The sequence below is a fragment of the Pipra filicauda genome, unplaced genomic scaffold (assembly GCF_003945595.2).
Source record: "Pipra filicauda isolate LSUMZ 115617 unplaced genomic scaffold, ASM394559v2 scaffold24_size8852520_pilon, whole genome shotgun sequence".
Classification (NCBI taxonomy): Eukaryota; Metazoa; Chordata; class Aves; order Passeriformes; family Pipridae; genus Pipra; species Pipra filicauda.
Genome location: NW_024104365.1, coordinates 3,851,162 through 4,418,675, shown reverse-complemented (window position 1 = coordinate 4,418,675; position 567,514 = coordinate 3,851,162). Strand labels below are relative to the sequence as shown.

Sequence of the window (567,514 nt, the reverse complement as noted above, 5' to 3'; positions counted from 1 at the left end):
AACTGATTATAACCTAGAAAGAAAATTAAGCCCTATCTCAGTGCAGTGAAGGTTTCGACGTTGTGAAGAACAGTGAAAGATGAACATATCTATCAGGCTTTAAAATGTATTGCATATCAAAATAGGAAGATTATGTACAATCACACAAAATAGATTTAAGTGATCAATGCTGAAGGTAGGAGATTTGGGCTTCCCTTCTTATTCATCCTGAGACTGGAACAACCTCCTGATGTTTGGAGATTCTCAGAAAAAAAGCTGTCGGCTGCTGGCTCATGACGAGGAGTGTAATTAGTGGGAAGGCAACAGTTCAGACAGAGGTAACAGGAATGCTACCACTGGAAAGTTTTACACCAGTTGTTCAGTCTCATTGGTTTGATGGGCAGCAAAATGTTATTTCACTTAATAGGGTGTGCCGGGACCTCAGAAATTTACAAATTGGAAATACAGAGGGATGGTGTATATAGCATGGAGGATATAAAAGAAAAGGCAAGATGGTCAACTGGAGGAGGTGCTGGATGCCTTGAATGGATGGCTGTTACCAAGGATCTCACCATTCAGTTGTTAGGCTGAACATCTCGCTGTTGCTCTGTTTCTCTAGCCTTCATTTTTGGTTTGAATCATCTGACGAGAACAACAACATTGAAAATTCAGCTAATAAATGTTGGAGGCTCAGCCTCAGCCCTAAGAACAAATACAGTATCAGTTACGTAGTTATTAATAGCGAGCTGGAGAATAGGGGGCCACTTAGGTGTTGCCAGTCTTTCTTTTATGCATGTTGCTTATACTTTTGCTATTCTTTACTGCAGAGTAGGAAAAAAAAAAAGGTAGTAAATTTAAGGGAAAGAGAAACTTCCTGCTGTAAAAGATTGAATTGGGCAAAGCTTGGCAGGCAAGTATCTCAGTCCACAGCATGCTTTCCCAGCATGACTTCCTTTGTAGCTTCTCATAGGAGACTCAAGAGTCATCTAGTCCCTTTGTGATGGACAGCTGGGTTTTTGCTGGCTTCCTAGGATTTAGGAACTACAGTTTTATTGCTCACTTCTCAAGTCTTTTTATGTCTTATATTGAACTGTCTTATTTCAAACTTCAGCAGCCTGTGGCTAACCGCACCATCTTATGATAGCCTGGAGTTTCTCAGTAAATATTAAATTTTTTTCTTATGCAGCAACAAACACAATATTTCATATTTTTTTTTGCTAGCTATTGTAGCCTCTGACTATACATTAGGGAAAGAGGAAAAAGGCCTTTAACATCTGTTTTCATTCCAAAGCCAGGGTTTGCTAATTCTTCACTAGTAACAGTATCAGTCTCAAGATGTAAAGTGTAGCAATATGAAAAATCAGGGAATCCATAGCCCCCTCGCCCTGAGAACTGATGATGGTCTTCTAACACTGAAGCACAAGAGAATGTGTGAAATAAAGCTTGTCTGTTCTACAAACTGCTCTGGTGTATATTTTGTTTTCCATTGTCAAGTTTTCTTTTAAGTGCGTATTAGTAGAACAACATGATTTCCTGTCCTTGCTTACCATCCTGTCTTTACATTCAGACTGTCAATACAATTCTGTCATCACATTGACTCCTAACCATGTGTCATTACAGTATTTAGGAAGCATTAAGGGTTGAGATTTTGCTTAGTCTTTAATATTTCTTGCTAACTTAATTATTTTATTAGTACTGTCCATGAAGTTGTTATCAAATTAGGACACAACTAGCTGTAGTGAAATGTAGCTGACTTTGCTTACCCTGTCCTTAGCATTTTCAGGTGATCACACTGTTAATTTCCCTTTCATACTGGCAGTAATGTTGTCCCTTTTTTTTACCAACTGCAAAATTTTACGTGTTTAACATCTTTGTTCATGCTTTCTAAATCAGAGCAGGAAAAACCTGAGTGTACTTGTAAAGGGAAAGGAGGTTGGGCCTCCTCCATCCTGTTTGGCAGCAGTCAGGTGACAACTCTGATCACCCAATAGCCCAACCAGGGACAGCCAGTACCATCACCAGCCTGGTGGAGGGTGCACGGTTTGGGATTTAACTTACCATGCTCAAAGTGCATGTTACAGAAGTAAGGTTTCATTAACTTCACTACTTGCAGGCCAGTTTGGGTTTGCTGGATTTTTTTGTTTTGTTCTTGAAGAAATCTAAGCATTTGTTTTTGAAGGTATAGTAGGTGTGCTTAGTTTTGTGGTGATGGAGCCTTGTGTGAGCTCTGAGTGAGATGACTTCTGTGTCTGTGTCAAGCCTTACTGAAGTCAGAGGTGCTCTGTGAAAGATGAGGTAGCAGCTCTCCATAGATCTCGTTGTAAGATCAGAGTCAAAATTTGCAGTGATGAATTGCAGTCATCAGCATTGGTTGGGGTTAACAGTTCCCTTTGTGCAGGGAGTTCCCATGTAGCTCAGCACCCTAAGATGGTAAACTAGGGTGCACAGAGGCTGAGGCTCAGATCATCTATGAAGTGAAGCAAGTGTGATGGTCATCAGCATTGTCATGCTTTAGTTCTGATTTGGGGAAGTCAATTCACAAAGCTGAGGTAAATCTTGGCAAAATTGAGACTTTAGCGCTTACATTTCCAGCAATCAATGAGTGGGAATATCTTAAAACAGCTGATTGGGAATGTTCTGTGGGCAGCTTTTTTCTCCTCACTTTGTATTCCTTATAGCCTTCACTTAAGCATATTGAGAGTCAGGGAGCCAAAATCTGAAGTGGTCTCTTGCACTTCCTGTGACTACATAGGGGAACCTTGCAAGGTTGCTGTGTTAGCTCGTCGGCCCAGACCCACACCACTTTTCTCTCTCTTAAAACTCTGCTGGGCTATTTCAGCTCACTGAATTTGTAGAAAGTGAATCTAGACTACAAATACAAATTGTTATATAATTGCTAGCTGCCGAGGGCTCAGCCATGAAAGAGGAATAGAGTTAACACCATCCTCAATCTGAAACAGTTTAACCCCCCACCTATTGATTCCCAAGAGACTGTTTAGTGTTGTGAAGGAAAACAAACTAGAATACATTCCAGCAGAATGAGGTTCAATGAATGCGTTTTACCTTACAACTAGAGAGGACAACAAGTGTGAACACAATTACTGTGGCTCTACCAATAGATACTTATTAAATTGCTGTACCTGCCACTTTCAGTTGTGTGCTCCAGTCCCCAGGGTTTGGGTTCTTCTGATTTTTACACTTTGAAAGAGACAGAGACAATAGGAATAGGCATACCAAAGTCTTAGTCATAATTTAATTTTCTAACCAGAAAGGAGCATTAAGGTGGCTTCAGTCCCATGGGTTAATTTCAGAGGAGGGCCAGTTTGATAGGTCTGCAGATCCCCACAGCTTTCTCATTATTGATCTTTCCTGTCATTGCAGGTTAACTGTTCAAAGGAAGGGGATCACCTGTTAAGGGGGAGGGCTGATGTTTTTATAACTATTTTATGCAGTCAGATAGCCATCCCTGTTATGTAATAAGGTGGTTGTATTTACTTGAAGATGGTGGTTAAATTTAAAAATAATAATTGCTCCTGGCCCCTCTTTTTATTAATAGTGAAAATTTGATTGAACCGTTCCCCAAAATGCCAAGAAATCTAAGTGAAAATAGTATGATTTCGCTTGTCACCTGATTTTTACTGTTTTCAGTGGAATTTTGGTGGACTTCTGCTGATGTATTATGGCATTTCAAACAAAGTTTTCCTTGCCTCCTGTAAAGCAAATAAGAAACCTTGATGGTGCTATAATTTTAAGGAAAACTTCCATTGCATATTTAAGTTTTGTAAGAAATAATCACCTGCCAGTAAAGTTAAGTTAAATAGCTGTTGTTCAGATGTAGGTTCAAAACAGGGGAAGTCAATTTCAGGATATAAAAAAAGCACAGCAAAATAAACTAAACCCAGGTAATTTATTATTCCATTTGACTCTTTCATTCTTTCTCCTTATGATGTTCAAAAATAGATCAATCTCAAGACTTAAGAGAAAGTGAAGACGATGATAGCCTGTCTTGATTAAGGTACAAAAGTCTTGCAATATCTGTCACAAGTCTCATAGCCATTTTTTTCTGAGTCAGACTTGAAATAAGTTTAAGTCATTTGTTTTAATAATCAGCGTATGAGCATCGGGGACTTGTATTTCGTAAGCATTAGATTTTGTAAGCATCAGTAAAAAAATAATATTACAGTTACAATAATATTTTCTTTTTACATGGTTATTTTTAGCAAAATATTCAGAACTGAAATTCAAGATGCCTTAATTGCTGTGTTACACTGTAAAGTAAAATAAGATTTCCAATATGCTTTTCACATAAAGAGGGGCAGCATTTAAACTTCATCTCATGTAGTCAAATCATAACTTGGATGAGTTCAATTCACTACATGCACTGATAACTGAGTAGGTCATTTTGGTGCATGTCTGAACATGTGGATTTGTCCTGATTGTTTGCATTTACATTGTCTGTTGTAGGCAGTGAAGCCGGTTGCTCTGCCAAGTATCCAGATCAAAGGGTGAGAGACCCCTGAAGGGTCCCTGAAGAGAGGCAGGTGTTAAGGGGGTTGGCCACTGCCTGGGGGATGTGAGAGCCCCCGAAAAAGACTCAGCAACCAGTTTGCCAGCAAATGCTGACCCTGTCTCCATACACAAATAGGTGGATAACTGCACCCAGCTCAAGCATGGGCCCTCCCTCCCTCAGTGATTGCACAGAGAGGAGGTAATTTGGGGATGACATGGGTGTGGGGAGGCAGGTCTCACCTGTAGAGTAACTTGTCTCTTTCTACCTGAAGGTCTTTTGGAGTTTCCACTTCTAGGAGCTTATTGAGCCCAACTTCTAGTTAGTGGAACAGGAAGTTTTAACTAAATGCTTAAGAATCATGAGTTTTATATATGATCTTTATCAACACAGAAGTTACTAACTGCTGGCCTTCAGAGATAAACATTAAAGGCCTGAAAGTCATTGTGTCCCAACACTGACTATTGGATTTGCCTTTTGGTCTTTAGATAGGGTTGCTTCTTTTTTGCTGCTTCCTTACAGATTAAGTGTTTGGGTTTTTGGACAGAAGCCAGGAATCTCATGTTCTTGATTCCAGTATCTGGTGCTTTAAAATGACCCTATATCATAAATTTATGATAAAATCAGAAGTTTGGGCAACAGTGACTATGGATGGACTAAAAATAACTAATCATTCTAAAGGCTGAAGGAAAAATTTATGAAAGGGAAAACCAAAAGGAATTGAATCTGTGAGGTATATAAATCTCTCATACTCTTCTTTAGGTCTTCAGTGCTGTACATGAATGAAACACTGTGAGTACTGTGTTCCAGCAAACTTTCAGAGCTGTGTTATAGTGGGAGGCCTGTGCAAGCTCGAGATATGCATATGCTGCTTTAAGAAACACAGCTCATTTGCTTGAGGAAAATAATACAAACAATTAGCTCCAGCCCCTCTTGGCATTTCCTCTTGAGGTTTCAGTGAGGGCTGATACAATCGCAGATAGATGCTTGCAAAATAATTTGGGAGTAATCCATAACACACCAAACAAATCCATAATATTAGATTTTTCCAGAATTATTTTGGAACTTACACTGCACAGAGATGAACTTTATCAGGATAGCTTTTCTGGGACAGATTCCAACAAGATTTCCTCATGGATTTGGGATGAACATAGTGGGCATATTAGGTGACTGATGAAAATGCTAGAACTACTGCATGACAATCTTCTCAAGGCAGTCAGTGTCTGTGATTTTCTGTCTTTATTTTGGTTCTCCTGTCATGTTCCAAGTCAATTTTCTTTTCTCACACTTGAATCTCTTTTCCAGTTACTCAGCAATGGGGGAAAAAATACACATTTTTTTTTAATTTTTACTTAAAGAAAGAGTTTGATGCAGCAGTGCAAGGGTGTTACCTCTTTGTGGTTTTTGTTTGTTTGTTTGTTTGTTTTTCTTTCCATGGAATCACAGATTCATAGAATGGTTTTTGTTGGAAAGGACCTTAAAAATCATTTAGATTCAATCCCTCTGCCATGGGCAGGGATGCCACTCACTCGATGAGGTTGCTCAGGGTCTGTCCAGCCTGGCCTTGAATGCTTCCAGGGATGGGGCATCTGCAACTTCTGGGCAACGCATTCCACTGCCTCACTATCCTCACAGTAAAGAATTTCTTCTTAATATCTAGCCAAAAATCTCTCCTCTTTTAGTTTAAAGCTGTTCCCCCTTATCCTATCACTGTAAGAGTGAAAAAACCCCCAACCTTTAGGTAAAAATTATGATGACTCAGCTTTTTCATGAGCTGGGACGTAATTCACCCCAACAACTACATCCCATCCTGGCAGCTGTTAGTAAAATATAATTGTTTAATAAAAAAGCCTAATAATATGTGTTGCAATATAACTTCCTTATATTTACTTCTACTTCCTAAAATTTGCATTGCTGTTTCATCAAATCCGCTCTTGCATCAAACCTAAAGATTGCTTACAAGTGAAATTCTTGATTTGCATCCATGCAAAGGAGAGATCTTGAAAAAATCCTGGGTTGTGTTTACTGCTGTCTTTGGATGAGGATGCAAGCATCCAAAGTAAATAGAGGCCACAGAGACCTATGTTATCCCTGTGGGAGACTACCCAGAGTCTAATGACCTGGGGCCACAGGATCTAGACTCCCCGTGCTTGCTCCAAATATTCTGTTTTGGGACCTGAAGCAATGGAGTGGTGCTTGCACCATACTAAGGGAGTAAGCGGCTTTGTGGAGGTCGGTGCCATGTGGTCACAGTGCTCTTTGGTCAGGCTTCCTGCTGATCCTGGCCCCCATCAATGCTTCTCACACCAATTGGATGCAAGGACATCTGAAGGCAGGGGCAGTGTCTGCTGGAGGCTGCTCAGCTGATCCCTTGCTTTATGCCAGTCATTCATTTAAGTTAAAAATATTTTAATGGGCCATTCTCAGTAGTTTCAGCTGGGAGGGGATCAGATCATATGCAGGCAGCAGATAATCTGGACACCACATAAGTACCCCAAGGAGGAATCATGGAAATTGGTGGTCCAAAAGGAAATAAGACCTGCTTGGTGGATGACAGCTGGCAATAAATCACTGCAAATTTGAGCTGGGAGAGCAGGGGGTAAGGGATATTTCTGCACAGTCCTGGTGTGGAGGGGTCTCCTGCAGTACCCCTCTGTGGCTCTTGGTCTTTGGTACCTAAATCATCTGTGAAGGTTGTTCAAGAGCTCCTAGGTCATTCGGGTGTTTGAGAAATGTTATCCTGTATAGCTTTCTGGATGCAGTCTCTAATGGGCTACAGTAGGGCATCTGTGTCCCTCAAGGATTTTAAAAGTTGGAACAAAACCCAGAAAATAATCATTTAGGGCTCCAAAATAATTCTTCACAAGAAAAAATAGCTGCAGGTTAATGTGGGAGAAAGAGAAACCAAGCCAGTGGTAGGTCCAGATCAGCCATGAACAAAAGTGCTACGTATCAGGTGGTGATATATCCAGAACAGCGCTATACCTATTCATCTCCACTTTGGTGTAGGTATGGCTGCAGCTCATATTAGGGCTAACTGCACATGTGGGGAGTGTGGCGATGCACCCTGGTGTGTCTGTGTTGTGTCCAGAGGGAATAAATGTGTGTCCCCCTGCTTTCTACGGGGCTGTAGTCTGGGTACTGGAGCTCCATCTCATTTGAAGGTGGGGTGGGTGCGTGTGTGTGTTAGCTGTGGTTATATGTGTAGCTATTGTGCTCGCATGCATCACGCCGGTTTAGAGAAAATACATTTCTATCAGGTAACACGTTTTTCCTTACACAGAGGGAGATATGAGCAGCAAAATTACCGGTCGCTGTGGCCCTGTAATGTCCTCTTAACCATACAAATCATCCACCACCTATCTAGTTAAGGACTGGCTTTTCATAAAGTACTCTTACAAGCAAAGTTTTGAAATTATTAAAAGTGTGCTGGTGTAGTATTTTAAAAAGTGATAATTTAATTTGCATATATTGTCTAAGTACTGTGTGTGTATATGCGTGTGTGTGTGTCTGTATTTAAGAACATATAAATGAAATTAAAAAACAAGAACAATCTTTGCTGCAACGTTTTCCACGGACTTGAAAGCCTTCAGCCAGTGTCTCAGCCGCTATAAATTGGCACGAACTCCAGTATCTTAAAGCTGTGCTAGTTTATGTGACCCAAGGAGATGACTTCCAGGATTTGTGGGACCACTGTGTAAATACCAGAGTCTTTAACCTGCCAGGGTCAAAATAAATAATGCTTTTGGTACAGTCCTGGCTCCATGCTTACGTGTCACTGCTTGATTTAAGCAGCATCGTGTGAAGCAGCAGCAGTGGAGGGGAGCCTTCAGCAGCTCTGCACTTCTCCCTAGCAAACCCGCCACCTGCGTTTTGCCATTTTTGTCTTGCAGATGAAGAAACTGATAAAGAGAGAAGCTGTCTCCTCACTGCCATGCTAAAAAATGCACTTTTTTTTTTTGGTGGACAAAAGAGGCAGTGGCAGGGGCTTTTCAGTACTCAGTAGGGGGGCAAACACTTCTGGGGAATCTCTAGCACGACAAGAAAACTTTGTTTCTCCAAGCCCCTCACTTGCATTTGGAGTGACACAGAAGGAGGCGGAGAAATGCAGAACGGCAGCAACAATGTTCATGTATTGTCTAAGTCCTCCAGAGGCTAAGCCTGAAGGGGTGAGGTGCTGCTCTTGCAGTGCTGCAGCCCGCCCGCTGTGCCCACACAGATGTTTCCTTAGGGTCAGGACAAACAAATAATCCCCACCAGCTCTACCTGTGCAATTGTGCCCATCTGCAATGGGTGGGTGGATGGACACACAGGGACAGAACTGAGCAGGCTAAATTGTTAGGAATGTAAATGCCTGAAGAATGGGCTTTATGTTTTCACCTGAGATAAAAGAGGCACTGATGAATCCAAACCTTGAGAGCTGAGAATTGGCAAAAGGTGCCTATCTGAGCTTTATCCAGAGGAAAACAGGCAGCAATCTGAGGTGCCTGGGATGTTCCTGGCAGCAGTAGCAGAGGCACAGAGCAGTTCCTCCCCGCAGCAGGTTTGCTGTACCAGCAGGCATATCTGCAGGCTGCTATCATTGTAAACCTCCAGCTATTTTCATTTAATCAAAACAAATACGAAGTTTGCCTCTAAACAGACTCTAAAAGAGTCTTGGGCTTTCTTTAACACAGGAAAGATGCAGTGAGCCAAGCCCTGTGTCCTGTGCCTGTGTAGGTAAGGCGTGTGGAGAGACACTGGGAAAGGCTGAGGAGCAATTGCTAGGGGGCTGGGTTGAAGCTGAGTGAACAGCTGGACGTGAGCCTGTGTCACCAGCATTAAGTTAGCAGGATGGCTGCAAGAATGAGGGCCTAAGGCACACAAATCCAGCCAGGTCTCTCTTCTGAAGGGGATGGAGCTTCGACAGCACTTTGGCTGTCAGTGACAGTAGCAGAGCAGGTGCCGTCAACAGCCAAGGAGATCAGAAACAGGCAGGTGTGTTGCAGGCAAGCTTTGTCTAACCTCAGCTGCCTCCAAGATCTGTAAATGCCCTGTGGGAGCTAATCAGCCTCCCAAGCCCCCAGTCTTCTTAATTTTACTGATTCAAATAAAGCCTCAGGCTCCTTAAGGGGCTGCAGCTGAGGAGACTCCCATGTAACTCAGCTGGCTGAACGGGCCCTGTAAAACCTACTCACTCCCCCAGGTACCCCCAAAGGATGTTTTCCAAGTGTGGTAGAAACAGACATTTCTATATTTCTGTCTTTGCATTTGCTCCAATTCCCCCATATTTTTAAAGGAGGAAACACGGCAGAAGGGGATGGCTACAGGGCAGTCAGCGCTCTCCACCAGAGATTTGGCAGCAGAAATCCCAACAAGAAGAAGCCAACAGAACTTATTGTAGAGACAACAGACTTTCCTTCTAGCTTCCCAGAGGGGCCCTGCTACTTCTGATGCCAAAGGTTAGGGGACTTCAGGTTTTATTTATTTACAGTGATCCTAATTTGCATGTGCAGGAACAGGATAGCTGGTGAGGCTGTTAAGTTTCTGCCACAGGGATGTGTTGGACTGCTCAGGATAAAGACACGTCCCCCCAGCTGTGCCTCTGAGTCTTCTCCTCTGGGCCTTCCCATTGCCTGCAGCTCTGCCAGGAGGCTGTAGGATGTTCCTGTAGTAAATCTAGTAATCTGTCTGGTGGACAAAGCACCAGGCACCTGAGAAGACCTTCTATGGCTTGTTCACAGCCAACCTGTGGCGATTGCCACAGACAGGCAGACACGTTGGGATCCTGAAAAAAAAAAATGTTTAAAAAGATGAGATGCTTTCATTTCTGACAACCAGAACACTTTTCACTGCAGAGCAGCTACCCACAGCTCCTGCAGAGCACAGGCAATCTCCATAAATCCACACACTAGCTTATCCTAATACCCTGCTCAAGTAACTCAGCCCGAGTCTACTCCTTGCAGCTGCGCATCCAGCTCCAGTAATAAATTTCTAATCCCAGTGAAATCCAGCTGCTGTAGGTCTTGCTGCAGAGAGGCCCCACTACAAAGTCTGGATGTTTCAATGGGCATCAGCCCCATTAATGTGAGCTTCTGACACCACAATGCTGCAACATGCATTTCTAGATAAAATTCACCTTGGGACGTATTTGCATTGCTGAGCAAGCTAAATCCAAGTTCTACAAATACCACATCTTATCAGGGCCATTTTCTTTATCAGTCTTATTGCAAATTAGCTTGATTCTATGGACTCCGGGAGCATGAAGCCACATCCAGCTAAGTCTTAGAAGCTGAAAACTAAAGGAGAGGCAGCTGTTTCTCTCTGCAGTATTCATGAGGTAATAATAGTAACAATAAGGGGAAGGACAATAGAGCAGTTTCATTGTGATATTTTTTAGAAAGTAAGGATTCCATTGAATATAAAATGATAATTGATTTTAGGCACTTTGATGGACTAACGTTTGATTCTAATGGAGTCATTTTCTGAGAAGAACAGAAAAAACTGTGTCAAGAGGAAACAACCCTCACTTTGTATAGAGACAAAGTGTTGCTGAGTAGCACTGCTGGAGTCCTTTATTTAAATAGGAATGATTATATTGCACAGGAAACTTGGATTTGAAAGCAGTTCCTCTGATACATTCCTCTTCAGGAGTAATTATCTGCTGCATTCACCAAAGCCTGAAGGCTGGTCTCGTATGGCAGCAGATCATCTGCATTATGGCTAAAATTAAAACAAAGGGAGAGGAAACAAACAAGAAAGGATGTAAAACTCCAAAATGCCAGGTCTAAAAGAAAGTCCTTTCCACTAAGAAGTGGTGGAACACCTTTTAGAGTGAACATCTGATGTAAATGGAGGTGAGAGGCAAATAAGAGGATAATTATACTGCACTTAGTTTCCACCAGCTGGCTCCTCACTGCATGATGTCCCCTTGCTGCTCTACACCTTCTGCTTTCCATTGGGTTTCCACCATACCCATGAGCTCACATCAAAACCTTTCCTGTGGACAGCATTCACTGGGAGAGACTGGAAAATTTCTCTGGCCAAATAATTATGATCAGGGAGCTGCTTCTGCTGCTGAAGTGGGGATTTGTTTGCAGCCAGCCTGGATTGCAGCCAGCTCTGTCTCTCTTCTCCCTGACCATAAAATGTTGGACAGAGCAGGTGAGACATTGCTTGCATGAGAGTCAGATACTCTCCATGAAGGTTTAGACCACTCTACCTTCCATGCAAAACAAATCCATAATTAAACAATGCTTTAAATTCTTAGACTGTTGTGGTTTCCTGCTTTAGCCATGAAGTCCATCTGGTCATTCCAACTTTAAGTGACTCACACAGGCTTTCATAACCTTGCAAGGAACTTCTCTGTGTACTCAAGTGCAGCATGGCTCTTAATTTGGATCTAAGGATCTCCTAAGAAAGACCAGCAGAATCAGGCCTCTGTCCACAAATTAGGACAGGATTGGCTAATGCTTTACTCATAAGTAGCAAGAGGACATTTTCCCCCTGAAGTTTCTTTAAACAGTAAAGGATTCATATTAATGTACATATGTAGTGGTGGGGAAAGGTATTTGATTACTGTAAAACAGGTCACTTACAAATCATCTCCTCACCTTTCAGGCAGTGTGCTCAGTCTGTGATGGCAAGATAAATCAATTCATTGCACCTGTTAAAGCGCTGCAATGGTGCAAGGACCACGACGTGCTCCTCAACCATATGATGGTATAAAAGCCTATGTCATTTCTAGAATGAAAGGAAGAAAAGGGGAACAAGATGCTTTAAAAAAAGCAACCACTCTCAGACAAAAATAAAGGCAGAGAAGCTGGCAGGTGGCATGGGGTTCCCATGATGCATATATGCTTAGAAGAGAAGCTCGGGGGAAAGACAGAGCAAGAAAGATCTGGAGGCAGGAATGAGAATGCATGGCACCTTGCTGTGTGCCCCAGCTTGATGGAGGGCTCACATTAGGCATTTCCATAGGCAGCAGGGCTGGAAAGGCTTCAGAAGAGGGAATCCTGCCTAGAAGTTGAATGTTGTTGTCCTCCAGCAAAGCCTCAGTCACACTCTCTCTCCATTTGCTTATACGGGAAGCCTGCGGCTGAATGCAAAAGGCCTGAATTTTGTGTGATAGTAGCATATTTCTGTTCTGCCTGCACACAGAAAAGGATGCTCAGAAGAAAACTACTGTCACTGTTCAGGCAATCCATACTGTGCTACATCTGATAGAGTGGCTGCAAGTAAGAAAGGGCCAAGTTGGCTGACAATTGGATTTAATTTGGTTTCATTTGCTTTATAGGCTCTCTGTATAGAATCATAGAATGGCTTGGGCTGGAAGGGATCTTTAAAGGTCATCTAGTCCAAACCCCTTCCATGGGCAGGGACATCTTCAACTTGACTAGGTTGCTCAGAGCCCTGTTCAACCTGGCCTTGAATGTTTCCAGAGATAGGGCATCCACAACTTCTCTAGGCAACTTGTTCCAGTTTTTTGTTACCCTCACTGTAAAAACTTCTGTCTTATATCTAATCTAAATCTACCCTCTTTTAGTTTAAGACCATTACACCTTGTCCTATTGGAAGAGGCCCTGCTAAAATGTCTGTCCCCATCTTTCTTATGGGCCTCCTTTAGGTACTGAAAGGCTGCTAGGAGGTCTCCCTGGAGCCTTCTCTTCTCCAGCTGAACAGCCCCAACTCTCTTAGCCTGTCTTCACAGGAGAGGTGCTCCTGCCCTCTGATGATCTTCGTGGCCCTCCCTTGGACTCATTCCAACAGGTCCACATCCTTCTTTTGTTGGGGACCCCAGAGTGATCAATCTAACAAATAAGTTGGGGAGAAAAACAACAAACAAAAGTCACCCTACATACCTGCAACTCCAAATAAAACTGGATTTGAGTAAGTACAGCCTCTCCCATGATTGAGTTAAAAGGAAATAAAACGAAAAGTCCACGGGCCACAGCAGGAGTTTCCAGCATGCTTCTACTGCTGCCCATAAGCACTTACCATGGATTCCGAGATGACAGATGAAGAACAGACAGTACCATCAACCCAGGGACTTACTCCACTGATTGATCTTAGGAAGTTCAGACCCTTGGAGGACAGCACTGATTTTCTATGAGAAGAGTTCAACTTCATTTATTTCCTCTAGAATGAGTATAAAGTAATCACTTTTAAGGTCAATAGAAAGGCAAAATGCTTTCTATCCCATCCTGTAGTTAGAAAGTCTACTGAGATCTGCTTAAGGCTGACCACTTTTTTTCCATGTGAATCCTCATTTACTTGTACTTGCTTATGTAGCTTGTCTTTGAGCACATTTGACTTGAGGAAGGACACAAAATGGGACTCTTGCCTTTCATCATTTATCTTAAACCTAGAAATGAACGTGTAGGCTCTACCTAACGCCTGTTCAGGGACAGCTTGTTATCAAGACTCAGAGAAATTAAACCAACCTAACTAAATTGAATAGAGTAAGGTACAGTCATTTCACATGTTAAACAGAACAATTTATTTGCATACAGGGACAGTCTATCCCATTGCAACTGCATTCAACCTAAGTTATACTGACAACATCACACCTTCATTGGCATAATAATTGAATTAAGCCCATGTGAAGGTTAAGCCTGAAGAAATACTGCATGCTAAAGTGTTACCATATTTCTTCATTCCTCCCTACAACATGGTAACAGATAACAGTTTGAATTCCTGTTGTCAATTTGCACAAGTTTCTCAAGAATTCTATGAACTCTTTTAATTTTACTTCCATGAGCACAGGGGCACATTAGGTGACATGAAAAAAAATTCTGAGTATATGGTAGGAGAGAAAAAGCTTAAATATGCAAGCTGAACGTACTCCAAATATCTATAGAGAAAAGCAGGGGTTTTAACTATTAGATCATCTAAGCCAGTCTCATGATTCTATGATTTCTTGTGCATGACAGTGTTTTAAAATCTATCAGAACCATTGTTCTTTGTGAAAACAGGTGGGATTCGTTGACTGAACCCATCTAAAGTGTTGTAGAGTATCTGAGACACATGCATGGGGCTGGCAGTCTTGGGTTAACATACCCATCCAGACCTGTGTTGCTCCATAGCAGCAGCTCTAGCCAAGTGGGTACTCTGCAGTGTCTGATTTGAGACTCGACACCTACAGAGAGAAAGCTGGATCCCACCCTAACAGCTTTCCAAGTGTGAAAAACTTGCTCGCTCGCAGTCCCGAGCTGTGCTGTCAGCTACCAACTTTAGTATCTCCGAATGTGCTCCACTGGCATTCAGTGGGATGGCTACAACTGTAAAATAAGGAAGTAAAAGCATTTCCTCCATTTTACCCCTGTACAAAAAAGAGAGGCAGTCATGGCAAATGCAAACACAGCTCCAGGCAAAGACATGCACCTGCACGACCAGCCCTTGGGGGCTTGTTCCTACAAGGTGAACCTCACACTGCTGTGGTCACCCTCGTCACCACTGCATCTATTTGGTCTGGTGACCCTCTGAGGAACCACCCACCATGCAGGCCACACCCTGACCGTTTTGTGACAATTAAGACTAAGGAGGACACTCACCAGAATTTGTTTTCCTTAAAAGTAGTATCCAAATCCAGCTCTTTGAAGATGAGAGGAGCAGGGCGTCTTTCCTGTAGTGATTTTCCTAAATCATAAAGCCAAGTGTCTTTTCCTCACATTGTAAGAAGCTGTGGTGGAAATAATGCAACTGCAACCCAGCATTGTACAAGCAGCTCACACTGATATCTTCCTTTCACATTTCCTAGTGTTGAGTTTTTTCCCTGCTACAGCAGAAGGTATTTTCATGTAATGAAACGTGTCATTTATTTTGTACAATTTCTATGGTTTCTATAATTACAGAATTAGAAGAATAACAATTTATAAGACATTTCCATAATTTATTCATTCACAGATATATTCCGTACCTATTTGCTCAGTACATTACATACCAGCAATAGTAACTGCTTTAATGCAACAGCCGAGATGATTTTGCTCTCACACACTCCCACTCCAGCAATAAACATCATCTTGACCCATGAAAAAGCCTCCAGAACTGTAAATTACAGGACATTAAAAAGGCAGGCTACTGGACAATAGGCTTGGCTAGAGAACTGACTGCAGGCATAAAGAGCATGGTATGCTCAGATGACCATATGATCAGATGCCAAGGAAGATTTTTAGCAATTCCAGACAAGGTATTTTTTTGGGTCCCATGAATTCATGTAATAAATGTTACTAGCAGAAGACTCAATGCCCACACTGTTGAGCAGCCTTGCCCTCAAGCATTTTTTTCTGTCATCACCCGCAGTATAGAAATGTTGGGTTGTTTCTGGGCTCTCTTCTGGAGTGAAACAACTCTTTCTGAAACAAAACCCAGGTGCTGTTTCGGTAACTTGCTCAAGATTCACTCCCAAAATGAAGCATGAACAAGACAACCAGTTTGGCTTCCTTTGCTTCCTTCCTCCCAGCAGGCTCCGATCCCTCAAATGTCACATCCTCTTTTGTTTCATGCTATTAATTCCAGTGGACTGCAAAAACACTCCAGACATCAGATTACTTCAGACTCTTGAACTGACAACCAAGAAAAACATAGAAAATAATGTCTTATGGTCATGGCTACACCACATGGGGCCAGGGGAGATGCAGGGCCAAGTGCTGTAAGTGTGGACCTGTCCAGTCTGCTCCAGTGACAGCTGATGTTGAGCAGTGTGACACTGCTGCAGCCCTCGGCCTGGAGTGAGGAACTGCCCCCTGCAAGGGAGCAGCTTTTGGCACCAAAGCTCTGGCCACAGACTGTCGATGAGGACATGTGTGGCAGGGGTACAACCAAAGGTTTCAGAAGGCTTTTCTCTAGAAGTATCTTGCTTCATTTTGGAAACCCTGACGTTATCTGAAGGGGGTATGCTCTGCACACGGAGCGGTACAGACTTTGCGGGTTTCGTGTGGCTCCTGAAAGCTCGTGGCTCCCATGAGCACTTCTCCACTGCCAAAGAAGTGCCAAAGTTGACAAGAAACAAAACAGCTTTTAGACAAGAAAACTGACATGTCCTGACCCTTCCTGGCAGCTGACAACTGTCCAGGGTGGGGTTTAACATAAGAAAGCATGAATAGACAGGCTTCCCGCTCCTGAGTCATTAGGAGTTGAATTTTAATCATTTGCTGCTTCTACTCTACAATGGCCTTGCAGCCCTCTAATGCTCCAGTCCTTCCTTGTCCCTGCAAGTCATCCTGTTTCTCCTCTCCATCCCACACGCTCGTTCTCAGCAGGCTTCTGGCTCAGTACGTCTGTGATACATCCAAATAAACGGGTTGACCTGGTGGTTTTCCACATCACTTGTGACCTTGGACTCCTTTCCAACCAGTCTCATGCTTATGAAATGTAGGTAACTTTATGACACAAACTCTTCTTGATTCTGTTGAATTGTATTTCCTTTCTTTAAAGCATTTAAAAAAATACACAAGAGAAGGCAGTGTAAAGAAACCACAGAGCTGCAAGCCAGAGGTTTTAATCCCTTCTCTGTCACTAGCTTGCCATGTGATGTCTGCCCTTGGGCACACAACTCCTCTGTGATGCTGCTCTCTCCTGAGGAACTAGCAGGTAACAGGGGATTATTTGTTGGTGTAATACTCTCCAAGATGTAGGAAAGAAGATGCAGAGGACATGGCGCCAAAAAAATCCCCCAATAGTGAGGCAAGTGTGAGCCACACCGGTGAGATAACCACTGCCTGCCTGCACACCAGCACTAACCCTTGGCAGAAAGGGCACCAAACGACTGCCTGAGGCCGAAGCCGTGCAGCATGGCATCCTCGGCACACCATCTCTGGCAGGATAAGGGTATATGCTTCTTCATGCAGCATCTGCATGTGTCCTGAACCCAGGGACTACACTTAAGGATTTGTTACTTGAACACGCTATTAGGGAAAAACTAAAATACAATAGAATAAAATAAAAAGTATATACTTTTGCAAAAACTCCTCCACTTTCTTTTGGCTGTTTTTTGTTACCCCAGGCGCCTCTTCCCAGAGCCGCACCACAAGAAAAGATTGCCCTGGGTCCGCTCTCATTTTAAAATGCTTCTTTTTATTTCAGTGGTTGTACATTGGGTGAATGAATTTAACGTCACAACAGAAATAAAATGGCTATTTAACAGACCACTAGTAATTATATATGCTGAAAAAGAGCAAATGAAGGGGTTTCTTTTAACTATTACCGAAATATTCATTGTACATGTCATCAATTATGCCGGATGAGAGAGGCAAACAAAAAGGTATTTTGGTGAGGTGTTGTATCCTTTGAAGAAAATAAACACTGAGACATCTCAAGTTACTTGAAACCATGTCTCAGCTACAGTATTCACTGTCTCCGTGTTGGCCCATCTCATGGTTCTTTTAGGGGGTTATATTTGTTGTATTTTTTTTAATTAAACAAAGCATTTAAAATTTAATAATTTTCATTAGACTTTTTTTTTAAAATATAAACAAAGTTTTGGCAAATAATATTTATACAGAAAAATAGTTTTAGATCTTCCCAAATTTTGAAATAGTCTATAAAATTACTTTATAAATAAATAAAATGCAGAATCTGTTGTACACGTATTTGCACATCTCTGTAATTGCCTCCTTACTGTTAGCATAGGTTTGTACTTGTACAGTTTTCAGGAATATTACAAAGTCATAAAGTCGGAAAGTGGATCTCTTATTAAAAATACATTTTCTCTTTTGTCTGTCAGTTTATCTGGATGAAAGACCTGATGTATCTGAAGCTTCGTCATCCATGGGCAAAAAATACTGGATTAATTGTAAAAAACATAGATTAACAGTTATTTTGAAACATAAAAAGTTCACACAAAATGATGTCTTGAAGAGTTATCTACATAAAATATTTAAACAACATGGATAATTTACCATTTAGTATTATACAATAAGCTACCCAAATGCCTAAATTAACTATTATAAAAAAATAAAAACAACTTTGACAGATATAGGCAAGTTGCAGTGTCAACTACCTAGTTATAAGGACTGAGAAAGTCTACAAATATTAGTGTTTTAATAGTATATAATGGTGATACCTTAACTGCTAAAGTAACAAGTTAAGATACATTATTTTTCCACAAATTAAAACTAATGCAACGTTACAAGCACTATGTTAATTTTACAACCGAATTATGATTATTTTTTTCCTTTCGGATGATCAAATCTCCAGCTTTATATATAAATAGATAGTAATTAGACACCGGACAAACAAGATTTAGCCTGGAAAATAATTTCCTAGACAAATAATAATATGGTTAGTGCCTTCAGTCGTTCAGAACAGGCAGTGCTGCCAAAGTTTAAAATAGTTTACAATCAATCTGAAGAGGTTAAGTTAAAATACTGCAATCACTAATAATGTCCACATAGAAAACTTATGCTGCAAACAATTATACATAATATCCACTTATAACAGCTGTCTTGTTTTTTAAACAATAATTTAAAAACTATGTCATTTATGTGATACATGTGCAACATATAAAATGTGAAATATGAAATATTTGGTACAATAGTGCTTGAAACAAATCTCAAATCAAACAAATGAAAGTTTAATTATACATATATAATTACCTTGTAAATCAACAAAGTATTTAAAAAAGTAAACAACATTAAAATCTGCTTCATCCATATATATGTATGTATGTATATATAACATGTATATAATTGTATTAAAGATATCTTCATACTTTTGTGACATAAAATATGTTTTTAAAGAAAAACAATTAGAAGAACTATTTTTTTCTCCACTCTAATCTGGTTACAATCTTATAATCCAATTAAAAAAATGCAAATACAGTAATGATTTATTAAACTGAATCTCATTCTACATTCTTAGTGTTAATAGTCTAGATTAAAGTCACCTATGAAGTTTCAGTGACTCAACTGAATTTTAATTAAATTAGAGTATCATACAATCTCATCTACAGCCTTCTTTTTCACCTTTTCTTTTGTTAGTTTGGTCTTGTTTCGTTTTGCTTGATTTTACACTTCTAGAAGTTACTTCTTAACAGCTTGGATCTTTTTGGTAACCTGACTATGAGTTTCAAAGATTATTCATGTCCAGTGAGATTTGACTGTTGGCATCAGGCTCACTTTCATCAAGTCTGATGTGACAAAATTTAGGCACTTCTGCAAAGTCTCTTTTAAAAACATTATAAATATACTTGTAAAATAATATTTTCAAGACTTTGTTCTTTTGGGGATTGAAAGGGGTATGAAGGTTCATACTGTGCAAAATTTTTTAAATTTTCTTCTGCTATTCTGCTATGATTCAAATGCAACTTCTCCATACAAGTCAAACACCAACCATGTGCATCTAAAGAATTTGTGCTTTCCTTTGGACTTCTTGCTAAAAATATCAGATTGACAGGATGATGTGCAGGACACTGGGCTGCGTTTCACTTCCTCTGTCTTGGAATCAACTCATCAGGGGAGCAAAACCAAGATTGTTTTTTTTAACCGATAAGAAAACCCCCAATCATAGTTTGGGTGAAAATTAAACCTGCAACTGGGGTAAGTTTTTAGCCAATACAGCGCAATTATTGCTGAGCTCGAAAGATTCATAAGCACTGAATCTCATGAGACGAACTTATCTGGACCATTTCCGTTAGTTGTAGTTATGGAGAAAAGACAATATTTGCAAGAATTAAACTATGCTTAGAAAACCTTTAAAACTAAATGTTACCCTTTATGTCTTGAAACATCACAGCTGGTATCAGGTAGTTAACTATTTTAGGTTGGAGTATAGTAAGCATACCATATTTAATATTCATATATGACATAGCAGCACTAGCTTTTTTGAGTTTTTGATTTGTCCATAAGAACAAATTCTTGACTTAGCATGCAGTTTGTGGCAACTCTAGAGAGGAGGAGACAGGGTAGTATGTACAGTAGCCGTGCTTGGCCGTCCGCAGGGAGGCTTCGTGACACTCTGTTCCGCTCCTGCTGGCTATTTCAGGATTATCTGTTAAGAGAAAGGAAAGCGTGATCGCGCTTTTAGGGGACACGGGGAGTGCAGTTTGCCCAGATGGCCAGTGTTGGACTAACTAAGCTCAGGTGCAGCTCACACAGGACAGCATCCTTTATTCTCATGCTGCCTGGGAGGTGCTTGCATTTCGCAAACCTAGTCATCTTCCCCTGCACATTGGTCCGCACGTGCGTAAGAACATGCAGAGGGGGCATTTTATGTGTCAAAATACTGGAGGCAGTGCTGAAGCCACAAAAGAAGGGCCTGGCCATAGGCAGGGTGTGCATCATCAGCACCCTGGTTATCAGTGGAGGTGGAAGCAGCCCTGTGCCTCCCAAAGAAGCTCAGAAGTGCACCATTGCCCGAGGCAATTCTCCAACTCCTACCATGCTCCCAGGAAGACAGAAGATGACTGGCAAAACAGTGGAGGCAGGGCCCCTCACCACTAACAAGCAAAAACATCTCAGAATCATAGAATCAACAGGTTGGAAAAGACCTCTGAGATCATTGAGTCCAACCCTTGATCCAACACCACCCTGTCAACTAGATCATGGCACTAAGTGCCACATCTCTTCTTAAATACCTCCACAGATGGTGACTCCACCACCTCCCTGGGCAGCCCATTCTAATGTCAAGATGCACTAGACTAGATGTTTTCACAAAGCTAAAGTGTCTTTTCAATGCATTTTTAGCAGCTGCTTATTTTCTAAAAAAATTATCTTCAGATCAGAGAACTTGAAAGGTTTTCTCACACTTCCTTATGCCAGGGAATCCAGGGGATGACCATAATGGTACTTCTATGTGCCTAACTAGTCACTAACCTTGCTACTTTACCTCCATGGTGTCACAAACAGAGGGTGGAGCAACCATTTTACAGGTGTAAATTCTTGTGTTTCCAACACTGTGAAGGTTCAATGCATGATGGGCCCAGCAACCAACTCCACTTGCTCACAGTATTGGAAAATCATCCAGATTTCCATCACCTGCCTGGACTGTCTGTCAGTGAAAGTGATATCAAAAGCCAGCGGTGTGATATTTTATCACACCATTGCTAACTTGTGCTCCAGACTTAAGCACAAGTCAAGAAATTAAGAGTGTATTGCCTGCTCTTACTGTTTAATTTGGCACTCGATGCATTTTTAAGCTGTATTTGTAGGTGGTATGCAAAGCAGTCATGACAGTACTTTGACCTACTTGTGCATTACAAAGCTAGATCACTGCTTAATGCAATATTTATATTAAAAGGGGGGAAAAGAAAAAGGTGTTTTGAAAGTAATTTCAGCAACATACTACCTCTGACATACAGACCTCCAAAAAAGAAACAGGTTTGCCTCTGTGCAAGGCACTTGTTCTAGTCCCCTGCCCAGTCAACCTCCCTACACCTCACAACTCCACTGCCTTGCTCTCTGTACACAACTACTGTCTCCCTGACCCTGCTGAACTTGCCAGCATGCCAAAAAGCCATCTTTGATTACCATCAGCACTGAAAATCTGGTGACACGCGAGGACCCATTGTAATGACACGGTACAAACACCTGCTGCTCCAAAGGGCTTAACATCTAAATACATCATACACACAACAAGGACATATATTTTTAATGAACTTCCACCCATTGTGAGCTTGTTAGCTTATCGCCTATCTTCTGTTTCCTATTGAAATAACAAAGAAATACCTTTGCTCAAATAATAAAGCCCTGTCTGTGGTAACTCTCGTCCAGCTCCAGCACGGTGGTTTGACAGTACGTACAAGGAACGCAGCCGTGCTGAAAATAAGAAGTGACCAAGATTTTCAGGACTGATATTTTTAGCATGTTACAACCCAACAAGTCAATGTAATTAATAAAGCAGCTTTAGCTATACTGGGTTAGCCATAATCACACAAGTGTATTTAAAGGTTCCTAAGGTCTCATTTAATGGGACATAACCTGAAACCTACTCAATGTAAAAAGCCCCAGAATTTCAGACACTGCAGCTGACTACACTGTCTGCCAACTTTTGAGGGGATAAACTTGCATTTCCCTATAGCTTTTCTTCTCCCTATACAGGGAGACAGATAACTGCCCCTAATGCCAAGACTTCTTTGGTCAAATAGTCCCACAAGACTGATGTTCCCAATTCCCCCAAAATCTGTGACAGAGAATGCAGAGGGCCTAATCTCAGGCTGTTTCATGGGAAAATGGCAGGACTATTCCTGGCACTGTGATTAACCCAAGTGCCACTCACCCTGCTGTGTGCAAGGCAGGACAGAGGGGTCCTGGGCAGTGTGAAAGAGCAGGGATCCCTTCTCTTCCCTGCCCTGGTGAGTGGCAGTGGCAAAGCCCAGGATAAGGACTTCACTGCTGTGTCCCTATTCCTGCTGTTTCTCTCCTCCTGTCAAAACTCAGGAAACAGCAAAGATGATGTAAACACTTTCCTTTTGTGTGCGAGCATGTCCTGTTTATGGGTTGTGGGTGCCAGAGAAGCAGCTGGAGCCCTCACTGCCATGCTTCTCCCACTGCCAGTGGCTACAGATCTGGCTTGTTCCCACCACATAGTCCTCGACAGGGGATGTAACTAGGGCATGTTGCACCCGACTATTTCTAGTACACGTAGGAGTCCTCCTAGGAAAAACGCCTCAAGTCTCTCCTTCAGAACAAGCTTCTCCAGTGCAGTCACAGAACTGAGGAGCTACATTACTTTTTTAACCTTAGCCACAAAGTGTAAAACATCTCCCATAGTCTTTAATTATATGTTCACACCCTACTTCTTAAAAGATATCACAACTCTGCCATAGCTACATACACAGGCATCAGCTTCTGCAACTGTGTCTGACAGAGAAACATAAAATGCTAAACTACTTTACATGGAAAACACATTGGAACCTCTTCTGTTTAATCTACAAACAAAGTAATAAACTGTGATGGAAGACAGAGGCTATCTAAGTCTGCATCGCTGCTAATTGCTCCATCACTTGCATGCTGAAAAAGAAGAAGCTGTAAAGAATTATACCGGTGAAGGAACATGCCTGCAAACACTTACTACAGAGTCTGCATTCCCTCGTTACTTGTAAGTAGGTTCAACCATCTTCATGTTCACTATGCTTTGAAGAATTACATCTCAAATGTATGTATGTCATATTTGCCATACTATTATATCATTATACTCCACAGCAACAGGATATAATGTATTGACACTTTTACCATAGTATATATAAGCATAAAACCCTAAAAAACAAGACTATACAATAAGTGTGCATTGTTCCATGTACAAAGGTCTACAGGTCAAGCATGGGAAAGCGTTTTCTCATGCTCTGTAAGATCCACAGGTGTGGATACAGCCGTGCCAGAAAACATACCTTCTGCTGCTGCACTGAGAGATCTAGTAAGAACACTATTCCAGCATAAGCAGAATGGCCTGGCTCTTACAGTCTGCAGCAGTAATGCACAGAAGATTTAATAACAAGAAATGGCATTTTTTGGAGGTAATCACAGATATAGGGTACCTTCTCTGTTGCCTTCTTGCTTGGTACCTGTTTAAAGTGGCAGAAAGCTGGCTACCCTTTAGACTAAAATTACTAAAATTGTGCCAATGATAGTTACCAGACCTCACTGAAACTAGTAACACATAGAGTGAACCTAAATTTCTGCAAGCTGCTTTCTAGCCACCAAGAAGCATTTGCTCTTCCAAGTTTTCCATCTCTTTAGAGGTGGCATTTTCAGCTCCTAAATGCAAAGACTTTCTTTCTTGTCTACCAGAGCATGGCTCTTTTAAACCTTTACCTTCAGGACGTCTGAGGGATCACACTGGTCATTAAGCCCCCTGTGCAACACAGAAAATGCCTAAATCCAGACAGAATTGCTCCTAAGGATGGTAACAATTCTGCAGTGTCATCCAGGGGAATGACAACCAAGAGAGATGTTACTGCCAATGGTTTCAGCTTCTCACTGACTACCAGCACATGGTAGTCAGCAGACAAATCTGTGTCAGCTTGGGATTTCCTCAGATGCACCAAAGGTGGCTGTGATCAGTCATTGACTCAAGACTTAAAAAGTAAAATTGAGAGTCTGTTAAATTAAGGTGGAAATTCCACCTTTGTAAACTCTTTTCAATGCCCAGGTTACTGCTTTATTTGATAACAGTTCATTGAATTAACCAAATTACTGAGAATCATGACTAGGTACTAGGAATTTCAAGAACACTGTTTGGCTTGAGATTTTCTGCTTTGAAGCTACAATTCACAAAGCTTTATTCTCTCTGAGTTAAATTCATTTTCCAGTTCCAGATTTATTATACAACGATGAATACAGAAAATTTACCATTCTGCATGAATCATTGTGCATGAACTCTTGTTCAACTAAAGACCTGTCACAGTGGATCAGCCAGAAAACATGACTTTGCATCTACCTCTGACACATTTCTCTTTCAGAAGTTTTGAAATTATTACTCTAAATCACACTGTGCTCTATAAGCCTTAATATATTTTAAGGGGCATTAAGATTGTGTTTGACCTCTGCATTGCAAAGCACTTATCCCTCCAAAAATACATAGTAAACATTTTGGACTGCTCAGCCTTCCATTTTAAAAGCAGTGTAGTAGTAATAGGAGTTTCTTGTAGACAAGATTCATCTCAGATGATTTCAGACATGAATGCCTCAGCTGGTCACCCATTTAACATCTTCCTAGCCTACCTCAGCCAATTGATTTTAGCATGAGACAGATTATCAGCTCCTGATGCCATTTTCCCCTCCACCGAATGTAAGAGTTTGTGGTGAACAGTTCACACTGAGGTATTTAACTTTTGGACACCTGCATCGGGACAGATGAATCCTTCCACAGTGACATTTTCTGTTCTCATGTTTTTCACACAAGTAGCAGACTGGTCAGATATATCTGGGGTATACATTAAAAACAACAGATATTTTCAGACAGCCGGCTCATATCAGGCTGCCTCATAACTTCTCCTGCTTTCTAAAAATAAATCTAACACCAAGTATTTCTTCCCTGTGACATGGAACCAAAGACTATTTATATTTCCACATGCCTTTGGGAAATGCTTCCAGCTCTTTATTTTTCATTTACTCTTAGAATGTTCTTTTGTGGTATGTGCCCTGTTTCTTCAAAATAAATTAGGATGGCTTGTTTTTTTGTTTTGTTTTTTAAATTAGAAGTGAAAAAAGATGAGTAAATGTTCAGAGACTTACTGAGAGTAATCTCTATTGTATCAGTTATGCCTGGTCATACTTAATTTTTACTTAGCTTTACAGATGGCCTTTATCAGCTCCTTTTCCCATAGCTTCTGCAGCAGCATCTCCATGGAGCACCATCCCAAACATTCCAATCCCTCACCTCAGGACTCCCACTGACACTCTCCCAAAGGATAGGTTTTGTCCCTGTCCTCGACTGGCTAACAGCTGAGCTGGCTCCAACTCTCACTCGCATTAAATGCAGTCTGGCTTCTTTCCTTTGCTCTTGATGGCCATAAACTTCATTCTCATTTCCAGCATATTATCATTTAATGTATATGTGCTTTGTTTCTCTCACTAACCATGGTCCTCTACCCATCCACGGGTGAAGGAGGTTTTATCTTATTGTTTCTCAATTAAACCAATGCAACCCCAATATATTGGTCTACTTTGCTCATCAATAAGGTGACCTCTGATTTGTATATAAAGGGCAAGATGCCTCAACCACAGATGACCTCTTTGGTTGCCTGCCCGTACAGTGCCTAACATGGGGGGCATCAGGTGTTTCTTGAGGGTTGAAGGTCCTTTTTGCTTGGCTTTCTCATACCCCATACCCTCACATGGTAATTCTGGTGTCCTGCTCCATCCTCTCTTTTCTTCTCTAAATCTGAGAGTGCCCAGTTCTGCCTGTCCCATATGCTGATAATAAGCCTCTGGAAAAGGCTGACGGTCAGATGTCCATGCTGAAGTGGACACATCTGCTAGCACATTTTCATTCCATCAGGTACAAGCTGTTGGCCATCAGGGTGTCATAAAGCTGACAAAGACCTTGTCTGAATCCCAACTCTTTGTGATGATCTAAAAAAAAGATCAAGGCAATTATGGGGATTCCAAAGAGCTCAAGGGTTCAGCAGCATCATTCTTCTCATTTATTATTCACCAAGTCCTGAAAGAGAGTCTAAAGCCACTTGTGCTGCCAATCCCTTAGCTCACTTATGAGCTTCAGTAGGTATTTACTCAAGTAATAATGTATAATATTTAAGTTCAACTTAATACATATTTACTTACTCTGGAGAAACAGGATTAGTTGTTTTAAAAATGAAAGCAATCTGGCTTTATTTATTCTTCTTTAAAGTAATAAATAATGCAGTGCTAAAAATTGATCATAACATACTCTAATATATTCTATCAAAATCTATTTTTAAATAATTGCACAGGCAGCAGATAGACTACATAGAAATGAGAAAACCACTGCTATATTATTCTGGGAGCACCCATACAGTGACTGTTTTGAACAGCTACTCAATTTTACCTTTCAACAGGTCCAAGCTACCGCAATCATCTGTGTTTTGCACTTCCTACTTTTAGGTCATTTTCCTTCTCTTCTTGAATTTTAGAAACTTCCAGAAAAGGCTTATGCAGAGGAACTGAGAGCACAAATGAGTGAAAGGCCAAGCACAAGTTGTGCATTATCTGTGAAAGTGCCCATATTCCTCTTGGAGGGGTGTTACTTCTCTGACCCTGCATTTTCCTAGGCATCCTCACCTAGCTTTTTTTTCCTTTTAACAAAACCTGCTTTGCATTTTCCTCTTACACACCGTGCATGCCCAAATCATGCAAGATGAGGCTTCTACTACAGCATCCCTTTTAGGCAAATGTACCACTGCACACAGAGCACGGGTAGCACTTCTGCAGGTTCCATTGCAGTTACCACCATCCTGAAAGTTCTCCTCTCCCAAAACCTGGCATTCCAGTTCAGACTTCCTTCCAAGCAAGAAACAGACCACTGCAACATCCGGAACTTAAACACAGAAAGGTACCCAATTTATGTTCATCAAGGTTACTTTTCAGACACCCTGCTTATAACACTTGTGTCAGTTTTATAAAACTCACTATATTTATAACTTCTCCAAGGAAATCTTAACCTTCATGACTTTTGACTACTTATCACTTCCTTAATTTTCTTCTATCTGAATGCTCTCACATAAACAGATATACATGTTAGTGTGTCATGGAAGATAATACTGCATAAAAAATACTGCATAAAAAATGAAATCAGGTAAGTTAACAAATTTCTGCCTTCAGCTGAAAGTCACGACAGATACAACCAACCAACCAACAAATAAATAAATAAATATATAGATGTTTCTACTGTGGTTACATGGGCAGCCTCCTGCACACTCAAAGCCAAAGACTGGCATTTCTGGTAGGAAATAAATCATACACTGAGATAAAAATATGATCTTTGTTTGATTCAAGGGAAAATAACTGGAGAAACTAGAGATGTGCAGATGCAATTATTTCAGAGAACGGAATCCCAAACAAGTACATCTGGAGCTTTGCACTGCTCTGTGTTGTTAAAATTTTATAATGGAAAAACACAGACTCACATGAGCTGTGTGTATGCACCATGAAACAAACTCAAATGCCTACAAAATTAGATGACCTTAGAAAAATTTTCCTATGTTTAAATAATAAATATATGCCCCAAAAGACTTCTACTCCACTTGTCGAATTATCATTTACTGAATAATTGAAAGCAAGAAAACAAAAGGAAGTTATCATATCAATCATCAACACTTTTTTTTAAATTTCAATGATATGAAAGCTAAAAGTCTAGAACAGGAAAGGGAAATCTGTTTTGAATTTTTTTTATATTAAACAAAGAAGTGTTTGCCTTTGCTTACTGCTGATGTTGTGTGACACTGCCATCTAGCAGGCTATCAGAAGAAGTCAGGTCTTAATCCTACACTAGGGAGAGAGGTATGATGGGAGAATTTCTAAAAACAAATCAGAGATTTTTCCATTTCTTCCAACTGGCTTCTTGCATATAAGCACGTGATCTAAAATTCTGTATGCAAGCCCACAGAAGTCTGCAACATCTACAGAGAAACAACACACTATCAGAGACCAAAGACTATTATTAAAAGTAAAACAAAGACTTGGTTGAAGTTTGCATGAGACTAAAATACAGTTCCTTTGCATTTTCCAGGGTAATCTTTTGGCTTTGCTTCCTTTCTACCTTACAGTTTAAGAAAATAAAGTTTTCTTGTGGGCTTTAAGATTGGAAACTCTCTCTTGAGTCTGCAAACTGTTAATTCTGCAAGTTACAGCTACTTACCTGTAACTCGGTGTCAGACAAGATAACTTGATGGAATTGAGGCTTGTGATTCCTGGTTGTCTAGCATGAAAGAGGCAGCAAGCAGTTTAAGTTTGGTTTCTCCATCTTGGTACAGTTACAAGGTAAGATGTCCAGTACTGCATTCCACATGCCAAGGCACCATAGATGGGCTTCCTAGGCCCAATTCTGCCACAGGCTGGCTCCCTGCAAGCATTCCCTCAGAAAATGTGTCTCAGAAAGGAACCTGTTCCTCTGTCTCCTTTTTTGGACTTTTTAACGTCAGATTCAAATCATCCTTTCTGTTGTTTGAACAAAATTTTCTAAAGAAGTTCAAACCATGACAGAAGTATTTATCTTGAGATTCTATGAAATTTTTAGACCAAAACTTTCAGTCATAAAAAGACAAAAATTCTTTAGATTCTTTAGTATTCCCAGCAGAAGCGCTTTCCTACCTGTTGCCCCATTCTCTCAGAAACTGCAATTAAAGATTTTCAAACCACTAATAAGAATTTTGTATATGCTCTTATTTGTAAAGTTCTTACATTTGTTTTCCTCTCCCACCTTCCTTTTCAAAAGCTTGCTTTTAAAGGACAAAAAAAAAATCAATTTGCTACTATTTTCCAGATTTTTCAATTCGTTTTCTCAGTATGTTGCTACTCTTCTCTCCATTTACAAGTACAGCAGGTTTCCATGAGAAACAAAGGGAACAGTGAGTAAAAGCCTGTCAGCAGTGCTATGGACAACCCTCTGCCCTGCCAGAAGGCCTCCCAGGGTTAGAGAGGTAGGCTGGAGAGGAAGCCCTTTTGGGGAACACCAGGCAATATTTGCAAGAGGGAGCAACTGGCACTTCTGCTTTACACAGAAGGAGAGATCCACTTGAGTAGGGGCCAACATTTCAGCCTAAGAAGAATCTGCCTCCCTTGGGAGTGGTGCTGCCTTTGCAGGCACCTTGGCAAGGAGAGGTGTTCTGTTGCTGCACGTGCTGGCTCTGCTCCCTCCCGAGGGAGTCACCCACATACAGTACCTCAAATTGCAAAAATTTGGGATGTTTGTATTTTACAATATGTTCACTAGTTTTTGCTGGGGCAAATATTTTAATTTTCCTTTTCTCAAACATAACTATTTTTATTTTTGCTTCATTGTGTTCTAACAGATTTTGACAAAACTGAAGGCTACTGAATAATTTCATAATTAATATCTGCATAATTGCCACCTAATTCAGTGAGAATGCTGATGCATAATTTAAAACAGCTGTGCCAGATAATCACAAGCCTTAGCATGAGACAGCCTGTTGATCTTATATTTCTTTTCAGACACAGCTTATGAATGTTTCACTCTTCTATTGGATCTCTCCTTTAATTTTTCCTTCCTGGTAAAAGGTCATAATACCTGTTGTCACTAAATAACATCTTTAAGCAGCATTCTCTGTAATGCTATTTTAATGCTGTCAGTCTCTGGTCCATTTTCATTGCTACAGAATATAAAGCCATGTACTGTTCTGAACTGATGTAATGTGAGCAAGACTCACATCATTTGGAATCATTTGGAATTTTGTAATTGTCATCTAATAACCAGGAACTAAGCAAGCACCAACTGAGCTTGAGGACACAGATTAGGACACAGAAACACTGCTGTCTTAACCCCCTGTGACACTCAATGAGGTAATAAAACCTAGTCAGTAAGCCAACAAAGCCTGCAGATCCCTTCACGTGATCACCCAATGCACGCTCAGGTCATCTGCTCACCAGGGTTTTAGTACCATTTTGGCTAAGGTCTCCTGCCTGTCATCCAGCTGCCAGTTCAGAAGTAAGTGTGCATATTTGCCTGTAGGTCCTGTATTGCATCTGCCAAGCTTGTGAAAATGTCTTGGATAACCTAGACATCCAAGGTTATCTTAGGATAATCTTAAACGTCACTAGACACATGTTTAGGCAACTGAACCAAGCCCTGTGAGACTTCTGAAGGACAAGCCAGACTACTTTCTAGACTTCATCTGACTGGGCCAATAAACTTCACAGTCTACAATGAGTACTTAAACTTGTATCTTGCATGTAGACACTGACACTCAGACACCAACACTTAAATGTTTTAATTCTGGGCTAAGTCCTAACGTTTTAATTCTTGCAGGACTCACCAAGGCATACATATAAATGAAACAGTAGTAAGGCTTTCTACTTAGAAATTTAAAGCCCTCCCAAGCAGGTGTTGCCATTATTTAAAATTGAACTTCAACCCTAAAATTCAGAATAACACCTCTCTCAAATAATGTTAGGATAAATCATCCTCTGTTAAACCATCTTTGGTGTGCAGGGTAGAGAAGTCACATCTTTCTGCATTTGCATTAACATGAACATCCCCTCCAAGTGGGCTCTACTTAATCTTTCCCTAAGTTTCTAATCCTGTACTTGCTTACAAAGCAAATAGCAAAACAAGAAGAGAAACAAACTTCCAAATAATTTTCCTTAAGACCTATGTCTTTTCTATAATCCTGAAATTACAGCACTGTACATTCTTAGCCCAAAATCATCAATAAACACTACTCTTTCCCTCTACAACTACCTAAATGGAGGTTACATCAAGGTGGAGGTTGGTCTCTTCTCCCAAGTAACAAGTGATAGGATGACAGAAAATGGCCTCAAGTTGCACCAGGGAAGGCTTAGACTCGATATTAGACAGTTTCTTCATGGAAAGGGTTGTCAAAATACTGGAACAGGCTGTCCAAAGCAATGGTGGATTCACCATCCCTGGAGGTATTTAAAAATGTGCTGCACTTTGGGACAAGGTTTAGTGGTGGACTTGGCAGTCCTGGGTTAACGGTGGACTCTACGATCTTAGAGGTCTTTTCCAACATAAATGATTCTGTGATTCTACCTGTGGGAGAAGCTGAGCAGGTAACAGTTTCTTTGCTTGCTGGAGTATTGCTAGTCCACTAGCTACAGAAGTAACAATTAAAAGCTTTGGTAAAGTTCTTTGAAGTATATATTTAACACATAAAGACCATATTAATATTTAAATAAGACTTTCACATAACTCTGTCCACATGCATGCACTAGAGGGAGCTATGACCAAACCCTCCATATACATGCCCTAACACTGCTTCTCATGATCATTTCACACTACTTGGAACTTTGCTCCTAGAAAACGCTGTCAGCATCCCAAAACGCCTGAACATAAGGTCATTAAGGATCTATCTCTGAAGCGCATTTAAGCAGCTGAGGTTTCAAGCCCCATTCTGAAGGGAATGGCTGGAGCAACTGTGAAGGGGGGAAGAAGGAAAAGGGGAAGGGCCTCTCACCTCTGACCAGACATGCTCCTGGACTCCTCACGTACCTTTGGAAGCCCACCTGCCTTTCACTGAAGAGCTGAAGTCCACCCCCTCCATATCCTCTCACCACAGCCTGGCAGATAAGAGTAAGCGGGGACACTCCCTTAAGGGATGTCCTCACACAGTGAACAGCATGACCACCAGCGCCTATATTAACATAGTCAGTTTTTTAATCAGGCTTCGTAAAACAGGGTTTGCAGCATTTTTGCTGCATCCTGTTTCCATTGCACTGAGCCAAAGCGATGCTCTTCCCCTCTGAAGTACACTGCAAGAAAATTATTTTGGTTTTAAAACCTACCCTTTGTAAGTCAGGAAAAGCAAGGGATTCCTCCCAATTTTCCATGTATTCTTAACTGATGTCACCCTGTACAGATGTACTACAGTATAGCCTTTAATCCTACACAATCTCCTCACATGCCTCGTGCCATACATTGAACACTCAATGCCCAGAGTTGCTGGCCAAGCATGACTGACTGTGCATGTGTCAATGCAGATACATTTTGAGCTGCTACTTGTGTTATTTTCTGAAAGAAAGGACGTACAGAAGACATGAAACAGAGTTCTTTTTTTTTTCAAAATACAAGCTGACAGCACATACTAAATAATTTACTGGACCCAACAGAGTTTTTAGGCTTTTCCAGCCATTAGCTGACTCTAACTTTTGGGATGTCGACTTTTCCTTTCCACTGGTGCTTCAAGGACACCAGGATCATCACACTCAATCCAAGGAAGACCAGACATTTTTCCCCATGTCAAAATACTAAGCCAAATTATACTAAGCTAAATGATTAAGCCCTGCTACAACCTTCTTTTCATGCCTAGCATTGTGAGTAGAAGTTGTGGGAGCTGAAATGGGACAGGTTGAAGTCTTCAGGTTGTAAAATTAAATACTTGGGAGTACCATACCAGAGGACACAAAGAACGTTATGATCATGAACAAAGTCATCTTAATTACCAAGTTAATAACCTGCTCCTGTTGTGTTTCTTGGGCTAAAAAAATACTGAGAGTTAGGACCACAGAGTTACTATGAGACCTTTCCTAGTGTTGTAGGTTTGTCTCCAATCTTAGGAGGCTGTAAATAAACAGAAAATTTGGGAGTTTTGTCTCTTATAAAGAAGAAGTAACTACTAACTACTTACCCTAGTTTGAAATACATTGTTTTTCTACAGTAGCTTTTAAAGACTCACAATGACTAACACAAAAACAAGAGTGAGAAAAAAAGACAGCGAAGGCACATGCTACAGAAGCCAATGAGAACAGCTGCCAGAGTGGGACTCATTTCCTCCACAGGCAGCAGTGCAGAGCTTTGGTAACATACCCACACTCCTTCCACAGGCAAGAGAAAGAGGCAGGACCCTCCAGGGCAATTTTACCCTGCCCTCATACGGACTTCTAGAAAAGCATATGAACTGAATGCCAAACTTCCAAATGGCTGAAGTTAAACAAGTGAAAACCCATCCTCCTGTTAAACCATCCATTAATTTCAGCATGGAGTTGTATGTATATACACACACAAATATATACCACTAAAAAACCAGACAGTTTCTATAAGTGCTGTTAAATTTAAAATGTTCTAATCCTCCAACGAAAACAAAATCTGCACTGGGAAAGGAGGGGCTCTGCCTGCCATCCTGCTAGATGAGAAATTGCATTAAGGCACACCTATATCTTTGTGGCACTAGTTACTTGTGTGAAAGTGTTCCTATTAACTGATTACTGGTCCTTTTGTAGGCATACATACATTCTACCTTCAGCCACAGTTGGCCCCTCTGGCACTCAGGAGTGCGGGTGGTGGACCTGCCCCAGCTGCATTTCTGTGCTGGAGAGGGTCCCTAGCTGAAACCCTCCCCAAACCACCCCATTTTCTCATAGTCCCTTGGCATCTTCAAGCCCCTTTGTCACCACTTTGGGACCACAAAACTACACTGGATACCACCAGAAACTGTTCTGCTGCAGACACTGTTCTGGAAAGGACCGTGAAATACAACATTTGCCTGCTGCACTTTCAAGCATTTTTTACAAGCTAGCTCTCGGAAAAGTACGCACAAAACAACAACACTTTTGGTGAAAACGCTAGAAGCACAAATGCCACAATGTTGGCAAATAATGAACTTTAAAAAAATAAAAGAGAAAACGTACTGGTTTGTGTTTCTTCAAGGAAGTAGGGTGTATTTCAGAGGTAGTATATTTTTCATAAATTATTATAAATAAACTCTTGCAACAACTTCTATTTTTCCACGGGATACTCAAATAGTTTTGGGAATGACAGTAAAAAAAAAATAAACCTGCTGGTATAACATTGTTAAGCAAAATATTTTCACTGATTTCTTTCTAAGCCCTTGGCAAGTGGAGGGGAATGAATCAACAGGTGAGAATATCCACTGGGTCTGCAACAGCTTATTGGTCTGTCCAGGAGCAACACAAGGAAAGGTGATGGGGACACAGCCCTTTGCTTTCTCTTGTTGAGCAAATGTGCTTGCTTCCTCTTCAATCTGACCTCTCAGAACCTGAGGGAAAACACCTCTCAGGTGGAAGTGCTGGAGTATGGTTCCAAAGCAATGGAAAAGCCAGAGCGACCCAACAGCTGTGCAAATCCTTCCCCTGAGAGATGCCAGGTGCATTAGGGTGGAAATCTCTACAGCCCCCACAGAGGAGTCAAAGCAACGCACTATGGGCTCCAATAGATATGTCTTCCGTGGGAATCAGGTCATACAGGAGGAGGGGGAAACCTTACCAAAATGAAAATTGTTATTAACATAAACTGCAGAAGAAGAGGAGAAAGTATCATCTTTCCTAGACTGCCTCAGCCAATAACCCTCGGGTTCTTTCTAATAACATCCTTCCTTGGGGAAATATAATTACCAGGTTAAAGATACACTTTCAAACAGAAAGCAAGCATAGTCATAAATATCTTGAGTGCTGTTTAGATCACTAGCATTTATAGAAAACATTCAAATTTTTTCTTTTAATTTTTTTCCAGCTGCCTTGTCCTGGTTGTCATTTTTGACAGCTTCCATGCTTACAAATTAGTCACTTCCACACACCTCATGGAGAAGGCTACATGAACACACCTGAATGTTTGAAATCTGTGATGATCTTCCTTTTGAACTTAGGTGTTAATAATAAACTTTTGTAAGTAGTCCAGTACTACGGTGATTCTAACTCCAGCTGGGTTAATTACACAATAATTAGGTACAAACATCGCAACACAAAACACAGCTACATCATTATTTGCAACAAATGTTAACTCTAAATAAGTGCAACCTGTCCCACAAACACTTGCTATAAACGACTTAAAAATAAACGAAAATTTGATGGGGTAAACACAGAAATAAAAAAAAATTCTCCGGGAGAATTTTTTTTGTTAAAAAAAAAAATTAAAATAAAAATCTCAGCACTCATTTAGAGTTCAGGATCTTGTGAAAGAAAGCTTTAAAAGGAGCAAACCTGATTTGCTGTGGCTGTTGCGGCGAAGGGAACACTTGTTGCAGGAGTTGTTGCTGCAGAGACAGTGGCGGCCGTAGCGTTGTGCATCATGGGTACTTTCAGGAGGGGAACCATGGAAGCAATGAACAGGAGGGTGCAGCATTATGGTAAGAGAAGTGGTATTTTTGGCATGGTGAATATCAAGAGCGGCAAGCCATCATCATGGGTTAAACCGGCAGATGGCATGCAATCACAGTGCAAAGCGAGAAAGCGTGGCGGAGAAATAAAAAAAAGGGGAAAATAGCTTATTACAAGTACAATTAAAGGAAGGTTGTCAACACAATCAGCGATTCCCAGAAAAAAAGAGTAAGGACCACTGAAAATGTGACTGTTGTCTCTAAGAAGATTACTTGCACAAATGAGGTCTTTACCAAAATAGCCCGTTACCTGCGTATTGTTACATGGGTTATTTGTTTTACCCCAGTAAAGATATAAATCACTTCAAAATAAAATTCTACTACAAAAAGGCACAGTGGTTTGAACTGGGAAGAAAACTCATCAATGTTTATCTTAATTTTTAAACACAATTAAAAATTAATTATTTTCATGTAACTTCATTTTGAAGTAAGCCAGATACTCGCTGTCTTCCTTTATAATCCAATTTACGCATTTTTTCCTACTAGCACTGCGTAACTGTTTGACTTTATCAGAGTTAAATTACCATCTGCTTTGAGGCAAAAATCAGGAGAGGGATGATGATAATTTTCCTGATATAAATACTACTTTGTTTGATCTAAAAAAGCAAGATCGATTTTGTGAAAGTCACTGCTTTTGCTCATTTTAAGAATGAATTTTAATCAGCAGCTTCATGGGGGAATTATTAACTTGATGTTTTAAGGCTTGATATTTTAACCATTTTATCTGAGTAGGCCCAAAAAAGCCCAAAAGTAAAATCACTGGGATAGGGCTATAGCCTCTTAGAAGCTGTTGCATTGGACTTCACCCTTGCATGCCCAAAATGTTAATTTCAAGCTGCAAATATATTTAAAGGAGGAGTAAGATTCAGATCACGAGTTTCAACAGAACCTCTCTGGATCAAAGTAGGCATTTCTGGGAAACGCTGATAAAACTTTCTAACACACAGCAAAGGAGAAATAGGCACACCACTATGAAACTTTAAAACACTGATGAAAATTTGCTGGCTTTTTCCAGTATTTTATGATTTTATAGTACTAGCCAATATAAAATATAAAGAGAAATAAAACTTTGAAAACTGAAAAGCAGACTGGAATTCATGGTATTATGCTTTTGCAGTGTAGTTGTTATAGCAGGTGATATCACATCTAAACTGCAGCTTTCATCTACAAATCTAAACACTCTGCGAAGTCAACCAGAAGGACAAGCGAACCTTTAATTCTAGTCAGTGTCTAAATCTTGCCTAGGATTTTTGAAACAAGTGAACATACATCATATACAGTATGAAAAAGAGATCAATAAAGAAATTTGGAACCTACCAATACTGGTAGCGGGTGTCATGCACAAAACTGACCCTGCGTGTCATGCAATGATAGGTGAAAAAAGTGGATAAAGGGAAGAAACAGGTTAGCCGTTTAGAGTTAACATTCAAACTGAGATTCAAGCATAACCACAGAGAAGTAAGTTAGTTAAATGAAACTGTAAGGTCATTCATAGGTTTGCTTTAACACAAAAAGGTGATTGTGTTCTTACTAAAATCCTAAATATACTGTGTGATTTTTGGCATATTTCTGTGCATATTCAAGATACTTCATAAACTTTTTTACTTATTAATTTTATCATTTCACATAGTACTTTTGTAGCAACAAGTTTTTGTTTATAGAAACATCTTTGATTAAAGGTCACGGTATTTGGGAATTTTAGAACTCATTGCATAATTCAGACAGCTCAATATTGCGCAGATCAACATTCACCAACTTTCTGACATGCATCAGAGAAAGAAGTTAAAATGAAATTAAGACGCTATTATTCTGCAGGGGCTTTGCCAATTTTGCGTTTGATGTTAATGTACCCATTCTTAACACAATTGGAGGTGGAACGGTGCTTCTGAAGAAAATAAACACTACTTTGACAATTCCCCAAGCTAAACACCTCGAAGTGTGTAACGTTGCAGCAGAAGGCTCCCAGTGCACCTCAGAGTGTGGAAGCACTGCTTGCCTGGAATGCTTAACCTTTCTGGAAAAGACCAAATGGAAAAAAACATCAGCATATTCAGTACAGTACATACAGCAAGCTGGTGAAGGTACGCAGGGAAGGAGACTGGTCCCAGATACATGCATATTTGACACAAAGCCGAATATGCTTCCCGTATTCCTGCTTAATTACTACCACAGCACCTTACAGGATTCTGCAGTACTGGTGTAACTATGAATGACCTTACCCAAGAACAGTTCCCAGAGAATACACAAAGTTCCTCCTCTAGAGGCTATAGAAACACTAACAAACAGCAATGGAAAGAGAGAAAAGATCTCTTGTTTTTAAGATAGTTCACCAAACAATAAGGAGAAGGTGACAAAGCAATCAAACTGATGTAAAACAAACAAAGTGCAGAACTTTGGAGGTAAGCCATGCTAAGTCAAGCCCCACACTTTTTGTTAGGGGAGCCAGTGGTTAAGAAAGCAGAGGAGTTATATAAAACAATTAAGTTTTATATATATTCCAGCAGCAAAACTTGTTTTAAAATTTAATACACATACACACACACACACACACACACACACACACAAGGAACACGTTTGAAAATTATACCAGTTTAGAAAATACCACATAATCATTTAATGCAACAGATAATGTCATGCATTGCTCCTTAGACCTGGGTGGTATGACAGTCCTTACACCCGCCAAATCCAACCTTCCCAGGAAACGTGGGAATATCAGTGCAGCATCTTTAATGGAAAACTCATGACACCCACTCATATAGAGGGGGTTTCCCTTTCCTAACCTTGTCCCATACCCCACTTCTCTCTCTAATATCCTTTCCAGGTGCTGATGGTGTTTGAGAAGACCAGGAGGTTCATCACTTTTGAGAAAGGTTTTCTACTCTGGGGCTTGGGCTCCATCTGCTGTGTTACACTTCTGTTTCTTTTTTTTTTCCATGCACTTGTTTTGGGGCTTGCCAACAACCTGGCCTGTAAGGTTTACTTCCAAGATCCACACTTCTTACCATCAGAAATTTGTCAGATAAAACTATAATTACAACCATTAGCTGGAAAGAGGGACACACAATAAAAGTACAAAAAGTGAGCTACTTAAGGAAGCATGAACACTCCAAAAGTCTGGAAAATATCCAAATGCTCTTTCACTGAAAAAGGTTTAAACTACTGTATTTTCCATAGTTAATTTGAAGTCCTTGGCAATTGCAAATAATAGCAATAAGCCCCAAAAGGGAGTGCTTAAGAAGGAAAAACACCTATTGTGCTGCAAATTCTCAGGGTTTCAATGTAAAATAAATTTGTGGAAATTTCGGCATGTTTGTAAGCACAGGGCAGTCTTCCATTCATGTCCAAATAGGCAGTCTCACGTTTGTTTTTTTTTCCCCCAAACACTCCCATAAATGTCAATGTGTTTTCTGCCACAGATATTCTAGTGCACCAATGTGCTAAAAATACAGCATGCTATAACTTACTATTACAAATACGGGGGCAGGCTCCAAGGTTGTTACTGAGGCCTTATAGAAAAATTCCATGAAGTCAAAGCCATCTGTGTTTGCTTTTTATCTTTAAAAACATATGGGAATGCTGATAGATTGGGAAATCATCATGTGTTGTGTTTCATTCCTTGTTTTACCGACATTCTTTCTATAAACTAAACTAACATTGCTGAAATGTCAAACGCATTTGTAAACACGTAGTTTTAAATCATTCTGGAAGTTCACACTGGATAACATTCTGATACTAAAATATATTATTAGTCAATTATGAATGAAATTGCAGAATTCCTTAGGCAGGATATTTACCTTTGGGAAGTTTGGAGTGGGGGTGACTGACATAATTTAAAGGGTTATGTTGTTACTGTTTACACAAGCACCTAGCACATTCCTTTTCTCACAGTGTTAAAGAGAAGCTCTGCCACCAGCCATGGTGCTCTGATTTTTACAGATGAGCACTGAAATGTAAATTGCATTCACTCATCTTCAGATCATCCTTATGAGGAAGTGTAACCCCAGCTATGAGCTGCAAATGCTAGGAAAAGTTCTAGTGGTGTTCCAAAATGAGAACCACAAAAATGCATCTGATGCCTCAAAGCCCTTTAGTGCAGTTACAGGAAGCAATGTGTTTTGCCAGTATTGACTGGAAGGTTATGGCTGGTGTTCCCCTTCTCAGGGTGCTCGTGTGCAGCTGGGGCAATCCCCACGGCTGCACAACAGCAGCCAAGGGAGCAGGAGGAGGCTGTGGCATCTCTGGAGTGTGATGCTTTTCCCAGCGTTTTTGTTAGCGGAACTTTGCCCTCTTGTCATCTAGGTGAGTGCTGGCAGATACGAGTCAAAATCCAGCCAATTTAAGGTAGGCAAAAAAGGGGCAAACTCTGGACAATGATGAGCAAGGCTGTGAATGTGCAAAAATGCAGCTTAACGGCATGCTGAAGTTTCTCCTTGAATTGTCATCCTGTGCAAGAGGAATTAAAATAACATGTAATTATCTGTGCAGACTTCACCTCAAGTGGGGCAGGGAGCAGTTAAGTGCAACTGCCTGACTTGGAGCTACCTAAGGAACACGATATTGGTTCAATGTGGGTACAACATACCTGTTGGGATAAACGCTGCATGTTGCTGCAACTGAGCATTGGCAAGAGCCTGTTGATAGTGCAAGACACTGGGATTGAAAACGGCACTGGCACCATTGCTTTTTTCAAGTGCTTGTCTCTTTGGTAAAGGGTGAAGAACACCAGGAGGAAAGGCCTGTAAATAAGAAAGTTAGTTAAAATGACGCCATTTTTAAGACGTTGTCTGTAACATATATACAAATATGAAAACTTAGTATTTTTTAAAGCGGCTAAAGATGCCTTGCCATGCATATTAACTCAAAGCACAGCAATGTAAAATGAGTGAAATTTTGTTATTGATAGCAAAAGCATGGTACTATTAACCTAAAACTGTAGCAGCACAACTACTGAAAAGAAACGTTTGCTTTAAAGCAACGAAAATGGCATTGCCTTTAAGTAGGTTTTCAAATATTACAGGGAGAAAAAACCACTTGTGTTTCATTGCCAAGTATTTTCTTTTTTTTTTTAATTTAAATATCATTTCCTATTATTATACAGATTAATGGATTACGTTACACGTTTTTAATTACAAAAGCAGTTTTATCTCAATTCAACTTTTCATGAGAGATTTAAAAAAGATGAAACTGTGTTAGGAACCAAACTAAATAGTCTGCGGTTTATTACGTATGAGAATGAGATGGATAAATAGAGCTTCCGGTAAATTAACGAGTATGTGAAATCATTTCCGGTTGATGTTTGAAAAGTAAAGCGATACAAATTTCATTAGTTGCTTCTCTGAAGGAAAAAAACCCCAAAAACCAAAACCAACCAAACAAACAAACAAAAAAAAAGCTACATGCAAAGCAAAAGGTGAAAGGTCAAAGTACCAGGTCTACAGTTGCTTCGAGAGGTCGCTTCATTGCTTTGGCAGTCGACTGAGTCTTTTAATAACAGGCAGCGAGCACATGATGGCAGTGGGCCAATGGGAGTCAAGCGAATTAACATACAGGTAAACAGCAAGCAGAGGTGCATCATGGGAACGGCATTGCATTTGTGGATAGGTGAGAAGGAAAAAAATATTCTGAATGCAATATACAACATACAAAACACTAGGCATGCACAACAACAAAAATGTCTTCTAAAGAAATGAATATTACATTTTGAATTAGTACCGAAGCAAAAATGCATCTACTATACCTTAGTTAAAAGCATATAAGAGAGTAAAATATAGATGTTTGAAATTCAGGAAAGTTGAGTAAAACAGCAGCTTGCAGACACTATTAAGCATCATATAAACACTTCACAGAGATGCAAAAAGTTTTAAGGATACGCCTATAGGAATTCCTGATAAGTTAGTTAAGTCACATTTCAAAGTGGCAAAATTGATTTGGGAGGCTACATTTTCAAATGTAAAGCACTAGTGAAAGTTGTAACGCATTATGAATGCTATTAACATCAGTGCTTACAAGGCAAAGGTATTTTCATTTAGAGGAGTGAATCATTGAATGGATTTGGGATTCAAAATGAGAGAGGCTCTCCTTTGCCAATGTCTAGTTACACTAACTTATCATTAATTCCTTTTTTTTCCTCCTATAGCTGGGTCATTTTTGTAGATTTTTTTCCTTGTAACTTACCACATTACATTGAGAGGGAAAAAAGGCTTTCAGAACTGAAAACCTACTTGAAAACACACTTTCTAAGTTTTGCTACAATCTTCAGTACTAGCTTCAGGTCAGGAGCAGGGAGTAAAAATAATGCTCCCAGTTCATAAGTGAACATTAACCTAAGAGTTACGATATTAGTCCAGCATTATTAATTTTTTAAAAGAAAGTATCTAGGCATAGTACATAGGTATATACATTTATGTATATTTTCATAACAAGATCAAACTTATGGCTGATATGATGGCATTCTGTAAAAATCTTTCTCATATAAAATATTACTTTCAAGTTTTATAACTTAAACAATTCTTAAAAACATTTAGAAAGGAAAGAAAAATTTATTTAGAAATCAAAATTTTTGCTTTTGTTTTTTAAACACAGGCTGGTATTTAGCTCTTTTTAGAATATACGGACTATGTCGACCTTGAAATCAGTATGTGGAAATAGGGAACAAAAGTGGGGGAAAAAAAAAAGGACAAGGCATAAAATGCCTGCATAGAGCTTGTGGTCACAAGGTTAGCTAGTGTCAACAGGGTATTTTGCAGAATAGTCCTCATTTTGCTTATTCCTTGTTCCTGTCTCTGTTGCATGAGTCTTCTCCACACCAACCACATCTCTCCTTTGGCACTTTTCTGCATTACATATCCTGATCTGTAGGATCTGCTCATCTGTCTGTGTCCAAGACCCAGACATAACAAGAAACACCTGGTACAAAATTAGGATCTGGACAGACTTCTGTCTAAGCAGGGCACTGTGCAGCCAAGGTGTGATACCTGCCACAGGTACCACTGAGAGGGCATCACTCTGCCTGTATGGGGCACAGCCTCAGATCCACTCTGCCTTCAGCACAGACCCAAGTCTACACAGAGGTGAAGCAGTACAACTGAATTCAGCATTATGCAATGATGAAGTCCACAAATTCAAATCAACATCACTAAGAGTAAAGCATTTCAGTTAATTACATTTATTATCCAAATGCAGATCTTATCTAATCTCACTTGTGAACTTATTATCTGTTTATTATCACCTTTCTCCAATTCTTCTCCATGCTCTTCTTAACCTCATCTCCCTACTTTGAAGTTTTTTGCTGGCTCTCCCCTCAACTTTCACAGCAAGTTCAGTCTCACAGTTTTCTCAACCCAAAGGCTTTAATTTGATCTGTTTCTAAGCCTACTCATCAACCTCGTTTCCACATAGTCTCCCACTCTTTTCAGGCTTTCAAACTGCTCATTTTTCTCCCCTACAGTCATATTTTCTTTTATTTCATCCTGATAGTAAAATTTCCTTTGCCTCTTTCTGTTCCGTCAGGTTATCTCCTTAACATTTGATCTCCTACATAACTAACAACCAAAAAAATCAATAGCTACAGGCTGGAGAGAAAAAGGCTATGGAAAGGAAATAAAGATAATAATAAAAATTATCAAAGATCCAAGGCATAGTATTTGTCTGCCATATGTCATGTTGGCAAATTATAATGTCTCCTGGAATACAAGTAAGATCTACACAGCAGTGGCCTCCACGGATATGCAAGGAGCTCCTGACTAAATTCAAACACAAGAAAGAAAGCACACAAGAGGTAGGAGCAGGGACAGATGGCTCAGGAGGAACTGGGACACAGCCTGAACATGCAGGGATATGTCAGGAGAGTCAAAGATCACCTGGAGTTGAATCTGGCAAGAGATGTGAAAGCCAACAAGAAGGGCTTCTCCAAGTGCATCAGCAACAAAAGGAAGACTAGAGAAAATGCGTTTCCACTGCTGAATGGGGCAGGCAACCTGGTGATACAGGACACTGAGAAGGCTGAGGTTCTGACAATCCTTTCCATCTCCATCTTTACTGGCAAGACTTGTCTTCAGGACAGTGGGAGACCAGTAGGAAAGTCTGAAGTGAAGATTTATCCTTGGAGGAGGATGATCAGGCTAGAGCACATATAAACAAGCCGGATGTACACAAATCCATAGGAACTAACAGCATGCACTAACAGATGGGTGCTGAGGGAGTTGGCCAATGTCATTGCAAAGTTACTCTTAATTATCTTTGAAAGATCCCACCGACTGGGGGAAGTTCCCGAAGATTGCAAGAAGGTAAATGGTACTCCTATCTTCAAAAAGAGCAGGAAGGAAGGTCTGAGGACTCACAGGTTGGTCAACCTCACCTCAGTCTCTGGGAAAGCAATCGAGCAAATCCTCTTGAAAACCATCTGCAAACATATGAAAGCCAAGATGGTGATGGGAAGTAGTCAGCATATATTTGTGAAAGGGAAATTGTGCTTAAAAGCCTTCTATGATGAGACTGGCTTGGTGGGTGAAGTGAGATCAATGGATGTTCTTTCTCTTGACTTCGAAAAGGTTTTCAACACCACTTCATCCTCATAGACAGCCATATTTAGTATGGGCTAAATGGGAAACAGGTGGACTTCCAGTGCTCTAAAACTCGGAGGAGTGGTTGATACAGAAGATAGATGTGCTGCCACATAGAGGGACCTAGAAAGTCTGGAGAAACGGCACAGAGGAACTTCACTAAGTTCAAGAAAGAGAAATACCAAGTCTCATACCTGGGGAGGAACAGCCCCAAGCACCAATACACACTGTCGGCCACCAAGGTTTGGTAGAAAAGACCCTCAAGACCTTGGCGGACACCAAGACAGTAATGTGCCCTCACAGCAAAGGCAGCTGACAGCATGCTGGGCTGCATTAGGAAGAGCATCACCAACAGGTGCAGAGAGGTGATCCTTCCCCTCTACTCAGCACTAGTGAGGCCACATATGGAATGCTATGTCCAAGTCTGGGCACCCCAGTACAAGAAAGGTATGGACACACTAGAAAACAGTCCCACAAAGAGCCCAAAAAATGATGAAGGGACCTGAAGCACCTCTTACCTGGGGAAAGGCTGACAGAATAGAGACTTTTTAGCCTGGAGAAGAGAAGATACAGGGGGAAATCTCATCAATGTATACAAATACCTAACAGCAGGGTAAAGATGGGGCAGGGAACAAATGTCGATACAAGAAATTCCATTTAAATGTAAGATTTTATATAAAGGAAGTATTTCTTTTTACTGGTAGTATGGAGCAGGTTGTCAGGAGAAGTTGTGGAGTCTCCATCCTTGGAGGCGTTATTAAGCCAAACAGACATGTACTGGGCAATCTACTCTAGCTCACCCTGCCTGAGCAGGGGAAATGAGCTAGGTGATCTCCAGAGGTCCCTTCCAATACCAACTATGAATTCACATTTTCATTTAGGCTGTACAGTCTTCAGTGATGTTTTATGCTCTCTGAAGCACCATATGAATATTTGGAGTTCCACAAGCACAATGACAGGTAACACTCTCTTCTAATGCATTTTCACATTTAACCTATATGTGTACCTCTTTTACGGTGGCTTCCCCCTTTCTTTTTACATGATTAGGTGACCTAGTATATCTGAGTACAAATTTCTAACCCTTAGCGTACAGAAACACAGATAGTGCACGTTCTGAAAAGCGGCAGAATGCAGAACTCATTGACCTCCAACAGTCTTACCAGCTTTGCCTACAGTGCTCCAGGCCTATCTATGCACAACTCTCATCTATATAAGTACCTTGGGCTCCCCTGGGAAGGAAAACCTCTTGGACACAATTTCAACCTGTGAGCAACCTGCAAGTGAACCCTATAGGCAAGCATATGTATTTTTCCCTTTTGCTCTCTAGATCCAACTGAGTATTCTTAGTCATTCTTGGGTGGCCTTGCAGTCATGTAAGGCCATTTCTACCACTTTTTTGTTGTTATTGGCATTCTGGTGATTTTTCATTCACTCTATCTGATTATTTCAAGTCTATATTAAGCAAAAAATAGTTGAATTGCAAAGAATCTTGTCTGCTAGCCTAAATGTGCCATTAGAATATTTTGTACAAATTTTTCTGCAAAAAGTTACTCTGTTCTGCTGCCTTCTCCAGTGACATTAGACTGCTAATATTTCAATTCTGTGTTTCCAATGATGCTTCATCTTGCTTTGAGGCTAATGCAACTCCAGTTAAGGCTTATTTAAAATCACAGAATATATATACAACCATTACTGAAGTGCAAAAAAACCCCATAATCCACTCATCTCTCTCCTTTCTTCTTTAGTATAGTGCCTAGAAATACCACACTCTCTAAATGAACAATAAATATTGCACAACAGAAGCTAATCAGAATACAAACCCAACCTTCTTTGCTTTAATTTCCAGATGGTATTCAATTTCTGCAAGCACAGGAAACTTTAACTAAAAATCATCCAATTTGAAACACAGACTGTTAGAGTATCAGAGAAAAAATATTAAAACTTAAGAAATATTATTCTGTTTGGTGGCTTATGTTCTTGCATAACTTACCCTTTGTCCCTCAAAAAAGTCTGGTCTTTGCTATTGGCTAAATACAATAGCTTTGGGTAGTTATATACTGTACTGCATTGTGTTTCTGGTAAGCTTTTTACCCAGAGAATAACTGTATTGTCTATAACTATTGTATGCACTGCCCACAAGTCCACAAACCACATCTGCTTAATTATTCGTCCACTGCCAGCAACGAGGACAATGATTCTTCGATTTGCTGCCAGCAGTTTTGTCTCCCAATTCAGATCTTGCATGTTTGATTTATTTAACTTTATCAATACCATTCTAAATTTATCAACTTTCCTGGTAGCAACTATAAGAGGGATCCAATACTGGTAAATGGATGGGTTGACTTGTCTGAACAGTTTTAAGTAAGAGGTTAAAATATTGGAAAATAAAAGCCCTCAATCTGTTTTCTTCTGAGTGTAGCTACAATGTTTTTTCTTAATGATTTCCCTTTTACTTTACTACTTTTAAACCCCATGATTCAAGTAACTGGCCCATGACAGTGGGAGAGGCAAGAAGTCTCTAGCCATGAGATTCATCTCACCAAAGTTCAAAAAGATACAGGCAACACTTTTTCGTCTTTTGGGATAGTTTTGTATCTACAGAGGGCAGTTCTTTCTCATCCTCAGACAGGCACTAATGGTAGAATAGAGCAGAGTGCTGGTTTTTCTCCACTCCCAAACAGTGAGACCACGGTGGCCAGCTATTTAACTGTCTGACTGCTAAGGTGGAGTGTGTTGAATCTCAGTGGAGCTTTCTGTTCTACTACTGATCTCCAAGGCAAATGCTCTCTCTTTCCTTTTCTTCCAAATTTCCACATGTATATCTGTCATCAAAGAGCTAAAACAGCATATGTGTCCCTGTTCTCCTGGGAACACTGAACCTTATCAGTTTTGTTTCTGTTTGGAGATACTAGGGGCAAATTTTACATATAATCAAGGCAGAGAACAGAAGTGGTATAGAGTGTCATTTGCTTCACTGTCTTGAATAGAAATACAGCATTAAATTAAGGGTATAAAGAAAAAAAAGTGCTTCCTCCCATCAAGCAATAATAATAGTTTTAAAAATTCGTATCTTTTACCAAAATAAAAAAAAAAAAGAAAAATTTTACCGAAAGAGGCAAAAGAGAAAAGAAAGTATAAGCAAATAGCATCAAATTCAAGCAAAATAGGCATCAAAAAAAGGCAGCCATATATGCCAGCACTTACCATCACAGTCGCAGCTGCCGCAGCTGCCTGGGCTGCCACTGCAGCCTGGTTGGCTTGGTGTTGCGCCGCTTTGATTTTGGCCTGCAAATGTGCAGGAGGGTGAAAATACTTGCATTTCTCCCTCATGCAACGACCTTTTATGTAATCCATACACACGGTTACGGTGTTGTCGTTCGTGTCAATCATTGTGCTGTCTGCTGGATGCGCAAAGCGGCAATCAGTCTCTCCACGTGCACAGTTTCCCCGCTGGAACTCCCTGCACACCTACGTGCAAAACAACACATGTTGCAGGGGTAGAGCTCCGTGCAAGATGAAAGGGCAAGGAGAGCCCCGTGCCCCCAAAAGACAGATCTGCCGCTTTCCCCAGTTAGTTCAAGTTTTACAGAAAATTCAATTTATTAAACCCTTCATCTTCTGGTGGGAGAGGGAAATGCATCTATTTTACCCTTACGTTCTTGGCTCCTCGGGTAGCTCTGCAGTACAGTGGCTAAATGAACTTGACATGCAACAGAAGAATTCACAAGTGCCTTTCCTTTGAAGTAACTACCCCTGCAAAACTAGCTGGGAATGACAAAATATTTCCTCCCTTTCTAACTACACTTTATATTCTTGCAGGCTGACTGGTAGGGAAGGAGTTCCTCTTGCTGAAACTCAGGGAAGATACATGTCAGATGCACTGTATTTTTTATGGAGTCTGCAAACAGAATTGAGAGCCTTCTTAAAAATAATTTTCAAATATGAGGAGAATGAACTTCTTTTCCTAGGAAGAAATGTGCTGTAGAGACTAGTGCTTAGGCTGTTGGGAAAGGGCATTCATTTCTGCAAGTCATTTGGCCTTCTTATGTCCTTGGATCTCACAGATTCCACTGAGTCCAGCCATGCAGAGATCCATCAACACCTGGGATGCTCTGCACCTAACTGGGGGTTTGTCCCTTCCACCTGCTGCAACGTTGGTAACATTCAACATGTCTATTTGCAGCTGAAGCATGAAGGGCTACACCACTCCCCTAATATTGATCCATAAGGCTACAAAATTCCCTTACTATCAGTGCAGAAAAATCAAGACAGAATTAATACTGAAATAAAAAATATGCTTGTTAGATATTTCATCAAGGCATGTATACTTGAGGTATTTTGGAGGTAATGAACTTTAAAAAAGATGAAAATTCATGTTGATGTCTATTAAATTTAAGCAAATGTACTACCTTAAAAATAACAGTGTTTAATTACCACTGGCTGCAAGCGCAGAAATCCTGCCTGGTTACAAATTTTTTTACCTGTAGCAACTAAATTTAAGCCTAGATTTAAACCAACAGCTTTTCCCTCCAGGATCTTTCACACAGCCTAACAGAGGATGTATTTCTAGTCACAGTGGTGTCTACAGTACCTCCAGTTTATCAGTCCTGAGGAGCTTCTGGGTAGCAGTTGAACTGGGGACTGAAACCGGTGGACTTCCAGGAACAATGACAGGCGGTGTGGGTAGGATCTCAGTCGGGACTAAGCCAACTCCCGGTGTTACTGGCGTTAGGTAAGGAGCAAAGCTAATAGCCGTGTTCGTTCCTATTGTGGGACCCACTGGAAATGTGGGCTGCAAAAGGAAAACACAGACCGAGATGAAAAAAAAGGCCCTTAATCAATAGCTTACTAGTTGTCTTTTGCTTGTTCTTTCTGGCACTGATTCATTTTCTTAATGAAAAAATTTCAAACAGCTGGCAAAACACACAGCATACTCTTCTTTTAATCATGTAACACACTGGAGCAGCACACGGAGAACTGCCTTTTTAACACTATTATTGGAAAAGAGTCTCCTGATGCAAAGGAAGCCATACTTTTAACCTGAATCTCCATGGAGGTCCAGCTTACATTGCAGGTTTATTTACACATCTAAATGTAGAAATAACATAGACTTTATTGCTTTTTCTCAGTACCTGTTTTCCTTGGGAAAACAGGCTATTTTTCAAAGTACCAGATTTCATAGGTGAAGCATTATTAACTATATTAAAGTCATATTTCTAATAAGAGTTTACACAATGAGGTCTTTGGCATGTAACTTCCATCTGTTTGCATACTGTATTTTGCCACCTCCTGTAATATGTTACTGTGGCTCATACATTTAAAAAACTCACCTTTGCAAATGTTTGTGTGCTCAGCTGTCACCAGTGGCAGGCAGAATAAATACTATAATCTCAGCTGGACACAATATTTAGAAAGGGATTATTCAGGCTTTGCTAGAGTTCATCATATGAAAAACTTTGATTGGAGGAAATGATATGGGTCTAAAAATCTTGTTTCATGCCTTCCTACAGTGAGTAAGTGAAGTCACGACCAGAAGAAAGAACACTTGTGTGATGCTAAAACGCAGCCCTGATGAGGCAGAATAGTGGGTTTGTTACCACCAGCTCCACAGGGGGTGGAGGCAGAACAACACCATGGTCAGATCACACTCAGACCTGGAAAGTGCTTTAGTTCTGCAGAGCTGATGTTTACCCCAGAGAATGAAGCTATAATTATAAATGAGAAAAAACCATGCAGAAGAACAGGACACATCTCAGATTAGCTTTGTCAGAAATTAAGTTTCCAAATAAGCCAGCAGCTAGAAACATAACAGCAAAATACTAAGACTTCAAACCAGTTTTTAACAAGGGAGGAGTGCCTTCTCATTTAGGTGGTCTGCACGACATACAATATGTAAAAATATGCAAGAGACAGCAAAGGAGCTAGAAGGGTGGGGTTTTTTTCTGTTTTGTTTTGGGTTTCAGTTTGTTTGGGGTTTCTTTTTTCCTTTGGAACCAATTACTAAATTGTAAGTGAAGGTAACTTAGTACAAAGATGTTTTGAGCATGCAGATTAGCCAGGATAAACAACTGTATGGAAATGGCATCTACCAGCCCTAGAGAGTTAAAAATGTATGACGCTCTGGTTTTATCAGTGATCAAAACTGCTTGATATCAAGCAACCCAGTTTATATGTCAAATGTGAGCTAAATTCTTAAGAGCGTAATAATGAACATTTATATGAAACAATGGCTCGACTATGTTGAGGACAATATGTGTTATGTGAAATACAAATAACAGCTTTGTATCAGATATAATTTTATGAATAAATCCACATGTCAAATAACTTCTATAGAATTTTCTTTCACTTTTTATCCATTTGGTCAAGGCTGAGTCATCTTAATCTGGCAATTTATGCAAGACAGAGAAATAAAACCTGGCATTTTTATCACAGCAATCAGTACAGAAGACATTACGTCAATGAAATTGTAAAGTTCAAATGACGAAATGGGCAAGAAGAAAAAAGTATAATTTTCCACTTGAATTTTTCTCATAATACTAAGCAGTGGAATCTATTGCTTCATCCAAACTTTTTCAGATGAAAACTCAAGCAGTAAAAAACCCACAAAATATCAAAACACATTAGGCAAACATAACCAAGATACAATTTGATGAACATGTGAAATTCAAGGAGTTCTGACACCCAATTCCCAATCACACCTGACAGCAGATGTTTTAAGTACAAAAACACATTTGAAAAAGGCATCTGGGGTGAGCTTCCTGTGACCAAATACAGACATCTGTTTCTGAAATGCTTACACTTGACTTCTGCAGTAGCCCATGGAAAGACAAAGGCACTTAGAAAACCAAATGCAGATGTTTGAAAAAAGCCAAGCAAATGGTAATTAGGAGTGCCTATGTCTTTTGATAAACTATAAATGGACCTTGCAAGTCCAACACAGAAGTTGATGCCAACACTCCAGATGCCTCAAATTGGAAAAGAAATCCCACTCCAGTGGGATGCCTTACCCTAGGCATTTAGATTAAAAAAACATCATCAGCAGCCATGTGTGCAAAGTTTAATTCAGATTACGTGCCAAACCATGCTTTGGAAGTCTGCTACAGTGAGAAGCCCAACTGCAAGGGCAGCCCAGAGCAACTGATGCTGCTCATGTATGCAAGACTCTAGTTTCATGCCACCTTCTGGATTAGAAGTGTCCCAGGCACCATGAGCATCATCTTGAGACAAAATCACTGAGTTTGTGATGTGCACACACCACCAGTTCTCTGTTTATCCTGGGACACTTCAGACTCCAACAGAGTAAGAAAATGCTATCCAGAATGACATTAACCTTGGTTCCTGGTATTGGCACTAAATAATATTTGAAGCCATTCAAACCCATAGACTCCTGAGAAACCTGGCATTTCTACTCAAATGACTTACTAGCAAATTATTGTTGTTATTCAAATTTTCACCTCCAGAAAGATTATAGAGAAAAGCCTTGCAAACCTGTCACGAACTGAATGAAGGCGGAAAAGAGGAAAAAATTGCAAATTGTTTTGGGATAAAAGAAATATAAATCAAATCTACAGCAACACTCCATTTTATCTTCAAATGCAAATATAAATGCACATATCTCTAGCATCTCGGCAATTCCTTAAATCAACAGACAGGGACTATTTTTATTGCTACTAGTTTAGAGAACTTTTGCAGCTCAATATAGTCTTCAACTTTACTTACCATTAACACCATCAGAGAAATACACTTACCACTGGCTGTAGTGGTGTCCCTGGAAACATGAACTGCATTTGCTGGGCAAGCATTGCTGCTGCAGTTTTTTGCTGGATTAAGTTGTTCCTGCCATTGATTTCCAGTTGAGTTTTTAAATGTGTTGGTGGATGAAGGTACTTGCAGTTCTCCCTTGTACAACGACCCTGGAAAAAGAAGTCACATTAATCGGCCTGCTGCTTTTGATGATAGTTTAATGCCTGCGAGCAAAATATGATACTATAAACTAAGCAAGAACTAATGAAACGCAGGGTGTGTCCCGTGAACTGTCCTGTAGCAGACTGGGAGGAGCCGATGGCCTTGAGCTCTGCCTCAGCCCACCACCTCTGATTGATCATTTAGGCTATTAGCCACAGGAAAAAAAACCCAAACAAAACAGAAAGGCTTTGAATCAGCATTTTCATTGTTAAGCACAGATCACTGCCATACAATTAATGCTCTGAGAATTATCCAGACTACCTGAACTGCCTTTCATAGCATCTTTGTTAGAGTATCTGGTGTTATTGTAACATAAAAGTTTTTTTTATAAATTACATTACATTATGAATAACAAATTGAAACCTTCTTTTAGAGTAATGCAGCTTTTAAGTACATCATATTAAAAATAATTGTGTGTTCATGGCAGTAAGGATCTAAAGTGGCCACTCTGCTTGTCTTCTCTCATATGTTCACCCTTATTCCAGTTCACTGCCTTCTAGCCTCCTGTTTTTATTACATCAGCACAAGTTTGAACTATTTCCATTCAAGTATAAAAGAGGTAAAGCTGGTACTTTTACAGACTAAATTTAGAAGCAGTGCATGGAGCTAAATCTGAAGGTACACAGCAAAAGGAAAGCTCCCAATCAACATGAAAGCAGGAATTTTTAGACAGTAATGAGGTAATAAGAGACAACAAAAATATAGGTGGGCTGTCATCTCTGAGGTGCCTTGTGTTGGAGGAGATGGACAGCTCTACAAGCTGTGTATGCTTGACCACAAATGCAGGTAGAGTGGCATAAGACGCACTGATACATTTTCCCTCAGAAAAGTAAATTGCAGGGTGCATCAGGAGGTTTTGCAGCTGCAGGGCAGGACCTGCTGAGATCAGAAGCTCCTTGATGACAAGGCTCACAAACAATCACAGAATTTTAAGAGCTGTAACCAGAGGACCTAGAGCGTTAGTCAAAATGCATTTGATACGCTCAACTTGTATAAGGTAAGTTTCCAAATTGAGATGTTTTTAAGAAATGCTTTTTAGACTTTCGATTCATTGGTATTAGGGCTTTACTATCCATAGCAAAGCAGGAATATCTTCCTATAGCCAAAAAAGCATCAAGATCCCTATACAAGAACATCACACAGTACAGACATACACTGGCTCTGTGTATGCATGCCCACACACATACAGCTACAGACCTTTCAGTAGGCTTTGAATGTCCCCAAACAACAGTGTCACACTTTTTACTTAGACACCAAAACACTGCTGATTCTGCCTCTAATCTGCTTTAAGGATGTAAGAACTAGCTGTACAGGAATGAGTTAAACATGTTCAGGAAGGTTCTCCTGCATTGAGGCTAATAGGAATGCAAACAGCTATTTCCACGCTATTTAACTATTGAGAACAGCCCTTTCCTGAACTGCCCCTGGCCACTGCTTGGGAGTATACCAAACAGCAGAGGCCAGAAAACATCAAGAAAGCTAAAAATTTAAGAAAAAACAATGGTCTCAATGCTCAGGAACAATGGTCTCAGTGCTGTTTTAACCTGCTAGTATAGATGCAGCCACTGTCATGACATCACACCTTTCCTTCTGTTGAGTAAATCCCTAATGCTACCTGGTTTAATGAAGTCCACAAAATGAATGTTATTTTGTCAGCTGGCATGAGCAGAACGAGAAATAGTCATGATTTGATGGACAAAAAAGAAGGCTGGCTCTTTCATTTGGCAGGGACAAGGCCTTTGCCTTCATAATGTTAAACTGGGGAAGGCTCAGCACAGGCAGTGACCATATGCTTCTGTGTTGGCTGATGAAGCTAACTGATTTAGACATTTTTAACTGAGATCTATTCTACCTTAATCTATTTTGTATATGAATGGTTCATACAGCAAATCTAAAAATTAAAACAGCAAAATCACATCAAACTACTGTACCTGATGGAAATATCTACCTGTCGAAACTAAAATGCTCCTTAAATGAGGATTGAGAACAATTCTCCACCACAGTGGCTTCTGAAGTACCTCAAACCTGAAGAGTGCCTCCAGTCTTACCTCTGAAAGCACATAACTACTGTATACCACCACTTCAAGATCTGCAAAGCAACTCACAGTGCACAAAAGATTGGTTATTTCTGAAAACTTTCTAAATAATCCAACCATACAAAAATGTAGTGTCCTCTCTAACCTTATTCAAGTCTGTGCCTCGTTTACTAGCTTTTTGAGCTCCCAGTTAGCAATGAACGTACGTACTATAAAAGAGCTGTGTGGTCCTGCTATGCTGCTATAGAAAGCCCTCTAAACAGATCAAGCCTTGTTGAAATTAAATGACCCAAAATAAACTGCAGTGGAATGAGCACTGAAAATAGTGAGGAGATTAATCCAGCCCTCACTATCAAAATTAAATAAATTCTGAGATCAGCTTTTACTTTTTGGACCTACAATGGTAGCAGGAAAACGCCTATAAGCGTTTTCATTCCTTTTTTCCCAAATGCTTCATGTCCCAACTACTAATCACTGCACAAACAAAAATTCAAACTTGTAGTATTATTTCAATCAAATGGGATCCTGATTTTTTTTTGTTTATTAGAAAGTCAAATATGAAGTCCAATGGACATGTCAGCATATATCAACCAAACAGCAGAACTGTACACAACACATAGGTATATTCAACACATTGGTTGGGTCAATATCAATAAGAGTCCACTTCGGATTACTGCAAAAAACTACTATGCTAGCAGGCCACACGATCACAGATACAGAGACAAAGCTGAGTACTTTAACTTTAGGCTGCATCAGTATCAAGCCTCTGGAGAGAGGTTCATCCCAGCTCTTAAAACTACTGCAGTTTAAGAGCTGCTCTGCAGACATTGAGTCCCTCTGGCGCACGATGGCACAAACTCAGCAGGACAGGGCAGGTGGCAGGGAAAAATAATTGCTTCTTACAACTTTTCACCTGCTCCCAGATACAAGTTAGAGTCCTGAAACTGAGGGCACAGACAGATTGGTTTGAAACTGGGTCCCTAGAAACTCCTGTCATCCATGAAGTGAAGGTTATCAACAAGTACATCATAAGTGGTTGTGCACTTCTCATGGGAGTTCATGCGAAAAATTCACACGGAGCTGCCTCCTTACCTGCAATGGATAGTAACAATGAACAGACATCAGATTAAATTCCGAGCAGTCTGTTACTCCCCTCATCCTGGAAGGATGGAACCTAACTCTGATCTTTCATTTCTCTGCCTTTGTCCTCTACAGCTAGCCTAATGCACAGCACTACATTTCAGTTGGGTAATGGAAAGTTTTAGCAAAAAATTACTTTTCTACTGCTAATTATCCAGACTGGAAACATGTTGTGGCTCGTGTTGGGCTGTGCCACAGGCTTCATTCCAGTGAAGCAGTGGGAAAGGGAAAGGGTGCATCAAGGATCTGGGGACTCAAAGGGCTTCAGTGCCCATTACTCGGGCACGGCAAGGAGAAGCTCTGCTTCTGCCAGGGCAATGGTCTTGGGAGCTGCTACCTGACTGGCTTAATTTCAAAAACACATCCCTTCACAAGCCATGTCACACCACTAACTTTTTTTTTAAAATCAATAAGTTTTTCTATTAAGAACAATAGATAGTTTGTCTAAGATCAATCGCACAAGACAGCCCACAGACTAGAGTATATTAAAAAGCTAGGTACGTGCTTTGAATTTTAAGATAAGCAAAATGAGGTAAGTTCAGAAGTAACACCCCATAACTTTGCATATTAACATACTATGAACCCATTTCCTGTCTACAAGTTGTACAGCCATGTCTCTGTCTTGAATATTTTATAAATACACAGCTTTCTTCAGTATTTTACTATTGCTCTAACAGTAACAACAATAATAATAATTCATCCAGGCTTGGAATTCCTTATGCCTAATAATGAGTTAGCTTTTACTTACCAAAATTACCTTTATCTTTCATAAAAATGTTTGCATAGAAAAAAAAAAAAGCAAAACAATGTTTCTTTTATTTTTTAAGCCAAGAATCAATTAAAGCATTCATAACGATTTCACTCAGGTACTGATTTCAGGCAATATATTGATGCTATGAGCAGGCAATAATACAGCATGCCTCCCCTACCTCACAGCACGACCTAACATCTGACACAGGACATCCCATCACCTTTAAAAGACAGGTTATCTGATGAGAAGCAGAAACAGGAAGGCCTGCTGCCTTGCAGATGTTTGTCTCTTGTTCTGAACCTCGCTCCCCAGGGTGCTTCCAGCTCCCTCTACCCACCTCTGTTCTCCAAAAACTCCCAGCTTCCTACCGTACCCCACCTCCATCCTTCCTTCTCCCCCAGAACACCCTCCCACCCCTCCTAACTATAGACCAGGAAACAACTCATACGATAAATATAACTCGCTTGAGACTTGCATGTCCTGAAGAGCCAGCCAAGATGTGAATGTGGCTGGCAGACCACACTTGGGTGTGGCTAAGTGCCCACTCCAGCCTTTTCCTTAATAGGGTAGTACTTTGGATCTCTCTCTTGTACCCAGACACTGATTTTTGCATAACCAGTAAGAACTTTAAGATATGTCTTTGAGATGTCTGCTTCTAGCAACTTTGCTTGAAATTGGCTAGGATGTTCAAAAGTTATTAGGGTGAGAGGATGATGCTGGCAAAAATACAGATAGTGCAATTATGCAAAACCTGTTTCCTTAAGAAAACAAGCTAAAATTAACAAATGTAGATGAAATTGTATGATCTCTCAGGATTAAATATGCAGTCTAATGGGGGGGGGAGGAGGAAAGTATATGACTTCCAAGACATGAATGGTTTAAGAAGGCATCTGAGTAACCGGTTATACAAAGGAAAAAGGGTTTTCTGGTTTCCAGCTAGACATTCTAAGATCCAAACATTTGCTGGAATTAGAAAAGACACACACATACACAGACACAAATTTTTAAAAAGTAAAAATCACCTGATGCCACAACTACCTCTCCTACTGGAAAAAAATATTGCAATTTTCTGCATTATGCTGCATCAGCAAACTTGCACATGCCTGTAAAGATATCAGAACACATTTTAATAAACTTGCAACTGTGGGCATGCTGCTTAGCTAGACATCACCTGCTTGGTGTTGATATTAGATACCTGAACATATTACATACTGTTCAAACCTCGCCAGAGCAAGAGCTAGCACAGGCTGCTGTCCGGGGTGGTGGCGGCATATGGCAAGAATAGCCACAGAGACAGCAATGTCAGCAGCTGTGGAGGTACCTAAGTTGTAAATACTTCTCTGGAAGAGTTTCTGACGAGCAAAAACTGTTTCTTCTCCTTTGGCAGTCCCTCAGCAAACGCTGGTTGGCAACGTGTGTGGCCTCACCCAATCTATTTAACAATTTCACCATTGCATAAATCAGGAACTTCTCAATTCCAATAATCCTGTACTCCCTGAGGCTAAAAACAGACCCAGTCAATGGGACGGCAGGTATTTTGAGATACTTAAGCTTCTGTTCCTGTGCATTGACAGCCACACCAACTCTACCACCCCAAAACATCCCGTTCAAAAGTTATTTTTCAAATGCAGAAATACCAAAAAGGGAAAAAAAAAACACTAAGGAAAACACTGACTGTGTATTCATATGCAGAGAGGGATGATTCCTCTTGTTCTACAGGACATGCATGTATTCATTACCCTATATATTTTAGTACATGAGAGCTCAATCATTAGCAGCACTTTCATCATTCACGGAAAACCCCAAGACTTCAGTTTGGACTGAGTTAAAAAGTATTTTCCATCTAACATCACAATCCATGAATTCCATTTTCCTATGCAGGTCAATCTGCTTCCTAACTTCTCTCAGAAAGCAAAAAACCAGACATCACAGCTACATTAAAGTATTCCCTCTGTACTTTCTGTGAATATGCACCATCTCACACAATCTGTAGGACTACACATGCTTCTAGAGTTATGCATATGTGCAAAGACTTAGGGGATTTAGTTAAACCTTAAGAATGACTAGTCATAGATTTAAAAAAATGTAACTTAGCATTTTATTTCTTCCTTAAGGCATAACAAAAACTTTCAAATTTTTTTAAAATTTTGCATAATTCCACATCTAGAGTATGCTGACTTGCAAATAGGCATGCTTATCAAAACATAATTCCTCTAGACTAAGCAGAATTGTATCTAATTTTATAGAAAGAAACATAGATCAGAGTAAGACCTCTTATCTTGAAAATGAGACATGTTTGAACTATTTGTGAAATGCAAAAATAATTTCAAAAGAACCAAACTGTACTAGTAATAGAAACATTGAGCTTTTGATGGAGAGTTTGAATACCTCAGACTTCACTATTTGCCATACATCTTATAAACACAAAGACCTGAAGGAAAAAATGTACTTCATAAAAACACAAGCATCTCTTATATTACATTTGAAATAGTTCAGCTCTTGGATCTGTTTTCCTGGAAAAAGACACAAACAAAAGTCACCAACAAAAACAACTTAAAAACTTTGCTGAGAATTTAGTTCTGTATTTCCAAGGCCACCTTGCAAGTCCACCCACTGAAGTTAGTGAGCTTGCATACATATTTATACGCACCTACACACTTCCGTTTCAAGAAAAGTAGAAGGCAAATTCACTTTCTAAAGCAGAAATGAAAAAGAAGGCAAAAAACTCTCAGGTGACTTCAGTCTGATTCTGTTTCCAATAAGCTAAGAAAACCCATTAGCTACTCTTTTAATGACTTCAATTTTTTTTGCAAGAAACTGAAAGCTGGTAAAATAAAAATGAATCATTTTATTCATAAAGTTAGAGAACAAGAACTGCCTGTAACTGACAGAAAAAAATAGAAAAATATTGAACAAAAATGGAAGCCTTACAAAAAGATGGAATGTCTAAATGATATAAGAGTCTTACCACTAAAGACTTAATAGAAGATATTTATTTAAATAGAAAAAGACAAAATGTTCTACTGAAGAGCACATTTGCAATGCACAAAGAGCTCTGAGTCTCTCAAGATGCTCTTTCAAACAAATGTTGAGCATAGCTATAGAGAATGGTTTAATAATTTGCCTTGGAATATCAAGGGGCGTGTACTCAATATTAAATTGCTCAGAAGAGAAAGAACTCAAGCAGATATTGCAGATGCCAAAAAAAAAGACATTTATGAAATTGTAAGTCGTTTGACGAACATCCTTGAGATTATCCTAACAAATAAGAAAAGAAAATTCAGAGAAACAACAGTTTAAACTAATATCAATTTATTTTATTTCTGTGTTTACTGCCTTGAAAATAATTTGAGAATAATAGGGCAATAAACATTATTTCTTCCTCAATTATGTAGCTCCTTTTATTTTTCTTGTCCCATTTCCCCCACATACTGGCACTCAAAATCAACCAGTTATTTTTATCTTAGCTTCAAGTTTGTCTACCGGCATTGATCAGTAGTACATCACAAGCAACTATGGACAACCCTTGAAATAAATCTTTACTCTAATGCACACAGACAATTTTCATGGAACAAGAGGCAGCCGACACGCAGTATAGGGGAAAAACCCTATGGAATGAACATAAATAAAGCAGAGGGAAACATGACTTTGTGTAGATAAAATTCCTGAAATGTCTGATTTCTATTACATGGGTGGTGAGACTCGTCACAGGGTGTAGGGCTCCAACAAACACACAGCTCCTCCTGTGGGAGGACTAGATGCAGCCAAGCATGGGACTCAAGATGGGTTTCAATAGCAGAACAGTGATCTAAGCCCTCCAACTCTGCCCAGTCAGAGAAGTCAATGCATTCACGGATTCCTGCATTATAGAAAACATGTCTAAAACCTTTATAGAGTCTCACAATACAGCATTACACACAGTTAACTGACGGCCGGGCAGCTTTAACGCACCTGCTCATCTCAAGGATTGAGTGTTTTCGTGGAAGACAGATGACAGCTGTGTAAAATTGCAGGTGGGACCACACTGTAAGTCAAGGTGACACAGATTTCTGCTGGTAAACAACATACTCCACCATTAAATTTAACTGAAATATAAAAGAAGATAAGACCTTGGGAAGAGGCAATTTTCTTCAAATTTTCTCAATATCTCCAGAGCAGACAAAAATAACCATTCCAGAAGTAATGCTAGTAAAGTTGTTTGACTGCAGGTCAGCTGGCAAGAGGAAAGGCAACAGCAGTGCAGCATAATGGCAAAAGACTGAACAAGAAGATGGGCAGGGTGTGGCACCACTTCCTGACCTACCTCTTTCCTCATCTCCTTTACAATTCCCATAAAAAGCCATCAAGTACTCTGACTTTAATGCAAGCTTGCCCATGAATAGGACTGAGATTAAACTCCTTTGGTTTGGAAACACCACTTTGCAGTGAAAAGGTAAGCAAAGATAACTTTAGAACTGACAGTCAAGCCCTGAGACACCTCTTGGTGGCCTGTAAAGGAAAATCACTGTGCCTCAGCACCTAGAATATATGCTCTAATGTCCATACCACATGTTCTCTACCATAACCAGGTTAGAAAAGAAAGAGTGAGTAATGAGAGGTCTTTGCTGCAGGGGTGTCCGTGAGCCCAAAGGGTGAACAGCCCAGCAAGGACCAGGCAACAGGCTGGTATGCTGGCAATGGTCCCCTCAGTGACACACCAGAATGCTTCAGGAAAAGACATAACATCAGCTGTATGTCTTTAAAAAAGAGCAGGAGACATGCCTTAGCAGTGAGGAGCCTGGTTGACTGGATCAGAAAGAAAGCGAGAGGAGAGTGCTGCAAAACTGGCTACATAAGCTTCCTACTGAAATTCACGTGGCCAAGGGAGCCTTGAGAAGATGTTTCATTTGAGAGTTGCAGTGAATTAAAGGAGATTTGGAAAAGACCCATTATTTGGAAGAGTCCCACCATATGGAAAAGGTCATCAGCATGATGCAGCAAGTCCATTATGTACCATGGGACCCCATGGTGTACTACAGGGAAGGGCAGACCTAACACACCTTGAACAAGTCACCTTGGACACCAGTGTGTCACAGCCCCCAGGTCTTGAGCTGGATGTCCAGCAGCTATGAACTGCTATGGGGGTGACCTGATGTGCCACTCAGAGTTCCTCTGCCGCTTCTCATGGGGATGCTTTCACCCTGGCCAGGCCACTCTGCACCCGTCTGTGTTCTGGGGCTCCCAGTCCAGCTGGGGCTTCCTGAGCCTCTTCCCTGTTGCAGATTTCACACTTTCTCGGTCAATCGTCTTGCCAACAAAAGGAAAAAGGAAGGGCCGAGTTAAATACATAAATCATCGAGGACACCTTACATAACTGCAGAGGTGAAAAGTACACAATCTTGTCCCTCTGCAGAGGAGGAGTGTTTATCCGCTCTCAGCAGCAGCGCTGGAACCGCAGCTGCGTTATTAATAAATCATCGGCTTTGCTCCCGGGACTAGCCAGCAAGGGCTGGAGTTTGACACCAGCTCTCAGCTGACTGGAAAGTTGCTGAAAACAAACAGAAACTTCTTGGTGTTTTAGAAACGCCATGTATTTGGAATTGCACTAAAAAGCAGGAATTACAGAAAAAACTCCTAAAAATTAATAGATATGCATTTTCAAGGAAGAATCACACATAAAATCCCCCTTACTTTATATAACTCCTGAGAAGCAGCAAACAAATTATTGAGATGAAAAGATGCCATATCATTATGGGGCTGCTTACAGAGAACAACCAACTGTGCCTGACCTGAAAAGCAAAGGGTAAACAGGCCATCTTTCCCCACCTTTTCAGTATCCAGAGCATGCTCCTCCTCTTCTGGGAATTGGTTTCTTAACATCAGTGAAAAATTTTAGTTTATATCTTTTTTTTGCAGAGTAACACACCTTGAATTTTCCTCTTCAGGGAACAGGGAAACCAGCATTATCAGCAAGAGGGGCAGTGAGACCCCTGCCCTGAAGCAGCAGGACATAAGAGTTACCAGTGAGAAATACTCACAAAATCAACAAACTAAGTCAGGTTAAAAAAAAGGGGAGGGAGAAGAGTGGAAAAGGTCCAGAAATTCAAGGAAGAGGAATGAATGAAGCCCTGGCATCCCAGTAAGCCAGGAAAACCCTTTTCTTTTTGCTGAAGGGCTATCCATCCCCTTCCACCTGGTATTAGGAAGCTTCCAGAAGATCTAGCAAAAATACAAGAAATATAATGCAGTTACATTTATCTCAAATGGTAGCTTATGGAATTAGGCAAATAAGTCAGTTTATGAGAAAAGATAAGATACATTAGGATGTCTTATTACCTTCCCTAAATGATATATTCATTCCAAAACTAGAATATGGGATTGTGGTCTTGAGAGTGCTTATACCTTCTCAAAACTGTGTTGAAGGAGCAGAAAATTATTATCTTCCTTAAGACAGATTCTGTGCTGACTGAATAAAATTCTGGGTTAATTTTAAATTAAAATACTTCCTCTAGGTTTTCCAAGCCATATATCCACTTTTGGGGGAACTCACACACTAGACTCCCTACCATTTATTATACTGCAATGACATTGTCAGTGTATTCCAATCCATGGTACCTGTTTTTATCAGTGTCATGAGTAGATGCAGTGATACCAACCTCAATGATATGACCACTATCTACTATTTTTCTACTAATCTACTATTTTACACAGCCTTCTTTCCCAGACAGCAAATAGGCAGTCACATGGTATTTCTTTTAACGCTGACAGTCAGTTGGTAATAATACTCTAACACATGTTCATCTATCTCCTGGCCTGAATGCAAGCTACTCACTCCCTTCTGGGCCTATGCATAGGGCTGGTTCTACAGGATCACATTACGAATGGCTCCATTAAAATTATTAGTGGATTTATTAATGGATTTGTTCTTGTGATACTAGACAGCATTATTCCCAATCTGCACAGAATAAAAGGAGACCAAGTATGGTTAAAGGAACCAGTTTTGTGACTTGTTTTTCCTTTCCCCTAAAGTTCCTACAGGAGACCGGCAGGCTCCCCTGCAACAGTGACAAACAGATAGCTTTCAGTGTCTGTCTCTTGGAAGTTTTTACAGGTTTGGCACCACACTCATTTGTTTCTCAGGAGAAACTAACTCAGGGTCTGACATACTGTTCTCCAAACAGGAACCAAAGTACCACATAATTTATGACTTTCCTTTGTGGGTAAAGTGTTTTCACTGCCTGCACCTTATCTGAGCAGCAGTTACAAGACAGAGATTCCCATCAAACATCTTTTTGTCAAATGCTTCCTTTTGTTTGGGTGCCAAGGGGGAAGAAGCAGGATGCGGTCAGAAGCCAAACGTACAGCCGAGGCTTCCATCGCTGCTTTTTATGCCAAATGGCAACAATGATGCAGTGAGAAACTCTAGGAGAAAATTATACAACCTTCTCCCTCTCTGCTCCAGAGGACAAATGGAGAGTCCAGAAATGCTGAGAACTTTCCTCTCTGGAGCAGGAAGGAGAAGATCACAAACAGCAAGGCCTCTAAACTGCACGCAGACTTTGAGAAAGTACCCAGCCAATCACCTGGCCTGGCAGCATGGCTGAACCACGTCTTTATCATTCCCAGGAGAACCATTCATCACAGCTACATTGCAGGACTTTGGTTTAAATATCCTTCATAAATGTCACAAGACTGAAGAACATATTAAACTAAAACTCTACAAACCAAAACAAAGTTTTATGGAAGAAAAAAATGCATAATGAGCTCATGCTTTTCACAAGAGTGATGCTTTCACAGCCAGGAACCATTAAGTATTTGCTTTTATTTTATATTTTTATTTGTCTGATATGCACATCATCAAGTGATTACAATTGCCGTGGCATGTCAAATTCGACTTAAAGGATATACAGGTTAAAATGCAGTACGCTCAGAAATGCTAATTGTAATTGAAACCATCTTGATTCAGATTTTTCAAAAAGCCTGGACAGTCTGGAAAAGAAGTATTTAAGTGGCCAATTCAGTGTTTTTTCCCCATCCTGCTGCATTTCAGTGAAGAAAATTTGTGATGCATGAGTATCATTCATCAAGAGAAATAGTCAAAATATGAGATCACTAACCAGAAACCAGACAAGGTTTAGTCAACTCCCTTGTTTAATCACTGGGGATTCAGAGTCTGGATGGAGAGAGGGCAGGAGGAAGTTCAGACAATTCTACAAATTTAACAGTAACATATGAAAAACATTTTAAAACATGATAACCATTTTAATCAGCCTGTAGTAGCTAGCATAACTCATCATGGGTTTCAAGTACAGAACAGAGAGGGACTCTCAAACAAAAGTGACTGCATGAAGGCTGGCATATGTAGCACTAAAAGCTATATTGCCATTTCAGCAAGACAAAGCCTAGAACTAGGTTTTTTTTATGAAATTTAATCTAAAATCATGCCCAAAAGATACAGTTCCTGATTCTGTAGTATCATATAAGTTATCATTAACCTCCTACTATCCATTAACAAGGCAACGTACAAAGTATCACTCTTCAGGCTATTAAATCCCTATGCTATACTACTTAGTAAATAAACAAAGCAATGAAAGCCAAAAAAAGATCTATTTTCAAAGATATTTTCATGTCTTCAGGCCAGTCTTGGGGCACACGAGCTGCTCTGTAGGGTAAGTATCAGCATACCAAAAAACACAGTATGGCAACATAAAACTCATTAGGGATCCTCTAGAAGACCTGTGAGCCAGAGGGAGCATTTTCATACAAGGGCAAAGCTCTGACCCAAGGCACTGCTGAATAGAGCGCAAGCACACAGGTGAACGACACAGGAATCTGGAAGGGCTGTGCTTATTTCCCCTCATTGGTAGGCAAGCCACAGCCACAGGATATACAGATTATATATATAGGCAGACCACATAGAAACAGTTATATTTTTATAAGGGTACCTTTATACCTCTAAAAATAGGGCCTCTGACACAGAGATTGCTTTGGAAAGGAGTTAAACATGAATGCAACCCAAGCACATCATTATTAGCCTTACAATTATTGAGTTCCGTTTGTTTTTGTAGATTTTTAGATACCTTAAAAGCAGACTGGTTAGAAGCATCTTGCCCTTCTACTGAAGATTTTGTGGAATATAGTAAATAATCTCAATCTTCCTTGACAAGTAACTTCTGTAGAAAGGAATAAACTGCCAATGGGGAAAATGTCTTTTAATTAATTTTAAATTGACATTAAGATTACAGAAGCACTGTTAACATTTTTAAAGAAAATTTCTCCTCCAGTAGGTGTCACCAGGCTTTTTAGTTATTTTACTTTACCATCCCACATTGAAAGCCCAACGTTTCGTCAGCAAGTGTTTATCCAAACTCTTCTCAGCAATGGTAGTTCCAGTCTTAAAGTTTCAGTGAATAGAAAATTACAAATTAGCTTTAAATGCCAACTCTGCTTTAAGAAGAAAAAACACAGTGAATTTTAAAGGTATGAAGGCCTCAATAAAGGGTTCATCATATGTAGAGCCATCCACCATACTGCAGATCATGCTTTATTAGTTTTCCCATGCTCTAATCCTGAGAACAATGAAATAGAGAAACAACTAAGAATGGGGACGCATGACTGAAGGACTCCCTTGGTTGGCTGTATTTAACAAATAAAATGTTCAGTTTTAACTAGCAAAAGAACATGTGATTAGCATATCATAGAAACTAAAGAAAAGGTAAGAGCTATGAAAAACCTTTTCAAACATCAAAGAGAAATGAAACAAGCTTATAAATAGAGTTGCCTGCAAGCAAACAATTTCTGGAATGTACTGGGGAAAGCAAGGGAGAATCCCACAACAAAGGAGATTGCAAAAGCCAACCCAGTTTAACAAGTGGAATTACCAGTTAGGAGACTACAGCAAAACAATGCAAAACCATCAGCGAGTCTGATACAAAGAACTTTTCTCAGCATTTAATAAAAACGCCAACATAAAGGCCAATCCCTTGGTAATTAAATATGGCTCTTTGGAAATGCAAAGCCTTACACAAAACTTGTTAACTTCTCATGGAGTACTAGAATTAATGAGGAACAGAAGCTCTCCTGGAGTAAAGCTGAACAATTTCAGACACATCTGATCACGCTGGAAAATGTTAAGCTATTTGAGTACTAGACAACAATTTCTATATCAAACAGCTGTCTGCCAATTTATCATGTACTTCTTGCAGACACACAAAGACTTGATAACCTATGAAGATCTCAAAAACATGAGTCTAATGCTTAAATCTACCTTTTATGCATGTTATTAAAAACAAACTCACACATACACACTAGACCCTAGATGTACAGGGAAGTATTTTTCAGATCTCTGACTGCAGCTAAGCGGACAATGACAACCCTACTATGGCAGAAACATGTTAGTTACCACTGCTCTCCAACACCCTTAGAAACCCCACAAACCCCCTAAGGTTGTAGAAGAGTACAGGTAATTGAGCATTTGCCAGTCTGGGAATGAGATTTAGTGAAATTTCTCCATGGCCCAAGCAGGTTTGATCCAAGTAGCAAGTTGGTAGAATCCCTCAGCTGTTTGACACCGCACAGATATTCAATGCTCCCACTCCCTCTTCTCACAAGACAGAGGGATTATCCAGGATGGCTCTGAGTAGCTGCACCTGGAGGTGTGGGCTAGCCGGTGCTGTCTGCAAACTAATGCCCATCTCTGAGGAACCAGCAAAAAGCCAGAAAAGAACCCTATCCAACCTAACCAAACCTCCCTCACCTTAGCACTGGCAGAACCCACAAGACGCAGGGTGAGCCAGCCTGAACTTCTGTGTTCAGATAATTAGCTACACATAAGCACTGATTTTAATGGTCTTCAGATAAACATCATCTTCTATTTAGAAAGGTAATTTATATACAAAACAAACTGCATCCGGTCTTGTCTTCTTATCATGTTCATGAACAGATCAAGGGCTAACACTGATATTCCTACGTCTCCTTATCTGCCCTATAGTTCAGAAAAAATAAATTCATAATCCAGAAGTTTAATTTTTTCTTTGTTTAAACCTAAAATAAAAATACACGTAGGCGTTCCTTAAAATGAAAGTGCTTCAAGGACAGTAGAGTCAGATAAAAATATATTGCCTGTTGGCTAGTTCACCATCACCGGAGAAGTGAAAACTGCTATTCCAAGTACCACAGCCAGGAAGTATTTAGGACAGACATTCAGCCAACTTCAACTAACTCCTGAGCAACAAGTCAACAAAGCCCAGTATCTGTAAATGCTCTGACAATTTATAACATTAAAAAAGGGTAAAGGTTTACAAAACTTCTAGCTCCTTTCGAAAAAATATAAAAGAACATAGAGGTAGAAGGTGAATGCATCAAACAATAAAACTTCAGTAAGTGAAAAACTAACCTTGTGGAAAATAATTAAATCAGATAATAATGTACTGCATTACAAAATCAATTATGATGATAAAATGGGTAAAAGTACAGTGAAAATAAACATCTAACTGATGTCCAAATGTAGAAATTGGTTGAAAATCTATGAACACAAATCCTCATATCAAGAAAACTTTCATATTTACATATGGTCACAGGTAAAATTAACAGCTAGGAATCCTAAAAGATTCCTAAGTTTCTCAAGCTATCATTATAAGACCATTTTCATCAGTTCATTGTCACTAATAACAGTATTTCTATGATTCTCTGCCGCATTTGGGCTCTCTGCAGCATACCACAACCTGTTATTGAATTCAGTGGTATATGAATTTGGAATACCAAAAGAATGAACACTACAAGGCAACAGAGCTCACATTCCTCTGTCTACTTCTTAAGAATCAAACAACAATAAAAACACCCACTAATTTTTTATTATATTTAAGGATCAAAATTAATATTAAAACAGAAGTTTCAAAAAGAAGATGTGAAAGGTTCTAGCTGTGGGACCTTAATGTTTTGCTAAACTATTTAATAAAACATTTACCACCTACAATTTTGATATGGTATTATGGAATCTGGACACCTCCCCACGCTCAGTTCTCTCTTATTCCCCTTCCTGAGCAGTGGCAACAACAGCTATCAAGGCTGGTGCAGATTTTGTTCCCCTCTGGGACCCTTTATTTCCCTCCAGAACGCAATCTGGGGTAGTTTCTCTCTTTTCCCTGCTGTTGCGGTCTCCAGCTCTTCTCAAACATCCAGACTTTCTGCAAGTTGCACACTTCATTGCAACACACGCTCATTGCTTCTGTACTCAACAGAAGGTTACAATTAGGAACACTTCAGTAATTACTTAGATGAGCTGTTGTACACCTCTGAATTTGTCTTCATATTCTCAAGAGCAAACCACAGACTCTGCTTCTCAAGAGCCACTGCAGCTGCATACAAGTAAATAAATAAAAGTCACTTTTTTTGATGAATGATTCAGCATTTAAGAAAATAAAACAGCTGTACTGCGTTAGAGCAAGGTCCATCTAGCCCAGTATCCTGTTTCCAAAAGCAGTCAGCAGCAGATGCCTAGGGAGTAGTATAAGAACAAGAAAACTATTTAATGGTATATATTGAAAATATTTTTCACATATCCTTGACGGAAAACAGAGATGGAATTTTGACAGAAGAGAGGAAAAAAGCAAAAGAAAACAGAGTCCAACACACACACACATTACAAAAGCATGAAACATTCCTTTCAAAATAAAAAGAGAAACGAGAGGAAGATAAATCTTATAATTTCCATTTTTCTTTCTTTTTTTCTAAAGAAGCCCTCAGGAGCAAGAAAAAAACCAGAAACTCACTTGCTGTTCACAGAAACAGTGTAAGTACACACTGATGCACACCACTGGTCAGATAATTTTGAAGAACACTTGACTATGAGTGTCAATGGCTTTTCTCCTGTGAAAGGGTCCTTAAAGAAATGTACAGGTAGGAATTCATGTTGTGATACCATAGCTGAGAGCTCCCAAAGTATTTAAATTAATGGATTTATAAATACAGCTTCAAAAAGTATATATCTCAGTCAGAGGGAAAGCCTGTTGCACTTTAATTTCCCAGGTAGGGGAAATACCATTGAGGTACTGTACTGGAAACCGGCAAAACAGACTGCACTTAGAAAAGTACAGAAAGTGTGGGAACAGTGAAGTGCTCCATGAAATCAGCTGGAGGTTTACGACTAGTTGGATATGGGATCAGTTGCAGGAAAAGTCATCCATTGGGACATCCGCTCAGATGTCACAGGTGCAGAAACAACTGCTTTGATTACACTGTTAAGCTTCATATCTCTGGGACACCAGATCCATGTTTTTCAGAAGCTCCAGACGAGCTAATGAAAAGTGGTGATGACTCGTGCTTACTTGGGAATAGGAAGAGAGAAGCATCAGGGTATGACAGCAGATGATGAACTGGAAATTGGAGAATGAAAACTATCATGAAAGAACAGATTATTTCTAGCCAGTGACATGAACCCCATACATCAGTGCAGACACAGATCGGAAGGTGTTTGGCTATAACCTGGAGATGGAACTGGCCACAGCAGAAGAGAACATCATGGATGCTTTATCAACTACTGATTGACAGTGGAGATACAGGTGTGACAAACCATGGAAAAGGCAATTACAGCCTCAAGAATGTATCAAATAAGGATTGCCTACTAAAGGCAAGGTGCTGTGGCAAGGCCTCTTCCTCTCCTGTGGTAACTCGCTACTTGCAATGCTACACATGTTTCTGGTCACCAGTGTCCAAATAAGTTGGATCTGACCAGAAGCAGGCATGGGCAAGGGCTGCCAAGGTGACACAAGGAGAGGAAAGCCTGTCTAACAAAAAGAGAAACTGAGCATGGAGGGCTTTTTTGACTGAGTAAAACAAAGGCTAAGGAGGAGTATGGCTGTTTCCAGTGAATGTCCCAGAAGAAGCTGTGGTTGCAGGAACGGGTGATGGGAAGCAGGAACGTGGTTGTATCAGCTGCAGAATAACAGTGGCATTCAGCTGAATGGAGGTGAACTGGCAGTGAATAAGTCCACACTGGAAATGAGAAGAATGCACATCAGAAGAGACACTACAGTAAAGTCTTCTGATGTAAGTAAAAAAATCCTCACAAAAAACCCCACATGTTTAGTATGGAGATTAGTAAATAACTTTAGCAAGGAGGTTACATGATTGCCTATGATAAAAATCAGTATGGAAGTCCCTCAAACCTATCTTCTATTTCATGAATAAAATAGGCATAGATAAAACAGAATCACAGAATGATAGAACTGTGTTTGAAGGGAATTGGGTTTGGGTTGGAAGGGAACTCAAAGATCATCTAGTCCCAACACCCCTGTCATGGGCAGGGACACCTTCCACTAGACCAGGTTGCTCTAAGCCCCATCCAACCTGGCCTTGAACTCTTCCAGGGATGGGGTATCAACATCTTCTTTGGGCCACCTGTTCCATTGTCTCACTACCCTCAGGGTAAAGAATTTCTTCCTAATATCTGATCTAAATCTGCCCTCTTTCAGTTTGAAGCCATCACCCCTTGTCCTATCACTACAGGCCCTTGTAAATAGTCTCTCTTCCAGCTTTCTTTTAGGCTCCCTTTAGGCCACTCTAAGGTCTCCTTTAAGCCTTTTCTTTTCCAGGCTGAACAATCCCAACTCTCTCAGCCTGTCTTAGGAGAGACTCTTTGTGGCCCTCCTCTGGACTCACTCCAACAGGTCCATGTCTTTTTTATCTTGGGAAATCCAGAGCTGGAAGCAGTACTCCAGGTAGGGTTTCATGGTTGGCTTTCTGGGCTGCAAGCAAGTATTGCTGGGTCATGTTGAGCTTCTCATCAACCAACACCCTCACGTCCTTCTCCTCAGGGCTGCTCTCAATCCATTTGCTGCCCAGCTTGTATCCGTGTGTGGCATTGCCCCAACTCAGGGGTAGGACCTTGCACTTGGCCTTGCTGAACTTCATGAGGTTCACACAGACCCACCTCTCAAGCCTGCCAAGGTCCCTCTGGATGGCATCTCTTCCCTCCAGTGTGTTCTGCACACACAGCTTGGTGTCACCTGCAAACTTGCTGAAGGGTGCATTCAATCCCACTGTCCATGTCACCAACAAAGATGTTAAACAACACCAATCACAATACCAACCCCTGAGGAATTCTACTTGTCCCCACTTGGACACTGAGCCATTGACTGCAACTCTTTTTAGTGCGACCATCTAGCCAATTCCTTATTTACTAAGTAGTCCATCCATCAAATCCACATCTCTCCAATTTAGAGACAAGGATGACATGCAGAACAGTGTCAAATGCTTTGCACGAGTCCAGGTAGATGACATCAACTGCTCTTCCCTTATCCACCAATGCTGTAACTCCATGGCAGAAGGTCACAAGATTTGTCAGTCATGATTTGCCTTTAGTGAAGCCAGATTGGCTTTCACCAATCACCTCCTTATTTTCCACTCATAGTTTCCAGGAGGCTCTGCTCCATGACCCTGCTGGGCACAGAAGTGAGACTGATTGGACTGTATTTCCCTGGGTCTTCTCTTCCTTTTTTCCCTTTTTAAAAATGGGGGTTATGGTTCCCCTTTTCCAGTCAGTGGCACCTTCACCAGACTGCCACTACTTCTCAAAAATGATGGACAGTGGCTTACAAACTTGCCTGCCAGCTCCCTCAGGACCCACAGATGCATCTCATCAGGTTCACGGACTTATACATCTCATCCTTATATAGTCTTGAACCTGAGCTTCCGCATCAGTGGGTCTCCAGTCCCTGCCTTTGCCTTCTGAGACTCTGGTGGTGTGGCTGGAGCACTCACCGGTGAAGACCAAGGCAAAAAAGTAACTGAAAGTCTTGCTCAATAGAGCACTAATAAGCAAAGCACTCAAGTGGGCTCAGGTACCTCCAGTCTCAGTAAAGTGTAAAACAATGTAGAGCGACGCTTAAAGGAAAACCTTTGCTGAGCAGCACATATATATAAAAATAGATATGATATATATATCATATATATGTCATAATTACTTAAAAATAATAAAAAAAATCAACCTCATTGGATTTTTGAGCCTCCAAGCTCACACTGAAGAGCTGAATTACAGGTAAAAATTAAAAAAGGTGAGGAAAAAGTGTATTCACATGTTGCCTTATATCTTTCAAGAGTCAGTTTTGATGACTAGAGAAAACCTCAACAGAAGAGCACACTTTCCCACTCAAAAGTTAACAGAGAAGATTAGATAAAGTATCAGTAGATATTCTAGTGTGAAAACAAAACCACTGTGTGCTTGATAGATTTTGAGAATCTCTGGCACGCCTTATTTTTAAAAAAGCTGGAAATGAAGTCTCACTCCCTGTGGGAGGTAAACGTTAGTCTCTTCCAGTGAAAACTGGCACTTGTAACCTGCTCTCTGTGAAGCCCTCAGGGTAGCACCGTGCTGTGGGTGCGCTGTGAGGTGGCTAGGTCCCTTGCTCAAAGGGCTCTCATGCAATCTGCCTCCACTTTGGGGAGCCCAAATTAAACAACTGGGACAAAAGTTCAAAAGGGAGACCTGACTTTAGGTGCTACATTCAGGGGACCTAAATTAATGACTTGTTTTTCCCCTGAGCACTGGATTCCACTTCAACCACCAAGCTGCTCGAGGAAGACAAAGGTCCCTTCGTAATTTTGGGGATGGATCTCTTCTCTGAGCTGCAGAAGCAATCTACAGTGCACTCAATTCCTCTTAATTCTACTGCTTCACCCTACTCTGCCAGTTTTTTGGGTGTCAAGAACCCATGGGCAAATTGCCACTGCCCTGCAGGAGTGACTCCACATCCAAAGCATTCTGGGCCCACCCCTCTAGTTCATAGCAAGTGCTAAGTATTTCATGTGTGTATCTATATATATGTATGTGATCTATGCATTCATGGACTCTTAGGTGCATAAGCTGTGTCAGAGATGCAGCCTCTTCCAGATATTTTAAAATACTCTTTTTTTTTTTTATGAGTATTGACAGGCACACTCTGTATTTCCAAGGCACTCTACAAATATCTAAAAATATTACCCAAAGAAGGGTTTGTGAGTACAAAAGTTGGTTTGTTTTTTCCCCAGCTATGATAGCAGGTCTAATAGAAAGTATTGTCTCTCCCTGCTAACCTTGAACGGCTTAGTAATTTCCCCTCCTTCTGAAAGAAAAAGAGAGTATAAGTTAAAAAAAAAACACACAAAAAACCAGTTACATCCCTTTCACAAAGGGGAATACAAAGGAATAGCAATGGTTGTTGAGCAATTTGCTTCAAATAACACAGCACATCATGTCAAAAGCCACCATTTAAAAAAACATCTTCCAATACCCAAGGTTGTCTATGACGCAAGTGGTTACTATGACCTGTAGACTGAAGAATTACTATTACAGCTCAAAACAGGCAGATTCAGGTATTTTGCAAGAGAGGTGTGCTTAAATATTATATTGATATCTTCTATTTACCATTCACAAATTTTAAGACTGGTTTGAGAGAAAGCCATAGTCATTGCAGATTATAACTAAGATTTACAAATACTGTAAATTTTACATAAATTTTTAAGGGGTTGGTACTGCATCGTCAGACAAATGCAGCCTTATAGAGAAAATAGAGAAAAATATCACCTTTAGGAAATTGAAATTAAATAAAATTTAAGGACATCTCCTCCACGTTCTTCATGGAAGGGAAAGCATGTTAAAGTTGCTGTATTTATATTGCTAAATTATGGTTATCTATTTAAACTGGGGTTTTAATTGGACACATAAGAAATGCAGAGTCAAAAAAAATCAAACTAAATTTTAATAACGATCCTGCAGATACTATATCAAAAAGCTTCAGCCTTCGTTCAAAATCACTTGAGGGCTTTTTTAATTTTTCTTTGTCTATAGTTGCACGGTAAATTTTTTTCCATATGATAATGCTGTTCTCCAAGTCAGTCTAAATTAAACAGCCAAACCAGAGAACATGCAATACCATCTAACCACGCTCATAACAACACTGGTATTCCCATGCTCTCCGTACCTGTTGGGTTTTTTATCATACCAGAAAACAATGAGTTTAGAGAGAAGCTTCCTTCACGTTACATGCAACACCAGTACATTTGTCTGCAGCTTTCCTCTTTCTATGTGTCTGCTTTATTCTAGGAAATGTCTGAAAACCCAGCACACTTTTCCAAACTGTGTTGTACTCTCTGTGGTTTCCTCCCAGTATCTGCAGAGATGCAGGGCACCAGTGTTTACTACCTCACCAGTGTCATGCTCTCTTCTTTTGGGCTGCACTAGTCGCATATCATTTCAAGTGATAAAGCCACCTAAGATCACAAGGATGCTGGGATCAACAAAACCTGTTAGGTATATCAGTTAATTAACTTCTGTTGAACAGAAACAAAATCAATTTGCCACCATTTCTTTATGGTCTCTAAAGATGCTGCACAACTTACTGCACCACTTTTTCATTTGATATTTCCACATCTATAGCAATAGGTTAACCAACTAAATAGAATTTGGTCATGTATACAGATACGTTATGAATTAATTAACTTTCAGTTGCTACTTAATTAGCCCGTGATAACATTTCTCATTTCATATTAAATCTTCCTTGCTACTTTCACATCTATGATTCTCTCAAGCTTGGCTAAGATGCACAGCTGCTTTATAGCAAATCAAAGCACACCAAGATACAGCTGACACAGATCACAGTGGATCTTTTTGCAACGTCCAGGATGAAAGGCAAATAACTAATTAGAAAGAACAGCCGTATTCAATTACCTAATAATAAACTCCCTTGCTCATTAAACACATTATATATATTGTAACAGCTGGCAGACTGAAATATCTGATGAAGGAAAACCTGCTTATAGCACTGTTGGTGCTTTAGGGAAAGCTGGCTAAATGTTTTTGTTTTTTTTTATAGTAGTACCTGTTTAAAATACCTACACGCGGAACAGTGGAGAACTTAATTATACTGCAACAATGTCAAGTTTGGGTGAAGAAAGTAAGAGTGAATATCTCTTAGGCCAACCTTGAGTCATTCGAAAGACCATCTTACTCCTGCACTAGGACACAGAAAGAGCCTTGTGGGCTGCTGCCCCGAAAACAAAATGAGATGTCACGAGCTCAGGATAAAATGGCATATGGTTCTTACATAAAACGTAGTCACCTTTATTTCCAGGACAGTTTTCTTTTTTTTTCTTCAAGTGGCTGCCTAAAGAAAAAAATGCCTCAAGAAACTAGCAGCAGAGATGGCAACTGCAAACCCCCTCCTTCCAGATGAGCTTTCACCACAGACTCTAAAGTGACCACCTTCTCTTGCTCTTTCTTACTGCCTGTGTGATTTCTGTGGTGCTTTCTAGACAACAGCCAGCTTCAGTGAGGGGTGTCACCTTCTCCACCTATCATCTATCACCCTTTCACTGCATTGCACACCCATCGAAAATAAGACCTAAATCTGCATTTGTAATGGAAATTTCCTTCTCCCTGAAGAAAAAGAAGTCATGGTAAGTACCAACGACTCAGTAAGATAAATCTGCTATTTGAAAAGATTGAATATGGAAAATATCATGAAAACTATGCTCAACAAGCAAGCAGAGGGTAAATGTAAGAGAGAATGGCTGTAGGCCACTCTGTGCCACAGCACTGCCCAACACATTAAATGTGTTGGGCATATCATTAAATATCACTAAATGGGTAGTGCTGCAAGCACTGACACAAATGAAGGCAGGGGCTTTACACGTTGGATTGCAAATCCCAAACCTCAGATTCCTTGTTGTTAACTGTATTTCAAGGATCACTTCTTGCCTGCATTCTCTAAGATTGTCCTCCATTTGGGTGGGCTTATAGGACTCTTTCTCCACTCCAGTATTAGGCTACCTGTTTGTACAAAACTTGTAGGAACTTAATTATCCTTGAGACGATGATCTCTTTGTCAAATATGGTTGAAACTGGCCAGTGGGCTCAGAAGTTAGCACAGAAGGAAGGACAGGGAAGCTGACTGACTGTGTAAGCCTCATTTCCTCAAGAATCCAGGCTAAAAACAATTATAGCCAGAAGGTTCAATTAAAGAAGGAGACTCGTAGATGTTTCCTGCACTTCAAACACAAACTGGTTCATGCATACTAATCAGTTAACACAGCTCTCACTGAAGGAATGAGAGTTTTGCAGCAAATTAATATTTATATTGATTTATACTGAGAACTGTGGCAGGCTAGAACTTCAACAGCATCAACATGTTCATCAAGAAGCACACAATCACTTTCATGCTAACACTGCAATTTACGGACGCTTACAGTATCTCCACAGCTATATCTACACACCTTCAACTCTGCACATGCAAATCCCACGCCTCCATTTTTAGTAACACTAACATATATGGTATCACCAGTGCTTTGAAGCACACAGGTAAGGCAAAATGCATTTGAGGAATAGCCTGCATTTTCATGACATTCATTATTATCCACTACTTTAGGAAAATCACCATTGAGATTCTGTTTGAAAAGCAAATATTTTTCCCCCTTTTGAATCAGAAATCGACTACATGCGTATTTGATGGCACTTGACATATGTTCATATGGTCACATCCGCAAATAAAGTAATGGAGAATTATACATCAGGGGAACGGGATTTCTTTGTTGTAACTTCCATGTTTTTCAAATGCATATTCTGGTTAATTTCTAGCTTTAAAATCTTCATGAAGCAGTAGCAGTGGTGGCTGTTTAATTTAAATTTGCAAAAGGTTGCCCATCTTTTTATTTTTAAATAGGCTGAGTTCACTATCATAACATTCCTGTGCCCAGAGAGATTTCTTTTTTATCACAGATAGCAAAGAAGAGCCCAATTACATGGGTCGCAGCTATTTCAAATCAATGAATTTGCATTAGCTGTTCATGTTACTAATGGTGAACTGTAAATTACATGCTGAAAATGTTCATCCCCTTCTTGATCTCCACAAGGACATTCTTCTGCTACAAAAAATAGTTTTTTTCCCTGGGAAACCTATACTCCAGCTTTCCTCTTAGCTAGGTCATCACTGTGGCAAATGCACTGTCCACCTTTTTATTCAAAGCAGTAGATGTCAGGGTTTCCAGTTAGTAAAAAATCTAACACCACTTCTCAAGAAGGGCTTCACTGTTGCCACAGAGAAGTCAGCAGGACCATTTGAAGCACTCTGGGATATCCTGGACTGATGCATAGTGCCAGCAGATGTGACACACTCCACTGATGTGTCACTGAAAAGCCATCAAGAGTAGTCTAGGGAATCTTAAATAGAATCAGATGCTTCTGATTGGGCAACTGAATGAAGCCCAAAGACTTATGTCCTATCCACAACAAATAAGTACATATTAATTTTAAAGTGATGGCCTAATCAAGCAAGTGATCTTAGGGAAAAAAAGAAAAAAGCATTATACGTCTCTTGACCTTCACACGTTATATCTAGCTTAAAAAGTTGGCTTTTATTCAGTGTTTTACTTGGCTGTGGTTGAAGGCTAGAGGCCTGTTTGATAACAGCTAGTGGGGCTTGGTCTAGTGTCTGACATGCTCAATTTTATTTTTTGGCTCACGAGGAATCAACAGAGAAGGTCCCAGCAGCTCAGTTAGCTTTTGAATGACTGCTGGACAGTTCTTACAGCCACTGTGTATCTTTACAGGAGCCACCAGACATTCGGTAAGCTCCTCTCTTGACAACATCAGACGGCAAACGAACCCATTCAGTCAGACACATGGCTTCACTGTGGAGTGCTCAGGGCCCAAAATGAATTTCAAGCAACAGTAAATAAATAGGGTTTTTAGAAAGTTTAAAAGTTGCCTGGCCTATGGGATAGATGAGGTGGCAGCAGCACATCTGAGGGGCTGCTAGCCCAGGCCATCCATGCAGCTACCCCGACACTGCACACAATAGAACCCCTCACATTCAAGCCAAGAAGTCCTGTCAGCAAGCAAGGGCTGAGAACCTGTAATGCCTCATGAAAAAGGGTACATCAACACTGCAGCGACTGCACCAGGTCACCTGTCAGTCAGAAGCATGGCATTGCACAGTGCCATGCTGTGGAGCAATGCATGAGCTCCCAGGATGACAGCTGCCCACAGGGAGCAGGATGGCTCCCTTGGCCCCTTGAACCACCAAGTGCACACAAGGGTGCTGCACCACAGCTGCTATGTTCCTCATCTGTATTCATGCAATTTTCCACTTATTCTCTACTTGTTTGTTTTTACTGCTCAATGATTTGATCTTTTCAAGCACTGGGGCTATCTGACTTTTGAGGCACTGCTCACAACACCTTGCCATACAACTCATTAACAAAGCAGACAAGAAGACAGTTTCTTTTCACCATTCTTAACTTCTTCTTTATTGTGACCAAGACCTTGCAGAAATCTAATCCTGAGTGGCAGAGCATGCTCACAGCCACAAGGCAAACATCAATGTGGAAGAAAAGAGATGCTTATAATTTCCTCCTGCATTTCAGTTGTGGAGCTTGTACCTCACAGCAAGCTTTCAAAGATATGTTCTAACATCTCTAAAACCAGCTTTCCTTTTATTGCAATAGCTTTCCAATAAAGTCCCTCTCCTCAAAAATAAAGTGCCAGTCTTCATATGAGACAGAAGTTGGGAGAGGGGTACAATCGTAAAACAGACTTGCAAATAAACTCCCCAGTCCTTGTTGTGTTGATTTTTACATTTAAAATATCTTTCCAATGCTGGGGGTGACCTGAACTAATAGGAAGACAGGTCTTGTCTCTTCCAGGCTTTTCCATCAGGAAGCTCTCTGCATCTCAGAACAATCCTATCTTTTGTATTTTATGATGCAGTCAAAGTATAACAGCTTGGGAAGAACAGCTGACGCTTGAGCTGAGAGAAAGCTACGCACACAGGGCCAAGGGAAAAAAAGTGCCTGGAATGAAAGAGGAACCACCTGCCAGAAAAATAAAGGAGTAGGTGGGGAGACCTGGAGAGAGCAAGCCTGTGGGAACAGTGAGTGACCTGAGTTAATAGGGAGCGTGGAGGAGGAGTGGGCAGTGAGCAATTGCTCTTGTGTTCAAAATCCTAGTGATGGGATGAGTCAGAGACTCTGATTGAATTTTGCCTTCACTACACCCACAAACTGGTTATTATAAGGCTTAGGGGAGCATGGATTGGTGCAGCAACAAAAACTACACAGTGAATTGATGGGTATATGAAGCACCCCCAAGCGCCCAAAAATCTGAAGAACATCTGCCAAACACCATGCCCTTTCATACGAGGTTTCCTGTGGCTCTAACTAATCTGTCTTGCTGCTCTTCTTCATGTAATTAAACTTAGACTGATAACCAAGTAGCAGCTGCATCTGACCTGAAGGGGTAGGCGGACTACACCAGAATGCTCTTTACAAGTCTCTTCTGGAAGCAGTAAGCTCCAAGAGTTAACTCAACCCAGCAAGACAACTGCCCAGGAACTACTAAATATTCCTTTAGTCTTTCAGGATAACATGATCCAGTGAACAAGAAGACAGATTTGTATTACCTCCTTCCGTGACTGTTCTTTAACTGCTTTTGCTTTCTACCGTTTCCTGCTCCTGGTGCTCATCCTCCTCCCCAGGCCAGGGGCCAGGCGACCTGCTCAGCAGGAAGTGCTGGTAATGCCCACTCGCTCACACTGGGCAGCCCTAACAGGCCAGAGGAGGCACAGGCTGCCGTGACACATCTACTCGTGAAAACTGTCTGCTCTGACCATCAAGAGGCTTTGCCACTGAACTGCACCATGGGGAACTGGGGCTTCACATGACTTCAGAGGATCTGGGTAACTCAGTGATCAGGTATCCAGCCAGATTCTCCTTTGAGAATGGAACCTAAGTTAGAGCAAGGTGTACAGTTTTGATATCTGGCAGGTTAGGTGGTGACAGGTGATACTAGTGACAGCCAGGAGAGCTTCATGTTCTTGGTGTTGCTGCTGAGAGACAAACGAGGAAACAAAACAGGGCCTTGAAGGAGACACCCAGTTTTTCTAACAGCTTTGTAATGAACTTCAGCTGGTTCAACTTCTCTGCTTTTTGTAGCTCCAGTTTGAGGACAGAGGCATGGGCAGCAGGTTAGGACTTGCTCCTCTGAGCTGACTTGATGACTAGTGCCCCTCTACCACAGAACCCAGCCCTCGGCTCAGCCCTGGCAGTCCACAGGGGCTCTTGAAGCTTAAGTGTCACAGGCTGCTGGGGTGAGCTGTGCCTTTGCTCTGAGACAGATAAGAAATGGCCTTTTCAGAAGAGAGACAAACCCTAGTGAGAAGCATGGTCCCCTCTGCAATGAGCAAACATCCACAGTCTTTTAAAAAAAATTTATTAAAAAAAGAAGAATTTAAAAAAAAAAAAGCTAAACACCATGTAACACAACACCTGCCAATTTAAGACAAGCTTATGGATTTTGAAGTGTGTCAGCCCAGCAGTTCAGCTACTTGGTTTTTAATCTTACCTCCCTTTTAACCCTTCCAAGCCAGAAGAGCTGGCATGGAGACAGCTATGTGAAAAGACAGAAGGGAAACAAACAGGAAAGAGGAAGTGTTGTGCCTGCTGGGAGGACTACAGGGGAACACTCGAAAATAAAAATAAAGAGTTTTTTCAGAAAACAAACAAGAACAGGTGACTGAACACACAGAGAATACTAAAGAGTCCCTAAACTCAGAAATAAGGGAGGGGTCTTCAAAAAGATTGCCCCTTCTTAAACTTCCTTTATCTCAATTTATGCAAGATGGTGCTGCCTGAATTTGTAGTTTGTAGTTTCATCTTACATTTAATGCAGTTTTTCCCTTGCCTTTGAGTCAGTTCAAACAAGTTGCATGTCTGCATGATTGCCTGAACAGAGATAAAAACAGGGGGCTAGCTGTGATAGGACACAAGCCTGGATGTAACTCTCTCTTTTAAGCAGCTGCTCACAGTTGCACAAGTTGGGTTGAATAGGAGAAATAGAGTCTCAGGAAATAGGATGGCATAATTTCATGTAGCATCTGACACCTTGCACTTTATTCTGCGCCCAAAAATTGCCATAGCCTGAAAAAGCAGGGCCTTTGGGAATCATACCTATCCTGGGAACAGTCCTTTCACAAAGCAGATTTAAAACAATAAGCCTTCTCTCATGAGGCTTCCTTTGATCTCACTGTCTCCTCCAGAGAGGTGTCAGTTGGAAAAACCCACTCAGATTCATCCTTAGGACAACACACAGGAGATTCTCTTCTGCTTTTCCAGTGCAAGAACTGGGGGCATCCATGAGACAAGGAAGTTTGGAAAGAACAACAGAAGTTGGTTTCCATGTGGTACATAACGAAGTTGTGGAAGTCCTTGCTGTGACATGTTGTGGGTGCTGGAGGTGTACATGGTTCAAAAAAAAAAGCAGGACAAATCCAGTGGAAAGATGGTCACTATTAGGTACAATGCCTATAGTACCTATTAGGTATAATATCATGCCTGGACAGCACACCACGAGGAGCCAGTAGAACACTTCAGGAAGCTATTGCACATCCGAGAACCACATCTGAGAACTCCACTACTGGCCATTACTGGTCACTGGAGTAAATGGGGCTTAGGACTGCCACAGGGTGGCCACTGACATTCTGAATACAGATGGAGCCTACAGAGTTAACTCTCAGTCATCTAAAACTGGCCTTGGTTAACACTTTCTCTTCATGCCCACACCTTGCAGCAACTCAGACACGTGAAAACTTCTGCCAGGTAGTGTTCTCAGACTACCTGGAATTTATTGGACTTTTTACAAGAAAAAACAGAGGTGGGTGAAAAAGAAAGTTTTGCTCTGCAAGAAGAGTGAGATCTGGATTCTGCATCCTCCACTGGAAGGTTTCACCCCACAACTTCCACATTCCCAGAGCCCACAGCTATTGAAAAGGGCAGCCTATATTCTGCGGAAACTGGGTCACTGTGCAGCAAAGTAGGCAAAATTCATGGGCCCAGAAGGTATAAGCCGCTCTGTTGCCCAAAAGAAATCACTTTGCCCATTTCGGTCATTCTTTCCCACCAGCTGTAGGCACAGTACTTGAACTCACCTTGTCTTTTAACAGTGTCACACCACATAACCAGGTGATGGGCACAAATTCAGCCAGCCAGGACACTATAAACACCCATTTAAATACTTTCTAGTATAGACAAAACTAGCCAATCCCCTTTCCATGCTCATCTATAGTCTGTCCAGAATGCCTTACCTGCCAAATACAAGCAGGTATTATCTACTTTCAAGTGTGAGATGATCCTGAGTCCCTGACATTTGTAAAACATTTAGACCCACAAAAGGAATCACAGAAGGCAAATGAATACCTGCTCTGAGCTCACTCTTGTACAAACAGCCTGCTACTTTACAAAGACTTTTCCCCTCCTTTTTCTAAATAAAGCTGAGGCCATCTTAAACAGATTATTTTTAGTTCCAGATATTTCAGCAAAGTGGATATTCCTAAAATTTCTTTTTTTTTTCCTGTAATCCTTTTAACTTGATAAGCAGGTCTCTGTGTACGGCTTTCAAATACTTTTTATTTTGCGCTGCCAAATGAGACCAGATAAGCATAGTCTTAAAAGGCTTTCATAAAAATGCAAATGAACAGTTCACAGTAGTCTGCTGGCTCAATAAACAGAAGAGTTTGAAGAGTTTAGACACTAGCAAATAGCTAAGAAAAATACAGAAAAAGTTACCTGTAGCCCTAAAGAAGCTTTCACTTCCTTGTTACCACCATAAAACTTGCAACAACAGTATCTTCAAGATACCTTCTCTGTTATCTGTATTAGCTTACACAACATATTCTTCTAGTAGACAACCTGCAGAAAGGTTATAAATCTGAGTCAAGAAATAACACCAGGATTGAAAATCCAGACTTGCCTACGAACACAAGACTTAACTCCCAGCAAAATGCACACGACCATATGTTCTTATCTGCCAAGCTTTTCCCCTTTCCCCCTCCTAAACATCACCATTAATTTTAATGTTTTTTCTTTTTAAAATTCTGATTCAAATACAGCAAAGTGTTGCATGGTCTTGCCCGCACACATTATGTTATATATTAGTATTCCTGTGAAAGGATTTTGTTCTTTACTACTAGCAGGACAAGAAAGCTTTGAAAACAGGTTTGCTTATAGTGTCCAACTTGGAGGGATCTAAATGTTATACATTAAGTGTTATATATCCATGTTCTTCACTTTTAAATTAAGCTACTTGAACCGAGGCAGAAGTGTAAAAATATAAATGAAGCAGTTCCTGAAATTCAAACTTTCCTGTTAGACAGGTCACTTGACCGACCCTTTCAAAGGCATCAAAAGGGGAGCCTGTAAGGGCTCCAAAAAGGTTTCAGGAGGGTTTAAGGCAGCAGACAAGGTTCTGGCTCTGGCAGTGCTTCCTCAGCACCCGGTATCTTCCCACTCACTATCAGAGCTCTGGGCCTTGCCATGGAAGTTCCCCTTCATTCACCTCAAGCACAGTCAACCGGATTAGCCCGGAGACACTTTCATCCTCACATTAAGCTCTGCAAGGTCACTTGCCCGGTACAGTTTTGGGTGTGCCTGTGTGGCCACACTAGCTGGCCAAGTCACGTGGGGTTTCTGCTGGACAGAGCCCTGTTGCTGGAGGCGATGTTGTGGCCAGCTAACAGGCAGGCATCTGTCCGACTGCCGCATCCATCATCCATCGGGTGCACAGGGATGATCCACCTGCACTCCCCCCAAAAATGCCCTGCTCGGAACAGACTAGACTCCGTCTTTCACCAAAGAGGGAGAAACAAACGCTGAGCTGCATCTCAGAAGCCTATGCAGCAGAACCTGGCTTGAAACCAGAAAGTTTCTGGCCTGAATCTGACCCAGGCTCATTAGTCTTTAGCTATTTCTGTCTAGCCTGGAGCACCTCACAGATGAAGGATATTCAGAGCCCAGACAGTCTTCAATGGCATTTTGGATGCTTAAAACTGTAATCAGTCCAACGGGTTGCTGTTGCAACTTTTGCTGTGTTAAAAGTCAAGTATTGCAAGGACAGGTATTGGGAGCCAAAAATCCTGTCTCAGTTAAAAACAAACAAGGTCTGTTAAATTCTGTTGACCTTTTACTTGGAACCACTGGACCTACAAATATACTTCTTTAATATAGGAAAACTTGGATTCTGATGCAATTGTGTTACTCCAGAAGCCCAGCCTAGGGCCACAGTACTGTCACCAGCAGAAGTGACTCAGAGCTCTGCTTGTGCCACACAGTCCCTCTCCCTGCTGCAGCAACTACAGCAACAACTTAGGTTCCCAACCTGGGGCACTACACAGTCACAAAGGCAGCAGTGAGAGCACAAAGGAGGACACGGCACAGCATAGAGGCAGGTGTCCCTGGCTGGGATTATATCCTTCAGTCTCGAAGCCAGCTTTTGCTAGCTTAGAAAAATCCTAAGGCTGTGGGGCAAGTCAGTGTGAAGATGCTTCTGGTCACACAGTCACAGGATAGTTAAAATAGTTCTCTGAATGTCATCTGGTCTATCCCCCTGCTCAAGCAGGTCACCTAGAGAAAGCTGTCCAAGGACCATATTCCAGACAGTTTTTGAGTATGGCCAAGGATGGAGAACCTACAACCTCTCTGGGCAGCCTGTGCCAGTGCTTGGTGCGCAGTGACAAATTGTTCCCTGATGGTCGGAGGGAGCCTCCTGTGTTTCAGTTTGTGCCCATCGCCTCTTGTCCTGTCACTGGGCACCACCGGACAGAACCTGGCTCTGGCCTCTTTGCACCCTCCCTGCAGGTATTTATATACCTTGATGGGAGCCCCCTGAGCTTTCCCCAGGCTGAACAGTCCCAGCTCTATCAGCCTTTCGTCATGGGAGGGATGCTTCAGCCTCTTCACCATCTTAGTGACTCTTCACTGGACTCTCTCCTGTAGCTTCATATTGGTGTTCTGGCAGCCTAATCCAGCTGGCAGATAATGATACCATGCTCCATTGTCTGCTCTGGAAATCTGGAAAGAAGATGGTATGCAGGGGAGCATATGTCCCTACCCAAAACAGGAGTTCTTTTGATCAATCAGCATGTAAAGAAGAGTCTGTCTCAGAGTGCTGTATCTTGTGTTTGACTGACTTCTTAGGGAGCAGCTGTTAACTATCAGGCACCACCTAAATGTAAAATAACTCCATCAGAGACTAAAAAAATTTTCTGTCTTCCCTGGGTAGATGTTTATTCAAAAAGACTCAACATACTCGCTATAATTTATTTTTACAGCAGGGACACCAAATCAAGACAGTTAAAAGGCTAAGTCTCCAATGCTCTAGATGCTATGTAAATAAATGCTAAATAATTGTGGTTCAATGTTCAGCAAGAAAAACAGCTCTTGTGTTTTTTTTAAATTAAATTCTGATTTTATCTAAAATTCTAGACGATTCTGATTGTTTATTTACATGAAAAGGTATCCTGCTCGTTAAGTGCCAAAGCCTTACTCTGAAACTGTATGATTAACACCAGTATTTCCAAAAGCTACGCATCAAATAGGTTTATTTGACTAATGACCTAAGTCCCTCAACCAGCAATACACAAACTGAGCTAACCAGGCACATTCTTGCTGTACATACAAACACTCTTCCAAATAACTGAGATAATGGCTGTGAGAGCACCAGTCAGTAGAGCCCAGAGCCATGCACTCGCAGTGATCCCTGACAGCTTCCTGTGTACTGCAGGGTCAGGTAACACACCAAAACGAACAGCTCCCACTCATGCTTAGAAGCAAGGAGCTGCAGGTGAAGGCTCTGTCATCCCATTATCAGATCTCCCTATGCGGGCAGCAGGGTTTGTGGGAAGAAACCTGTACCTCCACCTCTGCTGTTTCAAACCACAATTTGGCTTCTTGGTATAATCCCATCTTTACCAGCAATTTAACCCATTAAACCCAACTAGAAGACACAAGACAGGTCCATGCTCCCTTCTGCCAGCAGATGATGGGCAGCAGGACAGAGCAGCACCACTTCAGCCACCAGAACTGGGCTAGAGTGGGCTGGCCCCTCAGGGCAGATGTCCTCCCACACTAGGACAAAACATGGCTGCTTGCTTTAACTACATTTTTTACATGGTTTTGGACTTCTCTGCACTGAGCAATGATGCTGGTTGTCAGTAAGTTATCCACTGTGATCCCTCAGGATTTCTCTTCATGGTATTATTAGCTTAAGTCTATGACTCCAGTTTTTATTCGCAGGCAATAACCCTCCCTGAACAAAAGTCTCCAAGCTTAATAGCTGGCACTTCCACTGTGAGTGTCAGTGCTACCAGGGACAGCAATGCTGTCCTTGGGCATCAAGGACAGGTGCATCACTGCTTCAACCAGGATGATGCAGTGGCAGCAGATCCACCTTCCTGCCAGTCCAGGGATAATCGAGCCCTGCTACCTGTGTCCAGCCTCCCAACCCATCCCTGAGTCTTTATAATAGATAAAAATAGTACACAAAAAAACCTTCTACTGACCTGCTTATTTTTTGTAAAAGTGGAGTATTGTCCACTTGCTGCAGACACTAGTCTGCCTGTTTAAAAAAAAAAAATTATCCCACTGGCAGACAACCAATATATGAGAACATCTACAAAGAAGCTGCTACAGTTTATCGGCAGTAATCCATGGATTAAGGTCATTAATAGCACTCGATGACATACTGCCATGACTGCAAAGGTGCTCTTCTGGCTTACAGGACATACATAACATAACCCCCTCACAAACATTTCCCCCAAGATACTTTCTTCTAAATCTTGAAAAGAAGAGAAGAAATGAGAAAAAGCAGAAGGAAGATATCTAGCACAGTATCTTGCACTGCGTTAAAAAATAGTTATAATGAAAATAAACAACCCTGAATTTTCTTCTCTTTCACACTGATGTTTTCACAGTAAGAGTTCTTATTAACTGAAATTTTGATCCTCAGAGCTAAATTTAAAAAGCAAGCCAAGACATTCTCCCATGCCCAGAAGATAAAGCCACAACTAAAACTTTCAAAATAAAATCTGTAATGCTCAATTCTGCTCTTTAATTATTTATATGAAATAAGCTTTTTCTTTCTGTTGACACAAGAACACAAATGTATCGTCATCAAAAACACTGTGTACTCCTCAAATCCCATGGGGTCATTAATCTTCTTTTATGCAGTACATGAAGTATTTTCACAGAATCTTTAAAACAGTTTTCCAAAGTGTGCCTGATGTTACTAGGAAATCAGAAGAAGCTGATGACCTAACAACATAATTGCTAAATATCCTCCAAAGTAGAGAATCCCTTCACTCTGTTCTAAACTTATGCTCCTATCTGCACTACCCATACATGTAATTACCAATGCTATTAATTTATCTGAGTCTCCAAAACCAAAGGTAAACAATCAGTTGTGTCAAAATTGAAGTAATAGACTTTTCTTATTTCTGTTGATCAAAATGAAAGAATCTGCACTCTTTACATATGATTTGTTTCATTAGGACTCTGGGAATGGCCTAGTACTGTGCCACTGTGTATTTTCATTTGCCATGAAACAATTATAATCCATAAAATGTACTCAGAATAATACAATAGTCCTACCAGCTGGAAGCAATCCTGTATTCCACAGTCATATGCAATTTCTGTAAACAGCACAGTGACACTTGAAAAAAGAAATCCTTAGAAAGAAATCTTAAAAACTTAAATAAACAAACATTATAACAGACAACATTTGTTTTAATATATATCTTACCAAGAACAAGCCACTTTCTGATTAACCTGGTTTAGTTGTAACTCATCATTTCACATTTTACTTCCAGTACGATGTAGCAGCATTTTTACTACACATGCAGTTTCTTTTCCTTACCTTTAAGGAATCAAAGCAGGCAATAACTCTTCCATTTTCAACCTGGCAACTTTTAGGGGGGTGTGCAAATTTGCATTCTTCATCAGAGCGTGAACAAGTTCCCCTCTGAAACTGCCTGCACACTTCTAACGTCAGCCATTTTGTGTCTCTTACTGGAGTAACATTCAAAGCCATGATGGAAAGTTGATTTTGAACTTGTAAGCTGCTGTCAAGTGAATTATGCTGAAGAAATTTCCAAAACAAATGAAGGAGAGAGGGGAAAAAAAAAAATCAGAAAAAAAAAAAACTTCAATTCCAATTGAAAAGAAAGTTTAAAAAATGCAAAACAAAACAGTAGGGAACGATTAATGATGTCCAACACACACAAAGCAGAATAAGCAGAGAAAGTTTATCAGCAAGCAGTCACTCATCAATCATTAAGTCCCACTTGTAGACTTTTGGCTGGGCAAATGCATGCTCAGTTGCATTTCTATCTGTAAAACACGTGGGTTTGTTGATTGTAATCACGGATGCACCAGTTTTAAGCCAAGGTCCATCAATGCAACGGCACTCCTTGATAGAATAGCAGTTCTCTGACGGTTGCTTGCCAGTATTGATTGCACGAGAAAAGCAATGCAGTCATTTGTTCATGTCCCAGGAATAATAATAATTCTTCTTTTTCTGCTTTCAGTTTCCCATCAACTAATTGGCAAATGGAGACAGCTGAGGTATCTTCCACCACGTGTAAGGTGAAGGCAATGTCTGGCTGGCAAAGACAGGATTTTGAGAACACAGGCGTAGCAGTCCTCGCTCATAAAAGTGACTTGGCAAAGGCACTTTTTAAGTCACTGACCTGACAAAACAAATACAGCATCAGTTCACGTGCAACTCATTCAAATCAACATTACGAAACCTATCGTCCCTTTTTATCAGATTATAAACATACAGCCAATGCTCACTTGTATTTCTTCAGAAAAAAAAAAATCATCCTCCTTCATGAAGTTACATGAGACTAGGGAAAAACCAGTTGAAACATGTACTGCAGTAGTATTCTAGGCAGGAATCCAAAAGTTGGGAATGATTTAAATAGATGAATGTGGCAGACACAATAATTAGGCACGCTGGTTGTGAAACAATTCAATCTAAAGTGTTTAGTCTCCAAAACAATATACAAGAACCTGTTTCCATGAATTTATCACTTGGTCCTTTAGATTGTGTTACTACATTATAAGTTGTTACTCATTATTTGTTCTTCCTTAGAAATGAGGATAGTAGCATTCTGTTCAGATTTTTTTGTCTCTCCCTCTATTCCTCAAGGGAAAAAAAAACAAAACATAAAACTGTCAATCAAAAATTACAGGGAAAAAAAACTTCCATATTCAGACAATAGAGTTAGTTTCCCTGTTAACCTAGAGGCTGTTTCATAAAGGCTTCATGAAAAGGCTCAACACTGTCATCATCCTCTAATGAGTCCTTTCTAATATGAAGCAGTCTTTATCTAAATATTCCTTTAATTTACTTTTGTGTAGCTCTACAGATACATCATTCAGCATCAAAACTCAAGACTTAAATATGGCACTTAAGCTATTTGGGTATTTCATAGATAAACAGATCTAAAAATCAAAGAGTTAGATATTATAAATATTTTTAATCACTAACTCTATTTTATATGCAGACAGTAAAGCCATGGACATGGTGTTTCCTTCTATTCAGCTTCAAAGGAACACAACTTCTACTTTGCACACACCAGCCAGAAACAGTTGATAGATTATTTTTGAGCAAGAAAAAAGAAAGGGGGACAGACTGGAATAAGAGAGATTTTAAAATGAATCAATAAAAATAGCTCTAAAAACACTGTCAGCTTTTCCGTGCCAGAACAATTACCATTCTGTGCTTGGATTCATCTGTCTGAATTGAAGTCAGTATTGCTAGTAGTGTGAGTAAGAATTACTCACATACAGTTTCAGGATCAGATCCCAGTTCTGACTTTTAGGTCTTAACATCAAAAGGCTTTTCTATTATTTACCAATGCTACCAGAAAGGGTTTTACTATGTGACCAATACTTACACCAAAATTTGCTACTGCTAGCATGAATAAAGGAAATGCAATGCTAATTGCTCAAAAATTCAGTTTCAAGTCCAATGTGCAATAAGATGGGTGTGGATGACACTCAGCTAGCTTCACCCACTCATAAAGAATAACAAGGTGTAAGAGAATTAGTACAATTTTAAATAATTCTATGCAATTATCATACAGTACATGAATTAAAAATTCCTCAAATTAAATATTCCATCAATGTTGTGCAACAGCATCGATGAAGAGTGAGATTAAGCTGAAAGCATACAAAGAGGTGAGAAAATACTTCTAACTGATGAAAAGGAAAGAGAGGAGGAAAACCAAAGAGAGCCTCTCCACAAGAGCTTGTTGAGCTGATAGCTTGTTGGGCTGATGATTTAGCTGGCTAAATGTAAAAGAGAAAATACTCTCCCTGGAGCCACACATTCCAATTCAGAAATGTCAGTAATGGTTTTCAGTAACAGATGCAGGAGATAGACTGAAAGTTTGGAAGAAGGGTAAATGTTATACAGCACACTGCTGAAAGTCACAAGTAGTAATACACTGCAGGGCTGCATACCACTAAAATTGACAAAGTTGTTTCTCAAGTAGTAGGTGTTAAGACTGAAAAAAACCAGACATCGCACATGGCAGCAAAGCAAATAGCACACAATATAGAAATTGCAGTAGGCATGGTTTAAAAAAAAAAAATGTGCACAGCAGGATCACATAGGAGATTTCATGAGACTGCAGCAAGAATTCATACCAAAAAGCATTTGAGGGTGGAGGGTAGAAGAGTGAAATACAGTGTCATCCTATTTCTTATCTTCTTGCTATATTAAGATCTTCTAAAGAAAAGGAAGTACAAAAAGGTCGTCTCAAAAATTCACTTCTTGTCAAACATAACAGCACTATCTGATTTCTCAAGAGTCATCAAGTGCTTCAGGAGTTTCTACTGGTGCCAGAACTGAGGCCCTTCTGAAGAAAGCCATGCCTTCAGCAGGAGGCAAGTGCAAACACGATCAGATTAGAATAATTTGGAGTGCTTCATCCCTACCATTCACATGACCTACGGGATCTTGACCACATCCTAAGCAGCTGTCATACCTCCTCTGCCCATCACCTGCACCAGGAGGGTGAAGGAAGAGATGACACCTTGAAAGTTTGAACATGAGGGAAGCAAAACAAAGAGAAGGGAGAAAAAAGACGTTTGGGAAATAAAATTATGGAAGGAGCCAAGGAAAGTAAAATTCAACATATGAGGAAAGCACTCAAGAAAAGGAAAAAAATGGGAGAGGGAGGTAGGAAAAGGAAATAGCTGGAAGAGAAAGGAAGGGAGAGCTTTCATAGGAAATGAGTAAAAAAGAAAATGGGTATGGAAGGAAGATGGAGGAAGGATGTGAACACTGGGGGAGAGCAGAGCAAGAAGGAATTTCAAAAGGAAAGCAGAAGAGATTGTGGTTACAGGAAAAAATCCAGTAGTTTGGGTAAACAGGGAAGTAAATGAGGGGAACTAAAATGAGATGTACATAAGAAAATACAATAATAATAATCCTCAATAAAATGGTCACAGGCCATTACTAAGATCAAAGCTCATCCTGTTGCAAAACCCACCCACCCTGGTGAACACCAGGGCCTCCAGCAAACGCAAACTCTGCTCTTCCTTCCACTGCTTCTATTTATGTCCCAACATATCAGCCAAAGTTAGCGGGCCTGCCAAAACCAATGGAACTTCACCAGCCTAGAGCCCTCGGTACCAACACCGCTCCCTATCCAGGCAGACGGTTTGCTCTTTTGTTTGTTTGGGGGGTTTGTTTAGTTGTTCTGTTGCTACTATCATTAACATCCCAACTCAAGCCCTGGAGCTAAACAAACTAGCAAAACTGACACACTGACAACTGAGATACAAAATGTTCTTACTGAAGCTGAAGAAAGTACTCAACATAAGTATACAAGAACAAATATTGTTTGTTTTTTTTACAACTATTACTGTTTATTTTCAGTCTCTCACACGTCTGGATTAATGGAATTGCTCCAGAATACACACTTATGAATGCAGTTTTTTGTATGTTAAATTAAATAAATTCATGGACATGTATTTGTAAAAACTATTTAGCTTTAGATCCCTCTTTTCAGATAAGCATTACTTCCCTTTTGCGGAAAGCTAACAAGGCATAGAAAGTTATAAAAAGGCGTAGACAGTTTAAAAAAAATCCTTTAAATTATTAAACTAGACAAAGCACACAGACACAAGGAGCCCCCAGAAAAAGTTCTCGTTCTGAGGAACATGAGGCAGCCAGCATCTTTAAGAATTGCAAATGAGCACAAAGCCCTGCTCTATTACAAACCAGCTGAATCTCTCAGCTGGAAAATAGGAGTTCTTGCTATCTACAACATATGGGGTGCTCTGGTACAGCAGTTTTACTTATCAGATAGGTTACGTGGCAATGGATTATGTAGTATCTGCCTAATGGAGAAGCTGAGACTTCCTGGACATGTTTTATTCATGCTTCAGTAGATAACATGTAGTAATGAGTAAAGATATCATCTTCAAAAAGTCAACTCTGCAGGTGATGACTTCCAGTCAAAGAGCAGAGTCCTCTACGTGGTCCCAGCACAGATATCTAGCGGAACCACTAAGTTAACTCAAAAGGTGTTAAGTTTTACACATTTTGAGATTTAAGCACTCTGTATTATTATTCATCACATTAAAATCTTCGTAAGAGGTGCCAACACAGGGGCTCAATTTGTTGCTCCTACTGTCAAATTTTGTCAACATGATCCATGTATTTTTTCTATAAATACACCAGAAACTCAAGAATTAAAAAGTTAGAAAATCCTCAGTTGTACCTAAGAGGGACTATACAGTTTGAAGTATATAAACTCTTCTTTCCAAGCAAGCTGGAAGAGATGTGCTAAATAGACTTAGCTTTACAAGTTTGATCATTTACAATGCTCTGTTTTAAAAATAAGGAAATAAATAGGAAAAACAAACAAACAAACAAACAAAAAAACAACCCAAACCCACAAAAACTCACTATGCTGTGGAAGCAAAGTGTTCCATGTTCTTTGTGTCACTAGCAAGGCAGAAACCTGACAGACTGCTGCCCAAATCACCCTTCAGCAGACACCATGCACCAGGATTCCATGTCAAAATTTTAAGGTCTGGCTGGAAGCTGCAAGCAGCAGAAAACAGGCTCTCTACCCTTAGATAGGGTTAGCCATAAGCGTTACTACTTTCATGCTCCACAATGTAAGTTCACGAACCAGCAACATCTTAACTACATAGTACCTTAACTCAGATTCTCATGATGTCCTTTTTTGTTCAGGAGATAAACTGATCCATAAGAAACAATACCTTCCATTTAGCCACTCCCTTCAGCTTGGACTTACTAGTTTTGAATCAGTGATTTTTTTCCTGGGTCAGGTGATGTAGGACAAAACACAACCATCTCCAGATGCCCTAGGACATCCAAAACCAAGGATTAACCAATGTGCCTCTTCCTCCAGGCGCATCTTCAGACTACTGACAAGCATTGTGTTCCTTCAAAAAGCTGTTGCTCCTTCAGTGATTGACCATACTTGCAAAGGAAACTTGCTTTGCAGTTCACTATGCTTATAGACAAAACACAATGGAAAGATTCTTTGCATAAGTTTAACGTGTAGGAGTCCTTCTATAACCAGATCAAGTTAAGATACAGATATTTGAAGACTGACATTTACTAAACCCCCACTCTTAAGGCAAGAAAAAGGCATCCAAATCCCACTAAGTCATACCTTGTGTTTGCAGCTGCACAGTGAACTCCACTTTCAAAGCACTCAGGACACAGTCATATATTTAGGAGACATTGGCATGTGCTTTAATCTAAAAGATGATGAGACTTTGCTTCAGTTTTTCAACTAAACCTCATTTTTACACTCCTAAATGTCTTCCAAACTTTAAATTCCAATTTAAAGCTATTTAAATAGTTTTAAATAGCCTTCAAACAGAAGAGAAGCTGCACACCAAAGGACAGCCACAACCCCATGAGCACACTCCACTGTCGCTTTAAATTCCAACTACCTGCCATCTCCTTGACTCTACTATGCAGTTTTCTCTTGCCCTCCCTCAGACCCCCTGCAGAGAAAAGCAAGTTTAATCCCAGGCTAAAGCTGGATCCATTATGATCTGCCTCATCAGGTGCAGAATAAAGCCAATACAGCAGCATAAAGCACCATGCATCACATGTGATAGCCAGCTCAACAGAGACATGGCCACTTGCTCATGCCCCACACCTGAAGGAGTAAAGAGCAGAGCAGGCATGACAGGACACCCTCCTTGTGGTTGGTCTGACTCTGCTTTGCAAGCTCCTTTAACTAGAATGCTGTATTTCATGGGACATGTTCCCCGTACCTGGAAAGCAGGGTTGGCTCTCAGGCATCATATGATAATTTAAGCCTCACTGTGCCCCACTAGCCAATACAGAGAGGATCTTGCATCAAAATATGCTAACATAAATAAAATAACAAAGAAAGTAATTTTACAGACAAATGTGACAGCTGGCATGCTTGTTAATCATTAAATAAATTACAACTTAAAGAAAGAACATGCAAGAGATTTTTGTGTGGTGGATAGGCTTTTCTCATTCCATCAGCTTTCCAGAATAGGAAACAGGACCAGAAGTGATGCAATAGCACAGAGGTATCATTTATCAGTGAGCACAATTATTACATCAGCTTTGTGTTCTTCTCTTTAAACCAATTTCTAATATTCATATTTTTATATGTACCCTAATACCAGCTATCTAGTAAGACTGGACAATGTACAATAGAGTTTAGTAGTGTCTTTGCACAGTTCTGTAAAAAGACAGCACTAAAATCAGAATCAGGCTTCTGGCTCTTCTCCGAACTGTTGTGAAGTCACGAAAAATAATATTCCCTAAATTCAAGAAACAAGAGAAAATAGGAGAGATTTCCATGAAACATCATCTGTTCTTTTAAGGTAAATATGAACAGAAAAACTTTCTGTCACCATAACATTTGTAAGAAAAAATATTCAACTATAGTAGAGCATGATGAATGTACTTTCTTCTATAAATTTCAAATGAAACTTATGAACATTTCTTTAATCACTTTCAGAGGTTTTTCCACTTTAAGATGTTAAGCAGCTTCCATCTGGCATCAAGCAAACTAGCATTACTCAAACAAGGAAGAAGCTAGAACTGCCCTATCAGAGAAAAGCAGCCCACTGGTTTGATCAGATGGCTAGGAGCCAAAAATACTAAAATTCTAATCCTGGTTCATGTATTAATTCGACCTGAACCCAGCTGAAGTCAAAAGTGTCCTGACTTACAAAAGAACCATTATTTATTTTATTTGCTTGACCTGGAGATTAACTATTGCAACATCTCTCTTTGCCTGTTATACAACCAGAGATGAATACTTGTGAACTGTGATTCAAATATATACTTTACTCACAGACGATCCTAACTACCTTAGTTAAACTGACAGAAGTCCGGGAACAAACTAGAAAACACCAGTCTGTTTTATTTAAACTGAGCATGACCTTCAAATCAGTTTTGCTAAATGAGCCATATTTTCCTTGTTGAGATCACTAATGTGCCAGGTTCAGGCTTTTTAGTATGTCCCACGCTATTTACAGTATGGCAATGAGCTTCTTGTTAAAACCTGCCGGTTCACTTTGAAGCTGGATTTACAATATAATAACACTTATGTCCTTTGTCCCCGGGGAAGCAGGTGAGGAGGAAGGTGACTGTGAAACAACAGATACAGCCCGGGACCTTTTCAGCAACCCACTATACTACTTTGCTAATGGACCATGAAATATTTCTGCTGAACTTTACGTCTGTAGATGACTGGAGCCCACAAGAGTATTTTCTAACATCAAAGTGCTTCAAAGTCATGACGAAAAAACTAATGCTTATTATGCTTCTGTTAAAATGCAATTGCAGAAAACAGTTTTTCTTCTTCTAGCAAACTTCTTTTTTTTTTCTTTTTACAATGATCTTCATCCTATTCCACTTCACCTTCTCCTCCTTCTGTAACTTAAGAACTTTCTGTTTTTAAGTTCAAATTACCCTGATTTTATCCTCTAGGTGTATAAATTTCATAAACAGAATTCTGTTCCCACCTTGACAAAAGGGCAAAAGCAATTTCTGTTTCTGTGCCTCGGCAAGCAGAGTTAATCATCCCCGGCAGCAATGACGTTATCACTTGGCCTCTTGTGGACACAAATGTTTTGCTTTTGGCAGAGTGCAGCACATAATAGCTATTAATCAAACCCAATTCCCCAGGAAAGGGTACCCCAGTCCATTAAGAGCTTCTACCCACACCCAGCTGCAGACATGCATTGTATTTACTTTTTTTAGGACTATAAAATATTTATAGAAAAGTGTGCTTATGTACTGTGAAATTTTTATAGACTGACATAGAGAGAACGCATGATCAAATGACTGTTCTCACCTGCCAAAGGACCGATAACATGATGTTACACAGGAGCACAATTTAAAAGAACTCAGACTGTTGTCAATTTTCTATTTTCTCTACTCCAGTTTTGCACTAAGCCAAGAAGGTAGAACTCTTGCCGAAGTATTTGTTTATGTGACAAACAGCATTTCTTCTGCACTGAAAGATAAGTCTGAATAAACCAAGGACTCCATGTAAATTAAGACATATTGAAATCACAAGCTGCATGTGTTTTAAGACAGCCGACAGTATTATTAATAATATACTCCAATAAATTACTCAGCTCTAGGAAGTTGCATGGCACATCCAAACCAAGCTCCTGAGGCGAGGGCAGCAAGAGCACTACCTAATGCTATTAACTCCGACTGCCTCTTAAGTGCTAAATCCATTCTGCTGAACAGATTCCCTGCATGGAATCTAAGCAGCATCACTGTTCTGAGATAAAATACCTGCATTTCTGTGTCCTTTTCTCCATTTGCATTTTACCTAAGAACAGGATAACCAAATGCGCAAGGATGACCTGAGCAGGTCAGCAAAAAAGTCCATCTTGCCCAAAACGCAGTCTGTAACTATGGCCAACACCAGATATTCACAGAAGAGTACAGAACCAAGGCAGGTAGAGCGTGATAATTTCCATGAATTTTCTCCCAGCAACCTGTAACTGATGTTTTTGTATTTAATAGCTCTCACTGGATTTTTCTTCCATGGATTTGCCCAATCCCTTTTTTAAATGCTGCTCTGTAAGAAATGTCCTTTATCATGTGCATGGCAAGTAGGATATCAAGAGGGAGGCTGACTGGTTCTCATAATTGTTGACAAAAGCCTAGAGTCTCAGGAGAGGAGTGCAGATATGGAGGGAAACATTTCAGGACTTCTTTGGAGATTCACAAAAATTTGAAAACCATAAATGGAGCTGGGGAATAAGGTTTCTGATTACAAAACCCCTTAAGAAAACCTGCGTTGTAACTGCTTTTTCATTACCTCTGAGTGCATTAACTACAAGAGAGAATGTTCCTTTTCCTTCCAGCAAAGGTGGAGCTTGAAGAAAAGCACTTTTGAAATCTATCACAAGAGGAAGAAAGACCAAGACCCCTTCTTCTGCACCCCAAGCTGCATCACCTAGGAACACTCCCAGAAACAATGCTTCCTTAGCGATATAATGGAGAAGCAAGAAAACCTCAGACTATGCCCAAAGGAGCCCAGAATGCACTCTTACATTCTGCCAAACCCAAAGCATTTAACAACTATCTCAAACACATTTCTGAAGGACCAACACATCACAACAGCAAAGTGCTTTCAGAAGGGCAAAGAAAAAAGCTCAATAGTGTCTTTAGCACTCAGAGTTGCCCAAGCAAGCCTTCATCAGAGTCCCTTTTATCAAAAGGATTCAATTCCCCTTTCGCTCCATTAGTAGCATGCACACAACACACAACATCAGTTTTATTTACTTCCAAAACTAAAGATATCCTTGTGAAGCAGAACATATGCAAGTGCTTTACTTCTTACATATCTCGTGGGACATACTGCAAAGCCTGATTAAGCGCCTATGCCAGAATACTTTATATCTTACAGCAGTTAAAAAGAAAGAACAGCAACCTAACTATAAAGTCACCTATAGAATAGCAGATAATTATCAAGTACCTTCAAAGGCAATTTAATATTATATTTTTTTTCAATAATGTTTTTAGGCTAACATTCAGAGTGCAAATATTTTCTACAACAGCAGCTGAAATCTCCCACTAAAAGCCATTTCTTCAAAGACTCTTCTCAGTGAAGAAGAAACCAGTAATGGGGTTTTTGGCATGGCCCTGAAGAAAAAAAGGTAGTACTTAACTGATCATTGCTCTCTTCTGAAGGTAGGTTGCCTTTTTGTGTTGTAAACAGACATGGCTTTCTGGCTGATTATCTTTGGTCCACCAAGGCAAATACAGAAAATATTTAATTAAGTTAAGAGGACAGTGAAGATGACAGTAAGAGACCTTTTTTCCAAAATTCATGCTATTTATTTGTATGCACCCCCCCCAAACCACAAAACACCACCACCAACAATAACAACAAAAACCACAGAATCCAAACAAACCCAACATTTAAAACTTCAGAGGCTACCTGTGTTATATTTGACAATACACGATGCAAATTCATTCTCTCTGGAATAAAATAAATTTGCATTTAGTGAACCACTATTTTGTTGTCAAATAGCTATCACAAATTCAGAAAGCAAATGCATTTCCTCTAAAATTGTTTTTTTTCAACTGGTGGCAGAGAAGCAAAGAAGAGCTTTTTTCCAACTACTTGTAACTTCTGGTGAACTTCTGTTTTCCTGGAAATCTTGAATACTTGTATTTAATCCTGAGGCAAATAATGGAGTTACAACCGGAAGGAGCGCACAGTAACTGCGTGCAGATGTTGCTACCAGAGCAAACATTTTTTTTCTGATCTCTAGGATGATGAATTTTGGGTTTGGTGTGCTGTACTGCTACTGACCTTCCTTTTTGCTTGAGCACCAATTAAGAAGCACTGACCCAATAAAAATGGGTCATATCGATCTGTTGTTTTGATTTGTGTAACATGTCTCCCTCAGTTCAAGAAGCTCACCAGCCATTGCCATTTGAAGAAAGTTACTTTTTAACTCAGTTTCATTTTAGAAAATAGCCTTTTTTTTAATTTTTAAGTAAAAGGAGACAAAGTACTTAAACACAAAAAGGCTACAAAGACACAAACTCGGAAAGTTTATTAGCCTACAGTAAGGACATTGGATGAGTTCATAATCATTTTTCTGACATGTGCATAGTTCAGTTGTCTGCAACACTAAAGGGGGACATGAACTACATTCAAATTTCTGGAAGGGAAAAAAAAATCCAAACCAAACCACAATAAAAACCCTGCCAGTATCTTCGAAAAGCAACTTCAGTATACAGACTATTCCTTTTAATTTCTCTTAGCTTATAATTTGAAAAGGGAATGGATTCAGGCAGCCATACTAACTGGTTAGGCAGAGTTAGTCCAGTACTTCTATGTCCCAGACCCAGCCATGTCCCTGCCTTAAATAAAAAATTTTCTCAATATTTAAATTAGTGTCTCTATTTTAACTGAGGTATTTAATGCGAAAATAGAGCAGTAGGAAAAAACCTCTTTCCTACTCTCAACCAGGTGTTGTTGAAAACTTTTCCTGAAGGAAATTTCAGCATCTCAAGGCCTTCTCTGACTGAAAGGTGAAAATACTGGAGGGGGAAAGTAGAAGTATTTTAGCAACATTGAAAGAATTCCACCTCAACACTTTATTTTCATATGGTAGAATCATTTTATTGTAACTTAAGTGTTATTATGGGTAAGCACACAGTTATTCAGGAATGAACCATAAATTGTATTTCAACAGGAAAGTTGAAAAATTGAGTTCTTTCATCCCTTGACACAACGAATTGCAATGTTTTTGCAGTGAACACTGAACACATTTCCCATAAATGTTTTGACAGAGCACTTTTTCAGACCTTTTTCTACTCTCTCTGCTTACCTCTAACTGCAGAGATTTCTTTCTCCTGCTGGGGACAGCAGCACTGCTAAGCACAGCCTGGCATTCACCAGCGCTTCCAAAGCAGTGGAGACTCATCTGACACCGAGCACAAGCAACTGGCTTTTGGCAAGAGACAGCTTTCTGCTCACATTGCAGTGGAAAATTTGGACTGATTAAAATAAGTCTTGACATTTTTGTCCTTTTCAAAGGCTTAATTCATTTGTTGTAGTTCAAGCTTAGTCACAAAAGGATATTTAAAGCCGCACTTTATTTTGCACTTTACAATATGTATTGTCTTGCATAATTTCTGTGTTAAATCATAATTCGGGAGCTTCCTTTAACAACGTACAGATATCACCTTGATATACAACACTATTTTTAAAGACAATGTCAAATTTGCTGTGTTGCAAGTAATAAATAGCAAAAAAGGAAAAAAAAATTGAATTTGGTCAAATAAGTAACATTAACAACACTACTCAGAGACAAAAAACTGTCCATGTATAAACGTAAGAAGTGGACTGCTGCTGTTATGCTTACACACATTTTTATTCCAAAAACAACTTTTCAAAAATGACTTAAATGTGTGGGTTGAATGTGCCTCATTTTAATGCAATATTTGTTTAGCTTGTAAATAAGAGATTTAGCATCTTCTAACCTTCAGCCTATGTACACACTGTGGCCCCTGACACTTGATAGGACTTTTTTCCATTTCATACAACATTTCCAGGACAAAGCAGGTGAGACATAAAATCAACAGACCAGAAAATAAAAACCAAACCAAAATAAATAAATAAATTTTAACCCGCCCCCCCCCCAAAAGTATGCCCTCCAGTAATCCTCTGCAACTCTACGGGCTGCAAAGTTTATATTACCAATATTTGGCTTTCACAGAAATACACACTTTATTACAATGCGTAGAGTCTAGAAATCCTGAAAACCTACTTGAGAGGCCCTTCTCCACATTTATCCCTCTGCCCATCACCTGAAACAGTAGTAACCATGGTACCACTTTATAGCAACTGAGCAGAACTGCTTGTCTGCTACCAAAAAAAAAAAAAAAGGCACTGTTATACCCTGAAAATACAGAAAAGGGAGAGACAACAAAGACGCAGTGGTATTCTAGCTCTATGCTTTTAGGATTTCTTATACAAAAAGTTCACTCAATTTACATAATGAAGAGTGGGTTTGGTTTTTTTAAATTTAATTATTATGGTTCTATAAAGCTGAATGGAAATCCACAATTAAGGTCCCAGGTTTTTTCACCAAACAAACAAGGTCCATCAGGAAAACAATCAAAGAACAATCCTGTTGATGCACAAGGCACAATGTAACCTAAATTTCTTAACTGCAGCACTGGAGTCAATACAGCCACACAAACAAAACATTTTAATCTTTTTAAATCAGAAATTTTAGTATTTTTAAATCAGAAAACTAGAAACTTGCTCATCAGTCCTATTACAGGGCAATCATTCTACCTTCAAGTGAAGCAATTCAAAGATGAAAATCATCACATTTATCTTTCTGTAAAGTGAAAAGTATTGTTTTGGCGTGTGGTAGTTTGGTCTGGGCCTTCCTTGGTGACCAGTTTGTAACCAAGGAAGGGCGCAGATTTACCCAGTATTCCCTACAATATTTATGTAAGCCAGACTATAAGAAGAAAGGAGGAGAGGCCTTCGCTCTCTTTCCTTCCAGTGGCTTGGAGGTGCAGGTTCCCTGCTGTTGAGTCTGCCGTGTTGGGGAGCGAGGCCTGGTTAGGCCTTGCCGACCTTGGGAGGCAGAGGTTGCCAGCGATCATTCCAGAGCGACTCTCGGTTGTCCCAAGGAGAGTAGTGAGATATTTCTTTGCTAACTCTTTTAGTTGCTAGATATTGGGCTACTAATCGGGATATATATATATTGCTTTAGCTGTCTCTCTCGTTTCAGTTTTTCTTGGTTGTTTTTCCTCCCTCTTCTCCCTGTGGTTTGGGGGGGGATGGACTTCTTGTGGTAAGGTTTGGAGACTTGGCAGGGAGCCAGCTTCAAACCATATCACAGCGATTGGAGACACAGAGGGATGAGATATCAAAGCAGAACATTACTACTAAGTCTGCTTTAATTTCATTTCTATTTAAGAAAAAAGAAACAAACAAACCAAAATAACAACAACAAAAAACAAAACAAAACAAAAACCAAGAAAAAAAACCCCAAACCACTAACCACCTTATATATGACAAGAATCCTCAAGTTTAATGATCCACTACAGAACCCTACTGCAGCACAGCTACCTCTTGTCCACTTCACTGGAAGCCTGAAAACATTAAGTGCATTTCGTAAAACCTTATCACCTACAAATGTGTTTACAGGCAACTGTCAATTTTTATTAAGGAGTACAGTTCTGACAATGGTAAGGAAAAGCTAGAAAACACAAATTCTAAAAGCTCAAAATTAAGTAAAATAAAAATAAATGAATCATCTCATCTTTGTAACCTGATGATTTTTGTGGAACTCAGCTACGGTAATGACATAGGTCTTATGGATGTTAAAAGAAATTTATTTTAAAAGGATAGTTAAAAGGGCTAAACATTTGCAGACAGTATGAAGACTGCAGTCAGAGCAAACGTTCAGAGTCAACAAATTCTACAAAAGCCCCCAAATCCAACAAACTCACAAGATTAAATATGTTTTTACTTCTAATAATCTACTGTAATTTTCATAATTAAGTTTGCCAACAGCTTACCTTCTCTGCTTTGCAACATAACCATAAACAATAAGATAGTTTGCAGTTAACATAAAATTTTTGCTAAGTCATACCAGAAGCCGACTGGGAAGAGTTACAAAAGGATCTCATAATAATGAGTATACTGGAGGGTAAAATGACATCAGTTTAACATAACGATAGGCAAAAATAATGCAGATGAGGGGAAAAACAGACGAGCAACGAATAGTATATACACAACACTAGGTTCAAACAAGACACTGCTACAGAGGAAAGATCGTATGGACATTACAGGCAATTCGATGAAGACTTCTGCAAAATACTCAGCAGTTGATGGGATATAAAGCAAGCAAAACATTTGGCATTATCAAAGGAAAACAGAAAAGAATTACACTACTGTGTATAGTCATGGAGCATGTAACTCTGGAATGATAAAAGAGTAAGAGAACAGCAGTAGCACCATCAGCACTACGGAAAGGCTTACATATACAGAGGCAACAGTGAGGCTTTTGACAACAGGAAGAATATGAAATTCATACAGACTGATGACAAGGACCACTAGATTTTGACTAGGACGCGGGGACCACTCAGTGTTTTACCAGTGGGGAAGCCACACAAAAGACAGCTATCTCTGCATACAGCAAACCGCACGAGGGTGAAGTTAAATGGCAAGCGATGTGCTGAAGGTCAAAAACATGAACAAGTTAAAAAATAACTTTTTGGCTTAAAAATCAGATTATTTAAATAGTCATCAGAATCAACACTGGCTACTATGGTCGAGAAGGAAAGCCCTCCTCAGTAAGCCTCTCACCCCTGGTGACTTGAGCCATGTGCCAGTCAAGGCACACACTGCTGTCCTCAGCTTACCCTTCTGCCTTCTCCACCTCAGGATGGCAGCTCCTTACAAGCAGTGTAGTTCTGCAACCAAAGATGGCTACAGGTCCATAGTGACACGCTGATCCTCAAGCCCTCCTGTGAGAAACTCAACACTTTCATCTCCTGTTTCAAACAAACGGATTTCACAGGTGGCAGACTCATCCTACCTAGCTTCGAGCAGTTAAATGCATCACTGGCGACCAAAAAGCATGATCCCCTTCACCGTCCTCATGCCATTAGGGAGACAGGCACCTCCAGATGATGATATTCAGAACATGAAGGCACTGCTTTATCTCCTGGGGCCACCACAAAGCCATCTAGTCTGACCTAACTGGATGGACATATGCCACACTGCCACCCAAGGACTGGCAGGTAACACCAGTGACTGTGCCACCTGCTCTGCATTCCAGAGGAATGATTTACCAACTTGGGAAGGCAAACAAACCCTTGCAGAAACACATTTATTCTCAGGCCTTATTCCCTCGCCTTTTGGTTGTGTCCTCCTCTTCAAGAGACTGGGGAAAGAAGCTGGAACAGAACAAGAGTGGAAAACCAGAGAGATGAAAGGGACTGCACCCCTAATGCTCCATGGAAGTGTCCAAAGACTTCCAGCTCCAAGGGCAAGGTCCAGGTGATGGATTCAGTTCCAAGTATTGCTCTCCAGCTTCTCCCCTAGAGATGGATGTTGTGGCTTCTTACCACTTAGGACCTTTTACAGCAAAGATTAAGCTGATGGTTTGTTCCCCGCTGGCGTCTCTACTTCAAAGAGCTGCTACTGTGGATACTAAAGCCTTTGAAAGTGGCCTCACTGCACAAAGTCCTGAGCATTAAATGAGGTCTTTAAAAAAAAAGGGGTGGGGGGGAGGGAGAAGAGAAAGTGCACTGGCTTTATAAATACATCAGTGGGTCCACTTTCAAAGCTTTTCATGTCTTCTCTAATGTGGCAACGAAAATCTTGGGGTTTTTAGCCACGCTCCACCCCCCACCTCCCCCAACACCCTCTGTAAAATTAGGGCAATAAAACAACCTTGTCCCAGCGTTAGCAGAGGGGAACTAAAATACACAACAGAACTGTAAAAAAATACACATGAAGCAAAAAAGTTTTTAAACACAAGCACTAGAACTCCAGGACAGTGGCGTGCCGTGCTGTCAGAGCATGTTCAGCATGCCAATAAGGACTGCAGCACTGCAATCCCCAGCACCACCAGCCCACGCACCGGCATCCTTCTCTGCAAAAGACTCTTGCCGGTGGGAGGAGGTGCGCCCCAGGCCCCACTGAGTTTTGGCTAACAGGGTGAGGTGATGAAGGTGGGAAAGCTGGTATTGGTCTCCTCATGGCAGACAGAGGCTGTGTAGCTGGGGATGTTGTACCACAGGTGAACACAGCCATCAGGGAAATCCCATATATGTTATCGCAGCCTTTTAAGTAAATAAGAGTGAGACAGTGCTGAAGTCCTGAATCATTAACTGGGTGCAGAGGTACACTCCTGCCAGTGCTGAGCCCCCCTGCCCCACCAGAGGCACAGCCAGAGGTGTCTGCTAACATACCAGTACAGCTTTAAGCTTGAAAAATGCATATAACTGCTGATAACAGCACTGCAGACAGCCTGGAAAGTGGAAAGAAATACCAAAAAAAGATAAAAATGGACTAAAACTGGGCTTTGCTGTCCAACAAGGCATATACTTTCCCCATCTCGATTTCAGGAGGAGTGTACCACAGAGAGCTGCCGAAAGAGAGTGTCAAGGCACAAACCCGACATGCTGAAACCTTGCATTGAAAAATCATCCTTCTGAGTGCTTGAAAGTAATGGAAATCTTGCCACTTGGCAATTTTAGGTTAGTTTTAGGCTACGTTCAAAACACTGCGCATAATACCTATAAAGTGCAAAAATCATGACAGATTCAGGAAATTAGAGGGTGGGGGGCTGGGCTGCACCATTCAGTATATCTGAAGAATATATAACAGAGCATTTTGGTAAAAAAGCACCAACAACATTAAACTCCTCAGAAACTCAAGGAAAAATGTATTCAGTCTGGATAGGAGAGAATGCTAGAGGGTTAAAAAAAATTAAATTGTTAGGCCTAGGTCTTAAAAGTGATGAAACACAAAAAACATACTGAAAAGCTGCCTTCAGAATTCCCACAAGAAACCCAAAACAAAACAAAACAAAAACCCATCTCTAACCAAGTCCTAGCTTCCTCCTTCCATAAAACTACCAAGGGAAAACACTTCTGCATTTTTCCTTACTCGTACTTTCTAATTCTGCCTATAGTCAAAGGCACTGCACTCCCCGTAGGAGAGAAGATTTTACAGCACATGAACTTCCAGACTGACCTGGTCTCTATTTATGAGTTCAGCAATATGCAACACCCAGATCTTCCCAAAATGCTGTTTATCATCCACTCAGAAACTGATAAAAATAAATCATTGATCTAAATAGAAAAAATTAATAGACTCTGATATGAACCATCTGTTCCTATTTCTGGATACATTTCTTTATGCAGCAATTGTACCACTAAATCCCTCCCACTGTCTTTATTAGCTATTGTTTCTGTCTTACAAAAATCACGAAGATGAAAAAACATTTTTATGAGTGTACATGTATTATGTACATGCGTATGTATCTGTCAACATATATCTAGGTAGAAAAAGGGGGGGGGAGAAATTAAAAAAAAAGAAAAATAATAATAATTTAAAAAGAAGAGTGTGAACCTCTGTGTTTATCAATTTGTTTACAGCTGAGTTCTTCTAACTGGCAAAGTTTCAGGTATCACAAGCCCCCCAGGTCTTTTCTCAGACCTAAGACTCCAGGAATCCTGCAAATCTTCTGCAGAAGCAGCAAGCTGCACACTGGCAGTTCTCAACAGCTTTAGTAATCATCAGTAGCACAGAGTCCCCTAAAAATTAGTATTTCTTTGTGTCAGTTATAAGGATGTTGCATTGAATCCCCTGTTAGGTATGTTCTTCAAATTTCACATCCCTGAAGTTTTCCTTTTTTAGCATGCTTGAAATATTGAACTAAGAACTTGACATTATTGGAGGGAGAGCTTGGTGTTTCAACGGCCTTATTACAAAAGAATAATAAAAAAATGTGGAAATTAAAAAGTTGGCAGATTCTAGAAAGGGGCTGCATAACTTCTTTCTCCTCATGTACTCTCTATTCCAAATAGAGCCAAAAAGTTTTCTTCTAAAAGAAGACTTTTTAAAAAGAAGACTCCGTATATCAATAACCAACAACTGTCACTGCATTTGCTAATAATGTATAAGAAGATTAGTTTAATTAGTCAAGCAGTTAATACTGCTATTATTTGAACTAGTTTTCAGCACTGACACTCTCTTGAAATTAGTTTTATATTCCTCAGGCTATAGTTCCAGCCTGTTTACAGACCAGTTACATAGCACTGGTTCACATTAGTTAACCATAACACATTGTATTAAACATATCAAATTAGCTTCCCGATCAAAGCTTTTAAAAAGAAAATACATACTAGTAAGTTTTAAAGCAAGTGATTTTATTCTCTTTTGCTATAATTTTGTAACAGCCATATGCATAAAAAAAGTGAAAAAATAATTTGGCTTAAAAAAAGGTGTTTCTTGCCTGGAAGAGGAAAAAAAAAAATCCTCAAAGTCAGAAATTTCTAGTAACATTAGGAATCAAGGTATCACTAATAGCTATCACATGAAATTTAAATCTTAGCAATGTGTCTAATGATTTAGAAAATTAAAACTGTATGCAAAATCATTAGTAAGGAATTCTAATTGAACACTAAGTCTTTTTCTCATCTCTCAATGCTGTAAAAACTGAATATTTTACAGAGCTTTTACAAATAAACACAGTGCAGACTATTCCTAACATACTTGTGAGCAACACAGAAGATGAATTCACAGCAGAGGTGAGATCTGAGTGCCTGAAATCCCACGTAACATTAAGAGCCATTTTTCTTGCTCAGAAAAAAAAAATAAATTGTAGCACACAATTATCTTACATTTCTGTAAAATATACACTTACAAATTAAGAACTTGATTTGACTTTATAAACACTCTATAGTCAAGCACTATACTTCAGGACCTGTAACTCATTAGAAAATTCTACCTTAGAAAAATGAAGAGACTAATTCTAAACAAAGTAATTATTCCTTGAAAACAGACAGACTGCACACAGTAAGACGTTATCACACTAATAGCTCTGACGAAATCCACAGAGCAATTAAGCTAAATGAAAAGAGGTATCAGAATGTGGTCCAAAACACTTTTGACACCAACTATTTACATAATAAATGTAAATACAGAATGTTTACTACTACCTCTACCCTCCAAGATGAAGGTTCACTTACCTATCCATGTAAAGTACTACTATATATACACCTTAATCAGGAAGTATTTTTTAAAATCCTTTTGTCACTTGATTGTCTGTCAGTAGTTTGACTCAAACTATTTGTCTGAGTAATGAATGCAAATTTGCACTTTGGTAGTCAGGCATAAAAAGAATAACTCTATATATTTTGATCTCCAAGGTATGAAAAACAGCCACTTAAACCATCTGAAAGTAAGAGACTGCCTCAAAACAGGAGACTGAAAAGTTTTCTCTGAAAGCTTTGTGTGAAAATTGTTTTATTTTCAAAAATTGTTTGTTTGCCTCACATTTTATAGCTTGAAAAAGATTATTTGACTTGCTTCTAATTAATAGTCTTTGCTTCACAAGCTTAACAGAGTGCACACAAACAACACATTTAAGCATCAATAGTGATAGACAGCTAAATATACTTATCCATATCCTATGGATTTATAATAATAACGCTCTGCATCCTGACATGTGTTCTCCTCGTTAGCAAAGCCTGAAATTCTCAGAAGAAATGAGGCTGATTTTATTTAGAAGATGTAGCATTCAAAAATGACCAGCTCATGAACTGAATACATGCCAACAACCTTGCTGCAGGTCTTCAGCAAGTACCTGGCCAGGGAGCAGGGAAATTGTATCAACCTCCTCCGAGCAAAGTCAGTTGTGAGGAGTCAGGAGGTGACATCGTCATTCTGAGCACTTGTCCTGTATTTCTCCTTGAAAAACAGGAGAGGTGATGGACACTTGGTCTAGAAGGGCCTACTTAATGCAATACTTTTAAAACTAGTGTAACTCATCCCTAGGATAAAAGAAGTCTTGAAACTTTCCCAAAAATTACAACAATGAAAGGTTTTCTAGGCAGTAAAACATTCTTTTACCTAATTTTTCTTGAAGACATTGATCTTTAGTCTTCCTCAGTTCGTACACTTTTCTTTTTCCTACCAATGTCCTATTTGAATAAATACACCTATATGCAAGGTTCATGGCTATTACAGGAGAAATAAGACGACAACATTTTCTTGCTGTCTCACCAACTGTTACCCTTAGGAAAAAGAAAAAACTAAAAACTCTATTATATACTGTACACATAAACGATGCTTCTATAATCCAGCTGAAGTCAGTATGTTAATTCAGGTCTCTAACTGGGTGAAATCCTGAAAGGTATTGAGCACTATCAATGCATATGGCAGTCTGAGAAAGTTGAAGAGGCTTCATCACATCCCAGGATGAGGAAATGTTCTCAGATCCCTCCTGCAACACGATGGTAAAGTTTGCTTTCCATCTAACAAATAATAACAGCTAATAACTACACTATTCTTCCAGAATTTCACAGACTTCTGCCTAAACATCTCTTCCTTCTCTCCAGAGCATTTAACATAAATCTTAACCATTCCTCCTTGAGGCTCCTCCCCTGCAAGAAAGTTGGTATGCCTTAGCACAGTGAAATCATTGCTCTAAAAGCCAGCCTGCTCATTAAATTATTCTGCTAGCTGTGTGTTCTCTCATTAAAAATGTATAAAGATCAGATAATTGCAGCACATATTATTAACCTTGTTTTTTTCCTTCCTTTCATGTACAGGTTCTGTTTTGCTGCTAAGACAAAGACCTGGAAAGGACAGGGGAAACACTCAGCTAAACTACAATATGAAAAACTCTTCCAGCTTTCCTTCAAGACCACAAGGAATCACAGTGCAGTCAAAAATGACCATACTTTTACAACAGGGTAAAATACTGTAATCTCGTTGTATGGCTCCTTCAAGTCTAAAACAGGCAGTCTTGGCTTTAGTTAAAGCCTCCAATAGGGAATTATTTAGATCAGCCAGTCTAATTCAGCTAAATCTTCAAACATAGCTGCTATAAACTTCACAGATTTCCAGGCTGACTCCTTCTCCTTCTTAAAGCTAGGCAGCACTTCCAGAAAACAACCCAGCTAAAAATCCAATTAGGGTAGCAGCATTTCTGAAACATACTGACCTATTTCTTTTTTTACTTGTGTTAATATGCATATACTCATGTTCTATTTCTGAAGAGAGCTATTTACACTGGAAATTAATACCCTTCGAAAACAAGTTACCATAAAGTCCACCTATTGCACCCAAACAGAATCTATTCACCAGAGTAGCACTGTTTCCCCGACTCCCCCAAGCAACACATACAGTATGCAGCACACTGCAGCAAACTCTTTAAACATTCGATAAAAGACAAGGATCCTCCTACCTTGTTTAGCCCTGTCTATTCGACACATTCCCAACGTCAACAGGAACATCTGATATAAACAAACAGCCATATCTTTCCCATCGCATCATGGTAACTAATTCTCACGTGAACGATGAGCAGCCTGTAATTTTTTTTTTTTCCTCAGAAAGCCTTGTGCCTTATCTGGGGATTTTTCCTCAGATGATGAAGCAAAGACACAGCCTAAACTCTGTTGCTGAAAGACTGCAGCCCTTCCTTCTCACAGAGCCCTCCCAGCATATGGTAGCCAATCACACCCAGCTTCGTCAGCCCTACTGCTCTTAAACTGATCCTAACGGGATGATTGACACAGCAACACAGCACTTCTAATGTGTAAAAACAATGCATCCATACCAATGAACCAGGAATTTCCCTCGCGCAGGGAAGGAGTTTTACTGGTGAGGTAAAGCGATACCTCCATGAAATAACATATGCAGCAAAAACAAACAATTCCCTTCCCCTCCACTGCAACAGCAGCTATACCTTTTCTTGCACAAGGATTTTCAACGCTTTTGCTAATTGTAAATGCAGGTACAAACAATGTTTCTGAAACTGCAAAACTGCAATGATGCTGTTTTGGCTGTAAAGGTGAGCACCATAATATATCAAACCATAATGTGCAGCCAAAACACACTCCAATTCACGCAGTAATATTCTCATTTTAATACTGCATAATCTTATGTGCAGCGCCTGCAATTAACTGCAATACAATCTTATGGAATATTTCAGACTGGTTGTTGGGGACTGCAGGTATGGGATGCTTCTCAGTGAAAACACCATCCAAATGATGGTGCTTTAATTCATATCAGCAGCAGACAATTCACATCAGCAGCATCTAAACTGCAGTTCGTGCAATTAGCTTGCAACTAATGTTCATTTGTATCAAGGTTCTGGCATAAGGACTATGATACCAGTTGCCATTTTCAAGTCAAGCTGTGGGCAACTCGACACACTTCGTACACAAAGTCTGCTGTCAATCAGTTCTCCCACAAATTTTACTGAAGTTTTAAAACACGAGAACAAAGCAGCCAAGGATTATTGAATAAGAGCTGCAATTAAGAAAAATACAGAAAGGAACTTAAAGCTGAAAGTCAGTCTTTATCCAGAAGGGGATAAAGATTGCAGTGCAACACTACTTTAGACAGCAATTTAGGCAATTCAAGCCATTACACAAAAAATGTGTAAAACGTGTTTAAAATGCCACTAAAAGTTTAGAAATATGAATAGACAAGAGGAAAACAAAGCTCTCATTCACTGGCAGCTCTGTCCCAAGGCCCCATTGTTTCCTATGGACTATTTTGCATATTATAAACACAGCTTCCCAAAAATCCATTATTCCTCTATCCTGTAAGCAACTACTCTCCTTTGGGCTCCACCATCTCCCACCCAATTTGTGAAAACCCTCCCCTTCCAGGCATGGATGAAACATGCTCCTGCTGAGAAGACTCCTGCCAGCCAGCCCTTGTTTTCTATTCAATCACCCCCTCCATTCTGCTCTATTCTGCCCTATATAAAAAATCCCAAACAACGCCCCTGCCCTCTGCCCCCCCCCAAAAAAACCCCAAACACACAAATAGTTGATTCTAGTGGGTTCAAGAGACCCTGGGGACAAGGGTGGTAACTCCATCCGTTATTAAGATGGCTTGGTGCATCTTGTCAGGATTTTCCACATTCTTTTGACTTTGCCAAACTCGAGCTACCCTTGTTAAAATTTTCCATGCTGGACATCTGCTGCAGGATTTTTTTTTACTTTTCTGCCAAAACACAGTTTGCCTATTTCTGAGTTAGCCTAGACAAAACCATGTTCCTCTGCTATCCTTGTAACTTACTCACTGAGGAACTCTGGCTCCTCTGCCCATGTTGGGGCAGTCTTGAAATTTGGCAAAGAGCTGATCCCTTGCTTTTTTGGGGTTTGGGTTTTGATTTTTTTTTTTTGTTGTTAAAATCAAGGCTGCTTTTTTGCTATGCATATGAAAATATTTTCCTATTTGACAAAGCTTTAAAACCTGCAAGCATTCAGCTGACTCACAGCATCTTTTTGGTTTTTGTTTCTGACCTCTACAGTGCAAACCTCACAAAATGTTCTGCAGTGAGTGTCCGTCTCCTTCAGCCATCCGTCCGCATGCGGCTGGAAAGGCACCAGCCCCACAGTGCGACTGAGCATGTAATGGGCTCAAGTTACAGGAGATTAGCAGGATTTCCCCTGTAACTGCTGCTCCCATCTGCCAGAGACCAGACATTGGAGCTGACAGCAGGAAGACAATCTCGCCTGTTGCTCTCATGACCCTTCGGCTGGTGCCCCAGGGGCATGCATGAGACCAGCACACGGCAGAGGGGGTGTCAGAAAAGGCCGGTGGGCCAAAGCATGGCATGAAGCTGGGCAGAAGAGGGAGAGACAGCAATGAGAGGGAAAGGGAGGAGGAGACACAAGAGACAAGAGTCTGGAAATCCTGGATCTGGTCAAGCAGAAGGTTACAACACAGAGGAAGATGATGCCCAAACCAGAGAAGGGAGAGTAAGCAGCACAGGCACCACCAGCCACCAGGAGCCATCCATCCTCTCAACAGACCACATGCACATATCCCAACATGTGGCAAGATCTTCCGTGGTCTGTTAGTTTGCCTCTAAAGAGGGAGGAAACTTGCAAGTTACCTCAACCCCAACCCCCCAAACCCAAGACAAGTCACTAACACAACCCCTCAAAAGGTGAGGGTTCAGCACTGCCTCCGCAATCCTATTTCAAGTGCCACTGCTTCACAGCGCATACACTGGTCTTCAACCACTGTAGAGCTTTAACTGCAGTCAAACGGCGTAGAGGTGCTCCCAGATACCATTCCTAGGACTCCTGAATCAAAACCACAAAACTAGCAGCCACACAGATCCTCGTTATCATGGGTTATTATGTTTTAGATCCTCTTATGCCCAAGGATCAGAAGCCCCTCAACTCAATAGGGAATGCCAAAAAAATATCACATCGCATTTGTGGACCTTTTAGCTAGGACTCATCAAAAAGCTCAAGAGAAAATGTATGCTCTTTCTCAAAAATGGCACTTGAGTAGTGCCATAACAAGGCATGAATTCATGGACTAAAGAAAAAGGTATTTTTAAAAATAATTGCTCTGTACATTGAGCAGTTAATTGTTCCAAAGTGACTGATTCCAAATGGAGATATGCCCATGCGCCCATTCATTTTCCACATCGGTTACAAAGAAAAAGGCCAAAATTTCAATTTTCAAGCCAATTTATACAACCATATTATATATTTCATTGCAAAACAACATCATCTTAGAGAAGCTGAGAAATTCAGATGTCAAACTCAACAAAGAATAACAAACAAAGGTAAATTCCCAACTCGGAAAATGCCATCTGCTCTGCTTCACGTGCTCCTGTAATTAATGAATCAAGGGAAAAATGCTGCTAAAGGTGACTATTAAGCACAATTTTCTGAATGATGTTGATATAACTTTTGGAGAAAAGGACAATTTTGGAAGTAATAAAGAGGAGGAGAACTGAAAAATGCAGAACCCACACAGTTGTTTTTCCTTCTTTACTCTTGAATCATAGTGATTAGGTCTAATTCCAGAAACAACAAAACTTGTCAATTTAAAGGGAGTTTTGCAAGAAGTGTGGAGCATATGTAACACTAACAATGAAGTCACAAGCAATTTAAGTGACATTCAGTGTAACAGATAGGTGATTTTGAGCCTTGCACAGATGACCTATGGCAACGGTGACATTTTGGTAAGTTCAGCAATGATAAAAAGAACTGCAAAACTATTTCCTGTGTCAGTAATAGACACTTCCTTTAGTAACTTCCCACAACTGTTACTATGAGCAAAATTCAGCCTTGGTAGCTATGGTCTGAATGACAGCATAAAGAAAAGTCAAAGCAGCTGCCAAGATTTTAAAACTAGGCACTCATGCATAATACCACTGATGCCAGTATTTGCAAAATACCTCAATCTCTGTATCAGAGCTGAAGTGATGGTAGAAATCACTATAGATTAAAAAAATTAAGACGAATGTCAAAATTCCAAGTTACTAACAGGAAACAAGTATGTTGTTCTGAAAGGGCTGGTCTGATTTTGGTTTTAAAAATAGGCTTATCAGAAGAACTTTAAGTCCAGCTTTTCAACTGTTTTAACTTCCTAGAACCCAGACATCCCAACATCTCCCTAATCTAGGAAAACTGGAGATTGCGCTCAGAAATGAAACCAGACTATTCTATTTTCATTATATATTCTGAAATATAAAATGAAAACACACCACAGAAGCAAGCAAATATTCAAGTTATATGTTAGGAATCAATCTTACCAAAATTAAGGTGGCTCCTGGAGGACTTCCAAATGCTCTCTCTCCTTCCGCCGCTTGCACAAGGAATTTAAGCCACGTCTAAATTGTGAGATCCAAATACATGGGTTCAGACACACATCCAGTCTGCATCCTGACTTTATTATAGTGGGACACCAATTCCCCATCAGGATGAAAACTAAGTACACATGCACCATTCCTTCACAGGGTGGTTCTAGTTGGGAAGGGTGATGAAGGCATCAGCCAGAGGAGAACTGCAGTACACTCCAACCAAACTTTTGTTGCTGAGTGTTTGAGACACATATACTGGGTGCCATGGAAAGCTGAGCTGCCTCTGGATTTTAGCCTTATGCATTTAGCTTGAAATATATTTGACCAAATATACACAACTACATTTTACTGAGTCACTTTACTCCCCCTCTCTCTTTATAGTCACTGAAGAGAAATAGGCATTTGTGGGCTGTGATTCATCCTATCCCAAAGCAGCTATTCTAAGAGATTCCATCATATCCTAAAAGCATCTGTGTTTCTCTACTGGTTACCTGAGATGGTCACACTTAGGCTTCTTCTATCGTGTCCTTCATTAAACAGGTAAGAGATAAAATCTTACTACAGAAGAACCTTTATTAGGAATATAAATATTTAGACACTTTAGTTGCATGCACTCAATAGCCCTTTTGATTTTCAAATTAATTTCAAATAACTGAAGACATTATCCTATAGCTAAAGGACACCTCTATTTTGACAATGTACAGTTACAGCTTTGGTGTAAATCCTCAGCTTGCCATAAGCATGTTCCAGCTATGTTGCTATATAAGCTACATAAGCTTGTTCTCTAAGCTATGCTGAACATGTTCCAGGGCTTTTTTTTCCCCTGACTGAACATCAGTCCTTGCACTCACTCACACCTTCCTCCTCCGAATAACTCATTGACACCAAATTAACATAAGAGGAGTTGGACTGGGATTCTCCTCCTGATTTTCTTTTTCATTTTGGACGTGGACCTTTCTGGGGAGAGGGAAGGTCAGTAAAATAACCCATAAGCTAGGAACTATAAACTGGCAAAATAATAAGCTAGGTAAAATAAATTGGCATTTAAATTACCTTACTCTTAAAACACAAAATTGTGCAAAAGTTTTTTCAGGAAAGTGATTCTATTATTTCTCCTGACAGATGTAAAAAAGGTGTTTGCAGTTTGCTCATCTGAAATATCAAAATGTTAAAACATTAAAATTTAAATTTCAGTCATCCAAACACAGATATCTAGTACCTCCTAGATACCTCAGGGAATTCCTGTTGGCCTCCAGTGGCCACTGATGGAAGGACTGGGTTACTGGTATGTCTTATATCTGCCAGCCCTACGCAGATGTCCCAGATATAAAATTGTCTAGTGCCATTTCAGATGCCATATATTTAGGTACTTTTACCCATCCAAAAATGTAACTGTTTCCTCAGAAATATTCTTTTCAGAATAGATCTTCCCAAATCATCTAGCAGAATGTAAAACATAAAAAAGAGAAATCCTTTACCTTCAGCTGCTGAACCCTACTCAGAATCTGTTTTATAAATCACAAGGAATCATAGGGTAAAAACATGAGCATCATTTAGCCAGCAACACATATCATAAATTCAAGATAAATCCTTCTCTTTGCTAACTGACTTCATGGCCCCCTAGTTTGTACAATATCTACTGCAACCAGGGAATTATCTGATGGAAGCCTCCCAAGCCTTTGACTTTGGCTGAAATAAACACCAAATGCTTAAGCCTTTATAAAAACGTATTTTGAAACCAAGTGGTTATGAATATTTTCCAAATGTGTCAAATTAAGAAGAAAACACATGTTGTACCTTTAAATCTTAAAAACTCAATTGGAAACAATATAAAGGTGTAAATCGTCACTACTCAGATGCATAAGTCATCTTTAGTAAGACTCCCATGTGTTAAGAAGTTCTTCTGTTGCTGATAAAAACATGCTCCTTCCTCCACAGATCCTTCCATGACTAATTTCCTCCACAGCCATTGTTCTGGCCTCAGATTTGGAGTAGTTCCTATTCAAACCCACAACAGGAGGAAACCATTTGATAAATCACCTTTTCATAAAACCTACTAACCTCAGCCACAAAGTGACGTGAGCATAGTAAAACCCTCTTGTGTTTCAAGGAGCATAGGTGGAGGATGCAAATATTAGACTTCTGCCCCTTATCTTGTGGATTTCCAACCTACTGGGAAGACACAGGAGCAAGATTTGTCCTTCAAAATGTTCCTAAATGACCAAAATTAATACTTCATATAACTACATGAGAGATGTATTCCAACTAAGTTTTCTGCAGGTAAAACAAATATGTTTAAAATCTTCTATGAAGCTTCAGTTATCAACCTCAATTGTATTTGAAATTCTGCATGTAATTCCAGCAATGCCTCCAAATAATACATCTTCCAACCAGTGATGTAATGAGAATCTCTAATTATCCTTTAAATCCAGAAGCTCTATTTTATTACTCCATTATAAACCCAAAGGGAAAAAGATGCCACTGAAACTAAGCTACATTTTGAATTTTCCCATCTTCAATTAGCACAAAAATAACTCAGCTCACTCTTTCTAATTCATTAAAATTACCCTATTGTTTTTGCACACTACTGCAATACAGGTGTAAAACAACCCAATGCTATTTAACAGGTGATGCTGCCTCCCATTTCCCTACAAGCTGCCACTTAACAGCCTGTCTGTAGGGTATATGCTCAGGGGCAAGCAGGAAAATCAGCAAGCAATCTCCACTGTAAGTAGAGAAAACAGGCTCCAGGAAATTTTACAGCAAACAAGAGCCAACTGGATAATTTTTGTTTTTTAAAATCAGTAAGAGTAGGATTCAATCCCTCACCCCTTTACAGCAATTAATAACCTGCACATGTAAGAGCAGAGGACTCCATATAATTAACAAAGCATTACTTTGGCAAGAAGAGAAGGCCTGGACTATAAAAGTACAGGGTTTTATTTCTTTCTGTGAAGTATGGATGACAGGTAGGAGAAAGTTATGCCAAGTGAACTGTTGGCAAGCAAGTAGTCTTTTGGTTAGCAGGCAGCTCTGTTTTGTGAAGTCTGTGTGTGTGTTCATACAAGCCAGCTTTTCTTTAAACATCAGACTTACATGCATTCAGTCATGAGTTTTGCACCAAATTTCCATTTGTACCTCAAAACAGGTTGCTTTGTTTCAGCTTGCTCTCTTCACTGCTGTGAAGTGTCAGAAATACTTTGGTGTATAATGCTTTTAAACACTACACGTGGATCTTTACCTAATTACTCTGCCACATAATACTACATACATGGTCGTGAATCTTCAGTTTCCCTAATGTCATGTAACAGAAACCAAGAAATAAGTAGCTGTACATACAAAGAGAAACAAGAATTGTTTTCACTCTGAAAAAAATAAGTAAACAAGTATGAGTAATACAGGGCAAGAAACAAGGTCCTCTAGCAGAAGCAATGTGTGGGATAAAATGGCATCCAAAAGCATGACCTCTGAAGACAGCATGTTTCAAGTAGTGCACATTAATATTTAACCCCAGAAAAAATTAAGTAAATTACAGAAAGAATGCCTCAAAAATCAAAATGCATACAGGGCTTCATTCACCAGAGATTCAAAGATGGAAGGGAGAGTTTATTTGTAGGGAAATGCCTGTAAGGGGATAGCATCCAGCTTTCTAACACAGTGTACTTCATCTCTTCTGAATTTTTCTCTGACTCTCCTCTTCCTTGCTCTCAAAAAAAAAAAAAAAAGTCTTATAAATTGACAAAGCTATTCATTTGGCTATTCCCCCTCATACCAACTCTAATAACAATAAAATATGACCACTAATACATATTAGTGGAGCCAAAACAAGAATAGAAGGTATCCTATCTGCTACCTTTGGTTTACTTAAAGGTAGTACTAACCAAAGGGGTCTGCAGAGAAAAAGTAAAAGATAGAGATTACACAGCTTTTTTGCTGTGGGGTATATAGTCTTATGAACTTAAGATCATAAGTAAAATTTCACTGCAGACCACCTGCCCTCTTGGTAATTGTAGTGCTACCTCATCCCCTGAAGCTATTTTCAGCTGACCCATGGGTTTGCCTGTTTGGGCAGTATTAACCATCAGAGTTCTGCCCCTTCCCTCTGGGACAGGTGAGACCAAAAGAAACACGTGGACAAAAACATTCTGCTGGTCCTCAGGTCATGAATACTTTGGTCAACAACACTAATCTCAGTATAGTTCACTGAATCATTATTGTATGAACTACAAAAGCTGTATTGAGGACATGAAATTAAATTTACCACCAGGCATCCCACAGTAGCTGGTCAGCTCAATCCAAAGTTGTCTAAAAAATTCTTCACTTGAGCCAGTCTACTTGAAACTTTGGTTGTAAGAAACCTCAGGGGGTTACCTAGTCCAGCCTCTGACTCAAGAGAAAACTATCATCAAGAGTGGCTTTGCCTTGGTGAGTTCTGAAAAGCTCAGAGGGCAGATACTTTGTTCTCTGGATGACCTGATGCTGTGCTGCACTACTCTCCTAGTAACAAGATTTTCCTAACATCCAACCTGAATCTCCAAAGAAACAATTTGTTGTCAATGTCCCTTGCTGTCATCTGGCACTACTAAGTACAGTTTGGTCCTATTATCTTCATAATCATCCTCTAGTAGCTGTAAACAGCTACTGGTCTGTCCCTTACCCTACTTTCCATCCAACTAAAGAAGCCTAGCTCCCTCAACCTTGACCCCTGTTCATAGAAGTAGCTCCTCACTGGATCTAGACACGGCAACAGGACTTCATCTGACCTAGAACTGCCTTTAACAAAAGCTGTGACCATTTGCTCAATTCATAATGGATGAACTAAAGAGACTTCTAGCTTTCTCTTCCCTTTAGTATTGGCAGCATATATAAGGGACTATCACTCAGATGTTTTGCATTTACTTCTTTTGATTCCTCTTTGTACTGCTGACAGAAGGGATAGGTTAAAAGCTCTGGATCCTGTACAGAAATGTCCACAGAATTTTAGACCTTTCTATTTCAGTACTCTCAGATATTTTGCGTAGTGAATGCACCTCCATTTTACAAAGACATGCCAAGCCATCTAACAATAAAAAAATGAAATTACCTGTGCTTATCTATAAGAGTTCTTTATAGGTCCTTCAAAGAACCCAAAATTTCATGCAGATGCTTCTAATTGTAGCCATCTCCTAAGATTTCCTTTTGAGACAAGGTAACTTCCAAAGTACTGGCAGCTCAAAAAAACCTACAAAACCAAAAACAACAAACAACCCACCAACCAAAAAACGGGATATCTTTAAAGATATCCCGTTCATTCTGCTTCAGTCTATTATGCAGAAAGCAACATGAAACTAAGAAACCACTTGCAGGAGTAAGCAAAGTGGAACTACAGCAGTTTCAAGTTATTCCTCCTGTATAGAAAATTCATCATCTCAATCCTAAAAGCCTTCTGCACAGTTCTGCACTGACTGACATTTTCCCCCATCCCAGTTTGTTTCCAGCAGCAAACTCCATCAGGGACTCAGCAGCAGCAGGGACCAACTCTAGCAGGTTTGGAACTGCCAGTATCACATAAGAAAAAACACTTCAGTCATCTTTGAGATTTGTAAAGAAAAATGATGCAAGCCTTTTAGAAAGCAAGAACGGTGCTGTAATAATCCTCCTGTCAGCTCCAAGGCCATCGACACAATTCAGATGACCAAACTGCTCTGCTGCTTCGTGAGGCAGGAGTACCGAGCTCCACCCATCTCTGGCCTCCAGTTATTGCCATACCATTAGTCAAGAGACCTCTTTACAGCTCAGGAAGTGGATAGATTTTTCTTCTCCCTTCCTCTAATTCACAACAGCAAGGACGGGTTATTTAAAAAAAAAAAAAGACTGACTGAAGCCACCGACACTACCTCCTTCTGACAGAATGTGCCTTAATCTTACCACTATGCCTTCATCCTTCCTGTCCACACTCACCACTGCTCCCATAGGAGGCATATCCAGTTCTAACTATTCCCAGGATTCAACAGCTTACACCTCCAAAAAGAATCACAACCCTCTTCTGTAGCACCCAGCAATGTGAATGACACAGCCCACTTCATCTGCCATGGTACAAAATGGAATGGGCTTTTCAAAGAATTACGAAAAGAACCAGTGAAATCAGATACTTTCTAACAGCTGCAAGTAGCAGCAGAAATACACTCCACCACAAACAGGAAGCAAAGAGCATAAAGCATTATGAAATTAAATGAACGAATTGAGTAACATAAGACATACCTCTAAACTGCCAACAGGCAATACAGAATCCCAAGAGTGAAATACCTGATGTACATTGCATCACCCAGAGATGTCTAGATGACATATATATCCCATGTCTTTTTTCCCCCTTCTCAGAATACAGAGTCCAAAACCCAGGCACAAGCAGACAGAAGTAGTACTTAATTTACCTGTTTTGCAAACATTAAATCTAAGGTACCTATAGTAATGAACTTTTATTAGATTTCATTAACCTGAAAAGCCAAAGCTAACATTTATTCACTTAAAAACTACAATAAACAAACAGTTTGAGGAAGGCTAGCATTAATATCTTGCAATAGAAGGTAGCAAAATGTCCCAGAATTATCAATCTTGGGAATTTCAATGGATATATTGACAAGGCTGAACATGCTGAAGTCCCCCAAACTCACATTCTTCTGTTTTTTAATAAAATGCCAGTTTCCTCATAGTCCCCTTAGCACCTTCACAGGTCACATCTGGTCCCACCTGCAGAGCTGATCATATTTTTGACCTAATGCTTGACAGAGGAGTTGAACATTATGGATATCACAACACTATTGCAGTTACGGAAAGAGCAGCGCCTGATTCAAGCAAGTGAAAGCATGACCAGTTTCCTAGGAACCAGAAAGCCTCAGCAAAGAGTGAAAAACTCTAAAATCTTTTAGCACTTGCAAACAACAGCAGGGCAAGGGCCCACACGTTAGTAGTGATCAAAACCACAGTCAACTCCTGACAACCATTACTGCAGTAAGACACCCCAAAATCACCCTGATGTTTTTGGTATCTCACTATACACACACATAGGACAGAAATTCCCAAATTGAGAATGGCAAGTAAATGCTGAAATAACTATGCATCAAAGCCTATGATAGGGCCTTCCATGATCAGGGCCTATGATGTCCATACAGACATACTGGACAGCAAGTAAATACTCCACTTTGTGAAAACCTTGTGCTCACTTGGAAAGCCCCCTCAGGAAACAAAAACACGCCTCACCCATATCCACCAACAGCCAGCTTACACTGCTCAAGTCGAGTACATTTAGACACGGCAGCACCTTAAAACAGGGCGTCTTTTTTTTCTCTCTGAGACCTGTGAACTCAATCCATACTCCTTCCAGTCTTAAATCATTAACAAAATGGAAGTCTTCTTTCTCCTTGAAAATGTGACAGTCCTACCATTGCTGAAGAAACTCACCATGGATATACTGTCCTGAGCAACCACTGGCTAGTGCCAAGTCCCCTGTTCATGAAAAAGATAAGTAATAAAGCCAACTGTTGGCGCACTTAAATAAGCGTAGTGCTATAGATCAGAGACACCAAACTTTAGAGAGGAGAGGGATCTTCCCATACTACAAATTATCTTCTGTCAGAGGAGGTATGGGCTGATATATAGTCAACCTCCCAGACCTCCTTTTTGATACCATCAGGCATGAAATATTTGTCTCACACCAGCGAGGGGGAGGACACCTCAAAAGGAACCACAAAAATATTATGAACAGTTTGGGTCCTTCCTGGATAAACTAAGGGCAATGGAGAAACAGGCAGCAGTGGGAAGCTGCTCCCCCATCACTTGATCCTTCCCCTGTAAAGACCTACAAAGCTCAATTTCTGTATACACTGCATTCTAATATCAGTGTCAAACCATCAGGTGAATCAGCTAGAAACAGTCTCAAATTTTCCCAATGTGGAGACACAACAGACCTATTTACCCTTCATTACAAACAGCTGCAGCACCATCCAAACAAGGAGGAGTAGGAGAAGTCAAACCTAAACTTGGAATTCAGTGGTGAGCAGAGGAAAACAGTCAAGAGTTTGCAGACAGACAGACCCTGGTTTTGTTGCTTTAAGATACATGATCCCAACGGGTCATAGGTCAGAAGTATTTCTGGACTTTACACTGACATTATACTTTCATAGTGAAATGCTACTCAATAACAGCACTGCTGCCTCAGCTCTATCTAGACAAAGAGTGATCTGCGTCCCCAGTGCACTGCAGGCAGCCCATGAAGCCTTCCAATCTCAGAAATCTGATTACTCCAGAATGTGTTATGTCCTTCCCCAGTAACACAGCTGCACACCATTATCCTCCCATCTTCCGGGCTGCATCTTCACGGTGCTCAAACACCTACCCGCAATCTTACAGCTCTCTGTGGCCCCAGCCCTGGGCAGCAACAGAGCTACTTTGGGCTCCGCAGAGGAATGGTCCCTGACAGTCATGATCGCCATTAGTCACCCAATGTGAGCTAAAAACATTGGTGTGTAGCTGCAAGGCAAGAGAAACTGCTGAGTTCTTCAATAGTAAGATTTTTGAAGAGGTCTACTCCTCCTGTAGTTGAATTGAGCCATGCACTTTTATTCCTAAGTTAGTTGAGTGTTTTGATACTGTGTTTCTCCAAAGCCACAAGCGAATCAATTGTGTCAGACCCAGTTATCACAAATAATCCGACCACAATGATCAAGACAGCAAAACGCACAGGGGAAGTATCAGCAGCAGAAAAGAAAGAAATTGTTTTTGTTTTCAAAGGTTTATTCACCAGAAATGAGTGACTTGAAACTGAAAAGCATTTTGGATTAACACTCTGCCTGACTTTCACTTCAATGACATTTTAATGAACATTTTCTAAGTAGCTCTGCTTGCAAATGAACGTGGGAGAATACTGAAGTAAGGTAATGGGAGGGGAAAAAAATAATCCATCAGTCATTTTATCTCTTGGATGCCTCTAAGGAAATAAATAATAATTCATCAGGGGAAAAGTGATCCAGCAAAGATGCAATTGCTAAAAGACCTCTGGAAAGGAATAATAAGTAGACTGAAAAGTCTGAATTAAGATAGAGGGACGTCAAGAAAGATACAGTGTGATCTGGAAGCCAACTAGGTTACTTTGTAATTCTTCAAAGAGAAGGGAGCATGTTCACATCTGTCCTGCGTACTTCAGCCACAGAGAGCTAACAATAAACTGTCAGAAAAAAAAATTACAGAAGAGCAATAAATGTGATTGTAGGACTGGCTGGAGCCATGTGAGTGAGATCTCTACCCTGATGACTGACAGCACGAAAATACCTTCTTTGATAACAAGTTTAATATGGTTCATGGTTCTTTATTTCTATTTTTATTGTCAAGTTGGACCAAATTCTGAAACCTTCCAGCAGAGTTACAGCAAGACCTGTGAGTGCCTATTAAAAGGGGGGTGAGGGGAGTGAAGGCAATATAAACAAGCAAACTGTTCATTCACCTTGCATGGCATGAGTTTCAGTGTGGACATGCCAAACCTAAAAATAAATTAGGCTGTATAATTTTACTCAGCAGCTTAAGGAGTAAAATAATCATGCAGTGTTACTGAGATTCCAAGAACTACCCATAGGATGCAAAAAATCTAACACCATCAGGCAGCAATGGGAATACCAATTTAATACGCTTTTTTTCCTTCCTAACATAAATTGTTAACAGAACTTTTTCCAGTGTCTTGTAACCAAGCTTTTAACCCAAGGAAAAGCAAGACTAAGAAGGTTCTCCACATGGCAGTCATGTGCCACTGGTGGCAGGATTCATGTACTACTTTTGCTATGGCAGGTATACTACAGTTTAAGAATTCCTAGGTTAGAAGAAAAAGTAGTTTGTTTAGTACTGCACACTACAATTCTAGACATTCTGCAACCAGCAGAGAAACTGCAGAGCATCTGGAGTATAAGAAATGGAAATTTCACCCACCAAGTGTTAGCAGCAAGTAGACTTTATTTTTAATCTTCTTATGACAACTGTTATTCTGTAAAAGCCAAATTTAAGAAAATGATGCTCAAATGAAGATTTCATCATCACAAACCCAAACATACCAATGCCAAAGATTTGAGATTTTGGCAGGTTTTCTGTGGACTAAAACCAGGCCATTTCTTCAGAGAGGGGACCGTAAATAATAAAGGAGATTAAGTTGCAGAGGGAAAGTATGTTGAAGTGACACATGTTATGTCATCCACCCACCTATCTGCACAATGCAGAAGTACCACTCCTGTGGCGACAGCAGGGATACCACAACAAAACAGCCCAGCTCTTCAGCTGCAGGAAAACATTACTGTATAGGTATTGTGCTGCAGGTTACCTTGCACAGACAGACAAACACACCCTTACATTAGTGCAAAACACCACTGTGGACCACTGCTATTCCAAATTGCACTCACACGTAGATCAGCCATAGCATACGCCAGCCAGCAACTATGGCAAGTGCCAAAGAGTGATGTGCCCCAACTGGGAGCTCCAGCCTGTGTCAGAAGTTCTGTTGCTATGATATCCAGTTGAGCAACACTAGCTGGCACCCCACCACTACTTTTCTCTCACCACAGGGAGAGAAAAACTGCAGGGGTCTACCCAGGGGTTCATGCGCCCTCTAAAAATATGAGATTGATGCCACACAAAAGGGCCTTGTCCATAGCGAGAAAAATTACATGCCTTCCAGCAGCATTATCAGCTATACTGGATGAATGCAAATAGTATTAATACCAAATACAAGTTACGAATTGACATATTTGATACAATTGATGCTGGAGCATCCTTTTTTATTATTATTTATTTATTTTAAACATACTCAAAAACTGTATGAAAGATGTTTTCCTTGAGAGTAACTTTAGAGCATTTCCCAGAAGAGTTTAAATACGTATTTGGCCCTAAAGCCTACCACAGGTACCTTTTTCATTTGTGCAGTGTGGTATGTGCACGCACAAAGGGAAAATACAGGACAGATGGTTAAATCTATGCATATTTACCAAGGTACGAATACCATGTTAAAATCATACGTACTAGGCCAAGTCACATGTTTAAAATTAATTACACTTCCACTACTACCTACAAGTCCACACTGCTTTAAAAATCTACAAGTCTGAACAAGATACGTCAGTGTGACATGATCACTTAAGTATATTAATCCCACATGGATATCCTCTGCAGCTGAATTAAAGGCACACAAGTTGTTCCATGCTACCGTTCAAATACATATTCAGCCACGTTACTGCTGCCTGTTCTCCTTCCAGCAGAAATGCAAATATGCCCAAAAGAAACAGAAAGCAAAACATCTGGAAACAGAAGCCTATAGGCAATGTTCTCATAGCTCAGAAAATACGTGTGTACATTCTGTGTATATGTAGACAAATACACGTACGTAGAAGGAATAAATACACCTTGTTTCCACGCAAAACTAGTAGTAAGAAAAACATTTCATTCCTGACAGTTTTTTCCCCCTGTCACACTCACCTTCACGGGTGACAATCCCGTGTCGTGCTCCCCCACAGCCCCCCAGTCTGCCCAGCGCTATTCCCTGCTGGACGCAGCGAGCCCCCGGCCGCAGGGCTGGAGCGGGCGGGCATGGAGCGGGGAGGGAGGGTTTGGAGGAAGCCGCTGGGGCGGCCACGGCCCCACAGGGCCCTTTCCATTTCCCTTCCAGAAGTAACACAAAGTTATGACTCCCGCTCGCCGCTCTCCCCGCTCGCACCCCGTGCCAAATGCTGAGTTAACAAAACCATAAATCACCGCTGAACCAGACGCGACGGCCCGGCAGCAGCGCCCGCCGCCTCCCGCCCCGTCCCACGCCGCGGCGGCTCCCCTCGGAAAACGAAGGGGAGGCGAGCGGCGGGGGTAGGGGGCACCCGAGCTGCTGGGGGCTCGGGGCGCCTTCCTGCGCCCTCGGCGGCGGGGCGGCGGCGGCAGGACGAACCGAGGGACCAGGTGTGGCGGGACGGGCAGCGGCGGCAGCTCCCGGCGCAGGGAGGCGGCGCGGGCCGCTGCCGCCGTCAGGCTCCCCCGGGACCGGCGGCATCGCCGCCGCGGCTCCTCCGCGGGGCGCCGGGCACGACAAGGACCCGCCGCCACCGCCGCGCACCCGCCACGTCCCCGCGCGGCCCGGCCCCGCGGCGAGAGGACACGGGCTGTCCCCGCGCCCTGGCCCCGCAGCAGCCCCGGGGCAGGGCTGGGCTGGCGGCGGCGCGGGAGGACCTGGAAGCGGCGCGGGCGGTTGCCTTACCTCGGAGCGGGGCGCGGAGCAGGGGACACCCGGTTCTCCCACCCGGGCGGAGGCGGCTCCGCGCAGCGGCGGCTTGTCACCTCTCCCGCCGCGACCGCGACGGCGGCGGCTCCTCGCGTAGGGGCGGTCCGGCCCCTCCCTGCCGGGGCCGAGCGCCGCTCGCACCGCCCCGGGGCCGGGCCGGTCCCGCCCGCCGCAGCCCGTACCGTCCTGCTGCCTGCCGGGGCCGGAGCAGAAGCGGCAGCACAAGGGAAACACAGGAGCAGGGGCTCCGGGCCGGCGGGAGTGCGGGCCGGTCCCGCGGTGTTTTGCCTACTGAGCGTCTCCTCAGCAAAACAAGGAGGGCAGCGCCGGGCGGTGCTTAGAGCAGCCAAAATCCTGGTTTTGCATCGTGTTGCTCGGCTTCCTTTTGCCTTCTGGAGCCATGGCGTGTCACCGTTATCGTGGACGGTTTTCTGGAGGAAACAAACGCGTGGCTTGGCTCCCAGGGTTCGTTCTTCACGCATTTTGGCCCGAAGTCGTGAGCAGTTTCTGTCCCCGTGAAGTGTCGTTCAAAGGCAAAAAGGGCTCTCTTCCCTCACCCACAGCAGCTAGCGCAGGCCCCGGGTACCCTTCTGGCCCCCTTCTCCCAGTCCCTGGAACATGGTTTGACACCTTTCCCTAAAAACCATGGGATATTCCTCAGCCAGAAAGAGGAGCAGCTCCTCTGATTCCTTCTTTTCCTCCAGCCGATCGAACTGCACTTGTGCTCTTCTGCCAGATCAAGCTAAAGGTGGGGTTCAGAGGAGCTGTTGGAGCACTGACAACTCCGGCCGTGTGTCCCTAGCGACTTCTGGCCCCCCACGATCTCAGCAAACCCCGGCCCTGCGGGCCTGAAGGGCTGGAACCTCATCTGACAAACCCCGCAATTCGTTGCCAGGTCTGGACAGGCTCTCCAGAAAGCCAGGCAACATCCAGGGGTGAGGCTACAGCTACCCCATCCTCAGTGGATCTTAACTGCTGCAGCATCCCAATGTAAGGGCAGCAGAGCAGAAAAGAAATCAAAAAGCAGCTACACTTCAATTTCAACTAAATTCCTTTATTCTGTCCCTGAGGTCTTCCACAAGAATCAGTAACTGAACATTCAGATTTCTGCTACTGAAAAATGTGTTACATTTTGAGAAAGAAACTGACCCTTTCAACTTACTCACGTACTTTTGGTGTTAGGAGGCTGAAAAAGAGACAAAAAGAAAATCCTTTTGTTTTTTTTTTTTTTTTTTAAGTAATGAGCAGAGCGATGAATTAATATTTTAAGGCTAATTAGAAACCAGTTTTAACCAGTCTGTTTAAGGAGACCCCGTGATTAAATATGTTTGAATATATCCAATGAGCAAAACTATGGTAATATTCCTCTACCTTGAAAGGGAAAATGGAATAAACACAAAGTCCAGCCAGAGTCTAGCTGAGGATGCCACCAGGTACAGTGAGCATCCTCTCCCTGTTGGTAGGAGGAGACAATGGCTTTGAAAGGGGTGGAAAATAAGAAAAAAAAATCTGCTACTGCTGCTCCAGCTTAACCCACTGCTGAAGATGGTAGTCCCTAGGTGACCGGGAGCAGCAACAGCAACATCTCTATCCATTCCTTCCCTCCTTTTGTACGATTTTGATCTTGGTGAATGGCAGTTCTGTGAAGGAAAATAAGTGGAGCAATGTCAAGTGACATGGGAAGAATATTGAGATGCTGCTTGCCACTGTAGGGAGAAAATTCATGCGGCCAAAGCTCAGCTGGAGTTGAAGCTGCCAGAAATGTGAGAGACAATAAAAAGAGTTTTTTCAAACACATTAATGGCAATAGGCAGTATAGAAATATAATTGGCCCATTACAGGATGAGGATGGTCACCTCACAAACAGGAACAGAGACAAGGCAGAGGTGTTTAATGCTTTCCTTGCTTCTGTCTTCAACACAGATGAAGGACCAAGGGGGTCTCAGTGCCCTCAGCTGTGAGAATGATCAACTCCCAGTGGACCCTGAAATTGTGCAGGATCTGCTGCTCCGGCTGGATCCCTACAAATCTATAGGGCCTGATGTGATTCATCCCAGAATTCTCAAAGAGATGCTGATGTCATCACAAAATCTCTTATGATTTTTGAGAGGTCTTGGGAATCCAGAGAGATCCCAGCTGACTGGAAGCTGGCGAATATTGTCCTGATTTTCAAGGAGGGGAAGAAGGAGGACCCTGGAAACTACAGGCCTGTCAGTCTCACTTATGTGCCTGGTAAAGTTATGGAGAAGATTATTCTGGGAAGTATTGAAAAAGTCCTGAAAGACAATGCAGTCATTGGTCACAGCCAGCACAGCTTCAGGAGAGGAAAGTCCTGCTTATCCAACCTGATTTCCTTTTATGACAAGGTAACCCACCTAGTTGATCAAGGGAAGCCAGTTGATGTAATCTTTTTGGATTTCAGTAAAGCTTTTGATACTTTCTCTCCCAGGATCCTTCTGGATAAACTGTCCAGCCCACAGCTGGATAAACACATCATGTGGTGGATGAGCAGTTAGCTCACGGGTCGAGCACTGAGGGTAATAGTGAATGGGTGACATCAGACTGGTGACGTGTCACTAGTGGGGTTCCACAGGGCTCCATCTTAGGCCCTGTGCTCTTCAACATCTTCGTAAATGAATTGGATGCAGGACTGGAAGATGACACAAAACTGGGAGGAGCTTTTGACTCCCTCGTAGGCAGGGAGGCCCTGCAGAGAGACCTGGACAAATTAGGGGACTGGGCAATCACCAACATATGAAGTTCAACAAGGGAAAGTGCCAGATTCTGCACCTGGGATGGGGCAACCGTGGATGTACATACAGGCTGGGGAATGAGGTGCTGGAAAGCAGTGCCTTGGAAAGGGACCTGGGGGCCTTGGTTGAGAGCAAGTTGAATATGAGTCAGCAGTGCCCTGGCAGCCAGGAGGGCCAACCGTGTCCTGGGGGGCATCAGGCAAAGCATCGCCAGCCAGTCAAGGGAGGGGATTGTCCTGCTCTGCTCCGCACTGGTGCAGCCTCACCTTGAATATTGTGTGCAGTTTTGGGCACTGAAATATAAGAAAGATATTAAGCTTTTAGATAGTGTCCAAAGAAGGGCAATGAAGGTGGTGAAGGGCCTTGAGGGGAAGCCGTGTGAGGAGCGGCTGAGGGCACTTGGTCTGTTCAGCCTGGAGAAGAAGAGAGTGAGGGGAGACCTCATTGCAGTTACAACTTCCTTGTGAGGGGAAGAGGAGGGGCAGGCACTGATCTCTTCTCTGTGGTAACCAGTGACAGGACCCAAGGGAGCAGCCTGAAGTTGTGTCAGGGAAGGTTTAGGTTGGACATTAGAAAAAGGTTCTTCACCCAGAGGGTGGCTGGGCACTGGAACAGGCTCCCCAGGGAAGTGGTCACAGCACCAAGCCTGACAGAGTTCAAGAAGTGTTTGGACAATACTCTCAGGCACACAGAGTGTCTCTTGGGGATGGTCCTGTGCAGGACCAGGAGTTGGACTTGATGATCCGTGAGGGTCCATTCCAACTTGGCATATTCTGTGATTCTTTGAAGTGAGATTGTAAAACTTCTTTTCCTGGCACATTGGTTTTTTAATCTTCATTAGATGAGAGAATGCAGAACTGAAGAAGTTGTTAAATATGCAAAAAGCCTTGATAGGATGTTCCATCAATACAAGTTTTGTGCACAACTGATGTCATAAAAACAGGATCTCCTGAGGCCTCCTGTTGGGTATCTACTCACAGTGAAGCAGGATTAAATATATTTCAGGCCAAATCCAACATGAGCTTTTGTCTTGCTTTTAAAAACCTCAAGTGAAGTGCCTATTCTCTTCAGGCAACTTGGTGTGCCCATTGACAGTTTTTTAGCAAGCCCCTCTTTCTGCAAATTAACCTAAGTAAATTTTGTCTTTGTCTTTTTACTGTGGAGGACAACTGATGTTATCCTATTTGCAACATTCTTTTACATGTATATTTAAAGCTATCATGAGGTTTATATTCCTTCAGACTTCTCTTTTTGATTCAAATTGTCACATTTTCCCAAACTTCTATCATTCTTGTTGCTCTCCTCCAGTCATTTGAATGTAATGTCCACAACAGGATTCTGTGGACCAGCCAAGCCTCAACAGTAATGAAGAAAGTAGAATAATTAATGGTGACTTACATATAATTTTTTGCCAATAAATCCCTCAATGAGATTTGTTCTTTTTGCGACGGCAACTTCATGCTGACTCATTGAGTAGTGGTTCAGTGCCAGCAGCACCCTTTCTTCACCAGCTATTCCCCATGTGAAATTCTTGCCTTCCTGAGTGCTAGCCAGCACTTGCCCTCATCTTGTTCATTTTGCATACCAAATTGAGAGTATGTTTTAGTAGCAATAGTTTATCAATGTACATTCTGAAGTGGCTTATTGATATTAGTGCATGGATCATTAATTTTGCATTTTTCTCAAAAAGTAATTTCTCAATCAGCTTAATGAGGCTTAGTCAATGCTATGCTACTTTGAAAGGTGCATCCTAGAAGACTGATGAGAAAGCAAGACAAAGTTAAATTCCATTAACTCTTTAATATTTGCATGGCTTTTTTTGTCTTATTTGTATTATTACTTTTTAAAAGAGTATACCACAAGGACCGAAGCTTTCTTATCATTTAAACAAGATGTATGAATAGAGCTATTCATATTTTACAAAATTGTATTCAGAAATTTTGCTGAATTTTGCTGAAACTTGATAGCTTATCTGTCAAATCTTTTAACAGACCATAAGATCCATTTTTCTAGCCTCCACTCCGCTCTCTGCTTTCCTGCTGCACCACCTGTACTTTAGGGGCTTGCCCTGAGGCCACCCACCAGCCACGTCCCCTGCCTGGAGTCCAGGAGCATCCTACTAGCTAGCCTGCAGAAGGTGCTAGCACACATCCATTTTCCACCCACAGCCATTCCCCCACCAAGTGGTGCCCTCATGTGTCTTCACACATGAATTTCGAACATTGCGATTCCAGGAATTTGAGAAACCTGGTATACACAATCTCTATGCTCTGCAGCGCCTTCCTCTGGAGCCTCAAATTGGTTTGGGAATTTCCTACAAGGGAAGATGTAGGGAGTAGATTAATTTGAGCCCATACTGGCATAGTCTGCAATTTGAATTGGATAATAATGGCCACCAAGAAAATTCAACATCTGTTTCAGATCCTGGCAAACTCCTAAGTTCAGATACAAATTCTCTTTGCCCTGTAATTTTCAAGGCTACCAGTATAAAGAAACTTTACAAATGATCTTTTTTAGTATCTATATATTCTTGTGCTGCAGCAGGGGAAAGTTGGCATGGTTTTACTGATATTATGCCTGTCTTCACAAGTTAAGATGAATTTGCTATTTCAAAGGCTATCAAGCCAGTTCAAGCCTATCTTATTTTTATAAAGAACAGAAAAATTCAGCTGAGTATCAAGTTTTCTTATATGTGGGCAGCTATATATGTACATACAGAGGCCATTAGGATTCGTAGCCAGGGCCATAACTCATTTTTCTTTAATTTTTTTTTTTTTTGTAGTAAGAAGAAAACATGAAACTTTGCCTATGAACTCATGCAAGTTAATTGAACAAATATTTTATTATTTAATGCTGGATCATCAAGTTTCCATAAGCAATTCACTCAAAATTTGTGCAATGCCATCATCCAAGGAAAAAAATGCAAGCTGCTGCTTCTGCATAAGTTTTGCAACATCTTTTTTTCATGTCTGCAACATTTAATTTGTTCATATGACAATTGCAGCATCTGTCCCATCTGTTCAGGATGCTCTTGGGAAATAATACTTCAAATACATCCACAATACGTTTATTAGGAAGTTTCACGGAATTTCATTATTTCAGCACTCAAGGCCATAGTGAATCAATAGATCACAGACACCATGTGTCATGTGCTATTAAATTTTCTCAGGGCACAGCCAGACAGATGGCACAATGGCATTCCCATCTTCAGCAGTCACAGCAGAAGCTATCTCATCCCAAAGCAGGTTTGTGTGCTACACTCAAAGAAAAGGAGGAACTGAGGTTGACCAAGGGCCTGGTAGGGGCTGGCTTCTTCTTTAATTGTAGTGATGCCAAGGTGATGCCAAGAGAAAACCCATACCCTGTGATCCAAAGGAAGATAGGATCCCTCTGGCATGAAGCAAGTTATTTCCCATTTATAAATTTGTTGAAATTTTTGGCACTTCAGTCACTGTGTGAAAAAGATGTACCAGACAAGCATCTGAGAAGGAAGGTTCTCCATGTGCCTTCAGAAAATTAGTGCTTTCCCACCAATGTTTCTGCTTATTTCCAGTGTGTCAGGGTAACCCTCTACCCACAAAATACAATTGGGCTATTGTGCATCAGAGAGGAGCCTTTCCATGCTGTGACAGCCAACCAGCTGAAGCCCAGACATACAAGATTTTAATATATTCATTGTCTTAATGAAGAGTTGTAAACATAGTGAACATTTGAGTGCTCATATCCTCCAGCAGGACTGCAGAGGAACATCTCCATACTACCTACATATGACTCTTCTCTGACCCTGCAGTCAAGTGACACTGTGTGTTATATGCACGTGCTTAAACATTCTTCTACGCCCCATCAAGCCACCTCAGACTTTGATAAACCACACATACTGCATTTCTCAAGCCCCATGTTTTAAAACTTCTGACCCTGAGTCTCCCACTCTATAGATATAGCTTATGTTGCCAGATCCCATATGTAACACATTGTATTTGGCCCTTTTAATTTGAATTTTTTTTTTGATTGTGGCTCTCAATGAGAGGATTCAGACCCACTGACAAAAGCAGTACACACTCCAGTATTTACTATCATCTGCAAACGTTGCTATGATATTTTATGTTATCTAGATTATTGATAAGAGTATTAGGGAAAAAAAGTTTCTGGGAAAAAAAACCTCATTACAGTAACTTTCTTTGTTTATGTCTTTTCATTAACAATAACATCTGGAGATCAAAGAGCAAATCAGTTCTTAATCATTGTAATGTTAATTTTATATAATGGAAGTTCTTTTAAATCAAAGGGTTACTGTGGTATTGACTGGAAAGCTTTGAAGGAATCAATGGCTGTTATGTGAACACAGTAATCTCTAGCACTCAGAATTACACAGTTTTCAAAGCAAGACACACAGTTCATTTACAAACACACAGTGTGTTTACAGACGCACATACCCCCAGCAAAAGAACTATAGTAACTACTTTTTAGGATGCTATGTTGACTGATCTTAATTATATTTTAACCTCTAATTTTTGCTAATAAGATACCAAATTAGCAATCTTTTTGCTATGGTTAAGAATTACATCATTATTTATTCAATAAGTCCTTTCAAGCTTTTCAAAACTGATGCAACTTTGACAATACTCTTCTGGAATTACCCATGACCTAGGCAAATGCCTTATTAGCAGCTGAAGACAGATACTTGTCTAGCTCTGTTAGGACTGAAGTTTAATTTGAGCAGATCCTGGCCTGCTTGCTATCTTGCAGGCAGTATTTTTTTTTTTTTTTGCTTCTTTCTGACATGGATATATAATCCCTTTGTTCCAAATACCAGAAAACTCTTGTACTGTTTACCTACCGTACTTCACACATACTTATGTAGGATTCTTCCTTGCTTTTCCTCCTAATGCTTATTGAAAGCACCCTTTACTGAATTTAACTCAATTGCCTGCTGGTACTCCAGCAAGTAACTTTTTTTTCTTGTTACTTTTAGTCCCTGTCATTAATCACTTTGTTTCCCCACCTGAGTCTTTACAAATTGATTTTCCATCTTCTCATTTCTTCATTTCATTTTTTAACCAGGGTGGCTTTCTGCCCAGTAAAAGCTTTACATGCTAATGAAATCATGTCCAACTGGCTATCTTTGAATGACTGGCAGTTTCTCGTAACACTTTCTACTTCAAAGCCATGTTCTCTGTCCTTTATGCTGGCAATTAGCCTAAGCTTTGGATAATTAGCTCTTTTAGAGTTTCATAGATGAATATTGGTGCTACCATTACATGTTTAGGCAAATGGAGTGTAATCAGATTCTAATCAGAAATACATAAACAACAGGGTAATTTTTAGAGTGACAATTAACTATTCTTTGTCAAGAGTAGGTCTTATAATGAGTCATTTCCTTTGAGAGTAGGCATGCTGCATTAAGAAGCTTTAAAAACAAAATAATCCTTCTCCTTGAAGTTCATCACTTTTTTTCCCCATACCAGCTATCCAGCAAACATTCCCTAGTTTGAATTCACCAATGGTATCTATTTTTCATCTCGACGTTTTATATGTAGATCATGAGCTTTAGCATAATACATATTGTCATTAGGTAAGAGCCAAATGTTTTGACAACTCATATATAGGAGAACGCATTTCAGGTGTGTTTTACCCTATACCTTTTAAAGCTGATAGAGACAATAGCAATAATCCAACCAAGCCTGCATTATAATAGGACCTACATTCAGATCACATCTGCTTAAACTCATAGCATCAAGAGGTCAGACATTGCACCAGTTCCCCCTACTGCCATGACATTATCTAAAACAGGGCAGAAGTTAATGCTGCAGGTTCTCTGCTGAAGGAGTTGTATTTTTTAAGTAACATTCTTCTTGTTTTTATACAAAACTCCATTGTGTATCTGTTTAACCACATGACTCTTTAAAATATCATTTTTGTACCCAAATGTAACCAAACCATATAACTCTGTAAAATGACAGCTCACGTATTTTTAACTATTGTTAGTCCCTTACCAGAGAAGTTTTCTTACTCATTAATAAAGTTGCTAAAGTTCATACTTTACAGTTTCACCTACATCTATTTAATAATTTACAGGGTGGGAATTGCATCACTGAATTCTGTTTCAACCAAGGACTTAACTTTAAGCATTTGCTTAAGTTTATCCATATTTGTCAGGCCACTTAGGTATGTCTTGGAGTTCCAGTGGAGCCTTGGTATGTTTAAATGGCTTGCTGAATAGAGATGGATTTAAGAACACACATTTGCTTACTGGGGTTTTTGTTTAGTTGGTTTATTGTTTTGTTTGGGGTTTTTTTTCCAAAATAGAGATTTATTCTGCAATTTAGTATACATTTTCTGTGTTTCTCCTATTAAATGTCTAGGAATGATAGATGTTTGAGAACTCTGATTTTAGAATTATCTAGGAAAAACATGCAAATATTCTTGTAGTTTATAATTTGAAATCCAGAACAAAGCATTGGAATATCCAGTCCCTTATAAACTATAGCAAGTTTTTAAATGTGCAAATGACTCTTATAGGGATATGCTCAATGAATACTTAACAGATCCCTATAGCTACTGGCACAACTTCTATGAAGTTATGTCAGAATTTTATACCTATGCAGCACTGCTGCAAATGAATAAAGTTTAAATAATTAATTTCCTTCTACATGCAATGCATTGACAAGCACACATGGCCTCATAGCTACCTGAGCCTCAGTTACGGTGTGAAAAAATAGGTGAGAGTTTCTGGAAGCAGAAAGGTACAAAACCAACATAACGATAGAATCATTTAGATTGAAAAAGACCTTTAAGATCCTCGAGTCTAGCTGTTATACCCAATACTGTCAAGTCCACCACTAAACCATGTACCTAAGAGCTACATCTATGCGTCTTTTGAATACTTCCAGGGACGGTGACTCAACCACTTCCCTGGGCAGGCTGTTCCAGTGCTTGAAAACCCTATCTACAAAGAAACTTTTCCTAATATTCTACCTATACCTCCTCTGGCATGCCTTTTGGCCATTTGCTCTTGTCCTGTCACTTGTTACCTGGGAGAACAGACCAACCCCTACATCACTACAACCAACTTTCAGGTAGTTGTAGAGAGCAATAAGGTCTCCCCTCAGCCTAAACCCTCAGCCTTTCCCTCAGACTAAACACCCCCAGCTCCTTCAGCCACTCCTCATAACCCTTGTGCTCCAAACCCTTCACCAGCTTCATTTCCCTTCTCTGGACATACTTCAACACCTCAATGTCTTTCTTGTACTGAGGTCCCCAAAACTCCATTCACCAGCACTCCCTAGGCATGGCCATCCATCCAGATTTTAACCCAGTGAACAGTGCGCCCATCAAAGCCATGAGCAGCTGGTTTCTCCAGGAGAATGCTATGGGTGGTGTCAAAGGGTTTACTAAAGTCCAGGCAAACAACATCCACAGCCTTTCCCTCATCCACTCAGCAGGTCACCTTATCATAGAAGGAGATCAGGTTGGTCAAGCAGGACCTGCCTTTCATAAACCTATGCTGGCTGGCTTGATCCCTTGGCTGCCCCGCATGTGCTGCATGATGGCACTCAGGATGATCTGCTCCAACATCTTCCCCAGCATCTGACTGACAGGCCTGTAGTATCCCAGTTCCTCTTTCCTATCTGTCTTGCAGAGGGGTGTCACGTTTGTTAGCCTGCAGTCAGCTGGGATCTCTACAGTTAGCCAGGACCGATGATTAATGATGGGAAGTGGGTTGGTGAACACTTCCACCAGCTCCTTCAGTACCCTGGGATGCTTCCCATTGTGTCCCATAAACTTGTGTGTGTGTCTAAGTGATGTAATAAGTCACTGACCATTTTCCCTTGGATTATGGGGGCTTCATTCTGCTGCCCAACACTGAGTCTTCCAGTTCAGGGGGCTGGATGCCCCTAGAACAATTGGTCTTAATATTAAACACTGAGGCAAAGAAGGCATTAAGTACCTCAGCCTTTCTCTGCACGTCCAATAAAGGATGGAGATTCTCCTTAGCCTTTTTTTTGTTTCTAATGTATTTATAGAAACGTTTTTTATTATCTTTTATGACAGTAACCAGATTAAGTTCTAGTTGGGCTTTAAGTCTTCTAATTTTCTGCCCTGCCTAACCTCATGACCTGACTTAATGAAGTAAGTCATGTAAATTCTGACATGAAAAATGAGTGTTGAAAACAAGAGGCAGCTAGCTCATTAAAAATTTTTAATGCATTTAAGTAAAATAAAATAAAATAAAATAAAGCAGAATTTTCCCAGCTGCAACAAAGCAGGTTCACAACCAGGTGCTACTGACTGCCCCAGTTCCAACTGCCATCTGAGTTGAGTATTGCAAATCTATCTTTGCAATGAGAGAGGAAAGGCTCATAGAGGCCAGTCAGGAGCTGCAAATGAGACAATCATGTTGAGTGACCCTGGCAGAACATGGAACTGGAACTAAGCAACCAATTGGAGCAATACCAGAAGAGTTTTTATTTCCAAATCAATAGCAATACAAAGTAAAGCAGCAGATGGGAAAATGATACATACTTTCACATCTACATAATTCACCACTAATGTACAATTCATATAAATGCTTTTTTGTGGATGAATCAAACACCGCACCGTGAAAAAGTAGTGTATCTGTATGTTAACTTATGGAGTATCTGGCAACTGAACAGGGAAATCTTGTGCTTGATTTTGCATCTTGTACCGATGTTATATATGGAATAAAGCTCCAATTTGGCAACACAGAACTATTTCTGTTACCGATCTTTCTGATAAATTTGGAATTATACAGAATTATTAACTCGGTGGAAATCTGAGGTTTTGGGCTTCAATTTCTCATTGCCAAAAACAAGAGCTGGGAGACTGATAGTGTCTTTTTTGCCCCCAAGGAAAACTACCACAGTCTTTTTAAATATTCAATAACATCTTTTTGCTTCATGATCAATATTTCACAGCACTTTGCCTCCTCAAAGTGCAAAGCAAGTGCTATGAGTTCAATATAATGTTAGACTAATAGGCTAAGGATTAAATTCATTTAAGAGAATGGTATCAAGTCAGAAATTACATTAAAGTAAGCCTTCTTGTTTGTGCTATTGATTAGAACTATCTGTGTTCTCTTCTAAGACTTCTGTGCCCACCTACATGGGTCCTGTCTGCTTTAACAAGACTAACATCAATCCTAAACTGCCTGATATCTTTTACACTTTCCCTGCCTGAACCATTGTAGAGTTTGTACACACTTCATACCAGTCCTGCAATATAAAAAAAGTCCTTGTACCTTCAAAGATGCAAAGGCTCATGCACTGAACTTAATTCTTTGTATTGGATATATATGAAAAGATTATCACAATATCCTTTTTTGTTGTTGTTTTTCTGTTCTCAGTTTCATGCGTTTGGCCTGCTATATTTTTCATTCCAACACTCAAGATCAGAATTGTATGTCCCTTTCTACTTACAGCAATCTGTACAAGATCATCATTACCATTTCATCCCTGTATTTAAATACTCATCTAAAAGATTTTCGCTGATAATATTTTTAATAATATTGAAAGCAGCACCATAGAGCTGTGTGTTCCAACTCTTGCAGATAACGCTGAAGACGTTGTGGTTTGCAACTGTGTAATAGCACTATAACACTTCTAGCAGATCCTTCAACATTTGGCACACACACACACCCAGAGTCTGATTCATATTCTCAATCTTTATAATGATGGTTTTTGGATTAGCAGAGAAGTGGATATCTACAATCATTTTTGGCTCCCAAAGAGACATGTAAATTAAGCCTGTTATACAAGTTCTTATTTCTTATCAGATATATCCAGAAAAAAACAACAGAGAAAGGAAGATATATGGACACAACATTTTGTTATGCTTAGACTCCTTACATGAGGAACTGTGATACCACAGTCTTCTTCAAATTGTCTTCTGAAGTATGTGAAACGGCAATGAACAGTGACTGATATTACGCTTGCATTATTTACAACTCTTTAAAAGGAAGATTTAAATTATTCCTTTAGTTACTATGGTAATCCATGAGACCTGTGCAGCCTCCAGCTTTCTGAGTAAGGAATGAACTGTTGCTTCAAAGCACTTTCAATATTGCTACAGAAGATTATTTATGATGCTCTTTTTTTTAATCTTTCCCTTTTATATTCCTTTGGTTGGTAACACATTAGATGGTTGTCATCTGGAATGGTGACTTCAACATAATAATTCTGGCATCAGATCTGTAGATAGCAAGGGTTAAAGACTTTTATCCTCATGTGTAAGGATGTAAATTTAGAATTGCCCCATATCAGATCATAAAAGTACTCCTGATTAAAAACATATGAGGCAAAAATTTTTAATTTATTTTATTATAATATTGCATAGAATTTTTTCCTTTTTTTTTTTTGTTGATTGGTTGGGTTTGGGTTTTTGTTGTTGTTGTTTTGTTGTTGGGTTTTTTTGTTTGTTTGATTGGTTTTTTAATGTCTTCATTGGAGGATTTATGTTGGAGATAAGATTTAAGTTGCCCTTACAGATATGCTTTTTATGTTGAAACTTATGAGAAATGTTTTTAACTACAACCTCTGAACTTCAGTGGATAGTAATAAACATTGGTAAACTGCTTTAAAATATTACTCTATTTACTCAATTTTCATGCAATCTGTAGGTAAATAATTTATTTTTTTTTTTAAGAATGGCATAGCTTTGAAAGGTGAGGGATTGGGAGAGCCTTGAGATCTTAACTCACAGAGAAGGTGTGATGCTGAGTAGTTCAGTAACTGCAGGTTTGTGTATGTTCTCTCACCTTTCTGCCTAAACCTCAACTGAAAGCAGCAGCGGGCTCAAGAAGACATTTCTGTCTCTGTGCTCCTCCACTTGCTTACTGTCCAGATATCCAAGTTACTTGTTAAGTCTGGTGAAAGTGGGTTGGTGTTTTGTGATGCACCCATCAATCTTCAAGAAAATCAGCCTGACATCACTTATTTCAGGGAATGGTCATCCTTATGACAACGACTTTCAGATATTACTGACTTGGCTTTGATTTGAATCACAGGTAAAAGGATTAGCTTTAAAATTGTTTTTTACTTGATTTTTTCTCATTTGAATGTTGTGAATATAATCTGTATTTTTTTCATACTAGGCATCAACTCTCAGGGTTGATTAGAAATTATGATTTCAATTAAAACATAATCTTTTAAATTTTCTGCTGTTGCATTTTCCCTAAGTTTGTAAACGTAGAGGCTGTTAAGCATTTGAGAGTCTTGTGTAGGCTTTGCATTCAAATCACTTTCTTTTTCCAGCCTGCTCTATACACTACATGGAATAATTCACAAAATACAAGTTTGTGTAAACAGTCATGTTTCTGTGGTAGTCACCATCTCAGGACTCCTGATAGCTTAACTTGTTTCCTTGGTGTTTAAATCCATTACCTATGCAGCATCATAATGTAAGTAAAATTCATGTTGATACAACTCACTCTTCTTTCCAGAGGAAACCATTGAAATAAAACATTTGGATTTTTCCATCTCATTATAGCCCACTCTTCAATTTCAAGCTTCTCTTATGTGCTCTTTCATGAGAAGGCATGTGGAACACTGGTTTTTGAGTTGTACCTAAATTGCACACATCTTATTAATCTGAAGGAAATGTTGAACAAATAAGTAAATATAATTAGAAATTAATTAGGCTGTTTCTACATTGAGATTTTGGCTTGAATCCTTAAAGCAATTTTAAATCATATTCCTCAATTGGTCACGTGTTGCATTAAAGGAAAGGGGCTTGTATATACAAACTAGATTTCCTTCAGAGAAACTAAATCTCAAGCCTCACACCAGGTGCTCCCCAAATGTGCTCCATCTCCACGTGGGGGTCCAAACCACAACACCCAAGCCTAACATCAGATAGTTTCTAACCACATGTGTGCCAGAGACATTTGGTTCAGAGCACCCCATCAGACTCACACTGAGTCAAACCTTCAGACCACATTTATTGAAGATGTAGAAGGCTCAGCATCTAACAGTAGATCTATTGATCCACTCCTAATGCATCATGTTGCTGACTGACATACACATGGCATAGCCAGAAGGAGGGATATATCTGCATGCCTCTTCCAAGCCATTGTGCAAAACCGTGTGCTGAGACGGTGGCTATGGTTGACTGAATTACAGCTACTACACCTTGCTACGAGATGTGCTGATCACTGCACTAGCACTGCTACAGGGCTACTATGTGGCTCAGCGTGCAGGCCAACTCATGCCTGCCCACCAATAACTCTGTGTCCATCCTCAGGGCATTGTTCCATGTGTGCTGGAATGTGGTTCTGCACAGAGCTTCCTTAAGAGCGGGAAGATCACCCAAAGTCGCCACTCCCAGGCTTGGAGCCTGTTCCTTTGCCCCTCAGAGGAATGTTCTGATGATGGCATGCAAAATTATACAACGCTATCAGATTTCAGCCAAATCAGACCATAGGTCACGTACAACACAGAGACGTCTGGAAAACAGATGCTCCTCATGGATTTGGTTATCTAAATGTATGTTGTTGATTGCCTTTTTCACGTTAATGAATAGAAATCATGGGAAGCCTTCAGACAAGAGATTAAAATAAACATGACTGTAGTGGGTCCAAGAGGTCCAAAGACATTTTGCAAACACACTTAAAAATGCAACAGCTCTGAAACTACAGTGAATACTTGACAGAAAGTGTTGTCTCTGTCAATATGCATAATATTCCCCTTATTGTTGTTGATGAGATGTTCAGAATAAAATTCTGAGGCTTATTTTTAAGCCTATTTGCAGATTACTTCCAGCAAGTCGGTTTTACAAAACAATCCTTACACAAAGCACACAGTGTAGCTCTTTATAGCAATATATTTCCTATTTCTCTTTTTTTATAGTTACTTTACAGTCCACTCATCTTATCACATAAAAGGAAAAATACTTTCATTACTGAGAACTAACTTTCATATGAAATAGCATAACTCAATACTTTTCTGCTAGGTAGGAAAATTAATCCGCCCTTGTTAAAAAAACCCCAAATGTTTTCATTTCACTCTTCTCTTTATCAACCAAAGAAAAGATTAGCAAACTTCAAACATATGTTCAGTATTTCAGGTAAAAATCCATCAGTGTAATAGGAAAAATCAAACTTAGAACAGACCAGAAGACAGTTTCTCTCATCACACAAATTCAAAGGACATTTACTAGAACACCCACTTGCTTGGCCAGAATGCAACAAGAAATGGCAGTTCAAGCATACACTTAAGTGCTAAGTACTAATGCTCAACATTAAATGCTCAGCCATCTCTACAGCCACCATGCAAAAGAGCTTTACTTTTTCCTTTTCTGTCTTCCAGTTAGTTCAGCTTCTTGCCTGTACTCATCTTTCCTTTTCTTATCAGACATAGAGACAATGTAAGACTAATATCTAGAACAGCATGTTCAAAAAATAGCATTATTCCTGCAGGGTACAGAGGACTGGATGACCAAGCAGTAAAATTTGCTGCTGTGAGATCTATTCCTACAAAGTAAAGGAGAAAGAAGGAAAGAAATTATTAATATCCTTTAAAAGATAAATCCTGAACACAACCTTGAAATGCTTTCTAGCATTTCACAGAATTCCATTTTCATAAAATTGATCTTACTGCTTCAAACATCAAGTAAATAAAAGGAAGAAAAAGCTTAAGTAACTCCTGAGTGTCCCAGCTTAAGACAAGTAATCTTCAATATTCTAGAGATAGTCACTGAAACTACTTGTCACTAGCCAGAGATTCAAAGTTATCAAATGGCTCAAGGCATTTTAAGGGGATATACAGAAGCAACAATGTCACAGAGGCATTTTAAGGAGATGTACAGAAGCAGAGGGTAGTTTAGTGCAACTCAATAGTGAAAAAATAGTTAATTGTAGGTAAAAGAAAAAGGCCTCTCACCCTCAGCAGTCCTTCAAACACACTTGTTGCAAAAATGTAAACACTCTCTTACTGTTTTTGAGAATGAGTCTTAAATCAGCCAAGATAGTCCTATTGGAGTCAAGCAAAAATGAACACCATCTAGTCCTAATGTGACCTCAGCTGCAGTCCTGTGGGCAGCTCTGCCCGCCCATGCTTAAGAGAGAGGGGCTGAAATTCCAACGGTTGCAAATGATATTCAGATAATCCAGGGAATGGAGAGCTTGTTTTACAAGAGGAAACTAAAAGGCTTCGGATTGCTTAGTCTAGCAAAAGGGTGACTGGGGGGGACTATGATTCATATCATGTGCTTGGTCTTGTTCCAAACTGCATGGATTCTGACCAGCAGGCCAGAACACACATGCTTGTTGGTTAATGGGCATGGTTAAAGTCACACTGGAGCCTCTCCAGCAGTGGCCTGCTGATGTGCTTGCCTACCTAGAAAAGCTTTTAATTCCTTAAAACTCACGAAAACATGAACTTTCAATCCCTTTGACAAATTCAGCTGAACCCGAGCCGTGGCTTCCAAAGATACTGAGTCTAGAGCGAACTGAAACGAACTGACTGACAGACAGAGACAAAATCAATAGTGTCTTAGGAAAGCAGCTATGGACACCTCATTAAAAATGTATGATGATAGTAAACATATATTCAACAAGGAGATAATAGTGAGACAGAGTGGTGAGGGAAAAACAAGAAATATTTGCACGCATTGAATAAGCCAAGAGAGAAAACAACTTTGATCAGCAGGAGCACTGTATTACCTTTTGTGCTTCTCCATTAAACAAATGTAGACTACAAGTAGGAACAACTACACAAAAGATACAAGAAACAGCATACCACATTATTATTTCAGATTACAGCAACCATAGTTTAAGGAATTGCACTGAGGGAAAAAAAATCAGCAATGTGGTTAGTGAATCTGCAGCACAGTCTGCCTACAATAAGTGCTACATTTTAGCATTTAAACTCATATTTTATGAGGTCTGGTTCAGACTGGTACCCAAAACCAGAAAGAGATGGGTATCTCTGAGGACCTCTACCTCTTAACTTAAAGAACCTCAGTCCTTACTTTGGGAATGGTGATTCAACAGGCATCTAAAATTGAGCTGCAAGTCAACTAACCAAGATGCATGAATTGAACATGTTACTTAGAGTGGAAGTATCTTCTCAAATCCTATATTGTTTTAAACCAATACCTTACTGACTGTAAGAAAGAACTTACTTCCATTAGTTTTTGCATATGCACTCTGAACAACACGGTTTCCTGTTCCCCAGCATTGTAAAGCGTAGATCCCTCCCACATACATTCAGCATTTCAACCTCCCACTGAAACTTTTCTATCTAGTTAAGGAGACTGATGGAATGATCAAATAGCTTTAACTTTCATCTGCTGTCATTCATGAATTTATATAAGAAAATGTTGGCGTTTTCTCCCTTATATGTCATGAGGGAATTAAATTATTTTTTCAGTCAGATTTATTTGCAGGAAGCAAGATAAAAATTTAAGACTCCTTAGAGTGCCAGACTGGGAGGACTTGTAGTCAAGAATCTATTTGAAACACTGAAACACTGTTGTCTTGTACTCATGGATTATAATCAGCAAGAACCATTGGTGACATGTTCTGCTGGTGTCCAAGGTTTACTTAGCACTAGGTATTGATTGCAACAGGTTGCCAGTAACATAGAGGAAGATTTTCACAGGAGGACAAAGGCAATGAGAAATGGCAAAAGAAGACTTTGTGAGAGTTGGAGGGGGTCCTGTACCACCTGCAACAGGAGGACTGCAAAGAGAAGTGGCTTCTGTGTCATTTCTGTGGAGCATGGCTTCTGAGACATATATGCACAGCAGAGAACTGGGAAAAAAAAAGAGCACAGCAGATTCCATGTCACTCTTGGTCAACTACAAGGAAGATTACTGCATCACATCAGTCAGCAGAATGATGTATGCAACACTCCCAGCGGTTAGGAGACACCTTCCTCCAAATTGCTGAAGATGGCAACTTCTCTGCCTTCCCTTTGCAAGGGGCAGTGCACACAAAACAGACTGAAATCCAGATGCAGAAACTCTCTAGTGGCCCTCGTCTTCTGAATGTCTACCAGAAAACACGAGCGTACCATGTTCACCTGACAAACATGTCCCTGTGAAGAAACCATATGGAGATACAGAATTGCAGTTTGACAGAGTTTTTACAGAGGTGAGGACTTCTTTTCAACAAAGTCCTAATTCCTTAAAAAAAAAAAAAGACTAAAAAAGAAAAAAGCCCTGAGAGCCTATTCTATGCTATTTTGCAGTCTAGTTATCCACAGGAAGCCTGTTTAATCTAGCAAGTGCCTCACATTGACTCCAGGCCAATATCTGGATTTGACCAAGAAGACCAGGGCATTGCTATAAAGCCTCAATGAACTAGACTACCGTTCAAGATCAGGTCTAACTAGCATCATAATTATGGAAAAGTTTTTCAGGTGAACATGATGTATTTCAAGGAATACTGACAGTATTCTAGCACTTGTGTGAGATATTAGAGTGTGAGCAGCAAAGCACAGTCTGGGCAGATGGACTGGATGATCCAGTATAATGAAACACTTTCATTTCTAACATCTGTAACAATGTCTCTATTTCAGGAATTTGTGACAATGATCTTTACTTGCTGTATTTTGGATTAGTCGTCCAAGTAATATGCTTTCCAAGTATTAGCAGACAGAATAATAATAGCTCATCATTGTAGATGGCAGCAGGCGTAAACAGTAGCAGACATTAATTATCACCCTTTTGGTTCATAGCAGCAGAGACCACTATTAAAAGAAAAAAAACCCAGGTAAAAGATAAGTCTTCACTATCAAAGCTTCATTTCCTAACAACAGGTGACCTAAAAAAAAAGAGAAAAAAGTTGAGATTATGCCAAATCTTTTTTGTTGTTTGTTTTTGGGCGGTTTGTTTGTTTGTTTGTTTTTAGTTTGTTTTTGTTGTTGTTGTTGGTTGGTTGGTTTGGTTTGGGTTTTTTTAATGAACTGCAGAGACAGTTTGGAAAAATATTTTTGATCTGCCTATTGGCAGATTACATTTGAAATCATGAGGTGTAATATAAGGAGAACAAAAGGAGTGGTGATCTGAGAAGTATCAGTGGAAAGTGACCACATACTAAGAATAAGTGCTTGCCTATCTGTTAGTAGTGTCACAGTAAAGTTGGACAAAAGGACAGATGGCATAAAGCCTAAAATACTGCTTCATAGTCAGTCATGGCTGGGCTTCGCAAACAAAGATTTGGGCAAAATACTGCTTACACTTCTGTTAAAACACCATTTTTTTGATATAGCAATGTTATCTTTTGCTTGGTGTGACAGTAGAATAATGTCAACTCTTCTTTGCCTCAATTGCAGTTTCTTATTTTCATTATTGCAATAATAAACCTGCTTTTTATGCTACAAATATTTTGAAAATTATTGCAGGGAAGACTTTCAGAAATTTAGTAATTTTTGGTATCAAATCAATTCATAGCCGTTGAAGCAGTGTTATAATCGTCATAAGCATAAGGTTCTCTATCTGTGTCATAGTTCCCAACTTTATTACTGTTTCTGTGATTAGAAAATTTTTGTCAAGGTTTTAGAAAAGGTAATAAAAAGATCATGTCAGCCCTGAAGTCTCCCTTAGAAAGATAGGGATGGATTAGGGAATTTTCTCTCAAAAGGAGATGTGATTAAACCTGAGGTTATAAGAATATACTAGAAACATTTTTAAATTATTGGGATAGATCTGAACTTAAATGATGTAATGCTGTTTTACTCTGGAGATCTTTCAATGCTGAATCTGCATCTTGAGATAATCCTGCAATAATTCTGTTTTAGCACTTTCACGTATTTTAGGTTTTCTATTTGTAATCCTGAAGTTGACCAGAGGTGTTGGATATAAAGGGTGTGTAGAAGCCATTTGAGAAAGAGTATGCATTAAAAACAAAATGTTTTATCCCAAAGAAGATTTGACACTGATCCAATTGACCTATCACAGCATAAACAAATTGCTGCTATACCACATGAGCTTTTGCAAAACTGACCTGTGTGATTTATTGGACTGTGTGTTTGTGGTCTCATCCTCTAGGTCTTCAAGGCTAACAATTCTTTGTTGGCCTGTTGTTGGAAGTTTCCAATAACCTTGGCTATGTATCTGATGTCTGATATGTACCAAACCAGCTCAATTTGATTTTTAATGCAGCACCCCAGCTCTGCTTTTCAACGATATCTTGTCCCAACATTTGGATAAAAGTTCTTGAAATCTCTCTTCTGATGAGATTCCAGGAAGGAGAATTCTGGGGCACGCATGGAGAGGCACACTCAGCAGACCTCCCTGAGGCAGGGGCTTCCTCTGAGGTGTTCAGCCTCAGTATCCTCAGACTGTTTGTTGTTTACAGATACTTCTGCATAAAGCTTGTTCTAACAAAATCATAAACTGCCATTCTTAAAAAAGGCTGTAAATCAAAAAGTGCTTAGCAGTGTAAGACAGCACTGCCTCTGAAAGGAAGGGTCCCCAGTCTGTGGCTCATTCCCACCTCTGTGCTATTGCTGCCCTTTTGTGGACACAGCTGCTTCCACAGCTACATGCCCAGTCAGACACGACATCGGCTCAAGCCCTGTGTCAGCTTTCAGTCTGATCTGTTACCCAGCCTAGTTCATGGCTTAACCACACAAACACGTGTGGCTCTATCAAAGCAGGGAGTGAGCAGCTGGGGACTAGCGAAAGCTTATTTTGGCTTAAGGGATTCCTCAAATTACAGACTTGGCTACGAGCCACATGCAGTGATGACTACGAAGGCTGGTCAAGTCCTGAAAAGACCACTAGAAACGTCAGAGGGACTTACCCTAGTGAGCTAAACAAATAGCACAATGTCAGACTAAGCTCAATGTCTCAAGATAACACATGTGTAAAGGGAACTTGGAATTGTTTGGAATTTTTATTCAGGAAAGATACCTTTTTACCAGTAGGGACAGCTCAAGTGAAAGCCTTTCTTCAGTATACAACCATATTCAGAAACAAAACCTATCCTTAGATTGCCTGCATGCTGAGAAAAAACACACAATAAAAATACTACGTACCCATTATATTAAAAGAAACCGGGTTGCAGCAGTGATTGCACCATCTGCCAACAGAACATGGTACAAAACAGAGGTTGTGGGTCCTGAGAGGAAGGCAACAGGAATGATCAAGAGTACAGAAAAAACACGCATGAATAGATTGAAATGGTTGGGATCGTTCATTTCACAAAGCGGAAATTTAAAAGAGAACATGATAATAGTATTTAAAGTAAGGAATGGTACAGGCAAGATAGATAAAAACCTTTGTTGAGACAGCTCTGTTCCCCGGCTCAACACAAGACTATGGAGACATTCAGTGAAATTGTAAGGTAGCAAATTAAAAACTGATAAAAACTAACACTTTTTAGCACAATGTGTAATTAGAGGATGTGGTGCTGATGCAGACTGTGGGGTGCATGAGGTAATTTGAGGTTTCTTACCCCTCAGTGAAAGAATAAGCTACTTAGAATGCAGAGTAAGGTAAAAACCCAGGAAATCAGGCGGTTACTATGGAGCAACACTGATTGCCACCAGCTGCCAACCAATGTGAGCTTGGTATCTTTCACAACTTGTAACCATCTGCCTTTTGTCTTGTGGAGGGGTTTGTAATTTGACAAAGGCTCCCGTCTTCTGAATTCTGTGAGAGATGTCTATTCAAAGGAAGTCAAGTACATTCACTTTATGAGATTCAATGTATGCAGGCATGGAATCACATGGAAGGGGATTTCCTAAGAAAGAATGGTCTGTAAAGGGACTTTTGCTGCACATGGAAGAGATGCATTATCACAGAACATGTCTGTTCTGCTTCAGAAGAGATAAACTGTCATGTCTAACAATTTAGGTGGATTTGATGCACCCAGCACTGGATATGGAGCCAAAATGACAGTTTCCATTTTCCCACCGTTGGGCAAACAGTGAAGACCAATACATGAAGTCATCAAAATAAATCATCTTAGAAAAGATCTAAGGCTGTATTTGTCATAATTAAATAAAAAAAATCTGCACATAAAACACTTCCTGGGAGGCAGGGGGAAGAGCCGCATTTCAGAGCAGACTGCTGACAAGTGACATTATCCTGTGACCTGCTGGAGACAAATTACTCACTGTACACAGCAAAACTGGGTGCAGCTGCATTCCACCTGTGGGTTTGGAACACAGACTCCACAGCCTCTATCACAATGTGTGTCCATCCATGAACAGGGCTCTACGGATGCTGTTCCGGCACCTCCCTCCCACCGCGAAATAGGGCTGGCGGAGGGCACAGCTGAGGCCGTGTGGGCCACAGATCCCCCAGGACACTCCGCCCGGGGATGGTCACAGGGAGGCCAGGAAGGGGAGGTCTGTCTGCTGCTAGTCCACCACTCCTACCCAGCAGCACCTTCTGCCTTTGAAAGAAAGGAAAATACCAGTTGCTACAATTTTAGTCACAAATTTACTGGTATTTTTTAAGAGGAAGCAAGACCCAGAGAAGTAGTAAAAACTATGTTGGTTTCTCCCACTTTAAGGTCCTTTTCTCTCTCATCAGCTCTGCCCACTTGTTCTCTAAAACTCTTCTCCACTCTGATGAGCTGGCTCTAATAGGGCAACCGTTCTACTCCCCCTCATTCCCCTCCACTGATATGTCCTGCAGCCATGGAGATTGCTCTTTCCCCTGCCTCATCTAAAAATGAATTATCACGGAATCACAGAATCAATTAGTTTGGAAAAGACCTTGGAGATCATCAAGTCCAACCTATGACTGAACACCACCATGTAACCAGACCATAGCACTTAGTGCCACAACCAGTCTTTCCTTAAACACTTCCAGGGACAGTGACTTCAACACCTCCATGGGCAGTCCATTCCAATGTCTTATCACCCTTTCTGTAAAGAAATTTCTGCTAATGTCCAATCTGAACCTCCCCTGGCGCAACTTAAGACTGTGTCCTCTCATCCTGTCACTGATTGCTTGGGAGAAGAGAACAACCCCCACCTGGCTACAACCTACTTTCAGGTAGTTGTAGAGAGTGGTAAGGTCACCCCTGAATCTCCTCTTCTGCAGGTTAAACAACCCAGCTCCCTCAGCCACCCCTCCTAAGACTTGTGCAACCTGATTTATGCTACCTGACTTACAGTAGCAGCTCCATTGATTCATTTTGGAATTACCTGCTGCTGTCTCTTTATGCAGCACAGCCTCACATACATGGTCATCTGCTTTCTTCCTTAGCCCAGTTTTTCATCTTTAATAATGTTTGGGTTTGTATTTTTTTCTGTTACATTACTCTGTGTTTGGTGATTGGGCTTACAACGGAGCAGAATTAGTCTAGTTATGGTCAAATTTTTTCCCTCTTGTAATATAATTTTGAATATGTATTTTCTGACTTCTCCCTTCCATCCTGTTTACGAGGAACAGAGCAGCCCTGTAGTAATTTTTATATATATGGTATGAAAGGCGGACTCATGCTCTTGGAAGTACCTAAGCACTGTTGTTTTTAACAGGGCTTCAGTAGGGCTGAAAACGCTTGAGGATCTGGGCTTGGTTATCAGCACAGTCGCAGGCAAATTGTTACTTTAGTTGAGTAGCAGTTTGTTACACTCTGTGAGAGCACAGGCAGAAGACAAACGATCATGTTTAGCAAAGTTCTTGCAATTTGATATAAAGCACAGCAACTGTCCATAGAAGGTTAGGACCTATTTGTTGAAGAGGTTCCCAAATAATTTTTTGCTAGCAGGGTCAAGAAATAAAATGAACCAGAAAACAATCTAAATTGATGAAGACATTTTTCTACAGAGAGCTGTGGAGCTGTTTGTGCAGAACAAGCACATGCCTGGAAGGCTGAAGAAGACTCTGGAAGAGTATATTCTTGGAGTATTATGATGGCAAAACTTTGCCAGACTAGATATCTGTACTGTCATTATAGTGTTTGGGGAATGGTAAATCCCTCTAAATTATCTTTTCCCTTGACTGTTAAACTTTCATCTCTGACTGATGTTTTGTTGAAAAAATCTTGTGTTCACAGACTACACCCAGACTGCCTGTATGTTTGGTACACAATCTGGTAGAAGAACTGTAGAATTGGCACCCTGAAGTTGTCAGACCTCACACTCAAGGGGACATACCCAGACAGGAGAAGAGACAGCTCTCTTGCTACTAATGGTGCCTGTGCCAAGGACTGTTAAAGTGCCTTGAGTTCATGGAAATGCTGGCAGCAGCACTGAACAGTATCTCTGTATTTACTAAGTGAAGAGACAAGAGGGAGAGCATGGCAGTAGTAAATCCAAATTACCTATTTGGAAATGTAGAGGTCATCGCATTCATTTTGTAACAGCTTTTGTTAAGTAATATTAGCTATATAAAAGTGCTCAAAATTGATGTTATTCTAGGCATGTTTGTCTCTGAGGAAAGCTAAAGACCATTTCTTGCTCCTAACCTCAATGTATGTCCTGTCACTTTTTTGAAGGAGAGCTACAATAAGCCAGTGAAGTCAAGCAGAAAATACTGGACATAAGTGAGAAAGATAGAAAGAAATCCACTGTTTATCCACATGGCTAAAATAAACCAACATGGTTTTCTAGTTGAAAAAAAAGCTGCCTATTTTGTCAGCAGAAGCACAACGTTAAGAGTTGACCAAAAGAACCAAAGCAGAGACAGACTGCCTAACTTTGCAATGTCAACACAACTTACATTCAATAATTAAGCATGAGACTGACATAATGAGACAGGCAATAACCATATTTCAGGTTCAGTGGTTCTCAATAACAGCACTGGAAGAATACAACCGAGACTGGAGACAAGAAGGTTATTTTTAGAAGCACTTATACTGGGGCAGTGATTAGAAATAAGGATCATTTTCTCAGGTAATGAGTATTTTAACCAACAAGTGTAACTCCTAATGTTTTGAGACAAAACTGTGTGCCAGAAGTCAGGACCAAAAGCTTATATAGGGGCACATCTCTGCAAAGCAAAAAGCAAATGTTAACTGCTTTCCTACTTGAGGGAAGAGAAAAAGGGATGCTTACTATGAGATTTTCTATATTTTCTACAGTGTAGTTGAGAATCAGCTGTCTGGTCCTTTGGACAGGGAAAAAAAAAAGATGTAGGGAGCCCCTGAAACAGGCTAGAAAACTTCAGGTGGGTTATATGAAGGAAGAGACCATTACTGACAGATAATGGAGGATGAGGAAGGAGACTTCACTAGTGCCGCATCCAGCCAGTGTCTAGAGGACGTAGAAAATTTTTGACCTAGCTCTTTACTCCCAAGCAGGTCTGCAAGAATAGGGCAAAAAGTCCATGCCAACAGCAGTCTAGTAGCTCATCATACAAACCTTGACTTACAATTAAGCTTAAGGATACAGCTGTGGCTGGTGGCTGAACAATGTTCCACACACATGATTGAGACTCCAACTTTGAGAGCACTTTTTGTGGAAAGAAAATGCTGGCTGCAGGTTTTATTTGGAGGAAGGGGAAGCCAGAAAAATATTGTCACCCCTATGCCTCCAAAAGAAATTCTATGGAATGAAAGATTGTTTCTGTGTAGCATTTCCTTCTAAACTTTAAATGAATACATAGAGATTTTTGTCTCACTAAGACAATGCAATCATCAATATTTTTGAAGAGACATTAAGGCTGTCTTGATGTGTTTGTTTACTGAACTTAAGATGAGATCCAAACTAATCCATTGATATTTTGTGAACTGCTGTTTACAGCTATTAAACCCTTACTTGCATTCATCAGTGGAAACATTACTGGTGACTAGTACTGCTAAAAATTGAGTATTGCAATGGGACTACATGTAACAAATAGATTCTGTTGACCCCAATGAATGTAAAATATTGCTGGGTTTTTAGTAGTACCCAGTGGGATACAGAAGAGCATTCCTGCTGGTATGCTAATCTGTTCTGTGATCAATAAAAACTCTATGACAACACGAGACTGGATAAATAAAACTGTCTCTATAATTAATGTATTGTCTTCTCCCAGAGTATTGCACTGCTCTTCTGTACCTCTGAACTTCTCTGCTCTCACTGCACCACACTAGCCATCTCACATTTTTATCATCTGCTATTTTGTTCTGCTTTCTCCCTGGTCATTGTTTTGTAGTGTGTCATGGAGACAGCAGGAGGGGAATAGTGCTGTGTATTTGTCAAATGGCTACAACTGGGGGAAAAAAGCCCAAACCCACTAGCCAAAACAAATATCCCAGCTCTTATCAGTGACCCTTTGTGAGAATAATAGAAGAGGAAGGAGACCTTGAGCCTATCAACATCGTGGTAATTCTCCATATCTACTTGTTCCAACTGCGTAGCTCATCAAGATCCAAAGCACTTTTGATACAAAATCCTAGGTCTGACAAGAACTCATACTGTGCAAAATGACATTTGCCAATCAAAATAATCATCTGTCTTCTCTTCCCTCTTGGTTTTCCACTGACGTTCCTTTGCCAGTCACATTTTCTTATCTGTGGGCTAGTAAGGGAGTGAGTGAGCGTGCCCACAATACTCAGCACGTCCAGTCCACAAAAAAATGGCATTTTTCTTTGGGACTTTTGAACAACAGAATCCATTAAAAATGCACAGATTATCAGAGCAGTGTCATCTTCAAAGCAGCTGATTTTCAGTGCCCATTTAACCAGGTGAAATGAGCATATTTTAGTGAGGTGAAACGGACAAGTCCAATTAGATCATTGGTACTTGTGGATGCAATAGTCCTGCTCAGCAGTTATCTCAACACTTCTAGTCAATCTTATTGTGTATAAATTAACCTAATGCTCAGTGTAAGTTGTGCTGTGATACTGATTTCCATTGTTTTGACCTGCTGTGGAGCAATGGTAGCTGATGACTGCGTATAGCAGGCAGTTGCTTTGCAGAAAGGAATATGTTGAAGGAAATCGTCTGCAAGTAATACAGATAAAGTTGTTTTTGCTTTTATGTGCTCAAGACAACCAGGGTGTATTTTCAGCATCTACTATGCAGAGATAATGCCCCTCTCCAGAAGACAAGACTGGCTACTCCCTGGGGCTGGGATGATGGGTGGATGGCCAGACAGGGCCTTGTCAGCCAGGGCTGTCCCACAACCTCAGCCAGGGGCAGGACAGCTGGGGCACCAGGAGCAGACCCAGCTCTGAGCATCAGGCACCTTCCCAGGGATGGGTTGAGGCTGCCACAGGACTTCAGCCTTGGCTCAGTGTGCCCCAAGCAGCATCTGGTGAGGTAGAAATCTTAGCAGCAGGATGTTGAACCAAAGCTAGAGTGCAGAAGCAGTACCAGGTTTTCCAAACTTCACTAGTGAGAATTCTTATGATTTCAGAAACATCTTATAATAAGTATATTAAACTCCATTCAATGCACTTACTTTGAAAACTCTCTTACATATATCTAAATAAGTGTATATCCTGCATTTGACATGAAAGTGTTTACTAACCTCTGAACCAAAAGCCACTAAAGAGCTGCAAATACAATTAATTTGCTGCTGAAAGTAGTTTGTCAATTCCTAATAGAAAGTCTTCAAAGGTAAACAGCTATATTTAAAGTAATTGAAACACATTGGTGATTGCTGGGAGTGTTCTGGAAGCCCTGGACATGTTAAAAACTAAAATGTTGCCTACTTAGTTTTACAGAGTGAAAGACACCAGAATTCAGTTCTTCCTTATCTATGCATTAATTTTTATAATTATGGTATCACAGAAACAGATTCAGGGGGTAGGGATGGTGGGGGTGGACAGAGCTGCTATTTTGAAAAGATTTATATCTGCAAACTGGGAGCAAGGGTAGGGGAACAGGGAAGTTCCTGTCAGAGAGATTTCAGATTGTTAAAACTCACTGAATGGATGACAAAAAAACATAACATGAGAAGATAGAAAATATTAAATTATTGTACATTAGACAGTACATTACATAGTTTCTTTATTCAATGTCCCATGAAATGAAAAAAAAAACAAAAAAACAAAAAAAAACTTTGCATTTTGCTTCTGAACCACTGTGTTCACTGAGCACAAACAGTGATACGCTTTTCCTGCAGGAACAACAGTGGTGGTATTTGGAACTGTGCATACAGCGTGTACTCAAGTGCATAAACAATCCCTATCTTCTCCTCTTCATAGGCATATTCTCTCCAGATTTTTCTGTTCTACTGAATGTGCAGTGTGGTAGTTGTTGTACAAGTTCTAAAGAAAAAAAAAGATTTAAACTAGACAGTGTCAGACCAGATATTGATTTGCTTTAGTGTCAAGCAAAAATATGTTTCTCAATCACCTACTATAGGGAATAAGTGAAGGAAAACTCATTCTTCCCTCTGTTGGAAGATCCAGCTTTGGTTTGGTGAAAGAGAGCAGAAGTTTAAGTTTGTCCTATGTCTCCTGCAAATTTAAGTTCAACATCTAAGTCACTTCATCCATATACCAAAGTCAGAGAAATTTAGTGCCTAATTGAAGGCATCTAAATGAGGCGCCTCCACTGAAAGCTTAGTTCCCAATGGTCCCTGCAGAGAAAGTGGAGGGAGACAGCCCTCTAGAGGTGTCTGTTTTGCCCTGTTGAGATATGAATTCCTTTCCGGAGATACCACCATGGAAAACATTAAGAATCTGCATTGTCATTCAGTTGTCAAGTATTTCAGTTAAGTAGCTAAAGTGAGAGACCATGAACTTTTCCTAAAGCTCTCAAACAGAAATTCCCTCCCTGAGGTTTCTGTTGTCCAAGTCTTTGAACAATTGCTCTTTATAGAATTTATTGCAGATGGAGGACTTACATGCACCTTTCTTAACATCCTCTCTCACCTGCAACTTAAGGACTCCTGAAGTGAACGCAATGAGGAAGCCTTCATGTCCAGGTCAGGCTGATGTGTGAACAAATGTGAACAAAAGCAACCAACAAGGCTCATTGAAAGGTTTTCCAAGGCAAGGGGATGGGAACAGTGATATTAAAATGTATCTTGTTCTGGAATGCTTCTGTGTATTCCATATTCTCTATCACCAGATCCTCCAAGGCTCCCAGTTGATACTGAAGTACCTGAACTTCTACGAAAACCTAACTTAGAGTCAGGAGCTTGGTTGCCTCAGTACATTGTGGCCTAATGACACACGAAAAGCTTATTATCTATTTATGAAAGGCCTTGTTTACAGGCTTGTAAATAATGCAGATAAATTTTATTTAATGATGTGAATAAATTTTAGTTCTGCTTCCTGTATTAACAGTAAATGGCTGCTGTTTGCTATTCGTTGTACTAACAGTAGTTCCCACAGAGCAAGATAGATCATAAAATGCCAAATTAAATCAATTTGAGGTTCATCTTGCCCTAATGGAATGGTACAAGATGGCAATAGTGTGACTTAGGACCGCAAAAAGACTAAAAAAAAATGAGAGAAATAATACTACTTGTAAATCAGACTTCAAAACTCAGTAAGTTTTGAACATGCATCAACATGACTTGAAAGTCCAAATGATTTTTACTGAGAGTTAGATTGCATGGTGCATATGCCATCTTGAAATGTAGTCTTAAAGCTTTGATAAAGCAATAAAACCTTAAAGAATCATAGAAGTGCAAATCATTGCCAGAGAGTTGCTTAGTCTGGGAAGGAAATAGCACTTCAGGGTATCGTTGTGGCCTGACTATACATAAATGCTTCAATGCTGAGTACTGTACAAGAGTTCTGGGGTCTGATGCAGCTCTGAGTTAAGTCCAAGGAAAACATTCCGCTGTCTTCAGTCAAAACTGGACTAAGGTCTTGATTCCACGATAAGAGGATAGTCTTTCTCACCCATGGCAAAAAGGCAGGCTGAGTTGTAGTCAACTTGACTTTATTTTTCTTTTTTGTGGTTTTTCACTTTGTGGATGCCCTTGCAAGCTTTTACCTATTCTAGGAGTCCCATGAGACAGGACCATTCATGCTGATTTCATGGAATGTACTGAGAAGTTTCAAGAGGCTCTCTGAGAAGTACTTTATGCCTCTGGCTAAAATCTGAAGCACAAATCTACAAGAGAATAGGGAATAGGGCTAAGAAAAACAAACAAACAAAAAAAGGAAAATAATTATACCAGAGGAAAAAACATAGCAACAGCAACAAAAACACATTTATCTCTGAAGCCATGAGCTGTTACATTTTATTCTTTGTAGAGGGAAGAAAGAATTAGAATTCTACTTATGTATATTTGATTGAAAGTCATGGAAGTAAGGGATTGAAAACAGATACTGATGGATCTAAACAATCACTTTTCAAGGTAGGAAATAGAAAGTTATGTAATGATCTCAGAAAACTGCTTATCTAAAATCACCATCATTTTAAGAGGAACCTCATTATGTGTTTGTTACTTGAGAAAGAAATCTCGTATAGACAGAGCTTAAAGGAAACAATAACAAAAAAAGCAAAGGATAGACACTGTTTTTTATCTAACCACTCATTCCTGAAGGTTTCCATCACAGAACCATCTGAGCATTCATGAATGCCAGTCAGACCTTCAAAATATCCACAGAACATGTCAGAGTTTCCCTTATTTACTCTTAATGGATAATGTTATTTCCTATCACAAATTGTTTCAGACTGGAATTTAACCTCTTCTGCGTGTGGGTTTTTTTTCACTTTCCATTGGTATATATGCACTGTATTAGTATTTGGAGAGGACAGTGGCAGGAAAAGTAGGAGGATAAAAATCAATGCTGTTTATTTTTCTTTGATTAGATCGAACAGCAAACAGTGTGAATTGGGGTAGACAAAGAAGTCTGTTGTTCCATTTTTGGGTGAGATTAACTGCTACACAACATGAAAGCTTGCACAATGGTCTAGAAAACTGCTATCAGACTAAAAGGATAACAGAATGTTTTGGACAGAAATACAAACAATGGTGAATAATGAATATCTAGCGATCTGTAATTCTGACAAAGGTTTTTCTTTGAGGCTATGTGTTAGAATTACATGCACATATACATGCTCAAAATACTGCAGTACTCAGCATGATTTATGTACTTGACAAAATGCCTCATAGTAGCACAAAAATAGAATTATACCAGGTGCAAAACAAATAGACATGCTACTTTTAAAAAACTCAAGTAAGCCAACTGAAGTGGGAGCCAATGAGAGCAGATGATCGACATATTTATTTTGAAAGCAACCAGAATGCCTCAGCTTTCTTCAGTCAAAACTATCTAAACTAAGTCATGGCAGTCCCAGATTCAGCTAATCCCATTTATGGCTCTATTATTAGGTGAGAGTAAGAGTAATTCTTTTACTCAGGCCACCTTTCTCATTTCTCATGACTATTACCATTGTTTGCTTTTACTGTCCATGGTCAGATAAACCTGGGGCTTCCTGAAGCCATGACCTAAGTTCCTATAACCTGATGTTCAAATAAAAACACAGAGAAATACACAAATAGTCCCAGGCTCCAGGAATACAAGAAAACAAGCCAGTTACACAAATTAGTGAGTTGATACAAAGTCCAGAGGACATAATTGCTCTGGTGTGGCTGAAAGATGGCAATGGCTCCTCCTGCCTATATAGCGTTGTCTTTGAATGAGGTAGATTGCAACACTGAATTAAAAATAGACATTCCTTCTCACTGATTTTTACTAAATAGGGGGAAATATCTTTGAATATTTGTAGTCAAATTTTAGATTTAAATGTAAATGTTTGAAAAGTAGATGACTGAGTAATTTTTACTTATCAGAGGGAAGTAATTTTCAGAATATTTTATAAGACCCCCCCAGTTTCAATCCCCCCCAACATGGGCAGGGACACCTTTCACTAGACCAGCTTACTCAGAGGGCCATCCAGCTCGGTCTTGAATATTTCCAGGGATGGGGCATCCACAGCTCCTCTGGGCAACCTGTTGAGGTGCCTCACTGCCCCTATAGTAAAGAATTTCTTCCAAATATCTAATCTAAACCTACCCTCCTTCATCTGAAGGCCATCATCTATATAATGTCTAAGTATGGTGAATGGTAGAAAATGGGGGAACAGGATAAGCATAAATCTGGTAATAAACAGCAATTTTCTAGAATCTCATTCTAGTATCAGTGTAAATAAGATTCAGCCAAGTAGAAATTCTGCTGATGTAAAGTTATCATTACTAAAAGTTTTAAGGGAGAAAGTAAATGTCCTGTCTGTTAGCTGTAAGGACAATGTACTATTTGGTCAAACTGATATCTTGGCTTTCAGAATTTATGGATGGTGAAAGCAATTCTTGATAAATAACTTAGGTGTGGAGGTACTTTGTAGTGAAGACAAATTAGTACAGGATTGGAGAGGAGAGTCAGATAGGAAGAGAAAATACCGGAACAAAAAAGCTGATCTGGAACTGGCAGAGGAAAAGCAGAAATCAAAGGTTTTATGTGAGCAGAGAAAAAAGTTTGGGGAATGTGACAAGTAGGTGAAGTACAGGAATCAGACAGCAGAGGAAGCAGATTCAAGGAAGCCCCTTAACCATGATATAGTGATTTTACCTTGGAAACAGGTTCAGGATGTTGGCAGAGAAGGTTAGGAAACCAGAAAGAAATCATAAGGAGAGGACTTGCACAAAAGAAGTACAGCAAGGTTGGCAGTATGCAAAGCGAACATAGTTTGTAGACTTTGAAAGAAAGCTGCTGATGTGGATTTCAGTCGATGTGTTGTGTTGGCTCTGAGAAAGGTATCAAAATGGAGACCCATTTAATGATGTAGATCTCTCCTGGAGCAGTGGTAGTGTACTTTTGTCGATTAGCATTTTAATGAGTCATAATAAAATATAATATGCGGATGTAATCTGTGCACAAATGCTTGAGGAAATGAAAGACTGACTAACAACCATTGCATAATTTCAACATGGAGAAGTTATTGCCCAATTCAGATGTCAAAACCATGCAAATAGAGATGCCTTGGTCCTACTAGGTTAATGTTCAATTTGTTTTATTACCATTTCAAACATAAAGGAACACAGGCAATAATATTTCTGATTTGGATATTTAACCTTTATTCCAGTATTTTCTCTTCTGGATGAAATGAGTCCTAGAGTTAAAGCAATCTAATTGAGAATAAGGTTTGTCACCTAGTTCAGTGATTAGGCAAGGGTCTTTACATAATAAATCTGACAATATTTTCCCTTAAATCAATATTTCCAGGACAAAAAGGTCTGTTCTGTAGACCTTCAATTCCTAATTTATTGAACACAGCTGTTCTCAAGTCCTGAGTTCCTTTAGAACAATAGGAAGCAAAGCTGACAACCACTTTTTTTCAGTAATAAAATGTCAATTTATTGAAAGGGAAGTGATGTCTGACCACTGCACAGGGGCCCCCAGCTGAAGGTATGTCACATCAGCTCCTAAGAAGGACAAAAGCATCTTAATTTTAAAAAAGAAACTTTAAAAATAGTAATTTCCCCCCCTTTTTTCACAATATTTGATTTGCTTGGTTCATCAGAGCAGAAATGGATTTTGAAATCAGTTTTCCATACAGTTGGCAAAGGTTGTTTCTTAAACGACTTTCCTTGCACAAAGGTATTTAATGTTCCCATGAATAGCATGAAGAGAAGGGAATACAAAGTACCAAATCAGGGAAGAGATAGTTACGTAAATAGGGAATTTAAGACAAGGAGCCATTAAGCACACTCCTATTAGTTCAGGAGTGAGTCCTTTCCAAGGACAAGGGAAAAACAAAATGTACAATGCAGCTCCGTGTCGGTAGGTTTAACATTTTAATAGCTGGCACGCTGCCTGTATCTGATGCACTTGTTCAAATAGGCAGATGCTGGATTGGATAAATGGAAGGGCATGTAAGGACACAGAGTCTGGCTCCTTGCTGCATTTATTATCACAATAACTCACCAACTACAGAATGTGGGAAGAAAGTTCCCTGGATGTTAAGAGAGGCTTTATACTGACAACCTGAGGTGGAGGTTTTTACCATGATTAATGGACACTAGAGTCACCGAACAACTGAAACTATTCCATGTCCAACTCAACTACTGCTTGTAACATTTACTGCTGGAAAAGACTCTCTCCCCCTACTATCAATTCAAATTTAACTCATGTAATTTATATTCTCATGCAGTAATTTTATATCACCATATTCTTTATTAGCAGATATTAAAAATTGCACACTCTTTCATTTTTATGCAAAAGTCAAATACCTCTTTTTTTTTTTTTACTGGTTGGCATGGCTCATTAGAGACCCCAAGGTCTGTGTTTCTATGCTCCATACTACCCTATAGCACCCAGCTAGTAAAGCCTGGTAATCAGTAAAATGATGACAAGAAAGCTCACAATTTTACAGCAGAAATATGTCAGGCTTTCCTTCTCATTTATTATGTTTTAGGGCTGACATTAACTTTTGTCTCATCCAAGCTGCTTAGGATATGATTTTTCTTTAAATAATGGAAGACTCTCTATTTCCCTGGATGTGATCCTTCATACAAATCTGTTTGAGTGCATTAAAAAAGAAAAGCTAATTTTTAACCAGTGTGCATTCTTTTAGTCTTTGATGGTAGCACATCACACATTTTATGTATATATGATGTTCCTGTTACTAAAAAATGTTTCTAGATAGAAGCATTAGACGTATCACCTGGTTTCTAAGGAACAATGCTGTGATTCACAGAGCTGCGGAGCACCTGCTTGTGCTGGAGTGAATTATAGTCACGGAGGATATGTGGTGGCGTATCCCCTCCTTCGCGACAGGGTGCGACACCAGTCGCACAGGTACGCAAAACCGCTTCTTAGAAAGTACATCCTCCAAAATCTATTGCTGCCATGACCAACGTCACAGGTGTCCATGAGTCAGCACTGCAGTCCATCCTGTTTAACGCAGAGGCTGAACCAAAAACTTCCGCAAGAAAATAAACGCAGCGGCCAACCGCGGCTGTAATGCGCACAGGGATGCTCCCACCGGCTGGCGAAATTAATTAAAAAGGAAAGAAAATGTTGATTGGCCCGTGCAGCCCTGTTTTTAGTGGGGCTGTTTTTTATTTTCGGTGAGTAATCACTGCTCTCTGCTACTTGATAGCCGAGGCTGGCAGCGCTATGGCAACCGGGCTGCGGGAAGGGCGGAGGGGAAAAGTCGCTTAGCAACTGGAAGCTTTAGGCAGGCAAGGCTGGTTTAAAGCACAGCAGTTTAAAAAAAAAAAAAAAAAAAAAAAAAAAAAAAAAAAAAAAAAAAAAAAAAAAAAAAAAAAAAAAAAAAAAAAGGCAATAAAAATCTGCCCTAAAACAAACCCGCAGTTGCTACTAGAGATGATTAAAATATAGATCAGAAGACTTAAGTATTCAGAAGAGAAGAAAAAAAAAGCATGACAAAGCCAATAAAAAAGGAGATAACCGTTTGAGGGGGGGGCGAGGTAGATATATTTTACAGTGATAATCCTAGATACAAGCTTCATCAATGCAAACAATAGCCCTAAACCAGCCTAGACTATTCCCTCCCAGTTCCCTATACTGTTTCGCAAAGCAGAACTCCACAGGCATGAACTCCCTGGTTCCCTGAGCTTTGGCTGGGGATCCAGAGGGTTTGGGTGCAGCCCTGAGCCCCTGGAGAGCCCCTGGGCATGGCTCCCATCGACTCGTGGCACCCTGAGCCCACTGCTAGTGGGCTATTTGGGGAGGTGGAAGGAGCAGCGTAGTCTTGCTCTTGCTCGTTATTATTTATAGCCTTCCTCCGGCATAACAAGGAACCTACGGTCAAGAAAAAAAGGTAATATGAAAGGTTATCCAATGCACCAATTCAGATTTTTAGTAATTTTTTCGAGATGTTTTTCCAGTGCTCCAGGCTCCCTGACACTTCATTAATAATGCAGTAAAATCCCAGCAACATTACATTAATCACTCTGGTGGGAACCCAGCCAGTCAGGCACCTCTTTTTCAGCCCTCCATCCTCAGCCTTTTCTAAGCACTGTCTCAAACAGACGTCTTTCACTGCATGCTTGGAAAGTTGCCCAATTTGAGCTATTCTGGGCTAACAAAGGGACAATTTCATCCAAAGACACAGAACCCCCACAGAGCTGCTGCCCTCCCCCTCTCTAGTGTAATGGGGGTTGGGTGGTTTTGCTGACCATAGCCCAGGCAGGAAAACATGAAAGGAGAGACTGCGTTGGTCTAATATTCCTCTTTAAAGTCTACCTGAAGGCCAACGGGGAGCTTAACTCGCATCTGCAGGTATGCGGAGCCACAGACTCCCTGCGGAACGCAGGGTCTAGTGACTGAGCTACGACATTTCGCGCATGCAGCGGTGTTTAGTTTTGTTGTTGTTTTGTTAACGTAGAGAAATCAGTTTACTATTGGAAAAGCCTGATCAGGCAAAAATCAAAGTAGACGCTGGGAATGTGTCAGTCTGGTCAAATATCTGCGCAGTCAACTCACAGGCAGATCTGGATGGCATAGTTTTTTTCCAGCCAAGCAACCCAGCCAGCAGCCAGAACGAAGACGCAGCCTGAGTTCCCGGCCGCTCCTGTGCCCTGGGCTGTCCCCGCACCCTGTCCTGGCTGCCCGCCTGCTCCCCCGGACGCCGCAGTGCCCAGCTGCTGACGGCTCGCCGGCTCTCGCCTGCCACCCCGCCACCTCCCAGGCTCCAGGGCTCCTGAACTAGTGTTTTTAGGGCTTATAATGCTAGAGGATTTTTGTGTTCACGTTTACCGGCAGCATTGTCTCTCCAGCAGATAATGCTGACTAAATTGATACTTTACAAAGGCACAAAGGAGTCAGCTTGTGACTGATACACAATGCTGGTTAACAAGACACATACAATGGTGGTATTAGTGGGAGGAAAGAAAAGCTCAACTTTCTGTCAGTCATAGGTTCATTAGAAAGTAAAGAGTTGTTAGCACACAGAAAAGCTCTTTACATGCATGAAAATGGTACCAGTTCAGAAAAAAAGAAGTAAAGGAAAAATTAATCTTGCTTTAATGCTGGTGGTGAAACTAACTCAAACAGTCTTCCCTCAAGTAACCTTTCTTAATAGAATTCTGAAGTGTATACACTAAAAGAACAAGATCAATGAAAATCCCCCTTCTTTATTCTTGTTCAAAAAAATACCCTCAAAGCATCTTACATACATTTTGTCCAGAGATGGATACTGTCAACCTGAAGCTTCTTGAGAAATGTCATATATTAGTGTAACAGTGATAACCAACAAAAACTTCTAGATTTATAAGAAATAAGTAATGGTAAAAGTACCTTATCTTTTCCTTTTGTTTCTTCTAATATTTTTCTAGAGATCAAGGAAGGCTTACAGCCAGAGGATATGAGAAGAAAGTATATAAAATTCTTTAAATCTTCCACTCACACACAGCCTAATTATTGCAGACAGTCTGCAAATTTTTCTTAAAAAAAAAAAAAAAAAAAAAATTCAGTGATTCTTGGGTTTAAAAGTCTGAGAGGCATACCAGCATGCCCTACCAGCTAGGTGTTGATTTCATTTTTTTCTTTTCCAACAGCTTTGTGCTCATCAGATGAGCCATCAGAGCCTCCAGTGCAGCCTAGGAGTCCTGCTCCTTTATTGCTGCACGAGTTGTACAAACCTTATTGCAGTTCTGTTTTTCTTGGAGCAGAAATAGCAAAATGTAACCTGCCTCACTCACATGATCTTACAACTCAAATAACCGTTGATTTAACACTGGCAATGGAACAAGGTACCTCACTCGGCCTAGGACAATCCCAATACAATCCCTAGAAAAATCCCAATTACAACCATGAGTATGTAGATTCAGTCATCTCTTTGCACTCTCAGCCCTCCAACTGAAAAAGTCCCAACAGCAGAAAAGCCCCAGTATTAAAAACATCAGTGTAAGATATATGAATATTGTGAAGTGCACAGGCACTGTCATTTACTGGGCTGCTGGCTGCCAGTGACACCAATGAGTTTACTGGTTTCAGCTATATAAGCTTTAAGTGTTAGGTTTGCCTTGCTTTGGATGCCATATTTAGCAGCAAATAATGTATGTGTTGGTGAGGACAGACAAATTAATTATTTTTTTGTTAAATGGTAACTTTTGGGAAAAGATGATCTAATTTTAACATAATTATTACAATTTGTTTTCTGTGTCAATATTCTCAATTACATATGGCCTTAGAGGACAAATAAAAACAAAAACATGGAAAACTGAAGGTGATACATGCAACTGAAGATTGTTGTAACAGATACAAAAGAAGTGGTATGTGCTCAGGTCACCTGTTTTCTTTGCTAAATTTTGAACAGGTAATCTCTAAAGTTTAATGATCTTCACCAGAAGCTTCTTGCACTCCAAAAAGTCTGATCATTTTCTCCATCTATACGCAGGGACACCGTTATGATTATCATGGCTGGGAAAGCCTGTGAAGACAAATGTGTTGCCCTAGTACCATCTAGTGGAGGGAATACTGGAGAGACATTTAAAAGGAGAAGAATTTATTTGAGGAGAGAGCCAAGCACATCAGGGCAGTGAAAGTTCCTTGGGGAAAGAAGATGATAAATTGTAGTCTTCAAATTGCGCAGAGATTTTTCAAGGCTTTCTCTCCCCAGGTCCCATAGAGATTAGTAAACTATCCAGGACTGAAATGCCTTTTAATAATACTGACCATCAAGCTTAAGAACATTTTGAAATTTTACTCTAGTTTCTGAAGAAATTTATAGGCAAACCACATGTCAGTGATGCCACCTGTTTCTTATTTGACAGGAACCATCTAGACAGCAAATAGTCTAAAAGCAAGAAAGTCGTTGCAGTCTGCAAGGCAGGATAGACAGCTGTAATTTAAATGCCCAAATGTCAACCACAATATGAAGGATTATATGTGGCCCAAGGGCATAAAATGGAAAAGATTAAACTAAAATTTTAAACAACAACAACATCAACAATAAAACAAAACCCCCCAAATCAATCAACCAAACAAACAACAAACTGAAAGAGCACTAGCACAGTTAAGTCCTATATCTCATTGTAGCAGGGCAATGGTCTGCACAAGTAAGAATAAAATTCAATGGGAAGTTTAGGTCAATAAGGCAAAAATAGGGAAAACATTGGAAATGGAAGCACATAATTTGCTTTTGGAAGGTGGGGTACTGAGCCAGGCAGAATGAAAAAGGGATGACTCTAGTGCTGCTCGACTAGCTGGCAATCCTCCCATCTTCAGACTGAGTGCTAATTTTTAAATCATGCAAAATGTCTCCTGAGGCCAGAGAGTGTATCTGGAAATGAGACCCAGGGGGTGGAGAGCAGGCTTCAGTGATGGGCACTAAGCACAAGAGAAGAGCCTCAAGGTAGTAGCGAGGCAAACAAACAAACAACTCTTTATTTGCATTCCCTAAATTCCTTACAATAGTAGCAGCCACATGGCAGTGATCAAGAGAAGAATTACAAGTGGCAAAAAGAGGAGGGAATTATTATCAGAAAGCAAGGTAACAGTGTTCACTTTAATCTTGGGCTGTAGCTGTAGAATACATTCGTTATGGTTAGCATGATAGGTCCAAGATATTTTGGAATCAAATCTGAGTATCTGATGATTTCATCATGAGGTGGAGTGGAAGGTCTTTCCCATGTAATCCTCTCAGACATAGATATCATAAGTATGAGAATGTTATCTCCATCACAATGGCTCATACTCCATGCCTCTGAGACAGGCAGCCCTAACTGACACCTACACCAATCCCTCAGAAAACTGTAACTCAGCCTCCACCTCTTTCAGCCCCAGGGGGAAGCCTTTGGTGGCCAACTTCACACAGGAAGACTCTGAGGGACAAGCTGAGTCAACATCCCCAGTACTCTTGGTGGTGCACGGAGATGCTAAAACCCCAGCGTGGTTATCTACATGAAATTTCTGGCTCCACATCTCACACCAAAAATGTGGGATTTTGTGTGAGAAGACCCTAGTGGGTCCCTTCCAACTCAGAATATTATGTGATTCTATGATTCAGCTAGACTGGTGCCTCTGCAAAACAGTAGCCTAGAGGAGCTGGCATGGTCGTGGTGTCAATGCTACTGACTGTGCAGCCGTGCAATATCCCTAAGGCTTAGTCTGCCATAGAAAGAGAGGAGGGTGTCCAAGTAAGCACAGGCAAAGGGAATGGAGGTAAGGAGCAGGAAGAGCCCATCTGTCTCTGCCATGTGATGACTCCCATGGCACTTCCCTTCTGTGTCTGTAGGCTGCACTGCCAAGTGAATGGAAAGCCTTATGCTATTTCCAGTGTCTTGCTGGGAAAAGAAGAGGATATTCAAGATCAATAATAGATCTTTGGCTAGATTTGCTGAGCAACTTGCTGGCAATGTGCTGTGCTGTTCATTGGAAAGATCTGGGAATGCTACCAAAACCCCTCTGCTCCCTGGGAATTGCCTTTACTGGTCTGGAAATGGCTGCAGAATGTCCGTCATGAGAAGTTTATTTCCTTCGCCTAACACAAGTGACTGCATGTAGCAGGAGGGAATCATAATGTTCCTGCAGGATCCTGAAATCCCAGGGAGCTCTGCCCAGAGTTGGTATAAAAGGTTTCTCTCCAGTCTTGGTATTTTGCCTGCCTCAAGAAGGGAACAGTGCCTCTTTTGTCCCAGACAGCATGCAAGAGTCTCCTCAGTCAAACCAGTGTCTTTAGGATCCTCTCCTACACGTGCCAATCTCTGTCCAGAACAGCACCTGGAAGGTGCTCCATGCTCGAAAATAAAAGATCGTGTGTTATGTAATGTCTTCCTCTTGTCTGATAGAGGTTTTGGTTTATTTAGCCTAGCCCAAATGCTCAGCACTCTCAGCTCATTGTTCCCCAACACTGGGCTTCTGGGCAGCTGGCTCTTGATATTATTCCAGAAAAAAGTCAGGAGTAAAAACATGGTCAATGTTTTGCCACTTAAGCTTTCTGGATACTAGAATAGACACTGAGTCTCAGGTAGAACTGTGGAGATTTGTACACCTTTGTAAGCTGCATTGTACCCCCAGCTGAAGTCAATGGGAGATGGATTTCTCTGCTGATCTGGCTCTCACCAAGGCCTGGGCTCACTTCTGTATATAAAGCAATATACTCTAGGACAGCATGGACAAGACTGCACAAAACATGACTCCTTCCATCCTACATGATGTTCCAATACTAGCCCAGCAGGTTTTACACTCACACACATGCCATCCACATATGCAGCTTCATGTTACAAAGCCACCACCCCAGCAAGCTGCAACACAGATTATACATTACTTCAGCCATCTTGAACTGGTCAAAAACACATGGATAGAAGCATTTTATGTTGGACCACGTAGGCACCACATAGGATGAGACAAGTTGCAGGGACAAGAGTTGTACAGTATGGATCAGTCTGTGCTGACTCCTCAACCTCAGCACTGAGGATTAGCCCCTGACACTCTTCTATTTAGCAGTGTAGCCACAGGGTCTAAGTAACCTTCTCCAGCCCTATCACAGCTAAAGTTGTAATAACTTAATCCTATTATTCTAAATATAGCTGAAGCTCTAGAAATCACTGTGAAATTCAGCCATCTTCTGTGGGTATGCTTCCAGACTCTCTGAAGGATATTATTTCTGAAAAATAATTTCAGATTGGTTTAGATCTATACCTTGCATTAATAAATACATTCTAGGCCAAAGAGAACATCTATAGAGGTGTGGTTCTTATTTTGTCCCATGTCTTTTATATTTTAGGATATTGCAGGTTGCTATTTTCTTCTGTCAAGAAAAAGTACAGTGTGGTGCGTATGGCTGGAGTGCTGCATTTGGAATTACCAGAAAGATCAAATTTACTTGGCATTTCAAGAGCTCTTAATCTGAAATAATAAATGAAACATTATGGGTCCAACAGTGTTCTCTTTATACTGTAGCAGTCATTGTGAAGTTAATTCATAAAAGTAGGGCCTGAAGGATTTGGCCAAGCACATTATTTACTTTAAGGAAGAGCTAAAAAATAATTAATGCTGCTTTGAGAAGATAGTAACCCATAACCGATAGTAAAAATCTACTCAGTTAAATGGATGCCATCTGTGTATTCTGGCATTTGGTAACATAAGCAGCTTTTGATATATTTGGACTCAGAAGAAAACTAGAACCAGTGAAACTTCCAGAAATCATAAAAGACTATGAATTCACAATTTTCAGCAACTCATACTTCACACTTGTAACTCTAACTTTGTTCCATGGCTTTATGACAGAAACAAGAAGGACCACGTTTGTTGCAGCCAGAAGATGTCTTTGTCATTGACAAGGATTAAGGAAAGAAGCAGAAGAAGGTTCTTCTGCACTGAGCACAAGAGGCTCAGTGCCAGAATATAGCCCAACAGACAGCCAGGATATGGATCCAGCCTGCTATGGGCGTGCCTGAGTCTGGGTCATCTCTATTATGACTGGACAATAGCACTGGGACATAAAAACAATTTCTTCCGTCATAATTGTTTGCATTTGAAATGTAAGCTTCCAGTGACTTGATTCACCCATGAACCAAATATAAGTTGGTCTGATCTATGTTATGGGAACACTAGTTTAACTTATACGCCTGCTTAAATCTCTGTGCTTACCTTACTGAAGTAGTTTAAATTGACTTTTCCAAAGCCTATTGTACTTTCTTTTGCCAAATGGAAACATTGAAAAACTTCCTTCAGGCTTTTTTTTTTTTTTTTAAATAATGATGGTGTATAATTTTTAGAAGCCAGATCCTATTGGATCTATTGGTACTATTTACAGCCTTTGTTAATGCAAAATAATAGAATCATAGAAATGCTATCCCAAACACTGCCAGATTGCAATTGATTTTCAGAAAAAGGCTGGTGACTATTCATACAAATCTAGCAACAATATATAATAGCTTTATACTTGACAGACAGCCATGGAAATGCCACCACTGTTTGAAACTGCTGGAGTAATATGTGCCTGTTGCCTATCTCAACCCAATGTAATCCAGAACACTGAAGTTAATATAGATACTCTGCAGTGAAAAAATAAAGTAAAATTGGGCTTTGAATAAAGATAAGTCAGGAATCTGGATTTCCTTGCTCCCCATCAGTCTGCTTCCCAGGAGCACCATAACTTTCCTGAAATGAACACGGAGGACCCAAAAACTGGCAGTGCCTGCAACCTACCGGCATCTCAGTGCTGTCTGAATCACTAGGCACTTCTTCCCTTCAGGTTGGTAGGGGTTTGGTTGTGATGGATGGAGGCAGACCCTGCCATAATCAAGTAGTGGAAGTCAGATTGCAAGTGGTGAAAGCAGAAGTAGGTCTGTCTCAGACAGTTACCTAGATATAGATGGGATGTATTACATTCACAGTTGCTTTTTGTAAACTGCAAACTAGTTGATTTAATTCAAAGCACCAGAGAAAACATTTAAAAAATATATAAAATATTGATTTTCAGTGTTTTCAGAGTAAAAAAAGAAATTACTAGATCCACAGAGGAAATTAGGCACTGGAGTGCTCTGTTTTCCACAGAATAACTAACATAAAAGGCTTTAGTGTTCATTGCAGATGAACGGGGATCCAGGCTGCTATTATACCATATAATTTCCAAGGAAGCAACTGAATTCAGTTTCTGAGAAATGAGTGCAAGTTGTAGCATCATGAATGACACATCAAAAGAGCCTGCAATGAAAGCTTGATTTATGGCAACTCAGTGTTAACAGCAAAAATCATCTTCCTGTTTTGCATTCAGATAGGCTGGAAAGCCCTAAACAATATGGGCAATCTGTCCAAAAGTCTGTAAGCATCAGATATTTTAGTAAGTAAATTTTAAAAAGGATTTTACAAGGTATTTTGTGACAATATTGACTGCCCTAAAACTTTTTAAAATCCTGGTGTTTGTACCTGCGCTGAATAAGCCGCATAGTAATTTATGAACTTAGCACTGAGGTTGTAAATGTAAATAGTGACATAGTAGTTGTGCTATACTTTTTATAAGATAATGAAACATTAATCTTGGGAAAAACAATCCTTCAAAGTGATAAGCCTTGGTCCTGAATGCTCTTTATTGTTTGGGTTTTTTTCCATTGAATTTGCTAAGAAGTCAGTTGGACACTGCAAAGACAGAGGAACAGACATCATAACTTCCCTTCTGCCAGCTGAAAGGATTTTATGGGGACATTGAAAATATGAAATGCTTTGTTGAATAGTTGGCACTAATGTCTTTTTTTAGGAGCACAGAGAGAGTGTGGCAGTTCCTTTCATTGTTTCTGGAGAATGTTAGTCAAAGGGGGAGTCCATAAACAACTGCCATGCACAGGAGTTAGTGTTTAAACAGCTAATTTAAATGTGAAGTAGATCCCTACACACTCAAAAGGGTTGTATACTTTCTTACTTTCTGGTTTACAAAAAAGAATCTTTGTCAAAATGTACATACAACATATTTTAATAGAATAGCTGAGCTGAGCTTGTCATTCATCTAAAAATTAAAGGGCCCCACCATTATCACCATAAATGATTCATTACGTTTGAGGTTCGGCAGGCTTTTAAGGTCACCTCTCTTTAAATTTGAAAATGCTTGCTCACATTCAAGTCTTCCTGCCAGGAGGACTCAATTCATTAACTTGCACTTACATGGATGGCTATTTCACTGTTACTTTAACTGAACTTTTATGCTGGCTGCCTGCTGTGTCCTGAGTGCTGTGAGCATTTCAGAAAGTAGGTGCATGCTGTGAAGGCAGCCCTCTCTGTAAATAATGTTCCAATTAATAAGACAATTATACAGCACTGCAGCACTGTATTGGTGTCCTCTGTTACTGCAGTGTTGGTCAGAGCACAATAGTTAAGATAGCATCAGTATTTCCATACAAACCCTTCTCTCCAGTAGCTCAGACTTAGAAATTCATACCACTCTGGAAATTCAGCATAGCTAAGAAGCAAAAGGGCATGCATTTTACAGCGTTCTAATTTAAAATTGTTTATAGATTATAAGAGTAAAATTAAGATGAGAAGAGGGCATTTGGTTTAGTGGCTTTTGAATTGCTTTCTACTTCATGGGTTGCAAGAATAAAAGCAGAATGGAAATGTATCTTCAGCTACATTTCAAAATGTTTACTATAACTAACAAAAGGCATTTTAAACTGAAATTTTACAGATCATTAGTCTGTTATGTGAGTGGGTCCTGCAATGAATGTAGATTGACATTTCTATGGTCCAGACACAACCTGTAAAGACCTGAGTAGAATTTAGTTGCCCAACACAAAAGATTCTGCACTCCCCTGCTGAGCTGCCAGTGTTCCTCTGAGGGATGCCTGTGGTCTACAACTGCTTTGCTCTTTTAGTTAAAAATTCACCAAATACCTCAGTTTGCGTTTCTGGGCACAGAAAACGTTTCTCTCTAAACTACTTGCTACTTATGTCTCAGCCCAAAAGAGATGCAAGAAGTAGCATCTCTTTTTCCCTCTGGGCCCCGACACTGTAAGGGAGCCTCAGACTATTCCCTCCCATTGAATGGTACCTAAAAATCCCAGTACTGCATTATTTTAGAACATGTGAGAAGAAGATTTTCTCCTTTTCCCGTATGACAGCTTTCTCACCAAATAGTCAGAGAACTAATGGAAGAAAAAGGATGTCCAGGGTAAGGCCAAGAAATAACTGAGAAGAAGAAAGCAGAAAGAGCAGACCTTAGAATTTATCGGTGAAAACAGGTATGGTAGGCAACAATCTTGGCTCTCTGCATCACATACAGCCTTCTGTCAGGTTCACCTGTGGTACATTGATATAGACACATATTATGAGAATCCTATAAAGTATGTTTCAGATATGATCAACACCAAAATTACTATTTTAAATAATACCAGGGTAATTTTTTCACACCTCTGTTGCAGTTCATTCAGCCATTATGAACATCTGAATTCCATAAGATGTAGAATTCCTCTTTTGTATGTTTGTGGAAAGTCCGGCACATTGGACGTCTAATACTCAGTTGAGATCCTTCAGATCTGTGATAATATTCAATAAGTATCAGGTTTGTCTATCTTGTGCATACATGTGGTTATGCGTTTTTCAGATTATCCGTTTGGAAATCATGCTCCTTTTCTGTACTTATCAGCTCTCACACCATTAATGCAGGTTATTTACTGTGGCTTCGATTTTACAGTATAAAATACAGAATACAGACTTCAGAGGCTTTCTAATCTATTTGATCTGAAATCCACTGGAGAAATACCTGTCCTCAGCACCATTTATCTGAGAGGGTGAAACTGCTCTGTAAGCTGACCATCAGCCAAGCCACATGAATTTGCACTATTGTTGTCAAAGGATGTGGGAAAAAATAGCTGTTCATATGCCTGCATTCACTTTTCAGGAGCCTTGAAAGGTCAGCTACTAAAACCAAGCTGTGACCTTCCCTCCAAATTCATTTGGCCTCAGTTTAGGTGCCAGTGGTGAGAGGATCCACACCTGAGCTGGGTATCTCATCTCCAATTATACCCAAAACTGGATGCGTCAGTTAGTAAAGTCACCGGTGTTTTAAGATCAAGTGGAATCACGCACTGCAGGATGAAGTGACTGCAGCCTATACACTACTGACTGTATTGTCCAGCTTTTCATCCCCTGTGAAGATAACCTGGATTGTTTGTTCAGCTCTATTGAGATGAAGTCACTCATGAGCTTAACGTTTTCCAGCCAGACTGGAAAGCCTCCTTGTCATTGGTGCTTATTTATGCAGATTTTTACACAGGATCAGTATCATGAAATCTTGAGGAGAAAAAGAGAGCTCTACATTTATTGCAGACATGAGAAACAAAGGCAGCAGAAGAACTTCCGTCCCTTGGCCCTGACAGGGTTGTTGTCACTGCAGCAGAGGGGCCTTGAGTAGCAATTACATCCTTGCTCATTTTAATCAGGCTTACTCAAGTGAAAAATAATGTCATGTTTCAGAAGACAAATTGTGTTAGTTGAAACATTATTTTGTGAGTTTGCACATGAGTGTCTGTCCAAGGACAGTGGGAACCACTAGCATGAGACTAAGAGAAAGTACAGGCCAATTACAGATCGTTGTTAATGAGTTTAGTCTACACATACCTGCAAAATCATAGAATCATGGAATCATAGAATATGCTGAGTTAGAAGGGGCTCAACAGGATCATCAAGTTGAACTCCTGGCCCTGTGCAGGACACTCCAAGAATCACACCATGTGCTTGAGAATGTTGTCCAAACGTTTCTTGAACTCAGGCAGGCTTGGTGCTGTGACCACTTCCCTGAGGGGCCTGTTCCAGTACCCAATCACCCTCTGGGTGAAAAACTTTCTCCTGATATCCAACCTAAACCTTCCCTGACTTATCTTCATGCTGTTTCCTTGAGTCCTGTCACTGGTTTTGAGAGTGAAGGGATCTGTACCTGCCCCTCTGCTCCTCATTTTGAGGATGTTGAAGACCACAATGAGGTCTGCCCTCAGGCTCCTCTTCTCTAGGCTGAACAAAAAAAGTGACCTCAGCAACTCATCATAAGGTTTCCCCTTCAGTCCCTTCACCATCCTCATGGCCCTCCTTTGAAGGCTCTGTAATAGCTTAATGTCTTTTCCATATTGTGGTGCCCAAAACAGTACTGAAGATGTGGCTGCATCAGCACAGAGTAGATATAAATAAAGGCTTTTATTAGGCTTTCCAGGGGTGTAGATGTTCCCTTTTGTTGGGTGCACAACATAGTGCAACAGGAGACACAAATAGACCTCAGTAATGTGATCTTTCTCCACCAGGAACATTTCTCCTCTTAATATATTGCCTATTCTCATTGCTGTTGGTTCAAAGGTACGAAATGAAAGATTCTGGAGGAAACCAGGTTTCCCTATGGGAAGGCATGGAGCCACCTGTAGTGGGAGAATTTCAATGTGTATATGGCTGTGGGGAAAAGGGCAGTGGGGAGGAGTGTGTACCCAAGAGCCAAGCTATCCTGCAGGTCTTTGGGAGAGATGAATGTTCTTGCTCAAGAACTTAGGTGAAAAAAGCTGTGACAATTAGAGAAGGTTGGGCAAGGAGACATGACTAAGCCCACTTCCACCACTGACCTCTTTTCCACCAGGAACCAGCGGAGGGCTGTCCTTGTCACTACAAAAACCCTGCTGTCCTGCAGACAGGGCACTAATGACTAATGGGGTTTATCCCTGCTAGCCAGGGCTCAAACATTTATAGTGGGTGCCAACCATCACATCATACAGTAACTTTACAGAGGGGTGTCATGCACAGAACCCAATGCGTGTTACAGTGGTTGATGTGGCTGGAAGTGCTGAGCGGAACAGCTATGTCTGTGCTCTTACTGTTACAGAGCTGAACAGCTGGCTCTGTGCTCCGACAGCCACTGAGGGAAGTCCAGCATGGCTTAAGAGCAAGAGAGCAGAGCACAAGGGGAATGCTGCATGGGATGCTGTGATGCCCCAATAGGATTGTCAAGTTCCTTTAATTTGTTTGGTAGTTTGTAAGACAAGTAATAGAAGCAGAATAAATAGTAAGAGAATCAAGATTTATATGTCTACTTTATAGGAATATATGTCTGTATTTTAAAAATCTTATTATTAGGTTCCTTCAGACATGTTGCTTTGGGTTTATCTGTGACATTACTTTTTCATTTCAGTCTTGTAGGATTATTCTGGAAGCACTTACTATAAAGTCTAAAATTTCTTACAAGCTTTTTAAAGGAAATCCTAGTCTTCTGATGAACTTTGAGGAGAGAGTCTGTTATAGTTGGTCACTTATGTGATTACTCTTCAGCACCTTTGCTATACAAGTCAAAGACTGCCAAGAAAGCAGGCCAAAATGAGAGTGAAGACTGATTACAATGGAGTTATTTACAACAACTAGAAAAATTAAGTCTTATCAAGTGACGGCATTATCCCATGACAAATGACAAATTCTTTTTTGTTTGAAAAAGCTAACTTATATATAAAAAAATTCAGGCTGACAACTGAAGCGTAAAAGTTGATAAGTGCAAGATGACTTGCTTTGCAAAGTTGAACATATTTATTGCAGCTCTGAAAGCTCAGACAAACTGTTTACATGCCTAATCAGTGGCCCAACATGTAAGATGTTTTCAAGCCTCATGTTTCCAGCAGCTCCATTTCGGGCTGTTGTAAACCATTAGTAATGCACCACAATAACTGGTTAAAAGGAAAACATACTGTTCAAACAAATCTCCATTAAACTGTCATCTTTATTTTTATACTTCTTTTATTGCTGTTATGGGGACTTGTGTGATTTTTTCTCCTTGTTTTTTTTTTGTCTCTCCATTAGGAAGAGGTAGCAAGTGACTCCATAAGCAGACTTTTTCATGGTTTGAAGTGTACACAAATTGAGCAAGCGCTGTGCACAGAACATGGAAATAACACACAGCAGTGCTGCTTTTGTTTGCAATTAAGCACTGTGGAGTAGTAAAGCAAATTCAGCTACAGCTCCTGCAAATGTCACAATAATAACTTACATCTGTTTCTTGCTCACAAGCAAATAACTTTCACCTGGGCCAAATAAACTGCAATGATTCTGGCTCTTGTATTAACAGCAAATAAGTGTCAAGGTAGAAGAGAGTTTATTAGATTGAGACACAAATAATGAATGGCATCATAAGTAAGCTCTTAGTATTTGAACCATAAATGAAAACAAAATGACAGAAAAATGCTGAGCAGGCTGTCAGAGGAGTATTTTTTTAAAGGCCAGGGAAAGAGTCCTTCCCTGCCTTCCCTGGGGCCACGGCCTCCCTGGAGTCCCCATTGAGTCCTCCCCGCAGGGCAAGGAGTGAAACATTAGGCTGCCCTACTGAAAAAGTCAGCCAGGCCCCACAGCAGGGATGACTAGGGTGAGGGGGAGCATCTGGGCTGTGCTGAGAGAGAGGAGGCAGAATTTGGCTGGTGAGAGAGGGATGAAACCCAGCCCCTCTCCCAGGTGCCCGGTGAAGGACAAGTGGTGACACAGTCATTAGTGGCAGCAAGGAAAATGTCAGTGGTATGTAACAAAACAAAAATCATCTCCATGAAGGTGGTTAAGCATCGAAGATGTTTGCCTAGAAAGGGTGGTGGATCCTTGGAGATTTCCCAGATTAGACCAGTGTTATTCCTGTTTTCTGTGCAAAGTGGGGGACATCGGCAGCACCACCGACTTTTTCTGTGCACTTTCATCTATCCGTGTTAGTATAGAGATGTTCTACACTAGTACAGGGATGTTTAAAAATACTGTGCTCTGTAGCAACACGCCTGGTAAATATTTTTGGTGTCAAGATGGCTTTAGCCGCCCATGCCTCCACAGTGCCTACTGACAAGTCAGACTATGAAGGTCAGAATATCCTATAAACTGCACAGTGTCCGCCATGCCTTTTAGCTTCTGCCAAGTCACTTGCTCGTGACTGCAGGGGGAAACAAATGTGTGCCTTTGGCAGCCCTGTGGCTTTCGCTATGCTACAGTATTTAATCACATGCTCGGCATAGCATTGGACACAACAGGCTTTTCTTCCCACCCTCTGTTTTTTAGTATCTCTTTTGCAATTCTCTTCCCAGTCTTAACACTCATTTCACTGCTTATCTCACTTTGGGAAATCTTTAGTGCAGCACCAAATCTGCCTTTTTATCTTCCTCTGTGAAACTTCAGACTAAATTTTTTAACAGATAAATTATTGGTGTCATACCAGCAGCTCCAAGTTTGTGTTGCACCAGGAGAGTTTTCTAGCATAAACCCCTGGTGAAAAAAATTTCAGTGCTTTCTATATAGGCTAGTTTGGTGAACAATGTTAGTGATTAAAACCAGCTGAGAATATATTTTTGTAAACTCTCTTTTTACCTTGAAAATACTGCAATATCAGCAGCCCATGGAAAAGTATTTTTAACCATGATACGTAAAGTTCACCCTATGTAAGAAAGATATTAAACTCTAATGCTGGGAATGTCAGTTGCCATTGAAGGATATGGTCAACAATTCAATCAGTGATTTGATTGAAAGCACTGATTGAAAATACCCAGTTGTCAGCATTAAAAGATCATGTATTCTGTAAAAGACAGCGAATGACCAGAGAGTTAACTCCATTCTACTGTATTTCAAGCTGCACCTTTGTAACATCTTCTTGACTTTCATTGAAAATTCCAGTCTTGGTTCCTATCGAAAGGCAACCTGTTTCTGAAGGCTAAATAATGAAGGAAATGAAGGAAAAATACTGGAACTAAGCTCCTTCCTTCCTTTTCCAAAGACTTCCTCATTCCTGCACTTGGGTCACAACAAGCCCACACAGCACCCCAGGCTTGGGGCAGAGTGTCAGAAAAGCTGCCTGGTAGAAAATGACCCGGAGGTGCTGGTCAATAGTCAACTGAACATGAGCCAGCAGTGTACTGAGGCAGCCAAGAAGGCCAACGGCATCCTGGTCTGTATCAGGAATAGTGTGGCCAGGAGGAAAAGTGTCCCCAAAACTGGTGAGGCCACATCTCAAGTACTGTGTCCAGTTCTGGGCCCCTCAGTACAAGAATGACATTGATGTGCTGCAGTGAGTCCAGAGAAGGGCAACGAAGCTAGTGGAGGGTCTAGAGAACCGTACTTGTTATGAGGGGCTGCGGGAGCTGGGGGTGTTTAGCCTGGAGAAAAGGTGGCTCAAGGGAGACCTTATCACTCTCCTACCTGACAAGAGGTTGTAGCGAGGTGGGAATTGCTCTCTTCTCCCAGGAAACGAGGGCTAGGACAAGAGGAAACGGCCCCAAGTTGTACCAGGGGAAGTTTAGATTGGACATTAGGAAAAATTTCTTCACAGGAAGGGTTGACAAGAATTAGAACAGGCTACCCAGAGATGTTGGCAGAGTCACCATCCATGGAGGTATTTAGAAGACATGTAGATGTGGCACTTAGGGGCCTGGTTTAGTGGTGAACTTGGCAATGGTGAGTTAATATTTGGACTCGGTGATCTTAGAAGTATTTTCCTCCTTTCCCTTTTTCTAAATGATTCTATGACTTTTTAACAGCATGCAGCTGTACTGCAGGAAAGACTAGCAACCAGCCAGCCTTAGAAATAGCATCCAGATAGCTAAAACAGGCAAATATATCTCTACCTGAGGACAGGCAACTGTGTCCTCCTGGAACCACTGGGTAAAATTTGGCATTATATTTCTTTTACTTGTCTTGATGATCAAAAATTTAGTTTAGTGTTTTATATGGCAATATACTTTAGGTTTTTTCTTTTAGTTGATGAGTGTACACTTTGTCTGTTAAAAGTGAAAGAAGATTAAGATGTGTTTCAGAATCTCCTCCTTTAAATTGTTTTTTAAATAAAAAACCACAATGTGAGATTAGAAGGCAAATGCCCACAATTACGGTCAAGAATATTGTCTGTTAAGTGTTCATATAACACCAGACACCACTGTGGTGCCTGAACACTGCCCAAAGGGCTGTAAGTGGCCTAGAGACCATTTCCTATGTACAGATTTGTTTATTTTTTTCTCTCCAAGAGAATTACCTTGGAAGGAAGTTTCTAAAATGCATTTTATTAGGGGGTTTTGGTAATATTTGATCAGCATTCAGTGCTGAAGTCAAAATGAGGAACATAGTACCTCTACTGGGATGGAGCTGATATTACCAGCATTGCTGATATCCAGGGCAAAGTGAGTCTTCAGTGAGTCAAACCTAGGCCCATTTTGCAGCCTATAGGAGCAATTCTCGATGGGTGAGGTTCACTTTCACCATGGAAGTCTCATAATTTCTTGTCTCCTCTAAGGAGATGATCCTCTAAGGTCATGATCCTTACCTTAGTACTTCAGCTGCCCAGCACTTGAGGATAAGCTTCACTGAAGCATCGTAAAGGTAAGGACAGACACTCTTGCTGTGAGCTGCTGTTGAGTGGAAAATCACTGTAAGTGGGAGGTAGCACAGCCCAGCTGTTTTCATTAGTCTTCACTACTGTATCCTAAAAGCTCGGGAATATTGCCCTTCAACATGGTAAGTGTGTATATATAGAGGTATTTATAGAGGCCTTACAGTCCTGTATAATAGTTCAATTTCAAATAATATAAAAAAGAAAACCCTTGCATGATGTTTTATAATCACATATTTGATTCAAAATGTCCTACCAAACTTCTGCTCCCAGTAAAGCAAAGTGTGAGGCCAGCATAAGTCTCCCATATCCTTGGTTTGCCTGATAGGCACGTGGCTGTGCAATGAGCTGATAATCAAAGGCTTTACATCAGAACAGCCTTAATTTTTCTGATCCCTTCATAAAACTTATAAGCCTTAGAGAAATAATTCAAGTCTAAGCCTATGCCTCCAAAGAATTGTTGTGAGTGTGGTTTTGTGTTTGGTTTTTTGTTTGGTTTGGTTTGGTTTTAAGGATGAAGACATTACCACCTAGTGTCAAGGCTTCAGAACATAGCAAACCTGGTGTCAAATCTTGGATTGAAAAATAGGTATCCTAAGTTTCCGTGCTTGACAAAACAAGAACAAGTTGAAAAATAATAATGAATTCAAACAGGCAGCAGAAACCCGGGTGTAGATGTATGGGGAGTGGGGTGAAATTCTCAATTCGAAGCCTCCTGCTTGCCGGCTACTACTGGCATGTGCTGGTTGTAAATTTTCATCCCCCCTGAAATGAACAAAAATGGTACATCCTCCGATTAATAAATAGATGTGAGACAAACCCTGCAATTAGGAAGCTGATCACATGTTGTGCTTCTGCATATGGACTATTTAGACCAGGAAAATTAGGCTCAGGGTGATGTAAAGAAGAGCTGGTGTTGATGAGAGAGGCTCCTAAAGTGAAGTAGCATTCTCAGAAAGAAGAAGGTAGCCTGGAAAAATAAAGAAAATATGCTGCCTGAAGGAATAACCCAGCAGTGGGGGAAGATGGAGGAGACAAAATAGCTTGCAGCCCATAATGCCCAAGAGTGTTAATGAAGAGCAGCAGCACAGCATGAGCCATCCTTACTTTCTACTAGATCATCCTAAGTCAGCAGCAACCTCCCTGCTGAGATGGATGGTGAGACTTTTGACCACAGTGCTGGGGTCAGTGAGGGAGTGGGTGACTCAGAAAGTAGAGTAAATCTCTAGTTTCTTAAATAAACTCCAGTTATCCAGAGCCACGGCAGGTTGTTGTTCAGTGTCTCACCCCTGAGAGCATCCTATTTCCAAATGATCCTTTTCAGCCAAATACTATTCCCAAGTAATGTAAATAATTGGATCCATGAGGTTTCCCTTCATGTTACCTAAACCCTTTGGTTTAATTAGACTTACGTACTTGCCAACAATTTTTTTTCTACTGACATGCTACTATCATTTTGAATAATCTCCTAGCTGGAGGTGACTCACTGAAAGAAGCTATTCAGTGACTTCCTCTGGAGAAATTCAAGAAATGCCAGGCTGACATACATCCCTGTCACTGTCTTTACTAGGGTTTTTAATAACACTGTTAATTTGATAAATCTTACATTTTTCAAAATTCTTCTGTAAACAAGCATTTAATGCCTTACTAAGATCTCCGTTGGGATGGCTATAGAGTGGGTTTCAAAAGGAAAGGAATCCGTGGCAGATGTGTATTAGCAAAATATTTCACCTTCAACATCTCTCTCAAGAGATGTCCCAGTTGTGTAATTTTTCCTTTCTGCCTTGCTCTTGAAATCGCATATCCACAGTGGACATTAATAAAAAAGAAAATTGGTGTCTCTTTTTGTAAACACATTCTGGTCCTATGCAGTGAAACTCTAGGGATCCAGACCCAAGTGGAAGTATTTATGTAGTTACTATATCAAAACAATGGATATTTTTTTTTTTTTTGGTGGCAGGAAAGTTATCTTATGTGAAAAGGCTTTAAAATGGTCACTATTTGAGAGAGAGACTGATTTTGATAGGAGACCACCAGACAGATCTCTAGAGGAAGTCAGAAATTACTGTGATTTTCCCACATTGCTAAGAAATGAAGTTTACTGTGAGGTACAGTGAGAAATTGTCACCCCTGTAAGAGCAAATAATATTTCTTTTCAGGGAACCTGGTTCTTAACTTACTGAGGAAAAAGGCCAAATAGCACAGGTACTCCCACAGGCTGCAATTTTGCAGGCATTTTACCCCTGCCTGGGCACTGGTCTGGTCTCCCAAGGGACTGGTCTCAAAGGGACTCTGAATATGTTATTTAAAAATGAGACATATTGACACACCCAATTGTGGTGGGAATTTCTCTGTAGCCTTTTGAAAGCACCAGCTCTCAGTGCTTGGGGAATAACTGCAATGAAGTGGTTGCACAGCTGCCAGAGAGCTGCTGAGCAGAAAGGAACACAGGCTTTGCCTGCATGGCTCGGGCTGGAAGCCTTACACTGCCAGACGCTGTCACAGATATTAAAGTGAGTTTGGTTTGTTCTTCACCCATAAGATGGATGGACAAGAAATTCTCCTTCAGCCCCTCAATACCCAAATTTACTATTGAGTTTCCACTGGTTAGTGCATCAAAATGACAAGTTTTTGATGAGATCAGTAGTTCTGCATAATTTAGCAGGCTCCCAACACACATTTCAAAGACTGAGCTAAAGCAAAACAAAACAAGAAACTGTTCAAAAAGGCCCCCAAAGAAATATACCCAGAAATACTTAATGTGGGCTTATAAGAAATCCGAAGGGGGCTTTTTACAAGGGCATGCAGAGACAGGACAAGGGGAAATGACTTTAAACTGAAGAATGGTAGCTTAGATTAGATGTCAGGAAGAAATTCTTTACTGTGAGGGTGGTGAGATGCTGGAACAGGCTGCCCAGAGAACTGCAGATACCCCATCCTTGGAAGTGTTCAAGATCAGGTTGTATGGGGCTTTGAGCAACCTGGTCTAGTGAACAATGTCCATGCCCACAATAGTGAGGGGGTGGAGGCTGGAACTATATATCTCTAAAGGTCCTTTCCGACCCAAACCATTCTATGATTCTATGAAAGCTATGGTTTTCTATGTATACATCTCCTTATATTTATCTGAAAATAAACTTTTCACTCAGTAGCAGTTGTGATCAGCAGTCACTCTTCCCTCACCCTCATACACGAGGATACAACATTTCAGTAGAGAAACCGACAGATTGCCCAAAGAAACTATGAATGCCCCACGCCTGGAAATATTAAAGGTCAGATTGGATAGGGCTTTAAGTAACTTGATCTGAAGATGTCATTGCAGGGGAGTTGGACTAGATGACCTTTAAATGTCCCTTCCGAAGCAAACTGTGCCATGAATCTATACGTTAGGCAAGAGTGACATCTACTGTCCGTCACCACCAGCAGCCCAGAGCAGATGCAACACTGGGCAAAATCCCTGGGTTACAGTGACATAAGGACATGCGTAGAAGGAGTCTCTGCGCATTTTTACCCTCAGATCTTCCATCCGTATTGTCAGTTAAAATGAATGAGAGGCACTATTTTAGAAAATATTCAATTACCCCAATTTCTGGTTGATAAAAATTAAATTTGGAGTTGTTAGTCCCAAAACTAGGGCACACATGACCGAAGCAGTACAACTAGTGACTCAAAATGATGGATCAAGGGAGTGGAAGCTCTCAATAACTGGGGGCAACTAACCAGAGAGCCAAATCCTCTTTCATTTTGAAAAGAAATCTGCAGGGAACGAGAATCCAGGCTGTGAAACCAAACTCAAATCACCATTTAATCACTGAAGCATTTTGATACTGAAAATGGATTACAAGCTAATCTGTGAACACAGATCTCAAGGCTTCCCCATCAGGACATGTGTGCACCTCTTGCCTCATTCTACTGTAAAATAACACAGTTCAGGCCTGAAAGAAAGCATTCCTGTTAAACAGAAACCTGAAAATTTGCTGATCAGAAATTAGATTAAACAATAGAATTATTTTTCAGACCACAAGTGAAGTCAATGAGTAATTTCAGAATACAAATTTTTATCTAAATACAGTCTACTTTCTGCATGTGAATGCTGAAGGTAACCAAGCACGCATGTATGCACACATATCCAAATCCTAGGTATGAAAAAAGAACATAAAGGACTGCATAATCTTGAGGACTAATACAATAGGAAAATTAAGCTATTTCAGACAAAAATTTTGGTTTTGCAGCCTCCAAGACTCATGAGAAACACTGAATAAACAAGCAAGCCTGCCTGGTAAACAGGGCTCTCTAGCTGTGAAAAGGATTGGAAGCAGTCTAAGGTAACTTTGTTAAATATCATGATCTGTCTTTCTGGAAGCAGTAGGACACTTAGATACTTCTCAGTCTTGAAATGATGGCTTGATCAGACTTCAGAGGATCAAAGGATTGGAATCAAGCAGGTGGCAGGGGCATCAGGAGGCCTCCACTGGAGTTGCCTGCTCAAAGCAGGCCGAGCACTAATTTCAGACCAGGTTTCTCAGGACTGTGTCCATCTGGGACTTGAAAATCTCCAGGGATGGTACCTGCACAACCTCTCCAGGTGGCCTGTTCTACAGCTCAGCTGTCTTGAAGGAGAAAAAAATTCTCTCCCAATTCTTCTGACAAAATTTGACTGGATGACATTTCCAGTTTTTAACCACAAAAAGGCAACCACAGAGGGAATAAGGGAAAACACAGGTGTTTTCAAACACCATCTGGCCTGTGGGCCATCTGAGCATGCAAGGGGAAGAATATGCAGACTGGCTCAGGCACTGCTTAGGACTAAGAAATGTTATTAGAAGAAGTGACTATCATGCCTAGATCTGTACCCTCGTTTGCTCTTCCACTGAACATGCCCAGTGTTTGGTAACTGGTGTGTGTGCATGACAAGGAGGCCATATGCAAGACATCTTGTCTTTCAGTGAAATGACATAAGGGCAAAGGTGATCCATGGGAATCTTAGCTTTTTGCCTGAGCTGGTCTTCACATAGCATGAGATCTTATGGGCTCCAGGCTTCATTTCCCTGCCTCTCTGTAGGCCACCACTCTCTCCTTCTTGCCTTTCCACATTCATGCTTGTCTTGTTTTGCATAAACAGGACTTCAGCAGCTACTGAAGAGCAGCAGGGTCATCCTTAAGTACTATGGAGAGAGTAACTAGCTCTCACTGTGAACTCAGTAAAGGGAAATAACTTTGAAGGACGAAATCGAGCTGCAGCAAGATTGATTGGCACCACCCACCCTCAGCAGAACACACATCCTGACAACCCTCAGCAGGGTGTAGTATGAATAAGGCTAGAGGATTTTCTCAGTCATGCCCAAGACAGAAAAAAAATGCCAAACTCTTGAAAGTTGAAATCAAAGCAGAGAATGACACTAAGAAGCCTGAATTTCTAGTTAAGACACAGACTGTGGGCTCCAGATGTGATATATGATAAACCATTCCTGCAATATATATTCTGCAGTAGTTGCTTAATTTGCCATAGTACTACAATCCCACTGAAATTAAAGAAAGAAAAAGTGCTGTAAATAAAACATAGTGAAGACTAATATTTTCATTCTTGTTATACAAGGCCTCATGGGTATTTTTGGCATTCTTCAATTTTTTTTGTTTCATTCAAATAAACAATTACAAAATGTGGGAAAATAAACAATGAACAAATTTATGTCTTTGGAATACACACATTTGACTTGCAGAGCTGCCATGTACCCATCTACCCTGTTAGGTCCTGCAGTCACACTGGTACTCCCCCAGGGGCAAAGATGTTATACCAAGAGAAAGAAATAGAGGTGTTGGCATCACATTTTAGCAGTCTGAGTTTCCTACTGAATGCAGGAAGGAACTATTCAGTGCAGGAAGGGGAATGAAAAGCCAGAAGAACGCATGGTGTAGGTGCTTTAGTGGTGAAAATTGATAAGGTGCCAACGCTCACAAGGCAGCTGCACCCTGGGAATTTTACGCAGAATCAAAGCAAAAGGAAAGTTTTTCCCAAAGGAAAAACAATGGATGTGAATGAAAATATATGCATGTTTTAAATAATGTGCATGTTTTAAATCACCTGGATGACAAACAGTGAATGCATTTCAATGGTAGGCCATTAAAATGTCTCAGCTGCAAGTATTAGAACTCTCTGCTGGAAAAGGAGACAGAGGGAAGCAACACAGCAGGAAGGAAGCATGTGGACAATGACGTCAGAAGAAATTTATTAGAGGAATCAAGGGTAATTAGTATCCAAACTCCACTGACGCCCATAACACTTTTGAAAACTTCATATCAGTGTGAAATCTGGCAATCTGACAGATAACCACTTTGAAGTCTTCAGTTATAAGGGACTCAAAACATGAAGACAAAGTTAATTTCAAAGGCATTCTTTGCACAGCATGAAAATTGTTCAGAACTGTTTATAGGGAGATTACACAATGCATCGTGTAGAATTTGTGTAAAAATACATGCTAAGGAACATCTAAATTTGAGCAAAGAATTAAAAATAATTAAATTATTTGAGAAGATTCCTTTCAAAGGAGAAGCAGGAAGGATTCACTGATTCCTGCAGGAGAGCGTTAGGACTTGGGAGGGTGGAGTGTGCAGAACAGTCCGACTTTGACATCCCTCAGCAGAATCCTACGAGGTCGCTTAAGCAGAGCTGAGTGGTGCAAGCACACTGGGGACATCTGAGGTTTCTGCAAGTCTGATACTGCAGGCAGAGGCATGGCTCCAGCCACTTTGCCAAGATGCAGATACCCAGGATGAAAGTCAACACAGAACAGTTAACACAAGAGTCAAAACCTGTGGAAGACAGAGAAAATATCAAGCAAAACATATAAATTCTGTCACTGATCTCTGCAATCATAAAATTATAGAATCATAGAATGGTTTGGGTTGGAAGGGACCTTAAAGATTACCTAGTTCAACCTCCCTTTCATGAGCAGAGACACCTTCCACTAGGCCAGGTTGCTCAAAGCCCATCCGATCTCGCCTTGGAACACTTCTAGGGATGGGATATCCACAGGTTCTCTAGGCAACCAGTTCCAGTGTCTCTCCACTCTCACAGTAAAGAATTTCTTCCTTACGTCTAATCTAAACCCTTCCTCTTTCAGTTTAAAGCCATTCTAACTTGCCCTATCGCTACATGTCATACTAGGATCATAGTAGGGTCATTGCAGCTAACACTACACATTGGAAAGCTAAGTCACCCCGTAAAATCTTCAACTTCCACACCAGGGTTACACCGATACACCTGCGTAGGCCACACTCTCTCCAATTCTCCATGCACAAGCAGCAAAATCCCTGTGGTAAGACGTGCCAGAATTTGCCCTTCTACCATCTCTGAAGGAAGAGGAGATTTCTGCTAGCCCCTTCTTGAGGGTTGACCATTACATTCAAGGACGTGTTGGTCATTCTTCTGCTTTATTGCCTGGTTATCTGGGGACTCTGAAATGCTCCAGATCACACAGCAGGCTGGGTATACTTATAAGCCATATACAAAAGGAGAACATAGTTTGACATAGGTTTCTTCATTCACAGAATCATAGAATCATAAAATCATAAAATCATTAAAGTTGGAACAGACCTCCAAGGTCATTGAGTCTAACTTTTGATCAAACACTACCATGTGAACTAAACCACGGCACCAAGTGCCATGCCAAGTTTTTTCATGAATACTTCCAGGGATGGTGACTCCACCACTTCCCTGTGCATTTAATCATACTTTCAGTGAAGAAATCTTCCTGATGTCCAACCTGAACCTCCTTGAGGTGCCTTCTTGAGGCACAGCTTGAGGCTATATCCTTTTGTCCTGTCACTAGTTGCGTGGGAGGAGAGGCTGAACCCCACCTTTCTATAGATAGCTGTGGAGTACGAGCTGTAGTGGTCCTTTCAGGTAGAGAGCAATAAGGTCCCCCCTCAGCCTCCTTTTCTAGAGACTAAGCAACCCCAGCTCCCTCAGCCACTCCTCACATAACTTACTCTCTAGACCCCTCTGAGTAAGCTCCACCGCCCTTCTCTGGACTTGCTCCAGCACCTCAATGTCTTCCTTGTAGTGCAGGGCCCAGAACTGAACACGTGGCCTCACCAGTGCTGAATACAGAGGGACAATCCCTGCCCTGGTCCTGCTGGCCACACAATTTTTGATACAAACCAGAATGCCATTGGCCTTCTTGGCCACCTGGGCACATTGCTGGCTCATGTTCAGCCAGCTGTCACCCAGCACCCCCAGGTCCTTTTTCACCTAGCAGCTTTCCAGCCACTCTTCCTCAAACCTGGAGTGCTTCCTGGGGTTGTTGTGACCCAAGTGCAGGACCCAGCATTTGGCCTTATTGAACCTTATACAGCTGACTTCAGCCCATCAATCCAGCCCCTCCAGACCTCTCTGCAGAGCCTTTCCTCTGACTTCTGGACAAGTCATGTCAGCAGAAAAGAGTGTTAGCCATGTGATATGGTCAGGATAGTTGTCTGTCAGAGTTATGCAATCGCTTTCTCTGGCAAAGCCCTCCTCTGACTGGGTTGCCCTCACAAGTACATGATCTCAGATACCTCTCCTAGCCACAAGACCTGCTTGAGCCACGGTTGCATAATCTTTGCTCTTCTCATGCAGGGAGCCAGGTCCCTCCATGCAGAACGGACAGCTGGCCCCACCAAGCTCCTGGTTTGTAGAGCATGTGTACCTTTGACCTCCTTGAGAGGCAAGGGTTTGATCTCAGCTCCCAGCATCCACCAAGCTTTCTGCAGACCAGCTCCTGCCAGTTCAAAATCCTATTCTTTCCCCATCCTCCCCCTATATTCCACCTCCCCTGTACTGTGCCCCGGGACTCAAAAGGCAGGTGTTCCTTCAGACAGGTACTGAGATGGTGCTGCTCCCTGCCTCAGTGCTGCTGGCCTGCCTCTCTTGCTGAGGGTTGAAAACAACCATAAAAATCCACTCTAGCCAAACTGGGCAGGTTACGGGCAGCCCCAATCAATTTTGAGAGTAAGGTGTCAGAGGCCAAATGAGAGGGCAGCCAACACCAGGATAGCTCTGCCACCGGGAACGTGGTAGATAGCCTGCAGGTAGGTGAGAGATGTCAGAGCTGCTCTTGCTTAAGCACTATGGAGCCCATTCTGTCTTCACCTGACAGAAACCTGAGAATGGAGTCAGAGTGTTCTGGTAACCTTCCTGATAGCCCATGTGGTTTGCTACAGCTTTCCCGGACAGTCTCACTGCACAAACATGTGGAATTTAAAAGCAAACTCTGCCAGCTGGAGTAAGGTATTTAGGAAACCAGCCATGAAGAGGAGGGAAGAAAATGCCAAGGATTTACAGGTAAAATCCATATTTTGATTTAAAGGTATGAACTTAGAGGCAGGGCGAAGTGGAGCAAGATGAGCAAAGGGTTACAAGATGATGGAAGTGCAGAATAAATTGGACTTATCTGGGATGCATCCAATACTCAAGTTAAATCCACATACTCTTTCTGCATGAAAATACCTCCCTGAATTATAAAGGGTAAGGGAGGGAGGGCTCACATCTTGATCCCTATATCTATATCATTTGCATCTCTTAAATCTGAGTCAGTTGAACAGTTGAATGCTGCTAGCCTAATCCTATTTAATTTATTCAGCAACACATCTGTGTGAAACATAGTCCAATTACAGGCATTAGGTTACTTTGCCATGGCTTGAACCATTTGGCTTTTATTTCCAGCAGGTTCTAATTAACTTATCACAATGCAGGAGCAGACAAGTTTCTCCTACACGTGACTGCAATTAAAGACATGAAATCACAACATTTTTTTAAGTGACTCCAATCAATTGGTTACAGTAAAGAATACCATGTAATGAAGCAGTGACTCCACTGTTAAGGCTGAAAGAGGGTTTCTGTTCCAATAATCTAGTTCCCTTCTATTACGAGTTCTGCTCTTGGATAATTTATTTAAAGTTCATTATGTGTCTACAACATATATCATTTGCCCTCAGCTTGGGCTGCAGAAGTGCCGTTATGGCCAATTACTTACTGTGATAAAATCTGTCACAGTACAAACTGTTCCTTAGTTAGATTTAAGTTTTGTCTAAATTCTATTTGTAATTCAAGCAGCAAAATAATAAGGCCAACAGCAAAGCCTTGCTGTCTCCTTCCTCTGGTCCCTGTTGTAACCTGTTGTAATCTTAGGGCAGTTAGAACCGAAACCCCACACCCATCTTTTCTTCCAATACTTGTCCCCACTTTGTGTTTCTACAACCAGTGCAGGGCTTGGGGTGGTCTGGCCTCTGAGAGAGTTCCTTGACCTGAATCCCACCATATCATATATGTCACTGATAGCAAAGTCTGCGAAAGCCCCTGAGAGCATAAGGCTGTCATTAGGGACTGCACAGTTGACTGCCAGTCACGCTCTTTGGTGATCACACATATTTACTCTCTGGCCTCCACAGTTTGCTACAACAGTGCCGGGGTTTGGAAGTTGTTAATTCACTCGTCTACCATTGGTTTCTGTGTTGCCATAGTGCAGGATGGGCCTTTTTGCTATTGGCCTCGTTAACCATTAGCCACACCAGAGGCTTCAAATTTGTTTGGGGATGAGGATATCTCTGCACAACTTTTTAAGTGAATTAGAGCCACTGGATTTATCCAAATCACCCCTGCACCACCCCCAGCCATGAGAAGGCGTTGGAAGCTGGTTTGCTCTTTAAAAACAATTGCCAGTGTTTGGCAGGCATCTTCTCAAGCTTGTGCTTCAGTTTTTAAAGTGTTTTAAACATGTTTGAACCAAATGTTCTACACAAATTTGAATTCAAATCCTGCAACCTTTCTCTGTGAGATCTCACAAGTGAGGGAGGGTAGAAGCTACAGCAAGAAAATTCAGAGTGAAACAAGAAATAGAAGTGATTCAATAGGATCCATTTTAACAGATCCAGGCCACAGCAATTTGAGGACAGGCATTACCCTATAAGAAGCTGCATTCCTCTGAAAAAAATTACGCTTGGGATTTATTCATTTTTTTCAGTGGAACCTTTACTCCACTTTAAAACAAAGAAGGCACTTCTTCACAACGAAGACACTTCTTCACACCAAATGCACTTACTGGATGCCATGTTAACAGTTATTTGCTGAGTGCATCAGTGGCCATGTATTTTCTGTTGTAGAGAGTACATACTGAGCTGTCTTTCCTCAAATCCTGCTCAAATCCCATATTGTATCTTGCAAATGGCTACCTTGCAAAGTTGGATGAATTTATTCTGATGTTTCAGAAAACTTCTATCTAAGACTAATGTCAAAGCAAAACACCATTTAAAAATTTTATGGAGATGGAAATTTATATAACAGATAATAACAAGCCAAAAAATAATGTATTTTTTTTGCAACATCAGTGTTGGTATTGAACTGAAAGAATGTGTGATAGTCTAGGCCTTTCTGGAGACCAGCTTGTAACCAGGAAAACTAGGGAAGCGACTATCCAGACACTTTCCTGTAAAGATGAAACTTAAAATTAAATTCTATCTATACGGATCCAATATTGGATCTATATATATTGGATCATATATATATATGATAAAAGGTGTCTAGATCAGAATCAATTCTTACCAAAGCAGCAAGGTCTTTCCTTATTCATTAAAGCACTCACAGTGGCACTGATAAGAAGTTGAAAGGAAAGACCTGATTATTAGTTGTTTTGAATGGGATATGAAAAAGTCTTATTTATAAGTGAACACTAAACATTTCTCTCTTCCTTAAGAGCTAAGGAGAAAGTATGAACACAACAAATGACAACTTGGTCAAACCCACCACCTGGCAAGACACGGAACATGATTTTCCCACTGCACTGGTGTGGAAGTTGGTCTGAAGACTTTGTAACTTCCCATTAGGTAAAGCATCATATTCCTTGGTGGATTGTAATCAAACTGGAAGGCATAAGTGTAAAACCACCCAACTAGGCTGTTTCCAAAGACATTTGGGAAACGTGGGCTTCTCTAGCTCCAGGTTTTGCTATTGATTTCACAAACATGAGGAGCTTAGTCTGGACATGTGAACAACTTCCATTCATTTCAGTGCTGTCACTGATGTAGTGCTTTGTTTATTAGAGCCTAAGCAAAACACAGCAGATACAGTCATGGTTGCTGAAACCACTGAATTACATAGAAAGCTCATAGATAAATCACGTTTTCAGATTGGATGGACCCAATGAACTTCAGAATAGGGCACTGAACAACTGAATGGTGAAATCTTAGAGTTGACCTAGGAGAGGATGAGAGGAATACCAGAGAAGGACCTACATGGTGAATACAAGGGTATGTGTATCTACCTATCTATCTATCTATCTATCTATCTATCTATCTATATGCACACACACACATATATATATACACACACACAGATACACACACACACAAAAGGCTATATAATAGGATATATAATAGAATCATAGAATGGCTTGGGTTGGAAGGGACCATAAAGACCATCTAGTTCCAACCCCGCTGCCATAGGCAGGGACACCTTCCACTAGACCAAGTTGCTCAGAGCTCCATCCAATCTCTTCTTGAACTTTTAAGTGTGTATTATATAATATGTATATATGGAAAATAATAAAGGAAAAAGGATTTAAGTCATGTTAGTCTACAGAAGAGTCATCTCCTGTGCAGCATATCTCCAAAAGCAGACTATCCAGACACTGAACAAGAAGGACACAAGCCTGCTGGGCCTCTGGTTGTTCCTTTGGGCCATGAGACTCCATGATTACACATACATTCCCAGTAACATTGGTGCAAAACAGTGCCCAGGAGTATCACCGGCACCAGAGCTCATCCCACCCCACTGCCATGGCCCTTGGGAGCCTCAGGCAGGCAGATGGCTGACAGCAACAAGCATGCTGGCAAAAGCAGGCTCCTGCCATGGGTAACCCATGTGCACCCCTGTGCACTTTAGTTGGAAAAATAATGACTCCGTAGTGTTTAAGATACCTTGTGGATATTTCAAATACTTTGTTTAAGGATCATCCATCAGCTACATCTTTCAGAAGCAGTGCCACAGGCCTTTTGACAAGTTTTCTTTTAATTGCTCCTCTTCTGTACTGTTGTCAAAGTCCGAATTTTACAGGTTGCCACCAGATGGTGATCAGTCCTGGTCAAGGTACCTGATTTCACATGTGCACGGTTGATTCAAACCCACAAGTTACAGAAATACACAAGGCGATTCACATGGGATAAATCTTTTCTGACATAGATTCATAACACCCCAACTCTCCAACATGGGCAAAAAGTACAAACACACTGCACAAATTCTCTTCCTCTTCCACATCAGTGAAAGCATAAGATGTGTCTATCACTTACGTATATACATCTGAAGAAGTGGATTAAAAATTACCTTTTTTCCACTGTCAGAGTATTTTTAATTCTTGTTCTCAGAAGCTCTTCCTTTTCAAGCCCAAGCTGAGCTTATCACACACGAACAGAAGCTCTTCAATATAACTACTGTATGATATAAAATGAAGCGGCTGAAGGCAAAAAGTGTGAAAAGGAAATGTTCAAGGCTTTTCATCTCTAAAAGCAAGAGAGCCAGTCTCATAGCTTCAGTGACTTGGAGAGGGACTACCTTTTTGCCTCCTCCTCTCTTTCCTTAACATAGCTATTGGTTGGTTGTGTTCTTCTTATCTCTGCTGCTCATTCACCACTTCTCTTCATTTAGTTTGGGCTAAAACAGCTGATTTTAAAGTGCCAAAGTAGAGTAGGAAATGGTCTTGGGAGCTGCAGTTTGCTGATGGGGAAAGAACCTCCAGGAGAAGGACAGTCACATCTTCCAATAGCATGGCTGGGTCTGGAAAAGGAGAAAAGCTCAACCTTAACCACAGGCACTTTTAAAGCATTCAAGGACTGCTGAGGTGCTCTGCAGGACTGAGAGATCATTATCTCATGTGGCTCATTCCTTTTGCTTACTGTGAAGCTCGATTGCTTCTATTTTTAGCCACTCTTAAGTTTACTGCAGAAACAAGGATAAGTTTACTGCTTCAATTGCAGTAAACAGGAGACACTTTCCAAACTCTGTACACAGTGTGACAACATAGCTACATAAATTACTACACTATTGCATGCTAATTCACAGCATAGTTATGCTCCAGTAACCAGGTTTCTATCAAAAGTCTCTAGTAGGTTTGACTGCAAGGACAGTCGTGTCAACTCAAGTGCCTACCAGCAGGCTGCTCTCTGCCTGGGACCACAGAGGGACCAAGAGAATAGCTCTGCAAGGTAAACCTCTCAAGGGGATGTCAACTCTGGTGATACTAAAGATGAAATTTGGGAATTGCCAGCTGTTTTGGTAGACATGTTGAACCTTGTTCTTCACAGTGACTCACGTACTGTTCACAGATTGCAGCAGAGTTATTTTCTACCCTTGCTTGTCCAGGAAGGCAATCAGCAATTTTCTTTTCATTTTCTCCCCAGTTCATGTGTTCCCATAAGACATGAAAGCAAAAAGACCCTGCTCATACTCAAACATCCCAGAGAGCAAAATATTGACTGTAATGTTCTGCATAAAAAAGAATTCACTAAATCTGTCCTAATCTGGCTGCTCTGCAAGCAGTTCTGTCATCCTGAACTCCTAAGAAGAGAGTGTGTAGCAGACTGCACATAGCATCAAAATGAATAACTTGGTAAACAGCTAGTAGAGAGAAAAGCTAAAATAGCTTGAGAATTGTCTACTCTTATGGTGTCTATGTGGGATATTGATGTGACAGAAGGCTGCAATTTTATCCCAATGTAATGGTATGTGTAGTTGGGATGCTGCTGCATTAGCTGCACAGTAAATGTATGATAGTGATCCACCACACCAAGTGGAGGGTAGTGCAAGATTCACCACTGAGCCATTTAGACCTCACATAGATGCTGTCATTTTACTGATAAGGCTAAGTGAGCAAAATAAACTTTGAATGACTGCTTCCATCTATCAATATTTTCTGCTCTGAAAACGTGGGTTGAATGAACCTAAACTTTAAAGCAGCAAACAACAAATGAACACATCGCTGTTCAAATCCTACCAGCTCCAAGCTCAATTTACCTTTCCCTGCCGACAGAAAAGGAGAAGTAAAGGAAAATATTTATGGTGTTCTCCTAAAGCTCCCTTATGTTTTGTGATAGTAGAGGCATTCAACAGTGCCAGCTGATACCCCTCCAATGTAAGTGTCACATAACTGAATCTAGAAGGGGCAAAAAAACCATTTACACTACAGAAAATGTATTTTAAGGCCTGTTTTCTAAATAGTAACTGGAAAACAGCAGTACTTCTGAGTAAGATGTCTTTCTGACTTGATGCCCTAGCCTAAAGGGTACTGTGCTGGAGAGCAGAGTGAGCTGGATGCCTCCTAAAGCAGAAGAAAAAATTACATTCCCGCTTTTAGTCAGAGCTGGACTTTGGAAAAAAGTAGAAAGAGAAAATTAAAGTTGGTAAACCAAGCTACATAAATTTCCAAAATAAAATTTAAAGCTGAAATGCTGATTTTTTAAAATACACAGAAGAAACATGATTTTTCAGGGCTGCTGCAGGCAAGTATAATGCACAGTATGTTTGATATATGATTGCTAGAACCTTAAAAGGTATTTAAATTGTAAGGTGTGTTATTTTCTAAGACAACTCCTTGGTTTCTTTACTCCCCAAAATGGTTGATATCATCAAGCTCTTCAGAAAGGACAGGCAGGGTAGGAGAGGTGGAGGGGTGGCTTTATATGTTAGAGAGTCCCTTGACTCTGTTGAAGTTGAGGTCAGCAGTGACAAGGTTGAGTGCCTGTGGACCAGAATCAGGGGGAAGGCCAACAAGGCTGACATCCTTGTGGGTGTCTGTTACAGACCGCCCAACCAGGATGATGAAGGAGATGAATTATTCTACAAGCAGCTGGCAGATGTCTCAAAATCTCCAGCCCTTGTGCTCATGGGTGACTTTAACCTGCCGGATATCTGCTGGGAGCTTCATACTGCAGAGAAGAGGCAGTCAAGGAGGTTCCTGGAGTGTATAGAGGATAATTTCCTTCATCAACTGGTAAATGAGCCTACCAGGGGTAAGGCCCCACTAGACCTACTGTTTACAAACAGAGAGGGGCTGGTGGATGATGTAGTGGTTGGAGGCCGCCTGGGGCATAGTGACCACGAAATAATAGAATTTTCAATCCTTAGGGATGTAAGGAGAGCCATCATTAAAACTTCTACTCTGGACTTCCGGAGGGCAGATTTTGGCCTATTCAAAAAACTAATTCAGGGCATACCCTGGGAAACAACCCTTAAAGGCAAGGGGGTCCAGGAGGGATGGACATGCTTCAAACAGGCAATTTTGAGCGCACAGGAACAGGCTATTCCAGTGTGCCGAAAGGCCAGCCGGAGGGGAAGACGGACGGCTTGGTTAAATAGGGAGGTTCTGAAAGAAATCAGGGATAAAAAGAAAGTTTACAGACTGTGGAAAAAAGGGCTGGCTACTTATGAAGAATTTACGAAGAGAGCTAGGTCATGCAGGAAAAAAATTAGGGAAAGAAAAGTGGAATTTGAAGTTAATTTGGCTAATTCAGTTAGGGATAACAAAAAGTCCTTTTATAAATACATTAATAGCAAAAGAAGGGGCAAGGAAAACCTCAATTCTCTGTTGGACTTGGAGGGAAATATAGTTAACAAAGATAAGGAGAAGGCTGAGGTACTTAACACCTACTTTGCCTCAGTTTTTAGCAGTAAGACAGGTGGCCCTCAGAACAACTGGCCTCTAGAGCAGATAGACAGAGACAGAGAGCTGAATAGCCCTCCTGTATTCCAGGAGGATGTAGTTAGCAACTTACTGAGCCAGCTGGATCCTAACAAGTCTATGGGACCAGACGGGATCCATCCCAGGGTGATGAGGGAGCTGGCAGAAGAGCTTGCCAAACCGCTCTCCATCATCTTCCAACAGTCCTGGCTCTCTGGGAAGGTCCCAGATGATTGGAGGTTGGCGAATGTCACCCCAATCCACAAAAAAGGCTGCAAGCAGGACCCTGGCAACTACAGGCCTGTCAGCCTGACCTCGGTGCCTGGCAGGGTTATGGAGCAGATCATCCTGAGTGCAATCACACAGCACCTTCAGGATGGACAAGGGATTAGACCCAGCCAGCACGGAGGGGCAGGTCCTGTCTGACCAACCTGATCTCTTTTTACGATCAGGTGACCCACCTGGTGGATGAGGGGAAGGCTGTGGATGTGGTCTATCTAGACTTCAGCAAGGCCTTTGACACTGTCTCCCATAATATACTCCTGGAAAAGCTGGTAGCCCATGGCTTGGACAAGTGTACCCTCTCCTGGATTAGGAGCTGGCTGGAGGGTCGGGCCCAGAGAGTGCTGGTGAATGGAGCTGCATCCAGCTGGCAGCCGGTCACCAGTGGTGTTCCCCAGGGGTCTGTGTTGGGTCCAGTCCTGTTTAATATCTTTATTGATGATTTAGATGAGGGGATTGAGTCCATCATCAGCAAATTTGCTGATGACACCAAACTGGGAGGGAGTGTCGACCTGCTGGAAGGCAGGAGGGCTCTGCAGAGGGATCTGGATAGACTTGAGAGATGGGCTGATTCCAATGGGATGAAGTTCAATAAAGCCAAGTGCCGGGTCCTGCACTTTGGCCACAACAACCCCCGGCAGCGCTACAGGCTGGGCACAGAGTGGCTGGAAAGCAGCCAGGCAGAAAGGGACCTGGGGGTACTAATTGACAGGAAGCTCAACATGAGCCAACAGTGTGCCCAGGTGGCCAAGAAGGCCAATGGATCTTGTCCTGTATCAAAAATAGCGTGGCCAGCAGGAGCAGGGAAGTGATCCTTCCCCTGTACTCTGCGTTGGTGAGGCCACACCTTGAGTATTGTGTTCAGTTCTGGGCCCCTCAGTTCAGAAAGGATATTGAGGTGCTGGAGCGGGTCCAGAGAAGAGCAACAAGGTTGGTGAAGGGACTGGAGCATAAGTCCTATGGGGAGAGGCTGAGGGAGCTGGGGTTGTTTAGCCTGGAGAAGAGGAGGCTCAGAGGTGACCTCATCACCGTCTATAACTACCTGAAGGGAAGTTCTAGCCAGGTGGGGGTTGGTCTCTTCTCTCAGGCACTCAGCAATAGGACAAGGGGGCACGGGCTTAAGCTCCGCCAGGGGAAATTTAAGTTGGATATCAGGAGAAAATTCTTTACAGAGAGAGTAATCAGGCATTGGAATGGGCTGCCCAGAGAGGTGGTGGATTCACCATCCCTGGAGATTTTTAAACGCAGATTGGACGTGGCACTGAGTGCCATGATCTAATAAATGGACTGGATTTGGACCAAGGGTTGGACTCGATGATCTCGGAGGTCTTTTCCAACCCAATCAATTCTATGATTCTATGATTCTATGATTAATGTCTTACCCAAAAGAGAGGTGGTTGCCTGGAAGGTATAGTACCAGTGGTGTTTTCCACTCTTAAAAGGAAAACAAAGTTCTGAGCTTCTGTGTTTTGGGGTTTTTTTAAAGAAAAGGTATGTATTCCAAATTAATTTATGAATTTTCTTCTGTTTTGTGAAATAGTGCAAGGCAATAGGGCAAAGAAGAAAGAAACACAACTTTGTGCAAAGACAATGCCATACTGAATGCTAATAAAGCAAGGTTACTTGGTCCTTGCCTCTCCCTTCACTGCATCCAGCCTGTTACTAAAGACCCATCAGCTTTTCAGAAAAGTGATTAGGAAATTCATTTTGTCCCTTCTAACAGTTCTGGTAAAATCTTTGTGGTTCCCATTTGCCCCTGATTGGCACAAGACAACTCCTGTACATGTGGCAGAATCGGTATTTTGTTGGTGGATCTGTGACAAGGTATTTGGTATTACCAGAAGAACACCCTGTGACATTCCCACATCTCTCCTCTAATTTTCAAGGACTTTCATGGTGTCAGCCACTGTGCAAAGTGATGCCCTGGACCTGCAGCTGACAGGGCTAGAAAACATCTTCTCTGTGGGTGCCTCAAAGAGTATCCAAGGTAAAAACTCCTGCTCTTCTCTGTTAAGTTGGGCAAAAAGGAGGTGACTTGACACAAAGTGGGAAAGCATTATGGGTGAATTTATTTCCAGCTCCAAATGATTCCAAAGGGGCAATTTTCCACTGAGTGAGCCAGACTGGCCCCATCACTTCTGGCCTCAGCAATAATGAAGAAGACCTAGCAGACATTGGCACACAAATGCACTGTGCAACAATTTCAAGCAATACATCTTTTTGAAAATTCTCTTTTCCCTTCACTTCATGATTTCTTTATCAACAGGAAGTTATCTTAACAGACAAGGCAGCAGAACCTGCCTACAGGAATTTCCTCATATTACCTTTCTGCTAGTAAGCCGCTCTGAGATATTTATATACCACCCCTATTTTACAGGTGATGAAACTGAGGCACACAGGAGTTAAGTGACTTGCCTCCAGTCACAAAGCAAATTAGCAGCCAAGCGGGGAAGAGATCAGTTCTCAGCCCAGAGCTTTTATAAAGTGCATTTTAGGCTTAGGGTAAGATTTTCAAGGGAGTCTTGATTGCTCTGTGGTGGCACTTCAGTAATAAAGCTTGAGTTAGAGCAGTGTCTGCACTACTCAGGCTGTGGTTCACTCCCAACATTATACTGTGGAAGGAGCACTTGCGTTTTCCTTCAGAGAAGGTTTTGGGTGACCAGCTCTTTATCACCAGTTAATTGGCTACCATCACATGTAATCTTAGCCAAGAGCCAGTAATTAGCTGCATTCATCCCATTTACATATTTCTATCAAGTATTTGCTAATTTGCAGGTTAACACAACATACTAGCACTATATAGGGAAACCTTTCAGGCTGAAATGTGTGCATGGCACTACAGGTAGGGAAGCTGTTCTCCTCGGGGTACAAAAGTCAGAAACAAGTACCATAACTAGCCAGCTGCCTTCACCCAGGAGGAAGGGTATCACTGATCACCATGTACGTATGCCAATGCTAGGAGGACACAGGTCCAACTAACACCCCGCAGAGCTGGAGCCAGCCCTCTACACAGCAGGCACTAATACGGATCCAGCAGCCCGTGTTCTGCCTTCAGATACTGATGCTAACACTTTTCTTCTACTGGCAGAAAGGCAAATGGAGTTAAGATGCAGTTTTATCATATATCTTCTAAATTTCCATCCACACTTTGATTCAACATGATTAGTACAGCTATACTTGCTTACCAGAGCTAGATATTTGGCCAACAAACTAATCTAAATCTATCCCTCTACCATAACAAAATTCTAGCAAACATAGTCCCCATTCTTTTTGCAAAATGCAAACCTGAATCCCATTGAGGGAGGGGAAGGACATAAATGGGGGGGGCATCGTCTCTGCTGGAAACACCATGAAGATGGGTCGTGCAATAGTAATTCTAGGCTGTGCCCAAGGGACTCCGGCCTTCCATACTGCTGGGCTCTGGAGGTGCTATATTTCAAATTTCCACTAGAGGGTAGACAAAACTCTTCCAGTAGAAGGATTGCCCTGGAGAAGTAAGTATAAGGGAAAGGATATCTGAACCTAAGAAGCAGCAAAGAGTAGAAAAAGGAAGCACGAAATTATGTTCATACCATCTGCAAGAGCAAGATGGGAGCATTGTTCTAACTTTCTCTAAAGAAACAAAATTTTTGCTTTATATTTTTAAATCAAATACAGTTGTAGTGGCTATGTGGTTATAAACATGTAAATTATAAATCAGATACAGCTGATATTTCCCCTACTGATGTTATCTTACAAACAATGCCAATTAAGAATTTCAAACAGTTAGAAAGGATAAGTATAGGAATTACAGTTTATCCACTTTGGGAGTGAATTCACACCATCCTGATGGCCTAGCCAGAAACATCAAATTGTGGATTTATCTCTCTCTTTTATTATTGACCACTCTATTATTGCACTCCGTTATTGTTTTCTCCTCACACATTTCTCTACTGCTGAAATGCAGACAGGTTTCTCTGAACCTTGCTGCTTGAGGGGAAAGTATGGCTGCAGGCATCAACACATCTTCCTCTTCTGGCTCTCTCTGAAAGGGCAGATTCTTCTCCAGGTGAGATCGGCTGTCTCAGGGAGCTCCCTGCATTGCAGATAAGGGCACTGGGAAACGATTTTCTCACCATATATCCGACTTCTCCCAAGCAAGCTTTCACACTGACTCAAAAAGCCCAATACTAGGGAAGCTAAAGCAATTCAGGATTTATTTTCTAATTTAGTCCAAGAACAATGAAGATGTCTTAAGACTCCAAAGCATCACATATGTGAGCTAAATGCTGGTTTTGAATGCTAAGCAAGGATTTGCTTCAATCTTCTTAGACGTAACTTGTTTATGCTGACTAGAGGCAGGAACCAAAGAAGGCCAGTCAAACCAGCAGAGCTCTGAGGCATTCCTGCAAGTGGAACACCTCCTTCAGCTAGGATAATTAAAGGCTGAATTAATTGTGCTTTGGAAGACCTGTGCAACAATGTCAGCCACCACAAGCACTGCATTATTTCATCTCCCCCCTAAATGGATGTAGGTTTGTGAAAGGAAAACCTCTGTGGCCCTTCTCTTCTGAATGGGTCCCATTTTCTGGTCCCACATAGTCTTGTGGGTAGCAAGGACTCTGTCTCCAGCCAAGTGAGTTGATGAAACTGGGTGAGAAGTGGCACTGCAGGCAGCAGTCTCAACAGTTGTCACATCAAAGGCTAAATGAGAGATGTGCCTGGAGAAGGATTACATTTGTGGCCCTAATTAGCCAAAGAGAGGAGCCCTGCAGGCAGCCACACGTGTTTTCACTGCAATAAGGCACGTGAATCCATTGCAAAGAGGTTTTCACACCACAGTATTGGGAGCAAAGGAAGAAGCACTAATACTGAAATACAGCCATGCCAAATGAGGTTAAATTACATATTCTCTATCTGACTTGTACTGTAAAATGTGAATGATGGGTCTGAGGGATGCTGGCATGGCATTAAATTTGAAGCAGAGCTGCATTTGGTGTCTGTTTGTTTCACATTTCTCTGCCCTGTGGTTATCAATACTTCTACCACCTGTTTTTACCATGACAGCTGGGAGAACTACTTCAAGGGATGCAGATCTCATGCAAAAAATCTCTGTCTTCATCTCTCTGAAAAAAAGTAATATTTTATTGAAGAAAGAGTTATTGTTACACAAAAGTCTGTGACAGCAGGTGAAAACTAGAAAATCTCTATTTCAGGAAGTCAAGAAGCTGGATTTGGTAAGGAACAGATGCATCTTGGCAGCTGTGCTCTTTCACCAAGTAGTTGACTCAGGGGGGCAGCTGATGTTAATTTTTGTACAAAATTTCCTTTTCTTGCTTGAATTAAAGACACTGAAATAGAGAGATGACCTTTATTCTGGAACCCTCTTTTCCATTTGTCTTTGAGGATTTTGGAGAAATTGAAGGCACTTCCATTGGTTTAACAAAGCTTAAACAACACACTTGACTTCAGCTGTATAGTAGTCCTCTTTGTTGCTTAATGAGGTTCATGAAATGCATCATCTCATCAACACAAGTTTCAACACTAAACCTTTCTGCTACCAAGTAGACGAGCTAAAAATACTCGAGGGGGAAATGCTACACTAAGTAGTTTCTGAACTGGGTCTTCAAGGAAAGAGTAAATTAAATCACCGCTGAACCCTTCTTTCTATAACTTGCATAGCCCTCTCTAGTAGACAAATTTCATACTGTTTTTGATTCTTGGAAAAGTAAGAAAGGGAGTCAGCTATTGCCTTGGGCTTCTGGAAGGCAGACTTTGGCCTGTTTAGGACCCCAGTTGAGAGAGTTGCTCAAGAGGCAGTCCCGAAGGGCAGAGGGGTCCAGGAAAGCTGGACATTCTTCAAGAAAGAAATCTTAAAGGCACAGGAGCAGGCCATCCCCAGGCACTGGAAGTTGAAGGACCAGGAAGAAAATTGGCCTGGCTGAATATAGAGCTTTGGCTGGAACTCATGAGAGAGAGGAGAATGTATCATCTTTGGAAGAAGGGTCAGGCAACTCAGGTGGACTACCAGGATGTTGTGAGGTTAGGCAGGGAGAAAATTAGAAGGGCCAAAGCCCAATTAATCTTTTTGGATATCAATAAAGCTTTTAATACTATCTCTCACAGGATCCTTCTGGACAAAATGTCCAGCACACAGCTGGATAAACACATCATGTTGTGGATGAGCAGTTGGCTCATGGGTCGAGCACAGAGGGTAATAGTGAATGAGGTAACATCAGACTGGTGACCTGTCACTAGTGGGGTTCCACAGGGCTCCATCGTAGGCCCTGTGCTCTTCAACATCCTTATACATCACTTGGACATGGGACTGGAAGGGACTGGAAGGGATACTAAGCAAATTTGCAGATGACACAAAACTGGTAGGAGCTGTTGACTCCCCTGTAGGCAGGGAGGCCCTGCAGAGAGACCTGGACAAATTAGGGGACTGGGCAATCACCAACCATATGAAGTTCAACAAGGGAAAGTGCAGGATTCTGCACCTGGGACGGGGCAACCCTGGATGTACATACAGGCTGGGGAATGAGGTGCTGAAAAGCAGTGCCAAGGAAAGGGACCTGGGGGTCCTGGTCGATGGCAAGTTGAATCTGAGTCAGCAGTGCCCTGGTAGCCAGGAGGGCCAACCATGTCCTGGGGGGCATCAGGCAAAGCATCATCAGTCGGTCGAGGGAGGGGATTGTCCTGCTCTACTCTGCCCTGGGGCAGCCTCACCTTGAATATTGTGTGCAGTTTTGGGCACCACAATGTAAGACAGATATTAAGTTATTGGAGAGCATCCAAAGAAGGGCAATGAAGATGGTGAAGGGCGTTGAGGGGAAGCTGTATGAGGAGCAGCTGAGGGCATTTGGTCTGTTCAGTCTGGAGAAGAGGAGACTGAGGGGAAACCTCATTGCAGTTACAACTTCTTTGTGAGGGGAAGAGGAGGGGCAGACATTGGTCTCTTCTCTGTGGTGACCAGTGACAGGACCTGAGGGAATGGTCTGAAGTTGTGTCAGGGGAGGTTTAGGTTGGATGTTAGAAAAAGGTTCTTCACCCAACCAGAGGGCGATTGGGCACTGGAACAGGCTCCCCAGGGCAGTGGTCATGGCACCAAGCCTGACAGAGTTCAAGAAGCATTTAGACAACACTCTCAGGCACATGATGTGACTCTTGGGGATGGTCCTGTGCAGGGCGAGGAGTTCGACTTGATGATCCTTGTGGGTCCCTTCCAACTCAGCATATCCTGTAATTCTGTGATTCTGAACTTAACCTGGCTACTAATGTAAAAGATAATAAAAAATAAAGATTCTTTACTGCAGTACTGCTGCCTAAGCAGATAGTACAGATTCGTGATCTTAAAGGTCTTTTCCAACATAAATGATAGTAAGATTGTCCCCCACCGAGGCCTGCAGAGGCAACTTGATTCTTTACTGCAGTTTATCCTTGCTGACCTGGAGACTTCAGCTCAATCCAGCCTCCTGCCATGTTAGTGCTGAATATTATCTGTGTGTGTGAACCACTGAGGGAGAGTACTAGGAAAAAAATTACCCTGCCCTAGATGAGATATCCATTTGCTCCCTGAATTGGGATTGACTGTCTCTGTATTTAGTTTATTTGGGAAGAAATCAGATGTGCTTTTTTCAGCTAATCAAATAATTTCTGACAGTATGCTTCTCTCCTGCAAACTGCTGAATCAACAGAATCAAAATGTTTCATGTGAATGTCTTGAATCTATCAAAGATGTTGACACTCATGATAGCTCCCCAGATGACCAAGCTGTCCCAGACAGGGGAGTTGATGATGATGAGATGGAGAGGTCTGCTGCATCATCCATCAGGATGATCCAGCATCGTCCAGTTCCTTTCTTGGGATGGAGCAGGTTTCCATCTGAAATGCTCTTATAAGGGGACATGAGACACAAAACTTGGTATTTTTGAGAAGCAAAACTTGCTTCTTCTGTCAGATTTCACACAGAAACCAGTGCTGCTGGGAGCTGTGGCTAAGCTGCTACTCCAGGCACAGATAATACTGACACGAGTTTCTAGAAGAGAAATGCAAGACTCAGCTCTAGGATGTTTAGCACAACAAAGTTTTCCATCCAAGTCCAGATTATGCAGTGAGCTCACCCTTGTTTTATTCACTAGTGATTTGGGCAATGGAGTAGAAAGTATACCCTTTAAGCATGCAGATGACAAGTGACGGGACTGCTACCTTGCTGGCAGACAGCATTAGATTCAAAGCAATTTACAGAAATTGGAGAAATGGTCTGAAAAAAACCAGGAGGCAATACAATGAGGATGAATGCAAACTTTATGTTTGTAGGAAATTAATCAAAACTCCACAAATCTGCGCTATCTGCTTAGGGCAGCAGTACTGCTGTAAAGAACCGAAGGACTGCACAGGTCATAAGCTGAACATCAGTCAGATATGTTGTGCTGTCTGAAAAGGGCAAACAGCAGAATGGGATGTAAAAATAAGAGCACAGACTTCTAGGAAGTATGATTAACCCTTTTGCTTTTGTAATGTGTCTCCTGGCATGGCATGTTGGGTCTGACACTGCACTTCAAGAAAAGGGGGGGACTTGCTGGACAGGGAGCAGAAAGAGGTTCAGAAAAACAAAACAAAAAACAAGTTTATGAAATTGAAAGTTTTTCAATCTAGGAGAAGGAACACTGAAGAAAAACCAATAGTAATCACATATCTGACTTGTGCATACCTGCATGCACCAAGATAGTCACTCAGAGAGGGGAGATGTCTGTGCTTGGCTCTTTGCGGTGACTGTGCCATGAAAGCCAATGTATTAGATACTCTGCTGAGATGGATTAAGTTGGCTGCAAAGCCAGTGGCAGTGCACCAGTTTACACCTCTTTAGCATACGATGTGCAAAACCTGATGCAAAAGTCTGGTTAGAGATTCCCTTCTCAGACTCCAGCAGATCATGAATCATGACAGTATGCAGTTAGAGAGTTGTATGGTGGGAAAAGGCACAGTAGTGGCTAAAATACCTGACCCCAAACAGCCTGAACACACAGAGCATTGTATTTTTTATATCCCTTAACACATTGTATCATTTCATTTTATCAGCAACTACTAAGCGATTCCCTTTTAAAAAGTAAAAAGCCGGGGACCAGCACACAGAGCTTCTTCTAATTGTCTTGTGTCATCTTCTGTCCTATGGTGATGTGATTTCTTCCCCGTTTCTCTACTACTGCAAACCTCAATAAATACAACAGGATGACACCCACATTTAACAAAGTGCTGGTGTTTTAGCTAAAACTCTTTCCCTGATGGAGACAAATATGATACATCAGCTTATAGCAGAGCTCCCCGACTGACCCAGGTGTGATGGGTAAGCCCGATGCTCTGTTAATTCAAGTCCTGCAAAGCTCAGAGAGAGAAGATCTAACCAAAGCACTCAAGTGCCCCTGAAGCACTTGGCAGAAGGTGGCATAGAAAGGCAAAGCAAGAGAAAGCCTCTGCAGATAATAGCACTCCCTTTTATATATTTGATTTAGATGAGCACAAAATAGCCAGAGGAAAAAGGTTAGATTAAAAATAAAAAAGAAAGACAAAAGTATGAATTCCACACAGTGAGTTTGAAAGAACTATCTCTTCCAAGGCTATTTCAGCGATTCCCGTGCTTCCACCCAACCCGAATTGTTGGAGAGCCATTTAATTGCCTGGGCATAATAATACTTAGCATTTAAGTTTCGTTTAAAGAGCACAAGACTCTTTCAAATGCCGGTAAACTGCATGACTCAGGGAAAGGCCAGCAGAGCTGCCTCTGCAAGGCGGGAGCAGAGGGAGCTACCCTCATGCTCCCATGCTGCTAGAGGAGCTTCTTTATCAGGAGGGATGGAATAGGAAGGATTTGGGATGAGGAGCCTGATCAACTTCCCTGTTGTACAGCTCTCTGCCTGAACACAAGGGAAGTTGCATCAAAAAATACAAGACCTTTGACTTTATGGTCAAGCGATTATTTGCAGGGCACTTCCTTGTGAGTATCTAGCTCTGTCTATTTTGTCAAGCGACCTCCTAATTTCATTTTGAGTGAGAATTACCTTTGCTTATTTCTTTATAATACTGAAATTCTACCTGATAATTACCTTGCCTTATCAGAAACAAGTGCTAGTAATGCAAACAACTAATTTACTGTTTTACAGCTTTAGTGATTGTGTGAAGAAAAGAATTGGATGATCTTGGGAGAGAAATAATACTTTTGAAAAATGAAGTGTGTCCTACATGGCTGAGCTCCCTTCCCTACCTTGTTTGTGCTCCTCTTGGCACCAGCCCCACTGGAAAAGATTCCTTTCCAAAGCAGAAGTGGAGTTTTGGGAGGCGAGAACTGGGCCGGAAGGTATTAGGGGTGCAGGGAGGAGCAGGCAGGAAGGATGGCGGTAGCAGGACCACCCAGGGTCCTTCTTCCAAGAGTCAGGCTAAGGACTGATGTTAGCTGAGGGAATGATATCTGGATAATAGAAAGGCTTATCTTTGGCTGTGTATATTAAATTCACGTGCAACAGTACAAGTCACTTTCTGAAGACAAAGCTTTGTTAGAGTGACCTAAGGCAAAGGACAGACTTTCCTTCACATGCCACAACACCCTGCAAACAAATTACAGGGGCCACAACAGAATATATCTTCAGTGACTGAAAACTTGCTTGTAGACTAGAAGCCACATTATCAGTATCCTTTGCTGAATCCTGTACAGACACATTCCTGAGAGCCAAGGAGGCTTCGCCTTGGAATTGAAAAAAAACCCCAAAATTACAAGGCAGCAAATTGGTCCTCTCTGTTTTCAGATCGACTGAACTGGGTCATTTCCAGGAAATGCCCCATTACCTAAAACAATAACAACTTTTGTCACATCTCCGGAGAGTTTAGTTTGGCTTTTAGTATCTGCTGGGAAAACTTTAACTGGAGCAGCTGCTGTGTTTAAGGCCACTTCATAACTGTTTGCTCCTGCAGTGCTTTTTATTCACTGGTTTACGGTCTTGATGATGCTGTACCAGAGTACCTGAGCACATACTACTCATGGGGAAACTCTTCTTCTGAAAGTTCAGCCATCATGTAAGAGCTGCAGTAGATTTTATTTTTTATGTCCTGTAGTCGATGAGCATCAATTCACTTCAAGGACTAATATTAGCCATAAAATAGTGCCTCAGATCCATATGGGCTATTTTTGGAACTGTATCAAACTACTTCTTCTTAGCCAATGTGGCAGCAGCACTGCTTATATTCCAGATTATATATGCAATTTTCCTAAGGTAAAATATCCCCTTTCAAAAGTTTTCATTAACAGTCTCTATTACCTACATAATTAGATGGCAACATTTAACTGTGATTAATTTAGAGTTACAGTGCATTTAGGGATTAAAAAATGCTGCCCTTACCATTCTGTTTCAGGGAAGAAATACGAAGGGAGAACTAGAGTTGATTTCCGCATGTGATGAAGATACACGATATCATTCTCACCAGAACTGAGCATAGCGGTTTGATAACAACTTTAATTAGGTATTCAATCACATGCAGAGTAAGATCAGCCAAACTAATGTATGTCTGCTAAGGGAAATAACCCACAGAAAGATTATATGTTTGCCGAACCAAAAGTAAAACGTATAATGAGAGCTCTTAACAATCTGGAGCATAACCCTTGCCCAACAAACTGCCTGTTTTCCTGCATAATTATTAATCAGAGCCATTTCTACTGCACCACGCTGGGCGCTGTCATGTCTGAAGGTCTGACTCTAAAAGGAGTCTTTCATTCATGCCCATGGATTTTAGAACAGGTTTTATGAGATGAGGATAGCCCCTGTGCTGGTGGAGCACTTTTTGGACCCTCATGCCTGTGACGCCTAACTACAGACAAGTCCAGTGGTGATGTTGAGATGCTACAAAAAGCCCTGCTTGCCCTCTTCCACCCCACTGCCTGCAAAAGCTAATGGCCAGCCCATTTGGAGGAGAGAAACATTTTTTTTAACCAGCCACTAAGCAAAATAAAGGTGCTGGGCTTTGTTCTCCACAAAGAGACTGGAGTCAGACTGGAAGTTTTTGAGGAAGATTGTGCCGTCCAGGTGGGTGAACCCATCTGTCATCCTGTGCATGCTGCTCATCCTGCCATCATGGAAGGAAAAATTCAGTATGAAAAGTTCATCTTGTTTGCTTCATGTACTTTGTAACAATTGATCTAGTCTGCAGTATAAAGTTTCAAGAGGAAATATTTAATTAATAATCCTGCCACCAAATCATTCCAATTTCCTTTCTATACAGTGACAAAGAGCAACATTTATATGTATGCACATGAACTCTATAGGATTTTATAATGATTGTTTCAAGAAAGGTGCGAATAGCTCTCTTTTTGCTGTTGGATCACTGGTCTTTAAAATTCTTATCAATACTTGTCAAATTAGGGAAAATTATAGCCCGTCTGACCAATGAATCCAGCCTGCCTGGACGACTGTTGAAACAAGAGGTGAGTCTTGTCTTTTGAGGAAGCATTACTGGAGACCAGCTTCAGCTGAAGGTGGCTGGTTGCTGGTAATGATGAGAGAAACACAACTCTACAGCCGGAACCCACGTGCAACCTCACTGCCAGCCCCAGCCACTGTACCGCCTCTTGGCCCTGGTCAGTCCCCACCACTGCTTACCATAAGCCCTGGAGCTTATGCACCCACGAAAGGAGCCATTGCCCCTCACTAAAGTGCCCAAAAGCTGACACAAGAATAAGAAAACTGTTTTGGCTTCAGTCAGCTCATTTATCCAACACATCCCATGATTGCACAAGCACTGGGGGCATTGGAAACATGGTTTAGGATGAAAGGACTGAGGTGGTGCTGCCAGCTCTTTTGACTGCAACCTGCAATTAGAGTCATTTAAGCTGATTGTGAAACTACAGGGTATTTAGATTTCCCTCCACTGCTTGTAGAGGGGAACAAAATGAGGATAGCCTTAAAGCACAAAAAAGGCCTTGTTTTTGTGAAGGATCACATTGATCTGCCAATAGGCACACTTAAAAGGTCCATGAACATGAGGTGGAGAAATGGCTGGTAAAGAGAAAAGGCTCACAGACTGAAGAGTTGCAAGTTACACTGCAGAATCAGCCTTCATCTGTAAAGATCCTACATGATGCCACACAAGCCATTTAAATCATATATTTGCATGTTTATTCTCAATTTTCTGAGCGCCTGACACAAGCCCCTGGGCCAGTCACATGGCTGCAATTGAAGCCAATGTTTCCAAAGGTCTCTGTGTGATGAGGAGCTGCTGTAAGCATGGTTAAGGGTACAGGGAGAATGGGGGCAGGAGCCACATGGTCTCTCCAGCTGATGATTAGACAAGATTTGAGTAAGCTAAGGAGTATAGCTGTATCTCCATGCAGAGCAGCTCTGCATGAATGACCTTATTTTAGTCACCATCTCTCAAGTTCAATCTGAAAATGTGTGTTTTATTCTTTTTTCCTGTCCAGAGTCAGAAATTCAGAGGTGACCCCAGTGCCTGCTTAAGACCCCAGTGCACCAAATCCCTATCAGTTCTGGATCATGGCTCCAGGAAAGCCCGTTTCTGCTTTACCTCAGGCACTACCACTGCCAAGGAAGGATAAAAAACAACCACTGCTGCACAGGTTCTCCAATGCTCAAGGGATATAATGGATTAAGTAGTGAATGCATTAAATGATCCCTAACTCTAATTAGCTCCCTCTGTGTTTGTAACACTACAGCCTCATACAAATGGTTTCTAATGACACATGAAGTGTCTACGAACAGGGTAATAGCTATTTAAACAGTTGCTGATCCCTAAGCTGGTGCATGACAGTGTACTTTACAATTATTGAGAAACTATGGTCATTTTTTAAAAGTGTTCTGGGCATTGACCTAGAGAAAAGCTTGGTTAGATGAGAGCAGAGATTGTGCCCTTTCCCTAATGGTAACAGATAGATAATGTTCCAGTTGTCAGACATTACTGCTACCCCAGTTTTGATTGTCCTCTTTACCACTCTTTCTCTGCAGTATGATTAGCAAAACAAATAGCCTGCTCTCAAATCATGCCCACAGTACAGGCACTCAAGAAGTGTCAAGACAGTCTGCTGAAAAATATTTCTTATGTGTGTGTTTCAGTAACTATGCCAACATACATAATGTTCAGAAATGAAAGCTTGCTCATTTAATACTGGATCATAAGCTCATCAGGGAGTAAGACGTATCAAATGTACCAAGAGGAAAGGCTGTCAGCCACACTGGGCAGCTGGGGCCTCTTTGCATGGACCAAGTTTCAAGCTCGGGGTTGAAGTCTAGAGTTTTAAACTTTAAGATGCTATAACTTCTTAAAATAATAATCTCCTTTGATCTTGTTCCTCAAGCTAAGAATGAGATTTTTATTCAAGAACAGTCTTTTGGAGGAAGAAGCATGGAAAATTTCAGCTCTTTTGAATTATGAAGCCCAAAAGCCAAAGCTCAATAGAAAACAAGTTTGAAACTTCAGGTACTCCAGTAATAACCAGCCAATCCATTGTAGATATTTTATTCACCAAAAATAAGCAGAAAGTATGCCATCGTTCCTGAAAAGCACATTGTGCCAAAAGAAACATTCATTTCTTACACAAGATGAAAATTATATCCCGTTAGAGATTTGTTTTTAATGAAGACAGTGTGTCATAACACCTTTCACCTGACCTTGAAATGACAACACGCCTTATTCACTTTGGTCATCAGCTTTCACTTCACAGGAAATGGAGAATAAATTTAATTTTCTCTTTTATAAACACATGCACTCACACATACACGCTAATTTAAATGTGATTTCCTGCTATTTGAATGCTACAGATCTATCTCAGCATGCAGAACTGCTGCCAGTAAAGCCTGATCTACCCACTGAAGGCAAGACAGCATGAATGGCAGGGCAAAAGAGGACTCCTCCAGCCACCCAGGTCTAAGAGCTGATACCCGAGCCAGTAACTGAGGTTTTCTACCAGTTTCCTAATTTATGGCCACGTGGAGTCTCAGTCAGACAGGGAGTGAATGTATATGGCTGCAAAGCCACACTAAAACCTGCTTCACTGTGAGGAAGACGTAAATACATTTCATTTGTAGTGGTCTTTGCTCAAAGCAGTATCAGAGGGAGAAGCAGAATTGCAAGTTTTCAGGTAAGCAATATTTCTTCATTTTCAATTTGGAGGGTTCAAGATTGAGATGAGGAACAGGTCAGCAGTGCAAGAAGGCTAAACTGGGGATGAATCAAATATTCTAGTAAATTTTGTCTAACTTGACTTGAAATATACCAGTTAGAGACATAACGGTGGGTAACAGTGGTATCACTGAGCAGCAGAAAAGAGAAAATATGCATATTCCTAGCTTTTTTTGTGATTGTAAATCTGAATTTGTTTAAAACAAACTTCATGGCCTTTACTTAATACATCTTTGACTGCAAAGCTGCTATACCAGAACTAATGTTCATGTTAAAAAGCATTAGCATTTTAACTAAATTGTGGGGAGACTGTTCAAATTTCTCTCTGAAATGCTCCTGAGTAACAGTGATACTCATCTTTCCGATGGTTATGATCAAATAATTCCTGTTGTGTCCCAGCTTTCGTGACTGGCTTTGTCAGAGCAAATTGGCCATCCTCCACCAGTCATTGGAACAAAGAAGAAACAGTTATACAGGTAACATGCTAAATACTGTTAACTGAATCACATCAAAAAACTATACACAGGCTTTGCAGAACTGAATAAGGTGCAATTCTGTCTTCCCCCTCCCTTTTTTTTTTTTTTACGTATTGATTTCACCCTGAATGTTCAATGTAGCATTGTTTTTGTTTAAAGATGCTGTTTCTGGGACAAGGGAAAGGTTCTAGGCTTCACAGTACCCTGTCTAATACTTTTGGAAATCTCTTTAAAATATTTTCTTACATGAATTTAGTTAGGATCTGGAGGAGTGGTGCTCACCTGAGATGCTGAAGACACACAGTGACACACTTCTTGCCACACTTGAGATATCCAGGTGTGAACTAGTATCCTTTTATCAACGGAAAGAAATAGGTATGCCAAAAGAGTAAACAATGTATCTTAGAAACCTCAATTATGGGTAGGCATATTATATCCTGGAGGAACTTATATCTTTCCCTTGATGATAAAGGGAAGCTTAGGATGACTGGCTTCACTGTAAGTATCTAACTTTCTGATACCTGACTTCAGTTAAGATGATTTTCATCCTTGGTTGCCATTCTTTCAGGATAAAACACTACCAAGAAGAGCTTATGTCTTGAACTCACTGGAGACATCCAAATTGGCTATGGCAGACAAGAAACTATTTCAGAAACAAGTTTATCTTGCTCAAATTGACATGGAATGGGAACCAAGATCAGTGCCTTCCCTCAACATCTGTGCTTTCCATTTTTCCTCTGACATTTGAGGGGACTTTAATAATTTCAGCCAGTTTTATGCCATTATGAAGCTTGATTAAAAAACAAAACAAAAAAAATAACCCAACCTCCCCCCCCAAACAAAACATTTATACTAGCTTTATACTTTGATGACTCCAAGAGAATAAGACCACGTTCAGGGAACAAGCCATTAATGTCATGTTATGGGAGCATCAGATCCTCAGATCTGTATCCGAACCTAATATCTTTTAACTTTCATGAAACCAGAACTGCATCTCTGGTTCGTGAACATGAAACACTGATTAGCTCAGATTAATGAAGATAATATATGGTTATGGGTCTACTTTCTGAAAGGTTGAGACTAGTTCACAGTTTCACAAAATCTAAGCCCAAACTCCCTCTAGATCTCTAAATGTCTGCTTCCTACTCCTGAAAGTTTACAGATAAGCAGTAATTGTCTTCTTCAATGTAGGAGGTTTAAAAGAGTAAAATTAATAATTATCAAAATAAAATGTAAAGGAGAGGAAAGGGTAAAATTAAACATTTGAATAGGGTTATCTAGGTCAGACTGGGTATATTAGCAAATCCCCATCTTCTCTCACTACTATGCCTTCTCAAACATACAGCATCTTCTCCAGCGACAAAAGGTTTAACTGAAAGCACTTGTCCCAACAAATCAACTAAAACTAAACATCTGATTTTTGTAAAGCCTTAAGAAGATTTCTGCAAGCATGGCATCTGAATCCACCAGCAATTTCACTGCTCAGCCAAGCCACGCAGGTCCATTGACAAGCTGCAAGGATGAAGATTTCTTACGGGTGAAATTCTACCTCTCCATCATTTACAGCCTAATCTTCCTGGTGTGCTTCCCAGGGAACATAGTGACAATTTTTGTTTACTTTGCTAAGATGAGGCCCTGGAAAAGCAGCACCATCATTATGTTAAACCTGGCCATCACTGACCTGTTGTATGTAGTCACACTTCCTTTCTTTATACACTACTTTGCTAATGGAAATAACTGGATTTTTGGAAACTTCATGTGCAGGTTTATTCACTTCTGTTTCTACTTCAACATGTACAGTGGTATTATCTTCCTTAGCTGCTTCAGCATCTTTCGCTTTTTGGTAGTTGTCTACCCAATTAAATGCCTTTTTCTTCAAAAACAGAGATGGGCAGTGGTGACTTGCATAGTCATTTGGATGATTTCCCTGGTGGCCCTCAGCCCCTTGGCCATCTTGATTTTCCCAAAGCATAAGCAGAACAGGACGATCTGCCCAGACTTGACTGATGCTGAGGATCTTGACACTAGTCGGTGGTATAACTGGATATTGACTGTGTTTGCCTTCTTCTTGCCTTTGCTGACTGTGACTCTGTGCTATGTGCTTATTATTTACACCTTGGCTACTGGGCCTCACACAGGGGGTTGCTATAAACAAAAAGCTCGCAGACTTGCTGTTGTCCTCTTGGTGGTCTTCTATGTGTGTTTCCTCCCCTTCCACGTCTTTCGAGGGGTTCGTCTGGAGCTCCGAGTACGACCAGCTCCCTGCCACTTGAAGAAAACAATCTTTTTAGTGTTTATTATGACTAAACCTTTAGCAGCATTAAATATTTTTGGAAATTTACTGCTCTATGTAGTGTCAGGAGATAACTTCCAGCAGGCGATCCTCTCACTCCTCAAGTTTAGGACAAACAAGAACTTGAAGCAGAAGAGATTGATGCCACAAAAAAGTTATGGAGGAAGGGTACAAACCTGCTGTCAACCAGCCAGGCACAACCTCCCTGCCATTGGAGTACAGAGGTTAACCCTGACAGTGCTAAAGAAGAGTTAATCTGTTCTGTTTCGAGTTACAAATTGATCATCAAAGAAGAAAACTTATAAATTAAAATAAAAAGCTTTAAATAAAATGCTAAAAAATTAAAATTGAAACTTCTCTAGAAATTTTTCTGTGTTTGCTTCCTGAATCCTTGACAGCTCTTTTAGGGACTAGACAGTTCCAGAAAAAAATAGTTGCTCATTAGTGGCAGATATAGATTCAGGGTGGGAGAAATTTGAAATTAGTTTTATTAACTTAGAAGTTAAGTGTCTAGTCTAAGCTAGGAACCAGCCTTTGACTTCCTTCCTAAAAAATGGAGAGTGGAAGATGCTCCAGAGATCAACTCCTGTCTTAGGCCTATAGGATGTTCATCTCCTCTCCCTGGAGAGGGATAGGTGTACCCATATAAGCTAATCACCTTGTCCTCGTTTTATAATTTCCCATTATAGTGGAGAGAAATAAGCAGTTTTAGAGTGTGAGTCACCAAATTATTCTTGATGTCTGCATTTGGACAAGATGGATCATGACCTAAGAAGTGCCTGTTTCTCTCCACTGACCATAAAAGGTAAGTAGATCAGATACAGACTCAAATATTCCTGACTGCTTTTAAACAGCTGAGAACCAGCTCCAGTACAGACTGGAGTGGATCCAGAGGTGGCTAAAAGTGGGGGTTACACATTAAGACCCTGTTCAGTGACCATCTGAAGATTAATGGTGCAATAATGCAAGATCTCTCCTATAAGGGTTTTCCACACTACTGATGTAGAATCCATAGAATCATAGAACAGTTTTTCTTGAAAGGGACTTTTAAAGGTCATCTAGTCCAGCCACCCTGCAATGGTCAGGGACATCTTCAACTAGACCATGTTGCTCAGAGCCACATCCAACCTGACCTCGAATGCTTCCAGGGATGGGGCACCTGCCACCTTTCTGAGCAACCTGTGACAGTGTTACACCACCCCCATTGTAACAAATTCCTTTCTAATTTCTAATCTGAATCTACCCTCTTTTAATTTTAAACCATTACCCCTTGTCCTATCATGACAGGCCCTATTAAAAAATATCTCTCCGTTTTTCTTATAAACCCCTTTTAAGTATTGAAAGGCTGCAACCAGGCCTGCCTGGACTCTTCTCTTTTCCAGGCTGAACAACCCCAATTCTCTTTGCCTGTCTTCATAGGAGAGGTCCTCCAGCCTTCCAATCATCTTCCTGGTCCTCCTTTGGACTTGGTCCAACATCTTTCTTATGTTTGGAGCCCCGGAGCTGGACAGAGCACTATAGGTGGGGTCTCATGAGAGTGGAGTAGAAGGGGAGAATCACCTCCCTTGACCTGCTGGCCATGCTTCTTTTTATGCAGCCCAGGATATGAACATACATTGCTGGCTTGTTTTTCATACTACCAAGTCCTTCTCCACTGTTCATAGACAACACAAAGTAATTTTTGCCCATTTAGTTATTCAGTGAAGTTCTGCTTGGTCACACCAAGTAAGGAACAGCTTTGGGTAATAAACATATCTGAGAGGCAATATGTGCTGTCTCACAGGAAAAAAAAAATAGACTTGTAAGAAAGTGCGAGTCCAATACTTGAAGATATATCTAGAGAAGTCTCAGGATCAGCTGAAGTACCCTGGCTAACAGCAACTCAAAGCTATTAGCAACATAATATTCAGAGTCCAAAAGTATGATCACAGAGTGAATCCTCCAATATATTTCTATAACAGCCTTATTTCATGTTTCATTACTTTTGCTCTCTACTCCAAAATGTCCATTAATCAATGGCAACACATGCTGCTGCAAGGCTCTCATGCAACCCTTCTCCTTATCCAATCCCTCTGTGCATGTCCCGGTCTTCACGTGACCACCAGACCAAGACCTCTAAACCACCATTACCATTAGGCACATGCCTGAGTGACTGGCAGACAGCCTGTGACTCCTCTGTGGCATGGGGAGCCCATCCTCTGCCTATCTCGCAGTTGACTTGGGAAGAACAACAGGAAACAGAAAGCAACGGGCTTTTTGAGGGAATGAGAGGAGATGAGACATAAGAAGGAACAAGATGGGGAAAGTAAGAACAGCATTTGTCTGGTATAGGGTAGAAGAAAAGTTCTGTAAAGGAAAACTTCTGTCAGAAAGCAGAGGAGGAAGACATTTTGTTCCTGAAATAGGCCCACTGGATTTTAATCCACACTTAGGCATTCATCAAGGTAACTTTTAAAACTTCTGCACAGTGCAGCATGATCTCCCCTGTGACCACTATCCAGCCTCAAATTGTGGATGAGATCTTAGGCTGAAAAAGGAATTTAACCTAATGCTGGCCTGGAAAGATGTTGCATGATGCAAACCTCCAAAAGATGTAAAGAAAATGCCTCCCACAACACATACTGCATTGTTTTTGCCAGTCTTCAAGGGGTAGTTCTTCCTTCTCCACTGCACTTACAGTGCTGCTCTCAGCCACTTGCTCCTGAGACACCAGTGAGAGCTGAGAAGGTTGACCATGAGAAGGCAATGCTGAACATGGCATCTTAGCTGTTTTTTCAGTTTAGGTTATTCTATCGACAAACCACCAAGGGTTTTTTTAAACAAAATCAGGCTTATACATTATCTTTTAAGCCTCTACTGCATGTCAACACAGAAGTTTTAACTCCAGTTGAGTCCTACCTTACTGCCTACAGTGTGGAGTCTAATATATTCGCTTTCAGGAACAAACGATATCAGGATGTTCAAGAACAAATGTTCAAGAAGTAAAGGACAGGCCTGTATACTCCATCTGCTATGGATAGAGCACCAATCCTTGAGTAAGTATCACATTGTGATCATTTACTCCTTATGTTTGCAATGTTCTCACAAGACCAGAGCATTATCACATCCCCATACAAACCACAGAGACATAAAGCAAAAATATGCATTTTGTTGTTCTCAGGAGAGGCCCAGATGCATACCTCTAACCCCAGCACCTTTCTACACTGATTCACAGGAGGAAAAGCTGTACTAGAAGAGGACAAGAAGGGCTTTTTCTCGACAAATACAGTACTACTCTGGTGTCTGATTCCCAGAAATAATTAAAACCAAAATATCAGTTTCTAGAATAATTCCTTCCATAAGGCAACTAACAGTGATCACTCTTATAAAGCAAGTAGGAACTCTATCTTTGGAGTGCCACTGTGTGCACCATCTTACATGTGTTCTGCTCTCACCTTCAAACTGATCCTTGAGATTTTTGCAGCAGTGTGAGAGCAAGGGCTCTGACTGGTCTGTTTGAGGCCATCTCTGGAAGTGTGGAAGGTAGCATTTTAACCCCTTGGACAGACCTACCACCTTCATCTTCACAAAAAGCTCAGCTATCAGAAGGCAGGACTAGAGGGAGACTGCTGCAGGCTCAAGAAAATGTCAGAGAGCAAAACATTGTTCTCCACCTGTCTATCCCAAGTCACATTCCAATGGCCAAGAAAGAAAGAACAAGAATTACAGAATCATAGAATGGTTTGGGCTGGAAGGGACCTTAAAGATCATCTACTTGCAACCCCCCTGCCATAGTCAGGGACTCCTTCCACTAAACCAGGTTGCTTAAAGCCCCATTGAACCTGGCCTTGAACACTTCCAGGGATGGGGCATCCACAACTTTGTAGAATTTTTTACACAAAAATGGAAGAAACCCTTTCAAGGAGAAACCCAGGTGGTGCCATCAGCATGAAAATGGCAAATTGTCAGGCAGATCTGATAGTAACATGGGACTTCAGGACCTCACAACTATGCCAGTGGAACAAGGCTAGTTTTACCAGGTGTACAAACATCATTTGATCCCTACCTCTAAGGAGACAGAAACATCCATTTTAAGAATGCTTAAAGAGCCCAGCAGGCAGTCCAAGCCAACCTAATCAAATACCCTGTACTTCCTACAGACCTGTAGGTGTAATGTGCAGACCTGTGTAATGTGCAGGAATACATAAGGAACAATTACATGAAGAGGGGAGGAAAACCCATATCAAATTTGATGAGACTCTCATCTCTGAATGAATATGACACACACCCATACCCTTTCCTTTTGCTTCTTTAATATTGTTTTCATTTTTCACTGGCAGCCCATGTTCTGGAATACCTTTGCAGATCCCACAAGAGGAAGGAAATATGGGTCTACCTGCTGGCACAGCTGTGGGGAGGGATGGCCCTGTGCACAAAGACTTTGTAGAGCAACCCACAAAACAGAGTTGGTTACATTTGGTTTAGAAGCGTAACCACACAAGGATGGACATCCAAAATGCTCTTTGGTCTTGCATCAGTGGTGGAGGACAAGAAGCTTACTCCAATTTATCGGCTGTGTCCATTCCCAAGAAGTAAAACACACTATTATTTAAGGACTGTATTAAAAAACTATGACTGCCAGTAACCTTTCTTTTTCCATATGTACAAATCCAATGCAAATAGCCATCTAGAATATCCCCACAGATCCATCAGCAGATTTCCACTTTATAAAACTACCTATCCTAACATTAACCTCAGTGGCCGCTCATGGGTTTGCGTATGCAAACCCCGAAGAACGGAGACATGGATGACTTAACTTGCATGAGGTTGAGAGCATTAGCCACAGGCATTAGCACAGGCATTCAGGTGGTAGCCACAAATTATGTTGAAATTTTGAATCTGTTGTCTAAAGCCTTCCCAAACTCCTGTGATATGCTGGGCCAGGATGACAGGGGTGGTGATAACACCAAAATAAAATATTAAAAGAGTTTGAGTTGGAAGGGACCTTTAGAGGCCATCTAGCCCTAACCCCCTGGCATGAGTAGGGACACTTTCCACAAGATGAGGTTGCTCAAAGCCCCATCCAACCTGACTTTGAACACTTCCAGGGATGGGGCATCTACCACCTCTCTGGGCAACCTGTGCCAATGTTTTATCACCTTCATTGTAAAAAGCTTTTTTATATCTATTCTAAATCAAACCCCTTTTAGTTTAAGACAATTGCACCTTGTCCTATTGCAACAGGTCTTGCTAAAAGGTTCTCCCTATCTTTCTTACAGGACCCCTCTAGGTACTCTAAGGCTGCTAGAAGGTCTTCCCAGAGCCTTCTTTTCAGCCCCAACTCTCTCAGCCTTTCTTCATAGGAGAGGTGTTCTAGCCCACTGATCATCTCTGTGGCCCACTTCTGGACTCACTCCAACAGGTCCGTGTCTTTCTTAAGTTGGGGCTCCAGAGCTGGACACAGTATTCCAGGTGGGGTCTCATGAGGGCAAAGTAGAGGGGAAGAATCACCTCCTTCAACCTGCTGACCGCATTTTTTGATGCAGCCTGGGATGTGCCTGGCTTTCTGGACTGCAAGCACACATTGCTGGTTCATGTATAGCCTCTCAACCACCAGTATCCCCAAGTCCTTCTGTTCTCAATTGCTTTGTTCCCCAGCCTGTATTGATATTGGGGGTTGCCCTGACCCAGGTGCAGCATCTTGCACTTGACCTTGTTGAACCTCATGAGGTTCCCATGGACCCCCTTCTCGAGACTGTAAATAAATAATGGTTTCATATAGTAGAAGAAAATGAGTGTTACGGATTTCTGAAATTTATATCATTCTACCAGTGGACAATCACACCAGTTTGCAGCACTTATTCTCATTGCTGCATACCACAACAGAACGTTTAGTTCCTACTGCTCTTCAAAAGTGACTTGCACAGGCTTAAGAAAACCATTTTGCTCACTATGCTTTTCACTTGGGCAATTTCTCACCAGAGATACGGAAACACAGGAGCAACGGAAACAGCTAAACGTGTTCATTTGTACCATTGTGCTCCTGCTCCACTACCCACAGTGGGGCTGTACTGAGTACATCAGCAGTGGTGTCCTGGCTCATCCCAAAGCCAGGAGGGCTGACAATCAATGCAAACACAGAGGAACAAAACTTCTGCAACAGTCACCAGTGCAAACCAAACCTCCTCATCCTGAGCAAATGCAGGTATCTGATTTTCAGGATGGCTCTGGCACCTTGGCTCCAGAGAGGGATCATGGTTCAGGAATGTCTCTGTACCTTGCTTTTCCTGTCACCTTTATCCAGTGCTAAAGTTGACATCCCTCCTTCTCTGCCTGGCAATACTGCATGTTGGAGATGAGGACCTTGACTTTAGGCACAGAGATGCTGGCGTTTTGGGAGAGCATTGTGGAAGGTGAACATGCAGAGCCAAGAAGGGTGACATGTAGGGATGTGCCAGAACTCACCATTCCTTGAGGGTTCCTGGCTGACAGTGATGTCCCCTTGGAGAGAGATGTAAAGGTTTGAGATCTTCGTTTTATGTGTGATGGAGAAACATTTTCTTTTTCGCTCCTACCTCAAAAAGAAGTCCAGGAACAGCAAAACAGCAAAATCTTTTCCTTACATGAATTGAAGTGTGCATGTGGAAAACCAGGGCTGATTCATGCCATGAGGGGTGTTCTCTGGGAGGGGATGATACTGCTGTACAACTCAGCCAAGGTCAGGGACATCCTGATGTCCTGGTTTCAAAACAAGAGGGAGGAACATTCTGGCTGTGAGCCCAGTATAAAGCTGGGTTGGTGCTCCTGATTCACCAATAAATCACTGCCACTAAAACACAAATGCTTGTTCTTGTCCTGAAGCTGACTGACCCTCCCATCTGACCAGGGAGAGTCACTGCATCTCCCCGTAATGATTTCCCTTGCCACATTTTATCCTCTTAGAGTTACAAGCTCTTTGGGGCAGATGTCCTAGCATTTGGACAGCAGGACCTGAATCCCAAATGGGCCCTCCTGGCATTATGAAAATTCGATCAAGGGCTTCAGTCATAAAAATGTAAATGATGTAGCTACTTATCATTTGTGTGTATAGAGATACATAAACACACATATGCAGATACACAGGAAGCAGTGCCTGCAAAGATACAACTTTTTTAAAATAACAGCACTATGTTGTGCTTAAGCCTCTTCCTCTGGATACGAATATACATTTTACTTGTTCCTTTTCTCTCCTGTAGTGTAAAAGTAGTGTGACACTGGAGACAGAAGTCAGCTGAACAGAAATCTCCTTTCAGGACAAAAAGCAATTGATACAAAAATGATTGCAGCAATGCACAACATCTTCTGAAGCAGTTTTCAAAAGCTTTATATTTTTTGGATATAATTTGCTGCTATATACAAATTACTAAGATTTTACTACTTGTTTGAAGACCAGTCTCTAAGTATAATTTTTATTAATATTTAATATCAATAGCACCTGATAATTTAGCTTCTTTTTTTTTCTTTTCCTTCTTTTTTTTTTTTAGGCCATGGAAACAAGCTCTGTTTTCCTGCATGATAAATGATAATGTTCTGTAATAAAATGGATTTGGATGTGTATTCAAGGGTAAGCTATTCAAGTCTGGGGTATTTGCTTGTGTAAATTTTGATGTAAATTTTGCTGTTAAGATAATGCTATTTCAAGACAATTGCGGGGCTCATTCCTGCACTGCAAAATTGAGTATGTCTCACCATCCCAGCAATTTAGGCTTATTCACATATTTAGAATACAAAGAACATTCTTGTCTGACCTTTTCTAAATATATATATCTTATATTGCATTGACCTGTATCACCCTCTTTAGGGGATTATTTTTGCCTCATGTTTTATAAAGGAACTGTTTCTTTCTCCTCTGGGGGAAAAAAAAAGGTGTCTCTCCTTTGTCTCTTTTTAATTTGTTTCAAATTTTCTTTTTTTCTTAGCAGTCATTTTGGGTAAAATTTCCTCGACTAACTCCAGATAACATATAGGCCTAATTCTGAGACAGCTGTCTAAGGTGTTTTTATAGTCAGCAGGCAGAAATGGGAGCTTGGAGGGTCCAATTATCCCCCACGAGGTTGGTCAGATGAATTGTGCCTTAGAAGGGCCAGCACAGGGTGTCAATGGTGTCCAAATTCTGATTCTGGCACGATGAACATGCTCCACTGTGTCTCATCTATAGGCTGATTGTTACTTCTATATGAAAAGTTTGGCAAAAGGAAGAGATGTAGGTTCTGATACTATGACAATTTTTAAAAGTATATCTGCAGGGCAATACAGTGAATTTTTGCAATGCCCATTGTAAAATGGCATTGGATCATCATCCAGTGGATCATCATCTTCAGGTAACCTAGTTTAAGAAGTCTGAATTATATTCATGTGTCTTGTGAAGTGAGAGGCTACAGTTATGCAGCAAAGAAGAATATAGAACATCCTATATATGTCCTCTCTATGTATTCTATATATTGAGACACTATATAATGGAACTGTGAAGAAATAATAATAAATGTAAAAGTTTTGAGGACAAGACAGCTCAAATATGTGGTACATGAGACTCGGGGTGCCCCGGGCTCTGTCCTCATCCCCAGTCCTCAGGGAGCATCCCACCACCCCACTGCACACATCCACAGGGGAATACACTCCATTTAAAGGGTTGATTCACTTGTTTAGGCCAGGTGCTGATGGGACCCTACTGCATGGGGGAGAAAGGTCAGGCCAAGGAAGGGGTCTGTGCTGAGATTTGGCTTTGGGCACCAGAGAAGAGCAAGAATAAAATTAGGAAGGATGACTGGAGCCCTTCCAAGAGCTAAAAAGAAAGAGCCTGCTGAGTTACAAGGGAAAAAAAAGCAAAAAAACCCCCAAGCATCCAGGATTTGAAAAAGGTATAAAAAATAAAATAAAAATATAAAAAAATAGGCAGGGGGACATCACAAGGGAAGAAGAGAAAGGCTGCCATGTGTCAACATAGGTGTAAGTACACACATACACACACACACACACAGAGTTAAGAGACAGAGAAGCTGTTCAGAGGGATTGCTTATGCCCAAGTCCTGTTTGCACACATTTGAAGTGTCACTGCTCTGTACCTCTCCCAACTTTTTGAATTCACTGGAGAACTTTTCTGAATGACCCTTAAAGTAGCTTGTTCGACAAGGATTTCTCATTAGACACCTTTAATTTGCCATAACTCTGAGATGGGACACACTGTGACTGACACCCTAAATGGGTTATTAAAAAAATATTAAGGAAATTCAGAAGTACCATTTATGGTAGATTCCTCCCTGTAATGTAACCAAACTATTAAATTTCTTCATGAAAGTTCTGAAGTACATAATCTTCAGCAGCAAAATTGAGGAACTGCCAAGTGCCAGAGAAATATAGGAGACGGGGAGATTAAAGTGAGTGGCAGCCCACAGGATGACAGCTGCTGGAGAGATATCTTCACCACCTGTGGAACTTGCACCTGAACTGACAAGCATTAATGCTCATTCCTAATACTCAGTAATCTCTAAGCTACATGTGCAGTTAAAAACTGACACAGCTGAAAATTTGTCTCAGTTGCACCCAAGCAATACCCACGTCAAAGAATATGACACAAAAATATCCTCCATTTACACAAGGATAATACAAAGTAATAGCTTAAACAAACATTGATAGATGAACAGGGAGGAGAGAGCTATAGAGGGATGTATGTGACTGATTCCTCATGTCATGAAGCTTTCACTGTGTCTTATTGATCCAGCTGTTTTGGCCCTGTCTGTTCAACATTACCTTTGTCCTTTTAAGTTTGCAGAGACATACCTATCAACCACAGCAACAAATTAGGAGGAGATTAGAGAAGCCCTTTTCTACTCACAGGATTCATTTTCACATAAGCTGCCCTAGCTTTTCATAATCTAAGTTTATTCAGGCACCTAAAAGGTCTCATAAATAAAGGTAATTTTTATATTTTTTCCCATCTTGTTTACAGTGTTGTTTCCTTAAGAGAATTGTGCTTTTCTTCCACCCTTGGGACTACTGTGAGATCACAAACTGGGTAGAACCCTCTGTAATCCAGCCCAGGATATTGTGGGATTCCTTGTACCACAAAAGGAAATTCATCTGCTCAGGATCTAACATGTGCCTACAGTGGAAAATCAGTGGCCGAAATGTTACATCTCTCCATAAGCAAGAGGAGAAAGGAAGATACCCTTGAAGGCTGAGGGAGGAGTGGCCCTCCCTGCACTTGGTCCTGCCTCCAATTAATGGAAGGAGGCAGGCATGCCCAAAGGGACTTTTTTTCTCCTAAGCCAGCTAGTATGAAGCAGTCATGGACTCTCTTATCCAGGCACCTGGACATCCGCTGTTTACACACCTGTGTATGAGTAACACCAGTGAATCATAGAATGATTAGGCTGTAAGGGACCTTCAAAGATCATCACCTTTCACTAGACCAGACTGCTCAAAGCCCCATACAATCTGGCTTTGAATACTTCCAGGGAATGGGGTATCCACAGCTTCTCTAGGTCTTGCCTGAGAGCAAGAACAGGAGCACAATAGTTCTCAGCAGTGCGTTTCTTGCAGTCTGTAGAGTGCACTAACAGACAAGAGCCAGTGAATTTGTGTATCCACTGTGAAAGCCTGGTCTCACTCCCAGCTTGTTTTACTGAGAGAACCTTTTGTTACATTATAAACATTGCACTAATTAAAGCCTGTGGCCTCAGTCCTGAGGTGTACCCTGTGCATCCCAGCACTACTGTGGGCTGCAAAGTTCATCTGTGCAGTCACCAGGTAGGTGCTTATTTGCTGCATAATGCATACTCATACACCTGCACATTTCTATCAAAACCATTTCTATCAAAACCAATTATTTAAATTGGAAAAGTCAAAAGTCTTGAAAGATCCCTTTCAAGAACAAGCAGTACAGCAAAGCAAAGCAGAGTGAAAGACTGGAACCAACTTGTGCCACACTGTGTGTGAGGAGCCCTGAACTTGCACAGTGCCAAGAACTAGGGCATTTTTATCCTGTGGGATGTTCAGTTATAGATCGGACTCTGCGAGTTCTGAACAGCCTTTATTGCTCCACTCTTAGGGCCTGTGGAAATTATGTAGTTGGTGACTAACTCAGAGCCACAGGACTTTAGATGAAGTTGCAGTCCTTGTCTGAAAGATGAGGAATATCACCAAGAAATTACTACCATAACTAAGAAGCAAACAACAAAATATCTCTGGCTCCAGCTCCTTCTGCCAGTCTGTTCCTCACTGTTGTTCCCATCCTCCCCTTGTGGCCTTTTCTCTCATGCCACAGGTATTTTGAACATTTATTTTGCCCAGATACTGGAGAATTGAAGCATAACACATGAGAAGCAACACCATTATTTTTCTGGTCAGTAATTCAGTTCTTTGGATCATCAGGAAAAACTACACAGCCTTGAAAGTGTTCATCCACTTGAGAATTGGATTACAGATTCATGAAACAGCACAGTGCTCCTATTATCACCTAAATAAAGCTGCCATAATTTTGGAACAAATAGGTGGAAGTAGTCAGCCACCAAGTATCCAGAGTCAAAGCAAAGAATAATAAACTGACATACAGTTCTTAAGAAATTTCTCACAAGGAGGCAGATTTAATGCCCTGAAAACTAAGCTTTTATGCACACAAAAACATACACTCATCTTTTATATCACTGTCTTATCTAAGGCACTGAGAGCTTAAAGACAGGATCAAAGCAATGCTTTCTGAACAGCTGATGATGACAAAACATCTACCACATTATCCTCTCTCACAAGAGGATACCCGACAAGTTTCTCAGCATTTATAAGCTAGAAAAGGAGCTGTTTTTGTTGCAGCTGCCCAAGATTGTACCTGGCTCAATACAAAATCCTGAATGATTAAAAACATCGCACTGCAGGTTTCTGCAGCTTGTGGTTGAAAAACGAGCTGGTGAAAGATAAATTCTTCCACAGTGTCAGTTGGACCCAGTTCTGACTCCATGGCTGAGCCACTAAAAAGTCAGTTTAACTTCTTCCTATATCCATAGAAGGCAACAGGCTCATTTTTTGCAAAAATCTTCGCAAAAGTCCCTATAGACAGTGGTTTGTAAGTGTGATGTGCTGTCACTATTTTTTGTCCTCTGGGTATGGGGATGGAATTGTTCACCCCAAAGTCACCACAGGTGACCACATATCTGCAAGACAAGGATGGTTAATGCATTTAAAGGGGCCTTTAACCAAAAGATCAGGCCCTTCTCTTTTCTGGAAGTGTTCACACAGCTATTTCATCAGGAAAGACCTACCTTCAGGACCAGGTCACCATGATGAAATAGTATCATTTAAGACCTAGTCATCACTGTTCACAAGGTCTTACCTTCACTATCTAAGAGCTTGGGAAGAGGCAGGCTTCTCTCACAAGGACTGCCTTGGCCAGTGCATAGGCACAAAGAGACATATCCGTTCCTGCCTCCCCTCTGCCTTCTCCCCGCTCCCACTTCTTTGTTCCTGTTGCTTGCCTTGTGCCAGTGAGTGACAGATCCTCTGTGAGCCACTTTTCCTCACATAATTGCAGGAAACTACCTCAGAAAAAAACTCAACCTGTGTAGTTTCCTGCTATTGGAGTCAATTGAAGCAGTTCACCCAGGACTTCGAATAAAAGCCAAGTCTGTACAAACTAGTAGGGAATAGAGGGAGAGGAGCATACACACAGGGAAGGAGAGAAGGAGCTAAAATTTCCCCCATCATCTTCAAAAAGCAGTGAAGAGCTATGAAATTGGCCCATCTGTCTGCAGAGAGGACTGTGAGTGAGCTAACACAGACACCCAGGCAAAGAATGAGTCTTTCTGTTGTACAAAAGAAGGCAGTGTCACTCCTGCAAGCAGCATTGCTGGGATCAGTACCAGCCAGTGGTGTCCACCGTGGGTGTTCACACTTGAAATGGATGTTAAACACAGGTTTCAAAACGGAGTTACAGGAGCAAATGTACTGAGAAACTCCTGATGTTCAACCTGTTTGGCTTAACAAAGAAGGAGCTATTTGGGTTAGTCCGATGTTAGGTATGTCTTCATGATGAAATCAGTGCTAATTGAAAATTCTTTAATCCAATGAACAAATACATAGCAAGCATAGCCTCTGGGTAGGGAGCAGAAACTACATTAATTGAGATTCAAAATGAGGTATTCAGGCACGGTTGATTCTCCAGTACTTGAGGTGTTTAAATCAAGGCTGGATGCCTTTTTAAAGGCCACGTCATAGCTTAACAAGAAGTTACAGGCTTGATGCAGCAATCTCTTGATACAGTTTTGTGACATGTAACATACAGTCCCTTCTTTGCCTTCAAAATTTCCAGAGGACCAAAATCGATGACAAAAGGTGGGTCCTATTGTTGCACTGATGTGTCCTCTGTAGTGCACTGGGCTCCTACAAACCAAGCTGCACTTGCTCCAGTGTGCACCCAACTCTGCTCCCTAGCAGGGTGAGGGAATTACTTACCAGAGCATGTAATATGCTGGTAAATCTAAGGAGCTGCCTGGACAGCCGTGCACACTGGTACCACTGCTGCGACGGGAAACACAAGCAGAGCCGGGGCCAGACCTCTCTGCTCCAGTCTCAGTAGGTATCTCGTGCCTCTGTAGCAGTGCCCTGCTCCTCCATCTTCCTGACATTCTCACCTCCTGTTGGTTTTGATGCTGTCACTTAGGGCATTTTTAGTTTTCAGCTATGGAAGGAATCCCTGCCCAGAGTCTGAACTGATGAGGTTTGCCCCATGAGGCACACACCACTGGTCCATATGTAACATGAAGTTGGGACTCTGTGTGTATGTGAGACAGGGCAGGTGGAAAACACTGGGTATGATAAAGGTCAGTGCTACCAAAGCAGGAACAGTAAGAGATGGAAACCATACCACAGATCTTGCAAGATGCACGCCATGCACATAGCCATCAGGAACAACCATCTCTCTTTCCCAGCATATGCAAGCACTTCCCATACTCCAGACAGGATTATGACTGTCCTTCAGTGCTTTGCAGTCCTCTCAATACTCTCCCATTGGCATATGTGAGGTTTGATTACACTTTCAGCGTTAAGGCAGTACTTGAGGTGTTGGAGCAAGCAAAGGTGGTTGGCAGCTCTAAGTCCTCTAAGGTGTAAGTGATGTCATCATACAAGTTACTGGCCAGCAGACTCCAGCTGCCAAAGGGGACACAGGACAGATGGAGCCTTGGAAGGCAGGTGTGAGACTGTACCAGCAAGCCCCATTCCACAAGCTTTCTCCTCCCTGCAGAAAACAGGGGGTGGGGGGATGTGGCAGCAGAAGCTGCTCCCCAGTCTAGAGGCTACCCTGCTCTCCGCACAAAGCCCAAGTGATAGAGTTTTTTTCCAGACCTCTAGTAATACTTCTCTTACCTATCTCCATCTTGTTTTAGTACCTGAAGTGCTTAGCTTACCCTTGCAGCTTTTAACAGGGTTATTAGAAGCTCCAGCAAGATGATTTTTCTAAATCATGTTTGCTCCTGTTGCATGACAGAGGAGGCTGTGGAAACAGTATTATGACATCCAATGGTCACTCAGGTAAATCACTGTTTCTTTCCAAGACCCCTCTTCCCAAATTAAGGCCCCAAAAAGGTGCATGAGTGAACACATCTTCCTTTTTGCTGTAGTAAGGTGAGGGCACAGTCAGCTTCCAGTGATAATGCTGTACTCCAAATAAGCAAACCTCAGCTCATACTAAAACCTGTTTGTTTGTAAGGATATTTAGCCAGCAAGGCAATAACTTCTTAAGGCAAACAGCTACCCATGAACCATACCTCAGGAGATAGAGATGCTATCTGAGAGCACCAACAAAAGGAGATTGATGTGCTCTGTGAATATATCAACTTGGAAGATTTCCCTCTTTTTTCATCTTTGTCCAGCTCCAGTAGAAGTGGATAGACGAAAGTAGCAGGGTACTAACAGGTACTACTTAGGAGCATCAGCAAGCAGGACTCAGTGCAACTGCTTGCTTGAACAACTGGAGTGACTGCCCTCCTTGGTTTCCACGGCTAATTTTGAGGAAGGCATCAGTGCTTTATTGAGCATAAATGCAAGAAGCGCAATTAAAAAGTGGACTTAGGAGCAATGATATCAGGATCAGGTTATATTTAGTTTTCCCCAAGGAGAGACAGTGATATAACCAGAATTATTACTCAGTGTTTTGCAGATGAGCTGTTCTTTCAGAGCCTGCGAGGCGGTAGTTGCTTTCTGAAGTTGTGAATTCATTCCACTCCCACTCATGTCAGCAGCTTGGCTCACAGATGATTTAAGTCTTTTAACCCAAATTTGCCCCTCATGAGTGTTCTTGCCAGGGAGCCTTCCTGAAAAGCACAGCAAGAAGTAGATTGCTCAGGTTTACAACATATTGGGAAAAATTCAGCTAGGAGCAACAAGGCCACTGCTACCCATCAAACATTGCAGTAAAGACCTGCTTGCTGAGAAGACCTCATTTTTTCAGCTCTTTGGGGATGATGAGGATTTCAAAAGCCTCTTTCTGGCACTGAAATAATAATTCTTCAGTCATCAGTCTTTGTTCAAGTTCTTTGTATATGTTTTGTTAAAAGACAGATACTAAAGATCAATGTCATTTTAAAAGAACTGGAAAAATATCAAAAGACAAACCTTTCATTTAAACAGAAGTCCTTAATTTTGGCACAAAGCTACTATTCCCCTATGCTAGCAGGACAGTGTTATGAAGTTACCACTTCTGTATGGTCATAAGTCACATGTCTATGTGGCACACCACTGAGCCTAAACTCTTGCTTTTCTTTAATCTTACTGCTGTCTGGGACTAACCCTGCATTTCCAGGCTGTGCCTACCCTCAGCACATGGTTTGAAATCTTCATGTTCTTTGAGTTCAAAGGATACTTGACATGACAAACCTGCCTCAAACACATCAAAAGCAATGATATGGAGCAACAGCAAAACTCAGGTAGAGAGTTTGGGAGGCTATTAGGAGTGTAACCCAGTGTTGGAGCTACCACACCTTTCACACAGGCCTGGAGGGAAAGACATGGCCTAGGCATCTTCCATTTCCAGTGGAGGAAGGATTGGGCTGCCATAAACATATCCAGAGGTTGATTTAGTCCAAGTAAGAGGAAATACTAGGCACGTCTTTCCTCCTATGATATAGTTAACCTATGCATTTTTAAGCAGAGGCACCTACTGCAGCAGTTAGGTAGTTGTAACTTTCCCAAGAGGAGGGGAGGGGAAGCTGGGCTCTCTCAGTTTTAAAAATGCCAATGGCCAGGAGGTGTCCTGTCCCCTTGGCCCCAGGGTATACTGGGGAGGAGGACACTCTTTACACATTTCATTGAAGCTGGACACTGCTCATCCTAAGAGCCTAAAGCAGCCTGCTCCTCTGGTGGGAGTGGCTGCTGGGGCATGTGTTTGGCACCAGATCCCCATTAAATTGGAGAACATCTTTGTAGGAGGGACTTCTGGACACAAGTGAAGGGCACAGCACCTGGTCTAAGCATTGGCTCCCTTCTGCAGCTGTTCTTTTTGTTTGAGTTTTCCTTCAGCATCGTGCACCAGACTGCAGGTGACCACGCTGCTCTGTGAGAGGCTCGTATGCCCTTGTCTCAGCAGCAGCTGCCTCTGACAAGCCAGAGAACATGGTGAATGGCCAGAGGGGAGAAGAAGCTTCTGATGTCAGTTTTAATCTGTAACTGCAAGGCTGGTCAGACTCTAATCCCAGTTTAGGCAGACTGACTCCCACCTATAATAAGAGGAGGTGAGAAAGAGCTTCTTAATTGTCTCTCATCTATGTCTGGCTGTGAACGTTTCTGGCCCATTGCACTGCACAGTCAGATGTTAAGAGTGATTTATGCTAATCACTTGGATATTGCAAGGAGAAAGCCTGGAATCAATGGCTGGATGGCTACTGCAGAAAGCTAAAGGGTTTAAGAAGCTGTCCCCATTCAGGTGTGAAGTCCCTCCTTTCTGTCAGTGTAAATACTTGCCTTCTTTTTCAGCACAACAACAACAGTGTATTCATTTAAACTCTGTGAGTGTGGCCAGGAGAGAAGCCTTTGCACAATTAGGCATAGCTGAGACAGTTTAAGTGCTTTAGTGCCTCTTTGCCATTAGTAGCTGCTTCCCAGCTGAGACACGGGGTCTGGCTATCTGTTAATTTAGATACAGAAATTAGAGGCTGAGAGTTCTGTTCCACCTGATCTCTGCCCTAATGTGCAATGTAGATATAGTTATAGCTGTGTTTCTGGAATTTGCAGTGAAAACACCAGGTTAAATTTTATGCACTTTATTTCCATCAAGGCTCTCTCAGTAATGGATAATATTTGCCCAGGTGAGAGTACCTGATATTCGTCCAAATCTGAGTAGACCTGCATTTGAGTTCAAATTGAAAATCAGTGACCTGAGTCACTTTTGAAATAATAATTAAAAAAAAAAAATCTCTCTCAGGTGACTGGTAGAAGAAGTTGGGAGAAAAAGTCATGGTATAAAAAGTATGTCATGCTACTTAAAAACTTACCTCGGTCACATTAAATAAGGAAATGTTTCAAGGTTTGGTCTCTCAACATCAAGCTGTCTGCACATCAATGCGGTGTGGGCAAAAGCTTGACATCCAGGAGGGGGATTGGGGAGGAGGAAGGCCCACAATGCCATTTCATGGGGGGAAAATCTGTGGGTGAAACCCCAAGAGCATGGCAGGTGCCAGCAGAAGCATGTTGCTGGGGTAGGCAGGGGATCAGGGAGTGGAGACCTGCAGTCACCTCACCATTTGCAACAGCATCCCCTCCACAAGTAGCCCATGTGTGCCCTTAAAAGATACCTCGTAAGCTAATTTTCTTCTGGCTTATTATCTTCCTCTGTGATTGACGTGTCTGTTTATCAAAAGCATAGACTGTTTACTTCTCGGCTCACTGAAAAAGCTTCACCTGATGTCTCAGCCCTTCACCCACTGGCTGCGTGTGATTTTTCCCTTTCCAGCTTCTACTCAGCCCACCCCCGGCCCAGGATATAAGGCTTGTTGTCACTTTTGCATTTAAGCAAGCTTTTGCTAAGAAGAGGTATCTGAGGCATGCATATACTGTTCTTTAATCCTTTACCTCCCACACATCCCTCTTTTCTTAAACCAAGCTGTTAATAAGAATACAGATTACTGTAGCCAGAATTTATAGCAAGAATTTGCAGTGGCCAAATATAAATTTTAAAAAGTGGCAGCAGCATGATCAAACCACAGCTCTGCTCATAAACATTTCTACAGTATATATTTTCCACACTTTAGCTATCACAGCTTATAGCCATAGATACAGTTTTAAATGAGTAGGCCTGTTTTAAAGGATTTCCTGTATTACAGCCATCAGAGACAACATTTTATATCTCAGTGTCATTAAGTCTGCAGTAACTGTGAGGTCCCAATGTGATTATCATATGTAAATGGCAAAAAAGAAAAAATATCAAATTGCCCCATGAGTCCTACTGGAAATGGAGAATGCAAGTTTACCTCCATATAGATACACTTTGGGGAGGAATTGAGCAACTGAGCGGCCATCTGAAATGAAAAGCACAAGATGAAAAGGCAGAAAAAATGCCTTTTCTTCTTCATCAAGAAGAAAAGTTTGGAACTGGGTTTCAAAGATGCAGTCGAGTTGCTCTTGACTGCTTGCGGGGGCACAGCCCCCCAGTTGCTTACCAGGGACAGGGGGTGGGATGTCAGGGAGCAGTGAGCTGCCTGAGAAGCAGACAGGCACATACAAAAGTGGGAACAGCCTTGTGTTGACACACAGGGGTAGGCACTGAGCACTGCAGACAGCGTGAGTCCATGTCAGGTTTACGACATGGAGTTGGTAGCAGGGCAAGCTGAGCTGGAGCTCGATTGCTTTGCAAACACACAGGCACCTCTTCACCCCTTCAGCTCTTCTTCAGATGTCTTTTACTCCTCTTTTTCCTCACCCTTTTTCTTCTCAGACTCATAGTGGCACAAGCCCCATCAACAGTGGTCAGACTAGTGCCTAGGATGCTCTCAGGGCTCTGTGGACCCAAATCACCCTTCTGGGAGGGACACCCACAGGTGGCTGCACAGACTCAGGGCTTAGTCGGAGGGAAAGCACTCTCACCACCAGCTTCTGTGTCAGAAAGTGCCATTACCTCCCTCATGCTCCTCTTGGTATGCAAGGCTACAGCATAGCAGGAAACCTGTCACCTCAGCTAGTGACAGCCTCAGGACATGGAAAGGTTTCTGCACAGCACCACGATTGCTCTCCACACTCAGCTGTCCTCATGCTGAAATCTCATCCTGGATCTCTTCAGCTCAGGCTTTTCTCCTCACCCCTGTGGTGAGTGGGAGCCACAGACCAATGTGTGCTGTCCCTGAGAGCTACTGCACAGCTTGGCTGGGAGGGACCATACTGCAGTTTCCTTTTATTTTAATGTAAAATAGCACAGAAAGTATCTTTCAACAATATTTTACCAGAGCTACATTTCCAAAGGTACCTCTCTGAGTCAGTAGTTTACATATGTGTTACCTAAGTATCTAGCTACTTCTGCCTTTGACCAAACCTCATATTGGCTGCTGGTTTTGCTCTGCTCTTGGAACCCTGCACTGCTCAGCCCAAGGGGCATGTTCCTGCCTTCTCTTGTATGAAGTTTTACCAATGGTTTGTAGTAATTTTTCTTTGTAAATTTTTTACTGTTAGCACCCAGCATAAAAACATACAATTAGTCACACTTTAAAGGTGTAGTTTAGGCTAAGTATATTAGTCTCAGTTGAGTGCAATATCATTTTTTCAAAAAGCAGTAACCCATCACCAAAAAGGCTTCTCCAGTAGTAGCTCTTATGCTATTGTGCATATTTAATACAAAATTGCCCACGAGTAAAATTGCCATTACATCTCTCAATTAAATTGACATATGAAGGTTATGCATATCTCACATCACCTTTGTGCCCTCCTTCACTGCTCACTACAAACCTCCATAATACAAGAGCCCATGGCTTTCCCTGCAAGAGACAACTGGGAAGGAGACCCCAACACTCCCTGACTTCTACACTATGTGATATTCAGCACATGCACCCCTGTTCAGACTGGGAAAGACATGGCCAACGCAAGTGATAGCAAATGAAAGTAAAAACTTATTACTCATGTTTCTTAGAGATGATGAGTTTTATATTGCTGCAGTCTCACACTTCATAGATAAAAAAGCATCAGGCATGACAGCGCATTCTTTTTTTAAAGATCCATTTCAGTCAGCAGACAACAATGTTTGTAAAGGCAGGGAAGATAAAGCATGTTACACTCTTGTGTTCACTGCTAGGAGCATGGATCACAATGTTTAGACAGTCCACAACACCAAAATCAACAGCCTGCCAATGACTTTCTGCCACACCTCCAGCCTCTCCGGTCAGGGAGCAGGTTGATGGGGCTCAGCAAGGGAGGGCTTGGGTCTCAGGGCAGAGACAACCGAGTGAGTCTTGGGCAGCAGAGGAGAAAATTGAGAGCATGCCTGACAAGGGAAGAGCAACTATGCTGAGGGGCCTGCAACCACAGACACTTTTAAGCTTTTCTGCTTTTATCACCTGCTCTAAGGAGATCTGAGCTGAAGTGCAGCAGTCCCGCTATGCTCTAATCAAACTCATTTTCCTACTGGTCGGAGAGATGGTTGGCAGCTGAAGGAAGCTGGCTTTGCTCTCTCTTTCCTTATCAAATTCTTTCATGGAGTTGTGACCCAGACTCCTCGATCACCGCTGATCTTTGTATCTGTTGCTAAGCTGTAGCTGCAGTAACTCCAGCGACGAGTGGAAATCTTTGCCCTCAAAGGCTGTCCTCTGCAGAATAGGCACATGCTCGGTCTAACGGGGGTTTTTCCCGAAGTTATTCATGGCTTCCACAAAGCTGTTCAAGGTCTCAGGCAAACATCTCTGTTTTCTTCCAGCCTGCTGCTGCCAGACCCCACCACCTTAGACTGGGCAAACCTATGAGCTATTTTCAACAGGGAATGCAGCTGGCTACACTTACACAAGTGGTCTAAAGCAGGCCAGGTCCCAGCTGAGGTGTTGACTTGTTAATGTGTTCCCTAGAATGGGTTTGATCTGGCTTTCTCACACAGACTGCCTGGGGATAGTTTAGGGGCTGGCATGGTACAGGGAAGGCTCCCAACAAGTCGTGCAGGCAAACAACCTGGTTTGGGAGGAGGGAAGGATGTCTGGCCATGCAGTCATGAGCTTGGCAACCCTGCCTCCCACAGGACTGAAGTGCAAGCCATGGCACAGGCACTGTTTGTGCAACCAATGCCCACCCACCCTTCTCTTGTGCCTGCTGCAACAGAGCTTCAGCCCACTGAGCTGGGACATTCCTTTACAAAACTACACATGCCATTACCTCTGTCCAATGGTTATGGCAATTGCTGCTCACACTATAAATTCAGATATCTGCCAGGATTTTGCAGGATCATTTCAATGTGCTCCCACAAAACAGCTGCTCTAGACCCAGGAATCATCACCATGATGACATTTCAGTGTAGTATGCTGGAGAGTCTGTAATGCCCTACATGTGCAGCACTTTCAAGATCTGGCCACAGAGGAAGATCCATGAGCTACAATGAGTAGAAAACTGCTGTTGCAGATGAAAATGGTAGTAGCTCATTTCTGTATCTCAAACATCATAAACTACCACTTAGGCAAAATGCTTTCATCAGATGAACTGTACATCAAGTGCTCAGCCCTGAGTTTGAAGCTCAAATAAGTAGGGAAAGGAGAGCAAGTTCTCCCTCACCTTGTGAACAGAAAATGCAATCATGTCCACTTACTATTATTTCAGCAGTGGGCTAAAAACTGAACAACTAGGCCAGGCATCACCACATGCAGGGCACTGGCACTAGGGAAGGCCTTTTTAGCTCGGGAGTGATGTATATTCAGTAATAGCATAGCCTCTGTGTGTTGGTGTTGAATAGTGCATTGACCACCAATGACATGAACTGCAGGACACCCTAGGTTTTAACTTGATATTCTGTTGCTATTCCCTGCACAGTTCTCCTTCAAAGGGCTTTTCTGTCTTTAGACTTCTGGTTCCTAAAAACATGATGTTTACTATTCCTTAAGACAGGCCATATCAATTACGGTAACTCAAGAATTCAACTTGCTATAGTTTTCCCAGAAACCTCCTTGATATTCATTACTTGCTTGGCAGATAGCACAAATTTGAATGTTGATTTACAGGATAGAGCTTAAAACCAGTGTCATATACCAAGCCAGTTGGAGAACAGGACGCAAGGTCTCATTTCCAGTTTTATTGAAAGGAAAAATTAAATGCTCTGTTTCATTATAGCACTTCTGATAAGGGCTGTGTTATGCTAAATAACAGCTTCTGTATTAACCCAAGTATAGGTTTGGGAGATTCTAAACTTAATGTAACTTCCACTTTTAACAAAACATAAACTGATGTAAGTGATGTAGATTCAAAAAAAGCCAAATCACATCTTACCATCCTGTCCTCACCCCCATAACCTTTTTTCTTTCCCACAAATTCCTCCAAACTGCACAGCTTTCTCCTCACATAGTCCTCCTTCCAAGCACTCTGTCAACAGAGTCATTAGATAATGGACCTCTCCAAGCAGGAGGTGCAGTGCCTTGCATTGGACCTGCCTGGCCAAGAACTTTCTCTGTACCAGTGATGGACTCACGTCTTCCTTCAAAACCATTATTTAGTGGATGGCTTAGGTTCAGCCAGTAGTGGGTTACTGAGCTATGGGTGTGCTGTTGTGCCTCAGTGGGGACCCAAAGATGGTGACTGCAACAAATGGCTCCACGCAGTAAATCTGTACCTAAGGTAAAGTATGCAGACATAAGACAAAATTATTCAAACCTTAATGTTTGATAGGGGAGGGGGAATCAAGCCTCTTCATATTCAAGATGATCTTCATGGAAAAGAATGGTAATGTATTCCCCGCCACTTTTGAGGTCTGTCTCATGTTAGACTGATCCACTTGCAGGCCTGGATCTTGTGCTTGCTGGTGCTTAAGGCACATCCTTGGAAATGGAGTGAAATCTCCAAAACAATTCTGAAGTGTGAGAGCTGCATACCAAACACTGACCTTGAAATAGCAGCTTAAGTGCAAGAAAACCTGTCTTTCTGTGCTAGACAATTGATTTTAACTTGAAAGTAAACCAAGATTTAAAGCAAGATCTCTGTGACAAAAAGAAAATGAGATCAAAACCAAAAAAACCCCTCCACATTGAGATGAATTGAAGAAAGGTAATCCAAACAAATCCAAAAACCTCAGCCAACTACTCTGCCGAGGAAACACAGGTACCCAATCTTCTTTGTTGAGATGTGTATCTCCTTCACAGTCTCTCAACTCAGCTGAAATTGGAGCAGAGAAGGCTGCTTATCTGCTATTCATCCTTCTTCTGCACCTTCAGCTCAACTCTGCCCTCAGTTGGACATGCCAGGAAGAAAGACCAGTAGGCTCAAACCAACTTGGGCCAGAAGTATTTACAAGCTACATTTATATATTTATATATTTTAATCTCACTTCCAGCTCCCACCACGTATGCAAAGAGAGGTGCAGGACATCCAGACCCACATGCACAAGGTTGCACAGGGTTAGCTGAAGAGCACTCTGTTTTGGCCAAGATGCTAGGTAGGTGCTAGATGCCAAGGTAGAGGGAAGGCAGAGGCTCTGAGCATTGCCCTCCCTTCAGCATTTCAGACCAGCTGTTTCAGGGATCAATGTGATGGGTACCACTGGAGCCCCATGTGCTCCCCACCAATCCCTAACTCAGTGCTGTAAGTGCCACTCCTTAGTGGCACTTAGTGCCACTAAGTGGAGCTTAGTGTCAACTTCAAGTTATTTCCATATGAATATCACAGAATCTGTTGTGCCAGTGGCTGGTAGTTATCAAAATATTCTATATTTGACCTGGTGTACTGCCTTGACCACTAGCCTTTCCACAAGGTCTACTCCTCTATGTTTAGAGTAAAAAAGTCTACAAGGGTGCTAGTGACACATCTCTCAGTCACACAGTCATAGCCATTAAAAATCCTACAATTGAAATAATGATCTTCATCTCACAAGTAGGATTTTTTTTAAAAAAGAAAAGGCAAAAAACCCTCTGTCGTAGCATCTGTCTAAAGTAAGCCGGTAGAGTTTATTTCAGTGGAAGGCATTTTTAGATGCTTAACCTTGTTTCACTTGTCTCAGAGAGTTCATCAGTGACAGGGCTTGTTGCCCCTGAGAGGGTTGTTTCCACCTAGAGGCAGGAGAAGGGAAAACCAGGATGGTTTCTCTTGAGCCTGGTGTCAGTATAAAGCCTGGAGGGCTTACAGAAACCAAGCAATGAGTGTCTTCCTCTGCCTGCGGCTGCTCGCAGCTGGCGCTGCTGTCACCTGCTCAGCTGGGACCCAGTTGGTAGCAGCTGCAACAGCAGGAGGGATCTGCCCAGGTTTGCGGCAGATCTCCTGGCCCTCCCCCTGCTCTTCCCCTCCACAAAAGCAAGATGCCCTTCCTGAGCCATCATCAGAATAGGTTCAGCAACCATGGCTGACCTCTTCTCCCACTTGCAACAGAGCTGAAACACAACATGAGGAAACGAAAGACAGTGGTCTTGTCTGAAATGCTTTTGAAGGTAGTCCCTGGCTTGTACTACATCTCAACCTGTGCCTGGGCACCATATAGGAGAGTGGTGAGTGGCACAGGCATGGCAGGCAGGATGTCAGCAAAGATGCGCCATGGGTTGAGCCACAGCGCTGGTCTGTGTAGTTCAGCAGCAGAGGTACGCTGCTCACATCCTAGTGAATATAGCCCACATTGCTCATTATACAGGCTCTGCCAGATCCTCAAGGAAAAAACCACTAACTCAAACCTTAGGGTTTGTCTGCAAGGGAACATGTTTTTGGTTTGAGTTTTCCCATAACTGTGTGTTGCTGTGGCCATGATGACACCCAGATGGCTTTCTCCGTGCCTGGTTAGTTTGTCCCTGTCACAAGATACTATGGCCATGAGCCATACAAACTGCTGTAACTATTCCTGAGGAATGACAACCCACCTGCAATACCCCACCACATGCAATGTCCCACCTCCCACCAGCCCACTGTGTGGCAAAGGGACAGTTAATGGTTGAGTGTCTCCTCTCTCTACACAACAACAAAACATTAGTGTGACCCAAACAGAAAAGATAAACTCTGGGAGTTTGCCAAAGACTTAAACAATTAATAAGCTAAATTTCTTTCACTCCTCACTGAGATCCCAGTGTTGTCAGAAGGGCATCAAGGATTTCTCTTTGTTTATTGGAATTAATTTACTTCTTCCCCCAAATGACAACTGCAGCTTGGTTAAAGCAGTCAGTCTCACACTAATTTATTTGTTCTGTGAGTACATTTCAGCTACACACAGAAGTTATCAAATTAAAAATTGTCAGTTTCTGTAATGGTCTGACCTTTTTAATCTGACAAAGTTCAAAGTGTGGCCCACTGGGTCCAAAAGAAAGGCTGCCAAGAGCAGCTGGTCATACTGGAGCATCAATGTAAATGTTCCAATGGGTAAATAGTCACTGGTAGAGCTTGGGAAAATATCTTGCCAGTTGAGCAAGAAAAAAAGGTGTCATGTGTGAGTGAATAAAAAAAGGAAATAGCATTTTAGTGATATATCCTAGGGAAAAGACAGAGCTCAGGTATCTATCTAATCAAACCCCAATGCTGAAAGTTAATATATGTTCATACTCTGAATTCAGGAAAAGGGTAATAACCAAAAATCTTGAACAGAAACTATTAACCCTCTCTTGCCTGTTTTTCCTTTTTAGTAAGTGTCCTTGTTCACCAGTCATCTTTATCAAACTTAGACTTTGGTAACACTCAGAGTGATTCTGGCACAGTCAGTACAAATGTACCTTTGAAGACTTGCAGGGCTTGTGCTTGCTGTGATCTCACTGCCAGATGCAGCTGGAAAAGATAGCCACAGTCTTTCCTCTCCCCCTGTTCCCTGGTGTCAGGCATTTCAGCATCCACAGAGGGAACAGGGAGCAGTTTAAGTCCTTTCTCCAGGTCTTTCAGTGTTTGCCATCTACATGATGGCCACACAACTGCTGACTCCAGTGTGCAGGAGGCTGTGGGTCAGAGTATGAAGGCAGGGGAGGGCAAACCTGGCTTCTCCCCTGCTAGAGGAGTACAACAAGCATTATGTAAATATACACCCTAATGACCTGGTCCTGTTTCACCTGACATACATGAGCAACCCTACACAGTGCCAGGGCTTACATGGGAGCAGGATTAGTGCTGGGTTTTAGCCAGCAGAGATGCAGTAAAATAACGCAGGAAAAGATGGGGACTAACTTAAGCTCTGCCAGGGGAGGTTTAGGTTGCATATTAGGAAGAAATTTTTTACAGAGTAATCAGACATTGGAATGGGCTGCCCAGGGAGGTGGTGGATTCACCATTCTTGGTGGTTTTTAAGATGAGACTGGATGTGGCACTTAGTGCTATGGTCTAGTAACCACAGAGGTGTTGGATCAAGGGTTGGAATTGATGATCTCGGAGGTCTTTTCCAACCCAGCTGATTCTATGATTCTAGCTAAAGCACAGTGTTAGGATGTAGACCTTGGGTTGTTTGCTGTCACTAGATCTAACATGGATTTGTTGGAAGGGTCTAGGACTTTGTTTCTCTGTTTGCAGTTCTTGGAAGAGCCATGTAGGACTCCTACAACTCCCAGAAACACGTGACTTTTGGTGTAAATTTACTGACACATTGAGGCATATAATTTGCTAATGGTTTTCACACTAATGATGCAGATTTAAAACAACAGCCAACAAATCCTTGTTCAGAGGAATGGTTACAGCTCTCGCAAGCCGACAGGACACAGAGACCAAATCTGAGGGAGGAATTCATGCAAAGGTTCCTACTTCTCATATAACTGTAGCAATGCTGGGGATAATGCACGTTTCCTTGGGATTTATCTCACATATGTGATGAGCAGGGAGAAAGAGATGGTGTCTTTCTTGCCTTTTCAAACTCCCTGATAAATTTCTCAAGGACTAAAGATTTTCTTCTGGCCTCCTGGCATGACAGTTACCACAGAGTTTAAAGAGTAATTACTCCATGGGGTGCTCTCTGCATCAACAGAGAGCAGTGTTGGTCCCTTGGATTTTATTTTTTTAATCAGAGATTCAGCCATTTTACTAATATTTAAGAGGAAAGTTGAAAGCTACATGACTGTGCCCTCTAATTACACTATTTCTTACAACAGTGGGGGTCTTCATAGGTTTAAGTATTTTAACAAAGATTTTGGGAGTTTTAACAATTTTTGCTAGAAAAAGGAGGGCACTGAGAAGAGAGAATCAGCAGACAGCTTACTGGTTAATTACAGCCTAGAAAAGACCATTCCTGGTCCCTGAGATTATTCTGTTTTGATTACTGCACTTCAAGCCTGCATTGCTGGCTCTACAGACCTCTCTGAAAACATTTTTTCAGTAGAGTTAGGAAGCCAATAATTGGTGTCACCAGGCCTCCATCAATTCATACTGTGTACCTGGCTTTTTTCTTTCCATGTGGTTGAAAGTACTGAGTACAGTTAGCTTTTGCTCACTGCAAACACTTTCTTCATGAAGAGTATGATTTTGCCTGCCTCCTACACATCTGACCCGGTGTAACGCAAGTCCTCTTGGCTTTTGTCCTCTCTACCTTGTGTCACTGGAAATTCCTCCCCAAAAGTGTGTCCAGGCCCCTTTCATTTCCTCTGCTGGGCCTGTGATGAACTGTAAAGTCAAACCAGAAAGGAGCTTGCAGGGAAGGTCCATGGCAATTTTGTGCATGTGAATGACACATAGCCCAAAGAAGTTTTTAGTGTGCATGGAAGAATATGAAAAACCACCCCTATGGCACACTTTTCTTTCCAGTAATGAGCTGCATGGGGGTAGACATTGTCTGATGTGGTCTAGATTTGCTTTTACTTTTACTAGGTTTTACTTTATTAGGTTTTATTTTTATTCTGAGTTTTTGATGACATTCTGTTGTATACTTGGAAAAACATCCAAGAGATTCCATTGATGGATGGTGCACAGGCACAACATGTATGACTTCCATGCTTCATTCTTCACCCATCTCCTCATCAAGACCTCCCCACTGGGTTTTCAGGCAGTCTGTCTTGCTTACTGATAATTAACAGTTTTGAATTAAGTCTCCACTGAGAAGGAAAGTCAGATACATTGTTGCAAACCTTAAAGCATCTGCCAGCTTGAAGTTCCTTACCTGGGGGGTTGGTAAGAGCCAAAGCAGTGCACTAGATGCATGAAGCAACCAAAACTCAAAATTCCCATTGGGCATAAAGACCCGTCGTGACCCTCCAACTCAACTCCAGAGTCACCCTATACCAGTGGGCAGGCAGCTTTTAAGAGAGAAATGCCTGCCTTAAGAGAGAGTGTATCAATATTCACCACATATTTTACAGCCTTGGCATGGGAGTGCATCTTCTCATACCACTGTATTATTTATAGGGTAGGCCAAACACCAGGATATTGAAGTAAGGCTACAAAACATTTTCAGTTTCAGAAGCAGCTTATAAATAAGAACTTAAGACTTATATTTTAAGAAGAAACATTAAAGTTCTTGTCCTTGAGCCTTACAGGAAAAAGCTGAAGAATATACACCCCATAATACTGCCAAAATCTGACTCTTCCCCAGCTCACCTCTGTTGTAAACCAACTTGACCCTGTGACTGTCCTGCCAGAAGAAGGGAACCAGGTTGTCTCCTGGCTCTGCAGCAGAAAGGGTAAAGCAAGAGGGAGGGTTTCACTCAAAAAGTCATTTAACTCCCTCTGCAACAGCTCCTTCCTCCAGCCATCTCCTGCTCACCTCCATTTCCTGCCACTCTCTAGTAACTGATTGCAAGAAGAAAGATATCCACCTAACTTTTATCTGCTCTTTTCCTCCTCCTAATCTGTGATTTCTGGAGAACAGGTTTATAAAACCCGCTTTTGTTCATGATGAAGGCTGGCTTCCTTCCAAAAAATAAGGAACTGGAGTTATTCACTACAAAATAGCTTTGCTATTATACTTGATCACCAACCCTGGGTCATCTGCTTGCTGCTAGAGAAAACACACCATAGACACAGACCAGGCTGTAGCAAGGTATCTTGACTGATACCATTTTTTATGGCTTCTAGAGTGGGTACCTTTTTGCTTATGTCTCCCCACTGCAAACATCCAGAGAACTAAACAAGCCTGAATTCTTGCATGCTATTGAAATATAAATAATTGTAATTATACCTCCTGGCACCTATTAGGATGGGAAGTTTGATTTTTAAGCTTCTAAACCAAAACACAATTAGTGAGATTTTTGCAGTAGTAGAAGTACCTCCCCCTTCTTGACAATCTCTGCATGTAGCTCAAGCCCTGCTTCCTACTGTGTGTAAATAATAATGTGGCTATCAATGCATTTTTCCTGCAATTTCTAAGTGCAGTTGGAGCAAATGAAATTGGGAAAGGGAGTTTATAGCACTTCACATTTTTCCATACAGGGTTTCATACTGTGTTATATACAGTACTCATCACATTCTCCATACTTTATTCCCTGTGAGATATCTGAAATTCTTTGTCTTATCTGATCTATGATTTAAGATTCTGACCTTTTCAGCTTTCTGTAATTTCACTGCCAGCTCACTCAGTATGCCTTTGTTTATAGCCTTACAGCAGGGAGACCAAGAGAAGATGGGAGTTGCTTATGCACTGGAAAGACAGAAATTTCTGTTTGCCAAAATTTGCACCTGAAAGAGGGAAACAGAGATATAATTTCAAAAGTTTATACAGAATCTGAGAATACAGATGAAAAAGGGGATTAAACACCCCTCAAGAAGGACTTTCTGCTAAAAAAACAAACCAAAAAGCAGTACCTTTCTGTTAATGGCAAACTGTGTGAAAAGCAATTTCAACGCTAATAAAAACTGATTTTTCAGCTCCATGGCAGGAACAGGAGAATGACAGCACACATCTCAGCACTTTCATCAGAATGGTTGGGAAGGCAAATGAAGCCCTTATATCTGCTACTGGGATGTTATATTGGCTTGCCTCAAGTTCTGCTCCCCTGCTGCCTAGGCAGGTTGCAGAATGAGCTCTAGGGATGTTAATCTGTGCTGGAGAATAGATGCTAAATTATTCAGGGTATTAAAGACAAGCGCTGAGTGTGAATTGCCAAAGACCCTGATGACATGGAGTGATGGCAATAAAATGACAGATGAAATTCAGTGTAGATAAATTTAAAGTGAGGCACCTGGGAGGGAAAAACCCAGTCTTGACTTTCCACACACTATGCTGAGTTCTGAGTTGACTACTGCTAAAGGGAAATGAGCGCTTGCCATTAGAATAGATAATTTTGTGGACATGTCAGATTTATGCTCAGAACTAGTCAGAAAAATTCAAAACTGAATTCTAGGACATATTATGAAAAAAACAGTTAAGGATATGGAAAACACCAGTCATGTTCACCATACAAGTCCTTGGTGTGCTTGTGTATTGAGTACTGTGGGCAGCCCTGATCATCCTATCTCCAAAGAAATATGTAACACAATGAGAAATGCTGCAGGCAAGCTCAGCCAGGATAATCAAAAATATGGATGCTTACTGAACAATCTGACACTCTTGTGCCTAGTACAGACACAGGGGAGAGAGGTCCAAATTATAGAGAATCACAAAATCAGGAGTTGCATGAAGATGAGCAGGCACTTGTTGTTCAGTAGCTCTTCAAATGTAACAACTAGGTGTGCTTCAATGAACCTACAAGGTGTCCAACTTGAAACAATCAAAAAGAGGTAATTTCCTGTTATGTTCATGAAACTTTTATCATAGTAAAGCTAAAGGTGCTAGAAGTTAATATTTAAATTCAACCAGCAATTGTGTAAAATTCAAAGAAAAAAATAGTCTATGAAAAGCCCTGTTAAATTCCAAGGTGCTAAATTTGCTAGGAGACAACTGGTCATATATATATACATATCTATATATATACATATACATATACACACACATATGTATGTATGTATATATATGTGTGTGTGTGTGTGTGTGCATGTATGCTTTCCTGCATATATTCAAGTATATACATATATTTACAAAAAGCCACTTGGGCCACTATCAGAGAGGATGTGGGTCCCTTTGGCCTTAGTTGAACTTTTCCAAAAACTGGTTTTAATGTAAATCTTTATAGTTTTGTTCAGAGGATGATGTTGGCAGAGGGAGATGAGCCAGGGTGATTTCTCAGTTACAGAGGTCACTGTAAGCTTTGGTTCATCCAGTGGGCATGGTATCAAAGCAGAGAAATTAGAACCTACAGAAATAACTAATCTGCTTTAGATTTCTTTAGTTTACCTTCTTTTGTGGTATACACAAATAAAAAGGCAGATCAGTATGTCTAGGTTTACATAGGTGTTTCAGGAAATGTATCAGCCTCTACTAGTGCCTACATTTCCCAAGCCTAGGACAATTATGACTCAATAAGAGTGTGTATTCTGCCCTGGAGTACTAGAAATACATATTTCCTACATATTAATTCCTTCAGAGACTTATTCTATTTTTTGATTTATTTAAATAGGTTTAGATGTAGCATAAACAATGCTGACTGATAAATCCTGCTTGGCGTTTATAAATAAAGATGCATGTTTAAAACAAAATCTGGCAAAGAAAAGCCCATCTCAGACCCAGGAGAAGTTTAAATTCAGCTCATGTTCTGCTGATCTAACTACCCAGTGGATCCAAATAGAAGATGAAACATCATATGATTGTTTATCAAAACCTTGCATAAACTGCAATTCATTTATTTGCCATTTAATTCTCATAAACACAAAGTTGAGTAAACTTACAGTTGTGCAATTTAGATGGTCAATGTTGAGTCCACAACCCAAAGCCTTGGTCACCACACAACTCACTGCAACTGGGATGGCCGTAGCTCCCATTTAACCCATCTGCTAGTGTCTGCTTTGTATGGTGAGCAGGATGCTTGGAGGGGACAATGGTATCCCTGTGTTCCCCATAGTATTGAGCTGGGATCCAGAAGCTGAGAGGAACTTCCAGGTCATGGATAGCCACAAAAGCTTGTGTGAGCATATCAGAAGTCAAAGAAGTCCTTACATAAAAATAGCCCCCAAAACAAAGCCAGATACATGGCTGGGCTCTCTCTGACTAGGAATCCAAAATATGTGGGCCTAACATCTAGGAATCAATCCAAACAGTACACAAGTGGCCAGTAGTGCCATTTTGAGAGTCATCATGTGTTTGCACACATGGGCATGCAGACACAAGCATACATATTAACCCCACTGCTCCCTGGAACCATACCTGGAGCTGTGCAGCACTAAAGTCTGCCAAAACATACATGCCATCTTGGCAGTGTTTATTTTGCTGAAGTTCAACAAGATCAAGTGCAAAGTTCTACACCTAGATTGGAGCAATCTCAAGCACAGATACAGGCTTGGCAGAGAATGGATGACAGTAGCCCTCAGGAGAAGGACTTGGGGGTGCTGGTGGATGAGAAGCTCAACATGAGCCAGAAATGTGCGAAGAAAGCCAACCATATCCTGGCCTGCATCAAAAGTACTGTGGCCAACAGGTCAGGGGAGGTGATTCTGTCTCTTTACTCTGCTTTGGTGAGACCCCACTTGGAGTACTGCATCCAACTCTGGGGTCCTCAACATAAGAAGGATGTGGACCTGCTGGGACAGGTACAGACGAGGGCATAGCCGAGCAGACTCTTCAGAGGATCTTCACACTCATGCTTGCCTTCTGCAGTGGGTGTCTGTTTGGGTCTCTGATGCTCACATGCCTCCCCATTTATTTCCTAATTTTTGCTACCTCACACATTACAGTGACTTTGATTATCACCTTTGTATGGAGGGTCCCCAGATCTGCTCTTGGTCCTTAATTCTCCTCCTCTGGTCTTTGTTGCATCTTCAGATGTCTCTAGACCTATCCACTTGGAAGGCTTACTTCCATTTCAAGCACAGTCTTTTCAGAAGTGAAATGCTGCCCCCTCATTCTTTGGAACAGCTCGAAAGAATATTTGGGGATTGTTTCCCCCTACTCATGAACAGAGGGGGAAAGACACATTTTTGGGATGAGATTCTTCTTACACCATTGTAAACATCTAAAGCAGGCCACGTGCTTGTGTCCTGAAAGTTTCTTTTCCTCCATCACCCATAAGGAGGTTCTCAGGTGTTGCCTGAGGACAGTGGCTGCCAGCTGACCTCTGCTTACGTGAAAGGAGTCTTATTCAATATATGCCACAGCGAAATGGTGAACTGCTTACCCAGTGGACAAAATCCTGTAGCAGCCTCCTTGTCTGAGTAGGGCAGGCCTTATTTATTCTCACCATTACATGTTTTCATCACTCGGGGTTTTTACAGGATAGTAAGATTTATACATCATTGACTTACCCCCATAATATCTAATCTCACTTGCTCCTACTCAGAATTTTAGGGCCATGCTCACAAATTTCTTAGAAAATGCTGAAAGGTGAAAGGTGTCACACCTTGGATAACTTCTGAAATAGAAGGTGAAATAGAAATAAATGTGAATGAAATCTTAAAAATCAAAGCCTTTCTCCAGTTGTATGTTATAGAGTACAGCAATTCTGAGTCTCGCTCTTGCTTTTAACTGTGGCATAAACTGCACATAACAGTAAATATTCTGATGTATTCCTTGAAACGTAACCACATATGTGGAAAAAAATTATCTGTCTTCTGGTGGCAAAATCAATTTCTCCTTTTGCTATATAGTAATATCTATCAGCAATATAGACGTTTATTTCTGTTACCATCTTGCTGCTTCTGCTTTGTAACTGCTTTCAATAGAGTGCAGGACCCAAAAACGCAGCAACATTCATTTTGCTTCTCCATAATTCACACTGCCCTACAGCACATTTAATTTTATGCTCAGAACCGGTGAAGATGAGGGACTCTTAGCTTGCAGATTGTCTCAGGTGATGCCCCCAAATGCTATAAACACTGTGAGAGCTCTGTGGGTTCCTAACTGTAAGTCTTGAGGAGAGAGACTGTTGTTTGGGGATCTGCAAGTATCTGAGACATCTGCACAGGGTTTACATATATGGCAAAGCATCTATTCTGAGATCTGTATCCTCTGGAGCAGCAGCTGAAGGTCAGATGGGCAACTTTAGGGCACCATAAACAGCACTGGAGGATTCTGTTTAGCAGCCTGAATTGCTCCCCAGTAGTATGAGCTCCCCATGACATCTCACCTTCCCTGTCAAGATACAGCCTTCAGGCTGACTCAGCCATCAGCTTCTGGCGTTTTGGTTTCAAACAATAGTGTGAGTTTATGGAGGTTGATATCTGCCTCCCAGGAACTAAGCTAGTTTCACATCAGGAACCACGCAAGTAATGAAATACTACCACCACAATTTAGAGAAATGTAGAGATTACAAAGTCATCCAAATCTTTCGTTTCCCCAGAATGATACATCCTAACATAGATACGGGTGGCATCAAAATAGATACTTGCAGTGGGGATTTCATTAATGGCACTGAAAGGGGTTATAAAACATTATCTACCACAGTTCTGCTGCAAGGCATATGTATAATTGTACATATTTTTTCCTAATTATTAATTCCTCCCTTTCTGGGAGGAACTTTTTCCTAATGTCCAATCTAAACCTCCCCTAGTGCAACTTGAGGCCATTTCCTTTCATTCTGTCACATGTTGCCTGGGAGAAGAGATCAACCCCCACCTGGCTAAAACTTCCTGTCAGGTAGTTGTAGAGTGACAAAGTCTCCCCTCAGTCTCCTTGTCTGCAGACTAAACAACCCCAGCTCCCTCAGCCACTCCCCATAAGACCTGTGCTCCAGACCCTTTGCCAGCTTTGTTGCCCTTCTCTGGACATGCTCCAGCACCTCAATGTCCTTCTTGTACTGAGGGGTCCAGACTGAACACAAGATTCAAGGTGTGGCCTTACCAGTGCTGAGTACAGGGGGACAATCACTGCCCTGGTCCTGCTGGTCACATTATTTCTGCTACAAGCCAGGATGCCATTGGCCTTCTTGGCCACCTGGGCACACTGCTGGCTCATGTTCAGCACTTGTTGACCAGCAATTGCAGGTCATTCTTCACTGAGCAGTTTTCCTGTCATTTTGCCCCCAGCCTGTAGTGCTGCAGGGGGTTGTTGTGACCCAAGGGCAGGACCCGGCATTTGGCCTTGTTGAACCTCATAGCACTGGCCTTGGCCCATCAATCCAGCCTGTTCAGATCCCTCTGTAGAGCTTTCCCACACTCCAGCAAACCAGCACTCCTGCTCAACTTCATGTCATCTTCAAACTGACTGAGGGTGCATTGTCCAGATCATTGATAATGATATTAAACAGGATTGGCCCCAATACTGAGCCCTGGGGAACACCAATAGTGACCAGCCACCAGCTGGATGTAACTCCATTCACCATCACTCTCTGGGCTCAACCATCCAGACAGATTTTTACTCAGTGCATAGTGTACCTGTCCAAGCCAGGAACAGCCAGTTTCTCTGGGATAATGCTATGAGAAATGAGGCTTTACTAAAATCTAGTTAGACTACATCCACAGCCTTTCCCTCCTCCACTAAGTGGGTCACCTTGTCATAGAAGGAAATCAGGTTGGTCAAGCAGGACCTGCCTTTCACATACCCATGCTGGCTGGGCCTCATCCCTCGGTTGTCCTGTACATGCTGCATGATGTCACTGGAGGTGACACGCTCCATGACCTTCCCTGGCACCAAGGTCAGGCTCATGGGCCTATAGTTCCCCAGATCCTCCTTCCAGCCCTTCTTATTGATGGTTATCACAACTGCCAACCTCCAGTTGACTGGGACCTCCATGGTTAGACAGGACTGCAGACAAATGATGGAAAGTGGCTCACTGAGTCCTTCTGCCAGCTCTCGCAGTACACTTGGGTGGACCCCATCCAGGCATCTGAATGGTGTAGCAGTTGCTAATCATTTCTCCTTGGATTATGGGGGCTTCAACCTGTTCCTCATCCCCGTCTCCCAGCTCAGGGGGCTGGGTACCTCAGCAACAACTGGTCTTATTATTAAACTCCAAGGTAAAGAAGACATTATGAACCTCAGCCTTTTCCTTATTCTTTGTCACTATTTCCTCACACATCTAAAAAAGGAAAGAGATTCTCCTTAGCCCTCCTTTAGCTGATGATGTATTTATAAAAGCATTTTTATTGTATTTTGTTGGCAGTAGCCAGATTAAGTTCTACCTGAGTTTTCACCCTTCTCATTTTCTCCCCACATAACCTCACAGCATCCTTGTAGCCCTCTTGAGTTGCCAGAGGTCATAAACTCTTTACCCTGAGTTCCAGCTGAAGTTCTCTGTTCAGCCAGACCGGTGTTCTACCCTCATGGCTCATCTTTCAGTGTATGGGGACAGCCTGCTTCTGTGCCTTTCAGATTTCCTTCTGGAAGCAAGTCCAGCCCTCCTGGAGTCCTTTGCCCTGCAGGACTGTTTCCCAAGGCACTCTGTCAACCAGGTTCCTAAACAGGCCAAAGTCTGCCCTTTGGAAGTCCAAGGTAACAGTTCTGTTGACCCCACAACTTACTTGTCCAAGAATTGAAAACTCTATCATTTCATGATCACTGTGCCTAAGACAGCCTCTGACCATCACATCACCCACCAGTCCTTCTCTGTTCAGAGGAAACAGGTGCAGTGAGGCCCTGGTTGTGTTGCTCATCAGCTACATCAGGAAGTTAACTTCCACACACCCCAAGCACCTCCTGGACTGCTTCCTCTCCATTGCATTGTATTTCCACCAGACATCTGGTAGAAAGTTCCCCATAAGAGCAGAGACTAGTAATTGTGAGACTTCCCCAAGCTGCTTGTAGAATATTTCATCTGCCTCTTCAGCCTGGTTGGCTGGTCTGTAACAGACTCCCACCAAGATATTGGTCTTACTGGCCTTTCCCATGAGTCTTACCCATAAATACTCGACCCTTTAATCGCCATCGTCAAACTCTAGAGAATCAAAACACTCCCTAACATACAGGGCTACCCCACAGCCTTCATGTAGGTAGACTTCAAGAGCAAACCAGCAGTACAGATGAATTCAGTGTTAAAGTGAACAGAACTAGAAAAATCTTAAAAATGTGATACTGCTATGAAAATAAATTCTAGAGATGTTCTGATTACTAGAAGTTCAAAGAGCCCTCAAGTATAATGGTGCTTTTTAAACAGTAGCTGTTTGCATCTAAGCTGCTGTGAACAACAATTAAGAAAACTAAGTTAACCAGAACTTTTGAGAGCTTCCTTTCTTCTGCTACTCTCATCAAATGCAGTCTTTGTTGTGTCCCAAGAGTAATTTCTCACCCAGACTATGTATTTTCTTTTACCATTAATATAGCTTTCCACAGCACTTAGCAGAGGTCAGTTGACTTGGATCAAAAAGGGGTTGGTCATAGTCATTACATCCTAATTTACCACAGCATGGCCTTCTCTTTTAACCAGACTCATCTCCAGGGAGGTGGCATGTCTGCAAGGTTTGTTGTTGGGAAAACTGAGAGACATGTAAAAGTTTTGGTTTGATAAAATAGTCACAGAACAGGGGTCCAGACTACTGTTGGAAGCAGCAGACCTAACAGAGAGCTTCCATTACTCCATAAAAGAGAGGTCAGTGTTTCCTCCTTACTCATGTCTGTCCACGCTCTACCCTGCTTCATTCCTGTCCTAGTTGACTGTATTCAAGCACTTATATAAAACAGTATGACTGCATAGCAATCAGTTCCTCCCAAGGGCCAGGTACCCTCAGAGGATATAAGGACACACACACGAGGCTAACAATGCAGCAATAGACTGCAACTTCTCATCCTTCCCCACAGGAGCTGAGGAGATTATCCTGACAGTTTGGACTGGTCCTCAGTGCTGCTGGCGCAAAAATGAAGTCCAGTGATTTCACTACCACTATTTGCATGCTCCAGTCTTAGTTCAATTCAAGTACAGAAATTCTGACACTGGGGTCACTTAAATTAGTGCTGGGACTATTCAAGTCTCGACTCTCCTGTTTTAATTCAATCTGAGATAAAGCCCAGCAAAGTCAATTGGAAGCAAAAGATTTGGTATTGGGCCCCAAGATAATTAAATACTAAGTTATAGCGACATTATTTTCCTCATGTACATTTTGTTAAAAAAACCACAGTGGATTTTTACTAATATAGAAGCATTTTTAGTAATTTTTATGGCTATGTAGATAAGATGAAATCTTTAAGTGTTTCAAAAACACAAACAATGTTTATTTGTTGCTCATAAGTAATTAATGGACCCAACAATATTCAACAAAACGTCTTCATTTTTAACAGATCTCTTAATGAGCATCATTTTACAGAAAACCACCAACAAATAAATAAATTAAAACAATTGCTTTTGGCATCACAATGGTTAAACACATTAAATAATTCATTAAATTGTGCTTTACATCAATGAAAATCCCTAGGTCTACAAACTATCTTGTAAATAGGAATGAAAGTAGATATGTTTACTCACAATACAATCTCTTAGCAGCAGAGTTCACAAACATGATTGCACATAAACAGAAGGAAAATTCCTAGAGAATAAAGTAATTTACAGCCTATTAATTGACCCTTTCATCTTAAATATGGCAACTGAAGGGAACTCTTTATTTTTCCCTTCACTTCCAACATTTATTTGAAATCACAGAGATAGTGATATGGCCAAGAAGGCGGCCAAGGACATTGTAAGCTATGAAACCCATTTTCCTCCACAAAATATAGACAAAGAAACTATTACAAGAATCAAACTGAAAGAAGTGTTACAGTGCAAATTGGGTACCTTTTCCGAGTGTGCTTTTGCCACATGTAAGGAGGATACAGCAATCTGCTTTAGCAGAATGATTTTATTGTGATTGTTCATCTTGTACGTAGTAGTCTCCAGCAGCCTGGAAACAAGATAGTCCTTATCCAAGACCAAAACCTAAAAATTCCATATGTAGCAGGGGAACAGCAACAGAGGGAAAAAAAGTGAGGTAAGTTTTAAAGCATCAGTGTTTATAACTGAAAAAAGAGTGTAGGTGGGAAACAAGAACCCTCTAGGGCAGAAGGAAGCATGTGCAAATGAGAAGACCAACTTAAGAAACCTCCTGTTTTAGTAGCGGATGTCGAATCTGAACGATCTCCACATGCAAAGGTGATGTGACCTGCCATTTGGTTGAATAGATATGCTACAGTTATGAAGTCTGGCTTTGGATCTGACTTCCATCACTTTTTTGTTCTGTACTTCTGCTTCTAGTGAAGATCAAATAACTGCTGCATATTGGGTAGAATGCCTAGCAAGGTTATCACAGCCTCACTATTAACAAGAACTGCAGTGAAGAATATCCAGTATCACAAATGGTGTTTTTTCTTTTTGTATTGGGTCTGGCTGAGATGGAGTTCATTTTCCCACAGCAGCCCTCACAGTGTTATGTTTTCTATTGGTAGCTGGAAGGGTGTTGATAACACACCTTATTTTGGCTACTGCTGAGCAGTGCTGGCACAGCATCAGCGCTGTCTCTCACGAGGGGTGGGCAATATCCTAGAAGGGGACACAACCAGGTCATTTGACCCAAATTAATCAAAGGGATATTTCATACCATAGGACATGAGCTCAGATATAAAAGCTAAGAACAGCAAGAGGAAAGTGTACGTGTGGGCATTCATTATTTACAGTGTTTGCCTGCTGGAGCAACCGCTACACGGGCCGAAGCTCCGATTACTGGGAAGTGGTTGAACATCACTTGCTGAGGGAGAGTAGAGAATAATTTTTTCTTTTTCTCTTTGCTTGTGCATGCACAAACTTTCACTTTTGCTTTAGTAAACTGCCTTATCTCAACCTATGAGTTGTTTTCCATCTTATTCTCTCTCTCCTGTCCAGCTGGGAAGGGAGAGTGATAGAGCAGCTTGGTGGTCACCTGGGGTCCAGCCAAGGTCAAACCATCACAATTGTGAAAAAGCTTTTTATTGTTATCATTGATGAGTGGGAAAGAGGACAAATTATCATTCCTCAATAAAGTATGGCCCATAAGGCCATAAACTGAGTTCTTGGACTAGACATCTAATTATCAGAAACAAGTTCTAATGACACAGCATGTTTCTCCATCCACTCCAAGCTTACAGTGAATTATAACTGGAAAAGGTAGGCAATGCTGGGAATGTGATGGGAAGGATTAGCAAGTACATCTCCACTACAAAAGAATGAGATTTGTTTCAGCACCACAGTAGCACAAGCCAAATTGCCTTGTTTAAGCAACAAAATAATGCCAGAAAGACGGACAGAAATCCTATAGCACTGTTGTTCATGAAGGTTTAGAAAGAAACATGGTGCACTCCAATCTTCTATGAGTCAGTGTAATTACAGTGAAGTCCATGCTGTCAGAGCAATGAAAACCTGGAATAACAGATATATGAAGCAGGGCCTTTATTTTGCTTTTGCATTACATTCTTTCAAGCACAGCATCCAAGAGGAAAAAAACTGCAAGCCTGTGTATTAGCAGTCAGCCTGAAAGTATTTCCAAACAGCTTTATTTGTCATGTGCCAGGAAATTCAGCTAAGGAAAACAGGATTGTTGGTGCAGTGAGTTTGCTTGATCTGCTGCTGGAGCTGGGGAAGGAAGTGCCAAGTCCTTCAGTCCCAGGGGCTCTGAGCAAGAGCTTAGCTGCTAGCTCTCTGCCTCTCTCAAAAAAACCCCAAACTAACAAAACTGATATACCTATTCCTGCACAACCAGGGCTATCTGCTACACAGGCTCCAGAGGAAAAAAAAATCCAACAAACCAACTTCAATTTTAACTAAATCCCAAGCGGTAAGGTAGATGCCACAGCACATTAACAGCTCTTCAGGACCTAATCTTGTCTCCTGGGAATGAAGAGGTTAGGCATTGCATGATGATATTGCCAAACTATTAAAGCTAATGTAAAGGGCCTAAAGTCTGCTTAGATTTTCCTCATTAGGCTTTGCTTTGTATCAGACAGAAGGAATAGTCTGGAGAACAGTTGGTGTCCTTAGACAGCCAAAACTAATACAGTCACTGGTGAGGCTCCAGAGAAGCATTTCTGAGCACTGTTTCTTCTCCCCTGAAAAGATAGCACTGCATTTTCTAAATTAAAAGTGAGGACCCCATTGCTGTGAGCAGCATAGAGAGACGGTCTGCTGGGGAAAGTCAGCCACACGAGGAAGGGGACACTTCTTTTTTGCACTTAGGAGGAAGAGAAAGGGATGCCTTACAAAAAAAAAAAAGAGTTGGAACTGATTTTACTTCCTCACTTTCCTTCCTCCTTAATGTGAATTTGGCCTTGCATCTCTCTTCCCACATGGATGGCTTCTCTCCAGCCCTGTAGGGTCTCCCCAGAACCTCTAGCTCCCTGTGCACATGGAAACAAGAAGTGCACCTGCAAGTCCTGGAGAGAGAGTACCAGGTGCAAAAAGCATCCTTCCCCTCTCTTGCTATGTGGTCTGCAGAAAGATGCAGCAACAAGCGTGGGAATGGGGAGATGCAAGAGTTCCATTCATCCCTGTGTCACCACCCAGAAAGCTCCTTTCCTCTGCAGGGCCAGGGCCAGCCCAGCCTAAAGCCCTGGTGCCAGCAGGTAAGATGTCAGATCACTGTGAATTACCTGCACTGAGTTAAAGATGCGATAAAACTGGTCAGGCTTAGCTCTTCATGGCCTCACTGTCCTGCAGCCAGGTAACCCAGAGTGAGCTTCAGTCCTTGACTGTAAAGATTTCAGTTTAAATCTCTGAAGGCAGGTGACCATATATGAGTGAGGTGTCTGAGTGCCTCTTCCAAGCGATGGGGATCCCAGCAGTACCATTCGGGAGTCTAGAGAGCTCCTCTGTCTTCTCTAAGGCAGACATCCCATGCTCAGATAGAAGAATAATAATCTGCAGCCCTGCATTTTCCCTTCTGAATGCACATGATCCACCAGTGAAAGAGGTATTAGGGACTAAAACCCACTGCTACTCACCCCAAAAGTAGCACATTGACAATCAGATGTAAAGCAGTATATTGCTAATGAACTACATTGATAATGAGGTATCATCCCAGTATCCCTCTTCACTTCTTCATGCTATTATGATACTTCATGTTTAATGTATTATTGTATGCATTAACTCTCAATGGGATCATTAGATTGTATTTTTGATATCCTGCATAGATAAGTAGCAAGAGCATTGTCGGAAGAAAAGAAGCTACAGCATGCACAAAAAACCCCTAACTTAGAAATGAAGGAATCAATTTTCAAATTCAGCCTCTTTTTTATGTAACGCATTATTTTTTTAACCAACTGGATAGAAACCTCAAATTCTGAAAACAAATGAGAAGTGTGCATCCACATCAGGTACTCCAGTAATTAATTAGTAAATTCTAATTAGTAAATCTGTAAGGTAAAAGCCATTCATGCATGCAATAATATACTTTCAGCATCTCGATTTAGCAGCCACGTTGAGGCACTTAGAGAAATTTCCTCCTAATGCTTTACAGTTATGCTAGAAGAAGAAGGAAAAAGACTCTCAGAAGATCTATGTTACACAGGACCCTCTTTTTGAAATTTCACTGTTACAAATGAAAAAACATAAAATCTTGGAATAAACAGATGCAGTTTAGCCATAAGAATGTAACACGTGGAGGAAGAACCCATTGAATATTTTTCTAGACAAGGAAGAAAAACAGATACAGATCTCTCATCAAGAAAACAATAAATTTACAAAGAATTTTCATACAGAGTAATAAATATCAAGACTTTCCACATATCCATTATGTATCCTATAAAAATGAAAGCTGCTTTTTTTAAAGCCACTACTGTAGTTAGAGAGAAAACCAATTTAAATTGTATTCACTTGGTATCAATTTATTTTAACAGACAATATCATAAACCTGCCTAACTTCACAGACAATATATCTCCAGGCTTTTACAGCAAATCTGGAAAATGTCACACTGATATTTAAGCTTTTCCTGCTCTCTCTTTCCTCTTCTCTGTAGTTAGCTTGATCCCTTTTGTGAATGTGAAGGCAGATTTCATTGCCTCCAGCCAGATTATCTCCATAATGTGTGCCCAGCTGCCACATGGACCTCATTTCTCAAGGCTTTGCCTTTGCCACATACACTCAGAAAGATGGCTGCTACCCGGCTGGGTTCGCTACTCTCAGAATCTGCAGAGAAATAAGCTAACCCCTTCACCACTTCACCTATAAACCATCTCTGCTTGCTGGCTAACAGAACAGAACAAGCAGTGTCCCAATCCCACACTTTCTAGGTCTTTTTTATCACCTCACCAAATTCTTTCCTTAACTGAAACACAGCATGTAGAAGTTTGGAGGGCAAAGTGGGTACCTTCCTCCATTTCATTGACTAGAAAGTTATGCAGTACAGTTGCAAGGAACAGTACCAAATAAACCAGCTCTCATGTCACAAAGGAGCCAAGCCAGGTATTTTTTCCCAATTTTTCATTCATGTCTGCACAAGGTTTAGTAGCTCAGATTGTATAGGGTACATCTGTTAATGCAAAGGATATAGCTCTCTCTTCAACCCGTCCTCGTAGCTTAGGGCTTTGAAGGAAGTCTTTTTGGACAGTGAATCTTATTCTACTGCCATTTAGGAACACTACTCAGTACCTATTGAGAAAACAATACATTTTCACTGGCAGAAACCAAAAAAAAAACTGAGACAAGGAGGGGTAGTTGTCAGATGAGGTCTCATTTACCAAAGCAGTAGGTCTTCCTTGGCTAATTCCCAGGTAGCCAAGTTGCACAAACTCTCTGATCCTCTCATTGGTTAGTCAAGGTGAAGAAGCATCACCACCTTGCGACCTGACTGTTATAATCTTCAGTAATGGCTACTTCTGCTGCCTCTTCCCTTGGCCACTGGTGAACTCTCTGCTCCCGCAGCAGTCGCCGCTCCTCTCGCCTCTTCAGCCGGTTTTTCTGATGCTCCTCTTGCTTGGAGTACTGGAAGCGCTGCAGGAACAGGTCCTTCGCATATTCATACAGCTGCATGTCCAAGAAATTCAGCTCCTCTATCCGTTGCCGCACATCCTCGCCAATGTCCACATTGGAGGCCCGCGTAACATTGAACTGGGTGAATGGGGAAATGAATTTCAGGTTGAATGTTCTCTCAAAGAGATACTGTGTTTTCCTCTGAAATTCTGTCAGCCCAAAGAAGGCCATATTTTTCAGATTGTTCTTGGCGCTTTGGAGAAGAATCATATTTCTTTCACTCTCATTCATAAAAGTCAGGTTGTAGCATCCCACCAGGCTGAGGTCTGCCAGCATGCGCACCTGGCGATTGTTGGCCAAGTTGTAGCTACAATCCATGAATTCCTGTAAACTGACTCCAGACCAGTCATCTCCTTCATAACAGGTAGGCAGCTCATCTGGTGTTGGGCTTCTTCCATCGCACATATGAAGGGAAGTTTTCCACGTCGCACCCCTCTGGACATGCTTCCATTCACTCAAGTACCTTGACACTGGATCTCTCAGCATTGTGATGTAATAGAAATTTCTGAAATATATAATTAAACACAGTTTTAAGATTTCAGTAGATTTCACTATTCATTCTACAACAAAAACATTACCTGACAGTGGCATCACACCCTTCACTTTTTCCAGTGTAATGTAGGCACTTTAAAGTGGCTACTTCTGAGACAGAAAAAGCTTCATAAATACCATGAATAAAGTACAAGGCAAACTGGGAGAAAAATAAAAATATGAAAGGAAATAAGCAGTTATCAGAGAAACAGAATTACTTTGACCTATCAACTGTTCAGTCACAGTTACTTTGTGAAACCAATTAACTGAAATGTAGTCCATTCTACTTTGAAGTGTTAACCCTCAGTAACAGCGGGAAAAGTGGTTGATATAATCTTGCCCCTTCTCTCCTGGACGGAGTCACATGTGTCACAAAATGCACAAGATAATAATCCATACAGCACTTCGTCACTATGTAAGAAAAGCATGAGTAATTTCGTGTGGATGGTGCAAGTGCGAAAAATAATACAATGTGGAAGACTGGCATGAGCCACCTACTTAAAAAAAACTCCATTATTAAGTGGGTTGGAGTGAAGATAATAAGAGACCCAAAATCCATTCATATGACTCAATTTTAGACAAGTGCTTGATTGAAATTAGTTATAATTGTGTAATACAAAAGCATTTGTTGGTGTAAAGACTATCATTATTCAACCTCACTGTCAAGACTACAAAAGAGACACCATGATATATTGATTTGAAATAGAGCAAATAACTACAGAACTCACATTGTTAGTTCATCTTTTAGCTATGAAATTCAGTTTGTATGTTTATTTATGGCAAACTGAAAGGGACTGCAATCGAATATGCACCAAGGAGGCTTTCAGAGATTGAGTTTTTTTTACTGAGAAATGTTTTACTGAATAATAACTTCCCTGAACTATAAGGTGATATCATAAACACAAACCAAAACCAAAATACTCATGATTTCTGTCAGTTAAAATAACCAGAAGAAGATTCATGACTAAAATTAACACACAGTCTGGTTCAAAAATAGGCTCATGAGTTTGCATGACTCATTTGACTGCAAACAATACATTAATAAATCATGAGTCCCAAGATTTCTTAAGAAAAGTCTGATTTCAGTACTCTTTTTTGAGCCTAGGGAAGGACAAAGGAAGTAAGCAGAAAGCAAGCTTGCTAAAGACAAGTTACCCTGTGAACAAACCAACATTTTGAGAGCCATATAATAAAGACCTAGCTCCAATTAGATGAAAAATCTCAAAATTTGTAACAATCTCCAAGATGATTACTTTGCTTTTCCAGATAACACACACTTTCTGCCACTGAAGATTCACTATCTCCATAAACCCTAGGTTTGTCATAAAATATATATTTCCATCCATATTCCTAAAAATGCAGATATATTTCCCAATGTAGACAAGGCAAAAGGCAACAGGTCTGAATGCTTTGTCCTTATTCATTCTGAGTTCTCCACCTACAGAATTTTCTGAAATAAGGTTGTGAGGCCAAACTATGGACTATGTTCTGCTGCAGGGTCATTTCCTGAGCTGCTATCTAATGGAAACAGCTGTTTCAAGAATTATTTCACAGCAGAAGCTTTACAGGTGGAAGGATTTAAACTAGGGAATGCCACAGATGTATTTTCATTATCACTTGCATTGGAAACCAAGATCTGTGTTAGCATCAAATGACACTCTGAAGGATGATACTTCCAAAATCATTTGGAGCTTGGGCTTTCTGACTGCTACTCACACGACTAAACCGCACTTCAGCTGTTTTGATCCCCTTCAGTTACTTACACAGCCCACATCAACACTGAACCTAAGGATCCCACAACCATTCATAGACAGATATTTCTAAAATCCCTCTTCTACTCTTGCAGAGCAGGAAGCACCAGGAATCCTCCTGTGTGCTATGCAGGATAGTTCCACTATGAAAAGCACTGTCTTTGGGCACTTCAGGCACAGCTTTCTCTTCTCAGATTGGATGATCATCTCATCTTGGCTTTACACTGTTTGTATGACAGCACATTAAGAATTACTTTCCAACTAATAGGACAAAAAGGGGGCACATTTCACTAGTGTTGTGCAGATAAAATAGCCCATACCCCAAACACCCATCAACTCTGAGTGTAAGACACTGTTGCTGCAACATCCAGCAGGCACAGATAGGGTTGTGACCAAAAATGATTGAAGCTCCAAGGGAGCAGAAATGTAAAAGAGTGGACAAAGACTCAGAGACAGTTGCCAGCATCTACATCAACAGAGATGTGGCATTGGCTCAGTCCTTGTATTGCCGCCCCTCCTCTCTTCAGATAGTTTTGGATGTTAATATGTGGTAACAGACGGGTTTAGAAGTTGCTCTTGACAGTTATTTATACCCCTAATAATAGTTCTGTCTTTCCTCACCCATCTCTAGCAGTCGCAGTCAGGTATGACTCAGAGCAACAACAATTAACAAAAATACCTCCTTTGCATCAATCATTTCCATTTCATCCCTGGACATGTAAATATGTTTGATGTACAGTAAACAGGTCTATGAAGCAAATGCATGGAAATGAGAACAGTGCATCTTTGTATAACATCTGCAGCTTCCCTTCTGCAGACCCGGAGAGAAACTTCCGTCAGGCTGCTGCTGCTGCTCCTCCTTGTGACTACCTGACTTCTGCATCTGTTTTCACTGTCCTGATTAATCTGTTTCCGGTTTCTGCAGCTTTCAGAGAGTTGCCTTCTTGTGCTATCCACTGAATGGCTTCTTTATCTGGCAGACAATCTTTAACAGCAGCTTGACACACATTTAGTTTCTGAGGCACTAATAGCTTATGCTGCATTCACAATTCACAGCCTTCTGATTAATTTTCTGTTTGTGACTCTCTGTCACCCTTTTAACCAATCTGGAGTTGGAAGACCTTAAGATTTCTTCCATCTAATCCTGAGCACTGGCCAGACGACACTATTTTACCTGCTACAGAGAAGATTGGGGGGATGCTGCACCACAGTTACGCACAAAGTTTTCTTTCATGGAAAAGGATATCATGTCTCTAGAATAATAATATAAGTAAAAATACATAGGTCGTGCACATTTGTTTCAGCTGGAAAATTATAAAAATTATCATAGGAAATTGTTTTCAAATGTTGACATTTATGGATTAAATAAAGAAGCATTTCAGAGCTCTCAGTGCCTTATACACAAGTGTTCAGTCACGCTAGGAATGGCTGAGGAATGGCTCATAATAAAGAAGAGTTCATAAAAATATGAAACTGAGTATGGTCTTCAGTCCATCCTTTCTTCACTGTTCGGTAACATAGCATAAAGTTAGTTAAACAGTGAATATGCTTGAGCCACTCTGAATCTGGATGTGCACTTGTTCTCTTCGGTGCAAATGACACCCTTGCGTCACCCATGCTCATGCTTACATGGCTATGTTAAACTTCATGGCTACCCACTGTGGGAAATTCCAAGTGAAATATTAAGTAATCACTTCTGTTACCCTGTCTGACAAAGCAAACTCATCACAGACTTACTGGCTTCATTTCAATGGACTCTCACCCTGGATTACTCAAACTACTGTCACAGACAGCCTCAGTGCTTAAAGGCTAGCCAAGAAGAATACACTGGCATATCAGTAAGAAGACATCTTACACAAAATATCACAAAGTAATTTAAAACCCATGCAAATTGTTTATATATGTACATATCTCTCAATAGATATATCTCAATATATGTATCAGCACGTGTATGTGTATGTGTGTGTGTAAAATTTTACATTGAAATTTGGTCATAAGTTACAGTTGTCAATGACAGAAAAATTATATTAAATGCATGTGTGTGTTTGCCACTGTATCTTGTGACTGTATAAACACATAGACATGTACAAACAGCTCAGATTACATTTCAAACACCAACTCACTAGTCACAGTCACCTGAAAGGAAACTTTATATAACTTCATCAGGTTAAGCAATCTCCTTTTGAGCATGATGTATTGAAATTAATGGATTATTGAAGCTGTCACTATGGGATAGTTGATATTTTGGACAGGTGCTAAGCACTGTGATGGTCAGGGCAAGGGCCTGATGATTCATGCAAGGGCCCAAACAAGCACTGGCATGAAGCATGGGCTGCACATTACTGTTTACACTAGAATTATAAAGCACTTGGTAATTCCTAAGGCTCTAGTCCTACTTACATGAAATGCAATCTCTTCATTAGCATTAGGCAAAGAAAACCTTTAATTAATAGAACAGATAAAACAAGCTTCTAGCTATAACCTAAGAACATGTATTTCTTCTACATTATAAGGTATTTTAATATAAATACTCTAATCTTACATTAATCCTTCAATAGTATTGCTCTGGCTTAGAAATTAATTTCAGAGGAGCAGAGTCTGCTATTTAGCAGAGGTGATCCCAAACCAGGGCATTTTGCCTCTTCTATCACCATGGAACAGATGTCCCAGCTGAGGGAGATTTACTAAATATGTGAAGCATCAATGCACATTGAGAACAAAAACATCCTGTAGGGCCTCCTGGGGAAGAAGGATGAATGGCATCTTCATAAAAGGAGAAGAGTGTGCTCACAGCAGCTGATGCAGAGATGGAGGAATATTTGAGGTTGAGAAGAAGAGTCACCAGAGAATATTTTGGAAAACACTAACAGAGAGAAGAAAGGAAAACCAAAATAACTGAAAAATCCAGGTGCATAAAACCACCCACATTCTGGTTCTTCCTGGTAGCAAGGAAAATAAAAGCCCTGGTCAAGTTTATGACCCAAGTGGAGACAAGAAGTTCACAGCTTTAATTGTGGAAGTGGATGTGCTAAAATTCCCAGCAAAAGCCATCCTGTCAGCATGCTTCTGGTAAAAACAGAGCTTGTGGCAAGATGAAGGGTTAATAAGGATCAGCATCATGTGAACAAAAGCCTTATGCCTCCCACTTTTATTCTGAAGCCCAAATTCTCAGAGGCAGTAAAAGAGTTAATCAGCAATCAGCAACCTCTCTTCATGCAAAGTATCAGCAGTATGGGTAATGGTAAAATGAAGAGGGTAAACAAATGAAACAAAAATGAAGATAATGCAACACGTGAACAATTAGGGAACAAGAGCATGCAACAATAATGATGGGGGAAGGCAGAAATCAAAGAAACATTGTTGGGCTGATCCAAACTGGTCGAAGTCACCGTAGTGAAATGCAGATGTATCATTTCAAGGCTGGCAGCCTTTTTGTGCAGTGTCACTACATCCATGTTGTGCTTAATTTACAGATAAGCTGCCCAACATAAAAAGAACAGACTGTACAATTCTTTTTCAGAACTACAGCACTGTAACAAAAAAGCTATGAAACAGCACAAACTATGTGCATGTCCATCTGGCTGCAGGAAGCATCAAACAGTTTATCCACCAAGCCAGACAGATAAATTCCAACTGTCCCACAAACTTTGTAAAGGTGACGTAGCAACAGCACATAGGCTTCTTAAGCTTAGCATCTGTCACTGTGATGGAATGGTTTTCTAAGAGATCCTTTACATAAGTTTGTGACCTTAATGCTATTAGCTGTTCTTTCAGGTTTTCACAGGTTTCTTTCCATGTCTTTTACTGAAAGAACAGCCATCACTGTTAAAAAGTTAATGATTGTCTCCTCTTACCACATGCATCACCTATTCAGCATATAGAAAAACCACTTAATTGGCTGTTTTCTCAGGGGATTGGAGCACCCACCTCTTCTGCTTTTTTTACCTAGGATGATGAGCACTGTACTTACTTAGTGGCTGTAATGTCCTATAGACACTTAATTCACGATAAAGGAGAACTTGCCATTGACTTCTGTAGAGTTAAATAAAAGGAAAATAAAATAAAATAAAATAAAATAAAATAAAATAAAATAAAACAAATAAAATAAAATAAACCAACTTGTATTTTGAGGTACAAAATATAAAATTTTAGACATGCCTCATTATTCCTCTGAGATTTTGTCCCATAGCTCTGAATCCAACTAGAATAAAAACTGGTTACTGTTTCCTACTTCCAAGTTGGCCATGAGCCTCTGTTGGTTAACTTTACTTTTCATTATCCCAGTGACATGATGTGCAGCTAAATCGGTACGATATGCCTGCTCAGAGAAGGGACTAGATACTACTTTCAGGGTAAGATATCTAAATGTAGTGATCTACACATAAGCTACACATCTAGGCAAACTCTGAAACCAGCAGGGAGCTGCTCAATACAGGCAGTGGTTTGTGTTTGGAGAGTGACACAGCGGGCCATGGTAGGCGCCAGCTCTGGCGTGAGCTGCATCACTTTAGAGGCTCCCTATGCATTGCACTGTGTACCTTGATCACAATGGGAGCTTGCTTAATTGCTAACCTGGAGATGTCTATGTTATAGGCACCTATATACACATATCTCTGTCTGTAAGGTGAACCCCGTGCCTGGAGTCAGAGTCCTTGCCTGAAGGGATGTATTCACAGAATGCAAACTTCAGGCCAGTATCAAAAAAGCATCCAGCAACATAACATTTTGTAGTGAGTGAGAAGCAACTACAGAGGACATCCATTTCATGACTTTTTGTATCTATAATACATCTACCAGTCATGTTATAATATGTCTTTCTAAGCATGCTTTTAGAGTTAGAGTATCCCCCAAAGTAAACCAAAGTTTTTAAGTTTTGTATTGTTTCACACAAATCTCCAAGCCAGCAGTCAGAAAAACAGTCTATTATAATTTTGTTGTCCTTACTGATATATCAGTATATCAGTGTGACAGAGGGAGGGCTTGGAGTCAGACAGCTGGGATTTTATTTCTGGTTCTGGTAAATAAAGGTGGTTGCTCGGGAAGTTATTTGTGATGACACAGCCTGTTAAAGGCAAGAGAAATGTGCTGTTTGGGCACTGGGAAGCACTTAAGAAATGTGAAACCTTATATTTTCTTGCATGTTAGGAGGAATGCTCCCTGTCACCAACTTGAATTTCTTTTACAGTAATTCGCTGCTTTCATTATAAAACTCCATTTTTTTCTGTTTAGAAATTGCAAGCCCTTTACAAATATCCTCTGAAATATCAGAATAAATTCTGTATCCATGCTATCAGAAAAACCTCAGGAAAGCTTTATAGCACTATTTTTTATTTTTTTTTTTACATGGCTGTTGATCAGAAGATTAGTGTCCTACACCTGATTAAAGAATGACAGATGACAAGGAGTGTCTTTAGAGATCAGTTACTCTGACATCAAACAACTTTTAACAGTAATGATTTAGGGCAATCTAGAAGGGTAGAAGAAACACAGTGAACCTGTAGCAACAGAAATGCTGCAGGTAGAACACTAGGAATTTTTCCACCTAAAGAGTCTAATTTTCCTTGATTTGAAGCTAGAACAAATTCAACAATGGTGTAGAGCCATACAAGATACAAATAGAGTGGGATACTAGGTAAACTGTTTAAACATAGCACTGGTTTAGATTCATACCATATTGGAAAAAAGATGACTTTCAAAGTCCAGCACTACATCTGTACTGCAAACAATGATAAAAACCACAGTTGTGGTGATTCTAATTTTTATTTTTAAGGTAATGGATAATCATGAAAATAATAATCACATTCTTGACATATCACATTGCCACATACCCTTCAAAATCATCAGTGAAAATGGATCTTGGGATCTACTGTTGCAAAAGGAAAGTGGGAGTGTTGAGACTTGTTTGTTGACTTAGAAGAATATAAACTTGTGAGGATGCAGATTTTAATGAAGTATTTCAAAGATGCGTCTAAGAGATTAGGTGGAGATGGGAAACTGCAGCCTTCCAGTATCTAAGAGGAGGTCAGTGAGAAGACAGAGCCAGGCTTTTCACTGATGTGCATGGTGGGATAGCTAATGAGAGACAATGGTCATGAATTGAAAAAGGGGAGGATACAAGGGACACAATTTTCATTACGAGAACAAGTAAGCATAGGAAATCTTTGTCAGAAGCACCTCTGCGTCCTCCATCCTTGCAGGTCTTGAAGACCCAACTGGACAGAGCCCTTAGCAACCCCATCTGTGCTCAGTGGTGACCATGCTCTGAGCAGAGCGCTGGAGTGTAGACCTTCTGAGGACCCTTCCTGCCCCAGGGGTTCTCTGACTCTGGATGACAGTGCAAAGTCTGCTGTCACCAAATATACAGTCCTGTCAGACAACATATTAAACCAGAAAAACTCGTCAACTAGATCATCCCCATTCTCCCTTGTTCTTTTCTGGCTACCCTAGGCAGGCCACCAGGGACGTGCTTTGCCGTTTAAGAGATTGGGATTTTTTAATATGATTTTAACTAGGACTATAACACTCTGAATCAGCACACTCTGAATTACTGAGCAACTTCATGAATATTTATTTCAATGACACGTTCTTCAATATAGAGTCTCTAAAAAGTGGAGAGGACAGTGCAGCTACTACATGTCCCTAAAGAAATTAATTCCATTCACAGGTATAAATTCTGGATTTTGAACAGCTCTCAACTTTCATTTTACAAAGCTGAACTAGTTGCTACTGTCTCCTCTGATAAGACAAGCCCGTCAAGCCAAAAGTGACCATTGCAGTCCCCAAAACCCTTGGGTCATGCTTAGATTGCTCCATTCAGAGATGCACCCTAAGTTTTCCAACATCTCAGTTTTCCATGCTAGCTTTTGATAGGGAGCTTACAAAAGTAAGAAGCTCATGACATTGGTTCTGATTTTTGATGACCCAAGAAGTCCTTTCCTGGCATTTGAACTTGCACGACTTCAAATATCACTATACATGCCTAGAATTGGGGAAATTTCACAAGGCCTTAGAGGTGTCTTGTACAACAAATATTTTCTATCTCTACTGACAATGTATTCTCTGATACACCCTAACATAGCATTTGGGTTTTTATGGGGCCACATAACTCTGGAAACTCATACTCTGTCGCAAGCTAATATGGTCTAATGGAAGGTGTCCCTGCCCATGGTGGGGGGCTTGGAACTAGATGGTCTTTAAGGTCCCTTCCAACCCAAACCATTTTGTGATTCTAGGAATATGAAGATGTCTTTCCACTCTCCCTGCTTTGACTGATAAGCACTCAGTTGATAGAGGAAATCTGCTTCTGCTGCCTTGAGATGCATGACCATGCACTTTGAACTACCAAACTTCATTCTACCTGTTTTTCTGAAATCCTCAAGGTCATTAAGCAAATTCCATTAACATACTTCAGCTTTTAGTGACAACATCATTAATGAAAACATGAAATAGGATCAGAGTTAAAATCGGCCCTCGATAACCTTCCTTTAAACCAGAAAGTTCCTCTTTCAGCACACACCATTTTGTTATCAGCTTCCTGTTCACCAGAAAATTCTCATGCTCACCCTCACATTTTCTGGCTCGTATAATGACTTTGCAGATGTTGGTCTATCTACTGGTCTATCTACTTTATTGAATGTGAATCTCCCTTCTCCTATCAGAGATAAATGCTGGATATTTACATGTCACAGGCCAGAGGCTGAGAATGGTGGCTCCAGCTTTGCTGCATGTGAGAGCACAGAAGATGGTTAAGATGAGGAAATGACAATTTATTTCAGAGAAGGAGTCTGAAATAGAAATGTACAGATGAGGTGATTTGATAGAAAAACAAATCTGCCTCTGTCCATCAAACAAGCTTGATACAAATCATAAATCATTTCTTGATGAGACACAAATCTAACAAAGTTCCATCCAGAGATTTTTGTTCTTTGCCTAAATTATATCAAGCTCAGTTGTTCTAAGTATTCCTAAAATTGCTGAAACGACTGAAGTAGCAAGAGGCTTGCTGAAAGAAATATAAATACAAAATGCAATAATAATTCAAACAATAAGAATTGCTTTGTTCTATCAAGCACATACATAACAAAAACCTTGTACACTGTAAGAAACAGTGTGTGAGCACGCACAGGAGGAAATACTATTCAAAAGCAATAGATATGCAGTCTTATAAGATTCTTTAAAGATATGCAAGGCATTTGTGCCAGGGAGAAGAATAAATCCTTTGTGCCCAGGACTGGCAAGGGAGGAATCCATTGCTCACATCGCCCCCATTCTATCTCATCACTATTGTGCAGAGATAATTGCTGTGTCTCAAAAGAACTGTGTAAATCTGGGGTACATATGACATCTTTAATCAAAAATGTTGTTTCTTTTGTCTCTGCCTTTGCTGTGCCACTGCACAGAAGGAATAATGAAATAAGGGTGTATTTGCACTACTGTACTACCTGCCTCCTTCCAAAGCTGCCTCTAGCCCCAGTTTGGGAAGGAAGTACTGAACTTGTCTTTCTCAGAGAGATGTACAGGGGAAACGAGCTTAGGTGATGACCCACAGCATGAAGTGGCAGCAGAAACAAGGGCTGGCCAGAGAAAAGAAAGGTGATGACAGGCAAGGAACAAGAGAGGAGCAAACCTGGAGACAGTGCTGCACAAGGGACCTATAGTTCAACCTTGTTTAGCCAATAAAGCCTCCAAGGGTAACAGAAAACCCTTTGGGAAAGGACCCTCCTGAAAAAGTCTGATGCCTGTAACCACAGGTAACAGCTTAGTATAGCAGGATTCATGATATCCCTCATGCACACAGGACAAACCACAAAACCTTCCTCACGATCAGGTCACAGTCTCTGAGCAGTTGCCAACAAGGTTAAAACAAATCCCTGTTTCAGGAGAAGCCTCCATGGGGCAAGTTACTGCTTGTGTGACTGAGCATTCCCTCAGCTTCAGTGCAAAAAGATGGGGATGCAGAACTCCAGCCTATTTGGTAACTTAAACAACATAAGGCCTTTTGTAATGGTTATAAAGAAAAAAAAAACCTACATACTTTTATGCAGAATTATGGGAGACCTGTTACCACAAGGGTCCTGGCTGGCTGCAGGAATATGCCTGCTTGGTAAAATTCAGTTTCAAAGAGCCCCTGAGAAAACAAATAAAATGTGACCAGATCCTTAAATCTTCTGACATTTACATTTCTTCAGTCAGATTTTGTTAGGTGTAAAACAAAGCAAAAGTAGGTATTTTAAATTCAAATAGAATATTTATTTTCATCCTGTTCCTGGTTTTTAAACCAGCTGTTGCTATCCTGTTTTATTCTCTGGCTAGGTAAGACATGCAGCACCAGCATCACCAGTGTTCCTCTATAGCTGGCTTCATTGGAAACCAGTTTGTACTGCAAGTGGCATGTAACCGGTTTGCCTCCCTAATTGAGCTTTCTCTGATTTCTAACTAATACCTCAGACGCAGGCACTCTTTTCCAAGTCTGGGATGCTCAGATAAAGATTCTGTGGGGTTTTTCACTGCAATGCATTTTGAATCACTACAGTAATTCTGCTCAATTAATAAAGTAATTAACAATAAAAAAGGCCCAGTAATTGAAATCCCTTTGAAAGTACATCAATTTATTCTCTCCAAGATTTGCCTCAAATCTTTATTAATTCTGACATGAAGCATAATGACCATAAATTATAAATGATCATCACAACATCGAGGCATCACAGTCATTTTCTTGTCCTACATATTGAGTTTTTAAAACAACTAGGTTTAGTCATAACTTTTGAGATTTGCTTCCTGTAAGGTAAACAACATGATAATATGGATATAAAAGAATTTCAGGTTATACTACTAATGAAAACATTGTAAAAGTAGTCTTTCCCATTCATACATTGAAACAGTTCACAAAACTTAAGGAAACTGCCCAGTTGTAAAAAAAAAAAAAAAAAAGCTATTTTTTTCTTTTTTTTTTCTTCCCATAAAATTCCTTTTCTTGTGATGTAATGGTATGTTTTTTCCTATGAGATATTAAGCAAGCAGATGACAGGTGTTTCAACTGAACACTTCACGACAGACTGCTGACTTTCCACTTCACACTGCACTTTGTGTTTTACTAAAATACTCGATAGCATCTAAGCAAACCCAGAAATGTTTGGTATGAAAAATACAACTCAAAGCTATAAGCAAAATTGCCATCTTCCTCCTCCACATCCATCCATACACAAAATCTCCACAAGGGGGCCCTCTAATCTTCCCCAAATCTTAGCAAAAGCTTAACTTGCTTTCCAAAACTTGATGTTATAAAGCTTTTGTCTACAGATACTATGCTATCTTAGAAACAAAAGCTTTTACCAACTAGAATTGACTTTATGATAGAATTTCATTCAACGAAAACTGCAATTTGAAAGGCAATCAGTTTTTACGTACAATTTCCACTATATACTTGGCACGCAAAGAACTTTGATAAAGCTTTTCCAAGTTCACTGCTTGCAATAAACAGCCAAAACGAGACCTTTTACACACATGTGCACGCACACACACACATACACATACACAGAGACACACACACAGACACAGAGTCAGCTCACGCTGCCGTGGTGAGGCAGCCTCCAAGGTGCAGTCTGGTTCTGTGTTATATTGTAATTTGTAGGCTAAGCGCAAAGTAAGCGACTATGAGTGATTTCAGCTCTCTATGAATGCATCCCGTAGGCACCACAGTTAAGGTACAAATGGCATTAAAGTTATTTTCACTGTCCTCTCAACTCCCTGCAGATATGAAAAACAAATCTTGTTTGGGATACCTTGTTATTTGCTTTAATATTCTGAATGTCTTACAGAGACAGTGTTATAAGTCCTCATCTTCTTAACTCAATTGTAGCTCTGTGATGTTTTTAGTATTTACCATGCGTTTGACCTTGGAATACCTAGCAGAAATCAGACCATCTCCTTCTTCTGACCTCAAATCTTAATTAATCAGGCTCAGACACACATGCCAGGCTGTGGACAGCACTGTACCACTATCAGTTGTGGATGCTATGCTCCTTTCAGGAAGACTAGCTAGGGATTATATGAATTCAACCCTGTAGATACAGCACAAAACCACCAATCTGCTAACTCATTCAAATAAATCTCTGCACCTTGATCTGCAGCGCAAACTTTAAACAAAGTTTCCATGAGTGCTCAGCAGTAGTACTGTATGATATGATCATGTTTAACCCACCCTGATGACAAAGTCCAGGCTTCTGCAAAACTTGTGCATTCACACAAGCCAAGATGCTGATAGGACTCCATAAGAATACTGGCTGCAGCAAGTCATCATGGATGCCTGTGGCTCTGCAACTCTCCTCTGAAATGGGCAAATCCTAATCAATGAAGCACATCTGTACAGTGGCAAAAAAGCACTTCCTGTTCCCTTCAGGCTATGAACTGACTACTTGAAGCATGACATTTCATTAGCCTTATTATCTCAAGGCATTTATATATAAATGTTTTTAGGGGCCATGAAGCCATCCAGCCTTTATTAAAATCCAGCTACATTCTCAGAGCGGATGTTACCTTCGTTCTTCCTTTTTGTCTGTAAAAACAAGAAGGAATTTCTTTTTTTTTTGAACTGCAGGTTATCATTTTTGCAATTTTATTATTGTAAAATAACCTTCTCCTAATACATTAGTGCAGCAGACTGTTGCCATACCCTCTCACATATGCAAATAGGTTAGGCTTTCTAATCTTTCCCCACAGAAATATTTGACATTGAGACTCAACATGATCTAGCATCTTTCTGAACTAAAGGCCAGGGGAATTGTGTGTGGGACTTTATTTTCAAATGTATCTCTCATGGAAACTAGTGAACATCTGTGTAGATGCTGAACGTGAATTTAGGCAGCAGAGACAAAATCTATCTGAAACTGAGCTTAAGGTCTAGGAATATCTAAAGGTAAGAATTTTTATCTTTGCAAGTGGACGATTTTTTCCCTTCCCTTTGAAGAGTCAGAGTACTCTTTAGGTCACAAAAAGTATCTTGCTCTAAAAGAATTGGGATAATGACAGAGTTACGAAAAATATTTCTGCATTAAGAGGGAGCAAAGTTGCTGATGTGTATCCTAAGTAACACAAAGATTTGAATACAGAACACTCATTAGGATTTCTTTATAGCCTGTAAATTGCTTTCTGTCTCATACAGAATATTACTGTCAATACAAATATAGCAGGGATGCAAATAGGAAAGCAAAATTCAGGTTAAAATATCATATCATGAACATTTTTCTACAGTTTCAATGACTTCTATGTTTCAGTCTTTTATCTAACAGAGATTACTAAGTCTGCGTCATTCTTATTTGTGATACACATACTGAATATTACATAATTTAACATAAGTTAAAACCTCTGAATTTAACAAAAAAATCTCATCAGAGTTCCCTGAGCCACTGAAGATATGTTACCTGCTTAGTAAAATTAGTCGAAAAAAAGAAAAGGGTGCAAACTAATCTGGTTTTGGTTTTTTGCTTTGAAGATGTTCCTTTTCAGTGGGCTTTTTCTAAAGTAAAATTTTTGTTTATAATTGTATCATTTTTCATATATGACAAAACTATGCATCCCAATAGTCTCACCAAGTGCTGTTTAGCACTTGTATCCCTGCTCTCCATCTTGATACAGCAGCTGCTGTATGTTCAGGCTAAACTACAGCCCTGCCTGGATGAAAAGGAAGTTTGCATGCACATAGACCTGTAGTCATGACACTTTAATTTGCTCCAAGGTCTTAATAAATACACCAGCATTAAGCACGCTCATGCAAACCACTGCTCTAAAAATATATCACTTCAGACGTTTTTCCATGTTGTTTCCAGTAACAATGCTTTTACTACTAGGAACAATGATCGGTACACGCAGGGATTTATCACCAAAAAATCACACTTGGAAAAGCAGCAGGGATCCTCAGAGGTGTAGCAGGGAATTGGCTGAGGGGTCACATTAGTATTCCCCGAGTATCAATGGAAAAGGCTTTGCAGTGTAGCGGGGCCACCGCAGTGAGGAGGTAAGCAGGCATGGGCATCCCTCCTCATCCATCATTTGTCCGACAGCAGGACCCACAGGTGAGGGCTTGGGCCAGTGGCCACCAAGCTATACCATCTCCCCAGAGTCCTCAGGAATATATTTTTTCTCAGAGGCCAGAAGTTCAACATCTCCTGTCCAGCACCCCTTCCCAGACCAAAGCATTCCCTAGCACACACCCCAGCCTGTCTTCTTGGAAGGTTGGTAGGAAAGGACAGTACAGGCTCCCCTTCTCCTTAATTGTGTAAAGACAATCATAACTTTGCTCTAATTGAATTGCCTTTTTTTTTTTTTTGTCACAGTACTCTCAACAGATTGGGAAGAAATATTTATAACAAATGCTGGGCAAACAGTAACAAACCAGACAATGAGAGAAGAATACACAGGTTTCTTGAAAAAGTTTTTCAGTCTTAAATGTAATTCTCTTAAATTCCTAAACATGCCTGCATTTATTGTAAAAAGGCCAGTAAACTGAATATATAGAATAAATCAACAGCCTACAAACACACATAACAGAGACTGAACATTAAATTTAGAAAACACACCTGATTTTAATGAAAAATCCATGATAAATGCCTTGGAGTAAAGGATCTGGGAATAAAATTCCTAAATTGGTGAATCCTGAGCACAATCTCAACACTCAAACTAGGAAGACAATGTTGGGAATCATCAGAGGTACAAATATTGCAGTGTTTCTTTCTTACCATGTGTGTATTTTTCTGTTTATTTTCCGTCTAGCTTCACACTCGTTCTTTGGCACCACTTTTATTTCTTTTTTTTCCCCCTCTATTTCTTTTCTTCTTTTTTTTCCTTCATTATTTGTGTCCTCACACAGCAGTGGCATAACTTTATGCCTGGAGGAGCAGCAGAGGAAGCAGAGCATTTCCATGTGCTGTTGGGCTGACACAGAAGAAAACCAACTTTCTCCTAGCTAAATTTAAGCCCATTTGCTCCTGCACCATGTTTCTCTGCACATTGAGCCGGCTGCAGAGAAAAAGTGAGTGGGAGTGGGATGGTGCCACTCAAGCAACAGAGATACGCTGTCGCTTGCCGGGGTGGGCGCAGGGGCTGTGTGGCTGACTGAGGAGGGCAGGCTGAGGGCTGGAGCATGGGGTGCAGGTCTCACCAAGAAATGTGTTGGTTTAGCCATGTGGCTGCTTCCCCACAGGCCATTTTCACAGCATTGCCCTCATTTGTGCCTCTCCCTCTACAAGCTACTGGGATATGGATTTTTCTTTAATTGTGACTTTTTAATTTTACCTCACTGAAACTGGATCTGCCTCATTTTTGCATTCTAGATACACAGACACTCCAAGGGCTCAGTTTATATCCCTGTGCCTTACTGTCGGTTCAGGCTTTCTTAACAAACCTGAGAGACAGAAATTATTTTGAAAATCTTGACATAACTTTCAATTCTAGACATCCTATAGCAGTTACAATATTATAGTATTGCAATTGGACTTGTTCTCTTAAATCTATCCTGGATTTAGCTTCGGCTTCCTAAAAAGGTTTAGAAGAATCATGTTCTGTAAAAACAGCTGAATTAAAAATGTCTTATTAAAAAGGAGTTCAAGAAGTTACTCAACTAGTTCATGGAAGACAAACCCATCAAGACCTATTAAATACAGAGACATTTCCAGTAGGCAAGAAATTCTCAAGCCTTGAATTTTTCAACCAGGGGAGTATGTTCAGGAGTATTGTTATTACATGCCTGCCCTGTTCTTATCCTCCTTGGGCTCTCTATTGTTGGAGACAAGGTATTAGGTTAGATGGACCTTTGGTCTGACTCAGCCATCCTTGTGCTACACCAAGCCACCCATATAGTCATACTTTTTTTTTCCTAACATTGATGAGAGAAAGAGCTCACATATTGATGAGTGACATCAAAGCAAAAAAAAAAGATGTGCTGTTTTAGTCATATGCGTAAGGAAGAATCTGGATGTCATGCTTGTCACAGAAAATGTTTTCTCACCTTCAATAAGAAATCTGTTTTCTGTTTTCTTAAAAATGGACGTCGGTGTTACAAATGGCAGTTCTTTACTGCTTGTAAAAATGAACACTCTCCATTCATTTACAAAGAGACTATCAAAAAATATATTATTACCAGGGGTTGGTAGGAGGCAACATCAAGCAGCATGTCAGCTCTGAAACAGAAATGAGCCATGGAAACAGACTGAATGCAGGAACTGACCACTGAGGTTCAGCACAGAGGAGAGGAGCATCCCATTGAGGCAATGGCACAGAAGGGCGGCTGAGATCTTCAGGTAGGCTGAAAAATGGCTCAGCCCCTCCTGACAACTCCACTGCTGTTCAGCACCAGCTGGTGGCCTGGCAGTGCAAATATGATCCACGGTGAACCTGGGCCACATGAATTAGCTAAGTACATACCAGCCTCCACTGCTTTTATGTGTTCATGTGCGATATCTGATGGGTACGGGGTGATGCAGAGCACAAACACCAAGTCTGGCACAAAAACAATTTACTGACTCTCCTGAACAGCTTGAATTGGCACAGTAAGTTTATGTTAGAGGAGCAATTTGCACCATTGTTCAACCCTGCTTTTCAACAAGTACTAGGATATCTAAAGGCAGCTCAACCGTACGGTCAAACTGTGGCCTTGGTACCACCTGTTACAACTGTGCAGGAGTTACTCTAGATTTATGAGCATGCAAACACACCAGGACAATCTGCTTAGTTTTGCTGCCCTGAGCACTTTCTCTGTGTCTGTCCTAACTTACCTAACCTCTGTAATTCTTTCCATGTAATATACATTTCCTTGCTCCAGTGTACTGAAACTACATGAGTGAGAAGAAAATAAATGACACAACTGAAATATTAAATTTTGTAAATGTTGAATATCACACATAAAATTTAGAGGAGTACAACATATTTAATAACAAGAGTGTGTCAATTACATAAGGAAAGGGACATATAAAAGCCTCCATTACAAGGTGAAATATTGTCCTCAGAGTTGGAAAACGTCAGAAAGAATATTATTTGTGCAGTTTTATTTTGCCATTTTGATACCCTATTTATTTGCAATAAAAATTATTATTTTTTCCACAGGACCCGTGCTTTGTTCAGTGCACAGAACAGGCAGTGCTCAGTGAGATGCTTGTTCAATATTTCTTATCATCTGAAAGCTGGTAGTGCAGTGTTTTATTTACAGCATGTTGCATAGACTGCTCGGGCACAGAATGTTGCAGCTTGTCATTGCTTTTACTATCACAATCATCCTTGCACTATATCGAATCTTGATTTCTCTTTGGTCAAAAGGACACAGAACCAAAGACTGGGGACAAATTCCCTCCTTGAGGAGACAGGAAGCACAGAGCTGCAATGATCTCATGGGCAATGGGAGAGGCAAGCTGGAGTCTCTTAGGCAGTGGAAAAAAAATGAAGAAACTTCTCTCACTTCCTACACACTACTACCAGCTTTGACAAAAGCAGCCATGACTGCTATTTGGTCTGGCACTTCCTTACATCTGCAGGTGCTATGCACGCTGCATGGCTCCTGAAGCAAAGTGTTCCCCACTTGTGCTCCCCCAAAGGCACTCATGGGGCTTCTCAGACCCCCCCCCCAAAGCAGGCAGCTGCACTGCACATGCACAGAAACAAACCTGGAGACTCCTAAGAAACCTTAGTAATCACAACTATGGCTTCCAGTGATGGAATCCAGCAAGGTTTTGAGTATCAGATTCCCTGACTTGGTACTCACTCCTTATGGCTTGGGACCTCAGACAACTTAAATACCAACAGCTTTGTAAATCAAGCCACTCCTTTTCTATTCCATCTGGAATTCTAAACTGGAACAACAATATTTTAAAATATTAGCATCTTAAAAATTTAGTACTATATCTACCTTACAGCTTTGCTGTGTGTACTGATTGCAAGTGCGTGTGGCTCAGGATGACGAAACAGTTATTAGTGTGAAAGTACCATTACTTCTACATTACTACTTTCTATTCTCTCTCTCACTTTTTATTTGGAAATGGCTGAAATCTCTTATTTTTCATTGCATTTTTTCAGGAAGTACAAATCTTAATAAGGAAATGACTGACATTAATAAGGCAGTAATGTGTTTTTGGAGCCACCACTTAGTGGCAGATGCTCGGAATAATTAAGATACAGGTAACGGACAATTAAAAGAAAGATGTTCATATGGCATGACTCATTTTTGTCTACATATTTCTCACCAAGAAATATATTCTTGAGCACAAGAACTATCTCCAAATAGTTGATAGGGAAAAAAATGCCTAATACAAAAGGAATATTTGATGCATCCACAAATAATATAAACCTTTCTGTTTCTTGATCCAGAGGACATATGGATGAAATATGTAGTCAGTCAAGAAGTAGCATTAATATCCTTTAAAAAAATACTTCTAGGCTACACAGAAAACATTATTTTAAATTCAGCCTACTACTTTATACTCACTAATAGGCACAACTTCACAAGCAAAGTTACATGAAGACAAAAATAATAGTTCGATGAGATGGTAGATGGACCAGCTGACTATTTTGTCGCCATTATTACCTTGCACAAAGTTAAAGGCACGTCTGTGCACTTTGCTGAATAAGGACAGGCTTTAACTGCCTTGCTGAACCAGGATTTCAATTATTTGTGGACATTAAAAAAGTTATTACCTAATTCATTATGCAGCGAGACAGTTGTTAGCACAGTAAATTAGCTGGATGATAGGTGGACTATACATGCTTGGAATTAAAGTAATCACAGTGTTATTTTCTGTGACAGGGGTTTATTCAGTCCAGGTGCAAATAAATGATGTAAATATGAGCAAACAAATAATTATTGCAATATTGTTTCAGTTCTGGAGATGTTTTGCATTCCTTTGAGTTTGAAAACTGACTGCTTCAGGCCTCAAAAGTCTGTGAGAAGGAGACATCACCACTGACAGGAACAGAGAAGCAAAAGTTATGGGAGCCCTGCTTCTGTCCACATGCCTGCAAGAGCCCAGGTTGAAATGCAGAAGTAAAAGGCTGGGTAACGCCAGTGAGACACTGCCACTGACTCATCAAGCAGCACCACTGCACAAGGGTAAACCAGAAGAGGGCAAACCAGCACGCTTCAAAGATAGACTCCCTCAGATTAATTTTTCAGATAAAATGGATGTTTTGTACCTTTACAATATAGAAATAAGTCCAAAATATAATCATATGACTTTGTGGGATACAGTAACAATTATTATAAACAAGTTTATATCTGATGTTTGAATTCTTCTTTTTCAGGCAGTCAAAGCTTTGGAGATTCTTTGGACCCAACAATTCCATAAAATCTTTGCTTTTTTGGTATTTTTTCTGGTCTTTGACATCTATAGAACACTACCAAACTCTTGAAACTCTTTCTTTCTTGAGCCTCCACTAAATTGAAATACTGATTTTTAGGACATCTCTTCTGAGACCTGTAGAATCTGCTGGTCGAAGTTCCTTTCACTCTTCCCAGTCACGAGCTCAGAATTACCATGCTTGTGTTTTGCTGTAAACCACTGATATAACTGATTTCTGTAAATGGTTTTTGGCTTAAATGTCTGTGCTCTGGAAGCCTTGGGAATGCACTCTGCCAGTGCACTATGTAGTAGCACAGATCTCCATAATTTACGAACAGCTGTGTCTGGTCTTCCTTACTTTTTGACATTTTATTTGAATTTAATTATAAATGACTATAAATAAATTAAAAACCTTCATCTGGGGAATTTGGCACTGGGGAGAGAAAACACAGAGATTACAGGCATTTAAACATAGATTTTCTTTTGAGTTATCTCTTAAATATCAGCCTCCCCCATTTATAATCTATATTATAGGATGAAAATGGTTAGTGTAAACACATTCAAAGTATCTTGACTTCTGTTGATACCTAACTCTTCTCACAGGACTTCTAGGGTAAGACCTATTTCACCTGCTGTCAGCCAATGTTAAATATCTGGTCTCAGGCATTTCAGTTCATCTGCAGTCAACAGAGAAAGGTGGGTACCTCCAGAGATGATTTATCCCCTCCTAAGACAGCTGTCTGTGAGACATGGAATGAGTTTGTCTCTGAAGGTGTGTTCCAGCTGAGCTCTACACAGTTATATTCACTTTTGCTTGCAATCCCCTGCCACAACCACCATCACAATTCTTGATGTCAGTGAGGTTAGATCAAATGCAACCCAATGACTGACAGTCATCACTGACTGATGCCTGCACTTAATAGATGCTTCTTTCCTTACAGCAAATGGTGAGCAACATGGCAACCAGTCATAGTCTTTGATGGCCAGCTGGCAAAGACAGTTTCCCCAGATAACATGCAATGCATTACTGAAAAAATTACTTGGTTGCATAATTTCTTTTACGAAATGCTGACATTTAAAAGATGTCACTCTCTTAGACATTTAAAAATCTGAGTGCTACTTGTCCTCTTTCATTGTTGTGCTGAGTTCTTCAGCTTCATAAGTATGTCCGCTCAGTAATCCATTGAGTCATTGGTTTATTGCCATTCATTCAAACAAAATGATGGTCCAATTAATTTTTCAAACTTATTTTGTGTCAGAGTTTTTGCCAAGACCTGCACATTGCTGCCACTTGGTAGAGGACATTACAATGCTGTTTGGTATGTACATGTTAGGTGTGGAGTTATTCAGTTCCTTCTGCTTCCAATAAGAACCAAAAACATTGAGGGATTCCACTGAGAAATACAGTAGTGGGTTGTCTGAGCTTAGAGCTTGATAAGTGATAGCAATTTTGCCCATACATTACAAGCTCAGACACCATGAATTTTAGAAACAGGATGGAACTTTAGCTTTTAAATGGGTATCTAGATCCCAGTAGAAGGCAACTGACTTCTTGCACAGTTGATAGCAGGGATTTCAGTCACCACAGTTCAGGTATTAGAGGAGTGCAACCAATTACACAAATGATGGTAAAACCTAATATTGCCCCATAAAAACATGAAAAAAATACTACTATTTCTGAGCTGTTGACATGGTTATACAGACTGGTAATTAAATGATGGGGAGAAAGTAGAAATTAACATCAAGTCTGGAAATCCTGCAAGGAAGCTAGAAAGAGGAAGATGGCAGAAGAGCTCGCCAAGCCGCTCTCCATCATCTACCAACAGTCCTGGCTCACTGGGGAGGTCCCAGGATGATTGGAAGTTGGTGAATGTCACACCGATCCACAAAAAGGGTCAGAAGGAGGACCCGGGAAACTACAGGCCTGTCAGCCTGACCTCAATACCTGGCAAGGTTATGGAGCAGATTATCCTCAATGCCTGGCAAGGTTATGGAGCAGATTATCCTAAGTGCAATCACACAATAGCTACAGGATGGACAAGGGATCAGACCCAGCCAGCACGGATTTAGGAAGGGCAGGTCCTGTCTGACCAACCTGATCTCCTTTTATGATCAGGTGACCCACCTGGTGGATGAGGGGAAGGCTGTGGATGTGTCTACCTGGACTTCAGCAAAGCCTTTGACACTGTCTCCCATAGCATACTCCTGAAAAAGCTGGCAGCCCACAGCTTGGACAGGGGCACTCTGTGCTGGGTTAGGAACTGTCTGGATGGCCGGGCCCAGAGAGTGCTGGTGAATGGTGCTGCGTCTCGTTGGCGGCCAGTCACCAGTGGTGCCCCCCAGGGATCAGTGTTGGGCTCCGTTCTACGTAATATCTTTATCGATGATTTAGATGAAGGGATTGAGTCCACTGTCAGCAAGTTTGTCGATCACACTAAGTTGGGGGGGAGTGTCGATCAGCTGGAAGGCAGGAGGGCTCTGCAGAGGGACCTGGATAGGTTGGAGAGCTGGGCTGATTCCAACAGGATGAGGTTCAACAAGGCCAAGTGCTGGGTCCTGCACTTTGGCCACAACAACCCCATGCAGCACTACAGGCTGTGGACAGAGTGGTTGGAGAGCAGCCAGGCAGAAAGGGACCTGGGAGTTTGCATTGACAGGAAGCTGAACATGAGCCAGCAGTGTGCCCAGGTGGCCAAGAAGGCCAATGGCATCCTGGCCTGGATCAGGAACAGTGTGGCCAGCAGGACCAGGGAAGTGATTCTTCCCCTGTACTCAGCGCTGGTGAGGCCACACCTGGAGTACTGTGTCCAGTTCTGGGCCCCTCAGTTCAGGAAGGATATTGAGGTGCTGGATCAGGTCCAGAGAAGAGCAACGAGGCTGGTGAAGGGACTCGAGCACAAGTTCTATGAGGAGAGGCTGAGGGAGCTGGGGTTGTTCAGCCTGGAGAAGAGGAGGCTCAGGGAAGACCTCATCACTCTCTACAACTACCTGAAAGGAAGTTGTAGCCAGGTGGGGGTTGGTCTCTTCTCCCAGGCAAGTATCAGTAAGAGAATAGGGCATGGTCTTAAGCTCTGCCAGGGGAGGTTTAGGTTAGATATTAGGAAGAAATTCTTTACAGAGAGGGTAATCAGGCATTGGAATGGGCTGCCCAGGGAAGTGGTGGATTCTCCATCCCTGGAGGTTTTTAAGATGAGACTGGATGTGGCACTTAGTGCCATGGTCTAGTAACCACAGTAGTGTTGGATCACTTGATGATCTCAGAGGTCCCTTCCAACCCAGTTGATTCTATGATTCTATGAAGAATTTATAAGGACTGCTATTTAGATCGATGTTATTGTATGCAATGTTATCCAGTGTAATATACGATGATTAAATGCTTTAAAAGAAAAGATAGCAAGTGGACTAATTGTGACAATGACACTAAGTTGGAAGATACTAGTTAACTTCAAGAAAACAAAATAAAGATACTTAAGAGAATTTAATAAAAAAAAAAAGAAAATTACATAGAAACACATGAAGAAAAATATATTCTGAAACAAGTATTTTATGGAATGGAAACATTTTAGGCCTTAGAAACATCCAGGCTGGCTGGGGCCCTTAGCAGCTTGATCTAGTGGGTGGTATCCATGCCCGTGTTAGCAGGGTCAAAACTATATTTATACATAGTTTCTATATATATTTTTTTAAAGCACTCTTGCAACTTAAACCATTCTATGAATATGGAGTAATATGAGAAGTGCTTTTTAGATATATTTTCTGTTAAAAAAGGGAAATTTGTCACTTCACACTCAGAAATATGACTTTGTTGGTTTAAGTGTATAAATGTCTCAATTAATGAATTTTGAGATAAGAAAAAATACTAACAGACTGGAGGGTATGGCAGTAAAGTGTTGACAGGATAGGAGTAAATCTGTGTAGGCAGACTACATTAACTCTTGCTTCTTAAGCCTTGAAAACAGAGGAAGTCAGCTACAGCAGTTTTCTCAGGACCATGGGCAGCCTGTGCCTGTGTGCTTGGCCACCTTCACAGTGAAAAAGTGTATCCTGATGTTCAGGAAACAGCTCCTGTGTTTCAGTTTGTGCCTGTTGCTTCTGGTCCTGTCCCTGAGCACCACTGAGCAGAGCCTGGCTCTGTCCTTTTCGCATCCTGCCTTTGCGTATTGTACATGTTGGCGAGATCACTCACAAGTTTTCTCTGCTTCAGGCCAAAAAGTCTCAGATTTCTCAGCTTCTCCTTGCATGTCCAGCGCTCCAGAACTTAATCATCTTCACCCTTCACTGAACTTGCTCCAGAGTCATACTGGGGAGCCCAGAACTGGACACACCATCCCAGATGGTCCCACCAGCACTGAGTAGAATCACCTTCCTTAATGTCAACAGTTGTCGGATGGGGTCCTTTAAAAATTATGTAATTTAAAACTGTACAATTTAAAGCACCCAAACAAAGCAGGAAAAGAAATCAATTGGGGAAAAGTAAATGGCTAAACAGTTAGGAAAGACACGACAGAAATTTAAAACCCTTGTAAATTATACAGAAGAAAAGATACCTGGATGGTGGCAGCAGTATTTGTGCTGAGAAATTATGGCAACTGCACTAACTTAAGTCACTTGCTGTTGCATTAAGCATAACCAGATCTAAGCACTGGGAATAAACACTGGCACTACCAGAGGGAAAAACAATGTTAGAAAATGCAATATGTCTCTTCCATTTTTAACTTCTAGGAACATGTGTTGCTTCCTTTCTGAATGCTAGCAGATGTCAGCACCCTGCAGACTGGTTTCTCAGTGGAGGAGAAATCAGAGTGGATATACTCTAAACACAAATGGAGTAATTTACATTTAGACACTCATCCTGGAGCGTAGATTGTCATAAATAACATGCAGGCGATTCCTTCTTTCAAGACACTGAGCCAAATCCCAATGCCCTGTTCCCAGGGAGCAATTTCAATCAAAGATATCGGCCGAAAGCAAACTCTGTGGCCTCTCACACAGCGATGGCCTCATCAGAAAGGTGTATTAAAATGTCAGCAGGAAAGAGATGCCAATCTCTGCCTTTCCTAGCACACAATGACATTTTGAAAGCAGTGCCACCTGGTGACACCTGCCAAACAACACGCCGCTGCTCAGCGGAGCGTACACTGCCTCAGAAATACCTCAGAGGAGGTAACGGCATTGAATGAAAGCAAAAGGGAAAAAAAGGAGGATTTTTTATTTTTTTCCTTCTATAATTCCTTGTCAAGTTTCCACATGCAAAAATCTTTTCTCTTTTTCTGAACAGTGGTGAGAGCAAGCGATGGGTTTAATCACTGGCATCAGTTCCTGCCTGCTGACACTGTAATTTATCTCAGCAGAGTGCAGCCCTCCCCTGCGATAAGCTCCCGTGCTACCACAAGTTATGAATCCTCCTGCTAACAGTGAGGCTGACCCATAACCAACAGTACCGAGCTTGGTACAAAGCAGCTTTTGAAGCACAGTGAAGCTTATGCAGGAGTGATCACACACACAGCTTTTAAATTCTGCAAACACCTAACACAATCTGGAACAGCATCTCCTCCTCACACAGCCAACACAACAGTTTTGTGATGCTGGCCACCATGAGAGTGAATCTGCTGCGTCAGGAACAGGCCCCAGACAAAACTGTATATTGGGGTTAATTTAGAGGAGGCACATCAGCTCTCCACTGGTTCAGATGCTACTTTGTCAGAGGAAATCCCACCCTCATTCACTGTATTTTCCCCTCACTCTGAAACACCTCTTTTTTTTTCTTTTTTCAGATTCAGTTCCACATCAAACTATAAACTGTAAGTGTAAGGGAGCCAAGAACCTCCAGGCTGAGAGGCAAGCCAAGGCAATACCTTCTCCATAAGCATCTCAAATATGGCAGGGCTGTTACACAAAGCAAAAAGCTATTGCTTTAAACTGTCATATCCTTCAGCTGCTGTAAAAGTAGTCTTTTATCTGTCCTCTGGATCTATTTTTACCTGCCTATTCCCAAGTATCAACATTCAGCCGGCAAAGAGAAATCTGTTGCTGCTGAAGGTCTGTGCAACTGTAATTCCCCTTAGGTCCTTCTATGCATGCCTCTCTCTGTGTCCACTGAATGATTGACATTAATTACTTCAATCACAGCACGGACACTAGCTCTGGTGAAAGAGAAAGGGATTAAAGCAAGAGTAAATGGAGGAAATTTTCTGTGGGAGGATGCAACACCCCTGGACTCAATAGCAACTTCTGCTAGTGCACTGTATGCTGCTAAAACCGACCCCCATGCTATGATCTATCTGGATATTTGCATGCATCAAGCCACCACAGTGTTTAAGCCCAAGGAATGGATGTGTCATGCCATCCAAGCAGGAATATATTATCATTCTGAGAGAGATTAAGTAATCTCAGAATCATGCAAGGAGCCCACCAGAGAGAGAAAAACTGCATCCAGCTTCCTTATGTCTCTGGTCACTCGTAAAGCATCAACATGTCTTTCCAAACCAAACCATCAACTACTTACAGACAAAACCCTACTTTTACTTCATAATATCCTGACTAAAGAAGAAACAGCAGAGTGAATACTGAAAATTCACACCCAGCATATTTTCCTTGCATCATTCATAGCCTGTCATGAAGTCAAAGAGGCCGGCACCATCCCGCCTCTCTAAATTCATACCTATCACATCTGATACATTTACATGTCAAATTTGAAACACAGAAGAAAATGTAACTCACCTAACCTATTTCTCCCTGCCTTTTAGAGAAAAAAATGTAGAAAAGAAGCTTGCTAAATGCTTCAGGTTGAATGGTTATTTTTCTTCGTCTTTCCACTTGCAAATCAAAAGATGATCATAAAAAGATTAAGAGCAATCTGTGAAAAACAGAACACCCTGTACACATGCAAATAATAAAAACATCAGAAAAATCACTTGTCAAATTTCCCTTAGACTTCTGGGTGTTTTTTTGAGAAACAAATGTTCATTGAATTGGATATGGGAGGTGGTTTGATATATGTAATCATCTAGCTGTTGAAGATGAGGGCAAGTCAAGAGAAGTCAAAGTACTACCATGAGAGGCTCAAAGTTTTTTAGCTATTTTCTTGTTTCTCTTTAAAATGGGAATTTTTATTCCTTTTTAGAGAGCTATAAAAGAGAGAGCTAGTGTCAATCCATGCTTTGGATCTAAATATTTTAAAAGGCAAGCAATAATACTGACAATATCTGGATGCATATATTCCACCATGAGTAATTATATTTTAATATTTTGGCGTCTGGCAAATCACCAAGTGCATCTCTATCTAGCCTGTGTGATAATTAAGTTTAAAAGTCATAACAAATGTAAAATAACACATAATGAAACAATCTAAAAGCTACGCATTCACTTTTTCCTTGGAATATTTTCTGATTACCCTCTTGCAAGTTGTCAGCTACCCAGTGATAGTAAAATTGTTTGAATAATTTTAAGAGAAAAATCAAACACATTAACTTTTAATAATATTTTATGAGACTCATAATTCTTTGGGATGTAATAACCTGTTATCCTACTGTGACTAGTTACTTGGATATATCATGCTGGTCCCCTGGTACTCAAGACAATCTAAGTTTTGAGTAATACTGGAAAAGGTAACAGAGATCCAAAATTAATACATTCTTTTGTGCTTGTAATGTTGACAGCACTTTAAAAAAAAAAACTGAACAAGGATCAAATTGTGAAGAGCCAGAGGATGACATAATTTACAGGAGACAAGACCATGATGGGACTCTAGTACAAGGATTTAATTATTAGCTTGAATAATATCTGTTCTAATGATAATTGTCTAAAAGGACACTAAACAGTGAAACTCCCTACTGTCAACGCCAGCAGCAAGAGGCAGGAAGACAGTAAATCCCTTTTCAACTTGACGGAGTGCAGAGAAATCTCACATTAATGACAGCCAGCCCACAACTCACCAAGCCCACCATCCCAGGCTGTGGGAGGTACTCCATTTCTCACAGAAGACTGCCATATTTCTTCTGTGTTCTTGTTATCGCAACTGTTCGCAGTCACGTTTATCAATTTAATATCTTGGCTAATTTCACCCTAAAATAAGGTTTGTTTACGTAAGTCTATTCTCCACGGTAAAATATCTAATGCTTGAGCATTTCAAACATTACTCTACTAATGGGAGACAGGATGGTGAGAGTAGATGTCCTATAGAAAATTAGCAAACTCTCCAATTGCCTGTGTTAGTCCTGCCTGTCGGTAAGTGGTGATTAACACCCCACTGGCTGCAGCTGTACTTCTCAATATAGCTTCTCTGAGTAGGAGGATGCACAGAGAGTACCTCATTACTATGTCTTTAAAGCTGTAAAGCAAGAAATAAAGCAAAATAAATCCTTTAAACTAAAGGTCATAGACCAGAATATGTTGGCACGAACACCTGCTTGCACTTTTTTTCTGATAAAATCACAAAGATAAGTGATTTATCTGCTTTTATTTCGTTCCCTTTCATTGCAGGTATGCAGAGGCCACACAATCGGATGTTAATAATTCTCAGCCACAGCAGCATGTTTTTATATAATACCAGAAGCAAAGCTTAGGAGCTTAGCTAACAGGCTGCCTTGCTGGCTGAGACAGCAGAGCTGGCATTAGCTATTTCTCCTCCTTGCCCCAAGCTTTTTGTTCACCACAGACTGGGGGATAACAGACCAGTCATCCTGCTCCCTCCACGCTTCCAACACCAAAAAGTTTCTTCCCATTCAAGCCCTTTTTGTGTGCACATTCAACCCATAAATTGACAGGTAAAACCTGGCTGTATTGCTAAGGTACAAAATCCAATAACCACAAGCTTATATGAGAGAAAATTATTGTCTGACAATGCAGTGAAATCTGCATGGTCACCTCCTCGACAGATTTTGGTGTCCTTGTGGATAATGCTTCTGACCAGGGAGGACATTGGTGGCTACCCTCAATCTCTACCTTTTGCTGTCACTCACATAAGCTCAGAGGCCATGCAGTCACACAGAAAAGGGCAGACAACACTGTTGCACAAAAAAAATCTAACAGTGCTCTGGTGTGGTCCAATCAACTCCCTTTCTAGCTGGAGATAAACCCTTTGCCTTTGTCAGACACATCCCTGTGCACTGCTGGGTGCTGCAGGAGTCCGGGTGCAGCATGTGAAGGGAGCATTACCAGGCTGAGAACAGGCACCTGGTCCATTTCCAAAAGGACCCAGCACCCCTCGGAAAATCTAGTCCCACGTATGAGCAGTGAATGTATGTAAAAATACAACCGCAAATGAGTGAGGCACAGTCTTCTTGCCCTATTGCCTGCTGCGGGCACACTGAAATAGATGCAGGTTCTACCACTCCATCTGTCACAGAGGTGAAAGTTAGTCTTGGGCAGACATGAACAAAGAAAAATAAAAATAAAAAGAAGAAAGCAAATGTGACTGTTGCTGGTGAATGAGGTACAGGCTGATTTAGAACTACTTAGATGAGAAAGATTTTTATGCAACTGAGTCACTGCAAAGCAAAGCAAAATGATCTGTCTCCCGCTGCCACAGGAACTGAGCACACCACCCCTTCAGATCACAAATGCAGACTTCTTTGCATTGTCAGGCAATAATTTTCACTCATATAAGGTGAAGGGTCTGGAGTGGAAGCCTTATGAGGAGTGGCTGAGGACACTTGGCTTGTTCAGCCTGGAGAAGAAGACACTGAGGGGAGACCTCATTGCAGTTACAACTTCCTCGGGAGGAGAAGAGAAGGGGCAGGCACTGATCTCTTCACTCTCATGACCAGTGACAGAATTCGAGGAAATGGCCTGAAGCTGAGTCAGGGGAGGTTTAGGTTGGATATGAGGAAAAGGTTTTTCAACCAAAGCGTGTCTGAGCACTGGAACAGGCTCCCCAGGGAAGTGGTCACAGCACCAAGCCTGTCTGAGTTCAAGAAGTGTTTGGACAGTGCTCTCAGGCACAGGGTCTGATTCTTGGGGTATCCTGTGCAGGGCCTGGAGTTGGACGTGATGATCCTGATGGGTCCCTTCCAACTCAGCATGTTTTATGATTCTATGAAGTATGCAGTTACTGGGTTTTGTAGCTTAGCAATACAGCCATACCTGTCGCTTTATGGATTGAATGTGCACACAAAAAGACAGACATGCAGACTGAATTGTCCTGTTGGAACCAGGAATTATCCTTTGTCATCTCTCGGGCTGAAGACTTTCACTGAGATGAAAGTTCTCTTTTTCACAGCAAAGCTAAAAACATCCTGCTGAAAGACCAGCTCCTTCCACCTCCCAAAGTTCCATCAGTGCTGCGTGAAGAACAGCCAGCAAAAGCCAAATTGAAGCAAGACTGAGGTATGGGCTGAAAGAAAATAGGCAGCGATTTCAAGAATTCAAAATTCCTGTGGAGTTTTGAAGCTGACCCTTAATTCAGTAGATTTACTGGCGGATCCTGGAACCCTCAGGCAGCTGCAGAAGCCAAGGGCACAGAGTGTCACTGGAGAATGGCAGACAACTCTCTACTGCCCACCCAGCATCTCAGTGCTCCCTGCAAGTGCTGCCTCTAGGGCTGTTCAGTGCAGCTCTCTAGTTAAGGAGCTCTGCCTTCCCCTCATGTGAAACCTGGCAGCCTGGAGAAGACACAAGATAAAAAAATTCAAGGATACAATGGAACCACCACTCAGGCATGTATCCTGCCCTGGTAAGCCACTGGGTGGCATGGTAGCATGATTCAGCTTTCTGAACTGACATTTAATACTTGCATTTCCCTAATACACATGGGATTATGCATGGATACCTGACAAGTCACCTTGCACTATGTATTCACCACTGCCCGTTAGGATAATTAAGCTGTCACCTAACAGGGGGAGGATTACGAGTGCAGGGGACAAACCTGATGCAACAGCCAAGCATGGACTACTGAACATTTTATTTATCTTCTTACTTATTTTGATAGCAATAAGAGCAGTCATGAAACATGTGCCAAACAACAAAAATCTAGCATAGCTCTTCCTCAACGTGTCATTTACAGATAGAAGAACAGAAAAATTCATAATTACAAGAACTCATCCCATCCACACAATTATAAACAAATAGAATATTTCTGCTTTTAAATACTCAAGAGACACTCAATCTGGTTATGCCAGAAGGCTTTAGATTAGATTGATAATGCAAATATGCCAAACTTGTCCACCTGTAGAGATGCAGTACAACTAAGATTAATAAACATGTCACCAAGAAAAGCTTACGAACCAGAGTCTGCAGATTTAAGCTTGAATTGTTGAGGCATTACTGGGGAAAAAATCATTATAGAACAAAAATATGATCTAAGTTCAGAAGAGAGAGTCTTGACTGCAGCTGTCCTTATTTACACTTAGAAAATCTTTGGTGGGCAACCCCCCATGCTTCCCACCATTGCTTTAAATCTGGAGATACCAAGCGGGTCTCTGAACTGTTTCCGGACAACTGAGTTTACCTACACCAAAAACCTCTGTCCCCTGGAATGTAGAAATCTGAAGAAAAATCTGAAATATGTATATTTTTGCACGTGTTTTGGGTGATACGGTGAACAGAGAAAACCCTCAGGCAGCAGCAAACTCTTTCCCTCCAAAAAATCTGCACAGCAAGATGGCAGGAACAGGCTGGGAAGTCACCCCACAGTACCACCAATGGCCAAGGCTGCTAGAGAATCTTGAAGAGAACTTACTGCCATCCCAGACGATGGAAGGAACATCAGAGAAATCAGTCACTGATCAAGGCAATCCCCTTCAAAGCCTCTCTGATTGTAACACTGTATTATGGGCCTGTCTGGCTACTGTCATGTCAGGAACAGGTTTGCCCCAAAGCCAAGGGTCTGTGTAGGAAGGAATGCTGGTCCTTGCACCGACCTGAAATTGTGATGGCCAAGAGCAGTGAAGACAGCTATGCTCCTCCACTCTACACACTCTTGCCAAAGCAGAATCAGACCAGTCTGGCAAGCATCAGGACAGATAACCGAAAAGAGAAGGATGCCACCACCCCGATCTCTCAGATGTACTTTTTAAGGCTGGTTGGAAGTACCTGCCGGTTTGGAAGTACAGTACATACTGCCCTCCACCAGGCAAACTCGGTTCCCTTCTTCCATAGCTATTCTTGCTAGGTTTGAGAGCCAGAAAAAAATTAAAACAAACAAACAAGTAAAAACAAACAAAAACCCCCCAACCAAAACCAAAACAACAACAAAAGCAGAGACAGATGCCACCACCAAGTCTGAGCCTCAACCACTCACTTTTTGGGTAATCCTGCAGGGTAACTGCAACCAGTGAGGAACCAGCAGTGAGGAGGTGCCACTCCAGCCCCAGCCCCATGCTGGCACAGACCGTGTGGAGATTCTCAATGTGGAGATCTCGACAATGAGAAATATGTTTAATCAGCCATATTTATTTTAATTTTTAAAGATTATGGGTTGTTTTTTTTTTAAGGCCTATGATTAGATTTTTAAATTAAAAAAGGGAAAGGTGTATCATTTTTTGAGTGCTTCCATAGTTTCACTTAGACCTCAAAATAATTAATGACAATGCAGTAAGTTACCTAGGAGTATCAATATAGACTGTCCGAAACAGTTTAACACTTCTTAAGTCTTCTTGATACTTTCATAGTAATTAGCTATAACTCAGCAGTATGCTCCTAGGAGCTCCACAGCTAATTACCTTTCACAGGTAAGGAAAGTTTTATTTAAGTATTCATACTAAATGCATTCTCTCATGAAAGAGTATGTCTGAAAGCTACATTAAGGCAAAATATGCACAAATAAATGCATCTCTGTGATTTGTGATGGCTTGTTGATGCATCAGAACGAAGACTACAAAAATTAGAAAAAAATCTGACATTTTTCTTAAAAAGAGTTACCTCCAGTTAATATCTTCCATATGCACAGCACTCAACTAAAAGATTTTCAGAAACAGCCTCATTCTATGTCATGGCAAGAAACAATACAAAACATATTGGTTATCAAATGGCTGGCATGAATTTTTACTGCATATAAAGTATGAAATTTTAGCATATGAGTTATCTGACTGCCTTAACAAGAAACAGTGCATGTGATCACATTTTTTTTAATTCTACTATATGGATGCTTCATGCCATATGAAACACAGAACTTCCTATATAGAAGAAAAGCACTGTACAGAAATAATTATGGTTCACAAAGTTTAAAATGTTCTTTAATCAGATTTTACATAAACATACTAAAATTTAAAATAGATTCTCACAACTGTTTGAAAAAATTTGTGCCTAGTACTGAATGCCATTCCTGCTGGGGATTACCTGCAGGAACAGACCTGCTACCTTCTTACTATGAGAGGAGTGGTCAGCATTACATAGGGGGTCAGGCCCAATCAACCCAGGAGATCGATTCGGCTGTAATCCTAATGTTTGTTTTGAAGCACACCCTGCTTTATGAGAACAAATACAAACAGAAAACATAACTTCCAAGCAATTCATCGTATAGAAGGGGCAAGCCACTCTCCTACTACTTTCTAACCAAATTTCAGAAGCTCTACTCAGTCACATCTGCGCAGCCCTACCAGAGATGTAAGAAAAGAAAGAGAAGCTGTGTGCAAGTGAAGTTCAGCAGGAGCCTGCTGCTGGGCCAGTCCAGCAAGCATGTTTCTGGGGAAAAGCCTGAAGGGAGAGGGAAGCAGTCAGTAGCGGCTCAGTGCTGTGATAAATTACACAGCCACAGGCTACAATGTATGGTGCTCTCAGTGAAGCAACTGAAGGCAGCTTGGTAGGGCTCTATGAAGATCAATGATACACCAAAGACTACCATTAAAGGACACATTCATCTTCCTCTAATCAATATCAGCCTTAAAATGATCTCCTTGACACACTATTCTTACAAGCATTGCTGCTGGGCAGCTTCAGGTCACTTGTTATCCTCTGGCTCAAGTCTTATTACTGGCAACTGCTTCATATGCTCCCCTTAGTGGAGGAATTCAGTTTCCTCTGAAACTTAACAGACAAACTGAGGAAATATAAAAGTGACATCAAGTTTAAGGAAGATACTGAGAGTCTCTTCAATAGCCTCTGATACAAATGGTGCACACAGCAAGAGATTTTTTGTCTTTTATCAGATCAAAAAGTCTACTCTTACACACTCTTCATAGATTTTAGCAAGTCACTGCCAAGGGGATTCAGAACTAATGAAAAGCATCTCAGATCTGAATAAAAAGCAATTAAAGAGAAAGACGCAGAGGACTAAAAATGCAAACCATAATTTATCTTATGCTCAGCCAAAGTGTTATGTGAATTTGTGTTCTCTCCATCAACAGGGATTCTTGCCCTCCTGAGATGAGCTTTATCCTCTGCATGGAAAGCCAAGAGATGGTTCCTGATGCATGGATGTACTGAAGCAGTCTCCTGGGGGTGCCAGAATCCCATAAGTTTCTTGATCAGACTGGGTAGTGTCCAACCTCCTGCACTAATGGGAACTGCTAGTGGCCTGTGTCCTTGCAGTTCAGCTGCCCTCAGGGTACAGGTTAGTGAGCACCCTACAACCTCCTGGACCACAACATGACAGATCTCTCTGCGGTCAGGGGAGCATACTTTCCTTGTGTTTTTGAAAAGCAGGTAGACAATTTCCTTTTCCACACACAGGCATCTCTGAATCAGGGGATACTTGTGGGTCCTCAACCCTCTCATCAGGAAATGGTCTTTCTAGGCAATTCAGCATTCACTCCCTGAAAAAACAAATGCTATGGTTTTGCTTTGTCTGCTGCTGCGGCTAGGGGCAAGGGGGCTAACACTTGAGTTAACACATCCTAGATAAATCCATTTTATATTTGTTGATCCTTCTACATTGGCTTGATCAAGCTGCTAAGTCAAGATATCTTGAGCATTAATGTCAGAGTGAAATTGCTTATCTGCTTGGCCAGCACAGTTGAGCAGAGTTTACCATCATGGTCTTGAGGGTAGTGACTCAGAAACATTTAGGGAAGGCCTCCCATAGCCAATGTGCACTGGTAACTCCAGGAAACCCGCTGCACCTATGAGACACACTTGTCCCTAAGTTCACCTTATCTTATTTACTGCTCTTTAGCACTGTGTTGAACATGGACAGAAAGTACTCTGCTTTACTACCTAGCTAGAATTTAGTTCTGATTAATTAAAAACATCATTCTAGCTAAATGAATGAGATTTCATTAGGATCTTGACAGATATTCATTTGGTAGGGGTCACAGTCATGATACTCCATCACTATTTTTCCTGTACTTAAAATATGGTTCTGCCCAGCTACAAAGTTCAGATCTGAACACACTATGCTGATAAATCCAAAACCCATGCATTTATTTGAATTAAAAGTTGCACTTGAGAAAAATACTGGTATGGCCTGAACTGAGACACTACACCGCTAGAGAATCCAGAATTAGCAGCTTTGCAAGTGAGCCTTTGCCCAAGATGATTCTCCCATTTGACGCTGAAACTTGCAACTGTGAAAAGGTTTATATATATTTAAGAAACAATTACAGCTAGTGATGCAAAAATAATTCCCATGCCAAAAATATTTCAGAAATTAGGAGAAAATATAAGTCTATTTTGATTATAATTAGGTTTCCTGTGGTGAGTGAAATGTTTTCTCATTTATCCTTTCATTCTACCAGTGTAATCAGTCACCTGGTTCTTTATGAACTATGCACCATGGTGTACACACAAAACTGGCTGGAGGCAGTCTCAGGACCAGCTTCTGCAAATGTGATGCCCCAGGCAGGAAATAAGCATGGGGTACATACATATTAAGAAAAATAATAATAATAGTAATTAAGGAACAAAGCTTAACTCCACTTTATTGCTTCAAACTAATGTAGTTATTATACTGAGCAACAGGACTTTTAATTTCTAATTACTGCATCTATTTTCCTAAACAGATTTCTAAGTTGTTGCAAAAACCTGGATAATTGTTCCATATGAACAATTATCTATTAAGATTAAATAAACAATATTCATTGGACAGTTATGTTAAACTATGCAATTATTCAGGAAAAGAAAAAATGAATCAATAGTTTGCATTTCTAGCATTTGATGAAGAAACCATTTTTGGAGTTTCTTTTTAAAAGCGGAAGGATTTTTCAAATTTTGTAAAATTCAGACGAGTTAGTTCAGAGAGCTGCTTGCAAATCGAATCCGTATTTGCAACAAACATGAAAACTCTAAAGAACATTTATTCACTGCTTAAAACAAACTGCTTTTGAGTACAAGACTCCTCAGTGAGATTTTATCTTCTTTTAAAGGGAAAGGAAAGGTTGGCAGGGAAGTTAAAACAGGGTATAAAAAAAAAAGTAACTTCTCCAAAGCTTTCTGCATTTGGTCCCATTACATTCCAGCTTCTCTGCTTTGCAGGATGAATCAATAAAAGATACTTCCACTTTTAAAGGAACATAGAAATAGAGTAGTTCTAGCAAGTACCCCATTTACTACAATGAGGTAAATTAAGATGGGTCTTTGTGATTAGATGCTTTGCATCCCACTGAAGCTCACCAGCAGTTCATTAGTGCTGTTCTAGTTCCATGACCACTGTCTGAATTCCCACTTAAGCACTGTATGTCACCTGTACTGAAAATAAAGTTTAATGTGTGCTTTGAGTTTTGCAGCAATTTTTTTTCTGCTGGAAGTTGCACAGAGGATAGGGGAGCATCTACCCCCTATTGCTGCTATGGTTTCCATCTTGCAAGGCTTTTTCCTATTCTGTTCTTAACTTCAAGCATTCAAATAGCAATTTAATCTGAAGTGTTTCCCAGATCAAGACATTGATCTTTCATTGTGATTTATCACTTCGAGACTGGAAATAAATGAAATCTTTTTTTTAACATTTAATTGTTAGCTGGCATGAGAGTAACATTATAAAATCGTGCCATGTCAACTATCCCCTAGGTAATTGCAAGTATCTGTGCATCCACATGTGTTCATTTCAATGTATTATCAGTATTAACCAGTTGTTCCCCTTACTAAGCACAGGGAATACAAACAATACTCTAAATGTTGATGTTGTCACATCTAATTGCCCCAAATAAACCCAAGAATCTTCTAGGGTAAAGCACTGCAGGTATCACTACATATGTTCACTGAGTGACTAGTGAACAGTCACTAGTGAACAGTCACTAGTGAATACTGACTAGTGAACTAGTGAGCTTGAAATGGCAGAAAACACTGGTGTTCCCTCCTAGGTTTTAAATACCACAGACTTTATCAAAAGTAGTGATTGCAAAATTTTGAGCTTATAGATGTTCCTCTCTCTTGGCTGCATGTAGAGTTATGGCTCCATGTAAGCATAGCTGAGCAACTTGCCTGGTATTTGCAATTACTTTTTATGAGGAAAAAAAAATTCAAGTGACGCAATATCTTCCAGAAAGGGAAAATTTTATTTGGGAGACATACGTGACAAACCCACTCATCCCCTAGAAATCCAGATACATTTTATAACTAATGGTTTTGTAAAGAAAGAGGCAATTTCAGAGTCAGAAACCCATGAGCACAAATAGCCCCAGACAATTTATAATTCTGTACTATAAATAGCTGGTCCATAATTCATTGACAAAGAGTTAATGAGAATATTTGTAACTAATACCCATAAGAAAGATAAGGGGTGGTATAATGTGGTTTATACTTTCTTAACAATACTTTCCAAGGACAGCAGGGAAAGCTTCCTGACAGCAAAAGCAACAAGAAATATTGCACTGACCTACCGATTTCCCGCAACCCCATCACAGTAATCCATGTGTAGAAACATTAAAGAACAATTTGTCCCAACTGACAGTTTCCAAATAACTAGATGCCTTTTAATTGCTGGCATCATTAACCTTAATAGTATAATTGTGTAGCTCCAAATAATAATAATAATAATAATAGTAATATAATTTCCCATCACTTACAAATTGTTCAGCAAAACTAGAAAAAAAAATGATGTGCAGAATAAATTCTAGGAAGGAAGGGAAAGGGAAAAAAGTTCCTAACAGATAAGAACTGGAACTTCATCAGTTTTATCTGTCAGCTCACAAGTTTTAAGGAATATCTTCACGTAAAGTTCCTTAGACAAGTAATAAATATTAATAATTGCCAACTGTCTACAGGTTTCAAGTGACCTTTTCAAACAACATGTCAACTCTCCCTATTCCGAGGACATACTGTGGAGCATCATATAAAACCAGCATTGTCTTGAATGATTCATTCCTGGGCACACACAGCCTTCAGCAATGCTACCTGCTAAAGTAACCTCTACTGAAGACATGTTGACATACTCTTTTATTGACAAGTCTAACCATGCATCAAAAAAAAAGCAGGTATATTCTCTCTCCCTAAACAGCTCAAAAGGCCTTTCTTACCTAGTCTGAAGTTCCTGAGATACTCAGGGTTGGATATTGGTCACCAGAAGTTGCCTCTGTACTCAAGAGAGAGGGAAAGACATCTCTAAAAGGCGATTTAATGATCTGAATGAATCTCTGAAGGTTATAGATGGGTTAGTCTGTATCTGGTTGTGAGATGCATTTGGATTAAAAATATCTATCATGTTTTAAATAGAATAGCAAATGTGAAATGAAAGAAAAATTCATTTGGTCAGACAAATCTGACTCAATAATTGTCATTGGTATAAATAACCAATCTATTCTATTATTTTTGGCATAGTCATCTTCATGGAAAGGGAAGAAGCGAATAGGTCATTTTGTTCTGCATTAGGGAACACAATGCAGCAAATTTCTGCTTGAGCACATAAACATCTGGGAAAAGAGCATTTGCCTTCAAGGGGAGACAGTTGCTCAGTGTTTTAATACATACATAAGCGCTGCATTAAATATAAAACCCAGGTTGTGCAGTTCTCTATGTCAGTGGAAAATACAGAACTAAATTATATTACCTGAATATTAATCCTTGAAAGAAAACATCATTAGAAAGCAAGGAATGAGGAAGAACAGCCTCTTCGATAATGCATGAGGCTTGTCCTCAGCTCTGTTCCTATTTTGACCATTGCTACACTCTTCCAGTTGTCCTTTGCCAGCCTCTTCATCATCTTTTGACTCTTTCCTCACTCAGAAAACAAGGATAATAATTCTCAGCTCTTTTAGGTAGTGCTTTGAGACCCATTGATAAAAAGCTAATCACTACAATGAGATTTTCTACAGTAATTATAATCGTCCTGAAAGACAATAAGGTATACAAAGAGGATAGTCCTTACACTTGGAACTGTAAAATATGTTTGGCAAAATAATTATTGAATGAAAATGTCATTTCCTAAGTGTTAAAAACTCAGCAAAGTGAGAAGCTTACAAAATATCTGACTCTTGTCCCTTCAGTTCTGCATTAGGTACACTGAGTTTTCAGTGAGGAGCCACATCCAACAGTAGTGAATGCTTTCTTTTGAATCTATATTCTGGATGAGCACAACTATACTGTTTCCTGCAACTGTATTTCCAGGGAAGAGTCCAAGCTTATTTTGCTTCAAGCCCTCATCAATTCCTATCATATACTGTTGGTTTTGAGTTTGGTCTGACCCATGCTGGGGTTTCTGTGTCTACCCTGTTCTGCTGCACTACAGCAGGCAGCAGCTACTCTCCACAGACCCAAAAACTTTTCTACCCCAAAGTAGAGTAAAATGTGACCAGTAAAACCTAGATAGGCATTGGTCTACCTTCAGATACATTACTTTAATTCTTGGGACAAAGCCACTAATCTTCAAAGGTAGCCACAGACATAATGCCCTAAACAGAAAAGTTACGGAGTAGTCTGAGGACAGTCATATGCACAATCTCAGGTATTTTTAAATTTAGCACTTCTGCTGCATATTGCATTTTTCTCCCTCCTCTATGCTCAGAGTTGATGCTTACTTAGGAATATCATACTGTGGGACAGAACTATCAAAATTCGAGAGGATTTGATTCTTTGCCATGGTATATACATACATATACTTAAACCTAAAAACAAAAAAAAAATAATACAAAACTGAAATTTGAATAACAGATTTTCTGTGAAGCTCTAACAAGGCTATCTCCAGCGCACTATGAATATTCTTGTTAAAAGGGACATTTAAACATTGTGGCCCTCTAGAGCTACCTTATTGAGATCTATGAGGCAGGAGTATTATGCATGGTACTCCCAACAGAACAGTTGAAAAACTTGAGATATCTCACAGACAACCAGTAGCAATCCTGTCATCAATCATCTCCAAATTCTATCCAATCTGCTCTCATAAACTGTTATTTAATATGACTTTGTCTGGAGAGGCTCCTAGGAGAGCTCCTGTTTCCAAGCAGGGAAGGAAAAAAAAGAGCTGTTGTTAATCTTTCATGTTAAGAAAATGAGATTGAACTAATAAAATACAATTAGCAAATCTGTTCTGTTTAGGGAAACCAAATCATGCTTGCTGCTTAAAAAACTTTTTGCATTTTTGTTAATGCCAGTTTTTGTCTTTCTCTTGCATTTTTATAAATTCCAAATTACTCTCTTTTTAGTTGCATGGCTTAGGTATTTATAGTGGGTTTCTGTGGCTGGGATTTGGTAGCGGAGGGGAAATAGGGGTGGCTTTTGTTAGAAGCTGCTAGAAGCTTCCCCTGTCTGTTGGAGCCAATGTCAGCCAGCTCAAAGATGAGTTTCCTGCCACTGGTCAAGGCCAAGTCCATTAGAAATGATAGCAACACCTCTGTGATAACATATTTAAGAATGAAAAGTTATTGTGCAGTGAAAAATTCCAGCCAGGGAAGAGCAGAGTGAGAACATGTGAACAACAATGCAGACACCAAGATCAGTGCAGAAGGAGGGGCAGGAGGTGCTCCAGGTGCTGGAGCTGAGGTTCCCCTGCAGCCCGTGGTGCAGACCATGATGGAGCAGCTGTGCCCCTGCAGCCCATGGGGGACCATCGGGGTGCAGAGACCCACCTGCAGCCCATGGAGAAGCCCGTGCTGGAGCAGGTGGATAACTGAAGGAGGCTGTGATCCTGTGAAAGGCCCAAGATGGAGCAGGGTCCTGATGGGGACCGGCAGCCCATGGAGAGAGAAGCCCACGCTGGAGCAGGTTTTTCCCGGGTAGGACTTGTGGCCCCTGTGGGGGACCCACGTTGGTACAGCTCATTCGTGAAGGACTGCACCTATGGAGAAGCGACCCATGTGACAGCAGTTTCATGAAGAACTGTTGCCTGTGGGATGGACCCATGCTGAAGAGGTCCATGAAGGACTGTGTCCCGTGGGAGGGACCCCACAGGAACAGGGGAAGGACTCCTCTCCCTGAGCAGTGGCAGAAACAACAATTGACCATAACCCCCACTCCCTGTCTCCCCGCACCACCGGGGGGAGTAGGTAGAGTTTGGAAGGAAGAAGGAGATAGTGAAAGGTGTTTTTAAGATTATTTTACTTCACACTCCTTTGCTCTGATCCCATCAGTAACAAATTTAAGTAATATCCCCACTTGGAGTCTGTTTTGCCCATGATGGTGATCAGTAAGTGACCTCTCCCAGCTCTTATCTCAACTCATGAATCCTTTGCTGTTTTTTCTCTCATCTGTCCAGTTGCAGAATGGAGGGAGAGAGTGGCTTTAGTGGGTACCTGTCAACCCACTACAGTATTGTATTAGGATAATTGGACATAGGCATTGGGGTACAAATGCTCCCCTGTGAAAAACTCTAGAAAGGTGGGGCAGATTGTGGTTTTGCTTTGCCACTAAAAACCTCTTTTGTCTTAATCTTCTCTGTTGACACCCTTAAGGCTAAATAGAAGAAGAAAATCTTCAAAAAGAAACATGCAGATTGTCTCATAAAATGCTGATATCAGTAGAGCAGAGGATAAAAAAGTACACAGAGGTGATTTTTTTCATCCATTAATACCTCAACCAAGTATTACTGCTTTTTGTCAAGTGTAAAAGTTATGTTTTATTTTTAGGCTGCAGACTCACAGTTACATATTGGGAGGTGGCTGTATGCACTGTATTTGCTACATGCTACATAGCAAAACAGTTGACATTTCTTGGGAACAAGCCGCCACACCCACAGAGTTCCATGTTACATTTGATATTCAGAGATGTTGTTCACTGTGACAGCTGTTGCCAAGTTTTGCTTCAGAATGCACTGTAAGAGTGAAAGCATACCAAGATCAAAGGTAAGCTTTATAAAAAAAGACTGCTGTAGGAAAGCTAGAAGAGAAAAGGTTTGCTACTAAAAATCACATAAGACTGCAGGACCAGATAACTGAATTTCACCTTAAACAAGATCATTCCCCCTGAGATGAAGATGAACTAGAAAACTGACTTTTTGGGACCTCTGAACTGAAAAAGATTATTCTCCAAGTTATCACACAAAAGGAACTCTGCAGGGATAATCATGATCAAAAGTATCTGCTTTGTGCAAATGAAGGTGATACCATATGTTAAAAACATATTTCTGACAGTTACAATGAACAATGAACAATTCTGCTATTGGCATGCTTTAAGAAGCTACTAAGACTATGACTTTAAAAGGGAGGTTACAAACAGGATTAAACACTGAGGAAAAAATATATACACTTCCAGGAGCTCTTGCTTAATTTGATAAAACCTTTGGAACAGTTTTTCTCCAGACCACAGCAATAGATGATTTGACTGGGGCAGGAGTAATCCTGTGAATCATGTCTTCTGCCTTTGGGTCTTCTGTTTGCCCATTAAAGCTTGGAAGAGTTATTTCACACACCACTTCAGACAGACCTAAATAATTGTGCCTTTCTGCCAAGCTCTTACCAGGAATCAATGGCAATTCATGAGACTGAGTCACATGTAACAGTTCAATTGGTGTGTTACTTGACTTTTGCCATTATAACTAGATTGTCCAACTTCTTTTCTCCTTTGGCACATGACTTCTTTCAGTTTATATATGCATACATATTTAAATGCTTGTGAAGAAGTACAGTTTACATTTTGATGCTTAGTGGATCAAAGCATGCTGCAAGCACAAGGTAGTTGGGTTGCAGATTTCCTCACTAAAAGCAGACCAGATGGCTACACTATCCAACTGGCTGTATTGTTCCTACGTGACACAGAAAGAGAGCATTGATAAAAATGTAATATATAAAATGACAGCAGAAGAGGAGTTAAAGAAAAAAAAAGGGTACTGCTTCAAGTTGTGCCCAAGAGAAGACATTACATTTGCCTGCAATCACTTACAGTATTAAACTGCTTGCTGTTCTCATTCTCTGTTGGCATTCCTGTGTTGTCTGGAACTTCATCAGGGAAGGTACATCACTCCCCCTCATCCAAGCTCGTAGGCCAGTAAATAGCAAACAGTTCCTGGAACAAAGGCCCTCATTTCTGAAAGATGTATCTCTATTCCTATGGAAATACTGGAACAAAATTTTCGAAGAGACATATTAACCAATTCTATTCAGCTTACTGTGTTCAGCTAAAAGCTTATTATATTTAGCTCATAGATTCCTTCTCCCTCTTTGAACAAAATATACCTACTTCTCCTGAGGTGTTTCAAAAAAAAAAAAGCTGTTTGCAAGAAAATGTCCCTTCAAACTAAGTCCCATCAGAAGACCAGTCAGCTCTCAAAATCACTGAAGCTTGATCAAATGCAGTTAGCACAGAGGAATCTCAGTGGTCTTCAACAATACTGTAAGAAGTTGCTTTGTTCTAAGAGGCAGCAGGTCACTAACATGACAAATTCTAGAACTGAGCAAGAATGAATTGCGCTGAAAATTGTGGCTCAAGTAGCTGTCAAGCTCCTTAAGATAAACACTAGTAGATTTAACAGCATGCACAAAAAACTGTCTGTCCAACATACAAAGGATTGCTATAAAAACATCTTGGGGCTTGGATCATATAGAGAAATAATGTAAGTGGACCTCCTCTTTTTAAATTCAGTTTATACATTCATGCCAATCTTCTGCTTCTATTTCCTCCTAGGAAATACATCTAAGCCAAAAGGAAAGAATTCACTTTTATGGGACAGTGTGATCTTATTTGGTTTAAAAGCTTCTGATCTATAAAAAAAACATGGTAACAAAACACACAATGTGGTTCCTGTTTACTTAATGCACTATTTCCCCAGTAATCATGGTACTGTCATAAATATAACTTCTTGCTTTTATTGCTTTGGAGATATTTCCCTGTTTCAGTAATTCTAACAGAACTGAATTGTACACATAAATTTTGCCTTCTTTCCACTAATGTTACCAATCAAACCTATAGGATTGTAAGCAGTGTCAACATCTTTATGAACATTGTTCCTCTTTGTCTTTTGAAATAAGCCAAAAAAGAGGTTGTTCAGGGAAGAAATATTTGGCATTTCTGTATATCACACATAAACGCTCCTTCTCTTTTTATGGATGCTGTCAGCCTGGCAGAGCAGAGGGCCAGCCACCTCCTGTCCAACCTCCCCCACTGTAGGGATCCACAGGTTTCCCTTGTCACCAAGCTGCAGCAGCAGGGATGGGGCTTGCTTGGGATGCACAAATGAGACACTGTGCTCTTTAAAGCATTTGGACCAAATCCCTTTTTGAGTTTTACTATTCTTTGTCAAGCTGGCTCAGGAAAGGACACATTTCCATCTGGACTGTTAGATGTGAATCCTGATCAGGAAATCTCTGTGGCTCCTGGATTACCTTGTTCACTGCCCTTCTGGAGGTAACCTTGTCTCAGGTGGTCCAAGGCCTGGCCACAAATGGCAATTTATAGCTGAATTCCACCACAGTGCCTTGAACTTTAATCCTTCTGGTGGCTCAATAAGAAAGGAGTAAGCCCTGCCTTTTCCCCTGGGGTCAAGCACAAAAAATGGATTAAGTCGTGGGTTGTCAAGCACTGGAACAGACTGCCCAGAGAAGTGGTTTAGTCACCATCCCTGGAAGTATTTAAAAGATAGGTAGCTATGGTGCTTAAGGACATTGTTCAGTGGTGCTGGCCCTTCCTGTGTCTTCCCTCATCATTCTCTGCAACCGGAAGGACGGAGGAGAACACTACCTGTGCTCCTGATCTCTTACCCAGTTGTACCAAGGCCCTGAGGTCTCTCTTGTTTGCACTTGGGCTTCTTTTTGCAACTTCATTGTTGCCCACCTGAAAAAACAGTAATGGACAATGATCTGAGGACATACCAGGGTAAGAAGTTTTCACTTCCCATCTTTAACCCAAGCCCCAGGGAGGCAGCAGACTTCCCAAGAAATGGGTCCAGGCTGCATATTGGGTCTTCTGTTCCCTTCAGGAGACAGTCTTCTATGACAAGAACCCATTTTTTTCCTTTAAAGAAGCAGTTCTGATGCAGGGCATAGACTGACTTAACCCCAGTGGCACTGTCAAGCTAGATGAACCATTGTCCTCATCACTGTTTGGTTCCACTTGGACAAACTTGTACCTATTATGTATGCCAGGGTACCTGGGGAGGTGGGGCAGTCAGAGAGGAGATGCACCTGCTGCGCTGGGCAGGAACTTGTCACCATCACGCCCGATCCCTTGAGTTCAGCCAGGCAGAGAGTGGATAAGGAATCCTCCATATCATGCATCCTTGCCTACTTGTCAAGCCTGTCTCGGGAAAGGTAGGGTGCAATTCCAATAGTCCACTTCTCTCTCACACTCCCTGATGATCCTAAACCCCAGCAGCTTCTTCTGTAAGTGTGGGGGGAGGTTTGGCCACCAATGTTCCTGACATGGCCAGGTCTCGTCAGCCACTGATGCACAAGCCATGGGGTCCTGGTGGATTCCTCAGGAAATCCCTGAAGATTCCCAGGTTCGGGAACCCCAGTGTCCACCACATTCAAGCACTCCGGTACAGACTGTGCTAGAACTGGAGCCGTTAACTTTGGCAGTGCTAGGCTAACAGCTGGACTTAATGATCTGAAAGGTTTTTTCAACCTAAATGATTCCATGATTTTAAGTCCAGCTATGCAACAAAATGTCTGCTTCAAGAGTGCGCTACTGGGATGCTGGAGCCATCTGAGTTACAGCTTGACAGCAGCACCTGGGTGGATGTTGCACTTCCACCACCCCAAAGGAGCAAAGGAAGAATGAATGGCAGCAGCACATGAATGACAGAGCTTAGCACCACTAAGGAGCTGCATCAAAACTACTAGGAGGAAGTCTAGGTACACTCAATAGAAATTTAGTTAAGTAGCACCATCACAATGCCACTTTTTTTCATTTGGAGAGTAAAGCCAACAAGAAGAAATAAGAACAGCCACAGCACATCTTTTTCAGTCTGTCCAGAGGTCACATTGCCGATTTGCTTTTCCTAACTTTCAGACAAAGTAGTATGTAATGTCTGAGATCTGCATGGGAGTTCCTGTCTACTTTGACGAAAATCTGAAAAAAAAAAATAAAATGTTACTGTTCGGCACTGGAAATTTTTTATTGACCTTTTTCTAGGGAGGAAAGTAATTTTTAATGTTTCTCTGAAATATTTATACTTTTCCACCTTTCTATCATAGGCAAAAATCCTTAACTTCTCTGTCAGTGTGCTCAAACCAAGTCAGCTTAAGGTTACTCCTACAGCTGTGCCTTAGTCTCATCTAAGCAGTTTGCATCTTAATAGTAGATACGCTCCTTACAATAGAGTCCTAAGACTTTACTTACTCCTGACTCCTAAACAAAATTTTTAGTAGCAGATCAGACACTTGTTCTCATTGATTTTGTAACTACAGATCTGTGCTTCTTTCTGTGAATTACTAACTTCCAATAAACCTGTAGGAATTAAGATCCTACTGTGGACAGAGTGGGACTAAAGACAAAGTATGTTCCTCCAAAAGAGTTTAATTGCCCAGAAGAGGTCACAAGGAGAAATGGCTTTTCCTCCAGCTCACAGGTTGAAATACCACCACCAAAGTGGTGTGAACGCATAGCTTAAAATTCTCATTTAGCTCTCTACATGAAGTCTCCTTATCCTTGACTTGAGAAGAGCAAGATGAATTCCACTGACGGAGAATTTCAGGACAGTGCTTGATGCATACTGACTTTATAATTAAAAATATACAACTGAAGGAAAGATGGTCATAAAATGTTGCCTAGGGCTATATTTAATACATGATGTTGTTTTAGTTTCCTCCTTACATTATATTTTTATCATCAACCCAGGGAGTTCATTAAATCTGTAAGGCTGTTGGAAGTTATTTGACAGCAGATTGTATTACTAGAGAGAACTATCGATCCAGGGTACTCGATCTCATTACAACACACTTCCATAAAGCTTGTGAGAGGCAGCAATCTGTTGCTTCTGCACTAACTACAGTTATTTCTTATGGATGGAATAATGAAGTGTTTTCTGATGTATAATCATGACAGATTTTATCTGGAATGAGTAAAACAAGTAAAAGTCAGTCATAAAATATAGCATGGCTGGAATAAAAGGAAGAAAACTCCTCTGCTCTTCCATCAGAATGACAAATAACTAACACATTCTGCAGCTCCTTGTATATGACATTAAATCTCAATCATTGTTTTCCTACTGTGAGATTAAAATGGAATTATTTATCTGGAATATCAAAAAGGGCACTGCATCATGAACTCTAAACTTGTTTTGATGCAGTATCTTTCCCAATAAAGACTAAACAATGTCAAATGGACTCCCTTATCACTGAAGATTCAATATACAAAATATATTGGAATATACAAAAATATTTTTGGAATATATTTGGAATATACAAAACCTTCAACGGGTCAGGAAACCACCACTTGAATCTTAAAAACAATTATTAAACAGGGTTTATGTCATATGTAATTCATATAACTGGAATTCACTAACCTGAAATTCACAAGGAGATACTCAAGCAAATCTGTAACACAAAGGACTCAGAGGAACTCTTTCACCAGGTTTTACATAATGAAATACCAAATTATATGTACCAGTTTATGTTACTAGATTGATAGATGGCAGAAGTCTTCTAAAGCAGTGACATACTTTCATATGATAATTTCAGTACTCTCAGTTTAACCAAATTTCAATATTTGGGGCTGAGGTTTTCAAAGACTAGTGCACTAGTCTTTTCAAAGACTACACACACAAAAATTCTCCTAGTTCACACGTAAGAATTCACTTTATGGAAAAGCCTGAACAGGATCATGCTTTGGAATAACAAAACATAGCTTAGCTGTTACTTTAGTGTCAGGAGCACATGCACGTTTAGGTGTTACACAGATTTGGCCATGTTGTATCACTTCCATAAAACAGATCACACATGTTAAACCATGCGGACCAACCACCTTGGGGAGGGAAGGGCAATGGCAGAAAAAGATCAAGAAAAGACTGGGAGCACGCCTCTGAACAGAATTTAAAATGTAGGGACCTATCAACAATGTTCTGCTGGTAGGAGAGAAAGATGGATAAGAGAGAACCTAACAGTTCTTCAGTCTGGCTGCTGGTCTACTCATTAGCCGAGAGCAGACCAACCTTCTGCCTCACAAACTGCAAAGGTCTGGTCCCTGCTATGGATGCAAAGGAGTCTTCTGCACATGATTTGTGTGAAACAATTTGCATGAAGTGCTGTATTTTGGCAGCTGCCCCCTACCCAGCACATTCTTAATATTTAAATTAAAAATGCTAAGAGGGTACAGTACAACTGGTGAATGAAGGATTCTCTACACAACAGCTTATCCACCTCATAAGAGTTTTGGTCTTTGTGCACTATAATCACAGAATAAGTTTGTGTCAGGATGAATATATATAATAGGCACCTGCCAGTCCATATTCTCATTATAAATCATACATATAAAAGAGCAAAATTACAACAGTATGAAACAGCTTTACCTCTGGCATTTCCTGACTTCCACATGCGTAATTTGACACAGCAACACTCTTCTTAAAGCCTGTTCTTTTGCATGTCTACCTCTTATACTATTACCAAGTAAATTGTACTTTCATTGTATCTTATAAACATCTGTTCAGAATTAGAGCACTGCTTAGAAAGAAATGACAAAAGGTAATTTAATCAGAAAAAGATGCCCTATAGATGCACTGTATGAAAGGAATTAAAATGCAGCAGAAGATGCTTCATGTGAGCTTGTGGCTTCAACAAGCATGAAAGAACGGAAGTTGTTTCTTGTGCATCTGGTCTGAGGTTTGAGCTCCAGTTACATCCATTTCTTATAGTTAGAACATGCAAAAACATTTGTTTTGCTTTTTTACTGAGGGTAGCCCACAATACAGACCTTTCAAGCAGAGTTCCTCCACCCAGTTACTTCACTTTATGAAATGCATAGGGATAAGGATCTAAGTCCTTCCACTGCTATCAATTTTTTTCCAGCATATTCACTGAGAAAAAACAGGCAGACAGACATGGTACAATCACAAAACCTAGAAAAGATTTTGCTAAAGTGCTGTTGAGAGCTGAACGGAACAGAACCAGCAACCAATAACCCAAACGCTTCAATTTGACAAGCAAATAACAAGAAAATTTGACATGAAAGACAGCTGGTTGAAAAGAGTACACATGCAATGATGTACAGCATGGTCAGTTCCATAAATAGAGAAGTGTAGAAGCCTCCTTTATAAAGGTGTCCTTAGATGTAACCAAGTAATTTCACAAATGGCTTCTTGATACTTTTGCACAGGGTGGTTTCAGAGTTTAGATCATTGTATCACAGCCTTATTTCTGAAAACTTGACCTCAAACTCAGTGGCTGCTTCCCACTGGGCTTAAGAATTGGCTGAAACACAACTAATTCTATCAGGTCTCCTACTGGCAGTTAAAGCAAAAGCACCTAACATAGTAGATCTTTTCTTGCCATTAAAAGTGCAGTTCCTTCCCTAATCTTTGGACTGCCACATTAAATTTTTATTTTCTTCTTTGGAATGTAGTTTCTTTGTTTATTACAGACCATACAAAAGATAGGAAAGCAAAGAGGAAGGAACTCTTCCCTTCCCTTCTCCAACAATACAGTGTCTCTTTTCTCTGAAAAATGTCAAATAAGTTGGACTGAGTGAAGATTTGACACAGACACTGCAGCAAAGATATAAAACATAACACTGGGTTGGATAAGTGGAGTAACAGTTAGGAGAGAGATCTCTATCGCATCTATGGAACAATATCAGAACATCATATAGCATTCTGCCATTTTCTTTTTACAAGAATTAAATAAAACTGGAGAACCTATGAAACACTTAACTGAGAGCAGGGAAAAGGTGTTACAGTGAGGCACTTAAGAAGTTAATACTGTTTAGCTTTTAAAAATAAGACCAAGAAGAGATTTGATTACAGCAAAGCTGTACCTTTTCAGGGAGAAAATGCCAATATTAGAGGCCTATTTAATCTAATGGGCAATGACATAACAAGAACCAATGACTAGAAGCTGAAGCTAGATAAATTTAAATGAGAATTAATGTCTCTACTTCTAGCAGAGAGGGTGATTAACCTTTGAAACAAACTACAAAAGGAAGTGCTAGATACTCCATTTATTGAAATTTCAGATAAAGACTGTATGACTTTCTGGAAAATATCCTTTAGTCAAATAGATCAGGGGGCTCTACATGCAAAGCTTTTCCTTAAGAGTGGAATCTACTTTACTTCTTGAATGACAGAACTACAGCCTTGCACATCAACATCTTCACTTTTATAAGACACCAGCTCTCTCCAAAGTAAGAAAAGCTTCAATGTATTCTATAAACAGAAACCAAGGCTAAATTGCTCCTCTTTCCTTCTCTCTCCACATTAAAAGTGAGGCAGGATATATCTCCCATTTAGGATTTTCACTTGGAGGGGACTCCCAATAAAAAGAGCATGTTCTTGGTGGATCCCATACTGCTCTTCAATCCCAGCCTCTTTCAGCCACACACCTTACTAATGCATAATTTAGCTCTTATTACAACAGCTGGAAAGCTACTCATGTCTCTACTCACACACTCCTCCACATGGAAGAGGTTGTGGTTGGTTTGAGAATGATGATGGTGCTCAGCAGGGTTATGGCAACTATTGCCACCTCATTCCTCCTACCTGCCACAAGACCCAGAAGGACAGAACAGCAGTTAAGTCATATGTTTTTAAAACTGTTTCATTAAATGATGTATAGAGAGTTTCACTCTTGAATTACCACTGTATCATGTGAAATGAAATTTTAATAAATCTATGCGTGTTTCTTATCAGGATAATTAACTGACTTTCTCTATTAGATGAAGGTGGCATCTTAATGTAAGTGCAAATTTTATTACACTGCCATTGTAACCTTACTGAGAATAGAGTGTACATTTTGTCAGATAATGCATTTACAAACCAGATACAGTCACTCCACTGCAGTTATAGTCATCTGACCCATCTCGATCCTTTTACTTCTGTTTTCTCATGCTCCAGAGTCCAGAAGAGCTTTTCCCGCTTCTTCTGTTCTTTTATCATAAAACAGATCGAATTAAAAGGGACTTAAAAGATAATCCAGTTCCAAACCCCCTGCCATGGACAGGGACACCTTCCACTAGACCAGGTTGCTCAGAGCCCTATCCAACCTGGCCTTGAACACTTCTCTGGGCAACCTGTTCACCACCCTCACCACCCTTTCCACCCCAAAGTTATCCTGTTCTCACCTAGAGAGGTTTGTTCTGTGAAAAGTTCACATGAGGGACAGAAAACTGCTAGATGGCACAGTGCTGTCTATCCTTGCTATCTGCTGGTTACTTGGGTGACTTTTACAGTAAATAGGTACAAAACTAGCAATTGAGATTTCATCACCAGCCACACCTCCCCTCTCCTACAAGACACTGTACATGGCTCACAAAATTGTGGTGAGACAGCTCAAGTGTATTTATTCAATGCTTGATTTTCTACTGCTGGATATATCGCATTTAAAAAGTCCAACCCACTCATGAGCTATTTCTGACTGCAATGATATCCCCTCTATTTTAAAGCCAGGGGATTGTCATTCCACAAATCATACAAAATATTTTTGTATTCCTCATTGTAAAATGTCAAGTCTGTAGTTTTCTATGATTCCCATAAAATGTTTAAACTTCTCTTCATTTTATGCTCATCTTAGTGTGTTCCTCTACTTCGGCTCAGGTTTTTCAAGTAAACTGTCCTGGCAGGCAATTTTTCAAGAGTTAAGAAAACACTTACCTGATTCATCGCAGGCAGTCTTAAAGAGAGATCAGCTAAGTCTGTCTACATAGTACCTCCCACCCAAATATTTAAATAGCAAGTAATTAATATGCTATAATAAAAAAGCTGCCTGATCCTAACAGCTCTGAAGTTTGCAATGCAAAGAGTGCAACTGATGGAAAAATAAATCCTATTAGGCCAAAATGTTCTGCACTTACAGCATCAAATGACTGCACTACAGTTTATACAAGACCCCATAACCCAGAAATAGAACGGCAAACTCTAACTTCCCTTGTGACATAAGTGACTCATTGTCACTCCAAAAAAAGCAAATCATAATGTATCTCCTACCAGGTTTGAGTAAGTTTTCTAGGTGTTGCATTTAGAAAGTTTTCACATATTCTTTGAGGTATTTTTGACTGCAGTGATATTTCCTGCATCTATAAAAGGCAATATTGCTGGGAGGAAAACCAAAATGGAATATTTAAGTGTATTCATTTACAAAGGCTTCTTCAGCTTCGCTAAAAAATCAAAATGCTGCTTGCCCTGTTGTCAAAACTAATTTCTTTCAAACTTTCTGAGTGTAACCAAAGAGTCAGTGCCAAGTACAGCTCTCTTAAACCACCAGAAACTCTGATCAGTGAGTTAGGGACAATTCACCAAAACAGCTCTTTTCTCAGCCACACACCCAACTTGAAGCTTACCCAGGAATATATTTCTCTGGGATCTCACCACCTCCTTAAAAGCCAGTTTGAATAGGGGGCTCATTGAACATTCTCTAATAGAACTCCACTCAAAAACTCCAGTGTAGAAATTTCAAATTATTTTTGTGAGGTTGTCAGTTTTAAAGAGGCTTGTAAAGGAAATGTGAGACTCCCCAGTCTGCTACATTCTTGTATCTAGCTGGCTCATGTACATGACACCCCAGCATGTACATGGTTCTTCACTATGCAATACCTTAAATTACCTAAAAAGCATCCCCTAAATATCTCACCTACATTCAAAAGATATCCTAAAATACCATTTCTGCATCTGCAGGACCAATTCCTACTGATCATGGACAAGAGTCTTGTCTAGGTACAATGTGGTCAATTCTGTAAAAGGAACTACCAGAGGAGTCTCATATGACCAGTTTCTCCACTCAGAATGTTAATAAGCAGGTGGAGGGACAAAAGCAGTGACTACCAATTGGTGCAGACCAGGAGCTGCCTGGTTGAATTTACAGTGCTAAAATTCCCACCTGGATAACTCCTGCACCAAATAGTCAAATATTTTGTTGTGAAGGTGGCTTAGAGTTAAGTCAATCACAGTGTCTGAGGTTGATCCATTGTCTCAAGCTAATCCATAGTCTCACCTACATACGTGACTAACTGGGGAGCTGCTAGACATACTATATACTATATACTATACATATTACTAATTTGGGTGTGCACACAGACACAATCCTGATACCCAGCTACACCACAGTTATAACTGTAGGACATGCTTGAATTTAATACTTATATTAATTCTCTTGGAATTTACACTTCATAGCTCTGGCCACAGTGGAAATCTCCCGAAAATGCATCACTTTTCAGCTAATGGGATTTGAATAGTTAATCATATTTAGCTTTTTCAGAGCACGTTTCATCAACAGAAATCTAATACTATTGTTCCTATTTTACAAACAGAATTCATAGGTAACTGTAAAAAACTAAAGAATCTTCTTCTTAAAATTGCTCAGCCCAGCACTGATAGGGAAGGGAGCATAGTAGGGTAGCAGGCTTAATTTCTGTCCTCTCAAACCTTTCACCAAAATGATAAAAAAGTTTCTCACCTGAAAGGTAGGTATCATTACCTCATTTCAGCAACAACGGGACAAACCCAGGAGATGTCAAGGGATCTAACAAGGAAGCTTTTGGCTAAGTCACTAAGACCCACATTTTTCTAAACCTGTGTCACATGTTTTTACTCATTAAGCATTTTTCCTAGATATACTATCAGAAAATTCATTAAAGATAAAAAAAAATACATTCTGTCCATTTGACTATAAGGCAGAACAGAAGCCAGCTTATCAGATTTATAATCATGCCATCATTGAAATGAAGGAACGTGAAGACAGAATACAAACAGAAAAAAATCATAGTTTTCATTAAAACAAAAAATACCTCCTCACTTGCAAAGTGTACCCTTTACAATGAGGTGCTTTTAAAAGGAGAGGGTGCTCCTCTCCTCTTTTAAGTACAAAAGCCTAGGAACAAAACCCATCAAGATTTAGAGGAACCACTGATAAATAAATTATAATTCAGCACTACAATTTTTAGGATGTGTCCTAGTTAGGACAGCTGAGACCAGTTCATCATGGTATGGGTGTAACCCAAAACTGTGTATTCTATAGCCTTCCATGCCATTTCCCAGAAATTGTTAGCAGTAGAGGCCTGTAGATGTTCCTGTCCTCATACCCTTTTATGGAATTCCCCGCTCTGAGGGAAGGACTGAGCATTCCTGCCTGAACTGGAGAATATATAAACTTGGAGTTTTGGAACCTTTTTACCACTTGTGGGATCCAGAGGAAGACTGCAGCTCACCGCTCTCAACCAGACTGCAGCTCACCACCCTCAACTGGACTGCAATCACCACTTTTGACCAGACTGCAACAGCTCTCCCACCAGCAGGTTTTTTCCCCTCTCCCTTTACTTTGGACTCGGGGGGGGCCCAAGAAACACCACTTTGTTCATGCCCCAGGGTGCTGGGTTATACATTTGGGTTTTGTGGGTTAAAACCAAATTGCTTGTCTGTATAATCGTACTTATTGTATTATTTTATTAAATTGTTATTCTGACTTATAATCTCTCTTTTGAGTTGAGTTCATTTCCCTTGCTGGTTAACTTTTAAACCAGCACAGGATGCATAGCTCTTTTATTAAAACCAGCTTTCGAGCACTAACATGAGAAATCACAGGAAATTAGACCTCTGTTTCTGCTGCACTGCAATGGTTATGAAAATACAAAGCCCTCACAGCTTTACAACACTAGCACTGTCGATTCCACCAACTGATGACTACCTACAGGCTTTGCTGTTGGTTTGAAATAGCACTGAACTTTAGCCAGTGCAGGAGTTTCATTATGGAGGCAATCTCTTCTCATTCTATTCATTACACTGATAAAACAGCAGCTAGCACTTTGCATTAGGCAGAACTTCTACTTTAATTACAGGATTTTTACTAAAGCTTGTCTTTTGGTGTCACTTCAGGAAATGTAGAGTCGGCATGTGTAATGTAAAAACAACTAATTGATTATGTACCACTGTGCCTGCATACTATTTGCAATAGATTATGGTTCCTGGTATTTAAAGTGTGGATACATTTGCTATGTCAGTAAGTATTCTGTATAAACAAGGCCTTTTCCTGGATAGTAATGCAAGCATAGAATTAAGTTCTTTCATTGTATCAGATAAAACTCTATATTAAATACAAAAAAACTTTTGATTTGAACAATATTTAGAAATATGGTTATCTATAGATGGTGACAGGTTACTTAAGTTTAAAAACTGAGTGAAATGTTGAATGTAATCAATATGTGATTGCAATGGCAAAGTCAGACTCATGAACATTATTTGAAGAAGACCTGCTAGGAATAAAAAAACAATTCCTAACAAGGAACAAGTAGCACCTCACATGAATGCTGTCTTCCCAACTTCATCATAGACTAAAAAAAAATAGTAGTAGCACTAACTGCACTAACTCCTCTCATGGGCCACTGCATTCCTACAAAGTTTGAATGAAGGTCACAGGCTATGGGACATTACAAAGACTTTAAAAAAAAAAGTGATTTTTGTTTTCTTTTCAGGCATCAGCCATTTTCAGGAATTGGTTTTAGTTTCCTCATCAGGCCCCCAAGGTCACCTTGCCTACTTAGGACATCTGCAGACATACCCACCAACAGCCAAAAAAGTTGCTAGAAACTGGCCCTTCAGGGTAACAAATCATCCCACCATTTTGGTTACCAAAGACGCACTCTTAGGATGCAATAAATTTTGCCCTGAAAGTGTGTATTGCTCTCCATCAACTATAAGAAGAGCCCAGACAAATAACCGATGCAGACATCTGCGTTAGTCAAATGAATCCCACTCTTAGTATCACTGCAGAACCTCAAGCCCAGCAACTTAGATGCACAATTCTCATATGAAAAGGACTACTGATTCAGTCCCCACTTTCCTAAGTGTGACCCAGGTCTGCCCAGCTGCCACCATGAGTAAAGCTGCAATTGTCCAAGAAGCCTTATTCAAAATGACTTATTTGCAGGCAGAGACTATTAAGTGGCCATTAAAAACCAAACCAAACCAAACCAAACCAAACCAAACCAAACCAAACTTGGATGTATTTTTGCACAAATTTCTGAAAAAAAAAATAACAAGTAAAAAATAAATAAAATGTGAAAGGCAACATATAGAGCAGCACCCCTTCCCCCTATCCCCACAGCTTGTCCCATGTTTCAGTGGGCTCAGTGGAGGCTGCTGCATCACCAGCATGCAGCATGCTGGATCATCACTTGAATAGGAGCCAGCCTGCCATGTCAAGGATAGACTCATGGGCACTAAACAGAAAAAAAGTCAATTTTGAGGTAATTATGTGTTGAATGCCCTTTTTAACCTGCAGCTGTTGGGGGCATTCAGCACATATGGTTAAGGTTGATGAAATTTTTAAAGTCACTGAAATTTATAAGGTTACCTTGGCAGGTCACCCAGCTTGAATTATTTTCTTGCTAGTGTACAGAAACAGCAGAGAGAGCACACTGTTTACTTACTGTAGAAGGGCAATGCAGTCATGCTGCATCAGGAATTGCTCAAGGACCAGAACTGAACCAAAACTCCTCAGTGCTGTTGGATAAACGATTGAGGGAGAAGACATATAATAATTATCCATTATAAGGAATAGATAATTATCCACTGCCTCCTTTAAAAGCACAGTATGACTGTCCTGACTCTCTCCATCCCTTTCTCCCCAGCCTCAGAAGAGAGGGAAGCACTGATAAAGAAAGATGATGCTTCCCTTTCTGGCTGCTGCATGCCTTTGAATGTGGATACCTCCTGAAATGAGCAGAGGAACTCCTTGTGGCCCTCAGATTAATTTTTAGCTCAGTGAGGAATTTTGATAATATTTTTTTTTGTAAAATTCCTTGAGAAAGATCACTATTTTTTTTTTTTTTGAAGGAACACATGCACAGGAAGGGATTGGCTAGCAGAGTCACTTGTCATTCCCCTTAGATTTTTGTCACACATCTTATGACAACAGGTGTGTGGCTTCAACTATAGCTGAAATGACCAGTCTTAGAAAGATATTATTGCTTAAATCAGACAAGTCACTTGAAGTTCCTGTTTCTAGTGAGCTCTTTGTGCCATTCCCCACCATCACAGAAGTGAATCCTTGGCTTATGAGAAGCCAGGCACTGAAGAGCTGTCAGGACCAAATAAGCCTTGGATGTTGCTAGGAGAATTCCCCTCCTTACTTACCAAACCCTCTTCTGCTTTTCTCTGATAATGGAGGGGTCTCAAACACAGCCTGCAACTAAAGTGGCCATGACCTTGTTCTAAAAAGTTCACTTGCAAAAGCTATAATATATTCTACAAATTTTCTTGCTTTTTATTTTCCAAGTCAGCCTTTAAAACTGCGTCTGTGTGCCTACAAACAGGTCTTACAAGCAGACCTGTACAACATTATATGAGGCAATAAGATGTTAGCTGAACAATGAGTAAAGCATACAGTGACAAGTGATGTGATTCAGATCTGAAGTGATCTTCCCGAACAAAAGGATGTGTCTCCTTTTTCTTCGTTATTCTATAGGAAGGCTTCGGTGTTCATCCCTGTACAACAGAATTTCAGTGATATTACAGACTATTTCTATGCAAGTCACTGTGGAATTGTGTTGGCATCTTCAGAGAACTAATCATGATAAATGTATTGCAAGCTTCTTTAGAGTTTTTTAATGAGTAAAAACGTAGAGCTGGGTGATTCATATAAGAGGCAAGCTTTGGACAGTCAAAGTTTGTGTTACAAGAAATTGTAGCAATAGGACAACTTTACTGAGTCCTTGCTGATTACATTTCTTCAGGATCTGGTACAAAATTAGGAAATAAACCTGCTCTTCGGAAATCTTTTCCTTTTTGTATAGAAATTAATCGCAAATCCTTAATTAAGTACAATCACGAAGTACAAAGGTGTAAACAGTGAATAAGAGCAGTCTGCGCTTAGAAGATCTAGTCAAAGTACATAAAAATTGTCACTAGAAGCCAGGAGTACTGAAAGAGTTCAAGGCAAAAAGAGGCTATGCATATGCATGGCACTGATATTGAGGAGCATTTTCTGAAGACTCAAGCCCATTCATGTTTATATGCAGCTGGTCCCACTGAATAATTTCATGGCATTGCAGACTTAAACAGCCACATATGGGTCAGGTACTGACAAAATTAAATAAGCAAAGTACAATTAAGCTGATATGTATGCATACTGTAATCTCAGTAATCTGCATATTTTGGTATAACATAGAATTTGAACAAATTAAGTGATGCATTAAACACAGAAAGTGAAAAATTACCAATGTAATTGTCTCTTTTGGAAAACCAGACTAATTTGCAGCGCTGATCAGTCTTGCAACAGAGGAAGATCATAAGCCAGCCACAATGGGCAAAGTGTCATTCAAGTGTCTCAGACATCTGAAAGGAGGCAAAAAGACTTTCAGCCTTCGGAACAGAGAGTTATAAATTCTGCACATGGAAAACTTTCAACTATGATAAATGTAGTTCATCTGCATGGGATAACCAGGTGAGTCACCAAGTATTAACCAGAAAGTAAATGGGAATCACCTTGTGCTAATCTTTTCTATGTAAACATTATTAGAAGCCCCTTGTGCCATACCCTGACTATGAAGAAAGCAGGCCAATGTAAGTAGTTTTGAAAAGGATGCCAGACTCCAGATGTATAAACTGACTGATGGAGGTTAACCACTATGGTGATTCTGCTGCAGATAGCTTTATTCTTAAGGTTTGTAATCTTAAGGAAGAAGGTGACAGCAAGCCACTGCTGGGACAGAAGTCACACAGTGGTTTCAAGAGACTTGCCCAGGCAAGGTTCATTTAAAGCCCTTTCTTCCACAACAGCTAGAAGAGCTGTGTACTAGAGTACTTTACATTACTACCCAAGAGTAATGTTGGTGTTCAGCAGCCATGTCCCTTAACACCATATCCTAGTATGCTCTGTGAGGTCTAAATCAGACTGCACAATACAAATAGTCTAGCTGGGGCTACTGGAAATATTTAGAGAGTACTACTGCAGTGTTGCTGTTACTGCATACAACTAAGAGTGTCTAAAAATTCCACCAGCTATATAGTCAAGCTTAATTCAGGTGAACCATAAGGGTTTCCTGACTCAAACACTAAAAACAATTATGAGGGACCTGCTCCAATCTCTAAAGCCTGTACAGGCCTCCCGACTGGAAGAGCTAGTAGACAGGCTTGTTGCTACAACCCCCCTGAATAGATTTGTGATTTACATTGCTATGACTTCCTGCTGGAAGAATCTCTGATGAAAAAGGAAGAAGACAGCCTTATAAGTGAGTGGAGTAGCAGGAGTGGAAGAAGTCAGCCAAGGGTTTTGAGAGAGATCACATCAGAAATATCAAAGACAGCATTGATAGAAACTGGAGAGTCAGAGTTCATTCAGACAAACTGCAGCCTAGAGAGTAATGGAGCAAGAAAGCCTTTTGGTTCAAACTTCTGTGACTTCTGTAGTGCCCTCACTCAGTGTTAATACTGTGTCCATTTGGCTCAAATGCTGTGTACACAGAAAAGTCAGACTACAGTGAGTACTAATTTCTGCCAAAGAAACAGTTAACACCAAAGCACATCTAGTTTTAGTTAAAGTTCTCCTGCTGTCTACAGGAGCTAAATGCAATCACAGGCTTCTTCCTTTCCCAAAGCACTAGCAATTGGTAATGGAAACATTTGTCATAATTATCCTTTCTGAAGAAGTGCAAATCAAATAAAATCACCATAACGCTACCTATCTTGAAAAGGTATCAAGATGATCTATTTATAAATGTTGATATATAGCTAGAGAGTAAGATGAAGTATTGCCTGCACTAACAATACAGTCATATTCCATAATCACACTGGGACACCACCAGCACCTTCTCCTTTGAAGAACTGGGAAGAATGAAACCAAATGAAAGAGGTAGGCTGAAAACCCCTCTTTGCAGTCATCTTATGTAGGGACACTATATCTGTGTTCTATATGAGGCACTTCAGCAGACCCATATGTTGTTACTATTCCTTTAACCATCCTTTAAGTGTTTAAACTTCACTGCTAGTGTGGAAAGTGCATGACAGATACACAGTTAGTACTTCCAATAATGACACAAATTAATGACATTCTATTCAAACAGTTTAGACAACGATGACAAAAATAAAAAAGCGCACTAGAAAAGAAAGAGGAATGTGTGTGACAAAAAACTACCTGTAGCTTGAAAAATGGAGGGATAATTTAAAGGATGCTATTAAAGCAGCAGAATTGAAATGAGCATCAGGCAAGTTTGAAGCTAATATGCTCATTCCTTTGATCACAATGTTTCACAGTATTTAGCACATGATGGAGAGCTTTCACTTATTTATGGTAAGAAAAGTAGAGTACAAATTATTAATAGCTCATCTCATTAACTAAGTGTTAAAAAGTAACAAGAGGCAGTGCAATGGATGTTTAGAAAGCTCCCTTCCTTAGGAAGTTTTAAACGAAGATCACATATAGCCCAAGCTGCTAAAATACTTTTAAAGGATAATACAGGTTAGTGATGCCACTTCAGGGAAACCCTCGAGAAATCTTTTAGTGATGCAGAAAGAACAAAGCCAGGATCCCAGTGGTTGTCAGTAGCATCCCAAGTTTCCAACCCAACTTGACTCCCAAAGCAAACCAACTGGAGACATGATATGCTTTTGCTGAACCAGAGCAAGAATCTTCAAGTAGCCTGAAAACTAGCAAAGATGGGAGGCTGGCAGAAAAAAAGAACTAACTGGGAAATAAAAACCAAACCAACGAAAACCAAACCAACTAAAAAAAAACAAACAAAAAACCCCCAAAAAACACCAAAAAAACCCCCAAAACAACAAAACAAAGCAAAGGTATGTTCCTCTGTAAGATACATATTTTATGAGTTCTCTAGGAAGCCTAAACACTGGAGTGGAAAAACACATGTATTTCCTCTGCAGCTGCCCAGAGGGGCAAATTCCATGACTGTAAGTCTCAAGAATGACATCAGCACCATCCGTGTGCCATTCTGAAGGGCTGATTAGAATACATGTTAGGTTAGGAACTGGATGTGAGTTCTGGTGGAGATACCTTGGACAGTCATTCACTGCACCCTCACATACTTTAACTATTCCTGACAGATGTTTGTCCAACCAATTCCTAAAGACCTCTACAAGCTCCATCTATTTCTTCATTATCCCTACTGTTGCAAAGTTTTCCTAATGGAACCTGCAGCTGGCATAAAATAGCAATCCCTCCCCTGAAGAAAGACTAAGCTCATTGAAAACCTCCACAGGTGCACTTAGATACCTGTGTTTTCTTGTATTTTTAGAAGCACATCTACTGCCAAGTATGTATAAACTAAAATGAGCAATAAGTTAACCATGACTTACATTTTAAGACTCTCAGTAACAACTTGGACTGCCAAAGAACCTCCAGTCACACTTTAACAAACTATATAGAAAAATCACTTTATCCACAAGCAATAAGCAGACACCAGTGAGATAAAACACACCATCTGCTCAGCAGAACTCCATGACGCTACACAACACTTTATGATAAAAATGAGATTCCAGAAGAAAAGTAAACTGATTTTTTAAAAATTCTATATCTATTAGTCAATAGTTCTTTTTCCAGTGTGTAATCCTAGTAACACCTGCTGTCCTCAGTGTCCTCCTTTTTCCTTATTTTAGTTCTGCCTAACCAAGAGAGTTATGGCAGTATGTGGTGTCCCACCACCAAGGGGAAGGGAGCATGCAAGATTCATAGATGCCCCTGGTCAAAAAGGAGTGACAAAAGTCAGAGGGTCCACAAAAACTTTAAAACTTTTATTAGTAAATTATACACTTGCCTTGGAAATTGGTTTAAGTTAATCCCTTTATCTTCTAGTATAAACACATGGTGGATTTTCTATAAAGGGTAGAGTGAAAGAGAAGAGAGAGAGATATTAAAGGGAAGGAAGGAAGGGAGGGAGAGAGGGAGGAAGGCAGGAAGGAAGAAAGGGAAGGAAGGTAGGAAGGCAGGAGGAAAGCAGGCAGGCAGGCAGATAGGCAGGCAGACAGGCAGGCAGGCAGGAAGGTCCCTAGTCCTGGCTCCAGTGTTGATCCAGCTCGATGGGGTGTCCAAGGTCCTGGCAGAATGCATGCAGGCTTTGTGAGGGTACCTTTTTATAGATAGGTTTCCCCACCCTGGTGCTAAGTTTCTTGCTTTCTACGCAAATTGGTTATCATGAGCAGTTCATTCTTCTAGACCTTTCTGAAAATGGGTCGGAGAGCTTCAAGGCTCTTTGTTGATCTTGATCCTCTCTCTTTGGGTCAGCCTTTGGTCCATGCCTGCTTCTCGACCTCATTCCTGGACTTGAACCGTACTGTGTTATACTTTTCTTTCTCCCAGTGTGTTTTTACCAACAATCTTTGGTTGGCTCCATGCCTATCTAGCTTGTCAGTGTTTGAGACATACACATTAGCCCCTTATCTTCTAGGCTTTTACACAGTGAAAGCTCCAGCTCTGGCCAGCACATCATCAATAGAATTGCTAATTAAATTACAAGGTCAGATTGAAATCTCTCCATTCTAATATAATGAAGTACATAACCTTTGGAACCTGACAAAACTGAGCTAAAAGCAATGGAAACATAAACCACTTTATTTCTCAAATTCCATTTTTTTACTTCCCTTTTTTCAGTGGATGAAGCTGATCTTGTGAAGCCTGTGTGAGTTTTAGAATAAGTTTCAGAAGAACTGGGGGTTTGAGTCATGAAGGATGCAATTTTCAGCAGAACTCAGTATGCAAACTAACAAGAAATTTGTATCAGGGCCTCAGTTTAGAGTTTCGGAAAGCTGAACTGAACCAGCTTTGGTCTGACCAGATATAAAGTTGTAGCAATAAAATCTGGATAATAAATTCAGCTTGTATGGATGTTATTCTATATACATCTAGTAATTTCTCTTAGAAGGATGAAAACAAACTGTGTAAGACACTTGCATAGAAAGTAGGAGTCATGCCAGAAAGACATACTGGCTCACACACACCCATGACTGAAACAGCTATAATTGGTACAGAAATCTGTCCTTAGATTACAGTGTGTAAGAAGATGCTTTTTCAGTACTCCAAGGTACCGATCCTTCATAGCTCTTACAACTCAGCACAGCTCTAGCAGGAAAGATTGAGAAAAAGTCATGGGATTCCACACCACAGTGGTTAAGGCCACCCTTGCAAAATCACAGTCCTTTCCCTGTTTAATTCAGAGTAAGGACATAACCTAAACCTTCTCCATCCTGTTCCACATTGCTATCATTATAGGGCAGTTCACCAAATCCTTCCTGCTGGAACTGTCCTATTTTATAAGATCGATTGACAGCTTGTATATGCAGAAAAGAGACTGACCTTTAGGCAAATAGATTATTCATTTAGAGCTTGCAAGGGTCAAATTGCTACACCAAAGAATTTAATATGCAGTGAGTGCGGAAGAACAGAGGTAGGAAGACCTGACTAATGAATTCATGCACTTACACAGTGAGGACATTAGGTACCATGTTATTACACACACCATGAATTGTTTTTCCTGTTTTGATCTAAACTGTTTGTTTTACTAGGGTTTTATTTGAACTGCTATTTTCACTTGGAAATATTAATTTTTGATGAGCGAACATTTTCTTATAAATGACTTTCCAATATATTCTCAGTCTCGTTTTAGATGGATATCTGTCACATTCTGAACAATCATTACAGCCTTAGACATTTTCCCATCTAAATGCTAACTAAAGGTGATACTGCCTACTTAGAAAAGTCAAACGAAGTCATAGCCCATGTTACTATAACAGCAATAAAAGGGCAAGAAAATGAGGAGCTGTGCTATTAAACATGATGAAAATAATAAATGTAGAGTTAGAAAATGGGCTGGGAAGTATTTTGAAGTGCAAGCATTTTTCTTTTCAGGCTAGAACAGAGCTTGGTAATGAGAAGCGAGGTGCCAGAAGCAGACACACTGCACTGAGACACGCTGGAACTGGTGGATCTTTCCTGCCTGCTTACTTCAGATTAGGCAAAGAGGGTAATGACCTCTCTGCAGTGCACTCAGGCTGAAAAAACTACCACCTACTAGAGGACAAGTCAGATTTCAAGGAGATACTGGTACTTTACAAAGAAGACACTGGAATTTTGCTATACTGATCACTTTTATAGGAATGGTTGAAGGTCTTTATGGTCAGGCAGTAAAAAAACAGAACTATGTGAGAAAATCTTCCACCATAGCTGCAAAATGTATCTGAAGCCAGAGAAAAAATCCAAAAACTTCTAAAAACAGAATGAAAAAGTGACTTTTTTCTTCTCGGGGAGTTATATCTCTCTTTATAAAAAAGACAAGAAAGAAGCCCCCTCAGTTTTCATAGTGTCCTTGCTCAGGTATATCCTTAGGGTTCAGATTCATCCTCCTACAATAGACTGCTTGTTGGTATCTGGCACAAGGTTGATCAAGTATTGTCTACATCCTGGCCTTGCTGTGAGCTACACTGAGCTAATCCATCTAGTGCACAGCTACCCACCTGCTGATCACAATCTGCCCTGCAGCCCTTCCTCAAAGGAGGAGATGGAACCTCGTTACACTTACCCAGGCTAATCCCACATTAATCACAGGAGCTCTGGTAGCCTGGGTGTTATTTTCCTCCTCACACCTCTACAATGTGCAGTTATACACATAAGAAATAATGAGTCCCTGAAGGATAGCAGCTGATAATGTGCTCTTGAGCTTCCTCAGTGAGGATCACACCTTGGACAGCCAATTTCCTGTAAAGGCAGTTCAACTCCCTGGCTGGAGGAAAAGAATATGCAAGATGCAAAATGAAGGTCAGTCCATATGCCACGTTTTTATCCATTTAAATAACATGAGGGAAAAAAAGTTTGGCTGCTATGGTGCAAGATTCTGTGAAGACAAGCCCTAACATGATAAAGTGAGCAAAGGAGGAGAGGAGCAGTCACACTGAAAATAACAATCAGCTACTCTCTCCACTGTTTTACAGTTACTTTCAACTAATTTACTCAGAAACCATAACCACCCATCTTGTCACGGCAGAAGACATTAATTAGCTAAAACATTTACAGAGTTTATTGCAGTCAGTCAAACATTTTAGTTCAGACAAGCAAAGCAGCCAAGGTAAAGTGGACTGATGCAAGCCACTGGGTGTTCTTCAGAAGCAAGTCAAAGGCTGTAAAATAAACTCCAGGAAGACCCATGAATGAATACAACCCCCGGCATCCAGGAGTGAAGCACGCATCACTGACACTGCCCTCAGCAGCAGGTGCACAAAGCTGCAGCATATTGAATTAATAAAGAAAACCAAGACACTGCAAGCCTTAATTTTCCCTTCAAGAAAACGAACATAGGAGCTTAGTATACTCTGGGAAGTATCAGGGTGCTGTAATTCAGATGCTGTACCTTTGAAACACTGGAACTTCTGCAGAGGAAAAGACAATTCAGTTTGTACAGTGCTTTATTTTTAATTTGCTATCATGCAGTGGCTAATTAATTCTAGACTTATGGTTTTACGAATATAGTATCCAGTCTGGCTTCTCAGTCTTAACACCCTTTCAATACATTTACTCTCTCTGTTTTCCTGTTATCTACATCAGCTTTCAAGAAAATTACATTGGTATTCCATACACTTTGGTGTTTCTAACATGACAGTTTTCTTTGTTTCTTCTTCAACAGATTTGATAAATGGTGGCTTTACAATCCCCCTCTCAATAACTGTTCACATTAATGTAGTCCTTCTTTACTCCCCATTCCTCCTAAGGTCATTCGCACACCCTGGATCATGTCCTTTTTCCGACTCTGGCTTCGCCATTGTTGTGAACTTGCATATTTGGTCAAAACCAAATCCTTTCTTGGCTTTCTGTAGGGGTACGGCTATGCAAATAGATAATATGAGGCAGTCTGTTTCAAGACTACAGAGTTTTGCATATGTCACTCTAAAATTTAAGAGCCATCTTGCCTTGTGGCATCTTTGAACCCCTTCACCTCAAACCCATTACTTACTTTAGCTGAAAGAAGCTTCACTTCCTATTAGTTTTGATCCACTTCATAACAAATCAGAATTAATGCAGACTAAGGAAGCCAGAAGAAATCAGAAATTAATTTCGAGCATCCCGACATATAGCCTCTAGGTAACTTATTTGACTTGGTCTCCAAGACTGCTACAAGCTGCTAAGAATTCAGTGGACAAAATGTTGTGACCATAACTAAAAGGAAACAACTGAAAGAATGCAAATACCCTGATCTGATTTAGGTTTAAACAAGGACATAGACATTAGGAAAGGATTTGATTTGTGGTAAACATGAAAAGAAATAACACTAAGTGTGTGTGTTGCTACCTCACGACCTACTGTGCAAACATCGCTGTAGGCACAGTGGGTTTTATCACTCATTAGTACGTAAGTTAAAAATAAGATGGTTGGGAAACTGCTGATTGATGAGGAATAAAATAACATGACATAAACATCTGTCTCGCAGTCTAATATGTGTTAGTAAAGGAAGGCATTGCTAAGGTACTTGAATGCTCAATGCACTGATGAGATAGTGATTAGATGGGAAGAGTGTAATGCAACTACAGCTGCCATTCCCTTTCCCACATGGGGAACATTACAGAAATGTGGGTCTGGATTGTTTACTTCCAGAGTGTCTTTAATCCCCAAAGACTTGTACATGGCATAAACCTTCTTTCCATATAAAACTCTGCTCCCAAGCTACAATGCTCTCAGGCTCTTGCTTGCAATGAATCTCTCCTTTACTGGAAAAAACTTTCTCAGCTACAGACGGTAACAGCTGACATGCCCTCTCACCTCAGGTATGTTCCAAATCTACTTTGTCAAACACATAGACCAGCATGACAAGGAGCTCGTAATGCTTAAGTGCTTAAGAAAATTATGCCACACAGGTATCCCTACTTCATTAAAAAACTTCCCTGAAACAGGAGCGACACACAGACTCTTCTACTAAGTCATCTCCTTCAGTGGTTTCCTCTATCAAGCTTCACACATGCAGAATTAAAATCACTACAAATTTTACTACTGAACATAATAAGTTGTTTAATTTCCATCCTCTATGTACTGAATTCAATTTCTGTCCTCCAAAGAGGACAGAAATGCAATTCCTCCTGCACCCTGCTCCTTTGGTCTATCTTCACATAGAGAAGAAAGGCTGCATTTGCAATGATCATTTCTCTACTATCAGAACCATAATGATAACACACAAATACAAAATAGCCTCACCCTTTTCCCCAATTAGACATCAAAATACCGAGCAAGTATCTAGCACTGTCAAACAGCCTGTCCCCAGAGTTCATACAGTGATTTGGGTCTTCCATACTTTGAGAAATAAATATGAATAAAACTAAAAAGCTGAATAAATACATCCTGTAACAGATGCAAACAATTTTCAACATGTTAGCATTTACCTCAGATTGTAATACACTCATTCAGATTTTTAATAGGCTGATTTCAGCCAGAGTTATGAGTAAAAAAGATAGAGATTTTGTATTTCAAGAATCTACCTGCTTTCTGTGGCCACACCTCTAAAAACTAAGCTCTTTGCTTATGCAAGAGTAGAGAAAAATATTAGTTAATATCAAAAATATTAAAACTTGGCTCAAAAAGAATTTGATTTTATATTTTAGTTAAAGAATCAGTAAGGGAATGAAACAGAAACAGTATTTTCAAAATATAGAGTATAATGCCATACCACACAATACTCCACCTGAAAAACAAATGCACACACAATGAAAACTCTTAAAAGAATATAAGTGAAGACTGCTTACAGATAGTAAGTGAAAAGAGTATGAAACAAGGAAAAATACAGAAGAGTTCAGAATGGTACTGATGTCTTATGTAACAACCTCATTTACAACTTAAAAACAATAAACAATACACGAAGCTTTAAATTGACATATTAAATGGCGAGTCAGAAGCAGACAGATCAGGAGAGAAAAGAATGAACAGAAAACACTACCTAGGCAGAATACAAGAGACAGACACCTAAGACAAATATGCACAACTGCTACACCAAAAGAGACAGAGACCGCAAAACCGTGAATCATAGTAGAGGCCAGCAGAGAAGAGCAAAGTAAGATTAATTTGCCATGCAACACGGCTGTAGTAAAGGCACAGCAGAGTGTCAGTTTGCACAGACTGAGCAAACACTGCGAAATCTGCAGCCAAACCCACATCTGACCAAACCAACACCACAAATAGCTGCACCTTACCCAGTGTTCTGTTTGTCTTTTATAAACACCAACACAAACACGTGTTGCAATGTCCACCACACACAGTAGGCATGTGGAGTAAGCATCGATGCAAGCACTGCATCCTGTTCCTGTTGTCTGCATTAGGTGTGGTGGTCCTTCCCAGGGGGGCTTAAGGGACAGTCTCTCCTCAGAAGGCTTCGTGCCACATTTGTAGAGGAGATGTCCAGCCAAGCAGATGAAACTACATTTAATCTAAACTAATCCTTCCAAAAGATACATAATGAATATGGGATGAGCAATACATAATATAATCACAGCTGATGAAAACACCATCAACTACAGAATTTAAATTCCTTCAGAATATTTGCTAGGAAGTAATGTCACATAAAGAGAGGGACTGAACAGATGACCTGAAAAGTTTATTCTTCAGTTGTCATCAGTCAACAGGCAAAACATTTTGCAAACTGACTGGGGCCTCTGCTGCAGCCAAGAACATTTGGAGGAAATGTATATATCTATCCTTTACAACTACGCTGTAGAAATTAAACTAGAAGATCCCAAAAAGTACAAATTATAAAATTCTCAGGCAGCTAAAATGCAGAGTGTATTTTGTAGCAAACAAAAAAGTTGCTAGCTATACTTTCTCTATACAGGCTGCTGACTTAAGATGTAGTCTATTCATCAATATCTTGGAAAGCTGAACTTCTTGTCACTTGAGAGAAAAACCACAAAAGGTTTTCAAGAGCCACAAAAGAGAAATTCCTCCTGCTCCTACTGAAACTTTGGCTTTCCCACTGGTAGGCTTCTTCAACTTTTAACTTTTTTTTATACGTATGAAGAAGCTTTGTCTATGTTTGCCAGAAGTGTAGTATTTTGTGGAGCCAAAAGACTTAAAAGCATCTTGGTCACACTAGATAGGGTCTTCCAATGGTCACATCCTGATATTTTAATGACTCTTTCCCTTCATCATTCACTGTTTTCACACTTTATATTGCTGCATTTTGTTGTTATGATTGATGTCCTACTTTCTATATGTTGTGAATTACATAGCTTTTTTATAATGCAAACAAAAGACAGAAGAAATATATTTCTGTCTATTTTGAGATTATCTTCTCAGGGTCAGTTTCCCAACTTCTTCTGTTGTCAGTCAGCCCAGAATGCACTTATGCACAATGCTTAACTTTAAGCATCATAATCATCCCACTGTATAGTAATTTCCATAATGAAGTCAGAGCAAAAACTCTCTCACCAGCTGCCTCAAAATTAAGAGATGTGGAAGGTCTCAAATCAACTGCCCAAGTACATAAATTCATTACCACTCTCTTAAAAGTCTGTATTTACTAAAGCAAAACTAATGCAATCTTAGGAACCCTATTGTCAGCATCCTTTCCTTCTGAGATTGCCATTTCCCCCTAGTGAATAAAGTCAAACCATCAGAAACTGAGCAGAGTTCTGCTTTTAGTGGTGGTTGTGCATATGCTTTGTTTTAATAGAATCAGTTGCCCCAAGGAATTAGCCATCTATATTCATGAACTAAATGAAATAGTATTCATTGAGCAGTTGATTACAGCACAGCTGCAGAACAGGTCACTTCCTGTATTTAGGACTAAATCTTTGCTTTCTGTTGCAAATGTAGCATATTCTCTGTGGATTCAATAGTGTTCCACCCAGACTCTTCTCCTTTCACCAGTGCTTCAGCCTGCTTCTCAGTGTAACTGGGATTTTAACTAGACTCACTAGATTGAAGTATGTTTCATGGTGGCACAGGGGAGTCCAGTGAGAACTGATGTAGGTAGCATGCACTAGTGACTAGTAAGGCAAAATGCAAATAACAAGTAGCTTTTGAAGACACATTAGATGTCTTTCATATCTTGAATGCTATCTTCAAGCCAGCCTACTGTATAGTGATTATGTTATCAACAAGCAGTTCAGCAGTTAGCCTCCTCTCAGCTAAAATGTTCAATGTCCATTTATAGACTCATTTGTACATGGTGAGGTGTTCAGTACACAAAGAAGGAGCAAAATAAAAATGAACATGTATTGAACTGATCTGAGAATAATAAAGAAAGGAAGCAGCACTGCATGGTCAGGTGCTAAGTAGTCTTTCCTTAATCCTTTTTTTAAGGTGTTAACATCCATTTTTGTCTTTGCGCTGCACCTTTTTTCCCTTTTCAGTGACTGTACTGTGACATATGTGAGACAACTTCTACTGTGAAAGGGGTTCAAAAGTTACTTTGTCTTTATCCTGAATGTTCACTTCAGGAAATAACCTCACAACCAATGAGAGACCAACCAAAGGCAGAATAAGAACAGATACGTCATTTCCAGCTTGCAGAGATACAGTTGTCAGATGTCACAGTCACGTATACAACTTTGACAGAGGCATTTCCTATGAATTTATCCATATAGCTGTTTGCTGTACCGATAGCCAAAGAGATTTCCTTCGTCTGGATAAGCTCTAGGATTTGGTCTTCCTCTGGCTCTTCTTGTGTATATGTATCTCTTGTGAGCAGGTTCCCATCCTATGATTACTTTGCAAAAGATGAACCCATACCTTATCCAGGCTTTATCTTCAGGACCTGTTCTGCTCTCCTTTGCTCTCTCTCTGATAATTCTGATACGCATGCTTTTCTCCTTGAATGTGAACATCTTTGTCTCTCTTGACTGCCTGTAGTGCCTATAAAGTTCATTGCACATATGCAGACTGGGTGCAGGATTCTGGAACATATGTCACTCTCTCCCATTCCTTTACTGCTTGGGAGCATTTTACTGACAGATGTGAGCTCCAAATCATAGTGGGGATTGCTCCCACCTTCTGTCCAGGACAGCACTCTCCACCTTACCCTTTCTCCATAGCCCAGCCCAGGGAAGGCAGGCTCCTGTTTTATCCTCTCTTGTTTCTGAGCATATCTGCAAGTCTCAAGCACTCATATTCCCAGACATTGGTACTGTTGTTCTGTGGCTGGATATTTACACTGCTCCCAGGCTCCTTTTTTGTGCATCCTCCTAATGTGCTCACTGCTCGGTCATCACTAACATTATTAAGCTTAACCTCTCCTCAGTATTCCTCATCTGCTAGTATATGTGGAAGAACTGGCAGGCAAATTCACATAGACTAAGGCACTCTGTGAAAAGGCAGTTTCCAGAATGTTAGAATTTTGCACAGCTGGTGTCTGAATGGTCATAATTGTAAATACATAGAGGGTGCAAGATGATGCAAAATAATATCTGTGGCATTACTTTAATAAATACCAAAGCCTTCTCTGTCCTCTCAGCCCATGGAAACACTGTTTTCTATTTGCACATCACACTTTTTTTCTGCTTCTCTGGCAACAACATACACTGTGTTTTTCTTCCTTACAGAGTCTCAGCCCAGCACAATAAACAAGCTAATACAGAAATTAAACATCTGTTGAGTAGCTTCACATAAGTTTAGAAGGAAAGAAAATAATGTGCCTACCAGGTAGGTAGGGAATATACCTTTTTATTCTGGATCTACTCTCATTTACAGTTTCCTGTTTGATATTTAGATAACTTTACATTACTCATTATTAAGGCTAGATTCAAATCAGTAACCTTCAGATATGAAGTTACATATCCCATTTGTTACTCAGTTCTCCAGATAAGCACTTCTGCCTCAAACTCATGCATCAACTTTGAACATGGAAGTCACAGCTGATGACAGAGAAACAGTGCTCACTGATGTGTTGCTAATGCATTCCTGAGTCTGGCTAATTACACACAATCAACTGATTCTCCAACACCAGGATGCCGAATATTGCCTTAAATCACTACTACTTGATGGGAAACTTTCTATTGCCTGAAGAGGTGAAAACAGTTGAGTTAGTAATGAAAATCAGATCCAACATTTTGAGACCAATCTCTTGAAGGCAGCTACATAGAAATTAAGACCTTTAACACTCATCCCATTGAACAGAAAATAACCTCAGCTAGTGTTTTTCTTTACTACAAAACTGAATCAGTACAAGCCCTTAAAAACAATCCCACAAAATATTTAAATGTGTGCAGTAGGAGTATTGTTAAAACTCTAACCTGACTAAATCTGTATGGTAATACACTGCCTGGAAAACAGCACTTCTGGCTCTTTATCCAAGGCACATGACTCCACATGAAATTCCATATGCACTATGGAACAGAATCAGCCTTCTACAGGTAATCCACCAGGACCATAATCTAAAGTCAGTTGTTACCTTAACTCTGGATCCAACTAATTTCACTTTTTATTTAGAGTTCCCTGTTTGATATTTGAATTAGCTAAAATATTGCTGGTCAAGACACCCTGAAACTCCAGTCATAAGTAACAGAGGAGTAGGGTTGTGGAAGACTGCTTCTGTGTTTGTAAATCCCCGTAGATGTGTAATAGCTACAGAAAGAGCAAGATGATAAGGCTAAGGAATACAGCAGCTAATAAAATGGACCAAGATGAAGACTATTGATACCATACATCCTACAACAGATTGTACCATCAATTCAGCTTTCTCTCCCAGGCTAAAACTAAAATTTTTTTAGGTGCTACAAATCTAAATAACTAGCAACATGACCTGTATGTGTCAATATGGTCTCCAAACATCTAATGCTGAGAAGCATGGAAAGGAGACATCTACATAGAGTGAGCATGCCAGGGTTTGATCGCCCTCGCTCCAGGCACATACCTGTCAGTGCCCTGACAGCCATCTCCTGCTTTGCCACCAGGTTCCTGGTTGTGCTCCCTGACACGAGCCTCATAAAGGTGTTTAGGCATCTATATGGGAACTTCTGAGTAGGTCAGCTAAGTCAAAACACCCATGTCTTCATATTTCATGCTGTTAACACAAAACATCCTGTTTGATACTTGGCATTGTACCCCAGAATTTTGTTTGGGTAAGTAACCCGACCACTGTTTTTCAGAGTTATGGCCGTTCACTCATTTGTGCTCAACCTTTAATATGGTATTATTCTGAAACACTTTGTTCCATAATCAAATAAAGGAGGGGGAACAAAGAGCCCCTAACCCCAAACAAGCCAATGCCCCATCAGTTTGGAGATTCTTAGAATAAAATCAAGATTGTACCATTTATGCATTTACAAAGAACAGCATCTGTGTAAGACTTCTGGAGAGGATCATAGATGATTTTTACATTGCTCAAAGCTGACAATTAAGCCTGGAAAGGGTAAGAATTCAAGATACAGCTTGAACTGCAGCACTTGAGTTTCTTAGCTTAAGGCATTGCTTTGCACTGTGGATCTCCTTTCTGTGTAAGTCTCCCAACATCTGTTAAACAGAAGTCAGGCACTGAGATCACAGGTATGGATGCAGTTCTAGTAGGGCCTGGAAACATGAGTACCACCAGGAACAAATGCTTTACAGTTACAATGAAAATGCATATCATCATCCATACCTGTGCAGATTTCCTAGTATTTTTCCTGACTCTCCTGAAATCAAACAAAAATATAGCACTGACTGTCATTGCTACAAGAAGCAGAGAAGATGTCCCCTTGGAAAACAGGCATCTCTTGACAAGCTGTCATCCCAGCTGAAGTCGGGAGTAAAGTGCACCTAAACCAATCCTGGAAGATAAAAGTTTTAATGGCAGATTTACATCTCTGTAATTGGAAATGGATCTACAGCTTTGTCTTTTAAAGGCCAAATCCTTCTACTTCTTTGTTCCCTTTTTTTTATTTTCCCTTTTCCCTTCCCTTTTCTCCAAATTAACATTTGAAACACTTGAGAATGTTAATTGAGCTTCACTTCATTCAGACAGGAAATAATGACCTCAAGCTAATAAGACAAGTTAATAGTTCCCTGCAGGTAAATTAACACAAGACCAAATGCTTGAAGACCTTGAGGATCTCAACTGTTAAACTTAAGTATGCATCCAAAGCAACCCTGAGCATCTAACAACGCAGGTCACAGATCATCAATCAGAACTATTGAAAAAAACCCTCTTCAAAAATCCAAGAGAACTGCAGAACACATGGAGGTAACTTTCTTTCAACATTTACCGTAACACAGCCAACTGAAAGATGCTTTTAAGTAAACTAATAAAAAACCCACAACCTGAGTGCTCAATATGTATGGAATGGTGTGCTCAATGAAGACATTAACTCATACCAAAAATCAAACAAATATGTTTCAGTAAGCAATCTATCAGAGACAGCAACCTTTCCATTGCAATAACAACGCGTTTTCTTCTTGTAATCACTTTATAAGATTCAAAATACAAATTTGATTATAGTATATCCATGACAATGAAATACTTACAGAAGTCATAATGCTGCTTAAAGTGACAAAACAAACATTTCACAGCCCATAAACTGAAAAGTGCTATAAAAGGGCCCAAAGCCTAACAGTCATTCCACAAATCATGTCAGGACGGACAAAAATGTGTGACCTAAAAACATGGACAGAAAAATATCTTCTCTCTTTAAAATATAGTTGTTGACAAATAAATGAGTAATTCTGACAAACTACTCAAGTTTAAACTCGCAGCCCTCTATTAAAATAGCACAAATGCATTTCAAAAGTTAACATATGTTGATGGATCATGTACAGATGAATAAATCACATAGTACTGATTAAAAACATAAGCAATTATGAGAAATGCAAAATTTGGGGGTTCAATATAGTTTCATAGTTATAACTGTATCTTATAATCCTTTAGGTTGCTAAATTTACTTACTGTTTGGAAAAGTGAAAAGCTGTTGCTTACAATTTTCTATTTTTTACATGAAGCTTTTCCTTAATTACTTTTGGTTTTAGCACAACTAGCAGGTGTCAAGAGTATATTTTCTTTGATTGCATGAGTTCATCTCCAGTTAAGACACCAGCTCTGAATTGAAAAATCTGAACAGCTTGTTTTCCTCTCCCAACACATGAATATAAATTATGTGGTAAGAAGGGGAACCTAGGAAATGCAAAATATGAAGGGCATGGGTGTGCAACAGGACAGTTGATAGACCTTTCAGGTTTATCTCAACAGGCTCTGAGCTGTAAAGCCATTGCAGTCCTTGGTTTGTTTGGTGCTTCGTGTCAGGGCAGGTCCAAGAGGAGAGAGGATGTGAACACTCTCAGGGGTTGTAGCTCACAGGGGCTGAGCTCTGCCTGAGATCCAGTTTTATTAGCTCTCCTAATACAACAACAGGGCTACCAAAGACATAAGATTGACAGAACACTGTTTCTGCTGAGGGACTGCTGTAATCATAACCCTGAACACCTAATCTGCTGAGACGCACTTTTGAAGTCTCTACCTTGATAGCTGCTTAAACATCCAGAAAACTCAGTACAACAGTGACTAGGACAAATAATGAAATTTAGTAAATCTGTTGCTTTAATGTGAAAACCTGACATTGACAGAACTGCAGTAATAAAGACAAAATAAATGCAATCACTAAACATCTGACTTCAAATTCTAGCTTTTTTTTTTTAAAGTACTCATTTCTATTCAAACAGGAAGGGCACAATTAATGAGTGAAATAATAAGCAAATATGAAATATATAAAAAAAAATTTTCTGCATAGTAAAAATTAAGAATAATCTGATTGGAGCTTGCTAATGATTAAACCACTTGAATTAATGTTCTGGATAAACAGTATGCTAGGTTTGCAAAGAGAGGCCTCAAAATTGAATGTAAAAGATTGTTTCAATTAGGAAAAACTATATATGAGTAGGTTTTCCTGTTCTTTGGTCTCTCTTCTGGAAAAAAAATGCAAAATAAGATTTAAAAAATAAAAACCACTTTAAACATACTTGTTTATTTTATCAGTACTGTCATTACATTAAGCTATCATTAGAGACTAAACATTCTGTTTAAGGCAGTTCACTCTTCTCATTTCTGTGTGATTCCCTGCATGGCTCAGTTCGGTTTTCTGTCAGTGTAGAGTCGTGACGGCCGATAAAGATACCAGGAGTCAGTTATGTGCAGGAAAGATGTCTTCCTCCTCTTTATTTTCTCATCTGCTTTTTTATACCCCTTGCTAGCAGCAACATTACAAAAAGCATGCTCTGAAAAAGTTTCTCTACAGTTTTGTCTGTAGCAGTGCTTTCCCAAACAACACTGATATTGTCTTGGTTTCTGAACAAAGCTTTGCAATCAAAAAGCTGCATCATCCAGGTTCAGGATGGTTCACAAGGAAGCTGAAATGGCTTCCAGAGAGATTGCATGCAAGTACACACAGGTCACAGGCACAGTGTCTGGCCCAAAGCAGAGAGAAAAAGGTGCTTCAGAAAAGAGCTGATATTTATCCCAACATTTTGGTGCCAGTGTCCCAGTCTAATGTGAAAAACAGAGCAGCTGCATAAATGCAAATGCATCCCACACTATTGCAGCAGCATTGGTACCAGTTCATGCATCATTCCAGCCCTGGCAACCAGGAGGGCCAACTGTGTCTCCTGGGGGGCATCAGGCAAAGCATCGGCAGCCGGTCGATGGAGGGGATTGTCCTGCTCTGCTCTGCACTGGGGCAGCCTCACCTTGAATATGTCACTCTGTGGTGACCAGTCACAGGACCCGAGGGAATGGCCCGAAGTTGTGTCAGGAGAAGTTTAGGTTCGATATTAGAAAAAGGTTCTTCACCCAACCAGAGGGTGGTTGGGCACTGGAACAGGCTCCTCAGGAAAGTGGTCACAGCACCAAGCCTGACAGAGCTTAAGAAGCTTTGGGATGATATTCTCAGACACATGGTGTGACTCGGGGATGGTCCTGTGCAGAGCTAAGGATTGGACTTGGTTATCCTTGTGGGTCCCTTCCAGCTCAGTATATTCTGTGATTCTGTAAACAGTTAAGTTGCTTTCTCCATAGGGTCATTCTCATTTTCAATAAAAAATGGTTTCTCCAAAGTCCTGTCCAACATCCCAGGGATATGCTGCCTTCAAACTAGAGTTCAGACTTTTACGAAAAATACTGTGGTGGACACCAGTTTTTAGAACCAACGGGAGTTAAAGTTTAACCTGAATAAAGAACAATTAGGTAACTGGACCACAGTTAGGATAATACAGATCAACATAATGACTAAACTAAATGGATATACTGATTACCTTTCAATCACTTTAATAAAGTTAACACTTAGAGTAGGTCTCACTCATCTCACAGTGGAGGCTAGCATCATCCAAGTATTTTGAGAAACCTAAATCCTTGTGTTTTCCAGACTTTATGTCATCACCTGAATGCTACTCGATTCTACCTCACTACCTAAAAGTAAATGCCAGAAAGATCTGTGTAATATTTACAGAATGTTATGCTGCCATATACAGCACTTTCTATAAGTAACCTTGTACATTAATAGAGCATATTAGAAAACCTCAGTTTCATAACTTGTACAGAATTCAATTCCAGATGTGGCATTAATTTTTCATCCTGAGATATCACAGTTGGAGCTGCTCTGATTTGCGGATTTATACCAAAGAAACACAGGTGCTGCAGTACCTTGCTTAGGGAGAGAGAAGAGAAAATGGTACACCATTTCCATACGAAGTTCTGAGGAATTATGCATGACTCAACCCAAATTTAATATGGGTTCATATTGTCCTTGTTTAGATGCACATATATAATAGCTAAATTTAATAACATCAGAGATCTGTTCACAGAATTTCAATGCTCAGTGGGCTCAGTCAAGTTGAAAAAAACATAAAGCTGTGGGAAAATATTAAACATTGTTACAACTAAAATCTTACATAGCAATGACTGAAACAAGGTAGTGAAAAAGGCAGTTAATTTTAACATTTCCTTACGTAGTTTGTCAGTTCATCTTTAACAGTTATAAATATGCATAGGAGAACAGAAAGAAAAAATGGTGAAAGAATTTTTTGTTTGCTAAAAAAATAAATGTGTCTCCTTACTGTGAGTTGTCACCTTCTTCCTACCATCAGCACCTTTGGCCACCCACTTTTTTAAATTGTTTGGGTTTTGTTGGTTTTTGTTTAACTTTTTTAAGCCTTCTCCTTAATTTCCTCCTTTTTTCTTAAGCTTGGGAAGAACTCAGCATGGAAATTACCAGCTCTTTTGGTTCCTTCTTTAAAAGCAAGTGTTCTGTTGTTATGCACACACATTACTAAATATGATTACTTTGACGTGAATTTATGAAAACTGACTTCTGTTTTTAGTGCTTATGTCTCTACCTACACTCTGTCCTTCTGCTCATCTGTTTTCTAGTCAAAACTGTCTGAACTTGAGCCAGTTTTTAAACTCCTTTATAATGCATACCTGACTGAAACCTTTAACTGATATTCTAAAACACCATTCCCTGCAGAACGGAAGAAAAATATTCTTAAAAGGAATAGTATTGGTTAAAAACTTATCCTACTGCCATGCAGACACAAAGTCTAGGGACCAGACACACACTGTGCTTTTTCCTGTGGGACCACAAACACACTTTGCCCAGTAGCTGTGACGGCTCCAACTGCAAGTTGTCAGCAGATTTTGAGAAAGTTCACGGTTCTCAGTAACCTTTCAGATTATAACCCTCACTGAGGCAAGGGCCGTAAATGGCAATCAGGAGGCACTGGGAGATATTTGGGAAGAGAATACATGGAACATTTCAGATCCCTGATGTATCATTCTGCATCGCCACCTCACCATTTCCTTCATGTCTCTTTGATGTCTACCTCCAGCATGAAAGCATGTGACTTACAGAAGGCAAATATTCTTCATCTAGCTTGTTTTCAAGTTGGACAAATGAAGACCAAGTAGACAGAATTCCTTGATTTTTTTATACATACAGCTGGTATATTTGACTTTTGTCTCTCACTAATATGAGGCTTTAACTCCAATTGATCTCAGCACTTTCTTGAAGCCTTGAACTTCTTCTCTGGAGCAAGTAAGGTCCTCTGGAAGTTCACGTAACTGGAGTATCTTCTTGACTCTATTAAGTCAGAAGGAATCTGTGTATTTTGAGAGGGAGACTAAGCCTGCTCAATTTGTGCAATTGTTGTGAGAGAACAGGGTACTAAACTGGAAATGGCACCTTCAGTCAATCAGATCCAAGAATGGATTTTGTTTTTATCAGTAATGGTGCAGTCTACATCCATATTCTGGGGATCCCTGAGCTAAAAAGATCAGTTCAGCATCCTCCTCACCCATTAAACCACCTTCCTTCTTATCTGCATTCTTTCTGGACCCAACTTCCACAGCACAAAAGATGAAAGCTCTGCTGAGGACAGCTCAAGATCTAATGGTCACGACAATTCCCTCACTAGGAGGTTAGGTCAACCATCTCCAAGCCGATCAGCAACCAGAACCCACTCCCTGGTTGACAGGTCTAACCATTAACAATAAAAAAAAAAGAGCCTATCATCAAAATCCATTTCAGACCTGCCCATATCTTGTATTGTGGACATCTCTTGGAGATTTATACACTACTTTTCTAAATTCATCTGATAACATGTACAGAGCCTGAATCTTCCCCAGGCCAGGGTTTAGGAGTCTAATCTCATCCATGGCCATCTACAAATCACAGCAGCTGCATCATAAACAGCTCATGATCCAGGCCTCATCTGAACTTCCACAAAAGCAGAAATTATCTGAAATCTATGGCTTCAAACTTCCTATGTAATACTGAACTATCTGTATATATAAAGTGTGGTGAACCCAACCAAAAAGTAACCCAAAAGGTCATCTAGCCATGAGTATGATCAAATGCCTTCTTGACAGGTATGCTTAACAAACTTCAGCACTGCTTATGAAAACTGTGGCATCACCTTGTGCATTCCAGTGTTTCATAACCCTCACCATTAAAAGATATTCCTAACATCTAACACAAACTTTTTTTTCTGGTAAGAAGTTTGTAATTTTGCTATCCTATCCCTTCCCCTATACAGCAGCATTTATGCATAAATACTATAATACAAAAATTTCCTTAATTCACTGAACACCTCTTCTTAAGTTTCCCAAGTACCACTGACATCAAAATTATAAATCTCTGCTTCATAAAGTGCAATAGCTGCTTCATTAACTCAGATAGAATTAATTACAGTCATTTGAACAAATCTGAATTACACCTATCCAACTAAGCACACCAGCATAATCCAGAAAGTTCCCAATTGCAATTAGATGTTATTTTCTATATCTGAAAGTACTGTGACCATACTGACATATTTGAAGGTTGCTGTTCAGTTCTCCAGACCAGTAACTACATCATAAAAAGCACCATAGACTATGTCAGTTTTTTGGAAGAGACTAAAGGACTGGCGGAGGGTGGTTAGGGTTCTCAGCTACACCTTATCCAGTTTGCTGATTTGTCTGAAATAAAACTGGAGGTTTGGAATGACAACTTCACTTCCCTAAGCCTAAATTAATATTAAATAATCGTGCAAAAGGCGAAACTTTCAGGACAGAAACATTCTCTACTCTAACCCAAGGGAAAGCCTGCAAGATGCAAAAATGCTATTTCCTCTTATTAGCATGAATCCTTAAGTAATCAGGCCTTCTGATTAATACATGGTTTCATTTATTTTAAAAGAATACAACATACCTTATGTAAAAAAAGCATAGCTCTGTATCTTGCATCCTGAGTGCATTTGCCTTTACTAGTCAATAAAAGTCAAAACAAAACAAAACCTGAACGACAGAAGGAATGCCAATAAATATAATCAACTCCGACCTGTTGCTTGCCCACTTTCCAACAGCTAGGAAAAAAGGAATTGAGCTGTAAAATTTGTTCTGGGCAGGAACTTGGCATCTACTATCAAGTCAGAGTCCAAAGAAAATTAGCATCACAAATTTCAAATACACTGACTTAGCTCATGCAGCTCAAAACCCGCAGCTTTGATTTATATCATAATGGATTAAATCCTGCCAGGCAGTCAGCAGTCATACCCATGCATGGGGCAGAAGGGATTCTGGCAAAGAGGGAATAGGGGGTAGAAAAGTCCCAAGACATGTTGCCCTGGTAGGGTTATGAACTGTTCAACACCTATTTTCCAATGCTAGTAGTAGATGTAAATACCAGTTAATCCATTCCTATGTCTCACCCATGAAATAATAAAAAACATCTGAGTACTGCATTCTTTGAATCCCATTCTTTTTGACTAGAAAGTGTTTCAGACATCATGCTAGGGGGGAAGGCCTTTTGACCGGTCTTTAGAAATGCTATTTTCATCTTTAATTAGCACTCATCAGCAAAGAGCAATCCTGTTCTCTCATAAGCAACTCCCAGTTTTACAAGATAGCTTGAAGCTAAAACAGGGTGAATTCCCTACTCTCTGATAAAAAGCATAAACAACACTAGTAATGAGAATCAGGACTGAAGAAGGAACAACCTGTAGCCCATAGGGTGATCATACTTTTGGAAGAATAGGACTGGAAAGAGTAGATTCCTCATCTTTGATAGATCAATCTCCTCATAAATAAGCAGTAAAATGGGGAAAAATACTGGACTTCCTCATTAATAATTTATTTAAAACTAGAGAGAAGTTTACATTTGTTTAAGAAGAAAATATCTGCTAAGGGAACAAAATTTCGTAACATTGTAAGGTGAAAGCATTCACAGAATTTACAGTAACAAGGAGAAGGTGAAATAGCTTCTCATCAGTATTCTGCAGCGCTTTGTTATCTGAAATACTCTTTTCAAAACACTTCTATCAGTCATTAGAGATCATACTCTTTAGGGGAGAACAGAATTAACGTAGCATTTGCCTTACCTCTCTTCAAGCTAATTCATGCTAGAACAGTTCTGATATCTTTTGTGTTAACTTGTACACCTGCTGTTGGCTTGGCATCAGAAGCAAAATACTACTAGCTTCCAAATAGTGGAAATATTTCGCATTCCATATTTTCAAGGAGCAGTCAGAAGCATTTCATCAAACCCGTGAAAGAGTTACGATTACCAGAATGGGTCAGGTTCTTACATGACACAAGCCAGACCTAAACGACTGCTCAGTGCTCAACCACTCAGAAGAAGACACACAAGTGGATGAAGTGCTTAGTCTATGGTTTTACTCATAACAATAGACACTGTTTCAGTAGAAGAGTTTGTACAATAGTGTCTTCACCCATTTTTAGAATTTCCACCTTCCCCAGAATGTGTGTATAACCGAAATTCTTTTGGCAACTATAATTAACAATTACAGTTGAGATTTCCTGGAACCTCATTTTCCCTGTACATCACCATTTGAGGACATGAAGGAACATGAGAGCAGTTTGAAGACAGTGTCATTACCTACAGTATCCTTCTACTGCCCGTCTTGACCTGAGGAAGAGGTCACTCAGTCTTTTGGAAGAGCAATTTGTAAGGTGAATCAAGGATGAAGGCAGGACTTGGAGAAGGCAATTTCATCCAGTGCAAAGATGTAACATCTGACATTTGGATAGCCATTTGAAATAAATTTTTACGTCCCAAACAGTTCTTTCTATTCATATATGTTTCAGGTGTAGTGATTTCAAATACTGAGGATATTTCAGTATGTGGTGCATATTTTGCAAAGCAAACACCAACACGCAATTATCTCCCATAATTATTTAAAATAGTTCTCCAACAATTTCTTTTCTAAATTGCATTACTGTGGAACTGGAACCATTATAAATGATCATACTGTTTAATTAGCCAGTTTCTCCTAATTTCTTCTACAATTCAGATTTTTAATTAACATTTCATTGCTCTTAAACTGAGTGTAATTATTAACAGCTTACATGAAATTCAAACTAAAACTGAATCTATTAATAAACTTCTATTCTGAAAAATGTAAGGAAATACAATGTTTAATAATTAAGCATTTCATCAGCTAAAATCCTTACCTATCTCAAATGAAGAACTAGTTCAACAGTCAATCAGCACAGCCCTTCTATGCACAAAATGCAAACATAAAAGTGAAGTAAAAATCCCAAGCATACAGCAGTCCCTGTTTCAGAAACTAAAGTAACAGCATAGGAAAAAAAGCGTATGTTTCATCCCATGTAAAAAAAAAATGCATGTTCTCACTTTCAGCTTCTGGAAGAGCTGGAAGGCAGAGTTTTGACTTGGCTGAAGATAAAGGCCACAAAGAAGGCCTAAAAAGGTTAAAGCTATAGTGGGAAGCTACCATTTTGGGAGAAGACAAGGGATTGATTTCTACAATCAGTGGAAACGTTTAGGGGACAATCCGAGATTTGTGAAACTCTTCCTAAAGATGAAGGAAGCTATTAGAGAAGTAAGTATTTTAGATGTGATAGATATTAATGGGAAATTATTGGGAAAACTAAGTGGAAGTAAACTCAGTGAGGCTGAGAGTAAAGCAAAAGAACCTGCCATTTTAAGGAATGGAATCAGTGAGAAGGGCAATTGTCTTGAAAACTGGAATTCAGCCTACCTGGGGAACAGGTTGAAAGGCTCTCCTGGGAGAGGGGCAAAAAGAATGGAAGTATTCTGTAGAGCTAAAAAAATTTCATTAAGTACAACAGCAAGGAACTATGCTATTGCAGAGGAAGGGTACAGAGAACAGTGATAAAACAATATGTCTGCGTTTAGAGCTCTTCAGTGACCTCAGAATAAAAACCCCTATACAGAAAACTTAAATAAGGACACCTATTTATGGACAAGAACAGAGGAACAGCACCAGCATGGGGGAGTGACACTGGAAAGGTTATGGCACAGGACAAGTTATAGCTTGTAAGGGACATAAGAGGCAACAAAAAAGGTTAATAGTAAGAAGAAATAGATGGGAAAACAGAGTTCATTTCTGTAATGGGAAAACAGAAACCATAATAGATGATGCAGAGTAGTCTTAAGTATTCAGTGCCCACCTTCTCTCAGTCATTTATTCTCCTCCTCCCCAAATTAATTAATCTGGCTTTAACAGCTGAAGAGGATTGTGAAGGAACAAGCTGGGAATTATGGAGCAAGAGTTATCTGAGTCAGGCCAGCCACCAAACTGCCCCTTACACTCTTCTAGGAAGTACCTTAAGATGTCTCTGAACCTTATCCACCTCAAAATATTGTCAACAACGTGAATTTGTTTAAAGGCAAAAGAATTGGACTAAAATTCCTTCTCTAATTAGTTCAGAGCAGGAATTTCTGCCGAAGACTCCCTTCTTGGTAACACTGCTGGAGCAGAGTATTACATGAGAACCTAAAATGGTGTCCTTGATAATTTGTTGGAGTTGTTCTCTTCTGCACAAAAAGCTTTACTAGCAAATGAAACAGATAGCAAGACGAAAAATAGTCTCTAATTTAGGTGACTGGGTTCTACTCTTTCTCTCTTATCCAAAGTGAAAGTACAAAAGACGAAGGATGAGATCTACTGCTTAGGTGTATTTCAGATTTGAAAAAATTTGTGTTTGTGCCCTTGAGATAGAGAGAGGAACTGAATAAAGTTCTCCCACATCAAGGGTGAATGCCCTAATCACCAAATTAGTTATGAGATTAACAAATAGAAAACTTCCAATTAAGCCTTGGATTTTTTCCAGCCACAATTATTTGATGCATTCAAATGCTTCTGAGACTTTAAAACCACACTGTTCAGCAAATTTGCTGTTTCTCAGTAAATACAAACACACTCATACAGCCCTAATGATTACTGCCTGAAGGTGAACAGAGAGGGAAAGAAAAGTTATAATTAGCTGAGCCAGGATACAACTTTCAGACAAAATGTTCAGCTGGCAGTTACAGCCTTCATCCCTGCCACCCCACTTCCCTCCAGCTTCCTCTAGTGGACCCTCTCTGCTGGTGCTGCCAGCTGGAAAGCATTGTGCTTCCTCCATGACATGGCAGAACTGCAGAGCAGCAGTAGCTACTTTATCATAATATCACTTGAGTTGTGTAAATATGGAAAATAAGAGTGTATTTTTTCATGAGACATGCTTTTAAGCTCCATATGTTGCTACCACTGTTCTCACTTGTTCTCACTCGCCTGTCCCCCTTCTCATTTGCAAAAATAACACCAAGTTATTATTCAATCTTCCTTATAGAAAGCATATGTAGAGTATTAATTGGCAACAAAGGGTGAGAACAGCGTATTAGCCAATTCTTGAAAATATTGCTTCTTCATGCATCCATTATCTCACTTTTATCAGGCTCACATCTGAGTCAGCAATTTTGCTCAGGCTGGTGTTCAAGGAGCAATGCAATAGCCAGATGACAACAGTACCATCTACATCATCTTCATATTCAATGCTCACTGAGAAGGAGAGGAATGTAATGCTGAGAAAAGGTCTAGGTTAGGCATTAGATTTGGACTTCATCACCACTCCTCCTGACTCCAAGCCACCAACATGTTGCAGGGGATTGCAGCCAACTCTTCCAGAACTGCCACTTTGTCTGTCCTTCTTCTGTGTCTATAAAATACGTTATCAAAGCCATCTCCACATCCTTTCCTTAAGGAGGCTGGGAACTGATAGATTTTGATGGAGTTACCTTTTCTCCACCTTTCTTACAGCTTTGCATAAGGAAATCACTGTTACCAAGCTATGATTTTAAACTGCTAAATTTATGATGTGGCAGGATTTTTTTATTTTCTCTTTATGTTTAAAGTCAATCATTTTAAGTGTTTCTGCTGTGTGCTGGCTATGTTTTGCTCTTTGAAAGTAAAACTGAAATTACCAAATCTCTTATTTTCCACTGTAGAACAAATCCATGTTCATGGTAAGAGAAGTAAGATTCCTTGAGCAACAGTCTGAAGTTTTAAATCCTTGCCTGTCATCTGTGGTAAATGTACAACTGAGCTTCTCTTAAGAGCGGCTTCAATGTCCTTCAGACCCTGAGAGGCCTTTTCCCAAAAGGGAAATACTGGCTTAAGAAAGCACAAGTTTAGCTATTTGCTTCCAGTTCAAGCATGATGGGATGCACCATTCTACGTGGTCACCTTTTACACTCAGCAACCGCATGAACAGTCTTCCAAACAAGAAAGTATTTGCATTACTGACACAGGAATGAGCGATATTCATATATAACAAGGAATCAAACCAAGGAGCATAAGTGACAACTCACTAAATAGCTCTACCCCATGCTGAATGCATGTGCTACGTTAGTGACTTGTAGCTCAATGTCACACAGCATGTGCTAGAAACAGGAATTCAAACAGGACGAGTGAACATCTGCTTCTAAATAGAAAAAATATTATTATTCACATAGGGATAGATATATTTAAAGAACTCCTTCAGGAATTTTAACTGCATTTGTTCAGGATAAGCAGCAGAAAATGAAACATTTGTAGCGAGCTGTAATAATGGTTAATACAACAGAGACAACAATATCTTTTAATGAAACTTACTCTCAGCTTTCAATTAGTTTTTAGAGGCCAAAAACCTCTCTCAGAATCCATGCTTCCAAACCTGCAAGCTTCATTTTGGGTGCCTACAAAAGCATTCCTCAAAGCACTGTCCCTGTCTGAAGGCTCCAGAACTTTCAGCCTTTTGTCATCAGACATGTTTGCCTAACATATTTTAAAAGATTAATCTCTAATCCCAGTAGTTAATGCTGTATTAATAAATGCTTCACTTTAATTATGAAGTAAGTACTTGTCAATCTTCCTTGCTTTCATTTTGGATACGATCTTGCTTCTAGGCCTCTGTCGCCAAAAAATTAAAGGCTTGATTTCGGAAGTTGGTATGTGTTAGATTACTGGAGAGACTCAGCACAGGAAAGGACTACTACCAATAATGGAAGAAAAATACTGAAATACACAGAAAAGTTGTAAGAAAAACTAAGAAAAAATTCATATGCTGGAAAAAAATTGCGAATTTAGCATGTATGGGTTTTCTCCCATTTTATGTATGTATCTGCAGAACATTTCGATCAAGAAACACTTACTAAAGCTGAGAGAAATAGAACAAGTAAGCATTCCTCAGATTTTGTAACCAAAAATAAACCAAGTTACAGAAAAATGTATTTTTAATTTCATTTTGACAGAGAAAGAAAATGAGGTTCATCTGTGTTGTTCCTAAAGTTCTTCCAAACCAAAAAGCTGTGTAAGAGTTATTATTAGTTATATAAATCTTGGAAGCTTGTTGCAATCCAGATTGTGATCACTAACGACTATAGAGCAGAAATCAAAGTAAAAATTTAGCAGAGACGGTTTATCTACCTAAAGCATTAATGAGCTGCCCAACACTCCTCCTAAAGATTTCAACCTCCACCTGCCCAACCTGTTTTAGTTCCTTGTTTTCATCAACACAATATCTTCATTTGACCTGAATCCATGATTTATCCCCTCTATTCACAAAAGCCCATTCATCTTCATCACATTCATTGCTCCTTTCTCAGAAGCCTCTGCTGCTCCACTCTCCCTTTCCAGGCATCTCTAGTGTTCCTCCTCACCTTTCTCTGGTTACCTCCTGGCATCCAACTTGTGTGTGATATATAGGGCCTTAGGAATGATGACTTTTCAGCAGAATTCATTCCTCTCCTGTGACAAAGCTGCTTTCATTATCTCCCTCATTTCCATTATGCAGTCCATGCTGCTGGCCAATGTGCCTGGATCATTCCAATATTTGCTTCCCCCACACCTACTTTTACTCTACAAGGCACCTTTATTAAATACTGCACAGTATCCCCAGTGATGTTCACCACCCCTTATTCATCTACTCTTCCTTCAGCTCAGCCATCCACTATTTCCTTTTAGTACCTTCAGTTTAAGTCAAAGAAATCTTACACTGACAGTCACTGAGACCTTTTCAAGGTCTAGGATTTGTTCCTTAAAATCCCAAAGCATTTCCTGTCTCTGCTTCTCTCTCCACATATAATCTTGCTGATCTCTTTGAAAAATACGAAATGAAAACTTATTTTGGCCATTCTCTTCCTTTCAATCCTACTTTCCATAGAGAGAAATGAGTCAACCTGGCTCTGCCATGATCCCTATCTCTCTCTCCTATAAAACCTAGGCTTCCCATCTGTCACATCAGCTGAGTTTCATCTCACCTCACTGTTGACACATCCACACTGTAAATGTCTATAATGCAGCCAGTTAGCCTCAGCTGGTATTTTTTTTGCTTTCTCATCAACAGGGAAATATGTCCTCTCAGGGCACAATTCACTTTCCCCCAAGTCACCTTTAAAAAGAGGACAGATGAATTGTGCCCTCAGTGTCTGCTTCTCTGCATCATCTATAACAGCAGCCTCAACAACTAAGAGAGATGTAGCTGGCTAAAATTAAGCAACAAGACAAACCCCCAACTTGCTCCCTACCTACCCTAAAGCTCACAATTTAGGTTCAACATGACTAAGAAACACGCCCTTTCTTGTTTCTTCTGATCACCACCACAATGCAGATTTTGGACCTGCAACTTGTACATCAGACCTGACTCTTCTTTTTTAAAAGATCTGTTTATTCAGGAGATCCCTTACGTCCCGCACGTTTTCAACTTAATACAAAACTGCTCCTCAAATCTCCTCCCTTGGTTCTCCACTGTCCCCAACCTCAATAAGCCAGGCAGATGGGACTCTGCTCTTGTGCAAAGGTCGTTTATCATATTAGCATTTGGAGTATTTACTGACATACTGCATTGCAACAGTAACTGTAACAATACTGTACTGTTCTATTCCTCGTTCTCCTGAAATAATTTATTATCTCATCTTAAATTTAAATCACTAATTCTTAGGGGCAGAGATAATATTTCTGTTCTGCATTTACCCATCTCACAATGGGATATGCTATCATGACTATGCCTTTGAGGTAATATAAATATAAACAAATAACAAACACAGACAATAACACAATTACATTGGTTTTGCTTACAGGTATGCAATTTTTCTCGGGCATGAAGTAAAATAAAAATTAGACCTAGCAAATGCTTCTATGGGACCCCCCCAAATTATAATAGTTCCTTTATTAGATGTGCCACATAACAAATAAAAAAAGAGTAATAGAAGAACATTAGCAGATTTGTAGAAGGACCAAACAGCACAAATATAATTATATCTACTTTACTGCTAATTTGTAGGGCTCAGAACACTTCTGTACATTTGCTTTCCTCTCTTTTCTTGACTCTGTTTTAGTTTCCTCATTTTGCAGTAGCTCACGTACTTGATGGTCTTGACAGCATTAGAAAAATAAGGCAAGCCTACAGTCAAAGTTGTTTTCACAAATTCATCCGGCTCTAGGAAAAATATTACAAGAATGGCCAATTTTTTTTTATATTCTGCAACTGTAAACCTTTCCAAGTTTTCAAAGGTAAGGTTTTGAGAGCAATTCTTTCCATTTGTAAGAGGTTATTTATTTATTCCCATCTGTCAGTAAAAATCAGAAACTACCCTTTTGGATGACAGGCAAAAGATTATGCAAAGTCACCCCTGTAATCTGAAGTCTTTTAAGATCTCTTAAGCTATTTTTCAGTTCTGCTTATAATCAATCCTAAAGTAATAGGATTTTTACTCCCCTCAAAAAACCCCATTATCTTAATGCTGAAAAAGCATGAAACTATGGAGTACACAACTTTTCAATACCTAGACTATCTATTACTATATTTAATTATATAGCTACTAGGTTATATATATATACACACACATACAGGCAAGTAGGGCAGGGCTCATTTGCAGATCTTTAATTTCACTTTTTTTCTTTAATTGTTGTTGATTGAAGTGTCTTAATGTTGCACAGCTTTGTCTTTTGATTACTGCATGTGATTAAGGCAACCAGTGACAGTAATTTTTCTTCACACTATAAATCAACACAAAATAACACTTTCCAGTTCTTAATTTATTCATGTTACATAACATATAGCTGGAAGTTCACTAGAATTCCAGTAATGCAGTTCATATGCAGAGGACATCCAGTCACTGTCAAGGAAGTAAAGTTTTAACACACCTTGCCCATAATACAAAAGAATCCAGCATTAGTTATAGGATATAAGGTTTTCTATTTTTAAGTTGTCCATTCCTTTGGTTTTTTGTAAGAATGTGTTCTTCCACATGTTATGAGCCTTTAAAGTTGAGTAGAATTACCATCTAGTTGGTTGTTCAACCTGTTAAAAAAGATGCATCCACAGCCCAACTGAGGCAGGACTTGTGCAAAAAGCTACGAGGGCAAACAAGAATCTCTCTGTTTTGCTGTTGATATGTACAAAGATCACTACTCCTAAAGATACATCTCCTGAAGCCTGATAGGAAATGATATCGAAATTCTATAGCAGTAAAAATAATTACAGTTTTGGACACATTACAAATGCTACTGAATTTTGTGCAACTTGCAACTAATAGGAGATTGCAAGTAGGAATTTTGCAGAATAATAGACTTTTAAAAATTAGCTGTTGCGTGGAGACAAACTCCTCTTGGTATAAGGAAACCCAACAACCAACAGGACTTTTATACATGTGCCCTGTGCAGGATTGAGCCATGCTTTTCAGAGACAAACATTTTAGCTGAGAAAAAAACAGATTTGTTTTAATGCAACTACTGATCACCTAGCTTTACTTCAGGGTGAGCCTTTTGTTTCTGTAGACAACAGGTATATGTCCTCGAGCAGCCACTGCTTTGTGCTCAGTATTCTCATCCACTCTGCTCCATGCAACAACAGGGAACAAGAAACTCCCTATCTCAAGCCCTTGAAGGCCAAATGCAATGTGTCTCTCAAGCATCTGAGCAGCTGGTGACACAAGTATACTCTATGCTGGGCCAAAGTGAAATCAAAAGGCAAGACTGCAAGCAAAAGACACAATATAGCATGCTGTCAAACAAAACTGAGAAAACACTAAATCAAACTAAAGCAGCAAAGACAACTTCAAATGTTTGTAATGGCCATTTCTTACATTATCTTTTACTCGTCATTCAAGCAATTTCTTCCTTGATGCAATGGTACTTTCACCTCAGCCGTCAGCCCCCCTGAAGCTCACTGCTAAGGCATGTTCAATATGAACTGGCAATTGCCCTGTGAGGTGAGGCTAAGCTGCTGGTAGCCACTGGCATAATACACTCCTTCTGTAAACACAGCTTGACCAAACTTCTCGGTTTGTCAACAGGAAAACAAAACAACACATAAGCATTCAGAAGTCAGAATTATTTTAAACATGTTTTTGTGACGTTCTCTGTGTCATATTCAGCAAGTGGAGTTTCATTTTCCTGAGATGCGTCATATTTCCCTTGCATTTCCTCTCCCAAGTAGTTACTGCACTCCTTTAAATGACTTCTAACACTGAGAAAACCCAGGAAATATAGTGCAATTCATCCAACTTGCATTTCACAAACTTCAAAAGGAATAAAAATGTTGTTAAAGCTGCATAAATGAAAACTTAATCCCACATCAGATAGAGGTAAACATAGCAAGAAGCCAAATTAAGTGTCATCTCTGTTTTTCTCCTTGGACTGCCACACACCAAACATTTCATATGATCTATGAGGCTTCTAGAATAAGGCAAAAAGATACATTTGTATAATTCTTTTTGTATTTACAGCAAGACAAATTGTCTTGTTTTGAAACACCAGGGCTGATTGGAGTTGTACAACAGGGTATAAAATTGCCATTGCAGCAGTCTGTGTTTGTGTATAGTCAAATATCACACTGACAGTATAAGAGGAGTTCATTGCGCTTTGAAAGAATTGTATCTCTACATTGCTGTCTGAACTAAGCCCCTCAAACCCTGCTTTAAGCTTCTAATCTTCTAATTTTTCTTTGTTTCTAATGTGTACAGATTGATTCAAAATGCAAATGTGAATCTGGAAGAATACCAGAAAGGTTTCTTTACCTATGTTGTGCTAGCTGTACTAAGATGTTTTGGTATTTACATAAAACATGTTTTCCTGCCTGCAATTTTTCTTCTGTTTATTCTGTGAAAAACTGAAGTGACAAAAGCCGATGTTTTTAACGGTGGTGTCAGAAATTATACTTCCAGATTTAAGCTTATGGGCTCCATAAAACCAGACATATTTTAGAAGACATTAGAAACCACCCCGTTTTCAACAAATTGATCATGATCTGAAAATCTTACACCTAATAAGACCAGATTCTTATATGTGGCACACTTGATGAAGTTCACTTACACTCCAACTGAACCCCAGAGAGTGCCTAGCATCCACATGGAGAAATCGCCAATATGTTCTCAACTGCTCTCCCAGTCCCTGAGGTCTGGGGCCCTGTATCAGTGTTCCGGACCAAGCATCAGCCCCTTCTGCCATGTTGAGCAGTTGTAAGCAGCAGCCAGGACTTGGGTTTTGAGTGGGACCAGTTCACTCCACAGAACAACACAAGGACAGAGGTCTGGGGCAGATCAAAGCGTCCACAGAGCTCAGTGTCAGAAGGCCGCAAATAGAGAAGCTTAAGTGTGAGCATGGATACACTCCTAGCACGCACCAACTTTTGATTCATGTACTTTCTAATCCAGAGGGGGCAACTTTTGACTTAATTGGATTTTTCTTTCATTAATTTGTTCAATGCCTTTTTGAACTTCTGAAAACTTAGAGCATCCATACATTGTCACTTGAGGGGAAAAAATTCTATAGTTCAAATAAACGTTGCATGCAGAAGTATTTCTCTTAGAGAGTTCTGCTCATTATTGTCATCTATCTCCAGAATTACAACTAGTGACAAGATTTTCTCATCCTACCCAAATCAGACTCTAAAATAAAAGAGATTATCCATTACTAAAAATCCCCTCCTCCCTGAAGTGAGTCAAGAACAGCAGCTTATCCTTCCTTCCCAATGCAAAGTAAATCTAATAGGAATAACTGGGAAAACTTTCCAGCTTACTTGGTGAAGGCACAGAATGCCCTTCAACATCTGTACTCCATAAGGGATTTGAGTACACAGAATTTTGGAAAAAGAAGGGTGAAGGACAGAGAGAGAGAGCAATTCAAGCCACAAGGGCCAGCAGAGAAGAGATACTTCACTTGAGGTCCAAAGCCCCAAGAGTTAATTGCTTGATGTGGTTAGGAATGCCAACAGACAAGCCTTTTTTCTTACCTCTTTGTGGTGAAAATATTCATTGGCTTTATATAAAGCTCTTGCACTGGGAAAGATGAAAACCAGGTAACCTCTACTGCGTGGCTGTGAGTTTGGCATGCTTGAGAATGAAAATTGAGCTGAAGAGGAGTATGGTATATTGGTCATAAGAGAACAATTAAGTCATGAGACCACTCACTTTGTAAGTGAGTAACTTCAGTTCAGCTTCATTCACCTTCAGCTGCAAGATGACTGCTGTGAAGAGAACAGTGGGACATCCAGTGCCATAGGCACTGTCAGTGGTGTGGTTCACTAAAGGTACAGACTTTCACTGTAGATGACACCAGATCACTGATGCTATTGCTCCTTGGCTGTTCTCCCCTGAGATAAAAGATAAGGTCTTCAAGAGGGAAGTATATGTCCTAATATACTACTGAGTGGCATATTAAAAACTGAGTATATCAGTAGCACATTGATTCCTTTAAGGAGTGGATTACCCTATGAACATATGGATTTTCTGGGACATACTAGTCTGTCAGACGTCACATTCTTTGCAACTCCATTAGGAGCAACAGAGTTTACTGCAGGTCCAGAAGGAGGGTCTTCATGGTTCAGCTGTTTTGCAGGAAGCATGCCCATGACCATGGTTTTTCCCTCTGTCCCACTGTACGCCCTGTCCAAAACCCACATGTGTTTTATAGAGCCTGACTGGACCATTGGTCACTCCCATTTAAAACCTGAAAAGGATCTGATAGGCCTACTCTGAGTTTGACATCTTCTGCTTAGAGCTCTGCTGAACTTGTGGGATCCATATGGCGGGACAGGATCCACAAAGTGGCACATCACACTGTCATCCATCACATGGTGGAAAGACTAGGACACTAACATCTTACAAGTAGCCAGACAAATTCAGAGGCCACATGCAAGTGGGATGCTGAAGATTTTAATCTCTTTAGTGTGTCTGTGCTTTAATTCTTTTCAGTAAAAGTGGGATTTCAGTTAAAGCAAAGAATCAATAGCAGCTCTGCCTTTGAGCCTTGTTTCTAAGGGCTAAGTGACCCTTGAACCTGGTAATCCATAAAGGGCCTGTTCCTCATTCTTTTCTGTTTGTCATTTCATACCTTTGATCCTCTCAAAATCTATTTTCCCCAGGTACTTACGTATGCAATTAATTTGGATATTTCACACTTTGCAGTGTGTGAAAGTCAAGTTTACTTACAATCGTAATTGAACTAGGCTATAAATAAAGTCATCACTGTATAGCCTGATTCACAGGGCTCCTTTCCTTTTCAGGTATCTTAAGCATCTGTATTACAAACTGTTGGTCCCAATTAAAACAGGATGAAGAGGCATAGGGCTAACTTCACCTTGTGTAGTTATTTGCCACCAAACAAAATTAATATAAACCCACCGCTGTTCTGTCACAATACAATTTCCAACCTTTTGCTCCCACAAATCTGGAGCAGCACATTTTCCAGCTACAATCTTATTATTAATTTTTAAAAAGGAAGCCATTATTATGTTTTGCCTTTAATAAAGTCTCATAAAATAATTAAAGCCACATATAATGCAAATTCTTAACCAAAATTATCTACTGCCTGGTTTCCATATTAAACAGTTGCAAGTGCTGAGATCAGCACAAATATCTCTCTTCCTCATTATTCCAATCCTAAAGAAATTACTGAAAAACTGCAAGTTTACTTTTCTTTTCACAATATGTTTCAGAAAATCCCAGAGTAGCAAAGCATCCCAAAATGTTTGCAGAGGATAAAGCAGTCTGGCAATAGACTGCTGTCTGCTGATCCAGTGTAAAAGCTGCACAAGTGAGAAGTAACTCAATAATTTGAGAAGAGCTTGGAAAGGAATGATTTCCAGAAGCCCATCCATATTTTTTTTTTCATCTGTCAGGTGAGCTAATAAAAGATATCACCTCCCTCTGAAAATCAAAGTTCAAAAATGCATGGTAAAAATATTCAGATGTGAAATGAAGGCCCACAGAAAAATGTACTAGGAGGAAGAAGCAAGGGAAAAAATTGTGTTCTGTCTAAAGAACCCAGCTGTATACTACCATAACATACAAAATCAATTTTCTATATTTGATTGAGAAACAGGTTTGTGTAAAACTCTAATCAGAAACCAAAAATTAATCATTTAACTGATGATCTCTACATACTCCTAGGTGGTGGTGGTGGTGAGGTATTTCTTCATTTTCTTTTTCCAAGAGTGATAAAGCATGACATGGGAGGAGAGCCTCAACACTGCTGCCTCATCACAGGCTCAGTTCAGAATCACTCTGGAAAGCATGAAGAGTTGGTGGCCTATCCTCAATTTTCCTAGCAGAAATCAATGGCATGTCCTACATAAACTTGATCAGTGCAGGGAACATGCTCTGTATCTGCCTTCAGTAAGTGTCCTGGTGTATCCCTATAATAAAGTTAAAGAGCTGAAGGACTTCTTGTGCAGGAAGATGAATGCAAAGCATGCTCATTGCAAAAATAACAGTTAATTTTTCCAAATTCAGAAAGGGCTTATTTCATGTTTACATTAAGCCTACCGAGCCACTAATTCCAGCTTGGGGGTCAATTGGGAAGTACAGCCTTTGCCTACAGATAAAGAGGTAAAGCTATGCCCTCATTCAGGAGGGTAGATGAGAAATGAGGAAACTGCAGGCAAGGGCAAGAAAACAGAACTTTTTTTTTTTTAACATCAGGAAAAAATAAAAGAAATAACAAAATTCAAAAGATCCGTTACATCAACTTTCTGCTGTAAACAAAGATTCAGGAGAACTTCAGTAAAATAAATAAGTCTCACATACCTTTTGGAAACCCTCTGCAGTTTTAAGTCTGAAAGATTAAAAAAGCCTGAAGCGAGGTTAGTGTAGACTTGGTTCCACCTAGCTATATTGGACAGAAACTACCATAATTATTTATGACATATTCCAAGAGCACTCTAGTAAAAATTACTTTAAAATTAATCTTAATGTACCTTTAGATAAAAAAGATACATGTCACAAAGGCAAAGTGACACCCCAGGTGAATAATATTCTCCTGATGTAAAACTCAAATGCATGTCCTTTTATGTCTTGTCCAGCATTCAGCATTACTTTCTTGGTGGAGTGGAGGTGGAGTTTGTTTTGTTTTTTTACCCTTAAAAACAGTCTTTCAACCTTAAGCTTTCATGTAAAACTCGCATGGATATTTATAATTGTGCTGGAAATTACCCTAACATTCAGTGTTACTCCAGGGCCAAAGACACTAGAAAGTAATTGTGTCAATATAAATGTCCAGCTCTAGAACTGAACAGCTTCCACCACCAGTGCTAAAACACCTAAAGCCATTAAGCTCAGTTTAGCACCACTAAAATCTGCACAAAACCCTATTTGTAATCTGTTAGGAAACCATAAAATGATTCTTTCAAGGTTTTTAATTACTATTTTGAAGTGTTTCTCTGAAAAGCGCAACAATTCATGTCAGTGCTCACAGACCTGGTCCAATATAGAAGATTGGTCATTGATCTGATTCAACATGAGCCAGCAGTGGCCAAAGGGAACAAAATCTCAACACATTTCATTTTTACACACCAAACCGTTCAATCACATCCTATCTAGTAAAAAACCCCAAAACCCAGTCATATACCATCTGATAATCATTCCTTTGTATACTTTTTGGCTTTACATATCATGGTTACAGAAAGAGGCACCGGAGGAGGTGTCATTTTTCTTAAGTCCCACTCAGAGTTTCATAGTGTTTTCTTCTTAAAAACACAACTAACATTTAACCAGACACAATTCAGAAATAGAAGGTGAGCAGTAACATATAAACACACGCTCAGGTTGCTTCAGACAAGGTGACCAGACAATCTGGGAGAGAAATGCTTTCAAGACCTTATTCATCCAGCAAGGTTCTTCCAAGGAAAAAAGAAGGTCTTTGTTTTAAAAGATATAAGCAGGTAAGAGGCAGTCACTGTTGTGCCATTGTCACCAAGCAGACTGGATTCTGAAAGTGCTTCTGGCTCCTCAGCATACAGATGCTATAAAGTAAACAAAAGATGTAGGCATTCTCAAAAGAAGAATGTAACCTCTTGGACCACTACACTAAGATGCACTAGTCATGAATATGCAATCAGTAAAAAGGATTTTAAAAGAAAGCAACTGGGTTTCTGTGTTTTAAGGAGCAGACAATTCATAATACAACTGTCCTTTCACTGGCTGTGTACTATGCAGATTAAGTCTCATAACAGAATGAAAACACAGGAAAATCACAGAAGTAATCAGTTAATTTTTTATATTACATAAGAAAATGAGTATGATATTCTGCATGTTTTTCAAAATAGACATTTTTATCATTAACAGAATAAATTTATACATTTTGATAACTGAAAGGAGTTAGTTTGTTTTCATAAGTTCATGCAAAATTTCAACATGATCAAATATCACTTAATTGTAACTAAAGATTTGGGAAAACTTGTAGTTCTGTCGCCAATGCTGCTTCCTTCAACAAATCTGCTTGAGCACACTAATGACAAATTGTCTTAGTTTAACAAGACACGAATGTTTGCTAAGGAGAGCGGGTTAGGGAAAAAAGCAAACAAACTCCTCCCTCTAAGTTATTATAACCTTGAAGTTAAGAGGCTTCAGGTGAAAGGTGTGAAAAATAATAGCTCTTTATTAACATATATATATATATATATACATATATATATATATATATAACCCAAGTAAGCAACAGTGGTGCAACCAAAATTTTCAAAACAAAGTCCTACTTCCCCAGGTGGCGGCTGCCGTGGCTCCCCATGACACTTAAATGATGCACTGAGGTCAGCATGCCGGTGCTTGCTACAAACCTTCCACTTTCCTCCATTTCAGGGCTTTGAGAGCCCATCAGGTTTGCCAGCATTTGTCATTTGCTGTTCCTTAAAGCACAAATAGCTTTCTACGCAGGAGACTCCCAACAAAGCAAAGCAAATACATATTTAAGACCAACCAAGCAAGCAGTCCTATCATGTAAAAGCCCTGGAGAGAACTTACACTCAGATTCTTTTTTTTTCACTTTCGGGAATGGGAAAACAGAAGCCAGGTGCAAGGAAGCAAGCAGGAAAATTGTTGTTTATATCTAAATCCACAGACCTTGTGGACACATCACAGGAAACTCTCCTATTTTTTGTCAAAAACTTAACACACGGGGAAATTTCCTTAAATTCACGTTTCTACAGGCAAGTAGACAACCTCAGTCCTCGTTTCTCCAAACACATATACATACCCTGATCTACATTTGCTTCTAGTTTTCATTAAGATTGAAGTCGTGTGGCTACAGCAAAACAAGGAATGTATATTCATTACTGCCCAGGCAGAGGTAGTTTGTGCTCAAAGGTAAGCAAAAGACACATCATCCTGTGACAACAAGCAGGTTTGCATCGATCACAGCTGGATTCTTGGCTAGGAAGGCGGATGCCTTGTGTGCTTTAGCTCCTAAAAATCAGACCCCTTACAGTCCCTAATTTTTTCCCTCAGATTAATTTTTTTTTCTCAGACCTAAAACTGATTGGGGTGGTCCTTATTGTACACCAAGAAAAAGATGGTGTAGAGCTGTAACACTATCACAGTTTTCCGAAGCCTCCCTCAATACCCATACTCTGCTTCAAATAAAATGGACCTACTTTTTGTGTCCTTTCTTTGCTCCTTTCCAGGCAAGCATTAGGAGTATAATAAACTTACAGTTTTGCAAACTAGTGAGCAGAAGCATTTGTAAAGTCTTAAAAATTTAAAAAAAAAACCACAAAAAAACCCCAACCCAAACCAGAAAAAAAACCAAACCAAACCAAAACAAAAAACCAACCAAACAAAAAACCACAACCAAAACTGAAACTATTGAGTAAAAATCAACTCCTGCATTTTCCCAGCAAAGAGACTCACTCCACACTTTAGTGCCTCCCTAATAAGCCTATTTATGAAAATTGAAAACTAAAATCAAAAAAAAACACAACAAAGACACCCAAAGATACAGCCTGAGAAGTTCCCAAAAGTGAGGTAATTAGTCATAGACTAGCTGAAAAAATCTTTGGTGGTAACCTTTTAATCAGCACATTTAGAAAAACCTCAATCCTCTGTTTGGAAATATTTGTGTTAAGACTCATTTTCTCAGAGCAAAACATACTGAAGATAAGTCATCTCATCAAACGCATTTAAAACACTCCTTTATGTCACCATTTTGTTTTCAGGAGTGGAGGTACAGGAACACACCTAGACAACACAATATCCTGATATTTTGGCAACAGCTTTGCTTTACTGCCTGCCTGCTGAAAAGCCTGGCTGTCAAGATTATGTAGCTATTCAGTACCAAGCCTGGCGTTTCTTATTTAAATAATTTACCACTAATGTCCTCCAGGATGTGTCCTCCTTGTGCTCCTCTTGATTTTTCTGAGACTCATGTAGCAGACGGTACAAATACCGTATCTGCTGTCTCCACACAGAGAAGGAAAGTGACAGGTTGGATGGGGCTTTGAGGAACCTGGTCTAGGAGAAGGTGTCCCTGCCCGTGGCAGAAGCATTGGAATTAGATAATCTTTAAGGTCCCATCCAACCCAAACCATTCTATGATTCTGTGAAACCATTGCTGAAACCATGGACATGGCCCTCCAGAGCCAAGACTCACAGTCTGTGGAGAGCTAGGTCTGAATATTAAGTTGTAAAGCTTTGGATACTTAATGTTCTTTGTGGTATTTTTTCTAAGACACTTTCTGCTTCTTCTCTATTTACACACTAAATTCACAGGGTGTTCCATGTTTTCACTGGATTGGAAGACACACTGAGGTTATTTCCAGAACATTATTCCAAATCCTTACAGGAATATAGGAAAACAGCTCTCTGATAAATTTACAAACCAACTGCCTGCTTAAAGAAAATGGCTTTTGAAAGATTCCTTGAACTAAATGAATCTATAGAAGTGTAGTGTTTAATGCACAGATGCTCTAAGTAGCAAAATCACAAGTTACATACCTGTCAGTAAGCTGACTCTGCTCTTTTCACAGAATAAAGGGCAGTGCAGTACCAGTGTCTCTGGTTAGCTCTGTTTAATAGACTATGTGGGAAATTCTCATCTAAGCTGCAGCTTCAGCGTAGTTTCAAGAAGAATGAATAGGAAAGTAATAAGTACCTCAGGATTTGCTATAAAATTAATAATTAAAAAAATCCCACATTGGTTTGTTGGTCAAAACTGACAAGAGAACTGGACAGAAATCTCTTTTGTTGTAAATGTTGCTAGTGTGTTTTTTTTTTTTCTTGAGAAAACAGATTAACTGAAATGGAAGCATCTCAAACAAACTTCTAAGCAGAAACAGGAAGGTAGAAACTCAACTGGTTTCTTGCCAGCTCATCTGATGAGATGCTGAAAATCCCAGGCTTCCTGGCAATGCAACTTTGCCTTGGTATTCAAGAGTCTGGAGTCTTTCAGCTCTCTACAAGACAGTGAGGGGATACAGGAGGATGGCTTTCCAGTGGGAACCCTAACAGTTTGGGAGCTTTTTCTTTTTTCTTTCTTTTTTCTTTCTCTTTTCTTTTCTTTTCTTCTCTTTTCTTTTCTTTTCTTTTCTTTTCTTTTCTTTTCTTTTCTTTTCTTTTCTTTTCTTTTCTTTTCTCTTCTCTTCTCTTCTCTTCTCTTCTCTTCTCTTCTCTTCTCTTCTCTTCTCTTCTCTTCTCTTCTCTTCTCTTCTCTTCTTCTCTTCTCTTCTCTTCTCTTCTCTTCTCTTCTCTTCTCTTCTCTTCTCTTCTCTTCTCTTCTCTTCTCTTCTCTTCTCTTCTCTTCTCTTCTCTTCTCTTCCTCTTTTTTTCTTTTCTTACTGTTTTCATTCTTTTGAAATCCTTCTTCCAACAAGTTTTCTTTAAAGGAAGATTTTTTTACACCCAGAAAAAGGAGATTGAAAATGACCAATTTAACTACTCCATTCTACTATGAAAGCTGACTGTTAGCAACAAAACTGTAAGCATTATATTATATTTTGGCTACATTTGTGTGCATTCTGCACAAACAACCTAAAAGAGCTTTGTGTTTCTCAGAGCCCTGTGTTCAGTGATCTGGATTTCTCTGAGATCTTAAGATTTCCAAAACAATCCACAAAAAAAACAAACAAAAGGAAAGGAATTTGTTGAGGCGTATATGGTACCTTCTATTTTAAATTGTCACCTAGAACAAAATATCGAAAATACTATCAGGAGTATCCACACAAGCAGTAGGGCAATTTGAAATGCAAAAGAGACAGAAGAGTACAGAAGATAGAACTATCTATCCCTAGGACACTGGATATGTACTTACTTAGTCCACCTCTGTGAGTTTATATCTGTGTTAACACTGTATTACCAAAATCTCTGCAGCTACATTGACCTGCAAAGTAAAAGAGTTTAGGGAATCAGGTTCCTCCAAACAGTTACATTAATTTTGCATTACACAAGCAACTGCACACTTTCCCATTTACTAGATACAGAGTAAACTCTAACTGAAGTCAATAATATACATTAAGAGCCTCCACCTGTATGCTCACTAAGGTATTTTCAAGTACTCGATGCATAGCATGAATAGCATGAACATTTTACAAATCATTTCATCTCAACATGAAAATGTGTGTATCTTCCTGCTGATATAAAGGCAAGTCTACAATATTAATATCTAACATCACACTGAGAGGACATTCTTTGTTTTCTAAATATTATCAGCACTCATATGCTAGAAGGCATTGCAGGACTAACTGGATCATATTGTTTTAAAATTTTACCACCAAATGGCACAAAAGGTGATGTTCCTTTGTTTTTTCACTGTTTTCTTTTTTATTTTGATGGAAAGGCAAGGCTCCCCTGTTAAGCAACCTTTGCCAGAGACTAATTCCCTGGTAAATTGCTTCTCTAGTGCTAGTTCTTTTTTGCCCTGAGTTGCATCTGATTGTCTTTGGTGGCAGATTAATACCAGAATTACTTTGCCTTTTCTGATTTTAAATTACATATATTAATTATTGTTCTGATTACTGTTTTCAATATTTGAAGTCTATTTTTCTAATACTATAACTATCCCAAATAATTATTAGAAATATAAAAATTCATCAATGCCCATTTTCTCCCAGATTACTTATGCTTCTCTAAGGCTTCTATGTAGTGAGTCACTGAGGTAAGAAAGAGCTCCACACAAGTAAAGAACACAAAAGCTGAAGGGAAAAAAGTCCTTTCAATTACTCTAGGAACAAATGGGCGATTTCTTTGGATGGCCATAGGTGGGCAAGTATCAGATAACAGAAAAGTCTTTCCCAAATAATAACCAAATTATCAGTTTTCTCCAACATCTCAAGATCTTTTCTACTCTTTTGCATATCAGCATGCTACAGATCTTGCTATGAATGAGGCAATACAGCTTTGTGGGAGTCCTCGATAAAGCTACAGACAACACATCACTGAAACCATCAGTATTACTGCTGGACAGCATCTCCAAACCAAATTGACATGGAAATAGATGAGCTTTGCCTAATGAGAAGCTAAACATCTGCATCCCCCATTAGATTTGGGGGTTGGACTAGATGATCTCTAGAGGTCCCAAGAGTTAGGTCCATCCCTAACTGTCCCGTGATTCTGTGATTAGAATGCATTGTTGTGTCACATAAGTGACATAACTGAGTGAAGAAACTTTGTTATGGCAGTAAAGTCTATTATTTTCTCAAGCAACGTACAATGGAAGTGACTACAAGAGTACGAGTAAAAAATTATTTCAAACAAAATAACCAGCATGTATAGCTTACCTCTTAAATAGCGAGGAAGCGTCTAAATATGAGCAGTTTAATAGTCACGTTAATAAATTCACTGCAGTGACAGCACTTGAATTATCATTGAAAAAAAATTTAGAAAAAAAAGTTCCTTTAGTGCAACTAATGTGCTGTCTCTTTCAATGAAATTTTCATTTGCCAGTCATTATCATTTTGGTGGAAGACTAAATTATTTGATGCTTGTCAGTAAGGGGCAGAGTGTAGACGAAATATAAGAAGTTGACAAGTTAGATGACAGAAATGAATAAAATTTATGTTCTTATGAACCTAATGGCAAGTAATTATCTCTGAACCAGCAGTAAAATGTGCTTTTTCATCATGAATACCTGACGTGTATTAGAAATTTCCAGAAGACATATTATTTATACAGTAAAGCAACAGAGTGGAAAACTGGTTAAATATATGGCTTCTGCATCCAGCATTTAATAGAAAAGTTTAATTGATTGGTGAACCTTCTACAAACTTTTTATGCCATGTTAAAAGGCAGATTTGAAAAAAAGACCAAAAGACAAAACCCAACAAAAAATACCCCCTAAGTCAACATTCTAACCTTTTTTTTTTTTTTTTTTTTTAACATTTACTGGAATCCCAGATTTGGCTGCATCGTATGTTCTGGTCACAAACTGCAGCATTAACAAATCTGGCTATAGGAGGATGCTCATGTGTGTGTGTCCATAATATCACAAAATATAGCACCTCATAACAATAGTATTAAACTGTAAGTCAGCATCCAAAAACTTGCAGGTATCAGAATTATAGTGGACTGTGCTACCATTGTTCTTTTTCATGTGCTTAGGTACACTTACATACTTGATACAGAAGTCTTGATTCATACTTGTCTTTTTTATCTAAGATAGGTGCTGTACCTCATTTGGATGCACGGTGCTCTAGTCAGCATTTTGTGTATGACCCTGTACCTCATTTAGTGAACAATATTCAGATCCTTCTAAAAAGACAGAATGTTTAATTTCCTTGTAGACTGTAAAACATTATTCATCCCTTAAGTACTTAAATGGTTCACTAATAATTTATCCTCACAAAATCCCTGAAAGATGAACAGCTGGTATTATCCAAACTTACGAATGAGTAAATAAAGCACAGAAAAATCAAGGTCAAACATAGCTGTTAAATGTAGGTGCCTATTTTGCATATCTAGATCACGTTATAACGCCAAAAACACAGCACAGCACAGCTACAGCTGCAAACATTGAAGATGGAGCCACCAGAGGAAGGCTCAGTGAGCTCTTTCTGTTCTGAGCTGAACCATGCTTGGACACCCTCAGTGACAGCCCATGCCCAGCTCCTCCAAGACATTGTCATGGAGCAGCAAATACAATGCAGCTGCTATGGGAGACCCATGTCCTTCTGGAGCAGCAGGGTATACTACAGTGACTCAATGACACCAGATGCCAGCATATCAGCAATTGCATTGAGACTATAAGTGTCTTGGAACAGAGTTTTCTTTTTCTTTTTCCAAGAAAAAAAAAATCAATTGGGAGAATATTTTGCCATAAAAAGTTTCATTTAGTAGTTCTATATAACAGAAAATAGTTTTCATACTGAGAAACTTTAAGAATTCTTAACATGCCTTGTGCATTAGTACTGAAAAATTAAATGCGTGTGTCTTGGAAGTTTTAAGAAGCAAATCAGGCCTACTCACTATATTTGGTTTCAAAGTACTTTTGAAAGAACTAAGTATTTTTAAGTTATGTAGGAGTACCACAAGTTCAACCAGTACAAAAATTATCTCAAAGAACATCTTATATAGATCTTACACAGTGGGCATGATTTGCTAACTGATTTTTGGAGTTGATAAATCGAAAAGTGAATAAGCAAGTATGCCTGATACTTCAATACTGTTATTTTTGTATAACTGTACTTCATAAAAGCCCCCGAGCATTGCCTTGTAGCAGAACAACGCAGAAGAGGACAAACAGTCCTCCACAGAACTGAAAATTCCAAGTGGATATAAAAAGCTACATTGGGCAGATTGCCTTGTGCTCTTCAGCTACACAGTACCAAGTCCTTCCTTCCAAAGAGGATGGAGGTAGGTGTGATTTGAGAAAACAGGGCTCTCAAAGGATTACAGTCACAATGTTCCCTTCCCTGTGGCAGTGAATCTGATGAGAAACTTGTTTAAACATGTTTTAAAATGGCTCTTTGTGGTCCCTTTGCAAACACGTGTTTCTTCTTCCCAATACCCCCCACAGCAACTGTTATCTCCCATGCAGGAATGTCCTGGGAAAGGTGTCCTGAGGCGTCCCATTGGTCCTTTGTTTAACCCCTTCCTATTGGCTGTTGACCCTTTACCTGATGGTTTCTTTTGTGTGACCCTGAACTTGTGATTGGTTCCCCTTTGACCCTCCTAAAAGCCTTATAAACCCCTTCCCAACAATAAACTCCCTCTTGCCTCCTCTCCACGCCGGTGTGCTGTCTCTGTGCCTGCCATGGAGCCACGTGGGTGGTGGGGGGAGGGGAGGGCACCTCTCCCCTCCAGGCTCGGGGCCTGAAAAACCCTGTTTCTGGAGTCCCCCTTCCCCGTCCCACAAGACGTCGGAAATGGTTCTTCAGACGGAGAAGGAACTAGAGCTGGGCTCCCCCACGTCGAGGATGGGGAAAGGGAAACCCATACTTCCCCAGAAGAAGTGCCCATGCTTTCTCATAAGCAGGTTAACAGATCATTGCTTTAGGAAGGAGGATCCAGTACTTCTAAAGAAATAGGAATTTAAGAACTAAACATGTGTAGCCAATTGGCCCTGTCTCGATGCCAGGTACCCACTAAAGCCACTCTCTCTGCCCTCTGCAACTGGACAGAGGAGAGAAAATACAACGAAGGATTCACGAGCTGAGATAAGAGATGGGAAAGGTCACTTACTGATCATTATCACAGGCAAAACATACTCCAAGTGGGGATATTACTTAAATTTATTACTGACAGGATCAGAGTAAAAGAGTGAGAAGTAAAATATCTTAAAAACTCCTTCCCCCCACTCTTCCTTCCTTCCAAACTCTACCTCTTCCCCCGCAGTGGTGCAGGGAGACAGGGAATGGGGGTTACGGACAGTTGTTGTTTCTGCCACTGCTCAGGGAGAGGAGTCTTTCCCCTACTCCCGTGGGGTCTCTCCCATGGGAAACAGTCCTTCATGATCCTCTCTGGCATGAGTCTATCCCACAGGTAACAGTTCTTCACAAAACTGCTGTCCCATGAGTCACTTCTCCATGGGTGCAGTCCTTCACGAATGAGCTGTACCAACGTGGGTCCCCCACAGGGGCCACAAGTCCTACCCGGGAAAAACCTGCTCCAGCGTGGGCTCCTCTCTCCATGGGCTGCAGGTCCCCGTCAGGACTCTGCTCCATCTTGGGCCTCCCATGGGGTCACAGCCTCCTTCAGTTATCCACCTGCTCCAGCACGGGCTTCTCCATGGGCTGCAGGTGGGTCTCTGCACCCCGATGGTCCCCCATGGGCTGCAGGGGCACAGCTGCTCCACCATGGTCTGCACCACGGGCTGCAGGGGCCTCAGCTCCTGTGCCTGGAGCACCTCCTGCCCCTCCTTCTGCACTGACCTTGGTGTCTGCATTGTTGTTCACATGTTCTCACTCCGCTCTTCCCTGGTTGGAATTTTTCACTGCACAATAACTTTTCATTCTTAAATATGTAATCATGGAGGTGTTACTGTCATTCCTAATTGGCTAGGCCTCGGCCAGTGGCATGAAGTCCATCCTGGAGCCAGCTGGCATTGGCTTCAACAGACAGGGGAAGATTCCAGCAGAAGCCACCCCTCTAGCCCCCCTGCTACCAAAACCTAGCCACAGAAACCCACTACACCCCCCTATCACAGTCAACAGTCTCAGGACACAGCAGTGTCCTATTATAAAGCTGGCAACTCAGAGAGTACAAACAGTGGAATGAGTTTAGTTAAGTGAAAATCAACTTGGCAGAAGTTAAAAATTTTCAGTTAACACAGAAGAAAATCAGTTTTGTTGTAGTATTTGTCTTCACTGCCTGTCCCATTATCAAAATTTGCTGAATGCTGCTTGAAAATATCAAACCATATCAGTACAACAGATGAAACAACTTCAGTATTGAAAGGAAAACATCTCAAAATGCAGAATCCCCTCATGGTTTGTTTTCCAAGGCTGGTACTCCAGAATGAATTTTCCATTTCAGCAGATGAGAAACACACTGCTTTCAACACGTTTGTTTTCACTACACTATTTCACTACAGAAAAGGCATTTTATTGACAACAAAACTACCACATTTATGTCCTTAACCCATATAAGGCTACATGTTATTATCTGATAGCCATCAAAGACTAACAGGTACTGAGAAACATTAACTTTTTTTACTTGCGTGTGACAGCGGGACAGTATCAGCGAAGTCCCACAGTAGCACACACACACATCCTTCTGCTAATAGAAAAGTTTACAACACATTTCCTAACCAGAAATATCTGAAAAATCAGTCTGTACCTAATACACAACCTACACTGTAAATTCTCCACTGGGTTTATTGTATGTGGGTCTTTCCCCACCAGCAGAGAGAGCTCTTTACCTGGACATGTGCAAAGCATCTGACACTCCTTGTCTCTAAATTGGTGAGATTTGACAGATGGAACACTTGGTGGATAAGGAATTGGCTGGGTGGTCGCACCCAAAGACTTGTGATCAATGGCTCGATGTACAAGTGGAGAACAGCGATGACTGGTGTTCCTCAGTGGTTGGTTTTGGGACTGGCACTGTGTCTTAGTTGCAGAGAGAGGGGGCAGAGTTTAGCGCCCTGTAGGCCCTGTTATTCTGTATCACCCCTGCCATTGCTGGGGGGTGTGGTTTCAGGAGGAAAAGCTGAGCGCCCCACCAGAAGTGCCCAATTTCTTCCTCACTCTTGCTTTTGTGCAGGAAGGTTGTGAGCATCAGTCCTGTGGACTCCGTTTTCTGCTGCTGTCATCCACCCCTTCCCATTTTCTGTGAGACACAGCTATGGGACATGGTGCTGAAAGGAAAAGCGGTAAATTGTGAAATTGATGTCGTGCTGAAAAACAGCGCCAGCGGGGAGGCTGCCAGCAGGGCACAGACTGTCAGGGGAGACCCCCAGTGCAGCAGTGGTAGAAACGGCAGCACAGGCACCTGCGGAGCTGAGTCCAGCAGAGAGGTGGTGCCACCCGACTTGGATGACCTGGATTTCAGGGGGTTTCTTTGTCACTGTTTTTTGTTATTTTGGGCTGAGGGGTGGGAAACACTAGCAGTGGGATCCCCCACCATCCTGCCTTTGTTCCCAATGGCCATGTGGTGATGTGGTGTGGCATGTGGGAATGGTCACCCTCTTATCTTTGTTTGGGGAAGCAGCGTGGACGCAACCTACGGGAAACATGCACCATCTTGTTTTTGTTCCCAGTGGTGAACACCTTTTTGTGGGTAAAATGCCTTCTTTTTTTGTATACTATTGTTATTAATATTGCTGTTGTTATTGTGCGCTTCTTATGCCATTGCTTTGAGCTTTCAGTATATTGTTATCTCAACCTGCATTCTCTGCTTTTGTCACTCCCTTTACCAGAAGGGGCAGGGGAAGGGGAGTAGCTTATCTGGAGTTTAATTTCCAGCTGCTGTTAAAACCACCACACACTGTTTAACATCTTTGTTGGTGACATGGACAGTGGGATTGAGTGCACCCTCAGCAAGTTTGGCAATGACACCAAGCTGTGTGGTATGGTTGACATGCTGGAGGGAAGGGATGCTATACAGAGGGACTTTGACAGATTTGCGAGGTGGATCTGTGTGATCCTCATGAAATTCAACAAGGCCAAGTGCAAACATCCTTCACATGGGTTGGGGCAGAGCCACACACGAATACAGGCTGCATGGTAAATGGATTGAGAGGAGCCCTGAGGAGAACAACTTTGGGTGTTGCTGGATGAAAAACTGGACATAAGCTGGCAATGTGCAGTCACAGCCCAGAAAGCCACCTACAAAGAAGCACGGCCAGCAGGTCGAGGGAAGTGATTCTGTCCCTCTAGTCTCCTCTGCTGAGGCTCCTTGTGCAGTGCTGCGTCCAGCTCTGGGGCCCCAATAAGAAGGACATTAGTCTGTTGGAGCAAGTCCAGAGGAAGGCCCTGAAGATAATCAGAAGGCTGAAACACCTCTCCTATGAAGACAAGGTGAAAGACTGTTCAGCCTAGAGAAGAGAAGGCTCCAGGAAGACCTTAGAGCAGCCTTCCAGTACCAAAAGGGGGCCTGTCCAAGAGAGCCGAAGAGGGTTTTTTTACAAGAGTAGTGATAAGACAAGGAGGAATGATTTTAAACTGAAAGAGGGCAAAGTTTAGATGAGATATTAGGGGAAAGCTCTTTACTGTGAGGTTGGTGAAGCACTAGAACAGGTTGCCCAGCGAAGTTGTGGATACCTACCTCACCCCTGAAGCTGTCTGAGGTCAGGCTGGATGGGGCAGGGGGGGTCTAGATGATCTTTAAGGACCCTTCCAACCCAAAAAATTCTATGATTCTATGATTTATTAAAGGAAAATTGTACTCATTCAGTTTGTTGGAGGTTTACAGCTTTATGGCTCCTCCTCACCAGAGAGCAATTGGCAAAGAATTTAAGATGTGTGGTTGACCTGGGCAAAAAAAGAAAAGAAAAAAAATCAACACACCAAATCCAAGAAAAAATCCACACATGAACAGCAAAGGCAGTATGCTTACTCCACCAGTGTCTGAAAAAAAATAATCAAAATACAAAAGTTTAAACCACACATTTGTGGGCTTATCAGGAGGACTGCCGATACTCAAAAAATGTAAAAATGCTGAACCAACTACCAGAATTTAGTTACTGAGTTAACTACCTGAAGTCACAGTACCTGTGTTTTCCCACACACAAAGCAAAGAAAAGGGCAAAGTTAATTTTCTGAAGTTATAACACTTTTATTATTTAAAAAGCCCCGAACAGTTTAGGCATTTTAATAATAAAATTTTCAGTCAAAAATTACAGATCTGGTGCCTGCTAATAAATGTGGGAATATGGGCAAAGGAGTGTTTGAGCTGGGCATTAAAAATGAATCCTCAGTCTCTGAGAAGTGAAAAGTTCCCTCACGGTTGCTATTACTGTTTCTCAGCAGGTCTACACATGCAGTAGCAATTTGGTGCTCCCAGGTCAAAATACTAAAGGTTTAAGGTCAGTCTCTATTGTTCTAATAGGAGAGAGAAGATAAAGCACTAAACTGCAGCTATCTTCAGTTACCTAGGATTACACAAAACTGAAGGACTCCTTTTTAAAACCTGAAGGACTCCTTTTTATTTCAAATCCATACTGAGCAAATCGGGTTAGTTTTTAAATCAGAAGACTGCTACATTAGCTTTCTGCAGATACATCATTACAGCTGTCATTGCAATAGTTTTCTTCTATTTTCTTTAGAAACCATAGGCAATTGTACAATTTTAGAAAGTTCCTCTATTACATACAGATACCTGTTTCTTTTCCTTTTATCTGATTTGAAGGACAATAGATAAAATCTCTCATTCAAGTGAATATGTGATTCTTTCACCTTTTTCTTTATTTTCAATTTTCTATTTTTTCTCCTTACCCCCAATTTTTTAAAAATGTGCAATAGAGTCCCACCTGTTTCCCTTAAAATATTTCAAAATTCACTACATTACTCCATGTTTTGAGAATAGTACTTTTCTTTCAACTACAGCTTACGTAACCGAAAGAATACAAAAGGCATGATTTTCAAATGGTTGGTGTGCTTCTAGACCCTCGTGATCTTGGAGCACCCAGCATGCTGCAATAAAAAAACTTCTCGCTATGCTCTCCTTGTCCTACAGGTATTTTTGCCATCTTTTTAAAGCTAAAGGAGGAATTTCTCCAACTGACCACAGCATAAGCCAAATTGTCATTTGGCCTAACCACGCCATTTCTCTCTGGAGCACCTTCTCCCTGGCTGACCCTTAGGCAGGGAAGGAAAGTACAGTCAAAACTTTTAAATAGCATTCCCATCTTCCTTCAAATTCTTCATGAAAACATATCTTCTGTGGTCTTCTGCAAAACACGCCTTGTGCTAATGAGGTCACCGGTTACTCAGGACTACTGATTTATTATATGCAGTTCTTCCCCTATCACCCTCTTAAACAAGAAACTCCCTTGCTATCAGGCTTCCCAAATCCACTAAGCAAATGCATTTTATCTACTGTTGAATCCTTCCATAATCCTAAATTTGAAGCTCTCTAATTGTTTTAAACATTAATAGTAAATACCGCTTATATGATTGTATAAGCCTCTATCCAATGGTTACTGTCATGCACATTACTACAAATAGCTGTTGCAGCCTACTGCTCCTGGGTTATAAAACTAATTTGTTTTTAAAGAGAAATTATAGCATCTCTCAATCCTCTGAATAAACTAAGAGGATTTATCAGAGACTCAGAACATTCTGTTAAGAGTTAGCAAACCATGCCTAGTTCAGCCACTTCCTGTGAGGATTTTCGTGCAACTTCAGTAATTCTTTTAAAAACTCCTTTTGGAGTTAAAATCATTTGTAGTGATCTTTCTTTTCACATGAAACAGAGCTAAGTACCGATTTAGCTCACTAAAGCTTAATCATTAAGTTAAGGTGACTAATTTAGCACTATAACTACCTCTAAAGTGTCTTTCATATCTCAGGTACCCAATCCTGAAGGGGCCTATTGTGCCCTGTTGACTAGAAGCAAAGTATAAGCAATTGCATCACTAATGCAGGTACTTGGGCAAAGTGTGTGAAAGTAGGTGAGCTGAATAAATGCCTCATGACCGTGTTATGAAGCTTAAACCCAAAGTTTATGTGTTTGATAAAGAGACAATTAAAATATCAGCATTAGTAATTTTTTAAAAATCTTTTCATTTTGAAGGTGGAGTAGTAGTTTTAGATCCTACTCCATGATTACCAATTTACTAAATTTTGGAGAAAAATAATAAGTCCCGGTACATTTGCAGAAGGTGTGATAGGATAATTTAAGACTGAGGATTCATGCTGGACACGTCCTGCCTCCATGTCAGCAGAGCACAACCCAGTTCAGCAGGTTAAGGTAGATGAAGAATGGAGCCTGTGAGAGTTCTTGTTCTGAGTGTCAAGCTGAGCTCATTAAGACATGTCTGAAAAGTTCCAGTTTCTAAATAGAATTCTACCCTAGGCTTGTTACTTGTTTACATCAATTGAGCCCTTTAGCCTATTCTTTTTTCTGTGTATTTTATTTTATCACACACGGAGTACTTGCTGACCTCATTTGGACTACACTTTCCTCTCAGTTGACTTGGAAGAAAAACTGTATCAGCATCAATAGGCAAATTTATTGGTATTCACCCAAGCATGACAAAAGGTAAAAGCTCATGTTTCCCTGCCCTGGCATTCATCAAAGCCATAGAGAAACACACAAAAGAAAGGGAACACTCCAATGACATACATCCAGTGATGGGAGACCTGCCACAGCATCAATTCAGTGCTTGTCAGTCACAGTACGTGGCAGTTACACAGGTTGCTTAGTTTAACCCCTGAAAATGGGTTAATTTGCTGTAATCCACACTTAGCATCCACAGTCACTTCAAGAAACAAATTTTGCCTGTGGGCAGCTAGGCTGGTGTCATGGTTTGAGAGCTCCAAAAATCCAATTCCCTAGTCCAAGCCCCCCTCCCACATCTCAACCCAGTGTGAGATGGGTTTCCAGACATCACACAAGGTTCAAAATGGGGGAAAGGGAATATATTACAATGACTGTACAAATAAATACTACAATACATTATATACAATCTTAATTATCTCTACCATGACATAAGTACTTACAATGGATCAAATCTCTTCTCCCCTCCAAATAAAAGTCCAGGAGGGAAGAAGGAAAGATCTCTTTCCACTCTCAGAGCAGCAATGTCTCTAGGGTAGCAGCTTATCTTCTTCTCACGCAGCAGCTGTAGCTGGATCTCTGCCAGTACACACGAGGGGGTATCCAAGCCCCCTTGGCCACTCGTCTTCAAGTGAGGGTCTTCTTCCGTGGGCTACGTTCACCCGGACAAGGTTGTCTCACCACTGTCATATCACGAAGCTCAGGGGTCTTCGTGACGGTCCATATCTTCAGGGGATTCAAGTTCCCCTACAGAGTTCTGTGCTCTGTCTCAAGCAGCGGGGGGGCCAAGGTCACCCCTCCGCATTCCTTCTGAGCTTTACAGTTCTTTTCTGCAGTGCTGCTGCAGTTTTAGGACTTCCATTCAGTAGGAGTCCATCCTTTTCACTTAGGAAAGGTCACAAAAGGAGTTTGGGGGTTTTTTTTTGTTTAGTTCTTACCCCAAAAACTCTGTCTGTAGAGCTAGTCTGCTTTCTCTGCTGCTGTCTCTCTCTCTCGGCTCTCTTCAGACAACTCTGTGTCTTCTTTGGCTGCATGCTGTTGCTGCTTCTTCAGTTATCTCTTGGCTCTTAGCCACAATCTCTGGACGCTGCTGCTGCTCCGTCTCTGCTCACTCACGGTGGAGAAAACTTCTTTAGCTTTCAGCCACAGGTACTTAGCCCAGCCTAACGCTGTTCCAAGTCCCTGCAGGCCCCCCCAGCCGGGACTGGGGAGCCAGAGCCCCCCAGGGGCTCCTGCTCTTTCTACTCGTGGCTTTCACAACATGGCTACTTCTTCTACAACAACTACGACTACCTTCTCTTCTGTTCTGCTTGTGATATGTTTATATTTTGCAGAAGCGCTCATTGGGTAAAACCTCAAAACTTCAAGGGTCACCACCCCCTGGGGTTTTACCATTTTATAACTGCAGAGGGAAAACTGTTTTCCCCCACCACAGCTGGTTATGCCCACCTTTTCAACTGGCAAATAATTGATTTGATAAATACTGTCAATATTCAAATACATGCTTGATTTCAGGAGGGAAAAAATATAAATATTTTAGGTTCTTTCTATTTTTTAATAAGAAACAGACTAGAAAGGAGAAAACAGAAGGACTAGGAAAGAGAAATAATAGAATAGAAAGGATAAAGTGCTGAGTATGTTAGTCCAACGCAAGTGTTACTATTTTGGGAATTCTGCTTATCTGATTGAGGATTCAGAGAAGTTCCCTTTTTCATCTTTTATTCTGCACTGTCAGTGGTGATAAAGGAATGAAGTGGGAAAAAAAAGATTAACCTGCATTGCTGAGCGCACCACTGACTTAACAGGCAAAAAAGGAAAAACTGTCAACTAAAATTGGGTGTCCTGCTCAGAAGCAAAGACTCTGATCTGTGCCACCCTGCAGAACCAGGGACCATACCTACTGAAATAACTCTGTGAAGTGCTGCTTGTTAAAGACAACTGTCTCAAAACAGGTAGAGAAAGAACAGAACAGTCAGAACAGCTCAGGCAACAACAAAAAAGTCACTTCTGTGACTTGCAAAAGAAGAGATTTCTTCTTCCTCCTCTACCCAAAATTAGTAATTTTCTAGGAGAAAAAAACAACAACTGGATAAAGGAGAGAACAAAAAATCTGTAGGAGAGAGAATCAAAAACTCATGACGGGCAAGGCATGAACTAAAGGATTTAATCAGCGGACTGTGCTGGATCAGGCATTTGTGTGCCCAGTCAGCTTGTTCAGCATTTGAACCTGCTGAAAAACTTTGGATTTTTTTGAAGTGGTCGTGTGGGCGAGCTGGGCTACTTTTTTAGCCAGCTCAGGCCCTTAACTAAGATGACTCAAAAGGGTTCATGCCAGCATAGCACAAGGGCGTGAAAGAGCAAAAACTTGTTTTTTTTAAATTGGTAGAGCTTGCTAAAAGAGTATGTATTCTGTATGGAAAATGTTCTGTTTCTGCAGCTGACAATGCCAATTTCAGACAAGAAACAGTGAGGATGTGGGTGCTTAATGGCAAAATGTTAGTCCTGCAGACTGCAAGTTAAGCATATTGGTTTGAAAGTGTGGCAGGAAACAAAAATGGCAGGTTTTGTAGCATGGCAATTTTAACTTCAGCTATTTAACAGTGTTGCTAACACCTTGAAAATTTACATGCTACAAAACCTGCCAATATGCTTTAAGGGAGTGCTCTGTGACACTTGAGAAACGACCGCTCTGACATCTCACCTGTGTGTCCCTCTGCAGCAAACGTGTAGAAGTCACACAGACCATTCACAGACCCTGCCACCAGCCCACTTGTATTCCTAAAAAATAGCATATGTTCCTCATGTGTTAATCACCCACTATTGTGTCCCTTTATTTCTTTCTGTTTCACATGTTTGACATACCTGGCCAACTCTAATGATGCATGGGACTGTGGAGCAGGGAAGAGGCTGTGGGATTCCTTGGCACTGCAAACGGGGTGCTTCCCAAAAGGCACTGCCCTGACTGCAGCTTTTCTAGAAAGCATGAGCTCATGCTGCAGCCTTGCACCCACAGCTTTCTGCCATATGGCTGTCACTGTATCTCAAGCCATGAACTGACACACTGGGACTTCATGAATTAGGGAAATTTGGTGTGGTATTTCTAAAAAATCATGAGATCTGCCACTTGGTCCTGTTGCCCTCCTTACCACTGTAATTTTCTGTCCTAGTTTGTGACAAAGCATCAACTAGCAAACGCAACCGCACAGAGATTTATTCCACTCAGGACTATGGGCCACTGCACAGCTCCAAACTGCACTTCACTGCATCAAAGACAGAATAAACATGTGCAAACCTAGTATCAGATTCAAGATGTGCATGCATATTCCATATATTATAACTCTTCTAGATATTTCAAAACCATATTGCTTAATCCTATTCTCTGGTGATGTACATAATTGCAAAATTCTCAGTTGTACAGTTAAGCTATCTTTGTCTGTCACTGAGATTTTTTGGGGTTAGTGTTTATATAATATCATATAAGTTTATGTGTAGGACCAGGTGCTCACACAAGCCTCAAGAAGTACTGTTTTTTTCACTGATTGAGGAAATTGTAACTGAAGCGAGCAAGGACAAGGCTGTGTTCCAGATGGTAACACCTAAATTCTCTGCCTCAGGAGAAGAAAGTAAATAATCCATCATTCTAGGCTTCTTTTAAATATGCAGAAAGCTGATTGCCCACATAATCCTCAGTACTGGTGAAGCCCTTCATTTGCCCATCTGATCTCTAAGTAAGCTCTTATCCTCAGAGCATTTCTCATCCACCTCCCTTCAAGTGTAACACAACAAGCTACACTTGCTGCTTTGCACATTAGCAGCATACAAAGACCCTGCATAATTTTTTGATCAAAGATTTTTTTGTCTATTTTGGACTTAGCAATTAGCCCAGGTACTAGGTTGGACCCAAACCAGTAGTGGAAACAAGAGCATCTAAAGTTATGCCTGACACAGCTTTACTCAAACCAAGGGTGTAATTCTGAGCGATGCTCACTATGGCATGGTGTGGTGCTGGTCAGCAGCTGGCTTGCAAATTGACCACAGGTCTGTAGATCAAATCAAACATTTTAATTATCTTGTATTTTGCATGAAATCATTATGTCTCCTATAATCACCACCTGTAAAATTACTGTAGGGATAGGGAACTTTATAACCATCTCTGAGGCAGCCAGGCATTTTGTTCTGCCTCCTTGGCATCATTCATGTCTTACATTCCTATTAAGAAGACAGGTCTGACACCTGCCTCTTCAACCCACTCCCACAGATAACCACATACATCTGCATGTAAATGATTAACACTCCCCTCTTATGAAGCCACACATCTTTGTGCTCCAGTGAGAATAACTGCTTATACTATTGCAAATAATAAAACGTGCCATTCAATCTTTGTAGTAAAAGCTTAAAATCCAATGTGAAGTGATGTGGGTGTAAGTCAACACGAGCAATTTGGACTCAAAGGCAGTTAAACACTATTAATAGGATCAAAGATGAGTAAATCATCCCTTTTGGTTCCTATACTCTACCATCATCCTAGTATTCAGATTTCTGCCAACTATAACCTATTACACACCACTCAAAACCCTACTGTGATCATTCTTCTTTGTCTACTGTCCCTCTTAATTTTAGCACACAAATTACACTAGCCTGGGGTGATAAGGGAAAATGAAAAGCTGATGTGTAGAACAGTGTAAACAACCCATATTTAATACCTATCAAAAAGTTTACTTCTTCAGTCATCTTTACTGTAACCTCACAAAGGAGTACAATATTTTAGAAGACATTTACCAGTGCACTCTTATCCAACTGCAACGTATCTGTACTTCCATCTTTTAACACAGTGAAGGTTGTTAAGACAAGTGTTCTGCCCTTTGCCATAGATTTCCAGCCCTGAATAACTGAGCTCCAGAGGCGCGCATTTCTCCTACTGTGAGATACTAATGTAAGCAAAAGAGAAAAAAAGAGGAAACATAGACAACGTTTTGAATTGAGCTGGTATTATTTAGCTAGAAAACACTTTTTCTTCCTATTTCTTCATTCTCACAGGATAGTATGATTTTTTTCTAGTTTTAAAAATCTATTCACAGAATGACGATGCATGACCTTCCCTTCTTCTACTAGAATAATATGTTCTTAAACTGAGCTCACAGTGCATTTTATGCTTCACAACTGCTACTAGGAATGTTCTTGCTCTTTTCCCAGGATCAAGCAAGCCTTCGCTAGCGGGAATGCTTACTGGTCCAAAGAAACCAGATCTCCTACCCTCCAAGTGTTCCTAATTCTGGGTGCAACAGTAGTGACACCTGGTTCTTGTAACTTTGTGACGCCATTTCTCTTTAAAACAGAACTACAGGAATCAAATCACACTGGTGATTTGATTTACCGAAACAACAAAAGCAAAGGACATTCAGAAAGATAGGCAAGTTTCCCTTTATAGGGAGGAAGCGCCTTACAAAACATTTCAAGTCTTACTCAGCTACTACTTACAGACCTTTTTGTGAAAACACTCTCATTGCCTGCAATTTATCAGCCTTGCCCAACCTACCCAAAAGGTGATCTAAGGGCTCATATGCCATTTCCATGGGAGATGGGACATTAAAATAAAATATATTCCAGCTCTTTGATTCCCATTGATTTTGTGGGTAATACAATAACCAGAATGAGATAGCTGAAACCAATAAAAACTGATTTATAGCATTAAAGGCATTCTTTATAGCACTTATTTATGGTACATTACATCTGAAATCCAATTTCACAGGCTGCTGTTTGAAACTTTCTGTTCAATCATAAATACACTACATACAGCATAGCTCAGTGCCACAGAGTCAGATTATACAAATGCTCATGTTCCCAGAAGGAACTGCACTTCTGCTGCAATTGTGGTAAATGAGTTTGACAGTAATTTTTCTCAACCAACTTCCAACCAAAAAATTCCAGTCAGCACTCAATAAATTTAGAATATATGGTTACTCCTTTAATCATAATAAAGAACTATTTATTAATATATTTCAGTTATTGAAAAGGCATTAACAGAAATCACAGAAAACAAACTTGGCATATGTTACATGATAAACTACTGAATACATTTAAGCATGCTAGCAGGGACACTGTTTGAAAAGCACACACAAGCAGGCACGTGTAACACTGATTTATGGGCATGGAAACATTACAATCCTACTAGTCTAATTTTCAAAGGGTGAAAAGAAGGAGCCTCCTCAGTGCATCTCAAAGCTGCTCACTTCAAAGGAATACACCACATCCAGGTCACTTACTATAATCATTGTCAAGAAAAGGGCAAAAAATCAGATGTGACTTTTACAGAGGCACTGTCATCTGAATCTGGAGCAAGTTCTTATTTATTTGAAAAGACTGTCGTTCCCTGAAAGTAAAATCACTGCAAACTATGTTTGTCAGGCTTTATACAAATTTAAGTTGAAAGATGTTTTCTCCCTGTCTCTGATATGAAGGCAGGCTTTGTTTTTGTGTGATGTTTTGTTTCTTGGTTAAAAAAGATTATTTTAAAAGATGTACCTACATTGATGTGTTAGAAAACAGAGTACCTGTAGTGTTACTACTTAAAGAACTAATGCAAAAAAATCATATTGTGGCATATCACGTTTTGCTCCTCTAGAGACCCTACTCCACAGAGAAACAGAACAAGACAAAATTGTATCTCCAAACATACAGGAGTACTTCTGATCTTTGGCTCTTCAGCTATAAAGCCACAGACTCCTGCAGGGAACAGAAAAGATATCAATATTGTAAAAGCAGACAGTGGCTGGAGACCTAGTGAGAGTAACAAAAAAAATGTCAACTTGGTATATGTTTGGGGGTAGGGAGGGAAGAACAGGAAAGGAGAACCCAAATCCCAGGTTGTCAGTGAGAGCAGACCTGACCTAACGTATTTTATTCAAACCTCTGTAGGAAGCAGAAGGGAGGGAAGGACACTCTCAGTGAGGAAATTTGAGACTGCAAAGCATTAATAATTTAATATCCAGTCTTTCACCCCCAGAACACCAATTCGAATCCAATTCACATCAGCAGTGGCCCAAACTTATTAACTGGCCTGCATGTTGATAGACTTAATTGGTTTCTAGTGTACATGAGATAAAGCTGGCCACTACCTTTGACATTCATAGCAAACTTTACAATGGTTGGAGGCAACAGATGAGAAACACTCCCCCAGAACCAACTCCTCCCTCCAGTGCAAGCTGAACAGTTCCCAGGAGAAACACTCCCTTGTACCATAAACAAAAGGAACGTACCTAACATTAAAGCCATATAAAAAACATACTAATGAGGCTTTGTTAGCATGTGGCGTGCATTTTTCCAAGAACAATTACTGTATAACATGAATATTTATTTAATTTTGTTTGGGCTTTTTGCCACTCAAAGGAAGGTTTGGCCATTAAAAGCAAGTATTGAGTGAGACCACACAGCTGGATGAAATGGGCATGAGCAACCATTTGATTGCTTGTATTCCTCTAAATTATAACCCAGATCCTACAGCTGTAGCATAGTGAACCCAAGGATGAAAAGGGGCAGAATGGAAAAGAACTGCAGATCCCGTTATCCAGGTCCTGGTCACAGGAAAACTGTCTCCATTTTCCTTGACATTATTTAAAATGACCCGTGCTTGAGAAAATACGTAACTGTGTACTATCTTAGAAGGCCTCTGGACATTAAACACAACTTTAGAAGCCTTGTGGAAAAAATATTTATATACATTTCACTGAAATGAAAGAATACCATAGTACCTATTCTGAGTTTTAATGAAATAAAATTAACTAGACTTCATCATAAACTATTCACACCCACATCAAGATTTCACTTCAAGACAAGACATAGCTAAGCATGTATTTCCAATTTTAATGACATTTTCAGACCAAAGCCCCTTCCACAGTCTTCCCGCATAAAATGCAGCTGTACAGCTACAGAAACAATTTTTTCAATTTTTCAGCAATCCAGTGTTTTGCTTACACTGCACTTTAATTTGTAAACAAATTTATGATGAGTCTGCTCAGAATATTAAATGCAGCATGCTAGAACTTTGATGACCTTTCCACTGGAAAAATGTCCCCAACCAATCCATGAAACGACACATTTGAAAATCTAAAAATTCTCTGATCTCTCTTGAGTAGAGATTAATAGGGCAGCAAAATTTGCAAATTAGGGAAAAAATTTCAGTGAGTTGATCAAAACTTAAAAAGGCCTGAGGTCATTAGAAATACTTCACTCAGAACAATGTATTAATATGTATGAGTGTTATTATAACACTCATACTTCTGAATTCTTCACTAAACCACTCCAGTGGGAAAATGAAATTTAGAGTGGATAGTTCATTGACAAGTTCTGCTTTATGTAGAGGTTCAGCTAAGAAGATGGAATGAATTTGAAAATTAATTAAAATAATAAATCTATATTTTATGTTATAGATTGAAAACATGCATTGAATTGCTTTGTTCAGTTCCAGTAAAGTACTTTGAAAAAGAATATACAAGTGTCAGAGGGATCCAAAAATACAGTGATAATGCTAAAAGATATGAGAATATCTCTTTAAGCAGACAAATCACTAAAATTATAAATTATGTTGTAATTTATTTTTTCCCTATAAGACAAGATCAAATTCAAAGACAATACACTTAGGTCCAATTAAAGAAACTTTTTAAAATATTAAATATAATACATTCCCACACCATAAAGAGCAAGCTAGGCTGGTGTAAACACAAAAATCTTATGGATTATGACAAAACTCCCAAATTACCCTAATGTCTTTTTGTTATTTTCTTTTAATGAAATGCATCACTCTTTAGATGTGCAGAAAGTTACAAATATGATGCTGATGCAGGTGTAATGCTTCACATTGATACACGGCCTTTCTCTGGATACCTGCATAGGAAATTAACAGCATAACAAACACCAAAGTAAACACCTCATGAAATCTAGATCCACCCAGCTAACCAAAGAAAAGCAACAAAGAATCCCAAACTTCACTCTACTGCCTATGAGGCAGACCAGTAAGTGGACAACAGAACATACTAAACCTCTTCAGCAAATCCTTAGCCTCCAACATCAGGGCAGTTGGAAAATACAAGTGTTTTCCCCGTTTATGCATTGTGTGCACTGTTACCTTGTTTCAGAAAACTTGCTAAAAAAAGGCAGAAAAATAACAGAAATGGAAACACATGTCTGGATAGGACCTCTGGTGTTCTCAGATTCAGTTTCCTCGAATAACAGCTACCCCTCTCATGCCTCCTCTCATGAATAGATAATGCTCTGTCTCAAACACAGCTAAGAGGGCAATTAGACACACAATAATAGCTCTATGGCCTAGCATAAATGTTAAAGATGTGCCATATGTGAAGCCTGTATCTCTCACAAGAGAAGTCAGGTTCAAAGACAAAGGAAAGAGGCACATCGCACAATTTACACTGAATTATGGCACATAAATCTCAGAGCACATTACCTAGAATCCCACCTAACCCTGTAGATGTTTGAAGTCTTGTCTACACTGCAAAAGGAGGGCCAGCATCTGATTCTCTGTCCCACTAGTAGCTCTATTTTCTTTTGGGCTAATCCCATCTAGCCCAGACTGGACAAAGCAACATTATTTTTTTGTGTTTTCAAAGCACTTGAAATGGTTGGTGCTGCAATAAACAGGAACAGGGCTTTATAGCAAGAAATGGAGTAAGCACTTGCATACCGTGGCAGGCAATGGGCAGTCATGTGGCCATACTGGAGAGGGCTAATTCTGTTCAGATAGTGTCAGAGAACTGCACAGAAGAGGAAGATGAACCTTGTGCCTTTTCGTCCACAACACTCTGAGAGCAGTCCCTACAGTCAACTATTCTCAGGCACAGTGAACCCATACCTGGTAAAACCATCTGCCTTTAGGAACATGATGAATACCCCAGGAATGCCTCCCTCCTGAAAAGATAACAGACGACTGCTAAAACAACTTTATCATCAAAACTAGGTGCCTTAGAAATGGGACAAAAGGTGGAGAGATGGTCCAGAGTCAGTGTGAGAATGGCATCAAAACCATTGGGAGGAACACTTTTATCTCATACATCAGCCCAGAGTTGCACACTCTCAAAATCAAAATCCTCTGGGGCCAAGGAGGAAAGGCACACATGAACTCTGAAATAGCTAGCCCCACTGTGCCCTCCTGCTTCCCACTCTGACACAGCTGGAGACCAGTAAGTCATTAGCTGGCAAAAAAAAAAAACCAAAAAAACCCAAACAAACCACAACAAAACCAAAAACCAACCCCAAACATTTTCTTTGTTATTTGGTTCTGACTTTCAGGGCAATTTTAAACATATATTTTCCTCAAGTTCCAAAAGACAACCAAAAGACCTCTGCCAGTGTTTTCCCTCTGGCACATAAAGGAAAGTCTGAAAATCACAGTACTAAAAGTACAAGGTACTCAGAGTCTGAACTGACAGTACTTCCACCTACCATAAAAAGATCCTTCTTGCATTAAAGTAAAAGGAAAGATGAGGTAGTGCACTAAAAAGCAAATTTTAAATAACATTTTATGATGCATATTATGCATTTTCCTAATTTTTCTTTTTCATTAGAATCTCAGAAGCAGGCAATCTACCATAATTCAGGCATGGAAAAAATGTCAGTCTCAGCAATTCAGAGCTAAGATTTAATAGGATAATGTTGAAACACACCATAAAGAATTATAATTTTTAAAGCAAAATACATTTGTATTTAATTTTCATTTATTTCACATCTAAAGACTTTATTATGTTTTATTTACTAATTCATACGATTTAAAAATTTTTAAGGCACTTTCAATTATTGATGTGACTTAAGTTTTCCAATGTGCTCAACATATTTCTGACTTCATAATCTAAAGCCTAGAGGTTCTGAATTTATTCATGTAACTCTGGTCCAGCTGGGCACATAGAGAAAAGAGAGGGGAGACTGCCCAAATCAGCCACCACCATGCAGCATAGAATCATCACGAAACCACAAAGTGGTTAGGGTTAGGAGGGACCTTAAAGACCATCAGGTTCCAACTCTCCTGCCATGGGCAGGGACACCTTTCATTTGACCAGGTTGCTCAGAGCTCCATCCAGTCTGGCCTTCAACACTTCCAGGGATGGGGCATCCACCTATATGAGACCTGTGGAAGTTTAAGCTTGATTTTACAGTCTAACAACAAAATATAGTTACTGTGTTAGCTCTAAATCTTTCAGAAAAGATGTGTCAAATCATGAAAATTAGAAATTCTCACTTTTAACTGACTTTTCTCTAATTATTAACCAAAGTGCTTCTTATGTTCTTATGACCATTGTTAATAAAGTCCATAAACTCACTGCAATTGGGAAAGCTACAGTGTGCCAGAAGTACTTAATAATTATTCTAAATTGATATATAATTTTTATAGCCAGGTAGATCAAAGCCAATTCACTTAACTTTCAGTTAGAAGTTTTTTTAAATGTTATTGTCTGCAGTGGTTGTACCAGATGGCAACCAAGACACCCTGCTCTTTTTTGAAGTTCATAACATCTCTTTCATCAGTCATCTCCTCTACTGCAATTCAGTATTACGTATTTCTGAGTTTCTTTTTCTGACAAAACAAGCCATAACTACTGAGAGAAAAAAACGCCTAATATGCACAGCCTTGCAAATATCTTTAAATTGCATCAACATTTTTTTCACATTTTTAAGTCAAATTTTAATGTTTATATAGCCATTAAGCTCATAGGGGTTTGAGTGGATTAAAAAAAAATGTACTTGACTTCAAGTAATGACCTACAGAAATAGCACAGAGGTGTGTAATCCTTGCAACTGGAGCCAGTACCTGAGAAACAAATCATAGTAATCTGTCAAAGCCTTCTACTGAACAATGAAGCTCTATGGAACTGTTTTGCAGTTAGGGAAGTGAGATCACATTCCCATCGTTACCTCCACACTACTCATTATGATTTATTTGAGTCATACTGCTTGAACTCTGACTGTAGGAGCAGCAGTGCACAAGTGGTCAGGTATAAGATCACTTTGACTGTGAATTTCTGATGTGATGGGGTGGGTGCCCAGAAATTTCTGCAACTTTGAAGGATGTTTGTACTGAAAAATCTCATCCTGCATACAAACCCTTTGGATACTGATGATGTATTGCCCAGAAGCTTCATGGGTTCCCACTCTAAGCTCTGCAGTTTCATGACTGCAGAACTGCAGATGCAAGCAGGAGACCTACCTTCTCTGATTTGCATATGCTGGTGGATGATATCCCTATAGCCATAAGATATAAAATGTTTCTACTGAAGTTCTCAGAGTCCAAGAAAGACTCATCCTTGACTTTTTGCTCTTCCTAACAGAAGACCAGCAGAATAACCTGGACAGAGATGATAGAAGGCTGACAAAGTGAAGAGCAAGGCATGAGCATGCCAATTAGTTTAAATTGGACAAAATACATTTTCAGGCAAGTAATTTTCCTAAACAAAATGAATGCTGAAACTGCCCATTATGAAAAGGAAAAGCTCTTATACAGAGCAGGAAATTTTGGAAGAAGTATTTCAGCCCCTGAATTTTTAAATATCCCCTTCTCCAAAACAATGAGAGGGAAAGGGGGAGGAGCTTGAGTTGCTGCAAAACTAAACTCAGAAGGAGGTATCGAAGGATCAGGTCCTATTTCAGACATCCATGCTAAAGTAGGACAGTAAGACAGCTCAAACTGAATTGCACAGATAGCAATAGCCTAGCTCTAGGCAGAAGCACTGTGGAGCCTGCAATTTATGCAGTGAGAGAACTACAGAAAAACCTCATGAAATCCAGTGATTAGTCAATAAAATGGCAAGTGAAATTCAGCATAAACAAATGTGGTGCACATGGAGAAAACAGTAATCTGAACCATGCATTCAGCCTAGCCATGAAATCCTCATGGGCTGTTTCCACTCAGAAATGAGACTGAGATAACAGGAATTTTTATGAAAACATAAGCTCTGGACCAATCATCTGCATTTACTTCAGGGTTGGTGGGTCATCTGAACCAGATGTCTTACTCTTCTAATGTATTTAAATGTCTTTCTGCAACATATTTCTATTGCAAACATCAGATTACAAGGCTTGGGCTGTAGCTTGCTTTGTGCTTTCTGCACTGTTACCATAATCACACTAGAAAAATCAAAATGCTTTATTAGGCCTGTTTAGGTAGGTCCTCCTGAGCAGTTTATCATCTTCAAAAAATATTATAGAAAATTATTCTTCAGCCATCCTCACATCTTAAAAATAACACCAGGACACTCAAATTTGCTTCCCCTTTTTTTTAAAAAATGCAACCTTAGCCAGGACTTACCCTTCACAGAAAGGGCTTACTTTCCCTTTTCCCATGACCTAGAAATGCTTATTCCTTAAAACAACACTCCCTGGAAACCCCTCAGAAAACAAAATAACACTGCTTATTCAGATAGGCAGAGCTGTAATGGGTATTTACAGAACTATGAGACTCAAATATTCTCTGCTGTTGCAGCAAAGTACAAAATTGAGGTCCAGTCTCAGAGCACAATGGCAACCACACACTAGCTCCTTCTCCATTGCCCCTGTTTGGTACAAAAGAGGTGAAATAGAAAGAAAAGAAAAAATGTTTTGCACAAATGCAAAACATGCTACTCAGCCTGTCAACTCTGTTAATCTCAGCAAAGAGAAGGGTCAGAGCAGCCTAGGAGCTATTCAAAGTGTTCAAAGTCAGGTTGGACAGGGCCTTGAGCAACCCAGTCTACTGGAAGATGTCCCTGAACATTGCAGGGGGAGGTTGAATTAGATAATCTTTGAAGGTCCAACCCAAATGATTCCACAATTCCATGTTTCTGTTCAGATCAAGACTCTGGCAGCAACAACCCAGGAGGTCCACGTAAGCAGCCAAGAGTAACCAGAACACAGCACACCTTCACCATTTGCTCTCCTACTCACAGCACAGGGGATCACCCAGGAAAACAGGGGAAGGACACTGTTAGGACCCTACTCTTTATTCCTCCTTTGTAACTCCACAGCAACATTAGGAGCACTGTTGAAGACAGGAGTAAGTACAGGAAAAACTGGAATTACAGCAAAAGTTAACAGTAAAAGCATAGTTTGTGCCATTTGTCATATCATATTTTGGGTTTTCCTTCCCCAACAACTGCCCTCTCCCTGCACAGAAAGGAATACTTTTTCATAAGGTAGGTTCGTGGAATGAAAAATTTAATGAGTAGATGAAACAGCAATGCATTATCTATTAAAATATTACAGTGGGTTAATCCAGCAACTACAAATGGAGAATGAAGCAGAGGGCCCGTTATAGTTCTCATGATTCCTTAAATATTCCTTCCCAGTGCACAGTCATTCTTGTATCTAACATGAAATGCACAGTTTTCACCATGTGCACATTATGCAACCATTCATACAACCTCATAAACATTGTTCTTACAGAACAAATATTTTTTATGCCCTTTTTAAAGGAAAGCTGTATCATGTCATGGTAAAGTATTCTCAGATCTCAGATATCTTGAAATAATTTGAAGTAGATGCCACTAGCAAATGATAAATCCACCAAATGCAAATATTTGCTCCAGATACTTTTTTGATACGTATTAATTTTCTGGGTTCAAGAAATAATACAGGAAAAGCACTTTGACATTGGATTGCGGTGTAATATTTCAATTTAGTATCTTCCCAAACACATGTGTGCCAGGAAAATAGGTATCTGAGATGCTCTCTCAGTGGGATAAACTGCTTCATTAAAGCAATTACTGTTCATACTGAAATAGCAACTGAGTATAGGTGACTGCTGTTTTGGATTTCATAAAAACATATTCTCTATGACCAAAAATAAGCAAATATAAAAATCAGTGATTGCCTCTTAGCTGCCCACATACATGACAACCAAGTCCAAAGCTTGTCCATATTCCTTGCAAAAAGCTGACTGTGTAAATAGCTTAAAAAATATGCTTCCTCTGAGACCCCCATAAAGTTAACAATTTCTAAAAATAATTTTTGTCATCAAAATGCACTAAAATGTTAACATTCCAAGTGTAATTAATATACCACAAATTAAATCTGCTATGTGCAAAAAGCCAACCTGAGTCTTACACACGAACTAATCTCAATTACACTGACAAGTAAAGCAATGTTTATATACATATTTTGCAATGGGGCATTGCCCTCTAGATAAAAAACAGAGTATAACCATTATCAAGTTTTGTACTTTTGTTCCTTTTTTTAACTACTATTTTGGTACTAAATACCACAGTGTAATCCACTCTGCAACCTGCGCGGCACCCAGGAGCGAACAGGAGTGTCTAGACAAAGCCTGAAGAACCTCCATGGAGAAGAGGCTGGAAGAGGCAAGGAAACAGTCTGAAAACGGAACTGGGCAGAAAGAAAAGACAGAGCAGGACAGGTCAGAAGAGCTTAGTAAAAAGCACACAGGAATGTGTGTATACACTCAGAGGCACACTTTGTTCCGGAGCTGGAATAAACCTCAAGATTTCCAGCACAGTAAGCCAGTTTGTATGAAGTTATTGGAAAAGGACAAGTCATTCAGAAGAAGCAGCTGCTGACTGCTAATCTAGTTGTAACAGCAAAGCTCTGCACAGTGGATCTCAAATTTTTTAGTCCTTATGATGATCTACGTGTGTACTGGCTTATTTGCTGCTTTTTTTCCTTAATGGATCTTCTAAAACTACTGGAAACTGCATGCACAAAATTGTGTTGAAACAACCTTAGGATGATTTTAAGTCAAGCACTCCAGAGATACAGCAGCAGGAATCAGGTTTCATCTGCAAATTTAACTTAACTACCCTCCATGCACACACACTATAATTTGGTCTTTAATTGTCCCACCACAGTAGTTCAGGAAGGCTGGATTCAAATGGTAGGATTTCTTTGCAGACTGATGCCTGACAAAATCCTGAAGCAGCAGTTGGGCTGTAAGTGACAGTTTGTGACAGGCACAGGAGGAGGTATTTGGCTTTTTAGGCAGATGTTACGCAGTGTTTGAAAACCATAAAGGTCAACTGAAAGCATCCTTAGGACAGAAAAAAGCATCTGAGAGGTGCAGTGACTGGATCACACTGGTACTTGCCCAAATACACCTCTTAGTTACTACCTACCTAGAGCAGTTTACAAGCAAATCTGATGCACAGGAAACAAAGCTGTTGCTGAAGTTTTGTAACAAAGACTAATGACAGAAATAATAACAGCAAGAAGTAAAAAGGAACCATTGTGGGTTTGGGGAGTACAAAGACATCACAGTGACCCACCTATCACAATTACATGTTTAAATTCAGATGATATGAATCCATGCGAGGAAGCCCCCAGTCTAGGTTCATTCCTGAAGGTTGTGTTAAAATATCTTAGCATTACATGATATTTTACAAAGCACAAGACTTTAAAAACCTAGGTCCTACATGCCCGAAGATGATCAACTCAAGCATAATAATTTTCCCCATAGTTCTTCACTGGTTCATGCCCTTAGCTACACACCAGGCAAAACAGTGTTCTGAGGCACCGACAAAACCCACACACATTTGTGAGGCAAACAGATCTAACTGTAATGAGGAAAAGAAATTTATTCTCACATAACCAAGATTAAAAAAATATTAGAATAAGATATAGAGAATAGGCTGAAGAAGACTATCATAGCAGGTTATTATATTTAATGGAATGCCATGCTATCTACTGAAAAAACAAGGAAGAGATTCCATATGAAAAAATAATAAGAGATCATTTAATTGGAGACTATGTCACAAGCATAAAAATTAAGTTTGCATGCTGCTTTTGCAAGCTTATTATGGTCTTATAGCAATTTCTATATTTGCAACAAATTTATATTAATATTTCATGCTATACTGAAGTAAGATAGATGCATTTAAACTGAAAATAATTGGTCTTCTGCTGTATTTATTTATATTCAGCAGTTTATATTTGTTTTTACATTTCATATATTTAATTTGTATTTATTTTGGCTAGCACAGAATATTTAAAATGGGTATTATGAAGTCAAAGATATTCTTACAGCATGAAAGAGTTTTGAGAGGAAAATTTTGTCAGTTCAAAATTGGAGCAAGCATAATTGAATAATGAGAAGAAATTTGAACCATCTAAAAGAATTATAATTAGAGCCCAAGTCAAAGATGACAAATTTCACCATTTAGAGCAATGATGATGAAAATGGTAAATATAACTTGTCATGCTTTAATTAAAAAGGAGTGGAAACGGCATGAAAGCATTCATTGTTAAAATGTTTTTAGCACTGTAATTATTTTTATTGATTAAAGTAATTATTAATTCATGAACAGACTCTAAAATGTTGATACTGTAATTCATGAAATGAAGAAAGGAATATGCCACCTCATTTATTCATGAAACTCTTGTATTTCCATAAATAGATCTTTATAAATGCATGATAGCTGAAAAAAAAAAAAAAAAGCCCAGTGCAAGACAAACTTCTGAACACATCCAAACTTACACAGTGTGGGGCCTCACTGAGAAATTTATCCTTTGCTGTTTGCCACGAAGTTCAGCCCAGCATTAAATTACACCATTGCTCAGCTGCTCACTGCATCTGAATGGTTTTTCAGTAGAACTGCTTTCAAATTGTTAGCCTGGTGATAAGAACACTATTGATACATTACAAAAAAGGTCGCTCTTCTCACAGACCCATCCTTTTCTTACTCCTGGAGACTTGTGCCTGGGTGGTGGAAAACAAATCGTGTCCGGATTTCTAAAATACCTGGGACATTTCAGGCCTAGTGCACGCGCACAGGGTGCTCTGGATGACTGGGACCCCCCGACTCAACAGTGTCGATGTGCACAAGGACAGCAGCTCCCAGCTGTGTCAGCCTCTCTGTACATACTGTGAATATGCACAGCAAATGGCAGCTTCCCTGGACTCACTGCAGGTATGCCATACAGCAGACCTCTGCCTGTGTCCCTACTCCAGGACACCCTGCAGGGAAAGATGCAACTCTTTCTGGGCTGTGCCCACACCACTGGGAAGCAAGTATCCTTTCTGAATAGGTCGAGCTGGTAAAACAGCTAAAGGCAAACAGCCTAGAAACAGCCTTGAAATAATCGCTGGATCTCCGCTCATTTGTTAGTGCACTTCTGATGCATTTAAAATGTGTAAAAAGCCAATACATTTCTACCTGTGAAACAAGAGGGCAAAAGCAAGTTGGTTTAAATTAAGTGGATTTCAAGAAAAAACAAACCCTGTGCAGACTGGGGAAGTGTGAAGCTTCCTCATGAGGGAAAATTCAGGGGCAGGCACTGATTTCTTCTCTGTGGTGACCAGTGACAATCCCAAGGGAATGGCCTGAAGTTGTGTCGGGGAGGTTTAGGTTGGTATTAGGAAAAGATGGTTGGGTACTGGAACAGGCTGCCCAGAGAAGTGGTCACCAAGCCTGGCAGAGTCCAAGAACCATTTGGACAACACTCTCAGGCACACGGTGTGATTCTTGGGATGTTTTGTGCAGGGCCATAATTGGACTTGATGATCCTTGTGGGTCCCTTCCAACTCAGGAGACTCTATGATTCAATGATTTTACAATTTGTTTTTTAACTGTTTTGTACAGAGGGAGGTACACCCAGTGAACAGTCATAGTTCCCATCACCTGCTGAGTGTGGTTCAGATGGCCTCATTCCCAAAAGGACAAAGTCCCATAATTCCCAGGAACCGGTGTGGAGAGAGGTGAGCAATCTCCAACCACGTCCAGAGACATCTACGAGCATCTCTCTGGCATGCTGCTGGCAATAACCACCCACCAGAGAGAACAGCTGTCTGCAGAAAACTGTTCTTGGCATATTCTACAACACTCTCCCTGTACTGAGAATTTTGGGTTTGGCTGCTGAGTGGGCAAGAGCAGGCACTGGGGAAAGTTCGTGCAGGTGCACAGAATGGGAATGCACAGGCATTCAGGTCAGCAGCTGGGCTGACTGGGTGACACAGAGTACTCTGCACAAGGGAGGAGTGCTGGGAGGAGGTGTTCCTAATGCCCTGAAAGGCAGACTAAGACAATGTATAAAACCTTTTCTGCCTGGCTGCTGTACCCTTCAGTTGCAGTTACAGGGCAGAGGTGTCATAAGACTGGATTTGGGATCTCTCCTTTGTGTCATCCAACATGCTCTGGGAAGACCCCTGGAAGTCAGACTCCATATCTGATCTGAACCTGTACAGATCTGCTGTACTCAGTCAATGTGACTTTAGATGCATTCCAAAGGTGTTCTTCCCCTTTGATGTCAATCTGCAAAGCTTAACTTCTTTCTTTTTACATTTATTATTATTGTTAATTATTATTTCTTTTAACTTTGTTCCATTTTTAATATCACCCTTGTAACTAATATCACATTGCTTCCACTCCCTCTCTCACCCAGCCCTACTCCAGCTTTCCACTCATTTACTATCTCTGAGCTCTGAGGTGGGGGACACTGCCACATCCACAGCCTTCGTCACCACATCAGCCCCCCTTGATGAGCTCAGTGCTGGATAGCCATCCTTCCCAGCACCTCCTTCTCTCTCTGCCCAGACAATTCTGATTCAGGGCAGCATCCCAAGTAAGCTTATGGACCTTTGCACCTCATGTCTCACCAGCATGTCCCCAACCTGGTGGAGGAAAGCCTTGTTGATGGCCGATAAAGGTGTCCCGCACTGGAGCATAGGTCTCTGACAGCTCCTCTCACAGATCTAGCCCTAGTACCAGCTCTATGCATTCTACTCCAATTGAAACAGTCAAAACAGGCAAGAAGTTCTCGGCAAAAAAAAAAAAAAAAATTCCTTGGAAAATTCATAGTCTTCTGAGGTACAGTATATCCCTGTTGATACTGGTAACAGGGACATCAGGATGCTGTCGGCTGAGGTGAGTCCACAGAAACCCAGTTGTCCCATGAAGAGGCACCGTTAGCCAGAGAGCAGCTGGGGCAAGTGGGCAGAGGTGAGGGGTCTGCACTCACGTTCTCGTACAGCTGGGTGAGCTCTGTCACAAACATCACTGATGATAGGCAGCAGCTGTTGTTGAGAGCTGCAAATTTGTTTGGGCTTTCTTGCCTCTTTCTGGTCCTTCTCCTGACTCTGCTTCACCTTTATCTCTAGTTTGATCTTTGCTATTCTACACAGAGTTAGTGTCGGCCTGTCCCGGTGCTCCTTCATCTCTCTGGGGCCTTTTGTACGAATGCGTTTCAGAAAAGACTACTCATTCATATTAAGAGGACAGTCAAAGGACTGTATTGTGGAAATCTCAGAACAGTACTGCCAGCAGTTGCCTTGACAAGCCAGGAATAAATAACTGTGGGGAAAAGCCATCTCACGTGTCTCTCACCCTCAGCCATGATATGCCTATGCAACATGTAATTATCCAAAAGAGCAGCACACACAAGACTACTACAATCCCTAGGATATAGTACAAGTCCAGCTCCTGACGACCATTAGTCTTGGCCTTTTCCCCAGCACCTTGCCCTGCAGGAGAAGAAAAAACCGCATACATTACTGTGCTCTGCTCTACAAATAATCTCACAGGTGGTCTTATTCCCAAAAAAGCGAAGTTCCAAAATTCCTGTGATCTAGGTGTATTGGGAGGTGAGCAATCTCTAACCGCATCAAGAGATGAGTACAAGCATCTCTCTGGCACACTGCTGGCAATAACCTCCACACACTCAAGACAGCTGTCATCCTCAGAGAGCTGCTCCTGGTTTCTTTCACAACACTGCCTGCAGCCCAGGCAAAGCCTGACAGTCCTTGCAAACCAAAACTGCCTGCACATCCTTTCCACCAGCCAAAGGGCCCTCTCCCTCCCCAGTGACTGGCAGGGTGCTGTCCCCCTCCTGGCTCAGGAGCAGTTGGCTCTTCCACACATCCCTCATGCGCTCCAGGAGCACCACCAACAGTCACACTCATCTCACCACAGCTATCAGTCTGACAGCTGAAAATCCATCACAAGCAGAAATGCCTGCAGAATTAGCATGCGCACCTGACTCCCAATATTAGGAAAGGGCAGCCAAGATTTCTTGGGATGTCATTCCTGACTTGAAGCTGGGATATGCATGAGCTGAACACAAATTCAGCTCACACCTGTTTCCAACATCCGGATACCCACATCTGCACAAAGCAGCTCTGATCAGTAATTGTACAAGCTGGAAGCTCAGCTGGCAGCAGACACTGTGCTGGACCATCACTGTGGCTCAGTAGCCCGTGGAAGGTGTGACACTGAGTGTCCTGCAGTGAGGCTCTGACTGACCCCTTCCTGCTGTGTAGGTTACAGCATGTCACTACAAGAAGCTAAAAACTCAGCTTCCCAAGTCCTACGGCTGGTTAAGAGAGTGAGTTATACTAACCGGATGCAGCATCCTCCAAGTCTTTCAGGTCCCCCTTTGGACCTTCAGGCGTCTTCTGGAAATCATTCCCTGTTTTAGCTTTATACAAGGACATTAACAGAAAGTATGCAGTTACATTTCTTATGAACAACACACTGAAAAGGAGTGCTTATTCTGGAAGTCAATAGAGATTCACAGATACTCACCCTTGGGATACCAGCTGGGAATCAGCACGGAATTCGTCTGAGGAGCTGGAAAAGCCCTCCCTCTGGCCACATCTACAATCAAACACCCATGAGAAGTTACTATCACGTGCTCTGCCCTCCATCATCATACCTGAACACCAGAATGTGTAATGACAGGGCGCACCTAGCTGCAGGGTGCCTGGCTCACCTTGGGACTTTGACCTTGCAGCTCTCAAAGGAAGCAAAAAGTCATGAGGTACCCACACAACCTGCTGTGAATCAGGCCTGGAACCCAGCCAGGAGGCTGGATAACCATCACTGAGTGGTGGATAACTCAGTGCCAAGTTTCTGGCCCCACACTGTCACTCCTCACCTCCCTGCTTCTTAGGAACCACCCCTGCTCCGAAGCAGCTGCAGTCCCACCACACCTCCTCGTGGTATGTCTGCACCATGGTGCCCTGCTGGCTCACCCAGCCTTAGCCCTGGCCCCACCGCTGCCCACCTAGGGCTGGGTGCTGGCACCCGCCTGCCTACCTGCTCCCTGCCCTTGTATTGGAACAGTCTGGAGACCCTGGACTTGCAGGGCCACTAGAAAGAGGAGGAAGAGGTAGCAGGTGAGGACCATGACCATGCGTGCTTGCAGCATGCTGCCGCCCCTGCTGCTGCCACAGTGCTGCCCAGAGCTGGCGTGGAACAGCATGTCAAAGTAGGGCTCTGTGACCTCATGGCCCTGTCAGGCCATGCCCTCCACCAAGGTTCCCCAACATTCTCCTGTTTGTTATCTGTGAATTCCTGAATCTGCCCACTGTTGAGTTTCCTCTTTCTGCACAACCACGGAAGGAGCAGAAACAGAGAAGGGTGGACCTATTTTGGGAGGCAGCACCGTGCATGGGAGTACCGAGGCACTCAGGTCTTGCTTCCCAGAAATCTGTATCAAAAGCTGCATATAAAGACTGCATAAAAAAAGCCAGTTGCAAGTGTCTTGCTACTATTTTTGTCAGGCAGCATTCTAGAGAGAAACTAGCTTTTCCCACTAGTTTTGCTGCAGTTTCATTACCTTTAAAGATACCACTTACCTCTGCTACCATCCCTGTAATATCAGCATGCTGCCCCTAGGCTTAACCCGAGTGAACATGGTTTATTCCCTTCCCCCTCCAAATCTAGTTTAAAGCTCTCTCAGTGAGCCGTGCTAACTCCTGTGCAGAGATCCTTTTCCCCTTTGAGATAGGTGTACCCCATCTGCTGCCAGCAGGTCTGGTGTTGTGTAAACCGACCTGTGATCAACACCCACAAAATTCTGCTGGTGACACCAGGTTCAGAGCCAGGTATCCACCCACATGATTTTCCTGTTTAACACTTTTAACAACATCAAGTGCTGGACTCTGCACCTGCAACAAGGAAACCCTGGATGTACGTACAGACCGTGGAACGAGAGGCTGGAGAGCAGCCCCATGGAAAGAGATTGCTCTGCTCTGCGCTAGTGCAGCCTCACTTATGTGCAGTCTACGTGCAGTTTACAGGTCCCACAATATAAGAAGATATAAAGCTACAAAGGAGGGCCACAAAGATGCTAAAGGGTCTAGAGGAGATGCCATATGAGGAACAGCTGAGGTCACTTGATCTGTTCAGCCTGGAGGAGCCTGAGGGGAGACCTCACAGCAGTCAACAGCTTCCTCAAAAGGGTAGGCATGGATCTCTTCTCTCTGGTGACCAGTGACAAGACCCGAGGGAATGACCTGAAGTCACTCCAGGGGAGGTTTAGGTTGGATATTAGGGAAAGGTTTTTCACCCTGAGGGTGGTTGGGCACTGGAACAGGCTCCCCAGAGAAGTGGTCATGAAACCAAGCCTGCCAGAGTTCAAGAAGTGTTTGGACAACACCCTAAGGTACACGGTGTGATTCTTGGGGTTGTCCTGTGCAGGGCCAGAAGTTGAACTCAATGATCCTCGTGGGTCCCTTCCAACTCAGGATATTTTATGATTACACTTGGTAGGGGTGAAAAAGTATAGCCATGGTCATGGGTTTTCAAGCAGTGTCTGCTATGAGAGTGGGTTTGTATAAAGTTCCATCAGCTGTGAGCCAGATGGATACAAATCCTGTGACAGGATATGACTGTAAGCAGGATGTCAGAGAGATTTTAATTATGCAACATCTTAAATCCAAGTAAGAAAAAAAAAGAGGGGGGAGAAGCTCATTTTGGAGATGTCAAGTATACTTTATGTGACAGATTGCTACATTCTTTTGTTTAGGAGGCTAGTCAAGGGTTGTGAGAAACAGAGGGAGCACAGCAACTACTCATTTGTTTTTAATACTCAAAATTTTTCCTGTAGATTAGCTTTTCATCATGCCAGAGTCCTCGAAGAAAGAGCCACAGGGGTGTTGGGTATGGCATACCATGCTCACATCACTTGTGATTATCAAACTGCTTCCATAACATAAGCACCCCTAACACAAACTGGAAAAGGAAAGTACAAGCTTGGTGACTTTTGAGTTTGTCACTGTATTTTAAGAACTGTTCTGCCAATGCACTTCTCTGATATGAGACTAAACTACAAGCCATGAAACACTGTGAATGGACAAGAAATAAAAGCACTGTTCCCTGTTCACAGGCACAGAATAACTTTGCAAATTTGCACTTCAGGGCAGTGGAAACAGAAATGGAAAGTACCCTACTAAATGGTAAATAGAATGCATGATCACTTAAAGAAGATATCCTTACTGTACATATTCTGGACACATTTAGCATCTATACCTACACCTCTGAGCTTTAGCATGCAGCGAGTCAACCATTTACCATCAGTATCCATATTACACAACACTCTACCCAACCTACAACTACTAATACTGAGAAAATAAGGAGTCCAGATAGAGTAAAAATGAGTGAACTACAAGAAAGAGAGGGTCTCCAATGGAATTTATTTGCAAAGACAACACTTGAACTGCTGCAAAGAGTACTCTCAGAGACTGCCAACAGGCTACCTGATGCCCAGTGCGAAGCTATCATACAAATAAATGGAAGATACAGTAATCCTGACATCCAACCTTTGTCATCTCCCAAGCGTAACAATTTCTCAACCATACAATTTCAACGTTCTCTATAAAGTTTCCCTTAAAAAATTGAGACATAGAACATGAACTGTGATCGTTAAGTCCCAGCAACACCACAGGAATAATCTCTGTCATGTGAAATAGACACTCAGGAAATCCTAAGAGCCCTGTTTCACTGAGGATCATTCATACAGCTGAGTATCATCTCACCTAGCAAGCTCTCTGGAATCCTAGATGCTTTGGATCAAGCATCCTCCAGAAGGATGGACACCAGAGAGACTCCTAAAGCTACAACTGCCAGCCCTGGGAAAGAAATTCCACGCAACAAACTGGACAAATCAAAAATTTCAAAACAAACTGGACAAATCAAATAATTTCCAAAATCTCCCTTACCCTTCCTAAGTTTCTGTAGACATAATAGCGAAGAATAGAGACAGACATTAAAATATTAAGGTAGTATAGTTTTCTATTTTGAATTGAATTACTCCTTAAAGAGAAGAAATTATTTTATTTGTTCTCTGCCCAACTTGTCATTTTTGTCAGTTTTTTTTTTGTTGAAAATATAATCTCCTGTGATATTTATACCACAGATTTTAAAGACAGGTACCTGTCAGACTTTGAATATCTTCAATGAGAACAGGAGGTAAATAAATTTAGAGAGTCTTTAGAACTTCATTTACTAACTTTTCATTGGGATACTGGAAAATATCAGGGAATGAAGTATTCTTCAAAGAAACTGTTAGGTCATTACATTTAAGACATCCCAAACCATTTCCTCTATCATATATTATAGCATGTATTGCTGGAGTTCAGTCATGTATGTAATAAATAGAGATGGCTAATCATTTGTAGAAACATTCTCACTTCTGACAGTGCAGGAAAAGAAAGGGACATCAGTGAAGCTGAATTCTGCTCTTTTGAAAAGCGTCATTGGAAATGCATGTGATGCCATGAGCCCAAGCATACCCTGGAGCTCAGTATATCACTAACATGCACTCAAGCAGCTTCATTTACTGCTGGGAAGACTCAAAGGCATCCTTGCACTGACTTGGTATAGGTAGGAGGTAGCTGAACACAGAAATAGTGTGCTCCTGCTGTCATGGGTAGAAGGGTGTGGACACAGCCACTGGGTCTCACCACAGCACTTCTTTAATCCTTACTCTGGCATTGTGTTGTAAATGGTTTTAAGCAAGGAGGATTTTATGAGTGTGAACATCCTATTGATTTTCTGCCAGCTCTACCCAGCATTACTCAAGCTATCACATGCAGGAATTCACACTTGCATAGTCCTAACTCACCTTAAAACTCATTACATTTGAAAAGTGAAGGGCACTTTGAAAACTCTAAGTTTAGAAGTTTAATGAAATCTCTCAAGAAGGAGGTGTTACTAGGCCTCCAAAGCCTCTGCAAGTTAGAAGCCTTGCCTTCTGCATGAACCCTCTTATCAGAACAGAAATCAGACTCATAGTTTTCTCAAGAAGAGAAACATGGAGCAGATTGAATGATCCTAGAGAATTAAACACTGCTATGCAAAGCTGTTGAAAATAAAGTGATGCTGTAATCACAGACATGCAAGTGTGAGTTAGCACTGAGTTACTTTTTGTACCTTATTTTTCCACTACGTAAAATATCCAAACCATTTTACTTCTAAACTGCAAAAAGTAAGATTCCCCTACTGACAGGGGTGCTAGCAAAATACCTTCAAACAGAAGCAAATTTTAAATGCACCAAATTACAAATGCATCATCATTTAATTTGACATAGAAATATGATTAAGCTCCCTGATTGAAATTACACAAGAAAGAAGAATTGCAGTCTTGCATGTCTTCACAAGGAAACCTTCTCTCCACATGGATATTTCCTCATGTCCTCCCTTACTGAATTACTGAAATCTTGAGGTACAAACTATACAACATATACAATGCAAAATAAAACTGCTCTACCATATATTATCAGAACAAAAAATTTCATCTCTTGTGAAAGGCAGAAGACATTTTTTGCAGTTACCAATTATTAGGTAGGATAAGGAATAATTCCCAAAACTGAAAAAAAAAAGTCCAGAGCAGTTTTGCACTAAAACTGCAAATGAAAAAGGATCTCTCCATTAATTTCTTCTCCCACTGTTACCAGAAAACAAACCCATGCCAATTACTTTAAAGCATAACAACTGTCAAGTTGTGCATCAATTCAAGTTTCATAGCATTATATGCATCAAAAAAGAAATCTGCAAACAGTGTGGCAAAATCTGTGTTTGCAAGCCTTGGCAGACAATCATGAGGCTGAAGGGAAATGCAAGTGTACTTTTGCTCACAGTCTACTGACCAGAAGAGAGTCGAGGATCAACCAAAACAAGATGTGTGAGAAACTTAAAAAAATATTTTTAGTTTTAAAAATCACAGTGTCTTTCAAAAGTTTGGTACCGATTTCTTTGACAGAAAACTCAAAACCAGCAAGAACAACAAACACATTCTCATTTCCTTGCTTCCTGCTAACAAGAAGGTTGATATAGTCATCTTTATGGCCATGATGTTAAGCGTTTACGTGTGTATTTTTATACAGAGGAACATTCAAATTATTCATTTAAATGTATTTAAAATGCATGTTTCCTTTTTATAGAATCCCTTTAGTAGCTTCAAAGACTATAAAAGGAGAAAAACATGTAGACTCACCATAATTTAGGTTTAACAGTTTAGTAAATCATGCATCTGTTGTAAATTTCTAGAGCTCAAACACAAATACAATCTCAATAAATAGTCGCTGAAGAAATTTGATTTATAGGCCCCAAAGACCTTGATTATCAGATTCTTCACAGACTTACTAGCAAGCCTACTATACTGTATTTAAATAGCAGAGATGCAATGAAAAGGAAATAAACCTTTTGCCATTTTGTCCTAAATATTGTTGTTTTATATACGGTTTACTTTACAGTCAAATTCTTATAGAACGAAACTGCAGGTTTTGAATTACAATTTAAAAATCCAAGCAAAACAAGACCAAGCCAAGCAAAATCCCCAGCCTCATAGAGACCTTGTTAAATTTGCAACTAAAACTACTTCTGAGAAAGAAAGGACGAAGCTCAGGCTGCGTCCCTCCGAGCACACTTAAGTATGTAGCCACAGCTACCCTTCTCCAGAAGCCTTGCATCACTGGAGATATTTCTGCACATGCTTATGATGACTTCTGCTTACTCTACTTACCTAAGCAAATTCCAAACACAGCTACAAATGGTGGGGGGGAGGGCTTTGGGTGGGGTGGGTTTTTTTGCTTTGTTTGTTTATTTCTTTGTTTTTCCAAAATAAGACCACAAGATATAAATCGAAGTGCTTAGAAAAACAGATATTCTAATTGATTGAGGTGTAGTTCAGTGCACATTCCCTGCTCAGCAGGAGCATTGCATTTTCCTCATAGACGGTGTTTCCAACCACAAGGAAATGTTAGAGTAGCCAAGACACTTTCAAACAGTGCTCTCTCTACCAATCAAAAGTACTTGTCCTTCTTATCTTGCTGCTACAAAATGGAGAGAAATTACATGTATCAAAAACAAGTAGGGTGTGTATTACTAATGTCAAAATAAGTAAGCATATTCTGGACCTTGAAACTTCTGAACTCCATATGCACCCTCATTCACTTTCCAACATGTACCCCAGGTGGAAAGTGAGTCTCACTGGAAACACCTACTTAAGGACTGCAATATATGGTTGTGAAAAGGGAGGGATTAGTAAAGTGAATTCTCTCTTTACATTGAGAGCTTTTTAAGTTTTTCATCACAATACTTACTGTATGTTTCCTGGAAACAGATACAGATACATTCCTGGCAAAAGAAAATGCTGCACTTCATATCCATTTTTCTGTGTGGAGACTACCAAGTGAAACACAACAGGGAAATACCCCTCCAGCTTGCCATACCAAAAGCATTTTGTTTAGAAAAATGGACAAAACTATTCCCATCAGCTGGCTTGTTCAATAGTACATCATTTTGGACAAATGCTTGAAAATATAATAAAATCAGTGTGCAAACTCAAGGGATTTTTATTTCCTTCCAGTTTCGATTGCAAATGTAATTTAAATTGAAGGCCCATGTTAAAAGCTGATCACATGATTTCTGAACCACCCTGATCTGTTTCTGAACTCCCTTTCTGTTCACTCTCTACAAAGCCCAACATGACCAGATTGCTAGTCCAGGTAATTCACAAGCTTACTGTTAACAGGTAAAAATCTTCCATTCTCTTCAGCTTTTAAACTGTCTCCTGCAAAAATGACAATGATTTCTTAACATTTTATGACAGAGAATCATATGTTCTATTTATATATTTTTTTTTTGGAAGGAATTAAATTCACAAACCAATGAAGAATTTGTGAACAATGAAAGAGCCCATGAAAATAAACCAAGAAATATTTATTCTGCTATGAAATAGCTGTAAAAAATATCCTAGGGTTGTGGAAAAATTTCAAATTCATACCTGGGTAGGCAATGGAGTTGGCAAATTGACCCCAAAAGACAATAAACTTGAGAAATTGTAGGTTAATGAAGATGGACCTTGAGACTGAAGGAAGCTTACTTAGCCTCACCTCTACCTTGCACTAAAGCCTTCACTGAAGTCAATGAGCTTTGCACAGCAGAGGAGGAGACATACAGCAACATTTCTACATTTCTATTGCCATTGCCCACCCTGTACTAGAGTCTGGCATTTTTTGAAAATAATTATTATCATCTTTTAGCCAGACATGCCTAGTGGAGATTGAAGTCACTTATATGAAACCTCTTCAGCAGGAAGAAACGTAGAGAATAAAGTAAATAAAATCCTACAGTGAAAGTCTATCTATATTGAACCTGTTATTCTCAAGATTGCAGAGGTTATGAAAACATATTCTGTATACCCACAGTAACTTGAAAAAAGCAATTTAATTATTTCCATCCTACAGAACGAAATTTTATCTTTACCTTTGCATCAAATTCAGATATATCCGTCATTTTCATTTGATGTATTACAATGTTCTGCAAAATTTGCTATTTTGGTGGACTTACTTCATCTGGAAGTCTCTTTTGACTTCTTAAGAAGCATCAATTAGGAGCTTTTTCGATAAAAAGTTTTTTGATTGATGAACAGATGCTTAGTTCCTAATGGTATTTCTGAGGTTAGTCTACTCTAAATAAAACAGATTAGCTAGTTTTCAGCCTCTGAAGAATCATCTTAAATAAAGGTCACAGAACATCTCACTATGCAATTAATAAAGATTCAGCTAGTATTTCCTTGATCAAATATTAGTATTTTTGATTGGTCCCAAAAGAAATATCCTTTTTTATGTAAACCTGGCACATGAATCAGAGCCACAGCTGCTGTCTGATATAATCAGTGTACAATATTCTAATCCCATGAACTCTGACTCAGCAAGCATCTGCTTTCCAAATAAACTTAACCAAACTATTTTTTTCAGAACTAATTTTGTCAGCCAAGGTTTAAAAGGAGACAAATTTAAAAATGTTTTAAGGATGCACTTTGAAGTCAAATACTGCACTTCACCTTCTTTCCAGAACACCTTCCCTAGGAATTTAAATGGTTATGACCCTGAGTTAGACTATTTAATTAGTAAAGAGAATACTGTTAGCTTGGGTTTTTAACTGATATTTTATTCAGGCTACAGTTAGAGGACTTGTTGGATCCACAAAGTTTGATGTGCAAATTTTAAATACTAGTGTTTTACTATGCAACAGTCCCTTGGATACTAGGAACTAAAGTAAATTTATAACACCCATGCTTAAGACCATACATTGATTACCTGTCTGCTTCTATGCACATGCAGAAAGTCATAAATAATGGGGGTCCAGCAGCTACCAATCTCTCCTACTACATTGTAATTAAAATCACAATTTTGTGATTGCAAATTTGCCACGCAGTTTATAGACGGAGACCTTTCCTACCACCAACAGAAAAGAAATGTCAGTTGCAGATTCTTTCAGAAATGAACAATATTAATACCAAATATCAAACCTTTCAGGAGACACATAATGCCAGTCTCTTCTCATCTTTTTGCATTAATGCTTTTTAAAGTGCAACCATTAGGATTGCAAGCAAGGAGTAGGATCATACTAAACACTGAGGGTCAGCAAGAAAGAAGGAACAGCACAGCAACATTATCTTATAAAAAGGAAAAGCACGAAATTGTAGAAAAGGTGACATGGAACCATGTAACTCCAAGGTCCAACCAGCCTCTCACTCAAACCAAGACTATCACCAACATTGTACCGTCAGGTCATCTGGAGTTTTATCAAGACAAGTCTTGAAAAATCTTCAAGAATGTGGACTTCACCACCTGTTTGGATGACCTGTCCCAGTGCTGCACAACCCACATACTGAAGATCTTTTTCTAATGTCTAACCTAAACCTCCTCAGAGACCACTGCCACTTGTTATGTTCTCCAGCACTATTTAAAATACCTTATCATATCTGTAAATGCATTTCAAGGCATTTCTGCACAACTGGAAAAGCCCAGTTCATTTAACATCACTCACAACTCTAGCTCCTGCTCATTGCAGCAGCCCTCCATAACACCTTTCCAGTTTCTCAACATCCTTACAACACCAGGGAGTCCAATAAAAATCTTACGTGCAGCCCCAGAGGGTGACATAGAGATGAATAAAAGCTCCTCTCCATCTGTTGATCTTATCCCTTACTTTATACACAGCAGCAAAGAACTGCTAGAGTTAGATGGTGTAAAGATGAAATACAAAGCAGCCTTAGCATACCACACATTCACATACCACTGACATGTGCACAGGTAAAATGAAACACAGAAGACAGGGGTGAATGCTCCACTGATTCTTCTCCCTAATTTGAGGTAGGCTGAGTTTTCAAAGAATTTTTCTCCACCATGAGGAATATACTTTCTCTTCACCACCCTTATGTGTTAGCTTTTATTTCTAAGGGCTTGCTATGCTATCTTTGCCAATTATAACAGGATTTAGTACATATGGCTTAGATAGCTGACTATTTTAGGGTGGATTAATTGCCCCCTGAAAATACCTCTTACTCAGATCTCTTACTGTCAGAGCTCTACAGCGTAGGCATCTACAAATGAACTAGTCATTTGGGGTGGATACATACAACAAAACATTTTCACAACCTTTTTTTTAAACTAATACAAGAACCTTTTTCAAAGCAATGTTACATTATACCCGCTAAATTATTGACAGGTTTGAAGATAAACTACTACAAAATAAAACAGTTTAAAGACAAATTACTCCTATAATTGGTTAACTGTTGTTCTTTACCCAACACATATTAGGAACACTCCATAAACATTCAATCATTATGGATTCATTAAAGATAACTGCCACATTGAGATTATAAAAAGCCATTTTCTAAAAACAAACAAACATGAACAAACCTCTATTGTAAGATTCCATATTTCTCCAAGTGTTACACAGTTAAAATAAAACCTATCTCAATATTTAAAACTAAATGTAAGAATTAGCATAAACAACCATAATTGAGGTAACAGCATAAGAAATATTATTTCCTATTATTTCTAATAATTGCTGATAACTTCAGAGTAAAATGCATTCTGTACTAGTCGAATACTAAAATATGGTTATCTAGTACAAAAATAGAATAGTTAATTTCAGTGGGGGAAGGCTTTAAAGAACTCTGTTGCAATGCCAGAGAAATGAGAAACTTCACAGTCCTTAAGACTAATATTTTTATCTTACTGAAGTAATATATTCTCATTTTCCAAAAGCTACTTGTACAGCCCAAATCAGCTCATAGTTATACGTCACACTAGTTTTACTGATCATGGTCTATGTTGTGATTTAACCCCAGCCGGCAACTGAGAAGTACCATGCAGCTGCTGGCTCACCCCCCCTCCCAGACCTCCTGTGAGATGGGGAGTAAAACTGGAAAAAAAGGTAAAGCCTGTGGCTTAAGATAAGAACAGTTTAATAATTGAAACAAAGTTGTTATTATTGGTGATCATATCCATTGGGATCTCACAACATCCATCTTGCCAATTTATTCCTAGAAACTGGATCTCCTGTGCAGGTTCTTTGACCTCACTTTGCTTTATGGTAAAACTGTCTTTCTGAAGGATTTGGATTATTGTCGTCTCCTTCTCAAAACTTCCTCTTCTGTGTTACCCCACATAATGATGTCATCAATGTATTGCAGGTGTTCCAGACCTTTCCCCTATTCCAGTGCAGTCTGGATCAGTCCATAGCAGACGGTAGGGCTGTGTGGCCGTCTCTGGGATAGCCAATTCTAGGTGTACTGGACACCCTCCCCAGCTGAAAGTAAACTGTGGCCTGCACTCTGCCACCATAGGGATTGAGAAAAATACATTAGTGATATAAGCTGGGCCATACCACTTGTCTGCCTTTGCCTCCAGTTCCTACTGAAGTTTCAGCGTGTCCGGTATGGCAGCACTCAGTGGCACCATGACTTCATTTGGGCCACGATAGTCTGCTGTTAGTGTCCACTTTCCAAAAGACTTTTGCACTGGCCATATGGAGCTACTAAAGGGTGACCAGTTCTTGCTGATCACTCCTTGGCTCTCCAGTTGACAAATCAGTTTATAAACGGGTCTCGCAGGGTGTCTCTCTCGGTTGGTGAGATATTGCCACTGGCGCATTGTTGTAACCATCGGCACGTGTTGTTCTTCAGCCTTCAGCAGTCCCACAGCAGAAGGGTTGTCCAAGATGAACAGGCAAGGCAGACAGCTACCTAATTTCCTCTGTCTCCAAGGCAGCTATACCAAAAGCCCACCAACACCCTTTTGTGTTCCTGAAATGCCCTGTCCTGAGGTAGTCTGTGCCAAGGATGCATGGATCCTTGGAGCCAGTCACAATGGGATGCTTTTGCCATTCATTCCCAGTCAGGCTCTGTGAGACTGAACTGTTAATGGTTAATGACTTAATTGTGGAGGCCCCAGGGTGCTATGCTGAAGCCCGGCTTTGAGGCTGATAAGAGGCAAATCCTGCAAGGCAGGATGGTTTACCCAGCTCTGCTGAGTCGTACAACCTCTCCCCCTCCCCTCGGGGAAGGTCTGATGGGGCATAACTGGTTTGATGTGGCAGCTGTCATGTCTCAGAATGTGCCACAAACCCAGGTGTTAATACACTCACCTGGATGAAAGCTGAAATCTTTTTTTGCATATGCTGCAGCTCACTCAGGGATAGGGATTGGGTGGTTACCTCTTGTTCAGCCTCTTCCTCCAGTTCTTGTGACAGCCCTGCTTTGTCTCGCTTTCCTCAACAAGCTGAGTTTCATGTCCATTTCTTCTTGCGTATAGGCACAGCTGATACCAGTATGGGTTGGTTCTTCTGGTTCAGCTGCAGTGCCTGTCACTGAGGTCGGAGCAGCAGCAGTGTCTGTCACTTTATCATCAAATGTTTCCTTGTTTTCCCCTTGAGGGTACTGAAAAGTATTGAACAGGGCTTGGCAGGCATGGGCACACTACAGTAATTTCTGTGTCTCTGAAACTGCCAGAGAGACAGCATACTTTTCCCAAACATTCTATTGGTTCTTCCGGGTTCTGCACTTCTTCAGGGACAAGGTTCCATAACAGTAGAGATGCCCATTTTCCTAGGTTCTTGGCCCTACTATCCCACACATCCTGGACACTCTTAACTATCCAGACTTGGGGCAGATCTCTGGGTGGCTCTCTTAAATAGTTGTTTAACCTTAAATAAGACCTGAAACACATTCAAAAGACACAGCAATAGGCACATGCTGGTTTGAACATCCCAAGGATATTCAAAATTCTGAAGAGCTATTGTTATTAGCCTGGAGGAGAAGGAGAAGATAACAGGAGGTGCCTCTACTATGATTTGTGTCTTGGAGGAGAAAAGGTAAAAGGTTAAAACATAAAAATTATTAATAGTTTCCAACAGATGGCCCCTGGAGTATGGATATGATGGCAATGCTGAGTACAAATACCAGACTAGTTTCATGACCAGCAATTCTATCACATCGTAAGCCGATCTTACAAAGTAGAACAATATGATAACCTTAGTCCAGTTCCCACAGGTGTTAAAGGACACAACAGGGAACATGTACTGCAAGTAAGGTATTACATAATGGAACTTTCAGAACAGCCACATCAACTTTGAGAGCAAAGAAATAATTGTTACTAATCACTATTAAATATAATGAATGCTTATAACAAATCTGTTCTAACACATTCTAGATGGGTTTGTCATTAACACAATCCACTGAGCCCCATAGTGGGCACCAAAACCACTGTCTTGGTTTAACCCAGCTGGAAATCAAATACCACACATATGTTTGCTCACACTCTACATAACCCCCAAGAGATGGGGAGAAGAATCAGAAAAAAAGGTAAATCCTGTGGGTTGAGATAAGAACAGTTTAATAATAGAAATAAAATAAAATAAAATATAATAATAGAATGAAAAGGGAGATTAAAAGAGAGAGAGAAATAAACCCAAGCAAAACAAGCAATGTGCAATACAGTTTCTCACCACCCACTGACTGATGCCCAGCCTGCCCCCAAGCAGCAGTGAGCTACTCCCAGTCAACCCCTCCCAGTTTATATACTGAGTGTGATATTCTATGGTATGGAACAGCCCTTTGGCCAGTTTGAGTCAGCTGTCCCAGTCATGCTCCCTCATGGCTTCTTGTGCACCTCCTTACTGGCAGAGAATGGGAAACTGAAAAGCCCTTAACCAAGGGTAAGCACTACTTAGCCATACCTGAAAAGTATTGTCATCAATACTTTTCACTGTCATCAGTGAGTTATCAATATTATTTTCATACTAAATCCAAACCACAGCACGGTAGCAACTACTAAGAAGAAATTTAACTCTATCCCAGCTGAAACCAGGACAAATCTACATTATTATTTTTAATCTATTACACAGTCAAAAGATCCCGCAGTTCTATAATTATTAATGACAAGTTAATAGCCACGGTTTCAGGCCTCATTGAACAATACCCAACTAGCAGGTCACACTCCAGGTCATGCCATCATCCTCACTGAGGATTTAAATTTTACACAGGTCCCACTCCAGGTCATGCAATCATCCTCACTGAGGACTTAAATTTTACACAGGTCCCACAGGCAGAGATACAAGCACTACAAAAGTCCATATGACGTGGTGCTCTTAGAAGGGCAACACAAAAGGAAACATCATCACAGGGTTCCCAAAACACTGCCTTCATGGGGGAACGGAAGGAGCAGCTGGAGAGAAAGTTTTGAAAATCCCTAGCCTTCCTTCAACCTAAGCAGTCTGAAATGGCAGGCACTGTGAGAGCCAATGTGACTGCCCACAGGATGGGAGCTCTAGCATGTACCCCTGGAATAACAGAGAAGGGGCAGTTATGGTGAAGTAAAGAGAGTCTCCAAGGAATATGTGGGCCACAAAAGACAGGGGAAGGAAGATTTTTCTGGCCATCAAAAGAACAAGCAGAAGAACAAATCAGAGGCAGAACATGTAGAAAGGGAAGAAGAATGTCAATACTGGATACCCATGAATAACATAAAAATGACAAAGAATAACTATATGCTGACAGGAAAGAAAAGTAAATAGGGAATCACAAGGCAGGGGTAGGGGGTGGGAGGGAGGATGTCTGGGAAGTGAGAGACTGAAGAAAACAACAGAGAAATCCAGGAAAGAGAAAGCAACATTGAAGTCACAACATTTTATTTATTTCAGATTTATGTGTTTTGATATTCATTTGTTGAAGGCAAGATTCCTTTTGAACCATCAGTCATTTTTGCAAGATGTGACATCTAGTTTTTCATCTAGACTCACTTTTTCCATTTCCTTTTTCCTTGCCTTTTCAAAGACCAGCAGATCATTTCACTAGCACTGCACACCAAGGAAGCAATTTCAGGTGCACAGGCACACATGCACACTCTTCCTCAATGACACAGTTTGCCTGCTGGCTTCACCAATATCTGTAGCTCTATCTGAGTACCAATTTTGCACGCACTTTTTGAGGTTGTTAAACACGACTCTTTCTTGTGCATATGATGCATGCACTTAACTCTTGAGTCCATGAGTTTCCAAAAGACAGACAGCATAAAGACGGAGATCACAAGAGCTTTACTCATGTCCTCATCACCCACAGCAATGGAGCAATGGTTTTTGGAAGTTACAAGTAAACTACCAGGTAGGTTCTCTGCACACCCCTGACACTGAAGTTTATCAGCCAACTGCAGGAGTAGTCTGGAGGAGCTTTAATAAAGGGAGTGTATAATCAGAAGAACAGTTATTTGGAAATTGCTCAGTTAAAACTGGTCTAGTTTATACCCATTCAGTCTACAAAATGAACTAAGGGTATTGAGACAATGTATAGCTATAGTGAATACTGTGTTTAGGAAAAATGAGGAATATTCTAATTAAACTGAGAGTTTATAGGCATCTGTCAGCAATTTAGACACCACTTCTGTATAATACTGCCTCAGAAGGCTCAAAATTTGACCCCTAAAATACAGCTTCTAGTAAGATAAAATAGTCTTATGACAGAAGTGGATTATGAATTGAGAGGAAAGCTCAAACACATATTTATGCTTGCTTGTATTTTTGCACAAGTGTGTGATGCTCCTTCAAAAAAACCCAGCAAAGCAAAGGGAAGGAGGGAGATCACCTTTCTTCTGAGGAACTGCTGAGCATATCAAGAAGGACCTAAAGAGACTGCAATGCCTGCAAAGAGAAAAGTCACAGCTCCAGTTGGGTTTGCTGCAGTTCCACATAGAGACAGCCCAGAGCCAGCAGCAAACACCCAGACCTCAGAGACTTAGCTAGAAGGCAAATTCCTTAGTATCAGAAGAGTCAGTGTAGTTTTGCTGCTATTTAGAGCCATTAAACTGCCTAGAATCAAATACCTTTTGAACAGACATGGTGGCCAAGTAGAAGATTTTTTAAATCAACAAAAATGCTGTATACTTTCTTTTCATTCCATCTTATCTACTCTGGGTTTTCTGGATTTAAGAAGTTACTTATTCTGGCGTTGACTCAGATAAAATCTGTTTTGAGTTCAAAAGCTTTTTGTCTTCTTCAGGGAGCTTATTATAGGATAAAGATCTACTGCACATCTACCTCATAGGTCTGACTCAAAGCTTTATTCACAGTGCAAATGAGGAAACCAGGAACAAGCCTTCATCTGGACAAGACCTTGTTTTGCCATGAACAGTTTCACATTTAGGATTTCCTAGAAATTAACTCTGCCATCCTGTGACCTTGCCAGAGCAAGTTGATGCATAAGCATGCATCAACATTCTTGGAGGACAAGACAGCTAGAAATTAACCTCGCTTCAGTCTAGAAATTCCTGGGAAACTTGTTGACCCTAAGACAGAGCAGTGCAGAAAACAGGGGAACTGTCCAATGCAATTTGGTCCCATCCCACGGCTTCCCTTCCCAGGAAATGATTATAGTTTCCAATGGCTGCGTAGGGAAACAGGGCTCAAGCTAAACTAATTGACTGCCCTTGAAAAGAGTATATACTGGCTGTATGAGACAAGAAGTGGCAGCAGCTGGAACAGAAAGAGGCCTTCCCTGTGATTTGGATGATCTCAGGCAATTCACAGCATACTAGGTCTGACTAGGTTGATGGTTACTGATGAGATGTTGCTTCACAGAGCTTACTTACTCAAGAGACCTAATGTATAGGGACCCAGTATGGAGGATTTCAAGGAAACCTCCGTGACTTCCTGTGTTTAGCTAAAGGAAAAAAAAATCAGGTGTAGATGGTGCCTTAATGATATCCTCTAAGTGAGAAGAAATACATGGGAATTTCCATGGGAAATACAGACACAACTTAAAGGCAGAGGTAGAACACCATGTATAGTACCAGAGTCATCATACACAAGTTTATTGGCAACAGTGTGAAGTCCAGTACCTTTTCTTCAAAATAAATTAATCACGAGTAAAGGATGAGTTGGAAGCTGATTTTGACTGAATTAACCTTCCAACTCATGGCACGTGTCACGTACCTTGATGATTAAGACTTTTTTCTCTTTCCTGTGAAGTACCCTGAAGAGACTGCAATACCAGTGAGGATGATTCTGAATTGAGGCCTGTACACTGAGGGATCACTCACTTGAGAGGGAACAACCAAAGCCCAGACTTCTGAAGCTCAAGGGTCTGTAATTACCCAAACAAAAATTGAAGAGAGATTTGTTTTTCTTTAGAGACTGATGATAACACAGGTCATGCTACACTTAGGTCACCAGTTATATTAAAAGTCTTGGTCCTCTCCTCCACAATAGACTTGTGCCTTCATCAAGGTTTTCCACTTTTGTCCTATTTTGACAACAAAAATAGCTTTAAACTGACAGAGAAAGCAACATCTTGCCTTCTTAAAAACACAGGCTTCCATGAGCAATAAAGCCGTAATTTCCAGTCCCAGATCTCCATCAACCTAGATTTCCCTAGCATCTTTTCTTCCAAGAACTATATATTCTAAATTGCATTTGCTAAAATTATGAGACTGTCACTGGAGCAAATCAGGATGCCCTGGTCTTCAAAATGTGATAATTGACAAGCATTGGCTTGTAAATGTTTACTGCTGCTTCATGCATTACTCCTCCCTTGTTAAACTGCTGTAAAAAGACTGCATATAATTTAAAACCTGATGGATGTATACATACTAGAGCAAGAGGCATAAGAAATTATTACATTACTGTTAAAATGACTGAGACCATGTGATTACAGAAAGCTCCATAAAATGCTGAAAAAGCCTTTGATTCAGTAGAGTGGAGTAATATCATAAACAAGGTCCCAACCTCATGTTGTTCAACTGGACACAAGTTTCTTTCTTCAATAAAAAGACATACTGGGAAGAATAAAATTTTCACTTTGTTCAAAACACTAAGCCCATTCCTCTCTTTTCTGCACCACATATAAAGCAGTTATCAAATCTAAAATACCACCTTCTGTTTTTTCCTCAGGTTAATAAATCTATCATGAAACTTTAGTTTCATGAATTTAATAGTTTTGGGACCTCACAGTATAAAAAAAAAATCTGGAAATTTCACAATAAAAAGGTAAGAAAATGGGGTTTGTTTTAAAATAAGCTGGAATAAAGTTATTTATCAATACAATTCGGCTACATTCTCTTTATTTTATTCCATTATTCAAAAATTTGAAGCAGCACTATTACTTCTTTGCTAGACTGGATGGCTACAATCAAAATGAATTTTCTGCCTCAACTCATCTTTTTATTCCAAACAGTTCTAATTAGGCTGTTCTCAGGAATGGAAATGAGTGAAGTATGCAAACTAAAAGGTATTTTCTATCATATCAAAGCAAAAAACCCATACATGCCTGGTCTCAGTAAAGCCAATATGCAGCGATCCCAAGCACTCAGGGTTGTACCACTCCAGACAAAGTGGAGTTCATATTGTTTAGATGGAGGTTCATTGACTGCATTAACAAGCTGCTTCAGTATCCAAGAACAGCCTTGTTCTGAAAATCCAGTGAAAATATTCCGCTGGCATGAAGTAAGATAATACACAAACTGAGCAGTTTCTCCTCACTTGTCTTTCCCAAAGCAGCAGCTTAGCACTCAATTCAGGCATACACCGATAGACAAACCAATGAATTTTCATGCTGTGCAAGATCAGGAAGCCCACGAACTAGGTCAGCTGTATGTGGGAGCTATTGCAAGGGGATGGAAAGTCATACTGTGCTTGGCTATTCCAGTCCATACTTCACCTGTTATTTATGATCAGGTACCAACACAGCTAACCTTCATCACGGCTAATTTAGGTGTCAGAATTTAGGTATCAAAATTTTGAATTATTATCACTCTGAGTGTACCTTTAAGATCTACAGAGAAGAGAGTGGATCAACAAGCAAGACCTGCTGCTCGGTGGATGCATATCAATCCACTCAGATAATAGTCAGGCCCAGTGACAAGTAATTATGAATTGCACTGACTATTAACACAAGAAATTCTGGTCTGAAAAGGACGATCTGATAGCTAGCATAGGAATAGGCTCATCATCAATCATGCAGACCAGCAAATCAGACAGCAAAAAAGTCATAAATCTTGAACATCTCTCAGCCTTTGGGAAGAAAACATCTTTTGGTGTTGAAAGGTAAGCTATACTTCATCAGCTTCATATTTTTCTAAGAAAAACAGAAATAAACCAATTTGACAGAGACAAAACTGTTTCACCCCTAGGGATTGATTAGTTCTTGTATGTATTCAGCTGTCACTCTGTACAAGTATTCCTGATACAGATGTCCAAGCGCAGATAACAGAAAATTCAGAGAGTACGTCTGGCGAGCAACTACTTGGGAGAGCAAGGGACAAGTTATGGCACATAGGTCTTTGAATACACATTTTGCTTGCACATCATTTGTGTAGCATCAGTACAAATCACAGGACTAGCATCACCCAATACTTCTTACAGCTTTCCCAGCGGCAGGTGTGCAACACATCTGTACTGTGCCAGCAGTCCTGGCAGTACATTTGTATTGTGGCATATATCAAAGAGGTGCTTCTTCGGCAGGTTTCCACCTCAAATTATGCTTATTGCTTAACATTCCCAGGTAACACTACTCATCCCTGGCACCTTTGACTATCAAGAGAGAATAATACCTCCACAAGGTGACTTACCTGACCTCTTTTAGGTGCCTGTCTTAGAACGGTGAATCATCCCTCAGACTATGCATTTCTCCCCTTTGACTATAAGTAAGTGAATCATCTCAGATGAATTAGCCAATTAGTTCAGATTAACATGCCAAATCTGAACTCCTAAATTACATGAAGTAAGAATGGCCATATGATTTAATTAAGATATTGCTTTGGAGAAATAGGAAAAAAGGTTACATTGTAATCAGCATCTATAGGTTATCACCATGTACCCATAAATTTTTTATCACTGAAAATGTAAAGAAAACAGTTTGTCTCAAGGAAAGAGGCAAAAAAGCATATTCAGACATTCGATTCAAAATATTGACACCACTAATAGCAACATCATAAAGGAAAGCAATTTTGAAAATTTATTGTAAGTACAAAATATTTAGAAATAGCTGAATATGCTGAGGAAAAGTAGAAACAAAAGAAGCATTATTGTTTCAGCTCACACAGTCTGCCAGCAAGATATTTTTGAGCATAAATAAATTTGCCATAAATGCAAAACAATTTTCAGAAGACCTATTAGTGACTCTGAGCTCCTTTCAGTTAGTGACATAAATTTTGAGGACATTAGAAGTACAAGACATGCCACAATCCTGAAGAATCATAGCTCAATTAGTAGGAATTAGAAAAACTGTGCTGTTATCTTCATGTCTGAAAGAAAAAGGCTTTGGGCTCACAGCTATGGAGGCATTAACACATCAGATTAAAACTGAACAAGAATAATAGGAATAGACGGTAGCGTTACAAAACAAATGCTTGGCCATTTTAAATGAAAGTGGAAATGGGGAAAAAAAGACCACTCCCAAAAGAAGTATTAATTAGCTTTTAATTTTAAAATGGGATAGTTTCAGTGTTTTTGATACATTAAGAGTTGAAAACTTTTTTAAATAAAATGTGCAGAACTAATATTTTTGAGATCTTTCAAGACTTTTGTAAATCTGAACACTTTAATGCTCTCTACCATACTCGAAGCATGAACAAAGCAACTGTTTGAAGCTTTCCATGTCCTCTGCATTGTTTTACTCCCTAAGTTACCTTGAGATTTCTTATAATACAATTTGCTGTCCTGATATTCATGAGGGTAGAAAGAGACACATTACTGTGAAATTTTGGAGAAAAACACAGAATAAATTACAGTGTGTAGTGGAGCTGGTCACTAAAATGCAAATAAAAGTAGGCAGCCAGGTAGATCTGAGATTTAAAAGAATAACAAATGGAAAGCAGTGCCTAATCTGCAAAGGCAATATCCAAAAAGCCTATGCCACATCAGGAGGAGTAACTCAAAGCCAAATGGAGTAAACACCTTGCTTCTAGATAAAAAGCTATTGGGGATTACTTTAATAGAGAACACTTAAGTAATCATGTTTGATAGGCGAGACTGCATCATTTATCAAAAATCTATGCTAAAATTTAATTTTCCATGTGAGTCAAAGACAGCAGTGGCAGCACTGCTTGTTGTTGCTGATCTGTGGCTGCTGATGCCTTCTGAAGTGGAAATGATGGATGCCACATGTTCTAGCTGTGATTAAATTTGCTTTGACAAAGCAGCATGGAAATCTGATTTTCAATAGACTCTTGCATTTCACCCAGTGCTGAGTAAACAGATACACAACGTAATGCTATATGGTTGTCAAGCTGATGGCTAATTCATTCTGCCAGTCCAATCAATCTATCCATTAAAATATTACCTGTCAATATCAAGTAAGTTCAGCTTGGAAATTGCATGGAAACGGGAAGCTGTTTAGAAGTAAACAATGCCAAAGCCAAATGTGTCATAAAGTTATTTCTCCAGGCCCTCCCAACAGGTTCAGTCAGCTCCAGTAAGAGGTCAGCAGAACATTCTTGCTTCAAGCATGCTTGATGCTTCTCAAACCTCTCACCATCCAATTATGCCACAGAATGAAGGTAAAACATACCAAAACCCTCTCTTCCTGTGTTACTGCTTGAAGAGAAGGAAGCAGAAAATCACATTAAGAATACACCTTATCTAAATTATATTACCCCAATACTTTTAAAAACTGCACCTACACCGCCTTCAAAAAGAGACATCCTTCTTACCTTGACTGACAGGGAATAAGAGTTGGCAAAACACAGGAACAAGATAATTTTGATTGCACTGACCTCAGGCACCCTTGCATAACCTTTTAGATTTACCCCTCATTTGGAGGAAATTAGGATATTACCCACTAATCTGTATCGGCAGCAGTGCCGTGGACAGTTCTGCCCTCTCCGCAGTGCCTGAGCTCTTCTGCCAGCTGTCATAGCCACACATGCATGATGCTCCCAATATAATCTTGCTTTCAGGATTCAGCTCCTCACCACACAGCAAATCAACGTGGCAAGTAGTATGAGTACATACTGAGTATATCCTCTAAAAAAAAACCCTCTAAAACATTAATGATTTTTTGTGCTTTTTCTTTCTTCAGCAAAAGGGTGTTTAGAATTATAGTATGGTTGCTAAATTCTAAAACAACCCCTAGCCCTTTGACAGTGTCAAACAAAGCAATAATTAGAGATGGTTATTTTAAGCTTAATTGAATCACGATGAAGAGAAAAAAATGTGCCAATAAGCACTAGCAACCACTTCCTATTCTTCCCAGTCCTCTGCTATCTGGACTTGCAGAACTTGAAAAAAAAACCCTGATCTAATCCAATCTCCTTTCCAAGAGAAAGAAGAAAGGAGAAGACTTAATTCAAATTGTACCAGGAGAAAGCTGAAAGCCCTTGGTTCATGGTCACATAATATGACAGGAGTTACATCCAGTGCTCAACTTTGTCAGAAAACCATAATGGAATAATGCTTTTTATTTAAAGAAAATTAAAATATATTCCAAGCTCTTATAAGTTTATACAGGGACTTACGCTGTCAATGTAAGACACCATGAGACTATTGCCCTTCTTGCCAACACTACCCTCCAATCCCAAAACGTAACTATATCGAGACAGTTTAATATACCTGGAACCGCTACATTCATCATAAATAGAAAGGTCAAGGCACCAAAGAACTCTGAAAAATGACACCAACTAAACAAGACATTAGTTAGTATTTCAAATTACATCAAGATCACAAATCTGCCAGTCTGCTTACACAGTACTATTCAGACACAGAACAAAATGACTAAGTCTTGAACCTGAGTAGTACCTTAGGTCTATCAGGAAACTAGTTCAAGCTTGCAATATGGTAGCTTCAGTGTGTTTGCGTGTTTGTAAGCAGTACATCCATATTTGCATAATTTTGAAATACCTGCTTTCTTGTTTGCTTGTGGTTTGCTAGTGTCATGTTACTTTGGAGCTGAAACATGAAACTCCATGCCAGACTACATCCAGAGTCCACCTACTCAACAAGTCTCTAACCAGGACAGTGCAGGAGAAATACTGTACATATTAATACCAACCTTACAGAAAAGTCTTAAAAGATTCTCTAAACTAAGTTTAATCATGACATAAAAAAATACTTTCAGAGTTTAGTGTCCTGATTCAAAATGATGAACAGATGAGCTGAGATTTAAGCCCAAATCCAAAACAGAGAGATTGTTGTAAATTCATTTGTGAAAATATGGATTGTAAGTTATAACAATTTATTTTAAATTTGCTGATTATGTTTTGTGAGCTGTTGAAAAAACAGCTGTGTTTATAGAATTTATGTCAAACTTCTATAAAGCTGCTGAAGGCACATCCACATCAAGTAAGGCATTATAGGATGCAGATGCTTAAGGCAGCTCTGAATCAAGCTAATGCACTCAAAGCACTTATGCTGGTTAGACACAGTAATCTGGGTCAAAAAGAACGTGATTTTGTAAATGTGTGGAGCAGGGTGAAATGAAGCTAATGAGCTCTATATCTTTGTAATGGCAGTGTTCTTAATTCTGCAGCAGCCCTGGCTGAAGACCTGGCTGAAGTTTCATCAGAAGTCACTATATCTTCACTTTGGTAAGGACATGTCAGATGCCCCATAACCTTCTTATGTACTCATATTCTAGCAGTTTGCTCTCTAGATTATTCTGTTTTCACACAGAAACTGTTTAAACAGACCTTTTCTCTGGATGAAGTTGTGGGGAGTTGAAAGTACAGTCAGTAGCTCTTCCTGTTATTATTTGCAACTGGAAGTAATTTCTTCCTCTCCTGACTCTGGGCATCCTGATGCATATGGCTTCTATGAAGGTGGTATCTTTTCCATCCACTTTGAAGAATGAGGTGGATAAGCATGGCTCATGTCATATTGTAAATTTTCTACACATTTTGATCAGGAAACTTGCTTTGTTTTCAGCTACTTCTATTGAAATCCATCTTTATTCAAAGTAAGTAATTTACCACATCCAAAGTAGGCAACATAGCTACAAATACCTGTAAGAAACAAAAGTGAGGAACTAAAGGAAAAAGTATTTAGCCTACCTACATCAAGATCAAATCTGAAAGCTTTCTTTCCCTTTCCTCCAATTGTGCCAGGGGAGGTTTAGGTTGGATATTAGAAAAAGGTTCTTCACCCTGAGGGTGGTTGGGCACTGCAACAGCCTCCCCAGGGAAGTGGTCACAGCACCAAGCCTGACAGAGCTCTAGAAGCATTTGGATGATAGTCTCGGGTACATGGTGTGACTCTTGGAGACGGTCCTATTAAGGGCTAAGGGATGGACTTGATGATCCTTCCAACTCAGCATATTCTGTAATTTTACAAAAAAGGTCTATGATTTTGGCCCAATAAACTAGAAGAGACATCTTCACCAGCGCTTATGCAATGATACACAATTAAAAATTCTAATGAAAAAGCTTCACTCTCAAGTGCTTCAAAAATAATTCTTAAACTCCTGTGTCATCAATTTTAGTGATTTCAAGAACACTTCTGTAATAACTGCCCTATCCGCCTACATTCCTGCGCAAATTTTCAATTTTCAATTCTTGAAAATAATTCTTGAAGAACAAAACAGTGGTAGAGTATAGAAAAAAATCAAACCTAAGTTCTCTGTAAATATACAGCAAATAGGAAAGCATTAATTTGAGTGCCAAAGCTCACAGAACAACTGTTAATCATGTCTTAACCAGATTAGCATTAAAACTAAGAGATAAATTAACCAGAAGACATGAAGTAGTAGCATTTCTCCCAACACCAACACAAACAGAACTAGCAAATTTATCTTTGACAAAACAGAAACACCTCTTGTAATTAAAGAAAAAACAACATAATATTTAATGAAAGCAGAACAAAACACTATCACCAGCACCAGATGGAAGGCACAGAAAGCAGAAAACCAAGATGTGAGAAACCTATAGCTAAAACAAAAATTTATGATAACAAAAAATCCAAATATGCCAGTCCCGAACATTTACCTTAAGGAAACTTTGTAGGACCAGAATCACTAGAAGTAAACCTATAAGAAATACAAACCAAGAGTATCTACTCATTTTTCAATAGGAAAAAAAAAAATTTTAAAATATAAATTTTGAGCAACAATGAAATATTATTTTCTTGATAAGAAAATCGAAACAGTGACCATGCCAGCAGTACCTTCACTAATAGGTGACAGCTGTTTGTATAAGTAATTTTTAATTATTCCTTCCTGTTTAACTCTTGTTTGTGGTAGCCAAATTGTTGCAGAAATCAAGACACCTATTGGTCATCTTTATTTTGGAAGGGGTAAACATGTAGTTTCCCAAATAAAGCAGAATTATCCTTCCTGAAAGACTCGAAAATTCTGATACTCGTTCTGAATTTAGAACTTCGTACAGTTTTTGAATTTCCCACAGATTCACAAATTTGAGCTTCATTGACCAATAAGAATATTTAGGATTCACCTCTTCGTGTATCTCCTAACACATCTCCTCCTATGTCTCCTACTCCTAGCAGTTAAAGCCTTTTCTTAAATGTGGCTAAGCAGAGGCATCATATGCTCCCCTGACTGGCTGAAGTTTTGCCACACAGAGGTGTTTCACAGCTGGCTTCAACCTCTTGTGTCTCACACAGGACAGTTCTGGGCCTCCTCCTGCCAGGAGTACCCCTGGCAGCACCCTGCTACTGAAATCCTGCTGTTTATACCCCATGCACTAGAATTCTAGTAAGGCACCAAAACTTTCACAACTTCACTGTAATGGAAACATGGAAAAGTTTCACCCAGTGGCTGTAAAGGCAACAAGCACCAGAAGAAAGAAAAAGGCATTTTTCTAACACGAGACATCAACTGCAGCAACGGTACTTCAGGGTCATCACAACCTACTAGGAGAACAACACAAAAAGTCATACTGAAAGACTCGAGAGTGAATCAACACGATGTTCATTAGTATTGACATGCAGTCAGCCACTGAATATTGCTTTTGTTTTTAATTTTTTTTTATTTTAAGGCACTAATTTTCATTTTAATATTTTCATAGCTAAGGATTCTCCAACACCAATGAATGAGCGTTAGCATGTAGATTACACCTCAGAACTCTTGGTATGTTCATTTTTTTCACTGCAAATTATGTGTGATTTGTCACCAATTCATATCCTACAGCTGCTAATTGATTAGCTAACATTTTAGAAATCCAACAACACCAAAGTAGCCTGGGAGTTGAAATTCAGAAGGGAGATGGAGTGGGAATCAGGCCATCCAATGTTTTTGTCTTGAAAAATAACCAGTATAATTTTCAAGCAAGCATTTTTAGAGTTTGTTACACTTTTCAATACAGAAATACTGCCATGGGCAGATGATGCTATTCTTGCATCATTGTGTACCATTAAGGCATTGAACAGTGCAACAAATTTTTTGTTATCTTGTTTCTAGAGAGTATGATGTGCTTCTCTTGGACAATAAAAGACTTACTGCATTGTGTACTATACCAGTTTTTGATTCTACAAGCAATCTACCTACTCAGTTGGGCAGACTATATACAACTTACCAGCACTAGTGACTTCCCATGTAAAAATAATCTGTAAATTTAAATTGCCTTTGTCATTATGCAATGTTCTAAATGTTCTAAATATTCTAAAATCATCTATACATTCATAAAGCAGTTTTCCAGCCAAAGAAAGTCAGATATTTGAAGAAATGCAAATAGTTGAATCCAGAAAACACACAGGTTCACTCTTCCACAAAGATTAATTTGATTTTAGATTACGGACTCCTTGAAAAAAAAATCCTAAACCACAAATCAAAATAATTTATCGATTAGCAACAGACTGTGACGGAGGATGAGCCAACGTTAATGCATTACCAGTGATAAGGAAACCTAGGAAATACTTTATGCCATTCACTAAGATAACAAAATAAAATAACTTTTATATCCATTTTTTCTTTGACTGATAGCATTTTGATGGGTGGCATTGATCAATACATTGGTTTTAGCTCTAAGTTTTCATCTGACCACGCAAATTCAACAGGAATTTTATTGTTATTCAACTACTGCCAGGCAAAAACATGGGTAAATATAAATCACAATGTTATCAAGAGCCCACAGCAGTCACAGACTGAATATAAAAAAATTAAAAAGAAGTTCTGTCCAAGAACAGTTTATCAGTGATAAATAAGCAATATGCCACCAAGTCTTGCTACATAAATCAGGAAAGAACTGGCTGAGACAATGTTAGTCTGACTAATACCTTAGTTAACAGTCCGCATCAGAGACCTCACTTCACCCCCAGTGTTTATAACCAAATATTTAGTCCTTCTACTGAGCAAGCCCCTGCCAAGGTCAGGCCAGCTCCTCTGGTCATTGACAGTGCCAGAGGCAAAGGAATGAGGGAACTGTTACATACATATCATTACTAGCCATTGTATAATCTGTTCATTGCACACATCATTATCTTTTAAATAAAAAAAAAAAAATAATATATACTATCAACTGATACACACAAGCACACGTTCAGACATAAGATAGACATGGATAACACTTGGCTATTACTGTATCATCAAGTATTTTGCATACAGTTTCAAATTACAGTGAATTAATAGTACAATTTTTATCAGCAGATAAAAATTCTTTCATTGTCAAATATTAGCTCTTTCATCTTTCACTGCATGCATGAAATTCATGCATGAAATACTTACTGAGGGCACAAGCAACACTTAAAGTCATAGCAAGAGTATGTTAATTCCATCAGACAGCATTAATCTTTTATAAATGTGCATTTAAAAAAATGCCCTAATCATTTGCACAATACTTTCTTTTCCAGATACTTGTTTACTCAGGACACTCAAATTTGAATTCCAGTTATTGAAACATTTGGATTTAAAGTTCTTTAGTTATATTTGATCAAAGTCTCTGATTTTGATTATAAATGAACACACTTAACTTTGTCTCAATTTTTAAGTGACTTAATCAAATTAAGGTCATCGCAATTCTGAAGCAGAAAGGTTAAACAAGGATTTGATCTAATTTAACTACCTCAAATTTGACCATTTAGTGAATTCGAAGAGATGGAACCTAATTTAATTAATCTACTTTAAAAATCAATTTGGATTAGTTTTCCTGAATGACCCTGTGTAGACAAACCCCACATTCTCTTGACATGGATAAAAGTATTACTGTCCTAGCCTGCACATATCGATAGGAGATGATTAGTTTTTAGGTAACAAATTGCTGAATCAGCTAACAAATATCCCAGTTGACAGCAAAATTATTTATCTCTCCAGGTTCAGCCTGGAGAAGAGAAGGCTCCGGGGAAACCTTCCATCAGCCTTCTAGTACCGAAAGGAGGCCTACAGGAAAGATGGAGAGCAACTTTTAGAAGGGCATGTAGTGATAGGACATAGTAATGGATTCAGACTGAAAGAAGGCAGGTTTATAATAGGTATTAGGAGGAAATTTACTGAGGGTTGTGAGACACTGGGAACAGGTTGCCCAGAGAAGCTGTGGATGCCTCATCCTTGGAAGTGTTCAAGACCAAGCTGAATGAGACTTTGAGCAACCTGGTCTAGTGGAAGGTGTCCCTGTCCATGATGGGGAGGTTGGGACTAGGTGATCTTCAAGTAAAGGTCCCTTCCAACCCAAACCATTCTACGAGTCTATGATTCTGGTGACGTACTGATGACTGTTATTGAAATAGCAATGGAGCAACAACAATCAGCCAACATCAGCCAAGAAGACTCCTTGTACACTGAAATCCAGGTCAGCACCAGCGACAGCTTTCAAGAGAGTCACACAAAGAGCTCAGGTGGGGTAATGGCAAGTGTGATTGTGTCCTGTCATCTTCAGGTGTCCCAGATATTCTAAGATCTGCATCACCTCTTACGTGACCTATACTCAACAAAAGTAAATGAGATAGCAGGAAAGACTGGGGAGAAGGATGTGAAGAAATGTTGTAGCTTGGCATCTGTCTTGTGGTGTACATCAAGTTTTCAGTGAAGGCCAGACTCAGTTTGCATCCACACTTGCTACTGGAGTACAGAGAACTGAGACTTTCTCCTACATTTTTCACAATACCCTATATTGACTGGAACTGTTCTCCATCCCCTGTTGCAAACCACCAAATTATTAGTTAAGAGTAGATAAGCCATTTCTGCAAAACATTAGACTTTGAGATCACTCTACAGCAGGTTCTTCCTGGTTTTCTAAGAATTTCTCCTAAACATTTTCAGGCGCAAATATTCCCAGCTGTTTTAACAGGAGGCAAGCATTGACTAATTTGGTGCCTATAGACCAGTTTGCCCAATACTATCACATTTGGCACTCCAGTTTTTCCCGCTCTACTTGGGGATCCAAACACAAGTTAAAGAAAATGCAAATGAATATAAACATCATCCAAATTTCTTTCCTCCTCTTTAAATTCAGCAGATACAAATATATAACAAATAAGTAAATACTTAACAACTAATAAGCACTCAGCCATTATGATGAGTCTTTGTTTGCATTTTGCCTTGTGGCCTTTATGCCTTGCAACATCTTTACTCTCTGCCATGCTTTGCCTGTTGCATACCAGGAGGGGAAGGCATTTTTCTACTCTGTTACTATTAATTGAAACATATATCATAGATTCAATGCCAATAGCAATGGCAGGGACAACAAAGCCACAGAGAAGTATCAACATCAAATGCTACTGGAAGAGAGTTGAAAAGATTGAAGGGAAAGGGCTATAGTCTCCTTCACACTTACTCCCGTTGGGTACAGCCTGAAAAGAATAAGGTTGTATTTAAGTTAGATGTAGCTTTTTTGTGACATCCTAACAGTAAAAAACAATTTTTATCTGCATTCACTTATATACTAACACTCCTAATCAAATATATACCTCATAATTATTTGACTGCCTGCCTTTCAGTTTTTATTGTTTCCCTACATATTTTGAGTACATTAATCAAATAACAGAAACAAAAGAAAAAGTGATTTCCCTCATAAAGGAGAAAATACATAATTTAGTGAATCAGATCACATTTGTCTTTCTGAAATTTATATTCAGACAGTTTTCTGAGAGTAATTCAGATTAAAAAAAATTATGTCAAAACTAATGGTTTTAATGTATCCTCAAAAGATCCAGAGTTTAATTTGGGGTCCATACTGTGGTATAACCACCTATAGCCTTAGCAATGCATTTTACAATATTCACATGACTGGACACAAAGCAGAGGTTTAAAATGTCATTTGGAAGTGTGACATGAACATGAGTGTTTTTTCCTTGCATTTAATACCTGTGCCATTTTAGGAGTTCACACCATCTCTTGACAATGAGCATTTTCATATACGTGAAGACATACTTCTGAACAAATTATACTGGGTATAGGACCATGTAAGTTGATTGAGGAAAGAAAATATCTAAGTAACAGTCAAAAAGTTAGTCCCCATACTATCAGTTTAAGCTCCAGTATTAACAGTCAGCAGCTCTCTACAACCTTCTCATACATCAGAAAATCACTACCCTGTGTGATTGTTACTTTCTTAAAACAACTGTATAACCTTTTTCACAGCAGGTATCTGACTGTCTGCATGTACTCCCATACAAACTACATCTAAAAAGAGCTGTTTGATCTAAACACAAACATAATTGTGAACCACAAACTCTTTTATTGTTGCTACTGAAACAAAAATATACACGGAAGGAATAAGGATGGCCAAATGGCTATTTCATTAACTGGATTCTTTCAGACCTCTTCAGAGTATCGTAATGGCAGTCATCAATTCTGGCATTAAAGGACAGCAAATGATTCATAGCTGACTACACTAAACTAATTAAAAGCATCTTGCATAGTGCAAGATGAAAATATTGTCATCTGCTCAAAGAAGGGCATAAGTGAAAATCATGCAGCAGAAATATTTACAAGTGAGTTTCTTACCTGTCAGAACTGAATACGTATCAAGCAAAAGTCATTGTTCCCAGGGCTCACATGGATGACTGATTTGTTATTCAGAATAATCAGATCAAAGGAAAAACATGATTAAATTAAATCAAGTTTTATATTCAGTAATACTATCTACACTCCCACATAGTACTTTTCCTTAGTAAATAAAAAAAACACTTGATTAAAAAAGCTAACAATTAACCTATTTCAGGGCATAATTTACCAGGCGTTTTTACAATTTTCTATCCTAAAAAGATATGCTGACTTTTAATGAGACTATTGAAAATAAATGTAGACTTTTATCATCATTTTATAGAAACATGACAGGAAAGGTACTGAAGAAGCTGATGGTAGAGTATTTTTCCTTTCATTCTATACACTTAAGGTCTAATTTAAGGATTCTCTTTTCTTTGACACAGCAAGTTGCCACTACCTCTCTTTTGAAAGTTGCAATCCTCCCCAGGTACTGCTTGACACAATCACCAGTGTCATGGCCAAAGGCAACAGGCAGTTTATATACTGTGTGTTCTGACGAAACAAGGAGGCACACAAGAAATATGAACAGTAAACTTCTTTTCTTAGAAGCAGTGTATGACCAACTAAGGTAGTGTAGTGGGTTTCTGTGGCTAGGTTTTGGTAGCAGGGGGGGAAATAGGGGTGGCTTTTGTTAGAAGCTGCTAGAAGCTTCCCATGTCTGGTGGAGCCAATGCCAGCCGGCTCCAGGACAAGCATCCTGCCGCTGGCCAAGGCCAAGCCAACTAGGAATGATAGTAACGCCTCTGTGATTTAGGAACGGAAAGTTATTGCACAGATGAAAATTCCAGCCAGGGAAGAGCAGAGTGAGAACATGTGAACAACAATGTAGACACCAAGGTCAGTGCAGAAGGAGATGCAGGAGGTTCTTCAGGTGCCAGAGCTGAGGCTCCTGCAGCCCATGGTGCAGACCATGGTGGAGCAGCTGTGCCCCTGCAGCCCATGGGGGACCATCGGGGTGCAGAGACCCACCTGAAGCCGCTGGTGGAGCCCACGCTGGAGCAGGTGGATGCCCAAAGGTGACGCTGTGGGAGGGCCAAGATGGAGCAGGGTCCTGATGGGGACCTGCAGCTCATGGAGAGAGAAGTCCACACTGGAGCAGGTTTTTCCAGGACAGGACTTGTGGCCTTGTGGGGGACGCACACTGGTACAGCTAATTCGTGAAGGACTGCACTCCACGGATAAGTGACCCTCAGGACAGCAGTTTGGGAAGAACTGTTGCCTATGGGATGGACTCATTCCAGAGAGGTTTGTGAAGGACTGTCTCTCGTGGGAGGGACTCCACGGGAGCAGGGGAAGGACTCCTCTCCCTGAGCAGTGGCAAAATTAACTGACCATAATCCCCATTCCCTGTCTCCCTGCACCACTGGGGGGAAGGAGGCAGAACTTGGAAGGAAGGAGGGGTGGGGGGAAGGTGTTTTTAAGATTATTTTACTTCTCACGTTTTTGCTCTGATCCTGTCAGTAATAAATTTAATATCCCCATTTCGAGTCTGTTTTGCCCACGATGGTGACCAGTAAGGGACCTCTCCCAGCTTTAGTGGGTTCCTGACATCCGTCCAGGGTCAACCCACTACAGATAGAAAAAGGTGCGTGCAATGCTGGAGTAGTACCTTCTGTGCTGTCTAAATTCCTTGGGAATGCTTATGAGACAGAGCAACACTTGTTCCTGATCTGGTATAGTCTTAAAAGTGCATGTAGGAGGCTGGGTAAGAACACTTTGTTACTGGGAGAAACTATCTAGTAGGTGGGGAAAAGAGTCGCCACCCCTCAAAGCACCAGATTTCCTAAACTGACTGAGATTCGTGCAACGTGTTATCATTCTTTTTGCTACAGAACCTGCCTGGTGTTTGCAGCTCACATTGAAAACAGATCTCCCCAAACAACTTTTAATAAATTAGAACTAAGAACGTAAAATTCCACAGCAAAATATCTAGTTTGTTGTTCCCTTTTCCCAACAACTTTGGGCAATGCAGAACACAATTTCTGTCCACTTAGAACAACATATTTACCAAGAACTTGGTCATACTTGACAAATAAACAAAATCTAATCATGTATCCAGTTATCGTGCCATAACGCACGTTACCATGGAATAAACAATAGGTACTTCTTGTCATCTATCTCTAAAATAAAAGCTATAGCAGACAATATGTAAAATTTAAAAGTAGGCAATGAAAAAACACAGAGGTATTTAAGGTGCCTCATAAGGTACAGGAACTTAAGACAGAAAGGACGGAAGTAAGCAAAGTACATAGGGTACATAATAAACCAGTGCAGAGATAATACATTTACTGATTTCTGTTTATAATCTAGAAGAGCAAAGGAATAAAGAATGAAACTGAAAGGCAGAGATTCTATATTTAAAATTAATAAAGATCTAATTTTAACATGTTTTTATTTCCATAAATTAATAAAGATTTTTTTTTATTTCTAATCCATGCATAATTAACTATGGAAGTTGTTCCACGTATATACATACAGAAAAGATATTGACATATGTGCATCCATTACCCATGAAATGAGATTACATACTCACATAAAATGATGGGAATACACAATTACAACAGATAAGATAAAAAAAACCATAAACCCCTGCAGCGCTTCACAAAATAATCTATGACAGATGCTCACTGTGCAGCACCACCAGATGTGGGATATTGGAAAGATGATGTTACTGGTTTTTTCTAACACAGTTGTTCCTGATTTTCTGGAAAAATCTGACCTGTTCAGAGAGCATTCCAAAGCTGAAAAAGATTTTTAAATGAACAAAGGAAAGAGTTGAAGCACCCAAATATAACACTTTTTTAGGCAACAGGAAGAAGATCTATATAGAAGAAATTCTTTAGTTATCACAATAATCAACTTCAGAGTTATAGGAAAAAGGACAGTTGCTCATATGAATGCTAGGAATGTTTGGGGATAACATGAGAAAGGCTTTTAAGTCAGCTATTTACAATTGAAAATCTGTTAATTAATAGAAAGCCTGAAGGGATAACAAAGATTGATGGCAGTCCACTAAAGGCTGAAAGGCAGCACTTCCCTCTCAAGGAAGGCTTTAGAGAGATGTCATTAGCAGAGGACAACTGCCCAAAATTCACTACCATCACCATCACCTCCCCCATTTTCTCCAATGCCTCTATCAATCCAGCCAGTATTATTACCCCAGAAATCCTGCCTACTTCCAGCCCAACTAGATGGCAGAGCACAGGGGTAAAGGAACCAGAAGACAATGGGAGACTGTTGTGCGAGGAAGTGACCAAGTCAGCCTTTAAAAATCCCCTTCAGTAGTAGATCCCTGACACGCAAGGCAGCTTATTTACAGAAGGTACATGCCAGAAGTTGAGGGGGAAAACGTGATGGTAGTGAGACAGGATTTCAGTTTCGTTATTTTCCCTCAAGAAGTTCACTGAAAAAGAGATGCAGCTGGTGCTCCTACCCAAAGCCCCCACAGGTCAGTGAAGATGTTCTTCCCCTGCAGCACTGGCCGACTGCCATTTGGTTAGAAAACAACAACCAGCACTCATTGGGATCCTGCAGGTGACCCAAAGGAGCCTGGGGACAGAAATGACACGGACACCATGGTTGCATGAAATTGCCACCTTTAACAGCAGTTGTTCTTCCGGCACAGAAAGACAGCCTGGGGAGAAGAGAAACCTTCCATCTGTCTGCATGTGTGTGTGAGAGTTAAAACATACTATAGCAAACACTTCAGCTGTCACTCAGCTATACAGCCCTCCATCCCCTTTCCTGCAAATTCACATAGAGGTTGCATATCCACCAGGGGTGGCCAATATGTCATTTAACAGGTGAGAGGTGCAGCTTCTCAGCCAAGCCAGTATAGGGAAATCTCATGTTTTATTTGGGAACCCAACATATATTACCTTCTAGTGATGAATTACAGCATGGACGGTAAATTGCCTCTATTTCACTACTACCCTACAATATCCTCTACACAAGACCCAGCCTACATTTTCACCAGTAGTGAAATTGTCTGCTTGCAGTTTTGTCACACTTATGCCACAGCTGTCCAGCTCTGCAACACTTAGACAAAGGCAAGGGCCACTACACTACCAATCACTCACATTTACATTTGTTCCCCCCTTTGCTTTAATGCACAACCTAATATTGCCTTTCTCCTTATTTTTGAACTCATTTTCTGATGTGTGGTAACCAACCCCAGATTGTGCTGCCCTTTGAATCAGCCCTCCTCTTGATTTAGCATTGGCCATCGAAGATGCAGCAGGCATAAAAGGTCACATCATCAGAATTCCTTATCTGTAATCAGACACCCATTTCCCCTCTGCTTTAATCACTTTTCATCTTTTAGATCTCAGTAGACTTTTTCCCCCCTCCTTCATTCTTGTTTTCCTTCCTTCTGTTCACTTATGTGATAAAAAGCTCCTCTGCACACACACAGCTACCACTATTTATTTCTGTACCTATGTTATTTAGGCCTACACAGGGTTTTCTGAGAATAAAATCCATGGAAAATAAAATAAATAAAATAAGAATCTAATATATTCTCAACCTCTTATACTACTTCATTGAGGACAAGGAAAGGAAGTTTAGACTAATTTCTGGTAATGAACAGAAAAGAAGCAGGAGATGAAAAGGCTCCTGCCAATAATCCTTGATGGGCTGGTACACTGTAAAGATCTGTTCAGATGTCTTTTACAACTGAGTGAACCTAACTGCTCTGCTCTTTTGAACTCTAGCCTCACACACACAGTAAAAGAAAAGGAAGAGCAGTCTTACTGAGTCAAACCAAAGGGGCTTTTAGCCCAGGATCTTCAGCAAAAGGACAAAGTGACCACACAGAGACATATTCTAGAGATACGCTCCCAGCCGTATGCAGGCCAGCACTGTCCTGAATAACAGGCATACTACCTGTGTGCTTAGACAGAGATTTTTCTCTGTTTTGTGACACATTTTTATTCCATTTCACTCAATTTCACTTTGTTTTCTGAACCCATGTAAACGTCTGTTACATGCAATATCCTCAATCACACAACACATGAAGCACCTCCCTTTGTTCTGAACCTGCCATCTGTTAGCTTCGTTTGTTGCCTCTGAGATCTGGTGGGAGACAAATATCCTGAATGAGAACCACACTGTTCACTTTTTCTGTTTGTGCTTATTATTTCCACTGCTCAATCCTCTCATTCCAAGGATAATAAGTCCTGGTTTATTTAATCATTTACTTGTGCAGAATTGCTTTCATACCTTTTTTCTTTATTACTCTGCATTGTACTTTCTGCAGTTCTATTCATTTCTTTTCAAGACAGAGGCAGGGACAGAACCATACAAGTTATAGGTTTCTGCAGCACTGCCTGCATTGCTTTTTATTCTCACATAATCATCCCCAATATTCTGTTTCTTGGACTAGCATTGAGCACAGAGGTAATGCTTTTATGGAATTACATGTTATAATTCCAAGATCTTTTTTTTGAATGGAAATAGAATGTTCAAGAACTCACTGCCACACATATAAAGATAAGATAATTCTTCTTATTCAATGCACTCCTTAATACTTCATCTGCCATCTATCACCCAGTCACTCAGTGCTTTTAATCATATATTTCAAATTAGCATTAAGTTGAATAAATGCCCTTCTTACATGTTAGTGTCACTTAGTGAGTTTGCTTATATTAAGCAGAAAATAAGCTTTCAAAACAAATAATAAATACCTATTTGTTCAAGTAGCATTATTCCACCCTCCAGTATAAGTTTACTCAGCTGATTTATTACCCACACACTGCTATTACAGACTGCTCTAATACCTCGGTGTGTTCCATTCTGCCTGGGTTCAACCCAGGTACTTTCCTTTCTTCCCTCTGGGTAAATTTCTTCAGAAAAAGAAAAAACAACACTAACAGCATACTATCTTTACATTATCCAGCAAAGCTAAGAAGCATACACCGGGATGATTTCAAGTGTTCACAGTGCTTTGTTTTCCTCATAATCAGTTTAAGCCAACTCTCTGTCTGCAATACATGTCAGCAGCTGGTACACCAGAAGATACAGTGAAGAAGCCGCATACAGAGGTGAGTTAACAGGTAGCTTTTCCTTCTATGATCCTCTAAAAAGAAATATCTACCCTTCTAAAGAAATAAAAAGGTATCTAAAACATCTGTGACTAAACACAATTTTTGCTAGTTTGATCATGAAAGTTAAACACCTTTTTTATAATTTCTTTTCCCTGCCCCAAAGGCTGGGGGATTGAGGGCTTTATTGACTTGTTTGCTAATTTCCTTCTCCACACCTGGGAACTTCTGGGAACGTTGCAGGTTTTAAAATAGTACGACCATGCTTAAGATGTTAGCATCACAAGGCCAAGCTATCAGCCAACTGGAATGCAAACTGTCAGGCTGGGCTGTGTGCCATGGCAATGCAGAGGAGTGCAGGAGCAGCTGGGCACCTAGCAGCAAACACTCTTTTTGGGCAACTCTTAGGACCACCCAAAGAAGCATCTCAAATGCTGCCCCGCTGCTTCTGAGCTTACTATGTGAATAGCACTGAACCCAGGCTAATGAACTGGGACTGCAGCAATGCGCATATCCCTCAGTTACTGACTGTTCCTTGCATACAGATGTGGCCCTCTTCAGTTGGAGAGGGTTGAACAGAAAGCCCATTCTTTCCTGGGCTGGTATATGACCCTCTGCCCCTTTGCCCAGGGCCAGCAAGCAAAGGCCATGAACTCCAGAAAACACTGAGTTTTTGGGAGAAAGCAGAACAGCTTCTGCCACTACAGAAGTTTTCCACAGAACAGGTGGGAAAAACCTTAAGTGTAAATCAAAAGCCCAGCTATCAAGGGGCAGTTAGACCTGCAGGGCTGCTGGAACAAATGGCAAAGTGAAAGCAGAGAAGAAAACTTAGTCCTGAGCAGGTTAAGAAAGATGATTTGCACTCAGTGAAAAATTAACTCAGGAGGCAAAGCACTGATGTACGTGCAGGATTGATTTATCTGTCCAAGCAGCAAGTCAAAGTCTCAACAAAATGAATCCACGCTTGCTGTTCCTGGATGCGCAAACTGGGCACTACATGATTGCAGCAGAGCATTCAAGATCTCAAGCCTGCAAGCCCATTCCCACAGAGAGAGACACACCTACTCCTCCAAGAGAGGTTTCACAAATGTGCAGGCACAGGTTGAGTCTGCCCAAGCACCAGACACAGAAACCAAACCTTTGCCATTCCCATACTCACCACTGCAGCACAAAGACACGTGACAGGCAGAGGTGTCTAGAAATAAGCACTCGACAGGCAGTACCTGGCTGGTACCTGACCAGTTCTTTGGCTGGATGTGCACACCTTCTAAAAATATCAGTGGATTTTTTTGAAAAAAATTGTACATTCATGCATCACATTTTAATTGCTGGACAAAAGCCAAACTGCCCTGCCGCTAGCAGGCTGTGTCAAAATGGAAATTTATTTTACAAATTATAGAAGTATTAAGTCATGCAGCACGTGTGCTGTCCAAAACATTAAAGGGTCAGAAAACTGTGGGGTACAAACACATGTACCTTTAAATTCAGCTTAAGATGCAGACTGCCAAACTTAAAGAATGAATTTACATCCCTCTTACCTGCTTTCTGCACTGAATTCCTGAATCCATGTGCTAGGTGACACCCCAGGGCATGCAGCAGGTCTAGCTTGATGCATGTGGTCCAGCTTCTGTGGTAAGGAAAAGGAAGTGAGCTCCCAGAAAGGAGCTGTGGGTAGGTACACTCTGTGAGGGTCTCTGACTGCAACCAGAATGTCTGAATATATAATGAATGTAATATATGTCATAATACATATAATATGATATATAACGAAATGCCTGTACTCCCAACACAGGCAATGGTAGTAAGTAGATCCTGCTGAACTAAGACATCTGAAACTCAGGCGAAAACTAGCTGTCTAATGCTAGTATGTGTTTGTCACTAACAGAATTATTATTTATAAGTAGAGATTACAATGTTTATCCTATTTTTATGTCAATTTCTGTTCCTATGACAAGAACAGATATGAAAAGACAAGTCAGCATCACCTTCTAACCAGTTTACCTTTCTTCCCACAGTACAGTACCTCAGCATTAACTACTGATTTGCCATCCAGAGATGCTCAGAGAAATAATCTTTTTTAGTTATTGTAGTGGTTTGAACCAGGTTTTCCCCTAGAGGCTAAGAAAATGGTAAAACCCCAGGGGGTGGTGACCCCTGGAAGTTTTGTAGTTTTGTCCAATCTGCGCTCCTGCAAAATGTAAACATACCACAAGCAAACGGAAGAGAAGGTTAGTTGTAGTTTGGTTGTAGAAGTGGTAGCCATGTTGTGAAAGCCACGAGTAGTGAGGGCAGGAGCCCTCTGGGGGCCTCTGGGCCCCCCCCCCCAGCCCCAGTTGGGGGCTACAGAGACTTGGAACAGTGTTAAACTGGACTATGTGTCTGTAGCTGTGAGCTGGGAGATGTTTCTTCACTGTGAGCAGCAGCAGCAGCGGCGGTAGCAGAAGCAACACTGGCCGGAGAAGGTGGCAGAGAGCCAGGAGAGATAAGACCAAGCAGCAACAAAGGCATGCAGCACCAGAGAAAGATCTCCTGCAAGGAGAGAGAGAGAGAGAGCAGCAGAGCTACAGAGTTTTGGGGGTAAGAACTGAACCAGACCCCCCAAACTCCTTGGAGACCCCTCACATCCTAGAAGGGAGGGGTGAAGTGCGACATGCACTGCAGAGAGGAGCTGAGAAGCTCAGAGCGTCCTGGGAAGCTGGACCGGGATGGAGAAGAATGCAGAGGGGGGTGACCTTGGCCTTCCCCCCCCTCGCCACTGCTGCCAAAGTAGCAGCCTGAAACAGAGCACAGGACCTCTGGGAGAACTCTTGAGGCAAAGGCTTGCAACTGAAAGCTGCCCAAGATGTTCTGACTCAGGGGTGAACCGCCCTGAGGAAGGGACTTTCACGAAGATGCCCCTGCACTTTGTGATATGCCCGTGGTGAAGCGAGTTTTGTCCCTGCTTGCAGTTCACAGGTGAGGCCTTCGCTTGGAGTCGAAGGAGAGCCAAGAGGGGTGAAAGGAGACCCCCTTGTGTCTTGAAGACCCTTCGTTTGGAGACGACGGGCCAAGGGGCTTGGAGATCCCCTTGTGTGTATTGAAAAGAGATCCAGCTATCAGCTGCATGCATGTGAAGAAGACAGATGACTGCTGCCGTAGAGAAACTGCTCAGAGACTAGAAGGGATCTGTCCTTCTTCCATCCTGGACTTTTATTTGGAGGGGAGAAGAGATCTGATCCATTGTAAATACTTATGTCATGGTAGAGATAGTTGTGATCGTGTGTATAATGTATTATAATATTTATTTGTACAGTCATTGTAATATATTCCCTTTCCCCCATTCTGAGTCTCATGTTTTGTCTGGAAAAAAACCCACATCTTATACTAGGTTGAGATGGGGGAGGGGGCTTAGACTAGGGAATTAGATTTTGGGGATCTCAAACCATGACAGTTATAAACACTTAAACCCAACTAATTTTGAGGCACATCTGAACCAAAGCTGTTAATCTCAATGGATGCTGAATTTGTTTAGCCTCTCTGCCTGCAGTGGTAGATGGGAAGTGTAGACAAGCAGAGTACAATAGGTTTGCAGAGCCATGGCAATTTCTCTATGTGCTGCCCAGATGTTTCCAACTGCAACAGATAAAATGTACCGTAACATCATAAAAAATATAAGCTTTCTTTTCCTGATTTGAAAACACTGGTCACAGCAAACAGAGCCCTCATGGATATTCAATGACTATACTTACAGAGACAATGTTAGGTATATGCAAATAAAACAGAGATCAGTCTTCTAGATGTGTGGATCAGATTCTGCTGAGGACTACTTTTAAAAATTTTTCCATATTCTTTTTATGCTTGGAGTTCCTGGTTCTCACAAAACCAAGATTAGAGTAGCAACACATGTATGCTCTTACTTCAGAAAGAAAGTCACTTGTGTCTCACTTCAGAGGAAGCTTAGTTACAAAAATTGCAGTATGGCCCTCAATGCCCTTAAATCCAGCTACCACATCTTTTACAGATCTGTGTAACTTCTTGCTTGTGATAGGCAAGCACCTATTGTTTAAACAGAAAAAAAATGAAAAAGAAGAAAAGCATTCCACCTAAAAGTGAGATATCCACAGATAAAATGGGAAGTAAATACCATGAAGATCTAGGAAAAATATTTTTCCCTAATATAAGGTTCAACTGCTTCAAAGTGAACTGGTAAAAGTATTAAAGTGCACCTTGATTTTAGTATAGTTGTTCCTTAACAGGATGTGTAAAATAAAAACAATGAAAAATTTTCACCCACTGCTATTATTAGGTAACAGTTATAAAATAAAATGAAAAAAGGTAAGAAAATTAACTACGTGCATGTGAATAGGAAAAATAGCCATTAATGGGACAATGATAGAGAAATATTAGTAAGTCAGAACTGTCTACCTAGACCAATTTATTTCTGCTAAGTGTTTCATTTAACCCTTCTCAAAAAAAAAAAAAAAAAAAACAAAAACAAAACACCTAAACCCAAACCTAATGTATGAGGTTAAAAGGCCAGCAATATTTTGCAAGTTGGTTCCTAGAGAGGAAATCTGGAGACTGGAGTTTAGATCGGGCTGAGTGATGACTAGCAGGGCAAGAGGACAGCCTGAAGAGCTTCTTGCTGTTCTGCACTTCTTCTCAAGACTGAAATTCCCTTCTCTGCTTTTCCTCTGGTTAATAAATATGTAAATACAACCTGGTGGCAGCAGTATAGAGTGTGGGAATTCAGTAAGACTCATGGTGAAAGCTGGAGGAGCAGCCAGGATACACTAATAGCCTTTGCTCTCAATGGGTATGGTCTACTGCAGAACACTTTCTGATAGAAACCTACTAAAACAGTATGTGCAGCCACGGTTTCACTTCTAATGTCCCAGCATTGATCAAAAAGAAGTGTTCAACTAAGCCAATGGTGGAGAAAAACTAATTTCATGGTAAAATAATTCTAAAATATATTTAAGGTACATTGGCAAGGCTACTTTAAAGAGAATCTGCATTACAAAACAAGTGAGGGAATTGAAGACTATATTCTGATGTTCTCCAGCTGCTAAAAAAACCCCAGTTATTCTTTATCACTTTCTGACTACAGTATTTTATGTAAACAATTTTCTGAGAAGAATGCTTCTATCTTTCTTCACTGTATTGGTTTGAAGGCACTGCTGCTTTTCCATCATCTAAAATTTCTGTTTTCCTCTTAGAGGACACAGAAAAATTGGATGGGGAAAAAACTGAAAATAACATTTTAACTAAAAAAGCAACTGTCTAAATGTGAATCCCTTACATCTGCCTACAAGAAGTTACTTAGAACAAATGTAAAATTGTGATTTTGCTTTTACATATGACAATACCAGGGGTCACTGCAGAAAACTTGTCAAAGCAACTAAATTTTGCACATTTGGAGAGCGAGAAACAGAGGACAGTTCTGCACTCTGTGCTGCAGCAAAAACATTTCCAGGAATCACAGCTTAATGTTAACGTCAATGGAATATCCAGGTTTTCAAACTTGTGTTTCTCCGAGTGTGGAATACTCAATGCTTGAAGAATACCTGGGATCCTGAAACAAGGACATTAACTTTTGACTAGAACACAGATACTAGAGTATCTGAAAATATCACTCAAATTCCTAGACTGTTACTGTATGCACTACCAGGTTACAAAAAAACCCCAAAACAATCTATCAAGGATCAAATTGTTAGTACATGTGTATTTTAAACAGAAGTGTAATATTTTTTTTTCAAAAGGCAGAATTATAAGTGAAAAAAAGTGTTCAGACCAACAGAAATGTAGACACATTTCATAAAGAGCTTAATTAAGGCATAACAGTGCCATTCAAAATCCAAATTTCTGGTGAATGCTCATTTATGTTTGCAATACCAAACTTCATTACAAAAAATTATATATAAAGAACATTTTATATACAGTATTTTTCTCTCATTCATGCATCTTGTAACTGGAGAAGCAAGTCCTTTGGTCAGAGAAAGCAAATTTAAATTCAAATTATTTCAGTTCTATCACTTGACTGCAGTAGTGAGGTTTTACTATTATTAAATGTGATGCTACTAGATGTAGTATAACTCAGATGTAAGACTGTATTTGCAGACCAGAGGCAAAAAGGAGTATTAATTTAATTTTCATAGTTTAAAAAAAAAAAAGCTAAAATGGATCACACATGGAAATAAATTGGTTCATTTTCATGTCATGCATATTGTGAAATTAAATGGTAACAAATGGCAAAATATGACACCACGCAATTATTATTTCTTTAAAAATTGTTACTGGCATGCAAGACATATTTCATTATATGATTTCAAAATTATTTACCAACCCTATGGCCAGTTGCTCTACAAATGCTTTATTTGGTTAGGTAAAAAGATGTAGAAGAAGACCATGACAGAAGAAGTATTTTTCTTCACCTTCTTTTTAAAATCAATTTTATTCTACCATTCCCTTTTGTAGACACATGCCTATAACAACAACTTAGCCGGCTGCTGTCTGTATATACTTCCTCATCCCATCAGATGCTGGAAATAGTTAGGAAGGAAGTCCCATAAATGCCAGCATGTGCCACGTCTTGACACGCATGACGTGATCTGCACTGTAGCCATGTCAACATTCATTTGATTCTTGACACTGATCCACATCACTTGGAGCTCCACTGGTCACTACGGCAAAACTGCTGAGATTAAGCACTACTTATGCTCCACATCTTGCAATATTCCCCACCTAGTTACAGACATTCTTCTGTCATGTTTTTCAGAAGAAAATGTCAAGATTATGGTTATTTTTATGTTTATAGTTAGATTATTAGCTCCTTGGTTTTCTCACCTCAAAAGGATTTCCCAGGCGATAACAGCCTTGCTCAAGCACTGTCTTAAGTCACAGGCTGTGACATCTTATCTACTTCTGCCTATATTCTGTATTCATTTCACCAGCTCCCATTCTAGCCCCTGTTTGTTTTGCTAATGGACTTGCTGCCACAGCATACGTAATAGTAATACTAATACGATCAGAGAAAATCAAGTCCCTGAAACTTAATCTCAAAATGTTTCGCTTTCTGTACTGGTTACTATAGCAAGTCAAAAAGTCCACAGCTGAGAAAATGCCCAGAGCCAACAAAGAAATGCAAAAACAAAATTGGGACACTGTAGATTGGACATCAGGCATATCTGTGTGGGAATCTTAATCCACTCGTAGTTGAGGTGTTTGTTTAAAAAGAAACAAACTATGCTGCATTATTGTTTATTCTGAATTTTAATCATTCATTTCCGATAATGAGAAAATATATCACATGGATGACCTTTTATAATTAGACTGATAGACTCCCTATGCAAAGTACTTGAGTCTATCCGTTGTGGAACATTACTTTTGGACCACATGACTGACCTGAACTGTGGCTCTAGGCAAAGTAATTAATCTCACTTTATCCCAATTTGTCTCTAAGAAGTTATACTATTACTCTTTTATCTCACAGACTCTGTGAGCAGCATTGGTAAATATTCTGAAGGTGAAATATTCCATCAAAGGTCTTCCAAACACAAACGCAGAGTTAGCCCACAGTGGCTGTCTTCAGTTCTCCCTGGTATATATGAGGGATGACATAAACCTCTTGCTAAAAACAAACATGTTTCAAAACAAATGTTTACAAAGAGAGAATCATTATATGCAGCCAAAGACAGATGGATAAAACTTGCCAAAATTAACATTGTAAAAAACTATACTCTAAAAAATAAATAACTGGGGTAAATTCCAGAGACTTAGATAGCCTTGTACATAGTTAACCAAAAATTTTTTTCTGTTCTACCTCAGAAGTACATAATGATGATAGTATTTCCACAGTTAAATTAACATGGCCAACATTCTGCAATGTAAATAGGTTCCTATTGATTAAATTAAGCATGGGGTGAACTTAAGATGGTTTATCTGACCATCAGTGAATGTTTTGCTGGTTGGGAACGTCCTGAAAGAGGAACAGAAGTGCTTGGAATCGATACTGTCCAAAACAATTTTTTCTCACTGTTATCATGGACAACTCTGTAATTAAGAAGCAATTCCCTTAAACTGTCCACCACAGTACACAGGAATGAGTGTCTAAGACAGCTTCTCAGAGATACAGTTTGCTCCTTGTGTTTGAATAATGTTATCACCCAAGCAGACTCTCAACTGTACATAAAAGGCTTCACTGAAACTAAATTTTATTTACCGGTTCAAAGAAGAATGTCTTTCATATTTACATGACATCATCATGAAGAACTCAGGGCATAAACAGATGTCATCTTGAAGAACTCAGGGAATATAAGATAAATTACATAAAGCCAAACTAGTTGGGTTGTTAGTTTTGTAATAACCTTGATATCTAGGAAAACCTAGCTACATTGCAGAACTATAGTAAATTTACTCTAAGCCACAGAGATAACACTGGTTATCGATTTGCCTAATAACCACAAGGATGTTTTGATCTGAGAGATCCTGTCTCAACAGACCTCAAAAGCATATTCTCTCATTTTGTTACATGAATAGCTGTGATGCATCCTCACGAGGTACCTGCTTTCATCCATGGTCCCATCACAGACCTTCCTCCGAAGACGCAAAGTTTGCAGAACATCGAGTGTATGCCCTTACTGCACCTCCTCACTCTCTCTGCATTTATATCGAGGAGGGAAATAGTTTTTCCTGCCCAGAATTCGTAAGAATTCAAAAAGAAAAAAACTCCTGAAATTCAAATTACAATAAGATGTTGAAATAGTTAATAGCCAAAAGAAGAATCAAAAAGTTTACCTTGAATTTCTAAAAGAAAATTTATAAGTTGAAACACCTTAACACAGGCTTTTCTCTTTTTTCTTTTTTTCCCCCCTTTTTTCTTTTTCTCCCCCTTTTTTTTAATCTATTTTACCCATATGAAACATGAACTGTTTTATAACTCACCTCCAAAGTTATCAGAATTTGGAGTTATAAGTCATTTTATTAGAAATAAACATTACGGTAGAACACAAGGTAAATAATAAGGTAAATAATGCTAAATAATAAGGTAAAATGCCAAGGCAGGTGGTAGTTCTAATAAAGAGCCCATGTGGACAAAGTCATTTGATTCCCACATTTGTCATACAGTTATTTTCAAACACTGTACATCAAAGATTATTGATTATTTAGTAACTCTCATAACTGAATTGTTTAGTTTCAAACACAGTAACTAGCAAACAATTTGCGAACGATTTTGGCTTGTGCGCTCCTTGCTGAGAAGCTGTTTTCATATTATTAGATAAATTTAAAAAAATATATATTTTAGAGGATAAATTTACCTATAAATCCAATGCATTTCTGTTGTGTATCTCAGAACCTGGAAGGGTACATAGAAAGGACTTATTAGAATGAGTAATAGAACACAGCAGCTTGGAAAAAATGAAGCACTGTAATTTTGCCTTTTTATTCACAATACTTCAATGCCCCACAGATCTGCTGCTTCTCACCAAGCATTTGAATAATGTGTGGTTCCTGAAGTCCTGCAGCTCCTTCAAGGAACATCATCAACTTTATAAAAATGAACAGCATTTTGGACAAAAAGCAATTGCTCGAGTTAGACGGTGCTTTAGAAGTTATTTCAGCTGTAAGACAGAAAGGGTAACCTGTGGAAATGTCTTTTAAGAAAGGAGATTGAACATCATGAAATTGCATAAGACCTGTGTGATGTAGATGTTTACCATTTATCAGGAAAGACAAACAAGGCAAAGGAAACATTAGAGATCAGAAGACAAAGTTCCTCTGAGTTCAGAAAGCATTTTATGTGACTACTGTTCCACATCAACATTCAATAAGTTTCAGGACAGGTCCCTAGCAAAGTAATAGCAAAGAAAACAGTGATTAGAAACAAATAAACCTATACCAGTATTTATGGTTAATGTCAAACCTAATGATCATTTAATACTATGATTTTGCTAGGAATTACTCTAAGTTCAGTAAAGTAATGCAATAGTTCTTACTCAATGTGGGGAACAGAGCAATACACACTGAGTTTTTTAGACCAAGAGTGTACATTGCTTGTAATTTCAGGATAATATCAAACTCACAGATCTTAAGGAAAAATATTTTGGAAACTTGGTTCTTTTCTTGTTTTAATACTTGCCTTATAAGTAAATACAGGGTCAGAAACTTCGGGTAAGATTAGAGCAAGCCCACTTGGAGCTGACAATGTGCACAGTAATGCAGATGCAGAGAGATGTAACTTCCTCTGCCCTGCACGCCAAAGACGATTTAATCAACAGCATTGTATCTCCAAAACATATACATGCACATGCCATAGAAACCTCTAAGATATTCACAGGCACAGGGGGAGAAAGCAGGGTGCCCTCTGCTCCTAAGGCAGAAAAGTATGCCATTGGGGTAAGTCAATGGCTACCTTACCAAGGAAGGGTATGAATGACTTGGACCAGGAAATGTAAATGTGCTCCCTCTCATTTTACAAATCCTAAAAATTATAGTTCTGAGTACGATTACTGTGTTGAGACACTTATGGCAGTGTCTGCGCTTCTCAAGAAGCCACGGTGAATGCATTATGTACGTCATTCATTCTGTCACATGTGTGCAGGGTGATCTGTACACACTTCAAAGAGAGTAGGATACTCAAAAAATATTCAGAATCTGTATATATGTATGTATGTACATATGTATATATGTATTTGTCTGTATGATGTACAGACATCTCTGCTAAGACTGCTTTCACTGCTAGAAATGTGCATAAGCAGACTTTCAGGCACCATGGGAATTTCCTTGGAACTACATTAGCTAAAAGTGCTTATGCATTTGGGGCTTGATGGAAATTTGGCAAAGATTAGGATGACATAACTAGACTCTTAACAATGAAATTCCTTACAGGCCCCACATCACATCTATCTGCTTTGCTTGGATTGAGCTCTTAGCTGTTTAAAGAGAAGAGAATCAACTTAAAATCAGGTTATGATTAAAATCCAATGGCTTTATGGAGGAGAAGGCAACTTTTATTGGAAGCTCAGCAGGATAACTAGGAATGAAAAAGAAACCTTTACTCAATATAGGAAGATGCTACTGAGCCCTGGGGAGGAGAGTTCATGAACTACTTGCATTCAAGAAAGGGAAATATTTTTAGAGTAACCCAGCAGACCCAAACATCATAAAGAAAGAACAAATTAGATATCCTTAGAACACGGTGAAATTTTGCTGTTCCCTTTAAACTCTCTATTTGAAATAAGTAAAAGGAAGTTGAAATAGCAATGATGGAACTTCAGAAGCAAGTATGTGAGGCAGGACCAAGGACCCTAGACTGAAAATGCTCCATGTGCAACTTTCTGATATGGAAAAATAAATCAGTAAATCAATATGAAAATGCAAGTAAATAAATTATTAGCCATAATTCTGGTTAACCCTTTCCCTACTGAAATCTAATGCAGCTATTCCTCAACCAAAGGAAGATGCTGTGTAAGACCAAAAGATTTTATTTTTTTAATCTACTTTTCTGTTCCTGACAGTGTCCAGTAAGGAAGACTGAAAGATACTAAAAACAGGCCAAGTTTGTAATGCTTTTTCCTTAGAGCAGTGGAAATATCAGTTCAGGGATGTCCTGATACAGAAATAGTATCTTTGTGTTTAATAACCCACAGCAGTTTTTTCTTCCATCAACTTGTTTTTTCCAACACATGAAGACTTTGACCACACAGAAGCATCCTCTGGCAAAAAGTTTTACCACTTCATTAATCCATGTGAAAAACTATCTTAACATGTTTATGTTGAACCTGTCACCTGCTGACATTTAATAACTCTTAGTTTTTATATTACAAAAGGTAATGACAATCATGTCTCATATAAAACATTATTCAGCTAGGACATGGTTTTACAAATGCTCAGAAGATCCCTTTTCCTTGAAAACGTAGACAAAAACATTGGTTCAAGACAAGGAACAGTAAAAGTAATTTCTAATATATTGATTTTCTTTCTCCTGCCTTATTCTAGTTGATTGCTTGGAACGCAATCCTAAATGTTTTTTGCATATTAAGGTCAGAGTTGTCATGCTAAGACTTACACATATATTCATTAAAACTTGATTCTATACCAATGGTTTATCATTCTGCAAGCAGTAATCAAACAGGATAGAATATCCACAGCATGAGCAGTCCCAAAACTTCCATCAGAGGGATAACGATCCAGGGGAGCTTGTAGGAAAGGAAAGCATGCCATGGATGCCACCAATTAATTTTTAATTTTTTCTTGTACAAGCAAAACACTAATTAAGTTCCCTTGCTTGAACAGCATTTATATTTACAGTAACTTGTGAGACTTTTTTTTTTAAGACAGAAAATACAGGCTTTACGAAAGTGACGGAATTAGTTGAAGTTATCAGGTTAGTTCTGTGGTGTCTTTGTATTTCATTTCCAAATTTTGAGAGGATCCAAAAAATAGCATAAGTCAGAGACCCTACACTATGTGTTATTTCGAAGCCATAGCCAAGTGTTCAGTAGTTAGTATGATCGAGTTGTATTCTGCTTACAATTTCATATGGCAATTTGCTTTTTGGTTTTTACTGTATAACAAACCCTAAAACTTTATAATAAAAATGTAATGTAAAATAACATACACATTCTCTCTCTAGCAGACTATCTTAAACTCCAATTTGTGATTGCTTCAAAGTTCTCAAATATGAATCACAGGGGTTTTTTTTTCCTTTTCTTTCATCACTCAATGAACGATGTAAAAACACAGAATATATAATGGCCAGTCTTCGCGAGCGAAGATTTGGGAAAGGTCATTAACCCTTCCAGCCTGCGCAGTGGATTTTTAGGTGAGACACAGCGTGCGCTGAACTGAGCCCACCCTTTAGTCCTGAGGTTCATCTACCGGGGCCGAGCAAAGCTTGGACAGTGGCAGTGAGGTCCCCAGGATGTAGGTTTGTTTTTAGAGTGACCTTCTCTTAGGTGGATTGCCTTCCACGGCTGACGAGCTCCACCTGCCCACACAGAAAAACACCCATGAGCCTTCTTCAACAATAAAAAGTATTATACAAATGGCAGACTTCTGCAACATTTCAAGATGTCAAGAATTCTTTTAGATACATTTAAAACTAAAAACAAGTAAAAGTCAAGCAATTCATTTCTTGAACATATTTAGACTAAATATTCCTCTTTGCACAGTATCTTTTCTATTTGAAAGTGGCAAAATGTTAATTAATCCAGCACAATGAATCATCCATTGCAGCATCACAAAAGTACCTTACAGGATCATATTGTACATATGCAAATGCCTCTGTTTCTTTTACAGAAGGAAGAACAGTGCTGTCTATATTTCTCAAATTCTTATTTTGGAAAAGAAAACCAATTAGAACCAAGTTCAATTTTGCATCTGAAAAACTTTGGTTTTGTTTTCCACCCTCATCCTATTGGTAATTTGTCTGATGTTTCTAAACATGTAGATAATTTTGTATGGTAAAATAAAACAAAGAACTTCAGCATACACAGTAGATTACAAGTGAGCATACAGACACTCTGAAACAGCTTCAGAGTATCAAGTGGAATTCTGATTGTCTAAGAGTTTCAGACAGCATTTAACACTAAAACAGCAATGCACAAGCATCCATTCTCCTAAAACCTAGATCACAGAAATGCAATTAGGGAAAAAAACCCAAAAAACAACAAAAAAAAAAACCCCAGTAAGTTTGCTTTGCTGAAATGTTCCTTGACTGCTATATGGTCAGATATACTTCAAAAGCTGGCTGCTTAACCCACCTTGAGCTCTGCTACAATCCAAGCACTCAAAACACAATATGAACTCCACCCACTCAGCACTGGTACAGCCACACCTGCGGTACTGAGTCCAGTATTGGAGACAGAGCGAAGACGATGGGCCTGGACCAGTTCTTCTCTGAAGAGAGGCTGAGAGAGCTGGGACTGTTCAGCTCACCACTGTGGAGAAGGGAGGGCTCAGAGGATCTCATTAACATATATAAATAAGGGGAAGGTGCAAATAGGAGAGAGCCATCACTCCTTCCCTACTGCTTCCATTCCTAGTAGTGGCTGGCACTGGATCCTTCGCAAAAGAATATGTCATCCTATTTGACAGAGTGATTCTTTCCCTCTGCCCAAAGCTCCAGAAACCTTTCATTTTCCCATGAATTGTGGTTTAGGGTTTCCCAGTTCCCATCATTGTGCTTAACAGCCCTAGATGGAGGTATCCATCACGAATTTGCCTGATTTCTTTTGAACCTATTCAGACTTTAAGCCTCCACAACACTCTGTAGCAATGAACCCTGCAACTGATTTATGCACATCATGAAGAATTACTTCCCTTCATTTGTCTTAAAGCTACTGCTTAATCATTTCCCTGGATATGGCCTTACTTTTGTACTATGAGAAAAAGCAAATATTTATTCCTTTTTCACCTTTTCCATGATATTCATGATTTTATATACTTCACTCTTAATTCTCCTCAGTCATTCCTTTTCTAAACTGAAAAATTCTTGGAAGTCTCTTTACACAAAAATTGCTCCTTCTCTATGATGCAAGATCACTTGGACTTATACCAGAGCATGATGTTTTTCACTTATGCTTTCTTCTCCTCTTGATCATTCCTAACGTTATCAAAAGCCTCCCACAACTCCCCCTTTTCAAATTGAAGAATATAATTTAATCTGTCTGCAAAATCTGTTCCATCCTTTACATAATGCTACTACATCCTTCCAGAGGGTGGGAGACGAGGACTGCATCCATGTAGATGCCATGCACAGTAATGCAATGGGGGTTTTTTCAAGAGAGAGAGAGATAGCAGATGTGAATTTCATTCCAATCAATAGACCGCTTTTTAAACAAACCTCAAAACAGACTCGAGATGTTCCTATGACAAATACCAGTCAAAAGGATCACAGAAGCTAATAAAAAGTGAATACCACCATGGAAAAACATCTGTGTGTGTGTGTGTTGCGAACTCCTCTTGCTTCTTCGAAGTGTCCAGCACTTTTCTTCCCTCAAGCTGTAGAAGGATCGTACTGCCCCTTGAGACAGCAGGAAAAAGGATAAGTAAGCACTTCAAACAAGAACTCAGAGGAATGTGAACACAACAAATATATACAACAGAAAGAACAAAGATGGGATGGAAGGGAACGCAAAATGGTAATGGGAAGAGAGTATGAACAGAACCAAATAAGAAAAGGAAGGGATATAAGATGAAAAGCTTACAAAAAACCTGTAGAGAACAGGAAAAAAATGAAGAATTGAGGAGAAAAAAGAAAGGTATTATCGGCCCTGAGAAAAGGGCTGCAAGTGGGATTATGACAACTGGGGAGCAACTCTTCATAAAGTCAGCTCTATTCTACTGGAAGGCGTGCATTCTTTGCTGATCTCTCTGGGATGGTATATCATTCTCCAGCAACACCATCTAAATTAGGGAGATTCTTCTGACTTGGCTGCAGTTAGTAAATGACTGGGCCAAGTCACTGTAAACACCACTCTGTTGTCAGTTTGGCTCTCCACCATCTTCTAGGAGAAAGTCCGTACGGAGATGACATCCTGCTTATCCTAAGAAAAGCCTGATAGACAAGCCTGTTGTAAAAAATCTGAAACACCATATATAATCCATCAAGTGAAAGGAGAGGAGAATCCACAGAGTTGCAACACATTCCAACTTTTAAACTTGGACATCTAGAGTGTTAAAACACAAAAAGGATGCTGAAGTTTCAAGTCCACCATTCAAAAATCAAGAAATGAGAAAATAAACCCTACTTAAGCAATGTTGTCATCTATTTGTTAGAACACGTACTCTTTTTTCCATTAAATTATATAAAGGACAGATGAATCTGAGAATGTCTGTGATACTTGTCTACAAAATCAGCCATATTTCTGCTGTCACAAAAGTTAGATAGTGTTTAACGACTCAGAGAGGAAACTTGAGAAGAGAAGCAGATTTGGGGTGGCTTATGCTCTCCAGACCTGGAAAACTGTCTGTCTTCTCTAACATTGCTGTACAATCCCTGCATCATGTTGATCAAGACTCCTCTTTAAAGATAATCACAAAGATCCAGTTTCTCCTCCACTAGCTGAAGGTATTTAAGTCAGGTCTCTACATCAGATGGTCAGAGGTAGCCAGGTGGACTGACTGCTCTCTTGTAGAGCCTTGCTCCTCCACAAACTAGAGAGAGGACAGTGGGCATCCAGTAGTCTCCATCAGATGCCTTTCTGCATCTTTACTACACCCAGTATGACCACTTGAGGTCTTATTCATTATTCAATAAATCCAAATGGCTGTAACTACCATTGATATAAAACCATAGTAAGATAGTACTAAATAAAAATGTCCAGCTCCAGACTTCCCAAATTCCTCTGGCCAAAATTATTTCTTATAATCTCTGTGCCTTATTTCCTCATATGTGAGCAGGGATTGCAGCACAACTTCACTGCACAGGGATGCTCTAAAGATTGTTTGCAAAGACCTAAGAGGTTGCTGTAATCAGGGAGGAGACGGTGTTTTTCCTAATGTGCTTTTGATAACCTGACATCTTACAGTGAGGGCTACAAAGAACATCTCAGGGAAATGAAAAGATTGTATCTGCTGTAGTATGCGTCTGCCGTACATAAATGACGCACAAGAATGCACAATGAACATGAGCAAACAGCAAGTGCGTGTTCACTCAACAAGACTAACATCCTCTGGGATGAATGAGACAGGGATTTTTGCTGATGACAAGGTGTTTGAAGAGTCTTCATATTTTCAAGAATGTTTTCTTTAAATGTTTTCAAATTTTTTGGTATTAAAAAGAATGATAAACAACTACCTTTATGTTTTTACATACCCTCTAAGAACAAGGTAAAAAGTCAAAAATTTCACCAGTATTTCATTTTTGATCACAACAGAAATACCATTTCTAGCTTACTTGCAGAGGTGAGAAAAAAAAAAAAAAGGATTTATAAACCATCAGCAATTCAGACTGATATCAAGCCTCCCTAGTCCATGGAAGTCATCCCCCAGTGAAACAAAGGTATATTATAAAACTAAGTCCTCCATGAATAGCTCATTAAATAGAACACTGCATGGCTTAAGTACCCACATTTGATGAAAAAAAATAATTCCTTCAGTGAATACTCAGACTTTTTATTACTTTCTGAAAACTAGAGATACAAAACTCAACAAGAGTGAATATGCAACACAGTGAATCATCTGAGCAACAAATTAGTTCCATTTAATTCTTCAGGGTTACTTTATAAATCAAGTCTGATGAGATGCCTGAGTCATTAGTGCCAGAAACGTCAAAAGGAATACATTCTGTTTATAAATTTTCATGATTTTGAGTTACTGTGAAACTGTGTCCAGTTTTCTGTTTTTTCAAAAGCTGTTTCAAGTGTCTGCAAGCAGGTAATCACAGCAGCATGTACAGTGTAGTTTGAAAGACATTCATAATTTCAGTGCTCTGACTAGGATACAAAAGTAGTCATATAAATCTGTGTCTCTTAGGGCAGCAAAAGTGTAACCAATGACTGATCCTAGACCAGAGACCTTAAGTATCATGTGTGTACGAATGCTGCATAACATCACAAACAACAAACATTACTTGAAAACAAACTACCTGAAAATTGTTACCTTCTACTATCCCATTCTGTGAAAGTGTTATGATCTTTCTCACACCCAGGTTATACAGCGTTCACACAGTGGAATGGGAGAATACACTACCCAACTTTCATATCACCCTTCTCATTTGAAAGTGTGTATTGCCTCCACTACTTCATAAGGAAATAAAAATGACTCAAAACACTCATGCCACATGTAGCTAGGTCAGATGGTTGGTTATGATTAAATTCTGCCTCAGCTTGTTGACCTGAATAAATTCTATGGCACATGGAACAAAATGATAAATTCTCACCCAAGAATACCAACAACTTTCTCTAATAGTTGGATGATGTAGAATGATTCAGTGTTACTCATGGGACATTTTAAAAGATAATCTTAGTCATGGCTTGTGTATTGATTTGGATACAGTAACTCGCAAATTTGACACTGGGATTGTGAAAGGCACCAGAAACATTTGTGATAAATGATTGTAAAGGAAAAGTAACATCAGAAAACCTTGAAGAGTATTCTCTCAATTTCATAACTACCTTGTTGATTTTACTTTAAAATATTTTAATCAATGTCATGGACAGTCTGCTTTATGTCATACAGAATGTGCCAATCATCCTCATTTATTGCTCTGTAAATATCAGGTGATCCTGGTTCAGCAGTTCAATACATAGAATTATACCAAAGACTTGCTAGACTTTTTTCCTTTTTTCCTTAATCTACTTCTTTCCAATTTCCCCAATGTACTATACCATCTGGCATCACTAAGGCACAGTAACTCACTTTTGAATACATGAAGAACTTTGAGCTCAGCACATATCCACATCGTTATCCATTTCTTCATTTATTCTTATTTGGTGGATTTATTTTTAGATCTTCTCAGTGAAGGTATCCTGATTTCATAAAGCATTTCTGCTTAAGCATATTATCGACTGGCAATATTTAAGGAGAATAAGCTGCAACTTACTAGAATCTAACATATTTTTCTTTAGTCTACTAACACATACTACACAAAAAAAAAATCAGTCTCATCATTACCTGTTTACTCATGATATATAAATATAGTTCAGAAGTGGCATAAAATTCCAATGATACATGTTGTGTTGGTTTAAAGGTAAACCAGCAGGGGAAATGAACCCAACTCAAAAGAGAGATTATAAATCAGAATAAAAATTTAATAAAATAATACAATAAGTACAATTATACAGACAAACAATTGGTTTTAACCCACAAAACCCAAATATATAACCCAGCACCCTGGGGTATGAACAGAGTGGTGTTCGTTGGGCCCCCTGTGTCCAAAGTAAAAGGAGAGGGGAAAACCTGTTGGTGAGAGTGCTGTTGCAGTCTGGTCAAGAGTGGTGATTGCAGTCTGGTCGAGGGTGGTGGTTGCAGTCCAGCCGAGAGTGGTGGTCTGCAGTCTGGTTGAGAGTGGTGGTCTGCAGTCTTCCTCTGGATCCCACAAGTGGTTAAAAAAGTTCCAAGACTACAAGATTATATATTCTCCAGTTCAGGCAGGAATGCCCAGTACCTCCCTCAGGGTGGGGAGTTCCACAATGGGTGTGAGGACAGGGGGCACCCTCCTATCTCGCAGGCCTCTTAACACCCAGTTTATAGCCTGAGGGGTCAGGCTGCTCTGGGCAGATGGTGTAAATGGTCTATTGATAACAGTTTCTGGGAAATGGCATGGAAGGCTATAGAATACACAGTTTTGGGTTACACCCATACAGTGATGAACTGGGCCCAGCTGTTCTAACTAGGACACATGTAAAGATGAAATGTTGATACTACACTTGAAATACTGCAATGCAAGATTTAAGTTCATATGTACTATGTCCGCTCCCACTCAATCTACTCTACTACTTCCATAAGGCAGTTATGAACACATGCTACTAAAGTAATTTGAAGACTGTATCTTCTATTATATACTACTGCCTCGATAAATTAACACCAAATATCAGTGACTAATACTGCTGGGAAAAACTTCATAACTAAAAGAATATAAAGGATTGAAAAATTGGAGTATTAACATTCCCTGTATTCTGATAGTCATACAATTGCTAATATACTTTTACTTTTACATGAAAGTCTGTTTCTTTGAGAATAATGAGTCAGCAGTGTTCCCTGGCAGCCAGGACGGACAACAGTATCCTGTGGGGCATCACACAAAGCATCACCAGCCGGTCGAGGGACAGGATTGTCCCGCTCTGCTCTGCACTGGTGCGGCCTCACCTTGAATATTGTGTGCACCCTGAATATTTGGCCACCCCAATAAAAAAAAAAGGGCAGAACATGCCAGGAAGAGAAGGTCAGGAACTGACCTGTGCTGGTCACAGCCATGTCAGCAGCAGACAAAACAGATCTGTCACCCACCATAACCATTCATCTTATTTCTTGATATTGGAATCAGAAATTACAAATTAATATAAATCAGCAACAAACCAGCTTAAGTAGAATTCCCCAGTTCATGGTCAGTTTTGATCACGATGGGGAGGCAAAGGTTTTCCTTCAATGTGTTCATCTGCACTTGGATGCTGTTCAGCTTCTGTGTTTGCAGAACTATATAAACAAGTGAGATTAGAACAAAACTTTCTTAAAGGCTTTGATGGATGGTGTTAAAGCTATGGAGTCACAACACCAAATTACTGTTAAAAGTGCCGTCTATTTCTGAATCAATTTGAATACTCTTCTAAGTCTCTTCATCTAAATTACATACTTCTGTATGATAAGACATACAGCAACCAACCTGTGAAACAGTGTCACAGGAATTTACTGTGCTGTTACATGAAAAGTACTGAGGATATCAATTCCTCAGGCTTTGGGGCACCAGAAGTGAATCACCATTTAGGATCCATAAGGATCCACAGGGGCCCATAACCTTCCACATAACAAGTCATACACAAAATTTTCCACTCAGCTACAGTTCTCCACAGGTGGTCTTCTAATTTTATCCTTTCAAGACAAGTTGAAAAATATGAATTCAGTACAATGAAAGTCCAAAGCTCTTCACCTCCTGGTTTAACATTTCTATCAAGTAAGAAGCACTCTGTTCCTTTCCACATTTTTTCCATAGTCTACCACTTCTAGGTTTTTTTCTATGCCATTTTTAAAGCTTTATTTTCCACACAACTTCCTTTTACAATGTATTTGGGTAGAGAAGCTGAAGATTCAGCTCCATAAATTTTAGGTCTCTCCTCATATTCAGGAAAATCTGCCTCTTAAACTCTGGCAAATATCTCAGCAATCCTTCAGTTTCTAGCCCCTGGTTTTCAATCCCCAATGGACTGTATCCCCCCAAATGCTTTTCTTCTAATCTGACAGCTGAAATAGGAAAGGCACAAAACAATCTTTACAAAAGCAAAACAATATTAAACTCCAGAAGCCTCAAGGAACTTCCCTTATCTACAGTCAAGCACAAGAGTTAACAGCAAAGCTACAAGCTCTAAAGTTACTGCTTTTTAACTGTTTCTAATAGTCACAACCACTTCTGACCAGAATCAAAGCTTTTTATATACACACATTGTATTAGTGTCCAGCTCTTGTCACTGTCTCTCCTCTACAATTGCCCTCTATCTTCTGCTATGCCTTCAGTACTAGAGATCATATGGACTTACTGGTCTGGACAGAGAACCACCAGAGACACATACAATTGCTATTTGCTGTGTCTATTCTGCGTAAATGCTACTAGGAGACTGTTTAGTCAGTCATTTCTATACATACACCTCTTGAGACTAAAACCTGTGTGTAGAACCAACTTTGCTGGATAAAAACAGATATTAGTCTAACCAACCCCCTCTCTCCAATAGCAGCTGTAGAAGATGCTGAAGAAAATGCCACTAAAAAAGTGGGGAAAGTATGCAAATAACTCTCCCAATATTCAGCAATATGTACTTTAAAGACTTCTAAAGCTGAAGAATTTGTACACATCCTTGTGTTTATCAGTTCTTGATTTATCCTCCATGTCTAATCCATTTGGAGGACGTGTTGAAGATTTTCTCGTGCAAAGAGGCCCATTGAATAACATGGTACAGTATGAAAATTATTTCCATTAATTTAGAGATGCTTCCTGTTAATTTTACTCAGTATACCTGTAGTGTTCTCCAAGACGTTTATGATTTTTTTATTTTTTTTTTATATTTTTATAATAAAATCAGTTTCTCCTCAACCACCTCTTTCATAAACTGGAGAGCCCTACTCAATCTCTCCTCCTACAGTAGCTCTTTCCTATTCAAGATGCAAGTGTGCAGTACTTTTATAAAACACTCTACATTTTGCCCTTGCCTCCTCTCCTAATAATTTTTAACATTGTTCTGACTGGTACTGAGCACCAGCATTTTCAGCCTCCTACCACAATGATATCCAACTTCTTTTCTGAGTGCTAATGGATAATTTACAGCCCATCACTGTGTTACCAGCAATAGTTTTATCCCCTATACACTACTTAGAATTTATTGCTACAATTTCATTTGTTGCATTATTGCCCAGTCACTGAGTATCATGAGATTATTCTGTAATTCTTCAGTTTTAATTTAATGCTTTAATTACTTGATGCTACACAATTATGTCTTTTCACTATTTGTCATTTTTCCAGATTCAGAAATATGTTGAATGGCACATATTCCAAGAGATTCCAGTTAGATCCCAACCATAATTTCCTGCCATTTGTGGTAACCTCCCCCCAATAAAGACATATCATGTTAACTCCATACACTGTCTCATGTTATTCCCAAATTGAGTTTGCTAATAAAATTCAGCTGTACATGCTCCACCCAACAAAATAATGATGCTATCTCCAAGATCCCAAAGTCTCAAAGAAATTAATGACTGGGAAAATGGAAATCATGATCCCTGAAAGATGATGAGGGAAGACAAGGGACAACTGTATTCCAGGGACTGCCACAATCCCTCAGAGCTCTTCAGCTGTTCCTCCTGCTTTCTCCAAGTGCTTTCTCAAACAGGATTTAATACTCCAGACAGCACCAATGTGAATGACTGAATATTCCTTTGAGAAAGTATCAATCTTCATGCTGAAATACTCTGGTTAAACAGGAATGCCATGACTAGCAGCTAACCTAGCAGCAAGAGCAACAATTTGCCTCTTCCCCTGCTCACACAATCCCTTGTCATCTGTTCTAGCATGTCTTTTCATACACTGATTCAACTCACTAGCCAGAAAGAGGTTTCATTTATTTCACTGGCCTAGTTTCTTTCCAGGCTAGTGAGTTTAACTCTTAGGCAAAGCAATATGGTGAACATCAGAATACTGAATGGGAGCAGAGCTACTACGTCCTTTGAGACAAATTCCTCCTGTCTCACACAGCCCCACAGCACCAGGGCAGGGGGTAGAGCAAGTTGCAGCAGCAAGGCTGTCTCTCCCCCTCCCACGACATATGAAGTTTAACCTCCAACTCAAGAGACAAATATACTCACTCAAAACCAGAAGTTTACTTTTTAAATTGAGTCTTCATCAGATTACCAGAAAATAAATGAGAAATGTTTTTTAAATAGTATTAATAAATGTTGAGATCATATTTGGAATTACCACTATCCCCAAACTATCATTTATTCCTCTAGGAAATATGAAGATTAATTGTCTGTAAATTCTCAAAGATACCAAATACTAATAATATCACTATTAATGTGCATTTACTCCAACTAAATTGCAAACAAGCTTCTGGTCTCAAGACATAAATGTCCACTTAGTGTTCCAAGGAAACTGTTGCAGGGTGTTGTGATCAGAATATTATTTTTCTATCAATATTATAAAAATTCTTGTCAAATGCTTAGTGCCTAAGATCTGTGCATCTCAAAGTGAATTTACACTCATCATACAATCTGACCATAGTCATATTCAGAGGGAGGTAAGCTTTGGAATGATTAAGGCTGCTAGAAGTAATTTTTTTACTTGAGTGAATGCATTCAACATCTAATTCCTCTCCAGAACCATGGTCTGATGCTTATCAGCTAAAACCATGACATTAGGTACCCCAATCCTGACTTAATCACATCCTTATTAGGTGGGACACAGACAAATCTGAGCAAAACCACAGTTACCATGCTCCAACTTTCTAGTGCAGTTTTCCAAGCATTAGTTGCTTTTGGTTACTTCATGACATTGTTATAGTCACATTCAGTGGCTGACACTGCTCCAAGTTATGCCAGTTAAGTAATCACTAATTCATTCTGCTCTCAGCAACCAGGCTCTGATGCAGATAAATCTCCTAGAAACGTGCAGTCAATTGTTATTAGATTATTAGTAGAGTCTCCCTGACCTTTGCTGTCTTGAAATTAAGCTGCTCAGGGACTGAAATAAGCATCTCATTTAGGTGCACAGTAGTAATTTCATCTTAAAGTATAATGCCTGGAAGCCATTTATAACTATTTCCAAGGTATCTGAAACTCTTGCTTAGTAGTTGACATTTCCAAATTACACACCTCCTGAAGTATTCCACATGGGGTAAAATGGCATTTAATTCAGCTTTTCATACTCTTAGCTACATGGAACTTTCCTTCCTTTATGTCACAACTTCATGCATACATTATTCAATCCACCTTCTAGGGGGTTGTTAAGTATTTTCCTTGAATGCCTACAACTGTTTTGTCCACAACAAGCAAAAGTGTTCAAAATAAAAATTATTTAGCTGCTGAAGCACATTAAGTTGTCTCTCATCTGGGCATATGAAGATTTTCTGGAACTATGAACTGTTCACTCTTTTTCTACACACTTTAAATTTGCAGTAGGTAGCTAAAACCCTAATCTCAGCGTTTTAGGACCCGTTTAGTCTGGAGATAACGCTTGGTTCCCTATACTACATTTCCCTGTGTAAGTAGAAAAGTTAAGAGAAAAGCAGTTCTTTAACACTTACCTAAATTCCACTGAATCTCCACAGAAATAATGTAACAAATTTCCTTGCAATAAACATTAAGGAAGGTGAGAAGGGAAAATAATTGCCTGTTTCACCTATAAAATGACAAAATATTATTAATCACATTAAAAAAAATTAACAACTAAGAAGAGAAGTGTGGAAGACTACCAGTTGTTTATTTGGGAGGACAACTTTCTGAACTTAAGTCCTTTCTAGCAAAGGAACAATGACGCAACTTCTGGCAAACATGACAGAGCTGAACATAAGACAGAGGATGAATGGATAGTGAGGAGTTCATGATTAAGTTTACACCTGAAAGAACAATTCCCATCAGTTGTGGTCTTTTGAACCTATTAATATCAGGGATGAGCTTACACTGTTATTTTAATAATTTAATAATTTTACTTCAGTTAACAGATTGACCTTCCTTACCTGCAGGATGATCCTTCAGAGTGTAAACCCAGAAATGTTTTCTATATGTTGCAGGAAACCAAATATAATACTTCGTTTACTACCTGTTTGAATTATACTGTCATTTTGTGTTTTCATTTTTCTGTTGTCAATACTCTTATACAAGAATCTTTACAATAAAAAGGGAAGTCTAAGGAATGGTGCAACATCTTAGGAAGGCCATCATTACTCTAGTTGTGAAATCTCTTTTAGGTGTCTATCTAGTCTGCTTTTAATCTGCCAGAAAATCCAACACATTTTGCTTTGGGACTGTGTGTAGGAGTAGATGACATCCCAGGAAGATCTTCTGTGACTGCTGCTGACCGCTATCTATAGCAAGATTTCAAACTAATTCTCATCACACTTGCAAACCTTACAGAACAAGTGCAAGCTGCTATTAATGCCATAAATGTTCAGAGAAGGACTGACACAACACAGACTTACAGAAGTGCAGTAAGTGGTAAGACACTGTTAAGTGAACTCCACTAGAAACAGACTTTGTTCCCCATTTCTCTTGCATAAGAAAGGAAGACATAGAGGCTGTTTTCCAGATATATCTAGAGTTTTCTAATGACTGGTTCATCCTTTGGTAGGTATGGTCAACAACTGAGCTTCACTGATATTGGAGATACCACAAGAGTTTTCTCTACCTCTCATTATGACCTGTGATGTTGATAACTCATAACACGTAAAGGAACGGTGTACTGCTTAACCAGAAGATGACCGTAACATGCCCAAGCTGACTACTGGACAAACACATAACTCTTCAGGTCCTTCAACACAAACAGCATCATAGTGGGGTAGAAGACTAAACAAAAATACAAACATAAAGTTGGTTTCTATAGGAGATCAAAACTGAAAACTACACAGATACTATTTGAAAGAACATAAGGAAGGTAAACAAGAAGCAAGAAGAACAAATGATATATCTGTAGGTCTTGCATAACCAGTCTCCCTCTCCCAGAAATGACCATTACAACAATGAAAATTAGTCTCAACTGTCTTGCTCCCCCCTCCTACACATCCCAGGAAGGGATCTGATGGAGTGGCTTGGACAGTAGAATAATTTTAAAGCCTGGACTTACATGAACCAGGGCCATCCCATTCAGACTTAAACTGGAACAGAAATTGCACTCAGCCATCTGTACTCTCTACCCAGTTGCAATAGTCTGTGACACACAAATGCAGCATCCTGTTGTTCATATTAGCAAGATCAGAAAGTAATTTGCTTTGCAGTCCAGACTGAAAGAGATCAAAGGGGTTTTTTGATTTTATAATGAACCGGTCAGTAACTTGAAGACTCAACTATAACAACTGGCAGTGGTAGATGGCCAAAGGTTTCAACAGATATAAAACCTGACAAAAGGCCAGCAGACATGTGGTACCGTCAAAGGGCAGACTGCAGGAAGAAAAAAATAAAATCAGAAGGATTGGTGGACCTGAGCTCTGGAAGAACAGTAACAGAGCAGAATCAGATCATCTTTGTCTGACACGCTTCCTAATTGAGATTTAGATGTATGCACAACAGGTGCATAGTTCAATATACATGAATTAATAAAGATGCTGCCTGCCATTTGAAGTGGCAATATAGCAGCTGTCCCACCTCCTGCCTGAGGCTCGAGAGTGACCTAGAACTATTACACACACTGGACCGTGGGGAGGAATGCTCAGCTCTATCGTTTGCTTGACAGACATTTCCAAGTACATCTCTTGTTGATAAATCAGTAAAATGTACTTGACATTAAATAATTAATTACTTCTCCCTGATGTCTGTGCAGTGTAACTGTAATTCAGAGATGCTAGCAAAAATGCCACAGTAACCAAATGGTAACAAGTAGTGGAGCTTAAATAAGTGTTCACAGTATTCTCATACTCAACTACAGTGAAATATAAAAAGCTATGAACTGCTCATGTCCAACAGGACAACTCCTATACATGAATCTCCACAAGCAAGACAGACAGTTCACGAAGTCTGAAAAGACAGTGAGGCAAATGAAGTAGGAAACTGTGTCCCCATAACCTAAGGATCATTTCTTTATGGTCACTAAACCAACATTACTGAACTAGCTTACTGCTCTAACAGAAAAAAATAATCAGAAATCAAAATTGAAATTTTACATAGAATCCCAGATTCATTTAGTTTGGAAAAGACCTTCAGGATTGAGCCCAGTCACAATGATTCTGCACAAAACTCAAAGCCTTGAGTTTTCAACCATCTTGAAAGGTTATCCAACCATGCCAAAACTGCAATTCTTTTGGATCCTCCCTCCAACTTTTTTCCACTTTTACTTGTTTCTATAGGGAGCAAATATATGACCTGTAGGCATTGAATAAAGACTGATTTAATCCAAATTTCTATCACAGTTCAAAGAAAGCATTCATAAGACAGAAGGTGATATAAGCACTTGAGACTAGGAATCTTAGAAGTCAGTGTCCAGCCTGTAGTTTTGGATTCTATTTTCCTAAAAATGTAATGAACAAAGAAGATGTGAGCCACAGAGCAATAAGATAAGCCTGTGTGTTAGCTTTTAACTTCCATGATTTGTATTAATTAGCCAATACCATGACTTGAGATAGTTTTTCCTATGAGAAAATGAAAACAAAGTAGGAACTCATACCACCTATTGCAGAATTAAACCTTTCTGTTCACAGAGATCATAGTTACTTTTGTAAATATGCTACACTCAAACTGTGTAAGAACCAAATCATCACTATGTACACATCATACTTAGATAACTTATAAAAATGTTGTCCCTCAAAGTACTTTAATAAGCTTCCATGCTTTGACAATCAGAGAAAAAGAAAAGGTGTGCACAGAAGAAATTTTCTTTCCTGTTGCAGAAGGAACGGTGAAGGGAAGCTTTTTACCAACTTCAGCCAGAGAAACTTTACTTCTCTTGTTGATAACTTTAGCATAGTTTATCTTGTATCACTGTAGTATTGTCCTATCATTGCATCATCATACCCTGAACAAGCTAGTCCTATGAACATAACAGGGCTTAAAATGCACTGATAGTATTGCAGACAAGCAAGATCTAAATATGCAGGAGGTGAATCTTGGAAACAACAATCAGTGACACAGATTTCTTGCAGTTTTTGGGGCTTTTTTTATTTATGAGCAAGTTTGATAAAACTTTACACAAAGATTATATGTACTCTTCCCCTGCATTTATTTTGAAGGTTGGAAAGGATAAGAAAAATAAGCTATAGACTTTCAAGATGGGGGTCCTATGAGTCCTGTAAAAGCCTTCATCAAACAGAGTTGCCTTCGCAATTTTTTTTCCACAGAAAGCAGTGTAGTTTTTAAAGACAGGGAAAGTAGTAAGGTACAATCTTTTGAGTGATTAAATGGCTCTTCACGAGCCAAATAACCAACTGCAACAATTTTGTGTAGGTTTGCTCAATCTCTTGTGGTGCAGGAATAATAGCAGTTCTCATTCCATAAGTCTATGTTATTTATCACTGCTGTCCTTTATTCCTAAAAGATCTGAAAAGATGAGGGATTTCTGTAATCTCATTGGTACATCCTGTGATACACACTTCAAAATGCAGAAAGAAAATTAGTTGTCATTCTTGCGGTTTTTTCCCCCTAAATCAACATTAAGACTTTTCCACCTCTTTCTAATTATAAGCCTGTAACACTGTACTAATTTCCTCTGATCAAAATGTCTTTTAGAATAAAAACCATACAGTTTCCCTCCATTTCCTACCTATAGATATTTTCCTTGCTGCTCTTCCCTTACTCTTTCTAAAGGAACTCCCAATTTTCTGTATATATCTTCCTCCCAGACAATTTCAAATACAGTTTCCCTCAGTTCTGGGAAATTAGCCCTTTTGATATGAGCCTATGACTGGAGTTGTGCTCTGTTTTCCTATACTAAATATAATCAGGTCAGAATTACTGGTCCCTAGGCAACCATCAGCTTCTAGTCCAGTAGTTATTTCATCTTTATCCATCAAAATGAAACCGAGAATTGACTTATCATATATCCAATGCAATACCTTTTTGCTTTAGCAAATTATCCTCTATTTTCTAGCAACAATAGCATGTTTTATGTCCAACTGCACAGATCTTCCACTAAATGTCTCTTAAATTGAAGTTCCCCCATAACACCACCATTTTATTAACTATGAATTACAGAGGTACTTAAAGTAACTTTTCTTTTCTCTAGTATCATTTGATGGTTGGTAACAGATCCCTCCGGCAGCATATCGATCCACACACATTCAAAACCTCATGGTTACATTCTCAGTAACACTAAGAAAGTTAATGAAGTCCTTAAAAAACAGAGTGCCTGACTTGTTATTTTCTCTATCCTTCATACAGTGACTCTAATTCAGTTCAAATGTTTCTGCCAGTTATATAAAACTTCTTATCACACCTTATGCTTGTTATTTAAGACATCTACCATTATTGAAAAAGGAACAGAAATAAATATTCTCCATACTCTATGGAGCTTCGCTGCAATTTTTCTAGATGCACCAAGTTTTAGTCTGTATGTATTTCCCTTCCTTACCAACTTCTTATGAAAACAGTAATTGAAAACCCTCCTGGTTATTTGTATGAAGTTTCCAATCAGGATCATTAATCACCTTCTTTAAGACGCAGAATACCTTGTTTCTGTGGCTTCCTTCAGTACAGATGCAATGTAGAATTCCACAAAAATGGACTTTCAGCTTTACCTCCACAGGAGTACCTCCTGCTTAACCTGCAGCACTTTCTGGAGTCACAACAGGGGGTTAAAGACCTCCAAACAATATCCAACACTCACAGGGTGATTCTGGTTGTTTGGGGTTTTTTCTTTTCTTTATACAAAGCATACGTTTCTCTTCCTAGCACAATCCCTTTGGGAACTATTAAGAATATGCATGGTGCATACCTTCGACTTCATTAAGCATCAGTGACAAAAGATCAGTAATGCTCTTTTTTCCTAATTCAAACAGATCATGCTCATTTAAAAGCACAAATAGTACAAAATCAAGTTATAATACAGGAATTCATTAAAAGGCATGAGTTTTCTGATAAATTAGTCTGCCTCTATATTTAAACTGAATGTTACAATGCAAATAAATAAATCCTATCTTCTGTACAAAACTATGCTACATGGTATTATTTAAAAATTAAACTTAAATACTGCTTAACATCAATTATTTTGTAACCTCAATTCTTTCAAACTAGTGTTCCAGATTTTGTAGAAGTTCAAAATACAGTTGTCCCCAGTTTTGAAAAGAAAATATCTAGCTTAATTTTCCGCTTTTATCTCCTTGACTTTGGTGTTCTCTGAAAGGAAGTTGGCTATTGTCCATCTTAACTCATGTAACATTTTGTTGCTTATGCTTAATGTAATTGCAAACATGACGTGCATTCATAATTAAGCCCAAAGGGTAAGCTGAGAGCCTGAGATGTGCTGGAAAACGCTAAAAGAAGAGTGTCTAATCTCTTCAAAAGCAAAAAGTGGAAAATATACTACTAATGAAAATAAATCAATAAAAATATCAATTATAGTTCAAACATGCTGCAACACCATTTTCCATGACATTGAAAAGTATATAGCCACTTTACTAATGAAATTAAATTCTACTAGTTATAACAGACATGAGTCTGCACAGCCTACTTAATGAGTCTAAATCTAATCAGTGGAACCTGTGATAGTCTGGTTCTGTCTGGACAGACCTGAAAATCTGGAAGGCATTCATTGCTACACTGCAATAAATCTTGAAAACCTTGCAACACCACTTCTGGTATTTGCCCTTTCCTCTTCCTTCACTCAATTTGCTAGAAATGTAGTATCTCATGTTATCCCGTGAAGCCTTTCCAAAAAAATCCCCAAACACTTGAATAACTGTGAATGCCTCCACACAGACCTCCTTTGACACTGTGAGCTTGTCACGTACAAATGATACAGCAGCCGTTACAGCTCTGGGCTGTAAGGAAAGGTGTAGTTTGCACATGACCGATGGAAGAGGAGTATACATTTGCTTGGAAATTACTGATGTCAGCATTCCAAAAGTAAAATGAAGAAATAATCCTAAAGACCAATCCCAAAAGTAAAATCAGGAAATAACCAAAAAGAGTAGAAAATGGTTCATGAGACAAAATCATTCAAAGCAATCCAAGATACAGAGACTCATGTAATGGTCAGACCAAGTGACTGGTGACATCTCCTGGCATGGTAGGGCAATTTTGTCAAGGGAAAGGGGGAAGATCCTCCAAAGACCTGGAAGAACATCAGCCAACAAGACCGACAACTGTGCAGAAGCCCTTTTCCTCACTGTTGGATCTGGAACAAAACTCCATTTTGGTCCCTGACTTGGACCATGGTCAGAACACCACCATCCTGACCAGTGATCAAAGTCCATCACAAGTAGCCTCCATCAGCCACCCACTGAGAAGGATAAGCAGGGGCAAGACCTCTCTGGATAGCCACAGCTTGGGCAGCAGAGTGTAGGCAAGTGTTATTATTCGTTCTTGCGTTATGTAGCTTTTTCTCTAGCTTTACTGCTTTACTAACTTCAGGTACTTTAATCAGCTAATAAAATAAGTATTTCAATTAAGCAAGAGTTTGTCTATTTTCCTGGCATCACCACATGCACATTAATCAACGGGCTATCACAGCCCTGCTGTGACAGAGCTCAGTGCACAACGTGCGGGCAGGAGGCACTGAAGGCACTGAAAGCTCCAAATTGACCCCCGCACTCCAGTGCCACATCTGCCCTCTGACAAACTGGGAGAGCACACAGGCAGTGTGAGAGTGCCCCTACAATGAATAAATACCCCTGTTACTAACTCAGTAGGAAGCAACTTAAATGCTTCTCAGTACTTCACCCCACCTGCACAAAAGACCACGATATCAACTGTGTATTTATTTTACAAAGAAAATGTGATGCTTGCATAGATGCCCATGGCCACTTTTAGAATACAGCATGTTATATCTTATTTTCTTCTCAGAGGACATAAATAACCAAGAGAAGCTGTGCTAATAGGCATGAACAATTATGAATAATAAAAAAAAGGAGACCAAAACAAAACTAAACATCGTTTTCTCTGGCTGACTGAAGGAAAAAAAAAATAAAAATCAACCACAGCCCTGCAGAAGAAAATCCTTAGATTTCTCATAGAGCAATGGGTGACTAATTACCAGGAAGACAATGTATGCTTATGTACCACAGCTTAATAGGCAGAGCAAAGCCAGGCTTATTCCTCAAATTTATCAAGCTGAGGAATACTAGGATGGTAGCAACTCCAGCGAAAAGAAAAAAACATACTCTTCAATATTTGGTGTCCCAGAAGATACAAAAGAAACTGGAATAGCTTATGGTATTATGAACTTATAAATCCATTGTAGTAAAAATATCAAAAGAAAAGCCTGCCCTTATGAATTATGAACAAGTCATATTAGTGTAATGGTATAAGTATAATCAGCATTATGCTGGATTTTACTGATCATTCTCATCCATATCTAAAGGAAAACAAAAAAAGGTAAGTAGATTAATTTTGATGGGGGACAGATTCTGAGGAAGAATCTAATAAAACTGCAATACACAGAGGAAAGACTTGACAGCAACTGGTATCAATCTATTCAGGCAATAAGAGAAGAGACTGTAATAAACGCACAAAGTCCCTTTTCCCATAATATGTTTCATTTTTTTTCTCCCTTCTATAGTTCCAGGACTACAAAAATCTACAGTTTTACAGCAAGTACGAAGCACTTAAGAGCTGTTCCGAGACTGAAACACAGAAACTGGAAAACTGAAGACAAGACTAACCCAGTCTTACAGTTCTCACACAAAAGCACAATCTTTTCTATTGTAAAAACAATGAACTCCAAGAAGCACTGGAGCTGGATAAGACAGTCTGAATAAGTTTTTCAGAAAACTGTAAAATTTTTGCAATTTAAGTATAGAATTTTAATCCTAATGCTGTTTACAGCATTTTGAAAATGAATGCTAAATAGCTCAGCAATTAATCTAAATTAATTTTAAAAATTAATTAAATTAGAAACAAATATTGAAACACTGCCAAAAATAGACAAAAGAAAATAAAGCTAAAACTACCAGACACAGCAGAGCAAAAGAGTAGCAATAGGGCTCATTACATGGGGACTGCATGAACTTAAACACTAAGTTGCCTTAAGACCAGCATGAAACATGACAAAAGCCACAGCCTTCCTGAAGCTCTGAACTCCCCCAGCACAAAATTTTTTTTAGGAAAACTCTTACACAAAACTTTTAGAAAAACTTTCCAATGTCATTGTTGTAGATCTGTGTACAGTATATTTGGGGAAAATTATGTTCTAAATTGTTAGAAACTGCTTCTGCAAACATTAAACTCAGAACAATCCACTAATGACCAGGAGTACTAAACTACATTTCCGTAGTATGGTGAGAAGTCTCCTCCTGCCCATGGTAGGTTACCCCATCGCTGGTTATTTTTACATTACAAGATTTTTATTTATTATGCAAAATCAGACACTGACAAGGCCTCTTCTAAAAAAAAAAGACAACCTAAACTAAAACAAAATGGCAGGAAAAAAATGTTGACATCTTACAATAGTTTCAGTAAGACTAAAGATAAACATGGAAGGTACTATTAAACCTGTAGTTCACTGTCCAGTCTGCAGTCTCCACTCTGTGCCTGCTTACCATAGCAAAAATCAACAGACATCCCTTGTTAAGAATTTAATAACATAAATAAATGTAAGAGGACTGCATGAATACAAGTGTAAAAGGGCAATCAGACAGATAAGCATGACATCTCTGTGCATCTTCCTCCCCAGCAACATCAGGCAATAGCTGTGGGCTTTCACACAAGAAATGTGACAGCCAGCAAAAATGGAAATACTATAATTTCACATAAGTACTGTCTGCCTTCTCAGCTTAGGCAGTTGAAAAGTTGTGTGAGAACAGCAAAACTGTAAGTTTCTGTTTCTATAATTTTTTTCCAAAGCACAGAGAATAAGCATACTAAACAATTGCCAGTACAAAAGTTTTAAATAAATCAATTAGAAGACGTTATATCTTATGTTAATAAATATCAAAGCATTTTGCATTCATATTTTAAACTAAGGATTAAGAGAGAAACCCAGTTATTCACCCAATCTGCTCATTTAAGAATTCATCAACTAGAGAGATTAACATGCCTTATGGTTGCAGAACATGAGACAGTTTTGTCCCCGTACAGTAGTCCAATTAATAAATGCAGCCATAGCATGTATTAACATTCCTTAACTGTCACCTATGAAATTTGAGATAATGAAAACATTGACTTGTCTCTTGTACCATACAGTAACTACAGGAAGGAAAGTGAACTCAATTTATTTTTAGCAAACTAATCATTGTAAAAAGGTTGTTCATTTTTCTTTACAAGACTAAATAAAATAAGTGAGAGACTATTTAAGTCACATTATTTAAAGTGTAACTGTAATCAGAGGCATTCTATGGTACAACCACAAGTGATTCAAAGAATAAGAGGCTGGTAATAGTTGCTTTACCTAAAAAACCCTCCCGGCCGGCCCCGGCCACACTGAGGGGGCTTCTCCTGGCGGTCGCGGGGGCTGCAGCCCCGGAGGAGAGGAGAGGAGGAACTTCAGAGCACACAGAGGTTTGCCAGTCCAATTTGGGGGAGTGGGAGGGGGTCCGGTGGGCCGTGGGGTCCCCGGACGGCCAGGAGGGCAGACAAGGCAGTCCTGCTTGGAGGGTGGCGGGTGGGTACACTGTTCAAATTATCGTGGTATTACTCTGCTCTCCAGTGCTGGCAAAATCCTGGCAAGAACACTTTTGAACAGACTAATACCCGCTATAGCAGAAGGAATTCTACCTGAAAGCCAGTGTGGTTTCAGAGCCAACAGGAGCACCACAGACATGGTATTTGTTCTCAGACAACTGCAAGAGAAGTGTAGGGAACAGAACAAAGGTCTCTATGTAACCTTTGTTGATCTCACCAAGGCTCTCAATACTGTGAGCAGAAAAGGTCTGTGGCAGATTTTGGAACGTTTAGGTTGTCCCCCCAAGTTCCTTAAAATGATCAGCTCACTCCATGAAGATCAGCACGGCCAAGTCAGACATGGCAATGCACTTTCTGAACCCTTTCTAATACCCAGTGGTGTGAAACAAGGCTGCGTTCTTGCACCAACCCTATTCACAGTCTTTTTCAGCATGATACTCCAAAGGGCCATGGCAGACCTTGATGAAGAAGATGGTATCTACATTTGATATTGTACTGATGGAAGCCTATTCAACCTAAGGCGACTGAAGGTCCACACCAAGACTTTAAATCATCTTGTCCGGGAGCTGCTTTACGCTGACGACGACGCCCTTGTCGCCTGCACAGAAGCAGCTCTGCAGCGTTTAACATCCTGCTTTGCAGACGCTGCTGAGCTCTTTGGGCTGGAAGTCAGCTTATAGAAGACAGAAGTTCTCTATCAGCCTGCACCTCAGGAAGTCCCCCATCATCCCCACATCACCATTGGCCAATCAGAGCTCAAATTAGTCCAGCAGTTTAATTACCTAGGTAGCCTCATCTCCTCGGATGGTAAGATTGACAGAGAGATAGACAACAGGTTGGCAATGGCATATAGTGCTTTTGGAAAACTCCATAAAAGAGTCTGGCGAAATAAAGACCTTAAGAAAAGTACAAAGATCAGTGTTTACAGAGCCACAGTGCTGTCTACTCTCTTATATTGGTCTGAATCATGGGTCATTTACTGCCACCACCTGCAACTCCTAGAACGCTTCCATCAATGCTGTCTCCGTACAATCCTAAAAATCCACTGGTCCCATTATGTGACTAATACGTTTGTTCTAGAACAGGCAGCACTTACGAGTATTGAGGTCATGTTGCTGACTGTGTTGGGCAGGACACATCTTCAGGATGAAGGACCACCGCCTCCCTAAGATCTTGCTTTATGGTGAACTTGCCACTGGCTGCCGCAAGAGAGGAGCCCCGAAAAGGAGATACGAGGACTCCCTGAAACAACATCTCAGCCTTGGCCATATTGATCTTCATCATTGGTCTACTCTGGGCTCCAATCAGGAGGTCTGGAGACACACTATCCATAACGCTGCTGCTTCCTTTGAGAACGCACGCGGGATCACTCAAAGAGAAAAGACAACACAAAAAGAAACATGTCTTGCCAATACCATCCAAGGAGTCTTTCTGCTGTGGCTTTTGCAACCGGACGTGTCTATCTCGCATTGGCCTCTTTAGCCACCGGCGTGCTTGTAGTAAATGTGGGTAGAGCCCTTCCCAAATCTTCATTCGTGAAGCCTAGCCATGACACATGACATGACCTAAAAATTCCACCCGCTTCCATAGCAAACAAAAGTACTCTGTCCTTTGCTGAAAACACTAAAGAACCGGCCAACTGAAAGACAGCTTGCCATCCCATACTACAGTATGTCCCATAAAGAAGTGGAGAAGGAAAACCAATGCTGGGATTACTATCTCCCATTCCATTCCCTGTCTACCACTGCTCCCCAGCTGAGGATGGGCAGAGAAGAGGCATTGTCAGCACTTGCTCTTTGGTGAGAGGAGAACACCTGCATCTCAAATCCATCACTAAGAGACCACTGTTCGAAGAGCTCTGCTTTCTCCTTTGCTTTAGCATTACTCTCAGCCACACTGGAACCACAGCACTGCTGTGAGGGAGCACTACCATGCCTGACCACAACCACCACCCTCCAGTCACCTGAAGCTGGAGCAAGAGGGGTTGCAGAATGGGAAATGAAAACAACACTCAACAAGCATCAATTCAGATTGCTTCTCTTTGGTGACATTTCCTTGTTTATAAATTATGCTCATAAATACAGGCACTGTTTAGCTGGGTCTGTATAAACAGCATTCTACATTCTACATGTACAGTTACACTGTAACTGTTGAGTTATTTCACTCTGATTCACAAGTTCAAATGGCAAATACACATCTCAAATTCAGCTGAACTTCTTACTGCTTAGCATAAAACAGAGGGTTCAGTCTAGATAAGGATTATAACAGAAATCTAATCTGCACTCCATCTTTTTTCCCCTATACCTAAAGATGGCTATTAGGGTGACAGAGTACAAGAGAGGGCATAAAAGCAGGTAAGTATCTTGCCCATAATAGCCTGCAGAATTGCTATGGAGAAGTGATTAAGACACAACAAGGTATCACCTTCAAAACCAACTCCAATGAAGGCAGAATAAAAAATGAAGTCTGACGCAGCCATAGCAATTTCTGTATCAAGGAGACCTGAAGAATCTTTGCATTGTTGCCAAGTTGCATCTGCGTGAGAAAACACATTTTTAAAAAATGTCTAGGAAACAACACTGTGCCTATTTCATGTCTACAATGATACTATGCAACAAGTCAATCTCATTTTCATGACATTCTTTATGTCGTAAAAACTAATTCTTTATTCTGAGTTTGCCTTTTTTGATATTCTGTCATAATAGCTTTAGACAGAGCACCACAACACAGCACAAATCCTCACAATAGGATCATGCTTCAGGCATTTTATTTCCAAAGATTATTTTCTAAAGCTGTACTCATGCCTGCATTAATTTTTTTGTACGAGTAGAATATACAAGCAGCATAACTACATTTCAGTAAAATACACATCTATCTACAGACTGAATTGCAGGTTGTCTCATTCAGAACAAAAACACTGAGTAAGTTAACTAAAAAGTGCAGCAAACTGCAGTTTGTAAGCCCTTACACAGCCAATGAAACCAGGGGACAGTAAAAGAAGATATTCATCACACCATATATCTTAGGAGGCATTCTCTATGTATGTGGCCATACCGTAGGTCAAGAGACTGCAGACACTTGTGAGGGAAGGTTGTCTTTACAGTATCGATAACATGTGAAGGTATGTATCAGGCTCTTCCTTTTGCTCTACAAATATAGCAAAAGCAAGATGTCATTTTTCCCCTTGATCCCCTCTCATCAGGGGGCTATCAGGACTTTCACTAAGCCTCAAACGGGTACTGAATCAACTTCAATTTCCATTGTTTCCTGTCCCTTGCCGTCTTGTTTGTGTGCACATCTTCTCTACAGGTGAATTCAGGCATGACATGTTCAAACTCTCAGATTGGGATATAAATTTCAAAGCCCTTTGGTGAAACAGTGACTAAGAAAGCTTATTCAAGTGGAACAACACTCCTCAGTACACTAACACACTTCACAGGGTGACTGGAACTAGTTTCCATTAGAAATGGCTAGGATTATGAAAAAGAGCTGCTTTGTACTTACAGTCCTTTTCTAATAAAGTCTTTGATACACCCTGACCTCCCATGAAGCATACTCTCATTATCAGAGGTAACTCCAGTTTAGCTGGTTCTACACAGTCTTGGACAAGGCTGCTATCTCACTGAATACCTGCTGAAAGGACACTGCTAAACATTTGGTTTCTTATTTATTCCATATTCACTGAAAGGTGATCTGAAGGGCTTGATCCTGAGCAAGTAGGACTGCCTTCCACACACAGCATGTGTCAGAAGCATGTCCAAGCCCCTAGACCCACAGAAAGAAGCTTGAGGAAAAGCAGAGACAGCTGAATTTTGTGACTCAGGACAAAAAAAAATTCCAAGAGTTGGGCACAACATCAGGAAGGGACTTAAGATAGACACAGACAGAGATTGTTCCCAGTGATATGGGGGCAGAGGACAAGGGAAAAGAGACAAAAATATCTCAGTCTTTCTGTAAGGATGACAATGACCAGAAAGACTCCTTTCCTAATTTTGATCCAGGAGAAAAGTTCCCAAGACAATCTGCTGACACATTTGGCAAGTCTATAAGATGTACCAAAATGAAGTATATTGATTATGCACTATTACACTCTAGAATTCAAATCCATTGAGAGAAAATAAGGGATCTTGCACCACTATGTCAAGTGATGTAAAACTGATTCCATTGAAAACTGCAGTAATGTGCTTCAGAGTGTCCTGAGCTTTAATGCAGTCAATATTCTTGAAGGACAAGCTCCTCAACAGAAAGGCTGTCACAGTCAGTCTGGGAAGGTGAGAACAGCATGTCTCTGCAAGCACCGAACAGTCCTTATAGTATCTGCAAGGGAGATCAGATTGATCTTGGAAATAGGAAAGGTCCGCACTGAAAGCACTTAATCTATTTCCTGACGGCAGGATAACATGACCTGAAGGCAAAGCCTAGAACTGGGTGTCATGAAGGTGTGGGGTTGTTGCTGTTCTAGAGCTGGAAGGCAGATCCTAAGAATTATAAAACAAGCCATTACAGCTAAGAAACTAGCTTGTGACACAGATTTTGGAGTGACAGAAGCCACAGTTGTCATGACAAACTTTATAACTTACAGAAAGAGTCATTAACTTTGCACATTCATCAGGAGACAGAAGAAATATCTGTAACACTTTCCAGAAGGCATTTGAAACCTCCTTAGATAAAGCTGTCCTTTACCAAAACAGAGACATAGGACTAACGCTCCCTTGCCACTAAGTCTCAGACTGATCGTGATCCGACACAGTGCTTACAACTCAAAGCTCCAAGTGCTTTGTGTAATCTGTCTGGCCTCATCTCTCTCCCTTTCAAACAGCAACATTGAGATTAGATAGACAGGTAGGTAGATAGACAGAAAAAGGGAATTCCTAGGTCCTTCTGTTTAGTTCAGACCCTATAATTTCATTTTGTCTACCACTGAGTCCCCTTCAGCCCATTCATGAAACCATCTACACATACTGCTCAACTCTCTTTGAGTGGCTTCAGTTGATTCCAGGACCTGCTCAGTAAAGCCCACTCCAAAATGGGCAAAACCTGTGCACACAGCGGTCTCTCTCATGGGATGTTTTCTACTACCCCACCAGTACCCATAATCTCCATAAGACATGCTCCAAACAACTGTTTAGTCCTGTCACCGGGGCAGCTGGATCCCAATATGCACAGACGAATACAGACTTAAGTATAAATGTAAAGAACAGAACTTTCTTTTGCACAATCTCTTCTTAGTATCTCTGGCAAATTTACAAACCAAATCCAGGCAAACGCTAAGTAGGTCTACGTTGCTCTGCTTCTATCAACATCAATGAAGCTACGAAAATTTAAGGCAGCAGAGGATCTTGCATCAGAAAAGCACATGTCATCCATCTCAAAATCTTACACTGCGATCCACATGAAACAAATCATCTTTGCATACATCAAATGTTAAATACCTGTTTTCCCTTGCTCTTCATTGTACTCTAAAAGACAATGGAAATCGCACATTGCAGATGTTTAGGGAGGAAGACAGGTCCTCAAGGGTTTGGTTTGATGCTCACTCCAAGCTTTAAATGCTTAACCAAACCTGTCAAAATCCCTTGTTGTCTCACAATCTAAGCACAGAACACCTGGACACATAGAAATTTTCACAACTTCTTGTGCCACTGATCAAAGAATAAGATGATTAAAGAAAACAATAAAAGGTTTTAGCTGTATTTGGATAAAACAGATATGAACAGTTTGTACTCTTGGTCAAAGCTCCTTTGAACATTAAGGACTACATCTGGCAAGGAATTTGAGAGTTAATTTCACAATAAAGCCTAAGAGCTTGTGCTTTGTGCACAAACATATGGGGTTGAACTATCAATCACTTTTACAGGGTATTGGAGGACACAAAAATCAAAATGGAGGACTGTGTGGATACTGTTCCTCTGAAAAAGAAATAGAGACACTCATAGGGCCAGAGGAGAGACCAAAAGCACCAAAATTATCAATGAAAATCAATCCCAAGTGCTAGAGAAAAAGCCCTCTTTCTCTATGCTTTGACACACATTTTAGCACAGGAAGTTAAAAAAACAGGGTGCTCAGAATGGGTACCTCAGTTGAGTCCATCAGCTTCATAATTTTTTTCTTTTCATATTCAACACTGAAGCTGGCTTTCTCTTCACTTTCAAGAACATGGGCAGCCAGTGCCAGCTAGATACTTCAACTAGCTCTTGGTTGTGACCACCACCTTCTTGGCCCAGTACTTGCATTCTGGGTTTTGTTCAGAATTTTCTTGTTTCCTTTTTGCCTTGTCCCTTATTTCTTGTTCCTTTGTTTGTTTCCTTTTAAAGTTCTTCCAAAAGCCTTTTCTTTCCCACCATGACATGTATTTCAGACTGCTCAGTAAAAGGAAGTTGGTTAAAAAGCGAGAATGGATGAGCAGAACAAATACTGATTTCATTTAAATGAATACTTTAGAAGTTTGAGCAGAGTAGAAATATTCTTCCTTTATAAATCATCTACTCTCTCTGTACCAGACTAAGTATGATTCAGCTACAGACAGAGATATTTAAACATAAGGATCTGCACTGCTCTTCTACTCAGCCGAGATCTAATTGCTACAGTCAGAGAACTCTAAAGGAGCAATTTGGCTCTCCTGTGACAGACACCTATGACTGGTCAGCGAATTCACTAGTAATTTTATCTCCTTGGACTAGAACGGCATGTTCATGGATAAATATCTAAATTACTGGATAGATAACAAAATTAGAGGTATTTTCATGCAGTCTCTGAACTTGGTATGGACACTAAGGCTTTAACAACCAAAATGGTGCATCTGATTCTTTGGTGAGACACCACCTCAGAAGAATCCAAGCATGTTCATGTCAGTGGAAATGCCAACTGAAGGTGCTTGATGAAATCAGGCTCTGCCGCTACCAGCCCACTCGTGCATCGGACCAATGAACCAGCTCTAATGGACCATGTTTGCTGACATAATGTGTGAAGTGGTGTCAGCATTACCTGCACAATGTAAAGGTAGACAAAATTCTTGTTGCTCCAAGTTTTCAGTCTTACTACAATACAAAAATTAGATCTACTAGAAATTTTTAATCCAGACTGTTTTTTTTTTAAATAATATAGGCTTTTGAAAAAAATCTGGGGGTTCCAAAGCAATATTCTATCTGATTATAATTATTCTAGTTTTTGGTTTCTTCCAGGCAAAGATCCTACTGTTGTTATAGCACCCTCTACTCGATATAGGAAAAATTACATTTGTCAACATATTTTTCTGAAATCTAAATTAACTGAAAGCCAATTACACAGACCTGTCATACCAAAGGCAGCAAACTGTTACATAAATAGGTCCAAAAATTACATATTAATATCATGGCTTTATTACTGGTCTTGCTGAAGTGATATCCTAAATTGAGATCAACGTAAACCTGAACCCCTTCCTCTCCCTACTGGCCCCACATGATGATTGCTAATTTCTCTGCAGAGCCAAAGGTGAGCAACTCCCTGAGTAACAATTATGCTGCCTTGCAGAAACAAAAGTGCATCCCTCAGCTCACCCTTCCCTCCATGGCAGCTACAGCAAGCCAACTGACCGAGGCTTCTTCCCAAGCAATACAGGCAGCAAAATCATGGCCATTTTGCCCATATGTCCATTTTGGACAACTACCTTACCTATCCCTAAAAGCCAGTTCTGCCTTTGTACCTCCTTGTAGATAACCCTATTTTATCCAGTCCTGTTATTCTGATGGCAGATGACACCACTGTTGAAGCTCTCTTCGTATTGTTCCCCATAATGGTGTTGAAGCATCAGCAATGTTTAATAGTCTCCAGCATTTATTCCAGGAAGAGCAGTACTTGTAGAAATTGTGCCAACTTCCAACTGTCTGACAGGTCTTTTATTGCTGCTGTAATAGTGGAAATGTCACGTGTTTTGATATCACAACTACAGGCTACTAATGTCACTGAATAGTGGGCTTATAGGTTGTGAAAGTAGCCTAATAACACATTAAGGCCTAATGAAGCAACTTACCCAAGGCCCTTCTCCCTGTTTCAGTATATTCTCATACATTAAGTAGATGTTCATGTCTCCCACTGACACTCAGAAGAGAAATTATGATTTTGTCTCTGAAATAAGGAACGAGGAAGCCACACGTAGATTGAGAAAAGTATAGAACAGAAAAGTCAGTCAAACCCTACACTGAAAAGGCAAACTTGCTGCTTGAGAGCAGTACCTCTAAGGTAGAAAGCTTGTAATTTAAACATCATCATCATCATGGCTAGGCTTCGCGAACGAAGATTTGGGAAGGCTCTATCCACATTTGCTGCAGGCACGCTGGTGGCTTATGAGGCCAATACGTGACAGACAAATCCGATTGCAAAAGGCACAGCAGAAAGACTCCTTAGATGGTGTATTCTGCAATACACGGTTCTTTCTGCGTTGCCTTTTTTCCTCGAGGGTGATCCTGCGTGTGTTCTCAAAGGAGACAGCTGCGTTATAGATGGTGTGTCTCCAGGCCTCCCGATTTGAGGCCAGAGTAGACCAGTTATGGTGATCAATATGGCCAAGGCTGAGATGTTGTTTCAGGGAGTCCTTGTATCTTTTCTTCGGGGCTCCTCTCATGCGGCAGCCAGTGGCAAGTTCACCGTAAAGCAAGATCTTGGGAAGGCGGTGGTCCTTCATCCTGGAGACGTGCCCTGCCCAACGCAGCTGTGTTCTCATCAGCATAGCCTCGATACTTGTGATAGCTGCTTGCTCTAGAACAGATGTATTGGTCACATAGTCTGACCAGTGGATGTTTAGAATTGTACGGAGGCAGCGTTGATGGAAGCGTTCTAAGAGACGCAGGTGGTGGCGGTAGATGACCCATGATTCAGATCCATATAAGAGAGTCGACAACACTATGGCTTTGTAAACACTGATCTTGGTGCTTTTCTTCAAGTGTTTATTACGCCATACTCTTTTATGGAGTTTTCCAAAAGCACTATATGCCTTTGCTAATCTGTTGTCTATCTCTCCGTCAATCTTACCATCTGAGGAGATGAGGCTACCTAGGTAATTAAACTGTTGGTAAAAATATACACTAAAGAAAGCTGATGAACTTTAAAACCCTAAAGTAAACTACTTTAAGGCACACAAGAAATACAAGTGACACGGCATAATTAAATGAAGATGTAAGCGGCTTCACCAGTGTCCTCCATGGGTTACCTATGATTGGTACAGTAGTAAGAGCAATGCTCAACTTCTTTCTTCTCTGTTTCTCAAGGCAGTCAAAACTAAAATCCCTCTGCTCCAACTTACTCAGCTCTCCATAATATCCCATAAATAAAACACACCATAAGTATAAACAGAAACTTAAAACAAAACACTTTGTTATATCTTATCTTCAGCCAGTTGCATAAAGCAACAGGTCTTTAACCAGCATCTATTTCTTCCCATGGGATATCTTCTGCCAACACCTGCTGCTGCTTCCTCCTATGAGGATAGGAGAGTTAGACTTAAGACCTTTTTGGTCTTCTCAACAGAGGCTTTGAAAACACCTGACACTCAGTAATATTCCCATTAAATACAGCTATCCAAAGTAAAAGATTAATTTAATAGCTTTATATACCAAAATTTGTTACTCAGTTTTCTAAATGAACGCATTGTCATGAACAGAGATGCACCATTGAAGCCTATGTAAAAATAAATAATGTAAGTTAGACCCTTCTTTAATTTTTACATAAAATCTTTTCCATGTTGTTTGATCTCCATTCTGATCTATCAGGAGTGGGCACGCCTCCCACTCTCAAGGAATCCAGTCTCATCCAGGTTACAGTTAGTCTGATTACTACATGCTTTCATAGACACTGTTTTCACACTGTAAGTGGAATATAGAAACAACACTCTGAAAAGAAGAGAAAAGAAAATAACACAAACCAGTAGGGCTTATCAGGGAAATGCTGCAGTACAAGCTGCTTTCCCTTACTAGATAATCAATAACACTATTTTCACATCTTGATTACGTTACAATTACCTGTGCAAAGAGAATTGGCATTTTTATACTTTCCCTCATTTGGTTAGAGGAATTTCAACATATTTAGAGGTAGTATAAAGCAGTCCTTTGGTTCGTCAGCACTCCTACATATAATATTTGTGAATAATGACCATAATGACCATTTTTTAAAAGCATTTTATGTTTTAAAAACATTAATGCATATTTGTGCTTTTGTTCTACAGCATTTTATCTTACAACAAGCACTTTAGAATTGGGGCGGGAGGGGGGGGAAGCATCAAAACCAGAAGAATGAAGCATATATGGGGGAAAGAAGGGGTGTAATTCTTCTGCAAGTCACCATGATCTGGGCTAATTGCATACCATTTTTGGCATGTAATTGGTATGTAATTTTTGGTAGGTAAGGGGGTTTACACCTACACAGCAACTAGGTAGAATCAGCTTATTAAGCCAATTGATGTAACGTTAATCTATCTCAGGGGGTATTCACAAGTCTGAAGACTGAGCAGCCAACCCAGATGTGACCCCAGGCTGACGTTCAGCACCTGAATCTGCTGACACCACTGTGGCTCCATTGCTTCCTGTAATTCAAATTCTGCTTGATTACACCACAGCCAATTAAGGCTTTCGGCTGGACTGATTTCTATCGTATCAACAAGTAGTAGCTTGCCCTGCCTGTGGAGTAGAGTACAGCTAACCTAGATGGAGCTGTGTTTGCCATCCTGAACTTCCACAGTGACAAACAGCTAAATGCTGGTATGTTTCTGAGCTCTTCTGGATGCTCACAAGTTTTGAATGCAGACACTGGCTCCAGCTTCTCAGTGAGACCCCATGAGAATATCCTGATGCCACTGTTGGCGATGCCAATCCCCAGATCTACCAGCCTCAGCAAGGCCTCCCAGAACCACTGTTCAGCATTACCTGTTTGCCTTCATTCACCTTCAGGACTGATCAAAAGCTCAGGCACACACCTCATACTTCAGCTTCCACCCTTAGCATCATTAGCTTACAAACTAAACCTCACGGGATAAAGACTGTTTGAGCTGACCCTGGTGTTGGTAATTTGAGGCATGCATGCAGAGTACTGTCCCTGATAAATTATATTATACAGTTCAGGGGAGACTATGAAATCAAACATTAAACATGTCTTCATTATTTCTCTCTAGATAATTAGTGAGAGAGTCAACCAGGGACAGAATCACCCATGAGCCCAGTTCCTAAATAGAGACATCACAAAAGGACATTGCCTGTGTGGTACGTACAGAAAAAATAAGGTGATGGTAAGTAAAACTATGAGAAAGACACAAGGAACAATTCATTGTATCCATTACAGGCATAATGAAATTGTGCAAGAGGTGTTATGAAGATTTATTCCTTACTAGCTATCAACATATGTCTTCATAGCATATAGTGGTGGCACAGACAGAAGTTAAAAGTAGTTGGAGTCCCAAAAGCAGGAGAGTTGATCCCTTTTGTCCTCCCCCCATTTCATTCTCATTCAAGTGTAATGAATCAACATGAAACCACTTTGCTCAAAATCTCTCCGTTCTCCAGTTTTTTTTGCACTGCTGCTTCAGAAAGGACAGAGGCCACAGAAAGGAGCAAACAAATAGACAGGAATAACTAGAAGGGGCACAGACTAGAAAATAAAACTGTCAGTAGTTTTTATTTTGTCACTGCAGAAAAAAAACTTCAACCCTAAAGCCTGGAATATCTTTCGGTCTCAGGAATGCTCTAGAGACCAACTCCATGCCCCATAACAACAGAATTGACTTTAACAGTACAACAGCAGAGATAAACGTGACTTGCAGCAGCAATAAGGCACCTGCTAACAATACTCCAAGAATCTGAGTATTTTAATAATTATGGTTTCTACTCAACTGTGCAGAGGACTAGCAAAAAAAAGCAACCTATTGACCTGTATCTTGTTTAATTCCCAAAAGCTCAAAAATCTTAATGTTTACATACTCCACCGCCATCAAATTCAAAGAGAGAAGAAACAGTCACTGTGGGACATTTGAAGATCCAGCACTGCTGATTTGTGTGTCCATCGCTTATTCTAATTTTTACAAAGGGAAAAAACTGCTCAGATGCAGAGATTTACCACAGCTGAAATAATAATGGTCTATAATATCAGCATTTCATCAGGATAAAACTGGAGGAGATTCTCTTTCCTAATCTAATACAAAAGAAACTAAATTAACCAACATTTTGGTCTTGAAACACTATGAACTGTGGATGCAACCTGTTGCATTAGTTACATGAGATGAACCAGTGAAGACCAAGCATGTAAGAGCCTGCAGCAGTATTTAAGAGATGTAGAGAAGGTCAGCTCAAACAACAGCCAGAAGCTTAGCATTCTTGACAGGTTTACAGGGAAAAAAACAATGAGAAAAGCACAAATAAAAAGAAGAAATTAACCAGAAGTTTCTGTTCTGATTTCCTCTCTCACATCTGGGATTACCCCTCCATAAGACAGGAATAACATGTACCCACATATGGTTACCCACTGAAACAAGCTTAAGTGGGTCACTGGCTGACAACAGCTGACATTTTGCCCAATCAGGCATGTGTCTGCCTAAAGAATTTTACTGAAGAAGTATTTTTGGGACAAAATATTAGAAGACTAAAGCAACTATTAGTGTTGACTCAGCTTTGAATGATGAAGCAAGAAGGTTCTGGAGAGGTGGATAGGGAGGAATAAAGAAATTGAAATGTCCCATACGGAGGTATTGTGATCACTAGCTTTGCCTACTGATTTTTAGAAGACTATACACCAGCAACATCCACTAGAATTAAGTCAAAAAACTTATATATTGTTTGAAATATTACTCATTCCAAACTCTAAGTTACTGGAGGGGGGAAAATAGGCTAATTATTTTTTTTTAACGGTGGTTACATAAAATCATACAAGAGATGCACAGGTGATTATATAAGAGACATACAAGTGACTCATTTACATCAGAAAACTTATGAGACTCTGAAGTAAGAAGAACGAAGAGTAAATACTGCCTACTGGCCATACCTGATCTAAATTGGGAAAGATAACTATTTCTCACTGAAAACAGTAAGGATCTATGAATTAATTGCAAGGGCCATCTTAAGAAAATAAATACAGACCTATTAATCTTCCAGATAGGAACTAGCAGCATACCAAGTTAAAAAAAAAAAAAAAGTGTTGAAGAGGCAGATTTTGCTTTAATTTCTTTTCCAAACAAAAGAGATTTTAGCCATGTTTTCAGAAGAAGACAAGAAAAAGGAGGCATCAACAGAAAGGCAACACTGAAAACAGTGCTGAGGACTTACTTACCGGGGAGGTATAAACAAGCTATTGATAAGAACTTCCAGTGATGACTCCCAGCTGGGTGTGCTGGAGCTGTAATGTAGCTGCTCCTAGTGTGATAACTGAGTGCTAATGCTCTCAGTCAGGTCACAAGACTGAAGCATATTACACAGATATGACTTAAAACACACCACGAAACACAGTGAGAGCTGAATTCATTCCACTACCACTCAGGAACAAGTCTTACTAATGAGGTATACTACCCTCACGTTGCAGGAGCGCATTGCTGGACAGGTCTGCTGCTTTTCAATTTGTAGTCCTGTCACAGCGTAACCTGAAGGTAATTTCAGTAGAAAATACGAACTTATCTCCTACTGTCTGCATTCAAATCTCATCTTCACTCGACAAGAAGCAACTCCCCACAATGACCTTACTGTTTACACCTGGAGGCACTGCATTTCCAACTGAGAGCCACCAAATGAACTGATAGCTTTCCTAGATACAAACAAGTATAAAATGTTCTGAGGTTCACTGTGGAGATGGTATTTCAATTTTACCACATGTATCACTCTGACACACTAGATGACCCTGAGTAAGGACAGAAGATGGGGGATGGAAGAACAGACATGTTGGCTTAACATGGGATAAAGGAATTCTCAGAATCATTTTTGCAGATGCAGCTGTATAAATTTTTTAGTCAATTATTTATGTCCCCCACCTCTCTAAGTCTTAGTGCAACTCATAACAACTTACACTGTCTTAGGCTCCTACATGCTAAATGTTTAAAAAGTAAATAAATGTTTAAAAAGTAAATAAAATTGTGAAAAGTTAATATTTGTAAGTATAGGCCAAAAAACATTTACTGAGGATGAGCCATTAATTCCCTTTCTCCCCCACAACAACTATTTGAACCCTTGAGTAATCTATGTTCAAAACAAGTCCCTGGAAAAATGGATTAATGGGAACATTGAAGGTGAGACTCTCAAGGAAGCATGGCAAATGTGATTTCAGATCAACTGTGTAATTCTACATGTGTATCACTCTCCACAGTATTTTACCACGTTAACACATTACTTTACATGCTTTTACCATTGTAACATGGGCAGCATACCACCTTCTGCACAGTATCTGCTCTACAAGCAAATAAGGATTTAATAAACTAGGCTGCCTAAAACCCACAGAACTCGTTTAGAACTAGAAAGCTTTTCCATAAAGAAAAATGCATATATTCTCGTTATAAACAGACAAATGTAAATGATAAAAAAACTTGTGAGTTTTGTGTGCACATCTGACCTCCTCTGAGCTCCTTCTCTGACATTGGTTCAGCATCTCCTACAGCCTCCCAAGAGGTCAGTAAAATACCACAGCTTGAGGCATTCATGAACAGTGACTATGCCTCTCACACTACATCACAGGAAATAAAATGTATCATGACATTAAAAGCCTTTTTGAAGAAACCTTTATTGTCTCTGAGCAATCAAATCACCAGGATTCCCCTCCTACTGTTTCTCATCTCCTATATAGTGGAAAGGCAAGAAATGTACCCAGATGAAAGGGTTTTGCACTTGACAACAATATGACTGTTCTGAAAGTACACTAAATCCCTTCAACAATAATTAAGCACCAAATGAACCATTTAAAAATTCACCACTAACATTAGAGCAAATTAAATTAAGCCAAGATTAACATATTAAGTTTGCTCAACCCAAAAGCAGATATTTCATATAGTTCCTGTTTAGCAATGTGTAAACTATTTTTCAAAATATCTGACTACAAAGAAGGGCCAACAAATACATGCAATTAAGTAAATGAGACAGCTGGGTAACCTATATTCTAAGTATAATGGTGAACTAGCTCTTTATTTTTGTCCCCCACAGTCGTTAAGATGTTCAGTCTCCAGGTTTCTGTTGATAAAAATTAACAGTTTTCACATTCTAACATGTTCTATTACTGAATTTATAAAGCTGTGTCCCTTTTTATTAGCACCTCTATGTTACTTGCTGATTCTTGTGGGGGACAAGTGAGTAAGAGGGAATTTCCACAGGATTCCTTAAATCTCAAGAAAGTCTATTTTACTGCAAACTATTTTGTTCACATGTATGTTGAAACTTGTGACATACCTGAGACCTCTATGTCAATGAAAACAGCAGAATCTAGATAGCTGAAAGACTTCAGTACAGGAGGTTATCTTCTGTGTATTATTCGATAACTTTAAGTGAAAACCTCCCCTCACCCCCCAAACATTTTTGGACCCACATGAGTGTTCTACCACTTACAAGTGCAAATAACTTGTTTAAATTCAGTAGAGATGGAAACTTTTTTTTTGAGGGATTGATATCTGCTACCCATCAGTCACTATGGCAAGGATAAACAGGTAGCATTTGCTTGCAAGAATATTTACAGGTTCAACACTTTTCACTGCTAACACTGGTATTTTTTTCATTTTTATTATACAAGCAAGAACACAATTCCTATAGGAAGCTAACTAGGGGCATCCTTTTAAATAATCACCTAGTAACTAGGTAAGAATTAATTAGCTCACATCTTTATGTAACAATAAGTATAAATAAGGATGATGCATTTCTCTTTAAGTAGTTTAGAGATAAATTCACAATAGTAAAAATGACACCAATATTAGGAAAAAAATCCTAGTGTTTCCCATGTTCCAAATGTTTCAAAACATTTGGGTTTGTTCATTTCACCAAAATATAAAACTGAAGTATCTTAGTATGAAATTCCCACTAAACTAGGTTCCCATGAGATGACGATTGATTATTCAGGAATACAGTAAGGCTACAAAGTTTTTAAATTAAAAAACACTTCACAAAAGGCCAATTTTTACCACAACTACTATTTATCTTTTTCAATAACCAACTATAGACACTTGTACTTATAACTGCTTCCCAGAATCTGTATGAAATTCTTTTCATGCACCATTTCAATGTAAACTAATTAAAGGGAACTAAAAAAGCCAGGCAAAATACAAAGGCTGAAGACTTCAGTATTGAGTCTGTGCAGCAGTTTATGCTATTGATGATGCCTAAGAGTGACTTCTGATGTGCCTTGTTCACAAAGTTATAATGTGAGGAACAGAGCATACTATAATTGTTCCAGGAGCTGCAAACCTCCCAGCACAAACTGACTAACATGACATTGCAAGTAACATTTAAATTTCAAAGGCACTGCAAGATAATCTTTTCAAGGAAGTTGGAGATGGCATTTTATTGCCGACTGACACGGCCTTCACATTTAACATTAATTACATCTCTATTTATGCTACTTATAAACTTGATTATCTAGCCCAATCATTCTAACCAAATGTGAAAGCTACCTAAAATTGAATTTGACTGGTATAGCAAAACTTCACCTTATTTTCAATTCAGTGATTAATACAATTCCATTATACATTTCTTTAGATTGTATCTGGAAAATAAAGCAGCATATCAATAGGACAAAGGATATTGTAATCACCTTTTGAAGTTTCTACTTAATTCTTCAGCACTTACAAAGCAGTAGAGAGAATAACGCAAATAAAGAGATGAAAACTGTTATGAAAGAAAATTAACAACCTCTTTAAAAATACCTGAGGGTTCTGGTGGCAGTGGTTCCACTTTCTTATGATAGCCCCATCACAGCCACAAACACCTCAGGCATGAATCTAAAACTTATAATTCTTCATAGTTTAATAAAACATTTTCTCTTTGTGCTATACGCTGTTGCAAATTCTCAACTAATAGCTCTTCTTTATAGTGCCTTTTATTTTTTTCACAAAGACACTGAAATGCCAGAAGCAAACATAACATCTATTCTCACTGGCTTATACAACACCTATAATTGACAGTAACCAATTAGAACCTTCTAATCAACATCTCTACTCTGCCGCTGGCAGCACACTCCACACAACAGTTCTGACAACAGACTACCCACTCTTCAGAAGAGCTACAAGAAGTGGTCATAAAAGCTAAAAAACTGTATAGAAGTCTTTGTTTACTTGTTTATTGTTGTTCATGTTTCATATCCCTTCACATACAACTGCACAATCACAGAAATGTGACCACATGTGATCTTGTTTGTTCGAAGCCAAATCCAGTACATTGAGATTCCCTTTCTTCTTTGCATGTCCCACTCTATATTCTATTTATGTTCTGCTCCCACACCTCTTGTTCAGATCTTTTGTTTTTGTAAGTTTGAGCAACTACTAGCATTTTTTTCTTTAAATAATGGTAGTATGGCATAGGTGATGACCACTTTGGGATAATCACTTTTGTAAAGCCTGTTTGTGGTTGTTTGTTTTGGTTTTTTAATTATTATTTGGGTTTGGTTTGGTGGGTATTTTTGTTGTTTGGTTGTTGGACTTTGTTTTGGGAGGCGGGGTTTGGGTGTTTTGCTTTGTTAATTTTTTTAATAAACAAGCCATTATTACAAACTGCTTCATCAAACTGGACTTAAAGGGCTTTCTTTCAACACTCAGGAGACAAGTCTCCTCCCACATCCTAAAAGATACCCATGCACAGATTTTTTGGGGGAGCAAGGTAAACCAGAAACCACATTTGTTAACAATGTATACCATATATCACTGTCTCTGCTGACAGCTATCATGCACTACAAAGCTCCTAGTTATTACTAAGAACTGAGATATTGTTACACTCTACCACTTCAATCTTACCCCAAAATACTGGTTGACAAGATTTGAAAGATATACAGCATGCCTAAACTATCCAATAATGAACAATTTAAATCTTTTGCAGAGACAGGACATAAATCAATCACTTTTTCATTGAAAATGAAGTTGACAATACATCCATTGGATGGCAAAATTTCCTCTTTAGAAGCACTCAGACCTTGTGTCTGCAAGGTCAAGCGCGTTGAGAAAGATCTATTGGACCATGGGTACTGATGATGTCAAAGTGGTAAAATTGAAACAAGTGTCCTGTGGCCTATATCTCTTTCTCCCTTCATGAGAAGGAATTTATATTGCTAGAGATTCTTTTTTAATCTTGTCCCCCCTCTCAAGTTCATTACATCTTTGTCAAGGCTATAAATGCTGGAGCTCAAGTGTAAAATTAGGAGCAGCATCTTGACTTCTAGTTTTGGGTTTTGTGACAGCCATATTGAAATGCCTCCATTATTATAGTTAATTCATGGCTAGGCTTCGCGAATGAAGATTAAGGAAGGCTCTATCCACATTTATTAGTTAATTAGTCTCAACAAAAATATACAAGATAGGACAGCTACAGCTTCTGGCAAAATCTGTCTTGTTTTGATACAGGTGAGAAGAATGTCCACTTTGTGAATGCACACGTTGATGAGGGAGACCATCATCATTAGATCTGCTGCAGTTTGTAGTGAATACCTGCCACAATTATGCCATAAAGGGCAGCACACAGCATATGAACACACCCATGCCCAAGCCAAAAAAGAACATCTTTAATGGGTTCACATACTTTCTTATCTGTCATCCAAAGTTGACAGCTTGCCTGACAAAGGCCATGGGTGGTTAAGCAGGGGCCACAAAGTGTGAAATTTCCTTTGCTGGGCACCCGAATTTGATGATTTGGAAACAAAGGGTGACCTCATGACAGGAACAAGAAAAAAACCACCCACCCAGGATTCAATCTCTTCCCTACAAAGTAACAGTCTGAAATAGAATAATATCAGGAATTTCTCCCCCAAAGCAACAGAAGTTCAGCTGACCCTAAGGCCACAAGGCACTGGCCTCAAAAGCAGCTCCCAGGATGTATTCATATCCAACTCTGCAACCACCAGCTGACTCTGCAGCTGTTCCAAAAGTTATTACAAGAGAGTGGCTCCGGCACTGATACTCCCTACACATGAAAATTACTATTGAAATAAGAAAAGTTGGAAAACAGAGAAAAGATAACAGATGTTGTTCATAACATACAGGAGACCTACAAAATGCAATACAGTTCAGAAAGTTCGTATTAAGGCTAAAACTAAAAAGTTACCACCTCTCAGTTTAAAAACTGAAGGCGGTTGTTAGATGCAGAAAACAGCAGATGTGACCAGAAGTGCATTAGAACAGAATTAACACCAGTGAGGTTTTTATTACTAAGAAGGAAGCATAAGTAGCAAGATGCATTACTCAAAAGTACTTGCAGTGTGGATTTTGCATACCTGGGAAGCCAGGACTCTGCCTGGTCAAAGGGTTCATTCCAAAGCTGCCTGCCTGCAGTGCAAGACCAGTGCTCTTCAATCGTGGGAATACAGCAATGAGGAAGAATTTGGGTTTAAACAGCAAAACAAGCTGACATATAAGCATAAGAAGGGTCCCTTTTTGTAAACAAGGATACAGAAGAGCCTACATAATCAAAACATCTAAGAAGCTTACAGACATTTCTGTAATTCTTTTATTAATTCCAAAACAGAATGCTGCTATCTTTTAAGGCAAGATGAAATTAGGAGACAATATTTCAACACAATTAGCAGTGTTACTTGGTTAGTACCAGAAAAGAGCACTCTCACTTGGCAGGCAAGAGGTTAAGTGTACAGCTGTGAGGATCAAGGAATTTTCAAGCACCAAGGGAAGAAAAGAACACAGAAGCTGAGGGGACAGATGTTGTCAAAGAGCTCTAAAGGGAAGAAAGACTAGGACTCTGCCCCACAAATGCCACAGTTGGACAAATCTAATTTTATTCAGGAACCATTAAGAGGAAAGAAATTGTTACAGATCAACACAAAACAGCTGTCTTGAAATGTTAAAATGATTTAAGCAAAAAATTACTTTCCCCTTTCCTCTTCTTCCCAACATCATTTATTTTATTTTTCTTATGTTCACAGTGCATAATAATAGGGAGAAGCTTATTGCAAGATTACAGTAGTAACACAGGGGTTACGATTTTAAAAAGCATGCACTACAGTAGTGGTAAAGTGAGTTTTTTGTCCTCTTTCCACTGATCTTCATATAAAGCTTTATTTAAATGTTATCAACCTCAGCATTGGTTAATCACTTTCACAATTCTTTTACATTAAATCAGTCCCCCTTTCTCAACAAATGGTGGAAGGTGACGCCAATCCAAATGAAGCAATTATGTCAGAAATCAAGTCAAACCATTTTCATTTTTCATTTACTGTAATCTTTAAGTGTGATTAATCAAATCAACCTTCTCTTTCTAGGCAGAGCTGTAATTGCTAAATGCAAATTAAAGCATATTATATATGACATGTAATGCTTAATCTGAAGACAAATTTTTATTAAGGTTTAAGTCAAATTTTGTTAAATGAGTAAAAGATACCCACTGAATATATCTTAACATTACATACATGCCCTATGAGAAAAGATATTATGAAATATAACAAAAATACTTCAAGTACCATAGATAATCCAATTGCTAAAAAAAAAAAAAACAAAACACGAAGAGTAACAGTAATATGTTTGCAAGAATAAACAGAACATCTTCACAGATTCTATCATGCAGTTTAAAAGGAGGTAGCAGATAATTCTAGGATCTCAAACAATTCTTTTCAGCATAATGTACAATAATCCTTCACAAAGATAAAGCAGAACTACATTCATTACTGGAGTAAGCTGATACAATGTCAATTATTTTAATAATTGTTGACAACAGCTGTGAAGCCCATTGCTATTACTGTCCCCTAAGCAAAGAGAGGCAAGGAAATCACCACAGTAAGGAATCTAAAGGATGAGAGTTGATATTCTTATTCAACACCCCAATGTTTATTTTACTCTCTTAATTTTGTATCTATTGAATACCATATCAATGTTTTCTGATGTGATTAAATACAATGCTTTGTCCTACTATGTGTGTAACTGTGAACCTATTTTATTAACAAAATCTGGAACAGAACAACATTGCCTCAGAAATGCAAACAGGAAAAAGCAGGTTGCAGAACCTCTGAAAAACCTGAAAATGTAATAAGAAAAAAAAATCCAAAGCAAATCTACAAAACATGACACAGGGTATTGCTTTTGTAGGGTTTGCTACCTACAGAAACATGATGTGGGATATCGCTTTAGTTCAAAAAGAAAAAAAAAAAGGCATTTGGGGACATAGTACCAGAATCCATCTTCAGTGCTGAACAGTCAAAATGCAACATATTAAAGGATGTAAAATTATGAAGAGTTAATCAATTGCTTTTGGGATAGTATTTTTTCCTATAAATAATCCTCCACAGAAAGCATTTGCCTCATTCCTAACAGACTTTATTGTTTATGTTACAGAACAGCTAATGTATTCTGTATTAGTAATGGAACATTATTTTTTATATATATGTAACTAATTAAAAGACATCTATTCAGTATCCCATGTTTTAAGTACACCATCAGTCCTCTTAAAAAAAATCTTACCTGAAATAACTACACTGTTGCATATTACAGGAAAAGATGTGTTCTATCAGAAAACAATGTTTTCTACCCAATTCACATTACAAGCCATCAATTTAGAATGTAAGCACACTTGTCAGGAAGTCTATGATATTCCCCACTGGACAGTATAGTCTGACACATTCTATAAGGGGTCTAGCAGTTGTACAATGACCAGCCAGCTGGCTGACAGCATACCAAACAAGATAGAGGAGGGGAGAGGTTAGACATAGGGAGAGGCTCCCTTCTCAACAGGGAGAAAGTACTGTTTCAATTTCTAGTTTCAGCAATCACAGAATAGAAAATCTAGCACCTTTGGGAACCTTATTTTATTTTCCAATCTGACAATTGGCCAATAGCTTCAGAAATTATTTTAGGAAGAGCAAGATGCATTTGACAAGTCAGCTGACAGATAGAGAGCAAGCCTCTGACCTCTACTTCACCATGTCTGAAAACCAGGATGAAATGTCCTTGTGGATAAAACTCATGTAATCCAAGTGTGAATTTGTTCTACTCAATTCTCATTTTTCGTTCAGTAAGAACAGTGTTTCTTCCAGGATGAACATATCCAAACCACCTGCACAATGAAGAATAAAGTAGAGATGCTAAAGGTAGATTTCAAGAAGCCTTTGCTGCTAGGAGACTTCTGGGTGTGAAAGCTTAACAAAGACTTACCTATTCCACTGAGCAATACCTAGACTCTGTCTGATACCTGAAATACTTAATTCAAGGTACAACTTAAACCACCATGCAATTACTACACATCTCATTTGTTTTTCCCATTAATTGTGGAATACTATCTCTAATTGGCCATCACTAGTTTAAAATATTGTTACAAAGCAGAAACAAGTTTATCACCTAATTCCATCCATGCTGCATTCCTATCATTACATACATTTCAAATTACCAATTTAATACCTCATCTCACTTGCACTCACCAGGCATAGGCAGCAGGGTATGAGGAAGAGGAAGAAGAGAAAGACAAAAATGGGAGAGAGGAGAAACAAAAAGGTGCAGTACTGTAACAGACCTGTACCTCTCCATAACATGGCAACACAGCACTTCAGTCTGGCTTTGAGTCCAACAGTAAACACACTTTTACTTCTGAAATCAGGAATTTTTAAATGCAGCTTCTCTTGTACTGTGCATTTCTGACAGATACACATCTAACTGCCTTTACCACTTGTTTTTTTCCCCCATAAACAGTCATCTTTTAAAGCTAGTCATATTGAAAAATGTTTCAAAATTAATAAATGCTATGAAAGTCATGTGAAGTTCACTCACAGAAAGCAATCTAACAGCTCACCACAGCAGGCAACGCAGGGTTTTCTTACCAGAAGTTTTAGCCTGGACACATGTTCAGTGACATTACCCACTGCAGAGCTCCTCCTCCTATTTCACTTTTAAGATGAGGAAAACATCCTCCCCCACCCAAGCAGTGCACAGGAACCAAAGCTTAAACTACGTTTTTCAATCATGAAAGAATTTTCAATCATGTCATTGGAATGACACTACATGCACACTATGCTATTATTTGCTGTACATATAAAAGTATTTCTAATCCTCCGGAAAAGTTTTCCTATCATGACACAGTCTACCACAACTGCTATTTGTACTATTTCACAGATTGCCACTTTTTGCTTAAACATACCCAGACACCTCACGAAATCCCTGGATTTACAAAGTTTTCTTTGAAGCTGCCTTAATTACAGGAAGGTTTGGGGCTTTTTTAATTAAGAGTTAAGAGAAGCTAAGGACAAGATGATTAGTAGTCACAACATTAATCTTCTTGCTGTACCTAACAACTTCATTTACTGTTTAAGACACAAACCCTTGTGGAGTTGCTGTTCTATTGAGCTGACGTTGATGTACTTGCTAGGAAGTTACTTCTACCTCTTATGTTCTCCTCTGAGATGTAACAGATGGGCTCTCAGGAAATTGAATCTGATAGGAAACACTCTCACTGACTTCACTGAGCTCTTGCACGGCTAAAACAGAAAAATAAGATTCACAAGTGACAAAGAAGCCCAACACATTTAATCTAAATAGAGAGACTTCTTTGACAGTGGAAAAGAATTCCTGCATCAGCAACGAGATTTAGAAAATATACTGTCTGTTAATATTATCATTATTGCTTAATAAAGGTTTATTTTAACAATTTCCAGGACAGTCTTTTACATACATTGCTTTCATCACTGGAAAGGAATGGCAACACTCACACAGTACACATTAAACAGTGAACTCCAATCCTTAATTTCCCAGCACAGTTGAGCAGCTTCATGCTACATTAGTCTGGCAATGCTAAAAGAACCCAAAAATAGAGACATTTTTAACCTGGACTGTCTCAGCCTCCAAGGAAATGAGGCTTAGGCAGTCCCTCATCTGTTAACTTGTCACATTTAAATTCTAAACTTATTGGCAAATTTCAACTAAATTTGATAAAGAGTTTGGACACTCAAAGATAATTAAGTTCCTGTGAATTCTACAAAAACTAAAATCTCTACGAAAGAAACACCTACATAATGCTCATAGGTGAAGACAAAAGAGTTTTGACACAATAATTGAAATAAAAACAGCCCGCATGTTTTTATTAAATGCAATGTGTGTGCATTTAAGTATATATCATGTGCGTATGTATATTTGAGTATATAAACATTGTATACATTCAAAACTACTGGACAACCTGATCTAGACAGCCCTGCTTGAGGAAAGGGGTTGAACTAAATGATCTTTCCTGTCCAATCTACAAAATTTTTGGGTGGGGTGGTGAGGTCTTGTGTGCAGGGCTTAGAGAAGCCACACCAAATGACATCAAACAGGGATGCTAGAAAAGAAACTCAAGAGTGAAGAGGAAGAAGACCTCTTTGGAAAGTGAAAGGCATAAATCCAAAGACAACTGAGCTTTAGCATTTATGATATTAAAGATTCTTTTTCTTCAGTGACCCTCAGAACTTCACTGAAGACTTGTCATTTCACTGTTTATATGCTGTCAGACTAGTTCTAGAAATCATCTCTAGTGATACAAGCTACACAAATGTGATTACACTAATGTAAAACATACTTTTGATAGCAAAGACCATTCCTCTAACCTTTTACATTGATGTGAATGTACCCATAAGAGGAACTATTCTGAAAAACAGTATTTCTGACTACACAGACAAACAGAACATATTGTGAAAGACTTAACAAAGCTTTTGTAAAGTAGCATCATGATGGACAAACCTTAAAAGGAGGTTCCACATGAAGGAAAAGCAAATCCCATCAGGCACTATTAACAAAAAAAGCATCTTTCAGTGTCCTTCACAAAAACCTCTTAAAGACACAAGACTGCTACAGTGTAAAAGTAACTAGGTGCTTGGATAGATAACTTTATGAAGGCCACAAAAACAAAGTAAAGACAAGGGCAGTAGTTACTCTGGAAACACATTGCCCAGCAGTATTTGTTGGAATCTGCTCAGATCCACTGTACTGTACTCTGCTATCTATAGACAATCTAACCATCCAGCAGAAAGAGCAGAGAACATCATGCCCTGGTATAAATTCATGGAACAATCACATCTGCAATACTCTGGGCACTTCTGATTCCTCTTATCACAAAAAGGATGTAAAGGGGAAAGCTACTGAGAAGGATAGCAAGCGCCTTGAAACACATGGAACAGATTAATCTGGGGAACCATTAAGAAACTTGGACTCCTCAGTCCAGAAGATGAGGTAACTGAGATATGACAGTAATTTATAAGATAATGAACAGCATGAAAATGCAGACAGAACAACTGTTCGGTGCACCTTCAATTTAGTAACCAAGGAAATGAAGCTAATATGTGTCAAATTCACAGAGGGCACTCCTTGCTATTTTTTATTCTTGCTCAAGTACTTGCAACAGAGAAGTTTCATATGTTTAAAAAACAACTGGATGTGGGTTTTTTGGACTAAAACTTCTCCAAGCTATTTAAAAAAAAAACAAACAACCAACACCCAACAAAAAACCCTCCAGCCACAAGAGGCTAGGAGAGTATTCTGGGATCTTTGTCCAGCAACAACAAAAAGTCACTATCCTATTGCCAACACGAGACTTTAGATTAAGTCAGTGCAACCATTTGTATATTTTACTGGCATATTTCAAGTAGAAAGCATTGGGGTAATGACCATCTTCAGACACTTTGGCAATGCAAGATCCTCTAATTTTGTTCTAACCTTCAAAACTACATTCACCATATTCAGAATAAGATAAAAAAAGGTTTGTGCCCAACAAAGACACAAAGAAAACTTGGCTTTCATATGTGACTAATTCAGAAGACAGACCTACTGGTGATTATTTATATCATCCCAGATTTCCATAAAAATCTGTATATTACACGTAAGTCTTTATAAAGAGTTCCTATTACATAACTGAGCTGTGTGATCAACTTCAGAAGCCATCAAAAAACTAACCTCAGCTCTTAATATGTAAAGCAATACTTTAACTATATTTCTTTGGCCTTAACTTCCAGCGTATGTAGGGAAGAATCAAAGCAGTAATATATGTGCAGTGTCCCAAATTTGCACCTTTTTCTTAACATATGCAGCATAGACATAATACCATGGATTGCAATACTTTAGAATCTTCATACATTTTACATTAACAAAGTAAGGCAGTTAAATGAAAGTCCAATAGAGTAAAGGCAGCTAGAGGCAAAGAGAAGAGGGGAGCAAGGGGCAGCAAGATATGATTGTATTATGTATCCCAAATGACCTGAAGAATTTTTTTTGTTTGCACTTAATCTTACTATACCCTCCTTCCCAAGCTCTGAATTTCATTTATCACTGTATGCTGATAACCTGGCAACAGTGGCAACACTTTCATATATTTCTGTGCAAGAACAATAAAAATGACATCCTTATTAAGGCTTCTTGAAGGGGGGGGGAATAAAACAAAACAGTAATTTATATTATTCTTATTTTTCATCAAACAGAAAGAGAACTCGTTTCACAGAAACAGAATATTCAAAGTTTCTCTTGGGGCAGGAGGGGGAATGTTATTAAAGTGGAGACAAAGTGGTTGCTTTGAAATCTACCATAATAGGTTAACCAAATTTTAAACTGTGAAAAGTTAATATAATACATGTCTTACAAGATGAGAGAAAAACTAAAAAAAAGAGTTCAGAATTATCTTTTGGGGAGATATAGATATTGCTATTTTAAATAAAGCTTTTCATCAAGAACAACTTCTGAATCAAAACAATTCTTTCGAGAACATGAACCAAAATCTGCCTACAGAGCAGAACAATATCTGTAACAGATATTATTTCCATATTTTTTTGAAGAGGTTAAGTTAATAGTTTCTCTCCAATACAAAAACAAGAGGAATAGAATTTAAATAGTATCTCAGACTCCCTGCATGGCACCTAAGAGTAGAAGAAAGAACAAAATCGTCATTGCTATGAAGAAAAACGTATTGAAAATATGCTACAAAATTAAGCCATACAGTGAAGCTGTTGAAGAATATAGACTGTTCACTGTCTCAAGATCTGTAGGTTAACTGTTGAGTTCCATGGCAATAGCTGAGAAACTCCAGTAATTTTTACAGAATACCTTCAGAAATAAACCTCAAGAAAAATATACAGAAAGTAATTACCTTTAATATTGCAACGATAGCAACAACCAGTATTTCCTTTGACATTTAGGGAAGCTAGAATTTAACAAATTCCTGGGACACATAAGAGTATTTTATTTTTAAGCAGTATTTGGTCTTCTCACAGCTATGCAATAGGGACTTCTGTACGTATTCTTAACATACTCAAGTCAGTGTTGTGTATGAGCATATCTACATAACCATTTAACTGTTCACAGACTGAGCACACTCCCATATTTGATTAGCAGGTAGAAGTTGTGTACTCAAATTACTATACACACAGACATACAAATATATGCAACTAGTCAAAAGACAGCTTTCGAGTGTCTTAATGATTTGCTTATTAACGTGCATGGAGATCATGTTCGGCAAACGTCTTCATTTTCAGCTGCTGGATCTTTTACCAGGTTTTTTTGGCACTCAGGACTACTACTCAGACAAGGCCTCGTAACACCTTAGGATGAGTTTTAATGGCACATAATCACTTCTGGATAGTAGCATATATACCCAGTCCCAGAGACTATATTTTTTTGCTTAGAAAATCAGTCCAAGAATACCTGTCACAAGACAGCTTGAACAGATTTAGAGCCTTCACATATTCTGAAGGCAGGCTAAAGAAACTTTGCAAAGTACTGAATTCCCAAGGGAGAATCAGGTACATCACACTCAACCATTCTTTTAGCTGCTGCCAGTGACACAGCAGGCATTGGACAGAAATGCAATTGCATCCACCATTCCCTATTAGCAGAGGCATCACCTTGCTCTTTGACTTGACAGAGAAGAAACTTAACCTCTCCTCTGCAATGGTTGCTGTCTCTAGTTTCTAAGCAAGGATCATGACACATGACAGGTCCTGGGAATAATGGAACATACCAAGTGTTGAAGCTTACACTACCAGCCCATAAGGCCACAGAGGACACCTATGATGTCAAGACATGCCCTTTATCTTCACAGTTACTCACATCCATACAGCAGTGTATGAATTATTTCTTCAAGGCTGAGATCAGCATCAGTACTAATGTTAAGATGCAAAAAGCCCTCCTGGTACAACAGAAAGGGGGATAAGAATTGACTGGAGCCACTTCATCTGCCCTTTTAGGAGTCCCCAGCACCCAAGGAGTGATTGCCAGAGAACTTATAATACATGCAAGCACTGACGGCCACAGGCCAAAGCACACCATGAAACAGGGCTCATCTGCTGCAGTTTAGGCCTGTTCAAAGTCTTTGAGGGAAAAAAGCAGAAAGAGAGCCTCATGAGACTGCTAGCTAGCTGGCACACACCAAGTTTATGGGCTATTCACATTTCAAGCAGCGGCAAGTGTGTAGGTGGGTGGGTGGACACTGCTGTGCCTATGCACAGAGTAAGTATGTATGTGTATAGGCTGGCACAAGGGACAGCGGTCAAGCACAAAGAAAGAACAAACCTGCACACACTAACCCAGAGGTAACAGGAATTTTTAGCACACTCCTGAAAAATGGGCCAGTGTAGTGAGTGTGTTCTGTTATTGTGATTTAGGTAACAGTTTAGAAAAGGTTGCCTTCCAGCATCAGTTTCACGCCAAGTACTTCACAAATTAAATTAATGTAATTTTTTTGAAAATAGTGCTGACACACATGATCACCTCCTTTAAAAATCAACTCTGTGTTAAATATATTCAGTGTTAAAGATAATCTGTTATTCACATATATCAAGTTCTTCATAAAAAAACATGGAAATAACTGAGGGAAAGAGAATCTGTTTATCAGAATCATCATGGTTAGGCTTCGTGAATGAAGATTTGGGAGGAACTCTACCCACACTTGCTACAAGCACGCTGGTGGCTTAGAAAGGCCAATGCGAGATAGACAAGTCCAATTGCATTATCAGAATAAGAAACCCTTAATAAAAATACACAACTGAGCTTTATGCAGTGCAACACAAGTAACAGATGCAGGTCACTGTGTCCTTCTCAACTTTGTAGTTTCAGCTTCAAAAGTGAGTTTTCAATATAAAAAATTTGTTTGAGGACATTCCTGTATTACCTCCTTTAACTCACTACACTTGCTAATTCAGAGGATACTGTTTGTCATGTAGAGCAGACCACATCATTATAGCAAGACAGAATCATGGAATCATTGAGGTTGGAAAAGACCTCCAACATCATCGAGTCCCGTAACTTCTTGAACACTTCCAGGGACAGTGACTCCACAACCTCCCTGAGCAGCTCATTCCAATGCTTAACCATACTTTCAGTGAAGAAATTCCTCCTGATGTTCAACCTAAACCTCCCCGGGCACAGTTTAAGGCCCTTTCTTCTTGTCCTGTCACTAGTTGTCTGGGAGAAGAGGTCAACCTCTCACCTGGATACAACCTCCTTTCAGTTAGACGTAGGGAGCGATAAGGTCACCCTCTGAGCCTCCTCTTCTTTAGATTAAACATCCCCAGCTCCCTCAGTTGCTCCTCATATGACTCTAGTCATACTCTCTAGTTCCTTCACCAGTTCTGTTGCCTTTCTCTGGATATGATGTTCAAACTGGCCAAGAACACTCCAGGAGATGCTTTAGAGCACTATGGTCTCTGTCAATAAAACCTGTGCATATAGATAGCAGCACTCAACTGAGCCCATAATACTATTACGGGTATTTGTCATAGCATTAGTCATATACAACAGCTAGTAATTTTAGTAAAATTCTCACAATTATTTCTGTATTTAGCTTTAGTCCATGTGCACTATACGACATTGGTTATATTCTGTAACCATTTGGTTATAATCTGTTTTAAACAACAGCGTGTAATAGACAACATGGTAAAGACCTACACATGGAATTTACTTAGATGGCCTAAAAGTGGAATGATGAATAACAAATCAATAAGCTTTTGGACTAGATAATCTCCATCACAAGTCAGATCAACTTAACCCATCTAAAAAAAAGCACAAGACTTCCAGGACTCTTTCCACATCAATTAATGTATTGAATTTGGAGTAATTTTTATATGTGAAGATGTTATTGAGGTCATAAAACCAATTTAACTTGTGCTTGGAGATAAACTGTTACTTACATCACCACCTCCCTTAAAAATAAAACCAACTTTAATTCTACCCACAGACCTACCAATTGTTCCTAACAATAGCAAAGGCAGCACAATAATTGTGTGAGAAGTCAGGAAAAAAAAGGAAGAGTGAAAGGAAAAGAGGTAGCATTTTACAAAGAACATCTATGCAGAAACTCTTCTTAGAAAGAAAAAAAAAGTAATCAAAAAAAACTGGTTTGCCTGACATCAGTTTTTAGTGACCTGATTCTCTTTGGAATACACGATCTTAAAAGGTAACTTATCATGTGCTCAGTTCTCCTTTTATCTAATAATACACACAAGCAACAGTCTTTTGAAACTTTTACAGAAACACTGTCAGGTACTTAGTTCCTACTGAAGACAAAGTATTGAACTACACAAAAGAAAATCAGCATGATAGAAGTTCTATAGGTCTTAACTTTTGGGGATAACAAAAAGGTAGGAATAAATAGCCACAGTAAAGAGGAAGTAACAAAAAAGGATGCTCACAAGCAAAGAGATCTTACCAAATACAAAAGGATACAATACATACTGGACGACAATTCAAATCAAGCATTAAAACAGTCTAGTGCATTCCAAATTTTGGTTGGGGAAGGGTTTTGCCTATTACCGGTAATACGTAATAACTAACAAATTTCATTAATAATTGACACATGATAAAAAGCTTCTCACTGAAAAACATGTAAAGCCCCAGCATGGGTAATCTTACATACTTTAAAATGTATCATTAATTGTGTTAATGATTGTATTCCTTTAAATAAGGATTTTGACAATACCATCTTAGCACACAAGGTCAAAAGACATGTTGCTCCTGACTTCAGTCAACACGTGAATGAGTTAAATCTCAGAGAAAAGGATGATGGAAGGGAAGGGAATACTACTGTAAAATTTAATGTGTCAATCAAGAAAATGAGCAGGTTACTATTATTGTTCTAGTCAACTTATCTTCACATTTGGGCCACAAGTTCCACCAAGATGTAGAACATCAAGGAGTACTGGAGGAGTCCACACAGGAGGACTCAGGACATTAGATGAACTATTGTGTTGTTTTCTTTTCTTTACTAGTGGTATTAAAAGTGGTGGGGTTTTTTCTCCCGCACCCCAATGGAGCGTGCACACATCCCACCTTGGACACCACTGGTCTCCAGGACTAAGCCATCTCTTACCTAAGTGCTAGTCCCTCAGTGAAACAAAGAGAAGAGGGCTGCACATTCAGCAATCCAGGACATTAAAGAGCTCAATAGAGGCAGCTTTCTTATTCTGCAGAAACAGTCTTGCGTGGTACTCAACCACAGCTCAATAACTGCACAAGCTGATGGTAGAAATTTCTCTTTGCAGCTTTTCTATGACATCTTATATAAGCAAATTATCTGGATTTTTCCAGTCTCTTTTGTTGTGTTACAGACTTTGTCCCATATAACGAAGAGGTGGCGGTAAGTTGTCTTGCTATTTCAGTCCTACTCATGAACAGCTGGTGTAGAAATACAGGTGGTGAATGCTATTACTCAGCTAGGGTGAAATTACATCTTATAATTCAAGTCACTGTCTTAAAAAAAAAAAAATCAATAGGCTGTTTCACTATCAACTAACAAATCACCGAATAAAACCCAGAAACCTAATTACTTCTCACTATTAAAATAATTTCAACTAGAACAGAAACCAGGATTTCTCCCTCTAACACAGGCTGCTTAAAAAGTATATCTGCAACAAGAGAAAGGTGAAGCCAATGAAAACAGCAGGACTCCTAAGAAAACACACTGAACACATGTCAATTTCCTAGAGAAGAGCTTGTGAAAAACAGGAGGTATCATTTGTCCTCACAATCACAATTTTAATTAAAGTACTCTCCAGCCCCAATTTATTGCAAAAATAATAGTATAGAACAGTTTTGAACTGTCACCATCTGTTACATGAAGCCAAAACCAGTTTTAAAGATAGTTTGAGAGCTTAATACAAGACCTAAGACAAGCCAAACCTTCACTGGAATAACCATGATGGTGCATAGTAAGAATGATTAAATTAAATTTGCCTTCATGGTTGGGTTTCCGTCTCAAAAGACTCAGGAGGCTAGATAGTCCCACTCAGCCTTTTCAGCCATGAAATCTCAACTGACTGGCCAAGTACAATTGTCACACAAAAACTGAGCTCCAGAACCAAATGCAAAGATGACACGCCAAGCCCAGGAATTAATGGCAACAAAATCCAGGTCCTTTAGGTACATCTAGCATCTCCAAAGTTTATAGAAGGCAACTCTTAGTAGTTAGTTCCTGCTATGCCTAAGCTCTACATGACTGTCTCTTTTTGGTTGCTTCCCACAATGATGATGGCACAGCAGACTCAAGTCAGGACATAGAAAGTCCAATAACAATAACGAGAAGGACCATCTATTTGGACGTACATAAATTCTTTTTTTTTTTTTTTAGGTTTTTTTCCCCCTCTAATCTCAATACCAAGTTACTCCACTTATAATTTCAGATTCTTTCCATTTAATGCATAATTCAGAAAGTGGAGCCAGTGGTAGGAAATTAGATAACTCATATCTATTCCCACTGCTGCTTTCTCCTAACCTGTGTGTGTATGAATAAACATATGAAGTCAGTCAAAGGAAAACAGCAGCCCCCAAACATCCACTGCTTCAGAACTGCATTACCTTTGGTTGCACCTGACTTCACGGGAGAAGTGTGTCCCACCACAATTCCACGAAGAGCATGGTCACATAACACAACATCGTGGTCTATTTACTGCTGTAGTGGCTCAGCCAGGTCAAATCTCCTCAAATGTGGATGCTGGTATGAGTTTAAGTTCTGTACTGATCAACTGTGTGGGAGAAAGGCCACTCCAATTATCTTATGAATAGTTCTATTAAGAAAGGAAAGCAAAAACCAGATATTTTCTCTCCCAAGAAGGGTGGAAAACAAAATGAAACCAATATAAAAAATAAATAATCAGAATTATTTCCTGAAACAGTACCTTGCTCCTCTAGCAAGCCTCCACAGCATGCATGCGGTGGCAAGAGGAATATCTTCTCATATGGACTCATTCCTTTGCAATGCAGGTATAAGTGTTTTCTAAATAATAGTCCTCCAAAAGACTCCTTTTAACACTGTGAACATATGTAAGTAATTTAGTCATTATGCTTTACACATATGGACAGTTAAAAACCTCACAGCAGACGCAAAATCAGAATTTATGCTCATTTATTTATAGCTGAGGAACTTTAAAACTTTGGTCAAGATAGAGCGACAGGTATGAAACAATATTTTTAAAGAGCTATTCACTTCTCACTTGTAACAATCAACTCAATTTAGACAATTCCAACTTCATTTTTCAGTTTTTCAGGTTTCTAATGTTCTGAATTTCTCAGTGTAAGGCTCAACACTCCTTGTTATAACTTGATTTCAATAGTTTGCAAGAAGCAGCGCTTTTCTCAGCTCCGTTTTAACAGTTTTGCTGATGTGCACAGCACACAAAAAAAACACAGTCGTGAAAAATTATGTGACATCCCACTTGGATAGACTCAGCATCTTAGTTCCTGTGAAAGCACTGAAAGGCGTAAGAAATGAGAGATGTCAGAGAAAAGGCGTCAGCTTGTGATTAGAACTGCACGTAGGACTGTGGCATACATGTAGACTGTAACCGTGTAACTGTTCCCCTTACCTTTTTTTCAATGGAAGGACAGGTGAGAAATCTCAAGAATACTGCCTTGGCACCCTCCACACTGCCACAGAATACCCCTTGTCCAATGTCCATCTGCCACCGCAGGGTGCAGGGTGAGTGTCTAGCAGACTTGAGAGCTGGAAGATATCTTCATTTAAATATTTTCCAGGACAGTTTGTCTCCTACATCACTATGCGCAGCAAGTGCACCCGCGGGCGCTCAGGTTGCACAAGTGCTTCTTTAATGAATAGGAAAATACTGGCAATGCCGAGTATTTCACAGAAGAAAAAGTCATTTAGTAAGGGCACTTGAACTGGCAAGCAGAATATCAGAACAGGAGAACCTCCTCTTTCACAGTTATGAAAGATACAATGGCCCAGTCTGTACCTTCTTTGTTATTTATCAGAGACAATATGTAAGTTAATGCCAGCTAGAATATAAGGTCCAGTGCAAATCTACTCACAGTAGCTACTCTTTTTCTTTACCCCCCAAAAAACATAATTTAAAAAACCACAAGCAAGTAGAAGTAATTTATTTCTGAGGCACTGAGGCCATCTAGAAAACAAACAAAACAATTCCCAAATTCCAACAGATGGACATTACCTTGAGGAAGAAAAACCTAGTCTTACATTATACAATGTGACCTACATTCAAGAGTGCAGCTAAACCCCATGTCATTTACAGTATTAATTTGAATACTGTTTGAGTTACTTGAAACAAACTAATTCAGCTTATGCGGCAGAATCACGTACACACACAGCCCATCAGTGTGGGAATCAGGCATGAGTTCTTTGCCTTTGCAGTATCTCCTTTTCTTTCCCTTTTGTATATCAAAGTATTTTAATTGGCTTACAGATGCTAGACATCCCAAAAAACTGATAAGGAAACGTTTCATTCTGACAGTCAACTTTGTGCATACTCTTTGAGAAGTCATTCTGAAATAAAAGCTGCTCCATAATCTATTCGACTACTGGATTCATCAGCTCAAAATGAAAAAATATGAACACAGAAGATATAGGTTAGAAATGTAAGGAATATGGTTAACATTAAATGTCAGTACTTTGATTGTCAAATCTTGCTTTCAGACTTTTACTTACAACACTCACTTGACTAAGTAGAGTTTCTACAGAAACATTCTTCCTTTCTATATTGAGCTGTTTTTCCTCTATTTAAAGGGAAAGAATAGCTGAAATTGTTTAGCATCTATGTGCTTTATACACTATCCAAAATTAAGCAGTCATTTTTCTATAAGGAAGAAATATGACAATCATGTGCAAGCATACTTGAACATCTGCTATTTTGAACATTTTTTTGTTTGTTGCTGCAGGGTCCAAAATCCCCAAATAATTATTGCAAAGGCCCACTGCAATCTAATTGTATAAACACAAATAAGCCTAAGATAACACCCCAAGCACCAAGAGTAATGACAGAGGTGGAAGAGATAGTTTAGTCAGGCATGAAATTGATTTTATAATAGCAAATATCTGTTGCCTTCCATGTGCTAAGTAAATAATTCTAAAGAAGAGAGTAAAGATAATAAAAAAATAATCATTAACTGCTCCTACTAAATCAAATGAAAGAGAGAAACTTGTTCTCACATTGACCCTGAAACCTGTTTAATAGCTAATTAAAGCAATTACTCCAAGCATTACAAAATCCTTAATCGTCAACAACTTCAGATGCAGATGAGAATTTTTTTTTTTTCACTTTCTTCAAAGTTACTAGTATTTTCTTTAAATGAGAAGTTTATGCCAGCAGAACTGTCATCAGTTACTCACTACATAGTTAACCACCGACACAGACCCCAAATTTTGACCAGGCTGAAAGTAACCCTAAAATTGGCATTTTCCCTCCCATCCAGAAACAAACTTGATCACCAAGAGAAATCCAGTATTATAGCAAGGCAACAACAGAAAAAGACTCTTCTGGACTCTCCCATCCCACTGTCTAGAATTCTGCACTCCTCGCTCACCTTTTTAAGCTTACCTCAGTTACTTTTCTCTTCCGCCCCAAAGGCATCTGACAGAGCCTTAACTTGCATTCCTTCATTTGTATGTTCCAGCCATAAACAACGTTTTGGTTTTAATCAAGCTTTATGTTCAGTAACTTTTCATAGCCTTTTAATAACGAGTAGTGCTGTTCCTAGTGCTCTACCGGAGTTAATTACGCTGCTGTTCTGAACACCGATCATTTTCAAGTTACTAAATGCTTCTGTGCTGCAACAGGACACAGAACAATAAACTGAACTAATGGCTTGGCCATTATGAGGTGTTCAGCTTGATGGTATATCCAGTCATAAATTAGATAACTAAAAGGTTAACAAAAGGCAAAGGCAACTTTATTAAACTTTAAGCTTTTGAGCTTTGCTATTTCTGCCTACGCTTAAAAAACCCGAAGTATTCTTGTGTAGATCATTAAGGGATAGAAATACAGTATTAAAAACAGAAAGGAAACTCATTCAGTCCTATTTAAGAAAGATATAGAGCAATTTTGAGTTGAGGCAGGGAAAACTTAGGGGCTTGAATTGCAAGTTGGAGCAAATGACTACACTGCTAAAACAGAAATGCTCAAAACACTTCAGTAAGGATGGTGTTGCTACTGATAACACAATAAACAGAGGCATGTTCTCTGTAAGAACTAGATATTCCCAAAACCCTGAAAATTGCATTTAACTAATATAGCAAAGCACCCTGCCTTTAACCAACCTGCCCTCTGACTACTTTCTAAGCTTTACTGGTTCCATATGGAATTTTCTTCTGGTAGTTGATTTTAATTGATGTAATTTCTGGTTTTTTTTCTTTGTGAATTTGCACATCTATGATAGTATTATTCAGATAATCTGTCATATTCCCACTCAACCACCCAGTTTACCCCTCTCTTAGAATCCTGATAGGTTTCTTTTGCCGCAAGTATTTCAACAAGAAGCTACAACTAAATCAATTCTCCCTTGTCTATGATGAGCCTCATATACCAGGGTTAGATGGGTTCAGAAGGAACTTCAAAATCTATTTATCTTCCCAATAAAATAAAAATACTTTCACTGCCAAAGAAAATAGCACAGTTTGGTAAACTTATGTTAAAAGCACCTTGTTACAAATACTTAATATTCTGTTCCTGAAAATTAACCTAACACAACAATAAAGCAAAACAATATTCAACTTTCATACTAGAAAACAGCCAAGAGAAAACATGCTATGGATGACACAGATCTAGGAGAACAAGACATTTTACAAGAATATCTTGATTCTTAAAAAAGTATGCCTTATATCGAGTTCAGAATTGAACTGAATTTAATTCAAACAAGTAATTTTAGTAGAAAAGACTCCTTTTTGCAACCTCCCCTTCTTCAACATAAGTTATTCCTTACCTATTATCTTATTTCTTCACATACTTTTCAGGGTCCTCCTTCTTCTGGATTTTGCCAGGTTATACAAAAAAATAAACCAACATTTTTGTGCCTATCTAATATAGACATCTTTATCATTTATTTTAAAATTCCTATAATCTAGCTCCCTACAGAAGAAAAAAAAAATACTCACTGATAACTACTTCCACTAACTTTTGAGCTCACTGACAAGCTTGACAAAAATAGTCCTCAAATGCATCAAATTCCTACATATTTTATTCTAAGTAACATTTTTCAGTACCCGGAAGAAATAGAAAGGTCCAAAGCACTGATGCTTCTAAAAGAATGGTAAAGATGAAAAATTTTTATAGGAATTACAACGAATTGTGAAAATAAAACAGGAGAATCCAAGACTACTTCTCAAAGTTTTACCATTATTTCTCGGATGCTTCAAATTACACCAGAAAAGGCAAGCTTGAAATCTCTGTACATCTTTACCCTTATATTAAAAGTTATAAAATGTAGCTCTTAATTAAAAAAAAAAAAATTGCCTCAGTGTCACTGGAGTAGAGACCAGTTCTTATTGTATATTCAGATTCTGCATATCTGTATGCAGGCATGTTAGGCACTACTAAAAAGAAATCATGGCTCTGAGTTTCTCTTGGAAAGTAAGGAAAAAAAAACTTTGCAAAACTCCACTCTGACCTGTAACTCTACAACAACAACAGCTCTACAACAGCAAGGTAAGTGTCTATCATATATAAACCAAATTTTTTCTGTAATATCCAAAATTATTCTAGTATGCCTTGAGGTTGCTGACGAGAACCTGAGAGACAGCTGCTGCTATCCTCATCATACGAGGGACTGAGGACATTTCCTCATACAGATGCCCACCCAAACAAATGGGAAAGCAGGAGGACGGGAGATGGGAATCATTTTAAAAGAGCAGTAGCAAATGACAGTGTCTTAGACTACTTGTTGAAAAGACAGTCAGTAATGAGCTGTATCTCATTTTTGCTTATTTACTATATTAAGAAGATTCTTTCCAGTCAAATATATTTTAAGAGGTAGATAAGTCTTCATTCCTGTAAGAAATAAGCACATGATACAGTTTGTACACACAAAGAAATCTTCTTTACTAAGGTAAACACAAAAGACTGCTGAAACAAAGGTAAGGTAAGTCTGCACTACTTTGCAATCTGTTTGCCATTTCATTTGTTCACTCTGGAAGAACTCTGGGGGCCATGGTGAAAAGCATAACAAAACATAAACTTGAAGACAATCTTTAAATTCCCTTTTTTATAGTCCAAAATGAAAAAATAAACCTGAGCTGTCTAGTCTTGTCCTCCTCAAAGCCAAGTTTATTAACTAGTACCACTGCAAAATTCAGTGGAATAGTCTCAGAAACTGATGTTTTCAGTAATGGATACCTGTAAGAGTCAAGCATAAAAGGAAAGAGAAGTTTTATGATTTCAGTGCAATACAAATATGGCTTAGGCATAAATTTGAATTTGCTACACCAAACCTTTCAGCTCTCCAAGAAAGCCTATCATTGCTACTGAGTCCAAATTTCTTCCTTCTCTTATGCCCACACTGTGGGGGCACAAGTGAGGTTGACTGCCTTCTAGGATTCCCATGATAGCTTCCTCTAGACAGACACTGTCTGCATATGACACACCTTCCTAAAAACATACAGCTGCACTCTCTGGGTGCCTAGTCCACTTAGAACTACCACTTTCAGCTAACATAGTACAAGAACTACAGATCTGAAATAAATGTCCTTGTAATATCTACCCCTTTACCTCACAGCCATCTGTATTATTCCCTGGAATCCCACATCTGTTTCCAATGACAATATAGTTGTTTTAAAAACAAACAAGTGATGCACTGAAGGAGGATTGCCTGTACTTCAGAAGTAGTACTTGAGCTGCCAGCAAGGGTTGCAACACTGTGTATTGAAGGCAGTATTCTTATCTTGTTTCACATAGGATGGAAAATCCTTTTTTTTGCACTAACGTGGACAAAATTCAGCTTACTATACCCTGGACTCAAGTATTTGTATTGTACCCTGACACATCTGTACAACACAGTGCTCAACTTTAGACTAAAAATAGTTAAAAACTAGGCCTTAGATTCACTTTGATGCCTCTAAGGCACCTCCTCTGTGAAATAATGTGATCGGGACCACAAGAAAAGATCAAATTTGGCATGACCAGGAATATGTATAAACATTTGATCTTTCTGATGCTTCCATACCTTTTGAGATCTCTACATCTTTGACATCTCTTCAAACATAACTCTCAGGGGAAATCTAAACACCTGAGCTACACAAAAGTAGGGGCAAAGTCAGATCAAGATACACTCATACATATTATGACCACGCTGATACCATTCCATGAGTCTGCTTCCATTCTACACTCCTTGCCAACAGTGGCCTTCTTTCTCCTCAGAACTGCCCCACATATATAATAACTTTCAACACAAAATTTAAATATGATAGACTGAATACTGAGCATATTGGAAGAATGAGCTGGCTGGAAGGAAGAAGAGAGACGAAGAGGTGCTACAATGAGGATGGTTCAACAATCAATCTAAAATTAGACCCATTAGGTTTGTGTGGGCCTAAGAGGTATAGCAGATTGCTGTCCATTTCCCCTTAATTATGGAGTTTCATATAATAACCCCTTCTAGAAGCAAGGAACACTCCCAACACCCACATTCAGCCATTGACTGACATCTCCAGCAGGAGGCAAGTATGAGGCATCAGGGAAACACTGAAAGAGATAGGTTTTTGGCAGAACAGCAATATCTTTCACTGGCAACAAATGCACTTTTGAAAAGTTTCTATATGAAACACCTTTAACTTGCAATTAACTCCTGTTGTCTTCTTCCCTCTCCTTTTAAGTGGCTATGGGGAGGCAACAGTTGATTCAGCACAGGTTCTAGTTACAGGAATGGAAACCTGCAGACACAGTGAAATGTTTAGTTGAAAAAAAAATTAAATAATTTTTTAAAAAACTCGACTACCTTTTTCTTCTCTCTTACAAAACCCACTCTTAATGTGTCTCAACAAAAAAAAAAAAAAAAAAAAAAGGACAAGTATTTGACAACAATGTCCAGAAGAGATTTAATAAGCTCTTGTGAAAGATCCATCAGCTACTTCATTTCTACAACAACAATCTAGAAAGACAGTTTAACTATTAATTTATTTAAGGAAGAAATTTAACTAATTACTCATAGTAACAAATACTTGTAATTTTTAAAAAATATTTTATATATAGTGCTGCCTTATTAGATTCAGAAGCTTAGGTAACTTCTTTTTCATAAATCACCTTAAGAATTTACTTGTACACCCTCCCTTTTTTTTTTTTTTTAAACAAAAACCACACCACTTTCACAGTTGATTTTGAGCTCATTAACTGCATAGCCAGCAAAAGATACTAGTAGATCTCCAAGTGGAACCAAAGCCCCTGACAGTCCCACTTTAGAAACAGAACAGCAAACAGCATGTGCTGTTCAAATCCCTTCAAGCTAGATTGGTCACAGAATCACAGAATGGGTCAAGCTGAATACCTGTTCAATTTTTGCTTGTTAAGAGCAAAGATTTCCTTATGCTTTCAATCCAGTTTCTTCTAGTGAAATACATACTGTAGATATGTTGAAGAGAGCAGGTCCAAAGTTCCTGCATGTCATTTCCAAATTAGAGTCCATTGGAAAACAAGCTTTTATTTTACTGTTTCAAAAACATCACTCAAGTATCATCTACATAAAATCCCAATGAACTTTCACAGCTGTAACAAATGTCATCATAGCTACTTTCCTACTGCATGAATTTCACTCTGAATTTTTAGTACAGCAATTACAGTTACAGGAAGTGAATTATCCCAATTTCTATCATTTCAGGCATGATGGCTTTAGTTACGGTAGAAATTACTTCCTTTAATGGGATATTACAGTAAACACATGCTACTAGATTTTATGTTTCAGGATGTTCTTGATATGATTAAACCATTTTAATCTTTTATCAAAATGAAGTGATTGCCATTTCACCCCCCCCATACAAAGTAGCATCTCTCTCATAAAAATTTAAACTTTTATTAATCTCATATACACTCACAACAACCCTGCCTATTCTTCACAAGCTTTGCAACATTGGGGATGGGCCCATAATCCTAGCTTACAAGTCAGGTAAAATCCTACAGATGTGTACCAGGAGTTAGTAATAAAAGAAAGATCTAGTACTGTGCTGGCATTCTTGTTAACTCAGGTTTTAGTGGGCAGTACTTATTTTGACAAGCTAGGGTCTCTCTCCCCTCCACCTAGTCCTTAAATTCATACTGTTGGCAATGAAGATCCTTGTTCTACGTACACATGAAGAAACAGCATACCTGAAACAGCAAGGGAGGAAATATGGCATTCAGTGGTACCACACAAATACAAAATGAGAAAAAGAAAGATTCAACCATTAAGAACAATGAAAGAAAAGTCTTCCTTAAGTATTTGCAACTGTCTAGAAGGAACTCAGAACATTTCAAAGAAGGCACATTTCCATGATTAAGTATGGTTGAAACATTAATCAGAACTGCTAGTTAGCTGCTTAAACTTTTTCAAGGCAAAACAAGCCAACTGGCTGTCTGGATGAGAAAATACCTCCAAAAGGGATTCATGAGTTTTTTCAGGTACTCCAGTTCCAGCTCCATGATACGACGAAAGCAGCCCAGACATGAATACAAATCTTAAAAATAGAGTATATTGGCCATGTATCAGTCACTCTGTTTGGGCTTATCATGTTTAAACCTCTTGTGCTGATGAGTTTGCATTCTGGAGGACTTCCATGAAGCAAAGTGCATGTATACCACACTCAGCCTATTTGGTGCTCATACAATCCATGGAAAGTTTCAAACCAGGTCAATTGCAGGTAGGCAAGCAGGTCATCTCTTTAAAATGCCAACCTTTGTTGTTGAGACCGCTAAGACACTAAAACATATCCCTAAGAGCCACACTGTCCTGGTTTCAGCTGGGATAGAATTAATATTCTTCCTAGTAGCTGCTACAGTGATGTGGTTTGGATGTAGTATGAAAATATTGTTGATAACACACTAATGTTTTAGTTGTGGCTAAGCAGTGCTTACCCTCAGTCAAAGACTTTTCAGTTTCCCATGCTCCGACAGTCAGTAGGTGCACAAGAAGCCAGGAGACCATGGATAAAAGTAGCTGACAAACTGGCCAAAGGGATATTCCATACCACTGAAAGTCATCCCCAGTATATAAACTGGGGGAAGATGACAGGGAGGGGCCAATTACTGCTCAGGGACAGGCTGAGTGGGCATCATCCTGTAAGTAGTGAGCAACTGTATTGTGCATCAGTCGTCTTCTTTGTCTTATTCCTCCCTCTCTCTGTCCTTTTCATTACACTTATTATTGTTGCTACTTTTATCATTATTATTGTATAATATTTTATTTCAATTATTGAACCGTTCTTATCTCAACCCGTGAGTTTTACCTTTTTCTGATTCTCCTCCCCATCCCACTGGTAGGGAGTGGGTGAGGGGAGAGTGAGCAAGCAGCTACGTTGGCATATTGTTGCTGGCTGAGGTTACACCACGATACACATAAAAGCATAGAATTGTTTTGCTGGGAAAAGACCTCCAGCACTGCCAAGTCTACCACTAAATGATGTCACCAAGTGCCACGTCCACACATTTTTTTAATACTTCCAGGGACGGTGATTCCACCACTTCCCTCAGCACCCTGACAACCCTTCCCATGAAGAAATTTTTCCTAATATACAATCTAAACCTCCCCTGGTGCAACTGGAGGCCATTTCCTCTTGTCCTATTGCTTGTTACTTGGGAGAAGAGACCAACCCCCCAGCTGCCTACAATCTCCTTTGAGGTAGCTGTAGAGAGCAATAAAGTCTCCCCTGAGCCTCCCTTTTTTTCCACAGCTAAATAACCCCAGCTCCCTCAGCTGCTCCAAATTCTTTGCCAGCTTCATTGCCCTTCTTTGGATATACTCCAGCAATTGATACAAGGGACACTTCAGCCCCTGAACATGTGAAAAGAGCACAACAAACAAAGGCTAAGTTCATCCATAATAAGGCAAAACCAGTTGGTAAACAAGACATCAGTGCAGAAAATTTATCAACAGAGCAATTCAGTAAGTGATGTGAGTACAACAGAAAAGTCACTACTGATGGTTTTGATGCAGATTCGTGCACTGATGGAATAGGGCAAACAAGCAGTATGGATATTGTTTCTTGTAATAGTTTGCTAGGGCGAAGTGGTACTTTGCTAGAGGCAGAAAGAACCGAAGAGAAAGAATTAAAAATAAATAGGCCAGAACAAAGCGTATTTTCAATTTCAGTTGCAAAACCAATGTAGCAACAATTTTCTCTTCTTTTAGTATGAAAAATAGTTATGGCATATTGCAATGTCACCAACATAAAACAAAGACTGAACACAAGGGAATTTTTGGTGCTTGCTTTTTTTCATCATTTCAAGAGAAAACTGTTTGCTCTACTAAGAAGTTTCTTTACATGTAGTAACATGAAAGTAAAAAACCAGTGTATAAATCTAATATGCCTAATCTCTGTATTTGAGTTGCCACTAAAATAAAAGAAATTAATCTTCACAACTGTTTTAATGCTTGAAGATGCCTCAACAATAAGGCTTACACTTGCTTTCAATCACTACTATTTTATTTACACATGGTTTAGCACTTTTTCCAAAGTGACTGCACATAGGCCCCAAAAAGCAGTAGCTTAAGTCACGAAGGTCAAATAAAATTCAAATTTCAGACAAATAGATCTATTGATCATAATAAATGTATTTTCTATTTTGTTCCTGAAGACTCCAGACACTGGAAACAAATCTTCAGGCAAAACAACCCAGGGGTGGACTTGTATTGCTGTTAAGGGTCTGTTAACCCTTAGGGGAAAAAGAAAAAGGTTTTACTGCAATTTTCTGTTTTTACTTCTTGCCAGGTCTGTTAAAGATGAATGAAGTTTTTTCCTCTCTACACTGCCATATTTACACTGCAATATTAATACACAAGTTCTCAGCTGTATTTGTATAGGCTGGAATAAACTATCTCTACTCTTCACTTCTCCTCTGGAAGTCATATACTTTACACATTTTTCTGAATAATGTTTCCTCTTTAAAGAGGAGGAGTTCAGTGATGTCAAGGAGTCCATTTTCAGAGGTAGGACTTGAATCTCATGACCTTAGCAAATTTTGGTTAAAGTATAAAAGAAACAATTTATGTCATCTACATCAGCTCTGTAAGCTCTTGAAATGAGATACTCACCAGCTAAGCATTAAAAAAATGTCTTAGAGGAAAAAGAGTATAAAAGTAGGTATTGAAATTTATATCAATATACTAATTTTTATAGGTTAGGCTACACTGTCTCATCTCTTTGTTCCTCCTTTGGAAATCACACACTCCAGACTGAGTATTCTTATTTCTTTCTTCTACATTGTATTTACCTGGTTCTTCTGTCTCCTAAAATACAGTGCCCAAAATGGGCAGAATAATGCAGAAGGTTTACCAATGCTGAACAGAGCAGAAACTTTACTACACGTGTCACATGCCTGCAGGTGATGTTGCTTTTTATACAGCCCAATATAATGACTTTCATCAAAAGAGCTTGACATTATCAAATTGTGATCAACTGCAGCCTTATATATTTTTTCTGCAAAACTGAAAAGTAAAGGAATTATTTCCGTGTTTCAACTGTGGGGCTTATGTTAGCAGTTTACGCAGGGAGTAGTGCAGAACCAACCCTGAACTCAGTCCTTCACTGTAATCTTTTTTGTAAATTGTAACTCTGACCTGTAATCTCTCCAGCTGGGTTCATTTCTCCCACTGGTTTACTTTTAAACCAGCACACGAGCAGATGCTCTCAACTCTGTCACAAATATCCATATCACTAACAAACTAACTACTGATGTCTTTGGACGGATGAGCATCAGGACTACACAGTAATTCCCTGCAAAAGTGGAGTATTGAAAACTGTGCTGGATACCGTTTGCAAAAGAATTTTGAACCCAACTTGCATTCATCTTCTCTGAGCCATTCCATTCTTCCCATGCCTATCTTGTGAATATCCCATCTCAAGAGCTCACTAGAGGTCATGTGGATGGCATCTAATATTTCTTTTCATACCTTCACCAAAATTTGGTAAGCCAAAGACAGGAGACTCAATCCCATCTCTGAGCTCCTCATATTTAAAGAGAAAACATTACCTTACTCAGAATGGCAACGTTCTGCTTTCTCTCTTAGCTGTGGTTTTATTAGATTTACTTAAACACTCAGATTTCCCCAGCTGATCCTACATACTTTTAAAACTTTGGATTCTTAGTTACCAAGGGAACTGGAGGGTTGATAGGGTCACTCCAACTTTATAACCTTAAACGTACAAGCCTAATGATACGTAAGTCAGGTCACAGGTGGTGTCAGACAATACTATTAAAAGGATTTGAAAAGAGAGCATGTCACATTACATCTATAAGAGGATCCAAACAGAATTCAGTTTTGAGAAACATGTCTACTCAGTACAGCCTTCACTTAAACACTAGGAAAGTACCCCATTGTAAAATAAATTAGTATTTTGGCTGTTTGAATTTTAAACTGTTTTGGTTTTTGACTAGTACTTTCCCAAAACGTGAAATATTTAGTTTAACTTCAGTTGCTTTTCAGATCAGTTAAATACAGAAACTTGGAAGACAAATATACACTTAACTCCTAATCTCATCACAAGCCATTAAGGTGAGTAAACATATTTCAAAGTCTGAGCCTTAGTGTCTCTGATTCTCAAATCCCTATCTGTAAAACACTGACAATTTTTCCCTCCTCTTCCCTGTCATATGAGGGCAAACTAGTCAGATAAGATGATCACAGAGACTATCTAAGTAACTCCATTGTTTTGATTTTTGTACTTTCTTTTATAGATTTCAATACTCTTAAAATGTTTGTTCTTCCTCTAGCAGTACCTTTTCGTGTAATTCAAGATATATATTTATACACCTTTGTTTCTGAAAGTATTGCTCTTAATGCTGGCAGAAGTGCAGCAGAAACAATAGTAATCAATTTGATTTGGCCTTATGAAACAAGTGTCATTTTGATAAATGATCCCAATTAAGTTGATATTTCAGGTAGAAAGTGTATTGAGTTAATGTGTTGGCACCTCTCTAGTTATAGTCCGACAAGTACAGATGTTGCAATAAAGCAGCAGTTGTACATTATTAACTTTGCAAGTCACTCAGTCTGCATTCACAGAATTTGATCAAAGCCATACAACTCAGCAATTGAAAGAAAATGCTGATTTTAAGTTTTAATTATTCAGCAACATACACAAGTAGTAGCTCCAGGAAGTTTCAAAGCTATAGGATGTTCCTTGATGATCCCTCTCCAGCATGGAAATGATTAATTAGTCTAGTAGCAGCACAGTACTTAGGGCAGAGGATCACGTTTGTTTAGAAAACCTTGCTCAAACAGCAAAACACAAAACCTGTGTTTCTTCTCTTTTACATAAATCTAATTACCAAATGTCCTGTTAAGGCTAAAAGACACCATACATTTACATAAACCTAATTACAGAATGTCCTATTAAGGCTAAAAGACATCATACATTTACATAAATCTAATTACAAGATGTCTAGTTAAAGCTAAAAGACCTCATATGTTTATGTAGTGCTTCCTTATGCTGTGGAAGTCTTTGATACATGGCTCATGGTTGGCAAATACAAGTTTGGTTTCCATTTAGCAATTGTAAAAGATAAAATAAACACTAGTCATCTGCTCTGAAGTCAAAGCTGTCATATTTTCCCCATTTCTTCACTGAGTCCTCTGCAGACTTAAATCAATTTACTGTACTTAGCAGTTTGTAACTGCAAGTTTGCAGACTTGCAACTACACTTACTAGTAAAACATAACTCCCTTGCAGTAAGGAAGCAGCTTTGTTACCAGCTCTCCCACAGAGTATTGGCTTCCACCTCGAGCACCACTAAAAGCAGGTATGGTATAATCAGGTAGGTAACTACAAGTGAGACTCCATGCAACTCTGTCACTGCAGGTTTGTGGCACTCCAACACACACTGGAGCTAACTCCCTAGGAAACAGCTTTTTCCCTCAGACACCCTCTGGAATCGACAATGAACTGTCAGCTTGCTGAGCAGCAAGCAGCAATTGAACACAAAGGTTCCTTCCCACTCTCAAACACATCTTGGAAACATTTCCAGAGGCATAAAGACTGAAAGGGATAAAGTATTTTCTACCTGCAGCAGGTTTCAAAGGAGTTTCAAGAATGCTGCCACAGCTCCACAGCTACTCAAACCCTTGGCCCTTTGGAAACTGTCTTCCCATCTTTTATCAAGTTTGGCCTGCTAAAAACAAGCATGTGCTCAAACTACCTTCTGAGGTTTCTTATATGCAATTATCCAGCTCCTCAGAGGTTTCCTCTTGCAAGACAGATGAGAGAAGTCATCCACAGAAAAGTTCCCTCTGGAGTATTGAAAAAGATTGTGTTCTTGATATCTACCTGTCAAAAATCTGGATATTCTCCACAGGTGTTTACCCCACAGACACAACCTTGACATTAGATCAGTCTACTTTCATGTTGTAGACCACGAGGCAGGGGGAATCAGTCACCATGGTTGTATCACCTTTTCAGTCTGACACACCAACTAAGCCAGTCTGGAAGCGGATGTACCATGGACACGACAACAGAAGAAAATTACTTCAGGAAGTCATACTTCTGTCAAATTCAAATACCTCAATAAAACACAAAAAAATAATAAAAAACTGCACACCAGAGAAAATACTTACTTCTGTACTGCAGTGAGAACAGCGAGTTAAAAAAAGTAAAAAAAGAACAATAAATTCAGTTGACTAGGACACTAGAATACTCTTTCTGATCACAACATAATGGAATATTTAGGCATCATTCTAGAAAACAGGGAAAATTATACACCTAATTTTCTTGATGAAGCCATGTAATTAGTTGCATTGCCAGTCTTAAATAAAAAAAATTATCCACAAAATAACCATAAGAATACCAAGAAAATATCACTTTTAAGAATTATTTAAAAAAAAAAAAAGGCAAGTTTTAATTTTCTTCACATTTTGCCAAAAAGGTATCTAACACCACCATAAAATCTTGCTGGATAGATGAAGAAATATTAGGACTCAATCATTTCTCTTACCTCACAAGAGTTGTTCCAATGTGGACAGATCATGTAAGGCAGTCAAATAAATCTTAATGCTTTAAGATCATTAAGCACTAGTTCTATAGACAAAGAGACTGACTCACTGCTAGAAAATAAGCAGTCCTTGCAAATGACAAAGTGCTCTGTGGACTCGTATCCACTCTTCACAGATCTGTTCATGCTCATTCTTTCCATCACATAGAGAACTAGAAAGAAAAACAACAGGCGAAGCTTTGTTCAACAGCACTAAAGCACTGCAGGGGGTATCAATGAAGTTACCTACAGTATTGTTATAATAATTATTGAATTGTATATTTATGGTATAAATAGATACAAGGATTTCCAAGAGTCTCATTTACAAGGGTGACTCAACCTGTCAACATCTCTTGGTTGTGGAAATAAAAGTACTTTGAGATAACTGATGTTTTCTATGCATCAAGCATATTTCTTGGTGCTTTTCTTACAGGGACTGATCATGGTTGCATGGTTGCTTCCTGCAAGAAGGAAAAACTACATTCTGTCAGCGGTAAGACTTCACTGCTGATGCAGAAAATTAAAGAATTATGACCATCAACAACAGCACTCAGCTAGCCAGCAAACTAGCTTGAGAGTGCAAACACAGCTTGAGGGAAGCATGTCATGTGTATAAGCTGACTTGGAGACTGCAACAACTCTACCAACTCTACAAGAAGAGACTTCTAACTGTTCTGAGGGTAAACATCTTCACTTCTTCCCACACCAGGATCAGGTTCCATAATCACCCGAAACAGCCCTTCGCCTGGCTCTGCTGCAGAGACAGTGCCAGTCTGCAGTGCTGGGGTGGCAGTCTGCAGGAGGGAAGCAAGAGTGCTTTATCTCTGTTCAGTGCTAAGGATTACTGACAGTTACTATAAGTTTTGAAGACACCAGCTGGCTAAAACTTCAGATGAACAGTATTTTTCCCCCAAAATGACCCACCCAAGTTAGAGTTAGAATCTCTCTTTTGAACCATGAGAAAATACAGATGCTGACAGCTATCTCCAAACTCCTCTGTCTTCACTGAGAAGGCCCAAGACAGACACAGAGGCCAATAAAGAAAATGCATGCAGCCTTCTGTGGCTATCTTTAAGGAGTTAAAACAGTGTCTAAGACATCAATAGCCTTGAGGGGGTCTGATACTTTTCTTTGGTCTCAACTCAAAGAGTGGAAGGGAATACATCTTCTGCTCAAGAAAGAAAAAAAAAAAAAAAAAAAAAAAAGAGGGATACTTCCTAACAGTATTCTATCAGTAAAGCTACTGAAGAGTACCACTGGGGTCCTGCACTACCGTGCATTTGTCCTCGGGTGGTACTGCAAGAGGGCACTCCTGTACCTTAGTTGGGCCCAGAATCAGCTGTTTTGATTTCAGTCTGGCATGTATCCATTTATAATGAAGTGCAAATCATAAGGGAAATACACAGTAAATAACTGTTTCATTCACTACAAAAATAAAAATTACCAAGGCCATAAAGATACGGGAAGAGAGTTAGAGATTTGGAATCCAGAAGAAAAACGTTTCTGCATCACAATCACACCTAAATCATGGATAAATCTATTTTAAATATTCCTTTACACACAGACTACATCTATAAAAGGAATAGAGTTCAATACTAGTAACATTCAATTCTTAAACAATCCACTATTTAATTTAGTAATTTTATTATTCTGTTTAATCACTTTCCAATGGAAGAAGCATCTCTGCACTAAACACCACTCAGAACAGTTTCTAAAAATAGGATATTACTACCTCTAGAGTTCATCTTTACAAGCTTTCTTTTGAATTTTTTACCCCAGAACAGATAGCTAAATATTCCTGCATCACTGGCTTGCAAGCAAGAACACATGAAAGCCGCAATTCATTTTACTGCACCATCTTGTGGTTAATAGCAGCAGCCACAACAAGAATGATCCATAACAAAACTGTCAGGTGTTGACAAGACCTCTGCATTGCCCCATGCTTTTAGGACTAAAATTGATTCTTTCAAAGCATGCCACAGAAAGCTATCTGTCTCATTCCCTCAGCCAGGTTACAAGAGAGGGCAAAAAATTATGAAATTTCTCAGTTATTGAGTGTTAATTTGGCTATGCAGCAAGTTTTAAACATTCACAATCATCCAGCCTCGTCTTCCATTAAGTCTGCATTTTACCTTCCCCCGGCCATGGTCCCTACAGACAGGTGTACATCACAAAATGCAACCAAACCCACCCCCAACAAAGTTCAGGCATACAAGAGGACAATCCTGTGGCATATAGCTTCAAAAAGGGGTGAACCACCTTACGCAGACACTCAGGTCTGAGACGGCAAAGCAGAGGTACTAGTTTAAGAAACTTAATGCACAACAGCTCCTTTTATATTCACTTCCTAGAGAAAACAACATTTGCAAATAGCAACAGACCCTGGCTAAGACTGAGTACAGTGATTATATTCCTTTCTAGAAACTCTTGTACTTGTAGAGGAGGCAAGGACAATTTTCATACGTGTACCATGCGCATGAACACATTTTTAAAACCACTCCAGCATTTCTTATTGCTTTCCGGTATTCCTAGGCCAGACTTAAAAAACAAGACAAGCAGCAGTCTTACTGCTACATTTATAAATGTCTTAATTCTGCTCTTGAAAGTACATAGAATGTAATGTACATGGAGTTGTTAAGATAAATACAGCTATTTTATTAGAGTAGTCAAGGAACAAAAAAAAAACAGTAAACACTTCACTAGATCAGTCAATACATTTGTACAAAGATGAGGTTTTGATGACTATTAATGAATATTCAAATAGTTAATATTTGGAAGGCATTTAGGCTTTGCAGCTAAATGACAAAAAAACTACATTGTTTAGTATTATTCAATATAATCACTTTTTAAAAGTTTACAAAATATCAATAAAATATTAACTTTGCAAAGAGTTATCAGCTCATTCCTATCAGTGAATTTAAAACATTCTCGTCTGCTCAAAAACCATTAGTCATCAAAATATTTACGCACAAGTTGTTATAAAGGCCACTTTACTAAAACTAGACGGTTTTTCTATTCAACAGTGACAAATGAAGCAGATACCGATATTAATGAAGAAAAGTACTTACAGAACCACTAAAGGGAAAAGGAGGGAACACCCTCACTATTGATGATATAAATGAAGACCCCTTAACAGGCTAAGTTTAAATGGCACAGTTATTTATGGAAAAGTTACTAACACAGTAAGTCCGTATAAATAACTTTAAGTGTACTAGTGCTGATTCAGTAACACTTAGAGCCTTCGAAGCAATTACTAGCTGTTAAACCTGAATAATAAGCTCTCATTTAGGCAACAAGTGCAAATGAAAGAAAAACAATCTTAAAACCAGGCAGATTTTTTTCTCCTCAAATACACCAGCCAATTAATAAATAGCGTTTCAACATGGCATTGTTGCACCACTAAAATCTCAATACCTCTCCGTTACTCTATGCACATCCCAATTAACTTTTATCCCGTAGGCTCACTGCCTGCAATTACTTTACTTACAATATTCAAATCACTGAACTGAAACCTTTCATTATTCTATTGTGTTCACGCTCTACACAAGATGAAGAGCATGGAACTTGTTCAGAAACATTCATATTTCCCTTTAGCTGTAAACATCAAAAGCACCAGCACAAGGTACTGTCCAGACCCATATCAAAGGCATTTAGCACCTTCCTGCATAGCAATATATATGCCCTGACAGTTGTTAAGCAAAAAGGTACCACCACTACTCCATGATAAGCTAATCTGCTTCATAAAATAAGCCTATATCTTAGGTATTTCTTCCTAGTTTACACCAGCATCCTTGATGTTGTATTAAAATGCTTGTACTGCCCAATCTGCAAAAAGCCAAGGGGAATAAATTCATACATAAAATTTATTTCTAATATTATTTTCAACTAACCAATCTAAAATTATATTTAAATATATTAATACCTATGTTAGAAGCTAACCTAACCAAAATCTGTTCTACAAAGCTAAAAGCTTGTTCCTTAAAATGCAGTGCATGTCTTCTAATAAAATTATGAAGTTGCACTAATGTCTGACACACATGGAACTACAAATTCCCAAAGTGGTAACCCAGTTTTGGCAGTACCATCCTCTTCTGCAGATAAGAGGCAGATTTGTTTCATTTTATTTTGTTCAACTGATTCCACTCATTACCTAGATCCTTTGTAGTTAAGGATCTGATTGAGAGCTAAAAAGGCAGGAAAACTTTATGCATTTTCACATGAAGAATGAGCATTTTGAGGTGAACATGACAACCACTACACACAAACCCCACATATACAGCAGTATGAAAACGTGTCTGATGAGAAACAATGGGATTACGATAGAGTAGCTTTAAAGAGACTTTTGAAATATGAGGTAAAAGCAATTTCACCAACAAATAGAGGAAAAAAATATTAATGCACTATCAGCAGATGGCATTGCAGATATCATACAAGAAAATACATTTTTAAAAGTAAAAGGATTACCAAACACAAATACAGAGACGAAAATAAGTCTAAGTTTCTTTTCAAAAACACACGTAGTTTAATATGAGGCAAAATAGAGAAAACAGGTTTATGTGGGAGGAATGATACATGACATACCCTAACAAGATGGATAGATATGCACTTCTCTTTGTTAACTTTTCCTACAAGGGTAAATAAATGAGGGCTTGGTTTCATTCACTAATAAAAAGCATATGTACAATTTTATATCTTAACACATTTCTATTTAGGTTCACACCACTATTTAGCTTTGATGAGCACTGCATATATTTCACATCCAAGTGAACAGCACAATTAATAAGCCAAAATAATTTTACAGCAGCTTCTCAATTTAATAAATCCCTATTAGGTTCCAATATCAGTGTAAAGACAAGATCTGTTACTTTGACTGCTATCTCTGAAATACAATTACAGACTCATTTGTTGAAAAGCACTTTAAGGTACACATACAACTCAGGATCTGATGGGCAAGCAATTAAATAAATTAGGCTTTCAGAATAGTAGAATAACTCTAAATGTTAAGCAATGCATTTAACATACGAACAGCCTTCCAGAAAAATCAAAATGTGCGCAGGCATTTTCCAACATCATAAAAAACATCTAAATGTCGTTTTACTTGCATCAACTAAAAGCCCTTTTGATCAACTAAGAGGCAATATTATGTCCCTTCCTGGCACATTTTTGTCAGCTGTTTGCAAATGATCTTTAAATGATCCCTGCCAAATACTTTGCCTTACTCTTCCAGGATCTGGATTAGGCTGAAGAACATTTCCAAACATCCTAGGAGAAGTAAGAGGGGAAAAGAGTGGAACCAAATATCTTGAATAAGTCATCAGAATTATCTTACATCATGGCCCATATAAGGTTGGATTAATTATTTTTTGCTCTTTTTTTTTGAAATAAATACTGTATTCTATTTTTGGTACTCAAAGTCCTACTTAAGACAAGCAAAATCCCTAAACAAAACTCAAGATATGAATGTTCAAGGCTGCTGAATATAAAGCTCAGATTTACTTCAAAAACATAAGTCTGTACTTTCTTATTACCACGTATAGATCCGTAAACTTATGTTACTGTCACTTTTCATCTTCCCTACCACCCCCTACAGTGATTAGCATATCTGGAAAGGAACGAGGCATACGTGTGGGAGAGGAGAGAGTCTGAATTCCAAGGAGTAACTACACTGAATTAAAACTCAAACAGCTTCAGGAATTTCATGCTTTATGACATAAAACTTTCATTATCAAAGAATCCGATGTGGATCTGTTTTGCTATGAATTTCATGCTTCCTCTTTCTTGAATTTGGATTACTTATGCCATATAAAGGGCATACAATGAAAGTCAACAACAAACACACGGCAATGTATTTAGGAGAGTCATTGTCTAGAAATGAATTACAAAAATACAAGTACATGTACACTGTATCAGAATTCATATTAATCTTAACTATCTCCAGAAAGCAACTATCAAGACAAATGACATTCAAATGGGCAAGACATTCCTGTTCTTTAATTCTTTCTGACAGTACTGAAGGCTTCTTGGAGTGAAAATTTAAGCTTTTTATAGTCTATTAAGGATTATAAATTTTCAGTTAGCAAACAAGGAAAAGGGTTTCAGTTGCCATATGAATGGCTCAGTGAAACTGAAAGTGCAGTTGCTGTTTAAAATATACAATCTAGGCAAACAAAAATAAAGGATTGGAGAAAAACAGGGTAAGTACATATACTATTATGTAATTCAGCAGTTTGGCCTCCTTTATAATACTACATACCAAAAATCTCTAAAAATTCTGACATCAGAGTGAACATAAAGAAATGCCACACAAAAGATCTAATACAGAGAGACTTAAAGGAATTAGAATGGTTTCCATAAAAGATAAATAATAGACTGTTGTTGTTTGCTCTTATCTTATTAAAAATTGTAGGTCTCTGTGGCATGTCTGTGAACAGTTAATAGATACACATCTGTCCTCCAGGCTGAAGAGGGCAGCTGGTAAAATCAGACAATATAAAGTTAACAAAATAAGTGGCAAACAGTAAAAACCATTACATTCTGTGTAAGACTTCAGCAATGATTGCCAAAGTTAGTCTACTCAGAAGGGACTGATTTTAATGGGCTTATGACAGTTAATGAAGTATAGGTGCCCACTTGCTTCTGGCAAAAGAGTTGAGTAAAAGAGAGAAAGAACATAACCTTATCCCACACGGACTTTACAGAATCCTTTGGCTTTTGTTAGTTTTGGTTGGTTGGTTTTGCTGTTTGGCTGTTTTGGGTTTTTTTTCTTTTACAGGTTTGATAGTGAAGACTGCTAGCAAGCTGTCATATAGACAGACCAGAGGATTTCACCCAGCACGGAAAATCTTATTTTTCTGTATGGTTTTCTCTGTGCTAGTGTGCATCTTGCCAACAGTGACAATTTGCAAATATCCATAAACCAAGCTGCATATGCAACATTAGAAAGCCTTCAAATTAGAAAAAGGCCACTAAAACTACAAGCTATCCAGCAAGTCTGTTTTGTATCTCATCGAATCAGAAAATAATTGTGGATGGACAGGACTCTGCAGGTCTCCTATACCCAAACACCTGCCCAAAGCCAGTCTGATCAGATGGCACTGTGCGGTGTCCACTCATGAACATTTCCAAGCACAGAGACTCCATCACTGCACAAGACATGCCAGCCCAGTATTTTGATCACCCATATGGTTAAAAGAGCCAACAAACCCTAAGCTTCCTACTCCCCAGCCACATCATGTCACATGCCTCCCTAGCTGCCAAGCCCCTTCACAGGTCCATGAGGAGGCACTCCAGCACCACCAGCTGGTCGTGGACACCCCACCCACAGGCAACATCCACACTGTTGCCCCAGAGGACTCTCAATGCCTGCACCCCAGTCTTGTCAACCCTGAGACCTCCCTGAATGCCCAAGGGCTATGGCCACTCAAAAACCCTCCACACTCGACCTCTCCAGCTGCCCTGGAAACCCTCCTTCAGATCACCAGCGGCTCCACGTGCAGGCCTCCCAAACACCCTAAACCTGAGCCACCTTCCCTTCTTGCCAACCTACAAGCCCACTCAAAAGATTTGCCGCTCACTTGACTTGTGCCCATTGGGACAAACTACTCCTGTATCCCACTGAGGGTGCCCCAGTGCCTCACACACATCCTGCTTCATAGAGATCCTGGGCATCTTTTCTTTTTCACTGAGGTAGCAATCTTCAAATACAATTAATGTACATAGTAGCAACAGCAACACCTGTGCAATATAACTGAGAAGCATCTTCCATCCTCAGAGCTCTGCTGGCAGTAATGAAAATCCCAAGTTGTCTAGAAAAGCTGATGGGAAAGACAAAATGTATTCACTAACAATGGCCCAGGAAGAAGCAAAAAGAGGATGAACAGCATAGGAATATATGAGCTCAACACTGTATGGAAGGCCAAAAAAATAGAAAGCGCCTCTTGCTTGTAAAAGATATATTACTTAAAAGCATATATTTCATCAAACACTTATTAGCCAAAAGCCAGGAGAGTCCAAAAGTCCACAGGATCATCCCTTTCTGATAGCTATGAGAAGAGGACTGGGGGTTTTTTGGCATCTCAAGAATTGCCTCTACACAGCACAGCTTTCCATTTCAAATATCAACTATCATTCTTCAGTCTGGTAGGCTTTTCAAATCCTATGACTGGGTGGTGGGATTGATGCTTGGGTAGGTGTGAGATACAAGGAGACAGAAGGAGCAAGGAAGCAACGGAACTAAAACAGGAAATAAGGGTGAGGTAGGAACGTGACAGAGAACAACAGAAAAAAAAAAACCAGTAAGAATAGCAAAACAGTAGCACAGAAAACCAGGAAAGAAGTTCTGCAAATTGCAACTACGAAAAAAAAAGAGGAAGTGGGAAAAAAGTAAGGAAAAAATCCCATGGAAAAACAAAGAAGAAACAGCAAAAAATCTTTGTGTATGAAGTAAATTAGACATTTTTCTCGTACCAAAGTTGATTTATACTGCCACCTATTAAACACTATGCTCCAAAACCAACACAGCCTTTACATGTTCTGGAGTAAGAGACTGCAGTCTTTCTTTTTTCCCCTTGTTGCTTTGAGTCTATTTCTTCTTGGTAAATGGAAAAGGTTAGTCAGAAATTTCCAAGGATGGGAGATTTCTCTAATGCTTTTTGACTCCTTAGGAGTCAAAAAATCTGTTCCATTCAGTAATGTCAATTCTACCAGAAATGGACTTCAATATTGATACAAAGCTGACTGATAATACAATCATTCCTATTATTTTCATTTATAACATAGCCATGACTAAAATGTAGTAAAGGCAAAAGGCTTACCAGACTTTTTCTTTTCTGCAAGTACACTATGAATACCTCCCTTATAAATCTAGAAGATGATTTGGTCAAATTGCCTTCCCACGCACTTCACAAAAAGGAAGTCCATCTTAAATAATTTTATACATTTAAATTAAATTTAACTTAAATTAAAGTTTAAAAATAGCGATGATCATAATATAGGAATTGCTGGTCTTATTGGAGACTCAATAACTGGAGATACAGCTTGGCCTACACAGGTGCATAGGAAAACAATGTAAATGCAGGTTGTGGATAACAATGCCTTCCCTGAAAACTCAGCATTCAATGATTCTGCCACAGAAGTGCCTCAAGCACTTCTGGCACCTTCGAATAGCTCTGGATGAGTTTTCTTTCCACAGCTTTGTCTAGTTGTGTTTTAGAGGCTGGTTTCAAAAGGAGCAAAGCTCCTTACAAAGCTCCTTACAAAGCTCCTTACCCCTGTGCTTTTTCTCACAACATCAAGTAATTTATAAAGGCACAGAAATAATAAGAATACTGAAAAAGGTATTTCCTTCATTTAGAGTCACACCAAAGCCTCCATGCAAACTCCAGGTAAGCGTACAGCTGGAAAATTTGTTTTAAAGAAGCTAAGGGTTACTTTCTTTACTTGTTGACATAGAAGACTTGCTTCTTTCTTGAAGACTTGCTTCTTTCTTGAAATGTTATGAAAGCATTGAAAGTATTTTCTGCAATACACAGTTGAAAATGTTTATTTCATGATAAGCCTTTCCATCATAATTACATACTCTCATAGGAATAATAAAAAGTTACAAATACAAGATGATGATGATGTTGTAAGTGATTACAAACAACATTTCCATCAGACAAGAAATAAACTGTATGTTGCCATTCACACAACTCCTAATCAAAAACAAGAATCTCTTAAGAACTGACAAAGAGAAAACATTCTTGCTGGTGAAGTATAAAACTAAGAAATACAACACGAGTCTTTAAAATGCAAGAGCCAGGAGATTTTCTACTCATTAAATAGGACAACATGATCTTTCAAGCACAAGCAAGCCCTCAAAAGAGGTATACCACACCAGCTTAGAAAAAGATTGTGGAGAGCATACTGATTTTTGCAATTTTCTTCACTCCTACAAACAGCATACTCTTAGTACATCTGCATAACAACAGGTTGTAGCACTATACCTGATGAGAAACTTGTTTAAACATGTCTTAAAATGGCTCTTTGTGGTCCCTTTGCAAACACGTGTTTCTTCTTCCCAATACCCCCCACAGCAACTGTTATCTCCCATGCAGGAGTGTCCTGGGAAGATGTCCCGAGGTGTCCCATTGGTCCTTTGTTTAAAGATAAATAAAAATTTGAAATAGTAATTTGAACAGGACAAAGACCTGCTACATTCAGCTCTGTCTGACCCAGAGAAAATGGTTCAACCTAGTATTTGGAAGCAAAGAACCACTACAAAAATCAACTAACCAGCCTATTTCAAAACCTATACATTTAACAGATTCACATGTATATGAAATATTTGTCTGAGTTTTCAGAACACTTGAGGCTACTAACCTCTTCTCTTTTGCATATTTTCTAGTTGTGCATGAGATTAAGGTGAAAGATATTTTGGTTAAACTTTTATATCCAACTTGCTTCAGTTACTGACAATGCACAAACATAGGATTTCTATCAGTTTTTGGAAGAACACCTATTTTCATCCAAAGTTACCTTGAGAAAAACATTCCAACTAGAGATAAACCCATCACCAAGGATGTAATATACACAGGAAGTCTTTCATGCAAGATACAGATCAGATATTTACTAATATATCCATTTGCAATGGTTACTCATTTATTCCAGCACTAATTACCTTAATTCTCTTAAGCAGATAGTGGCAGTATTTTTAATAGTCTACAATAAAACTGGGCAAAGGAGCATACAAGAAGTTAAGTCTAAAACAATATGTTCACACTTCTGATTTGAAAATGAAATATCGATAGGAACCTCTTCAAACTCTAGATTATAATAATTTGGGCCCAAGCATCTGAATCCAATGAAATCGGTCCGAGAAACTGCTCGGATTCACATCTTAAAGACAAGTTTCCCCAAGCCACTGAATTTCTATCAGTAATTTATTATTAGAGGAAAAACAGGTTATACAGTATGGCTAAATGACTCCTATCATTGCCCATTATTGTTTGCTCATCAGTTTTGTCAAGCTTTCACCAGTAAGGCTAAAACTTATCTTGCTTACTGTCTGCATAAGGATTAGGAGACATTCAGAAGAACAGCAGTAGATGAATAAAATGAGACACAAATGTGCACAAAGTACTGTAAGGGAAAAAATTTCTGTGAAATCAGTTGGGTGTTTTTCCAAGAGAAAGATTAATTGAAAAAAATCTGCCGGTACTTGAAATCCTTAAGCAATGAAATGAGATCTTTCATAGAAGATGATTAGGATGTCAGGAATTTGCCTCTGAGAACTCATGCAAACATGTCAAAGTTTGAAGTCAGAGTTGATAGCTTCTAATAGTCCCCTAAGGCATCTAGGATTTAGCAGCATCTTCAGGTATTGTCAATTAAAACAAAGATGTATTGAAACTAAGTACTCACGAGTACACACTCTCGCTTGCCAGGGCTCTTTTTTTTTTTTTTTTGCTGGCTGTCGCATCAGCTCCCCCTGCAGAGCTGTCAATAAATCACAAGGTGCACTGCTTGCAGCACTGAACTCATGACCAACGATTCTTCTGTCTAACCACAAAGTTGTAGAACTTGACTTATCAAGGTTTCTCACCCTACTGATATGAGAGAGGAATGCCAATATATACGTGCCTCTTCACATCTTTTCTGCCATAACTGTAGCCTCCAGCCCTACAGAGGCCAAAGCACACTGGTACAATGAGGTCATGACAACTTTTTACCAACTGCATGCTGGAAGAAGTGATCTGACTAGGGACAAAATTTGGACAAAGGAAGTTTGTTAAATATAAAATCAATGAGAAGTTTTATTAAGGTTTCTAATATTTTAGTTCTGCCAGTAAGTTTTCTTGTACACACCTAAATCTGAGTCCCTGTGTACCTATACTTTAGGAACATCTTCCATGATTTTCAGAGAAGCCTGGCCCTGGTCATTGATTATGAAAGATCCATCCTAGGGATAAATCAGAGTTGAATGGGGCCAGAGATCCTGAACATGCAATGTGATGCATTTTACTTCTCTTGCCTTCCTGTTCATAAGTTCTTTTCCTTACCCACCTTTTCTTCTTTTATGTCTGTTTGTGGCTTAATTGGAGTAAAAGACTAAATTTTCTCCTGTGGGTCTGCAACTACAGAGGCAATCAAAAACAGCATCTTTAAAAGAGAGATGCTGCGATAAGTTTGGCAATTCTCCAGGCGGCTAATAAAACAGTATTCTCTGCCTACATAAGCCAGAAGTTGCAAAGTAAGGGGTCAAATACTAAAACACAGTATTTTTTCCCTTTAATCTTGCAATGGATTGTAAGCAGCCCTGCAGAGGACTTGGAGATATTGGCAGATGAAAACTGGACACGAGCCAATAATGTACACTTGCAGCCCAGAAAAACAGCTGTCTCTTGGCCTGCACAAAAAGAAATGTGCCCGGCATGTTGAGGGAGTTGATTTTTCCCCTCTGCTCTGCTCTTTTGAGACCCCACCTGGGGTACTGCATCCAGCTCCGGGCCTCTCAACATAACATGGATCTGTTGGAGCGATGAAGGTGATCAGAGGACTGGAGCACCTCTTCTATGAGCAAAGGCTGAGAGAGTTGGGGCTGTTCAGCCTGGAGAACAGAAGGCTCCAGGAAGACCTTTCAAACTTAAATGGGGGCTTCTAAGAAAGATGGAGAGAGGGTTTTTATTAGCAGTAGTGACACAGTAATAACAGAACAAGAGCTAACAATTTTAAACTACGAGAGAGTAGATTTATATTGGATATGAAGTAATGAGGGTGGTAAGACACCACAGGTGGCACAAGGGAACAGGTTGTCCAGAGATGTGGGAAGGTCCATCCCTGGAAATACTCCAGGCCAGGTTGAGTAAGGGTTTGAACAGCCTCGTCTAGTGGAAGGTGACCCTATCCATGGCAGGGGGGTTGGACTAGACGATCTCTGAAGGTCTCTTCCAACCCAAACCATTTCATGGTTCTGTGATTCTATCCCAGATCATCTTGACCTCAAAAGGGTGTTGAATTTTTTTTTGTGAGATACACAAACATTAGAGCAATGAACACCACAGATAAATACATGAAGAAGTTAATAGCCTACAGTAAACAGTGCCTGAGGCTCAAAATGAACAACCAGTCTAAGATAAAATATTGATTAATGTCTTAGGAAGTGAGTATCATCTATCATCTACCCTCTTCACTGAATGAGGGAGGGCTAAGGGGGGAAAGAAATGCACAAATGATTATGCAACTGGAGCTTGCATCACACTACCTGTGCACAAGAGGACAAAAGGTTACATTTAAAACATACTCATCACCTAAATTCTAGGATTTCTTAAGTGTTTGATGTCAATTTAACATAACGTTTATAATTAGCACTGTTGCTTTTCTACCATCAAAGTAGATTAACAATGAATTTAGAAACTTCTTTAATCATCTCGTATCATTCATTATATTACTATACAAGCAGGTGGAAGAAATAAAAAATACTGAGCATTGTATTATTCCACTCTATTTTTATTAACATTTTATCCTTTCATTTTAAAAATCCTCAAATGTTACCTATAAAAAAAACCATTTTATTAAGAGTTCTTGTTTGAATGCATTAGGCTTCAATTAATTTATATGTGCAAACATTCACACTACCATAACGATCAAGCACTAAAGGAAAACAAGTATTTTGCCTGAGGAACATTTATGTACTTACAGATGTGTACAAAACTAAACTAAATGTGCCTGCATTTCTCCACAGAAACAGATGCTGCCTCTACTGAGTAAGGCACTTAGGATATAAAACAAGAAACTGATTTCAAAATATTGAAGTTATTAACTTTTTTTTTAAAATCAAATTAACTATATGTTCTACAAAAGACATGGTATTCTGAATTCTATGCTCAGGTACATCAGCATTTAAAACACAATAGCACCTTGGATGTGTAATGTGACCTTTAAATCACTAGGTATCAATAATATACACCTTGTAGAAACAGAAATTAGTACAGTCCTAGAAAATTCATTATGTCAAACTTTTGAGGATGGAATAGAAGTACAATTATTTTTCTGCTACTGTTAATATTTAAGACCACTTCAAAAGTAGACTTGGACTGTGCGTTAACTGGGCACTCAAAGTCACTTTTACTCAATCTAGTGATTCTTAGAAGACATTCAAGGTCAAATAAGACACAGTAGTTTAAATGCAGACAACCAGCTCTATTTCAGGCATCCTAAGATAACAGCCCCCTCCACCTCAATCTCCAGGTTTTGGTCTGAAGTAGAGCAGGCCTAGAAAAATCTTCATCTCACCTACCAGCCAGTTGGAAGTGCCTAGTGTATCAACTAGGTGGAATATCTTAAAGAAGCTTAAGAAAGCTGCTCAACAACATATATACAGCTGATTCCTGCCTTGGGCTCTGAAAGTTAGTCGCTGTGTGAAGTTAGGCACCCACAATTTCTAGTTACTTTGAAAAAATGTTACTTGAAAAAAGCTAGTAATTCCAGTATTATACTCCCCTATTCTTTAAGCTATTACAAGTTTGGTTTTGATTTCATACAGCAGGGTTTTCTTCCTTGCTTGATGCTTCTATCATTTAATTTATTTTCTTTTGTTAAGTGATTGATTATGTTTTCCCCTGAAGTATATTCTGCTGTCCTCTCTCAATCCCTCAACTGCCTTTATACTTATAAAAAGTTATGCATAACAGACTATTATCAGTGAGCAAGTATACCAGATTAATTCCCCATACAAACAAAATACATAACACCTTTTAAACCTACAAATTCAAGTCCTAATTGCTGCTTACAGTCATCAAGCACATATATATTATAAAGCTGGTTTTCTTAGCAATGGCAAACAATGATAAATAAGTCATAAAAAAGGCCAAACGTAACAGGAACTGTGCAAATCAGTATTGACTTTTAAAAGCCATAACTATTCACTCTCACTTCCAATCTTCAACAAAATAATTTTCCTGATCTCAGTGCAAATCTGAAGATGTCTGCTCATTTCTAGAAACACTTGTAATGAAAATTATTAGCTCTTGAAACCATAATGCTGTTCTTTGTGGTCAAAAGAGCAAACTGCCATGAACATTAATTCACCCTCCATTATTAAAACAAACAAACAAAACAGAAACAGAAAACAAACAAACAAAAAACCCCACACCAACCAACAACCAACCGTTCAGTATTTTGCTCTTTATAATTTTTAGAGTTACAGAAAAGTTCGTATCTCAGCACTGATATATTTCCTGCTCTATTCCATAAATACTGTCCAGCCACAGAGAACAGAAAAAAGTGATCTGACAGCTAGTTTACAAAATAAATCAAACATATTTTATACAATTTTCTACAACAGGAAAATAATTACTGCTACTATAAATCAACTAGACCTGTGAGCAGTAGTTCACAAATGTTCCCATGAATAATCAGTGATTCACATAGAAAAATTTTGTAAAAGTATAAAACATTTCATGTTTATACAATATACATTGCAGCTACATCATTCTAGCAGAACACTGTTCCATGTTTTACAATTGTAGATTTAAAATTTTTAAACCTGGACTATTATAGTAAATATTGAAAGAAACAATCTGAAATCAGTAGCACTCAAACAAGATACCATTATGCTTACTTCCCAATGCAAATGAACAAAGCTCCCTGACCATTCACCACGTGTATCACTTATGGAAATCTCCATGCTAGAGAGAGGGTAGTAGATTTTTGTGCCAATATTAACAAAAACTTCATTCTGGATAGATTTTGAAGCACTCATAATTGCAGATAAGAAAAATTCCAATAGATTTTAAACAGTAGCAATTGAGACCACAGGTCCCTCATACGGCACACCCTTATTCAATAAAGACTGTCTTGCTGTTAGTATCACCTCTAAGTCGGAGAAGTCTGAGCCACTAGCCATTTTACTGAAATACTGAAAGCAAGTCAACACTGCCAGTTGCCACCTAACCCCTCAGCAACACAGCTTAAAAAACAGATTTGTGTAAATTTGTGATTTCAACACCCCTGAAAACTGTAAATGTCATATTAGCTGGTTATTTTCGGTCATACTGCTGAGAGGATAAAGTTCTGGAAGACTTATCAAACAATCTGAAGCCTACGGTTCTGTGATATCTCTGAAGTAGTTAGCTGAGGTTTTTAAGAAGAGAGGGACAAACAGACCCTATCTTGAAAGAAGCAAGTTATTTTGATTAATTGGCAATTTAATTCTGGATCACTATATGAACATTTCTATTAGGAAGTGTAAGTATACCTCATATCGTATCAAGGAAACTAAGAAACAGCAAACTTCTACGTTTCTTCGTTTAAGAAGAAGTTTGCTATCACTGGTATCACTTGTGGAGATCTCAGAGTGGCCCCTGAATCTTCACAGTATAAACGTACTCTAAGTTTAGTTAGCATGATTCGTTGCAGATGAAACATTTGAGTCAAGTAGTCTGAAATATTGAGATCAGTGGAAATAAGCAGTAAAATAGTTAAGATTGCTCAGTGACCTGACCTCCCCATTTATTACTATTTCTCAATAGCAACACAGGAATATGGGAAGCTGGAGATAAGCATTCATTCTGTCAACTGAAACAAGGATGGTGCTGACATCATGACTTCAAATCTTATTCAACTGTGGAAATTTGTATTCTCTGCTACTTGTAAGTAGTAATAAAATAAAAACAAACAAATCAATGAAATCACTCTCTTTTGAGGAAACCATTTCCCCTTCCTTTTCACCCAATAGCCACAAGATGCAAGAGTAGGATACTTTATTTGATAGGACTGCACAACATATGTGACTGAATTGCCAAGGCATGCACCAGGGACACTTATGCAATTGTAAGTAAAATACTGTGTGTGTGCTGGAGGAATAGTTTGCCTACAGGCTTGGCAATAACAAAAAGACACATTTAGCATTTCCCAAATTAGAACAGATGAACTTCAAAATTTCATTCGCCCATATCTATAAACATAAATTACCCTTAATTCCATATCAATCAGAATTAATTTTTTTTGACTTGTCAGCATTGAAAAACCATTCTCTCCAAAGCAAGTATATACACTACAATAATTATGTTAAAATACCTAGGCAATCTGATGCCTAGGTCTGTCTTAAAAACTGAACATCAAATAACCTAGAGCAAGGCTAATCTGCGAGAATATAATTCTCAAGTTTAAATAAAATGAGGCCTCAAATCCCACAATAAAGCGTGCATGTAATTTTTGCGTAAGTAGGGTATGATGTAATTAAGTTTACACCCACTAAATGTATCAGTTAATTGTACATTTGATCAATTCCTCACGAAATTTAGGAGAAGAGCAGTTGTTGCAATCAGTGGAAGCATTAGACATTCATACCATCAGCTGCATGTACAAAATTTGCTTCTATTAATGTAAAATAAAAAGATTTTATAGTGTCATTATGTCATTGTTATTTACATCCAAAACAGTCACTGATGATGGCAGTACATATCTTGCAGTGGAAAAAAGGAAATAAAGCAAAGGATTTCTCAACTGAATTCCTAGGAAACAGAAAGAAGCCCTGTAGTATCACTGCAGTTGTGGAGCTGCTTGTCTATCTGCCCCTCCTCGGCTGTTCCCTTTGCAGGCACTTCAGCTGGAGACACACTCAGCACCAAACAGTACTATTAACAGCTGTGTCTGGAGAGCAGGAGCAGAGAAGTACCTCAGCCTTTTAACCCCATTCCCTTTTTTGCACTGAGTAGCCAGTCACCTTTACATTAGAAAATAATAATCCACTCTTATTTTAACAGGGCCAAAATCAGTCTTGACCCACTTTGAATAAAAACAAAAAAATTATGGAGGCATAATTAGCTTAAAATTTCTTTCTACACACTTCCAAAATATTAAGGACTTTTTTTTGTAACAAGTTTTTCTCCACAATAGACTTCTTACCTCTTCTATCTAAAATACATGCACATATATATAGGAAGAACATAAGATTTGCAAAGGAATGAGCTGACACAATTGGAAAAAAAACCACCTGACTTCTCTGATAAAAGTTACAAAGAAGAAAAAAAAAAAAAAGAGTCAGCAGCTGTAAAGAATGTGAAGTCAGTGAGGGAACACTAAGAATAAACAAACACTATTTTCCTGTGTATAGCTAGTATAAATGGTTTAGTAAAAGCATCTGTGAGCAAGCACACAAGAAAACAGAAGCATGGCAAACCCACATTCAATATTACGCTAAAAAAATACAAATTCATGTTCATGCTTTACATAATTTGATAGCCTCATTACTTCATGAGGTTACACTTTACAGTACACCATAAAACTCTCTGAAATTCATAAAATGTCATGTGACAAAGACTAAACCAGCAGTCTTTGGACATGAGCTGGTGGAGAAGAAAGGAGACTTCTTCTCTAAACACTGAGCACTCAACCATTAAAAATACAGAAAAGAAGCACACATGTGACAGACAGGGACAGATGGCAAGTAGGGCAGCTACAGGGCAGCTAAGACTGACAGTGCTCCTGACAGCTTCAGAAAGCAGAATCACAGTCAAGCCTTAAAAAGTGACTGAACAAGAAGATTTTCTCAGGGACTCAGAGGAAAAATCTCCAGATAGAGAATGCAGATTGTCTCAAGCTGGGTAACCACTGAGAGGGAAGAATGAACAGCGTTTGAAAGAGGGACTAAGGAAAAGCCAACACACTTGAATGACATGTGAAGCAAGCAATAATTTGTTTTCCAGCTCTGTAACTAACTTTCCTTCACTCTGAGATTTTCCCGGGTTTATCCTGATCAGAGTTGTTGTGTTCTAATACTGTCTTTAGTTTCAGGGATTGAAAAGTTTGGTCTTTATGCTCAATATAAAAATGAAGATGTGGATGCATATAGAAAGTAACTCCACCTAAATGCACAGTTTGATTCAGGGTCCTATAAGATTGGACCACATTTCTGAGGAAAAAAAAATTCCATGATTTTTTAAAAAGCCTTATAGTCCAAGATTTACAGTTGCACTTTCAAGAGCCAGTGTGGTTTACCTTAAAAATGCCAAATGAAAGTAAAGGATTTCTTTGCTTTATACATATTTAAGAACTCACAGGTAGTATTTCTAAGCTACTACCATACACACCTGTGCTAACAGCTCTACCACTAAATAAAAAGCTGTCAGAATTTGCAGATTCAGAACTTCAGCTGAAAAGGATTTACCATAGCAGATATATCTAAGCACATCTTTTTATGTGCAAGCACTTTTCATACCAACATCTCATCAAGCCAAAAATGCCTTTGCATTATAGAAAGGATTAAAAGGTGCATATACATGCAGCTCACAGAAATTTCACACAAATTTTACTGTATTCCATGATGATTATTTTGATTCAATGGATTTATAATCCATCTATTGCAGTGCAAGTGTCTCCATAAGTCTGAATTTGAGTGCTATATGGGCAATCATGGCCAAGAAACTTGAAACTGATGTGACAAACCAAGTACCTGTAAAGGCGTGAAAAAATTAGGACAAGCAGAAACTTCCTGTCTCCTTGCCTCAAAAGTCTGCATTTTATTCTGAAAAGTTACAAGGATTTCACTTCTGTTATAAACCATTTCTCTGTCAATAATTCTCAAAATGGCACTGTCCTATAAGGAGTCTTAAAATACAAGTTTTGGATAGGCAACTGCTAAGAGTTCAAGGATTTGAGCTATTTCTGAAGACAAGAAAAATATATTAGGCTACCTTATTGCGAGTTTTAAAAGCTGGGAAGAGCAATAGACTTCTACTCTACCTCTGTGTTCTATGGATGGCAGTTCAATTTGTATTGAATTGCTGGTTAAAAAAAAAAATCTATATATAAAAAGTTGTAGCCACTTTTCAAAACTCCTCTTAAAACCTCCAGCAGTCTCCATTCCACTTCACTACTGAGCTACACATATCCTTCTGTTTTTCCTCCCCACTCAGTTTCAGTTCTGAAAGGCCCCAGTCTCTCAGAAACACCCACAGCCCTATCTCCATCTGCTCTGATTCTACCGCTGCAATCCACATCAGGTTGCAACACATCCACGTCCTTTTTTTTCCCTCCACTAATCCTCCCTCACCCATGCTTAAAACAAGGGTCCTCTAAACATTCTGGTTTTAAGCAAAACCAGGAGTCTGTCAACTTTAAGAACTTTCTCTGCCTGTCTACTTCTTGCTCTGGCCACACAGAACCCTAGAGCATACTTGCTATGAGCTAGTGAGTAACAAGTCACTCTATCGCATGGTTAGTGATGTCATGTCAGCTCATCCTATATTTGAGAGGCATTTGAAGTATCTTGCAGGGAAGGAGCACACAGCTTCCTTCCATGTAGACCCTCAACGTCAGACCGAGTTCCTATGAGAAAATGAAATTATATTATACCAGTTAAATTCCACATTTGTATCCCTTCCCTCACATCAATTACAAATTGTCACGGAGTAGGGAACTTGCTATTGATATAGCAAAGTTGCTGCAGCCAAGAAGTAAGCCTCCTCATTCATGGTGCCTATAAAACCTTTTATTTTCATCCCAAATAAGAGAGAAAAAACACAGTCTACATTAAAAAAAAATATTAATTCATCCATTTAACTACTCATACATCTTTCTCGACCACTCCATAAACTTCATCTCGAGTATGTTCAAATAAACTCCATCTCAAGTGTGTTCATGAAATGAACTTCAGTTATACTGACCATTTCCATGTCTTCGAAGTCCTTAACTCCCATGCCAAAATCAGAATTCCTGATTTGAAGTTTTCCATATTTCCACCTATGCTGTTATCCTTAACTATTTTTCTCCTAACCCACGTATTTCTGACTATCAACATCTCCAACTAAATTTACCACCTTTTTCCACATCTAACCCACTACTCCAAATCACAAGGAATACAAAAACAAGAAAGTAAACAAATCAACCAGTAATCAAAATCATCTCCTTTTTATGAATGCGTGTGATTTTTTGAAAGGAACCACTGTGTGAACTGTTGACGTGTCATCCTATGGTTCAGTTTTTTAAGAGTGAATTTCACTTGGGTTTTGGACTATCAAGTCTAACATCCTGGTTTCAGTATACAATAAAAACACCTAATTAAAGCCTCATCACCAGCAATACAAGAAAAAACAAAAACCCAACCAACAATAACGAGAAAAGAGTTAAAGTTACAGCAGTAGGGCTAACAACACAGCTCAGAGAGAAAACAACCACTTTTTACAACCAGTCTAAGCACCACACTGCAAAGCCCCACTGAGACCCTTGGCTTACCACCATTGCTGCACTAGCAGCAGATAAAGCTAGTTAGTTTACAGTATGAACTTCCGCACAATTTTCAGTCACATCTTTGCAACACGATCACATAAGCATCAACAGTAATTGAGAGCATTATATTGTTGGAAAAGGTCATTATTCTGTTCTGAATAAAACAGAAGAAAAAGGCCAAGCTCGCTCTAATAGTTTTTCAATAACAAGATAATGCTCCTGAATTTCATGTTCAAGAGATTCTTCCCACAGCAGAATTTCAGATCTAGAAGACTGCAACTGAAGTGATGCAAAAAAAAAGGCATATCATAAGATCTAAGAATAAATTTTTAGTTCTTCATTTGGAATCCTTTCCTAAAATTATGACCAGAAAAAGGTTTGAGATTGGAAAAAAACACACAAAGATAAATATGGTTGTTGCTTTTATCTGAAACAGACTATGATTACCTAACTTCCTTTGCAGACATGTTTTTTGACTCCTTCCCAGATCCTAGACATAATTCAGGCATGATTTTCTATTGCAAAAGCAACATGGACCTCCACCGTGCCGTAGTAGGCAACTATCCACTTATTTCCTCTAATAGTTTCTCCTAGTTTTCCCACTGCAGATGTTAAGCTTATTGCTAAGTAGTATGGGGTTTTAAAAATTACTTTCAAATCGTCCAAGTTTTAAGCAGGAGGTCACATCCACATTTAGTAGTTTGGTGGTTGAATTCCTGAGCTCTTTGCAATACCATCTAGTTCTGGCAACTGGCAGCTATAAATACCATCTAGTTTATGCCATTAGCCCCCTCTTTTTTTTTTAAATTTGTTCCATAATTGCTTCTACCAACACTTCAATTTGAAGAGAGATCCTTTAATATATCCTCCATAATGAAAAGTTTCAGTTCAGAACTTCTTCAAAGTTTAAGAATGAACACAAATATGAGAGGTAAAACAACAGCTTCTTTTTTGATAGAGCTTTATTTCCAGGGGATAGAAGGAGAGATCACCTATTAGCCTTATGCACTCTCTAATAGGCTTCTTGTTCACAGCACATTTCAAAAAGATTAATTTTACACCTCCTGCAAATTGGTCCTCAGACTTCTTTCTTAGCTGTACTGCATTCTTCCCTTATCCTGCCAGAATTTATGAACCTTTGTATTTTGCTCTTGCAGACAAAACTTGAACTTTTAAAAAAATGGTGAAAACTACTCTGTGTAACCATCTCTTACTCTGCTGTTTAACTATGCCACACCAGTTCCTTTTTGGACTTACTATCTTCAATAAGGGCCTGCATTTTCTCCAAGACTGCCTTATGGCATTTTCAAGTAGTTTCCATGCATCTTGCAAGGATTTTAATTTTATAAATTGTCTTCAATACGCTTTATAATTTTAAGTTGTTTTCTCTAACAAAAAAAAAAACCTCAAAGCAGGTGATTTTCAGAGACAGAGGTAGACAATCCTTTAAGAGATGTTAATATATTTTACAGAACAACAGTAACACTTTGAACCAGATTCTGCACACAACAGCCAGAACCACATACAAAACTGCTTCTCGCTCTTCAGGTTTGCAGACTGACTGCTCCATGAAATACTCACTAACTGTGTCTAGCAATTTGGTCCCCACATCAATCATTGCTGCAGCCACTGCCACTACCATGCAGGCAGCAGGCTGACCAGGGAGTAATACAACTAGGAGGCTAGAAGAGAATGAAAGGCCACAAAGAGAACGAAGGGGAAGAGAACAACCACATAATAAAGTCAGCTTGTGCGCATTTATTCACCACATTGCTCATGGGGCTCTAGGTCTTAGAATTATGTGTTTATCGTTTTTCATGAGCTGCCATTTCTCTTAACTTCTAACCCACGATTACAGAGAAAAAAAATTAGAATTCAGATACTAAATGTGAATTCAAGAAGTAGAAAGCAAACAAATCTCTATTAAAAGATAACACGAAAGCAAAGCTTACTTCTTTAAACTAGCTCTCAAAAAATTAAAAGAAATTAAAATTTGACTAGTGAAATTGAACAAGCCACTGCAGAGCCAAAACACCTGCTAAAAATTGGCTTGATAGAGCTATGTGCATTCCTGTGTCTTGATGAAAACAGATGTTCTATTTGGTTTTCCTTGCTTATTGCTTCTATGATGAGATCACTTTTTCTTCTGTGTACCCCAGGGGTATCTCCCTCTCTGCTTGTACACAAGTTCTCCTCTTTACTTCATATATTTCTAGTCCCATCAAACCATCACTTTTCCTCCTCAGGTTCCAGAAGCGCTAACCATCTTCCTCCTTTGCCTCTGTGGCAGGGGGACAAAGCCAGGACCTATCTACCTTCCTTCACCTGCTGGGAAGGACTCGAGTTCTCCTTGCCTCAGGATGAAACTGGGGGCCCACACTGCAGAGCTGGGATTCAGTACTGCTGTCCAACAGCTAACGGTAAAACAGGAGATTTTTCTGTCAACACTAATCTCAAATACTTTCTTCTCCAAGACATTATAAAAGTAAAAGATTGAGGCATATGCTATTGAGACAACTTGCAATCATTTAATACTTTATCCTGGGAGAAACTGAACACAAATCCAAGGGAAGCAATTATAAAAGCCCTCTGAGCAGCAGCTTAAGGGAACAGACAGAAACACATAGTTACACAGAAATGCATCTTTTCTGTCCCCTGTCTTTTCAGGTAGGGGGAAAAGAGCAATTATTTTTCCTTATTGGTTTCTGTGTACCACTAGGAACAGAAGGAACAATAAAACAAAGAATTTAGGATAGATGAAACAGGTCAATTCTGCTAGCTCTTGCAAAGCCAAACAGCTAAAAGCCCCTTCAAACTTCAGCAGGGCAGACAAGCTCAAGAGCTGAATGATTCAAGCCTGCAGCTGCCAAACATGCCAAGCAGAGATGAGCACCACTCTAACCAGCTCATTCTGTATGCAAAGCAAGCAGATACACTGCAAAGGCCATGTGAGTCACACTAGAAAAACACGTAAAACAAAGGCAAAAAAGCTGGCAAGATAGCAAGGACAGCAATGTGGGAGAGTGGGTAATATCAGGCTGACAAGAAGGTAAATCAAAAGTGTAGGATGTAACCTGAATAATACAAGAAACAGGAGGCATCTTTACAGAAAAAAGATGTGATTGTGAAAAAGAAACCTTTCTTTTTTCATGTGTACTTTTAAGTTCTGCTGTTATCCATATATATGGCACAAATTGAAAATCCTCTAGTCATATAGTATCAAGCTTACTTCCTGAAATGATACACAACTTGCAATTTTGTTTAAAACATCAATGCAACTATAATGACCTCCTTGCTATGAATACTTCCCAGTTCATTTCATTTTTTGTATTTTGTTTGGGTTTATTTAATATTTCCATAGAAACTACCTGATAATAGACTAGAATACAAGTAGCAGAGCATGAAACAAGAACTTTTAAAATTCTATCATCCCCACCGCTCTCCTAATCAAAGCCATAGTTCCGTGTGGCCACACTTAAGCTTCCCAGGCAATCCTTTAGTCAGATACAGTCCATCAGTTTTACAATTGCTCTGTAGCAAGGCCCAGCGGCCATTTAGAAGCCTGGTACTGACCCATATCATAATGGTATTCTTTATCCTATTGTCAGATATCTGGCAATTCAATAAAAATGAAAAGAGATATGCCCTGATAAAAAATAACCTGCACAAGTCAGAGGCAGTGCTGCAAAACTCAACATAGATTTCCATGGTCGTTGGCCTGTCAGCTTTGGACACGAGATGCAGGAGGACTTTGTTGTAGAAGGTAATGTGTTAGAGAGGGCCTGGGTCATTTAGGAAGAATAATTTCAGTTACTCCTTTCATTTAGGCAGCTAAATTCTCTATTTGGAGGAAACCATTTCAATGGGCATTTTCAGGCTTTAAAAGCTTGACAAAAAGGCATGACCACTTTACCACAGTTGAGCTGAAGCTTGTGACAAAAGTTTAAAATGAGGACTTCAAACGTTCACTTCACAAAACCAAAATGTTTAGTAGTAAAGAAAAAATATATACACATACAAACTAATTATTTGAGATCTCATCTTCTGAATTTTTCCTGCTTAGCATTTTAAAGCATTTACAGTCCACTTACAAGAAATGTAAAGGAATAAGCACCAGTTCTTTGTCTGTATATTTGTTGCTTTTTTTCTGGATTCTGTCTTTGCCTACAGAAGATTTTATACAGAAGCTTTGAGACTTGCACAATAGAATCTTAAGATATATTGAAAGTTCAATCCAGTAACTCAACTTTCAAATAGAAAAAAGAACGGCAAAGCAGTTACACTGTTTCATTATAAACTCTGGGAAGTTATCTCATGTTAGCACACAACAAAGTTTTACACTATAATTTAACTGTGAACAGTTTAACGTCTATCTACAGTGCTAATGTTACTAAAGAGCTCTGAAGAGCACTGCCTGCAATATGAATTTGGAAATTATAAAAATGCTAGCTTTCTGGATAAAAATAATTTGAATAGAAATGGTTGACTCAACACATGCTGAAATAAAAAAAAAAATTAAAAAGACAAATATGATTGCCTCTTATTTATTGAATTGCTTTTTGAGTTCTATTTTATCTACCAAACTCAGTTTAATAAGACCCTTCCTGGCACCAGAGAAGCATACCATCTCAGTTTTATAAGATATGTACAAAGGAACATATTTGTAACACATGCTTGAGGCCAACTTTACATTGGATGTCGTGGATGCATCATAGCACATTAAAAAGGTTATTGCTGGTAATAAGTTGTTTCTTTTGACAAATCAATGTAATGTTCACAGTGAAAGAAAATCAGTGCATATATTCTTTATTTAATAATCATAGCTTCTGATCCTACTCAAGGAATTCTTAAATTGAGGAACAGGGAGCAGTTAAAATATCTACATCAGCACCTTCTGATTCTGCAGCATCTTCTCCACTGTAATCTTTCTTCCCATTTTCCATAAATAAAAAGCAAGCCACACACTTACCTTCAAGAAGGATTCAAGGAGCTACAGGCTGATGAGTCTCATCTTCATTCCCAGAAAGGTGATTGAGCAAATTTCCCTGGAGCAGTGGATGTTGTTCGCATTGACATCAGTAAGGGCTTTGCCATACTTATTTGAGGCACGCTGGTGAGACACGGAATAGGTGTTGGCATGCTATACAAAATCCAGGTGGTGGCAGATTACTTGCAGTGTCACTCTGGCAGTGATGCCAGTGCTGTTTAAATGTCTGTACTCATTACCTGAATGGTGGGCCAGAGTCTGGTCTCAGCAGGTTCGGGGGCAACCCCACACTGGAGAAAGAGATCAACACTCCAGAGAACAGTGCTTCTGTTTCGAGCAACTTCAAGAGGCAAGAGAACTGCATTGATGGGAAACTCGGGAAGATCAACCATGGTAAGTGGTTTACTGTGAGAGTGGTGGGACAGAAAAGCTGTGGATCACCCATCCCTGGAAGTGTTTGAGGCCAGGTTGGGTGAGGCTTTGAGCAACCTGGTCTAGTGAAAGGTGTCCCTGCCCATGGCAGAGGGGTTGGATCTAGATGATCTTTAATGTATCTTGCAACTCAAACCATTGTATGATTCCATGATTCCAAGTAAAAGAAAAAACTTGCACCTGAGGTAAAGTAAGAACACACAAGACAGACTGGGCATGGAGTGGCTAGGACACAGCTCTGCAGAAACAGATCTGGGGTTCCTGGCGGACACTGTCTTGAATAACTGACAACAATAACCCTCTGGAAGTGAAACAGGCTAACCAAGTATCAGGCCATGTTGGCAGGAGCTACTAACCAGGTTGGGGGAAGTGATTTCCTCTTACTCCCCCATTCATCACCAGGAAGCATGAGGCCTGACTTTCATCAACATCAAGTTAATTCACAGAACTGGGAAGTATACTCTCAAGTCAATTACGAATACGGTTTGTTCCATCCTTTGGAAACTGAAGTTGAATCTGCTCATTGCTTTCCCCATCCCAATATTATTCTTCATATGGCATTCAAAGTTCTCCCACTACTATGCCAGTATGTTTGGCATCTCTATCAGTTTGTAGACACTCAGAGCCACAGTTCAACCTGCATGCCCCTGTCACTTTCATGACTGGCACAGAACTGTATTAATGCAACACTTCTGTCTGAAATCCCCTTTATATAAACCATTTTCTAACAGATTACTAATTTTTAAAGAAAAAAATGAGGGTTAAGACATTAAGTTTAAACCATTAACTAAAAGGCAATCCTCCTCCCTCCTTTTTCTTAGATGACTTTAAGCTGTGGGCCAAACTCCAGATCTATGCAGAAGTATACATGAGGCCACTTAACCGTAAACTTCACAACTGCACCAAAGTCCTTAAAGACTGAAGATAATAGGTCCTATCCTTACAAGAATACATTTTATATTTTCTTAGTCAATACATATTGAGATCTTGAGCGCTGATCATGTAACAGACCACAAATACTTCAAGAGTTATTGATTTTGCTCCTCTAGAATTTGCCGTGAAAGAAGATTCATGCCATCTTGAATCAAATCCCAAAACAGTTCTGTTGCTAATTTTTTTCCTCCTAAAATACTAGTTGTTTCAAGGCTGAATCATTTTATCATAATGACAGTCCAAATTACACCCTTAATTCATACAATCAGCCTCCTACACAGTGTTTGAAAAACTATATTCAGCAGTAACAGAACTTTGAAGGGACTTTAAGTTACCTTTTAGGTAACTGGGAACATTAAGACATCCAATGCAGCATTAGAAGTTTGGGTTATAAATACTTGCAGAGAACAGGGAGCAAATTGAATGTAATATCAAACACATTAAAGAATACAGGCTTTCCCTTGCTTTCATCAGGTCTCATTCTGCACTAACAGCAGCAGAGTCCTTACATTATATATAAGCTCAATTTACTTTCATGGCTGCACCAAACTCTGGGAGGAAATACTTTACTCTTGCTGACCTAGAAAGTTACACATGAAAACTGTCAACACACCTGAAGGGAGAAATCACTCATTTCAACCAGATCTCTACGCTTTCCATTCAGCTTCTCTGTGATCACTAGAGCTGAGCTGGCAGAGATTTATTCCTTCTCCACAAAGAATTCTAAAAAAATAACCCATGAGTAAGCTTACAATTTTATCCCTATTTTTGCCATTGGCTGGGTCTACAGATTTCATCTCTATCAGTGTAATGGCATTACATAGCATGTTTTTCCACTCACACAGTAATTTTTCCCATTCCACCTTGTAAGAGACGGTTTCATCTCTTACTCTTGTTGTTGTTTTCACATTGACTAGTTTGGTGAACAAAATGGCAGACTTTGTCTTTAACTCCTGGTAGGGCTGTCTTCATCGTCTTGAGAAGACATTTTTAGACTACTTGCCAGCCCCCCTGGAGAGTCTACAGCAGAGAAAAGTTACATTTTCCCATCTCAGCAGAGCCAGCCTGCCCAGATACCAACGGTCTAACCAATCGGCAGCGTGGAAGAGTCAGCTTGGAGGCAAGCCAGCCAATGGGCATCGACTGTGGGGTATTTAAGACTGTGCCCAGCCTCGCCAGTAGAGAGTTTTTTGTTGCTAGTCTTTTGTTTTGGGGGGTCCAAGACAGCTGGAGTTCAGTTTTGTTTGGGCCCAGGACACATGGTGTTCAAGATCCAGTCCAACAGGTTCCAGTGTTCCAGTCTGCTCCGGTCTTGGCCCCACTCCTCGCTCCATCGCACCTGACTCCATCTCGCCTGCCTCCGTTCCACCTCTTCCGCTTGCCTTCAGCTTGGTCGGGTTCAACTCAGGGTCCAGTGTTGGCTGCTGACCTCTACGGCTGCTTTCGTCCATCTCGACTGCCTGCCGCCGTCCCGCCTACCCATCCACCCTGCTCACCACTTGCCTCCATTCGACGGTCCTCCTGTTGACTGCCTGAGGTTGTACGCACCCGATTTCTTCCCTCACCGGTGGTGGCAATCCTTTTGTAATTTAATCTTGTAGCTTTTCCCTTTCCTTATTTCTCCCCCTTCTCCTCCCCCCTTCCTTTGTTTTTATCACTTACTTATTGATAAAAATAAAGTTCATTTTCTGTTTGAGACTTTAACATTTGGATTTAGTGCCTTAATCTCGTCTTCGTAGCATCCATTTAAAGAATCTTGTTGCAGCCACTAACCGGACTGTAACACACCTCAAATCGATATATATCCTAATGCTATGTAAGAATTTAAGCAATATCCTACTCAAGAGGATTGGAAATGATTCTAAATTAGGCAGCTAGTTAACATAAATTAAAAAGCATCTTAATAACATGAGAAAGTTATGACAGCTGCTATGTCTTATAGCACTGTACAGTCTTAGGGGATACTCCTGACACTTCCACTCTTTTTTTCTCCCCCAGGATTTCTCTGTCTGGCTCCTGCATAAAGAAGAGAATAACTCCTCCATTTTACAGAAAATCTTATTAGACAGTCTATTTTCCAGAATGAAATACCAGAAGCAGCCAAATTTTCTTGGGTAAATCACTAAATTCTCCTCCAAATAACTAGAAGAACTGCTGCTCAGGTAATCATTTTCATAACATGCACCTCTCTGACTCAAAACTTACTCAGTTTCACAGTTACTTGTAAATTACAATGATGAGTGAATAAGAACAATCCAATTCTGATTGAAACAATGCTGACCACTGTTTTAACATTACTAGCAATTAACAGCAAACATGAGTTCCAGTCATTTTTGTAGGTAACCTGGTGAGATTTACTGCAATAGCTTCAAAAGTCTGAAGACAAGATTTATCTTTGGGTGAAAAGTTTTCCAGAGCTGTGACAATTCTGATGCTGAAAAGTTCTGTGCATAGCAATCATTTTGTCTGCTACTCTGGGCAAGGGAAACCTCACAGGCGATACAGTGCAAAAAGTAGATAAGGAGAGTAGACGGTTGTTGCCACAAGTTCTAGAGAAGTTGTCTTTCAACGCATAGAAGAAAAGACTAGCAGACAATGTTACTGTCTCAACTTGGATCAAATCAGTCTAATTTCCCTCTAAAATACAGTAATTGACTTCAAATAGGAACATGAAAAATTAAATGCTTTTCAAAAATAATTATGACTTTGGAAAACATCTCCAATTAGTAACACAGCCTAGAAAAAAAAAAATCATGTGGCAGGGGCAGAACTCCTTGGAAAGCAATTCTGAGAGATATATTAAACAAAAAGTTTATTACAAAGGGATTTCATTCTATTCAATGTTTGCATCAACAGTGTGGATGCTGAATACAAAACACGTTTATTAAATATGCCAATTGATGAAAAGCTAGGAAGGACAAAAAAATTAAATCAATTTTGCAAATTAAAGGCATTGACAGAAGACGAATGAAATCCATGGGGCAATGGAAATATATGTAGTAGTCTTTAAAGAAAATTAATAATGTCTAAATCCCAAGCTGACAGTCAATGTCAGGCAGTTGCAAAATGGCAAACATCAGTGAAGTGTACAGGCACAAACACAACTTTAAGAATAAGCAAAATAACCTTTTTTGGTCCACTTGGTACTGTACTCCCAACGGAGCATCACTTTTCAAGAAAACAACTGACACAAACCCAGAGAGGAGGAACACAAAGAATGGCCCACGATATAGAGTGAACTGAATTTGGTTACTATTTAAGCAGGGAAGTTTGAAAGGGGACTTCCTAAGAACCAAAGTATCAATGAGGCTACTGAAGAGAAAAGGAGATCGATTTGTTCCCAGTTTCTCAAAAGACAGAAGATGCAATGGGTTTAAAATTGAAGTTAACAAGACTCACACTGAGCACTTGAGGGAAGCAACACCACTTCCCAATTGTAAGGACAATGAAACCCTTGAGCAGATTACCACTATTCTTTTAAAGCATCCAGCACTGGAGACAGTTAAGGAAGAAAAAATCCTCACAGTCAGTAGCAGGACCACAGGAATTTGTTTAATCCTTGTTGTTCCTTATATTAATAAAAATAAATTCTATAGAGTTTACTGGCTCCAACATTCATTTCATTAGAAGATACTAAGGTAAAGTAGAGAATTTGTGCTTTTTTCAGTTTAAGCATTTATGACATTTTATTCTCTTCTCCCCACTACCTTCAGCCTAATCCTAATTTTCAGTTAGCACTCTTACATTTTTGTGATGATCATAGTTATCACAGCTGCAAAGATTAGAGTCCATATTATGCTCTGCTATTGCTAGAGGTTTAAAAATACTCAATAGTCAAATAAAGGACTGCATAAGAAGAAAAAGGAATCCTACTGACAGTTTCTATTCAACTCTCTTCATTCCATAACTCATGGGTTTACTGTTGATTTACACTTCCACAGAATAATGGAGCACACAGTAAGTTAAACAGACACGAGGAAATGGGGAGTATAATGGAAGCAAATTAATGAAAATCAATAGTTTTGAAGACTAAACTGCATTGACGATAAAGCTTATGGGGTTTACACAATTCGAGTGATTTCACTGTTTCATATCAGAAAATTAGACAACACTTTCAATACAGTGTTCTTTCAAGTGTTTAAAAGATTGCCTTCCTAGTTTAATCAAACTTGTAATAAATAATAATGAATAATTATTAATTATATTGCAGGTACATCAGCAAGGGAGAAAATGTGCCTTGATCAGGACTCCTCTCAATCCCTCATACATAGATCAGAGAGGCAAAGCAAGCCCTACCTCACACACCAAGTTTTACCAGGTAACCTAACAGAGGCAGACAATCATTTTGGACAATGTCTCTGCAATATTAGATGTGGAACTCTTCTCATCTAGTTTTAGACATCAAGTCCCAATTCACAATTTTAGTCTTTCCTTGCTGCCAGTGAATGGAAGAACTGCCCCTCTAGAAGACAATTCAGCAGGTCTCAGACATGTCTTAGACCCTCAAGGACTGCCTCCATAATTCTGTTTCTCCCCACTGTCTACAGAGGCAGCCTAATGTCACTCACTCAGAATTGACACCAACTCTTCCCTTGCATCCCAGGTTAGACGTCTTAACAACATTTCTGTTCCCTTTCTTTCCTCAAGCAATGCTGGCTAAGACTCCACAGTCTCAGCTTCTTGGCACCGCTGAAGGAAAGACAAGTTCCGGAGGTTGAGCTGAACACAAGAATCACAAACTTCAGTGACTTCCAGAGAGGGGAGGGCAAAGCAAATACACAACAGACTGTTTTTTAAAAATAGGGGGAAAAAAAAAAACAAAACCAAAAAGGATTCCAGGCCAGTCTCAGTTACTTTCTGCTCTAACAGCCATTCTGTTAAATGGCAAGGAATAGGGAGGGGATGGACTATGCCACTGATGCAAGAACTTCCATATGGATATAACTGCATCTACATGGGAAGAGTCCCACTGCTTTGATAATATTAAATATTTGCAATGTTGATCTAAAAACTACACTAAAAAAAATTAATTTAAAACTGCATCAGCTGCATACCCTTCTCAATATCATCACTATCCAGACAGCAACTTTCATAAAAGTGAAAGCTACATATTAGTATGAAAAACTAATAGCCTGGCCCTGTAAACACTTAAGTAGGTATTTCAGCAGAACATCTAACATGCTGAAAATGAAAACATATGCAAATTTTTGAAGAAGTAAAGTCTACAGGTTTTGGTTTGGTTTGGTAATTTTTTGAAGTAATGTCATTCAAAAGAATTACTTTGCTTTTAAACAAAAAAGATAGTTCTACAACTTGACAATAGCATTCAATACATTGGCAACAGCCAACTTTTCATACTGAAGTGCCTAAGCTGGGACAAGTCACACCATACCATTAAGTCACACAAAAAGTCGACGCTGGCACATGGGCTTCGAGAAGTTCAAATTTTTGAGGCACAGCAGCAGTTTCTGCCCCATGTTCCTGCTTGGGTCCTGAGACTTCAAAACTCCAACATTAGCAACAGGAAAAACTAAGACAAATTCTCTTCAAAAGCCTAATGAGATTTAAGAAGTAAAACACCTTTAAACACACTGTCCATGAAAGACAAAGACCCAGGGTGAGGAGAGGTTGTGCTTCACATGTCTTCCAGGACCTTTAGGACCATTATCCACTCCCTCTTTTCCCTACCAGTTAGCCCCTTCCTCCATGAATTCTAATTATAGCTTTCTCATGAAATCTTCTGAAGACCTGTGTTAAAAGATAGGAATTAATCTAACTTATAATATTACTAGCCACCTCAGAAACAAATTTTCAGAATGAGGACATATATACTATAAATTTCCTATTCCCTCTATGTAATAAAAGACAGACCACATATACAGAGATCTGAAAGAACAGAATATACTAACACTTGCTATGTGAAGAAACAAAATACACTTAACATCTTCACTGCATCAAATACATGGCACAAAAAAATCAAACACATTGGTACCAAATTCATAAAACTATTTGTCCCACTAGCCACAAATAAAATCCATTTTCAGGTATTTAACCAATTTAGCCTACTCTTCTGACACCATAGCTGGAAGGGAGAGGAGAAAAGTTGAGCTATTCAAGGAAGTGTAATGTCTCAAATAAATTCAGAAGCTTTAAAGAATGACTTAAAAATAATCAGTATGCTTTATGTTAGACTCATATGCTAGTTTCTTGCCTATTTTCGGCATACAGTCTCCTCAATTCACCATTCAGACATTTAAAAAAGACTTAGATGCATGCCTCTAATAGTACAGCAAAGTAGTTTGGGCTTGATTCCAACTTCACCAGAAGCAAAGACATTCACAGCAAAGACAATCCATACTTCAGGGCTATTTGATTCCTTTTACAGCTCCTTGAAAAGCTGAATTCAAGCTGCACGATCATAATGAGGAAACAAAGGGGAAACTGTAAAGGCGTTTGCCTAGTACAGGATATATTATAGGAATAAACAAGTTTTAGAACAATGAAACAAATTATTATTCAGAGCACTTTCCTCACACAAGTAAAGAGAAATCAAGAAGCGCAATGCTACACTAACCAAATCATTCACTAACTAAACAAACTAAACAAAAAAACACTAACCAAAAAAAATTAAGAAAACACTATTCACCTATAGTGGCAAAGCATCACTACGTGTCTTTCTTAAATCAAAAAAACTATTAATTATCCCCTGAATAACAAGTATGACCTGCTGTGTAGTTCAACTCTAACTTTTAAATTTACTTAATACAGTCATGTTTTCATTTAATAGTATTGAAACCACTACTCTGATTTTAGTGCCCGTGTGTAATCTTTGCAATTGAATTCAGCACTCAATTGTTTATCTACTAATATTTGTCACGAGAAAGAAGAAGTGGACTTTAGTGACAGATTATGTGTTTTCAAGCATTTTTACAAGCATTACTCTTCCTCCCCCCCTCCCTGGTTTACATTACAAGTTTCCTGAATATTCCTTAAAGCCGTACAGCTACCAACAAGTTATTTTGTCCTTAAAGGCATTCACAGCATTTCTCTTCCATTAGCACACAAACACATACACTTCATCTTCAGCTAAATTTGTCTCCCATAAAATTGTATGAATTACCTTAACAGTATTATGCAAGTACAGTCCCAGTCCACAACCATCCACAATAAATTCAAATTATCCTGACTCAAGTCTTTCCAAATGTGACTAGCTTTGCGGTATGGGAGGGCCTTTGATAGTCACATCAAATAATCTTCAAATTTTTCAACAACAATAATCAACTCTACTGTCTCGATGAATAAACCCTGTGAAAATGTGTCCATGTATTTCATGGACTGTACATGTATTTAAATTACGAGATACAAAACACAATGTGTGAGCTGTCCTACTGAAGATTTAAAGTTTGTGGACTTGTAAAATCAAGATGGATACTAAAATAAAAGAACATAAGGTACCTTCTTACTTTTTAAAAAGGTATTTTTCCTATATTTTCCTAAATATTTTATAGATGTTGAAGTTACAATTATTAAAGTGCAGAGGTTTAAGAGCAAATTCAGCTCATAACTCCTTAATACACATGTTCAAAATCTATCATACAAATAAAGACAGGATCTAATACTAGCCTGAAAAATCTGACTGAATGGCAAATAAATCAGAACAAAGACCAAAACTTACTGAATCACCTAGAGCTCTCTCTTATATAGAAGAATCACCCATCTGAAGTTTTTCACGTTTAAAACAGACAAGACCTTTCACAAGACTCAACAAAAACAATATAATATGGAGAGAGGTAGCATGCACACAAAATTCCGTTTTTCAGTGCCTTTAGATCATCGAAGGGAACTAACAGTGAGATTTTTGCTAGGACTGCGTTCCCTGCACAGAGCCTGGCACATATGGTCTCCTTACTTTGAGCTTGCCCGTACTGCGAGCGGTCAGTACATCGCGGGAAACAGATAACCAGCCTATCTACCAACAAGAAACACGAGGGGAAGAAGAATTTAAGGGCTCCTGGGTACTTCAAACTACCCTAGTTACATGATTCAGCAGCTGCAAAGATCTATCAGATTCCGCAGAGGCACTCTACTTACTGCAGAAGACTGTAGCGTTTTGTTTAAAACAACTTTCTAAAGGACAAATAGATAGGAGAAACTTGCAGGAAAACGAGAGGAGTTTTTCTTTCGCTGATCTGTACAACAGGCAGATGCACGCGCGCTAAGTGGAGTCCGCACAAATCTGAGGCGAAGCGAAAGCACGACAGGTAACACACAGAGAGGGCAACAACCCAAACCCCAAACTAGAACCTCCGCCGAAACATAAGCCTTCGTCTCCCCACCGTTTGCTTCTGAATGACAAAGGCGGCGGACAATTCTCGCCCGACTGCCGGGGAGCGGGACCCGCTGACAGGGCACCTTCCCAGGGCACTTGGAAAGGTGGGATGCGATTTCGAGCACCTGGAAATCAGACACTGACCTGAGGGTGCGGTTACCGGCGCATCCGCGGCGCTCCATGGCGGCGGGCACGCAGCTGGTGAGCTCGGTCCAGTCGGCGTGCAGCCCGCAGCTCCAGCCGGTGGAGAAGCGGGAGAAGAGCCAGGTGTCCTTGTCGCCGCCCGGGCGGTGGCAGGCGCACTTCTTCTGCCCGGCCCGGCAGTAACAGGGCTGTTCCAGGTGGATGTTGCGCACCAGGTGCCGCCCGAAGGTGGTGCCGCCCGTCTTCTGGATGTGGAGGAAGACGATCACGTCGCGGCCCCGCATGTCGAACCGCACCCGCCGGCACAGCTCTCCCCGTGCGAACGGGAACTTGGCCGCCAGCCGTGGCAGCGCCGCCGCCTCCTCCTCCTCCTCCCGCTCCGCCGGGCCCCCCCCGCGGCGGGCAGCCGAGGCCGCCGGGCGGCGGGGGCAGGCGGCGCCGGGGCAGGCGGGCGACACGTACTGGTAGACGATGAGCAGGAAGAGCAGCGCCAGCAGCGGCGGCAGCAGCCACCTGTTGAAGCGCTCGTCCATGGCGGGTCGCGGGGACGGCGCGACGTGGGCTCAGGCGCTGCCGAGCGCTGCCGAGGCGGCCGCCCCGCTCGGATCCCGCAGCCGAGGGGCGCCCGGCTCCCTCCCGGACGGCATGGTCCTGCCGGGCGGCCGCGGCTCGCCCCACTCAGCCCAGCGCGGCGCGCCGCATCCCGCCCGAGGCAGCCATCACGCGCCCGCTCCCCGCGGGGGGGGCGAAGGCGCCGAGCGCCGTTCCCCGGGACGCGCTGCCGACTGCAGCGGCGGGAGCAGCAGCTCCCGACACCAATCCCGCTCCGCCGGCAACTCTGCAGCCCAAACACACCGCTCGGCTCCCGGCGGGGCGCGCCCCGCCCCCGCCCGCTGGCCAATCGGGGAACAGCCGGCCGCCCCAACGGCCAATGGGCGGGCGCAGCACGCCGGCCCTGCCGCCAATGAGCGCGGGCGGCGCGTGCGGCGGAGGCGGTGGGAGTCACTCCTCGCGCCCTTCCAGGTGCCGGACGGGACCGGCCGCGCGTGAGTGGGCGGGGGGAGGCGGGGCAGCCAATGAGGCGCCGGGGGCGGAACGAAAGGCAGCCAATGGGGTGGAGCGGCGGCGCCTCCAGGTGAGCGAGGCTCTGTTAAATTCCTTCGCGTCCCGTTGTTTTTCCTCAGCGAAAAGGTATCTTGTACGGTTCGCGGTTTCAAGCCTGTGTTTATAACCCCGAGTGGCTCACACAAGCAGGTCGGACCACCCCGCAGGCTAACTAATTAATTGCAGATTATAACTGATTCGCCTTGCTTCTGGTTCTTGCGGTCTTCAGAGCACGAAGTCGCAAGTGCTGAACTGATTTTGGAGAAAACTTTTATCTTCCCGAGGCACTAATATTGGCTCCCCAGCAGCTGCTCTGTTAACATTTCACAAGTCCGTTTTTCAATCCCTTTCGCATATTTACAACAATCCACTGCTTGAAACTGTGCTGCTTTCCCTATTGAAAACTAATTTTTTGAATGTCTATTCAAATCTTTAGCTCGCAGGTCCCACTTAGCTGAGTTTTGCCAAAAAACCCCTCACTGTTTTGCCTGCAATGAGTTCTCCATAATTTTAAAAGTCTATTACAACCACTTCATAACCAAAACCAAGCCTCGTACGGCTCCTTAATTATAATATATTAATATGCAAAGCATTTTGTGTTAGAACTGATTGCACATCTCGGTTATTTAATTACAGAATGCCTTATTTACTGAGGGATTAATTAGATATCTGACAGTGCTAAAGCAACTTTCTTCCTTCACTCTGAGGACAACTTCACCTCTGGAAGGCTAATAACAGAAAAGCAGCGCCTTCCCCTGGGACCATTTAATTTCAGAACTTATAAAAATAGACAAATTTATTTTAAGCTAAAGATTTTTATATGAAAAGCAAGAATACTTGTACTCTTGGAATGGAGTATTTGCTCTCATTAAAGCTTGCCAGAAGTAATAGAAATTACCATAAAATTGTCGAAAACTTTAGTGTTGCAAGGTGTCCCCAAGAACAACAGCCTACACCACCCAGCCTTCAAAGAGACAAATATGGCACATGCATGCTTCCAGTGCCACACAGCAGTGTTACAATATTACACCAGTAAAAGTCTGAGAGTGGCATATTTTTGGGTCTTGCCAAAACATGAAAAGAGATGATGCACTTCTATCTTCTGTGAAATTTTGTACAAAGAACGCCATGTATTACCTGGTGAAATTCATCCTTGTACAGCCACACACCACAGTACTGGCAGCCCAATCCCTTCATCCTTTGGAAGAAGAATGCAAAGTCTGGTGTCAAACCAACCTCTTCAGTCTTCTTCCTCTAATAACAAGAGGTGTGCACCCACTGACTCTTACCAAAGTCATCATCATCATCATGGCTAGGCTTCACGAACGAAGATTTGGGAAGGCTCCATCCACATTTGTTGCAGGCATGCTGGTGGCTTATGAGGCCAATACGAGACAGACATATCCGATTGCAAAAGGCACAGCAGAAAGACTCCTTAGATGGTGTATTCTGCATGACACGGTTCTTTCTGCGTTGCCTTTTCTCCTCGAGAGTGATCCTGCGTGTGTTCTCAAAGGAGACAGCTGCGTTATAGATGGTGTGTCTCCAGGCCGCCCGATTGGAGGTCAGAGTAGACCAGTTGTGGTGATCAATATGGCCAAGGCTGAGATGTTGTTTCAGGGAGTCCTTGTATCTTTTCTTCGGGGCTCCTCTCTTGCGGCAGCCAGTGGCAAGTTCACCATAAAGCAAGATCTTAGGGAGGCGGTGGTCCTTCATCCTGGAGACGTGTCCTGCCCAACACAGCTGTGTTCTCAGTAACATGGCCTCAATACTTGTGACTGCTGCTTGCTCTAGAACAGATGTGTTGGTCACATAGTCTGACCAGTGGATGTTTAGGATTGTGCGGAGGCAGCGTTGATGGAAGCGTTCTAGGAGACGCAGGTGGTGGCAGTAGATGACCCATGATTCGGAAACATACAAGAGAGTAGACAACACTATGGCTTTGTAAACACTGATCTTGGTGCTTGTTAAGTATAAACCAGCAATTTTGCCTTGGAAAATTACCATATTCTTTGCCAGCACAAGCAGCAGAGCACCTATCTTTTCTTTAGAGAGACCAGACTCTCTTCTCTGCTTTGACCACCACCAAGCTCACTTGTTTTCAGACTCCCTGAGCCTCCCAGGTGTGGACTTAGTGAGGTTGCCTCTTAACCTCTCCCTTTTACTAGGTGACAGGATGCCTGTCCCAGAGGAATTTAAATACTTATACATGTAAGATACAGTAGCATTTTGTTCTCACCTCAGCCTATTCATTACCTAACAAGCAATATGGGTAAATTCGTATTTGAAATAAAACACTGCTAAAAGATTGAGGTTGAATTATGTCTCATCATGCTTTTAGTAAATACGGAAATGCTATTATAATTTAAGATTTTCTCCGATTGATGACACTGTACCTTCATCTCCATGAAAAGGAGCTCAAAGCTAAGGTTGCAAAACACAGAAATAATGAATTTCAGTTAATTTTTAAATTCTTTTTTATTTAAACTTACTCAAGACAGTTACTGATTCATGAAGACTGGCAAAAAAAATTAGTGGAAATTACATACAAGAGAAGAAAAAATATTTATAATGAGGTTTAGATGAAAAATTTGACTTTTAAAAAGCTCTCCTTTCTCTGAAACTAGCAAAAAGTACTTGCAGTGCCACATGAATCAATGTGTTTATGCAGCTTACAAAGACAGGCTTTTACTTAATGAATTTTAATGTCCTTAATGGCAGTCTGTGGACCATGATTTGTGTAGAGCCACAACCCAGAGAAGATCCAACCACCACCCAGGTCTTCCCAACTGCACATAGGGTGTGCAGTTACACCCCAAGTTATACTGAACGTGGCCCTAGTTTGGATAGCAGCTGGGGGTCTCGAGTGAACCTGGGTCTCATCATACTCATCAGAGGCTAAGTATCCCTACACAGAGAATGTAGTGTCTTCATTGGTAGTAGTTTATATTCTCTTTATAGAGGTCCACATTACTGCATAGGGCCCCGTTGTATTAGCACCAATGAAACAATGATACGGGTCATTTTAGAAACAGTCATGTTTCTGTCATTTTAATTGGAACACAACTGGATTCAAAATTAACGCCTAAAAATTGCAAACACTGTTCAATACCAACATTTCCCCTTTCACTCATCTATAAATCTCCAATGAGACTTTAATTACAAGAAAAATCCAAAGTCAGTTACAAGCTAGTTTTGAGATACTCTTACAAAATGAATGTAGGTCCTGTAGATTTTCTGTGGATTTACCATGATGGTGGTAAGGCACTGGAACAAGTTGCCCAATTGTGGATGCCCCATTCCTGGAAGTGTTCCAGGCCAGGTTGGATGTGGCTCTGAGCAACCTGGTCTAGTGAAAGATGTCTCTGGCCATGCCCAGGGGGGTTGGAACTAGATGATCTTTAAAGTCCCATCCAACCCAGGCCATTCTATGATTCTATTATTTAAAAATAAAACAATTACACATAAGACCTGAGATCCTTTTATTTCCAAGATAATAATTCTCCAAGATCCTATGCTGTCAGCAGATATCTCAGAGTTCACCAAGCATTCAAATAAAATAATTCTTAAATTACCTATTCTTCATGACAATTTCAGGCAGGATACCTTCACCTGTTAAAATTTACATACCAGCTCTACTGTCATTTCTACCAGAGACATGCTGACAAGTAAAAATGTGCACAGAAAATTAGTTTACAATTCCAACACAATGTGTCCCTTCTTGTCATTTCCTAGGTAACACTCAATATATTTTCCAAGTTGCTAAAAACAAAAATTGGCATACTTACAATTTATTTTAAAGGATAATGCAGTATTTGCTAGTCTGAAGCAATGGGCATGTGAAACAGTATCAGTGTTCAAATTTCAAGGTTTGTACAAAATGCATGAGTCAGCAAATAATATTATGAAGCAAAGGTACAAAAGCATGATTTCATTTAGCAATTACCTGTCTGATAAGGTTAATATCTAATAGATCTGTTAATGTAAAATTAAAGTGACACCTACCTCACACTGGTTTCTTTAAATTATTTATCACCGCTTGACCTGAGCTGTTTCAATGCTTGTAGCCATTTAAGATTTCCAATAAACCAATTTTTCATTGTGCAGCGAGTCCCAGGTGTTTCTCTTGTCATGAGGATACAAATTGTTAAATTAATAAATGCACACTAACTGCAATCATCTCTCTGGGATTAATTTGTTTTAATGTTTAGAATATAAACCTCCAGTATTTGTTGTCGGATTAAATTTCAGTATGTGCACTTACCAAATCTTCATTTCAATGGTACATTGAGGGCCGCATTCTTCCTCTTAAAACAGTTTATGCATCACACTGCCACCAGTCTTTCTTCTTGTAAAGTTGCATTTCATCATAACGCTTGTTACTTTTCACTTCTCTTGCTTGCCATTCTTTTTCTGGATGTGGTAATTTTATTAAACCTATGACCACCTTGAATTTCCTTTAATTATAACGCAGCCACTTTAGACAAAATGTTGTCAGCCAATTTCTTGTCCGTGTGCAGGGACTTCTGCAAGTCACTCCTGCATGTTTTTCTTATGAGAGAAAGGATCAGCTATATTCTGCCTGTGTAAGACAATGACCTTAGACAACTGGAACATCACAAATCACTTTCAACATTCTAGTATTTTTCTTTGTTCATTTGTTTGTTTTTGTTTACAACCATATAACTCCCCATAGGAATAATACAATACCTTTCAATACCTTTCTTTAAGTTACAGTTGTTGGGAAGGTAATTTCCCAGAAATGGAACATATCTGGAAATTTTGAGCTAGATCTTTTAGATCAATGCCAAAATAAGAAATTTAAAGGTAGATCTTGTTTCTACCATGTAAACTTGGTCATTTTTGCTCTTGCACCAGGGATCATTCCTGGGCTTTGTAACGTGGACATCTAGCAGAATAAAGAATGACAAAATGTTCTAACCATGTTTGTGCATGTGCCAACTAGCATTCTCCCAAACAGCTCCTGGATGTAATTTGGGAGTCAAACCATTCCAGAAATCATTTCCAACCAGCACTCAGTGATGACCAAGATTACAGCTTCAGTGTAGGTCAGACCATGTCATGCTATTTGGCCTCAGTACCCAAGGCAGTTCCTGGACATGTTTAGTTTACTAATGTAGACACCACCGCTGAGCATTTGCAGGTTTCAACTTAAGTAAGAAAAAATTTATGTTCCCTCTCTTGCCTTTTGTACTGTGGCATAACCAAGCAAGGATGATGTGAGGCATGACCAGCACCTGCAAATTAGCCAAACAGCCTCTGGCTGCTGTTGCCATTCAAAAGATGTGTGTGGCTTCACGATATGGCCAGATATAGTTGGTGAGTGTGAAGATACTTTCAGTGAAGTTAGAAATATTCCAGTTAAAAGATGCCATATCAAGTGACTGGCAGCAAATGCTGGTCTTGCACAAAGGGAGAAAGCATAAAGTCAGAAATGCAGGGTAGGGTTTTTTTGTAATCCCTAAACATAGGGTGTTTGTGTATGCTCTCTACAACCAGCATCTGCAACAAGAAGGCCAGAGGAAAGCATTTCAAAGGACATAGCAAATTGCTCTCTAATTTCTGCTCTCTGCACAGAACTTAGATATACTTAGACGCATTCCTTCCAGCTCTCAGCCTCCTGAATCCTGCAATATTTATGATGCAAAGTCTAGAGTGTAGAGAAGTTTTTGTGGACTTATTACAGATCAAAGCCATGTCACCTGCACCACGTCCACATTTATTTTTTCACATCTGGGTACTAGAAGAGATGCTTCAGACTGAAAATCATGTGAAGGATATTGTTACTGCATTTTTCATATGGCATTTTGGTTTTCCTAGTAAAGAACAGTCTAACAGCATGTGATAAACTCCATGTTTGAAGGTAAAGTTGTTAAAGTCAATGCCCAAGTTCCCATAGTGCAGCTTCCTCCCAAGAATTGACTCTGATCAGAGAGATCAATGCACAGAGAGATCTGGCTCCTCTGAAATTGATACATGCTTCCTTCTGTCTAGCAAAAACTAACAAATATCCCTATCAGTATTCCCACCAAGACCCCAAAACTACTCATATAACAACGTATAGGAATTGCAAGACTGTGTAACACTGCCACCTGGTGATAAGTGTCACAGAAGTATTTTCTTATGCCTAGCATCACACAAAAACATTTTGCTTTCTTTCGGGTGGTCTTAGTCTGTAAGTCCCCATCAAACATAACTTATCTCACTATCACTTTATCTTGAGCACTTCTGCCTGTGTCTAGAAGTCAAATTACTAAGGTTTTCAAAGTTGTGCAGGTCGTATCTTGTCTTTTCCTTCAGGACAGACTTTTAGATGTGCCTTGGACAGAGTCTATCTTGATACAAATCCTCATCACAACTCTATATAAAGTTTAGAAACTTTAGTGTCTCCTGAGAAACAAATATGAATTAATATTAGAAATTATCCACTAGGCTTTCTCCCTCTTTTTTTTTAATCTTTTCAGTCTTTAGGACGGGATGTAAAAATAATAAAAAAAAACCCAAAAAACACACAAACAAACCAACAAAGAAAAGAAAAAGCCCCGATAGCAACGACAAAAAAAATCTTCCAAGAAGTTGCCCTCTCCAAAATGGAAAAAAAATTATTTCTGTAGTACATGATCTCAGATTCTTTCATCTGATCTCTATGGGATACAGGTGAAAAATGAAGAAAAAGCATTGCAAATGGCAGATCAGGCTCCACTTCTAGCACCCCTATCTGGCTTTCACAGCTGTCTGCAAGTCTGAACCTTTCTTTTATAACTGACCTCCACCTTCTTACTGAAAATCACAGCAAGTTGAGAACCGTTATCGCTTTCTGGCTTGCCACTATTTCTTACTAGATGTTTCCTGGATTCATTTCAGCAAGTCAACCTGGATACTTTGAATTCAAGAACTGCACTTTTTTATGTGCTCCTATGAGAGCTTTTAGAACACTTCAGCCCCCTTCTTTGGGGATTTTTCTTAACTCATTCATATTTACCTAACTATAAGCTTCTATAAGCACATAAAGGCATATCATCAGTGGTTCTTCCCTAACGGACAGCCATACAAAGATTTAATATTGTCTTTTTGTGTATTTATAATATATAGAAATGGTATTATTTATTCTTTAAATTATTCTACTAAGATCAGTGAAATACTGGTCCTGTCATCAGATAAAAGTCCAGCTGGACTTCTGGAAAATGCTGAGAGGAATTCAAGTTTAATGATGAAGAGATGTAAGTTATTTTATAGCTGGGGCAGCAGCAGAATACTCTTATTATCTCAAATCTGGCCAACCTACAAAAGTCACAACACAGAGAAGTCACCAGTACTGTAGTTATGTATGTAGTATGAGTACATGTTAGGTACTCATACCAAGTTTGAAGTCTTGGTTTGAGACATCCATCTCCAGCACTAATTTATCCTATTATCTTGGATTAAAGGAACTGTAATTACCATAAGAACTGTGAATTTTAACCTATAACAGCAAACTGTGGCAGCAAATGTCAAGATACAAATAGTTCCCCTAACCCTCAGCTGAGGGAAGCATCTGTTGGCCTTGCAGTCTGTCTGCAACAAACCAGTGACTAGGAAAGAAATATGAGAAGGAAGAAAAATTGTTCAACACTGTGACAGGTTTGAGATGAATAAACTGTAAATTCAGAGAGAGAGTTGAGGTGAAGATTGCTTGACTGTTTGTTCAGATTAAGAATGGGCAAAAAATAAGGGAATAATTCTCTGGCTGGCAGAAAAAGGAGATCAAAATACAGATTGGTCAAAGCAGCTTGTTTGACCAGTGGGTCTAAGGGCACCTGAAGTAAACGTGGTTTAGTGAGGAGAAGCATGTAACTACAAACTACCAACACTGTATGTCATCTTGTGGCAAAAGAAAAGCTGAAATAGAAAGAGAATTGCACTGCTAAGAGAAGACAGAGACGGTGCACAGCAGTATAGTCACATTGTGGCTTGCAGACCAGTGATGGTGAGTGAAATATCAGAATTTGATCTGTAAAACAATTAGCAGCCCTGCACACTCATTTGTGCTTATGTGCAAGCATAACTGGGAATTAATATATTTTAAAATATTTGAATTGATGTTTATGATAATAACATAAAAATTCATATGCATTTACAATGTATTTTATTTGAATCCAGATGTTTTTAGCATAATTATCATTGTCTCTCCCACCTGCTAAGAAATAGAACCTCAAGTTTATAGCAAAATTGTGGGGAAAATAGAAGCTTACACTTTCTTTTGGAAGGAAGACTCTTAGAAAGACCCTTTCAGAAAAGTTTGCCATCAGCAGGCAGGATCTCACTTTTCATTCTTTAGTATCAGAGTAAACCTATCATTTAACCTTAATAGTTTCAGAAAGCCTAAATTTATCAGCCTAATATAATTTAGTAAATTGTTTATGATAACTGTCAGTTATCAAAATTATAGTATGAATAGCAGTTAACAAATGTGAATAACCAGTACCAGCAGTGTATTTCTGATTCAACTTAATTTAATCTAGGAAACCACAATCAAAGAATAATGGAAAACCAAAATAAAGCCAAGGTTTCCAGACAGAAACCTATCTTTATTACAAACTAAAAGATAAACATAATTTTCCCTTAGTTTGAGATGTTAATTCTATGTGCTTATCATATATATATATATATATACACACTATATATGTATACACAATACCTGTGTATAATCTTAGAAGTTAGACAAATATCTGTCTAGATGCATGACCATTTTATTTTAGCAATGAAGATATTAAAAAGAGGATGCATCGAGATAGCATGCACATAGTATTAATTCTTTTGCCTTCTCTTTTTTTCTTTCTTTCTGTGTATTCAGTGTCCCATAGTCTGGAACTGCACATTGCTCCTTCAGCAGCACTAGGGTGGGATGAAAAAGCCCATCCCACTGCCCTTACCTCACCACTGCAGTAAACCTTCAGGGCTGGGAATCCCTCTACCAGAAGAAGGATACAGGAGATAGCATTAGCAGAAGGTAGCTCTTTAGGGGTTAAACGATTTACTTTTCTTTAATAACCCTTCATTTTTGCCCTCAAAGTTTATCTACATTAAAATATTCTAAATGTAGTGTGTTTCTCTAAGTCTAATTATATGCAGCATGTGAAAACATATTTGATAATCACATTGCTAATTATGTGCAATCACTTCAACACACAGGTGCACAGCTCCAGAAATATGCATATTTAAATCTCTTAATAGATACATGTAAATCACAAATTTGCAGTTAAATTTAAGTGTTTGGTGGCCCCTTATTTCCCTGGGACTGTACTTCCTCTGATTTTTGAGTGGTCAGTGCCATTGGAACCAAAGAAACGTGCTGTGCTATTACAAACCTGGAATTTAATTTATCTGTGTACATTCCAGTGCTTAAAAACTGTAATTCCTGTCTTTTCTATGGTGTATGAACATTTTTAAGTACACATTTTATCATGTCTTCATGGATACAGCATGCTGATTTCAAAGATACGGGAATCATAATTCTTAATTTTTTTCTGGGAGCTTTAATTCTCACAGTGTTCCTATAGTATATATTTGCCTGGAATATGTGAATGTGTGTTTTCCAGATTAGATTTAACTTCAGGGAGTTTCTTAATGTTTTAATAACAGAAGGTCATAAAAGACTTGAGTAATAAATTAATTTTCATTATATTTGTAAGAGCTTGTGGCTGCACTTTTTGCTTCTCTTTCATTTACACGTAACTGTTATTTTTTACATTGATTTTTAAAGCTGCATTCACAAAATGGATTGTAATTAACTTTGTGCATAAATCATAAAAATTGAAAATTTTATATAGTCAGATTAACTGAAAAGGACATAAACTATTAATATGCATCATTTAAAAGTAATGCTCCTATGTTGCCTCTAAAGATATTCAGCATAAATCACTGGAAGAATAGCCTTAGATTATTTTTCCATAAGCATTCTTTTTCACATTTGGGAAGTGAGCTGAAATGACCCCTGACAGGTGAGAAACCTATCTAGTAGTTTGCTTCTAACATTCCCAAAAGGAGAGACAGATAGAAGAGACACAGCAAAATCTGAAAAGCAGCATTGGAATTTGTTCCACTGGAAACAAATCCATCATATTTCACACAATAAAGTAGCATGGCTTATTCTGTTTTGCTTTACCTACACAAACCTTTAGTTAAAATAAATTACACTTAAGAGTCACAGAATAGTTGTTTAGGAAATTACTCATGCCAACCACCATAACAGCATTCCACTAGCTTTTCGCTGACACAGTAAGCCAAATAGAGACTTTTCTATAAAATCCTTCTTATAAATAGCACTACAGCTCAAGCTGGGTGCCCCCAAAGAGGGACCCCGCACAAAGAAATCACTGAGCAATTATACCCTTACAACCTAAGTTCCCCACCCCATCAGTTGTATCCCTGCAACTGATTGCACCAGCAGTAATATTAGGGTAACAGTGGGGAAAACCTGAAACACAGGAAATTCCATCTGAATATGAGGAAAAACTTCTTTACTTTGGCAGTGACAGAACACTGGAACTGGCTGCCCAGAGGGGTTGTAGAATCTCTTTCTCTGGAGGTATGCAAAACCTGCCTGGATGTTATTCTGTGCAACCTGCTCTAGGTGAACCTACTTTAGCAGGGGTTTGGACTAGATGATCTCTAGAAGTCCCAACTCCACATTTCTGTGATTCTGACTGGGGTCTTCCTGTTCTTCATTGGGTCCCTTCACTATCTCTAGGCGAGACGTTTTCTCTTCTTGTCTCTAAGATTGCAGCTTCTGCTGATGATTGTACTTCCCTCGTCTTCTGGTTTGAACTGGCTCTGGGGCCTTCTTTTACTTGACCAGGTAAAAGTTCAACATATCTAGGTGAAAGTTCACAGCTTGCAGCCTACAGCTTCAGCAAATTAAGCTAGTAACACCAAGGAAGTTATGCTAAGCAAGTTCTATGTAAGTAGCATACCAAATCGCACAGCGTAGTTTAGATTGGACAAGTGCACCAGAGGGCTTCTTGTTCTATTTGTGCATAAAGCAGGGTCAGCTTCAAAGTTACCTCAGGTTGCTTAGCACCTTTTCCAGTCAAGAGTCACAGGATCATAAAAGACAGGGTGTAATCCTAAGTGTCACCTCTCTCTGAAATTAGAACGACACAATGCAGAGGGCTTTGGAAAGTCATTCTCATCTGGTGAGACACTGGAACAGGTTGGCCAGAGAGGTGGTGGATGCCCCATCACTGGAAACATTCAAGGTTTGTTTGAACAGGGATCTGAGCAACCTGATCTACTGGAAGGTGTCCCTGCCCATGGCAGGGGAGATTGGACTAGAGGATTTTCGGTGGTCCCTTCCAACCCAAATTACTCTATGATTCTATGATCATTTTAAGAAGCGCGTTATAGATTTCATTCCTGCATTAGAGGTGCACTAGCAAGATATTCAGTGGGAAATGAGCAATAAACACAAGATTTCTTCTGCTGGGTGCTCAGCCACACACAGACTTTGAGCCAGCTGGTCCTGGCACCCTGGCTTCTGATGTGACCCAAATGCTGCTCCGGCAGAACCTGGAACAGAGGGTTACTGCAGAATTTACCTCTTCAGGAGCTCATGCAGTGGTTTCTTGGTCCTGCCAAGTCTCTATTTCCTCCTGAGGCAGGAGCTGCTATGTCAAATAGCCCTGCCTCTCAGCATATGCTGTCACTGGAGAACCCTGGATGGTGCGGTCTGCATCCTGCATAGGTGAAAATATGACTGAAATTCTGAACCAGTTTACAAAGGATAGAAGAGTTTCTTCAAAGAAAAACTGCACTTGGCTTTATGGAGACAGTCTGCAGTCCTCACTTCTGTCAAAAGTGACTTGGTTGAGTGCACATTCAGGACTCACTGGCTAATTTTCCAACTTACTTTTTTTTAGGTATTCTGGAAAGGATTCAGAACTCGGCTCACTGATCTGACTAAAAAGGAAAAATCACTGATATACTTCATTGTACAGGTATTTAATATTTTCCACCTTGCATGTAGCAATAGCACCTTTTGATTCTTACATGATAGGCTTACAAATCAAATCCTACTGCCCTATTCTGGGAAATATTGTATTTCCTCTGTGAATACACTTATACCTTCACACTGAAGTCTTTTTTGATGCTGTTGGGGCACTATGTGGCCAGAATTGTTCTGAGGCACTTCATTGCACATATAAGCTTATGAACTAATGTAAAAATACACAACTTTGTACTTTTTGTTTATAAATTTTCTATCTCATGAAGTAATAATCTCCCAAACATTTGCATGTGACAAACCTTGCTTAAAATACAAGTATGTGATTGTTACTTGAATCATCAACAATGGTGATTTAATAGCCCTATAGTACATTTCGGACTATTTTTTTTGTATCACTGGTGTATCACCTGTGTTTCTCTCACTGAGCACATAGACAAATTCACAAGTTACAATCAGGGAAAGAAAGAAAAATATTCTTTTTTTTTTCAACACCTGAAAACTTCACAGAGTACTGTAAATAAGAGGATAACTATGAGCTCACGCCAGTTAACAACCAGGACTGTTAGTTGGCATCAGAAGTGCCAACTCATTATTACATGATGAACTTGAACCAGTAATAATAAGCTAAGATTTAGCTTAGGCAAACTCAGAAAAACCTGCAATCTTAAAGATAAGCCCTATTTTTATCTACTGGTACAGTTAGTTGCTCAGATTTGGCATGGTAGGAGCCAGTACAATCCAGAAATCAATAAAACCACGCTGTCTTGTTGGCACAGCAGGGCAGTGGCATTGCTTATGAACTTGAGCTGGTGTATGCAAATAGAGCTGCATTCCCCATTACAGCCACATTTTACTGTTGCCCACTACACAGTACAGATAGGCCCAGAGTTCCATAGGAAGTTTGTTGATCTGGCCCAGGAAGTATATTCTTTTAGATTTCTGAGATGGGTCATTTTAAATAAGAAGCTGTAATTCCTGTGTTTATTTTACAAAGCTTCAGTTGCTTTTCTTTGTTGCTTCAGTTGCTTTTCTTTTTTTCAGTAAACGTTGGAAAGAGAAGCATCCTGGGAGGAGGATGTCACTGCAGCTGTATGTGTGGGCATAGCAAAGCAGCATAAATTCTGATTGTTGCCACAGCAGGTTCTGTGAGCTGTTGAAACTAGGCTTATGTTACTTCTGCATCAATTTTTCTTTCACTGGCTCGTCCCTGTAAATCAAAATGAAAAGTTAACAGACTATGAAATATATTTTGCATTGTTTATTCCAAAATACCTTTATCTTGAGATATGCTAATCAAATAACCATGGCTGGTCTTTAATGGAATGGACAAAAAGTATGCAGTATGGCATCCTTAATCTCTTAGGGAAACACCTCAAATGCCTGTCATAGGAGTGACATTGACAGGTTCTGAAGAGATTGGCCTCCAATCTCACAGCAAGATAAAAGGGTGCCAGCAGTCACTGCTCAGGAGGCCGTCAATTAATAACTGGGTAAGAGGTATATATTTTGACTAATATTTGACATTTACATTACCTCCAAGTTAGAGAGAAAGGGAGCCTTTCACCTCAAAAATTGTTTTCAACCTGTTAAAAAAATAAAGTTTTATTTTCAGCTAACTGCATATGCTGATGAAGCTCAACTTATTTTCACTTATTGTTACTATTTCTATTAAATAGACATAGTTCACTGTGACTTATACTATAAAACATTTGCATCTTATCGAGAAACATTCATTAATCACTCTCTCTATTCACACTGAAACAGCTATGATAATCAATTCCTATTTGCACAGCTGTGATATGAATAATTTTAAAATTTTGCTGTAATTGTTCTTCTGCTGAAAAATGGTTTCAGAGGACTCAGGGTTTTTTCACATATATATATATGGAATGTATGTACAAGAATGGCCAAATATTATTTGGAATACTTAATTACATAAAATTCTGCTGTTGAAATGAAGATTAAGTCTGCTCTCTATCTTCTATGTTTGCACACTGCTTAACAGATTAATATCTGCCTTTGTCAAATACACAGAAACAGATTTGTGGCTCTTTGTGGCTAGAATGTAGCTAAGGTACCACAGCAAAGGGAAAATGGATAAATATGCAAGAGCTTTTATAAGGAATGTAATGTTCTGTTACAACACTGTATTTCTTTCCAAGGAGCAATCCAAATTGCACCTTAAACAATGGATCGGGTTGCCTAGAAAGGTTGTGCAGGAGCCAGCCTTGGATTTTTTCCAAGACTTGACTGGAACTCAGAGCTGACCATGCTCTGAGCAGGAGGCTGGACTAGAGACCTCCTAAGGTCCCTTCCAACTTCATTTCACCTATCTATGATCATAAATTTTAGGCACCTAATAAAACAATAATCCTAAATGCAAGAGGGAGATCTCAGCAGAGATATTCTTTTTGTCTAACAGAGATCTCCGAATTTAAGCAGAAAGGATCTTTTCTCAAGAGAACTACTGGACTAGCTGTTTTCTTCAGTTCACCTCAAACTAATGACATGACCTTTGATTCAGAGCTACCACTTTGTCTTGCCACTGAACTCAAAGATTCAGTATCTCCATAGCCAGTGCCAACAGATTTTGTCTTCTTGTATGGCAAATTATAAATTGTCACAGCTCAAGATGAAACAAGTGCAAGCTATTAGGAGTTCACATTTAAACAACAATAGCAGCCTCTTCAATATCAATATAAACCAAAATGTAACAGAGCAACTTTATATAGAAAACCAATTGATAGATAAGGGTAATGTAGGTGCATCCATCATCACATTGTATTGCATGGAGTTATGAAAAATGCATGGTAAATGTATATACATGGTGAACGTGCTTAGTACATTTCAGTTTTGGCTGAAGAAGCAGTAAAAAAGCAACACGTCAGTAATTCTTTAACTATAGAAGGATTGATAGGGCTGGAATGTTTTTTGGTAGGTGGCCAATATAAACCAGTTATGGCCCATTCTGTGCAGAACTAGTGTAGTGTGAGTTCTACTGAGTCTGTCAAATGCATTTTGAACTTTGCTAGGGAGTGGTGGAAGTGTGTTTTATCAGTTCTTCGCATGTGGTTCTACTTTCTATGGACGCAAGAGTTTGGCCACGTACACTGGTTATTAGCACAGAAACACAAGGGGTCCAAACTTATTCACCTATACAGCACTCTTGCTACGCCATCTCTGTTAGCAGCAGCAGCAACTTCTGAATCATCAATATGAAACAAAAAAAGCTGCTTAGACAGTTTACCACAACCTTTCTTTGTATAAAAGATGCTGAATTTTGTTATTTCTAATGGCCTTGCATATGAACTCCTGTGGTTTTCATTATTTCTGCAGAGGTGTGTGAAGGGTTCACTGCCAGTTTACTTATATCAACCTATTTACATTAAAGTTGGCATAACTGATGTGTCACAGTGGTACCTGAAAATTATGTGAGGCCTTATAACAGCACAAATTTGTGAGAGCAGATCAACCACAAAGGCCCCAGACTGAATTTACATATGAATGACCCTTGTGGATGTATTTTTCATGTTTTTGCATTACAAACACCCAGAAGCATGTTAAGTACATGCATTTTGCTAGGGCAGAGCTTTATACCTTTGAGATGAGCACTAACAAAACAAACTATACAATCCACAGCCTGCTCCCTCGAGTTGTGCCCTCACTGGCTCCCACCATCCACACAGCAGCTTTAGGCAGTCAGGAGAGGACTGTGCGCAAAACAAAGTTTATGCAGCAGTAAGATGTTCCAGGTTTCAGTTTCAAGTTTCATGACTGATGTTATAGAAAAGGCAATACCTCGTATTTTTAAAACAGCTGGAGGATTCTTCCTCCAGTAAATGACTATTGAGAGCTGCTCTGTATTCAAATCCCACAATACAGCTGCAGAAGCACCAGCCTCTTTTAGCTCTACTGTACAGCTGGGGAAAAATTGAGGAAGTGTAGGAGCTTTGTTGAGGAAATGGATTTAGCTACTGAGATTTCAGGCACAGATAAAGAAATTGAAGACTATGAGCCTGAACACTGTAAGGTAAGTTAGGTAGAAGGTAGAGGCATGGTTCCTGTGAAGCTCATGTTTATTGAGGAAAAAAACATGCAGTTAGGAAACAGAACACATTTCAAAATAGAGGTCAGTTTGGAAAACTTTGAGGGGGCAAAAATTAGGTACTTCCCCCTCAGTAGAACAACTATATGGTGAATATACATATTATGTATGAAGTTGCTCACACTTGCTAAGATCTTTATTACCATTTTTGCATCATCTGGAGTATGGTGTCCAGTTCTGGGTTCCTCAGTACAAGAGAGTCAAGGAGCTAATGGAGAGGGTCCAGCAGAGAGCCACAAAGATGATTAGGGGTGTGGAGCATCTCTCTTACGAGAGACTGAGAGCTGGGCATGTTCAGCCTGGAAAAGACTGAGAGGGGATCTTGTAAATGCATATAAATATCTCAAAGGCAGCTGCCAAGCTGATAGTGCCAGCTTCTTTCCAGTGGTGCCCACCAACAGGACAAGGAGCAATGCCCATAAACTAAAACACAAGAAGCTCCACCTCAAAATGAGGAGGAACTTCTTTACATTGAGGGTGGCAGAGCACTGGAACAGGTTTCCCACGGTGGTCGTGAACTCTCCCTCTCTGCTGACATTCAAAACCCACCTGGATGCATTCCAGGTTAACCTTCTCTAGCGGACTCTGCCTTTCCGGGGGATGGACTAGACGATCTTCAGATGTCCCTTCCAACCCTGTCAATTCAGTGATTCTGTGATTTTTTTTTCAGCCTGGTGAAGGCTGAGGGAAAATAGCCCTTTGGGACCCAGTCCAGGCAGCGGTACTAGGAGGTTTGGGGAGCGCCAGGGCAGGCAGCTGCTGTTCCGTGGACAACACCGTCGTGTCACTCCTCAGCTGCCTGCAGCCACCGCCGCTATACCCCACGGTGCGTACCGCAGTCAAACCTAAGTGCACCCCTCGCGAAGACCACACTTCCATAAAACAACCCGAAAAATAAGGAAACAA

General features: G+C 40.0%; 3 protein-coding genes and 3 long non-coding RNA genes across 6 annotated transcripts; 4 read left to right on the top strand and 2 right to left on the bottom strand.

Annotated features, from left to right (window-relative positions):
* Positions 1 to 17,519: 17,519 nt before the first annotated feature.
* MBNL2 (muscleblind like splicing regulator 2) lies at positions 17,520 to 126,714 on the bottom strand. Its single transcript, XM_027741035.2, is given in 11 exon segments — positions 17,520 to 20,452; positions 35,512 to 35,606; positions 37,005 to 37,040; positions 40,270 to 40,375; positions 40,378 to 40,423; positions 41,115 to 41,168; positions 47,453 to 47,716; positions 48,840 to 49,040; positions 51,997 to 52,161; positions 87,831 to 88,662; positions 126,597 to 126,714. Coding segments are annotated over 10 exon segments (1,269 nt in total). The 5' UTR covers positions 88,005 to 88,662; positions 126,597 to 126,714; the 3' UTR covers positions 17,520 to 20,324.
* LOC113998359 lies at positions 104,332 to 122,508 on the top strand. Its single transcript, XR_005563763.1, has 5 exons — positions 104,332 to 109,016; positions 109,332 to 109,475; positions 112,052 to 113,728; positions 114,731 to 114,889; positions 119,816 to 122,508. It is a non-coding gene; the product is annotated as an uncharacterized LOC113998359 (long non-coding RNA).
* Positions 126,715 to 191,705: 64,991 nt separating the features above from the next.
* On the top strand, positions 191,706 to 215,126 carry OXGR1 (oxoglutarate receptor 1). The gene is made up of 2 exons (XM_027741018.2): positions 191,706 to 191,788; positions 214,007 to 215,126. The coding sequence occupies exons 1-2, from the start codon at positions 191,706 to 191,708 to the stop codon at positions 215,124 to 215,126; spliced, it is 1,203 nt and encodes a 400-aa protein (XP_027596819.2).
* A 40,112-nt stretch (positions 215,127 to 255,238) lies between these two features.
* HS6ST3 (heparan sulfate 6-O-sulfotransferase 3) lies at positions 255,239 to 550,187 on the bottom strand. Its single transcript, XM_027741049.2, has 2 exons — positions 549,396 to 550,187; positions 255,239 to 259,332 (listed from the first exon to the last, which is right to left on the bottom strand). The coding sequence occupies exons 1-2, from the start codon at positions 549,926 to 549,928 to the stop codon at positions 258,627 to 258,629; spliced, it is 1,239 nt and encodes a 412-aa protein (XP_027596850.1). The 5' UTR covers positions 549,929 to 550,187; the 3' UTR covers positions 255,239 to 258,626.
* Positions 394,082 to 395,862, top strand: LOC120323382. Its single transcript, XR_005563764.1, has 3 exons — positions 394,082 to 394,201; positions 394,805 to 394,973; positions 395,621 to 395,862. It is a non-coding gene; the product is annotated as an uncharacterized LOC120323382 (long non-coding RNA).
* A 9,195-nt stretch (positions 550,188 to 559,382) lies between the features above and the next one.
* On the top strand, positions 559,383 to 564,124 carry LOC120323389. Its single transcript, XR_005563775.1, has 3 exons — positions 559,383 to 559,509; positions 562,418 to 562,495; positions 563,545 to 564,124. It is a non-coding gene; the product is annotated as an uncharacterized LOC120323389 (long non-coding RNA).
* Positions 564,125 to 567,514: the final 3,390 nt, after the last annotated feature.

Excerpts from the sequence above, each read along its gene's own strand:
- OXGR1 (XM_027741018.2), top strand. The coding sequence starts at position 191,706 with ATGAACACAACAAATGACAACTTGGTCAAACCCACCACCTGGCAAGAC. Across the intron at positions 191,789-214,006 it reads CCCACTGCACTGGTGTGGAA|CCTTAAGAAGATTTCTGCAA; the intron begins GTTGGTCTGAAG and ends ATTTTTGTAAAG.
- HS6ST3 (XM_027741049.2), bottom strand. The coding sequence starts at position 549,928 with ATGGACGAGCGCTTCAACAGGTGGCTGCTGCCGCCGCTGCTGGCGCTG. Across the intron at positions 259,333-549,395 it reads GCCGGTAACCGCACCCTCAG|AAATTTCTATTACATCACAA; the intron begins GTCAGTGTCTGA and ends TATATATTTCAG.